We start from the raw sequence: 576,716 nt of genomic DNA, 5'->3' as shown, positions 1-576,716 counted from the left end.
TTCAGGTGACTCCTTTTTACCAAGGTTCTTCCCCTACCCAGTGAGACTTGCCACACTTCCTTATTCAAATCTTTGTAGGTTTCTCCTTGGTAAAGCAATTGCTCAAATATGCACTAGGTTAAGGAAACCCAACCTTAGAAAACATATTTTTACCAAAACTATCTTTTTATTACCAAAACTACATCTGATAATTATTTTGCTACATTAAATTTTATTTATCCCCAATATTTTTGTTGATCCTCAAACATAGCAGTGGTTTTGAGAGTGGCCAGTAATAGTCAAAGTGTTCAGAAAGACAGGAAGGATAGATAGTGAAAAAATTTAAAGGTAATTGGGGCTATTTATTTGAAGAGTAGAGGGCCAAAAAGGAGATTAGTTAGTTACCCTTGTCAGGGCATCTGGTGTCTACTTTCTATTGGCACTGTCCTTACAAGGCAAATTAGAAAGAATGATTCTGCCTCCTGGCACTTTACACTATAAGATATTGTCTGAAAACAAATTCACATTTTGGGAGGGGGTGAACTCATCCAGTGAATATCATGGGCAACATTTTGATATCTAAATGAACTCCCCACAGTTGATTTATTTCAATTAATGAAACGTAATTAAATTATATGCATGAATGAATAATTGAATTAACATACATTTAATAATCTAAATATGTCAGACACTGGGCTAGCCACTTTCTCATTCATCATGTAATCCTTATCATTAAGAACTCCCCACACATTTTCAGAAAACAAAAGAAATTCTGTGTATTTTAATAAGATAGGGTAAATAAACTTGGTAAAGAGCACAAATCCACTTTAGTATTGATATTTTCCTGTCAATGATATAATACTAAGTGATTTTAATGAATATGTAATTGAAGAATACTTAATGTCATGCTTACTACTGATTTTGGCAACATTGTAGAATGTGGGATTACTTCTCTCTATATAGTAAGCTTTTTTTTTTTTTTTTTTTTTTTAACAGAACTCATGACATTTAATTCTGACTCTGGAAGAAAAAAGGACAACTTTTTGTGTTTTTTTTTTAATATATCTTTATTGCTTTCAGAGAGAAGAAGGGAGAGGGAGAGAGAGTTGAAACATCCATGATGAGAGAGTCATTGATCGGCTGCCTCCTGCACGCCCCCGACTGGGGATTGAACCTGCAACCTGGGCATGTGCCCTGACAGGGAATCAAACCCCGATCGCCTGGATCCTAGGTCGATGCTCAACCGCTGAGCCATGCGCGGTGGAGCAGGGCAAGTATTTTTGACTTGTACTTTCTTATCAGAAGCCAGAACATGTGATGGTTGAGATGTAATAGTATGAAAAAATTTCAGTATATGCTTCTTAAATTACCATCAAGGAGTCTGGCCAGGTGTGGCTCAGCGGTTGAGCATCGACCTAGGACCCAGGAGATTGCAGTTTGATTCCCGGTCAGGGCACAGGCCTGGTTACAGGCTTGATCCCCAGTTGGGGGCGTGCAGGCTATTTTTCTATTTCATTTTATTAGCAAGAATCTATTTTCCCTTTAGATTTTAGTATGATGTTTAGATGACCAAAAAGAAATTCTTGGAGGTACATATTTTAAGTTATATCGGCATTAGTTAGTTTTAAATTTAATTCCATTTTCAAAGACAAATAAAGCTACCTAGTTCTTCATTGAAATACTTTTTAACCTTAGGACCTTATGTGTATTAAGAGAAGGTTTGAGTAACACATGAAAGCTAGACTTCAGCATTTGTTTAAAATTTGAAATCAAGATGCATTTTACTTTCATTGCAAGCATTAGTAGTAGAAATGAGAAACATCATCTTTTAAATTCCAAAGTCCAACTGCATGGCCAATCAAGTTTGATTGATTGACTATGTCAGAAAGAGTGGCAGCTGATATCCTCCAGACTGCTGACCTTGCGTTTCAGAAGACAGATTAAACCAGGCTGTTCCTTTTTAAATTCAAATGGATTGGGAAAAAAAAAAAAATCTTTGTGCCTTGATCCATTATGGGTCTTGTGCTTAATTGATCTTTGACTCATTACTGCAGCCGAACAATTTGTTTACAAAATGCTAAGCTAGGATAATAGGTCATCTTCGGCTTTGAAACAGGATAACTTAGTAAACTAAAGAAAACAACCTTTAAGACAATTATAAAACAGCTCCAATTAAGCAGTAACCTATTCAATTGCCATCATTTAAAAGTTATCCATAGCAGGAGTTGCATGAATTGCTATGCCCCATATCCATACACCTAGCATATTGCTGGTAATTTTAAAAATATTTCATCTCAATGTTGTTTTCAATTATTTAATATCAGCTTGCTACAGTGCAAAAACAATTTCTGTATGTCATCAATGTACAATAACAATACATGCATTATATGACTCATGACTCTGGTAAAATAATGAGTTCTTTGCTACTTCAAGTTACATAAGATCTTTGGATAGCTGTATAATTTAAATTCATTTTCAGTGTCAATTTTTATTATGAGAATCAATTTTTAAACGTTTGAAGATAAAACTCTGTTACAAATTACCATGAACAAACATTTATTAGTGTTCTTTCATGGCCATGGTTTTCCTTTATTTCTAGCAAACTGAAAATATTTAATAGCTGTGAAATTTACAAGAATAATTTAAATTTAGCCCAGCCGGGCATGGCTGAGCGGTTGAGTGTTGGCCTAGGATCCAGGTGATCAGGGTTCAATTCCCGGTCAGGGCACATGCCCGAATTGTGGGCTGCAGCCGATCAATGACTCTCTCATCATTGATGTTTCTCTCTCTCTCCCTCTCCTTTCCTCTCTGTGAAATCAATAAAAATATATTTAAAAAAAATAAATTTAGTTGCTTGATAGAGAAGTGGATTGTACTGGATAGATTTGTAATATGAGTATAATATGTTAAACATCAAATCATAAACTTTACATGCAATGAGAAACATACAGATAATATACTATATGACTTTAGAATATCCTCCTACTCAAATATCATATGTAGAAACTCATTAACTTGTTTTTCCTATTACTTTGTATTAAGAAAGCAATTTTTTTCCTATGCAATCCTCAAGAATCCTTAAGAAAGAGTGCTCAAATATGTACTAAATATTTAATATGTAATAGAGAGAAAGAGAGAGAGAGAGAATATGACTCTTACTAACCTGCCTGTGTATGTGCTGTGCTTTATAGTCATCATAATAAATTTCATTAGATCTAAAACAGTGTCAATTGGAAGATACACTATTATTTTATGGACCAACATTAAAGAAAGTGCCCGACACTGTCAGATCTTTAAACTATGACACTGTCCTAAGATGCATCCTGAATTCATATATGTAAAATATAAAAAAGGAAGCGCATCTTAGGCTAGATAAACCATGGTAACTTCTTCCTATAGATAACACAACTGTGCTATTCCCATAATGATTCCTGTAACCAGTAAGAATATGAACAAGGAACATATTATCCCTGGTTGTCCTCTTACTTCACTCATGCCTGAAACTCCTATGGTGGAGAATCATCATCTTCAGTATTTCTGACTGATGGAGTGCTCCAAAGTTCAGTCCTCAGACCTCTCTTCTCTGTCTACTCTTACTCCATAGTGATCTCACCTAATCCTTGGCCTCAAATATCACCAATATGGTGGGTGGGTGAAACTTCAATTTGTAAGTTCAGTTCCAAACTCTCTCTGACCTGTATTCCAACTAGTAATGTGATTATTCCACTGGATGTCTAAATGACATTTTATAGTTCTAAATCTAATACAAAACTCTTGGTTGATGCCCCTCATTCCAGTTCTCCTTATGGCACAAGCGATCCAGCAGTTTAGAATAACAACTTAACCTTCCACAGTTGTTTTCTACCCTTCCCCCTCCAATTCACTCCTCTCAGGTCTGTCTTCAAAACTGGTTCAGAGCTGGTCAACTCTTCCTCACCTTTGCCACTCTCACTCTAGTCCTAAGGACCCTCAGCTTTCTCAAACATCAATGTCTTGGTTCCAGGCTGGTCTTTCTGCTTCTATACTTTCTCACAATCTCCACAGTGTCGCCAAAGGAATATTTCTACAAAGCAAACCTAACCATATTATTCTGTTCAAGTCCTTTCATTAGCTTCCAATCAAACTTAAAAAAGGACAAACACTTCTGTTTTTTAAATAATTTTTAAATTTTTTTATTACAGTTGACATACAATACCATACCGGTTTTAGGCATATACATTACAGCAATTAGATACCCACACAACTCATGAAACGATCACCATGGGAAGTCCAGTAGCCATCTGACGCCATGCATAGTCATTACAATATTAGTGAGTATATTCTCTAGGCTGTACTTTACATCCCGTGACTGTTTTTAATAAATGTCAATATGCACATCTTAATCCCTTCCCCTTTTTCACCCTTGCCCCAATCCATATGGCAACCATCAAAATGTTCTCTATATCTATGAGTTTGTTCCTGTTTTGCTTGTTCATTTATTTTGTTTTTTAGATTCCACATATGAGTGAAATCATATGGTATTTCTCTTTCTCCAGAAAAGGACGCGCATTTCTATTCTATGGCCTGTAAAGTCTTGTATTATCTGGCTCATAGGTACCAATGAGTATCATTTCCTAGCACTCTTTATAAACACAGAGACAAACACAGATAACAAACAGATGCACACACACACACACACACATTCCCTATGACTCCACTAGAATATAAGATTCATAATTCATGGTTGCTACTGGAACTTGGTTTTATCTTATTTGCCACCCTATAGCCAGTGCCTGAAACACTGACTGACATATAGTAGATACTGAATAAATACTGATAATTGAATGAATAAGTGAGTGGGTGGATGGATGGATAAAATGGGAAAATGCCTTGTGAACCCTGACTCATTGTCTCCTTTCTCACCACTTCCCTGTGATGTTGGGTCTGGTGGAATATGGAGTGGAAGGGTATCTGACGCTGAGCCTGGGAGTGCTGAAGAAACTTACAGACTAATGAAGGTGAAAGACTTCTAGCTTCTGTCCAAGAATAGAGACATTTTGTTTCAAGAACTGACTTGAGACCTGGTGTTTTTAGGTCATTGTTAATGTTTCTAGTAGAATGGTCAGTTAGAACATATGTTCCTAAAAGTCCCCAACCAACATTAACAACAAGCTATTTCAAATCTCAGGCACTCTTCAAATGATAGTTTCCCTTTCTGTCAGTCTGGCAACTCTGAAGTTAATGATCTGCCACATATCCAGCACCGAGGCGGGGAAGATGTCTTACCAGACACATTCAAGGAGATTGCTGTCCAGACGGCTGAACCTAAGGCTAGGAATTTTGTGTCAAGGCTCCTCACTGCTGTCTTCCTATTAGGGTTGTGAGCAGCAGAATAACTGTTGTTACTGAAATTCATCACAGAGCACTCTGTCTGGAACTTACATTGAGGCAGTCAGTGAAATCTGTCTCCGTGGGGCAGAGGGTCATCTGTCATTTTGAAAGAAGCTTATGTGAGTTCTGGGGCTCTGAAGAGGTTTCTTTAATATGAAATATTTATGTGAGAATGAGGATTGAGTGTGACTTTGGGGCTGCGGAGCGAATTATGGTACTATTTTTGCTGAAAGAATGTTCTTGCAGTAGATAAAGAGGCCTGGAATTCTGGCCATGTGACCTTCTGGGTTCTCAGTTCCCACCTGCTGCTATGCTCTCTTCCTCTGCCACTGTGAGCTTAGTATCCTCAAAGCAAATAGAGAGACCAATTAGATTTTCTATGATGAAATGATCTCCCCTTGGTAGAAATTATGTCTCCTAATAGTGCTGTGATATTGTTATCTTTGCATTGAATTCTGAAATCCATTTTAAGCCCATTCATCTTAGGTGGGTATGAGAATCCTGAAGGTTTGAGGAAATGGGTGAAATTAGTGACCAGAGCTTAGGAGATGGAGAACTCCTTTCTTCTCAGGATACCTCAGTCAAAGAAAGTGAAGAAAAAAAGATATCTCAAAACTTTGATGGGTATTGCAAAGGAAACTAAATGATCAATATTAGCAGAAGAACCTATTTGGGAGAAATGATGTGGTGAGTCAGGATCACTTCTTGGAACTTCTAGGAAGTTCTCAGCTGAGACATAAACTTAAAGCAATTGGAGAAGGAATCATATCTCACAAACACTTTCTCATCTGAAACTCAGGGATAATAGCAGTTAATTTGCATAATTGTTGTGAGGACTCAAAAAAAAAAAACACCACCACATGAAAGCATTGGGTAAATAGTGAATGGCAAATGACATTGAAATACTTTTTGTTACTTTTATTGAGTGGGGATTAACCTCAATTATTGTCATAGTTTTCAGAGATATGTTGAACTTAAGAAGGGAATGGCTAATTGATTGGACGTATTCAGATTTAGAGCCTCAAACATAGTTTATATCTACAACTATATCCTTGTAGCTACATATCTATCTATATCTATTCATCAATCCATCCATTCATTCATCCATCCATCACATATACATACATATATTCTTTTATCTGCCCTCTTCTTGAAAAATAGTAAGAGATATCTGGTCAGGAATTGGTAGGTGTTCTCAATAATGAAATTTATTTTAAGGGGACCCTCATGATAAGACAATTCAATCTTAGAATGTATTTAGAATAATATTTAATCTATGTTAGTAAATTGTCTAGGAAACACTGGTAGCCTGTAGCAATACTTCCTCACTATGTTCCTATCATAGGGCACATAAAATGATAGTGTGTGTATGGCCTACAGGTGCAAAGAATGAGACTTCTCATACAAGAGGCAACTGGTTAGGTGATTAGTGGCACCTAAACTCTGCCTGGCAGTCTAAAAGCTCAGATCAAAATATTGGAACATGCTGCTTAGAGATCTCTGGCTTTAGATCTAAAAAGTGTCAGATTCTGGCAGTATTGCTTACTAGCCTGGGAAAGTCACCTAATCTCTCTAAACCTGTGTTGCCACATCTGTAAGATGCAGGTAATAATCCTTGCCTCTAGGTACCCTACATGAGGTGCAAATGACATGGTGTATTTAAAAGATGAAAAAGTAAAACATTTATAAATTTTTCATATTAATACCAAATAAATTTATGTTTTTACTTCTTTATCAAAGTTTGAATGCAACTGAGCAACTCGGAGCCATAACTGTACTTAAAAATAAAGGAGTTCTGTAATAGGAAATGGTAAAAGCATATCAGACAGGATGGACATGGAAGAAAATGAACAGGATTTTACTCAGACTTTTGTTGTTGAAGTTTTCACCACCCAAATGAGATGGAATTTTGCTTGTGAGACTGGAAGAAAAAACTTCCTCCACATTTCCAAAATATAAAATTTCTGTTCTTATTTTATTGTCTATGTTTAAATATTTAGGTTTCCAAATGTTGACCTAGACTATACTATGCTGACATGTTGGGTCAGTATCTGTACCCTGTACTCTTCAAAAAGGACAATTGCCAAACCTCGATCTCAGCCAAATGATAAAATAAAGTTTTCTAAAAGAAACAAGTTAAACTTATTTTATAGTTCACACAATAAATACTCCTCTGTTAATTTCTTAGCCATTTACAGTGCTCAAAGCTTTACTTGAGGAGTCAAAAAGTAAATCTGTTGAATGAAAAATCTACTATTTAGATTCCCTTTCTATTGCTTCTTACAATACCAGCAAACATTTAAAAAGGAGAAAAAAAAAAAGATGGGAAAACATTCTGTTTAACCTTCTCTCCATCTGGCCTTGCTGAAAACTCCAGCAGAGGATGGACTGATGATGAAGATTGATGAGCTCGGTCTCCCTTGGCTGAAGATCAAGCCTCGTCTCATTTGTAATTTTCTCGGTACCCTTGGCTAAGGAAGTGGGGTCCTGAGGATGAACACACCTGCTTCTACCCTTGGGCGTGGAGTGAACCACCTCTGCTCTAACTAGGCAGGCCCTGCTTGCCAGAGAAGAATAGCGAAGAAATATACAGAAAAAAAACAGAAAAAGGCATGCAGTGCCACAGAAGAGAGCTGAAGACAGATGACATGGTATTATTATTTCATTTCTAACTTTATGATGACTCATGGTTTAATAAATTAAATATGCACAGTCATTAAAACTTAAAAAGACTATTTGGAGGTAGAGGAGAACATGTTTACTAATAAAGGCGAGTGATAAATATAAAATTATCAATATGAAACTTTAAGTAAGTGCTTATTATATGGATCTCTGGTATATTATTTGGAGTTTGTAGCAGTGCAAAAAAAATAAGCTATGTAACATATCCAAAACATATTATCTGTCATTGCTTTTAAGTTCTAAAATAATGAATCAGACTTTGACTAACCACAGTTAGAATAATACACGTGTAATTTTGGTCTCTGGGCCCTGGGTAAATGATAAAATTCATTCCACTGAATCTACCCTAAGATTTATATGTAGTGTGTGTGTGTGTGTGTGTGTGTGTGTGTGTGTGTGTGTGTGAGGGTATTTTCATGAAATTCAGTCAGAGACCAATATAATCTTATTTCTTTGACAAACCCTTCCACCTCTTTTTAGGTTTCTCTGGCATCTCCCTGGCAAGTTCCTAGAGCACAGCTTAAACTCTGTCATTTATAGTTCTAAGAAAATAGAAAGGAGATCAAATTCTTGTGCGATGCATAGAACACCTCAGTGTCTTTCTGACAATGACTGCATTTACTCCCCACATGTACAGGTATGAGTGGAAAGGAAGTGTAGGCCCTAGGGGCATCCTTTCTCAGGTTGTCATGCTTACTGAAAAGGGTTATTTGGTGTTGATTTCCTTAATGTTCCATGACTCAAACATTTTTATCTTAGGATATCTGTCTTTAAGTTCCTTGCATTGGTGGTAAAACACCTATGATTATATAAACTGAGAAGACATTTCCAATAACCATTCTTAATCTCCCTTTATCTTCTCTTCTGAACTTCTGTTTCTTTTGTAGTTCTACCATAAGACATACTGTTAGAAGGATGTTAAAGGAAGTGGTTGGTTACTTAGGGTAAGAGAAGATGAAGAAGGACAGTTGGGGCTCTAAAATAAGGATAGAGGCCAAGGAAGAAAGGCCAGGTACCCAGATTCAAAATATAATAAATCTGTTTTCTCTGGCCTCTCAGGATTTTTGCTTAGGAATGTATATTCTAGAAGACTGACTCGAATTATTTATTTAGTTTAACCAAATAGATATTCACTCTTGAAAACTGTCAGCCCAAACTGATGGGAACTGCACAGTTACCTGCCTTTGTGAGAAGCTGCATTGTCCAAGGATACAGCATAGAGCAAGGTAAGCACACCCAGGCTCTCTGAGGAATCTAATCACATAACTGGCTTAGAGGCAACTTCAAAGCTGCCAGGGAAACTATTTGAAAAGCCTGCCAGTGAGACAGATCCTGCTGCTAGCAAAAGGTCTTTCAAAGACTGGCATCTGGGTCCTGTGATTGCCATTCAGAAAGGGCAGCTGGGACTTGGTCCTTTATCTGTGGTGATTATGTGCTCTGGCCATCACTAGGCGATTTGGGATGTGAAGACTGTCATCTTGGTTCACGATAAAAGTCTATCTTGTGGTTTCACCTCTGAATAAGGTTCTTTAAAGCTGTCCTTTTTATGTATTTTTCCATTCTGCATTGACTTTAGCATGTGGATGCTCTGTGCTGTGTATTGACTAAGATCTCTCTATTTCACAAAATGGTATAAAGCTAAAAACTCAACTTTTGGCACACTTGTGGTTAGGAAATCTCATAAAGAATGAGCTTTACATTACCTTTTTAAAAATACTGTTTTGAGCAAATTCTTTCTTTAATGATGGGTCCTCATATTTGTTTTATCCAGAAATTTCTTTAATTCATTTTCACAAAGCAACTAATATCACATTACACATGAAAAAGCCTGTTCCATCTCTGTGCCCCTCCTACCCTAACACTCCCAACCACATCCCGTGATTGATAGTGACCCCATGAAGAAGGTTGTGTCAGTAATAGAATATTCATGCCAGTATTTTAGAAAAACTTTTGTTCTAATCTATCTTATGCTTGGCTAAGGAGGTTGCCAGAATTGCACTTCCCCAATCAGCCCTCATTTAGCCACCATGGATGTACCTTACAGGCAACTCATTTACTCCCTTCTTTCTGCCTGGCTCACTACCAACTTCATATTCTCCCATCCCCCTGTAATGATTCTTGTCATATACCATTCTCCCCAATTGCACACAGTCCATTAGACAATTGGAATACCTTCACAGCAAGTGCTACAATTCTCCTTCAAGTGCATGTGCCATTAGCTACTCAATATTTCTAGGTCTTCTTCCTCCAAGGCCTCCATTTAGTTCATTCACTCTTCTTAAATACCACTCTCTGGTTTTAATTCATTGTACTGAGCAATCAGAGCCTTGATATTAGCTTTGATATTAACTTCGTGGTTAGTTTCACTAGCTTGAGGCCCCTTGCAATAATCTTTATGCAAGTATCATCATCATAATTAGCTAGTCAATATTAATAGGAACAAGGCAAAGGGGACACCAGACAAATTAAGCATGGTCATCTAGGCAGCTTCACTAGGAAGAAACAACTTCACACCCCAAGGATCTCAGCATTGTCAACCCAAGGGGATTAACACCCCTACCTTCCCACCTCCTGAATTGTTTGGGGGGAGCAAGGGAAGATGGGAGTATGCTCAGTGAAGTCCATTGATGTAGGGAAGGTGCTTGCTTGTCGGTCTAACCTGGGAAAAAAGTAGTTGGCTAGAGGGAATGGAGCCACTGTAGTATGAAATCTTGGAAGATTAAAATTCCAAGACAAAGAATTGTCTCTCATCCTGGCCAGTGTTCCTCAGTAGTTAGAGCCTTGACCCAAGCACCAAAGGGTTGTAAGTTCAATTCCTGGTCAAGGGCATGTGCCTGGGTTGCAGGTTTGTTTCCTGGCCCATTGAGCATGTGCAGGAGGCAACCAATTGATGTGTCTCTCTTCCACATTGATGTTTCTCTTTCTCTCTCTCTCTCCCTCACTCCCTCCCTTCCATTCTCTCTAAAATATCAATGGGAAAAATATCCTCAGGTGAAGATTAACAACAACAAAAAAATTCTCTCTTTGTTGTCCCCTTGATCACTCTTTTGCTCCTGGTTCTCACTTGCTCTGTGACCCACTTTTGCCCATGCGTCTCCATGGCCATGCAGATCCCACTTGCAATGGATTGCCACTGGGAACACAAGCTAAGCTAGCCAGATGCTGGACTGGACTGGACTTTAATATGGAGTAGAAACTCTGAACAGTGGCCTTAATTTTAGCCCTACTGAAGACAAGGCTGGATTTTTTCCAGGATGAGATGGAGGGAAAAGGGATCTTGGACCCAGGACCTGGGGGTTTAATTCCACACAAATATATATCACTTATCCTCCTGTGTGAGTCTCAGGAAATTCCTTTCCTTGAGACATTGCAAGAATTCCACATTCACTGGCAACAGGTAGGGACACAGAGGGCACCAATAATACAAATACATAAAATCCAATACAAAACTGACGTATAAAATTGAAAAAACTCCACCTGAACACTGGCACTTTTCTGAAGTCCACTCATTTTTTATTGAGACATAATTATGCACAAAAGTATAGAGAATTACCGAATTGAATTTGAAAGATTTACTGATTTTTAAGATATTTAGCAACTAATATCTGAGGACACAAAATTAGAGCCATGGGAAGTCTATTATAGCTGTCAGTAATTACTTATCACTTCAAAATTGTTTGTAACATTAACTGAATTTTTGACTCATATTTAAGAGAGAAATGGGGATATAGATATGACTGTTGCCAATCTTAATTAAAGCTCTTCATATTCTGGCCTCTGCAGCTTTCCCACTAATATCCTGACCACTTGGACCTGAAACAACACCTAATAGTTGACAAACTACACCCATTTTTATAGCAAGTCTGGCCAAACTTTCCATTTTGATAGGCAGTTCATTAGGGAAACAGACCTATAAACACAAGAATGGCATAAATGCATACCTGTTGTTTAGATTAACCCAATTTCTAATTCTTAAGATCTGTGTGATTGTTTAAGGATAATTAGACAAAGGAGAAAAAGCAACAGCATAGAAGAGAGAAAAACAAACAAAAACAAACAAACAGAACCACAACCCAAAAGACCAAAAATTATAGAAGTAATTCAGGAAGAAGATATTTTAGAAGTTCTAGTTGGTACACACAGAGAAATTTATAAAACAAGAATGCAATATTATGAAAAAGTAACATTCAGGTACCGGGAAAAATCCTTTGAAATTAAAACACACACACACACAGAGGGGGAGGGTCTGGTAGAATGCAGAAAGTGAATACTGAAAATAAATGAAATAACATTTTTAGATATAAAAGATTTATCCAGGAAATAGAACATCCAGTTAATTAAAATAGAAAAAAATAGGGTAATATTTTATGAGAAATAACTTCTCATAGTTAAAGACATGCAAAAATCTTTAGTTATACAATCCTCCAGGGGCCTGTAAAATAAATGAAGAAAGTCCCATTTACTGATAAAAACTTCTAAACTCTCAGAGCACAGAGATAAAAAATAAAGATTGTAAAATGTTTCCAGAGAAACATTACATGTCTCTGATAAATGTACAAATAATCAGTGGGCACTAGACTTGAATCATTAATGCTATGTCCAGAAACAAAGGAGTAATATTTTCTGAATTTTCATAGAAAATGATTGTATACTAATACATTATAGCGTTGGTGAATTTCATTTAATAAGAGAGTAGAAAAGGAACATTTATGGCTGCTTTGTAAAATTATATTAAAAATACATAATATAAAAACACTTGAGAGTACTGAATCTTGGATGGTGTTATAATATTACCATTTAACATAATTTTAGCCTTGGTTTTTAATTTAATCTTTGTTCTCTCATCTTTGAAATGGTGATACCATCTATTCCACTAGCTTACAGCATAGTTATGAGGATGATCTAAAGTAATTATAACTGTTAAACATAAAGATAAGTTTCCCACTTCTCTCTCTTACAACTTCTCATTCAAGAACAAGCTACTCAGTCAATATCACTGTTTTATTTCATGAGCATTTTTGGGTTTAACATTTCTTTTGAAATTGTGATCTTTAGATGGTAGATCTTCTAATACTGTTATGATGGACAGGGAGCTATGGGAATTGGGAAAGAAAGCAAAGTATTTTGAAGCACTCTGTTAATGATCCATGTTCTGTATTAGTAAAAATGTAAAAAAAGATTTGTGTATAAAAATTTAAGCTGAAATAGACAAATTCTACTATCTGCACATTTTTGCATCCACATTCCATAGTCTTTTTGCAATGAATTTGGTACACTGTGTAAATTAAAATATGATACTTCCTTGGTATTGGGATAATTCTTTGGCCTAAGAGAACTTGGGTGCTCTCTTTCTCTATAAAACATATTCCTGATTTATTTCAGGGACAATTTGAAAGCACATACTAGATTCTGAAGTGATACAGGTTAAGTTATTTAGTGAAGTGAAATGCCTTTTCTTATCTTAGAACCTTGAAATGTCCTAGTTCCTGTGTGTATACAAATGACAGCCTGCTTTACTCAAGCCTGATGGCCAATTTCTCCCTTTACAGTTTCTCTTCTCTAAGGACTCAAACTTGCTTGAATTGCTTTTATTGAAGTTTTCAGTCCAGTTCATGTACATACTATCCTAGAAGTTACTCTTTTCCCCTAATTTTTTATTCTTATTCACTTGAAGAGATGCTAATGTTTCAATATACAGCCCAATGGCCAGACCAGTTACTTTTTGATGAAAGTCTCAGATAGATTGGTTTTTATTAGAACAGTGCCAATGATATATTGCTTTGTCATCAAAACTTAATTTCATTATAAAAGTAGCGAATGACCACTGAGCATTTTTCCTTTGGATATTTACTATACATGAGCAATGCAGATTCCAGTAGTGTTATTGGTGAGACAATGATGAGACCTAGGTTCTTGTCTTCTTGAAGGAAAGATTTCAGTCAAGAGACAAAGTGCAGCAAAGCTAGCAAGAATTTGTCTGCAGCAAAAGCACACCCAGGACAGCGAAACAAGGAAGCTTAGCATTGAAGAAGTAAGGGAAGTCAGAAAAAAGGGGTCCTTAGAGACAGGTTGAGGGAGTTAGCCCAGGACAAGCTGCTGCTCCCCTGTTTGCAAGTCTCCTGGGGTCCCTTCGAGTTTAGAAGTTGCATGCCTGTGGGGAAGGAAGAAAGGGAATGGCACTGGCATGCTCCCTAGAGGGAGAGTGAGCATTGGGTCCTTTGTCCTGAGGGTTTTTGTCTCCTGCAGATGGGAATCTTAGGAGAGGTCTTGTAATTGGAGAAACTGGGGTATCCTTTACTCCATTGAGTCTTGGGGGTGCAGTACTTATGATATCTCAAGAAAAATGATTTTCTGAGACTTGCACTGGATGATGAATGATTTTTATTTGTGTGAAATTACATCCCTGGGTTTCTAAAGTCCCATTTCCCTTAGTCCAGTTATAGAAGTGTAGTTGGGGTTTCAGTAGAGCTAGAAGCAAAGCCAGTGTCCAGAGCTTTCATTCCATATTGCAGCCAGGTCCAGTTCAGCATCAGGCTAGTTGCAGTTCATTAGTCCATTGTGTGTGGGGGTCCGTATTGCCGTGGGCCATTTGGGCAAATGCAGGGGAGCCAAGAGAGTGTACCCCCTGCAATAAGTGTCCCAAGAGAGTGAACTTCTTTTTTCAGAGAATTAAATATCCCAAATTTCTTGCCCTTGCAGTGATCATGCCCATTATTGCCAATGACCTATTCCCAGGTGTGGCTGTCAGGCAAGTACCTTCCCAATGCCATCCCAACTTTACTGTGCATGTGTCTAATCTTCCCTTTGTTGGCCCCCTGGGGCGTGTAAAGGTTTAGCTTCCTGGTGAAACTGCCCAAATGACATGCCTATAATATTTGCCCTTCCCCTTGCTCCTTTCCTGTTATTAATATCTAGGTTAATTACAATGGTATCATTCTCAGGGGAGGATCTCAATAGAGCATTCACCAGCTTTCCAGATGTGTCCTTTCAGGGTCGTGGACTCTGCTAATTAGTCAGTGCCAGGGCAGGGGATCATTAGTCAATGCAACTGGTCCTGAGGTTAGCCATGGAGTTGCTTGTCTGGTTTTGCTGCTTTTCTGGGCTTGGAGCTGAAACACAACTGAGGCCTCAATGTTATCTTCAGGGAGGAAAAGTCAGGGTGTCTAAACCACATGACCAGTGATATGCTAGGGAGGACAGGTTATCCTCAGGGTGAAGTCCTTGTTTTCCCAGTTTTGCCCATTGCTAGGCACCTGGGGCTTTCTGTCCTGGTGACTTTCTGTACCTGGTCTATCATTCTTGCTCTGCTCATGTCTGTCTAACTGCCTACCACAGTAGGAGGCTGAATAGAATACATAAACTCATATGTTCAAAACAAATCAGAATAGGGTTTACCTATTACACATTGTTCATACCCATGAATATTTTGTCATATAATAGATTTTCAATGAGAGTCTATGACTGCTCTACATAATTTTCTCAATTAACTTACATTAAATTTCAATTGTCTCTTGTGTTTCAGTATTCCTGAGTGGTGTGTATAGATGTGTGGATGTGTGCATAGGTGCCCTTTGAAAGAAGTAGTTAGCTACTTTCTTCAAATACAGAAACAGAAACTAATAGTACTTTTAATAAAAATTTAATTTATATTAAGGCTATATTCTGTGCATAAATGGATACCTGTGTCATGTTCAAAAGCCTATATCTAAGAGAGGAAGCAGTGGCTACAAGTATTTATTTGTAATGTCATCAGCCATTTATTTTATCAAGTGTTTTTGAAGTGTCTGTCAATTCCATCTGCTTGTGAAAACATATATACAGTGTGCTTCTCTGGTAGTAACTGTAATTTGAAAATTTCAATTTTTGCTTTGTAAACATACTCTCCTTACCGTTTTCCCATTATCCTTGTGTGACTGATAAGGAATTTAACCTTTTTACCTCTGAGGCCTTTAGAAATAATTTCATTCACATGAATGAATTTCTTACGGGAATATATTAGATAAGCAACTCTCTAAAGGAAGGTGACTTGTACATTTAATTAAATCTGATAAAGTAGTTGCAAAATACATTTTCCAAATGAATTCTTGTTATGTACTTATTAATTCTGTTTCCTTACAAACATGTGAGTACAACTTTAAAAACATGAAAAAAGGTGAAGGAATTAGCTAAAGATGCAAGACACATAGACACAGAAAACAAGTGAAGTGATGGCCAGAGGGAAGAGGGGGTGGGGGCTGGGTGGAGGTGGGGAAAGGTGGGGGGAGGGGATGGGGATATTTGTAATAGTTCCAACCATAAAAATAAAGTTAAAAAAACATATAATTAAAAGGACATTAAAACAAAGGTTAAATAATAAACCAATATTATGTCCTGTTCATAAATTGCCAGGTATGTTCTTTAAAAATAGCTTGGATAGACTACATGAAAATATTAACAGTAGTCATCTCTGAATTATAGCTATGTCAACATTTTAATTTTCTTTTCCATACTTTATACATTAAAAATGTTTGGAAATGAATATGTAAGACTTTTATGACCAAGATACTGTTTTTCAAAAATAAAGAATTTTTATTTAAAGTTTAAATTATTTGCAAAAAGAAAATCTAAACACTACAAAAAAATTATGACTTTGTCAAGTCCTTGGGATCCTCTACTACCTAAATCACAGAAACCATAGCATAGTATCTGTCCACGAAACTATTTTTTTATATATGAGTAGAGTGAATCCCAAAAACATTAAATTATTTTTTCTATGTCTCAGTGGCTAGATCTAGGATTTCTAATCTCTCAGCAAGAGGTTCTCCACAGCAAAATCCTCCTCTTGTTGGGGAGATATTTCTAGGAACATGAGGAGAACACACACTGAATAAATATTAATTTTTTCATATATTCTTATCCATTTACCATTTTGGTTAAACAATTTTCCAAGTGCCTACTACATATATAGTAAAATACAATAATTAAATAATTCACTAAAATGCAGGCTATCTTTTTTCATTCACTAGCTGAAGCTCCCTTGAATTGGAAAGGTGAAGGCCCATCTTCTCTATGATTTGAAGAGAGCTTGTCAGGAAACCACACCAACACAGAAGCAGCAGTGCTGAGAACTAGAGCTGGAATCTAAAGAACTTAAACTGATGAACAGAAATGATTCAATGACATGGAACCATTGATCAGATTGACGAATCTCAGAGGGATGGGGGGGGCAGTTAGGTGGAGGGGGAGAGAGTAACCAAATAATTTATATGCATATATGCACAGCCCAAGGAAGGGGATAATGGTGTGGAGAGGGACTGGGGAGGGGGGTGGGATGGGGTGGAATGGGTCATTAGGGAGAAAAAGGGACATTTGTAATATTTTAAAATATAAAAATAAAAAATAAATAAAGTCACCTATCTGAGAGTATCATTTAAAGGCCTAAATAAAAATGTTCTTGGAATCTGTACATTTTTGGACTTTTTATTTACCTGATCTTGGAAATTTTCACTTTGGGTTATGAGGGATTTGTTTTGTTTTCATCGCCTTTCCTTAAAATATTCTCAATGAATTCAGGGACCTTATTGTCAGTTTTTGTATTAGTTTGCTAGGGCTGTGAAAATAAAGTACCGCAAACTAGGTGGCTTAAAAAACAAACATATTGCTCATTGTTCTGGTGATCAGAAGTTAAGTAAGATCAAGGTGTCAACAAGGTTGGCTCTGTGAAGATTAATGGACAGAAACTTCCTTTAAATTGGAGATGGGGGTCCTGTAGCAGGAGCTCCCACACCCTACCATATCCCAGAGCCCACCAAAGACAACTGTTCATAATAACTTCCCAACTTTCTCTTCTCCTCTATGAAAGAGTTTCCTCTCTTTTGTTTTTGGGACATGTGCATGTTTCATCATTAGACCACATGTCCCAAATTACAATTCTTTGTAGTTCCTGAATAAACCAATTACTAGAGAAATATTAGCTATTTAAGGTCAACAGTTCTTTATGAGGGCTATGAGGAGGAATTTGTTCCGAGGCTCTTGCCTAACTTCTAGTTTTCTGTCAATTGTTTGTGTTCCTTAGCTTGTGGAAGTATTACTTTAATCTCTGCCTTAATGTTCACATGGTGTTCTCCCTATGTACCTGTCTCTAAATTTCTTCTTTTTATGACACCAATCACATTGGATCAGGGTCCATCCTAATGCCTAATGATCTCATTTTAAAGTTGATTACCTCTGTAAAAACCTTATAATATTTTTGTCACATTTTGAGATTCTGGGGGTTAATATTTCAACATATAAAATTTGGAAGAACATGACTCAATTCCTATCAACTTCCAACTTAAGACCCAACTGGGCTGTGCCCCTTAACACTTCTAACCTCCAAAGAAGTGAAGTCTATATCTTTTCAAAATCCAGATGTAAGAGACAATTCCTGTTCTCTCTGACATGTTTTCAAGAGTGACTATTATCCTAAGACTTCCCTTCTTGTCTTCTTTTTTGCTTTCTCTCTCCCTTGCCTCTGAGATTTGACTCTCCTGACTTCATTAGTTCCAGGTAGGCATGTTTCCCACATGTGTTTTGGGCCCCACTGCTTAGTGAACCTCCTGAGGCAGCTACTCTGCTTTGAGACCCAGAAACTGCCTTTGTATCATGTCAATATGGACTTTTCTAAGAAACTGACCCTACCTGCCAAGGGGTACCATTTCAAACTCTAATTCGCCTTTTTTTGCTATATCCTTCTGGTAATTAGGGCTAGTTTGACAATCTCTCCCTTCTCTGCACTTTGATCAAGGGTTGCTTTTTGCTTTTCCCTGTGCACCTTCTCTCACTTCTGCTCCCCTCCCCATGCAAATGAGCCTGCCAGTTGTGAGCAGAATTAGTAATTCACTGCTCACCACATCAGCAAGTTCTCAGGCAACATCCTGGGAGCAAAACTGAGTCCACTTGATTTGTCAGTCATATCCTGTTCATGGAAACCAATATATATTTGCTTGGTGAAATAAATTCTTTTCTTCACTGTCCTTTGATCATATTGCTAAAGTTCATGCAAACTAGCCCTGTGCACATACAATCAATTCAATCCTTCAGTAAGAGTAATAGCATAGAGTGCCAGCTATGTGTAAGAGACTCTGGAAAACACTTTATAGATACTGTATCTTTAGTCCTCAGAAGATCCTCATGAGGTCTGTATTTTTGTTATATGCTGTGCATGAAGAAATTACTAACATTTATTGGAGGTTTACTATAAACTAGGCACAATTCCATTCAATTCATATATATTAACTTATTTAAACCTTACAAAAAACTTATGAAGCCAGTGTTTTTCTATCAGTTAGGGTCTCTGCAGGGAAAGTATGGCTTAAACTAAAATATTGCAGGGCAGAGCTACAACAAAGAAATATACCAAGGCACCGAAATTATCTTGAGATGGGAAGATTTATCACCCTGAGAGCCAAAGGGACTAGAGAAGGAAAATATGAGATAGAGCCAGGAAGCAGCTGGAACCCACTGGGAGCTGGAGCATGCCGCAGGGGTCCATTGGCAGGTGCTGTAGTCTAGAAGGGATGAAAGTGCTATCAAAGACTGAAGAGGAAAATTATGAGCAAAACATCTCTCTAAAAGACTGATTCTTGAGGTTATGCACATGATTCCTTCTTCCATCCATTGACCAGAACTTAGTTTTGATCTCAGGCCTAGATGTAAGGGGGCCTGGGAATTAATTCCATTGTTAATCAGATCAGAGAAAGGCTATTAGAAGACAAAGGAGAATTTCAAGCAATTTGATTGATGTTTGTTCTGTTAATTTATTCCAGTACATTGTTGTTCTTAGAATGAATTAATGTCTTTCCTCTAATACTTACAGAATTCTATCTTGTTCTATTCTTTAATAAAACATATCCCTATTCCCCTTCATAACCAATCCTTCAATATACAGGGTGTGCCAAAAGTAGCTTTACAGTTGTGAGTATGCAAAATACAGAATTTATTCTTGTATTATTATTTAATTATTGTATTATTTTCCATTCAAACAACTGTAAACCTACTTTTGTCCCACCCTATATATATCCCCTATACTTGTTTACTTTTGATTAGTTCCTAAGCACCCCTCCCAGATGAATTAAAGCTGAGAAACGATAAGCTAAAGAAGAAAGACCTTAAATAATTATAAATAAAAATGCATGTCTGGACTCACTGTAAGGGCTCGGAAAAACTCACACCTGTTTTTATCTACTTAGTTACCTTTCTCAGGTAACTTGTCTGCAGACATGAGCTTCTTGTGCTGAAGAAAATCAGGGTTTATGTCTACTTATAAAATACTTTCCTGAACCCTGAAAGCCAATTTAGCATTTCATGTCACTTTCAAAGTTCTTCTCACTTCAACAAGAGCCACTCATGTTGCCTGAGATATTTGGTAATTGAGTTTCTCAAGAAATATATGACAGATTGTGATGTAGTGTAAAAGGATTTCAGAGTTATCCATTCCCAAACCCTTCATAATCAGCTAAAAATATATTTCAGTGTCTGCCTGGGCCTTCAGAGGCCCTACCAAACTCATTCTTAATTTGATCTTATTTTCTGGTCATCAATTTGATTTCTCAGCGACTGGCAGCACTTGGTCTTCTTTGAATAGCCTCACGTCTATAAATCTTTATCTCTGTTTCTGCAATTTTCCTCCCAGTCTCTGTCGATCTTAACCCTTCATTTTTTATCACTTGTAACCTGAATTACAGGTGACCTTTTCATTGCTATCGGTCAAGTTCCCACTTAATAAGGTTAGAATAGCCCTTGTCATTGAGAAAAGAATAATGAGCGGTCCTGAATGCAAGGTAGGGAACAGGAATACACAGGGGGAGAGAGACACAGAGAGACACAGAGACGGAGAGAAATGAAACAAAAATACGAAGTTGAGGGTTTCAAAGCCTGTATGTTTGTCCTTGTTTAACCTACTCCACTCCCTGTTTCAAATGAATGCTTATTCATCTTTTATGGAAAAATAGCTGGACAACTTGAATCCCATAATTAGCCACTGTGAATAAACCAGATGCTTTAATAATGAATTTATTATTATTTGAGGGGAAAGAAGCCCAACACAGAAGTCCAACACTTTTACTATTGATCTAAATGTATCTTTTTTTCATAATAACAAAAAGTGTATTACTTATAATTTTGTATTTTCTGTGTACTTTTTTTAGGTACTTGTGGAAAGAATTTACCACTTAAAATACTTCAAAGAGGTGACTATTTCCTTGTACAAAATATTTTCTGTCTAGTTCCTTTCAACCTTCTTGGAGTATGAAAATTTTAATTTTGATGCTAGAGAGCATCTGATAGGCATCCATCTTATGCAAAAAAAGTTTTTCTTCTTAAGTGTTTACTTTCTGTTCTCCTGACTCTCTGATAAATATGTCAGATTTACATTTTGTTGTTCAACATGCATGTAGCAGGCACTTCAGTGAGTCTATGGTAGTTGCTACAAGAATAAAACATTCCATTGTCTGGGAAGTTGGGTCCTAAGCAAATAGATATGTGACTAAAAGAGAAGGGCCACTGGGGGTGACGGTTCCACTTGCTTCTTTGGTTATACTTACTATTAACCAACATACAAAGCAACAGCTTATTGGAAACGTCAGAAGGAAATAACTCTCCTACATGGTTCAGAATACTTTAGCAACATAAAAAAGGTACTAGATTAAAATAATGACCATCAATATAATTTGGAAAGAATAGATATTTGACTGTGTGTAAAGTCAAATAGAATGGCAATGGAATCAGGTATACACTTAAAGTGCCTCAACTGGAATTCTTGCTCTGCTGGTTACTTTAGATACAAGGACTGATTTTTATTTTTATTTTTTACAGATTTAATGAAGTAATAAATATAGAAGACTGATTATTATATGTGGTGTGTGTAATAGCCCCAGCAATGACCCTGCCCTTGCCTCCAACAAACCATTGCTATCTTGCCTCTCTTGGGCATTGTGGAAATGAATTTACAACTACTGTGGAATCTAGGTTTAGTAAGGTTTTAAACAAAAATATATTTAAAACTTCCTAACACAAGTGACAATTTGTATCAGCTGCTGAGGAAAATCACATACATTCATACAACTATTAACCAAATATGATCTATTACCATGTTAAATACTACAGTGTGTAGAAAATTAGAGCACTGTGGTATGAAAGAAGCTAGAGCAGTGATATCCAAACTATGCTCCAAGGTGTCTCAGTAAGAGGATCTAGAAGAAAAAATGTTCCATGATCAAATAAGTGCAGAAAATGTCAAACACTATAACATTTTGGGGGATTAATCATGTGTACTCACATAGTAAAGCCTTTGAGAATTGCTCCAGATACATATTTTAATATTTGTAGCTTAAATTACTTTCATCTAAAATGGAATATGCTTGCACTATATAGTATAAATATATTATATATAAATATATATTAATTAAAATATAATAATCTATAAAATATATTATTTACATATTGCCTGGGATGCAAAATAATTCTAGGACTCCAAACAAAGGGATCTATTGTTTTCTGGGAAGCCTCCTTGAATAATTAATCAAGGCTTCCTAAGCTCAAGATAGCAGATATGTATATATATCATCTATATATCTATAGCTATATCGATATCATCTATATCTATCTATATATCTATCTATATCTATATCTATATATCTATATCATCTATCTATATCTATCTTTCTATTTATCTATCTCTACATCTACATCTACTTATCTATCTATATCTATGTATCTATCTATGTATCTATATCTAACCAAAATGCTATCAAGAAAAATGTTTATTATTAAGAACTATAAAAAGGAAAACTCATGGACACAGACAACAGTATGGTGCTTGCCTGGGAAAGGTTGGGTGGGGGGAGGTAGAACAGGGCAAAGTGGGGATCAGTGCTGACAGGAGACTTGACTCTGGGTGGTAAACACACAATGCAATATACAGGTGATGTACTGCAGAATTATATACCTGAGACCTGTATAATTTTATTAACCAATGTCACCCCAATTTAAAAAAAAATCCACACTGCCAATTGAACTATGACACACATGCTTTATCACGAAAATTTCACTTTATACTTTTTGAAAGATATGTTTTCATGGGATTTTATCACATTATTTCTGCGCATGCATAAAAATATGTGAAATAAATTGTTTATGAGTTTCCTAAAACATTCTTCATATTTAGAATTTGAAATTTGGAACCACTCACCTATCTAGAGTCAAGAATGTCCATATTTTCCCACAAAATACCAACTTTGGTTCCATCAGCACTGGTGAGCACAGAGTTTCTTAAAATAACCTATAGATGCACTGAAAGTCATTAGAGTGATTCCTATGGTGGCTTTGCAACTGAATAAAGCTAGCCTGGCCCGCCTGCTGTCTTGGGCGGGGGGGGGGGGGGGGGGGAGTAAAGCTCAAGTCCTCACCTCACCACCATTTGGTTGCTAGGAATAAAAGAAGGCTAAGCCACTGATACCCAGTCTGCATATTTTTAAATAGTTTTTTATTGATTTTTTTAGAGAGAGGAAAAGCAAGAGAGAAACATTGATGTGAAGAAGAAACACTGATGGGTTGCCTCCCTGCCTCCCCACTGCTCCCCAACTGGACATGAATCCTGCCCTGCTTGGGAGGAGATTCCAATCAACTTAGCCACCCTGGCCAGGGCCACCCTGCATGTCTTGATCTCACTGTGCATGGGCAGGCATTGACAATCATTACCCCACCACAACTGTAAGATGCATTTGATTTCAAGAGACAGTGGGAGTCAACTCAGAATGCATCAAGTACATCATTTTTTTTCAAGATCAAGCATTGCATTAGAATGGGGACATTTTGCCCCAATGAAACATTCTGAAATCCATGAGTATGCAAAGAATGATGGCAGATTTCCTTTAGTCAACCTCAACTCTTCTATCCCCTGCCTAACGACAAAGAATTCCTCCTGGGGGGGGGGGGAGGGGGCGGGGGGGGGGGAATCAACCTGAGAGCAAAGTAGGAGATAATCTGTAGGAAATATAAATACTTAATACTAAAAATGGCTTCTTTCATGTATTTAAATACAAGTAATTTGTTTCGGATATTCTCAATACACATCTCCAGGACTTGCCATTTAGCTTCAGGAAAAAAAGAAAAGAAAAAAAGCAGCTCTTTTGAAGAGGTGATATATCAGTATAATTATAACAAATTTTTTACTTTACATAGAATGCAAATTATACTGGCAAAAGTGTTTAAAATTAACAACACTTTGAATTTCTGAGGGTTTTCTAATATACTGGGTTAAATAAAAGGGACTTCTAAGAGAAAATGTAAAAATATAATTTTTCACATTTAATTAGTCTACTCCCAGAACTAAAAATGTGCAAGACTCTAGACAACTGTTTCCAAGAGTTTATAGATGAGATGTACTTTTCCCCATTCTTCCCACTAATACAACAGAAACTCCTAGGCATTATATATAAAACAATGATTAGTAAACAAGTCAGATTGTCTAGGAAACCTACAACCTAAGAAAAGACACAGTGGTGGGTTCCCTGGGTTTCTTTATTTCCTCATATTTCCCAGAGTGGGAGCTGAAGATGCCAACATTCTGGAAATGCCAACAGGTGTGCACTAGAAAAGCCCCAGGAAAGTCTCCTCTTCAGCCAGAGGAACAGGCTAGGGCAGTCTAGCAACACAGAAAACTTTTAAACAATAAACACTCGACTCCAGCCAAACACTGAGAAAATAACGAAAAACCAAAATCCGCTGACCTCACCCCTACTCATCCTAGCAAAGGCCAAGTGGTGAGCCTAGACTTCCACCGTCCTGCAGTTGTGACAGGCCCCAGTAACCCCTGGGTTCATATCAGGGAAGGGTAAGTAGCGAGGCAGCACTTCCATTTCTGCTCTACAATAACAAGGCTTCCCCACCACTCACAACATCAGTGTTGACTCTGTGGGGAACCTAAAAGTCCACCTCCATCTGGCAGTAAGGAGGTGCCCCTCTCCCTTACAGGTGGGATGGGGTGCAGAGCCCTGGGTGGGCTCCCTTAACTCCCACCATCTGCCCATCCTTCTTTGCCATCACAAGCTTCTAAGGGAAGTCTCCCCTCTCACGTTGCCTCTTCCTCCCCCATTCCTAGTCCTGCAAGCTTTTGACTCTGCCTTTTGGTCCCTCAGTAGCCAATGCTATGCTTTGTCAAGTTCCAGACAACACAGCTGCCCAGTATAAGCATGTAGTACACGCTTTCTCTCTTTGCTGCCTATTGTTAGCCTAATTTTAGAAAGTTTTGTGACTATAGCCTACGATGACATTTTACTCTTTTGAGAATGTGTCTTCTCAAACATTGGTTGCTTTTTGTTCAAGGTCAGGGTAAAATTTTGAAATTTAAAAAAAATTGACTGGAAAACTTGAGAATGAAAGCAACATACTAAGAAAGGCTGAGCAGAAAGCTCTAAGCACTCTGGATTTTGATGGCTCCATGAGATCAAAGGTGGATTGCTAAACTTATTGCCAAGAAAAAAACCAAATTAATTAGTAATTTAAGCCACCATTTTCCAGGTTGTCTGTTATGTGTAGAAAAAATGCAGTCTTAGTTGATGATACCTACCATTCTGTATTCCCAGCCCTGCAGAGGCGTGACTTGTTCACAGGCAGTAAATTCGATTTAAGTGTGCCATGCAGGTATTTAGATATTCATAGAACAGCAAGAACACGCTAGACACTCTAACAATGATTCTTTATTGATATTTCAACCTTGAGAAACCGTTGGGTCACTCATCCCCAGGCTATGCTGAGAATGTGACCACCACTTCTCACATATGGACTAATATGAAGTGTAATTAAATCAGAAGTGAGATGAAAATCTTGAATCTTGACTCTATTTCAGAAGAGTGACCTGGGTGCATAGGAGCCTGACATTCCTAAAGAAACAGTTCTGTGGTAGCTTAGGCTTTATCTCCTAATGTCAGATTGACAAAGCAATTTTCCATCCATCAGTCTGAACAAAACCGGGGTGGTGGGGGAGGAAGACATTATGTGGCCTATCTCTCTCTGGTTCTTAGCCTCCCTCTTAGAGTAGCCTGGGGATGAGTCACCCAACGGTTTCTCAAGGTTGAGATATCAATAAAGGATCATTATTAGAGTGTCTTTAGGATCAGAGAGCTGAAAAACCTTGGAAACTAAAGTTAAAAAATTATAAATAATTTTATTGTGAGGTTAAAACCCTGAAATAGTTATTTGTTCTTCACAGATTATTGCTTTGATGAAATATCCCTAATTTCTTAAGAAATTTCTGTTCCCTAGGAAAACTTAGAAAATAGAGTAACAACAATATGCTGCTCCATGTTTTACACTTTATATTAGCAGAATTTCTGAGCTCCTCATTTGTTGGGTGGTACTGGGTCCAATAACTGTCCCACTCTTTAATGTCACACACTTATCTCCTTCTAGCATTCATCACATTCTAAAATCATTATAGACATTTTTCTACTTGTTTATATCTGATTCTACCAACTTGAATGGCATTTTTATCAGAACGGAGATTCTATCTAACTTCTTTATCCCTGACTTTCCAAAGCTTAGCATGTAGATACATTTGTTGAATAAATGAAGGCATGAGTTATTAAACAAAAATGAAAGGATTTATGACATGCTATTAATATCAAGAATATATGTATAAGTATGGAATTACTGTGAAATGACTTGAAAAATTACTTGAAATCTTGACCTACCTTGGTATTATAAAAGCCCATAGAATTCTTACTGGCATAAGAAAAGTAATGTTCCTGCTGAGTGACCACTATAATCTTTGAATATGCTTTTTAAAAATGCTCTAAATGACTTGATAATACTTTCAATTCCTATATGTAATGTCAAGGAACTTCTTAATTTACCTTCTTTTCTTGAGTAAAAAAGAAAAGAAGGTTGTTATATGGCCAAATATATATATATATATATCAGCTGGAATTTTTTACTGCAAAGCTGCATACACAGAGACTGAAATTACAAGTGACAGAATGACAGAAAACACTGGTTGACTGACTTTTTTCCAAAGATCACCTGAAACCATGGAGTTGTCCTTTGAATGTAGTCTTTGAATCCATCACACAATTTTTTTGTAAAATAGTTTTAGTCTTATTTGAAAACTCATGGTATTTCTGACAAGTTTCAAAGAAAAATAAATTTATACAAGCTAGCATTTTTAAAAAAAACAACAATGCAATTCTATAGTCTTCATGTAGCCGCAAATACAAAAACATTAACCAGTAGAGAATTTTTCCATTGTTAGGGAGAAAATTATAATTATTCCTCAAAGTTAGTTAACAAAATCATTCTTGTGTTCTTCCATCTTGAGACTTATGGCTTACATATGGGTTTCATGTGAATATTTTTGGTTAAATCATTTCTTCTCTCAGACAACACGTATACTACATGTTCATATTAGAAAATTATTTTGTAAGACAATGAGACTTCTTTTATTTTTTTAAAATTTTTTAAATATATCTTTATTGATTTCAGAGAGAGGAAAGGAGAGGGAGAGAGAGAGACAGAAACATCAATGATGAGAGAGTCATTGATTGAGCCCGCAACCGGGCATGTGCCCTGACCAGGAATCGAACCCCGATCGCCTGGATCCTCGGTCGACACTCAACCGCTGAGCCACGCCCGGCTGGGGGAGACTTCTTTTAAATCGGAGGCTAAATAACTTACCAAACTCCCATCCCTGTCTACTGCATGCCTCCTGTTATTTTTTAACCTTTCTCAACTACCAATCATCACCTGACATACTTTGGAAATTTAATAAAATTCAACCTAGCCCTTTCATTGTGTTGCTTTGATTGCAGTGGATATTAAACTCCCATACAGTGTGCATAGTAAATATACAGTTTTTTTCATGAGGCGATCGTCACACGCATATGTATCTGCTTAGTAATACAATTTGCTCTGGATGCCAAAGTATATATATATATGACTTACAGTTCTACTAATGGACCTGAAATTGTCATCATTAAATCCCACTTTTAAAGTTTGAGTTATAGTGTTTCCCAGAGGTCTGTGTTAAAATTCCCACATACTATTTGGGATGGATGAGCGATTATACTAGCGTTCAGCAGTTATTATTTGGCCACAGGCCAAATCTGGCCCCCTGCCTATTTTTGTACATCAAGCTTTAAGGGCACACAGCCATGCCTGATCATTTGCATATTGCCAGGGCCTGCTTTTGTGTCACAGTGATAGAGGTGAGTAGGTGCCACAGAAACTATATAGCCTAAAACCTAAAATTATTTACTATCTGGTCCTTACAGAAAAAGTTGCTGACCCCATGTTAAACCATTAGTGACCACTAAGTTTAAATTTAATTATGCTTATGAGGTTCAATATACATTTGACTTTTGAACCATGCTGGGGTTAGAGGTGCCAACCCCCCACACAGTCAAAAATCCATGTATAACTTTTGACTCACCAAAAACTTAACTACTATTAGCCCATTGTTGACCTAAAGCTATAAAACTGATAATATAAACAGTCGATTAAAACACATTGTGTATGTTATATCTATTATATACTGTAGTCTCCCTATAAAGCTAAAGAAAAGAAAATATTAAGAAAATCATAAGGAAGAGTGAATACATTTACAGCATTTATTTAAAAAGTCCACCTATGTGCGGACCTGCGAAGTTCACACCTGTGTTGTTCAAGGGGCAACTTGAACAACTGTAGAGAACAAGACAAGCGAGACTATAAAAGGACAAAGTCCAGTTCTGTGACCCTGGGAGCTACAAGTTGGACTCCTAGAAGCACAGGAGGTGCAGGCTGCTGCCTCAGGTCAAAGGAGGAAGGGGTGCTGTCAACGGGAGTGAGCCGTAAATCAGCTTTGCCTGCTCCATCATTTGCCTGCCAGTGCCTTGCTAAACAAAGGGGTGAAACTGAAAAATGCAGATTCTTTAGTAAGTTTCTGTCTGAGTCACTTTTAGTTACCAGGGCTGTGTAATGATAGCCTGATTACATGCACACTACACTGCGTCCACATCAAGAACAGCTACAAACTATCAAAAACATTACACCTCGTGGTTCTCTGCTGAAGAAAATGAGATGCAAAACTGATTTTAAAGAGAAATTAAACTACCGTTGTTTTAGTTTTGGGCCATCACACATTTTATTAGCTTTCTCATACTCATAAAAATTTAAAGAAGAGCAGCTTTAGTTTTATAGCATCTTAATAAGCAATCCAAAGCATTTTAGAGTTTTATCATTAAATTTAATAATACACAAGCATAGCCTTTCCTGATGTTATCAAGCAAGTGTTTACAATAAAGATATTTTTTTCTCAAGTTTGTGGAAGAAAAAAACTTCAATTTCCTGTCTATCTCCTGGAAAAATAAAAGACCAACCCCAAAATAAAAAATGACAAACCAACTATGTAGGGGTTAAAAGTGTTTCAGATTATTGGCAAAAAATTCCTAGAACTGAGACAGGTGTTATACCACAGGTGTGCCACTAGGGCAACTGCAGCTACAAGTGTGACCCAGCAGGAAGATCAAATGACTGAGGCACTGAGCCAGTGAAAAGTTACTCACAACATGAGCTTTCAGTCAAGGTGGATGAGAAGTCCGGACCAGTTTAACCTCCTGCCTTGCACAACTAAAAACCAGTTAAATATTTAAAGTAATGATTTTAAGATATTAGGCAATGGGTAGTGCAGAACAGTTACTCCCGAGAGAGAGGAAACAAGTGAGAGAAGCCCTATGACTGGCCTAGTTTACGGTATGGAGAGGGCTCCTTTCACATAGAGCTGGGATCCTCAAGGATCTTTACACTGACTCTGCCAGCCAGGCCATAGGCTATCACTGCCAAGCATTGTTTGAGCTTTTGTTAATACAGCAAAACACTTTTGCAAAGTTTGTACAAATTTACACTTCCTGCAGAGTGCATGAAAGCATTTTTTCATTTTAACTATTTTTGGAATATAGCAGTATCTTATCATGATTTTGATTTGCATTTCCCTAATGACTAGTATCTTTTAGAAACTTTTCAAACATTTACTGGCTATTTAAATATCTTTCATTGTGACGTGTCTCTAAGTCTTTTATATATATTTATTTTATTTTAATTTTTTTTTATTGTTTTTTTAATTTTTTAATTGATTTTCAGGAATTTTATGTATTCTAAATCTGAGTTATTTGTTCATTGTATTGCAAAATCTTCTCCCACTCTCTGGCCTGCCTTTTTACCCTTTTAGTGTTGTCTTTTGATTGATAGAAGTTTATCATTTGACTAACAACCAATTTTTCAAGTATGCTTTTGCTTAAAACTTTTTAGGTTCTGTTCAAGAAATATTTACCTGTTTACACAGTGAGGTATTTTAAAATAATCATCTCTGAAGTAATAGGTTAACCGGAGAAAGAGGGTATCAGGATCTATTTCCAAAGCTGATTATTGCTGCTCAAAACAAAAACCCATATTACTCTGTAATGTTGATATTTTCACCTGCTTTTAACAAAGAGAGCAAGCACAGATTCCAAACTGAAATCCAATGATCAGTTAGGAAATTACATTTCCTTTAGGGGGAAATGTAAACATATGCTTATAATAGAGATATTTTTGTCAAACCCATGGAGGAAAACCTTCTTCTCAGAGTTTTGATTCGACCAGGGGGAAAATAAAGCAGCCAAAGCCCTCATCAACTATTACTTGCTGAGGCAGGCTATGACAAAGCAAAATGTTCTTCTTTTATAGGTATAAGAAATGTAATTATTACCCAGAAATACCCTGAAGCTACAAGTGAAAGAGAATGAATAGAATATGTCTGCTGTTAACAAACAAAAATGAGGAAGCCTTTGAGTTACAAAGCTGACCTGGTCCCAAGGCCTAGAGCAGAGCCAGGTCAGGTGACAGCACCAATTTCCTGCGACTCTCCAGAGGACAGCTTGTTCCGCAATGTGCAACAGCTTTCTTTCCTCTTCACTCCCCATCCTAAACACAAGGGCCAAATATTTATAAGCGCCTTCACCTTCACACAGGATGAACAAGTTCTTTGGCTCTCTGCCCACATACTAGATAAATACCAAAAGTTGTGAGAAACTCTTTAGGACAATGGTTTCTACTGCTATCTTCAGAGCCAGAAATGGAAACAAACATTTCCTTTGAAAAAAGAAATTAAAAAGATAAAGTTTGGGTTTAAAGTGCAGTTAAAATTGATGCATCTCAGAGATGTTTTTGTTATTCCAACTCTAAGAAATACAAAAGCTGGAGAAACATCAATAAAATTTGAAGGAACTATGAAATTGATTTGATTTTTACAATCTCAAGTGGTTGCTTTAAGGAAGCCTTTCTCTTTCTTGTAAATTACCTTGAGCAGAGCTCTTTATGAAATAATGTGCCATTTACTGAAATCTTGTCCTGGTGCTCTGCTCTGATAATACCTTCTAGTAAGGTTAGGCCAATTACTGGGTACAAGTGCTGGTTAAATTTTTTCTCTTCCTGCGGACATAAAGGTCAAATGTCTCAGAAACCTTTGGGTGGTTTGAGTTGTCTTCTTGTTTCAAATGAGACTTTGTACCAGTATTTCTTGGGATGCTCCCAATTCTTGGAGAAGGCTTTTGAAGCTCATGACATTCATCCTGACAACCTCTTCAGGCTACAGCTGAGCAAGTGATGGGTTAGCTGCAAGGATGTTTGCATGAGGTAGCAGCTCCTCTAACTAGTGGCACAGTGGGTAGTAACAAAGGGACTTCCCAGCAGAAATTGTTGGTTTTACTTTAGTTTGCAAAATTAATTTAGGAGAAGCAGTAGTTAGTTAAGGTCCATCTCTTAGCTTAATACAGAGCTAACAGATTAGTTCCTATGAATATATTTTTATGCAGTTTTATGCTTACTTCTATGATTCTGTTGCTTTTGACATCTCTTTGGTTGATTCTTTTTGACTAAAATATTCTATAGTATTCAGTTAATATTTTTATATGGTGATTTTATGCATCGATGCCAAAGACCTTTGGAGGCTCCTAATTTAATACCTGTGGAAGCTCTGATAACCTTATGATCATACCTTGAGCCTGACATTAATCATAATCTGCTGTGTGGCTGCAGCGTATCAGAATTACCTTTAAATCACAGAGGGCCTCTGGTTTCACAGCATTCCTTAACTTAGCGGCACTGATCCTATAATGTTATTTAGCAAATTCTCTGATTTCATTAAAACAGATATCATACAAAAAAGAACTCAGAGTTGTCATTGCTTTAAAATTCATTGATTTATGTTCTTATCTTTTTTATTTTTCTCCTACTTGGTTTAGTTTTACCTTGCTCTTCTTTTCTATGTTTTAAAAATAGAAGCTTAGTTATTTCTTATTTTTCTAATCTGTGCATTTAATACTATAAGTGTCCAGCTCAACACTACTTGTGATGTGTCCAACACATTTTGATATATTTTATTTTTCTTTATATTCAATTCAGTATACTTTTTAAAATTTTTATATTTATATATTTATTTATTTACTTATTTATTTATTTATTTATTTATCTATTTTTAAGTTTTTTTATCTTTATTGTTCAGAATATTACAGATACCTCCTTTTTATCCCCACTGATCCCCTCCACCTCACATCCATTCCACCTCCAGGCTTTCCCCATACCAATGTCTGTGTCCATCAGTTATGCTTATAAACATATAAGTTCTTTGATTAACCTCTCCCCACCCACTTCCCCCTTCCTGCCTTCCCTCTGAGATCCTTCAGTCTGTTCCATGCTTCTATGTCTCCAGATCCATTTTATTCATTAGTTTATTTTGTTTATTATAGTCCACATATAAGTGAGGTCATGTGGTACTTATCTTTCTCTGACTGGCTTATTTCACTTAGCATAATACATTCTAGTTCCCTCCATGCTGTGCCAAAGGATAAAAGATCCTTCCTCTTTATAGCTGCATAGTGTTCCATGGTATAAATGTGCCACAGCTTTTTTAATCCACTCATCTACTGATGGGCACTTGGGCTGTTTCCAGATCTTAGCTATTGTAAATTGCACTGCTATGAACATGGATTATTTAGTAGTGTGCTATTTAGCTAAAAATGTTTATTAAATTAATATATTAAGCTACAGCTAGTGTGCTCTAGAAAAGACTGTATACCTAACTATGGGACATCAAGTAATTATGCATGCTTTGATGATATTAGCTGGAATTGATCTGTTGCTATATTATAGTCCCATTAAAGGTTTTTTTTGTTTTTTTTCTTCTCTTAAAAAAATAGTGGTAAAGAAACATTCTTCCAGTGGCTAGATCTGTGAGGAGGACACTTGAACATTGACTTCATGTGGAAGGAGAAACCATCACTGATACAGATATGTACAGCTAGGAAATAATGACTACCTTTGGTAGCTGGTCAGGAGCCTGAAAAAACAATATTGAAATAGTGGGTCAATGGGGGGGCGGGGGGGGAGGGGCACATCTGTAATACTTTCAGTAATAAAGATAAATTAAAAACACACAATATTGAAATATTAAAAGAAAAGAGGTCTAGGAAGAAGTATGTGAATAGACACACATAAATCAGCACAAAGACTTCTGATCTTTATACCCTGTGTAGATGACTAGAGAAAGCTGCCACCACAGAGGAAACTCTCAGCAACCAGGTAGACAGAACAACCCATACTCTGGAAATTTCTCCTTGTACCTTAGTGCTTATTAATGGATCTACGAACAGAGTGATCATTGTGGAATAGTCAAAAGCTATACATGGACCCAGCACCATGAACTCCCATACCTACACTGATTTAGCCAGACACATCTACTGATAAATACCCAAACCTCCAGTAGCAGAAATTGATACTGAACCCTTGATTTGGTGCAATTCCTCAATGAGACCAAATAGCTATTGGGTGGCAGGTTGATTACATTGGACCATTTCCACCAAGGTTAGAGAGAACACCTTTCTTTATTGGAATTGATACATACTCTATCATCAGTGCTCCATCAGCATCTGAAACCAAGATTTTATGAAATAACAAATTCCTTTTTGTCATAATATTCAACCATACTGCTTCAGTTCAAGGGATCACTTAATGACAAAGTAGTTAATTAATAGATACATCACCAAAGGATTTACTGGAGAAATAGCCAGGTAGGATAGATGCACAGAATGCCTATTGAAGTCTCAGCTATTGTATCAGCTTAGCTTAAACACATAAGGTTTTTAATATCTTCCAGGATGTGGTATATGGTCTATACCAATGGCCAATATAGTGTTCTGTGTCTGGGGCAGCTAGAATAGATGAGTCTAAAACCTATGGGTACATGTAAGAATTACCTCTTCACTTGTAACCATAGGTTTAAGTTAGTGACTTAAATTCATATGAAGTAAAATATGAAAAAAAGTAAAATAAGGACAGTGAATTTATCAAACAAAATACACATCTTATATTCCACATAAATATTAGAGGTGTGCTTTCTAGAAGTCAACATAAAGAAACAAAATCCTTGCATAATTTACAAGTCCACAATATAATGACAAACATGAGCAGGAATTGAAATTACTTTGCAAAGTGGACAACATTGGACAATCTTAGATTTTTTAAATTATATAACAGGCCTTGTCTTCTTCCATTTGTTTAAATTTGTGAGACCTAATACTACTTAGTGGTATCCCAGAGAGTTAGCGATTATTTTCATGAAGATTGGAAAATAATCCAGGCAGGATTTTGTGTGTAATAGAAAATAGGTTTCCAAAATTTTTTTTGTTATTTTTTTATGACAGGTGCTGTAGTACACGCTAGATTCAGTTTAAACAAGTGTTTTTCTGATGTCAAAAACTGTCCATGTGCCCAGGTATAAATTATAATGTTTCTAACATAAGTATGCTAGAGGTTTAGAGGGGACACAGAGAATGGATTAATTAGTTCTATATGAAGACAGCAGAAGAAACAAAGAGACTTCATTGATAATGTAAATGTGAGGTATATAATGAAATTTGAAAACAAGTGTACTACCAGGGAAATAAACTCTGCCAGATAGGTGATAGATGATAGGTGATTGATGATAGATGATGATAGACGATAGATGATGATAGATTAGATAGATGATGATGATGATGATAGATAGATGATAGATAGATAGATGATAGATGATATAGATGATGATAGATAGATAGATGATAGATAGATAGATAGATAGATAGATAGATAGATAGATAGATGATAGATAGATAGATAGATAGATAGATAGATAGATAGATAGATGATAGATAGATGGATGATAGATATAGATGATAGATGATATAGATAGATAGATGATAGGTGATAGATAGATGATATAGATAGATAGATAGATGATAGATTAGATAGATAGATAGATAGATAGATGATAGATAGATAGATGATAGATGATAGATAGATGATAGATGATAGATAGATAGATAGATAGATAGATAGATAGATGATAGATGATAGATAGATGATAGATAGATGATAGATAGATGATGATAGATAGATAGATAGATAGATAGATAGATAGATAGATAGATAGATAGATAGATGATAGATAGATAGATGATAGATATTCCCAGGGAACAGGATCAGTGTAAAGCATAAAGCCATGAAACATAGAAGATTTGAGGAACCAAAAGTTTGAATTTAGGGTCCTAGAATATGAGTGGAATGGGAGTCCTGAAAGATAATGTTTACTACGCAAACATAGAGGGCAGATTGTCAGATAGCAAGGGACTCTTTACACCAGGTGAGAATTTTAAATTGCTTCTTGGGAAATGGGAAGGTGAGAGAGAAGTTCCAAAGGTAAAAACAGAGCAGCTTGCACAGGACCATTTATACCATGAAAAAAATTTTTTTTTCCTATTGGGAACCATTGAGGGGTCTTAAGTAGTGGGCTATAAAATAAATTTGATTTTAGAAAAATCACAGTGACTGTAACATGAAGAATGGAAATGGCCTTGGGATGAGGAGGCAACATGAGAGGTGAGAAATCATTTGAACATTGCTATTATAACCAAGCCAAGAGATGATATGAGCTTGAATTAAGGCTTAGTAATGGAGAACTGAAGAAAGGAACTGCTATGAGAGATGTTAGGCAGATAATATGGACAGAAGCATAACACTACTTGGATGCAAAGGAGAATTGTAATATAATGATGATGATCATCATAGGAGCTCAGGTATTGCACTAAGCACTTTTCATGAATTAATATATTTGGGTTAAGTCTTAGTTTGGTGCTACCAGATTGAAAGCTTACCTCTAATATTTTATGGTTATAATAATTCAGTATATTTGGGAATAAACAAGCTTATAGGATATACCCCACTTCTCTCAGTAGCTAAGTCAGACAACTCCTCTGAAACTTGTTTTTTATTAACTGGGGATGTTAATTCCTACCTTGCAAAATCATCATGATATTTAAAGGAGATAAACTACAGCATGAGCCAGGATACATGGTAAACTCTCAAAAAACATTGTTTTCCCTATAATTTAAAAAAACACCCTTTAATGTAAAAAAATACATCTACAACAGAAAGTGCTTTTTTTTTTTTTTTTTTTTTTGGAAAAAGAAATACTTTCTTATTTATATACATATTATTAAAATGCTAGGTTATGCTAATATTGTACCATACCATGGTTGTCAAATTTGGATTCCTGATGTTAATTCCAGCCATTGCTACTGGATATTTTCAATTTGTTTTTTGGAAAAACTCTATTGGAACAATAAATTAAAAACTTAATGCAGTGCATTTTGAGTTTGAAGGTATAGCAAGGCTACTGCAATAATATATCCTAGTAGCCATAGGACACACTTATTGTGTTTCTCTTAGAGACTTTCCCCCTTTTTTTATGTCAAAGCACAGCTTTGGATTAGCCTAAACTACTAAGTAGCCTAAGTGTCTTATTGTATTTGTGATTTGTTTTAAATGCCTCCCTCCCTCCTTTCCTTCTTTCCTTTTTTGCTTCCTTCCTTTCCTCTTTTTCTTTCTTTATTTCTTTGATTTAACATCTCATTAGCCAGGCTAGTCACTATTGTACCCACTAAACCTTTCATTTAAATTTACCACACAGTTAGGTTGTTATGAAAATATGAAATGCTATAAAGCATCCTCACTGGGTGGATAGCATGACTTAATTGTGCAGAGCAAGAATTCAACCTCCCTTAAAGTACTTCTGCCCTGTCTGGGATAGCTGACTATTATCTCCAGCAAATTGTGTCTGTGTTTCTAGCACATGAAAATGTTAAGAAAGCAGTACATCCATTCTGTTCTTTTATTGCTGAAATGCTCATGACCTTGATGAAGGACAAAGTGATATTTATACAAATAATACTCTTCCTTTGCCTGCAAGTCTCTGGAGGGAAGAGAAAATGTCCTGTGGAGTCCCTGGGGATTATCAACTCACCACTGAGATCTTAGCCATTCCCTTTTAGCTCTTCATAGACAGCCAGACTCTCCTAAAATACTGAGTGTTTGTCAAGATTACAATATATTTTGGAGCCTATGCTATTATTCTGACCACAAAGTGACCAATTATCATACTGTTATCATCACTGACTAAATCACACATATAAGAGTGTTTTTCTGAAAACAACCAGATCATGGAAATTTACTGAAGGCAAGCTGTGAGTTGGCCACTCCATGTGCCCTGGGACAGACATTGCAGAGATAATGAGGAGATATCCAGGGGAAAGCCCATATCACAAATTGTCAGCTATTAGAAAGGAAAATAAAAACTGGAACTCAATTATTCCTAGAGACTTCTGACCAGTAATGTTTTTCTTGATACTAACTGGAAAGTGTCAAGTGTAAAGTATCGTATCTATGTGGAGAAATACAGCCAGCCTGTCTGTTTGATTAATATATTTATCTAGCTAAGATATTTATAGACTTAGAAGTACCAATCCTGATAAACAACTTCTATCTCTCCTGAGCAACCAAACCTCAGGATTTCACCTATTTTGAGCACAGAATTAGTTTCATTTTACTTTATTTCCAAATTGAAATTAATCAGATTTTTACATCAAATATCATTGCACTTTTTCTTTTACAGAAAAACAAAACTGTATATACACTTTGGCTTTTATTATTATTATTGAATCAATCTAAATATTTCACCAAAATTTTGTTTTAACCAAGACTACCCAACTTATCAATAATACTTTTGCTTTGGACTATTAATCCTTCTTTGGATTTTCAACAATAGAGCGAAAGAAAAAGAAAAATAAAGTGATCTTTCTGATAGTATTAAAAAAAAACTGTCTTGTGTAGATACAGCTTAAATAACTAATTGTTGTTGGTGTTAAATGCAGGTTTTAATCAAGGAGAATTTAGCCACAATAACAAGAAGCATTTTGTGCTCCTGCTAAAGCAAAATTTGTTTTTGGAAGTGACATGTCATGGAGCAGCATCCTTTACTCTGTGTTGGTATTTTTTCTCCCTAAGTCTATAGCAATAATCCTGCTACAATGGACCAGCATGAAACCTCAGAGCCAATGCTCACCAGGTGCATTTGAGATAGACTGAGTGAAAACAAAGTATTGAAGTAAGTAAAACAATCAGCCAGCTTTTTCTAAAGTGAACAATGGGTAGGAACAATTCTAGGGGTGGGAAGGGGAATCACTGTACATTTAGTAATACTATCATCTTATAAAACATTTTCTTCTTCCAATTTCTTAGTCTAGGATATGAATAACTGCTAATAAATCTACCCAGCATATAAATTAATTTTCTTGGTTTTGTTAAGAAGTCAATTACATTTTTTATTGTGTGTTGCTTAACATAATAGATATTTCATATTGTAGTTCTATAATAACTGTATTTTAATTATATTTCACTCAGGTTTATAAAAGTGTAATTAGAACCACATTTTAACTGCTTCCAAGAATGATCAGATAATTGCGTTCCTTTGAAAGATCCTTGAGGAGAGATCCAAGATGGTGGTGGACTGAGTGGAAGCTACACTTACACTCTCTTGGGACCAAACTGGAATTACAACTAAAACAGAGAAAAACCATCCTGAAAAACAACTGAAGACGAGCTGGAGAGCACCTTCATAACCAAGGAGGAAAAGTGGAGACCACATAGAGACTGGTAGGAAGTGCAGAGGCATGAGAGGGCTGGCTGGGCTCCCACAGGCAGCAGCTGAAGGTCCGGAAGGAGATCTCAGCTGTGGGGGTTCCCACTGAGGACTCTGGGGCCTAAACCCCAGGCTGGGCTTCCCAGCCAAGAGCACCAGACCTGAGAAAGGTGCCCACATAACATCTGGCTGTGAAAAGCAACTGGGTTTCTGTCTGCCAGGGAGAGGAGCTGGAACCAGAGGCACCCTATTAAAGAGCCAACACACAAAGTTTCATATGCAGCCACTCACCTCGGGCTCCAGCAGAGGGCGAGTGGAGTGGGCTGGAGCTGTGTGGGGAGAGTCTGGGGTTGTGGGCTCTGGAGAGTGAGATCAAGGGAAGCCCATCTGGATTCCTGTGCCCAGTCATTTCCCCAGACTGTGGAGGACATCTTTCTCTGGTGGTCGATTTTAGGTTTTTGCCTGAGGGGGGAAGCAATTGCCACACCCTGCTGGGAAGCATCTTGCCCTGCCCAGAGGAGTTTCTACAGCCTGAGGCTTGTTAAGAGACTGATAACAATAAACCACCCCACCCTGTGGAGCTTCTATAGCCTACAGCTCATTAAGAGAATCAGATTAATCAGCCTGCAGGCAGAGGCAGACCTCAGGGTGCTTTGAGTCTTTGCCTGATCTGCTTTCGGACCTGGGCCTTAGAAAAGCACACTTTGGTGTGCACCTTGGTTCTGTCCAAACCCACCCAGTCCCAAAAGAGGAGACCTCAAGGCTAGGGTTGTTGATATCTCCAAACAGGGTACTCATGGCCAGTCACAAACTGTGTCTGACACTGGCCTGTACCAGAGACACTCCAAAAAGACTGAGAGACCTAGAAGATCTACTTAATACTTAGAAACAAACCCCAAAAAGTAGCCAAAATGGGGAGACCAAAAAACAAGCCCCAGAAGTCTCCAGAAAAAGAGCTAAATGAAATGGAGATAAGCAATCTCTTGGATATAGAGTTCAGAATACTCATTGTAAAGAGATGCTCAACAGCATGAAAAAAGATATGGAAACTATGAAGAAAATTAAGAATGTCAGCAGAAATAAAGAATACATTGGAAGGAATAAACAGCAGATTAGAGGAAGCTGATGATCAGATCAGTGAATTAGAACACGGGGTAGAAAAAAACACTCAATCAGAGACTCAGAAAGAAAATACAATTAAAAACAGGAGGACAGACTAAGAGAGATATGGGACAACATGAAATATAACAATATTCATATCATAGGATTCAAAAGTACCAGAGGAGGTCAAAAGTAAACAAGGGTTAGAGAACCTGTTTGAAGAACAATGGCAGAAAACTTTCCTAACCTGGTCAAGTAAAAAATCAAAGAAGTTCAGGAGACACAGAGTCCAAAGCAAGAAAAATCCAAAGAGGCCCACGCCCAGACACATCATAATTAAAATGCCAAGAATTCAAGACAAAGAGAGAACCTTAAAGGAAGCTAGAGAAAAGCAATCTGTTACCTACAAAGGAGCCCCCTTAAGACTGTCAGCTGACTTCTCATCAGAAACTCTACAGGCCAGAAGTGAATGGCATGAAGTATTGAAGATAAAGCAAAACAAGGATATGAAACCAAGACTACTCTATCCAGCAAGATTACCAGTCATGCTGGGTGGTGAAATAAAGAGCTTCCCAGACCAAAAAAAAAAAAAAAAAAAAAAGGCTAAAAGGTTTATCACTATAAAACCAACATTGCAGGAAATGTTAAAGGAACTTCTATAATTAGAAATATAATAAAAGAGAGTGAGAAACATAGGCATAGGCATAAAGAAACAAAATGGCAGTAGATAAATATCTTTCAATAATTACCTTAAATGTAAATAGATTAAATGCCCCAATAAAAAGATGTAGGGTGGCAGAATGGATAAGAAAACATCACTCAAATATATGCTGTCTACAGGAGACTCACCTTAGAACAAAAGACTCACACAGGATGAGAGTGAAGGGATGGAAAAAAAGTTTCCGTGCAAATGGAAATGAAAAAAAAAGCTAGGGTAGCAATAATCATATCGAACAAAATAGACTTCAAAATGAAGACCATAATGAGACAAGAAAGGTCATTACATAATACTAAAGGTATCAATCCAACAAGTGGATATAACTATAACAAACATATATGCACCCAATATAGGAGCATATAAATTTATAAAAAATCTTCTAGAGAACTTTAAGGGAGAGATCAACAGCAATACAGTCATACTAGGGGACTCTAACACCCCACTGACTTCACTGGATACGTCTTCCAGACAAAAGATCAACAAGGAAATGGTGACCCTAAAAGACACACTAGATCAGATGGATTTAACTGACATTTACAGAACATCCTATCCCAAAGCTGCAGAATATACATTCTTCTCAAGTACACATGGGAAGTTCTCAAAGATATACCACATGTTAGGACAAAAAACAAATCTCTACAAGTTCAAGAAGATTGAAATCATATTGAGCATCTTCTCGGACCACAGTGGCATGAAATTAGAAATCAACTACAATAAAAACACTAAAAAACATTCAAACACATGGAGGCTGAACAGCATGTTTTTAAACAATTAATGAGTTACCAAAGAGATCAAGAAAGAAAAAAAAACTTCCTGGAAACAAATTACAATGAACACACAATAACTACAAATCTATGGGACATAATAAAGCAGTCCTGAGAGGGAAGTTCATAGCACTACAAGCCTACCTCAGAAAACAAGAAAAACTTCTAATAGATCTCTAACCCTACAACTTAAAAACTTAGAGAGAGAACAACAAGAAAAGCCCAGAGTAAGTAAAAGGAAAGAAATAATAAAGATCAGAGCAGGAATAAATGACATAGAGACTAAAAAACATTACAAAAGATCAATGAAACTAAGAGCTGGTTCTTTGAAAAGGTAAACAAGATTGATGAACCATTAGCCAGACTTATCAAGAAACAAAGAGAGAGGATCCAAATAAACAAAATATGAGACGAAACAGGTGAAATAACAACTGACCCAACAGAAATACTAAGGATTGTAAGAAAATACTATGAACAACTACATACCACCAAGCTGGACAATCTGGATGAAATGGGTAAATTCCTAGAAAAATACAACCTTCCAAAACTCAATCAGGAACAGTCAGAAAGCCTGAATAGGCTGATAACTGCTGATGAAGTTGAAGGAGTAATCAAAGGGCTCCCAGAGAACAAAAGCTCTGGACCGGATGGCTTCACAAGAGACTTTTACCAAACATTCAAAGAAGAATTAATACCTATCCTCCTCAACCTATTTCAAAAATCCAAGAGGAAGGTCACTTCCAAACTTTTCACAAGGCCAGCATTAGCCTAATTCCAAAACCAGATAAAGATACTACGAAGAAAGAGAATTACAGGCCAGTATCCCTGATGAACATAGATGCTAAAATCCTCAACAAAATATTAGCAAATTGGATCGAGCAATATATTTAAAAGATCATACACCATGACCAAGTGGGATTTATTCCATGGATGCAAGGCTGGTACAGTATTTGCAAATGAATAAATGTGATACATCACATAAACAAATTGAAAGACAAAAATCACATGATCATATCAATAGATGCAGAAAAAGCATTTGACAAAATCCAGCACTCATTTCTGATAAAAACTCACAGCAAAGTGGGAATAGAGGGATCATACCTGAACATAATAAAGGCCATATATGACAAACCTACAGCCAACGTCATACTCAATGGACAAAAAATAAAACCATTTCCCCTAAGAACAAGACAGGGGTGTCCACTTTCACCACTCTTATTCAACATAGTACTGGAAGTCCTTGCCACAGCCATCAGACAAGAAGAAAACATAAAAGCCATCCAAATTAGAAAGGAGGAAACAAAACTGTCATTATTTGCAGATGATATGATATTGTACTTAGAAAATCCTAGACTCCACCAAAAAACTACTAGATTTTATAAATCAATTCAGCAAGGTAGCAGGATACAAAATTAACACCCAGAAATTGATGGCATTTTTATACACCAATAATGAACTCTCAGAAACAGAAACTGAAAAGCAATACCATTTACCATTGCAACTAAACAAATAAGATACCTAGGAATAAACTTAACCAAGGATGTAAAAGACCTTTACTCAGAAAATTACAGGACACTGAAAAAAGAAATAGAGGAAGATATAAACAAATGGAAAAATATACCATGTTCATGGATTGAAGAATTAACATCATTAAAATGTCCATACTACCCAAAGCAATCTATAAATTCAGTGCAATTCCTATTAAAATACCAACAGCATATTTCACAGATCTAGAACAAACACTTCGAAAATTTATATGGAACCAAAAAACACCCTGAATAGCCACGGCAATCTTGAGAAAGAAGAACAAAGTTGGAGGGATCACAATACCTGATATCAAGTTATACTACAAAGTCACTGTAATAAAAACAGCCTGGTACTGGCATAAGAACAGACATATCGATCAGTGGAATAGAACAGAGAATCCAGAAATTGCCCCATGCCATTATGGTCAATTAATATTTGACAAAGGAGGCAAGAACATACAATGGAGTAAAGACAGTCTCTTCTTTAAATGGTACTGGGAAAATTGGACAGGTACATGCAAAAAAATGAAACTGGACCACCAATTTACACCATACAAAAGTAAATTTAAAATGGATAAAATACTTAAATGTAAGGCATGAAACCATAAAAAATCCTAGAGGAAAACATAGGCAGCAAAATCTCAGAAATCTCTCGTAGCAATAAATTTGCTGATACATCTCCTAGAGCAAGAGAAACTAAGGAGAAAATAAACAAATGGGACTGCATCAAAATAAAAAGCTTCTGCACAGCAAAAGAAACCATCAACAAAACGAAAAGAGAGCCCACTGTATGGGAGAAGATATTTGTCAGTGATTCATCAGATAAGGGGTTAATCTCCAAAATATATAAGAAACTCATACAACTTAACAAAAGGAAAGCAATCCAATTAAAAAGTGGGCAAAGGACCTAAACAGACACTTCTCCAAAGAGGACATACAGATGGCTAAGAGACATTTCAAAAAATGCTCAACATCGCTAATCATCAGAGAGATGCAAATTAAAACCACAATGAGTTATCACTTCACACCTGTCAGAATGGCTCCATCAACAAGTCAATGAACTACAAGTGCTGGCGAGGGTGTGGAGAAAAGGGCACCCTAGCACACTGCTGGTGGGAATGCAGACTGGTGCAGCCACTATGGAAAGCAGTATGGAGTTTCCTCAAAAGATTAAAAATTGACCTGCCGTTTGACCCAGTGATCCCACTTCTAGGAATATATCCTAAGGAACCTGAAACACCAATCACAAAGAACTTATGCACCCCTGTGTTCATAGCAGCACAATTTACAATAGCTAAGATCTGGAAACAGCCCAAGTGCCTATCAGTAGATGAGTGGATAAAAAAGCTGTGGGATATTCATACCATGGAATACTATGCAGCTGTAAAAAACAAGGATCTTTTATCATTTGAGACAGCATGGAGGGAACTAGAAAATATTATGCTAAGTGAAATAAGCCTGTCAGAGAAAGACAAGTACCACGTGATTGCACTTATATGTGGATTATAATAAACAAAATAAACTGATGAACAAAATGGATCGAGAGACATAGAAGCATGGAACAGACTGAGGGATCTCAGAGGGAAGGTGGGGAGGGGAGAGTGGATGGGTAGGGATTAATCAAAGAACTTATATATTTATAAGCATTACCTATGGACACAGTCACTGGTCTGGGGAAGGCCTGGGGATGGGATGGATGTGGGGTGGAGGGGATCAATGGGGGTAAAAAGGGGACATCTGTAATATTTTCAACAGTAAAGATAAAGAAGCTAAAAAAAAGTATAATTAGAACATGTAGTAGAGTGCAGTCTCAACTTTTAATACATCACTATCATGTTAAAATGTAAAGGAAACTGAATCAGCAGCAGAATTATATTTCACATATGTCCTGTGGTATGTTATATACAATTATGATGTCTACAAATAGGGTACAAGGACACTTAAGAGTAGGAATGATGGAGACCAATTAAAGTAGTCATACCTACTGGCAAAATGCAGTTCAAGGTTTTGCATTATGGATGCTAAAAATTAGCTAGTAGTCCATTCTATTAAAAGTATATTATTTCATTTAAAGGTATATTGTGGGGTTTTTTTCAAGTTAAATCATTATGTCACCAGTACTCTTATTTTAACAAGTACACTGGAACACCATATTTCATTGAAAGAGCCCCAAACATGTACTTTTACAGCAGTCCAGAAAGACTTTAATTTAAAAGAGATTATTATACAAAATCCAATTTAGAACTAAGCTGTAAAACTTACAGAACAATATGAGCAAGTCTAAATCAAGCATCCATATATGGATGGGCCAGGAAAAGCATATGATAGCTTTTTAAGTGGTGCAGGAGAGTGGCATATGATGCTGTTTTACAAAATCCTTCCTCTTGGCTACCTTAATGGTGCATAGAATAGCACATAGTAGCTTAGAGGAAAAGGCAGATTTAACTTATTCCCTTGTGCAGAGAAAACATTTCTTTGATTTTGGAATAGAAAAGTACCTTTTCATCAACAGGGCATTTTCTCTTGGATTCTATATGAAGGTCTTTTTTTCTGATATCCCATTCAATTAGGTTTTGCAAGATTCTAAAATGCTTTTATGTCTATAGACCTAGGGTGCTTGTGTTCATAAACAAAGAAAAGGAAGGTTGTGCAGAGTAACAAGGTTCTTTGCAACTTGCTGGTATTCTGTGTGACTAAGATAATGTCATGACTAGGAAGCAAAAGAAAACTCTGAGCATTATCCTCAAAGATTTTGTGAAAGGATTCAACCGGCTCTGGTAAGAAGAATTTGTGCTAGATGTGTTATCAACACACACAATATAAATGCATCAAGAGATTTGCAAACAGATTCAGTGACAATTGTATGAGCCAATATATGTAATACATTAAACCTGAGACAGATTGTCCACATTGTTAATCATCATAGCTCAGAATCCACTTGCTTTCTAAAACAAATGTGTGGAATTTTCAATAAAAATGCTTCAAAGCTTTTGCAGTAATCAAATAAAATTATGGTCATGAGTGATTTATAAATTGTAAAGTTATTTATACATTTTAGTTGTTATTAAGCCAAATAACATGGATACAGATGTAATTCCCAATAGTTGACATACTTGGCTATTTACATCACCTAGAGAACTGTAAGAAATATCGATACTTAGGGCCCACCCCCAGAGATTCCGATGAGATCAGCCTGGAATGTAGCAGGATATCAGATCTCGAGATAATTCTAATATGTGCTTAATGTCTTCATTTATTTATTTTTTAAGCCTCACCTGAGGATATGTTTATTGATTTTAGAGACAGAGGAAGGGGGAAAGAAAGAAACATCAATGTGAGAGAGAAACAGCTATTGGTTGCCTCTTGTAGGCACCCCAATGGGGGCTCAAACCCACAACTTAGGTATATGCCCTGACTGGGAATCGAACCCCAAATTTTTTGTATACTGATGACACTCCAGCCAAGTGAGCCACCAGGCCAGAGCTTCGTTTCCTTTTTGCTACAGCACAATGCTATGGTGGCTTTTTTCCCCTCACTGGGGAAACATGTTGGCTTTTAATTAAACTGGAAGTCAAATTTGACACCCATACCAAAAATAAATAAATAAAAATGAGACCCTTATTTTGAATATGTAACATGTGCTCAGTTATTTGCCTATGTCATTTCTGATCCCTGCAATGACTAGAAATAATATTTCCCATTTAAGAATGAGAAACCTAAAACTCAGAGAAGTTAAGAAAAATTTCTATATCCATATTGGTAGCAAATACAGAACCGGGATTTGAACTCAAGTATATTTGTCCCCCCACCCTCCTTCCCGCCTTCCCTCTGAGATCTGTCAGTTTGTTTCATGCTTCCATGTTTCATGCTTCCTATCTTGTTTGTCAATTTATTTTGTTCCTTAGATTCCACATATAAGTGAGAACACGTGATATTTGTCTTTCGCTGCCTGGCTTATTTCACTTAGCATAATATTCTCCAGATCCATCCATGCTGTCCCAAAGGGTAGGAGATCCTTCTTCTTTACAGCTGCGTAGTATTCCATGGTGTAAATGTCCCACACTTTTTTACCCACTCATCTACTGATGGGCACTTGGGCTACAGAAAGAATATATGCACCCCTATGTTCATAGCAGCACTATTTACATACGTGATTTTTAAAACAAAGTATATATGAGGATTAGGTTTCCTGGATAAAACAAAGTCAGGTGTATAAAAAGACACGACTTTGTTGCTATGTTTATTAGTGCAATGTGAATTATTATAATAGTTTTGGAAGGGCCTTCATGAAATCTGTAAAAAGTTATTCGTGGTTGTTTCATAATAACTAAGAATAACTGTATGCTTACCTTCTGATTATTCACTCCCAGGCACTACATGGGGCTTACCTCATTACTTATCATGGGAAGGATAGGAGAGAGATGCTTTTATTATTCCTATTTTGCCAAAAAATATATTTAAAAAAAATACTTGGAAGGTTTAATCAGCCACCTCACAGAAATATAGGCACTCAGTGGCAGAACGTAATTCAAGCCCACCAGCCTGCCGTTTCACCCTACTCTTGTTTAACATAGTAATTTTGTATTTATGAATATGTCCAAGGAAATAATCAGAATAAAAAATAAATTTACTGCAATATTCTTTCTTAATGGTAAGAAACTGGGAGAAAAAAACAAGCAAACAAAATATTCATCAATAGTGGAATATTCAGGCAAATGATGGTAAACTAAATAGGTACAATGAAATATTACACACCTATTGGAAACAATGTTTATAACAACTATACATATGGGCTAATAGTTATGAGGTTACTTCTACATGGGATGTAGAAAACTGTACAAATAGCCTCTTCTTCATCTGCAACAAGAAAGTCCAGATAATCTGTAATCATAACCTTTTCTTGAGCCCATCAGAGAGTTGAGGCTGTAATACCCAAATCAGGTTGACCAGTCCCAAGGATGGATGGGTCTTTCCAAGTAGAGAGAGGACATGCAACATGTCTCACCTTTGACTGAACAGGGTAGAAAGAGTGGCTGCTATACAAATGGGTAAAAATAAATTAATATTTTAGAAAATTTTCAAGGTCAAGTTTGTGCCAACTTCTCGTTTTGGATGTTCTGGAAGCCCCAAATGAGAGTTCACACTCACAGGAAAGTACTTCTCTATGTGTATGCACCGGAAACTCACTTGGTGCAATGCATAACACTAGTAAAAGCTCACTTTTTGTCTTTGTTTTGGTGTTATTGGGTAGGAGGGAGACAGAAGAGAATCAGTTGAAATGACTATTAGGCACACATTTTAGATATCATTAATATTATTATCTATTATAATATTACACAAATCATATCATTCCCGGATTTTAGTGTTTGCTCCTAATTTATATCTTATGGATTTCAGGTAGCAGCATTAGAGGTACTTGCCTTAACCAAGAAAGAATATTTACATTTTTTTAAGCCTTTTTTCTTTTTTCTTTCTGTTATTTTTTTAGAGCAGTTTTAGGTTCACAGCAAAATTAAGAGGAAAACACAGGCGTTTCTCATATACCCCAGCCCATCTCACACGCATAGGCTGCCTCATTATCAACACCATTTACCAGAATGTTATGCTTTTCCCAAGAATAAACCTACACTAACACATCATAATCATCCAAAGTCCATAGTTTACACCATGGATCACTTGGTGGTGTACATTCTATAGGTTTGAACACGCGTATAATGACATGTAGCCATCATTATAGCACCATACAGTGTATTTTCGCTGCTCTGAAAATGCTTTTTGGGGCACTTATTCATCCCTCTCTCTCACAACCCCTGGCAACCACTGACCTTTTTACTGTTTTCATAATTTTGGCTTTTCCAGAATATCCTATAGTGGGAATCATATAGTATGTAGCCTTTTAGATTGCCTTCTTTCACTTAGTAAGGTACATTTAAGTTTCCTCCATGTCTTTTCATGGCTCAATAGCTCATTTCTTTTTAATACTAAATAATATTCCATTGTCTGAATATACCATTATTACCCATTCACCTGCTAAAGGACATCTTGGTTGCTTCCAAGTTTGGGGAAATATGAATAAAGCTGCTATAAACATCTGTGTACAGGTTTTTGTGTGGGCATACATCTTTAACTCCTTTGGGTAGATAACAAGTAGCACAATTACTGGATCTGTTTAGTTTTATAAGAAACGGCCATACTCTCTTCCAAAGTGTCTGTACCATTTTGCACTGTCCCCAGCAATGAGTGAGGTTCCCTGTTTTGCATTCCCTCATCAGCATGCAGTGTCGTCAGTGTTCTGGAGCATAGCCATTCTAATAGGTGTGTGGTGGTATCTCACTGTTGTTTTTAAATTGTGTTTCTCTGATGACATATGATATGGAACATCTTTTTATGTACTTATCTGCCATCTGTATATCTCTTTTGGTGAATATTGACTTCTGTTTAAACTATTTTTATTCAAATCTACCTGGAAAGGAATTAGATACTATAAATATCTGTAAGTATGTATATAATAGGTTCTCTCATTCCACATTTTACAATGGATTTTTCTCAGAACACACGAAAAGGCAGGCAGTGTAATAAAGTGTTTATTTACTATTTTAATTGCAACATGCATGTTGTGATCTGGCTTCATAAACAATTAATTATCCATTAATTTAATTCTGGAACTCCTTAGTGTAGTTTCAAAGGAAGGCTGTATCATTTTTCAAACATGTCATTTCTCTGCTGGTGAGTGAAATCATTTCACAAAACATATGGCAATAAGACCTTCCTTTTAGAAAGGCTAAGATAATATTTTCCCCTTTTATTACATTTATGTGATAAAGAGAAGGAAATGTGTAGCTATACAAATAGAATCACCCAAAAGGGAAATCAACCCCCCCACACACACACACTTATACACACATACACACACACTCACTCACTCATTCACTCACTAACTCACATACAATGTTATACCATCATGTATTTTCTTGAGCTAAAGCTTCCTTAACAAAGATTTTGGATAATATTGTGTCTGCCATCTGTATGCAATATTTAGAGATGGTGGAATGTTGCAAAATCGGATGACAGTACATTCTAGTTCATTACACTCACTGCATCCGGGGGATAGATTTGAATTAATCTTGAGTAGCTTAACTGGTATGAAATAAATCTTTAGAATAAAACTGAATCGCCGGTATCTGTGTTTTTGCAAAAGTATTTTCAGAATGAAATTTGACATTTTTCCCCTCTCCCAGGGGTGGCAGTTTACTGCTGGTTATCATTGCTATTTAATGAAATTTAGGCTTTCAAATAAAAAAACTAATTACTATATAAATTCAAGAATACTTTCATTTTCTACTCCATTTCCCTTCTCTCCTCACTTCTTACCCCATCTAGGCAATGTGGGAGAACAGAGTTACATTCATTTATAATGACTATAAACACATTCTGGCAATAGGGGATTTTGATAAAGTGCAAAGATAAATAATACTGCAGAAGTGTGTTAACAGTTTCTTAGGAACCTAGGCAGGGTCAAGCTCAGGGAAATCAGTGAATGACATGGAGTCTGCCCCTCCAGGTTCCCATAGGACTTGTAACTAGCAGAAACCAAATAGACTCTCGGTTTCTCTGAGCTGACAAGTTAAATTCTAATTCTGGCTACTCATCTTTAAAGAAACAGGAGGCGCCCAGCTCAGGCCCAGTATGTAATTGGACCTAAGTCACAGTGTCTGTCTGTAACTATGTCCCTGAAGTCAGATGGTTTAAACTGGGAGCAGGGCCATGTTTTTAGCTTAAGTGTAGGCTTATATTTTTAGAATAAAAAAGGATTTAATTTTTAGAAAATATATGCTTTAAATATTTAAAGCTGGGTTTTATGTTGTAATTAGTGAATTGAAGTCAAAGACAAGGGATGTGAAGAATAAACATAGAAAAAAAAAAATTCAGCCCTGCTAATGTGGCTCAGTTGGTCGGGCATTGCCCAGGCACAGAAAGATCAAAGGTTCGATTCTTAGTCAGGGCACATGCCCAGGTTTGGGGCTCGATCCCCAGCAGGGGGCATGCAGGAGGCAGCTGTTATGGATGTTTTTCTCTCATAGATGTTTCTCTTTCTTTTCCTCTCTCTTCCTCTCTCTAAAAATTAATTTTAAAAAGAAAGAAAAATAAAATTCAAACAAACTAGCAAAAACAACACCTGCTATTAGAAATCAGTTATTATTGGAGAAAGAAATGGCCACAGGATTTAGTTATTACCTAGATACTACAGAAAGGTAATATACTGTGGAAAATGATGCTGGAGGTCTTTGATATGAGCTGGAGGGTACTTAAACTTAGCAATCATTTTATTAACATTGGATTGCACTGTGAAAAGCGGATAGCCAATTCCCACCAGCAGAGATTCCAAACTCCAGTTTTAATCCATTCTGATAATCTTAGAGAAGGATTCTGATGAAGTTCCAGACAGAGGCTTTCTTTATATTGATTTAGAAAATTCCACAAATAGAAATAAATACTCCAGTGAAGGAAGGGAAAATGTCAAGCTGGGTAAAACAAAGGGGAAATAGGTAATGAGCAGAGAGGTCAAAAACAATAAAGAAAGTGACATATTGCCTTAGAATTCAGACAAGGGATTGCCAAGTTTTCTTACCAGCTTCTGTTGTAGTTATTGCCCTTAATCTAATACCCAGTGAGTGTGGAGGGGATTTGACTTTGGGTGGTAAACACCTGATGCAATATACAGATGATGTATTATATAGGATTGTACACGTGAAGCCTATATAATTTTATTAACCAATGTCACACCAATAAATTTAATTTAAAAAAAAAGAAATAATAGTATTGTTTTCCTTCAAGTGAAGTTCAGGATTTTAGCTTCTGGGAAGACAAATCTAGGTGAGCAGCCACCTGTCAAAGATATTTTCCAAGGCAGTAATAAAGTTTGAGTCTTTATCATTAGAATTAAGTGTTATTAGTGGAGTTCCATTCTGAAGGGGTTTGTCAGGGTCGCATCATATGTAAGGATAATAAAAATAATAATCTCTGCATTGGCATGATTGATTTATATATAGAATGAATTTTCACATACATTCTTTTGAGTCTAACGGTTGCGGCCATTATTTACTAAAGTGACATTAAAGCAGGTATGTACACCTTAGTGTTAAAACCACAGTATATCCAGAGAGAAAAATATGATTTCTTATGTTTAGTTAAACAGAAACCAAGAACCTAATCTCTTTCAAATATTTGGGACTGAGAGTATTTCAGCTCTAATCCACTTTATATTACAGCACATCTCAATACACAGTATCTCAGTGCACTAACCTAAGGGGAAATATTATGACTTAAACTTCTGCTTATTCTGAGTCTTCTACATCAGTGGCTTTCTTACAGTCTCATTTTTAAAAAGTCTTCCCCAATACTAGACTTAATAGGGTGATCATTTCGTAAAGCATATAAATGTCTAATCACTATGTTATACACCTGCAACTAATGTAATGTATGTAACTGTAACTGAAAATTAAATTTAAAAAAAGAAAAATATCTTACCCAAGGGTGTTCTGATTGCTAAAATTATTGAATCTTTTTTATATCCTGTTTCTCTTCAGAAAACAAATGTAAGAGGAATCATTATTGTCATATTGTAAATTAAGCTATGTACATCAGTAAGGACTTAGCATGTTTAACTTATTGCCTATTTATAATTTTAGCAATCTAATTCGTGTAAAGCCTTTCTATGTGAAAGATAAAATTCATTAAAACTTTTAGTATCAGATGTTTACAAAAATAATTTTATGTGAGTAAAGAGAATATTTTTACTTTTCAGCAACATCAACTTTAGATAAGATTTGCATTCAATGTATTTAGCAAACTTGAAATGATGTTCAGCATCACTAATCATCTGGGAGATGCAAATCACAACCACAATGAGATGCCACCTCACACCAGTCAGAATGGCTGCCATCAAAAAATCAATAAATTACATGTCTGGGGAGGGTGTGGAGAAAAGGAGACCCTCTTATACTGTTGGTGGGACTGTAAATCGGTGCTGTCATTATGGAAAACAACATGGAGATTTCTCAAAAACTAAAACTAGAACTGCCAATGACCCAGCAATTTCATCTTTGAATATTTATCCAAAGAAATTGAAAACACTAATTCAGAAAGATATATGCAACACTATATTTATTGCAGCCTTATATTTACAACAGCTGAGATATGGAAGCAACCTAGATGTCCATTGATAGATGAATGGATAAAAAAGATGTGCTATATAGACATAATGAAATATTAGATAGCAATAAAAAAAGAATGAAATCCTGCCATTTACAACAACGTAGTTAGACCTAGAGGGTATTATGCTAAGTGAAATAAGTCAGGCAGGGCAAAAGGATTGGCTATTTTGTGACTTTTTCTTCCTTCACTAACACTGTTGAGACTTAAGGGTGTGCATGTGTGTGTTGGGCTTGTGTGCGTTGAGGGGAATGAAAACAAAGTTTTCAATGAGGATATAAGAATATGTTTTCTTTAAGTAGATATATTGCAGTGCAAATACTCTGAACCTCATTTAAAGAATTTCTTTACACATAGAAAACTTGCTCAAATGTCATATCCACAAAATTACTCAAATGTCATATCCACAAAATAAAAGGGTCTGTTGTACACTCTTCCCGAACATCAAATAATTAGGAATATTTGTTCTTTTTCTTATGAACGTGAGGTGGATGGAAGTGACGGGATTTCTCTCATGTTCAGTTATTTTGAAACATATGGCAAGACTCAGGAGTCCATTTCCATGAGGTATATATTATTAGAGTAAAACCTAAGTCACTTTTAACCCTGTTTCAAAGATAGCCTAGAATTTGCATCTGCTTTGTAAGGCAATTGTAAGAAGGCATGCTGGCAGTGTGTCTAAATAACATTATGAGAAATTCTGATAAAAGGCCTAAGGATGACTTTTCCTTTGACTCTGAACAATGGTTTATATTGAATAATGTTTGAGTAAAATAAAAACCTCTAATGTTTTACAATGTAACTAGAATTTGTTAGTTCTTTTGTTGATGTATGCTTTGTAAACACCTTCAAGAAATGAGTTTTCCTGGGGCTAAATACCACTGTTCCTCTCTCTTTTTCTAATGAGAAATAAATAAATAAAACAGCAGGGGCTGCAAAATTCTGTATTTCTCATTCTTGTCTGGTTCAGCCTGATGGAACTTTTGAAAAAATTTCATTAGAGCAATGATTTTCTCTTTTGTCGCTGTAGTCAAATATCTAATAGCATTTTCATTCAAAAGCGCTCATGCCTATCGTTTGTAAATTTAGGTCAACACATGTAGAGATACGTGCCTAATATGAGGCTCCTGTTTTCTTCAGATGCTCACATCTGATTATGAACTATTCAATGCTAAATACAGCAAATAAGCTGTAACTATGTGTTATGCATGATTCATTATACATCTTCATTTTGAAACATTAAGCAACTAAACAATGTGCTTTCTCAAAGGGACCTGCTTGCCATCTGCATTTTGCACTCCCAGTTGGCAACAGTGCACGTAAAAGGTAATATGATGAAAATGAAAATGGGAGTTGTTACAGGTCTAATGAATTACCAAAATGATCGTCTGGCATTATTTCATTGCTGCTTGCACATAATCTTTAGAACTCTTGAGACCAGGAAAGAGGTGGGCGCCTGCAACCACAGGAGCAGAGGCAGCCATCCGACAGCCTCACATTCCCATTTTCTTGTTTCTGCATTTTCCTTTCCCTTTCTTTCCCTTTGGATCTCCTTCTCTTTCTGTTTTCCTTCCACTCTTGCCTCTTTCTTCCGTGAACACAACACTGGGTGTGTGATTGGGAGGTCTGGGGGGGCAATCATTATGGCTCTATTTTCCACCCTGACTTGAAGTTCTGGGTCACTGTTGGTAATGCTTTTACAGCCTGATATTCATTCTCAAAGTGTTTACCCTTTTGCTGCAACCAAAAAGCCACACGTGGAAACAACATCCAGAAGTAAGTTTCTCTGGGAGGAAACTTCATCCTTGCATTGTACTGCTTCTTGCTGGAACCCCTGTTAGCGAATGGACAGCATGGATCTCTTCCTTCGGTCACCTCCTTGGCAAATAAGGATTGAAAACTTAGGCTCTTACTGTTGACACATATTACGGAAATAACTGAGAAGTGGTTTTCAGTTTTCTCCCAAACTTGAAGTTCTTCTGCCCATGAAATCATCAGCTGTAAGTCATTTCTTATTTTTCTAAGTTCACTAATAATTTGATTAATAAGATGAAAGGACATTAGCCTATCAGCATAGAAGTATGAACAAAGCTGCTGTTTAAAGTCTTGTTTCTATATGCTACTAGAAAAGAACTTTGCAGAATATATGATCTTTCAGAGTATGCAGTATGGGTAGCTCTGTTTTCTGAAACATGATGTTATAAAGTTTTGTCACAGTTAGAACTGGTGGGAGCACATAGTAATGAGGTAATTTCTCAAATTTTAAAATGTGATATTTCACTCTCACTTCAGCTCTCAGCTGTCCCTCATCATGCCTACCAGTCTACTTCATTGCTCTGGGGAAGGAAAGCCAGCTTTTGCATCATTACACATCTTTATTTTGTCAGTTAAGTATTACCTACTGACCCACTTCTTTTGATACTCCAAGACAAGCCTTTTGAAATCAGAAATCTTGTTTTCCCCCCTCAAAAAATGTATATGATTAAAAAAAATCAGAAAATATTTTAAGAATGGTATCTTGCTATGAGTTTGAAGAAACACATTTAGATTCTTAGGATACTTCCTTATTTTTACTGGATTATTTAGATCTCCTTATTTCTGTGGCAAATATGTGCTTTCTGAAGTAATAAAGATGTTTAATTCAATAGGTGGTGATTTGTGAAACAATGGCAAAAATCCATGAAGAAATAGCTTATGAAATCAGTATTATATCCCCTGCCCCATAACCCAGAGAGCTAATGGGATCACCCTTCATGAAGGTCTCTTTGCTACCCATCCTAAAGGACCAAGAATTCTACAAGTTAGGCAGAGTGACCTCTAAAAGTTGGGCGGCAGATAATTACTTAACTTCCAAATTAAGTATTCTTTATATTATACATGTAAATAACAATGTTTTCAAACAAAATTTATTATTTTTATTACAAATAATCCATTAGGAAGAATGAAAAGTATAGGCTTGTTCTATAGTAAATATTAAGTAGGCAATGCTTAATTGATTTGTCAAGTAAAATTATAATAGGAATATAATGCATATGTATGCATGTAGATATGCCTGTGAAGATTCTAATATTTCTCTTGAGGTTGAGGCATAATTTCCAGGTGAAACCTATCACAGAAGGGTTGACTCTAAAGAATAATTTCACATTTTTACATATGTAAGTATTCTATTGTTACAAGTCCATGGAGTGAGCGCTTGAGCATTTCTAAGTCCTCATGCTTGTTAATGTTGAAATCTTAAGTTCAAGTGAACAAAGGTCTTGGTGGTGAAAGTTTCCAAAGATCAAAGATCAAATATAGTAGTCTCCTACTTATATTCATCACTCTCTCTTTTTTTATTCCGCACCTGCAGATATGTTTTTATTGATTTCTAGGGAGAGAGGAAAGGGGGAAGGGAGAGAGAGAGAAACGTCGATGTGAGAGAAACATTGATCGGTTGCCTCATGTATGCACCCCTACCGGGATGGAACCCACAACCTAGGCATGTGCCCTGACCGGGAATTGAACCTACAACCTCCTGGTGCACGGATGATCTCCCAGCCAACTGAGCCACCCAGCCAGGGCTCATCTCTTAATTGTATAGTGTTAATGCAAGATATACATTAACCCCATTTATAAACCTACACCTTATTGACTTCAGAATGTTACTGGCAAGTAACAAAGGCAACTAATTTGACTTCTATTTTATCTCTCTTTCCATCAGAATAATGACTAATCAAATTAATAAGACACTGGCAGTAGGTGATAAATAAAAGTAAATAATGATACATAAAATGAATGATAAGGAATTTAATTACTGAAAGCAAAACCCAGGGGATCCAATTTATGTGTTACATGAATTTTTAGCTCTTCTTTATGATAATATCTCTAGCAGTTACCTAGCTGAAATGAATACATGGTAAATCATGATTTTATTCTTCCCCAAAGACATGGGCACTTTGCATGGCCTGAACAGCCTAGGTGTTTGGAATCATGTTTACTTCTCTGATGAATTTTGTCTGTCCCCCACAGAACAGCTCCCCACCATCCCACGGGTTTTCCACCTTCAAACTCAATTTAGTCTACCTCTGCAATGTTCATATCTGCCTCCTGTTTGTATTTCTATCACTGCAGAGCTCATTCCTTTATTTCTCATGAACAAATTATTGCAGTAACTTCTTAACCAGGCACCCTTCCTCCCTGTCCTTAACACCCCCAACTTCTGCCTTTACTGCCACCAGCATAATCTTTCTAAAATGGATGTCAGAATAAAAAACAAGATAGATGTCAGGTGATTTCCCTACTTTAAAAAAATGTCATTTTTTAATTTTCCCCATTAGCTATTGACTAAAGTCCAAACTTCTTAGTAAAGGCATTTAAGAGCTCAGCAATATTTATTTCATATGCGTTTTCCATAAAGACTTCTACAGTCCCTGTTTGTTAGAATAAATTACTAATTTGATCCCTTATTGGAATTTTGATTCAATTTGTGCTTATTCAGATTCATAGTTTACTTTGCATTATAACCACTTCAGTTATTACATACCATGCCCACTAAATAGAACCTATTTATATACTTCTGAATCTGCCAAATTACATATTGAAGGTACTAATATATGATTGAATTTGTATCTTTGTGTGTGTGTGAGTGTATCCCAAAGGAGATGAAAAGTTTCATCTTTGCAACTTTAACTTTCACTCTTCTATATTGTATCTCAGAATTGTATTCATTCAATTGTAAATGTTCATGATTTATTTATACAATTGCCAGAAATTCTGTCCTTTTTTGTCACTTGTGACGAGGTTGTTCCTCATGGTGAAATGACTACTTGTACAAATAAGTTACCTATTAAAATGATAGGATTTAATATCTCTTCCTAGTTTTTAAGGCCTCACATGACATTTACTTTTGAATGTCTAATAATCCATTCAAGCATTGAGCACCCAGCATGTACAGACATTAGATTATATACAATATTTTGCTTTACATATATAATTTTTATGAATATATATTCTACTTTAATTATCCTAACAATATCAAAACAGATATTGTTCCCATTTATAGATAATAAAATTGAGGCTTGGAGAAGAGAAATAACTGGCCCAAGTCACAGAAATGGAACTTGAACCTTTGTTGTTTTTTGCCTCAAAGCCTATGCTCTCTACCTTTGCATATTCTCTACTTTTATTATTTTCTGTTACTTCTTCCACGCTCCTTCCCTTCGCACACACACATCACATTTATCTTCAGTTCTCTACCTTTTCCCATTCTATGGTCACTACTTTGAATCGCATTCCTTGTGGCTAGGTAATTAATTAAGACATCTCTGGAAACTTTGTGATTCTCCTAGTGTATCCAAGGATGGAAATGATGCCGCTATGCCTCGCACTATTTGTTAAGTGCTTACTGCGTGCTCCGAACTTTATATCCATCATATTTTAACTCTTTCTTAGGAGTTTCAGGGTGATACAATTACTATCTGAGTTTATAGATGAGAAAACGGAGGCTTAGGGGGCTTAGGGTCATTTTGTTGGTGCTCACGTCACCAACAGGCACTATTTCTTATGTCTGTCTAAAAATTCTTTATCTAACTACTGTTCATTTTTTATCCCACCCCTTTAAATTTTATTGTTATCTAACTGTTTTGTTTCATTTTATCTTGGTTTCCCAAGATAAATGGTGAGTTCTTTTGGACACTAGCTGCCCTAAGCAAATAAAGCCGATGTTGCACTTTTTTTTTTAAAAAAAGAACTAGTTAAAAATTCCTACTTATAGACACAGTTGGACACAGAATGATCCAAATACCAATAATTAAAAGTTGTAATTATTGATAGTTTTTATTTTAAAAAATAAAAATATATACTTCTTGGACTTAATCACATAGACATCTAATGACTTAATGTCAGGTTTGATTGTTTGAAAGAATACTAAAGGTAATGAAACATGACTCTTAACTGATGTTTCTGGCTTGTCATTGGTGGCATTCCTTCTGTGCTACATCAAATAAAGACATCTTTATTTGTTCAGTCAGATCTTGAGTAGAGGAGTAGGAGTGTATTTGTAAGAGGTCACAATGTGTCAACAGTGAAGAATCTAGTTTCCCTGGTTGCCAATCTAAGGATGATTAGTAAAAAACACATTAGAAGCATTTCTATACTTTAAATAAGATAATATTAAAAAACCCCTGTTTTAATATCTATACATAAGACAGGTTATGATATAGCAACAATTAAACCCTAAAATGTCAGTGCCCTAAGAAACCCAGGTTTATTTCTTGCAGCTTTCCTAGATGGTTATCCTACAAGTGGTGGCTCATTGAAGCCAAGCCTCTCCCATCTGTAACTATGGAAAACATAGGGCCTCAAAGGTCACAGCAATGGAGACAGAGAAAAGGTGCCATGGGATGTTTCAGATGGCCAGAACTGGAAGTGGCTCACATTACTTCCTCCCACACACCAATGGTTATGACAAAGTATTGTGACCCCAACAAATTCTATTTGGTGAGCACTGTCTATAGCAGTTTCTTATTTCCACTGTAATAAGTCATCATAAATTTAGTGATTTAAACAATATAAATTTATTACCTTATAATTCCAGACATCAAAACTCTAAAGTGTGTTTCAATGGTCTAAAATTTAGACTCTAAGTAAGGGGGTCAATAGGGCTGAGTTCCTTCTAGATACTCTAGGGGAGGACCCATATCCTTCCCTTTCGCAGCTTACAGAGGCTGCCGAAAGTCCATGACTTGTGGCCTCTTTCCTTCATCAACATTAGGCCAATTCCTCATGCTAAAATCTCTCTCTTCTGCTCCTTCTTCCAGTTTTACGGACTTTGTGATTACATTAAGACCACCCAAATAACTTAGGCCGATCTCCTTATTTTATGATCAGTTGATAACCCCAACTTTATCTGAAATCATAATCTCTTTTGACATGTAACCTAATGTATTCACAGGTTCTGTAGATTAGGATGTGGAATCTCCAGGGGCCCATTATTTGGCCTACCACATATGTTATCATTTTACCTTAAACTTATGTTCTAAATATTTTGATTAAATGGTATAGATTGTTATATTGGAGAAGAAAAGCAAGACCCCAAATAAGCTGTCTATAATAAATCTGCTTGAAATATAAAAATATAGAAAGGTTAAAAGTAAAAAAAAATAAAAACTAGAAAATTCTGTACCATGCATATACTAAATAACAGAGAACTAGATGACTATATTAATATCAGACAAAGCATACTTCAAAATAGATTATGACGCCTGCTTGGTGTGGATCAGTAGGTTGAATGTTGTCCCATGCTCCAGGAGGTCACTGGGTCGATTCCTGGTCAAGGCACATACCAGGTTTGGGTTGTGGGCTCAATATCCATTAGGAGGCTTGCAGGACTGAGGTTGAGAAGGGGTTATGGGACTGAAGCATAAGAGAATTTTTTGTGGTTAGGGAAACATTCTGTATCTTGACTGTGGTGGTGGCTACATGGGTATGTAAATTTGTCAAAATTTATTGAACCTTAAACTTAAAATGAGTTCATTGCATTATATGTAAATTGTACCTCAATAAAGTTGATTTAAAGAAAGATTTAAAAAATGAAGTTATAGCCTCTCTAAATGATACTGCAGATAAATTAGAAACTTAATTTGGCTTTATAAAACATTTTGCATATAAACTTTTAGAATGTACTGATGTATAAAGAGGCATGTATAACAGAAATAAATCTGAAGTTGCATTATATTAGCAACAAAATTAAGAAAAAAATGCCATTTAAAAAAGTTCCTAGGATCGAAGCTCCATATCTCACAGTAGGTTCACAGGATCAATATGCAGTCAGGGAGCATATTCTGAGATTTATATTACTAACAAATACAATTGGGGAGGTAATTATACAGTAAAATCATCCAGTAAATTCTAAAGCAATGGCCAGAGGGAGGGAAGGAGAGAGGGAGGGAGAGAGAGGGAGGGAGGGAGAAGGAAAGAGAGAGAGATTGAGAGAAAGAATTGGCTATGTGTTTATGAAGTAAGAGGAAGATGGAAACAATCTACTTTGATCATTATTTTATTACAAATTCTACCAGCAACTAGATGTCATGCCATTTTCCCTATTTTCTAGTAAAGAATTTTTTTCCCCAAATGCTTGGTTTACTTTTCAGCTTCTCCCAGAAGACCAAGAAGATGATACTATTTCCATTGAAAATTTCTCTCAACTGGCACTTCAAAATTTGTTTGTATATGCCTGGGGTTTTGTTTTGCTTTTGACCTGCTACTTAGTCTACAGACATCAGCTTAATGGACTGGGAGTTCCAGCGACTTCTAGCTTAACCCACCCATGGCAAATTGAAAGCCATTCTTGTTCCCCTGAAATGATTGCTTACATTCACAAGGGCCCTTATGATGCTTACTAAGAAAAGAAATGATGGCTTCTTTTTGAGGAAGACTTGATTGTATGTGAAAACAGTGGACCCTTTGGAGGGTATCTTTAGATTCCATGGAACCACTGGAAAAACACAGTGTATGGGGGCCATCGACTTAAAATTACTCAGCAGTAAGGTAGGAGCCGAGCCTCCATTCCTTCACTTTTGTTGCCATGTGTTCGCTCAGAGCTATTTTTAAGCTGTTTTAAGCTTTTTATTCTCTGGAAAAGTTATAATTTCCATGTTACTTCAATGAGGTTGCAGTATCTCTTAGAATCAAATAGTGGATTTATTTCATGATTGCCTTCACCGGGGAGCCTCTCACTTTACCCTCTCATTAGTCTTTCACACATAGACCTGTGACACTCCACATGAACAGACTGCACTTCCAGTCATTACGGTGCAAGGATTTCAAAGCTATTTATAATTTAAAACACTCACACAAATACATTACACCACCAGCGCCAGCACCAGCACAAAAGAAATACCCCAAACCTTGTGCTTTGAAAGCCTAAATGGATTTGCTTACTCAATATTTGTGGTTTGTGTTTATGAAGATATTTTAAGCAGGTTTTTTTTTTCCTGTTGTCAATGTTTTATGAGTCTCTTTGGAATAAGTAACACATTTTAAAATACTTTCCAAACATTGACAAATTCTTGCTGATTTACAAAATAAACAAACTAAGAAAGTGATACTGTTTTTTTCAGTTGAACTCTCTTTATATCTAATTTGGTAAAGATGTCTGAAAACAAGTATTCAACAAAAAAAAGATACCCTCTTGGCATGGCCAACTGTAACAATGTCTATGTTCTTAGAGTGCTCAGCATCTCTACAATGTTCTATACAAGGCGAAGAGGGAAACAAGATGGGCTGTGTGTACCCACATACACACACACACACACACACACACACACACACACACACACACAACCATTCTTACTGATGCCTAAGATCCTTTACTTCTACGATATCCCAACTGCAATATCTTTATCCTATCCCTTATAGTTCCCTAACCCACAATTTCCTAATTAGAAATAAGTCCTCAAATATCAATGTATCTGAGAATGGTAATATATAAGCACTAGTAGTCTTTTCGAGAGAATAGAATTTGAGTGAAGATCTAAAAATTCTGATGGTAGTTGGGAGGAATCTAGCCTGGAGTGGGAAGAAGCCCTAAAATAGAGTCCTGAACAACCTGAAAAACAACTTTCATTATTGATGAATTTGCCTAGGCATGAATAAAAGTTGTAGAGGCTACTGACTGTCTCTTGAAGGGTTTGGATGAAGTGCTTAAATACCATGTTACATAAAATATTCTCGAGTGGAGCCATCTTCTTCTCTCTCTTTCTTTCTCCCCTTCTCCTTCCTTTGGATATTCTTCCTCTTTTCAATTTTATTCCAAACAGAAAAAATAATTTTATATAGATGTATAAGGTTAGAAGTAGAGTAACAGATCTCTATTCATTTCCTGTTGTAAGTTATAGTGGTTATTTTTAAAGGAATATATGCTTGTGAGAATATTTAAAAATATTAATAACAATGATAGCTATTACTTATTGAATATCTACAATTTTTCAGTCTTTATACTGAAGAATAAAATTAAACATCTCAACAACCCTGCCAGTTAAGTACTAGTATATCCATTTTAAGGTAAGGAAACTGAGGCTTGGAGAGATTGTGTAACTCACTGAAGCTACATAGCTAGTGCAGGATTCAAATTCAGATAATTTGTACCTAAAAGCCACACCTTTTCCACTTTAGAATTTTTTAAAAAATATATATCTTTGTTGATTTCAGAGAGAGGAAAAGAGAGGGAGAGATAAAAACATCAATGATGAGAGAGTCATTGATGGGTTGCCTCCTGCACACCCCCTACTGGAGATTGAGCCCGCAACCCGGGCATGTGCCCTGACCGGGAATTGAACCCCGATAGCCTGGATCCTAGGTCCACGCTCAACCGCTGAGCCACGCCTGGCTGGGCTCCACTTTAGACTTTTAACTACCTTTTCTCAATATGTAGAAGAAAAGGTACATATTTTACCAGGGAGTTAGGTGTTGTTATTTTTATAATATGTGGAGATTAGTATTAACAAGTGACACTCTCTAGGAAATCCCTCCCCATGCACAGGAAGGCTTGTGCTCTAATATTCACGATCACATTTTAGTGTTTTCTTCTACTATGCTTGGATGTCAGTGGGCTATGTAACCCAGATGGAGTAGTATGAGGATAGCAGAGCATTACCTGTGAAGAACTTTGGGTTTCTGAAGAAATGAGAAAGTGTTTCACTAGAGAGACTATTCTTATCTGGTTGTAACAGGTGGTATGTGAAACTCACTAAATGGATGAATAATGACACATTTTTCCATCTGTCTATATTAAAATAACTAACTTAACTGAGATTAATATTATCAATTTTGTCAAAAATTTTGTTAAAAATTATACTCTTGATAAAATAGATTATTATGGTTCTTTCTAATTATCATGGGTTATAAAAAATCTTTAGATGGAGGATAAAAGGAGATGAAGATTTTTTTTTTTTTTTAAAGCAGAAGCTTATCTTATTTAAGAGTATTGGGTTTTTTGGAGGGTTTTTGTTTTCATTTTTTATGTCTGAGGATCATTGCAAAGGTGCTGACTCTGGGATGATTTTTGAGTTCAGCTTGTTTGTAAGACTTGAATAGGGTGCATTTGGGGGAGAAAAGGCATAAATGTCAAAGAAATTTAAGGCCTGGTTAATATATGACAGCAGGAAGCAGGGAACCAAATGTGCAATTGGATCCTAACTGAAGGTTATGGATCAGGATGTAAGATAATACATTTGTCACTACACAATGCAGGCAAAGTGGAGTGTGTCTGTGTCCTAGGAGATTCACTGGTGCATATTTTGATAATTGTTAATGGAAATTTTAAGCAGCCACGACCCAACGAAGGTAAGTTAAGACCTCACACCTGTTTTAATGAATGCTGTGTTGCCACCTAGAATAAGTGTGGGGAGAGGGTGAGGGATAACCAAAAAGTTTAGGTGAAGGATAAGAGATACCAGTTCTGTACCACCTGCAATAGTTTGCATATGGCTTTGTTTTCTAAACCTCTTTAGTCTTTTTAGGAGATTGAACTATCACACATAAAGGATTAGATTTACACCTCCCTTCCCAGGGAAGGATTGGATGCAGTGTTCTGTGAGGCCTGAAGATCACTAAAGGCTGTTAGCGAATATGAGTTTCTTCCTTCTGAGTCTACTTGGCCGCACCTGCCCTCCAGGTCTTGGAAGTTTACTCTGCTTCCTGGCCAGCATGGTCTTAGGGATGGCACGCCATCACCTCAGTCATAAAGCCTAGGTTGTTGCCATTGCCATTGCCATTGCCAGCATTGCCCCCATCACTGTCACAGATCAAGTCTCCTCCCCCAACACACATTTACATAAAATCTTGGAAGAGTCCATGGAACCAGCCTGAGCTGGACTGGACCTCTGAGAGCCCTCATTCCCTCCACAGTTGCCCAGAGAGCACAGGTGACAACCTAGATGTACAGGAGAAGTAACTCATGAGGTAGGCTTGGACCAATAGAAAAAAAGTAATGAAAATGAATCAATAGGTAATTCACTAGCATTTCCTCTCTACTTCAAACTTCAAAGACTGATCCAAGCACATTCCTTACAGCTTCTCTTTAAACAACTCACGTAATAGAGCTATCAACTACGCTGCTCTTGAATTTGTGGCTTATATGGTAACCAACCCGTATCTGCTCTCCTTCCACTACACTCTAGCTTCCCTTTATCATTCACTTTTGCTTCCAGGGATTGGCCCTTACCTCTCCCCTCATTAAAATATCGGGGTATACATTTTTGCCTTAGGCTCTGTTTTCTGGGGAATCCAGGCCAATTCATTCTTCTTCCAGCCTTGCCCTGGCCAATGTTAAATCAATGTGAGACTCTCAACAAAAATAGGTGATACAGCTAGAACAGTACAAATTCACTCAGTAAACCATTTTATTTATATCTCAAAAGTTAGTAGTTCTTCATTTTTTATAATTTAGTACATTTTAAGTTTTATAATATTGTTTTTTCATTTTGTTTTCTAATCAGCTGTATGTCCTACTTTAGCTATCAATAGGTAGAGATAGATATATAGATAGATAGAACTGTATCATATCTATATATACATGGCTATATACATATCTATCTAGAAATTTCACTTAATTTTTTCTCTTTTTTATGATTTTTTTTGGTATTGGCATATAAGTAAGCTATTAATTCATGTTAGTGTAATTGAAAAATGATTGTTTTTAAAGATAAAGATGAACCAAAGGATTATTAATAAAATTCTGAAAACTACAAAACTTCCAAAATGTAAGACATTATTGTTTCCTGTGCATACAAAGGTGATGAAAGTGTAATTAAAAAGACTCATCAGATTTTATAGCTGGAAAGGACTTTAGGTCTCATTTAGATCTAGATTATTTGATTTTGTGTAAAAGGATAATGATGCTCAGAAATATGATGAAGAGTCAGGACAGGAGCCCAGTGTTGCTATTTTATTTCTCCCACATGTTGCCCTGGTCAAGCTTATAGCCTTACATTTCTGTTGCCACTCTTTATTTCAAAATTCAGATGGGAAAGAGCAAGAGGCTTATTTCATAGAAGTCTGAAACTCAGAAATGGCTCTGATCTGTTCTTGAACAGCCATCATTAGGGTAAAATTGGAATCAATAGCTTTTCTTTTGTTGCAGCATTTATTCAGAATATTTAAATAAAAGGCAAATGCGGAGGGTAAGTTAATGGAGAATTCTCAGTAACATGTTGAGAAGTAAACAGTGCTTCTGGCTAACATCAAAAACAGCCCTCAGACCCACTATGTACTAATGATTGACAAAATTTTCAGCCATTAGGTATATCAATACATATCTACTTACTACTCACATTGCCCTATGCTAAAGCCAAGAACCTTTAGATTTTCCAAAGTGGGTAGACTATTAAGGCAGGTTTTTGACAATATGTTTTAGGCTGTTTCTTTAAGTACCCTCACCTCAATCCCTTCTCCCCCCTGTCCTGAATTTGTTTCTGGAAGTAGATGTCAAATCAAGGTGAAAGCTTTGCAAAGTATTTCACGTTAGGTTCTTTCTTTTCAGGAGCATTGCTATGTAATTCTCTTGAGTTTAGCGGTTTAGTGGGTTGTAAATTTTGGATATTTTGCCTAGCGTTTTAAAGCTGCTCATTCAAACTATGCCATCTCTATCTGGCATGATCAAACTCACATTACCCTGGCCATGAAGCTGAGGAAGCTTCTAACATTTTATCCTGATTTAAAATCTATGCAGCATACTCTGTGACTTGCCTAACTTGGCAGCTTTCAAAATGCAGAGGGCATTTTGAGAAAGGTGGGCAGATCTCCACCTATTCAGACTGTGCTCTTCCCATAAGTAGTGCTATTCAAACGGCAATTTGTTAACTATCCATTCTGTAAAATGGACAAGTCAAGATGATTACCTGAATACCTTTAGAAAACACCTCTAAAATGATTGCTTTGTGCTCACTGGGTCAACAAAGCTAAATAATGCTTCCCTGGCTGTTCTTTCTTTACTTGAGGCTGTTGTCAATTGCTTCCGCAGCAAGAGAACTCTACTCCTAGGGCACCAGCACTCAAAATGATAGTTATTTCTCCACTTTAGGGCAATAACCCTTTAGGAAAATCACTTTATCTAGTCTTGGGTCATTTGTAGCTCCACAAAGAAATTTCTATTGATGGAAAAGTGAAATTGTTTTCATTAAATGTCTAAGTTCCAGCAAGTTTTCAAATGCCAGAATTCTGACTCTACTTTCACAGGGTAGCACATTAGGCAGTTGCCGTTACTGCCTCAGTCTTGGCAAAACTAATTTCATTTCTTTCACTTATTAAATGGCTGTGGGCAGTGGCATGAAGCTGACCAACTGCACTGTTTCTTTGTCATTCAGTTGTCACATGGGCTGCCATTCCTGCTGCACATTCAATAAACTGATGTGGAGGATAGCTCCACTTTTTAAAATCCAGACTTGCAGGTTAGCTCAAAATGAAATACAAAATATGCTTTTCCCCAGAATGTCAGTCAACTTGGGTGGAAAAATATTTAACTATCTAAACCCAGAAGCTAAATATTATTTCTTAGCATTTGATCAAGAGCAGGAAATGGGAGTTGGATCTACTACCTGTGTTCTCTCACCAAATTTAAATCCTGAGAATGCTTGTCAGTCGAGCAGTGATCTTAGTACCTGGGCACAAACTGATAGTGAAGCTAATGGATCAAAAATAGGAGCCACAGTACTTATAGAGTGAGCCTGAGCCAGAGCTGTGAAATTATAAAGCCCAACCATGCTGTGACAAAGCTGATGAAATATTTGCGGGCTTGAAACCTTTTAGACACTGCATACTTTAGCACCATCATCCTTTAAATTTTCCAGAGAGAAACTCTTCTCTGAACTTGACATTTTTGAAATAATTTCTTTAACTGAGACCAATTAAACCTCTGGTAGGATCTTTAGTGCCCAGAACATCTCCTGAAATGTCTGGGTACTGTTAGGGAATTAGGGTGCCAGATATCTTCTATCTGCTTATGGAAAAGAAAATGTATAATACTTAACTTTAAACTTAAATGGAAATAGTTTGAAACAATCATGCAGAAATATTAGAAATCTGTTCTTTGGACTACAGACCACATCCTTAGGCCTTATAGTTTGATAGTTTTGATGTTTCATGCTTTACTTACAAACAGAAAGAGCTAATATATGGTAATATAATACATTAATTTTGAACATCTCCCTTATTCTTTTATTTTTTAATGCCCTCCTGAAGATATGTTTTTTATTGATATTTAGAGAGAGAGGAATTGAGTGAGTGAGACAGACAGTCATGTGAGAGAGAAACATCCACCGGTTGCATTGCAACATAAGCTCACTATGCACTTTATTAACTTAATGCAGCACATATTTCCCATGCCTGTTGGAAATTCATATATGCATGCCCTCAAGCCCATCACTAATAACTCCCTAGTGCTGTGTTGTGCTCAGGATTCTTTGCAACATGAGCCGTTCTGGTTCATTCACAAAGTTCACATCTTTCCCCAAGTCCTCCTTGTGCTAGTAACATTCCCTGAAAAGTCTACTGATTGGACTATTATTAATAGTCCCTCACATTTTCCCTATAGTACTGTAATATTTTACATATTTGCTATTATTTTATTGCGTAATTAAATTTTATGTTTTTCTGATTATGAGCCCTTCTCTACATTTATCTTTGCAGATCCCTTAGATTTCTAATGGTTGTATCTTTATATTGATTTCTAGTTGAGTCCAGGTCTGGATGGCCAACAGACAGGGTGAGGCAAATGTAGGTTTACAGCTGTTAATACACAAAACACAGAGTTTATTCTTATATTATTATTTATTAATTATTGTATTATTTTTCATACAAATAACTGTAAGGCAACTTTTGCCCCACCCTGTATATTCAAATATGTATTTTCTAGTATGTTCTGGAGTGCTGTGTATCCTTGATATTAACCTCTGAGCTTTTCCCTTCCTGGTATTTTCTAAAAATTTACAATGCCTACTATACTAATTTATTTAAAGCCAATATCTTGAGTCTATTTCCATACTACATTGAGGTGAGAGAAGTGTGCTGATTTTGTTCAGCTTTCACCTCTCCAGGTGCTTTGGAGAGAGGGAACATTAAGGTAATGGTAAGTTCAACGCACATTCAAAACCTATGGATTTTATCAACAGATATGAAGCTCTCAAGGTATATTATGATATAGAAACCTGCAGAAAGGTTTCTTGTTAAACAGCTCTTTTGTTTTTACTGTTGTTGTTAGGATAAAATATTATTCTAAGCACCTTTTTCTATTTGTACTTCTCTTGCAGCTCTCATGCTGTGAAACAAACTGGATAACAAATAAAAACATAAAAGACTTTTAAACAGAAAATTAACATGCATAATTGTGAAATTTATGGAAAGCATCTTTGTTCCTTAGAGGCTGCCTAATTTAATATTTATAACAATTTTGTATGATATGTCTATTGGCTCTAATTTTACAGATGAGAAAATCAAAGTGCTGAGCATGAAAGTAACTTTCCCACGGCCACATAGGTAGTCAATGGTAAAGCAAAATTTACATCCAGGATTGAATAACTTAAAAGTCCATGATTTTCGCTAGAATACATTGTTTTAAAAAGGTGAATGAACCTTTGTAAAAATCCAGTTAATTTATATTTTGATTCATTTTTATGAGTGTGCATTGCTTTTCGGTGTTATTCTTCTCAAACTTTTCTTGCTAACTATACCTAACTGCAGAAGATATTAACATGAGGCCTGTAACAGAAGGAAGTTGAGAAACTTACACTAAATTGTCCACGAACATAAACTATCTTTAAGGCCACCTGTTATAACTTTAAAATTTATGTAAATTTTGAATCCTATTATGCAATGTATCTCTTTATTTTAATGTAAAAACTTTTAAAATTCTATTAACTCATAAAAAAACACAAAAACTAACCTATCTAACATGTCACATCAATTAATGGGCATTATGTTAGTAGATTTATTCTAAGGGTTTTGTAAAGTGGGCTGAACAAAGATTCAAATAACATTCCTCTATGTTTTATACATATATACATATGCTTTTATTTTAGTCCTTTACAAGGTCTACAAAGACTACACCTGCTTGCCCCTGGCTATCCCTCACCTCATTTCTTCTACATTTCTCTTGACTCAGTTCAGCCGCACTATTTTCTTTCTGTTCTTCAGCAAGCTTTCACTGCAACACCTTTGCTTATATGATTTCTCTGTCTAATACTCACATGGTCTACTTCCTTCCTTCAGTTAGATTTTACTTTGGTTTAAATGCCATCTTCTCTGGGAGTTCTGACCTTACTTCCATGCTTTTTAAAATAGTATTCCCTCTATTCTATCTATGTTCCTTTAAAACAAACAAACACTGCATTATTCTATATGTGATGCTGATCAGTTTATTAGTTTATCTGTCTCCCCTCCTAGAATGCCAGCCTCATGAGGTCAGGGGCTTTTTTCATTGTTCAGCTATCTGAATCATGGTTGATAATTGCAAAAGAACTGAATCCATGGTTATCAAAAAAATAAATATTAAAAGCCAGTAGGTTGCTCATGGGCTCTCCAGAGAACATGATTATCAGGCGTGGAGGCAAAGCCACCAGGAGCACTGCCGAAGCCTTACTGCAAGAATGTTCCAGAGCCTCACTACTGCACCCAAGTCAGATACCACAGTTTACATGCTGATCACGCTGCTGCCCTGGAAGCACCTCCTCGGCTATGGGCTCTGACTCCACAGGCGAACCATTTGGAAAAGCATCCCCTTTGGTATCGGCTTCCTGTGGTTTCTTTCAGGACTGTGGTCTTGAGTGAGTATATCTAAATAGCAAGTTTTATGTCACATGGTTGGGCCTTAGAATCAGATCAACGGCAATGGCAAGAAAAGCGAGTTTCAGGCTTCTAACCACAGAAGCGTGCTTTTTAACACAGGAAATCCCCTAGGTATAAGAAAGATGTCCAAAATATGCTGCTTGGCCAACAACAAAACAAAACACCCAAACAACAAAAGCAAGGCAAATGCACACGTCATCACCACATGCCCAGCACCTAGAACAGTGTTGGACACACTGGAATCCTTCCATAATAGTCGCTCAGTGAATAAATGAACATATCATGTTCATATTCCAGGCCACATTCTGCTTTGATGTTGCAACAGTTTGAAAGCTGAATTTACACAACTTTGGGATTGCAAACAGTAACTGCTTTTTTTCAGTGTTCTAAAGATCCTGAGTACTGTTAAAAAATTAGAAAAGTGATGTATTCCGGGTTTCTGTCGGCGAACATAACTTTAGGGATCATCTCTTAATGAGTTCAAATGAACTGCATCATGTGATGCCTGCACTGGTCCTGCACTGGCCAGTCAGGCTCTTATATAACTTCAGGGGAAACCCAGGTCAAAGGCCTTCTTAGCACAGAAAGATGGCTACTGATTCCTGTAGTTTATTTTACATTAATATTCTGAGCAGGTTAAGGATTTGTCTTCTAAATTCTATGGGGTTGATAATAGAAATTTTTAGATAGAATGCTTATGAGTGTACAAACTATAATATTACATAGCATCCTCGGCTCTCTAGGGCAGCACCCTATAATCAAACCCATTATTATTTCTGCAACGAAACATATAATAACATATTAGGCTCAGTAAGATAAAGACTACATATAGCCTCACATTAGTTCACATCAGGTTTTGTGAACCAAATAAGTTATAAGATTGTTTTGGTATTCAGAAGATTTTGGATTTTGGAATTGAGGGTAACAGATTATAGACCTGTAAATTTATCAAGTATCTATGAATGAAGACACTTGACCGTTTGTTGTTGCCATGATCAACATTCTTCATTGAACTGTTCAATTTATTTTTAGTGCACTAACCTTGACATTAAACACATTCCCTTTTTTTTTGCTTTTTGATTAAGAATATTCATCCTAGAAACAAAATCAATAAATTTATATTTATTTCCTTGTGCTTACTTTTCTCCCCATAAATATAAAACTCATGTCTTACTAAGTCTTCTGACTACCTTCCAAAATTTGCAGATTGACTAGTTCACTGAGTGCCTCATTGACATCATTAACACTTGCTTTTTTCAGATCTAGAGTCTCACATTGCCTTACTCTATTATTTTAAGATTTTTAAAAAAGATTACATTTGAATTTATTATTCTTTAATACTTACTAAAGTTCTCAGCTGACACTTTTATAAAATTGTTAAAAGATAGCATTCCCCAAATAAAATAAGGTTTAAAGTGCAGAAATGAGCAATAAACCATTCTTGTACTTGGTCATTGCCATCCCAACAAAATTAACTCAAATAACACTATCAATGTCCTGAAAATCTCTTTACTAGCATATTATTTGCCAAGAATTGCATACCACACCATAATTATTAATACTGGTTTTCTAACCTGTAGATGTGGACATACATTATTAACTGACAGTGATTGGAAATATCCCTGGATTCTCAGTACCCAAGGTATCTTTTATTTACAACAGTTTTTGTCAAAATGTATTGAACAATGTTTCCTGCTATTATGTATTCTCTACAAAGTATAGTACTGTTTGAATAGGAAAAATCAATTTAATTTCAACAGTAGGATTAATATCAGATATTTTTAAACTATCAATAGAGCAATAGATATTACAAACTTCCCTACAATTATGTATAATTTCTAGCTCTCACACTGAGCTAATATGGTAGAGGCTTCCAAGACAATATTGATTGCATGGTTTTATTTGCATTTTCCTAATGTTTATCTTTACAATTCAAGTATAATAGTTTAGTTTATTCAAGAAAGCTTCTTGAATCTATAAACTAAACTATTATGGTGGGGGAGTGGGTGGGGAGAGATTAATCAAAGAACTTATATGCATAACCCAGGGACACAGGCAATAGTGTGGGGAAGGGCTGGGGTGGTCATGGATGCAGGGTCGAGGGGATTAATGGGGGGAGGGGAGGGACATCTGTAATACTCTCAGCAATAAAGATACATTTTAAAAAATGCTAAATTTAGAAAAGAGATGAATTCAAATCTTTTTTGAATTCTCAAAGGATTCTTCCTCAAGAATAATAAATTCATAGACAGTAGTCATTGGAAAGGGAAGGGACAGTAATTAAGGGAAAATTGTCTTTTACTTCTTTGCAGGGATTGTCATGTGTGTGTAATCCAGATATTATTTGCCTAGAGAACCTCAAATCCTCCAGCCACGTGAAGTCACATTCTTTTTAAATCTTAAAGTGAAATAAAATGTATAAAAACTTCAAACGGTAGGTTAGCGTAACCCTGGTTTCTTCTTGGTACGATATCCTCTTTCCACTGTATATGATCATTCTTTTATTTCTCTCCAGGGCAAATAAAGCTTTTCAGCTTCCTTCTTCAGACCATTTCTGGAATTCTACTGTTGCTGAGTTTTTTCTCTCCATGAGTCTCTTAGATTATCCCAAGAAACTAAAAATTCTACAACTTAAATCATAGTAGTTCAATGATTTCTTTATCGTCATTCTGGCTATGGAGAGGGGATGCATCGCATTTAATACTCAAAAAGATCTTCCATAAATCTTCATAACGGAAAAGAGTAGTCTTCCTAAAAGGAATTCTTAAATAAGCATAATCTATTTTTAAATTATTTTTATTTTTCAAATACAGTTGTCATACCACATTATATTAGTTTCAAGTGTACAACATAGTGATAGACATTTGTATAACTTTCAAAGTGATCACCCCAATAAGTCTACTACTCATCTGATGCCATAAATAGTTATTACAATATTATTGACTATATTTCCTATGCTGTACTTTACAGATCATGTCCAAAATACATAAGGAACTCATACAACTTAATACCATAAAAACAATCCTATTAAAAAATGGGCAGAGGGCTCAATGGACATTTCCTCAAAGAGGATATACATATAGTCAACAGTTCTATAAAAAGATGCTTAACATCACAAATCATCAGGGAAATGCAAATTAAAACCAGTGAGCTATTACCTCACACCTGTCAGAATTACTATCATCAATAAAACAACAGAAGCAAGTGTTGGTGAGAATGTAGAGAAAAGTGATCCCTCTTCTACTGTTGGTAGGGTTGCAAATTGGTGCAGCCACTATGAAAAACAGTATGGAGTTTTCTCAAAAGATTAAAAATAGAATTACCATATGACCAGGCAATTCCACTTCTTGGTATTTATCCAGAGAAATCCAAAACACTAATTTGAAAAGATATTTGCACCCCTATGTCAATTTCAGCATTATTTACAATAGCCAAGAAGACATGAAAGCAATTTAAGTGTCCATCTACAGATGAATGGATAAAGAAAATGTGACACATATATACAACAGAATATTACTCAACCATTAAAAAAGAATAAAATTTTGCCATTTGTGACAACATGAATGTACCTAGAAGGTACTATGCTAGGTGCAATAAGTCAGAGAAAGACAAATACCATATGATTTCACTTATGTGTGGAATCTAAAAATCAACATGATTAAAAGAATGAACAAAACAGAAACAAACTCATAGGTACAGGTAACAAATGAATGGTTGCCAGATGGGAAAGGAGTTGTGGGGATGGGTGTAAAAGGTGAAGGGGTTAAGAAGTACAAATTAAAATACCTAGAAATAAATTTAACCAAGGAGGTAAAAGACCTACACTTGGAAAACTCTAAGACATCAAAGAAAGAAACTGAAGAAGATGCAAATAAATGGAAGCATAGACCATGTTCATGGATAGGAAGACTTAACATCACAAAAATGTCCATTCTACCCAAAGAAATCTACAGATTCAATGCAATCCCTATCAGAAAAACCAACAACATTTTTTCACAGAACTAGAAAAACTAATCCTAAAATTTGTATAAAACGAAAAAAGACCTGGAATAACCAAAGCAATCTTGAGAAAGATGAACAAAGTTAGAAGTATCACGCTACCTGATATTAAGCTATACTATAAGGCTACACCAAGCAAAATAGAATGGTACTGGCATAAGAATAGACACATAGATCAGTAGAACAGAATAGAAAGCACAGAATTAAACTCATGCCTATATGGTCAACCAATCTATGACAAAGGAGGAAAGAGTACATGATGGGATAAAGACAGTCTTTTCAATAAATGATGCTGGGAAAACTGAAGAGATGCATGCACAGAAAAGCATATTCTATTTAAAACTTATGCTCAACCTTGTCTATTTTTTCTTTCTTTTTCTGCTCATGACTCTTCATATTTTTGTTTTGTTTTAGCTGAAAGGATACCTATTATGCAGAGAATCTTATCTTATTTCTACCTTTTGAATGATATAAACTTTGTTTTCAGTGGATTATTTTAATACATTTTCTAAGAAGTTGTAAATTTTTTAAATAATTAAGCTCATACAAAGTATTTTTTTCTTTTTTGATGACCATTGTCATGTTTGGAACATTTGAACACTTAACTTTGCTTTCCATTGCACACTATCTACTGACCTTGGTTATACATCTTTTGATCTCAAACTGTTCTTTTCAGTTTTAAACAATTGAAAACTAAAATAATACTTTGTTTATATACATTTAAAGACTTTAATGAGAAGTTAATATTGAAATACAATGTATGATCTTTTAATTAGCCACAAATGTGGAGGGTCTAAATCCAAGAATATGTAAAATATAAAGTCTGGGCCTTCAATATGTTAATTATCATTTCATAGAGTCGGCTGTTAATATGTTCTTTTAGCTATTGCTATGATTGCGCTCCTGGGATGTACTTTCCTAAAACGGCGTATTTTAATGCTAGGTGCTTATTAGAATAGTTCAGGGGAAAATAAAAAAGATACAAATACCTGAGCTCCACCCCCAGATTCTGAATTAATTGGTGCTGAATAGGGCCAGATTTTGTTGTTGTTTTTAAATAAAATAGGTGTTTCCAAAGTGCAGGAGAGTTGAAACTATCTGTCCTAAAGTGAGGGTATATTTTCATTTTATTTTCCATCATGGTAACTTCTCACTTAAAAAATTATCATTCTCAATAGCAATGAATATATAAAGAACTTAAGGAACACACTAGCAAAATATATATAAGAACTTTTTGTACAAAGTTACAATATGTTTTTAAAGGCCAATGAATAAGACCTAAACAAAGGAATGATAAATAATATTTGTGGATAATAAAACTCAATATAATAAAGATTTCAGTTCCTTCCAAGTTGGTAGGTTGATAAAAAGGATTTTTTTTGGTAGTTCTGAAAACTAATTCTCAATGTATATGGAAGAGCAAAGACTCAAGTCCAAGGTTACTCTTAATGAAGACCACGTGATGGGATCAGTATAGAAAATATCAATACATTATAAAGTAATTAAGTATACAAACCAGCATACAAAATATCAATATGTTATCATAATAATTAATACAGTTTGCATCAGAATGGAAATATAGGCATATAGGCTATCAATTCAATATGATTTAACATATTTTTAAAACATTTATTGTATTCTGATTTTGTGGTAAGGTTTGGTAATACAACACTAATAGAGCAAATGAAACTCTGTCCTGGTGGAACTTAGGTATAGCTGAGGCAAAAGCAATACAGGAGATGAATAAATAAAAATTTATTTTATATTAGATGGTGATAGGTGCTACAGAGAAACATTAAGCGAGGCAGGCAGGCAGAATGTATATGTGTATTTGGGAAGGGGGAGGTAAGGTTGAGTATTAGGGAAACTAGACAAGTCCTGGGAAGGTTGAACTGGGGGAAAATCACTAGAAATGATAAATGGCTGAGAGAATTCTGATGTATTATAATGGACATCAGTGGGGAAATGACTGATTATGTAATAAATGGTTCTGAGACAATTTGTTAACAATATATAAAAGATAAATTCTGTCTTCTATCTTATGCAATAGTTTTAAAAATTCAATTGAATTAAAGATAAGACAAATGACAAAACCTCAAAAGTATAAGAAAACAATATTAAGAATATATTTGGACATTGGAATAAGGAAGAAATTTTAAAATAAGGTCAAACCATAAAAAATCAAAACAAAGAAAAAAATTCACATATTTGACTACATTAAAACAATTCAAACTTGTACAAGAATTTTTGAAACACTTTTTTTTTTTTTTTGCTAATTCTCACACAAGTATTTTTTCCATTGATTTTCTGAGAGAATGTGGGAGCGGGAGAGAGACAGAAAAAGAGAGAGAGAGAAACATCAATGTGAGAGAGACACCCCCCTCAACTGCAAGTGCCCCAACTGGGGCCAGGGATCAAGCCTGCAACCCGGATACATGCCTCTGAGCTGGAACCCAATCCTCTGGTGCACAGGCTGACTCTCATCACTGAGCAACACCAGCCAGGGCTTGAAACACTTTTAATAAAAAATAAATAATTACTATAAAAAATGTACAAAAAGTCTTACAAATTAATAAGAAACCAACATTAAATAGAAACAAGTTTAAAAAAAAAAGTTAAACCACTCAATGGGAAAAAGAAAAGAAACAAAGAGACATTTCACAAGAGAGAGCATATAATTGGTTAATCAAAATATGAAAAGATGCTCAAACTCAGTAATGAGGGAAAATAAATAAACATATAATGAGATACTTTTTATACCTACAAGATGGCAAACTATAAATAAATATACAAAAACATATACAAAGTTGTGGTCAGGATATGGAATACTGGGAACTCAATACTACTAGTGGAATTGAATGTTAGTATAATCACTAGTATAATCATTCAATCATATAATTGAATATTAGTATAATGCATAATATTAGAATATATCATGTGTTCTCTTAGATATATTATTTTTCCATAATAAAAAATAAAAGGTAACCATTCACTGAGCCTGTGCAATGAGCCAGATGAGTTCATATAACTTATTTAATCCTTGCAACAACTCAGTGCAATCAGGTGTTGCCTCCACTCTAAATATAAGGAAACCATGAACTGGAAATGAATTAGGAAAGAGGTCTCAGCAGTGTAGAGGTTGAGAGTGAGGTATATAGAGGGCCTTGGTAAGGCCTTTTCAAGTAGGTGGCATTTGAGTAAAGACATGAGGGGAGTTTGGAGGGAAGGCTGAGCAAATAGCCAATGCAAAGGCATGGGTCTGCTCTCTTCAGGGAGAGCAAAATTATCCAAGTAGCTGGAGCAGGTGGAGTGGCAGAAATAGATGAGATGTGATAGGGGGTCGTCAGGGCAGATTAGGTAGGGCTTCTAAGAGGTCAGGAAGACTTTGGCTTCACCCAGTGAAAGAGAGTATGAATTAACAGAGGAGTGGTGTAAGCTGACACACGTTTTACAAGCACACATTGGCTGGTGCTCTTCTGAGCAGTACTCGAAGAGAGTCATGGCAGAAGGGGTGCAATTAGTTGGACTGACATGAATGTTGTAGACATGGTAGTGAGAAGTGACCCAGTTTTGAAGGATTGGATCTGATGCGTAAGGGAAAGAGGAGTTAACAGTAACTCCAAAGTCTTTAGTTTAAACAACTGGAAGATAATAAAATAAAAATTGGCTACATAATACCAACCACACATTTTCCGTTAGTATTTTTCTTCATATTGTCTACTAGGCTGGTGAGAGCCCATTTTCCCATTATTATTCAGTAATACAGAGATCAGTCAATTATTTTAATATTCACTTTAATAACACTGGCCATTCGATTTTAAAGTTTCTCTAAGTATATGAAAATATGTGGAACTATAGATATCCACTGCTCAATTCGCTAAATAATCCTCTTCTAAACTTGAGGCTATATATCAAGCAGAATTGAAGAGAAAAAAGGATGTCTTGTTAGGCTTTGCTTTGAAAACTCCCTTTAGAAGTAATTTCTCTTACTGAAAGAGGACCAGTCTTGGAATTGCTGGTTTCAGTTGCTACTGGCAACAATGATTTCCTTCACTTGTTTCAAAAAGGTCGAGAGACTGCAGGCATGACTCAGCATGGCAACCAATAAAATCAGGAGAGAAACTACATATACTCTAGAAAATTCCACATCCCAGTCTGTGTTGTGCTATCATGTTTATGGCAAAACGGTAAGACCAGTCTGTTTTGTCTAGATGCACATGCTTTAGGAAAGAAAAGGATTGAAATGAAAGATAAATGAGATAATGTGGTTGAATTGTTAGAACCAAAGTATTTACTGTTTTTATTGTAAGAGCTTGTTTTCTGGTCCATGTACTAGCAAACTGCATTGTGGTGGGGTGTCGTAATATTTTTTAAATAAAAATAAAACCTTTCAAATAAATGTGAAATCAATATTTAGGTATGGGTTAATACTGTGAGAATAGCAGGTTGATATTTTGCCAGTGACATTTTACTAAGTCATCACGGCTGATTAGTTCTGTTATGAGGCTCATTCAAGAAATTTTAGCTTTTCAGACTTTTATATTCATTGTTACAAATAACTGATGACTCCATGCTTTCCAGAAATTCCCTGATTGCTGACTGAGCTTCCTTACTTTCTTCAGTCCTACCTATATTTTCTACTACAGATTAAGGATCTGTACATTTTATTGTATTTGTAATATTGTGCATGTGAGTGTGCATGTGCATGTATGAGACAGAGAGAGATTGTCATTCATTGTATATGTTTCATGTGTAACCACCCATGCAAAGTTTTTATTTAAAAACTAATTCTTATGGCTGAAAGTCTCTCTTTCTTGTTTATTTTTGAAACAATAAGTAATCACCTTTCCCCTGATAATATTAGATTTTTTTCTCAACCTCTCATGAGTAAAATAATATTAATCCCATTTCCTCATGGTCTAGACAAAGGAAAAATGAAGCTGTGATGATACAAGTCAGCAAGTGGATCCTCTGGGGTGCAGGGTGGGTGTGAGGGGTTGAACTGTAAAAGAGAATGAGAATTCTTTCTGAAATAATGGAAATGTTCTACATCTTGTTTGAGGTGGTGGCCACATGGGTATATAAGATTATAAAGTTAATTGAGCAGAACAACAAATAGTTGTACACTTTAATCTTGGTAAATTATACTCATATAAAAAGAAATTTTTAATTATTTTCCTTGTTCATCCTTCTGCCTTATCAGCTCCTGTGTATTTAGTTAACTTAATCACTTCTTCAGGTGTCCCTGTTATGCTAAACACATTTCTGATCTCTGCCCCATATTAATATGGGGCAAACATAAGGAATGATAAGTGGATAATTTAAAAATAACTGTCAGGGAACAAATGTCTGGAAGAAAAAAACAAAATTTCATTATCAAAACTTTAAAATACATTATATAATGCCACATGAGTATCATTGCATAAGGAAGTAACAACCAGTAGAGGGAAAATTGTTTCATAACAATTGTATGGGAAAGTTTGAAGAATCATTTTGATATCTGCAAAAAAGCAAAATAAACACAGTCTTTAGAAGTACCCAAGTTCCTTCATTACGGATCAGAGAGGGAGTTCTTGCACATTACTTTCTAAATATATTTCTATGTATGACTGTATCTTTGTTTTTCATTTTCATGAAAATTTTACAAATAGGGATAGAGATCCAGATTTAGAAAATTATTAGAAATTAAATGTCTAAGGTATAAGTATAGGAATGAGTGGCTGAAATGGACTGTAAGTCAAGGTCATTAGAGAAGAGGAGATCAAGGTACTTAGAGGCCAGGTTATTAGAAATATCTCAACAAATTTGGAAAAGATTTAGACAAGAGGATGCAGGTATCTTTCATAATAGGGTCTTCAGATCCTGAAGAAGAGGACATTCTCTGAATCTCATGGCATTTTAAAATTTGCTGGATGAGTAAATAGGAAATTTTATAGCAATGTATGTCTGCCGGTAACAGCAAAACTTGATGGATCCCATTATAGTGAGTCAAGAATCAAATCACCAAGAAATAAATTGTCAGAGGTTTGTAGAAGACTGCAACAAAGTGGGTAATCAGTATGAGAGTTAAAGATCAGTAGAGAAACAGCAGATATAGGGGCAACGTAGACATCTATCTTCAGATTCAGTGAGATAAGAAATGTAAACAACAAAACCTCCATGCGAAGGAGCTCTCAGAAGGTATTATTCTCAGGAGGAAGCCAGGTTGCACTTAAAACAAGATACTTTGAGAAATATTCATGAAAATGTTGAAGAAACGCAGGATTATATTGGTTACAATCTCTGAGTACTAAGGGGCACAGTAGTATTATTAGGAATTTTCGAAGGGGTAGAGGAGATGAGGTAAGGTGGTCCTAGAGCTCTATGGGGATAAGAGTCTAATTGAAGGAAGATGGCATGGGACTGGGGGCTTCTCCTGCTGCCATGATAACATTTATCAAAAGGAGACTGTGGCGGGGAGAACCTGAATTTGGAAGGTTTGATACTAACATGTTCCAAGAGGGTCATATAAGTTAATGATCAAGCTGTCAGAAAGATCAAATCATCAAATCAGACTCATACAAATAAAGGATTTCCCAGAAACATGGTTTGCTAATTAACTCAAGGACACACTGAATCAGCAAACAAAAGGAAAGCAAACGAGAGATTTGAAACATCAAGGACATCTCCCCAAATCCTTATCATATTAGACCTACACTTTGGCCCAGAGTAACAGATTTCATCTCTAATGAGTTACAAAAGTCACCTTATGCAGCAGGGAGAGTTGAAGTTATAAGACATATTCATTTTATTCCTATAAGGCTATATAGCTAACGTGACTTTTTCCATGAAGCCATGACTTCTGAATCCACATAGTCTAGATGTGGCTATCATAAGGAATCCTAAACTGGGAACATCCTACTCAAAGCATCCTATAAATAAGGACTCTCCTCTTTTCAAACACAAGCCATCTATGTGACAGGAGGTCCCATCACCATCAATTTAAAAGGCAATTAGACTGAGTTATCTGTAGTTTTTCTTCCTCAGAGCGTTTATGCCCAGTGATGGGAAATAAATTGATCATAAGCAGCTTCTTTCATGCCTTTCCATATGACAATTTTTATTTTCTTGGCACTTTTTCATTAGAACTTTCAAAACTGGTTATTATTTTCCACATGAAGAGAAATCATGGATATCTGAGAATTTGTCTAATTGTTTACATATAATTCCCAAGTGAGATCAACACAAGAGCATCATATGGGAGCTTCTGCTTTAGAGATACAATGCATATATCCTCTCTGCTTATGAATGATCAAGAATGATTTTCATTGAAATCTTTGGGGAAAATAAAACTAATTTTACACCTATTAATAGCTCCATTTTAAGCTTTTAAGAGTAGATTTAAAATAGTTTTTAAAGACATATGCTTATAGGTTTATGTTTTGTAGAAGTAGCTATAAAATTTAGGGGAAAAGCAATGTTGCTGAATATGTAGAATTTATGGAAGAAAGCTTCATCTACTAAACCAAGATGGGAAATATTTTCAATACTATACAAATTTAATATGGTTGAAATATTGGAAAGACTTCTCTAATTTTGACCATGCTTTTATATTCTGGCTTAGTTTCCGGCTACACAGTTGCTTGCTGAATTCTCTTTGGCTGAATGTGTGTGTGTGTACATGCATGCAGGCATGCTAGATCAGAGCAAGTCCTTTCAAAAGTTGTATTTATCTTACCTTGGTCATTTTATTGCCTTAAGAATAGCTCAATAACGCAAAGGTGGCCACTTATTTCAAGATGTACACATTACAATAAGATAACTACAAACTTTTAAATAGGGTTTCACTTAATAGCATAAAAAATACAATTCTTTACCCTTAGACATTACTGCCCTGTGCCTGTCAACACACACACACTCGCCAAAATATTTCCCTAAAAATAATACTTTTAGATATCACAAGGCCAACATTCTACTTTAAAAGTCACATTTTCTACTGTAAAATTCCTTACATACAAAGAATACCCAGATGACACTAAGATATTGATAAATGATATTAAAAATGCAGGTTATCAAAGAGTGATTGAAGAGGTGGGGAAACGTTCCTCAGAATACAAATAGGGAAGACTTGAATTTTCCTTCAGTTTTGACAATGGACAGTTGCAGTCTGTGTCAGGTTTTTAGTTGCTGTTCTGTTTTGTTTTATATTTAATCTACACTTTGAGACAATTGGACAAGTTTGCTGTGATTCCGTCAAAGGCTAATATTCTGTAATTTGATAACCTAGGAAACACTGTAGCTGGCCCAGATGCACGGGCAGGGCTGATGTTAGGAGTCCTCTGGGCATGTAGGCTGTGTCCTGGGAGCCTCCTGACAAGCATCTGAAACAGCCTTTTGAGAGTTCACATGTTGATGTACTTTGGGCTAAGTCTTTGAGTACCTTTAATATATAACTATCTCTGAGAACATCATTGGTACATATGAATATCTCAGCTTATTTCTTCAGGAAGATTTTGATAGTAGGAGGGTAAAGAGACCCTAGAGTTTCTGGACATGTAAGAATTATATGGGAAAGAAGGACATGAGTACTAATCAGAAAGTCAGGAACATATTTTCTCTTTGTTGGATACTTGCTAGGGTCTTTATGAAATTTTGGGGGTGCTGATCCTTAGCTAGACTCTCCTATTGTCTCTGGCTGTAGGAATGCTGCCCTTGACCTGCAATGACCCACAATTCTAGTTGTGAAATTATCTGGTGAGGAAGCAGAGGCTTTGTGAGCTAGCCCTCTGTCAGCGACATGAGTGGGAGCCACTAAGTCATTCAAAGAAAATGATGAGTCTTGTGACCCACGGAAATTGACTAACCTACACTAGGCTATCCATAAATACTAATTTCATCTTTTAAAAAAGCATATAGGATCTCTTTATTTTTAGAATTCCTACCATCCTTTAGGTGATCGTGTAATTTCTTCTGTTCAAGCAAAATTTCACATGTGTCATCTGCTCCGAGCCAACAGCATTGTTGATTCTCTCATTATTCTCTAAAATAGACTCCAGTCACAGCACGACACATTAGTGATATGATATTCTGCACCCTGAAGAACTTGCTCGGTGCAGAACATTTCTGCTATCTCATGCAGAGCACATCGCAGCAGCAGACATTTAACTCACTCAGCCCTACTAATGGTAGGATGCTGACGGAAGGAAAACATTCAACTCCTCCTTCTTGAACGCTGGCGAGAGAATTGACACCTACTGCAGAGAGGTAATCAAGAGAAGAGAGAATAAAGGAAATACAAATTTTGGAAATATCCTATTGAGTTTTTTGTTGTTGTTGTTGTTGTTTTTTAATTTACTTAGGATTCATACAAATGTAATTTAGAAGAAGCAAACATATTTTTGAAATTGCTTTGTCTGGAATCTTTTAGGAACGCGTTTTTATCCAGCTGATCTATATGAGCAAATATCTTTCTGTAAGATAAGAGACCATAGAGAGGCCAGAAATTTTACAAAAGTTGAAATTTTAGTTTAATGACATTGCACAGAATGTTAAATTTCAAAAGTATCATTGATATCACCTTGTTTGAGCTCTCAGTTTAGGAATTTCTTTTATGACATTCTTTTGGAATATCTAATGTGACAATGACAAGAAACCTCCTACCTTGCAAGGCAACTTGTTATAATTTTAAACAGAATTTAGACATTACAACTATATTAGAACCATACTGCCTTGTATAAAAATTAAGTTTCTTTCTGATCTTTTGTTGTTGTTGTTGCTATTGGTCCCAGTCTTCCCTATAGTAATTAGACATGGTAAGTTTTATTCTAGTATAATATCCTGCTGTTTTTTTCCCTCTCTTTTTGAATAAATATGTCTATTTCTTTCTCTAGTGCACAGGGTTTCCAGAACCTCACATTTTCTAGCTGGATTTCTATGGACATACACATTTGGCCAATGATCATTTAAAAATAAAGCCTCTAGAAAGTATTCCAAAGTGATCAGTATTGCACAGAGTGTGTGTCTTTAAAGTAAATTTATATTAAAAGAAATTTATTAGATAATTATAAGATTACCCTAGAACATTTCCCAGGCTTTTTCTCTAGTTCCCATTTCAAACTAGCTTATGTTTCTTCTTGATTTGCATTTCTACTGCCTCTCCACGAACCCATATTTATGAAAAGTGACAGGGGTGGTTTATCTGATTTTTATGAGCAAATGTCACTCACACCTACACAGTGTTAGTTACTGTGCCCCAGCTGCATTTAGTGCTCTAGACCCCACTTGTCTGCAGGAGAGAAAGTGCTGAATCCAGAGACAACTAATATCTAAACTGGAGATTGTCCTTCACCTTTTAGTTGAAGCTGTGCTGCTGGGCTCATCAGATTGCCATCTGCTTAACCACATGCTGCAATGAAAAGGTAACTAGCCTGGGAATCAGGACCTGAGTTCTGGCTTGAGAGCACTGCGGCCCTTCTTATACCACTTCAGCTCCTGCTCGCTTCAGATAACACTGTTACCCTTCTCATTCTCCTCGCCTAGAGGTATAATGGCTTTTCACTCTTGCTAGTCTTGCACCTCATTGGGTTCCCTTAATCTTTCCCACATCCCTGTAAATAGTCCCTTCAGTTACCCCTTTCACTGTTATTTGTTTCATAACAGGGTCCTGACTGATAACCTCTATAAGCCACAGTTTTTTCATCTGTAAAATGGGGATAACAATAGTACTTACATTATAGCACTGCCCTGAGGGTTAATGAAATAATACCAGCATTCAGGATAAAGCTTGGAAATTGTGTAATAAATGTGAGGTATTTCTATTATTATTGTTGTTAAGGATAATTTACAGAGAACATGATGTAATAATTTAGTAATGAGAAATTTTGTTAGATAATCTGCATAGTCCCTTCTGTGCAACAATTATTGACACTTCACTTGGGATTCTTGCCCAACAAATAAGCCCAATTCTCATTACCAAAGCTAAATATAGTACTTAGTGATGACTATTAGTCACATTAGTGTCTTGCAATAATGCTAGAAGAAGATTAAGAATTTCTGAGAAAAAAGCAGTTTTTGTTTTTTTAGAAAGAACAGAATGAATATTTAGCCAATTTCATAATCATGTCCCACGGGAAGGTGAATGTGTATTGTTGGTTTTAGTAATGATTCTGCTAAGTAGTATATGCATTTATAGTCTTTTCAAAATCCCAGTTAATGCTTGGCCCATATTTCCCAGTGGATCACTTAGTTAGACTCCTGGTGTTATCACATATCTGATGTTCTCCTGTAGTATTAATGACCCACAGAAAGACTGAGATCCAGAGTCCTTTTAGTAAAGATTTTTATCTTTATGGTTTTTCATTAATTTACCTAAAACTATGTCCCCTTCCTCAATACTTTCTCTAAAATATTTGCTATATGCTGTTTTTGTTAACCCCTCTCTCTCTCTTTATACATACATATACATGTATGTATACATACATATACATAACAAAAGTTACAAAATAAACAAATCACCTGTAGGAGTGAGAATTGGTTCTATTATATATATATAATGTTGTTGGGACAATGTATTCTGCTTCCTTTGGAGGAAGAGCCATTTGGGTTCAGTATCCTGATTGCATGCAGATGGTCCACTGCCCAGGACTAAACACTTCTGATGTAACATCACTAAATACTTCCTAAGCAAGAATAGTTTAGGGACATTTCTACTCAGCCATCCTGCTCACTATTATGTGCTCTCATGGATACTGATTGCAAGTTCACTGTGTTGCCACATGTATGTGTGATGATCACAATCTGAAGAAAATACAAGCCTTCATAATGCAGAAAACCTAAGTACAAGCTTTACTGATCTTTGAAATACCACTTGCTGTGTTTTCTCTCACTTAGTACTCATGGTCATGTAGAAAGACTTGTGGATATTGTAGTTTCCTAAAGCATCTTTCATTAGACCTCCTGAATATAAAACAGCAGTTAAATTCACTTTGGTTATCCCTCAGATTAACTGATATAAACTGATATGAAGTGGTAGAAGAATTGCTAGATTTCCTTCTCTTAGTTTCCATTCTAGTGTATTTTAAGTATCATGATGTCAGGGAGAGTTCTTGAGAATCAATATTCCCTGTTCTCAAAGCTATATGTGCACATTTACTGCACATCGCATTCCCCTAGGACAGGGATTTTTCAAACTTTTTTATCTCATGGCACACAGAAACTAATTACTAAAATTCTGTGGCACACCAAAAATATATATTTTTTGCAGATCTGACAAAAAAGTAGATACAATTCTGATTTAGTCACACCAGATGGCTATGATTGTGTTGGCTGTTGTCATTTTTTATGTGACAATCTAAGGTGAAAGAGTTCAGTGCCCCCGACTAAATAGTCAAGTATTGCATGTTTTAAAAATTCTTGCACACACCCATTGAAAGTAGCTGCCCTAGAACAGTGCCTTGTGAACTATCATTTTGTTTGGTGTGAGAGAAAAAAAGTCTCCCCAAGCAAAATCTCTCTCTAACAATATTTGGAAGATTGCCTTATTGCTGTTGTTTCCAAAATTCTGAATTTTATGGAGAAAAGAACAAAAGTTACAAAATAAATAAATTACCTGTAGGAGTGAGAATTGGTTCCATGTAAACACATAGCTTGATCACAACAAGGTACAATAATATTAGGACACAATTTGTTGCCATTACAAAGTAATCTTACTTCGCTCATAGCTATTTCTGATATAACTAACTGTACAAAGAAATCTTCACCCCCCCCCCCCATGTTGGTCCCAGCTATAAGGACTTAAATAGATCACCGACCAAGGGCAACCAGTGCATAAAGTGGACTGAACTAACATAATTCTTTCCCTCCAAAGATCCATAAATTAGACCACTGACGAAGTTGGTCAGTTTTCTATGAGCCACCGAACTATGATCCGTAATGACCATGAGGACGTAGTGTGCTGTATTTGAGACAAGGCAGACCTGAGTAGAATAGAGAAAAATCAGAGAAGTGGAGAAAGAAATCCTTTCAGATTCAGCGAGAGACAAACAGAATTCCAGCCCCAATTCTAATTTTATGAAGCCTAACTCAAGGCTCCCTACATTTTGTAAATTTTTTTGTTTTCTTTGCTTGATCAAGAATAAGATTTTGGTTTTTTCCTCTGGGTAGCACTCTCACAAAGATGGTGAATGTTCCTAAAACCCACTGACTTTCCATAAGAAGTGTGGGAAGTATCAACCCCACAAAGTAACAAACGCAACATGGGCAAGGAATCTCTGTGTGCGCAGGGCAAGTGGCATTGTGACAGGAAGCAGAGTGGCTCTGGCGGGCAGACCAAGCTGATCCCTGCCCCCCAGTAAAGGCTGAAACTACAAAGATTGTGCTGAGCCTTGAATGAGCTGAGCCCAACTGAAGATCAAAGAGAATGCTAGCAATTAAGAGATGCAAGCATTTTGAGGAGATAAGAAAAGGGCCAAGTGATTCAGTTCTAAGCTTCATATTTTGTTTTATTATGTGACAATAAAATCTTGAGGATATGTTAGCTTAAAAAAAAAGATTTTGTCCCTTGAATTTAAAATTCTTTTCAAAAAATGACCAATTAAATTGTTATTGGGAGGGTCTGATATTGTTTTTTAGTACCTGTTTACTATTCAACAATTAAAAATTACTTGTGCCAGACAAGGATCTAAAAGAGTTTCAGTTCCTCATCTCCTTGCTTGTCCAGGTTGCCTTGATTGTTTTCTAAGTGACCTATATGTAGTTTTTGTGTCAGTTTTTTGTCTCATGAGAATAAACATTCTTATGCCAGGGTCCCTATCTATTACTTCATAGGAACTTGCTTTAAATTCATTCAATTTACTATCTTAATTACTTGTGTTTTCAAAGTCATTTGCTTCCTCCAGAGTTCTGCAAAATGTCTATCACTGATTATTTATAGGAAATAGTAATAAATGTGATATATACAGAGACAAATCCCAATATATGTCAAACTGTGTACTGTAAAAATCGTCTCCTTCCCACCCCTATACTATCATCACTCTTACACCTTACTCCAGAGGCAACCAGAACTCTCAGACACTCATCTATCCAAAAATGAACAATATATTTAGTTTTTATAGTTTTTTATTTTAACATTTTGACTATATATTTTACTTATGTGATTCAAAACTGTTAAGTTATGGAAAAAACATACAAACATTTTTTTGCTCCCACCCTTGCCCTTAGTCACATAAGTTCCTCTCGCTAGGGGAAATTAATTAATCTTACACCCGTGCATTCTTGTAGACATGTTTTATGCATATACAAGCAAACAGTCTCTAAGCTCGCCCCATTGTTAACATGAAGTATTACTGTATTATGCATTTTGTTCTGTGCTTTGCTTTTTCTACTTAATCTATCTTAGAAGTTATTCCATGATGGTACATCAAGAGCTTCCCCATTTTTGTGTTTTGTGGTCCCATGTATGAATTACTTAGACGAACTAATTGACATTAGATTTTTTCATCCTTTGGAAATTATTAACAGTGCTCCATATGTTCAGTTTACATTTATGCTATTTGTAATACTGATGAATAATACTAAATTACACTCTACAGAGAATATACCAATTTACTGTCCAACGTGAATTCATGAGTTTCTGTTTCCCCGCACTTCCTAATATAATATTAACACATTAGCTATCTATCTGTGTATCTAGGTATCTGTCAATTAATCATATTATGTATATAACTAGGTATATTATCATTAGGTTATATAATTATGAGACATATACTTCAAGATTATATTGTTTTAGTTTTGGTAATCTAAAAGGTAAAATATTAAATCTCATTGCAACTTTTATTTTTATCAAGGCTAATTTTATATATAACAAAAGTGTTCATCTCCATGAATTTTTACATATGTATATACCTGTATATCCACTACCGAACACTACCGAAAACAAGACATAAAACATAACCAGTATTCTAGAATCTCTCTTCCATGGGCTCATTTTCAAGCAAATACCCAACCTCCCCAGAGATAAACACTATTATGACTTTTATATCAATAGAGTAGTTTTGCTTATTTTTTAATATAAATCACTGAATATAAATAAAATCACATAATATGAACATTTTTGTTTCTGACTTATGTAACACAATGTTCCTGCAAATGTTGGTAATTATTCTTTTGTGTCTTGTATAGAATTCTATTGTTTGTATATGTCACATCTGTCTTTATTTTGTTTTTGAAGATTCAGAAGGAATTTCTATTTAAGTAAGGTTGAATTATCTTTTATATTTTTAAAAGATCATTTGTATTTTTTAAATTAAATTTTTATAGATAGGAGTTGCTCCTTTTTCTATTAGGAGTTGCTTTATATATATATTAAAATTTGACATATATATACATATATGTGATTAGACATTGTTTATGTCATAACTATTTTTTTCTGTTTATCTTTTTGTTTTCCATGTAGTGTATCAATATATTACCTTATATGACTTTCATCAAATTTTAACATCCCTAGAGTGACCCTTCATATTCCAACACTATAAAACAATTAATGCTCTCTTCAATAATTTTATGGTTTAAATTTCTACATGTAAATATTTAGTTGACATAAACTGTATCCTAGTGAAAAGTATGAAGTATGAATTCAACTTCATCCCCTTGGCAATTCTTTTCTCTCAGACCCTGCCTTTGATACGCATCCATGGAAGAAAGTCATGTGGATGGTTTCTCCATGTTAGCTGCTCATCACATGAAAGTAAAATTTAGCCTGAACACAAGTCAGGCAGGAAAGAGGTGCCTCTTTTCCTCAGATGGATTTCAAAACTAATGCTGTGTAATTAGACCACAAATGAGTACAAGATAACCCCTTCTAAATATTTTTTTCACAAATCTGACCAAAACTAAACTAGAAATAAAACAAGTTTTCAGTAAGACATCTTTTCCCCTGAAAAATATTCTCCCCAAACTCCCAAATCACCCCCCTAACAGACAATGGGGATTTAAAGGAGCAAAGATCCCCTGGAAATATAAACAGTGGTGCCTTTGTAATGTATCTTAACACTAAACTCGTCAGTTTTCATTGCAACAAACACGTTCTCAGTTATTTCAAAATAAAACCAACCAAATAAATAAATAAAAGCTTATGAGTGGTATGGAAAAAGTCTTCTGTAATCAATAAATTCCCCATAGAAACCATGGAAGTAGGAAAAGAAAAGAGATGTAAATCTAAAATTGCAGCAGCATCATGCTGATGTGGTTTATCTGGTATAAAATAGAATAAAAATGACACATTTTAACACTTCACTGCAGCATTACTCAATTCTCTAAAATGCTCTCTGTCATATTTAACCAAGATATACTTTTGTAAAGGTATCATAGCAACTAAAGTCATTCTGTGGGCATAAAGGCCATTGGCCTGTTGCCTGTATTTTAAAGAATGCACAGTATTTAGAGAAAGAATGAGCCCTAAAATGTAAAGAAAGCAACTAGTTTCAGAGCTGGAAGAAGTATTTGACCAGGTCTGTAAAATATTATTTTAAGATTCTTAAACTGGGTTAGTGTTTTTCTCACCATATGAATTCTCTGTGGTTCAAAATAGAGTAAAGAGTTTCTACACATGAGCAGTACATTAATTAATACCTGCCTTTCTTTGAGAAAGCCCAATATACAGTAAATACAAAATTGCTCAGGCACATTAGAAATGATTACTTTTAAATAAAGGCTAACTTCAGAGTTCATCTCAAAAGCAAAATTCTTTAGTTTCTATCTTCAGGTCAAATTGTTTTACTTTTGGGCAAAGTCTATTATGGAACTTATGGAGCAAGAGGCAAGTCAAGTGTAACCTGCAGAGAAAGTTGCCAAGTTAAAGTGAGTTTCTGAGTGTGAGCATCTATAAAACTTCAGGTTATACCACAAACAGTATTATAAGAAACAGAAAACTCCCTTTTGTGGAGTAAATGTTGGGTTTTTTTTGTTTTGTGTTTTTTTTGTTAATTTTCACCTGAGGATATTATTTTTCGTTGCTTATCAGAAAGAGTAGAAGAGAGAGAGGGGAAAGAGAGAGAGGGAGGGAGAGAGAGAAAAAATTGATATGAGAGAGACACAATGACTGGTTGCCTCCCAAACATAACCTGACCAGGGTGGGGAGCTAACCTGCAACCCCGGCACGTGCCCTTAACTGGGAATTGACCCTGCGACCCTCAGGTGCGTGGGCCAACTCTCTAACCACTGAGCACACTGGTCAGGGCATCGGTTTTAATTTACAATACCTAATTATGATTTGTGAGGAAATCAATGAAAATAAACATACTAAAAAGTTATACATTTTTCAGTGTGAAGGATAGATGACTTGTGAAAGCAGTAATGAATGAATGCTAATTAGAATTTCAATGTACAGGACATGTAATAGGTTTAGATGCTGTGCCTAAAAAGTTGTACTGTGACATATTCTGTGATACAGTAAAGAATAAATGGATTTGTTTTATTATAAGAGTGTGTATGGCTTGGAAATGAATAGTAATAAAGGATTATTTGATTTTGAATATGATGAATTTGATTAAGTGGCAAGATCTGTGCTTATGAAATTTAATTGTCTGGAACTATAAAATTCAATTTAGTTCAACAGACATTTACAAAGAAAATATATTTCTGGCACTGTGTAGATACTTTAAACTTTTAAAAACTTTTTTTATTATAAAAGTAATACAGTAATTTTGTATTTCCAGAGAGTAACCTCATGTTTAAATCTCCCTCACCTACATATAACCTGAAAAATGACAGAAATATGTGAAAATTAAGTTTAGTGAAACACATGCCAACTCCTGAAGAAGAGGAAGAGGGATTCACAGTGGACTGAAGCTATAGGGCCTGACAAGTGATACCGCAGGGGTGAGCCAGTGCTTGACACAGGCAAGGCCATCCCAACAGGTGGCACCATCCTGCATGGGAACACTGAGAGGTCAACCATGCCAGGTGTCACCCCACTGTAGTCACAGAGGAAACAGCTGTAGCTGCCAAAAGACAGGCTGGTAAGGTTTCACAGAAACTGAGAGGGGAAAATTTTGAGGAAAGCCCATATTATGATGGAGGCACAACAAAAAAGATATCTTGTATTGAAAGAAATCAGAGTTATTAGAAAAATCACAAAAGAGCTTAAAATGAGTGTATGAGACAACGAAGACTCATCACTGAACTTAAAACAGATGCTATAAAAATGGATGATGGTAAAAGAAAACAGATTAGAAAACTAAAAAATAAGCATCTAATTGTTGATATGATAACACAATAAGTGGGTAAAGAGCATATTACACACAGTAAAAAAAAAATGAGTGAACCAAAAGGTCAAACTTAGAAATTCTTTCAGAACCAAGCAAAAAATACCAAAAACAAACAAACAAACAAAGGAGCAAGATAGAAATGATAAAATAAAAAACAGAACAGTAGAACATTATGAAGAAAATTAAGGGTTGTTTGAAACAAACACAATAACTTAGAAAATTAACAATTCGATCAATGAGAGAGAAAAGGTACCAGGAGTTACAAGGAAAAAAACAACAGCAAATAAATACTAGTATAAAAAAGAACTAAAAATTATGAGAGTAATGTTGATCAATTAAACAACTAAAATTGAAAACCTAGATAAAATAATAACATAGACAAATTTCTAGAAAACTAATACCAAAGTTATTAAAAGCAAATTTGAAATATCATTAAAACACACACACACACACACACACACACACACACAAACACACACACAATTACCAAAAGCTCAGATATCTTTATAAAATTGTCAAGGAAAAGATAATCACTCATCTTACATAAACTGTTTTGAGCAAAAAACTAGAGGTGTGATTGACCAATTGATTTTACAATTATTGAGGCCTAGTATGAACACCTAAAACAGAAAAAGACTATAAACTAAAATATGCCTTTTTGTTAATAAACATAAGCAAAGTGAATCAAATTTAAAATGCATAGAAGGAATAAAATTGAGCAAGATTGCTATATACATGATCAACATAAAAATTCAATGGTTTCTATACAACCAATTAAAACTTAGAAAAATTATGCATGTAATCATAGCAACAAAACTAATTAATGTATTATACATTTACAAAATGTAAATTTAAAATGTTAAAATGATGCAAGCATTTTATGGAGATAATTCAAGAATGTTTAATTTATCTGGAAGAAGATAAATTATTCAAAGTTTCTACAATATTTTGTAGTTTTCCATCTTCAAATCAACAATTCCAAGCAATTCAACAAATGGGATCAAGAGAAAATCACACAACAGAAGCCAATATATAGATAACCCAGTGTTTGCAGTTACCTGCCTTGGAGTGTAAAGTGAACATAATTGTGATATTCAAGAAAATAAATCACAATATTAAATATTTCTTCACAGACCAACAGGACCATCAACCTCTATGTTGACTGCTGGCCCTAAAGTGTCCTATGACCTGGCTCTAGCTCCTCTCAGCCATGGTCCAGGAGCAGTCCTGCCCTCCCAGGAACAAGGTGGGAGATATGCACACCCATGTCCCTGAGGCAGGCCAATCTAATTTTGTCTGACTGCATATCTTGGCACTACCCTTTTGTTGCCTGAGTCTGGAAATGGTCCTCTCTGCCCAGGAACTGGACTGAGATAGACACACCCATTGTCCATGCCCTGGGAGGCCGGCCTCCTGACCATGGGTAAACAGAGGATCCTAAAATGGCCCTGTATGCAGCTGCAGCCCATCTCAGCCATGGCCTGGGTGCAGTATTGCCCTGCTCAGGGCAGGATGGGAGACATGCTCCTAAGGATCCCTGAAGGTTCCAAACTCAGCATGACTTCAGGCTCTGAAGCAGCCCTTTGACCTGACTCCTGCTCCACTTACTATGGTCTGAGGACATTTCTGCCCAACCAGGAACCAGGCAAAAACATGCCCGTCTATACCCCTGGAGGCAGGCCTGTAGTCCTTGGTCCCAATTGTGAACCCTGAGGCAGCCCCATGACTCTTTTTCAACTGCTCTTGGCTGAAGTCTGGGGCCAGTCTTGCCTAACATGGGCCCACCTAGTGACCTGGTGGGAGGCCTTCCAGGGACCAAGCAGGAGCCATAACCCATCTGCACACCTGGTACCAGGTCCACAGTCTGTGGATTGAACACTAGACACTGAAACAGACCCTTGTCGCAGCACAAAACCAACTACCAAGGTCATAGAGGCAGCCCAGTCCATTCAGGGACCAGAGAGGTTCCATGCCCATCTGAGACCCTGGCAACAGGGCCATCAACCATGGACCCTACAAGAGACAAAGAAGGTAATGGTATAATAATATCACCAAGGTGATATTAAAATTGTAAATATATATGCAACTAACATTGGAGCACGTTGATATATAAAGCAAATATTTAAAATGAGAGAATAATCCTGAAAGCCTAAGTGAGAATTTAGAAGTAACTAGAAGAATCTAATTATATCCCTCTTGTATTATTGCACATATATGACATGCAAGAAATTGTTACACTCTTTGCTTTGATACCTTTGTTTGCTTGTTTTCATGGCCTGCAATAAGGGTTTAATCCAAGCCTTTATTAATCCTTTTCAGGATCATTTTCTCAAAGAGGGAAAGTTCAAGGCAGGCCATAAAGTGGGCATCAAGCAAGTAACAATCAATTCTGAAGTCAAGGAACTGAAAGTGCATAGGCTTACAAATTGGTGGACCACGTATCAATTAATTATATTTCCTTATTTAAAAGAAACCCTCTTGCCCTGGTGGCATGGCTCAGTAGTTGAGCGTTGACCTATGAACCAAAGGTCATGGTTTGATTCCTCGTCAGGGCACATGCCTGGGTTGCGGGCTCCATCCCCAGTAGGGGGCGTGCAGGAGGCAGCCGATCAATGACTCTCTCATCATTGATGTTTCTGTCTCTCTCTCCCTCTCCCTTCCTCTCTCTGAAATTAATAAAAAAAAAAATTAAAATCAATAATAAAAACAAACAAAAACCCTCTTATGCCCATTAAAAGATTGGAGGCAAGCTAGACAGAGAGACTACAAACTCTCTGAGTACATGACATATTAGAAGGCATATAATTTGGTGATCATTATTAGTGTAATCCTTGAAATAACACTTCAAGAAAAAAAGAGGCATTATTATATAGAAAAAGGTGATGTTCATAGTTTTATGGGCATTAATATATACTAAAGTTTTTCTCAATTTTTTTTTCCCGTGGTCAAATTTTACTTAAAGTTTCAACTGACAGCATTTTGAAAGTGCTTTAAAATACGAGAACAATTAGATTAATGAAAATTGTTATAATCAAATGTATTTAAAGCAGCCACACTGTGTAGTTTACTCTCATTCATGAATATAACCCATCTGTGGACAATGAGCCCCAGATATAGCAATGACAGGCTCATTTACCCAGATGCCCAATGTGGTCCAGGTTCCACTCTCTAAGGAAAACCAAGCACACTGAATGTTAGCCTCAACCAAGCTGAACCAGAAAAGTAAATCTGCTTTAGGAAATACAAAATTCTTCACATCAAATCTATATGACACAGGATTATCCCCAGGCTCAGGATTAGCTCTGCTGTCATTGTAGCAGTAGGAAGGGAGAGTTGACTGAAATCTCATCTTATCCATAGACAGGAAATTTTATTTCTCAAGGGCCTTCTCAAAGTTACTTTTAGAAATTGGCGGGTATGTCAATTTATTCAAATGTGAAACTGTATTAAATAGTTAAGTATCTCACTACCCATTGCTAACAGAAACATTGAATTTGCATGTACACAAATGAATAGGAAAGCAGACTAGTAATGCAAGACTGCCAGGTGTAGCAGTTTCCTAAGTGTGTCCCTATTCTTATTGTTCTAGTCTGTATTTATGGAAATGGAAACATTAATCTATTGGGGACCACATCCCAATAGAAATGTTAAGTTCTAACTAAGAATATTAATGTATAGTCACACGCCATTTAATGATGGAGATACATTCTGAGAAATGTGTCATAAGGAAAATTTGCCATCGTGTGAACTTCATAGAGTTCACTTATATAAAACTAGATGGTATACCTACTACTCTAATTGTATGTGCTGTACTTTTAGTGATTGGCAGTGCAGTAGGTTTGCTTACAGGAGCATCACCATAGACATTAGTAGGGGATAAAAATTGTTCAGCTCCATTGTAATCTTTTTTTTTTTTTTTTTTAAAAATGTAGCACTTATAATACAGTCTTGTAAAACTGGAAGAACTGTCAGGGAAAAGGAAGGGTATTACCTTCTATTAATTAATCATTAAGAAAGCAAAGAGAAGTAAAACAAAAACACAACAATATGTTTTAAAAATTAAAGAGTATTTTCCAGGTACAGATTTTATAAACTCAAAACAAATTCACAAATTACTTTGAATGCTAAATAAATATCTGGTTACTAAACTCAGACTTAATACCTCTTACCAGGACTGGCACAGCACTTCAAGGATGTAAAATTGGATTCAATTCATTCATGGGTAGTGTTGAGAGAATATGCTCATTTAAAAATTCTTAGACATATACACTTTTTTCTAAATGGTGCTATAGAAGAAGATTTATCTCCGTAGATAAATGTCCCTTAATACCACCCATCTAAGAAAAATCATCAATGAAAAAATAAATCATAGACAAAAAAATATTTTCCAAGATTTTGGGACACATGAATGATCTCAAAATGTACAAAAATGTCTGCAAACCAGTACTGTATCCAATACATCTATTAAACTTATCAGATACTAAACAAAACTGTAGCAAAGGAAATCTTTCCTACATTCTCCTGAGTGCTTAACATTAAAGCTGAGACTATAGTGCAGGCCACACTTCAAGGTGGTCCATCAGTTGTTACTGCTTTATACATATATGTCTGATTTATAGCATGATTTAATGTTCCACTTTTATGAACAATTTGGTTTCCTCAAATTTTTGCAGCCAGTAGCGTGCTAACTTGATCTACATTCCCAGGTATGACCTAAAGTCCAAGTTTTTGAGCTGAATATGGAAAAGTGCTTGAAGCCCCATTCCAGCGTTTGCTTCACTTGTGTTACAGTTCTTGAAGCAGTTCAAAAACATTAACTCAATTATCATCAATAAACTCCGGTGCTAATTTATATTCACATTTGTTCACCTTTTCACAAATTACATTTAAGGCAATGGGCTTTTTGATGATGTCGTAATAGTCTGGGACCTGAACTTTAGAAATGAGTTTCAAAAAAGACCAGCTGTCATCACGCCGTACCAATTCTACCACAAGTTGTGCAAAAGCAAACGATTCATAAACTCCTCCCTGTTGGCCTGAACTTCTTCAGTTCAGTGTCATAGGAGATGATTCTGTAGATTAGCTTTCCCTGCCTCTTCTCTTGGATTCACTACCTTGGAGAGAAAGATTTGAAGCAACATTTAGAGACCTTGACTGCTCACTTGACTTTGTGGCAATGACTCTGAAGTTAGGCAGGTTGGGACTAATTTTCTGGTGTATTGTTAGCTCTTTTCCTGCCTCTGCATTTTCTACAAAGGCAAGTAGTTCCACACACACATCTGCTTGCAACGGGCCATGGCTCTGGTGTGGAGAAAGACTGGCAATTCTTGAAGATTTAGTTTCTGTAGGAGGAGCAGATTTTATCTTTCTTAGGCTCCTACCAGTAGTTTTAGAAAAAACTGTTGTTTGGAGTGTACTCTGCTCACTCCTTGAAGCATATCTTCTAGGATCTTGTTGGCCATGACTTGAAGAGCTCAGTATCTCTCTTGTTTTAATAGGCAGTCTAACTGGTGGCCTTCCTCGTTTTGGTAGCCTGGCTTCTTCCTCTTCTCGAGAGTCATCTTCATCTTGTTCTATCTCATACTCTTCCTCCTCACTTTGACCCTCTTCATCATCAACATCAACTTCATCATCCTCACGTTCCATGCTGTCTTTTGTCTCTTCATCACCTTCCAAGGATGGTCTCTGCCAAGTGGAGAGTCATCAAGAATGTTGCTTTGGCCAATACTCTAGACAAAACCAAACTCCTTCAGGCACAGTCTCAAGCTCTAGTTGAACACAGTAGGTAAGATGACCCAGATCACAGCTATCACAAAGTACCATGTGTTCAGCATCACTCTTCTTTTGGAGATCTTACAGTGAGGATTTAGTATAGATTTAGACCATATCATACTACAATCCAAGGTGGAAAGGTGAAGAAAGACTTGGGATAGACTAGCAGAAGAAAGAAGAGGCTCTCTTTAATGGTCCAAGACTGTTTTATAAGAATGTGCGCTGTCACTGGCATCAAGTGGAGCTTTGAAAAAATGCCACTTAATGCCCTGCTCTATTTGAAAGAGTGCCATTGCCAGATAATGAGCCACAGTGGCCACAGATTGCTGTGAACTTGTACTAGTTGAGTGAGAGAGTGCTTGCAGTTTCTGTTTTCATGCCCAAAACTCCATCTTTTACTATGATCTTTGCTCATCGGTTTCCATCTCTTCTAATTTCATTCAGTTTTAATTATCCAATTTTCCTTATTTTCTTCATTTAACAGCTCACACCATCCATTTTCTAATGCTGACCTCCAGATGTGTCAGTCTATAATCTTTATTGCTCCTAATGTTCCTTGGTAGATTCTGTCTTCAGTACCCAGCCCCCTCACACCCAAAACATACACACACAAAATCTCTCAGCCTCAATTCAAGCTGCCTCTCTGCAGACATCTGAGATGGATCATGTGCACTAGAAGCTCTTCTCTGAGTATATGTAGATTTGCAATCAGTTTGAAGTTGTCTGAAAAATGAAATTTCTCTACAGAAAAATGAGCTAGCTGTGCACATATTCTGTTTTCTCTTATTCTGCAACAAAGTTTCTTTTAAGGCACTTTCTCTATGTCCTCTAGAATTAAGAGCTTTGATGGGCTGGTCTAGCTGTTCACAAGAAGTGTAGAAGCACCACCAATTAGGCTTATGCACTGGTTTTGGCAGCTGCACAGAATCATCACCTGAACCTTGGTCAGTGTTGGAGGTAGATTCAGACATCAAAGACCCTCCAGTTTTAGTGAACGTCTGAGCATTTTGAGACTGTGCATTATTCTGAAATGATGAAGGTCTAGGCAACAGCATGTCTTCAATGAGACAAGAGGAATTCTCTTCAATAAACAACCCAGGAACAGAAGGGAAAATCCAATATTGCCTATACACACAGTCAGGCCCTAGTTTGGAAAGATATTGGTGCACGCTATAGTACTTTGGATTTTTAAAGAGCTCTTTCTCTTTTTGTTGGTGTTCCTGTTTCAAAGCTTCTTCCTCATCAGCAGTAAGAGGCTCTTTTTCAAACAGTCCATCTCTTCTTGCCTTATAAATTCTTTAAATCCATTTTGCTCCCTTTCCCCCCTCCTGCCTCTTCTATGCGATCCTGGGTCATCTCATCTTTGGTGACCATATCTTGACCTAGTTCCTTTTGCTCTATTTCTTTGCTCTCAGCACTAGTATCAAAATCTTCCCTTTCTTCCTCCCCAATAGATATATCCGCAGCTGAAGTTATTTGTTCACCTTCCTTCAGCTTTTCTTGTTTCTCTTTCAGTTTTTGTTCTTGATCCATAAGTTTTTCTGACTTTTTACAAATTCTAGCAGCTGCTTCTTCTCTCTCTTTTCAATATTGTTCTTTTTGCTCCTGGAATTCCTGCTTTGCCTGTCATAATATATCAACATAATCTTCAATAAAATCCCTAATAGAAACTAGGGTCTGTAATTTCCCACAGAGAGCATAAAGTGTCTTCATTTTTTCTCTTATGTCAAATCATGCACTGAAGTGCTTGACAGTTTCTCTGCTAGACTGGGATTACTTCAATAAAGCTCCATACAGGCATCATCTGTAGCACCAAATCCTCCTCATTTTCGATATCTTTACTTTGCATTTGCTGATGTTACTTACATCACTATCTGAAGCTAAGATATGCAGCCTGAGGATTTCAGGAGTGTAGCTATCAAGATCCAAGCTTTTCAAACTGCGGTCCTGTCATGCAGCTGCCAAAGATGCAATTGTAAACAGTGCAGGTTTTGTGGGGTCTGCGTCTTCATCCAAAGCCTCTATTAAATATTTGGTGTTAGCATTAGTTATTTCCTCTTCGGCTACTCCCCCTTCTTATTCAGCCACCACCTGGAAGATGGCAGTCAGCAAGGAAATAAAAAAGCAATTCACATAGTGGTTCTTCACTATCATTTCCTACAAGAGCTTCCTCTAACACTTTTAGGGTTACTCCCTCAGGAAATTCATTTGGATAATCAAGAAGTTCCCCAAATGCATTAAGGAACTCCAACACCATCAGAGCATCACCAAAGATTTTAGGAGGTAGCCTAGCTTTCATTGGAGTTGGTTCTGGAAGTTCCTTTATATCATCACATTCCATTTTCTCTACTGTTTTCTCCACTGTTTTAAGTGTTCCATATATTTTTGCTTTTATTCACGTAACTTCTCTTTTTCCATTTTAAGCTTTTCTTCAGTCTCTCTTCTTCAATAATTTTCTTTAATTCTTCCTTCCTTTTCTCCCTTTTCTTTTTTCTTTGCTTTTAGGGCATCTGATTTCTCTCTCTCTCTCTCTCTCTCTCTCTCTCTCTCTCTTTTTAAATCATCATCTAAGGATATTTTTTCCATTCATTTTTAGAGAGAGTGGAAAGGAGGGACAGAGAGGGAGAGAAAGAAACATCAGTGTGAGAGAGACACACCAACTGGTTGCCTCCTGCACACACCCTGACCTGGGCCAGAGATCAAACCTACAATCCAGGTATGTGCCCTGGACCACAAATCCAACCTAAGACCCTTAGGTGCATGGGTCAACACTCTAACCACTGAGCAACAGTGGTCAGGGCTGCTTTTTCTCTTTTTAACTGAGACTTTTCAAAAGTCTCAATGACTTCATTTCTTCCTGTTTCTAAAGCTTGTCTCTTTCTTTAGTAGCTTTATTCCCAAAACTTGCAATAGTCTGTTCATTAGCAATGCTGTCCTCCTCAATAACAGATACTCATTTGGAAGGTCATCTGTTAGCAGGACTGAAGATAACCATGGGTGGGTCATCAGGAAAAAAATAAGAAAAATCTTGATCTGCTATTAATATGCTGAAAGAGATGATGCCTTAATTTTAATAACTCCATCTGTAGTTGGCAGTGTTTCTTTAGAAGAAGCTTTAGTTTTTCATAGGAATATAGTGTTTTCTCCTGCTAATTTGTGTGGCTTTAACAATAGCACACTCATACAATTCCTTTTTAGTCAGCTGCACCTTGTACTTGAAAAACAAGGGATCAATTGCACCTTTTTTCTTCACATTTTGTGTTTCTTTCCTGTTCTGAATCATCACTATCACTGATGATAATTTCTCCATCTACACTGCAGACCTATCCATCAGCAAAACCATGTTGATGTGAGGGAGGGAAGACTTCCACAATCCTATACCATAACCTTGCACCATCGTGCCTAATGACTGCCACAGTGTCTTCCACAAAGTACTGATCTTGGGCATACGCAAAAATATCACAAATTTCATGTGAGTGTGAACAATGGGTAAGGTTGGTCATGTGGAATAATTATTGGTTCTGGAAAACTCTGAAGACCCTGTCTTGCTTTTTTTTTTCTGACTCAAGTGCTTCCTGATAGATCAGTCTAGGTCTACCAGTCATACCACAACTCCACACAAGACTGCTGCACAGAATGGTTCATTCAAAAAGGTCGTCATTGTGATGGAAGAGCTCACTGGTGACTTTAGGTAGAAAACATCCTCATGGGGCCACAGCTTGGCTGGAGGCTTCTCCCACAAAGGGTTTGGGTGTGATGGCAGCATCTCTCATCTGCTGGTGGGTTCACCCTGACTCTTGGGCACCCATGTGGGCCCTGCTTCCCTTCGAGTGGGATAACTGCCACTTGCACACCTTCTCAACCACAGAGGCAATGAGGGAGGCTATGTCCTCCTGGGGGGGGGGGGATTGCCTCTTACTGGTTCTGGCCCCGTACAGGGGATCCCCGCACAGAGGATCATGTCCCACTGCCACTTCCCCGCCTCTCAGAGCCCCTGGGAAGTTTCTGATCTACTTTCGTCTCCTAAATCCATTGCAATCTTATGAGATTACCAATCTATATATAGTCTGTTGGCTTAAATGTCACTATGTGGAGCATGACCGTAGTGATTTTTTTATTCATTATTTGTTTCCTCTCAGATAGGAGTCATAAAAAGTTGATCATTTCAAGATGTTGAGGTATCCAAGTGGGAAACAGAAATCTGGTATTCAGTAGGATGCATGAAAGCACCATGTAAAAATCTGATCCGAATACTATAAAATGTTATGGTTAGAAAGACACTAACCCTAGTGTCAAAAGCAACAGAGATGTCAAAAGCAACAGAATCTTATATAATTAAGTATCCTAGTGCAATGCAATCTATTAATAAAAATCAATCTGCCAGCTCTATACGAAGCTAAGAGATCAACCTCAGTTAGCTACTGCTTCTCCTAAATTAATTTTGCAAACTAAAGAAACCAACAATTTCTGCTGGGAAGTCCCTTTGTACTATTCACTGTGCCACTAGTTAGAGGAGCTGCTACCTCATGCAAACATCCTTGCAGCTAATCCATCACTTGCTCAGCTATAGCCTGAAGTGGTTGTCAGGATGAATGTCATGAGCTTCAAAAGGCTTCTCCAAGAATTGCGAGCATCTCAAGAAATAATGGTACAAAGTCTCATTTGAAACAAGAAGACAACTCAAACCACCCAAAGGTTTCTGAGACATTTGACCTTTGTGTCAGGAGGAAGAAAAAACTTTAAGCTACATTTGCACCCTGTAATTGGCCTAACTTTGTTGGAAGGTATTCACTATCAGGGCAGAACACCATGACAGGATTTCAATAAATGGCACATTATTTCATAAAGAGCTCTGCCCAAGGTAATTTACAAGAAAGTGGAAGGAGACCACTCAGAATTGTAAAAATCAAATGAATTTCATAGTTCCTTTAAATTTTATTGATGTTTCTTCAGCTTTTGTAATTTATAGATTTGAAATAACAAAAACATCTCTGAGATGCATTATTTTAACTACACTTTAAATTCAAATGTTAACTTTTTAATTTCTTTTTTAAAAGAAAAAGTTGTGGGTGTTTTGTTTGTGTTTGTTTGTTTTTCCATTTCAGGGTCTTTAAAGATAGCAGTAGAAACCATTGTCCTAAAGAGTTTCTCACAACTTTTGGTATTTATCTAGAGTGTGCACAGAGAGCCAAATAACGTGTTCTTCTTGTGTGAAGGTGAAGATGACTGTAATATTTGGCCTTTGTGTTTAGGATGGAGAGTGAAGAGGAAAGAAAGCCTTTGCACACTGTCTGTGGAACAAGCTGTGCTCAGGAGAGTTGCAAGAAATTGTATGGCGCTGTCTGTCACCTGATCTGGCTCTGCTCTAGGCCTAGGGACCAGGTCAGGTTTGCAGCTCAAACACTTCCTCATTAACACTTGTTAACACTAGACAGTCATCGCCCTGTAACTGAGGTTCTACTCACATCCCATCACTTGTAGCTTCAGAGTATTTCTGGGTAATCATTACATTTCTTATAGCTATTAAATAAGAAAATATTGTTTCTTCACTGCTTACTGCACCAAAGGGTAGTCGATTAGGGTTTTGACTACCTCATCCTTTCCCCGGTGGAATCAAAACTCAGAGAAGCAAAGCATCAGGGTCCACTTCCAAACTTTGATTGTCAGTGCTCTCTAAGAGCAGTCTTTTCTACAAATAGTGCTGGAGAAACTGGTTGTTCACTTGCGAAAGAATGAAATTGAATCCTTATCTTATACCACTCACAAATCCTATCTTGAAATGGATTAAAAACTTAAATGTCAGACTTGAAACAATAAAATTCCCCAAAGAAGACACAGGAAAAAAGTTCTTGGTGATGAGTTTTTTAGTATGATACCCACGCACCAGCAAGAAAAGCAAAAATAAACAACTGGGGCTTTATCGATCTAAAAATATTTTACAGCAAAAGAAGCAATCAACAGAATGAAGGGGCACCCTGTGGATGGGAGAAAGTATTTGCAAACAATATATCAGATAAGAAGTTAATATCTAAAATATATAAAGAGCTCATATAATTCAATAGCAAAAAAAATTATCTGATTAAGTGTGGAGAAAAGGGAACCCTTGTGCATTGCTGGTGGGGATGTAAATGGTCACAGCCATTATGGAAAATATTATGGTGGTCCCTCAAAATATTAAAAATAGAACTACCATGTGGTCCAGCAACCTCACTTCTGATATACATCTAAAGAAGATAAAATTACTATCTTGAAGAGACATCTGCAGCCTCATGTTTATAACAGCATTATTCACGATAACCAAAAGATGGGAACAATCAAAAAGATGATTTTACTTTGAATGACTTTATTTCAGATTTTTGCAGTAGTTGTGACATTTGCACTAACTCATCCACACTAACCAGTTTCCTATTTGGCTAGTGACATATACTTGCAAATAGTTTTCAATCATCAGCCCATTAGGTGCTCAATAATTATATCGTTGATTTGTTTTGGTTGCTATACAAGGTTGAGAGTAAGGCATGGAATCATATAACAGTTGTGTGTTTGTTGTTGTTTTTTCTCTGTGTGAAGTTAATTGGAGTATGTAGAAATCCAATTCTCAACTTGGCCTCAAAGCACCCTTTTTATCACCTCTGCAGGAAACTCATTTTAGGCTTTTTAAACATACTTGTGTGATTTTGATGAGCTTATCATTATCATAATCATTATTATTATCCCCCATTAAGTTTCTGGAATACAAGGACATACTATCTCAAGACAGAAAGCTTTTAAATAGCCTTCACTAATTTTTTTTTATTGCAATAATTACAGCAAATTCTGAATTCCAAGACTATATTGTCTGGGTTAAAATGCGTAGGTCCTTTGGTTAATAGCTGTGTGTATATATAAATAATTTAACAGGTCTTAAAGAATGTATTTTAGCTTAAAATCTGTTTCTAGTCTAAACAGCTACTATATTGTACAACGAAATATAACTTACATCAATAGCAGCCACAGCACACAGGAAAAAATTCTGATGTCCTTACTGAAATCTTTGCACCAAGATTTTCTCATCTCCAAATAGTACTGCATATTGCCAACATAATTTCTCTGAGACACAATTCTGAACATGCACCCTCCCACTGCTGAAGAAATTCCAATGGACCCCTTTAGTCTACATGAAAAATTCTGGCATTTGAGCCCTTTACAGTCTGCTTGTTAGATTGCCACAGGTTACTCTGGGCTGGGCACTATTCTAGGTGCCGTGGATAGAACAGTGAAGAGGAGTGACTGGAAGGAGTGTATGTGTTGTGGCATAAACATATGGTAAACATGAAAAACATGAAATATTGTTCAGTGCTGTGAAATCTATAATATAGGATGTTATATAATGACATAGGAGATGCTTCCATAATATAGTCAAGGGAGAATCCCTAAGGAGAGCAATTTTATATGGGGCCTTGATATGGGATGACCTCTCTATAATTAAGGACTAGAAAGAAGACTGGTTTGCACAGACCTATCCTTCCAAGCACCAATTCTTCTTTCACTGAAAACCCAAATCCTAAACTGAACTATATTTCTCACCTTCTTTTAAATCCTCACGCGAGGATATTTTTCCCATTGCTTTTCAGAGAGAGTGGAAGGGAGAAAGAGAGAAAAATGGATGTGAGAGAGACACATTGATTGATTGCCTCCTGCACGTGCCCCAACTGGGGCCAGGGATCGAGCCTGCAACCTAGGTACGTGCCCTTGACTGGAATCAAACCTGGGACCCTTCAGTCCATAGGCCAATGCTCTAACCACTGAGCAAAATCTGCTAGGGCTATTTCTCACCTTTCGATAAATGTGTTGTCTGCTTGTATCGCTCAGGAGTTTACTCATGCACATCTTTTCTATGGTACAATCACCCCTATTTCTGCACTAAGAAACCCTTCCTGTTTTCATAATTTAATGTAACCTGGCATCAATAAGAATTATGCAAAGTGCTTCTACGGGGCATTTGGATTTAATTCTGTGCCTGGGTATCAGATAATGAGCTTGGATAAAAGACAAAAATAAAAAATAAAAATAAAATTAGCAATAGAGAAGTAACAGAGATGTGGGCTCTTCCAGGTTTTTCCTATGCTAAAGTTGTATCCAGTCCACTAGAAGTTGTCCAGTAAGCAGAGGACAAGCCAAGCACGTATTCAGGAAGCAGGGGATGGAGCAAAGCTTATCCATGAGTATGCCAGAGGGAAAAATACCTTCTCATTGCTGTGATTTTACAGAGACTATGAGTAATAAAGATTGCATTTAAGAGAACGTGGTGTATTAAGATTCTTAATATTCTTATGCTGTTCGTAATGTGTTGCTTCTTGCATGCTTTTGTACATATAATCTGCTTTTTGTAACTTTATCATGAAAATACTATATAAAATAAGAAAGTTGTCCATTTTCACAGATGTGCTTGGGGGTATTAATTAAAGTGTCGTCATCCATGGTTCATAATAAGGCAGTCAAGGATCATGGGAGCTGGAGTGTTTTCTTTTTCTCTTAAGACACTTCACATGCCATTTTCTAGTGTGATGGCTCATTTGTTCATCCATTCATTTGGTAAACACTGAAGGCTCACTATGTGCTGAAGTCCATTATATTTTCTGGAGATATGATGGTAAGGAAAACAGATGGTGGGATGCTGTCTTGACGTTTAGATGACAAAGGCCTTAACTTTAAGAATAGAAATTTATATCTCATTGTAATTCTCTCAGTTACCTGTTCACACACTCATTTGGCAAGAACTTAATAAGCACTTTGAGAATGCCTGAATAATAAAAAATGAAGAACTAGAATGAATGTATGCCTGGACCCAAGTACTATGGAGAAATCCTAGGAAGAGCAGCAGCCTTGGTATCTACTGTGGTGTTCTTTGAAAAAATACAATGGAATTTGGGGCAGGAACAAAGCTCTCCTAAACTCCACTGCTCAGGAAGGCCACAGCAGGAGAGCAAGCTAAGCACAAGCCTAGATTCTTAGATGCTTTGTTGATATGTTTGTTGGATGTACATTTTGACTTCCAGAGGGGATTTGTTTATGAAGAATGTTTTTGTCATCAAAGAAAGAAGTGTTTGAGCAATTTGTTTAATTAGCAGAAAGACGCCTTGCAACAAAACTAAGCAACAAAGCTTACTTTTAGATTTCTAGTCCTGGGGAGTTCATGTTGTTCCACTGCTATTTTTTTCTTTCTTTTTCTTTTAGAGAGGAAGGGAGAGGGAGAGAGAGAGAGAAACATCAATGATGAGAGAGTCATTGATCTGCTGCCTCCTGCACGCCCCTGACTGGGGATTAAGCCCACAGCCCAGGCATGTGCCCTGACAGGGAATCGAACCATGATCTCCTGGATCTTAGGTCGATGCTCAACTGCTGAGCCATGCCCAGCTAGGCCCACTGTTATTTTAAGTAATATAATACAGTGTTTAAACTAGAAAGCTGAGACTTATTATGACTAAACATTTTATGGTATTATCCTTTGTCAATACAACTGAGCTATTCCACATGGCATGTACATTTTAATAATATATTCTATTAATTATGTCAACTTGTAAATGCAGAAAATGTTTCACTATGAAGAATAATTTCCCTAGACATTTCTTCATGAAGAAAATGTATGTGGTAAGGGGCAGGGTGAACACTGTTATTGAAGGCAAGGAGTGGAGGGAAGGGGGGGAGAGCCTTGAGAAAGCTTGATTGCAGCAACCACAGCAGCTGAGGCTGCAAGCCTGCCCATGGAGAAGGGAAGGATGTTCCTGGGCATCAGCATACCTGGCACTGCTCAGGGACTGCTGTATCTTCATATTAGGACATGTCTCTTTCTTAGGGTGTTAGGGAGCCGTGATTATCTGGGGCTCCTGAATGCTTCTGAGAATGATTCCTGGAGCTGCCCCTGCTGCTACTCTTGCTTCTCTACATGTAAAGGTAAAATATGAGCTTGCATATTATGACTTATAAGCCATGTTATCCTGCAGTAAGCAGTTGTGGCTTTGCTGGTAGGATTTTTCTTTTACATCGTTGGTATTCCTAGCTGGAATCAGGTAGTTTGGATATGGGTCTTGCTTGCTGCCTCCTTTGCTGGGAGTAACTCCTACACCTGAATCTCAATATGTAACCCAATGCTAACTGTTAATAGAGTGGTTTGCTTTTATTTCAGAATTTTCTACAAAATTATTCAACTCTTATATAATTTATGCTTAGTTATCTGCTTTGTATCTGATGGAAGATTTCAGGTGACTTACCACTGATAAATTTGTTATATATGAGATAGTAATGATATCTTATATATGGACATTTTATGATCAGGTCATATGCATGACAACCCAGAGAAAAGAAGACATTCATTTTCTCCAGATTGAAGATAAGAAGCTAAGATTCAAGAATTAGATGTTCACAGTAGTACAACTGGAACTTGAAGAGGACTCACATTGAGGCTAACAGACTCTCAAGTCTCCCCATTTGCCCATGCTATGCCTTCCTCCTTAGATGGTGAGAGGCCCGTCAGACCCCCAGTTACACTATAACAGCAGTACATTTCTGCCCTCTAGGCCTGCACCACTCATGAGGGATGCAGGCATACACTGGGTTCTTTCCCTGGGGTGGGAGGCACAGAAGCAGCCAGCATGGCATCCCCAGAGCAGTTCCAGCTACGTGGCAACACTCTGGACTAGCATACTACAAAGGTTGCCTCTGAGAAGCAGTTTAAATGCAGGTTTGGCAGTCCTTTTAAAAAAAAAAAAATTTAAATCAAATATTAATGGTGTACCCACCATGTCCAAGGACATGTTGGTGCTTTAGATAAGAGGAGGTGGTCTCTGCCCTGGAGGAAACTACAGTTTAGGAAATAAGACCAACATATCAACTATGAAATCAGTTCCTAGTACAGCATGACAGAGAGATAGAGACAAATAAATAGCAAGAGTGTCAGACTAAACATTTATGAGAGTAGTATGCAGTTAAATTTCATGCCATTGTATCTACAGATTTGCTACTGTGAATACTGCTGCTGTGCCTAAATGTTGTTGAATTCCCAAAATTTGTACATCCTCTCTTTCCTGAAGACTTGAATTTTTCTTCCTATTTAGAAATAAAACTTGAATAAGCCAATATGACACAAATTTCAGATTCCCAAGAGACTTGTTATAACCCAGCTTTGATTTCAGAGCTGAGTTTTATATGATAAAATTAGACTACCTAGAAAAATAAATTCAGCATTCACTGAGTTCAGATAGGGAAAGTTCACAGCTGCCACCAGATTGATGTAAAAAAAAATGCCAATTACTGAGGAGGTGGAAATAAAACCGAAGATGAGAATGCAACATCAGGCTTTATAACAAGAGCCTGGTGGGACTTGCCACATTTTAAGTGATAAGTAAGGGACAAAGGCACAGTGGCCCCCTGTGGTACACTGCCTCATTCCCCTATCAACACACCTCAATTTGCTCTCAGCTCCACACCCCCCAGCTCCTTGTTGGGCTTTGGGTCATGAAGAAACTTCAGTGCCTGGGCTCTGAGCAGGGATGCAGCACTTCTGCAAACACTAAGGAAAGGCATTGCAAGCCAAGAGTTGAACCAAAGTTGTCATTAAGTCAGACCTATGACTATAGGACTTACAGATTTGCTGCATTTCACCCCAAGATGGAGGTATTCAAAGCAAATTGATGAAAAGCACATATTAGAAATGTCACAATTTTTATTCTGCTGTTTTTCAACTTCATAATATAGCATGAACATGGGAGTCAGAGGAAAGAAATTCAGAGTATCGAGGCTATTTCTCTAAGGCATTAAGGTCTAAAGTGGGGCACTGACATTGTTGGTTTTTAGTTTATAAGATATAATATTTTTCTTATATTAAATTTTCAGAATGAAAAATCATATCTATCTGTCTATCCCTCTCTCTTGATGGAAAGCATGTAACCTATTTCATTATAAAGAAGGGTATGCCAGGAACTTCTGGCTAATCATGGCATCAGACGAATGTTGTAAAGAGATTCTGACCTTTCTCTCTGAAATTTTATGTGCATTGAAATCTATAAAGTTAAACAGGGGAAGCCAGACTAAGCAATACAGAGATAAAAGGCCAAAGAGGCCTCTGAGATCAATTTAGACAAAGGGAAGAAAAGTTTGAATTTGTCTTTAATACTCTCTACCATCCAAGTATTGGAGCAGAGTTAGTTTGGGCTGTGCATGGTAAGTACACACTGATATCATTCTAGGCATCTTTTTGTGAAAACGTGTGTGTGTGTGTGTGTGTGTGTGTGTGTGTGTGTGTGTGTGTGTGTTGCATGTGTGAGACACTCTGGATGACAAAGAGCTATAATACTTGGGGCTCAAGTAGGTTTTGGTGTAGAAATTCACTGATTAAGTTTGACATGTGGGTCACTCACAGAGTCCTGGGAAAATCAGCAGGGACTCACCTCAGCACTACAGAGGCAGCAAGGTGGCCCTGGGACAGCAGTGACACTGTATGACATGCGGGGCACTGCTTTATGTTCTAATGGTTTAATCAGTAACTCTAAGATCCCAAGGTAGTTATGATGGCCCTGGCAGTAACCAACACCTGTTGGCCAGGAGGTCACTGTTGAGGCAAAAGACTTTGAGGAACATGCCTGAAACCCCAATTTTTTAGCAAGTAACTTTCAGTACACATGATGAAGGAATAAAATACTGATCTTTGTAAAGAACCTTGAGGACTCATGATGGAATTTTTAAAGAAGCTGCAAAAGGAAAAAAGGGTACCTCCAGCTAACGTGGGAAGTATTGTCATGTGAACATGCTGTGAATCTACACTATGCTACAAATTGAGATCCAAGAGTATATGCAATGAATGTTTGTGTCTTCACCCCCAAAATTCATATACTGAAGTCCTAACCTCCCATGTGACGGTATTTGGAGATAGGGCCTTTGGGAGGTAATTAGGGTCGGATGAGGTTATGAGGGTGGGGCCCTTAGGGCAGGATGAGCGCCCTAATAAAGAGAGACGCCAAAGAGCTTGCTCTCTCTGCCTCTCCACACCACACAAGGAGGTCACGTGAGCTGGGAAGTGCTATTTAAGACACCCAATCTATGGTATTTCGTTATGGCAGCCCAAGCTAACTAAGAGACTAGGGGAGGGAGATGTGGCTCTTTACTTATTTGGGCAAATGGAATTAATAAAACTAACTGCAAAGCACTGTGAAACTGGCTCTGTGTCTCTCTTCCTTTGCCAGAGACTGACTACAAACTCTTTCTATAAATCCTTTACAATTTGCTACAAAATTCCACTGCATCCGAATGCTTTGAAACGTGAATGAGGAAAGCTTGGCTTACATATAGCTGGAAGCTTGGTAAATTGATTATTGGCACCGATTTAAAGTTAGTGCTCTTTTCTGGAAAGTTTTGCAGTTGACTTTCTCTTCATAATTCTTTACCATTTCCACCACTGTTTAAATGGGTCAATGTGACAAAAGCAAGAACAAAGCTAAAGGGAAAGAGTGTTGCTTTTAGATTTGGAAAGGCTTCAGGATATTTGAATGTTCATTGGTTTTTCAATGAGACATAAGCAGCATCAATAAGCACAGCATAATATTAATGCAAACTGTTTTCTACATTCTGTTTTAACACTCTGCTCTGCCTTTCCAAGTCTATAAAGTTTCATGTAATTAGTTTCCTGCCACAGTTTATCAGTCCTGGCAAAGATTAATAACAAGTGGAGAGTGTGCCTATATTGGCAATTTTTATTTACATTCTCTAGCTGCAGTGTTTGGCTAATAATTAGCCCTAAACAAAAAAAATAATTTAAACATCACAGTTGTCTTATAATCAAAGGCACAAGGGGTGTCCTGGAAATCATTTGAGATCAAAGAAAAGGGGTGATGCCAAACCAGTGCCCAATTGAAGAAGGTGGTGAAACTCCAGCATTGCAGATGAGAGGTCTTGCAGAGAGAGGGATTTCAGCCTCAGGTGTTTGGTGACCATGAAACATCCTCTCACATCCCACAGTGGGGAGCGTCATGAACAGAGGGACCCAGGCAATGTGCTCTGAAGCCCACTGAGGTTTCCGCTCGGAGGCCTTGCTTCTCACAGCTGCTAACAGCCAGTGGGCGAGTACAATGGGGATGTCAAGCCAGGCCTCTCCTGGGAGACACGAAGCTCCTATGACTGTTGGCTTTAGCTTGAGGACTCCCCAGTGGCTTTGCTAAAACTTTCTCTGAAATGCTCTACGTTCTAAAACTTTTCCTGCTCCACCTTCCTTGCTGCGTTTCCTACTCTGTCGGAATTAGACCTGCATCTAGGTCTGACTCCGTCCTAATTTTTCCTTACAGGAATCCTCTCCTATAAGGGTCCCGCACAGCTAATCCCAATTTGGCATCTGCTTCTTAGAAGACACTGATTCACACAGGTGGGAAGTTCGAAATCAATAAAATAATATTGAATAAAATTAGGTGACACCTCTTGATATCACTAATCTGGATGGCAAGCTTGCCCATTAAGGAATTTTCTCAAAGGTAATCAATCAAGGCTGGATCTGCAGGCTATGTCAGGATGCTAGTTCCTGGAGGAACGAACACCAGGGTGGTGCGTGGGTTGAGGAAGCAGGTGTGTTTAGGGCCTGGCCCATCGGCGCAGTTGTGGAAAGCAGGAGTTTCATTCTTACCTTACCCTAAAGTCCATTGATAAGCTAAAAGACAGGCAGAAATGAGCAGCTGAGTCCAGCTAGGGGTGGGGAGGCTCATGGTATTTTTCCTTTACACCATACTCTAGCTGAGGATTTTCCCCCCCATTCTAATTACCTGGGTAAAATATTTTGCTTTTAAATGGAAGGTAAGCAATCAAAGCAATAGCCAATATTAACTAAACCCTGATATGTGCCAGGCACTTTTACTACATGCTTTAAAATACAGCCTCCCAAGGTACAAAGTATCAGTACAGTACAGAGAGTTTCAGAAATTCCCCAAATTTCCACAGCTACTAAAACACAAAGGCAATATGAGTCCAAATTTCTTGTTCTTAATATTCTATAGCATGCCTCTCAGAAGTTACACTTTCTAAGATATAAATTTTGGAGACTAATCAATTTAGAATTTTTAACTATCACATACCAGTTTATTTTAGTCACAGTGTGTATAAAACAACCAAGACAACTCATTGTTACCTGAAGCTTCCTGTAGCACCTACAGTCTCACTTGTCCCTAAAAATTTTGCAGACATTTTACTGAGGACAAATATCCACCTGGCACAGGTCACTCAGCCTGGAAATTGGCCATGATTTGTACTGAACATATCCATTTTAACTTGCTCGTATGCTATTAGTGTATTACGCTAACTTGCATGATTCTGAATAGGTTTTTTTTCTGACATGCGGCCCAAAATAATTTTTTTCTTTTTAAAAAAATAATGCTGAGAAGAACCAGAATAAAGAAGAAACTAAACAATATGTTTTATAAAAGTGCTGGACTGAAAAACAAGCATGACAGAATATTCTCTGAACTGATCTGAATCTGTTCAGTTCAAATTATTTTTTAAAAAACCCTCAGTTTTTCTCCCATTGGTTCTTAACTTTCCTTTTGTCCGTATTTCTAGTTGAAAACAGCCTGCTATTAAAGAAAGTATACTTTATAGTATATATCTGTGTGCATATATATGTTTATGCATATATATGTACAACAGAATCCTAAATGAGAAAGCAAAATAAAAGCTTTAGGAATGGAAGAAATAGTTTGATATTGTCTATGACAGAACAGGACACTTAAAATGTATACTTTTTCTTTGAGGAAAAATATCATTATGAAATTTCATTGCCTTAAATTCCTACCTGATTTTTTATGTACCTGCCCTTCTATTAATTTTTGTTTTATTGATTATTCTAAGCACTGCTTAAAGTATACTCTGAAAAAACAACAACAGTGGTAATGTCTACATTTCATCATCTCAGAATAAACCACCTTCCTAAAAACCACCGATAGAAAACACTTCTCCTTTCTCCTCTGTCCCTTCCTGGTCTTCACCTTTAAACCACATCTGCAGGCTTGGTTCCTGGGCATAAGATATCTAAAACAGCCTTGGCCAGTGTGGTGCAGTTGGTTGGGTGTCACCCTGTGCACTGAAAGGTTACTAGTTCGATTCCCTGTCAGGGCACATGCCTGGGTTGTGGGTTAGATGCAGAAGACAGCTGATCGATGTTTCTCTCTCTCCCTTCCTCTCCATCTAAAACTCAGTAAAAAATATTTTTTTCCCTCACAAGAGGCATTACTTTATTATTATTTTTAAAATTTATCGTTATTGTTGAAAGTATTGCAAATGTCCCCTTTTCCTCCCAATGATCCCCTCTACCCTGCACTCCTCTCAGGCGTTCACCAAAAAAACCAAACCACATCTAAAATGATGACTCTGAGTAACATTCTACCTAAAATATGCTGACCCCAGGATAAGTCACATGCTGAAAGGGGTTCAGTGTAGCTGTGACATCCTAAGTGCTCATTTTATTGATTCTTTCCTTCCTTAATGCATGAGGGATGAAGTTTTGTTGAAAGGAAATTCAGCCTGACCATATCTGCTCACTTGCCAGGCACTTTGTAAAGTAAAAAGAAGTGTTATAACCATAAGCAAAGTTTGTCAATAATAAGTATGTAATTTCATAGGTCAATTGGATATCACCAGGTGCCTGCAGGTAAGAACTGTAATAAAGCCTGTGGTTGTCTATTGCCCAGGCTTTCGAAATAAACCTACAAGATTATGAATTATGCAGTGAAATACTCCACTGTTCAATGAGCCGGAAGATGTGGTATGGGAAAAACAGTAAAGGGTGCAATGTTTAAGAAAAACTACTCTGCAACAGAGCAATGCTAGGTCTTTTAACTTTTAATTTTTTCAAAGTATTATTTTGAAACTAAAAGACAGCAAATGTCAGGAGAAAGGGTGGTGGGAGTCATAACTGTCCTGCTATAAAATAGAGGCCTGGGTCTCATCACACTATTAGAACAGCAGTTTTTCATTCACAAATCCCAGGTTCTACAACTGTATATTTCCATTTCCATGGGGCTAGAAAACACCAATACTCTATTTTTCTTGCCACAGGATTTTAGGCCAAGAGAAGAAGAAAGAGCAGCAAATATTTGGGTTTAAGATAAAAAGCAGAAAAGACAAGAAAAAGGGGAGGTGGAGTCTTAAATATTTTGTTTTTCATTTATTCAGAGAAAGGAATGGATATTTAAATTTGCCAGAATCAGAACTACTCTTTCACTCCCCTTTAAGAAAATAAGGCACCCAGTGCGTATGATGGAACATTTATAAATGAAAACCAGCTGGCTCTAGACACAGCTGTGAAGAATGGATGTGTCCATGTGCATTTGTCCAGTTCACACTGTGACTTGTCTACTTATGTTTCTCTCCACTCCCACCAAAGACAATATACCCCAGATCACACAGTTGCAGGTAGAAGAGCCAGGTTTTGAAATTTGACAATCTGGTTCCAAAGTTCATCCTTTAAGTTATTATTTCTAATATTCTGTTTGTGTTTTTTTTTTTTTAAATATATCTTTATTGATTTCAGAGAGAGGAAAGGAGAGGGAGAGAGAGAGATAGAAACATCAATGATGAGAGAGTCATTGATCGAGCCCACAACCCGGGCATGTGCCCTGACCAGGAATCGAACCCCGATCGCCTGGATCCCAGGTCGATGCTCAACCACTGAGCCACGCCCGGCTGGGCTATTTCTAATATTCTTAATGCTTGCCATTAATTCAAATAGGGAGGTATTGTATTATGGTTAAGAGTGACATTTTTAAAAAATTCAATACCAGGTTACCTCGGCAAAGTCATTTGTATTTCTGGGACACACTTTAAAAAACACACACACACATTTTCTGTAAGATGCAATCATGGTACTAGAGTCATTCATTCAAAAAATTTTACTTAGTGTCTACAAGGTTGTAGCCTTTGTTCTGGGCCCCAGATGAGCACTAAAGCCTTTCTTAACTCTAAGAATCTATGATCTTCACTACATGAAAAGGGCATGTTACCATTATGGATAGCTCAGTAATGGTTAGTCGACAGATTTTTAGTCTAATTCTTCCTTCTTAAAGGAAATGCGGGGAATGTAATAACAAGAGAGTAGATCCTAAATAAGGATATTCGAATGGGGTATAAAGTTGTTAAAGAGCAAACCACAGACCCCAAAAGACATCACTTGTGCTAAAAGCTCATGATATCAAACCTAGATTTAAGACCTGATCTAATTGCAGTTTCAGAAATATAATCTTAACTGAAATGTTCTGGTCAACACCAATGAAGTAACCTGTCACATGGGCCCCATCCATCCCACACAGGAAAGAAGGGACAAACTGCATGATAAAACCCTTGTCTTTCCCTTGCCCCAGAAAGATGTCCAGGATTAGAGATGAACATTTATTTTCTTGGCTAATAATTCTCCCTCCACGCCCTTCTAATAAAAACATTTCATTCTGTAAAAACCCCTAGGGTGGACATCCAGCTTCCCAGTGTTGTGGGTCACTTCTTGGGGGTACTGATTCTAGTCTTGCCCCATGGGGATTGCACAGCAATCAGTGATACTTCACCCCTGGGAATCTGATTGGGACAGAGAAGGGGAAAGGGGGTTGCAACAACTGGCACTTGAATCTCGGCAGACCGAGTTCCTACCTGCAATAGATGTCCCAATCAGTGGTTTTGCTCATCTGCAGGGCCAAGATGGTGGCATGGTCCAACCAGGGAATGCAGCAAAGTGAAGGTCAACCTGATTGGGGTCCTCAGACAAGAGCTTTCTCAACCTTGGAGCCTGGTCTACCTCTCTGCCCAGGCAGGTTTGCTGAGTCATAGCCTCGCCCATCACTGAGTTTAACTATCTATTGGCCCCTGCTGACCAGAAAGCCTGATTGAAAACACCTGGGAGCCTGCCTGGAGCTGGCCTTCCCACCCTAATGCCACCCAAAAGTTGTTAGATCTAATCAGCAAATTCATTGAAGTTGCAGGACACAAAATTAGCATACAAAAATCACTAGTATTTCTATACACTGACAACAAATTATCTAAAAAAAAATAAAGATCATAATCGCATTTACAATAGCATCAAAAACAATATAATACATAAGAACACATTTAACCAATGAGGTGAAAATCTCTATATTGAAAACTATAATGCATTAATGAAAGAAATAAAAGACACAAATAAATGTAAAGGTATCACATGTTTGGAATTGGATTAGAAGAATTAATATTGTTAAAATGTCCATATCACTCAAAGTCATCTATAGATTCAATGCATTTCCTAACAAGATTTTCAGCGGCTTTTTTTAGTGAAGTAGAAAAACGATCCTAAAATTTATATTTATATGGATCTACAAAAGACCCCAAGTAGCAAAAGCAATTCTGAGAAAGAGAAACAAAGCAGGAAACATCACACTTACTAAACATCACACTATAGATATCAAGCTATATTATAAAACTATAATAATCAAAACACTATGGTACTGGGATAAAAGTAGACACATAGGCCAATGGCACAGAATCAAGAGCTCAGAAATAAAACCATACAGTCAGCTAATATTTGACAAGGGTGCCAAGAATAATCAATGGAGAAAAGACAGTTTCTTCAATAAATCAGAAAATTGTATATTTACATGTAAAAGAATAAAACTAGACCCTTATCTTATAACACTCAGAAAAATTAACTCAAAGTTGATTAAAGACTTAAATTTGAGACCTGAAACCATGAAACTCCTAGAAGAAAATGTGGGAATAAAGCTCCTGATGTGGGCTTTGGCAATGATCTTCAGATATGACACCTAAAGCACAAGCAACAAAATAAAAATTAAGTAAGTGGGACTATATCAAACTAAAAGACTTATTCACAGCAAAAGAAATGATAAACAAAATGAGAAGACAACCTACAAAATGGGAAAAATACATATTTGCAAACCATATATCAGATAAGGGGTTAATACAAAAAATACATAAATACATCAAGAACTTATATAGCTCAATAGCAACAACAACAAAAATTTCCAAAAAAAAAAAAAATCAAGGGGCCTGATTAGACATCTTTCCAAAGAAGACATACAAATGCCCAACAGGTACTTGAAAATTTGTTTATTATCACTAATCATTAGGGAAATATAAATCAAAACCACACTGAGATGTCACCTCACAACCTGTCAGAATGGTTGGCAAAGATGTGGCTGGGGGAAAGAGAGCCCTCTTGCACTATTGTTGGGATTGTGAATTGATGTAGCCCCTATGGAAACAGTATGGAAGTTTCTCAAAAAATTAAAAATAGAACTACAATATGATCCAGCAATTTTACTTCTGGGAATATGTCCGTAGGAAACCAAAACACTATGTTAAAAATACATCTGCTCCCCTATTTTCATAGCAGCATTATTTACAATAGCCAACACATGGAAACAACCTAATATCCATTGATGGATGAATGGACAAGGAAAATATGATGTATATCTATCTGTATATATAGATGTAGATAGGTAGATAGCTATGTACACACAGTGGAATATTATTTAGTGATCAAAAAGAAACTCTGCCATTTGCAACAAGATGGATAAAATTTGAGGGCATTATGCTAAATGAAGTAAGTCAGACAGAGAAAGACAAATACTGCATGATCCTCACTTTTACATGGGATCTAAAAAAAAAAGAAAACTAAAAACCACAAAGTACTTGCTATTATTTCAATAAAACAAGAAAAACAAACAAAAATAAAATAAAAATTTATGAAAAAGAACATGTTATTTATCTTTTTACCATATGATTATGGCATAATAATAGTAATGGCCAGAAGAAAGAAGAGCTCAATGAATTATAGCACATTACTGTCAAGGTTTTTAATGTAATTCTGACCTTCATAAAACTCACTGGAATGCAATTTGGTAGTGTATAAGAAGACATTAATATGTGTGTGCTTTAATCCTCATTTCCAGGAACTAAACATATCAGCAATGATAAGAGAAAAATTACATCTATGACAATGTTTAGTGAACATCATTTATTTTAGCAAAAAGCTCACGGAGAGTTTAAATAACAATAAAATGGGAAACGGTTGTGTAAATTATAGTATATTCCCTCCGTGTAATTTTCTGTGTAATTTAAAATGCTATTTAAGAAACAATGTAGCATGGAAGAAAGAGTATAATAGTAAGTAAAAAAAAAGTGGGGTGCAAAATCAGAAGCATAGCCAAGTAATGTTTTTATCATTTTTGTTGGTCTAGATGAGACAGATAGATTGTGACCCTTGTCTTTTAACCTGCTAGTCAACTATGGTTGACTTTCCTGCTATACATTTGTACATCATGACTGAGGGAACATGAAAAACACTGGAAACTTTGGGATTAGCTTACTCCTCTGCGAAAATATTTAAATGTCTTTCTCTCTAAAATCTTCATTATTGACACACATCTCAAACTGGCACCCTAATAAACACTACCCCCAGCACAGTATCATTCATCAAGACCCAAGTAGACAAAGCATCTGTGTAGTCCCACTTTCAATTTATGAGAATTTTTCTCCATGTCACAGCCCTTCAGTAAATTCTCATGCAAAAGCTACCCCCACAACCTCAGCAGGCCAAACAAAATCCCCACTGTTCAGGGCTCAGGAGGCATTTGCTTCCTCAAATTTGACACAACAATTGTGCAAACTCAACTCTGACAGGACTGGCATGTGAGAAAAATTGAAGAGGGCAGAATATCTAAGAAACAGAAAGAGAAGAGGCATGGCCAGGATGGCCAGTGTAATGCTTCAAGGACATGCCAGAAATCAGCCTCAAGCACTGAAACATCTCTATAAGTAGTGACAGAACCAACTCCATGCTGCCACCAAGGTGGGACAGCTCTATTTGAAACAAAGAAACCAAGGCTGGTGCTGCCATTCAAAGTAGGATGTCCAAGTAGAAGCACTGGATATGGACTCAAAGACAATTTTGCCTTGTAATCACGTTGCCAAAAAGTCTTGTGTATCATCCAGACTTTATTGATAATAAATTTCTTTATCACTGGCAAAGACAACTAATCAGAAATCAGGAAGAGACCTTTCCCAGGTAGATCATGTTTTCATACAGGGTGTTTTACTATTTTCATTCTATTCACAGACTTAGGATAAAAAGGGACCCAGCTATTACTCAAGTTGGTGAGAAAAAAATAAAACAATTGGGATAATGGACAACAACAACAAAAGCCTAGTAAAGGGCTGCCAGCTATATGATGCAAGAAAATGCCTGCATGCAAAAGACATATGAAACAGTCACACTTAATAAATACAGCAGCCAGCTAAACTGAAAGGCAATACATCATGGAGTGCCTATCCTCTTAATGATATGAAAATTCTCTGGAGAGTTTGCCAAAAGCTAGAATTTTGCCTCATACAAAACTGCTTTCCAAAATAGAGATCTCAAAAAACAACTTCACTTGTCATTCTCGGAAATCAGATTTTTTCTCTTTCTGGACATGCATTAGTTGCTGACAACAGCAGTGGACATCTATCCATAGCACAGTCATCATATACATGTAAATATTTATCAATTCACATGTCATTATTATCTCCCCTGTGCATATGCATCAGATTTTAAATTATTCAATAGCAACAGATTTTGAACTAGTGTAATCACAATATTCCAGTCTCAAAGTAAGGTATGCTTAACATGGATAACTCGAGGGTACATGTTGCTATAAAGATTCTCTGCCTTTCAAAAGAGATGGGTTTTCCTCAACTCACCACCTTTCTTCGAAGGAGGCAATCAAACAGGCAAGCATTATTAATTAAGCAGACAGTAATTTCTATCTTATACCATTTCATGTAATAGAGCAAACATAGTTTGGGGGGAAAAAACAGAGACCTGGGTACAAATACAGTCTCTTTCTTCCATTGCAGCCTGCCATTAACTTCTTTTGCACTTACTATTATTTATCCTAACACTGTAAACCTACTTTTGCCCCACCCTGCTTATAATAGAGACAAGATGATATCTAAGTACTAAGCCCTGAGTTGCTCCAACATCTAAAGGACGGGAGCATAAGGAAGCTCTGGGGGAAAACAAGCTGCAAAGAAGAAACCAGTCAGACTTAAGGAAAATCAAAGTACATAGTGTCCTAGATCAAAAGAAGAAATTGTTTCAAATAGGAAGAGTAATAAATCCATTGAGAATAAATTGAGGAACTTTCTCGGGAAGGTCCTGGATGATCAGAATGTGATATGTGCACTCATCTCATGTCCTGAGTACTTTAAATACAATGTATTTGGACTCATTTCCTGAAATTCAAAAATGCCCAACTTCATTTATTTAGCCCATTGAGGTGTCAATTCTGTTAACGTTATTGACTTTGAATTGAAATAATGGAAGTCATTTGGCTTTATGGAATTTGTAAATCCTAAAAATTACTTATATTCTTATATTAAAATTATAATTAAGTTGTCCGGCCAGGCGTGGCTCAGCAGTTGAATGGCGACCTAGGATCCAGGCGATCCGGGTTTGATTCCCAGTCAGGGCACATGCCCCGGTTGTGGGCTCGATCCTCAGTCGGGGGCGTGCAGGAGGCAGCCGATCAAGGACTCTCTCATTATTGATGTTTCTAGCTCTCTCTCCCTCTCCCTTCCTCTCTCTGAAATCAATAAAGATACATTTTTTAAAAATTATAATTAAGTCAAATTAAAAGAAATTGAGTTTTGATTGGATAAATTCATTATTGTTGTTTTTTGTTTTGTTTTAATATTTCTTTATTGATTTCAGAGAGAGGAAGGGAGAGGGAGATAGAAACATCAATGATGAGAGCCATTGATCGGCTGCCTCCTGCATGCCCCCCACTGGGGTTTGAGACCTTAACCCAGCATGTGCCCTGACTGGGAATCAAATCCCGATCTCCTGGATCCTAGGTCGATGCTCAACCACAGCCGCCACACTGGCCCAGCTCATTGTTCTAAATTGAGAGTTTGGTGGTAGTCAGTGTTAGTGCATACAGAAAAAGATAAATGTACAGATTAAAAAAATAGTAATCTAAATTACTAGATTCATTACTTACTTTTTCCAATCATCATTTAATACTTTCCTGTGTTTCAGTCAACGTTGAGAAATTCCAACAACTATTTAAGAAATGAGTGATTTAAAGAGAGAGAAATTATATGCCAGTTATTTTCTATTTCTACAATAAATTTTCTTTACTCTCTTAAAGTCTTGGAAATATAAAAGAAATCTACTTTCCCACAAACTATGAATAACTAGTTATAAGTGTCTGTTAAAATGTCTTGATAATGAATGAAGCAATCCTTTGAATTAGGTTTAATCCCTCCTTTGAAGATGTCATGCGATTACCAGGCCAAATAATCAAAATACCATGTCTTTAAATTCTTTCCCTGATAAAATGAATGTGAAGAGGGTGTTTAATTTTCAAGTTGTTCACCTAAGGACTCTTTAACTAGCATTGCATTCTCATGAGTGTGCCAGTCTGCTGAGTAGCTTGCATTTACTTATTGCTAAGTAAATTCACAAAGTTATGTTAAGTTTCATCTCTATGATGCAAAGCATAAACAAATGCCATTTGGAAATTGACTCAGTTCTCCCAGGTGTAATAAAAGAACACAACCTCAAGAGTATACGAAACTCATTTTATGCCAGTGGCAAAAACTTCCATGATGAGTATAAATAATACAGAAAGTGAACAAAGCTCAGACCGGGCAGAAGTTTCATACATTAGGGAGGGACAGGCATTGAGTATACAGACCATACATCTTTCTGTTTCTGTATCTCAGTGTAATTAGTAACATCATCTTTCATGTTCAAGAGAAACGAATTTGCTTGTTCAGAGGAAATTCAGGAATATAGTTAGTGGAAGAACATGAGCTGAACAGTGTCTGGCCTATAGTAGGTAATCAATAAATGGTGAATCATTGAGTTTCTGTCATGACTCTGCCAATAGTCAATGTATGTGTGCATATGTGGGTGTGCGTGTTTTTGTTTACGAATGTATGTGTTGTGTTAAAGGTAATTAGTGATTGCATGGCAGGGTTCTAAAAAAGAGTCTAACCCAGAAATAGAGAATCTAGGAGGGAAGTAGATGATTGGCATCTGAAGCATTTCTCCACTGAAAGCTTGGACTTGACCGTTGGATCAGAGTGCATGGCAGAGCACTTTTTATTAGGTAACATACAGTGAGAGGGCATCCAATTAAAATGAAGAAGCAGGAGCTTTTGGACTTGGTTAGAGCTTGTTGGAGGGTTCAGGGATGAGTAAGGATAGGTGTGATTCAAGAACAAGAAACATCGAGTGGTCATGTCCGGGAACACACGATTTGAGATATCTGCACAGATTGTATCATACTAAAATTCGGCAGACGAGGGCTCAGTACTGGTGTCTTGGGAGGGCAAAGACAAAGAAAATAAAGTAAGGAGTGGCAGTTAAGTGAAATCTTAACTCATATTCCCATAGTATTGGTCATGCTTGATTAAAGAGATTTCCTAGTGAGTTCAGAGCTTCTGAGAATAGTAAGTATTGAAAGTATTCTCACAGTTTTACATTAAAAATGTTGTAAATGTGAGGAGTGTCACAATGTGTATATTGTACACACTGTATATAATATACAGTGGAGTGTCAGTTACAGAGTACATTCCAGAAACTTTATGGAGCTTTGGTAGAAACTTACAAAGTAATAGACCACAGTTTTTTAAAGCAAATAAATAAAGAGAAACAGAAAGACTTCACTTAATATATGTATAGTAGATTTCAACAAAAATACATTTTAAACTCATATTTATTTTCAGTTTGAGGAAACAACTTTATTTTGTAACACTAAAATTTTAAGAAATAGTCTAAGAAATACCAGCCTTTAAATATATAATATAAATATATACAGTAATAAATAAAATGTTAAATGCATTTGAAATTCAGCAGTGTAAAATACAGGATATTTCCATACCATTTTTCTTTTTCTTTTTTTCTTATATTTTGGTATGCTCTTTGTTAGAAATACATGACCAACACTCTAATACCATTAAGCTTTTATTGAAAAAAAATATTATTGCATTGAACTATAGTCCAAGTAATTTATTGAATAACCTAAAAAATCTGCTTTGCATATACAATAGTGCAATTTACTTAGCCACAGTATAATAAAAAATGTTTTGTACAGATAATACAAAATAAAATTTTTGAATTATGTATCATATTGCCAGACTATCACTCAGTTTAATAACAAAGCAAAAACTTCAAATACAATCGAGTAAAGTGGGGATTTGTTTTAAACAGCTACATAACCAATTTACATTATCAACTATTTTATCATCTCTCACAAATAAAAGAACTGACAATTTAGCTTGTTGGAAAAGCAATTTCTTCTTGAAAGTGATTGTTTCAATATGTTACTGTGTTTGGAAAAGCACTATTTTGAACAAGGATCATGGTCTACAACTGAAAACTAGAGTATATTCATTAAGAATACACATTCACGTATACACTCACAAGTGCACACACATACACTTCGTATATTTCCAATAGGCCTGACCTATGTTTCTGCAAAGATGCTCTTCCCCTCATACTTAAGAAAAGTGATGGGGTGCAAAATGAGGAAGTGACTTTGGGAGTGGAATTAAGAAAATGGATTGGGAGTTCTCCCTCTGACACAAAGCTGCATAAAATAATAATAACATAAGAGATCCTTTGATTTATCGGTCTAATGTTGGTTTATTCTAAACCTAACCCATTCAGCCACTGCTTCCATTTTTAATATAGCTTGACACAAAGCTATGTAACAATAACCTTCAAATGTCTACCTAGTAGAAGAGGTGGGTGATATTTTTGCTGGAATGGAATGACAACCTTTGAAAACCCTTTAGACCCAGGCTTATTGGCAGGAGAACTCATATGTTAGTAGGAAACTCCCATGTGATTGTGAAGTAGTTTCAGTCTGAGACACAAAGACAATAAAACTGTTTTCCTATTAGTCACTCACTTGCTTTTTAATAATGTTTCTATTTTTCAAAGAGAGTGCATGTCTCTTCAGGAGTTTAGTAATTTAAAGAATCAAAATAAACCTTTCCTGCTGGACCAGAGATAAGCACAAGGTCAACTTTGCCCATAAGTACGTTAGCTACATACTGATGCATAGTATCAGTTAGATGCAAACTGATGTGTGAGATTCAGGTTCTTTTCATTGTGCTTTTGGAAAACTGGATCGCATATTTATATATTGTTCTTCAGAATATTTAACTATCTTTCTGAAAACTCCTGGGGAAATTTCTAGGGAAGATTGAGAAATGTGCTATTTGTTTGAGATGATCAGCAATGCTAGTTCACTAATACGGAGGCAATGAACTCTCCATAGAGCCTGAGGAAGGCATCTGGATGTTTCATTCATATACATCTAGACCATTGGGATACCAAGTGGTACCCTAAAGGGGAGAGGATCTTCATATCTCAAATTATTATTCCAAATGTTTGAGCTACATGATGTTTTAAGATCAGCTTGAAAGTATTACAGTAAACTTGAGAAGCTGTGTTACTGCCACCACCGAGAACTTTGTAAGTGAGCAACAGCTTATGCATAAAGGAGATAGCCAGATCCGGAAATGCGATCCGGAGTAATTTTACTGATGGAATATTAGTTTAATGGGAAAGCTTTATAGGATTAGTATATATATTTCTATTCAGAGATAACAGGGAGATTTCCATTAAGTCCTGGCAGAAACTGAGGAAAAGGAGTCACTGTGAAATCTATTTTCTGTAAGTGAGATAGAAATTTCAGGTGATTATTCTGATTTTCCAATTATTATTGGAAAAAACTCTAGGACCCAAGATCTTTTCAAATTGTTCCCCATATATTAATAATTTTCTATATTTTTATAACACATATAAACTCAAATTCGGCAAGAAATGATTGAGAAGATATACTTTCAGAAATTTACAGTTTTTCATACGAAGCATTTATTTTGGTTAACCATACCCTGAATCTAGACTATCTGATGTTCTCAATCTCTAAGAAAAATATATAGATAGGCGTGTGTGTGTGTGTACATGTGCATAAAGATTTTACAGTCTTTCTTAAAATATTTTCAGTTTTTAATTAAGAATTTATAGTTTAAGACAGATACAAAAACTTGCCTCAATGAAGCAAGTTTGAAAGTGTAATCCCGTACATGGGATTACCCTATAAATATTAGGCAATATGAATAAAAAACTTGAATACTGAAAACCAATTGTCTAATAATTGTGTAAATGGAAGTAAACAAGGCTGAAAATATAATTAAAGTGCCAAATTTAAAAAATGGATCTATTTTAGAATTCAATATATATTTAGAATTTCTTGTATTTCATTTTCTTTCAAAGTATGAGAGATTTAAGTAGTGTAAAGAAGAGAAAGTTTGAGCCTTTACACACTATTTTGGGGCAGTAAGAGGATGGCTCAGAAAGTTCAATATAGCAGGAAAGGCATTTTGAGTGTTATCAGAAGAAAAATGTTAATCCTAAACTAAGCCCTATGAATTAACCATCTGAAATTTGGAAATTATTCCAGAGGAAAATTAGATATGTCATTGATCACAAGCAAAATTCTAGAAAAACTATTCTGAAAATCCCCAAGTTTTAGTTACCCACATGTACAAAGTTCTTAAATATTTCAGTGATGAAGAATTTACAGCTTATACAAATAACTCAAGTGGTCCAATTCTTCACGTTGACTCAAAACCTACCTTTTTGTGATATTTACCCCCTCTTTCCTAAAGAGAATACATATGATCTTTCATACTACACAGCTCCATGCTACTATTCAGATATTTAAAGTTATTCCCTTTTTTTTTCTTCCTCAGCAAGTACTTTTTTCTTTGGAATATACACGTTAGTTTTTTTTCCACCTGGCATTTCCCAGAGTCTGTTCTACAGAAAATTGAAATTTTATTCAGTCAATTTTTATTAGTTTACAGAACTCATGATTTTCATGAGTATAAAAACATAAAAGTGCTCTGGTCTCTTAATTAGTCAGACCTGCCACTTCTGAAACAATTTCAGCTTGCCAATAACTCTCTTAAATTGTATACATATAGATTTCCAAAAGTGGTCTAATTTTTCAAAATTCTAAAAGAAATCCTTAAAGAATGAAATTGCACTGCTACCTTATACCATTAAAAAAATAACAAAATGGACTAAAAACTTGAATGTAAGACCTGAAACCATAAAGTTTCTAGAATAAAACATGGGCGGTAAGCTCCTTGACATGGATCTTGAAAATGATTTTTTTGTTGCCAAAAATAAAGGCAACAAAAGCAAAAATAAACAAGTGGTACTACATTAAACTAAAAAGCTTTTGCACAGCAAAGAAAACCATCAGCAAAATCAAAGGACAACTATTTAGAAGAAAATTTCTGCAAATCATATATTTCATAAAGGGTTAATATCCAAAAATATATGAAGAACTCAGACAACTAAACAGCAAAAACCAATCAATCAAAACACCCACAAACAATCTGATTTAAAAATGGACAGAGAATATAGATGGGCATTTGTCCCAAAGAAGACATACAAATGTCCAACAGGTATATGAAAAACTGTTCTGTATCGCCCTTCATCAGCGTAATGCAAGTCAAAACCGCAATGAGATACCACCTCACACCTGTTACAATGGCTATCATCAAAATGACAAGAGAAAAGTGCTGTGGAGAATCTGAAGAAAAGGGAACACTTGTACACTTCTGGTGGGAATGTAAATCGTTGCAGCCACTATAGAAATCAGTATGGAGGTTCTTCAAAAAATTAAAAATAGAAATGCCATATGATCCAGCAATTCCATTCTTGGTATTTATCCGAAGTAAATGAAAGCACTAATTTGAAAAGATAGATAAACCCCCATGTTTATAGCAGCATTATTTATAATAGCCAAGACATGGAAACACCCTAAATATTTATCAGTGGATTAGTGGATAAAGAAAATGTATATATACGAAAGATATGTTTATTATACATAGTATATACATTACATATGTATGTATCCATATATGTATATATTATATATACGAGAGTGGGCAAAAGTAGGTTTACAGTTGTAATACAAATAAATAATACAATAAATAATACACTGACAGATCTCAGGTGGGAGGGGGTGGGGGGCAGGAAAATATTAACCAAAGAACTTATATGCATATATGCACAGCAACTTATATGCATATTTGCATAACCCATGGACACAGACAATTGTATTGTGGGGGAACAGAGGGAGGTGGGGGGCTGGGTAGAGGGGAGCAAAGGGAGGGAAATGGGGGACATCTGTAATACTGTCAACAATAAAAAAATAGAAAAAGAAAATTTGGCTTTGAATACTATGCTTGGCTTGAAACAAACAAACAAAAAGAATGAACTCTGTGTTTTATGTATTCACAACTGTAAACCTACTTTTGTCCACACCTGTATGTACATATATATATATATATATATATATATATATATATATATATGTATGTATATATATATATGGATATGTATAATATAACCATGAAAAAAACGAAATTTTGTCATTTGGAACAACATGGATAGATCTTGAGAGCATCATACTATGTGAAATAAGTTGGACAGAAGAAGATAAATACCATATGATCTCACTTATATATGGAATCTAAAATGAAACAAAAACCAAAAACTAAACAAAAACTACTACAACAAAATAACTGAGCTCATGGATACATAGAAAACAGGTTTGTGGTTGCCCGAGGTGGGGGGTGGACAAAAATGAGTGAAGGGAGTCAAAACATTGATACTTTTCAGGCCAACAATAACTTTGAATACTTTCTATAAATTGATGATTCCCAAAAGTATATGTTTTCTTCACACTTTTACTCAAACTTTAGGCTCGTATTTCCAACCACCAACTCAATATCTATAGTTCAAAATTTAACAGGCATCTCAAACAATGTTTAAACAGACCCTCCTCTCCCATCCTGCTCCTCCCACACTGTTCCTCATTGCAGTTAACAGCAAATCCACCCTTCTAGTGGCTTGTGAAAATCCATTATGTCATTGGGGATTCCTCTGTCTTATATCTTACACCCAATATGAAGCACACTTTCTCAGCCCCACTTTAAAATAAATCTAGTTTCACCACTTTTCCAGATTCCCACCACTGTCATTGAGCAAGTCACTAAATGCTATTCTCTGACACACTGCTTTCTACAAATTGGCTTCTGTATCCCTACCTTGACTCCCCTAGAGATTATTCACAGTGCAATAACTGAGTGGTCCTGATAAAACCAAGACAGATCATGTTGATTCTCTGCCAAAATTATCCAATATCTTCTCATCTTACAATAAAAGCTGGGCATGATAATGGTTGATGAGATCCTAAATGATTTTGCTCCAAAATTACTTATCTCCTGTAATTCATCCCCTGAAGCCCCCTTCTAAGCCAGTGTTCTCCTGCTATGTCTTGAACATGGCAGCTCACCCAACAGGTTGTTGAAACCTGATCTTTTCTTAGCCTAGAATGCTCGCTCTCTCACTTACTTCAGGTCTTTGCCAAAATACCACTTTCACAGTGAAGCTTCCCCTGACTATTTGATTTAAAATTGTACTTTACCCACTACTCCCCCTCAATCCCCTTTACTTGCCTTTCCTACTTATTTCCCTCAACAGTATTTATCATCTGATATATTACATATTTCACTTGTCTGTTCTGCTTTTTGTCTTCATGACTCAACTAGAATTAAACTACAGTATGGCATTATTTGATTATTATATCTCCAGCAATTAGGTTATTGCCTAACTCATTTCCCTTAATAATTATTTGTTGAATGAATGAGAAAATAAAGTAGATAAATGACAAATAAAATACTTTTATTTTTGTACTATTTGTTTTTAGTATACCTCTTACAGTTACCAGTGATTGTCTCTTCCTTTACATTAAACCATTCTTCTTAAAATTATATCTATAAGTCAGTAATATCTATATCCAATATTTCTCCCATTATAAAAATAGAGATTTGTTTTCCTAACTCCTTCTATTCTGCATGTTTTCTCAGACAATTTGTGTCATGAAGCCCACTTTTGTAAAATTCTTCTAAATGTGAAGATTCAAGTTCATTTGAAGTGGCCAGGAAATACTTTTCTCTATATGTTCCAAATTTCTTATACATGTTGTTTTTATGATTTCCACACTAAAGAACTTTCTTTACTAGAAAAAGTAAAATGAAATAAGATTTAGGTAACACTATATTTTTTTCATTAGCTTATTTACCCCTAGCAGTAAGCAATAATCAGAAGCAAAAGGTCAAATTCTTTTGATTTTTTAAATGGGATATTAAAAAGACATTATCCTCTCTGTTCATTTTGATATATGTCTTTTGTGTTACTATTTATGGATGTACGGCACTTCAACAATTACTCTGAATATTTTCCTTTTCAATTTATGTTGGATTGTTTAAAGAACTACATTTTCCTACCTCATTGGAATCTTTTATAATTATAGTTTTCCTCTTGTGATGCCACAGCTTTTACAATCACCCACCCTGGAGTACAAGTTATCTTTTATTTAAAAGGTGAAGTCTGCTTTCCCATAGTTTAAGATAGTATATCTAGTGAACATTTTCATCACTGATAATGTAATATAGTCATTTCCATGACATCAGTTCGTATCAATCTATCTTTGTTAGTTAAAATTAAGTGCCAAGTAGAGGTTCTCTGGCCTAACCTTCTGAGAGATTAAATTGTCACAAAGACAATTATAAAAATTAATAGGACTTCTAGTGAGATCGCCATAATTACTCTGTCTTGGCTCTATGTCAACTTTGTAATCTGTTTTAGGGAACAGTCATCCACATTACTTTTATATGTGCTGGAACATTTGTCATCTATTTTTATAAGAAATATTTTATTATTTTATTTCCTTTGAATTCACTCAAAGGTTATCAATGTTCTTTTATAATCATTTTTTTTGAAAGTCAAAGCAAGAATTGAGTTCTTGCTACTTGATGCCTTTCCTCCACTTTTCTCTTCCCTTTAGATAGCTAGATTTTTTTTCCTGCCGTATTCAAGTGAAAATTCCCATTCCACAGGTTTCTGGTAATATCTAGAAAAATACATCTTTTTATGTTAAAATTTCAAATTCTCTCTCTCTCTCTCCCTCCCTTTCCCTCTCTCCCCCCCTCTTATTTACTCTCTCCATCTTAGCCTCACCAGCATCAGAGATGCTCTCTCCTAGTATTCTCCAAGTACTAAGAAATTAACTTTTCAATTTCATTTCCCACATCTGCACAGAGGGATGATAACAATGATCTCAAAAAATAGTTGTGATAGCCAATGCAATTTTGAGAAAGAAGAACAAAGTTAGAGGTATTATGCTACCTGATATAAAACTATGCTACAAAGCTATAGTAATCAAAACAGCATGGTACTGGCATTAAAACAGACACATAGATCAATGGAACAGAAAAGAGAGCGCAGAAATAAACCTACCCCTATATGTCAACCTATGACAAAATAGGTACAATGGTGTAAAGACAGTCTCTTCGATGGAACTAGACCACTTTCTTATACCATATACAAGAATAAACTCAAAATGGATTGAAGACTTAAATGTAAAATTGTAAACCACAAAACTCCTAGAATAAAAGGTTGGCAGTAAACTCTTTGACACTGCTCTTAGTAATATTGTTTTCAATATATCTCCTCAGGCAAAGGAAACAAACAAAAAAATAAACAAATAGGACTACATCAAACTAAAAAGTTTTTGCACAGCAAAAGAAACCACTATCAACACAAAAAGGCATTCTACTGAAGAGAAGAATATATTTGCCAGTGATACATCTGATAAGGGGTTAATATCCAAAATATATAAGGAATTCATAAAATTTAATACCAAAATAATAAATAATCTAGTTTAAAAATGGGCAAAGGACCTGAACAGACATTTCTCCAAAGAGGACATAGAGATGAGCAATAGACATATGAAAAGATGCTCAATATCACTAGTCATCAGGGAAATGCAAATTAAAATAACAACGTGATATCGCCTCACATCTGTCAGAATGGCTACCATCAGTAAATCAACAACCAATTGTTGGTGAGAATGTGGAGAAAATAAAAACCTCTGTGCACTATTGTCAGGATTATAAATTGGTACAGTCACTGTGGAAAACAGTATGGAAACACCTCAAAAAATTAAAAATAGAACTACTATATGACCCAAAAATTGCACTTTGGGGTATTTGTTTAAAGAAACTCAAAACTATAATTTACAAGAATATATGTACTCCTATGTTTATTGCAGCATTATTTACATTAGCCAAGATATAGAGGCAACTTAAGTATCCATCAATAGACAAATGGATAAAGAAGAGGTGGTACATAAAGATAGTGAAATATTACTCAGCCATGAAAAAGACAGGAATCTTACATTCAAGACAACATGGATGGACCTAGAGGGTATTATGCTAAGGGAAATAAGTCAAACAGAGAAGGAAATAATCAGATGATTTACTTATATGTGCAATCTAAAAAACAACAAACAAACAAAACTGAAACAAACTCATAGATACAAACAAAATGATGACTGCCAGATGTGAGGGGGCTGGGTAAAAAAGGAGAAGTGACTAAGAGGTACAAATTGCCAGTTATAAAAACAGTCATGGAATGAAAAGTGTGGCATAGGGAATATAATCAACAATATTGTAATCACTATGTATGGTATCAGATGGTTACTAGGCTTATTGGGGTGAGCACGTCATAAGGTACAGAAATGTTAATCACTATGTTGTACTCATGAAACTAATATAATATTCTATGTCAATGCTAAATGAAAAATAAATATTAAAAATAAAGTGTTCAGAAAAAAATACAACTGTGAAGTTTAAATAAGATAATGTGGATGAAGTGCTTAGCCTGACTCTCCCGACATATGACATACAGATCTTCAGTAAATATAGCTCTCTTTCCCATGAAGCCAAGGTTGAAGGAGATGCCCCTGTTACCTTCTAGTGGTAGAAGAGTTTGTACCATAAATACACGGTGGTGGATGACTGATCACCTCCATTTCTGTTTAGTTCAGTTTTGTCTGAAACCAAACCTTATGGGCAATGTACGGTCATACAAGTTTTTCTTTCACTTTAAGAACATAAAAAAATAAAGTAAACTTGTGGGCCATTCAGAAACCTAAATGTAAGAAATGCAAACTCTGTGAGCCTGAAAACATTTTAAATGCATATTTAAAATCATTTGTAAATTTTCATGAATGAAATGAATTTTCATTCATCATCATTCACTGTGTTTTATAAATACCTAGCACAGTTGAATAAAACACGTCAAATACTTTTTAACATTTTTCCAGTAAAGAGAATGTAAAAATTCTGGCATTTCCAAACCTTTACCCTGCCACTTATACATATATTGGCTGAACATGGTAACATTTCTGAGAATAAAGAAAATATAATATTTAGCCCCTTTAATATTTAAAAGATTGACCAACATATTTGAATGTTATTCTGAGTATATTTTATTTCCCATTAAATACTAATGATAGTTTTTATGTTTTCTCATACAAAAATCAAACATTCTAAATTTTAGATGGTGATTTTTACAATTACAAAAATTATTGTGTGTGAAATAAAGACAATGCAATTTTTCACAGACACTACTACAAGTGTAATCTGTGTAAAGATGGTTTTTCATTGAAGAGTAGTAATTCTTACTCTCAATTAATCAGAAAAGTTCTTGCCTTCTCTTATTTCCTATGAAAATATAGATTATATTGATTGAAACAGATTATTCAGATTGAAAGCTTTGTTAATAGTTAACCATAAAAATTATTACTTTTAATAATGTTCATTTTACTGACCTTTTATTATTATCTGATGAATAATACCAAATGTGCATTCATTCATTCACTCACTCAACAAATACCTGGAACATATGGTATTATGTTCCATTTGATTTTCTTTGTAGTATTAATGATCTGTCTGAATGTTTTCTGTTATCATTTTATAATATTATGTGAGAATTCATTCAAACGGATCTTTAACACTTTTCCCTCTCTCTTTCCATAAAATTGTTTTAAATTTGTCCTATTATTTTTGCAAGTTAAAAGAAATTCTTAAAATGTTCCTATTTCAATATTGGCAATTTCAGTTCATATTTATATATTGGTCACATTTTGAATAGGCACCAATATTTAAATCCGATAGTAATCAGATAGAACACTTTAAATATATCATTTTGTAGGTAGTGGCAATTTGTTTCATTTATCCCCAAGAGAGGCTTTAATATCAGTTCAAGTGCGCTGACACGTTTAAGGCCTCTTTCACTCCATTTAACTGTTGCATCTGACTGGAGCAAGAATGATGGCAAAGATCTTGACCTTGAAACACTGGTTGAATTAAAGGGTTCAAGTGGATGATAGAAGCTGTGGCTGGGTTTAAGTGAGGGCCAAACAACGTGGGGATGAATGCTGCCGGGGGCAGGGGCTGAAGTGCTATGTGAGATGGGTGGAAGGGGGCTGCAGTGACCAAATGTAGGGGGCGACCCGCCATGAAAGTGGGGTGTGCAGGGATGATGGCTGGAGTCAGAGGGGAAAATGGGAATGGAGTAAAATGTGGCTGTGAGAGGGGATGCAGGTGAGCTATTGGGAGATGACCGCCCTGGGAGTTTATAGAAGCAGAAACAGCAAAATGCTGCAGGAACGTGTGGTGGATGGTGGTGAAAGAAGCGTGCTGGTGAACCGGGACTGTCTGCACAGCTGAGGCTGCAGAGAAGGTGGCCGGCCCCGCAGCAGGCAGCACCCGGAGATGCTTTGATAGGAGCTGTTTCTGCATATGCTGCTGGGCTTGTAGCTGGAGGAGCTTATATTTATCTATTTCATCAGGAGAAAATGTCACTGGCTGTTGAATTAAAGGGGGAGAGATAGATTTATGATACAATTCTAATTCATCTGCTACTGTGTCTTGCTTCTGCATAGTTCTGTCATAGTAAGGGTCCAAATTCCCCTCTGCATGATTCGGATGCATGCTTACATCCTGCGAGTTTAGGTTTATTTGGTCTTCTTTGGTCTCAGGAACGCCAGGATATCTATTAGATGGAAAAGCACCAGGGAAAGCATTTGGTACTGCATCACAGCTTTGAATAAAAGGTTGGACTTCACTTGGTAAAGGTTTTGACTGTTCTATTGTTGGGTTCTTTTTCATGCTCGGTGACTGAGACTCTGCTACTATATGAATTATACCTTTAGAAAGACGGTTATCACAATCAGCGTCCACTAAAACAGTAAAGTTATTTGTCTGTGAACTGTTGACTTTGTCTTTCTCAAGGGTTCTTGGAATTGCAGCGCCTCTGTCATAATTTCTTTTACTTGGGGTTTGTATTTTTTCAGACAAAGGCAATGCTGGTCTGTTACAGCTTGGTGCTGTAATTTGAATTGTGCACTGGATCTGTGAATGAGCCTCTGATTCATTTTTACAACTGTTTGAAGAGGCCTCAAAATTAGCTGATTGCTTCTGACACTTCTTGGCTTGAACTCTTTCTAAAAGGCTTTTGGCTGTCACCGCCATCTTCTCTCCTCTTGTAACGTTTAACTCTGTGGTTTCTGAAGGGTGGCTGGAACAGCTCCTCAGAAGACAGCTGATATTCCCAGACTTACACTGCACGGGTTTTACGTTTCCCAGATCACAAAGGTGAGGGCTGTGCAAAGATTGTTGACTTCTTTCGCTTTTATTTAAGTAATACATTCTCTCTCTTGAGTAAGAGCCCAGTTGACCGTGCTGGGGTCCCTGGCAATCAGGTGTTTTTCCACGATTCCCAGCACAGAAAACCTGTGAGCTAGTATTACACTGGGTACCTCTCCTGGACTTTGGCCCTGAAAATTGTTGATTTTTGCCCAGTTTATATCTTTCTCTGCAGTGACCATATTTACGTTTTGAGTATTTTTCATTTTTAAACGATTCCCACAATTTGCAGCTTCTATCTCTCTGCATTTCTGACTGCAGGCAGTCTCTCTTCGCTAGCTCACCAGACAAGCAGAGGCAACTGTGCTTTTGGCGTTTCTCTTTGTGTCTTTTAACTGAGTTGTGTTCTCTTTGACAAAAGTAGAGCCAATTGCCTCTGCCAGGACTACTGGACCTGTGACTTGAAGAAGTACTTCTCAAGCTGGATGTGCTGTCGGGGGATGTGTCTGAAGGGCTGGGACGTCTATCTACAGACACCTTTGGAGGACTTCCCTGGTCACTTCGGTTTCTACAGTCGGGCACCCTGTTGGTCATGCTGATGTGGTTACTATTCAAAATCACACTGAAGTCCTGCCCATGGTCACTGTGACCCCTTACTGTGTAGGGACTAGAATTCCAGGTGAACTGATTTGCGTCTTCAAAATCTGAATGAGAATCACAAGGAATCAGTTTATGCTTTTTAGTCCTAGGGATGTAAGAAGTAAAAGACAGGCCCTCGTTTGCATCATTGAGAACTACCCTTCGGCAGCTTTGCCAATGGGTCCTTAAAGGTTCCTTCAGTTCATTATCACTCCTATTATTGTTTCCTACACAATTCTTCAGAGAGATATCAAGGTAAGCAGGCACTTCAGGATTTTTCATTTCTAAATTACTGGCACTAAAATTGTGTTTACTCATGTTTGGCTCAGAATCACTGTGTCCCAAATTATATTTTCTCTGGGAATTTTCCCAATCTGGATTAGCTGTCATCATCTTTGGTTTCAGAGACTGATTATCTCCTTGGATCAATTTTTGTTGGTCTTTGATTAAACCTGAGACTTGGCTCTCTATTTTAGTCTTCATTTCTAAGGGCTCCTTAATCAATTCTGTTTTTAAGTCCTCTGGATCACGGCCATCCTTTGCGTTCCGAGAAATCTTAAAATCAAAATATAATGGGTTGCAGCCATAAGAGATACAGGGCTCCGTTTTTGTAAAGAGCAGCAGTTCTGTAGGCCATTGGAGGGTGGTGTGGCCATCCTTGCTTTGTACGTGCAGATAAGGCAATGGTTTGGACTTCACATCATGGGAACATGCTTCTCTGTGGAGCCTTTGCACATTTTTGCTAACTCTTTCTGTTTCATCTAAGGATTTTTCTCCCTTCTTTCTGGAGTTGGAATTCAGATGCACTGGATTGTTTTGCTCACTTGGCTCCAGTGATGGAAACTCATCCAGACATTCAAATATCCTGGCTTCACTGAGCTTGTAAACGTTTGGTGGGCTGGAGGAAGCATTTGCTTGGCATGCATGATTAATGCGGCTTTCTGAAAGGTTCTTCAATGTCTTTCTAGTTTCTTTTTCTCTTTTGGAAGGAGTAAAATCCATATCTGAAAGATGAATGTTTGACTCAGAGAGTGAAGCACGAATGCCAATCGAATCTTCTAATGTTTCAATGGAGTCATTTTTGTCTTGCAGAATTTGAGAGCTTAGGGAGAAGCTATTGTGTAAAACACTTTCCAGGTGGCTCGATGGGATGTTTATATCTCCTCCCTCAGTGAGGTGTGTACCCTCGTTTGCAAACCTGCGGCACTTGCATTTCTCCACAGTTCGTTTTGTTTTATAGACGGGTGACTTGGTGCAATCATGGGTCTCTTCTGTGTTCTCACTAAAAACTGATGCTGAAGATTCTAATTTTACGTGCACTTTTTTGGAAAAAGAAAAGGATACTCCTGTCCGGTGATTTGCATTACTGAGATCTGAAGATGTTTGTGGTACCCGCTTCCCAAACAAATAAAGTCTGTCTGTCTGTAACTGGTGTCGACCTGGCGTGGTAGGCCGCTGTTTGTCAGACATGCTCCTGGGGAGGTTCTTTCCTTTAAGGAGAAGAGCAGTCTTCACGCAGGATACTTTCCTTCCATTCTTAACTGGGAAAATTCCTTGCTGGAGTTGCTTTTCTATGGCTACCCTGGGGGCTTTGTATGCTGGTCCATTTCCAGAAACACTGTAAATACAGTAAATATGAAAATGATTTAGGCATTAGATTTGAAACAACATCCGTATGTGAACATTTCATAGTGTTTCTACATAGTGTTTCTACAATGGGTTATCCTAACATTTATGAACTCTGTCTACTGCTACATAACCATTTTCCTGTGCTTATAACTCAGTATATACCTATGTTTCAAAGTGGCTATTTCTAAGTTGCATCATTTAACTGCATTCTTTCAAAATTGGCAAAAATCAGTAGCATGTGAATATCTTATGCTGGGGCTGCAAAAGAAAATAAAGTATTGCATTTATGTGACAATATATATCCTCCAGAACACATCAGTTTTTGGAATAAAAATTTATCATTCTTTCACAAAGAGTTTTTCGATCAGTACTTTCAGATTAAATAAGAAATTAAATGGAGTTGTCACTTCCAAGGTATAAAAATATATCTTTAATTTTTTTTGTATAAGTTCTAGCATTTTATAATTTTTGTTTCCTCAGTTTCTAAATTCCTTTATATTTGCTTTCTTTTGAAGAGGGGTGGTTACTTCTTTCCTTATGACTTGTCACTATTTTGGCTAATTATAATAAATGTATAATAAAGTAACGCACATTTACAAGCCATCTCAATATCTTCAATTACCTTGAAATCTTTTCCTTTGCTTCTTACTCACCAAAATATTTTCTTTCTGCCTTTTGTACATATATATTTTCTTTTGGCAGCTTTGAAAAGATTATTCATTTTACTGAGCATAATTGGTAATTCAGGTAGAAAATGGGAAACAGAAAGATACATAAAAGATGCAACTCTTTAAATTAAAATTATCTCCTTAATGTTGTACCTGTAGAACCTCTACTACAAAGCAAGGTCATATGGAGGGAAGACAGTACAAGTCTCATCAGTTATCTGATTGCTTTTCGCCGCCTTTCTTTTTTCTTTCCCTTTTCTTTTTCTTTTTCCACATGCTTCAATGTGTGTGTGTGCTTGCTTTTTTCCATTTTAGAGTTTTATTTTATTTTTATCTAGTCATTGGTTGCTGATGTATAAAATACTAAAATAACAACTTGCTATCTTTCCCACATGTAGTTAAACTCTAACGAAGAAGAGTGCATGCTGAGCCCTCAGCCTGAGAAAGCCTTTCCTATCCCCTCAGGCACGACTATCTGGCCAATCAGCGTGGAGCTCTGGACTCCCATTTCTTTTGTCCACCAAATTTCATGTGCTTTCCTTCATTTTCCACGCATTTAATATTACAGAGACATATTTAATCAGCCTCCTTTTATTCATTTTTGAAATGCATCAGCTTGAGCATTGTAAAATTTTTATAATTTTTCATTTTTATTAGTGTAATATTTTATTATATTTATTATATAGACCATATTTTTATATTTATTTTATATAATAAATCATATATCTATAATACTTTACCAGACCATAGTTACAGATCAACTTCTTTCGGTTAGTTTTTGCCAGTGCTTTTGGGCACTTTCAACTCAACTTTATTCAGCTCAGAAACGTCTTCTCATATTTCTCTGATTATTGCATCTTCTCTTCCTGTTTTCTTGTCCTGGGATTTATGTGTTAACTTTATTGACTCTCCTGAATATATTTTCAGATCTTATTATTTCCCTCAGTACTCTAGGGTCTCTAGTCTTTTTCTCTAGTTCAGAACAAATTTCTTATTTTTAATTTCTATTTTACCGATTAAAATTTTACAATGTCCAATCTGTTGTTTACCATGCCTATCTGGATTTAAATTTACAAACAAAAATTTCAGCCACTATTCAGTCCTCAATAATTTCAGATTGTCCTCTAAATTTTGAAATTTTATAAAACTACATTCTTTTATTTACTGTAACTCTTTTGTAATAAACACTTTCCTCTTACTCATTACATTAATCTCCTGTTTAAAATCTTTTAAAACATTTCCTTTAGAGAAGGTATTTACACATCTTTGTCATGAGAAATGAAGAGAAACATTCTAAGATGTATGGGTTATTTTATAAAGGAAAATAGGGAGCATGAGATTTACTATAGTTATTGGTCTTTTAAAGTGCCTGCAGCCTGGGGACAGAGGGATGAGGTACAGAAACTTCTGTAGCACTGAATTTTGCCTAACTACCAAAGAGATTCTTTTCTATATTTGTAGCCTCACTTTGGATTAAGTAGGAGCTATATTTCTGTATTAAGTAAACTTCTCCAGAACTTCATTCAATCTGATATCATCTGCACTAAACTTAGCAGAAATTATTCCAAAAGCCTGGTGTAAAAATATTATCATTCTACTCCTCCTGATTCCATTATGATGTAGATATTTTACTATCTTTATATTTTTCCTATATATTTTTCCTTAATAATATTTTTGCTTATTATGCTGGTATTGTTTTGTGCATTTTCTTGCTTTAACTTACGTTAGTCTAAATGTTCTTTTTTTATTGCTGTTTTATTTTACCATTTATCTTTCTAATGTGCAAGCTTCTTCCCTTTATATTCTTTTAAGCATTTTGAAAGCTCTTTGCTCTTATTGTTTTTGTATATTTGGCTTTCCCTGTCCTTAATTTTTGTGTTTATTTTATCATCCAATGTACACTTATTATTATATTTTTTCATGAATTTTAACATTTTATCTTCATTATTAATCTTTTGCACTTCTTATTTTGTGCTTTAAACTTTTGATCCCATTGCTTTATAAGCTTTAATTTCCTTTATCTTAAATCTAATTTATTTTTATTATTTTGGAAAATCCTAACTTTCTATTTTTGTGATGTTTTAAATTCTATTATTTAAATACAAGTTTATGCCTCATAATATAATTAAAGGTTTAATTTTTATAGTTATATCCTCACTTATGATTTCACTTCTTCCTCTAGAACTTTCTTCAGTTTCTGTCTGTGATTTTGATTAATTATTTTTGTTTATAATAAAAATGTGACAATTAATGAATTGTCCATTCCAATAGTTCTCCGAAAATTATAATTTGTGGCAACTCAATACACACGTAATTTAATTCTTTGTTGTGCAAAAAATATACTTTTCAAACAGGAAACAAAACATCAAAATAAGATGATTTCTTTACATGATATAATTTCCTAATGTTCCACATTATTTAGCTCTTATATTAGGAAATTCATATTCTCAGAACAGTGGTCCTAATTTTTTTTTAATGTTTTAATTGATTTTTATTTTAGAGGGTGAGAGGAAGAGAGAGAGAGACAGAGAAAGAGAGAAGGAAATATAGATGTGAGAGAGAAACATCAATTGGTTGCCTCCTGTATGCACCCTGACCAGGGTTCAACCCATTACTTGGCCATGTGCCCTGACCAGGAATCAAACCGGCGACCTTTTGGTGCAGGGACAATGCTCAACCAACTGAGCCACACCAGCCAGGGAATGGTCCTACAATTTTTAAAATTTGGGAAAATACCCATATCTGCACTATACTTAAACTTACACATATAGAAGTTCACAAACAGATTGAACCTCTCTGCATACAATAACTGGTCTGTCTGAGAAACCAAGTTGGGTTGAACTACCCAAGCGATGGCCAAAGGCTGTCTTTTATAAGATCCATTAACAGTTTCTGCCATCATTTTAAAAATCAGTCTCATACAAAAATTCCTACTACTATTAAACTCACACGTCTTTTCCATAGGGTCATGAAAGAATCCTCCTGTTATCTGTATCATCTACTCAGAAGTCCTCGTTATGAGAATAAAGGACAAAGAAAGTTGTCCAGGAAAGGGGTAATACAGATTTTTTTAAAAATTTTATTTCTTACTTTCATTTGTCAAATCAGCTGCCAGAATGAAAATATTTAATAATTCTATTAAGTGACTTCCCTTGGGCCCTGAGGCAGCAGCTTAAGCAGAGAGGAAAATTATCTGGAAGGCAGATCTTGGGTACTAAAAAAAAAAAAAATTAAATAATTTTCCTACTCCCAAGTTCTGTTGCTAGAAATCTAAGCACCTACTGTTTTCTTAACAATATGAAGAGGTGGGGATCTAGGCCTGCCTACTCTATACAGGTTATGCTTAGGTTGTTATTGTTTAGTTAATAAGATTTCCAGAGGGACAGGTAACCGCAATAGGGTGATTTTTAAATTTGATTTAATTTGGAGGACAATGGGTAGCTCTGCAAACTCAGAACTTTTAAACAAAAGGATCATCACCATCACCGTCATCATTATGAAGGCTCTTCTGATCCATTGTCTGTTTCTCCCAAAAGAAAATATGGAATGAGTGAGCAGAAATGTAGAGGTATGACAACTTTTATATTAAAAAAAATAACCAAAATTATGCTTATTAAGGCTACTTGGATTTTCTATTGGATGTTCTTAAAGGACCTATCTAAGAGGTGTCTCACTATAGTGAGCCTTGTCCTTCTTTTATAATCTGATTTATTGCACCTCATAATTAATCACCCAGGAATTAACATCTAACCTATATATTTTTTTCTTGCAAAGTACCATAATAACCATTCGATGTTTCCTTCTGAGTTCCGTTTTAACAAGGACTGTCTAATATCTTATTCACACTGGGTTTGAATAAAATATTATAAGATCCTCAGTGTGTTTTAAAGTAAAAAGCTCAGTACGAAATGTGTGTGCTGGTCCTGTGACCTCATAGCATGGGGTTTGTATCAACCTCACACCTCCGGATACATGCTTTTCCAACCTTTATTTTTCCTTCTTACCAAATTTCTCTTATTTTTAACATGCTTATATTTTATGTATTTTCATAACTTAAATTAACCTAAGATAATTCATGTACAAACACATGAATATATATAAGCTTAGTACTGTGTTTTTACTCATAATTAATCCTAAAAATAAATATTTTTTATAATCAAACTTGAGGTCTAATATTTTATGGTACCATGATTGAGTCATTCCCTCCCAAGTTTATTGTATATTGCCTTTCTTTTTTTATTGAATATTGGGGTGACATTGGTTAATAAAATTATATAGGTTTAAAGTGTACGATTCTATAATGCATCATCTGTACACTGTGTTATGTGTTCACTACCCATTGTCAAGTGTCCCTCCGTCACCATATATCCCCCTATACCCTCTTCTGCCTGCCCCACCCCTTTCCCTCCGATAATCACCATGTTGTCTGTGTCTGTGAGGGTATTTTGTGTGTGTGTGTTCTTTACTTAATCCCCTCACCTTTTGCACCCAGCCCTCCACCCCTGCCCCTCTGACAGCCATGTTTGTTTTCTGTATCTATGAATCTATTTCTATTCTGTTTATTTATTTTGTTCATTAGATTCCACATATAAGTGAAATCATATGGTATTTGTCTTTCTTTGACCTGCTTATTTCACTAAGCATGTATATTGCTTTTCACTTAAACAAAGTTATGAATTTCACAATTCACCAGGTTGCTGTCAACTACATTAATTAGCTACATTAGCATTCAACATTATGATTCATATGAACACAAATTAAAATCTGCAAATTTTATTGAGTTTCAAGTAAGAATCTCATTACTTGGAAATATTCAGCAGTTCCAGACTTACGTAAAACTTCTATTTTTGAACTGCGAGAATGTGTTAATGTAGCCTTGTTATAATTATCAATTTAAATGGCTAATTTAACTGCATTAATTATATCTTATTTGTCCAGGTAACGGTAGTATCATTTATTATGGATTCAGGTATTTATAGGGAAATGTACAGAAGATTTATTTCCTCCCCAAAATGATACATTGTTACTTATGATTTTTAAGATTGTTACTACAAAACTTAATTACGAAAAAGCTATATAGGTCCATTTAAACCAACTGGATATAATACATGCTAGTATATTTGGATCGTTCTTGGATCATCTCATTAAAGAGCACATTAAATTAATGATATTAGGAAGGGAAAAAAATCAGATGCCAAACTAATTAATCTATAAACCTTTCACTGTTAGGAACACTTGCCCTCAGACATATCTGTTGATTAGTTATAATTTGTTTATGCTGCTGCAGTGAACCAGGTAAATTTATCATTGAAATTTCCCCGGAGGTTGGAGAGTTTTGAACAACCTAAAACACCTCTAACTCTTACCATTCCGACTGTTGCCTGAGCTCGGCCAGCTGATGAAGCCGTTTAAGTGCTTTTTCTTGTTTCTTCTCATCTTTCCATGACTTGGAAGCTACATTTCGAGCAAATTCCCGTTGCTTTAATTCTTTCAGTCTCTGTGGACAAAGAGAAAACCAGAAAGGGTGCTATACATAAGCAATATATTCTGTTCCCCCACAGCGCTCCTGGTGAAATGTGTCCTGTGTGCAGAGGTGACTTTCTGGTGGGGAGAGCAGCAGTGCCTTCCCCCTCCTTGCTCTTCTCTGTTCCAAGATAAATTTAGTTGTCAGCTGGGTGATTTATCAAAGCTTGTCACAATCACTACAGAAATGTGCTACAAAGCTCCCCCTCAGTCCTTGCTAGGGCCACTCTGGCTCCATAACTCTAATAATGTGTGTGCCTAAGAAAAATATAAATGGGAAAAAGTGTGCACTATATAAACGGGTATGAAGGGAGAGGAGGTTACGGGATGCGCTTGCTTTTACCCACTGCCCCCAGCCCTCTCACTTGTAAAAGATACTCTGATTTATAAAAATTGATGCTATTAGTCCTGGCTGGGTGGCTTAGTTGGTTGGAGGGTCCTGCTGTACACCAAAAGGTGGTGGGTTCGATTCCAGGTCAGAGCACACACCTAGGTTGCGGGTTTGATCCTGGTTGGGGAACATACTAGAGACAACCGATGATGTTTCTCACATCGATGTTTTTCTCTCTCTCCTCCCCCCTTCTTCTCTCTCTAAAAATTCAATAAAAACATATTCTCAGGTGAGGATTAAAAAAAAAACAATATTAAAAAAATTGATGTTATTAAATACACTGGATAAAGTGAGCTTGTTTTAGTGAAGAGAGGCCGTTACTGTGAAAAGTTTTGTTCTAAGCTCTGAAGGTGATTCTTAACTCATTTTTTATTTTGGTGGAGATGTTTATTCAATGCAAATTTCTATATTGTGTCCAAGGGGACAAAAATGGGTCAGGGATTTAAACTCAGGATAGAGGGTTGGACTTACTTGGTTTAAATTGATCTACCACTTTTTTAAATTAATTTTTTCTCTAAAAACAACTGACTTACATGCAAATTGTATTATACTGATTACCTGTTTGGATTTCTACTTCAGAATCTGCCACTAAACACACCTAATGATATTGAACAAATTGAGAAACAGCCACAATCAAATGAGTATCTTGCAGTATGGGGCATACTCCTGAATTGAGAGTATATATGAAGATTAGCCTTTCTTACTCTGTACAAAGTGACTTTAAACTACCTGAAATCTGTATCCATTTAATTTGTTTCCATTTCCCAAATCAACTATAAAAGATGTTTCCCAGGAATGGCAAAAAGCACAAGCTACCAAGTAAGGTAATAATGCTATTTCCCACCACAGAGCAAGGGCCAAGCCCTTTAATGATCATTAGCTTCGCCCTTGAAAGAGAACATGCTCTTGGGAGATGGTGGCCAAAAAAATGCTTCTAGGCTAAGAATCTGAGAAAGGAGGCAGGTCAGCCTTTCAAGAGAGAATCCTGAGCACAAAGAACAGAGTTTCATAGAGTTAGAAACAGCTACAGGGAAAACAGTAAAGTTACTCTAAATTCAATTTTTGTCAAAAATTTCAGAGCATTCTAAAAAATAGAAAATTTCAAGAAATAAAAATAAATGGGATACAAGGCAAACATAAAAATAAGAAATAAAACTATGGCCCTTATATTATCATAAAAAAGATCAACAGTTCTCTGGAGTTGATAAACAAGAGTCCAGGCCTTAAAGGATAGCCTTGGTCGGGAGACAGAGAGGCTCTTATAAAATCCCCATTTCTGCTGAGCTTCCTACTCATACTTCCTCAGCCTCCACATGTATAATAATCTAGCTCTTGGAGTGAAGGCTTATTTTATGAGCAATGACCTTTTGGAAAATTTCCTACACAATTTAAAAGCCCATATAAAATGCAAGTCAACTGTGTCAAAGAGAGATGTCTACTTTGGTAAAAGGAGAGGGATTTTTTAAAAATTCTCAGTTACTACTGAATATAAAATACTCTATATTATTTTAATTTAATATTTGATATTACTAGTATGTAAACCCAAATAGCCTAGGAGAGGAAATTAAATCATTTACCTGATACCTAACTCATTGGAATCTTGTTTGAAACTTCCAGATATAGCTGTTTCTTTCATTAATCTCCCAGATTCCAGGACTGCACTTCAGTCTCTGAGTTATAGACATGATTGAGATTTCTATCTCATTCATCCAACAAGAAATACTGTTAACTCCTAGTATGTAATGAGGATATAGCAATATAAAAATCAATTATATTCCCTTCAAGGGAGACAGACAAGTGAACAGATACTTATATAAGATAGCATTGACTTTCTTAATAGGTGTGAATATCAGATACTTTGAAGCATATAGGAAAAGTTAAGACAGATTGGGGGGTGGAGGGTGAAGATTTGTTGTGTTGAGGAAGTCAGCAGTTAAAATGCTTTTAAGAATTACACAGAAAATTGGAAGAAGAGGTTTTGTTTAATGACATCTAGCCATAGATATGGCGTAGGAAATGTTGAGTGCTCAAGACTGCACAGAGAGAAAAAAAACACCACCCAGAGATCTACATATGGATCCCCTTAAGTTTTCAGCATACTGATTAGCAGTGCATGTGTGGGAGTGAACTACTCTAGGCCAAGACAATGACCAGCTGAAAGAATTAAAAGCAAGAGTACCTAGCATTCACATACCATCAGGAATAGTGTCATTTCTCACCAATAAAACTGTAAGAACTAATGGGGCATTGAATATAGAATTCAGGAGGCTCTCCTTCAGTAGAGGATAATTAACCATAGATTGAGCACTACTTTGGATTTGCCTAACAAATCACAAAAGCAAGAAATAAATCTGATTCTAAGTAGCTTAGCTGTGGTTCAGAGCCAAATCCAAAAATATTTATAGAAATACAAAAATAGCAAAAATAAGAAAAAATTAATGACATCTAATATCCAATCAGAGATTACCAGGTGTTCAAAGAACCAGGAAAACAGCTAAAAATAAGAAAAATAATCAACCAATCAAGACCAATACAGAACTGATGCAGATGCTATAGTTGGCAGAAAAGTGAATTAAAGCAGTCACAACTGTATCCCATATGTTCAAAGCGTAGAGGAAAGATGGTGACTTATTGAACAATCACGTAATTAAAGTCTCTACAGTAGGGGGAGGGGATTTGCAGAAAATTTTCAAATTTTCTGAAAACTATAAACCCACAGATCTCTCAACAAGCCTCAAGGACAGAAAACATGAAGAAAACTACATCCAAAGCTCATCATAGTCACATTTTTCCAAATCAGGAAAAAAAGAGAAATTTTTAAAAACATCTGGAAAGAAATGACATATTTCTATAGAGAAAAATAAATAGTAAGATGGCAGAATAATTCCCACTAGAAACAATACAAGTGAGACTAAAGTGAAGAAAGAGCTTCAATTTTCTGAAAAAAAAATTAGACTAGTTGAAATAAAATTTTATACCCAGTGAAAATATCTTTAAAAAGAATGTGAAACAAAGATGTCAGACAAAGCTGAAAGAATTCAACAACAGCACACCCACATAGTAAGAAACCCTGAAGAATATTATTGGGCAAAAAGAAAATAATACCAGATAGACATTCATGCTGATACAAAAGAATGAACACCAGGAATGTTAACTGCAAAATAAATAAGACATATTTATTATTATTTAAGTGTATTTAGACTGTTTAAACAAAACAATAGCTATGTTTTTGAGGGGTTATAACAAATTTATAAATATAATGTTTGACACTGATAGCATAACATCCAGGAGGGGAGAAATAACAAAGTTGAAAGGTCTTATTCTATACATGAAATAGGACATTAACAATTGGTGGTAGGCTGTGATAAGTTAAAGAAATGCATTATATATCTTATAACAACTATTGAAATAATGAAACAAAGTGTTTAGCCAATAGAACAACAAAGGAGATAAAAGGAAATCATTAAATGTAGTGAATCCGAAAGAAAGCAGAAAAAAGTGAAAAGGAAGGTAAAATACATGGGACAATTTAAAAACCTACAGCAAGGTAAGAACTAAAATCTAAGCATATCACTAATCAAATTAAATGTAAATGTTTTAAACCCTGGAATTAAAAGATGGAGTCAGCTTGGATAAAAAAAGCAAGCTACAACTTTAAAATAAAGAAGAGATTAAAAGAAAAAAGTAAAAAAAGGTCACATACACTGTACTTCTGGAAAAGGTTACACCAGGGGATTATGCCTGTTATAAAAGACCCTTCCAAAAGTTGGCTTGTCTAATGAAAAGAGGATCGTTTGACCGTGGATAGGTAGGAGAACTTCTAAGAATCCAGAGGTCAAATTTGGCCAACTTCATAGTTTAGCTTGGGCTTTCTCATTTCTTCTTTTCTTCTCCTGATCTGATAAAAAATGCATTTACTTAAGCAATGGCATGTAATGTAATTGTCACTAATCTTACTTAGTTTAAAGTAAAAATAAACCAGTTAGAGAAAAAAATGAAAGTTCTTTGAGGGTATCTAGTAGGTAAGCTCTTACAGAGAACAATGAAAGACAAACAAATTGCTAAAAAAAATGCTCCTTTGCACATTTACAAAGAATATGGGGAGCTCGGTAATCAGCTGCTTGTCAGCAGGCACTCAGGGTGAACAGGCGAGAGCAGGCGAGAGGCTGAACCTCACTGGGAGAGGGAGGGAAGGAGACAGACAGTAAGTAGCACCTAACAGCAGCAGGGATACAGCAAAGCGTCTAGTTCAAGAGGTGTTTGGAAGGCAGACAACACAGTGCGGGTTTCAAGACGGGCCTTCTAAAATCAGTCAGACATGAGTTTGCGTCCTGTCTTTGTCACTCACTAGCTTGGAGACTGAGGAAGGTACTGCATCTTCTCTAACCTCAGTTGACACATCTGTGACTCTACCAGCTGTCAGTACTCACCTGGTAGAGTCCTTGGAGTGCCTGGAGTGGGGAAAGGTAGGGGCTGAGCTCAGCGCCTGACATACCGCAGGTGCTCAGTGACTACGAGCTCTTGCCACGTTTAGGGGCAAGGGGCAGTCAGATTGTATGGGGCTTTGGCAAGCAGGATGAACTGGAGCTCTTTTTAACTGGCAGCGGGGAGCAATTAGGATAACTTGGTTCATTTTCTTAGTGAAAACAGAGGGTCTGAGTGGTTTTCATCTGGACAGTTTCACAGAGCTGGTAGGTGCGGTATGTTCTGAAGAAGACAGAAAAAGGAAGCATGCCTCACCCTGGCCTGAAATAATTTATACTGTTTAATTGAACCATTTGTAATTTCTGTAAGTTTAAGATCATATGTCACTACTGACAAAAATGATAAATTTTGGATTAAAGTATGATTTTTTATCATACTTTTCTTTGATAAATCTCATTTGAAGTTTGCCCTTGGGTGTTAATACTATCCAAAATTAATCTCAATCGGAAAGTAGAGTAGAAGAGTGGACAGCTAGTATTTCCTAGAGGGAAATACGGACATGTAGGCCATGTCCTTGTTTTTTTTTTTAAGGCATTTAAAAGAGAAATGGCAGAACAGATGATCTCCTGATCCTGAAGAGAGGCTACCGTGGTCTTTGCCAAGATCAAAAGTAATGCAATAAAGGGCTGATGCAGGCGTCAAGTTAAAGAAAGGAGTCCTTACATATCTTCTCTGCAATAAGTGAAAGAAGGCTTATGGAGATATATTTGCTAAAATACACTTATAAAATATTTGGTATTTAATTTTCTTCTCAGGTTCATTTTAAAAGCACAAACTAAGAAATCTTTATTTCCCTAACTACCAAGAAGAATGCTTGTCACTTGCATTGCAAGTTAATTCAGCTGTGAACAGATAAATGACGAGGCAGATTGATCAGGTCAGTGAGTCTCTATGTGTTTGGAATAACAGTGCTCCTGATGCTAATGCTTACCAGTCAGAACATGCATGTGCACATCTGCCCACTCCAGGAACCACTATCCTTTCAAGTTCACTGAAGCAGAACATGCATGTGAAATGAATTTATTCAAGTGTAGCTACTTTCCCTCTCTTAAACAGAATAACTCCTTCCATCCTGCACTTTTATCCATAGATCCCAGGGTACTTTTGCTGGCATTAGCATTGTTCTTCATAGCAGAGCAAGACCCCAACGCACCAGGTCAAAATGATTAACCTTGTTTTAGAGGCAAAGAAACAAACATATAGAAGGTTAAATGACTCGATCGACACCAAAGGAGAGAGGAAGAAAAGAACTGGGAGCTGAAAACAGTGTCTAATATTTATAAGCGTAAGGCAAAGTGAGAAATATTTATGTAAAATTCTAGACATTTATAATAGTTTCAGTTTGTGAATTTAAAATTTATCCAGTTTGGGATATTGTTCAATGTTTGGAAATGTTTTTATCAAAATAATTTGAAAGACATTTATAGGACAATAACAATGACCTAGAAGAGGAGAGGGCCGAACAATATGATCAAGATATGAGAGTAAAATGATATAAAAAGTCTTTATTATGCCTTGGCCAGTGTGGCTCGGTTGATGCGCTAAAAGGCCACCAGCTCGATTCCTGGTCGTACGGGAGGCAACCCATTGATGTTTATCTCACATTGATGTTTCTCTCTCTCTCTCTCTCTCTCTCCCCCCTTGCTCTCTCTCCTTGCTCTCTCTAAAATCAATTAAAAATATATGAAAAACATTTTTAAAGTCTTTATTTCTCAGAAAGATTCTCTATGTCAAAATGGGACCTTTCTTGTTTTCTGCTACTTTGCCTGTCATTATTTTTTTATGTGATCTGGGAGCTATACAGACACAGATAATAAAATGAACTAAAATATGGTTTAAAAGTCTCCCATTTTAGAAGCTACAGTGTGGACTAGTAACCAGGATGATTTCACGTCCGTGTTCTAGAATGAATGCATCTGAGCATATTCCCTCTGATGGGACGCCCTGCTGCTAGGATCATCATGCCACAAGCAAGCCAAGTGGGTAAGAAAAAATGGTACTGTCTCTCTACTCTTCTTCACAAGTTAAATACTTTACAACAGGATCTGGAAACTTCTTCATACAGGTGCTGGAATATATTACTGGACTCTAAATCCAATTGCTCTGTGCTGTGACAATCAGGACCTAGAGATTTCTTGTCAGGCTAATTTCTGGACTACTCTACTGGCTGAGTCCAATGTTTACGAGAGATATAGTCCAGCCCGAAGACTCCATTGCTTCATCACTAGTTTGGGGAAGTTTCTAGGTTCTAGGACAATCTAAAAAAGTGTGGGTCACGTAAAATAATTTTTTTTTAACTCAACATGGCTGAGGGTGGCACATATACTCAGGTGCTCAAGGTATGTGTCCCAGGCAGGCTACCACTTCCAAGGGCCAGGATTCCCTGAGAAGTCCTCAAATGGCAAATGGACAGCTTTAGTGTTCTCATTACTTCTCAGAAATTACCCAAATCCTTCCATCCTCTAGCTATTATGGTCAGGGTTTAAGTCAGCTGCAATACCAGGCACAAACCTTTATTTGGTTAAACTGAAAGTTTTATTTTCTGCACCATGGCATCACCAAAACTAAAGTTTGTAGTGCCTTGGAAAGCCAGATTATATCAGGTAAAAATATTAGCTGATACTATATCAAAACCAGCATCTCTAATGACTACTGCTGTGAAATAATTAACAGCATTACAAAGAAAGTCCTTGGTGATGAATAAATGGGAATCACTGTTAAGACTGGGTCAGTAGAAGTCAAAGGCCTTTTAATCTCTACCTTTCTTCATGTTCACATGTGATAACAACATATCTGCCATATTAGGATAATAGTAATTCCCATGAAGTATCTGTAGAGACTATGTTCAGGTCTGGAGAAGTCCAGCATTTCTGGAATGAGCTAATGAAAATGCATTAATTAAAGATTATGACTTAAGTAAACATTTGATAGATTAACAGTTTGTTAATAAGGTCTCAGAAAAAGTAATTTTGCATTTCATCACAGTCTAGACCACGAAGAATAACTTCAATGTGAGAAACACAAGAAAGATTCTAGGCTGGGAAAAACCAGACACTTTTCCTCATAAAACAGGATTTCAAAATTGTCACTATTTCCTTAGAGAAAAAATGGAGTGTCAGAATGTGTTACATGCATTCTTTACAGTCTGGCACATAGATTTTCAACCTTTTTTATCTCATGGCACACATAAACTAATTACTAAAATTCTGTGGCACACCAAAAAATATATTGTATTTTTTTGCTGATCTGATTAAAAAAGTAGGTATAATTTTTTAAAAATATGTTTTTATTGATTTTTAGAGAGGGAAAAGGGAGAGATAGAAACATCGATCAGCTGCCTCCTGTACACCCCTTATGGGGGCCCCCTACTGGGGATTGAGCCTGCAACCTGGGCTTGTGCATTAGCAGTAATCAAACCAGTGACCTCTCGGTGCATGGGTTGACGCTCAACCACTGAACCACATCAGCTGGGCAAAAAAAATAGGTATAATTTTGCTCAATCACACTGAACAGCTAATGTTGTGTTGGCTATTGTCATTTTTTTGATAGCCTAAGGGAAAATAGGTAGTCCCTGACTAAATAGTCAGGTATTGCATATTTTAAAAATTCTTTCAGCATACCCATTGAAAATCACTGGTCCAGCACGTACCTTACTTATAATTTATCTTTAAAAAGTCCTACTCATACAAAAAAAATGCTCAACTGAATTTTATAAATCTTCGTCTTTTAGAAATACTTCCAAGTATCAAAAGGTAGAGTTAGAATCAGTATCAAAAGAGACCTGTTAAGATATTTTTCTGTGTGAGTTTTCATTTCTATCTCCACCGTTCCCCCCAGTCACATGTGGATGAGACCAAGACCTTAAGGAATCTTTTATTAATTTCTTTTTAAAGATCAAGAGAATTACTTGCATTCCTTATGGGAAAATTCTAGGAAATAAGTGTTTTTGCACAAGGCCTGAAGAGTCTAAATGTTAACCTTAAGAGAATCCCATGGAGAACCTCTGCTTTCCCAGAAGACTGTGTGGATGCTGTCAGGAGGCTGTCATTACTTGGCAGGTTATTATCTACTCTGCAGCATCCTGTCCCAGTTGTGTGACTCCTTCATGGTCACATCCTCCCCATTCAGTTCATAAAGAAAACAACCTAATGCTCCCGGGCGCATCCATACAGCTATTTCTTTAAGAGCAATTTCTTGTATTTCACCATCTCATACAACCTAACATTATATTGATTTTTAAAAGCTCTTTTGATTTCTACTTCTTCCTTCTCACTCTTTCGAACCCTTTAGGGTCAGCGTTCCTGCTGAGAACTTTGCAGGCAGAAGTATTTAATCTGCACATATCTGCAAACTAAGGCTGTCTGAGTGAAGGGAAAGGGTTTGTGAGATTTCCTCAATTTCCTGCCTAAATGTTGTTGGGAAATAGAAATGTCTTTGAGAAGAAGCTATTAAAATAGAGGCCGATCAGAAATAAGAAATTAATGAAATTAGGTTCTGGTGTAAAATTGAATTTTGGATCATATTACTCTGACCCAATAAACAGAGTTGATATTTATAAAGCGAAAGATATCAGGACTGAGTTGAGCAACATGTGTCAGAAACTTGGCTGCAGTGTTAAATCAAATAGGTTTATTTTACTCTCTTAACCCAGAATCTATACTCAAGCACACCACAGTACTGATGTTATAGGTGTTACAGGGCAGTAAGGAGCTAGGAAAATTCCAGGGCAAGGTTAGTAGGGAAACTGAGACAGAAAAGTTAAATCAAGGCCAAACAGTGTGGGCAATTTATAGCCAGGCTGTAAATAACCAGCCATTATCTTCCCCAGCCAAGGACAACTGGGAGTAAATGGTTAAAAGCTCCCCTAACAAGAGAATGCAGGAAAGGGGGGGTAGGAGAAAGGGGGGAAAAAGAACAGTTACTCCCTAAGCAGAGAAGCCAGCTTGGCAAGAGAAAATGGCCAGGTGCTTCTCATGAATTCTGGGAGGGCCACAACAAAGTAAAAAGGGACCTTGAGAATTATTCTATACCAAAACATTAAGCATAGGAAATTTGAGACCTACAGACAGGAGAGTATATAAGGCCTTCGACCCTCACTCAACTTGCTCTTCAGATTAGCTGAGAGCCCATCTGTGCTTCATAAGCTAGATGTACAGATGTGCTTGCCTTGCTTCTTTAATAAAGGTTCATGCTTTAATTGCTTTGATACAATTGGCTTAATCACAACACAATCAAGGTCTCTCCTATAAATTCATTTATATGAGAAGTCAAGGATCAAGGTTGGGGACAGTTCTCCCCACTGACACAGGGGGCTGTCTGGTAACACCTCTCTGATGTTTGTGAGAGGTGTTTCTCACATAGGCAGTTAGACAGACATAAACAGAGCATGGACAATGGGTCAGGTACAGAAACTCATCAGGGCAAAAAGCCCCAGATATCTAGCAAGGGGCTAAACTGGGAAAACAAGAACCTCACCTCCAGGGTAACCTATCCTCCCCTAGCATATCACAGGACATGCGGTCTGGGCCCCTGATCTTTCATATCCCTGGTCATGAGGTTTAGACACCACTGACCTTTTCCGCCCTAAAGATAGCATCTAGCCTCAGTTGTATTTCAGCTCCAGGCGCAGAAAAGCACAAAACCAGACAAGTGATGCTGTGGCTGCCTCTGGACCAGCTATATTGACTAATGACCCCCTGCCCTGGCAACAACCAAAGTATAACTCTATTTTCATGTATATAGAATCCCAAAATATGTATACACACTTTAACAGCTGATAGCTCAATTTTGAAAATGAAATGTATTTTAATAAGCGCTGCCTTTATAATTATTCAAAGTGTGTGTATACATTTTGGGGGAATATATACATATATATATATATATATATCCAAAGCCAATGAGTCTTTTTAGTGTTATTCAAATATGATGATCCTTTTTATTGGAACATCTAGACACTCTTGACTTAAGAGATGATACAATCTGTTGAATTCCAAAATAAGCTGTGCATTTAATAACTCTGCAGGATATTTATTCAGTGAGAATACTCAAGGCTTGATTTGTTAGCAAAGTCAGACTTGGTTCAGTCAGACTTCCTGCAGGAAGTTGGGAATGCTAAAGCTAAGCTAAGTCAACGTCTTAATAGGAATACTTCAAGTAATCCCTTAAGCACTGGTGTAAATATGGAACTAAGCACTTCCCTCATCCTGAACTAAAGAGACAGAGCTATCTCACTCACTCTGGAAGGGGTGACAATTTGGAAGGGGTCATATAATAAATACTTTTGACTTTGCATGTCATATAGTGACTGTTGCAAAGACTTAACTTTGACATTATAAAAGAAAGGATTTATTAGGCCAATTCTAGTAAGAAAAAGCAGGTCTTGGGCGTGGAGTCTGAACCACCAGCTGTATGCTAGGTAAAAAGACAGCATGTCCTCTGTCCTGGGGTTGTGAAGCATTTTTATGCATCAAGTTGGGACCTGGAGGCTGAAGCAGGGCCAACTCTGGGATAGGAGCAGAGTCAGCAACTGATAAGTAGTCTTTCAAAACACTTTTCTTCTGTTTTTGCTTTTCAAAAATATAACTCCATTTATTAAATGCATTGTGGAAAACATATCACATGCATCATTGCTAATTTCAAGAGCTTGGAAAACTGAGATTTTAGCTGAGTATATACTTGAAAACAAATGGACCTTAGGCAAGGCTGTGCAAGCAACTTTTCCCTTAATTTGATTCTTGATTTCTTTATTTCCTTAATAACTTGGACTTATTTATTTTTAGAACAGTATTTACTTTCAAATTTTTCATTTCCTAGACTTATTTTTTTGTTTTTACAAAATATATAACTAAAAACCCTGTTTATAACAATTGTTTCTGTAATTCACTTTAGTTATTTTCTCAGTAATTGCTGCCTATTGGATAAGGAAATAATTTGACTGGAAATGTATTACTTTCTCTTTTTTTTACTTATTTATCTTTATTGTTAAAAGTATTACAGATAACCCCACTTTTTTCCCCATTGGTCCCCTCCAACCCCGCAACCACCACCTCCCCAGACCTTCACCACACTATTGTCTGTGCCCATGGGTTGTGCATATATGCATATAAATTCTTAGATTTATCTCTCCCCATCCACTCCCCCAACCCCACCATCCCACTGAGATTCATCAGTCTGTTCCATGCTTTGAAGTCTCAGGATCTATTTTGTTCCTCAGTCTATTTTGTTTATTAGATTCCACATATGAGTTAGATCATGTAAAACTGAATCAGGAAGAATCAGAAAACCTGAATAGGCTAATAACAACTGATGAAATAGAAGCAGTAATAAAAAGATTCCCAGCAAACCAAAGCCCTGGTCTGGATGGCTTCACAAGGGGGGTTTCTAATTCTTTAAGTTGTAGGATTAGTTTACCAAAATTTTTTCTTGCTTTTTGAGGTAGACCTGTAGTGCTATGAACTTCCTTTTAGGACTGCTTCCACTGTGTCCCATAGATTTTGGGTTGTTGTGTGTTCATTTTCATTTGTTTCCAGGAAGTTTTTGATTTCTTTCTTGATCTTATTGGTAACACATTCATTGTTTAATAACATACTATTTAGCCTCCATATGTTTGAATGTTTTTGAGTGTTTTTACTGTAGTTGATTTCTAATTTCATGCCATTGTGATCTGAAATGCTTGATATGATTTCATTCTTCTTGAACTTCTAGACTAGTTTTGTGTCCTAACATGTGGCCTATCTTTGAGTATGAACCACGTGCACTTGAAAGGAATGTATATTCTGCAACTTTGGTGTGAAATGTTCTGTAAATATCAATTAAATCCATCTGCTCTAGTGTGCCATTTAGAGTCACTGTTTCTGTGTTGATTTTTTTTGCCTGGAAGATCTATCCAGTGAAGTCAGTGGAGTGTTAAAGTCCACCACTATGACTATTACTGCTGATCACTCCCTTAAAGTCCTTAAGGTTATTATTGATAGGTCCTTATTTATTGTTATTTTAATTCTTTGTGCCTATTTTCTCTCTGTATTTCTTCTTACTTTTATAGCAGTCCCTTTAATATTTCTTGCAATTCTTCTATTTCTACTTTTAATTACAGCAGTCCCTTTAACATTTCCTGCAATGCTGGTTTGGTGGTGATAAACTCCTTTAGCCTTTTTTTTTTTTGGTCTGGGAAGCTCTTTATTTCACCATCTATCTTGAATGATAGTCTTGCTGGATAGAGTAGTCTTGGTTTCAGATCCTTGTTTTGCATTACCTTGAATACTTCATGCCATTCCCTTCTGGCCTGTAAAGTTTCTGATGAGGTCAGCTGACAGCCTTTTGGGGGCTCCTTTGTAGGTAACAGATTGCTTTTCTCTAGCTGCCTTTAATATTCTCTCTTTGTCTTGAATTCTTGGCATTTTAATTATGATGTGTCTAGGTGTGGGCCTCTTTGGATTTTTCTTGCTTGGGACTCTGTGCCTCCTGAACTTGTGTGTCTTTTTCCTTGACCAGGTTAGGGAAGTTTTCTGCCATTATTTCTTCAAACAGGTTTTCTAACCCTTGCTTTCAACCACCTCTGGCACTCCTATAATGCAAATATTATTATGTTTCATGTTGTCCACAGATCCCTTAGACTGTCCTCCTCTTTTTTGTTTTTTCTTTTCAGATCTCTGATTGAGTGATTTTTTTCTACCCTGTCTTCTAATTCACTGGTTCAATCCTTGGCTTCCTCTTATCTGGTATTTATTCCTTCTAAAGTATTTTTTATTTCTGCTGTGTCAGTCTTAATTTCGTTCATAGTTTCCATATATTTTTTCATGCTGTTTAGCATCCTTACAATCAGTATTCTGAACTCTATATCTGATAGATTGCTTATCTCCATTTCATTTAGATCTTTTTTTGGAGACTGCTCTTGTTCATTCAACTGGGGCTTGTCTCCCCATTTTGGCTGCCTCTTTGGGTTTGTTTCTATGTATTAGGTAGGCCTACTAGGTCTCTCAGTCTTTTTGGACAGTCTCTGGCGCAGGCCAATGTCAGATGCTGTTTGTGACTGGCACTGAGTACCCTTTTTAGAGCTATCAACAACCCATAGTTTGAGGTCCCCTCTGTTGGAGCTAGGTGCAATTTGGACAGGACCAAGATACACACCAAAGTCTGCTTTCCAAGGTCTGGGTCCAAAAGCTGATCAGGCAAATACTCAAAGCACTCTGAAGTCTGCCTCTGCCTGCAGGATGATTAATCTGATTCTCTTAATGAGCCTCAGGATGTAGAAACTCCAAGGGGTAGGGTGAGAGGTTTTCCAGCAGAGTGGTGCAATTGCTTCCTCCTCAAGCAAAAGCAGCTTAGAAGGTAAATTTCTACCTGTGAAAGATGTCCTCTGCTGTATGGGGGAATGACACAGGAATCCAGAGAAGGGCCTTCTGAGCTCTATCTCCAGAGCCTACAACCCTAGATTCTCCTCACACAGTTCCAGTCCACTCTGCCCTCCCTCTGCTGGAGCCCAAGGTGAGTGGTTGCACACGAAACTCTGTGTGTTGGCCCTTTAAGTGGGTGCCCACATTTCCAGCCATCTCTCCCTGGCAGACAGAAAGCCAGCTGCTTTTCACAGCCAGATGTTTTGTGGACATCTTTCTCAGTTCTGGTGTCCTTGGCTGAGAAGTCCAGCACGGGGTTTAGGACCCAGAGTCCTCACTGGGAACCTGCCACAGCTGAGATCTCCCTCTGTACCTTCAGCTGCCGCCTGTGAGAGCCCAGCCAGCCCTCTCCTGCCTCCACACTTCCTACCAGTCTCTATGTGGTCTCTACTTTTCCTCTTTGGTTATGAGGGTGCTCTCTAGCTTGTCTTAAGTTGCAGTTGATTATTCAGGATGGATTTTCTATATTTTAGTTATAATTCCAGTTTGGTTTTGGGAGAGTGTCAGTGTAGCTTCTACTCAGTCCGCTGCCATCTTTAATCTCTATAGCCAAGGTTTTTGCTCAGATTCTCAGAAAGCAATTCCAACTGAAAAGCCAAAGTTAAAACCAGCCACCTATTTTTTCCTCCCTTCTTGCCTTAGCCTGCATCTATCAACCCTCAACCCTAGTTCCACCTTGAGGATTTAAAAATATATCTCAAATAAAGTCTCACCTTCTACCAAAGCAAGGGAAGGTCCTGGATCCAAGAGACACTCACCCAGGTTCACCCTGGCAATGTATTACTTTTAAGATTTAAATTATTTGAACAAAACTTTAACAATAGTCATAGCTATTTTCACTCAAAAATAGTCTTTCACATGTTCTTTCTTTTAGTGATTGCAAACAGTTTTTGGAAAAGTATTTCAAATAATGTAGTATAACTAAGATCAAATTTATATTTTAATTTGAAATGGTAAGATACATCATAAATCTTAAACTTTCAAAATATTGAGTCACATTTTTATAAAATTAGCCATTCTCAGATTTTTCAGTAAAAAAGTATCAATTAACAGAATATAACATAAGTGTGCCCTTATGCAAATTTATAACATTTGTATAAAATTTGGCCAGGGTTTAAATGAGTTAACATTTTGATAAATGCTATTCACCATTTTAAAATTATTATAACAACAAAGAATATTTTTAGTTATGCCAATACTTTTTCTAAAACTGTATGCATAATTCTTAGTGTATTTCATATCTACAAATGTGTTACATTAAATTTTTAGGCTGACATGCAGAAACACTAAGAAATGATGCTTGGATTCACTCTGACTTTTAAAAATAAAATAACCTCATTGATAAATAATATAATGCAATCATTAAAGAGCCCCATTTCTTCACTTTTCAAACTAACAACATCAGAATATTTTATAGTGTAATATGCAGTAGTATTGAAATAACAAGGAAATAACACATTCATTCACCTTGGGGCAAGTGTAAACTGATGCAATCCCTCAGGAGGGTAATTTGAAAATAGCCATTATATTTCTAGATGTATCATTGCCCTGACTCAGCAATTCCACTTCTAGAAATGTTTCGTTCAGATATAATTATTCCTCTGAACAAAAGCTGTTTCTTGTAGTATTGATGGAATTAAGTTTAGGGGAAAAAACAACAACTGTCTGATTCTTGAGTCCTTGATCTTAACCACAATTCAAACTGCCGGTGATATCTTCTTTTCAGGAATGATAACCAGATTACAACTATGTGTAAAGCTGTGTATATTTTATTACTTTATATATGTCTCTTCCTTATCCTCAGTCCTGAAATTAGCTGAATTAAAATTTGAAATGTGAGGGTCTACTGCACATTTTTGCTGTTTTTGTTTCCTTGAGAAATATGTGAGCACAGAGAAGAATTCTTCAAACTCGGTGCCTAACAAATCAGTAACCTCAAAATTTTACTTTTCTTGAGACCATTCACATAATATCACAGTTTTTAACACTTTTAGAAAATAAGATAAAATAAATAGACCATCATTTGAGATGAGGCCATTTTAAGCGACTAAAAATTAAAATTCATAATTGTGAATCAAAGTAAAGTTGAAATAAAGATTGCAAGAGTTGGGCGGAATAAGAGCTGAGTGAGACACAGGCAAAGTTGAGGGTGGAATTCTAGGCCTTGGTAAAGATATCATGGGGTTCTTCCTATTTATTGTCTTCCTTATGCAGTATTCTACCTGCTTTCATATTTAAATCTCTGAAAAATATCATGAAGATACAGCTAAGATGGAATATTTGGTTAATGTGATAAAGCAAGTAACTGAAATTTTTGGTTGTTGATTAGAGACAAGTTATGCCTGGAGATAAAATCTATTTAGATAATTCAGTTATCAGCAGCTATTTAATGACGCTCTTTATTTACCCCTTATTTCATTTAGCCTATTTTTTAATGAAATTCCCGAAATGTTATTAACAGTGGTAATTCAAAATTTGGACACAAAATTGTTAAATCTATAAGAAGTGTTTACTTGAAGGCCATACATTTTAATTATCGTAAACAAAGGTATCTAACCATTAGCTGATTTACAAATGATCAAAGTAAACATGGAGATCACAAAAAAGCGCACATCATTATTCAGGTATGATACCATAAGTAAATAGATTTCACATGAGCCTTCAAGTAATTACTAGTGAGCTGAAAAATATCTCCCTTTGAAAATTAAAATCCAGAAATAAAAAAATATATAAATATATAAAATACTCTGCTGGAGATTCAAGTCTCTTAGCCTTCATTTCCCTTGGGGACATATAATAGTTATGTGTATCATATTTATTATCATGGTGAAAAACTGAAAACAATCCAAAAGTCCAACTATAGAAAATTGGTTAAATAAATTATGATACAAATATTTAATAAAACACATGCTACCAGAAAAATCTACACTAAGGAAGAACACTTAATTACCTTGGAAATGTTCATTGTGACAGGTACACTGTTTACTCAAAATTACACCCTGGTGCCTCCTTCCTTGCGAACACAACCTAATTGTGCTTAGTTTTTTTAGGAATCATGTAGCAATTCCTTGAACTCTGATGAACATTTGACCCTGATCTTGCTACTGCCATAAATAAACTCCTACAATTTAGCCAAAAGAAAATCTAAACAGACTCAGTTCTCAGTTTCCACATTTAAATCAAATTGCCTAGTGATCACTGTGTTCTTTCTTGAATTGTTTAAGGTGTTTAACAATTATATAATAATAAGAGCAAACACATAAAACAAGGAATGATGTCAAAGTACTATGTACAAGGCTCAGTTAAAAGTGCAACTGCTTGAAGTATATTTCCTTTAATTTTCAAAACAAATGTGTGATATAGATGCTGTTATTATCACTCCCATTTTACAGCTAGAGGACAAGAAACAATTTTATAGAATTTATTTGAAGTCCAAGCTGCCTGACTCCCAAGTCCTAGCTCATAACATCTATACTTTATTTTTTCTGGTAGATTCTTTATGTACTTTGCAACCCATCTTGACTCTCCCTTGAATCATGACATTGCCACGCTCACAGGGCCAAGGCTTTTAAATTATATTTCAAAAGTTATATTTTCTATTCTACATAAACTATCGTTTTAAAAATGTACATCTATGAAAGCTCTGAAATGTTCATTTGGGATTTAGCATCTGAAATTTATCATGTCTCTGTGCCAACAACTTAAAAACATCTGCTTTCTGCTTGGTTAACAATGAAACCTCTGGGATACAGTTCAACTTCAGAAAATTATCATTTACTAGAGTAAGAGTCTAACCAGGAAGCATCTTTGCTTTTTCCAAAGGCATGTGACTTACTATAAGGAAAGCCAATTATGTTCCTTATTTCATTTCAGTCCAATTTAGTAATTTCCAACTCAGGTTTGTTGCAATATAGGATCTTAAAAAAAATCTTAAGGAGTTTTTTAAAATGCTACCAAAATTCTCAAAGAAAATTAGTTAAATTCATTCTAAATAAGTCCGATCCAGTATTCTGAGCAGTATGGTGATAAATTCAAGATAATTAAGAAGTGATAGAAACAACTGAGAGTTATCCAGGTTGTTACCACTATTCTGTGAAGCTAGTGTTGTGGATAAGAGATGAAAAAGATGCTCACACAGCTAAGGGCACTCAAAGGGAAGTGAGATGTGCACATGGTCTCCAACAAGGATGGTTTTACTTGTTAGTCACAGAGATCTACTAAAACTAGGGATGATTTCATGGAAGGGTACAGGGTGTCTCAACTCAGAGACCTGGCAGGAAGTATAGCTAAGTTACCAAAGGGACTGACACCAAGAGCAAAGAAACTATGAACTGATGATTTTATCTGTCAATCAAGGATTGCACGATCTCTCATCTCTTCTCTGAGCATACAAATGTCATTCTTCTGTCTCTCCCCAGCATGCCTTTCTCTATTTTGGAATATATTAGACCTGAAAACGGCCACTCCAGGCTCGAGCTTTACTATGCCCCAAAGTGACAGATTCTCTAACTCTGATTTCTAATTTTGGAAGAAAGGAATGTACTTGGCAAAACTAGGGCCAAGGTTCTATCCAACTTCCAATCACCTCTGAAAGAGTGGGTAAGAGCCGTGACTTAACTCTCATTTAGCAGGAGTTGCAGGTACAAACAATGTGACAAAAGGATATGAACAAGTTCTTTAAGAACTGGGTGTAGGGCACAGGAGAAAACGTTTAACATGGGAAATTATGGAGTGTTTATTTACATCCACAATATTAATGCACAGCAGAATGTGATAAGAACTCTTTAAGAGATTTAGACAAATTGTTACAATAGTGAAAATGTAAGAGGTTATTTTTTGTCATAAATATGTGTATGTATGGATATATATAAATATATATATAGTGATGTATGTGTATGTCACAATATATATATATACACAAACATTTGCAATAATAATATGATATTCAAGTTGATTGTTCAAACTTATGTCATGGGTTTTTCAGATATAGTTATAGTATTTAAAGTGAACATTAATAAAGATATTAATACCTATCTTTAATTTAGTGCTTATTTTATGCCAAACATTGTTATAAAATGTGTTAATGCATTATCTCATTTAATTTTTAGAACAAAAGTATAAGGTATATACTATTATTTCCCACATCTTAAAGAAAGAGTAATTGGCCCTTAGCCAGAGATCACACATTCGTAGAGTAACAGAGGAAGGATTCTAGCCCATTTTTCTTTAGCTAGTTCTCTTAACCACATGAATTATTGCTATTCCAAGCCCTGATGATAGAATTTTGTTAGGGAGATAAGATTCTAATATACCTTGTGGAAGACTGAAAAGAAAGGCAAAGGGATGGTAAAATCCTGTTGGAGTAGTCAAGACACACTGAGGAGCTACTTATACCTGAAATATGGGATGCATGAGAAGAGAGAAACTAAACCTAAAACATATATCTGATCTTGAACATAGTGGGCCATGACAACCATGTGGAGCAGAAGAGAAAATGAATTGAAATGGTGCTTGAGGAAAGTAAGAATGATGACAGTGAATATGGCCTACAGGACGGGCTGGGAGGAGAAAGTGAGTCATAAGTTTCTGGCAAGCAGACAATTGCACTGTCCTGTCAAGATCATCTACTGTAGTCCACTTTATTTAGTTGATATAAATAATAAGCAACTTGAAACCATTCATGAATGAAGTTGGGTAGTCAAGAGATCGGCTAAACTCTAATAAGGTGAAAAGCTGTCAAAATAAATGAGTAGTAAGCTTAGGGCATCTATTACTGCTTCTTGTCTGTCAAGTGTTTTCGTTCCAGAGAAAAAAAGAAGAAAAGAAATTGTAGAAAAATGTCAGTCTCTGAAATTCTCTGCCTAAATGCAAGGTGATTTTTTCTCAGTTCCCTATCCATCAGCAAATCCTATTTGACTCTTCCTCTAAATTATAGCCTACATGAATAGCACTTTTTCCCTCAGTGCTTCCACCCTAACCCAAGCCATCATCATGTCCTTCCTGGATATCATAGCAACTTTCACCCTCCCTCACTTCTATCCACTGTTCACAAAGAAAACAAAGCAATCAGTTCAAAACATCTTTCAGATTAAGCCTCTTGCTTGATTAAAACTTATCAGTGGTTTAGAAGTAATCTGAGAAAAAATCCAAAATCAGAATGGTCTGTGACACTATTTACGATTTAGACACTTCATATGCCTTCAGCTTCATTTTCTATCATTCTCTCTACTCTGGTCCCCCATTCTAATGCTTTTCAGCAATGCTAACTTTTTTTCTTTTACATAATTTTCTACTCCATACTATTTCCTAACTCAGGAACCACATCTCTTTAGATGTTGGATATAGTTCCCTCTTCCAAATCTAGGAGCATGCTGTCAGAGAGGCATCTCCTAACCACTAATTAATAATATTTTCAACCTCATGCCCCTAGTCACTAGTATATAACAGATGAAGAGTATTCATTAAATAGTAAAGGTTATCAGAGTGTTCCAGCTCAAGGAAAGAGCATGTACAAAAATTTGTACACAAGAGAAGGGAACCTATAAAGCTAGAATATAGTTACAAGTGGAGTAGAGATAAAAGCAGAGGAAGGTAAGAAATGAGGTAGGAGAAGTACTGAATTGGTATATTCAGGCTTTTAAAGATAAACATAAGAAGGTTTGGCTTTATTTTGAACTATTTGTTGGTGTATGAGATGAAAGGTAATGAAATGATTTAAGTTGAGGAATGATGTGGCAATAACTGCATTTCAGAAAGGTGAAGGGCACGTGTATAGAAATAGGGAGGGAGCAAGACTGGAGGCAAGGAAACTAGCCAAGCAGGAGGGGATGGTGTCTGACCTACCATGAGAGGCACTGTGGGGAGGAGCTAGCACAGGGGGACACTGAGGCAACAGAATTAACTTTAGGGAAATTACTCATCAATCAGGGATCTATTTGCACTCTTGCTACTACTATTACCCAAACAGATCACTTATTTCAGTAAGATGTTTTCCTTTGGCTAAGCCCATTAGTGATTTATTTAAAAAGTAGTTCTATTCTTATAATGAGAGAATAAAATTATTCTTATAATTTTATTTTTAAGAGCTAAGTGGGAGGAAACAGCTAACCCTCAAGCCCTTGGGGAAAATAAAGCACAACATTATTTCAGTCCCTAGGGACTTTAGAGCAGTAAGTCCCATCAGAGGGGTTTAATCAATGAAATTGAGATGGTCCCAAAGTGAGCAAACTGCTGACAGGTGCTGCAAATGAAGCAGTGGAGTTTGGTTATTGTTGTTATTATAATTGTCATTGTTATGGAATTTTTATTCATGTTTGGTTTTGAAGATTTAAAAACATATCTCACTCCTTCCTAAGAACCTTTTAGTTGTCATACGTACATAAAACTTAAAGCAGAACTTGAAACCATACCCTAGGAAGGAGGAAGAAGCAAGCATTCTCATTGTAAAAATCAGTACAGATTCCAGGAGTGATGTGACCAAGGCAGAAGCAGAAGAGACTCCAGCTCTGTCTCCCCTGTAAAGATCAAGAATTAAATAGCTATCCACAGACAAAAACAGCTCTTGGAGAACTCTGGAGTCCGCTTAAGAAACTTCAGCAACACAGCAGAACAAAAAATCTTGAGAATAACCATACACAGAAAAGGAAGGAAGACATCTTCATTTTGCCAGCATTATCCTACTCCCCGAGCTCACGTTGCTTAGTGCCAAGAGAGAATTCCCACCTGGGAAAGTTCCCCTCTCGAAGAAAAAGGGAGAGTGGGGTGAGTTAGCAGCTTCACCAGCACAGCATGAAGGTCCTGCTTTAATTTTACCCCACCCAGACAGAGACAGCTATGAACAAAACACACACACACACACACACACACACACACACACACACCAAAAAACCCAAACAACAACAAAAAAACGGAGAGCCTACTAATAGCCACAGAGCAAGAATGCTCTGCAGACAAACTGAACAACTGTCTCTACTGAAGAAATCAATGGCCAACACAGCTATCACAGATGCCCTACAGATTTCAACAGGTTTTGCCCCACAAGAATCTGCATTCACTGTCACCAGCCATCTGAGTCTCTTCTCTTTCTTCCCCATTCCCAAAGGAGCCCAGGAACCAACTTGGTAGTCAGCCCAGGCCTCTGTAGCTACACAGTGCAAGTTGCCAGCCTAGAGTCCTGTGAATGCCCCCATTGCCCTGCACACAATCAAGGCTAGCCCCTCCATCTGTGCCCTTGCATGCTGCCAGGCTGACTCCTGCCACTGACCTCTACTGCTGTCCATATGCCAGGGGTGGAGAGACTGTGTAGTCACAGGAGAGCACACAAATAGCCAGGGTCCCCAGAACTGCTTCTGGGCCAGGATTAGACCTGTCTTATGTCATTGGCCTGCACCTCTCTACTAACATGAAGCTAGCCCCTCTAGCTATATACCTGTATGCCTCCATCCTGTTCTCTCTCACCAGCCTCCAATGCCATGTGCCTGTGGCCAAATTTCAGACATGGTGGTGCATGCTGACAATCAGAGCTTTCACAGCTTCCAGTATGCCTGTGGTTGACCCTGGCCCTTTCTGCCTGTCCTGACCCCACTACTACCTGTGTGTCTGTAATGGTCACAGCCACTCCATAGACACATGCAGATGGTCCCCAAAGCCAAGCATGTGCACATCACTAGCTCTGGCCATTACCGCTGCTTGCAATGTGCCTAACAGCTATAGACACAAATAGTCCTTGCAGATTCTGTGGACCATTTGCAGAGCTCGCCAAGGATCACACAGTTGTTAATGCTGTAGATCACAGTGATTTGAGTCAGTCAGCTACAGTGTCTCTCCCTACCTTGGACCTGGTACCACCATATGTTCCCACACTTGGTCCCCTGCACTAGTAGACCCAAGGTTACAGCACATTCCTGCATACCCCACCTTCAGATGAAAGCTTCCCTTTACCAAAGTCAGCTCATAAAGTCTGGTAGAGGTGACTGCTTCTGCAAATGTGCAGCCACCTATAAAAAGTTACTGAAATCACAAAGAATCAGGGAATCATGACTCCACCAAAGGAATGTAGTAAACCTCCAGGAACTGGTCCCAAAGAAATGGAAATACAGAAACTTCTTGACAAAGAATTCAAAATAATTGTTCTAAAGATGCTCAGAGAGCTACAAGAGAATACAGATGAACAATTTCATGATATCAGAAAACAGCACAAGACAAATGAGAAGTTCAAAAAATAACACAGAAAGCATTCAAAAAAATCAAACAGAAACTTTGATGCTAAAGAATACAATGACTAAACTGAGGAATTCAATAGATAGCTTCAATAGCAGACTTGAATAAGCAGGATAAAGAATCAATAAGCTCAAAGATAAATCTTTTAAAATTATTCAGTCAGAGGAACAAAAAGAATAAGAGAATGAAAAGAAATAAAGAAAGCCTATGGGTTTTATGAAACATCATTAAAAGAAAATGAATTCATCATTGGAATACCAGAAGGAGAAGATAGGGAGATAGGTGTAGAAACCTTATTTAAAAATTAATGGCTGAGAACTTCACAAACCTAGGAGAGATTTGACATCCAAGTTCATGAAGGTGATATGTCATTCTAAAATTTCAAACCTAATGATCGTCAGAGGCATATTCTAATAAAACTGGCTAAAATCAAAGACAAAGAGAATTTTAAAAGCACAAAGACAAAAAATTATCTCATACAAGAGAACCCCATCAGGCTATCAACAGATTCCTTAGCAAAGACCTTTCATGCTAAGAGAGAATTAGATAATATATACAAAGTGCCCAATAAAGAAACTGCAAACCAAGAATACTTTGCCCAGCAAATTTGTCCTTCAAATATGAAAACAAACAAACAAACAAACAAAAAACTACCCCAAACAATGAAAAGCTGAAGGAGTTTATCATCACTAGATCTCCCTTACAAAAAATGCTGAAAAGGAGTTCTTTAAGCTGAATTGAAAGCATGAGAATTAGTAACATGAAGACATATGAAAATAAACAATACACTGGTAAAAGCAAGTAGATTTGGATTCAGAATACTCCATATTACCCAAAGAAATTTATAGATTTAATGCAATCCCTACCAAAATTCCAGTGGCATTTTTCACAGAAATACACAGAATCCTAAAATATGTATGGAGCCACAAAATACTCCAAGTAGCCAAAACAATCTTGAGAATAAGCTGGAGGCATCATGCTCCTGATTTTAAAGTATATTAGAAATATACAGTAATCAAAACAGTATGGTACTGGCATAAAAATAGACACATAGTACAAAACTGAGAATCCAAAAGTAAACTTACACACACTATGGTCAACTAATGTTTAACAGTAAGCCAAGAATACTCAATGGGGAAAGAGTACTTTCTTTAATAAACAGTGTTAGGAAAAGTAGGTATTCACATTCAAAATAATGAAATTGTATTGCTGTCTTATACCACTCACAAAAATTAACTCGAATGGGTTGAGTACTTATCTGTAAGACTTGAAACCAAAACTTCTAGTAGAAAACAGGGGTAAGCTCTTTGACATCAGTCTTGGAAATGATTTTTAAAATATTACATGAGAAATAGAGGTAATAAATGCAAAGATCAATAAGTAGGAGGGCATTGAACAAAAAAAATTCTGCACAGAAAAAAAAAAAAAAAAAAGAAAGAAAGAAAAAGAAAAAAGAAAGAAAGAAAAATGCAACCTTAGAATGAAAGAAAATATTTGAAAACCATACATCTGATAAAGGGTTAATATGCAAAATATATAAGGAACTCAACAAATCAATAGCAAAACAAACAAACAAGTCAATAAAAAATGGACAGGGGAATTAAACAGAAAATTTTCCAAAGACATACAAATGGCCAACAAGAATAAAAAGATGCTTAACATCACTAATCATCAGGAAAATGCAAATTAAAACTGTAATGGGATATACTATTTAGAATGGCTATTATTAAAAAAACAAGAAAGATATAACAAATGCTGGCAAAATGTGGAGAAAAGGGAACTCTGGTGCACTACTGAAGCAATTATAAATTGATTCAGTCACTACAGAAAACAGTGTAGAGGTTCCTCAAAAAATTAAAAATAGAACTACTATATGATCCCGCAATATCACTTTTCAGTATATATCTGAAGAACATTAAATCATTATCTCAAAGACATATCTGCACTCCCATGTTCACTGCAGCATTATTCACAATAGGCAAGACTTGGAAACAACCTAAATACTCACCAATGAATAAATGGGTAAAGAAAATAAGGTGTATATATACAATGAAATATTTTTTCATCCATAAAAAAGGAGATCCTCCCATTTGTGACAACATGGATGGACCCTGAGTGCATTACGCTAAGTTATATAAGTCAGACAGAGAAAGACAAATACTGTAAAATCCCTTGTGTGGAGACTGAAAACATTAAACTAATAGAGAAACAGAGAGTAGAATGGTGGTGGTTGGGTGCTGAGAGGTAGGAATATGGAGAGATGTTGGGTAAAGGGTAGAAACTTTCAGTTATAAGTTCTGGGAATCTAATGTACAGCATGGGGGTTATACTATATAGGATAATACTATATTGCAAACTTGAAAATTGCTATTCAGCAGAGCTTTAATGTTCTCACCATAACAATAACAAAATGATAACTATGTGAGGTGAATGTGTTAACTAACAATATTGTATTAAACATTTCACAATATATATGAGTAGCAAATCATCACCCTGTATACCTTAAACACATACAGTATTATATCAGTTATATCTCAATAAAGGTAGAAAAAAAGATCAACAAAATATCAACCTTGAAACAACAACACACAAAAAAAATGAGGGCTTTATTTTAAACAGCAAATAAAAAACCAAATGAATTCCATGAGGGGCAAAATAGCAAGTTCCAGATAACTGATATTTGGGCAGTATAACCTGAAAATAGAACATAACAGAATTCCTAGCATAATGCGTGAATAGTTGGTCAAATAGACCATTTTCCCCAAATTTCTCAGTAAAGCTTGTGATAACAACTGGAAAGTAGATAATTAACTGTTAAGATCTGGGACAAGAATGTACAATAATGACAATCTAATTGGTAGATCATAAGCTTTGGGAAACAGAGAGGTGAAAAGAAGGGCTGAGTGTTTATTATGAATTTTGAGACACCTAATCAAGGTATAGGTTTGTTTTCTGTGAAAATGGTCCATAAGGGTACTCAAGTCAAATTCATGATTTTCTTAAGTAGCTGCTTTGGAATTATCCTACTTCTAAGACAAACTGCTTCTTTGGTGTTTTTTGTTTGTTTGTTTTTAAACCATTGATTAGTTTTACCAGTTCTAGAACTGGCAACTGTCATATATAGCTGATAGGAATGCAAAATGAAACAACCAGTTTGGACACAATTTTGCCTTTTTTTTTTTTTTTTACAAAATTAAATGTATATTTACCTTATGATATGGCAATTCCATTCCTAATTGTTTACTCCAAAGAAGTAAAATACAGGCACACAAAATATAAATCTTGGGCAAAATGTTTCAAAGCAGCTTTATCATAACAATCCAAAAAAGGAACAGTTCCCAAATAATTGAAAATGCTCTCAACAGGGGGATAAACAAATTGCTATACATACAGAGAATGAAATTTTACTCAGTAATGCAAAGGATGAACAACTGATACCTGGAGGGACATGGATCATTACAAAGTCATTATGCTGAGCTCAAGAAGGCAAACAAAAAATCGCACATACTGTAAGTGTCTGCTTAGGATAGCCGAGATGACAGAAACGGTCTATACTTTGATAGTAGTGCTGATTACACAGGTATAGGCATTTGTCAAAACTCATTAAATATGTGCAGTTCACTGTATGAAAATTTCACCTAGTGGGAAAAAAAACACTAAACACGTCGGGGGTGGGTTAGCAGTATTTCAGATTCAAGGAGACTACAGATACAGAAGTTAATGTAATGTCTGATCCTGAATTGGATCCTGGACCCAGGAGACAACAGTTCAAAAGGACATTATTGATACAACTGACAGAATTTGAATATGGAGATTAGAAAACAGTGTTGTCTTAGTCTTAAATTACCTGATGTTTTACTTCTTCTATATTTATGTAAGATAATATTCTTACTCTTAGCAAATGCACACTAAAGCATTTAGAGTTAAAGGGGCATTGGGTCTCTACCTTGTGCTCTAATGGTTAGAAATAAATTGCATCTGTATTTCTACAGAGAGAAAATAATAAAGAAATATAGATAAAATATAAACAATTGGTGAATCTGGGACATATGGGAGTTCTTTGCAACATTCTTGTAAATTTGAAATTACATTAAAATAAAAAGTACCCCCACACATAGAAAAAAAAAAAAATAGTGACAAATTTGCAATTGAAATTTCAAACTTCTACAGCATATATAAAAGATGACAGTATTAATTTGAGCCTAAACCCTTTCAGAAACTATTTTACAATTTGCCTTTCATAGATATAGCAGAATCTCAGACAGGCCTCTGTAGACTGTGCTTAATCTCATGGTTGGGTTTCCAGAACTGATGTATGATTGAAGTGAACAGTTTATTTTCAAAGAACAGTTTTCAAGGGTGATGACTGTAACTTGGTATAATTAATAGTAAGTGATTCTTATCTATTTAGATACCAAGGCCATTTGCTCTGGGAACGATTTATAATCCCTAAAGAGAAAACATTTCATCAACACATAGGAACGCATGTATTTCAAATTTTATTACTCTAGGATAGCATGTGTCCAATTAATTGAGCTTCATGGGAGGCCATTAAAAATAAATTAGAGAGAAGGGGAATTAAAACATTGTCCTAGTATATGCCATTTGAAATTGTGACTTGGTCAATTAGAGCACTTTTACCTATATTAATTAAGGTGGTATGTATTAAATATTTAGATTTCATTAAAATATTAAGCTAAGAGCTATGTATATTGTTTGGCTCTTAGCCCAATTCTGTGTACTTAGCTATTGATTAAGCAAAGCAATAAAAGCTACAAGTAGTCATATTTGACTCTTAATTGATTTCTTAACAAAGTAAGTAGCTAACAAATCAATGTTAAAATAGTTGAGACAAAAATCCAAGCTCTCCTCATTTAAGGCTGGAGACAGGAGACCTGGGCATGTAGGGATTCAGTTGTATGACTCTAAAGAGTTAAAAAGAGTTTTGTGCAATCAAACATTCCCTAACAAAACACATGCCTTGAGTAAATGTATCTTAAAATATATCTTCTTTTTTTAGCTTTTGACTTTTATGAAGCATAAAGCTTCATAACACTGAAAATTAGATGAAAATGAAAAGGTCAGGAAAAAATATAACATAAATCTAGATAACCTGAGGTGATATCAATAGGTCCAGAGTTTCATTTGTTTTATCTTGAGTAGTTCAATTTTACAATATTAATTGATTTATTTAACAAGAAAGTTTAGTATTCTAAAAAGCTAATTTTTAAAACTTTATCTTTATTGTTGAAAGTATTACAGATGTCCCCTATTTTTACCCCATTAATGCCCTCCACCCCACATCCAGGCCCCCCACTATTGTCTGTGTCCATGGGTTATGCATATATGCATATAAATTCTTTAATTAATCTCTCTCCACCCATCCCCCTCCCCACCTTCTCTCTGAGATCCCTCAGTCTGTTCCATGCTTCTATGTCTCTGAATCTATTTTGTTCATCAGTTTATTTTATTCATTAGATTCCACATATGAGTGAGATCATGTAAAATATATATTTTAAAACCTTGAGATTGATTAAAAGTTATCTACTGTTAATATGATCTGTATTTTCCATCCTGCCACAAATCCAACAAAATGTGAGAAAATATAATTGTATAAAATATTAAATTACCAATAACACTTAAAAACACACAAAAAATAGTACCATTAAGGGACTGATGATTTTGACCATTTCAGGAAGATGGGAAACAGAGAATCTATTCCACGAGAAATAGGAGCAGAAAACATTTGCAGAAAAAATAATCAGGGTGAGAAAATTTCCAGCTAATACGCAAAGTCAGAGTCACAAAGAGACAGCAATTCAAAGAGTGAGCACTGCATGCATTTTGAGCAACTGTTCTGTCCAGCACCTTGCACTAAACAATGATTGACAGTGATATTTGCTCCTACATCAAGGATGGATTATAAGAACTGACAGCAGAGACATGTGAAAATGAGTCCAGATAGTTCCTGGCTCTCGGGAGAAGCAAGAAGCCCTCATCTTCAAAATAAAAAGTATCAGAATTCTCAGAAAATATAACACATTCTGATATCCTACATAATTAATTACCAGAGGCAGGCAAAAACCTGTTGAACTATCATTAACAGATTGGTCAGCAGGAATTTGAAAAAACAAAAGTTACATACTGCCAAGAAGTCAAATAGTTGAGGAAAACTAGTACCATGAAACTTCACACAGAAGAACCTGAGGAAATAGTCCTCATTATCAAAAGTGGTTGCTAGGCTACCATGGAGCAATATCATAAATAGTCTGAGAGAAAATGATTTTGAATCTCAAATTTTGTACTTGGTTAAATTAGCATTCACTGTGAGGGCAAATCATGACTATTTTCAAAGATATGCAGAATTAGAATCTAAAATAGACTTCCGGTTTCTGCTTAGAATATAGAAATCTGGTAAGGGTATGTGCCCACCAACCTTAAGAAAAGGCCACAATACCTCATTAAAATTAATGTCTTTTAATTTCATGTTCTGATTGGTTTTGTTAGCTGTCTCAATGTGTTTGTTTTCTATGGCTGCTGTAACAAACCCCCCCCCAAAAAACTTGGTGGCTTAAAAGAACAGAAATTTATTCTCTTGAAATTCTGACAGCCAGAAGTCTGAAATCATTTTCACTGGGTTGAAATCAAGGTGTTCATAGGGCCAAACTCCATCTACAGGGTCTAGGGGAGAATGTGTTCTTCACTTCTTTCAGTTCCTAGCGGCTGCCAGCCTTCCTTGGCTTGTGGTCACATCACTCCAATCTCTGCCTCTACGATGATTCCGAAGAGGAAGCTCTATTCTGTGCTCTCAAATCTCCCTCCGTCTCCCCTTATAAGGATACATATGATTGCATATAGGGCCAACCCTGATAATCCAGGATACTATCCCCGACTCAAGATAACTTAATCATGACTTCAAAGAATCGTTATATAAGTAAGGTTTCAACTACAGATTTCAGGGATTAGGACCTAACATTTTGGGGGACCATTATTCAGCCTACTACACTTATCATTCGATTTCCTCATTGTTTTTGCATTTTATTTTGAGGCTCACTTTGAGTGAAAAGTCTTTCTTTTTGTTGTTTTATTCTTTATTTTTGTCAGCTCTCCCTTTTCGTCACTTTTTAAGTTACCTGCCTCTGGACTCTCTATCCTAATTAAGTCTCATGGTGACAATTAGCTTTCCTGACCCATTATGATATTTGCAATATTGTAGGCACATGCACAATTTCTAGTCATAGTTTTGGTAGCCTCTCTGGATGGCAGCTTGTTAAAACCAGGAGTCACAGTTTGAGGTTTGCCACTGTTTAAGTTGTATTTTCGGTCTCCTTTCTCTTTAGTGTGAGGAAAGCTAACTCAGGGCCATATTTCAAGCAGAGAGTTTTAGACTTCATGTGAGTAGGTTGCATTTACTTTTCTTTATAATTATGGAAATACTTTTTCTTGCTTTAGGATTCAGAGCCTCTCAGGATTATATTTTGTGTTCCTGATCTATTTATAGTAGACAGAGGAATTAATTTCACTGAGAATCCTGCTATGTAATTTGTTGCTGTTCACTATGTTCATATGGTACTTGGCTTTGACATAGGTTTGAAGCAGAGAGTGGGGTCATAACATAGGTTTTCCATGTCTTTTGGACCAGAAATCCTGGTTGTTTTTATTACCTTGAAGTCTTTTATTGTATTAATTTTAAAAACTTAATATTATTATAAAAAATTATCCTAAATTATATTGGTTGAAATACGTTCATGCTAATGTCAAATATAATGCATGCCCAGTAAAGCTGGAATGACTAGGGAAGGTGCTTGCTGTCAATCACACCTGGGGGCAGAGATAGTTGGCCAGAATGAGCATGGCCACTGCAGTTGAGTAGAATTTGGCATATTTACTCCCCCAAACAAAGGAGTTTGCTCCCCTGTACTCTTGTGCTTTCAGGACCTTTGGGACTCCTGTTGCTTGAGGCACACTCTCTTGCATTCTCCCCTGTGGCCCACAGCCATGTAGACCCACCACAGGCAATGGACTAGTGGACTGCAACTATCCTGATGCTGTACTGGGCCCAGCAGTAATGTGGAATGGAAACTCTGGACTCTGGCTTTGCTTCTAGCTTTAGTGAAACCTCAGCTCCACTTCTTCTAAGACTGTACAAAAGGGAAATGGGACTTTTGAAACACAGAAATGTAATTCCACAAAAATAAAGTTTTCTACCATATCTCATCCTCCCATGGGAGCCTTCAGAAATGCTTATTTCAGCGGTATCTCAAGAACCCCACTTCTACCAGTAACAGTATGACTGTTCTTTATGACCAAGGCACATATATGGAAGACTCCGTTTAGAATATTAGGGGTAGAATGCGGCGACGGACTTGAGAAAATTGGAAAATCTTTATCAATATTAATATGTAACTTTATTGATATAGAAAATAACAGCCAAAAATATATAAAGTCACTTTATCATTTTTTTCAGAGAGATGCACATATTTTATTTTGTTTCTTCTCCAATGTTTCATTTGTTGGAAATACTAATGACCTAAGAAATGAGAATTAAATGGGAGTCCTGCGGAAAACGTAAATCTACCGCCTCAAACACCCACTATACAACTGCAAATCAATACAACATTAAATATTTGAACCTATAACATGTGCTAGATATCAAAGTGAGATTTCCAAAGAGGGCTTCATGAACAGAAAAAATATTCCAGATATAGTAGATTAAGTTTCATTTATCTTTTTCAGCTGTCAATTTCCTAATCATATTATAATTTGCAAATAAAAAGTATCAAACTGAGCAAATTGTTTGAGAGTTTCTAGCAGTAAATATTTATAAACTGACTAAATATGGATAAAATTCTAATATTAAATTAGTATTGACCATTTTAAATAATTTTAAGTTGGAAATTAATTGTACTAAAATGAAATATTTAATCAATAACCTCATCTAACAATTCGCACTAGCCTTTCATCTGTAACCCAGGAGAAGTCATTAGAAATCCTGATGAAAGCATTCCTTGAAAGAAAGAAACTCAGTGCTTTGCTGTCATTGGACTTGGCATGATTTCCATTTTGATGGCCCTATTGTCTAGGTTGCCTCTTTGTAGAGAGTAGAATGAAGTCACTGCTTTAGTCTGGCCTTTGAAGTTGAATTTTTCTTTTAAACTCTGGTTTTAGTAAAATATCCACAAAATCACTTGTATGGCTGTGCATTTTTATGGGGTCACAGTGCTTAGGGTCATTTTAAAAATTGATTAATTTTTTTGTAATTATCTGCATGTGAGAAGTAGTCTTTTAATCAGGTAAAACATTTTTTGGAATCACAAGAAAGGAATGTGTTATTTTTTAAAACCCAAAGTTACACAAACATTTGAAAATCTGTTCAATTGTATTTGTGTTTCTCTGCTTCACAACCTGTCAGAAAACATAAAGGCATTATAAGTATAATGTTTGTCCAAAAACTAGGGAGCAGATGAACAGAATTGGAGTTGTCCTTTCTAATGTCCTGTCTGTCCAAGAGTTAGTTAAATGCTTGTTTTGTTTTCTTGATCTGATGGTGGGTGGTGTATATATTATTTCTTAAAAAAAAGCAAAGTTTCCACCTATAAGCCTAAGAGAGGGAATGAGATGAAGATAAAGCATTTTTTCCTTCTACAACTCACAAGCGAGTTGCTGTGCTTCAAATAAAGTTGAAAGGGTCATTTTATATAAAGGGAGAGCCACAAACACAATAGTTATTTTGTGAAATGTACTCCAAACCATACTCTGAGAAGAAAATCTGTTGTGTTGAGTCCTGCTTCAACCTCCATTACCTTTACTTGGAATTATTAGAACATCTCTTCAATTGTTAAACCATTGATATGTCCATTGGGTTTTTTGGCTTCTGTTTCTTTTTTAATCCTCACCTGAGGATATTTTTTCCATTGCTTTTCAGAGACAGTGGAAGGATAGAGAGAGAGAGAGAGAAGCATGGACATGAGAGAGACACATTGATTGGTTGCCTCCCTCCCCCTGCCGGACCAGGGCCAGGGACTGAGCCTGCAACCAAGGTACGTGCCCTTGGCTGGAACCGAACTTGGGACACTTCAGTCTGCAGGCCAACGCTCTAACCACTGAGCAAAACTGGCTAGGGCTTGGCTTCTGTTTCAGTTGTGTTTATGTAAAAGTTTACCACATTACGTATCACATTACCACATAATTAAGACACATTTTAATTAATACATTTGAATCAATTTTCCAAAAAAACCCTTACTTATGTCTATGAGGTCTTCAGGGAATAGGGGAGTCTAAGGAGAGGAAGAGAGATGGGAGGACAGCCGGTTGGTGGAACAGTAAAAACACACACAACATATATATTGTTTTCCATCTTATATGGGCATGGTTCATGGCACCCCAAAATAATTAAATCCTAACATCAAAGATCCTGATCACTGATCACCATAACAAATATGTATTATAATAATGAAAACATTTGAAATGTCACAAGAATCATCAAAATCTGACATGGAGACATGAAGTGAGCCAATACTATTGGAGAAAATGGCACTAATAAATATGCTCAGCGCAGGGTTGCCATAAACCTTCAATTTGTCAAAAGCATGATAAAGCAATGTGCAGTCACCTGCATACTTCAGGTTACAGTTTTTGTGTGTGCCTTTTGATAGGAAGTGGGAAATGCAGGTTTGTACTTCAGGATAACATTCTGGGCAAAAGATACAGAAATTGCCCTTATCATCATTTAGATATAATCAAAGCTACAGAAAGAAAATCAAACACAAAGGGAGACTGCATATTGAAATAAAATAATAGCACTCTGGGGGACATTAATTTGATGAACAGATAAGAAAAGAGCAAAAAAAAGAAATTCAAAAGCAGGTACCAGTTAGAACGATACGCAGGATCGAGATGTAGTATCAAGGCTAAGGAAGGAGACAGTGTCAAGAAGAAGCACTCTTAAATAATGCAAAGACAATGCAATGAAGTACTGTGATTAAAAAAACAGTTATTAATTTTAGGAAGAATGATGTCCCTGACAAAGATAGGAGGAAGATTTTCAGTAGACATATGGGTCAAATGGCCCATTGCAGAAAGATTAAGTAGTAAGAGCAGGTGAGATGTGAGCAGCATATAGATGACCAAAGAGAGAGAGGTTGTTGCCCAAAAAGGAATAAATAGGGAGCCATACAGAAAGGCTGAAAACAAACAAATTTCTAGGACTCCTGCTGCTTGCATATTCCTTCCTCTCTTCTTCTAATAAAGAAACATCCTTCTATTAGGAAACGACTTCACCCACTACTATTCGTTTGATTCTAGCAGTAGTTCTAACCCACAGCACATTGACTGTCTCTGGTCAACCCAGAGGCCTCTCTTTTCTGCAGCTACTGGCTTGTAGGAAAAAGGACTGAAGCTAATTACGTCCACACTAGGCCCCATGTGGAGCCATATTTGGTGGAAGCAGTTTGGCCAACACACAGAAGGAAGTAGCGTGAAGAGACAGAGTAAAGATGTTCTCATCTGAGCTCCTGGATACAGTTATGTCTAAGTCCAACTCTTTCTTTGATCTTTAAATTTGTGAACCAATACATTTATACATATACCTGCATTAGTTTCATTTGTCATTTGCCAACATTAGAATCCTGACCATAGCCTGATGTCAAACAGCTACTATAAAGAAGGTAGAGTACAGAAAGTGGAAATGACAATGGATAGAGTAAGCTCACAGAGGAGGAAAACCGGGATCCCATCAACAGCAGGTGGGAAGTGTATCCTGGAAAAAGCAGGGGTATTTCATAATCTGAAGGGATAAAAAGATGAAAGAAAGTATCTATCTCAACAAAACAAAGGGAAGGAATTCAAGGAGAGAAAATAGGGTTTAAATCAAGATCTGCAGAATGTTAAATAACCAGTTGGCCAAATCACTACAAGCAATCAACATTCAACTCCTCGATTCTGTGAAAATTCCCTTTCAAATAACTAATTTGCCCAACTTAATAGCATATATTTATTCTTATTGATTCATGAGATATTGGTACTACTTAGTATAATGCAACTTTAGTAAAATTCTTTGCACTGGCTGTACCTCCCCTCCACCTAAACACACACACACACACACACACACATTCTCTCTCTCTTTCTCTCTCTCTAACAATAGTTTTACTAATTTTTTTAGCTATTTTCTCAGTTTTTATTTTATGATAAGAACTAATTTAAAAAATAATACACCTTAGGAAAAGTGTACTTTTCACACCAATAATTTTTTAACCAAGTAAGGAAATATAATAAGCCAGGATGTGTGGATAAAGTGACAAAGGAAGTACAAAGTCTGATTCCTTAGAGTGAAAATCGAGCTCACCCCGAAGTTAAAGGAGAGATCAACATTAAGATGCCATCTGTGGGAAGCTGATTCATGCAAGAGGATCTTTAAAATTACTGTTACTTGCCACTTTGGCTTAAAATATAGAACTGTATATTAGAGAAAAGAGTGTTATAATGACTAAATCTACATCTTTCTAAATGAAAAGGATCATTGACAATGTAGCCCTCCTACAGTTCTTGCTTAGGCTTATTTATTTATTTATTTATTTATTTATTTAAATATATCTTTATTGATTTCAGAGAGAGGAAAGGAGAGGGAGAGAGAGAGACAGAAACACCAATGATGAGAGAGGCATTGATCGTCTGCAGCCCGCAACCTGGGCATGTGCCCTGACCGGGAATCGAACCCCGATTGCCTGGATCCTAGGTTGACTCTCAACCGCTGAGCCACGCCCAGCCAGGCTAGGTTTATTTATTTACAGTCAGTGCTACTTGGAAATTTAGAATTCCATATTATAATATATGTTAACATCTGGCAGTCTAGTCCCTCAAAGTTCTGAAATATAAACATGACCTTTATCATGAAGAACCGTTCTTTTTTCCCAGTTGTCTGAGATAAGCAAACCTTGGTGCTAAACTGCTAATATGAGAAATAGCAACAGCGGGGGTGTTAGGGCAGCTGTCCAGTGGTTTTTACCAGGCAAGTTGCTCAGAAGAGCAATAGAAATGTCCTCGCTCTAGGGGTCAGTGAAAACCCTGAATAACATTTTCAAGAATCTATTTGCAAACCTCAAATCTTCTGACAAACAGTGAGAGGAAAAAATCTAAGCATAGATAATAGTAGAATATTTCCATCAATTACTTGTGCTTATGGCTGTGCAGAATCCATAATACTACCTCTTCTTCCATTAGCCAAAATGTCTGTTGTGATGTAGAGTGACCAGATGTCTCTCCCTTAAAAGATTGCAATGTAGGAACTTACTCTGAGGCCCTAGTGACAATTCATGTGTCTGCACCCACTCCCTGGCTGGTTTCTGGCTCTGCCTAAAACTGCCAGGGATCAAGGAACAAACAGATGGTGGGAGACACTGTCCTGTTACTCCCATTTCTTAATTAAAGTAGAAAAATAACCTGTATTTTCACAAAATGTTTCTATTTTCCTAGCATATGTATTAACATCACATCATTTACTTTTATTTTTTTTATTGTTATTTTTTAAATATATCTTTATTGATTTCAGAGAGAGGAAAGGAGAGAGAGAGAGATAGAAACATCAATGATGAGAGAGTCATTGATCGAGCCCACAACCCGGGCATGTGCCCTGACCGGGAATCGAACCCTGATTGCCTGGATCCTAGGTCGATGCTCAACCGCTGAGCCACGCCCGGCCAGGCACATCATTTACTCTTTTAAATTATGCTATAAGAGTTTTTAAAAAAATAAACTTAAATTCCATCAATACAAGCAAGGATAAGATTCTATTTGTTTCACATTATTTCAAACACAGACTCTTTATTTGGTATGAACGGCCTTAACCAGCTAGGGTCCAACCTAAATCTTTCCATCAGCTATGTTTGAACACAGCTTCAGCTCTATGCAGATTAAGTTTTAAGCTTCTCTTTAGTGACCTCTCAGTTCCACCCACCCCTTTCTGATAGTGTTCCCCCTGCCTAAAACATCCTTTTCTTGCTCTTCTACTCATTTGCTATAATAATTTATCACAGATCACAAACACACAAATACACACTTGTCCTGTGACTTACAGCGTATGATCCCGGAAAATAAATCCAGGGCCAGAGACTGCTGCTCTCCCTGCCCTTGCTACTTTGTCTACCTATCATCAATCACAGCAGTCTTCCTTCCGACTCTGGAGGTGACCCCACTATCCTTCTCAACACTGTACTTCAGTCAGCCCCTACAAATCAATAGCACATGGTGGTTGAGATAAAATCCATTTATTATTCCAGGTCCAATTTTATATCCCACACACCAGAATGAAATAAATAATTAATCAGGCAGTACAAAGACATAGGGGGGCGCTGAGTGATGTTGACAATATTGTGTTTTCAATTGTCTGAATGGAGAATGTGTTGGCTAAAAGAGGTAATACAGCGTAACTGGATAGAGTGGAGAAGGCAGGATGTCAAAGATAAATGCTGAAGCTTGATATGTCCTTGGAACATCCTAGAATAGATGTGTAGGTGGCAACTATATGTTCAGGACTGAAACCCAAAACCAAGTTCTAAGTTAGGAGCTATATATTTGGGAGTCTCCAGTAAAAAAAGATAAGAAAAATTATGGGTATGGATGAAGTCACCTGGAGATCATGGAATGTGGGAAGAAGAGAGGGAAAAGCAGAACCTTGGATAATACTCCTGACATTTAGGGGTATGAGGAAATTAAAAAAAACCCTATAGGTAAAATTAATGAGGGAGAGTTAGCCAATCAGAGGGAACATGAAGAGAGGCTGAGTAGAGACTGAATCTCCACGATGGGGGCAGCGGTCAGAGTCAAATGCCAAAGCGAGGTCAATGGAAATGAGAATCAAAAGTGTATATAAGCGTTGGAAATGGGAAGGGTGTTGGCATGATCAGCTTCCGGTGCATGTTGGGCTTCAGGAGAAACTGCATTAGGCTGAAACACATGATACAGAAAGGACAGTGAGTACAGTCTGCTCTCTCTGATTGATTGTGAAACAAAGGCAGGGTATTGGGCAGAAGTTGGAGGGTAATGTGTTAAACCTGAAGGAATTTTTAATTTGCAGGAGGCTTGGCCATGTTCATATGTAAAGAAACTTTTTACAAATGGGGGCCAGTGAGGTCAGTGAGTAAAGCAGAGGCAGAAGTGGGATAGGGTCAGTAACATAAAGTTAACTTTAAACAGTAAGAGGTCAGTGGGAGGTAGGTATGGATGTAGCTAGAAATACATCTGTAAGTGACAAGGAGGAAACTGAGGAAGCTTTTGTGTACTGGTCTTGATTTTCTGTTAGGTAGGAGGCAATATTTTCTGCTAACACTGGTGGTGTGGGCACTCGAAGGAGGATATTGGTATTAGTTTCCCGCTCTTCCATAACAGATTACCACAAAAGTGGCTCCCTAAAACAACAGAAATTTATAGTGTCACAGTCTGGCAGCCAAAAGTCCAGAATCTAGGTGTCAGGGGGCACTTTTCTTTCTCTGAAAGCACAGGGAGAGTCCTTCCTTGCCGTTTCCAGCTCTGGTGGTTCCAGGTCTCTTTGGCTTGTGTCTACAGAATTCCAATCTTTGCTTTCACCTTTCCTGGCCTTCTCTTCTGTCTCCCTGTATGTCTTACAAGTAGGCTTACTAGGTTTAGAAACCATCCAGATAATCCGGGATGATCTGACCTTGAGATTCTTAATGACATCCACAAAGACCCTTTTTAAAAAATAGGCCACTGTCACAGGTTTTGGGGGTTAGGACAGGGACATAGCTTTTGGGGGGTCACCAATTCAATTCACTATAATTTCTATTGAATTCTGTTTCAAGCAGCCAGACTGAATACATTATATAATTTTCTCCTCCTGTTCCACATTCATAGACGTGGTTTTGTCATGTTAGCCCCACTCAGGAACAAAAGGAATGACTCACGGGGAACTAGAAACTCTAGAGAATCCCTGAGAGCTAGAAAGCAAAAAGGAAACAAGCCACAGAGAATACCATAGCAGCAAAAGAAGCAGCATCGTGCTGGTCTATGCTGGGAGGGTACGGAGCCTATAACGGGAGGAGCTGGGAGGAACATGCAGAATTATTGGTTGTGGGATCACAGCAGGAACAGGCAAGCTGGTCACCACGAGCAGCAGTAATGAAAAGTTCTCCAGATAGAAATGGCAAGTGAGTGACGTTAGGGAAGGAGACACATGCATGTACAGTGGATAGCTGAAAACATTTGGCTGTGAGTGCCCATCCTCAGAAAACCAACAGCGAGGGACGCTGCTCTCTCAGATGTCACTAAAATACAGAACAGCCACACATCAGCTTGCAGGCTTCTCTCTGAATAAAAAGAGGAGACAGGCATATAGGGCATTTTGGCCACAAAGATAAGTGGACAAATGAGCAATAAATGTTAAACAGGATCCTAAAAAGAATCTAAACAATGGAAAATTCACATGTGCCAGAAGAGTTAACAGCAAGCAAAACAGAGTTTTTAAAATATATATTGAATATATATTAGTATTAATATCAACAGAAATATAGGAAAATATCATACCCACAACAAGAAAAAGTAATTGTGAAACAAAAAAATAACTAGAGAGTTTTGAAATGCAAAAATACAGTTGTTAAAATTAAAAAACAAAAAACAAAAAAAATCCTGGTTATATGGACTAAAGAGGAAGATGGACAAAGCTGAGCACCCAAGCACTCTGGGCTACCAAGGGTAGGAATAAATTCATAATGTAACTCCAAAGCTTACAGAGAAGGAAGGCATGAAAGAGACATGGGCAATGGATGAAAAATTTACTCATCTATGTAACAGTAATTGTAGTTGTAATAGAGTAAGCACTTATAAACTACTTAAAAAGTGCCAAACACTGCTCTAAGCACTTGGCATGTATTAATTTATTGAATCCTCACAACAAGACTTTGAGAAGAACTTATTAATTCACCTAAGGCCATACAGTTAATAAAGAGAGAAGCTGGGATACGAACCTTAAGACCCAGGCTCCAAGCAACTCTTAACCATTACCCAAACTGCTAACTCATGAAAATAACCAGCTTATAGAGGGATATAACTGAATAAATGATAGTAAAGAAACTTCCAAAACTGAAGAAAGACAAGAACTTTTTTGAGAAAAACAAAAACAAAATGACAAATGACCCATTTCTACTCAATATTTTTTTTTCTTTTTTAGGGTTCCAGTCTAATCAACAAAGATGCCAAGGATGGAAGCATGTGATGTGTTTTGATAATCACAAGGTGTGACCATTCTTTTAAAGTTTTTCTAAAGCCACCTAATTTCTAAAATTAGGGTTAATTAGGAATCTGTATTTAAGTCCTATAGTTCTATTTTTCCAAAAATATTTCTAATCAATCAATACAAAAACATAAATTTAAGCATTGCCCTAACTTGTTTGGCTCAGTGGATAGAGCATCGGCCTGCAGATTGAAGGGTCCGGGGTTCAATTCTGGCCCAAGGCATGTTCCTTGGTTGCAGGCTGGATCCCCTGCCACAGGTCAGTTGAGACGTGTGCAGGTGGGAGGCAATCATCGATGTGTCTCTTTCACATTGATGTTTCTTTCTCTCTCTCGCTCTCTCTCCTGCTTCCACTGTCTGAAGAGCAATGGAAAAAATATCCTCAAATGAGGATTAAAAAAAAAAAAAAATTAAATTTAAGCATTATACCAAATCCAGGGAGAGTGACTCAGCTGAAAGGAGGATTCTAATGACTACTCTATAGAATACCATACCCATCAAAAATATCTCTAAATTTTCCTACTGTCTTCACCTGTATTTGATTTTCTAATTAGAAAGAGTGTTACCTTACCTATGGAATAACTATTTATTCAGCCTAGCCGATTTTTCCTAATTTATTTTGTTACAATGCAACTATTAATCACAATTAATTAGGCAACCGTGACATTATTGCACATAGTCTCAGAGATGGCTAAATGTTCATTATTCATTAGCCCAGGGGAGCAAGATCCTGATCTATGAGGAGAAAAAAGGCATATTTTGATGGGGTGTTTTCCAAGGTTGGCAAATTTGGGTGTGGTCACTTTATGAGATATCAAGGTCTATAGAATGCACCTGAAAAATGTGCAGATATTTGCATTGAAAAAAAAAAGTGATTAAAAATGTAGAGTAGGAACTCCTTTCACATGTAAATAGAATTACTATTAGCATAATTTCATGTGACTATTTACATGACACAATAAGGTACAAACATTGGACAAACAATGAAATTAGGATTCAGAGATTCGGTGTGTAAGAGACAAAACCAACATGGACTAAAATTGTGATTCCTCCCCCACTATTCTTTCCACTACATCATGAAATATAGCCCTTTATTGAGGAAGAACCATGCGAACCATGCAAAACTTTACATGTAATATGCTAATTTCAAAGCCAATTTTAAAATAATTCATAGAAGGATATTCAATAATTTCCTTCAGGAATTAATTCCAGTATTTAACATCACTGTGTAATCAAGGGAAATTTCTCATGCTACAGGAGAGAATCCAGACTTTTAGTTCAGGTTATTATGTGGATTTCTAATTAAACTCAGCACAGTTGATTTAAAAAAATCCTAAAATTTGGTCTTTAATGAGCCATTTTATGGAGTACTAACGGGCCAGGAGCAGTAGCAACTAGTCTAACTCAATCACCTGGGCCGCAATGACACTTTAAGCTGCAAATACAAATGCTATTTGAAAAAAATTAATTCTGATATCTATTATAAAGTAAACTAAAATCAAACAAAAGCAGTTTAGAGAACAATACTTTTAAAAGCACCTATGTAATCACCACTAGACTTCAGAAAGTGACAATTATCAGCTATAGTATTTGACTGCATAACTCCCTCTGCATTTTGCCAGCACTTTTGATAGCTTATTTGGCTTCTTCCCAATTCTCACTGTTACAAACAATTTTGATAAGAATTTATTCTTATAAATATCTGGAGACAAATGTGCAGGAGTTATTCTAGTCTATAAGCATGGGAATAGATTTGCTTGGTCAGAAAGCATACTCATGTGAAATTATTTTGAGTGTAAAATTACCAAAGTGGTTTTTGTCATTTATACTTATTCCAGTATTAATATTTTTTATTTTGAATACTTTAATTTCAGAACAAAACAAACAATCAGACAAAAACACATCCAAATTCTATGTCAAATGTGAGAAGGGAAGGGCATGTGGCCTGCATTAGGCAAACATGGGAGAGAGAAAAACCCACTAAACAGCAGAGGAAGCCAGGTGGGCACGAGGTCTACAGGCAGAAATTAACGAACCTACTTCTTCCATGCAAGAGGCACCCCCATCACCCTCGGGGGTGGGGGTGGGGTCTCATCAGGACCACCAGCGCTGGGTTCTTCTGCTGTCACATCATCTTCATCAGAGCCTAGGCCTAGCTGAATCATGTGGTAGATACAGTTGGAGTGGGTCTGGGGATTCTCAGGTGAGAAGCCAGAATAGAGCAGTGCAGGTTCAAACACCAACCCCACAGGGGCCTTGACAGACTTGTCATTCTTGTCTGCCTCTCCCTTCTGCTGCAATTTCTGTCTGGAAGGCAAAAGTTCTCCACCTCCTCCTCTCCAGAGCGCACTTCCTCTGGCATCTTGAAGATGAAGAGATGCCTCTACTAGAGAGCAGCTTGAAGGGCTGTGTTTGGCTCACACACCACAAGAAGCATGCACGGGGGTGACTCAAGAGAGTCCAATATTAATATTAAACAAACTTTTAATTTTTGCAATCTAGTGGCTATGTTTTAGAATTGGGCCGTGTTTTTTTAAAATTAATTTTAGTGTTGAAAGTATTACAGATGTCCGTTTTTTCCTCATTGACCGCTTCTACCCCGCACACACTCCCTGTCCCAGGTCTTCACCACACTACTCTCTGTGTCCATGGGTTATGCATATATACATATAAATTCTTTGGTTAATCTCTCCCCCTCCACCCACTCCCACCTTCCCTCTGAGATTCTTCAGTCTGTTCCATGCTTCTATATCACTAAATCTATTTTGTTCATCAGTTTATTATGTTCTTTAGATTCTACATATAAGTGAGATCATGTGAGGTTTGTCTTCCTCTGTCTGGCTTATTTTGCTTAGCAGATTATTCTCCAGGTCCATCCATACTGTCCCAAAGGGTATGAAATCCTTCTTCTTTACAGCTGCACAGTATTCCATGGTGTAAATGGCCCACAGCTTTTTTATCGACTCATCTACTGATGGGCACTTGGGCTGTTTCCAGATCTTAGCTATTGTAAATTGCACTGCTATAAACATAGGGCTGCATATATTCTTTCTGATTAGTGTTTCAGGATTCTTAGGATATATTCCTAGAAGCGGGATCACTAGGCCAAAAGGCAGCTCCATTTTTAATTTTTTGAGGAACCTCCATTTCCATAGTGGCTGCACCAGTCTGCATTCCCACCAGCAGTGTACTAGGGTTCCCCTTTCTCCACACCCTCGCCAGCATGTGTCATTTGTTGATTTGTTGATAGCAGCCATTCTGACAGGTGTGAAGTGATACTTCATTGTGGTTTTAATTTGCATCTCTCTGATGATTAGTGACATTGAACATTTTCTCATGTGTCTCTTGGTCATCTGTATGTCCTCTTTGGAGAAGTGTCTATTCAGGTCCTTTGTCCATTTTTTAATTGGACTGTTTGTTTTCCTCTTGTTAAGTTGTATGAGTTCTTTGTACACTTTGGAAATTAGTCCCTTATCAGATGCATCCTTGGCAAATATGTTCTCCCATACCATGGGTTCCTTTGTATTCTGAGGCTGATTTCTTTTTCTGTGCAGAAGTTTTTAGTTTGATGTAGTCCCATTTGTTTATTTTTTCCCTTGTTTCTCTTGACTGTGGAGATGTATCAGTGAAAATTCCACTAAGTGAGATGTCTGTGACTTTACTGCCTATGTTTTCTTCCAGGATTTTTATGGTTTCACAACTTACATTTAAGTCTTTCATCTATTTTGAATTTATTCTTGTGTATGGAGTAAATTTGTGATCTAATTTCATTTTTTTCCATGTACCTGTCCAATTTTTCCAATACCATTTGTTGAAGAGACTGTCTTTTCTCCATTGCATGCTCTTCCCTCCTTTGTCAAATATTAACTGACCATAATGGCATGGGTCTATTTCTGGGGTCTCTGTTCTATTCCATTGATCTATATATCTGTTGTTGTACCAATACCAAGCTGTTTTGATTACAATTGCTTTGTAGTATAGTTTGATATCTGGTAAAGTTATCCCTCCCACTCTGTTCTTTCTCAAGATGGCTGCAGCTATTCAAGGTCTTTTTTGGTTCCATATAAATTTTGGGGATATTTGTTCTAGCGCTGTGAAATATGTTGTTTGTATTTTAATAGGAATTGCATTGAATCTATAGATTGCTTTGGGTAGTATGGACATTTTAATGATATTAATCCTTCCAATCCATGAACATAGTATATTCTTCCACTTGTTTATATCTTCCTCTATTTCTTTTTTCAGTGTCCTATAGTTTTGTGACTACAGGTGTTTTATATACTTAGTTAAGTTTATTCCTAGGTATCTTATCTTTTTAGATGCAGTGGCAAATCGTACTGTTTTTTTATTTTCTCTGAGAGTTCATTGTTGGTGTATAAAAATGCCATTGATTTTTGGATGTTAATTTTGTATCCAGCTACCTTGCCGAATTCATTTATCAAATCTAGTATTACTCTGGTGGAGCCTTTACGGTTTTCTATGTACAATATCATGTCATTTTCAAATAATGACAGTTTTACTTCTTCCTTTCCAATTTGAATACCCTTTTATGTTTTCTTCCTGTCTGATGGCTGTGGCAAGGACTTCCAGTACTATGTTGAATAAGAGTGGTATTAGCGGACAACACTTTCTTGGGCTACATTTTTAATTTCAAGTTCCTTGTCTATTAAGTATACACATTTTAAAATAAAACTGTGGGACATTTATATTTCTTTTCTGCAAAATGCTTACTCATGTTTTTTACCCATTTTTATGAATCACCTGTTCTTACTATTTATATTCTTGATATTGTCTGCCAGTTGTAAATACTAAAAATATATATTACAGATTATTGCCTGTATTTTACATATCTGTAAGGTGTCTTTTGATAAACGCAGTTCTTAATTATTTTATATCACTAAGTTATCAATCTCTTCCTTTGGGCTATTGTACTTTTTATGATTTGATTAAAAATGTTTCTCCACTACAGATATAAAGATATATCCTCATAGCTATGCATATAAGTCTTTAAGCTATCTAATATTTATTTGTATAAATTGTGAGGTAGGAATCCAATTTCATTTTACTTAAATAAATGGCCACTTTTCAAAATAATATTTATTGAAAAGGCTCTCCTTTCCCACTGACCTGCAATGCCCACTCTGCTATTAATCAAATTTGCATTAATGAATGTGATGGTTTCTGGGCTTGCTATTTTATTCCATTTGTTTATTTGTCTCTTCATCAGCACCACTTTATCTTAATCACTATAGCTTTTAATAAAACTTGATGCTTTATAGAAAATTTCCTCACCTTATTTTTCTTCTTAATAGTACCCTGGCTGTTTTTGGTCTTCCACTCTTTCCCTTTTATTTAGGTGCTCTTTAACATCTTTCAATAACAAGCATGCTTAGAGTGAATTAATGAATCACTAACATTAATTAGTATATTTATTCTTCTGCTGAGCAAAACACTCTATATTTCAACCTTAATCATACCCTCCTGACTCACTTTTGCCTTGTTTTTAGTTCTGTTGCTTTATCCCCACATTTAAAATGTATCATTACTATTTCAGATAATGATTTCTTTTAGAATTTATGCACACATATTTCAATATCTTTTTTTTCTAATTTGTTATTACATTTCAGAATATACTTCTGTTACAATTTTTTATTCCTGAAATTCATTCTTTGGAATTTACTTTAGTGAGAGTCTATAGGCAGTAAATCTCTCAATGATTGTTTTCTCTGGAAAATGCCTTCATTTGATTTTTTTAAAAGTTTCATTTCATCTAAAATTCTAATTTGAGATTTATTTTCTCACTCATTTACAAAAACTTTCCATTGCATTTTGTCCTCTATTCTTGTTCTGAGAAATAAATCAGCCGTTAATCAAATTGTTGTTCCGTTTTTAGGTAAATTGCTTTTTTTTCCCTCTGCTTGCTTTTAAGATCTCTCTCTCTCTCTCTCAATCTCTCTCTTTCTTTGATGATTTTCATGATTTAAAATGTAGATTTTTTTAAACTTTTTTTTCTGTTTGCTTTGCTCCTACTTTTGAGAAATTTTGTGTTTCAATAATGTTAAAAAATTTTCAGCTATCATTTTTCTGTATATAGATTTTCCCAATTGCCTATGTTGATTCTTTGTAGAACTGCAATTAGGTACATCTGATTATCTCAGTCTCTCCTCTATGCCATTTCTTTTTTCATATTTTCCAGAAAAAAGAAATGAATGAATGTGATAAATCTGTTTAATTCTGAGTCATTTCTTTTAGTCTCTCTTTTCCAATTCTTCTTAGGCTATGGATAATCATTTATTGAGATTTCTTTTGAATTTTAATTAAAATACTTTTCATTTCTAGAAATGTATATTTTCCAAATATTCATGGGTCTCTTCTTACTTGCTTGTATTTTTCAAGTTTCTTTTTCATTAAAAAAACCACCATACTCATAATTAAGTTTATAATTTGGTGTATGATATTTCAGAGGTTACATCTTTGTAGGTATGATTCTGTTTGTTTTATAATCTCTCATTCATGAGGTTTTTTTCCTTTAATGCTCATCTCTTTTGTCTATGAGTTGTTCATCCTCCTTAGAACTTTAACTTGAATATTATATGAGGCCAAAGTTTCACTTGAGTTTATTGGGGTGACATTGGTTCACAAAACCATACATATTTCAAGTGTACAACTCAATAAAACAGCATCTGCAACTGTATCATGCGCCCATCCTGTGCCCATCGCCCCAGGCAAAGTCTCTTTCCATCCCCTTCCCTCCCTTGTCCACTTCCACCAACCTTGCCAATGATACATTTAACATTCCTTTAAAATAGGTAAATGTGAGTTTCCTCATATCATAAAGGGTGTGAATTACAGTCCGCAGAAGAGAGAGGACTTAATTTTAAGGCATGTTTCACCCCTTCTTTTTTCCCCAGGTATGAAGGACAAGTTTCTTTGGGATGTTTTTGGTCCATAAGTTGTGGAGCTTTAATTTTTCCCCCTTCTTTCCACCCTGCCAACCCCCACCCTGCCCCTGTACCACCAGCACACTGAGGATAGGAGCTTTATGTCCCAGACTGATCTTCCAGACTCCACACTTTAGGCACTCCCAAGTCTTTGTTTTTTGTCTCCAGGCCCCTTAAAGTTGTTGCTAAAGAAGATAAGGTCACCAGGATTCCACAGAATTCTTCAGGTGAAGACCAACTTTGGTTCTCGTTTTCCAGAGGTCTAACTTCCTTCATATTTTGGCCTTCATGGATCTCTTATTTTTGTGCAGTTTCAGCAATGGATTTTTACTTTATCCAGCAGTATCATTAGGAGGTTACATGGTGTTTCTAGCAAAACATACTATCTCAAAAGAAAGTACTCATGTTATTTACAAATAATTAATACCTCAACTTTCCTATATAGTGTAACATTAAAGTAAATAATGTTTAAAAAGCACTTAGTAGAGTGTGTCACCTGTGGTAAGTTTCAAAACATTTTATCTATATATAATCATTATAATTGAGATGTGGGAATGCTGAATCCTCTATTCACAAGTTGCACAGAAAATGCTGGGAGATCACATATGTCACTCCAGATTCCATGACTGCTGAATATCAAAAGCTCTACAATGTTGAAAAGAGCATTATAAATATGCAGACTTCTGTTACATTTACAATATCTACATAATTTTAAAAGTTTGATTAGAAAATATTATCAATTCTGATTTTCTTCCTTTCAAATACATTATAGAAAAATAAAAACATTGAAATAATTTTAAAAGGGTGGCAAAATAAGAGCTACAATTTCTTATCCTCTGGACTTATTATACAATGGACACATTAAAACGTAAACTTTCCAATTTACATCTTATGAATTTGCAAGTATAAAAAGCTGCCCTGGCATTTTATATCGAATAAATACTTTTAAAGCATTGATCCTTGGTGTACATCTGTGGCATTTATTTACCATGGGAATTTTTTACTTCAAAATAACTACATACAGTATGTTCAATAGCAATAGAAAAATAAAGTTAAAAGAAAGCAAAATGATTTTTTCCCTGTTTAGTTTAACACAATAGGTAATATTGCATTTCAAGCTTCCCTTGAAAATATCTCAGAAATAGTTATTCCTTTATATTTCTTTAATTACAGAATAATTACATTATTGGAGTAATCAGCTTTTAAAAGATCATACAACATCCTTTCCCACTATGTAGAGTTGCCATATAAAACAGACAAAAAAATAAATGTATTTTTAGTGTATGTCTCATGTAACATTTTGGACATTCTATACTAAAAGGTATTTTTTGTATCTCTGAAATTCAAATATAGCCTAGCATTCATTGTTTATAGTTTTCTAAAAATAGCAACCCTACTGGTATGGTAGCACCCTATACTTATATAATATGTATACCTAGACAGCAGCCCTATTATTCCTATCTAATTTTTTTAAAGTCCCAATAAATTATGTCCCCACTTGCTTTCTTAAATGTTTAGCTGTCCCCATATGATTAATTTTCTCATTTGTAACAGCCTGACCTCATTTATGTTTTAGTCACATATTTAAGTTTATATAGAGGCCAACTTCTACAATATTAAGAGTAATAAAAGAGCTTCTTTTAATTAATTAAAAAATAAATTTCCAGAAGGTCTGGTGTTTACATTCGAAGATTAATGTCAGTTGGGGGAAAACTATCAGATTGTGTTTTATAATCCTGCAATCCCAGCAAACAGGATTCACAAGTATTCATCTCAGTACCCATTAAAAATAAACAGAAACTTTTCTCATATATATCAACTCATGTATTATCTCAAATATACTATATATATATCACATATGTACACCATATATATCACACATCATAATCACATATACCATATATCACCTTATATATATCATCTTGATAGTCAAGTCTCCTAATTATATAAAACTTTATTTATTTTGATCCTCACCTGAGAATATGTTTCATTAATTTTTAGAGCGAGGAAGGGAGAGAGGAGGAGAGAGAGAGAGAGAGAAACATCAATGTGAGAGAAACATGGATCTGTTGCCTCCTGTATGTGCCCCGACCAGGAATCAAACCTACAACCTAGGTGCGTGTTCTGAGCAGGAATCGAACTCACAACCTTTTGGTGTATGGGATGATGCTCCCACCAACTGAGCCACCTGGCCAGGGCTAAAATTTTTATTTTTGAGAAGATTATTGTTGTATTCTTAAAACCAAAATAGATAGCTGGCAGATTTCACCTATGACCTTCATCACAGCTACACAAATAGGTTTAATAAAGATCGAGAACAATGAAAACTTTACCTATCTAAGAAATGCAGTATATTGTGGCAGGAATACCTTTTACAAACATAGGTAAATTAAATTTTATAATCTGTGTCTATTCTCAACATTCAAATTATGTCAAAACCACTCCAACAGAACTGTTGAAAAGTCAAGCAAGCCCTTCCTCTGTGTGCGGGTGCACACATGCGCGCAGGCACATGCACGTGTGAGCACAATGACAGCCCTTTTACTTCAAAAAAGAAAGACAAAATTGAGCAGGTCCATCAGTTTTCTAGGCATTGGGAAAACATACCTAATTTGGCCTTGGGTTGCAATTAGAAGTATATTTATGGAACACAAATCTAACTGCCATTTGTTAAAATAAAGGTTGAAATTTGAAAGAGGTTTAGAAATCTAGCGTAACCTCAGCTTCTCATGAGGAACTGAAGCCCTGTGATGTTAACAGTGTCTCTGAGGGCTTGTGGCTGTTCTACAGAGGCCAGGCTGCTGGGCTACTGACTGTCATACCAGTATTTTCTTCCTCTACAGAGCTTCCTTCTCAGCATTCTCCTAGTAGTTCATTTAAACACAGAAAGGATTGTGAGAAAAGTTGAAAATATACTTTTCAAATTATTTCATTCATATGAAAAACTTTGTCTTTTGGCTTCCAATTTCATTCACTGCATTCACTTGAGAACAAAGTAAGTATTATAGGACTATTAAAAACTGCTGCAGCCACTATGGAAAACACTGTGGAGTTTCCTCAAAAAATTAAAAATGGAGCTGCCATTTAACCCATTTCTAGGAATATACCCTAAGAAGATAGAAACACCAATCAGAAAGAATATGTGCACCCCTATGTTCATAGCAGTGCAATTTACAATAGCTAAGATCTAGAATCAGCCCAAGTGCCCATCAGTAGATGAATAGATTAAAAAACTCTAGTACATTTATAAAATGGAATACTATGCAGCTGTAAAAAGAAGGAACTTTTACCCTTTGGGACAGCATGGAGGGACCTGGAGAGTATTATGCTAAGTGAAATAAGCCAGACAGAGAAAAAAGTACCACATGATCTCATTTATATGTAGAATCTAATGAATGAAATAAACTGATGAACATAAAAGATCCAGGGACATTGAAGCATGCAACAGACTGATGTATTTCAGAGGGAGAGGGAGAAGGAAGTGATGAGCCAATAAGCTTATACACATATATGCACAGCCCATGGTCAAACAATTGTTTGGGGAAGGCCTGGGGAAGGGGTGGGAGCTGGATGGAGGTAGTCAGTGGGTGGGGAGGTAGGAGGAGAACATCTGTAATACTTTCAACAATAAAGATAAATAAAAATAAAAAAAAAAAAAAAGAGGAAGCACAGCATTTCAGAGACTACCTAGAAAGACTGAAAATGTTAGCCAACCAGATTCTGCCCCCGAGTGTCAGGTTCAAAGCTACTGGATATTTTTATATGCCTTTAGTGAGGTGTCGTGTAGCTTTCTCAAGAGCATGTGGAGCTCTGTGTGGGTAGGAGTGGGTCTGAATCCCAGCTCTCCCTCTTTTCAGCATTGGTGCTGCTGACCTTTCTGTTTACATGGAATACCTCTGGAACACTGCTGGTGTTCTCCACCCACTCTGGTTGCTCTACATAAAGATTCGTGCTGACCCTTCTATCCTTTTTTAAACTTAAACTGTTAGAGTCCCTCAGGGCAGGGTCCTAGGGCTTCTTTCAATTCAATAGTTTCTCCCAGGTGATCTTACCCAGGGCAGGCCTGCCTTTTGAATCTGAATCCGAGCCTCAGGGCTTTGGATAAACTCTGTTATTTGAATGTACCCAAATCTCAGTTCACTGGTGTAAGGCAGAGGAGTATTACAACAACCTCTCTGCTAGTACCACCCCACCAAACACATCCACCATTTGCAGATCTGGATGTTTCTGTTTCGACTGCTCTGCAAGAATTAAAATGTCAGTGCACAAAAAAATAAAATGTTCTCTGCCAGGAAGGAGTGTTATTCGTTCTGCTCTAAACCAAAAATCTGATATGTTTCTGTAATTTCTTATGTAATGAAATATATGTTTTTGTAATTTCTTATACAATGAAATATGAAAAATCATCATACATTGATTTGGCTATCACTAACAACTATGAAATTAAGTGTTCCAAGAGTTTTTCCAGTTTAAAGAGGGTTAAATTGCTCATTTTCATGTTGATTAGCATTCACTTTAAAAAGTGACAAATGTAATTCCTTTGTATCCAACATTTAATGACAACCTTAGCTTATCTAACCGTTAAATTAAAAGGATCACTGCTCTCTGTTTGCTAGATATTTTTTAGATAGTTATGATGAAAATAAACTCATTATCCCAAACATACTGCTTTCAAACATTAAAACTACTGATTTATTTGCTTTGTTTGCCATAAAAAGTTAAATGTTCCCAGTGGGGCAGGCACAGCATTTCCTAATAAAGCCCAACAACCTTCACAAATGTGTATGTTTAAAACAAAGAATTATGCAAACTGACATTTAAAAGTAGAATTTGTTGCCTTAACACAAAAGCAATCACTGGCCTGTATCCAGTGGCATTTGAAAATTTAAGTTTTTCTCCTGCAGCACTACTATAAGACAGGTATTTGCTGAGCAAATAAAGAACATTATTTAACTCTTTATCAAACAAATAAGTCCTATGCTTCAACACTGAGATCAATACATAATAAACTGACAAACTATTATAAACATAGCACAATAAAATAATTACATGTAATTCTTACGCCATATTTACTTCAAAATAGTATGCATTTTAATATCAAGGGTCATTTTTCTCTTTTACTTAAACAGAAATTAAATAAAATTTAAATATCCTATTAATTTTTTTGTTTTTTTTAATGTTTGTTTTTTTATGGTGCAAGAGATGACCTAAAGTCTTCTTTGTATTTAGAGTAAAAAATATTCAGAGTTTAACCACCAGCATGTTCAATATTAGTTACACTTTGGATACAGGGAAATCCAGTTAATTATATAATGACATAAAAGTAGGGATGATAAACGAGAAGGCAGGTCATCAACTATGTCCATTTTGAAGCAGGGGTAACAGATATTCTGTAACTATATAGATTTAATTAAAACCACTTCAAGATCTAGCAATGACTTACTAATTTCCAATAATATCCTTAAATTAAGTCATCTGACAGTTCAGTGTCTGGGTGTGATAAACACTGTTCTAGGTGCTAGAGTTTCAATAATAAATAATCTAATCCTACCTATTTAGGGTCTTGTTAGTGGGATAAACAGGGCTTTAACAGTTCAGTAGAGTATATAATCTGATAGGAATAAATATTGGGAGATATGTTAGTTTACAAAAAAGCTCTAAACAATGACAATAAACTTTGTAGAAGACCTGTAAATTGAGCTTTATAAGATGAGTAGGAAATAGCCTGGTGAAGAAAAGTTGATGGAAAGTGTGAAAGTATATTGTTCTTCTAGGGGACAAAAAAGAAAAAGACAGGCTTCCTCCACAGCTTTTCACTGAACAGAATCCCTCTCTGTAGTGTTTGCAGTGATTCAAATGGGGAATTCAGGAAAAGACAATCTTCACTGTGTACAAATATATGGCTGGTGATGGTATTACAGGAATCCATGACAGAGAAATGTGTGAAGTCATCACATGCAATCCTCAAATTTTGTCACATTGGTCACCACTGGCAGGGCCCTGTCCAACCAATGTAAAATAATTCATCCTATGATATACAGAGGAAAGAAAATTATGTCTGGGAAAGAGTACTCAGCAGTAAAAAAGAACATTTTCTTTAACTAGATGCAATGGTATTAGACTTTTACTATGAGTCAGGATCTGTACACTTATTCAGTTCTCCCCCAAGATAGGCGTCTTTACTCCCTTGTGAGTGAGAGAACTATAACTATAAAGAATATTAGTGAAACAGGCTGTAAGACAAAGGTGAAAGGGCAAGTAGTGTACTAGGGAGGCAGGAAACACTGGCAGGCATGGGGCAGGAGTACAGAGAATGGAAGAAGGCCAGAAAAGGGTGTTGTGTTAAACGAGCTGCTAGTGAGCAGCATGGAAAGTACTTGAAAAGGGAAGAAACCAATGTCTCAGGATTCTCCTGTCTGTGGAGAAAGGGACTGGGATGTTTATACTCAGTAGAATCATTTGTGTGGAATTCTTGGAGGTGGGGTGATGGTAGTCCTGCCTCTTACCTCTTATACAGAGCAGCAGGATGGCCTTCTGTGCCTTCAGTTAGAGAAACAAAAGCAAATGATTCAGGCACAGAGGTGTAGTTCCTACCAGTTGGGAGAAAACCAGAGACCCCTGAAATGTCTCAGTGATGAGGAAAGGACACTGTCAGCATCTGCTACAGGTCCTGTATAGTTTAGACAGTAATTAAAATCTAAATCAAAAACAAAGCACAACTAGAAAAGTGCTATAATGAGGTGAGTCCCTCACATCTTTAAAACAATATAATAAGCATGTTTTTTAAAATACTGAAGGCCCATCTTATTAAAACCAGTGGATAAAGCAATTACAGATTGTAACGAAATTGGAAAATTTTAAGTGATACAAAAAAAACTATGCTCTCACCACAAGGTTTGAGACTCTGATCTAATATTAATACTTGAAGTGGAGAAATGAAGATGATTGTGAAAGCAGGAAAAAAAAAAATCTAAGATAAAGAAAAAAAATCAGTTAGCTATACCAAATATAAAATGAAGAACATAGGCAGAAAATGTAAGAACTATGTCAATTTTAAATCAAGCAAGAGAGGTTAGTGAGGAGAAAATTTGTTTCTAAATTATAAATACAGAGGTTTATTTAGGGTGAGATGAAATACATGGTTAACAATACAATGATTTTTTACTTTAACAATGCAGCCATAAGACAACACTAGCAACACAAAACACACTTTTTAACAGAAGAAGGAAAGAACAGAAAGGGCATTCACTCTACAATGGGCTTTGTATAAATAATCATAGGCAGGCCCTGGCCAGGGAGTTTAGTTGTTTAGAGTATTATCCAGATAGATGGAGGTTGGGGGTTCAGTCTCTGGTGAGGGCACACACAAGAATCAACCAATGAATGTGTAAATAAGTGGAACAAAACAATGTGTTTTTTTTTCTTTTTCTCTCTCTCCTTTCTTTTCTCTCTCTAAAATCAATAAAAATACATAAATAATCATAGGAATAACCATGAGGGAATTTATAGACATATCCCTTCTAAAAATAATTCAGAATTAACTTTCCAAAATTGGAGAGAGATAAAGTACATATTCAAACTAGAAATAACAGTTAGGTTCTGCCAGTACTAAGTAGCAAAAGGACACTGGGAAATTGTTAACCATCTATAGACCTTAGTTTCCTACTTACAAAATGAGTTTGCATATGGTGATTTGCAAGGTAATATGTTTAAAATGGTTTCCTTCCAAACATACTTATAACTAGAAACCAGAACAATTTGTTCAATATATTTATAATTGATGAATTGCTACTTCATCCCTATTTGGTGAGTAATTCACAGTCACAAGGATGGAGAAATATTCATTTTAATTTAGAATTTAAATCATTTAACAGTGTGAGAATGTGCTCGCCCAATATTAAGCACTCACTGAATGAGAAGAGAACACATATATTGAAAATGATCTCAATAAAACTGAATATTATCCATAAAAATTTTAAAAACCACCAGAATAAAAAAATCAGTCTGTTAAATTCCATATATATCAAGAAACTCCACATTGTTAAAAATGTATTAAAAGTATAAGCAAACTTCTATTCTCCATGTCAGTGTATCTACAAGTATAAATATCTGTGTACAGGCTCTGGATAAATGGGTCTATCATTATTACCAACCATAGAATTAGTCTCAAAAACAGCTTATACATCACAATACTTTTAAAGAGCTTAATTTGAAATTCAGCTGATAAATACTTTACATGTTCATAAGCACAATAAACCAATCAATGATATATATTTTTTAAAAAAACAGGATTGAGATCAAAATTTAGAAAAATTAAAATGCTATGGAGTTCTGAGGATATGAGAAGGGCTGAAAACCCAATTTGAGAAAAAGCTGAAGAAAACGGAAGAATTAGGATGTAAAAGAGCCATGCTCTGACCTCTGGAGCTCCAGGCCCTCTCTCAAGGCATTGGGCCACCTCAGAGAGTGGCAGGAGAGTTCAGACAATAATGCTGTGGGTCCCACCTTGATTCAGGGCCTGCATTTATGCTTACCTCTGGCTTCTACTGATCCACATACCTATTCCATGTACTCTGGGCATCCTCAAATTCACTACATTCTGTCCTGCACAGACCAGCCCCTTACCATGCTTACAGAGTTTGACTAATTTCTTGTACCAGCTTTTACCAGTCACTACCTGGGCCTCTGAGACTCTCAGATTGAGCAAGTACATTTAGACCCAAATAGATCCAAATGACAACAGCTACTTCAAATACATAAAACACCTTGCTGTACAGAGGTGGTTAGACTTATAGTGTGGCACTAGAAGAAAGAACCATAGATATTACCGGTAGACATTAAAAGAAGGAAACATTAAGGCTCATGGAAAAGATATTTTCCAATAGCTAAAGTTGTTTAAAAACAGATGATTATCCTGCACTAGCCTGGAATCTCAGGTCTGCTACTTAAGACCTACCCTCAACAACTAGCAGGTCATCTTCAGTTCCCTAACAATTTTGCCTCTGCTGGTCCAGCTTCTAACCTTTGATCAACATCACTAGCTCCTTTCTCTATTTGTGCTTCTGGCTTCCTGGGAACCATGAGAAAGGCAGGGTGTTGAACAGACTAGCCCAGTATAAATCTAAATCAGCATACTGTATCCCAGCTCTATTTGCCTCTTGGTAACATTTTTATTTAGTTCATAGAGATTCTCCAATTTGGTGGCTTTGGGATTTTTTATTACACTCCACAGAAAGAAATCAATTTTATGTTTTAACCCAGGATACTCATTCACATATAGTTAACTTCAACAAAATTTTATGAAACACAGTTTACCCTTACAAAATGTAGTACATATTACATTTTGAACCTATTAGCTGCAACCAACTGAAATGATTTTATGGCCCAACAATCAATCAGTCATGACCCAGTAAAGGGTCATAATATTTTGTTTAAAAAACTACCAGTTTCATGATTTAGGCATGTATGTTCAGTAAATGTCTACTAAAATAAACATGTTAAGACATAAGTTTCTTCCTCTTCCTGTTCTACATTTCAAAATATGCATTTCAAGCCCGGCCATTGTGGCTCAGTGGTTGAGCGTCCACCCATGAACCAGGAGATCACAGTTCAATTCCCAGTCACAGCACATGCCAGGGTTGCGGGCTTGGTCCCCAGTAGGGGGCGTGCAGGAGGCAGTCAATCAATGACTCTCATCACTGATGTTTCTATCTCTCTCTCCCTCTCCCTTCTTCTCTCTGAAATCAATAAAAACATATTTTTAAAAGATATATGCATTTCGATAAACACTCTTTCTCTAATGCCCTTGTTCTCAGAGTTCTGCCCCTCCCCTCCTTTTCAAATCCGCTTTGCTGGTGCTTTGATCTAATTCCACTTGTCTACCGAAAACCTCTGGAGCTGTTATCCTCACTCTCCTCACCCCCAGCTGCCCTCCAATCTTGAGTCTCCCTCCTCCCCTCTTTTCTTCCTCTGTTTACAGATAAGCTCAGATCAGGTCTCTAGTATTTTATAAACTAAATAATAATAAAGTAAAAGCTTTCTTTGAGTCTTCCTTTTGTGTAAAGCACCTGTTTGCTCAACTCATTATTTGTCAATTAATAGTTTATTCTCTGTAAAACTTGATAAGTGGTTTGAAATCCTTTATTTTCATTTCATTTTTTTCTATTTGTTTCCCCTCCTGGATTGTAAGTGCCCTGAGCATACCACAGCTCTTTGGTGTGTAATTTCCCTGCATCCTATAGTTGCGGTGCTGGCAGCAGTCAGTGTGCACTGAGCAGGCCGGACAGGAGCTTTCCCAGCTCTGAAGAGAAGGTTCTGTGGGTCTGACTCAGGCTTAGAAGACACTGGCTCCCTCAGCCCAGCTTTTCTGGACTATTGTTATTTCTGCACTTCCTGCCTAGAGCTAGGATACTATGCAAATGGATTTGCTTAGAGAGTCAAGATGAAAACAATAAAGTCCTGTTTGTTTGGAAATTTATAGAGTACTTTCTTAACTCATCATCATCACAGCAACCTTTTTAGGTGGACGGGAAGGATCTATGAGCCCCACGTAACATCTGAGGAAACTGAATGGATTTATAAAGCTTGGAAGAGTTGACTGAAACAATAAAGCTAAAAAGAAATTGAGTCGGGGTTCCACTCTGAGTCCTTTGACTGAAAGCATGGCCTTTTCACTGCATCAGGCTTCTTCCAGAGTCAAGAGTCAACTAATAAGCATATTTTTGTCTAACCAACTAAGTATGTACGTATACATTTTGAAAATCACGAGTTTCACATAAATATTGAGCGATAAATGTTATTGTTATATCTGTTCACAATGTACCTTATATTTTTAGAGCTCTCCTAAGTTTGTACACAATTACTTTCCCTATGGGATAAGTGAGAGAGGTGTTAGTATCAGTGTTCAGATGAAGAACTGAAACTAAGAAAAACTGTGTGGCTTCCCAAATTTTCACTGCTTATTAGTAACGGAGTCACAGTTTTAGATTCAGGTCTGGCATCCTGCCTACTTTTCCACATTACCTTTATATTCTTAACAGACAATAGTGTGGTGAAGGCCTGGGGAGGGGAGTGGGTGCAGGGGAGAAGGGGTCAATGGGGAGAAAAGGGAACATCTGTACTATTTTGAACAATAAAAGAAAAAACAATGTTAAAATCCTTTTTAACATTTAACACATAATGTCTGAAAAATAGATTTGAATTTTAAGAATTAATTAATTAGAAAACAATATTCTAACCCTAAAAACAAGACCACAGGATTCTAAAATTACTGATAGGACATTTCAGTGGAACTTCAAAAATATATATATTGTGTGATATAATTTACTAATATTAGCCACGTTTATCTCCTTCTATAATAGCACCAACTCTGAAATCCAAGAGAGTTATTTTATAAAACTAAAATTATATATGGTTATACATATTTTATTCTAATACACATGAATATAATTTGAATCTCACTGCAGTTTTGGACCCTAAAAGCCTTATAGTTTGCCAAGAAATGAATATAACAAAATGCGAATTTGAAATAATATTAAGTGACCAGTTGCATGTCACATATGCTTCAGATAAATTGGAAAGTCCCACTTTTAATTATCTTGAGAGAGAATCAATTATTTTCTTTGTATGTATAAATGGAAATTTGCTGTGCATTAGTGAATTGCATATTAATCTTATTCTGCTTTCTTTGAATCACCATAAAATATCTTGTGACTTTCATAATATTTAGCTGAGTATATTAGAATTATGTGTATATTTGTCTTACTCTCCCCTTCTCAGCCCACTTTTGTAGACATCTCTACAGTTTTCCCAAGACTTTACCAGTTTCAAAAATGAAACTGGGGTGGTTGGTCATCATGCATTTATGAGCTTCCTATAGACCAGAGACACGTCTTACTCCAATTTTTGTCTTGAATCACATTGAGTAGATCTTTGAAAATAGTAGGGTTTAAATATACATTGGTTGAATTTAATTAAATTTGAAGGTTGAGCGATAATAACAATTACCCATTGTGGTCATTGGTAAATGAATTAAACTACACATTATAACTTGATTTGTATTTGAGAAGCTACAAAATTTGGGAATCAGCTTTAAAAAACTTGGTTCCCAATTAAACATTTTGAGAGAAAATTGTTTTGAAGGGTGGTTTAGATTCAAAATATATAAAATTTTTATTTTTTAATAAGTATTTTGTACATATTACTAAACATGTTCTGAGTGCAAAGACACTGTGAAAGTGTTGTAAAGGAAACAATTTCATTGCAGTGCAGACAATTGTTCACTTCTTCAAAGACACTATTTTGGCCCATATTAAGATAGTCATCAGGCTCTTTCCTGCAAAAGAATACATTTGATATCCATAATTGCTGTTTTGTTTTGTTTTTAAAAAACTGTCCTAAAGAATAGGTGACCATCACTGTTAGTATTTTGGCTAAGTTCTGGTTTTTTTTTGGTTATGTGTGTGGATCCAGAAAGTTTTTTATAAAGGGTAGCTTTTACACTGTTCAAATTTTATGCATATTAGCTTATCCAAAATTGAATTTCAAATGCATTTCAGTTTCCTTAATGATGCATTGAACATATGGACTTCCATAAGTTCTAAGGATCATTCAGTCTTTCAATATAAATTTAGCTCATATTTATCACCATTACTTTGTGAAAAATCTCTTTTTTGCTAATTTCCTTTAGCTTTAGGCTCTATGAAGAAGACTTGGCTATGGTATAAGAAATGTAAAGTTCAATATACTACTCTGTCTGTTAATGCTCATGAAAGATTTATAACTTAAGAGTCTTAAGATTCATACTCTTTTCTATTTCTCAGCAGAGATCAGATAGCAATTTCTAGTAGAGTGACAAAAGTTTTGATTATATTTTTAATTTTTAGGTTTGTCATTTGATGAGCTGGACAACTGACACTCCCAACAGCAAATAGAATGGTAAGGATTCAATTATACATAGCGTTTTTGTTTTTTTAAAAGCTGTATTATACAAATAGTATTTTATTGGGTCAAACACTGCATTGATCTCTTTTGCTGTGGTATTTAATTTTAAGGAAATCTATGAAATAGGTATCATTTACTGCTCAAAGAGGTTGAGTAGATTATTAGATCCAGAGTTAGAATTTAGTCATAGTCCAAGAGACCTTAATTACTCTGGGCCGGGAGTTCTAGTCAATTCAGTACGCTTCCTCCCATTTGGCTGGTTATTACAAAACAAAAGAGATGTTACCATAGTAAATAAAAAGAAAAAGGAAAAGACTATCACAGACTAATAATTCCAAACAAAAGAAATAATAACTTTATTTACTTTAACTGTTAATTGGCTTATATTTAATAATTCACTTGAGAACAAGCATATTCTATTTTCTAGGTATATGTTTTATAGTTTAAGTCAGAAAGTTATATCTCTTTGTTATCATCATAATTAACTAGCTAATATTAATATAGAAAAAAGAACAAAGGGGAGGCCAGACATTATAACCATGGTCATCTGGGCAGCCTCACCAGGAACCTACAGCTTCATGATCCCCAAGGAACCACTGGTCCATTCCCTGCGGATCACTGGGGGAAGGGATCAGGCAAAGGGGAGATGGACACAGGTACAATGAAGTTGGGGTGACGTAGGGAAGGTGCATGTCTGTCAGTCTAGCCTGAGGAAAAAATCCCTGGCTAGGAGGATGTACTCATCAGAAGCATGTAACTTCTTAGAAGGGTAAAATCCCCAAAGAGTTTACTTTCTCTTGCTTCTTGCTCACTCTTGCACTCTCTTGCTCCTTGACATGCACTTTTCAGGGTGCTACCCTACTATGTGGCCTTAAGCAGCTGCATGGCCCACAGCTGAGCCATGAGAACCCCACATGCAATGGACTGCAGCTGGGAACACAAGCCAAGCTAGCCAGATGCTGGACTGGACTGTACTCTAATATGGAACAGAAATACTGGGCAGTGGTCTTAATTCTAGCCCTGCTGAAAATAAGATTGGACTTTTTCCATGGCAAGACCAAGATGAGGCCTTGAAGGGGAACCCCCTTAATTTTACATCATCAATAAAGCTTTCCACAAAACCCCATCCTCCTGTGGGACCTCAGGAAATTCCTTTCCTCATGGCACCCCAAGAACTCCACTTCCACAAATAACTACTTGAGCTAAAAATTCTAATGGTTATTTACTGAGGTTACTTTAAAGCTAAGCTAAACGATACAGTTCACTTTTTATAAGCAGATATACCTCATTTCTATTAGTTATCTGTCTACAATTACTAGTGTCACACTCCATTATAAAATATTGAGGTTTTTTACTCACTGAACTAGAGTAGATACAAAACTACTTCTTGAAAAAAATCTTGAATGTTTTTCAGTGTTCCTCCAACCTACCCCTCAAATAGAAACCCACCTCCACATGGAGATGAACTTAGGCTTTCGTAATAAGAGCAAAGCACAGGGGAATGTCTTTAAACTGCAAATTAAATGGCTATATTCATACTTAGCAAGAGATCCTCAAATTCATGATTGTGCAAGACTTATCAAAGAGAATTTCAGTATACATTTATTTTTCTGTCCAGAATTATTTTCTGAGTAAATCATACAACCCCATATCTTTGTACCCTGAAACAATTTTATTAGTTCTCCCATAGAATTACCTTTAAAAAAGTTACTCTAAGGATTTCAGATTGGTGAAAATCTTATAGAAATAAAAGGTTATCAAATTTGAGGGTATAGAATTGTTCATAATATTCCTTTATTATTCGTTTAAGGTCCATGGGGTCACTAGTAATGATTTATCTTTCATTTTTAATATTTATAATTTGTGCTTTCTGTCTCTTCTTTCAGTTAGCCTAACTAGGCATTTATCAATTTTATTGATGTTCATCAAGAATCAGCTTTAGGCTTTATTGACTTTATTACTTTCCTGTTTTGAATGTTATTAATTTCTCCTTTAACTTTATTTACTTTCTTCTGTTTACTTTGGATTTAATTTGCTTTTAGATCTCTCTTCTCTTCCAATATAATATTCAATGCTCTGCATATTTTTTTTGAAGCTCTGCTTTGGTTGTCTCCCATAAGTTTTGATAAATTTTATTTTATTTCCATTTATTTCAAAATATTTTAAAATTTTTCTTTGAGACTTTCTTCTTTGTTTCATATTATTTAGAAGTGTGTTCTTTAATCTCCAATTATTTCAGGGGCTTCCAGTTATCTTTTTATTATTAATTTCTAGTTTAATTCCATTTTGGTCCAATATATTTTGTATGATTTATATATTTTTTAAAAATTGTTAAAGTTTGTTTTATGAACAGAATATGGTCTGTCTTGGTGAATGATCCATGAGTTTGAAAATAATATATATCCTGAGCCTGTTGGATAAAGTAGTCTATAGATGTCAACTGATCAAATTGAGTTCAGTTCAACTATGTTCTTACTGTTTTTCTGCCTGCTAGATATACCAATTATCAATAAAGAACTATTAATATCTACAAGTATAATAATGGATTTATCAATTTCTCCTTTCAGTTGTATCAGGTTTTGTCTTACATATTTCAAGGCTCTCTTGTTAGGTACATACACCTGAAGTACTACGTCTTCTTGGTGATTTGGGTTTCTTTTAAACAATATATAGTTTGATCTCTCTCTCTTTAGTGAACTGACTGTCTCAATCTTTAATTGATGAATTTATTCCAATAACATTTAAAGTGATTATTGATATAGTGGATTAATATCTATCATACTGTTGCTGTTTTCTGTTCATTACTCTTATTTTTTGTGTATTTTTGTTTTTGTCTTCCATTCCTTTTCTGCCTTCTCTGGTTTTAATTGAACATTTTATGTTTCTATTTTTAGTCCTTATTAGCATATCAATTATACTCCTTTTAATGGTTGTACATGGTTTTGAGAGAGAAAGACACATTTACAAGTAACCCAAGTTGTCATTCAAATAGCACTGTAATACTTCATGGACAGTATAAGTGTCTTATGATAGAGGATTTCTAATTCTTCTCTCCTATTTCCTGTGACATTGCTGTCATTTACTTCTCTTATTCATAACCATAATCACTGAATAAATTGTTCATACTATCATTCTGAAAAAACTGTTATGAGTTATATCAATTAAGAGTAAGAAAAATATAAGATTTTTATTTTATCTTTATTATTCTTTCTCTAATGCTCTCCCATTCTTTATGTAGATGGATGGAGTTTCCAATATAAATCTTTTCTTTCTGAAGGATTTTTCTAACCTTTATTGTAAGGCAGGTATGCTGGTGACAAATTCTCTCATTTTTTTGTTTGACTGAGAAAGTCTATATTTAGCCATCACACCTGAAGGACAGTTTTGCTGGATATAGAAATCTAGACTGGTAATGTTTTTCTTTCAGCACTTTAATATTTCACTCCACTCTTCTTGCTTGTATGGTTTCTGAGAAGAAATCCAATGTAATTCTTATCCTTACTCCTCTGTATCTAAGGTGCCCTCCCCCCCCCCCCCCCCAGCATCTTTCAAGGTTTTCTCTTTGTCTTTGATTTTCTGGAGTTTGGATATAATATGCTGATGTGTAGATTTTTTGTATTTTGTTTTTGAGCTTCCTGGATATTTAGTTTATTGTTTATCATTAATTTTGGGAAATTATCAGTCATGATTACTTAAAATATTTTTTTCTTTTTTTGTTGTTGTTTTGTTTGTTTGTTTTTCTCCTTCTGGTAATATCTTACATGTATTTTACACCTTTTGTAATTTTTCCACAATTCTTGAATATTCTGTTCTGTATTTTTCAATTTTTTTTTGCTTTTCAGTTTGGGAGTTCCTATCTACATTATTTTAAATTCACTTATTCTTTCCTTTGTCATGTCCAATCTATTGATGATTCCCTCAAAGGCATTCTTCATTCCTGTTTTTTTGATTTCTCATTTTTTTATTCTTTTTAGAATTTCCATCTCTCTGCTTACATTACCCATCTGTTCTTGTTTGTTGTCCATTTTTTCCATCAGAGCCATTAGCATATTAATCATAGTTGTTTTAATTATCAGTCTGATTATCCCAACATCTCTGTCATATTTTAGTCTTCTTTTGATTCCTGTGCTGTCTGTTCAAACTGTGTTTTTTGTCTTTTAGTGTATCTTGTGATTATTTTCTTGAAAGCCAACATTATGTACTGGGTAAACTGAACTAAAGTAAATAGGTCTTTAATGTAAGATTTTATGTTTATACACCTAGGGGTTTGGTTGTGTTAGTTTTTGCTGTAGCTATAGTTATCAGAGGTTAAAGCTTAGCCCAGTGTCCATGTTTTTATCTCTTCTATTGACTTTGGGTTTCCCTACAGACTTCTTAAAAGTTTGAGATATGCTGTTCTTTTTGTTGTATTTTTCTGTTGTTTTGTAGTTCTATTGATGTGGTGGTAAGGTGTTCATGAAAGGAGGTGAGGCATCTGTAGTCCGATGATTAGGTCTCAGTCTTCAGTGATCCCCTGGGCTATGACTTTCACAAATGCTTCATAGGACTGGTCTGGCCCTTATTCACTACTGTTGGTTATAGGAAGGCTAAACAAACAGATGGGTATTTTCCTTCAATATTGGTTTAAAAAAGTTTCCAGAACATTTTTTTCTTGAGGGTAGGTCTTAAGAACACCAGAATACTCTGACACATTTTTAAATGGCTACATTTCCTTGCCCCAGACAGTAGTAGCACAGGGGATTTTTTTTCCTCCCATTTTCACTATAAGAATGAGATAGGGGTCCCAGAGGTAAAATTTATAAAAGCATCATGACCTGCCTAAGATTGCCCTTTCACCACTAGAATTTTAAATCAAACTTATCCACAATTAGCCTCCAGCAATTCATCATATAGTTTAGATTTTCCTATACCACTACTGTTTCTTTCAGAATTCTTGCACTTCAGCTTTAGTAAGTTGTGATTCTCTTTATCTACTGGTCAGTTTTTCCAATTTGGGGGGAAGCAACTGCCCTGTATCCTCAGTTCTGGATCAAAGAATTATTGTTGATTTCAGTGTGTTCGGTTTCTGTTTGGTTATGTAGATGGGAGTGACAACTTCCAAATTCCATGCATGATGGGCCAAAAACTGAAAGTGGTTACTTATTTTTAAATCAATAGAATACCTAGTACCTAGCACAAATGATTTTTAAACAGGTAACTGAACGGGTGAATTATTGAATAAATGCCATACATGACTTGTAGGATTCCATGGAAAGAGGAGAGAAATAATGAATTAAAACTGATTTACATGTTAAATATTGCTCCCTTTTCTAACCTCTGATATTATCATTAACATGTGTGGGCAATGAGCTCAGGCTTGCCCTACAACTCTGCAATATTTTAGCATTTGATTGTAATGGCATTTGATTATAAATAACATTATTATTTAGATTACCAGCAGTTAATTTATATTGTTATATAGAGGACTTCACCTAGTGCCAGATATGCAGCAGATAATAATACTTACTAGATAAGGAGAATAATATTGCCATTTGTAAATCTTGAACAATGGGATAACAGAAGATACTATTAAACATTGCAAGATTAATTTCATGCATAATTCATTCAGCATGGAGCTGCCATAATGTGTTGAAATATTATGTCAAGAAGCTAGAATGTAAATTAGAAAAGCTAAAAAATAGGCAAGGAAAAGTAAACCAATGGATTTACAAATGCTAAATGCATATACATTTTAAAGAACCAAGACTTTGCTGTGTAGTTTTTCATGGTGTCTGACATGTGACATACATCAAGACAAAGCTGTTAAACTGTGTTCAGAAAGAAAAGGCCAATGAGATGATATGGCTCCAGGGATCTAACACCAACAGCAATTTTTTTTTGGTTTCCCTTCCTAGTCTAGACCTAAGATTATATTCAATGAGAGAAAGTTGTATTTGACTGCAAATTTATACAGTCATAATTTCAGAATAAAGATACATCAGAGATCCTTCAGTTTAGCCTCCCATTTAATGAACGAATCCTTCACAAATATTCTTGAGAAATGGCCCTCTAGCCCCCCTTGGAAGGCTCACCTTGTAAAATATGCCTCTATCAGCTCTACTAAGAATTTACTATATGGTAGGCACTGGGTTAAGGGTTCTCACGCATTTTCTCATTTGATTGTCACAATAACACTCTGAGGAAGGTAGCATTGATCCTATTTTACTGAGAAATAGAAGAGGTACTGGCCTCCAGATAAAGAAAAAAAGGGAGGAAGGAATGTAGGAAAGAATGAAGGAAGGAAGGAGGGAGGGGGTAGGGAGGGAGGGAGGGAGGAAAGATATGCAACATAACAGGCAAGGCAATGCAGACTGCTGAGGTGAAGACGAACTGACATCAATCCAAAAAACTCCTGCTAGTGAAGTAGAACTGGGAAGGTGGAGACTGGGACTAGAAATAGGAGAATTGGCTAAAGTCTACAAAAGAGTGTATGGACCAGCAAGTCCCCTAGCCTACTCTAGGAGAAGACCGAGGCTTGTTCTCTGGAGAAACTGAACCAGGCATGATCTAGTCTTAGGAATATGTGATATACTTTGGGGTTAAACTATAGTCCCAGAGGTCACCCAATGAAAAAATGAATTTACCTTATCCGACCCTATTGAAGGTTGTCATCTGCCAAACTCAACCCATGCACACATATCTTTAAAACTTTTGGTCCCTCAGTTATTAATAAGAGTGTAAGATAAACAGCTAAGCACTACAAGGCATTTTAGGAAAACCTTTAGCATTAAAACCAAATGTGTACCCATTTGCGCGCGCTCTCTCTCTCTCTCTCTTCCTCCCCAACATACACACATGATGTGAAAAAATGTTCAGTAGAAAAATTAGAATATAAAATCTCCCAGAATGTTGCCATATAGATTAAGACACTTAAAATAGTAAGATAAATAAGAAATTTGGAAGATTTATTCTGGAATTCTAACATCCAAATAGAATTTTAAAAGAGAAACAAAAGTAGAGGAGGAGATTTACAGGTGAGTAATATTAAAAGTTCTCACAACCAATGACATGACTTCCCAAAATGAAATATCCCATGAAATGCCCAGCACAGTAATTAAAAAGTGAGTCATACCAAATCAAGTCATTGTAGGATATTAGCATATTAGGAGTCTCTGGAATATTGTGCATGGCCGTTTCCCAGACTTTGCACTTGACATTCCCTCTTCCTGGAACAGCCTTCCACCAGGCATAGTGGCTGTAATAGATGACTCTAATCAATGGCTCCCTTAGATCTTTCAAGCTTTTGTTTACCATTGCCTTTTTTTATTTCTTTACTGAAACCCTTAATTAAAACTGTATGTGCCCCACTCTCACTCTGATGTCAGTTCCACAAGGATGGAGATAATTGGTTGGTTTCTTACTATGTCACTAGTATTTGGAACAGTGGTTGGCACATAGCAGGCACTAAATAAGTATTTGTTGCAAGAAAAAAATGATAAAGAGAAAATTCTAAAAGTCTCCAGATAAAAAGATTAGGACCCAAAATAACATGTGACTTTCCAAATACAACACTAAAAGCTGAAACTCAGTTGAAAAATAAACCAAGTGTGAAGGTAGAATAAACACACTTACATTTACTGTTGGATAAGGGCCCCCAAATTTTACCCATGAACATTTTTTTTTTGGGAAGCTTCTGGAGAATAGGTTCCACCCAAAGGAGGAAATAAGATATAGGAAGTCATGAGATCGAGGAAACAAGGAATGCTATCTAGGAGAGAAGCAAAAGCATTTATAAGATAATGATGAACAGTCCCAGAACCACAGCTGCGCAGCATGCCTAGAGTGAAACCTGCACAGGCTGAAGCAGAAAGACAGAGGACTCAACCAGATATGTCTCATTTATCTGATGTTTTGTAATGAGACTTTGTTCTTAAGTAGGGTAGAGAGTTCAAAGGTGAATTAGTAATAGGCCCTGGTACAAAATTGTCCAAATTAGAGAGTCAATTTTTCACTCCAGGAAAAATATAGTTGTACAGAAAAATAATAATTACAAAGTAATCATGGTATCTTATGAGGCTAAGATGGAAAAAACACATCACAATGATACAAGTTCTGAGTATTGACATAGCAACACAATAGAAAATAAATCTCTATGGACAGACAAAATATAAGTGAAAACATATATGAAGTTAGAATAATATGTAAATATAATCACATTTTATATTTATGTTTTATATAAAAGTTTATGATTTTGATGATAAATGTTTAGAAACTTATCTAAAAATATATTGAACAAATTGTTACTAAATACTACCATTCATTGTTCCACACTTCTGTATTTCTGATTCATTTTATTTTATTATTTTATTTTATTTTAATTTTATTATTTTCTTTTCTATTTTATTATTTTTTCCATCACCATTTATCCCTTCTGTGCCCTCTTCCATCTTCACCTACCTCCCACCCCCTGCAATCACCACACTGTTGTCCATGCCCATGAGTACTCTCTCTCTCTCTCTCTTTTTTTTTAATCAATCTCTCAACACTCCCAATATCCCCCTCCACCAGAGCTGTCTGTCTTTTCTCTATCTATGAGTCTGTGTCTATTTTGCTTGGTAGTTCAGTTTGTTCATTAAATTTCACATATAAGTGAAATCATATGGTACTTGTCTCTGTCTGGCTGGCTTATTTCACTTAGCATAAGGTTCTCTAGGTCCATCCATGCTGTTGCAAAAAGTAAAATTTTCTTCCTTTTTATGGCAGAGTAGTATTCCATTGTATAAATGTACCAGAGCTTTTTTATCTACTCATCTACTGATGGACACTTGGGCTGCTTCCAAATCTTGGCTATTGCAAATAACGTTGCCATGAATATAGGGGTACATATGTTCTTTTGAATTAATGTTTCTGGTTTCTTCGAATAAACTCTCAGAAGTGGAATGGTTGGGTCATAGGGCAGTTTCATTTTTAATTTTTTGAGGCAACTCCATACTGCTTTCCACAGTGGCTGAACCAATCTGCATTCCCACCAACAATATAAACAAGTATTCAAGCATTTCCTTGAAGAATTAAATTCTGTATAAAATATAGATCTAAAACATAATTTTAATTTTTATGTAGTTTATGTGCATCATAATTTAACAACTCTCTTTTCATTGTATGTTTAGATTGCTTCCAGTATTTTAAATATCCTTATACATAAATCTTTGGAATGCATTTGAATACATGCTAGTTGGAATTGTTGACAAGAAAAATTCACATTTTGAGGCTTTTTTTAAAAAAAAATAATAATCCACAGCTAAACACCAAAAGACTGAAACAATTTATATCTCCACAAGCAATGTTTAACCACATGTATTTTCTCACATCTTGTCAACACTGGGTAGTATCATTCTTTTTCATATTTGACAATTTAAAAAAAACCTCTCTAAAGTTTGTTTTCAGTTGACTACTGCTGACGTAGACCATGTGTTCATATGCTGTAAGCTACTGACAATCTTTTGAATGCACCCCTTCTCACATCCTCTCCTTGTCACTGCTATAAAGACTCCAATCACCTCTCTTGGGCTTTCAGAGTCTCTTCTGACTGCAAATTCAATCTCTCTTCCTTGTGTAGCAACCATTAAACTGCTTTTAGATTTATTTTCCTTCATCACAAATCTGATCATATAATTTGTTTGCTTAAAAGCCCTTGAAGACTTGCAATTCCCACAGAGTAAAGTCTCAAATCCCTGGAGTGGTACACCACATCAGCATCAACGTGGGCTCAAGATGTTCACAACATATAACAATATGTTTTAATGACAGCCTTAGTTCAATAACTATAATGAACTTGGGGTTAGAGACGCTGTCTTGTTCACTATAGTGATCATTATATTTACTTGAGATGTGATTAGAGTGACATCAACAAGATGGAGACATTGGTGGTTCCTGACTTCATTCCCCTCACATGAAGAACAACTAACAACTATTCCAGAATAAAATACCACTGAGAGAATCCTGGAACATGGGGATGAAGCTGAAATACCCCTGCCTTGCACCTCAGAGACCAAGACAGGCCACTAGAAGGGTAAGAGGAAATGCTGCCTGCTGACCTCATTGCCCTTCCCTCAGGTCAGCGCAGCACCATGCTGAGAGGTCTCCCCTGAGCCTCTGATTCTTGCAGTGGGAACAGAGAGCCCAGAGGTACCACCCCCCATAGCACTGTGGGTTGCTTTGTGGGAGCCCCCTTCTGATTGCACCCATAGGGACAGCAGAGCAATCTGTGAGGCTCAACAACTGGGAATATGACTGTGACAAAGAAGGGGGGAAGGGCTTGCAACAACCAGTACGGGGATCTTGGCAGACCAATTTCATACCTGCAGATCCCAAGTAGTGATCCCAACTGGTGGTTTTGCTCATCTGCAGAACCAAGTTGGTGGCACACTATTACTAGGGAATTCGGTAGGGTGCATATCTACCTGATTCAGATCCTCAAAATGAGTTTTGGTAGCATTTGAGCCTGGTTGGCCAATGCCCAGGAAAGGAGCTGAGTCACAGCCTCACCCACTGTGGACAGTATCTCCTGGCTACATCTGACCAGAGGTACTAGAGAAAGGTACTCAAAAGTTACAAGCTTCCAGCTATAAGAGAAATAAGTACTAGGGATGTAACGTACAACATGATGACTATCATTAATGCTGCTGCATGATATATAGGAAAGTTGTTAAGAGTAAATCCTGAGTTCTCATCACAAGAACATTTTTTCTTCTTTTTTATTGTATCTGTATGAGATAATGGATGATAGGTGAACCTGTTGTGGTAAGCACTTCATTAGATATGTAAATCAAACCACCATGTTATATGCCTTATACAGTGATATGCATCAGTTAGGTCTCAGTAATACTGGGGGGGAAAAGTGATCAATTAATGATTGGTGAATCTACTGATGTAAGACAGAGTGGCATGGCCAATTCTAGAAACTCATTCATTCAGCTACTCGTGAAGTCTTAAAATGTGTATTGAGTCATTACTATGTGCCAGACACTGGTCTAACTTCTGTGGATACTGGGATATATTGCCGGTAGGACCAATAGTACCCTGCTCTTCTTTTTGTGGAGCAAATGAAAGTAGAATGGGTGTAGGGCAAATATTCATAAATAATTGTGTGCTGGCACAGCAACTCTCTGGCAAAATAACAAACAACATAAGAAGCCCTATTTATTGTGTTAGTGGGTCACCCACCATGGCTTATTGAAAGTGCCAGTGGTTTAAGAACTAGCTCACAAAATTCTTGAATATTAAACAATTGGCTATGGTACCAGTACAAGTTAATAGTTCCAAACGGCTATTAGAATTTGCAGACATGCCAACTATCTAAGTTAGTGTAAAGGAAATATCCCACAGAAGAGATGATGCTGAACTAAGACACCAATAAAGGGAAGAACCAGGGAGTTGAAGGTCAGATGGAAAAACATTACAGACAGAGATGTTGCAAATGCCCTAAGGCAGGAAAGCACTTAACACATCTAAGAGAAAGAGACAGAATGTAGATTTTAAATTTATTTTTCAGTTGGGAAACAACCTTGAGATCAAAAAGCCTCTTAGACAGCATGAAAGCCGTACTTTAGGAGAGTTTATGAGCTGGAAGCTAAGATCAGCTTTAGTTCTTCTGTACGTCTTTGCTAATAGAGGTTCCAATTATTTGCTGTGTGATTTCAGGTGGGGGGAAAATACAATTTATATATATAATTACTATATATATAATTATATATACAGGGTGAGGCAAAAAGGGTTACAGTTGTTTGTGTGGAAAATAATGCAATAATTAATAAATAATGATACAAGAATAAACCCCCATGTTTTGTGTACTCACAACTGTAAACCTCTTTTTGCCACACCCTGTGTGTATGTGCATGTACAACAGAAAGCTGGGTTTACAGAATGCAAAGCACAGCAGGCAATGATTATTATTTTATTTTACCAACATTTATGGTCCTGAGAGTGTTCATTCCAGATACTCCTGTCTGCATTTCTTCAATCTTGATCTTACAAATCAACTAGACTTTGAAATGTTGTTGCCTCAATGAGAGAACTATTAACTTCAACGTATTACACTGCATATATTATTGGGCCAATTTAGAAAGTATTTAGAGAAAATATAAACCAAACTGTAGGAATAAAGTAAGAGGTAATTGGATGTAATTCATTTAGCAGTTTGGAGAGTCTTTCCCTCTTGGAGACAAGATGACAAACATAGTTCTATTTTGTTATTTTATCCCGAGCAGGTAGAAATGGGGAGAATCCAAAACAATATTTTGAGAGTGAATCAGCTGGAACTCAAATCCAGGCTTAACAAGTGCACAGCTCCTCCTGGGGGAAAATAAATCCTATTGTGAAGCAGACAAAGACCAGGAGGATTAAGCTTTGTATGTGGAGGATCTGCAAGTGGATTTGTTTTTTATTATTGCAGATATTTTTATGGGGATTCAGCTCATTTGTGTTTTTCTTAATTGAGATGAGCCAGGATATCTCTGGGGTAGAAGGGACTTCTGCTGCTTGTAAGAATGTGTGTTTTTCATTCCAGTATTATACCCTGGCGGCTAACAGTCTGGAGAAAGGGATTATGACTTGTAGGTCGTTTCACAGGAATTACTTGCTACTGACATGTTAGCTGTATCAATGATTACAGTGTTGTCTCTATCCAAGTTATTATCATTTGAATACACACTCTATTTGCTTTAGTATTAATGTTCAGCATTTATAAGGAAATATAAGAAGTTCAAGGTGATAGCTAAAACAATTGAGTTATTTAAAAAAATCTAAGTTATACATGGTATTGGGTTGTCAAAGCTAAAAATTCATTTTTCCCTTGTTTAATAATATTAAAAAAAACCAGTTTTGTTACTGATAAGCAATCTTTCTCTTCAAATAACACCTAAAAAGTTATCTTAATTTTTTATCAAATTATTAAAAAATTAAATATCTAATATAATTAATTTAGAGCTACAAATCTCAGATTGTTTTACTTTATTCTTTAAAATTAAGTATTGACTTATTTCTCTATAATTACAATAAATCTATGACTAATACAATCTTTGTAATAAAAAATTATTACCTGTAACTGATATTTAGATACAAGACTACAAAGGCTTTAGAAATCAATTATTAAACTGCAGGCTCCTGAGTAATTATAAATTTGAGAAGGAAAAGTAGAGAGAAGAATTCAGAATATCTTGTTTCTAGTTCTAAGCGGTTCTGTTAATGAGTAACAGAATTAATTCCATGTGATTTTGGATTCACTTCTAAGTGCACCAAAAAGACCATATTGTTGGAAGTTCAACAGAAGAGGCCAACTATTTCATCTGAATCCACATGGAAAATAAAATTAAGGAGACTGTTCATATTACTTAGGCCAAAAATACCCTCATCCAAGTCCCCACCACCATCATTATCATCATCATCACAACTAAGAAGAGCCTTTACTGAAGCAAGGACCAAATAGACATACTTAGCTTTGGAATTTGAAAAGAAAAAAAAGGACTTTCACATGCTTTATTTTCGTGCATATTTTCTTTTCCTATACATAAAATTCAGTTTCATTTAAAAGGGAAATTGTACACTCAGCTCCACTTAAAATTCAGGTAATTTTCAAAATATTTTGTGCCAAAATAAATCTTTAGACAGAAGTATTTCAATATCATCCATGAAAGCAGTATTTATAGGGTCTACAGCAAATTTAATTATTCCAATGTCTTCCAAAGTTGGCATCATATACAAAATTCTGCACATTAATAGGTTTGATCAAAGGGAATTTAAATCAGCTTACCACGAGATCTCAGCTCTTTTAATATCCACATATAAATTACCAACCTAAGCATTAAATACACAGAAGATGGGAGGGCATCCTAGGCAGAGGAAAAATTCTCAACCAAGATGAGCACATGGGAAAGCGTAAGGCATCTTGTGAGAAACGTAAGCGATGATCATCATGATCATGATGACACAAAAACATCTCATACAGGTGTTGCTGTCCAGTTACCAGATTTTACACAAACACACAACAGGTACGTTTACTGACTGTAGGGCATGATGATTATTTACTGTTCATTAAGTGGCAGTGGGTCATCATAAAGGGTTCCACTCTCATTGCCTTCGCCTTGACAGGCTGAGAGGGAAGGGGAAGGGCCGCCCTTGCTGCCTCAGGGGCAGCAGAGGTGGAGGTGGCAGGGCAGGCAGCCGAGGCAGGCAGACCCCGGGCAACCTTATGGAAATACATCGTAAGTTCTGTCTCATTTTATTGTTTTTTAATTTATCTAAAACTGTTTCTATATGGTACCAATCCTTTAATTGTTTGCTTTAGCTGCAGTGCCTGTATCAGGGAAGGGTCCACGTCGTAAAAGGAGTCAAAGTCACAGTCTTGAGTAATGGGACCTTCTCCCAGGCTGCCTAAGGTAGGCTGTCCTCTGGAACGCCTCTCCTGCGTCGTCTTCCTCATCACCTGGTGCTGGTTTGGAAGCCCTCTTCTTCGTCACGTCATCTCCTGTTAATTCCTCTGGTGTGGTGTCTATTAGCTTTCACATTTCTCAGCTTCTCCAAGATCCACATCTTGAAACTCTTCACCCCCGACTTTCTTTTTTGTAATGTCTGCAATCTCCTTTATAATTCCCCGGATTGGCTATGTCCTAAATTATGTGAAGTCATATACAACATCTGGGCACAGCTTTTGCAGCAAGAATGGACTGTTTCAGGCTTGATGGCTTTCGTGGCTTTTTCTATACCAACAATGGCAACTTCAGTGGTGTGATCCTTCCACACATTCATGATATTCTCTCCTTCAGGGTTCTTTTCCATAATGTTGACAGCCCTTTCCTTAGAGTACCACGTGTAATGAGGCTAAAATGTCCTTATGACCCCCTGATCTAGAGGCTGGATTAGAGACACTTTGGGGACAGGTAGAGCACTTTGACTCTTTGATGTTGAACTCCTGGAGTTCTGCCTGGCCCCAAGCACCATCCAATATCAAAATAACTTTAAAGGCAGTCGCTTACTGACAAGGTAATTTCTGACTTCAGGGACAAAGCATCAATGGAACCAATCCAGAGAAAGGATTCTCACTGTCTATACCACCTTGTACAACCAGAAGACTGGCAGCTGGTGTTCATTCTTTGCCTTTAAGGCTCATGGGTGAGCAGCTTTATAGACAAGGGCAATCCTGATGATAAACACAGGCGGTAGAGGTTGCCTACCCCCTCCTGCCTTAAATCCTGTGCTCACTTCTCCACTTCTCTTCCTTACTGACAAATGTCCTTTGTGACATTGTTCCCCCCACAGAAGAGGGGATTTTCGTTTGCATTAAACACCTGGTCAGGCAAATATCCTTTTCTCGCATTGATTTTTTTTTTTAAATGTATCTTTATTGATTTCAGAAAGAGGAAGGGAGAGGGAGAGAGAGAGAAACATCAATGGTGAGAGAGTCATTGATCGGCTCCCTCCTGCACGCCCCCTGCTGGGGATCGAGCCCACAACCCAGGCATGTGCCCTGACCAGGAATCAAACTGTGATCTCCTGGATCCTAGGTCGATGCCTTGAGCCACACCCGGCCAGGCCCTCGCTGATTTTCTTAATGGTATCTGGGAACTTCTCTGCTGCTTCTTGGTCAGCAGAAGCTGCTTCTCCCGTTATCTTGACATTTTTTTAGGCTAAACCCCTTTCTAAAGGTATCAAACCATTCTTTGCTGGCATAAAGTTCTCCAGCTTTCCATCTTTTACCTTCCTTTTGCTTTAAGTTGTCATATAATGACTTTGTTTTATTTCTAAGCATATTTAAGTCTATAGGTATACTTTTCTTATAACAACCCTGCACCCACATAAAAGCTGCATTTTTAATATGAGATTAAAATGAATTTTGCAAAAAGGGCAGGGTTTTCACGCCTGCTGGGGTAGCTGCTGTGACAGCTTCATACATTTTCTTTATTTACCATGGTCCTTAGGCTTGATTCATTTATCTTGAAATGGTGGGCAACCACAGCTGCAGACCTCAACCTATGTTACATATCAAGCAATTCAAATTTGTCTTGTAATATCAAGACTTTGCTGCTTGGAAGCACTTTCAGAACCACTAGAAGCACTTCTCATGGGTCCTCTGGTGTTACTCAAGGTTTACGGCATCGCACTAAACACGATGAAATATATGCAAGAACTGTGAGTGATCCCTTTTTACTACATACACCATTTACTGCTGAGAACTACTCGCGCAGAGATGATTAACGTCACAAGGCATTTTAAACACTACAATAGCAACAGGAGGTGGCTACAAAATTATTACAGCACTACAGTCTGTATTACTGTGTTACATTTTTTGCAGTTATGATTTAATACCGCATCTTTTCATTTGTTCACACTTCTGTCAACTGTACGGTCTGTGATTTGTGCATGCTTTAATAACTTTTAACTTTTTAATAATAGATTCATGTCTATTTTATGGCAGTAAATGATAAAGTAGACTAGTATCTGCAAATATACATTCATGACATAACTTTCTCTTAATTTTTCAACATTTCTAGGCTACATGGGTCAACTGTGAGTTTTTTCAAATTGTCCTAAATTTCCAAAAAAATCCTCCTATATATATCTATATATAGATAGATAGATATTTAAAATCTGCATATAATTGGATCTGCACAGTTTAAACTCATGCTGTTTGAGGACCCACTGTTTATTAAAGGAGACATAAAGATATGTCAACCAAAAATATAGATATTTTTGGGTCCTGATTTCAACTGACCCAAATTCATACATCATTTATGAGGCAACCAAGAAAACAAGACCCTAACTGATATTAGAAATTACTGTTAATTTTTAGATATGAAACAACTATTTTCCCTTAAGCATCATATGTATCTAGAAATACTTTCAGATGAAATGATATAATGTCTGAAACGTGCTTCAAAATAATGCATGGTAGTGAGGGGAAGAAAGGGGGAGTGGTGGTGGTAAAAATGAAAAAAAATGTATTATTGTTGGAGTTGGATGGTAGCCTCATAGTTTATTTTTATATATGTTTGAAAAATTCCATTTTATCTTATTTTAAAATGCATGTTCCTGGGCCCCATCTCAGAGCTATTGAATTAGAATATCTGAGATTCTAGGAATATGCATTATTAGCAAGTAACAAAGTGATTATTATGCACACTAAGGTTTCGGAATCACAATTCTAAAACAATTTATCCCATTGCTCTTGCTCTTTTCAGTGAAATGCCATCAATTACACACATATGCAGTATCTTTAAAGACAGAAACTGTGTCTTGCATCTCCGATGGCCATATATTTTGTATGTATTCAACAACTATTAGTGATGCTAGCTAGTCAAAATATTTATTGTAGTTCACTGTGAATAAATATTTTAGCTCTAGATTATACAAAACTTACCCATATATTCCAATATCTGGTCCATTTGACCTCAGGGGTGCACACCTTATCAGAGCTGTTAGCAATAATCTGCTGACCATGTGGACTTTCTTTCTTAATGGTACTATTTAACACTCCTAATTCCTAAATGCCAATATTCCCATACTTCATACGGCCAAAATAAAATCTAACAGGATGGAGACAATAGCCTCCTCTTTCACAGACATTTTAAAATAGAGAATATTAGCAGCCATGTGTAGGATCTACACTATTACACAAGAGCATGTGCATGCAAACACACACACACACACACACACACAAAGAAAAAGAAATGAAATGTCTCCACCTGCATCAGCTTTGCCTGAGTTTTTGTCTCTTTGTAATGGTTCGTTTATTAAGTAATCACTTTGACTCTCCTAATAGAGTATTCTTGGGAATATGTAACCTTTCATTCTGAATGGTTTTTCCGAAGACCTACTATTCCCTGTTCCTACACTGTAGAACTCTTAAAGGAACTCTGGAACAGGTTCTGTCCTCTTCTGCCCAGCGTTGCAGTTCTGCCACTAGCTAGGTGGTTTTGAATACGACATTATTTTTATTGGGTTCTGGTTTCCCCATATACTTAATTCTAAAATAAATGTCAATCTGCTCTTAGATCACCTCTAAGCTCACCTATGGTTTTATGCGACTTCTAGGAAAAAATATATCACTAATATTTAAACAGAAAACACAACCTTCTAGGAAAAAAGAAGAGATAAAATAGTTTCACCGTGGCATCTTAGAGGATAATAAATAAAGTCAAATGGATACTTTCTGTTCTGAAGGTATAATCCAGGAATATGAAGGACTTCTCCCACTTTTGCTTACCTGCTTATGAGCATGATCATAAGAATTAATGTGATTATCAAATTCCTGGTGCTTGTGATACTGCTTGTCACATAATTCGCAGTAGAAGTTTGCCTTTACATCCCCCAGGGCCTTTGCTGTGGACTTCTCCTTTTCTGGAAAATCCTTTAAAAAAAAAAGCAAAAGCGTTGGTTATATTTCTCTCTAACAGCACAACCAGATATCATATTATTCAAGTTGGTATATAGTTTTACTGTGACTGAAATAGGCTCACTATCTTTTTGAAATTCACCACAACAGGGAAGTAACTTTCAGTCCAGCCACATCCCTAAGTTATCAATAAACACATAATGAACTATCCCGAAGGAGCTTTCAGCTGAAGCCTGGTCATTACTCATCTCCCTTCTTGCCACCCAGTCCCAGCTTGTGCTTCTGCTGACTCACCCAACTGGAAGCCTCAGCACCATTTCTGCCTATCCAATGACCCCTCTCAAACACTACAGGCCTCTCTATTACAATATTTTACTGGGACATTAATCACATTGTGTTATATCATTCCCTTATGTGTCATGTATGTTAGCCTCACTGTTGGGACTTGCTATTCTCACTGCACATAGTGCTTTTCCTACCTTGTTAAAGTAATGAGCTTATACTCCTTTCCCAACACCCAGCTCTTTGCCCCTCCAGAGAGCCTTTCCATGACTTTTCCAGGAGAAAGCCTTCAGCCTGGTACTTATTACCAAACACATCTATGATCGATCATTCCCACTTGTCTCTTTCATAGACATTTCTTTCCTACATAATACCCCTTACATTCTTGTGTGCCATTTCATCTTTAGCCAATTGATTATCCACTCCACACACTCTCCCTTGGTGACCTCCATTCACATGATAGCTACAGGCTAATTTATCCGTGATCTCTGACTCCAGCCTAAGCTTCTTCCACAAGCATCAGTTCCTGATACATATCACCAATGGGTTTGTCACATTTTCCAGGACTATTACCATTACAATTCTGAGTATGCTTTATCACAAACAGCTTCAGCCACATCACTATCCCACTTAAAATCTTCTTGAGGCCCAGCCAGTAGGGCTCAGTAGTTGAGCATTGACCTAGGATCAAAGAGACTGAGGTTCGATTCCCGGTCAGGGCACATGCCCGGGTTGCAGGCTTGATCCCCAGTCAGGGGCGTGCAGGAGGCAGCCAATCAATGACTCATCACTGATGTTTCTATCTCTCTCTCCCTCTCCCTTCCTCTCTCCGAAATCAATAAAGATATATATTTTTTCTTTTTTTTTCTTTTTTTTTTTTTAAATATATCTTTATTGATTTTGGAGAGAGGAAGGGAGAGGGAGAGAGAGATAGAAACATCAATGATGAGAGAGTCATTGATCGAGCCCACAACCAGGCATGTGCCCTGACCGGGAATCGAACCTCCATTGCCTGGATCCTAGGCCGACGCTCAACCGCTGAGCCACGCCCGGCTGGGCAAGATATATATTTTTTAAAAATCTAGAATTCTTTCATTGTCCATAAAATAATAGTGATGAATACTTGTTGAACATAAACTATGTGCCAGGTATTAGGCTAAGTATGTGAATTACCTCATTTATTCCTCACAAAACCCTATAAAAATAAGTTTTATCTAAATCTACATTTTACAGATGTATCAACCAGCACTTACAGAGATTGCACACTCTTGGTCTCTGAGTAAGTAAGTGGAGAGGGTATTTGAATTCAAATAACCTATCCCTAGCTCCCACAGTATAAACAGCTGTGCTTTACCATCTCCCTTTAAGGTCAATTTCCTTACTATACCACACAGGCTTTTTCCTACCTCATCAGTATCAGTTTGTATCAATTTATGCTCCCATATTACCCTCTTTAATTCAATTACTAGACATGCCACATGATAGTATATGATCTGTTTTCATGCCTATTGCTCCCATAAATCCTTTGAAGGCAGAAACTTTTTTATTCATTTTTGTGTCCACAATGTGAACATAGTGTCTAGCCCAGAAGAGGAGCTTATTTAATATGCATTACATAAATCACTGGATAATAGTGGCTACATATTTATGCCTCCTATCATTCTACAAGTTCTCTATTATCCTAGTGTCTGAATAAAAGAATGACTGACACATAGAGTATACAAACAAATATTTATAAAAAATGGATGAGCAAAATAAGGGATGTTAGCTTTGTTTCTTCAAAATGACTAACCCTCTATAAAGAGAAATCAGACCATAAACCTAAATCATAGGAGCATCACAACCCAGACAAGAAAGCAAGCCCCCCAAATTTAGGCAGTTTCTCACAGGGTTGGGTGAAACAACGGGGAAGTTAATTAATTGTGACATGGGAAAATAATGATTTAAGTGTAAATATAAGAGGCTAACACATATGGTAAAGAGCAGGAAGGACATGCATACCATTAACAAACAGAGAAACTAGACCAAATATTTGAATCATTTATCTAAAAGAGTTGAAGTAGGAATTTGGTTAAATTCTAGCTAATGGAGTAGGGGATAAAAGCTATTAGACAGAATATATCCAATGATGAGAATATAAGCTCTAATTTCAGAACTAAAACCCAATTACTCAAAGAACTGGGATAATGGCCTGCTAGTGTAGTCACTGTTGAGAACTGAGGAAGTATTATAGCATTGAAGTAGAGCTAAATTTCTTGATTTGGTAGGCTTAGAATCAAGGAAATCATTTCCTATCCAGTCATTCTCACTAGGATCTTTTTTTCATGTCCTTTCTTAGTATAATTTCAGGGACTGGATTGGAATGAGGAACTACTTTGGTTTACCCATAGTTCTTCTTACTTTATTATGACCCTGGAACAACAGCCTTAAAAAACTGACTATGTGCCTTGGATATTGAGCAACTCTGCCTCAGTGCTTAAAAGTGCCTCAGCTTTATTAACTAGGTATGGGGCAGGCGTAGTAAGTGAGGATTCAGAGTGAATCTGTGATTAAAATGGATTTTCATATTATTCTAGGTTATGTAGAGGATTTTATGACAATAGCTCAATGGATAGAGTGAAGCTTCTCTAGTTACTCTTGATATCTTCATCTAGACATCTTTTATTTCTAAAACAACCTCTAATTATGACATCATATGCCTGTCAATGAAAACTGGTATAATTATAAGAGAGTTCTACCAATATTTTAGTCATATACTGTCTCCTCTGAATGTTCACATTTTATAAAGTGATCAGACTAAATTCCTACCCCATTTCTTGCTTCGTTTTTCTTTACAGGAAATGGTGCTGATATACTGATTTCTCTTCCTTCCAAGGAATAATGATATTCCCCAGAGCATATCCCAGTTCCCTTATTAAAAGAGCAAGAGTGCACAGGTGGGATATAAATGCCAATAGCAAAACAGAGTTAATCCAGCGTATCCATCCAAGCCAGAAATAAGAGCATAAACTCAACAGCACATGACTGGGGATAAGAAATGGGGAAGCTGAGACCTGTGGGTAGAAATATCAGGCAGAGGAGAATACATGCCAAGAGTTGGGTAGAGTCAGAGGAATCATAGTGGGAAATAAATAAATGAGTCCTTAAGGATCTTTGGCAAAACTTGAAAACAGGTTAGAGCTGGAGCTGAGAAAAAGAACCATAACCCAAATGGCCCATGATATTCTCAGCATGAGGTAGGTCTGTATTCAAGCATGAAACTGGACTATCTGTGGAGATGGAGCTAAGTTGGTTCAGCTGTATGTACCACAAGAATGGAGAATAAGGTCTCAGACTAGTAGAAGAGGTATCATATAGTCTAAACCTATGATTTAGCAAAAAAAGGGAAATGATGTAATATCACGGCTCGTATAAAATCAGGTCAATGGTAAAGCAGGCACACTTTCCACTGTATGTTGCTGCCTCATATACTCAGCTGTTCATCCATCCAACCATACATTCCTCCAACCAACCACTGAGCAGTCACACATGCAAGAATCTCTTGTTAAGCAACTTCTGAATGTCAATTTCTTACTGGGTCTCTACCTCAGAATTTTACAGTCTAGCATCAGATAATTACATGTGAAGAGGTAAACACTGTAAATTGTGATAGAGTGATAACTATGTTTCTGTAGAGTTTACCTAGTTCATAGTAATTAAGAATGATTGTTTTTTTATATTCCAAAAAGAGCAAACACAGAACAGCTGAACAAACAAAAACTCACAGAAGCAAACAACAGATCATTGGTTATGATAAGGGGAGTGGAGGGAGGGGCAAAGTAAAGGGGTTCAGTTATATGGTGATGGATAGAAACTAGACTTTAGGTGGTGAGTGTGATGCAGCACATACAGATGTTAAATTATAACGTTTCACACCTGAAACTTATATAATGTTACGAGCCAATGTTACCACCATACAAATAAAGTAAAATAATTAAAAATGATTGGGAGAAAAATTAGTTTCCCCCCTATTTTTCTTTTACTCATAGAATCAGAAACACTGTTAAGCACTCAGAATTTCTTGCCTTTTTGTTGAATAACAGGATATTTTTACTGATCAAATAGCCTTGAAGGCAAATGAAGGTGATATTTACTTTCTGAAACACTTACATAACCTTCAAATATATTTAGAGATATGTAAAGGAGTAAAATGTAAAGGAGTAAAACTATCCACCTATTCTCAGTATAAGTAAATTTGAAAATAAGAAAAAAATCAGTGATTCACAATACAGTAGACAGACAAAATATTATCATCACTGATCTGCTGGCTATTCAGACTTCTCACATTTTGCCTATGAAGATGAGGGACTTTATTTAACAGAAAAGTTAACAGTTATTAAATAAAAGAAAATTCCTTGCTAACCATCCTCAATGATTCATTAAAAGGTTGAAAATTAATTATAAATTGAACATGACAGTTATCTTAATAAGAGTCATTTTTAAAACATTCGGTGTTGCCAGTGGGCATTTTATGTTGCAGTTCAGTAAGAATCCTGTAATTAATTACTTTTCATAATTAATATTTTGGGTGCAAGGAGAGAAAATGTACTTTTTCACAATGGGAATTTTACATTCAGGCACATAATCGGTGTGTCTGTAAAGTGGCAAATATTCTGATTAGAGTAACACATTTATTTAGAAACAGATGTTTACTACCGAATTAGTTTTATTGTAATGATGCTTACACACTTACGTACACCGAGCTCTCCCTGTAAACGAGAAATCTGCCAAGCACTTCATACAGCTGAACTCCCTTAATCTTCACACTAACCTTATGAAGTATTATTTATTATAATCCCATATAAAGATATGGAAGACAAGGTACAAACACATTTAGAAACTCAATCGACGCTGAAGAGCAGAGACTGGATTGAGACTCAGCTATCTGCCTGACTTCAGAGCTATTAATCACCATGCTCATGGCTGCCCCAATTACTTAGGCTTTATCTAGACACCACATAATTCCGAGCTGTTTCTGCTAGCTTTTATGTAGATTTAGGATGATACAGAACCCCGAGCTCCCAGAGAGAGTGAGTGGAATAATTATAATTTTAAAGATCTACAAAGCTCTTGGAGCTGAGAGATGAACACTAGGCAAATACAAGGTGGTAGTCTTGTTTCCACTGGCTGTGAATATGTGCCCTGATTATTAAGAAGGAAGAGGGAAAAAATCTATTGCTGTTCTTCACATCTCCTTGATGGTAATACCAGCTCTGAGCTTTGAGGATTTAATTCATATTCTTTGCCTGAGAACTCACATTTGACCTTTCACTGTTACGTGTAAGAGATTGCTTTGAGAATTCTAATGTTCTCTAACTTGTTTTATTATATTGGCCCCAAATAAAATCCTGCCTCAGAGAGAGTACATTTTCCCTCATCTCTGGTGATGGAATGGCTGTTGCTGATCCAGAAAACTCTTTTGCTCCCCACTGGTTTCCTGTATCTCTATTAGAGATTAGGAAAGGGAACACTGGTTTTAAAGTCTTTTATTCATTTATTTCTTTTATTTTTGATAGGGAAAAAAATTAGTCTTTGAAGACTAAGTAGCCCAAATCTCAGCCTTTATCTTATTATAGGAGTTTAAATTTTCAAGGTTTCAATTACATCAGTGTAAATTAGGGGAAATAATGAGTAGCTTGCAGGTTTGTTGTGGGTATAGAATGAGTTTATTTTTATGGAGGCACTTAGTAGTGCATAGTAAAAGTAGGTACTTATCCTTCGGTTATTTGTATGTGTGTGTCATTGTGTGTATGTGATACAAGGAAATTATTTTAAAATAATACCACTCTTCCATGAATCTACAATGCAACTGTCATTTTCCAGTGAAAATTTGAGCAAGTGAGAGGAGTCGTTATCCTCATCAGCCACCATCTCATATGAAAGCATTGTCCCTGCTAGGAACTTTATATTTGGTGCACATAATTAGGATTTTCAGATGTTTTTATCTCACAATATTTTTTTTTAACTTTTAGACTGTGTAGGAATTCCACACATAGTCAGGAGAGCTTGGTGTAATTCATGTTACTATTACTAATATTGATTTCCCCAAAGATGTGACTGGTTTCTTTTATTAAAAGGATTTTTGCCTTCTAGGGCATCCAGCATGATACTTGTTACTTGGAAGAAACTTAATAAATATTTGTTGAAGAAATGAAATTAATGAGTAAAAAACCAGAGAATGCCTTTCCCACTACATAAAAGATGGTGTGGCTTACTCTGGCAAAGTTAAGGCATATCATGGAGCTCTTGGACTTTTAGAACAACCATTTTTTCAAAAAATGTATCTTTTCAAGATACGTTTTATTGAAAAAATATTTTAAAATAATGGAGGGCGGCAACTTCCCACAGATTTACAATCAGAACACAGATTTGTGATTTACAATGCTCTTCCCATCTTGACATAATTGGTATTTTTTCTTACAATTCATTGATAATCAAATATTGATTTCCTAGAACTCGCATAGGGCATGACTGAAGTGAGGCCTTTGCCTCAGTGGCCAGGTACGTGTGATGTCAGCACTTCCCGGAATTGAAAAGGAGCTTTTCCCCTCTTAATGATTCATCCAAGTTGCCCAGATCAGAAGATAAATACAAACACATTAAATATGTGAACTTGCCTCTGGGTGGAATTCTTTGGGGACAGCTCAGAATCATTTCTAATTTGAAAAGAATAACAAATTACTGGCAAGATGCCAACGTGATGACTGCATTTCTGTTCATGAAGCAGCGACTTAAATATTTAAAGTTTGCTTGTATAACTGCTCATTTTGGAGACGTTTCCTGTTTGGCTGCATTTGAACAGAGATTATTTTTGAAAACACATGCATTTCCATTAGAACCACTTTTCATCAGCATTCTACACCACCAAATTTAGTTTCCTCAGCATAAATTAATATATAGTTCTACCAGAAAAACACTTTAGAAAGTGTATAAGGCAGTCCCAGGTGCTTGCTAAGATAATCATAGCAGCAGCTATTGCAATATTGCTTAATTATGCTTGTCCACCATGAAAGAAAAAAGGCAGTTATAATTTCCAGATTGTGTATCGATCAGATATAGATGCTGCACAAGTTTATAAAGGTCATGGATTGGTTTTCAGAGTTTCTCTTTAACAAACAATGAAACAGAAAATGCATAAGCAAATGAGCTTTGCTGGACACAATTTAGTACTAGCCCATGAAGATGCAAGGACTACCATCTCTCATAGAGAATATCCCAACCCTTGCCAATAAAACAGAACAATATCCTTGAGTAATGCATGAAAATCTATGTAAATTTTCCCAGGGTTGGGGAAATAGTTGAATCCATTAAATTGTAGTCCTTGGCCTAGAGTTCATGCCAGCAAACACCTATTAATGAATGCATGAGTGAATAAATGCAACGAGTGAAAGAATGAATATATTTGAAATCTTTTTGATTTTTTGCCTGGTTATTTATTCTGTTAAAGGGGAGAGAAATGGAAAGCCTCAAATACATACGCTGGTATCAGAATCCATGTAACTGTGCAACTCAAAGCATGAAGCTTCATGTAAACTACAGACTTTAGCTAATAAAAATGATTCAATATTGGTTCACTGATTAAACACTAACTCACCGCAGTAACACAACACGTTAATGTACAAGAACTGGGAAGAATACATGGGATCTCTTTGTGTTTCCTGTCTCATTTTTCTATACACCTAAAACTGCTCTTAAAAATAGTCTATTATTTAGGGGAAAAATATGTCAACTAAATCACATTTTAATAGTCCTACCTTTGTTGAACTCACAGAAAAACAATGTATGGTATGAGACTAATCTAATCCATGTTATGTAATGCATGCAGCTGAGCTTGACTGTGCCAAATGACAGATGAGAGTCCTTTGTATGAAGATCTTGAGATCTTTAGTTCCCCTCTGTCACTCCCCATGAGACAAACAGCAACCTTTGGCAACACTGGAGAAATGCAGGACTACTGACAGACCAATCACTACATCCACTGGAAATTGAAGGGTAAAATTTCTATATTTGAAAGAAAGATTTTGAGTTGTCTACTGCATGGATATGCAAAATATGATAAAAAATGGGTTCTGTCTCCAGACTGATCATTCTGTCCCATTTATAAAGGTAGTAATTACCACCCCATCAATTCATCCACAGATGTGTATAGCTGTAATGGATACAGATGTGTTGCCTTCATCTAAATTGAGTACATTTAAATGAATACATCCATTGTGCATTAGATAGGAAGTGCATTCATTTAGCCATAACTCCTGCTGCAACTATTTATTGTAAAAATGCAATTAATAGTATCTGACATGTCATTTTCTAATATAAGAGAAATCAAGGAAAAATGTCAGGTAACTAAGTTTTCTAGAAAGCTGCTAGTGACATCTGCTCAATTACAAACCTTTTATTTATTTTTTAATTCAACATTTCTGACAACTATCTAGGGGAGAAATGGACATGAAGAGATGCTGACCTAAATCCCCCTTCACCTTTGCTTGGTCATTGACCATAAGTATTTTACCTTCATAGATTCAAGTGATTGTCAGGTAAGTTCCCATTCTTAAACCTTCTCAGATTGTTCTTGTGTCAATCTGTACAGTTTTAAAGAACGTGTTTACATTCTACATGTGCTAAAACAGGTCTGGAGATTCCTGAAGTGATGTATTAAAATAGCATAAATCCAATGGCTTTGCTTTTAAAAAAGTACAAGCAAAGCAGATAAATACTAGAACTCCAAGGCAATTTGCTATTTTCTCCTGAATATCTGCTATCATGTCTGATAAAAAGTCTGCTACACTTGGTTTACTTGTTCTATAACCAGAGATGCTTAAAAAGTGACTGTGCTCACAAAGGCACTTTGTTATTTCAAACAGGCTGCTCCAGGCTTCTATCTGCTGAAATTCTAGCAGGTAATTTACTTTCAAACTTAGAGAAAACCAGCAATTGTGAATAAAGTATGCTGTACAGGAACTGTGTGTCTCAAATCTTGAGACACTAACTTCAAGCTGGGGGAATGTGTCCAAGGAAAGCAAATCTTTTAAAATGGTAGTTTACTTTGAGAGAAAGGGATTTACAAATGCTATAAGCTAGAGTATGTTCATTTCAAAATCATGAAATGATGTAAAAAAGCTTAGCTCTGTTGTAATTTTCAAGAATTATCTGTCACTTATATTTTGTCTAGTAATTATTATTCTCATAGAACTTTGAAAAACTTCCGTAACTTCAGAAATAATAAAAAAAGAAGTCTGTGTACCAGGTTTATGGATACAGACTTAACTTTTGAAAACAAATTAAAAATAATTGTCAGTCACCCTGGCCAGTGTGGCTCAGTTGGTTGGAGCATCATCCTGAATCCCCAAAGGTAGCAGGTTCAATTCCCAATAAGGGCACGTGCCTAGGTTACCAGTTCCATCACCAGTTGGGGCACATGACATGCGGGGAGGCAACCGATAGATGTTTCTCTCTCAGATAGATGTTTCTCTCTCTCTCTTTTTAACCCTCTCTCTTAAGTCATTAAACATGTACTCAGGTAAGGATTAAGAAAAAACACTTGTCAGTTGAAGTCAGAAAGCCTGATTAGCTGGAAACTGGGGCCAAAGTAAAAATGTGTCATAATCACAGAACCAGCAGTGCAGTGCACCCAGACTGTGGGCAACGGTCTATAGTTGACATAGATTTTCACTGCTGCTTGAGCAGTTGAAGGATCCGTATACATTGCTAATACTAGTGCCAACTCAAGCCATATAGCTGTGCTCTCATCGTGTGTGTGTGTGTGTGTGTGTGTGTGTGTGTGTGTGTAGCCAGTCTGAAAAGAGAGCCAGCTACAACAAAACAGAAGTTGTGGGTCCATTGTAAACAAAGCAGAATAGAAAAGTTAGAATCATCACACCAGCATGTCATTGGAAGGGACCTCAGAAATTCTTTGCCAGGTTAAAAAACCCCCACAAAAACAGTTCTTTGCTTTACCTAGTTTGATGTAGGATGAAAAGTAGCAAATCTGGGATGAGAATTCAAGTTCTTGACTCTAACCTTTGAGGCCAACGGCAGAACAATTAATTCTATGAGGTCTGTTTCCTCATTGGGAAAAGGAGGTTGATCTAAGGGTCTAGAATTCTGTGCTTCTGAAATTCAAGATGTATCAATCAATACCCAGAGACTTTAAGCTGATATAGATATAGATATTCTCTTTCTTAAACCACACAACCAACATCTCTTTAACAACATAATTGGAAAGTACGTCCATACTCTTGGAATGCCAGAAATAGAAAATTATATTTCAAATCATCTCATATAAAAGGAGACAGAATCACTCTTAATAGAGGACCTCTTCTGCCCTTTATTCCCCTAAGCTATAAAAAAAGCAGTTAGAGCTTTATGAGTCCCTGGATTGTTAGTTATAGCTACTTACAGTGGATTGAGCCCTGCAGTTAGCCAGTGCTACAGACCAGCTTTAGAAAGGAAGCAAGCTACCTTCTTTTCTGATATTGGGGGGAAATCTGAGATGAAGAGGGAAAAAAGCAAAAGATAAAAGAATCCATACTTAAGATCTTTTACTTAAAAAAACAACTTTCTTATGCTTCCCTTGAAGGAGTTGGTATAGGGTAGGGACTTAGTTGTGTCATGAATGTTTGAATTAGTCACTGTGTTACTATACTGTGCGAGATATTATACCACACAATTCCTGTTCTCGAGACTCTCAGACCACCTACAGGGATAACATAACTTCACAAATTGCAAGTGACAAACAGGAAGGGATATCTGATCATACGGTGGAGATTTAAAGGGCTGTGTGTTCAGAGAAGGGAAACAACCATGCTGCTCTGTAGCATGCCAATGCAGAACACCTAAGCAAAATAAATCTATTAGGATGTAATTTTATAGCGAGTATAAATTAATAGCCTTGGATTTGACTCTTACATATAAAAAATTAATGACACTTGAGGGGCTCTTTAATTCTTGAGTTTAAGAAGGTGACATAAAGTATTGCCGAGAATGAACGAACCTACATCTAGTCATGAGAATCACACAGACTATACCCTAAGTCCTAGAAGCCACACAAACTTTAGAGAGGTCATGATTCCTTCCCCCTATTTTCGCTTCTGGTATGGAAGGTATTATTTCTGACCAGTAGCTCAGGTAGGAATTATGACCCTTACCATGTTGTTCCTCTGTATATTCTGCATGACTTTATTCCCAGGACATCTCTCTTGGACTTTCTGCTTCTTGTGTCAGTGTCTACACAAATACTGAGCTCTCTTCGAATGACTAAAGCCCAATTGAGTAATTTTAAAAGTTGATTCCTATAGAATTTTTGCCTCCATCCATCACGCCTTAGAAAACCCTGACTGGCCGTTGTCTGCTCTCCTACTCTGTTACACTCTCGGCTAGAATGTGAATCCTCAGTAGTGGCTGCTTATCAGAAAATCTCTATTCTGTATGAGATGTAGTGATGGCAAGGGGCATTTATACCCCATTTAGTTGAAAAAATATCCTCTTAGTATGAAAAGAAAAGGGAACCTTAATTGATAACAAATGATGCCTTTAAACTTCTAAATAAATACCATAAGTGTTCCCTAGCAATAGCAGCAAAAGCTCAGATAGGAGCATCCCTCTTCAGCTGCTGCATGCCCAGGTACCACAATGGCTTCACTTTGGATGTCCTTCTGGAGAGGAGTGCCAAACGGTAGGAAAAAGAGGAGTGTGAAGTGTAGATGGGGGACATGGACAAAGATATGGAAATAGAAGAAAGGCATCTAGGGAAACAGAAGAATCTGTATTTATCTTATGCAGGAGTGAAGGAGAGGGCTAATGAGCAGGGAGAAAATTAGGCCGTAGCGCCAGAGAGTAGAATTTTAAAATAACATATTGGAAGGAAGAGAAAGAATAAATGATAAATATCCCCCTTTGTCCTTGCTAATTTTTTCCTATCTGTGATGGGATAAGGGATATATCTCTTTCAGGATAGTCCATGATTTGAAATTTAGTTGTGGGAACATGAAAGTACAGGAAGGTCAAAAATATTTATATTTCATATGAATCATCTGGACCTTGATATTCTCTGGCACTGACCAAAATCAGATGAGTGTTCCTGAATGGGAAACCATTTGTCATGGAATATTTTCAGGAACCCATGTGTCCCATAGTAAATTTAACATCCCTGCTAGAGATTTTACAGACCAGAACAGGATTTCAAAGATTGGAAAGAAATAGTTTTGTTCTTAACTGTATTGCTCTTGCTATGGTAGGTGCTATTAGAGTTGTGTAAGACTCAGAAGGTATTGTTCCTGTACAAAAAGAATGTGTAGTTAGCTAATGGGGGTAGAACCTGAGGAAAACAAGGCAGGACTCTACATGTAATAAGGAGTAAGAGCATTTAGGAGGCACAGAGATGGGGGTAAGAGTCTGAGTCCTAGCTCAAGCACTTGCAAACTACACAACCTTCGGTGTAGTACTTAATTTCTATAAAATGAGAATGATTATGTCACTCTTGCAGGATGGTTGCAATGATTAAATAAGTTCAAACATAAAAAGTACCTAACACAGTTGTGCCAGGCACCACACAGCGCATATATACATATGTGTGTGTGTGTGTATATATATTATGTATATGCATATGTAATTTGTGTGTATGTATGTATGTGTCCATATATGTATATGTATATGTATATGTATATGTATATGTATATGTATATGTATATGTATATGTATATGTATGTGTATATGACTACAGCTCTGGATCAGACAAGACAACCTGAGTTTAAATCAAAGCTCTATTCCTCACGAGTATGGAGCAGTCAGCAAATCCATCCATATCTGTGTCTTCATCTGTATAACAGGAGAGTGTGATACAAGTAGCTCATAAGGCCCTGTACTGTTTATGGAAACAAATCAAATGAAATACCTGGCATAGTTCCAGGCTAATATGGTTATTTATTTTGTCTCTTTGCTTATATTTTCTTGGTTTTGTTTTGATTCATTCTGTTTGTACAGAGTGTAACAGCAAATACAAAAGCATGCATTAGATTTGAGAGTGATATACTGTGACAGTTAAAGACAGACACTAGGCTCCTAGAGTAGGAGCATCTGGGCTGGGAATGGAGACTTGAGGGAGAGTCATTGAGAACTGTACTAAAAAATGCTGGCTCTAGTAGGGAAGGGGGAGCCAAGCCTCCCATAGCTGACACCCAAACACTGTAAGTAAATAAAGAATGGGCCCACAAAGTCCAATAAAAAGGATTTCTTCCCACAGGGAAGAGATGTAGTTAGCTGTACCAGACTGAGTGATGTACAATTTGGATGACAAATTTTTCTTCCTTTGGGACCTTTGTGTTGTAAACGAAAGGGAAAAATATTCAATACAGAAACAAGCGGGAGCCTCAGTCAGACACTTAATCATGCCCCTATGAGGATGCTAGTGCCCTTTATTGCTGACTCTTTTATTTCCAAACTCCCCATGGCACCATAATTCAGATAAGTTACTTGTTAGAAATAATGTTCTTTGCATTAAACATACATTCCTTTCTGTAAACAGGCTCCACTTTCCCCTGCAGAGGGTGAGCTGAGCTGGCTTCCTGACCTGGCCTTTTGCCCCTGTCTTTTGGATTTCTACCTCTGTTCTAATTTTTTAAAGTACTGTTTTGCTATTGAAAAAAAGCTTTAGATATTTTCTGTGAAATTCTTACTACTCTATAAAAATTGTGATTTGAAAGCTTATCAATTTATTACATATAGGGACCTACTTCAGAGATTAACAAAAAGTAATGTTCACTCACTCTGCAATGACATGTATTAACTTTTATTACATTTCTGTGAAAATATTCCTTAGATGTTGTGACAAATAATCTCAAGGTCACTTTATTTCTCAGTTAGTATAAAACATGTACTAATTTACAGTACTTTTCCAATAACTGCTTTATGATTTAATTGATTCTATAATGTTTTCATTAAAAGAAGAAAAAAGTATTCTTACAAATTCTATTAATATTATTATATAGAAATAGTAATAGAGTTTGCTCAGGGTGACTGCAAACTTGGAAGGTGATTCAAAATGACTTTGAACATTATATTATTATTAATAACAAAATGGCAAGAATACATTTTTTATGGGCTCTAACTAAAGAGGCCATCTAGAGCCACACTAATTATTTTGTCTATTTAGTAAGTAAAAATTTTTAAGTGACGTGTGTGTATATGTGCATGTGTGCTAGCATTCTCATAAAATATTCCCATTTAACCTATGTTTCTTAAATCAACTCATTAGTTGATCAAGCTGGTATTATCTAATTATCTGTTGATGTATCTCAATTCCACTGTTGTCCATTTAGTTAATATTTTCATGAAAAACTTGGATAGTCTAAGGTCAGTGTTCTATTCATCAGTCTTTAATAACCAGATCTGTACGTGGAAACACACCAATAAAATGTCATTATTTTTAAAAAGGTTTAGCAACATCAAAGAATTCAATTTGCTAATCAACTGAAGAACAATTTATTCAGATAGAAATGAGGTCATATTTCTTCAATATTCAAAATTAAAATGTAGGAAAATTTCCATTTTCTTCTGTCTCCATTTAACTAAATTAAATTTAGCTTCACCAACCTATGCATAAATTGTCTATTATAGTAAGAAGGGAGAAAAAAATCAAAGACTTACGTGTGTTCTTAAGAGCTAAAGATGAATTACAATGAGCAACCAACTAATGAGTATATTAAATTAAGACCTGAGATTCCTATTTCCTCATAAGTAAAATTTCAAAAACATTGATCCCTCCTTTATCTTAATGCATAAGCTACAAAAAACAGATAGCATGAGAAAACACATATGCAAAACATGATTGCAATCAGATAGCCAAGGGAAGAAAAAAGGGAAAATAAATGGAAGAGCTATTATGTAGATATATTCTTTGGTAGAAGACAAATTTGTTAAAAAAAAACACACAAAAAAAAAACATTAACAAATGGAAAGCTAGTGGTGTGACTGGAAATTTTACATGTGTACTTTGTATCTGCTTTTTATTCTTTTCTTGTCACTCAGCATAATTATTTTAGTTTAACTAACCTTGTATATAATTTGTTCATTTTTATTGTTGAATGATGTCTGTTGTATAGCTGTGTCACAGTTGTTTCTCCATTTCCCTGTTGATGGGCATCTGGGTTCTTTCCAGTGGTACTCTGAACTGGGGCAGAGGTGGGAGGGTGGCAGGGGTAGAAGGAAGGAACTAAAAAATGGGCACTAGGAAACCTTTGGCGGTGATAAATATGTGAAACTATCTTGATTGTCATGATGATTTTATGGATGTATACATATGTCATCACTGATTAAACTAAACACACTAAATATGTTGAGTGTTTAGAATTTCTAATTTATTTTATCTTAATAAGAATTTTTATTGCCCCACTGTTGGGAAAAGATCTGGGCAGATATTACCCCAAACATTACAGCATCAATATTTTCTTCCAGTATTTAGTTATTTCCTCTTTATCCTATTCTAAAAATTAACATTATTTTCATAATTTTGCATAAATGTCAAGGTTGATTTTGTTGCCAGATACATTTTTAATCATGCCTTTACCTTTCCATGAGTAAGGTAGAATGAAATATGGAAACCATGCTTGGTCCATGCACTCACTTCTAAAACATCCAATTCAGATTTCTCCCCCTGCCAGTCAGCTACATTTTTATTCTGCTTCCTACATAATGTCCTCAGGCAATTATTTTCAATTTCCCCATGTATCCTTTTTGGCCTGGTAGCATACTATACCTTTATTTTATGGAGGTGGTGGAGAATATTTAAGTTGATGACCCAGATACTACTGAATGTTAACCAAAATTTTTTTTAAAAGAGAGATTGCATGATTCATTACAGAGAGCTTAAAATACTACTGAAGTGATAATAAGTGGTTCAGTTGATGAGATAGTGAACCATAGGCATAACTGTATCAACTAATGCTTTATTTAGCATTTAGTCAAAAGCAAATTTAACAATTTGGTGGGCTATTTTTTGCACTCTATCAGTGTTTATGAAGCTCTAACAGCATTCAGGTGACAATTTTTTGTTATAAAAGGCTATTTCTTTTGCTTTATGGCCACTTGACAGTGGCTGCTGAACATCACTGCTAATCAAAATGAATTACATATTTAAATTAACTGCTCACTTGAGTATTTTATAGATCCATAATAAACATTGAAAATTAAAATGTTGATAAATATTTAAATTTCTAAAATTTATTTTTTTGAAATACATATAATTTGGTACTTAAAATGAACATTTTACATATTTTATGTAAATTTTACTTATTTTATTCTTGAAAACTGGTTTTATTTTGGTTGCTTTTTTGTTAATTTTGTGTTTAGCAAACATTTATCTTACCTAAATTGGACATATAACTTAGAAACATCATTTGTATGAAGAAAATGCAGTAACTGGTGTGTCAGTTCTGTTCTGAGGTAGCAGACCAGGGAGACCTCAGGTCTATACCTAGCTTACTACCAGCTGGATATGTGTGACTTCCCTCATTCTGTTTTCCTATCTTTCAAAGAGTTGTTTCATTAAATAGACAAGTTTCTTTTGAACTCTAAGACTGGGCCTTTAAGATTTGTGTTTTTGGGACAGGCTTCTTAAATACTGAAGTGGATGTTTAAGGAGAAAAAGAGTTGCTAATAGACTATTTATGACAAAATATATGAAAGTGAATAAAGAGTTTAGGGGGAGAAAAGGCTGAATTTTTTCAGGCTTGCTGCTTCCACAATGATTTATTCATCGATAGAATAGATGAATACTCACTTCCAGAATCCTTTTCCCACTTTAACAAAGCCCAAAGCACAGAAAGACATTACACGAAATGTCACCTTCATGCATTCCTAAGATTTAATAACCTATCAAAATCTTCTAAATATCTTGAATCTAATTATTTGTGCCAAAATAAAAGCTCTGAGTATACAATTACAGTTTAAATGTATGACACCCATTTATTTAGCCTGTTTTCTATTTTGTTTTTATTTGTTGTTAGTTCATTTATTTGGAGCTCCCTTAGTTTCCATTCAGTCAAGATAAATGACTAACAGAATTTAATGTACTGTTTTTACTGCTATACCTTCACATATGCATTCCACTAGCAAGAAGGAATATGATGGATTAAAATTTGCAAGGTGGAAAATATTCCCTTTCAATTAAATGAGCTTCTTTGTCAGGAAGCAAAAGAAAAGATTTGGAAATTGAGAGGGTCAATCCAACTACTAAGAGTGACCGTTAATTCCCTGCCAATGGTGGTAAATGCGGTGATTGGAAGAGATGTGGTTTGCATTTCAAATGTGGAGCCCACACAGCAACATCCAAAGTCTAAAATTAAGGATTAAGCTAATCTCCAAAAACATCAAAGGTCTCTGATATTTGAATTTTGCCCAAAAAAATGCTGAGTGTAACTTTGAAATTACATTCTAAGACAGTCATCAAGGTTGACAGAATCTATCAGATCATGACAGAAAGCTTTAGATTAGAAAGGCAGGGGCTGGAGAAGTTGGTTTGTCCATTGAGGTCCTCATGATGATTGTTTCCTTAGAGATTATATTGCAAAGAACCCTTCTTATTTTCAAAGAGAGCAGAAGAAAAGTGATTTTCTCAGTTGCTGAAAGATGTGTTTTATAAATGCTACACAACTACAAAGCGATATCACTCAAGGCTCCAGTAGGTGAACAAGTATATTGTTTTCTTTGTCTAAACATCTTTTGTAATTAAAAAAAGATTACTATGGGGGATGTTATTTATTTCAAAATTAGATGACTGACATATAGCTTAATGGGAACTATTTCTCAGATAAGAACAAAGTTTTTTGCCCTTTTATGCACACACACAAAAGAGGTGGGGTGGGGATACAACCTATAAAAGGAATACTAATAGAGGGAAAAATGAACTCTGAAAGTGTTCATATTTTGGTATTTGGTTTTATGTGTTTCGATATATGACAGAAATAGCTTTATTTCTTCCTGTTTTAGTTTTTTGCCCCTAATTTTGGGGGTAGTTCTTATAAAACAGTAGCATACAAATTTTACTGTATTGGACAAAAAAAGGGTTTTTCCTATACAAGAATAAAAATGCTGTTATTTAGAGTAAGAAATCTTCTTATGTACCAGAAGACTTTTATGTGGAACAAAGTAAAGTTCATTTATTTTGCTATAGGAATTAATTAACACTTTAGCTGTACTGTGTCTAATAATATTTCTAAGATATTCCAATATTGTGACAGGGGTAATCTGTTTTATAAATACTTTTTTATCTTATTTATATATGTATAATGGTGTTTTTATAACATTTTATTTATGAAATTATTTTATCACTGTCGGGGTGGGGAACATTTTTTCTGCCAAGGGTTAAGTATTTATAACATCATTCGGGGGCCATACATTTAATTAACTCACCCCTAATGGGATGGCTGGAGCAGCTTCTCTTTGGTGAGGCCTTGGCAGGCCACCCCTGATGTAAATGGACAATATATGCATATTCTTATTGATTGTTAAATTTTCATATTTTCTTTTTTTTTTTCCTTTTCATTGGATTTACTGGGGTAACACTGGTTAGCAAAATTATACAAGTTTCAGATGCACAATTTCACAACACATCATCTGTACACTGTATTGTGTATTCATCACACCAAGTGAAGTCTCCATCCATCACCATTTATCGCCCCTATACCCTCCTCTTCCTCTTTGCAATAATTAACTTTGCATTGTACAAGTACAAAGTTCAAATGGTCAGTTTAACATATAAATATATGTGCGTAGGCACAACAAATTCTAATTTAATGATAGAATTATTACCCATGCCTTCCATATTTTTTAATGTAGTAAGGCTTTTAAAGCACTAACTTTAATAAAAAATTCTACCCAGATTTTTCTGGGATATCAAACATCCTGTTTTGTTTCTGTAAGACAACCAATTTTAGGTTTGGAAAATATGTTAATTATAATATTGATATTAAATGGGCATCTAAGGTAATACATAAGTTGTGAATTGTCTCAAATACAATTCTCTAGGCAGGGGTGGGGAAACTTTTTTCTACCAAAGGCCATTTGGATATTTATAACATTGTTCTCAGGCCATACAAAATTATCAACTTAAAAATTAGCCTGCCCGGCCGGGCATGGCTCAGCGGTTGAGCGTCAACCTGGGATCCAGGTGATCGGGGTTCAGTTCCCAGTCAGGGCACATGCCTGGGTTGCGGGCTCGATCAGTGACTCTCTCATCATTGATGTTTCTATCTCTCTCTTTCCCTCTCCTTTCCTCTCTCTGGAATCAATAAAGATATACTAAAAAAAAAATTAGCCTGCTATATTTGGTCAAACATTTCATTGAATCTATAGTATTTTGAGTCCTGCCTGTGGCTGCCTTGGCAGGGCCAGACCAAAGGATTTTGCGGCTATATATGGCCTGCAGGCCACACATTCCCCACCCCTACTAGAGCAACTTGTCTTAGCCTCTGAACCTGGGGACAGGCGGGTAGAGTAGCTTGCATAGATAAGAATAATACTAAAGAATGCAAGGATGAAGCCCACATCTTGTAAAAGAAGACAGTTAGGAGTATTCTTTAAATACCAAAAAGAAAAAGCACCAAAAAAGCATTATTTGTAAACGTTAAAATCGTGAAACCACCTAAATGCAGAACTCAAGAAAGAATTTAACGAGAGAAAAGAACTGGCAATTTAACGTTACTATTTGTTATGTTAAATGACTTATAAAGACTATGTTACATTATTGACCTTTTATTCTCTAGGAGACAGCCGGGGGACAGGAGGTCAAAGACAAGTCACTTACCCTTTTTCAAACTGTTATTCTGTCCATGAAATGAACGCATCGGTAAACTGGATTTTGTAAGCAGCCACACTAGGCTTGCAGTTTTCACTGTTACTTAGAGAGAAATTTAGTACTATATTTAAAGCAGACCAAGGGGGCAGGGCATTGAAGTGTGTGTGCATGCGTGTGTGTGTGTGGGTGTGTGTGTGTGTGTGTGTAGAGTTGGATTCCTGCAGCCCATAGGCTTGTCCAGAGTACTTTAGAGCATCTCTGTGCAATGTGAATGCTCAGCCAAGCCAGCTCTAAGGGCCCTTCTCCTCACAAATCTAATTATCCCATTACCCTATTCTGATCTGATTCTGAACCACCTTGCATACATCTCCCCCTAAACCAGACCAGCCTTTGCAGGATGGAGAGCCAAGAAGCTGTTTGCCTGTTTGCTGGAATGTGCTTAATTCCACAGTGACAGCAGCTCATAAAAAGGCTAACTGTAGAAAAGATGGAAATTAAGGGCCCACAAAAAGATTTGTCGGTGCCTGTCATTCCTGCTGGCTTCTGAATGATTCTGGTCTCCCAATAAGATCCTGAATTTGGAAACTGCACATTCAAATGCCAGAAGGATTTAGACATAAATGTGCAGATGGCTGTATAAATAAAATAAATGTCACTGACTTATTTTTCTTCATAAAACCGGTGCTGTGATTCTGGCTAATCTTGTCACAGCCATTTTACCATTAAGGAAGGCATTATTTGAAAATTAAAAGCATTCCTGTTTTTCATTCACATCTGAGATTTGCTCTAGCTGAGCTTGCAGATGTACTTAGAAAATGCAGTATTTGAAGTTTTAAAAAAACAAGTATGTAGGAGGAAACCTGCTACATCATTACTTCTTTACAGAAAAAAAGAAATATTTTAAAAAAGGAAATGAGTTTTGTAGATTTTTTAAAACAGTATTTATCCTGACTTTTCTCCTGCATAAATGAGCAGACCAAAATTAGATTATTCCTTTGGGGCTATTAGGGGTCTTGTCTATGCTCCAATATCTCTTAAATAAGATTACCCAATGAATAATGTCCTTCGGGTTACCTATCTAATAAACAAAATACAAATGCTTCATTCCTTAGTGATCTGGCTGCAGTACACTTTCCAATCCTGTGCCTCACAGGGCTCCTATCCATGTCTTATGTTCCTGTCAAGGTAAATGACTCACTATTACTAGCAATGCCTATTATTTTCCATCCTCTGTACTTTTTCTCTAACTCTTACTCCTGGAATGCTATTCTCATGTTTTCTCATTTCAGCCAACATTCAAGGCTCATCTCATTGGCAATGGCTATTCCATGAATCCTTCTTTGGTCTTGCTTGCGAAAAACTTTCATCATGAGCCCCCATTTCTCTCTGTTCTTTTCATATGACATATATTAATTTTTGCCTTGCATATATACCTTGTCTTTAGTGTTTATCTCTTAAAAACACACAGCATCATGCATTCATTTCCATATTTTGCTAGGATTTAACACTTTTCCTGGCACAGAGTATATATCCAAACTTTATGTTTTTGAACAAATAAATGGGAATGTTTTCCCTTATCATCTGGGTGGAGAAACTCTAGATGTAGCCAAAATACAATCATGAGCAAAATCAGATAGTTGGTAGTTCAAATCAGAGAATATGAACCAACAATAAAAATATTTAGTTCAATTCTGGTAATTTTCACCAAAAAATAACTTTCTTTGAACAATGCAATGCATAATCATTGCAAAATGCTCTCTACCAGCTCCTATATTTGTTAATATTTGGAAATGGGCAGAGAATAAGTTCAGCTGTTTCCCTTAGTTATCTGGAGGAAGGGTCAAACTTGTTTTTGTTTGTTTGTTTTACAAAATAATCACGAAAACCTGAAGTTAATATTCCCTCTTTTATGTCATTTAAAAATTTTTGTTTTTAAATGATAAAAAAAAGCATATTCCCCCAGGAGTGTTGGTCAACAATAAAAGTAATCTGTTTTTTACCTAGCACATGCTTATTGTGGATAGTAGTTACAATTACACTAGTCTTCTCTTATGATGTATTGACATTTATTGCACTAAAATATCCTATTGCTGCATATGATTCCCATGAACATCATAGTATGCTGTATTTGATGAATTTGGATGACTGATAAGATAAAGCTCAAATTAGCTTAGCCTTACTTTGGATAATATGCTTTAATGACATCTCTAAGTGTGTTTTCACTTACTGTCTTAATTTTTGATTCCTCAATATTATCCCGAATACTATGCTTCTTAAAAATAGAATGAATAAAACAAGTGATTTAGTATTTATAATTAGGTAGCACATCACTGTAATAGCATCTTTAAGCAAGGGAAATTTCCTATTTGATTGTGTTTGAATTAAATGTCATCTGCTGAAAGTTAATTTGTTGCAGTTTCCATTTCAATTAATTCTCAATTTTGAATGCTTACAAGTTGAAATATTAAAAATGTATTCTATTGATTTGGTTGCTGATAGACAATAAACTGGCTCATAACAGGTCTCTTAGGAAGTTGCTCTTAGCAAGTACGTTTTAAAAAGTGTACCTCTTATTAAAACATAACTTACATACAGTAAGGAATAAATAAGCTCAATTAGTTTTTACAACATAAACACATTCTTTTAGCCAGCACCCAAATCAAGAACTAGACCATTATCAGTGCTGCATAATATCCATCAAGCCCTCTTACAGCTCCTACTCCTAGAAGATAATCATTACCCTGACTTCTAACTCTATGAGAGTCCAGTTTTCCTTGTGATAAATAGTGTCTTAGTCCATTTGAGCTGCTGTAACAAAATAGTGTAGACTGGGTGGCTTCAACAACATTAATTTCCCACAGTTCCAAAGGCAGGGAAATTCAATATCAAGGCATCGGCAGATTTGGTGTCTGATGAAAGCCCACTTCCAGGCAATTCCACTTCAAAGATATGTTACAAATATTCATAACAACTCTATGAAGAGTTCTTGCTGTGTCCTCACATGGGAACATGAGAAAGAGAGCTCTCTGGGGTCTCTTTCATAAGGGCATTAATCTGATCATGAGGTCTCTAACCTCATGATCTAATCATCATTCCCTCAAAGGTTCCACCTCCAATTACTATCACATTGGGGGTTAGATGAATTTTGTTGGGACACAAATATTCAGTCCATTACAGACAGACAAGTAGGTAGATAGGCAGTAGGTATAAGTAGGTACATGGGTAGATAGGTAGGTAGATACACAGGTAGATAGGTATTTGATAGACTCATCAGCATATGTGCTTTTGTGTCTGGTCTCTTTTGATCAAAATTATGGTTATAAGTTCTATTTACATTATTGCTTATGACAATATCTTGTTCATTTTCATTACTGTATGTCATCCCATTATAGGAATATGCCATCACTTATTTATCCATTTTATTCTTGAAGCAAATTTAGGTTGATTCCAGTTTAGGACTATATTAAATAAAACTATTATCCATATTTTCAAAATATCTTCTGAAGTGAAATTGCTGAGTCAGGGCACACACATGTTCAGCTTTATTAAATATTTTATGTACAGATTTAATGTAACTATTTTCATAATTAGGTAATATTCAGCAGTCTATAATGCCTTGACTTATGTTAAATTGCTAAAATATTACAATTTGGGTGATTATGGAGAATACAGTTACCTCTATAATAATTAATAAATACAGGGAAGAGAGGAGAGTACTGTTCATTGGGTAGGGGTGGTATATAAAGTAAAATTCCACAACTTTGAATCAGAATTCACAAAGAAAACTAGACACATATTCCACACAGTCAGGAAATAACTTCTTGAGACAAAGAAGTAACACCATTAATTTTAGGTTCTTTGTTTAATAACATGGAACAGAAAGAGTTCAAGGGATTATGATGCCCCAGGGGGGCATATAAGACAACTTCAATTTATAATCAGTGCTTTAAATTGTTGTTTCTAGATGCCCCAGGTCTCTATGGCACAGCTAAAATCACTCATTACCTTCTGTTTAACGCATTCTCTTCTAATATTGTGATAGAATTAGCTCTACTTTTCAAAGTTTATTCATTTTTAGGGCAGATGAAGATGAAATATACACTATTGGTGCATCAAAATGTTTGTTTAAAGTTTTATTCCAGTCAAAGGCCAATTCCAAAGATAAGATTTTGTTATTACTTCAAAATGGAGTAAAGTAGTGAGAAAGAGGCCTGATTTAAATTTTAAATTATGAGTAAGATACAATCCCTTGAGTTTTGCTTGACCACACTAAGTAGGTTATTTCTAAACACCTATATTCCGAATACCAAGTTCTACAAATGTAAATTAAGCACACTAAATATGCTACATTGCTATAAAACATACCTGATAGGAAATCTCAAGTTTACTCTACTTGGTGTCAAGAACAAAAAAGTTACTCTATAGGCAGTAAAATAGCTGACAAGGCAAAAGAAAAAAATATATTGGAGAGAAGTAAATCAACACTGGAACATGCTGGTGACCTTCTATTTATAGACTCCATTGACTGACATTGGCACAAGCACTCTACACATGATTTTTAATTGAAGAGTTTGGGAAATCTAGCTAACATTTTGAAAGAAAGACTATACTAACGGCTGTCACTTTCTCACTTCCCAGTTCCTCTTATTGTAAAGTGGTGCCCTTTTCCATTTTCTGCTAAAACTATTCTCTCAAAGGTCATCAAAAATTATATTTCCCAAGTGAAATGGATCTTATAAATATTCATTCAGATACTCTAGTGTCCTGTTTCTTCATTTGGTCTATGAGTGTCACAGTTACCTGTCCTTAATCTATCATGCTTCCTTTCTTTGACAAGTTTTATTTAAAATCTAGTGCCAAGAACTCAAAGTGCCCCTTCAGCTCTAGGGTTGACAAGACCATGAAGTATTTTGCTAAGCACCCTATACTAGGTCAATTACACAAATTCAATCTGAAAGTGTCAGGGTTTATTCTTCAATTAAATATCTCTGCGTTCAAAACTTCTGTTTGGCATTCCACAGTTTCTTCAAGTTCAAAATGATTCAATTATTAATTAGAGGAAGCAATATAATTTAGAATTAAGATCTCAGACTTTGAAATCAGATGACCCAAGTTCAAATCCCATTTTTTGCCATTATTAGTTACTGTACTTTGAGCAAATTATTTCTCATAAGCCCTGCTTTCCTCTTCCATAATATTACGGTGTTATAATAGTGTCTACCACTTAGAAACAAGATGCTCCTGGAACTTGACAAAAAATTTTTAAAGAAACATATAAGATAATGGATATAAATACCTTAAGTGACTTATACTCCTTAAAATCCAAATAATTTATTATTGCTATTTTTGCTATTTTTTAGATAGACGTGGAAAGCATAAGCATATTTTGTAAAGTGACCAGAAATCATAGTACAAGTAAGGTTAAATAAGAGCAATCTTATTGATCATTTATATAATCATTTTTCTCAGTGTATTGTGTCCCATAGTATTAATCTTATTATAAATAAGCCCAGAATTTTATTGTGTCAGATTTTGCTGGGTAAATAAAGGAAGATACCCCAGAGATGCTGGCCTTTGGGTTGATTGTTGAAAGATAAGTAAAATAATCCCTGGGCTATTGAAATAGGAAAGAGTTGTTGAGGAGGAAGAAATCCATGAACAGAGGTATAAAGGTAGAACCAAGTAGACTTGAGAAAGCCCAGCTGGCTGAGTGCTATTGGTGGCACTTGCAAAGACGAAGGTATTAAAGGTGGAGAAGAGTGTTGTTTTGTTTTAAATTATAGAATGAGACACATGCAATTTTTCCTTTATAAGCCTACTATTGCAGCAAGGACCTTAGAAAAAACTTTAGCCTCCTTAAAAGATTGAGTTACAAAGCTTGATTCTATAGGGGACCTAAGTCCTTTTACTGAAAGAGATAGGCTGTTCAACATGTGCTTCCCCCAATTCCCTGAACCTCTTCATTCCCAGCTCACCACAGATAAAAACTGAAATAAACCTCCACTCATTCTCAACTCATAGACTTAACAAAAATGATCAACCCATGCTCAGGGAGTCCTGGATTTCAAGTTACGTGCCATTTTGTTTTCTACTGTAAAGAACAAAGACCAAACATATTGGTCTAGCCAGTGTCTGCATCCAGCTGTCCATTACTGAAGGAAATGGATGGACACACTCATTAATTAGGCAAATCATTCTGGGCAATGACATCAAATAAGGTATCACCACAACCTGAAAAAGATTAAATATCTGTTTTTCTCCATTTTGAAATTAAGCGTAAAATTCTGCGTTTTGGGTCATACATCAATATATGTTTTCATACAATACAAAGAAAATAAAATCTTGAATGCCTTTTTTTAAAGTCACTAAATAACTATATCACAGGTCTATTCATTCTAAGTTCTAAGTGTATGAACAGAAAGTTGAAGCATATTTGAAATTCACTATAAGTTGGTTTCTAGTTTTATCCAGAGGCTTTTGAAAATTTTCAGTAAAAGCACTCTTAACTGATTTCTGTGAACTGACTTGAATATTTATCAGTAGCTTCTTGTCCCCTTTAGAGCACACTATCTGAATCCTAGTACTTGGTAAAGGCTTATCCTTGTATACCAATCTTGGACCCTTGAGCACTTGACCTCCCACTGTCTAAGCTATATGCTTATATAAATTATTCCTATTTCTCCCCCAACCTGTTTATGGCACTTATTCTTGTTACTTTAATTATATTGTTTAATCGAACATTTTATTTACTAATAAAATATAAGTTTGAAATGAAAGAGCTATTTCTACCAAATCCAGGTTTAATGCTTCAGAAAGACTCAAGAATTGATGTTACTGAATTACGTGTTTGGATAATGACATTAAAATATTGGGTAAAACCGCACAAATCTAGAAAGAAATGGCATTCATATTGCTTGGTAAGTATCAATTAAGTTCTCATTCTTCTTTGAATAACAAAAAGAAATTTTGGCCCGGCCAGGCATGGCTCAGCGGTTGAGCGTCGACCTAGGATCCAGGCGATGGGGTTCGATTCCCAGTCAGGGCACATGCCTGGGTTGTGGGCTTGATCAGTGACTCTCTCATCATTGATGTTTCTGTCTCTCTCTCCCTCTCCTTTCCTCTCTCTGAAATCAATAAAGATATATTTAAAAAAAAAAAAAGAAATTTTGGGTGACAAATTCAAATATGTTTTATGCAAGAAAAGACAATAGGTAAAGGAATATTATAAGTTAAAATTTGTCAATTCTGTATGTATCATGTCTCATAATTTCCGATGTTATGGATAATATTTTATTAACTAACCAATCACACATCTCAATAGCATTAGCTAAAAAGGAGTTAACTGCCCTTTAGGACTTTGAGGCAAAGAGCAAAGAACATCAAATTCCCTATTAAATGTATAAATGAAAAAAAAAATTAAGGTGTATTAGTACAACTACAGGTGAATCCTTTACTAACATTTTTCTTCCTCATTTTAGTTCTGAAACATGATAAAATAATGTGCTAAGACAGTTTGTACAAATATCTAAAAATAACCACTACAGGGATTTCATTTAGCTTCAGAAGGTCTGTGAACAAACACTTATTTTCATGTCATTTGTTTATGTTTTCTTAACAGAAGTTATGCTTATGATAACTGGTATACAAATACTATGAAAACTACAAAAGGAAGAAATCGAAGAAAAAAATACCCATTTTGAGAGAGGGTAATGGAATAGTTATTTTCTCAGTGCAAAAAGCTATCTCTGTTAAAATATGGTTAATTTCCCTAATCATTTCATTGAATACCACATTTAAATAAAGATTACTGGTACTCAAAGTTAAGCACAATGTACTGATTTTGTTGGAACATGTACTGTATCTAATTAAATCTTCGTATCTGTGCTTTAATGACATTTTACTTCACTGTTATTGCCAGGGCAAGTCTCTTTTGGTGTCTTTAGCTTGTATTTAAGATGTAATAAAATATGAGGCTACTTAAAATCAGAGGACATTTTATGACAAGTCGTATAATTTAATGGTCACCACTTGGGCCCCCCATTTTTCTGTTTAAGATTCTATCCTTGTTTAATAATGAATGCCATAATTTGTCATTCTACCTGAGCTGAAATATGCAGAGTTCAATGAACTCTAAACCATTTTTATAATAGGACTTTCCTTTCATTTTCCTCATAAAAGTCATTTGTTAATTCTGGAAACTCATATCCCAAGTGTTCACAATCTTTTAAAATAGTGTAGAAGCAAGTACACTCTGCATATGCTCTTAACTTCCTTTGCTGGGAATGAGTTGCTTTGTTTAAAATACAACTTGGTGCCTTAGCCTGTTTAGCTCAGTGGTTAGCACATCGGCCTGCGGACTGAAGGGTCCTGGGTTCAATTCTAGCCAAGGGTACGTATCTCAGTTGCCGGCTTGATCCCTGGCCCTGGTTGGGGTACATGCGGGAGGCAATCAATTGGTGTGTGTATCTCTCTCTCCCTCCATTCTCTCTGAAAAGCAATGGAAAACAGTATCTTCAGATGAGAATGAAAAACAACAACTTGATGATTAAGTCCCCTGCTTTTTTTTTAAAATTTTTATTGATATATTTATATATATATATATATATTATATATATACATATATATATAAAAAAGAGAGAGAGAGGAAGAGAGAGGGAGAGGGAGAGAAACACTGATGTGAGCACGAAACATCAATTGGCTTTCTCCTGCACATGCTTCTACTGGGGATTAAGCCCACAACCGAATACGTATTCTGACTGGGAATCGAACTGGCCACCTTTCGGTGCATGGGGCAACGCCCAACCAACTGAGCCAGACTGGCCAGGGTGCATGCTTTCTTGATACATAGAAATTCATTTAATGTTGGAATCTTGATGTACAAAAGTGAATATTCAATAAAATAATGGCATACCAAGCAGTATAACCTGCGAGGATTGCCTTTGTGTGGAATACCAGTCCAGAGCATCTTTTTCAGAATTAGGCAAACTATGATGGCATTCTGAAATAATGTCTTTAACTGAAAATAGTCACCATTAATGTAAAAGTCATGTTATAAACAAAGACAATGTGATTTTCAGGGCATAAATTAAGATGTTTTATAAAACTAGCCAAACACATTCTGGTAACAAACACACGGGATGCCATGCAATAGGTCGACGTCGGCTTGCAGTGATTCTGTTTAGGAGCTCTCTTATTTCTCTTCTGAAAGCATCTGACAACATTATTGTATATTTGGGCTGTTTAACTTCATAGTTCCTCAGAGAAGGTAAACCAAGGGGAAGTTTCTTTTTACATCTGGGTTTCTATAACCTAAACTCGGCATAGTACTTCACAATCACACTTTCTAAATAGAATCTGCTGTTTGAAAAACAAAATTTCTTTATAGATTGTATATAGGAAAAAAAAATAATTATGCTCAGAGCCTTTGGATTTATTTTGGCTGGATACAGGCTAACACATTAGGCAGGCAATTAAACGTGTCTCCACAGGTGTTTCCAGATGTTCTTTTTCAGTATCTTCATTCAGTTCTAGTCAGATTACACTTTCTTTGGCTTCTTTACTAAATATCAAAACAGAAATTTTCTTGTATAAGTTCCATGTTAAAATTCCTGTCTTGGGTTACTTCTGAGTTGCAAGTCAGAGATTTCTGACTTACAAAAAATTATTAAATTTCCATCACTGGACAAACATGCCCAAAAATTCATTCTCATATCTCTTATTGCACCCATTCTGCTTCGCATTTTTTTGGTTTTTGTGAAATACAATTTTGTCATTTTATTCATCAATTCAATTTAACCTGCTTGCATCTGTTTATCTTCTATACCTGGCATAGATCTCAGACACTTTACTCACGGTATAGACTATGTCTGATCAGCAGAACACCCAAAGTTCAGAGAGATACCTTAGTAGCCAAAGGAATGCCCCAGCTATCCATACAATTCCATACCGAAGGAATGGCAGAACAGCACTACAAAAATCAAACAGCTTCCTTCTTTAGCTTGCTAGCTGCAGTATGAGGCAGAGTAATCAGTTGAGAACACAAGCTCTATATCGGCTAGACCTGGGTCTGAATCCTGACTACTCTCCCCAGTAGCCACGCAATGTTGGTTAAATGATTTAATCTTAGGGAAACACCGTTGTCTCATATTTAACAGTAAAGCAGAAATATTGTCAGATATGGCTGCTGCAAGAATTAAATGATATAACATATGTGAAATATGTAATATAGAACCAAACACACAGAAAACACTTTATAAATTGTCACTAATCATATCCTCATTGTTTATTATAAAGAAGTATGGGGTGAATACCTAAAAATTTCTAGATGTACAGTATTTATGTTCAGTACAGTAATAGAGTATTATGCTATGCAGCTAAGCCATCAATGTTACTTTATCATAGTTTTTAAGACGAGAAGCCCATTAAAAATTTTAAAAGCTTGTCATTAAATAGTAAAGCTACGATGGGAGCTGAATAAACGCATAAAGACTTTTTTTGGCATTGTTTAAAGACATGATGGAGAGGATTATAGGGAACATCAACATCAAGAATGACAAAGAACACAGATTATGCACCTACTGTGCCCTACTACACACACCACACAAAGGGCATGGCATAGCTCCTGAGCTCTTCCCCCTGGGAACTCACTTCTTGGTCTGTGATAATAGAAACAGGGTTGCTTAGCATTTTGCTTGCTTCACAAAATATTTGATCTATCAAAATGTTTACTCACAATTTTTCCCAATTCTCTATGATATTTTCCTCAGAAATAGAAAGAAATAGGGCACCTCTGAGATCAGACGGATCCTGACAACTAGAATTGTCTCAGTTCAGTGTTTCTCAAATTGCTGTCCCTGGGAAACAGTGCCACATGATGACAATGGGCAAGAAAAAGACATTTTGGTAATTATTCTCAGTGTCATTTCTATGCTAATGTCAACAATACTCTTCTAGACTATTCTACAGTAGATTACACAACATTGTCACAACTCATTTGATCACAAAAGAATGTTTTAAGTGACATTTATTTTTTTATTTTTAAAAATTGTTTCAAGTTTTATTGACTATAATTGACATATAACATTGTACTAGTTCTAGGTATACAATATGATGATTTGCTATAACCTGAAATGATCACCACAATAAATTTAGTTAACACCCATCGCCTCACAGATACAAATTTTTTTCTTATGATGAGAACTTTGAAGATTTACTATCTTAGTAACTTTCAAATATATGATACAATATTGTTGAGTGACATATTTTAATGCTTTTGAAGAGTGCTTGAGGAAGCATTGTTAGAGAAATACTGGTTTGGTTGTAAAAAACAATCTTTTCAAACTAAGGAAGTATAAGATGGTATTCTCATGTGTAAAAATTTCATCTACCATTTGCCAGGGTATCTAGGGGGAAAGAATGGAAGAAGGAAAAGGGGAAGAGAGGAAAGAGGGAAGGAAGGATGGAAGAAAACAATATAATCCACATGCTAAAATATTTTTCCTATTCAGGAAATAATACTTTTAAACAAAAGCAATACAATTTTTGTTTCTTTAATAATTTTAACTCTATTTTTATTAAGTCCACATTAAATACTAATAAAATCAAGAATACTTTATATTGCATAAGCCATTGTTTCAGTACATTAGTTTATTCCAAATGGAAAATTGTTTTTAATATAAAACCGAAGAGTGTTTAGCTCTTATCACCTAGGGAGTGTTCTGTGGGTTTGTTTCAAAATTTAGCACCAAATTTAGTGTATATAGGTTCAAGGAAAGTGTTGATAGGGCTTTCTCTAGATGAATCCTGCTGGGTTTTAGAAACTGCTTGATTTCCGAAGCCATGCTGTGCTCCTAATCAGAGTAGAATTGCACAATATGCTCTCACAGGCTACAAAGGCCTCTCTGCACAGCTGCGGAGTCAGTCCTCAGCTCTCAGGCAGGAGTCACCAGCCCTTCCCTCCTGGTAAACAGAATCCTAACCATGAGGCAATCTCTCTAGGAAAGGTGGTTCAAGCCCCACAAGGATATGGTGTCCTGCAGGATGTTCAGCTTTGTCTGAGGGGTACAAGTGAGTAGCAGGACTGGAAAATCACAGTGTTCTAAACAGCACAAAATAGTTCTGACATTTATTAGCTGTTTGACTTTGGGTCTGTTAATCCCACTCTCTCTGCCTCAGTTTCTTCAACTAGGAAATGGGAATAATGATACAGGCTGACAGCAAAAATCCAGGTGCTATAATGTACTTGGCATAAAGAGAGCATTCAATTCAGAAGCCAGTTTAATAGTTATATAAATACTATTTTGGGAGAGAAAAATAATAAAAAACTAACTGAAACAAACCAACCAAAAAAACCTCATACAGACTAAATTATTTTAACCTCTGACATATGTCTGTATTCTTTCTGCTCAGTGTCTCAGAGCTCTGATTTGCTCCATATAAAACATGGTACATCTTTTTACAATGTTAGGTATGTTCCATTTTACAACCCTGCATTATTTAATAGTTACCAATAAGTGTTAAATGTGAATTTCTCTCAGTGATTTTGGCATTAAAATCCTAAACTGATCTTTTCATGGCTGGAAACTTTTATTTCTTTAAGGGTTACTTTGACATCTGAAAGTATACATAAAGTTTTAAAACCACTGCAGAGCATCATTTTTAAGCATTCTCCAAGATGTCACACATATGGTTATTCATCACCACATCCAAGAGCATGTCGAATTTTATTAGTGTGGCATGATGGAATGTGACAGGAGAGACACCACTGAGCCTGATTTATTACACATATGCACACATACAAAGGGCAAACAAAGATATCACACGAAGCGCTGTCTCAAAATACAGTTGCCAAAATTATAGATTTTCTAAGCCAAACTATACTGAATAATTATGAATTAAGAACTCCTTTAGAAATAGGTTTAACAATAGAATATCCTAAAGGATAGTGTCTTTCCTGGAATTACCATCGTTCAAAGGTATCAAGATGAAGAGAAAGTGAAGAGTAGGTATGAATGCCACAGCATCACCTGGCTACACAAATACTCTTACATCATCATTCGGCGAAGTAGCTGTATCTTCAGACCAGCTATTAGCTTGATTTGGACTTGTTTTTTGTTGTTGTTGTTGTTTTTTCTTTGAGCGCTCAGAAAGTATTCCAGTGGTCCTGTAGGAAGGATGTCTGTCTGAGGAATTCTTAAAATATTTTATATTCTTCAAATTGGTTCTCATTCTTAAACCTTCCCTAAACTGATGCAGGTTTGTAAAGCATTAATGGAGAGCTTTTATTCTACTCTACATGTTTTCCTCTTAGAGGATTATTAAGCATTAATATTTAAGTACTTCAAGTCAGTGAGAATAATTCTATGGCCATGTTTGAAGATTTCATGAGTCAAGCATTAGATGTACTCATGAAATATTATTAGATGCTGACTCATGAAGATGGTCAAGATCACTAAGGGCTTGTAAGAATAGCAGCCACTATTTAATACATATCTACTATATTCCATACTTTCCCTTCACCACCTCCTTTATTTCACCCAACTCTCTATGACATGTAATGTTATAACCATTTTACATGCAAAGAAACTGGGGCTCAGGCTTATAAGGTTATGTGTCCAAGAACACAGAACTAGAAAATGGCAAAGTCAGGTATGAATCCAACTCTGTCCATCTTCAAAGCCATTATTCAATTTTCTCTGTAACACGGGCTTGTCTGTTATATGTGTATGTGTGTTTCTTAATTAAATTAATTGGTGTGACATTGGTTAATGAAAATTATATAAATTTCAAGTATATATCATGTGTCAGTTGAATTGTGCTCACCACCTTCTTTCATCACCATATATTTGACCCCTTTACCTTTTACTACCACCCTCCCATCCCCCTGGTAACCACCATAATGTTAACTGTGTCTATGAGTTTTTGTCTTGTTTTTTCATTTGTTGCTTTGTTTTATATCCCACGTGTGAGTGAAAGCATATGGTTCTTAACTTTTTCCATCTGACTTATTTCCCTTAGTATATTCTCAAGATCCATTCATTTCAAAAATGGCACTATTTCATCTTTCATCTTTTCTTACTGCTGAGTGGTATTCCATAGTATATGTGTACCACATCTTCTTTATCCAATCCTCATCAAAGGACACTTTAGTTGTTTTTCTTGGACACAGCAAAAGTCTGTGGGCAAAGGGATTTAAAACTGCTCGGCCACTTTGGGTTTGATTATGCATGAACCCAGGCTATCTCCAGATTTAGACTGGAGATTAGAGCAGAGTGAGCTTCTAGATGTGAGTGGAACCTAAATGGTTAAAAGAGTTCATCTCTTATTTGGTCAACACTCTTGAATGTGCTTTTTGGGCAAGGAACCTTTTTTTTTCTTTTTTCTTTTTTTTTTTTTTAATATATCTTTATTGATTTCAGTGAGAGGAAAGGAGAGGAAGAGAGATAGAGAGAAACATCAGTGATGAGAGAGTCACTGATCAGCTGCCTCCTGCATGCCCCTGACTGGGGATCGAGCTGGCAACCCGGGCATGTGCCCCAACTGGGAATCAAACCCCGATCACCTGGATCCTAGGTCGACGCTCGACCGCTGAGCCACACCCAGCCGGGTGGCAAGGAACCATTCTTGACGTTGGGAACACAGAAGTAAAAGGTAACTATGAGAATTTTAGCTGAGGTAATATGAAAGGCAGGACCATTAATTGAAAAAAATATACTGTATGATGACTTGCTTTAAGGATATGAGAAATTCAGTGGCAAACATTTTGAACTGAACAACTCTGTAGATCACTTAGTAGATGTTTGAAGCAGAGTCTGGAGCTCTGAAAAAAGTTTAGGCTAGAGCCAACACAGTGCTTCGAACCAGAACATACTGTGAGTTTGCTGAGATGCATCCCTTTGTGAAACTCCAAATTAAGGTTAGAGTTAAATTAGGCTAATTGTTATAAGAAAAACATCTCTATGAGGATTTATGAAATTAACACAAGTATTAAAAGATTAGGCTATTAAGCTGTTAGTCATTAAGCCAAGTATTTGACAAGTTTATTCAATTCACAGTATCAACTTTCAGTTTATTTTTCACTTCAATTTCAAGTATTTACTCTCAGCCTTTTTTGAAAGAAATTCTTCAAATCAAACCTGTTTTCCTGGCTTAGAGACAAATTCACACCTGACCTGTTTTCACCTTCTCTATATAAGCTTGCACAAGCAAAAGAGAAGATAGAGAAATATTTGAACCAGACACGAGAGAAACATTTGAACTTGTGTGCCTCGCATTGACTTAATTTATAAGTTTATTTTCAAAGTGAGGCATACCTGGGTAGTTGAATGAGGCACAGTATAGTTAAATCTAGGAGATCCTGATGTTCATTTATGCAAAATCTACCGTGTGACTTCCTGCAACTTGTTCATGGTGAAGGGTCAATGTCAGTTCAGTAGTAGACACAGGATTAAAATTTGGAGGTCATAACATGATTACAGGGCTGTGCTTATTTCACTACACAATGCCTTTCTAACAGTTTCTGTACTCAAAAATCTTTCTTCCCCAAACACCATGGCTATTCTATTCCCTTTAACTCTAGCATAACATTCATTTTGGGATTGGCTCTTCACAAATCAGAGAAAGATGAATGCCAAAAATAATTACTCCACTGTGATTAATCCTTTCCAAAGTTGCAGTCTCCAGATTGAAAGTCTGATAACTTTTATAACATCAAAGAAAACTATTATCAAAAGACTTTATTCTTCATTTTGTTGAAAAAATTATGATGTCCAATTATATTTCAGTAGGTGATAATATGTTCATCAAAGAAGTGTTTTAGTACATGTTTTACAGCTTAAAAAAGAAAATGACAGCTACAATAATCAAAAGCTTTCTCACTAATTGTGGATGAAAAGTGAGTGTTGAGAAAAATGCATCATTAATTAGCTTAGGAGAGCTTGACATTTCCTCTTTATTAAATAGGATGTGTTAATTAATTTGTATTTCAGATAACACAATTTTGGTTTAAAATAACTTGACAAGATTGGGCACATTCAGGGTGGTGTGGCTGTAGACTGAGATTTTATTTTTTTTAAGAGAAAATTTGAACTTAACAATGTCCAACCTAAGTGTAGCCCATATTGACAGGGAGCTATCCCAGTATGTGGTTTCAGCAAGTCATATTTTTTGTGTCCTTGGCCTAAATATAAACAGCATCGCCAGCAGCTAGCAGAGAGCCCGTCCTGCCTGAGTTTCGCCCCTGCCCCTTCTCCTGCATCTGTGCCAGTCTCAGGCACACGGGGGAGTTCATTAGAATGCCAGGTACGTGAGACAAAGGGAAAAAGAAGGGTAAATCCCACAACTGCTTTTCCCTCCTCCCCCTTCACTCATTGGTTATCAAGTTCTGAATCCTTCGCACTATAGTAATTAAATGCCTAGCAACTGCTGTCTTTGGACAAGAAAGATAAGACACAACCACTGGGGCCTATTTATCCTTGACAAGTGTAGAGCTTCAGTGTTTATGTATTCAGGTCCCACCATTTGCAATTCTCATATTTTCCAAACATAGAGATAATTTTAAAAGGAAATATATTTTTACATTGTCTAAGTGGTGCAAAAGCAACCATTTAAAAAATTAATAATACTTATAGTAACAAGAATCATCATTATCATTTCTCCAGAGGAGGTAGGATTCTACATAGACACATACATAAAGACAAACGGTCAATATTTTTTGAATACTTACTATATTCCTGGCATTTTCACATACTAACTCACTTTACTCACAGCAATGTGCTAATCCTCTCATTTTATAGCCGAGAAGTGGATTACCAGAGAGGACTGTAATATGACAAGTTTACACAATTGGAACACATCTACCACAACTTCAAATTCTGGTCCTGCTGATACTACACTGCAACTTATCAAAGAAATACCATTTCTTGTTTATTCTCTTTATGTTCATTCACTCATTATAAATTACATTTTAGGCACCCTCTATAAGCAGGCAAATAGAGGCTAACAAAAATGAAAAGCATGGTTCTTGTTTGCCAAAGAATTATAATCTAGAAGAGGGAATCAGGCAAATGAACAAACAAGTATGATAACAACATAGATGCTATAAAGGAAGTAACCCTGAGGCTCAACAAGAGAACACATGCTGGGGAAATAAATTCCTCCTGAGAAAGAGGAGGTCAGGAAGCTTCTTAGAAAGGACAGTATTTAAAGGAAGTGTTGGGTAAAGAAAGAAAGAAAAAGTGTTCATAGTCAAAGATCACAGAAGGGGCAATGACACGAGAGAGACTGTTAAGTTTAGAAAACTCCAACAGGTTCAGGGCAGTTGAAGTACCACATGCAAGGTGGAACAGAGTAAGATAAATCGAACCAGATAATGAAGGGCCTCAGATACCATGATACAGGCTTGATTCTGTAGAAATGCAGAAAAAACGAGTCAGAGGACAAAACAATCAGGTTTGCATTTTAGGAGCCTCATGGACTCCGAGTGGAAGATCTAGGATTTGAGGCTGGAAGCTGAGAGACCAGGCGGGAATCTATTGCAGTTATCCAAGTGAGAGATGGTGAGATATTCAGCTGAGACAGTAGCATGGATACTTAGGCGAGAAATGATATTTCAGGGATGTGAAGTTGAGGCATTTGCAGAAGTGGTGGCTGTTTGAACATGGGGCATTCCACAAAGGGAGAAATCTGGCATACTCTCTTTTTCTGGCTGGATGATCAATGGATGTGTTGGATTTATTCAGTGTGAATCAACACAAACTAGCCAGTCAGTGATATCAAACCAAAAGCTACACAGCTTTTCCTTTTTTCCACTTTGGGACCCCTGTTAGTTTAAGAATTTCTGGAAGTCCAGTCTCCTTTCCTCACTGCTAGTTCCCCACATCCCCAGTTCCTCAGTCTGTGAGAGCTGTGGAGCCCAGTCATCTGGTTGGAGTCCTTCCCAGGTTTTAACCAACCAAATGATAGATGAAATTTTAGAGCACGTGTTATTTTCATGCTGATGGTAAACATTAAGAAGATATGATATTTGCAAAATAGTATGTTTTGAGTCGTAAGTTTCTAGTATTTTTGTCATCGCATCTTTTTTATTATGTAAAATACACATAATGATTGACTTATTGACTGACTTAATTTCAAGTGTACAGTTCACTGGTACTAAGTAGAACTGTCACCACCAACCATATCCAGAACTCTTTTTCATCTTGCAAAATGAAACTGTGTCCTTTAAACAATTACTCCTCATGACCCCCTCCTTCCAACCTCCTAGCTCCGGGCAATCACCATTTCACTTTCTTTTTTTTTAATTTCCCACTTCCCCCCACATCCCAGCCTCTGGTAACCATCACTGAACCTGGATGACACCAAACTAAGTGAAGTAAGTGGGACACAGAAAGGCAAGTATTCCATGATGTCATTTATATGTGGGATGAATATGTATATTCACATAACTTCAGATAATTTATTTCTTAATAATAACTTATAATAATAGGGTAGAATGGTGGTCAGCTAGTAATATTAAAATAGTTTAGAATCTTTATTTTACAAGAGAAGACATTTTAGTTTTTGTTGTTAAAACCTATTCATATACCCATGGATGATTCCAAAATGCTTCAAGACTAAGGGACACAGACAAAGGCCAATTAGAATGCATGGCCAATGACCTGGAACAGGCCTTCATACTCTACAGGAAAGGAGAGGGAGAGAGAGAGAAACATCAATGATGAGAGAGTCACTGATCGGCTGCCTCCTGCAAGCCCCCGACTGGGGATCGAGCCCGCAACCCGGGCATGTGCCCTGACCAGGAATCGAACCCCGATCGCCTGGATCCTAGGTGGATGCTCAATCGCTGAGCCACGCCCGGCCGGGCTTAATTTTATTTGAATGTAGCAGAAGAAAAGGAAGTACACTGAAGCTGAAGAAATTGCTGAACTTCAGACAAATGATTTCTTAATAACACCTATGAGTTCCTAAAATATCTCTCTATGAATTCCTAAAATATTTCTCTAATGTATGGACACATTTTTTGAAAAGCAAATTGGTAATTTAAAGGACAGTGTGCTATAGCTTGGGACAGCATTAGTTGAATCCTTGCTATGAAAGAAAAAGAAATTTGCTCCCTTATCTCATTTTAAAATATATGGAAAACTCTAGACAAAACATATAAATCAATACAAATTATAGTGTCCAAGTTGGTTAATCCCAGGATGACCAGGGTGATTTAACATTGATGCTTCTACTAGTGTGATTCAGATGTTAACCATTATAAAAAGAGAAAGAAAACAACAAAGAATTATCAAAATTGATGCAAGAAAATTATTCAGTAATATACAACATCCATATGCAACTAAAGCAGGTGAACAAACAAACAAATAAGCAAAACCAAATCTGCATCCTGTGGCTCGATCCTTAGAGTGTCCTTCCTGAGGTTAGATCTTTGACAGCAGGGATGGGCCATGAGTGCAGATTCCCGAGCACCTGCATATCCCCCACATACCAGTTCCCTGGAATTATAGCTCTAATCAAAGGTTCTTTAGACAGGGCTCTTGTTACTGTACCTTTTATGTTGAGGGAAATTGCTTTTTGCACAAGGTATGAAGAGGTTTACTTAGATGCTCATTCGCCGCCACATTTTGGTCTATATTCCTGAATACTTAATCGTTTCACACTTCACAGTAACTTCATTTACCATCCTATAGCCAGAAACACATTATGAATGATGAAACTTAATGGTAGTAATCATGAAAAACATCTGTAGTCTCTCTACTCAATGAAACAAGTGATTTTAGTTCAAATTGGTAATTAAATTGTTTTTGGATAAGAGAGGCCACAGGTGCTTATAATGTTTACTGTTGTATTTCTAGATTGGAGTGTGTCTTATAATTATATGGGAATGAATGAATGATGGTGCTAATAACATTAGATTAAGTACATCAATAAAATAATAAATTAGATCAAGGAGTTTCTAATAAAATAAAAGCAATAAAATTCCCATTCTATCTTTACTAGTAATAAAGAAGTTACCAAGGTCCAGAAAGATCACATTTTGTTTCCTCTAACTTGTCACCAGAACATCAAATGTAGTACTCCATATTTCAGACTTAGTGGTGGCTGGGAAGGGAAGACTTAGTTGAGTCTTCTGCTTTAAAATTTACTTTGAAAAATAGATCACAATAAACATCATTTGTTTTATAATCTAATATTTTTATTTCCAGATCTCTTTCACCTAACTTTTTTTCTAAAATGTCTACTCCATATATACTAGTATAACAGTTATACGAGTTCTGATGTACTAATTTCAACTGAATTTTAAATAACCTGTCCTCTTTTTACATAGCGCACCTTAAGCACAGAGCCCAATTTCTCAAGGGCTTAACTTGAGCACTAATTTCATAAGTAGAAACTCAGAATAATATTTAAAGGTTTCACAATATTCACACATCATCCAAAGAGCCTACTGCACTCTCCGAAAAGAACTGGCCCCTCAGAAGTTCTGATCCAATACATGGTGACAGAATAATATTTGACTTTGGGTGGTGGGCACACATTTAGATTGTCACATCCAAATATGTTTATGAATAATTCTGTAGTTTTCACGGGTACATTATTGCATGCTACTCATGTCACCCCAATAAATTTAATTTTAAAAAGAGAAAAAGAAGGCCTGATCCAAGCTCTTCTTCCTCTCTCCTCCTTCAGAACACCTCTTACTCTTTATTTTAACTCTTTCAAACTTTGCCATTTTGTCTGTTGGGGGAAGCATTTTTCCAATTCTGTCTCTTGACTCTTTCTTAACAATGACCCAATGCAGAAATATAACTTTAGAAATTAAAGGGACATTAGAGAGATCTATGACCTCTATAACTCTTAAATCTTTTAAACCCTTGCACTTTGCAGGTGGAGTGAGATGCAGAGAGGGTAAAGTAACCTATCTAAGAGCAGATATTTAACTTATGCAAAAAATAGGCCAGGAGGCCAGGCCAATAGATTCCTAGTTTTAGATAATGACTATTAAAATTTGAAAAGCCCCTTTAGATATTTAGATAATGACATTAAGATTTGAAAAGTGCCTTGTCATTTTTTCAATAGAAAAGGCATAAATTACTGCCTGTGTATATTCATTCACTATGTATTAATTAATTATTTGCAAAGAAACAAAATAACTCCATCATTAATTTTAATTTATTACAAAAACCAGCTGGCACAGGGTAGCTCTAATTGATTTTAATGGAATGACAAATTTGTGATATATTTTTAAATAACATTTTTTACAACTGAAATTATTGGCCAAGTTATTTTTACCTTTATTTAGCAGGGATCCCACATGCAAAGAAAAGACAGGTGAGTTCATAACAGGCAGCTCAAATTCTGTTCTTTTGGGCTTGTTTTTCCTAGGAAGCCCTTGGGAAATTGATTTAAAATATTGAATGGGATTTTAGTGAATAGATACTAAAAATTTACAATGGACAAATAAGGTATGGCCCATCCCAGAGAACAAAATGAAAGGTTCATGAAGTAGGGTCAGTGGATCTGACTTCAATTTCAGCTCAGTGGTAACCTTCTGATGCCTTCCTTCCTTGAGTGATAGAAATAAGAAGCCAGAAGCAGAGAATCAGCCTAAGTCTGCAGGGCAGAAAACTCAGAGTTTCCAAAGAAGCCCTGGGAGTGACTCAGAAAGAGCAACATAATTCTCACAGGCACCTGTTGACTTGATTGTTTATGGCTAGCTTGTTCTTTCTTTAAGGCGGTAACAGAGAGCAATGGACTAGGACTTGGGATTTTTTAAATGAAGAATATTCATCAGAGAATAGAAAAGACTGGATTTCATGTGAGGGATTATTCAACATAATTTATTAGATCCTGCTAGGTATTGTCTGTCTGATATGATGGCCTATAGCATATGATTTCTAAAAATTCTATTCACAGAAAGTTAAAAGTAAAACACAAATAAAATAAGACAAGGAATTTTCCAGGAGAATAAAAAATATTGCCTATTTCTCTTCTCTTTCTTGCTCATATACTCTTATTTGCTGCTCGTGTGCGAGAAGTGTGTTTGAAGATAAACGCTGTACTTAGTTATACCATACACGCTGGGAACACATTTACTAGTAACTAACATGATTCAACAATAATCTGTAACAATAGCTAACATTTGCTGGAAAAGTGTTACATGTGAGGTGCTCTGCTAAGCATTTTATAAGTAACTTAACCGTTTACAACAATCCTAAGATATAGATATTATACTCCAATTGTACAGATGGGGAACTTGAGGTTTAGGAAGGTTAAGTGTCTTCTCCAATATACAAGCATCAAAGATGAGAGAGCTGGGGTATGAATCCAAATCAGCCTATCTCTTCAGCACTTCCTCTATGCTCTGTATTTTTCCTTGTTATATTTTTCTCTTGTTATATGTATATAAAATCACACAGTAATTGCTAGCTCCTATATTCAAAAATTTTTTAAATAAGTCCGTTGAATTCAATATGACAATAATTTTGACAGTTTTCTCTTAATATTACATCACTTTTTATATCATCTACTAGTACTTGCTAGTAGGAAAACAACCACAGGTACAAGATAAAGAATGAGATTATTATCATCTTTTCATTGACAACAAGACCAGTAGGAACTTAGTCTTTGCTCTCCACTAAGTTAGAGATTCATATGATGATTGATCTATGGTTGGAAGCATACAAATGGCTGCCTAGAATATGACTTACTTTTTTTTCAGGACTGTTTGTAGAACAACTTTGTGGTCATGCATCATTTTATCTTCTTATAAATCATATATAAGCACTTTAATTATACTATTTTTAACTCTTTTAATTTAATTTGTAGAGTTCATTTCATCCTGGTTCAAATAAGCCACAGAATACATGTGTGTCCTGATTACAGTTAACTTCACTGTTCTGATTTCCTTAGTTTCAAAAATGTGCAGGAATTACTTCTGAAATATGTTCAGGTGTAACATATTGAGGATTGCTGGTCTATATGGAAGACATTAGAAAAAAATTCGACTGTCTATTAATGTCTGATTGGCCTTATTATATTTCCATAAGTCTGCAGGACGTCTATGGGCAACTACTTCCAGCTTATCAATTACACCTAATACTGGATTTTAAATTTATTGCAATTTAGATGACTCATCATTTCAATATAAACACTCTTAGAAATTCTTGATTGGCAATTTCTATTGCTATGTTCATTATCCTCACATTTAGATTAATGTCACATCCAAATATGTTTATGAATAATTCTGTAGTTTTCACGGGGACATTATTGCATGCTACTAAATGGGCTTAAGCTATAAGATCTTTTTTGTGTCTCATTACTGATAAATGCTCATTGATTTTTTCATCATCTTTTTAGTATGTTTCAATTTACAAAAAAGTGGATCCCATCAATATATCTGATCGCGTCCTGATGTTTACAGATGTTCCATGGTAATAATGTTTCTAGGGAATGACGGTTTAATGCTTCCCTGTTGGAAGATAATGAGTTTAAACATCATTTGGAAGCTCAATGATCTCTTTATTTGGAGAATGATTCAGAGCATGCTGAATATCCCAGTGCATTCTTGTATCATGCCAAAAACCTTTTGATAGTGACTAATACAGCACAGAATTCAGGAAGTAAATGGACAAAAATGTCTGATTTTTGTGACTTTAAATGTAAAAGTAAAGAAACATACTTAATTATTTTTTAATTACCAAACCCAAGCTTTACAGACTAACTGAAAATGAAAAAACAAAAAGGATTTATCCTCTGGATTAGTGCACTGATCCACAATCAATTATAATGACTGTCTCTGAGCATCTTAGAGAAGGGAAAGCATTGTATTTGTCCCCTCTGTTCACTGACATGGAACACATGGTCTGGCTCCCAATGGGAAATAAGTACATGTTTGTAGAATGAATCTATTAATATATTAATTATAATTTATGATTTTATAAATTTATAATTTATGATTAATTTTTAAGCATAAACTACTCTTTAAATGAAAATCTGATGGTTTTAAAGACTGTCAATAAGACCACATTAGAAAGCCAAAGAATTGGTTGTTCCTGCTCCTACCTAGCACAGTTCCAGACATACTGTGTATGTAAAATATTTAATGTATGAATGAAGTAGTCAGGTCATTAAGCAACCATAACCTCAATGTCTAAACTATCACACTATTTGGTCACAATTATTGTTCAAATTGTTATCTTATTAAGAAATAACTATGGTTTTACTCTTTAATACTGAAATATGTTTATTTCATATGAACAATAACTTCCTTTCCTTTTTGCAGTTTTCGGTAATATTGTTCATTGGTGATATTCTTGGAAACATTAAATATATAACCATGTAAAATTTGATTTATTTAATTTTTTAAACTGTTATGTCATTTTAGACTTCAGAGTCTTCTAAGACTAAAAGTGAAGGCTGTAATTTCTTTTTCAGGGAGTAGATCATGGCCAATTCCCTGCTAGATACTGATTTTGATCTTTCACTACTTTAAAAGAAAAAATGTATATTAGTACAGATCCTAAAGGTTTCCACCATTTGCATGACATTTTTTCCCTCAGAGTAAGCATGGCATGCATTTATTACAAGATTCATGAAAAATAAAGACAAAATAAAGAGGAGCTTAAGTTCATGTGACATTTCTGAATTAAATCATGTTGTGTGTGTGTTTCTCTAAGCTAATTCAAATATATTTTCCCTACAAGTGGAGAATCATGGAGGTTCCATAAACCCTACTAAGAGTTTAGAGGGATATCCACATTTTTTTTTCATACACTAGGAGTAATTATTAAAAGATAATATTCAGCAAAAGGGATGAGTAAAATAGAATGTATCTACCTAATGTCATTGGAGAGAATGTATCTACAAGGTATGACTTTTATACAAGAATTAATTTAAGGCAATTGCCACCGACTCATATTAGAATAATGGTAAGAGAATGACATATATTTATTATATTGGAGTTTGGGAGGAGGGGAAATGTGTTCTTGCAAATATCCCATAAATTATTGTGGTACGTAAAATACTTGACTTAAAAAGCAAAGGATATCTTCACACCCAATAGGATGGCTACTATACCCCTCACCCCCAAAAATCAGGGAATAAAAGAAAAAAGAAATAACACATATTGTTGAGGATGTGGAGAAATTAGAACCACTGCACATTGCTGATGAGAGTGTAAAGCAGAACAGCCAATGTGGGAGAGAGTGTGGTAGCTCCTCAGAAAAATTAAACATAAACTGACCCTGTGATAAAGCAATTCTAATTCTAGGTTATATACCCAAAAGTATCGAAAGTAGGGACTTGAACAGATATTTGTACCCCAGTGTTCATACAGCATTATTCCCATCAGCCGAAAGGTGAAAAATAATCTCAAATGTCCACTGATGGATGAAATGATAAGGAAATTATTATATACATATAATGAAATATTACTCAGTCTTAAACAGTATGAAAATGTGATACATGCTATATAGCATGGATGACCCTTAGAAACATTATGCTAAGTGAAATAAGCCATATAAAATAAAGAGCGTATGATTTCAAGGATATGAATTATCTAGGATAATCAAATTCAAAGAGACAGAAAGTAGATTAGTGGCTACCCAGAGCTGGGGGTGGGGAGTTATTATTTAATGGGTACATTGTTTGAATGTGGGATGATAAAAAAAGTTTTGGAAACGGATAGTGTTGTGTTGATAATTGCAGGACAGTGTAAATTAACTTAATGCCACTGAATTGTACACTCAAAAATTATTAAAATGCTATTATAAAAATAGGACAACTGGAGTTGGTGAGCATGTAAAGAAAATAAAACCCTTGCATTGTGTTAGGAGGAATGCAAAACCTACAGCTACTATGAAAAACACTATGGATTTCCTTAAAAATTAAAAATAGAACTATCACATAATCCAATAACTTTACTTCTGGGTATTTATCCAAAAATATTAATATTAGGATCTCAAAAGTGTAGTAGTGCTTCCATGTTCAAAACAGAATTATTCACAATAATAGCCAAGATGTAGAAACAACTGGCACGTCCAATAATAAATGAATGGATAAAGAAAATAGTATATACATACTGGAATATTATTTAGTCTTTAAAAAGGAAATTCTGCTATATGTGACAATATGAATGAACCTTGAGGACATTATGGTAAGTGAAATAAGACAGTTACCAAAAGAAATACCTTTATTCAAATGCATGACTCCACTTATATGAGGTACCTAAAGTAGTCAAATTCATAGAATCAAAGAGCGGAATGGTGGTTGCAAGGGTTGGGGGTAAGGGGTAATGCAGAGTTAATCAATGGTCATTAACCTTTAAAAGATGGCATTTAAAAGACAGCATCATACAAACTCCATATATTTTCCAGGATCAACTGTACAAATAATGGTTTCTTTCCTTTTGCCTGTAAAAAAGAACGTATATGCTTAGGTTTCTGAGTATTTAAGTTTCAGTTATATAAGATGAGTAAGTTCTAGAGATCCTTTGTACAACATTGTGCCCATAATCAACAATACAAATGTGTTAAGAGACTATATTTCATGCTGTGTTCACACTAAAATTTTTTCTATTTATTATTTATTTATTTTTATTGGAGATTATTATGCTAAGTGAAATAAGCCAGTCAGAGAACGAGATTAATCACAATAAAATTTTTAAAAAGAGAATAGGTTAGGGATGTATAACATGGGTACAGAAGAGATAAAAAATTATACAAAAATTTTTTAAATGATAAAATAGCAAATTTTATGATGTTCATATTTTACTACAATAAAAAATTGGGACCAAACAACAAAAATTACATTTCTACCTGATAAAATAAATGTGGTATATATTCTTTTTAATGTAATATTAATTAGCCTGCACAAAACAGTATACAAGGAATCTTCACCTAAAAGAAATACCAAAATATCTTGACTTACTTCCTCTTTAGTGAAAAAAATAGAAGTATTTGGAATCTTTGAGATTATGTAAAAATAAAATATTGTGCTCTACATTATATGTGTTGTTTATATTGTTATTAATTTAAGACATGATGTCAGTATGCTTCACATAAATTCAAATCTCATAAATTTCGAACTATTTCTCAAGGTTAAAATATGATTTCCAAACAAAAATGCACTTGATAGTTCTAAGATTTCTCTTTACTATGATATGATCTAGCAATACAGAATATTGAGCCAAACGAGAACTTCATATACCGTTAATTTATATGTTTCAGTGCATTTAGGACATTAAACTGATTTTTGTCTTCTCACCTAAACTGAATAGAAGCCCATTCATGTTTCCTCTGAGACAAGAATATGTGGAAGGGTGTCAAAAGTAGATAGGAGACATGCAGTACTTTTTTTTCATAACTAAAATATATTACAAATATATTAAAATCAAGTTTGATAGGAGTAAAATGACAATAAGCTAATAAAAAGCTTTCATCAATACTATTCCTGTGTACCAGATAGGGTACATGTTTTATGGAAAGAACAAGAAAAAACATAAGAATATCTACATATCTAATGGTTTGTATGGTTGAAGAATTTACAACCTAACAAAGGCCTTTGTGATGTGAGTCCTGATAAGAAATAGTTACCCGAGCTAGCTAAAGTAAATGCTATTGAATTATAAGTTTTTAAAGTTAAAATGTGGTAAATCAAATCAAACCCTGATTTGGACAAAAGAAAAATGCATCAAGAGATGCTGAGGAGAAGGAACAGACTAATTGGGTGCTTACTTAGAGAAAAGACAGTTGCATAGATACCTTTAAGCAATATTTGAACAATATCTAAGATTAGCAAATACTTTAGCTACTTTCTTGGCTTATTTATGGTTCTCCACCTTCCTTACAAAATATGTACCAGAGAATGCTGAACTGTCTCAGGTTTCTTAAATCAGAAAAATTACCTTGGGATTAATATTTTTGGATTTCTATTGGAGGTTAGGCATGAAAAAGAATTGTGATACATTCTTAAATTCAATTCTCGTTTACTTTAGAACAGTTCATTAATTACCAAATACAATCAGTGTTTTCTAATCACTTTGTATCTGAGAACAAAGTTCACACTGAACGACTTAACAGGCCATTAATGTAGAGTTTACAATCCAAATACCCCATTCTTTACCACTGAAATATGTATCTAAAGAAATAGGTCATGCTAAAGAAACTATTTAAAAGTAACGCATCGTAATTATAGACCAGAGACCTGCATCTATAAAGAAGGCCACACTCAGCAGTTTAAAAACATTTTCCCTTTGAACATGGGTTAACAGGAGAATAAGATGTTTAGCTATATATACAATTAAGAGCAATGAAAATGTTAGCTATCACATTGGGAGTAAAGATCAAGCATAGTGAGCTAAGTTGATCTACACAGAACTTCCTCCAAAAGATCACCAAAGAAGGCAAGCATTAGAGTGTTCCAGAACTATGCTCCAAATCTAGTTATTCCTGAATCTATACATCTGAGACAAGACAGAGAGTTGTGGGAGATGGGGAGGCTTGTGGGAAAGGTGTGAGGGCCCTGGCAGGGTAGCTCAGTTGGTTGGAGCAACATCCCAATACACCAAGGTTGTGGGTTTGATTCTGGGTCAGGGTACATATAAGAATCAAACAATGAATGCATAGGTAAGTAGAACAACAAATCCATGTTTCCCTTCCTCTCTCTCCCTCTCTCTCCTCTCTCCCTAAAAATCAATTTAAAAAAAAATGTGTGCAAAGAAGGACAGATTTTCTGGCTATGCAGTAAGTGGTAGATGCTGTACTGTGCAGTGCACCTAAAAGAATGAGGGAGCTCCACTGCAATTTCCCTAGAAGCCCTGAGGAAGTGGTCTATCATTCTTCATTCATCATTTCTGGGTGCAGAGATCATGCTCTGGTGAGGATGTCAATTTGTCATTGAATAGAGTTGGCCTGAGAGGAGTGGAGGCCATTTCCACTAGTTCACACATTTTTCTAGAAGCCTCAGGTCCTGCATTTTCTCTTAAAAATGCAATCTTTTCACCAATAACTTTCAAATAACTATATGGTGAGTTACTCTAATGAAAAAAGTCTGGAGACTATATTGTGTTTCTAGTTGAATTTATTAAGTTCAAGGAAATCTACAAAGTGCTGCCAAAATATGTTTTGAAATGAGCTAACAGAGTATTTTTATTTGCTTATTTGATTTTGTTGGATATATTTGTTGTTTTCTTCCTTAAATTGAGTAACTAATTTCATAATACAATCAGCCAACTCCCTGAAACAATCTTTTCCATGAAAATAAGAAATCTACTTTTATGTATTCTCAAGTCACATAACTTTCCTATGACCTAGGCCCTTATAAAAAAATTGAAGAAAATGATGCTTTTTGCATATTTCTCAGAGGACAAGATAGTAAAGAGACAGTGTCTTTAGAGCACTTGGAGCTCCCCTACGAGACGTACAACAGAAACTCAAAATACCACTCCATTGTGATTTATCTTTGTTTTATACAAACTGTTTACTGTTAGAAGCATTTTCCTTGCAGAACTCTTTTCTATTGCCAAAGTGCATTAGCCATGATATTTATTTCTACTACTTTCTTGTACAGGGTCTGAGGCTACAAAACAGAGACCTCTTAACTGCATTAGAAGCCACTATTGTCTTCCAGAACGACTTTGTCGTTCCTTAGTGACTACTGTACAGCAAGCAACTCAGAAAATGTAGGCAAGAGCTCCCAAAGGGTAAGTACAATGCAACACAGGGCAAGAGAAAAGCTAATTCCTAATCTCCTGAAGGTGATAAAAGATGGGCCCAGCTTGCATTGTAAGAAATAAAGAGGCAAATGGCAGACTGTCTGAGGCCTGGTCTTAAGTGACAAGAGCCAAGCTTCCTTTGCACCCCTCTCCATGTCAGCTCCTCTAGATGCCACCCTTCTCCTAGTCACTCGGGCTCCATACCCAAGAGTTACGCTTAATATCTCTCACTTTCGGGGCCCAGAATAAAGTCTTGTCCAGTTTTTTCCTGCTGAACATATCTAGGTTCTGCCTTCTCAGTTCTCAATGCTGCCATCTTAGAAGTTCATTTACCTCTCCTTACCTGGATTATTTCAACTGCTGCCAACTGCCAACTGGCTGCTTTTACTGAATCTGAACTTTCTTTTACCTTGAACCCATCCAGCAAACTTGTGTCTGAGATACAATCCCCCAGTCTAAATCTCAAAACACTCTAAGGTTTAATGAAGCATTTTAATGCAGTAATTAAAAACACTAGGGTGAAGGCCAAAAGACCTGGCTTGCAAATGTTTGATTGTTAAGGGCTTCTTGAGAAAATTGCTTCTCTAAGTCTCAGCTTCCTCATCTGTAAAGTGAGAGAAATGATACTTCCCCCTCTGGGAGATCTGGGGACGGTGGGGGTGGGGTGGGGTGTCACTGTTAGAAATAGAAAAGAAAATGTAGCCAAAATATTAAGCACAGTATCTATCACTCAGTCTGTAACAAGTGGTAGCTGCTGTTGTGTAATTTCGCTTTATTTTAGCCATGAAAATAATATTTGCCATTGCTCAATAATAACAGTAAATACAGCTAACATTTGTTGAATGCTTTCTAGGTACTAAGTCCAAGTATAAGTGCTTTACATATGTTAACCTATTAATTCTCAAACTATTCCCTTAATATGGATATGATAGTTACTTCCATTTTACTAACAATGGATGTGTACCATAGGTCAATCACCTAATGTCTAAAGTTACACCAGTGGGTGGTAGAGCAGGGACCCAAATCCAGGTGAACTTGGCTCTGTAGCCCATGCTTGTCACTATGCTACAGGGTTCCCTAGTCCACTCTCCTGGTCCACATTCCCTCCCTTGACCCTGCGGGGTGCTATTTCTCTTTCTTGAAATTTTCTTCCTTTCCATATCTGGATTGCCATATCTTATGTATTTTTCAAGCCCCATTTCAAGTTACCCCTTTCCAGAAAATCCTTTCAGTTCTCACTGCATTTTTGAACTTTTATAATTCTGTGTTACATAATGTAGTACTTAATTATGCATTGTCCTCTATTATTTTTTAAAACTGTTCATGCAAGTTACTTTCCCTAGGTGCCTTCAGTACCTTGAAAGCTAGAACATCTTCATCTTTGCCATGCAGAGAGCACAGTATTGAGTTCATTTCAGTAAGTTCTCAATGAATTCATAGGGATCATTACATATAACAATCTTATGCATAATATCACCTTGCCTGTTTAGTGCTGTTATGCATTTTGCATATGCTATTTCATTTGAAATTATGTGTAATTTTTACATAAAAATTAGCCAATTAGGTTTTGATGGGGGTCTTGGCTTAACCTTTGTGTTATCAGGCTTGAATAGAAAGCAGGTTTAGCAACTCTCTGGCACCCCCAAACAAATCCTGAGTCCCCCCAGGAAAATGAGGAGCTATGGCAGGTAAAAACAATTCCTCTAAAGTCAGAGAATAGTAAGCTTGATCTATAGAATCTTAGTTATGTTCATTTTTATTGAAGACATTTTGAGAACTTACAATTACCTAAGAAGACAATTTCCTTCTGTCATATGTAAGTAGAGCTCTTACCGCCAAGCAATTTCTCTGACATTTCTTTAAAATTTCCCATCCTTTCCCCTTCATCAGAGAACTACTCCTTACAGCTTTTGGTGTTGTGCTGAGCACTTCCTTCCCCACTCCTCTGTGATTATAGCCTTCCACCACGGCCAGCAGTTATGAAGTCTACCCTTTAATCAGCATTTGTCAATGCGAACCATAACCAAGGCTTTTCATCTTGTGGAGTTCTTAGTAGTGATGATGAACTGCCTAGGAGGACTGGCAATATTTTATTACTTCTCACTAGTATCTATTTTTAAATGGAAATAATTTAAAGTTTGGATCATTTTGGCAGCCTTTCTGGTTTTCAAATAAACTGCTCGAAATATAAATCTATGTTTACAGAGAGACCTCCCATGGTGTTGAATATATTTTGATTACCTTTTAAATTAGAACAAAGCAGACTAGGATGTGGGCTTTTTTTTTCATCTAATCCTCTATAAAAAGTGTCACATAAAGTCAATTTCAGTTCTATGTTCCCTAAAATCAAAGATCTTCACAGATTCGTGAACTTGCCTTTATTCTTTATAAGGAGGGCAGACATGATTCCAAAACCACTTCTGACTCCTGTACTGAGTTTATAATAGTCCAAAGAAGAGGAAAGTTATGAAATGTGTTCCTGTGCTTCTATATAGAATGCAGAAATTAGCCAGATTAAAAGTAGTTGATGTAACAAGACCTTTAAAGATATAGGTTAGATCTAAGTTTTATACTTGGGCTCATAACAGGATTTCATAACTTAGTTCCTCAGTTCCTAAAATACAGGAAACTTGGCATAATAAAATTTCTTTCATTTTTGTTTCTTTAGTAATAAAACACTCTTATTTCCTAAAAGACAAACATATATGAATGCTTTGCTGTGCCAAGAAATGGTCTACATATTTTTCATAGTAATTATCTTATTTTAATATGTTTTTAAAAATTTTTCTTATTGATTTCAGAGAGAGAGGAAGGTGGAGAAGAGAAAGATAAAAACATCAATGATGAGAGTCATTAATTGGTTGCCTCCTGCATGTCCCCCACTGGGGATCTAGCCAGAAACCCGGGCCTGTGCCCTGACCTAGAATTGAATCGTGACCTCCTGGTTCATAGGTTGATGCTCAACCGCTGAGCCATGCAGGCTGGGCTGTCATTATCTGATTTTATCTGAGATATTTCCGAGGAGTTTTAAGCCTGCTCCATCAGTTAGTCAAATTGGTGACTACTTGTCCCAGTGATATTATTGGAGTCACAATTTTCAACATCATTTTTTTTAATGGACCTTTAAAATACATAAATTTTTAAAAACTGTGACAATGTATCGTTGAGTTACTGTAGTTGAACTACAGTCAGGGAAACACAGAAAGGGACCTGACTGCCTCCTCTCTGTCCCATTGCACCTGCTCTACAGGGGAAGATCTCCACCCTGAAACGAAAATCACCTCATGTTTCTCAGTTTTTTCCTGTGACTCTAAAAATAAATAAATATTCCTCTCGTTTTTTAGGTGTTTTTTTTTTTAATTTTTCTCACCTGAGGATATGCTTTTTTTAAAAAAAAAAATGATTTTAGAGAGAGGAAGGGAGAGAGAGAGAAACATGGATGTGGGAGAGAAGCATCTATACATCCATCAGTTGCCTTCCACACCACCCGAGGGAATGGAGCCTACCACCTTACAGTGCATGGTACACCCTCCAACCAACCGAGAAACACAGGCAGGGCTTGAGGGTTTTATTAAAATGCATCCAGCTCTTTCTCATAAAAAATGTTCAGTGTACTCTAAAGATTTCTTCCTCTCTCACCCCACCTTGGGCCAGTCCCAGTCTGATAAACATGTAGTTACAGATGCTTCTTTGTTATTCACTTCACCTCCTTCTTCATCATGTTGTTTTTGACCCTCAATGTCAGAAGACTGCATTAGGGAGAAGATTCATGAAGACCAGCAAAGCCTTGCGTGGCTGGTACACTTGTAAGTTGCACCAGGGTCTTCTCCGTGGCAGGTCTAGTCTCTGTTTTCTCCCTGGGTGTGTTTGTGGCTTTCTCCAAGACACTTCCTCTAGGTAATCCTCTCTCTGCATTGCAGTTCCCTTGATGTGGCTCTGTTCCACCTGGGCGGCCTGTTGCTCTCCTGAGTTGCTCTGTGTAGGTCATTCTCCAGGGACACATCCCTTCAGAATGGCAGATGGGCTGCAGTGAGTTTCCTTGCATGAGCCCCTCATATTGTCCCCAGGATAAAGGGCCCCTCAGCTACCTTTCAATTGGGGTACAAGTCCTCTCTCTCTCCTTTGTGGCGAGGCAAACCATTCTAATTAGCCCCTTGCTTTTCAACTTCTCTTGGTGAGAATCACATACTAATCTCTGTATCCCCCAAACTGTTTTGGAATATATATCAATATATATTCTCTTGAAACCTCTTTCTTGCTCAAAGTAAGGGGGAACACTATACATGATTTTTCCATGAGAGACTAAAGAAAATAATGATTTTTCTCCACACAATCCTCACTGTACCTAACCAAATACATATTTTATCTTCATGGGTTAATGCCACTGGAACTGATTTCCTCATCTCTCAGGATATAAGGTAGTTATGGGTTAGCAGGTAAGAGCACTTACTGTGGAGCCAGGTGACTGGCCATGGTTCAAACCCTAGCGTTGCCACCAACCTGACAAGTAACCATGAAAAAGTTCCTTAAACCCTCTGTGTCTGCCATTCTGATCTATCAGTGGGGATACTAACAAGCACTAGTGTTTTACCCTATCAAATAATATGGAAGTTTAACAAATGCAAAGGTCTTAGCACAGTTTCTGGCATATAATAAGCACTCAAAAAGCACTAGCTATTACTTACACAACAATCTGGGTCCTAGTAGTATCCTCCGCCTTGCAAGCCTCAGGTCCAACTAGAAAAATATCTATTTCTGATCTGTTTCTGAGGAGATTTTGTTACATGAGGGTACTTGAGTGAGGCGCATTTATTATCATTCCTTCCCTGATTCCCAGATGCTTTGTGGTGGTTTTTAATAAATTATAAATATACAATAACAACATTAAAATAAAGCTACAGGCCACAATGTAATATAACTGACTGAGGTAAGATAATTATATCAGAAATGTAAGTCAATGGAATTTCTTCAATTTAAGCTTTAATTTTAACTTTGGACATAATGGAAGCCATAGTGACCAAAGGCAATATGACTCTGTGCAGTTCTCCTCTAACAAAAAGATAACACTTTACTGAGTTACTTGAATTTTGCAAAGATGGCCTAAGAGGATCTTTTTCTATAATGCTTCAAGTATAGAGAAAGGGGCATAAAGGGTAAAAAACAGCCTTTAAGTAGGCTTTTTGATACTTACGTCTTGAACATATGCAGAACTTAATATATAAGTGCTAATGAAATCTGGGATTCTCAACCTTTAGCACGTATAAGAAACAGGAATTAAATGCAGGTTCCCAGGCCTGTCCAGGAAGTAACAGGGCTGCAGAGGGACCAGGAATCATCTGTGGAACAAGCACCCCAAAGAGTTCTGCTGCAAAGAGGGCTTAGGCCACACGCAGACACTCTCAGCAGAATGAGGGCAGACTGCTCTCATCTGGGACCAACCACTAAAGAGCCACAGAAAAGACCCCCATTAGGAAGGTCGCATTTCAGTGGGTCAGACTGTCTTTGGAAGGTTCAGATCCCACTGCCATAGGCTTTTCTGTTATTTTCAGAATAAAACAGGTATTAACTTTTTCATGATGCATCAAATGAACGGACAATGATTTAGTTATTCAGAGGAATAGTAAAATATAGATAAATGGGAAAGTATCTCAAATTGCAAAGTGTCAGTGTCTATTAGAAACATGAAAAGAGAGGGTAAAAAAGAAAATAACATACTACAATAGAAAAGGAATGGCTAATAAACATATGAAGAGATGTTGAAACGCATTATTATTAAAATAAATGTAGACTGAAACAATGAGATCACTTTTTAATCTATCAGACTGAGACCAGAAAAAACACATTTGTTAATGATTTCATAATGACAAGAGGATGGGGAAGAGGGCATTTTCATATACTTTTGTTGGAGAGAAAATTGCTACACTTTGTTAAACCAGATGTAGCAATATGGATACAATTTTATGAGGGCTAAATTCTGACTAAGCTTAACAATTACACACCTAAAGAAATAATAGCCTAATGTGCAAAGATGTTCATCAAAGTTTAACAATGTTCATCCTAGATTTTATACTAAGAAAAAATTTTTAAAACTTAAACGCCCAACAATTGGAATTGGTCAAAAATATAATACTATTTATTACAATGGAATATTATGAAAATACTAAACACGATTGTGTATTTATGATATCCACAAAAATATTTAAATGCCAATAAGTTATAAAAGTTTATGCAAAAAAAAAAAAACCCAAAATGGATCACATGTGGTAGAAAAACATCCTGAGGGTTTTACATTAAAACGGTAATACAACTATTTTAGATAAAATGGATTTTAGGTGATTTTTCTTTTATCTTTACCTTTTTTGTTGCCTGAATTTATTATGAGGAAGTACAATTATATCTTTCTTTTTTAAAATAAAAAGTAGTTATATTTAAAACAGATTTATATGTGATTTGTGTGAACCTCAAAATACATTAATGCAGCAGCACAGCATGATGGCCTTCCTATGGGACCAAGAAAAACTAAATGTTAGCTGGGGTTATGTTTCTTTCTCTTAACTACTTCCTTAAAGATTCAACTATTGTAGAAACATTTGGGAGTTATATAAAAATCAAAATTGAGTGCAAAGACATATTCTAACCTGTATTTTTAAAGGTACCATATAACTTTCTCAAGAAGAAAACATTCTGATCATTGAGGTACTTTCAATTTATTTTCTTCACTGCCTCAGGGATTTTCACGTAAAATAACTCTACCTTGAACAACCCAATATCTTAAAAAAAAATAGCACGTTGGGGATTTGTACTCTTCCAGTGTTATGAGAAGAAAGACAGTAAAAAAGAAAAAGAAGAAAAAAATAATCACTCTTATTTTCACTATCATAGTTTCTTGAACATCTAATTTTTGAATTTTTAGAAAACTCTTGAAAATCAGTATCAATACTTATTTTTTCTAGTATTTTCTGAAATACTAGAATTATGTTTTGAAGTAAATATTTGCCCTGCCACAATTTGTATTTGAGCTAGAGGATGTTTTGTCTTTGGTTAATTTATAAGCTATTTTATTTTCCAGAAACCATCAGGCACAGTTGGGGATCATGATCATGATCATTATCAAAATTCTTTGTAGGCTGCTTTGCAATTTACAGAACATTTCTATACACAGTGCGTTGTTTTCTGACATCTTTGTGAGGAAGTATCATTTTTCTAGCAGAAATCTGAGTTAAAAAAAGGTAAAGCTATTTGTGTGAGATCTATTTACCATGTCAAGTCTCAGTATACTAGTGGTGCCTTAACAGCCTACAGTTCTTCATGTGGGGGTCACATAGTGTATAATTTACAAAAGAGACAGAAGATCTTAATCTCAAAAAATCTTGATAAGTAAAGTATCCATGGACCCTGTACCTGCAGAAAAAGATGAATGCTGGGGTCTTTGTGTATTCCCAAAACCATAAGGGTCACCAAAAGAAAACCAAAATTAATTTTAAAATTTGCAGAAAGCAGAAGTAAAAAGCCTTTACATTCTAGCAATGAGATATACAATTTTGATCTTCTTTTTTAGTGACTAATGATATTCTGACTGGAATTATGGGTTTTTGACATGAATAATTCCAAAACTTATTATTGATAAAACAAATGGAAATCATTAATAAAACAAAAACTCAGCAATCAGTATGGAAATTACTTTGTAGACTGATTAGAGATTGGTGTTAATCTAAAATGTATCTTTAGCTCCACTTCCCAGAAGCCTCAAAACTATCCAACTCAATATTTCCCAAAGGATAATTCATGACACTGGAACCATTAAGAAGCTTCTCCTAAAAGAAATTTGGAGTTGAATATTTTTGAAAAACCCAGCATACAGCACTGCCTTTATAGCCATTCATGAAGAAAAGGAGCATACTATAGACTAATATATAAAGAAATTTTTACAACATGGATTGCCCAGAATTTTCAAATTCCCTCTCATAAAATCAATTTCTTAAATAAAACCTATTAACATTTCATGGAACCAAAATACCAATATGTTATTGAGTCTCTTTTGCCAAGAAACTCAAACCACTTTTGAAACCATTAAAGAAAAATATCTGCTATAAAATATTTTGTTTTATCACAAATAGTTTGTGGTACTCACTTTAAATTATTTTAGATTACTGGAATTTCAACATAGTGTTCCAAAGTCAGTAGTTGCAGTCACTTAGGAGCAAAGAAGACATACACAAATTACTGTTGTAATAAATTACCCGCTCTGTTCCGAAACAAACATACCAAGACACAGAGGTAGTCACTGAAAGAAAAAGCGGTGTCACCCATAAAAACTTAGTTTTTAAATATCCAAAAATAGTGTACTCAAAAAATTTTACTTTTTAAATAATAAAAAAAAAATTAAAAAAAAAATTAAGTAAAATCCATAGCCAGGTTTCTACCCTCCTTCATGAAATATTGATGAATGCCTGATAATAACCAATATTGGCTAACTTAGACTATTAGGATAATTTTTAATGAAACAAAAAATAGAGATTTCCTTTGGCGGAAACTGGTTTCTTTGAACTAAAGGATTAAGATGAATAATAAAAGCAAAAAGTTTAGAAGTAAATTCAAGCATAATATATTTTGCTAATTTCTACTTCTGACAAGGTAATTAACCATATTTTATACACACACTCATGCACACACACATATAGAGTATGTTCTTAAAACAATTTCAGGAAATGAACTTCTGTTTACAGTAATTTTCCTAGTACACCTATAAGTTCTAAGCATCTGTTTAGCTCTTCTTGGTGCTACTCGCACATGTGACAGCCAGCTCATCATGAATGTCAGGCCTGCTGTTAGACAACCCTTAAGCTTAGAGATTAAGAAGAAAGCCAAGAAATTTCCCTGACATCTGTCATATTGACATGCCAAAATTAAGTACAGCCGGAAAGAAGTAAGAAATTCTGCCCCCAGAGTTAGCCCCTTGAGAAGACGAAAGATCAATCATGATGCCAGACATTCATCATGGGCGCAATAAAAAGTGTAACACTACCCAGCCATCCCGTGATGGAATTTCCCACAAAGGCAGACTAAGAGAGGAAGGATACCTGAGTGAGAGCAAATCTTTTTGGGCTGAGGCTGCTTCCAACATTTTCATCAAGGACCTTGAAGTTATCAAGGACTGGAAAAAACAATCCATTAGAATCACAAACGGGATCCCTTTGTGCATTTGGTCTTAAATAAAACCACAAATCTCGGTTGACATTTACCTACAGAACACGCTGTAAAATTATAATCACTGACTTCTGAGACAGACTTATAGAGCTTTACTATTTTCTCTTCATCTTATCTTTGGCAAATTGTTTATTCTCTCTAAGCCTCAATCTTATCTGTAAATGAGGGATCACTATCATTTCACAGGGATGTTATGTGGGGAAAGGTTATATATGTGAAGCGCTTAATACAATTATTGGCTTACAGTCAGCACTTCATAGCTGATGTCATTATATTATTGGCATTCAAGTCTACTTCTTGCTCAGTCAGAGTCCTAGGAAAACACCCCTCACTCCTGCTATTTTGCTATGTGCTGTCACCCATGGATCATCAGTAGGCTTCCCCTAAACTTTTCTCCTCTCATCACCAATGGCTTGCCCTTCTGTATAGGACAGAGTAAATTTACAGCTAGACTATAAAAGTATATCCTTATTTCTGGGGATGCCTGGATACCAGACTTTGGCTCTTTTTCAAGATAAAACATTGGGATTTATAATGCGTTGTTTAAAGTACAAAATTCCTCAGCTAACCCTAGAACCAATTTGTTTACTGATGGTTTTCACACAGCATAACCTATTAGACAGCCTGGCTTGGCTAGTGACTAGAGGGGCATAACATACTTCACTGGTAACTTCTACCTTAAGTTCTCCCAAAGCCAAGATTTACGGCCCAGCTCTTGGTGTTTCAATCTGGACGTGAAGCTCATCTCTATGTGAATTAGGACAGGAGGGGAGTTTGCTCCTAGATGTGTCTCAGACTCCCAGTGATTGCCTGTACTCTCTCACTACTTTACATCTTTTGTGTTGAAGTGGAAGTCATATATAATTAGCCTCTGTGGAGTCTTCCGAATCCTTAAAAATATCCCAAATTGTCAGACTACCTAGATACAATCTCAGTTCCACAAATTACTATCTGTGTGACCTTAAGCAAATTATTCAACCCCTCTGTGTCTCAGTTTCCTCACCTGTAAAATGGCAATAATGTTAATACGTTCCTCAGAGGGTGTTAGGATAAGGCAACAAGGAAATGTATAAGAAGCACTTATGGCTGGGAAATTGTGAGTGCTAAATGAACATTAACATTATCCTCATAATTGTTTCTAATTTTTTGTTTCTTTCCCTAACAAATTTAGCTCTTAAGGGCAGATAAAATGCCTTAGTCATCTTCGTATCCTTAGTTTCCAGCACAGCGCTTAACACAAAGCAAGACCTGCATTATACTTTATACAATGAATTGAATAGAGCCACGAAGAGTTTCAGAATATTGATTTATAATGTATCATCAATACATCTGTAATAAAATCTAAGCATTAGGGAGGATCTTGACACATGCAGAATAACTTTCTGACTGTAATACATCTTCTTAAGTGCTCTATAGCCTTGAGCATGTAGCTGACATGCACACACTTCGTTTTACTGGCTGGTCCTCTTGCCCCTACCCCTAATTCACAACTAAGTTATTCAAAATAATAGTAAAAATATCTCCCTTCTTTTTATTCTTTCTTCCACAAATGTTTACTTAGTGACCACTACACACAAGTCCTGGAAGCTCAGAATTGAATAAGACATTTCTAATATCTTCTAGGAGTTCATATTCTCTTGAGCATTAGACAAGCAAATCCACCATTCAAATACATTGTGAAAAACAGTGTGAAAACAGTGTGAACCAGATGCTATAGGAGCACAGAGGTAGGTCAGGGATGACTTCCTGTAGACACTGGGGTGGCTATAACCAGAGCAGATTTTGTGGAAGATTACAATGGAACAAAGAATGAATGGGAGACTATTTCAGGAAACTAGAATGTGAAAAGAAATGTAATGATTCAAAGTCGACTAGAGATATAAGACAAAGCCAAGGCACAGGGAACCAAAGAGGTTTTCATGATTTCTAAACCAAATAGCAAATAGTTGCTCTGATGACAAACCAAGTAGCTCTGTACTGATTTGTCATAAAGTCTTCAGAAGCAGAGGGCAGTAGATACAGCACAGATTCACTTCTGGACTCTGCGGCCTCTTAGGAAAGTTCATGAAACTCTCTGCATCTAAGTTGCTGCCCTTACAAGATGGGAAAATAATAAGCATACTTTGCGATGACTAAGTCAGATACTATATGCAAAATGTCTTGGGAAGTAGGTGTCACATAAATGGTGGCTCTATTTTTATTGGGAAAAGCTATGCAGATTCCCAGAGTGTCTGGCTCAACATGTTGGTCATGAACATACTCAAACATCTTTCTCTATTGCGAAGCCTACTTTCAAATAATAATAATTACTACTATTATTATTTTCCTTTGCAAAATATTTGAAGAGTTATCAAAAAAATAAATAAATTATCTTTTACCACATCAAATAAAATAGAAGTAAGAAAAAAAGCCCTAAACTAAAAATCATTGTATTTTAGGTGTTGATGATTAAAGGTAGTTTCAGGGGTTGTATTTTGTTTTTGTTTTGTTTTTTAATCTTGGGGAGGAGGAGTGGTTTTTTTCAAATTTGTTAAAAGAACAGAAAACACTGCACTTGAAAGAGGATTATTTTAAGAAAGTAATTTTCTGTTTTTTATATCTTTTCTATACTTCAAGAGGGCCATTAGTTGAATTTTACTAGTAATTTTATACAGTTTCCCTTTTTTTTTTTCTTCAATCCATTAGATGGAAAAGGATTCTAGATAGGTCAAAGAAATACAACCTATTTGGGAGTAAACTTTGCTAGCATATTGGATATGCTTTGTAAACAAACCAATAATATATAAAGAAAATCAGTAAAAACTCATATTAAAATTATGTAACTTTAATTGACTTTTATGCCTTAGTAGTTTCCCATGTTACCATTATCAAATAAAGCCAGTCCTGCCTGAGTAATTAACTTGCTTGATTGAGGTAACTGGGCATAGCCAGGTGCTATACTTCATGTTTCCGATTCTAATATCTAATTCTTTTCACTGGAATTCCCAAAACCCGATATGTGTTTTTGACTTATAGAAGGAAATGGTAAATTCAGTACAGAGAAGAAAAACTAAAGTATATCAAGGTTAGAGGTGAGAGTACTTTGGGTAATTTTATGATTATTAATTTATTTTGATTATGAGAAAGAATGAGGGAAAGCAAACTGAATTAATATTTCAAAACCTCATACTTCATAGAGGTATTTTTTGATTGAAAGGTTGTTCAATGAAGAAAAGCCTCCTTAATTTTATAAACTGACCAAATAGAGATAATACAGGTAATATTTTTACCTTAAAGCTGACAATCCATCCCTATACCTGGCTTCATATTTTAATCCACTTGAAAGACTTAAAAAAAAAAAATACTGATACCTGTCTCCGACCTCTTGAATATTCTGATGTGTTTTTTGGGCATGGTGTCTGCACCAGGTATCAATAATTTTGAATATCTCTAGATAATCCTGACATGCAGCCAGGATGGGAAACTACTGCAAGTGATACTAAACAAGCCAGTGCTCACGTGATTTCATGGATGCCAAGTCCAGTGCCTGCACCATAATAAGTATTCAAAACATTATATTCCTTTACTCTTTCATTAACCTGAGTCTAATGATTCATTAAGTGATGCAATTAAGTTATAAAATTTAAAAAGATCGTATATGTTTAAAGAAGTCTGACTTTGACTTGGACATGAATTCTCTGGAATAACCAATAAATAAATAAATAAATAAATATCTTGTTAATGAACTTTGTGATGGAACAATTTCATAATATTAAAAGTATGAAACCCAGGAACACTTTATGTTATGACTTTTTTCTTTTCTTTTGAAAACTCATTACACACTGCACTGTAAAACTCAGGAGGTAAAATTTTATTTTTATGTAATCAACACTGGGGCCCTATTTCATTATTTGCTGAATGATATTTTTCCTGTAATTTTTGAGAGAAGACAGGTTTTTCAAAATGTACAGTCAGAACTTTATTCTCTATATGCAAATAAAGGTAAATGGCCAGGAACTGTGGGATTATTACAATAATTGATGAAATGGCTGTATTATTAAGGTGATGCTGAATAGAGATAGGAAAGAGCTAGTGACCTGGCTCCCAGTGCTGACTTACTACCCCTAAAAGAAAATAATTAATTGTTCTTAGGCTTAGTTATTTTAGTTATAAAATGGAAATACAGATGCTTCATAAAATAATTGTAAGATTAAGAGTTTAGCATGTGGTATTACACAAGAGTTTGTCAATCTTCAAAAAAAAGTTTTCAGTTGCATATAAAAGAAAGTGCATCCAGTTTCTACCTGGTCTAGGTTAAGATTGGTTGTCCCTTGATTGCATTAGTCTGTTTTCAAATGCAGAAACCTTCTTCCAGGTACAAGAGAATTTTTCCTATTGTACGTCAAGCCTACAACACAATCAAAAGTCTGCTGAGAAAGGGTACATTTCCCATGATTTTAAAAATGTAATTGTAAAGAAGAAAAGTATTCATGATCGATCTTGAGAAAGTATCACAAAACTGAAACTCTAAAAAATTTTCCTGGAATACTTATAAAATTTCAAAGTATAATTTTACATTTCTGTGCAAACTATGAAAGAAAGCTTCATGATTACAAGCTTTTGATGCTTGTTTTTCAACAGCCACATGCTTTATAAATATGGGTATTTGAAAAGGAAATTTTCTCACTGCCAAAAATACCGTAAGTTTAATATACCTACATTCAGTCAATGCAGCAGCATCATTATGGCTGAAAAACATCATAATTTGAACCTTTTCAAACTTCACATCTTTAAGAAAATTACTTGAATTTACCCAGCTGGGTTTTATACGAGGTAATGGCTGTCTTTTGATTTATGACTTGAGACAGTTGTCCCAAAGTACAATCTTAATTTTTTTAAAAAGTAACCAAGAAGTCCATCAATTACAGTCAATAAGTCATAACACAGACTATAGTTGTTGTTTTTTTAAAAATAAACTTGGAAATTTCTCTTATCTGGGTCATACTCAATTTGAAAGAAACACATGAGAATCATATTGGCCTAACATAATCCAGTTGGTCTCATAACCTGTTTCTCTCTGTAGACGATGCACGGTGCCTGTATTAGAGTCCCATGGCTGGTGCAACATTACTACTGCAAACATGGTGGCTTAAAACATCAGAAACTTATTCTGTCATACTTCAAGAGGCCAGAAGTCTGAAATCAGTATCACTGGGCCAAAATTAAGTTGTCAGCTGGGACACACTCCCTCTGGAAGCTCTAGTGGAGAATCTTCCCTTTGCCTCTTTTACTTTCCATATTATGGCTGCCACACTTCCTTGGTTTATGGCACATTACTCCAATGTTCAAAGCCAACATCTTCAAATCTCTCTCAGCTCCATCTTCGCATCTTCTTCTCTGTGCAGTCCAATCTCTCTCTGCCTTTGTCTTATAAAGGTACATATGACTGCACTTAGGGCTCACCATGATAATCCAGGATACCTCCATCTCAATATCCTTAACCATATTTGCAAAGCCTTTGCCATGTATGGTAATATTTACAGGTTCCTGGCATTAAGATCTGACGTCTTTGGGGACATTACTCAGCCTATACAGTGTCTAGTGGAATTGAATCCCTTTAAAAGTCTACTTTGGGGGGGGAAATATCTTCTAATTATTACCTTCAGGTGTTATTGTTGGAAGAGACATAAGTCACTATGCTGGTAAATATATGAGGAGTGAAGACTATGGTTATGTCACTAACTTTCATGAAAATAAAGTCTCCACACTATTAACAAGCATAATTGGTGAGGTGTTTTTTAAAAAAATATGTTTTTATTGATTTTTAGAGAGAGAGGAAGGGAGAGGGAAAGAGAAAGAAACATCCATGTGAGAGAGAAACATTGATCAGATGCCTCCTGCATGCCCCCTACTGGGGACCCAGCTCACAATCTGGGCATGTGTCCTGACCTGGAATCAAACCAGAGATGTTTTGGTGGTGCATGGGGCAATGTTCAACCAACTGAGCCACACAGGCTGGGGCAATGAGGAGGTTTTATATTCTTGAGAACTTAAGCCTCATCTTTGAAACATTAAAATAAATTTTTGGTACATTTTATTTTGTTTTTCTTCAAAATCATACAAGAAATAGTTGTAGTTGGTTTTATTTTAATCACAGCAATTATGATAACTCAAAATACCCTGTTTGGGGCTTTAAGGGCTAAATTTAGAAATGGAGACTCACCCTTGTGAGTTCTTTTCATGTGGAACAGGAAACACAGAGTATGCAGTTATAAATGAAACCGCCTTATGTTTTCCAGGTCTTTTAATTAAGACAGTAACATAAGGTTTTTAATAGCCATGACTATCATAATTCATGAATACTCTATTCAGGAGTCATGGTCTTTTCTTTCTGTCTTCAATTTTTTTAAATTCCTTCTACTGACCTTTTAATAATTGCTTAATTAATACTCACTAATAATGATAACTGTTAAGTAGTCAAAAGCTCAGTCCTCCCTTAAGAAACATAAAACACTGCAAGGAACTATAATTTCTTACTTAAGGCCATTGTATAATTTTTAAAGCTCTATCATTATTTAAATATGCATATTTTTATTATAATCAAATGTCTGTTTAATTAAAGAACTATGAAAAACTAAAGGAGAGAAAACAAATATTCTAGCATCTATTATAGTGTTAAGTATACTAGAATTGAGACAATCAGAACACTATCAGCTTAGGGGGAAAAAAACATGTTTCAGAAATTTATTTCCTAAGATAAAGAGAATATTGAGACAGTTGTAAAACTATAAGTAGAGAAAGAAAATTTTGGCACGATGAGAATACATCACTGTTGGCAGCTAGTAGAGCCTAAATTGGGGAAATTGGTATTATACTAAAAATGGAGATTTATTCTTTTAATCCATGTTAACCACACATTTTAGTCCCATACAGCATAGCAGAGGTCAAATGGAAATTGAGTAGTTCTTCAAAAGCAATACTTTACTATTATTTCCCCTGAGAATTTGAACAATGAATCTGTATTAAGAAAGGATTTCTTTAGACTTATGATTTGTGTACCTGTCTGTATGCATGTTACACTTCAATAAATAAGCTTATGGAAATAAAAACTCTAGCAAAAATTTGTAAGCTTATAATTTAACTCTTTTTGCCATTGAATATTTAACACGTTTGTAATAGTTTAAAGCAATTTTATATCTGCAATGTAATCTATTTTCAATGTAATATATTAAAATAACATAATATATTTTATAGATGTTTGACCTTATGTAAGGCGGGAAGATGCTATCTAAAAAGCCAAATTAGGTGAGAAATATTTATTTCCATTTGATTACATTAAAATAGATGTAAAGATAGTGATGTTTTTGAGATAGTATGTTCACTAGTTGATTGAATCTTTAATGCTTTCAATGCCTTGCATTCAAATTTGGAGAATAGAACAGATTAAGTCCAAGAACTAAAGGATTAGTGTTTGTTTTGAGTTTCAAATTCATTTTGTTGTGGTTATTAATAAATTATTATTAAATGAGATTATTAAGGATTAAGATTAGAACTCAGACCAAATTACTTCTCATTTCTGGACCTAAGCCCAGGGTGGGGATATGTGATTTAAACACAGGGGCATTATGGATGCCCTATTTCCCATCGGGATATTTAATTGGGCAGTGCCCTATACTCCTGTGACTGGACCATTAAAGTAGTCAAGGCAGCATGGCAGGTTGAGACAGAGAGAAGGCTTAAGACAGTGTTGGCTGATACCACAATAATTTACCAGGAGCCTCTAGTTGGGGACACAGAACAGTTAAAGGACCTGACACTTGAAAAGAAGCCAGAGGTAGGAAAGAGGAGGTTTCAGATACAGGACCTGCCAGAAGGAGACAACAGTCTCAATGTTAACAGCTTTAAACCTGCCTGAAAGATGAATCGGTCACACCCTAGCTGGTGTGACTCAGTCCTTAGAGCATCGCCCTTTCACCAAAGGGTTGCAGGTTCAATTCCCAGCCAAGGGCATGCACCTGGGTTGCAGGTTTCTGGGTTGCAGACTCGTTCCCCAGCGCCTGGTCGGGGCAGGTGCAGGAGGCAACCAATTGATGTGTCTCTCTCACATTGATGTTTCTCTCTCTCTCTTCTACTCTCTCTGGAAATCAATGGAAAAAAATATTCTCAGGATTAACAACAACAACAAAAAGATGAACTGGTCACTGAGCAATGTCTAGGACCTCATAAGGGAAGCTCGGCAGTGCAGGGGAAGCCAGATGTATATGAGAAGACAGCCATCCACCTGAGCCTCCAAACAGCGCTCATGGAAGGAAGTGTGAGAGGAAATTCTCTTCAAGAGAAAAACCATCCTTGATGGATGAATTAAATATTAATACTGAATCAAAATGATCACTTCACATTTTAAACTAATGGCTTTTAATTCGAGCATTTAAGCTCCACACTAACCACAACCACATTCATAGGAATTAATAGAATTCAGGGAAAGGTGAAAACATTATAGAAAATAACATTTCCTTCCTTTGCATGCTTTATTTGAGTGTAAATTTAGATGTTTACATATTTTTTAAAGTTATCTATAACAGCAGTCTTCAAAGTGAAGTGTGCATACATGTAAAATTTCATAAAGACTTCCAAAGAGATACAGGGTTATGATACTTTTTACAGGAATCGGTTTTAGACCTACAATTCCACATGTAATCACTCTTTCTAAAACACGTCTCTTTGAAAATGCATCTGTGGTCAAGATTTCTTGTACTTCTCCTCTCCCACATTACCTTCCCTCCCACCGTACAGTCACAGGCCTCCTCTCACCTAAGTTTTATCTAAACATGGTGTACCTCTCTGCAGTGGGAAAACCTCCAGGACACCAGCTAAAAGCATCAGTCTCTGTGAATCCTCCTGAAGGCATAAGCTTGTGGTAGGTGTCTTTCTTTATATGTCTGTTAAGAGTAAATTCTGACATTGGAAATTGGAACTTTTGGTCCATACTTAGAATGTCCTGAATACAGATCAACTGGATGGATGGAGTGATGGCAATGTTCATTTTAAACACTCTCTTATCCTAGAATATTGTCAAAGAATGCTCCTAGCGGAAAGTTCATTTTGCCAGTAATAATTTTGTTTGCCCTCACTTCCCTGCTCCACTCCTTTGTGCTCTGCTGTGCATTTTTATTAGAGCCAGGGCCCCCCTGTAAACTACATTTTCCAAACTCCTTAGCCAATTCCCTTCCACTAGTGGGACTCAGGAAAAAGGAACGTGGGAAGACAGGAAAAACACTCTCTCACTGCCCACCCCTGTAGAGAGGGCAAAGCTAGATGTGCAATGCTCTTTTGCATTTCAGGTACTTACAGCACAGAGCCCCACCCTTAGCCCGAGCACAGTGCTCAGAGGCCCTGAGAGTTCCAAGCACCTGCATGGGTTTGCCTCTTCTCTGTGCACTGGCTCCAGGAAACCCTTCCTCGTTCTGAGCACTGATAGCCTCATATTCTTCCACCAGCTGTGATCATTTATTTCTGCAGTTAAAGTTGAAGGTGTTTCTCTGTCCTGCTTTTTCAGGCGTTTTCATATCTACATAATCAATTATCTGCATGAAATTCTTCATGACTGGGTCCTGACAGAGAGCAAAGCAGAAAGAGCATCAATATGAAATATGAAAACTGGTAGCACCAGATTTCATTCAAGGCAGCAACTCACATCCAGACTCCATGCCTTAGCCATCAATTGATCTGAGAACTGCACTTGTAAAAGGTATGCTGAGAAATACAAAGTGTTAACAATGTCTGATGTTCTGCCTTGGAATACTCTCAGTAATGAGAAAGAGCCTGGTGAGTTGCCTCATTGAGCAACGTCTCAATTTTATCTGCATATTTTGCATGATTTCAGGGAGGAGTTGAAAATTTCCACATTTTATCTCCAACAAACTGTGCTAAGTTTTAAAGTAAAACATTGGCGGTAACTTAGTTTAATATTATCTTGAATATTCAGGATATGAGGAGAAATATTTGTAATAAATTGTCAAATGACTATTAGATACTAAGAATTTATATTCTTTCTTTTTTTTTTTTTTTTAACTAGGGCCTAAATTTCAAGTTTACTATCATTCTTGACTTCTCTATTGAGTTATTAACTGTTTGAGAAAAAAGTGTCCCTTGTCTAGGTTAATTTCTGCATTTGTGCTAGGAATCACAGTCTTCATTACTTTGGTAAAATCTCCCTGTATCTCCCCTTCTAAACTTTTACTTTTCCTTTGGCCCCTATAAATAAATATACTCCAATTTATACCAGCTAAAAATGATAATGACAATGATGTTAATAGTAACAATAGTAATGATGATAATGAAGCTCTCCCTAGCCCTTCCATCATTTCTCTTTAATTATATTGCTCCCCCCCCCCCAAGGTGAGCATTCTTAAATGGGTTGTCTGCATTTGTGGCTCTATTAATTCATGTCTATGAAATATGGCTTTCCCTTGCACTTTGACTCTTTATGCTATTTTATTACATTTGGTTCTACTGACAAGTTTTGTTCTTGAAACTATTTTCTGTTGAGGCTTCCAAAACAATCTTTTCTGCTGTTTATTTCATTTTACCTCTGGTATTTTCACTGTGATTCCTTCCAGAGCAACTTTTCCTATATCCACCCTTAAATTGTTACTTTTCCTAACATCTTGTTACATCTCCTCTTCTCACATCATATGGTCTCCCTAGGCAACATCATGGATTCAATTACATGAATGCTGAAGATTTCCAAATCTTTATATCCTGTCCAGTCACCTGTCTTCCAGTTCTCTTTATGCAACCACACATTTGGTTGTACTATCTGGTTTCCCTGTAGAAATTAGAATTATAAATAGCTAACATCGAATTAATTATCACTTCAAAAGCTTATGCCCAACTCAGTGACAAGACCCATCTACTTGCCCTAATCAAAGATCTAGAAGTAATCCCTAATTTCTGTATATTTACTCTCCATTTAAATACACACTGAGTAGTGTTTATAACTGTAACTTATAATTGTATTGGTACAGCAATTTAATGGAGAAAGAATAGTCTTTTCAACCAATGGTGTTGGAACAACAGGACATTCACATGCAAAAGCAGAAAAGAATCTATACATTGATCTTACACCTTTCACAAACATTAACTCTCAATGAATCATATACCTAAATGTAAAGCAAAAGACTATAAACTTCTAGAAGATAACATAGGAGAGAAAATCTTGGCCAATAATAATGCATCAATTTTGGTTCATCGGTTTTAGAAATGTACCACACTCATGAAGATGTTTATTAAGAGGGAAAGCTGGGGTTCAGACACTATAAGGAACTCTCAATACTTTCTGTTCGATTTTTCTGTAAACTAAAACTACTCTAAGATATAGTCTATTAATTAAAGAATGCTGAGCTGTCACTTAAATCTATTCCTTAATTCCATCCCTGCTGGCAATTCCTTTATTTACACCCATGTTAAAGCTCACATATATTGCTACAAGAGCCTTCTATCTAGTCAGTTTGCCTTTTGTTCATTCAACTTAAATCCCTCCTCCACACTGCTTCCAAACTGTGTGCTTCTAAAGACATTTTTCTTTTCTCTTGGTAAAATCTTTTCAAGTCTTTTAGGATCCCCTGATTGGCTCACTCTTTAACCCATGTGGTTTTCATCATCTGGCATCAGTGAACTAATTACAATTTTGTTGTGCTGTTTTGTTTGTGACATCCCCTAATCAACCACCCACCTGTACCTAGCACCCCATCTTTCAGATAAATTTTTCCAAAATATTAACTTATCCTTTCATCCCTGTGTTCTTCTGAATTCTGTGTTGGAATCCTTGGTTTTCTCATCTGCTTGCCACATAGGCTAGTGTACTCAAGGGCAAATGCCATGGGCCTTTGTCATTTTCCCAGTTACATATCCATCTTTATTTTATATTACTAGGACGTAGAACAGAGTTTGGTCCAGATAGAAATGTAATACATCTAATTTCAGTGTATAAACTAATTTTTTAGTTTAAACTAAAACAAATGATTTATGGTATGGTAGGATATATAAATTCTCTTTAGGGACTGAGTGGCTAAATATTATTTTTCATTTGCTATAAGAAAATAATTAACTAAGGAATAACAATGGGGAAGCTCAGAGGTGCTAATGATTCTTGAAAAAGAGAGTATAATGATTAGGTTTGGAGTAAAGAGATGAAAAGAAAGACAAGTGACTAAATAGTTATACAAAAATATGGCAATCAGAGACTGTGGAAGGAAAGTGCCCATGAAAATAAAATCAGAAGGTAAGACTAACAAAATTTGATGGTTCCTAGTGATTGGGTCCAAGGGCCTGTGTAATGGCCCAGATTCTGCAGGGAGATCAGTAACTAGTAATGGGGCAGTTGATAGCATGCTGAAGCACTTGCAGAAAAAGCTATTCCCTTTAGAAAGAGATTTCATTTAAAATAAATGAACATCATGATAGAAAATTTAATGTAAAGTTAGGATGTTTGGGCTATTCTTACAACTCTTTAGAACAGGCAGTTCTTTACTCTCTCACAGTATTAGTATTTTTACATCATTGTGCTGGTATAACAAATAGACAATAAAATATCTCATAAGCATTATGTTTTCATTTAAAATAGGCAGGTAAATGAAATAATCATATTGTCAAACTGTCTGCAATGATCCAAGTATTCTCCCAGTTATTACACCTAATGCATGATTTATTTCAGGTCTATTAGTAGATTAAAATATTTTCCCCTTTATTAATGTTCTCTTAGTAATTACACCCAAACATGATTTCTTTGTGCTCATGAATAGGCTATAACTATTAGTTGGACATTTTTTCTCCAATACTAATGACACAATCTGCAGGAAAGCCTTTATTTATTAAATATATCTATGGTTTAAACTTAACAGCAATTTATGAGTTATTTTTCTCTTCTTCCTCCAGTATAGTCAAGCAATATGTCTCTATTAGCTTCTTTCTCCCTAGCCTAGATTATACATAGCTTATTCTTTCTAACTCTTGGCAACCACTTTTTTGTGCGGACACATTTCTCCGCCCTCAGTCATTTCCCCCCTTCCTTCCTCAGTTATTTTTACTTAACCCTTTGCAATTTGTCTTCTGCCAGCCTTTCTACAGAAACGGTTCTCTAAAAGGTCACCACTGGCCTAAATCTTACATCCTATAGAACCAGTCTCCTTGACCTTCTGTGGCATTAGGTAGACCATTAAAAATGCTGCATTATTACTGTATTTTCAAATAAGTATGATCACTTTTCCAGAGATGACTTCTGAGACTGCTTAAAGAGAGTAAAAGCATTCTAGGATAGGGAAAGGTTTTTACAAGCAAGGTCCTTTAAAGCCCATATCTGAAAATTATTCTATAACATTAAAGTATTAAAGACAAAGGTTTTTTAAATATTTTCTTCCTTATTTCCTTCTTCATGGTCCATCCCTCTTTGGAAGCCACTGGCCCCATCACAGTTTTCATTCCTCTTCTCTCTAATCCCCTGAAAGGCCAGCAGGGCCTGAGCTCTTCTCTCCGTACTTTCTGTCTGAGATATAAGCAACCCATCCTAGCTCTCTAGCTCTCTACAGGTGAAAAGAGATAAAAGCAATGAAGCAACTAATTAATTTCATAATGACATAACTCATGCCCACTAATAGGTGAAAGAGAAGAAATAGTCAAGCTCTTTTCATCTCCAGTTATTTATGCCTATGTTCCATTTCTCATATTGCATTCTATTGTCATTTATATCAGTTCACATGTCTTAGGATTGCCTCCTCTTCCCTCTGCAGACTTAGCCCCTTCTTTGACTTCCTGCTGTGATAGTCCTTGGAAATCAAGATGTTTCTTTCTATAGCTCCAGACAAAATGACCCACACTACAACTTTGTGATACTTAGCTCTTCACCCTAATCTGGGCACATCCTGGGAAGGGTCCACTCTTTTTCTCATCTCAATTCCCCACCCCAAATGCAGTCCACAGGTAATTTTCAGATTAATTCCAACACCACTTAGTAATAATTGAAAGCTCTGGGAACTTGTCTCTGACCTTCTCCGTTTGTCGCTTTTGTATAGATAAAGTCTGAGGCACAGGACAAGACTCTTCCATTCTCTAACACTTCCAAGTGAATTCAAATGTGTTCCATGCACCCAGGTTCATGGGGGAGGGAACAAAGTACAGTGACCACACTGCATTTTTCCTTCTTCTTCCCAAACTATCCATCCTCACCCCCACTTCTCTCCAGCTCAAAGGGTCTAATATCTTATCTGATAGCAAGAAAAGTGATGGTTTTGTCTATTCACATGCATCCCCTAATCCATGTATAACTTCTGTCTTTTAAACTTAGATTCTTAAAAACATAAAGTCTTTATTCTCAGCTATGGATACTTTCTAAGCATTAGGAGTCATTCTATGGAGCTACTAATAAGGGACCATTGGGCTGAAACAGGAAGACTGGAAAATATCTCATCAACTTATATTTCACACATCACTTCATCACAGATACCTCACACACATGCAAAATAATACAAATGTATTTAACAGTAGTGATTAATATAATATAAATTAATTGGAAAGGATCACTGAGTTTATTTTAATTAGTATATTCCAAAATCAACACACATTAAGGAAATCATCACCATCATGCATGATTTTAAAAACTGATTCTCAATATCAAAGGCATTAAAAATCACCATACTAGTGAAATTCATAAACTTATTATATGAATTATAAACAAAAAGTGGTTTACTTATTAACTAATATTTAAAACTAGCAGGTCAATTTCCATTATGGACTGCACTTTTTAAAAAAATTGGTCATTTTCTTTATTTTACTTTTAATACCTATGCCTTTAACAACGATAGCCCTCTCTCCACATAGGTTCTTTACACACTCTGTTGACAACTCCTCATGAAGATTTCTAGTAGGAATCACAGTCATCAAACCCCTACAGCTTCAAAACAAAGTACAGTAATCATCTACACCCTCCGATACCCTGGTGTCTTCACTATGTTCAATGATATCACCTGCTTCCTGCAATGATATCACCTATTTCCTGCTTGAAAACCTGGTATATCTTTTGTTCCCCTCTCTAGTCCTTCCTCTGTATTCAAGTGGCCCTATTTGTCATCATATAAAACATAGCCCTGAAATATAACCTCACTGGCGGAATTCTCCTACCACCATCCCATCCAGCCTTTTAGGCCTCATGCCTGCATCGCTACAGCTAGCTTCTACCTTGCCTTCCTACCTTCCAGCCCCTCTCGCTAGAAGTAATGGACTTTGAGAATACAAAGCTTTTTTTAAAATTTTAAATCTCATCGCTGGGATTTGAAATACCTTTTAACTGTATTACCAATTATTCATTCCAAAGTCTGAGAGTCAAGTTTCTCAGTGAGGATTCCCTTTTCCTCACCTAAACGTCCGGTTTCTCTCTATGTGAACCCTCTGCCTCAGGTTAGTCTCCCAAAGCATCCATGATGATTTCCCCATCCCTCTTCTTAGGTTATATATCTTGTCCTAAGAACAATTTTTTTGTTTTCCCTCATTCTATTTCTATATGTTCTTAAAACCTGAGTGTCACTTCTCTGACATCTAAATGCGAAATTGAATGGTATAAAGCCGATAGACTATGAATGTCCTGCTTTGTCTTCTGATTTAAAACACTGAGCATGTAGCATGTAATATTAAAAGTCACTGGTAATGCTGTTACACAGACATTGGTTCCCCAAACATTGAATAATTATATAGTTTCACAGAATACCTCAGGATAAATGGGAATGCTTTTAACATCTGTTCACTGAGAAAACAAAAATAAATAAATATTAAATTATATATCATAAATATATTGTTTGTTTTGAATGAGTAGATTCAGCAAGTTTTTCTTGAGTGCCTACCTATGCTGGGCCTCATGCCAGGTACTAGGTGTAAAACAGGGAATAAATCTCTGCCCTCTTGGAACTTACATTCAACTTAGAAATTCTTTTAAGTAAACTTGTAATACTTTATACAAATTAAATGTGAAAAACAATATAACTTTGACACTACATTTATACCAGCTACTTAAAATTAATTACCTCTGGTTTTACATACAAAATTAGTAAAATGTTATATACATTTTCCTGTTGTGGGAAATTGAACATTTTATTCCTTTTGTAAATGTGAGTGAAACTTCTTTATAGACTTAAAACTGAAAAAAAATTAAGATTTTTGATTATTGTAACTATACCTGGATTTTATATTTAAAGGGAAGTGGCTATTTATAGTCACCATTAACACTAAGCTAAATTTATCAAGTAGAGACTATCATAATGAGTTTTATAAATATAGCAATATTGTCATAAGTGAAGTATATCTGATAATAATTCAATACATTTACCTCCGACAGGTCTGTCTGAATGTCAACCTTGTCAAACTAGTGATAGGTGCACCAAGCAAGGAGCTCAAAAGCTGAGCATGCCTGCTAGAGGAGCTGGTGGGTAAAATGAATACAGATTATTGAGTTTTGCTGCAGTGGTTGTGAGGAAATGAAATGCCTTTGAATTATTTTGTGTGCACCAAAACTGCTACATTAGAGGATTTTATTCTGAAATTGCATTGCTTTTTATATTCTATTAATGAATTCTGCTTTGAAGAAAAATGATTAAAATAGAAAGAACATATTCATTTATTTCTGAGGGGGGCTTGATATGAATCACATTTCAAGTTTTCTGATGAAATAGAGGCAAAATGTGTATCTAAAACCAATATAAACCTGATATGTATACCATACATATGATATATAACCTTGAAACTACCTTGATAACATGGTTTATTGTTGTCATTTACCTATGGAAAAGTATGTTAATAAAATATATGTGTTTGAACACTGGTTTTATTAATCTGAGGTTATTTAAATGTACATTGTTAGATTCTACCTGAATTCTAGGCTTCAGAATTTACTGCTTCTTCCACATGAAGCTATATGATGCAACATCTAAAGACTGAGGCCTCTTCTAGAAGCAAGAGAGTAAAGATATTTGTGTGCATCCACCTGGGGATCTTCATGAGGTCATCCTTGCAGATAGTCCAGTCTGGATGCCATCGTCACCCAGTTACTATACCCAAGCTGCTTCTGCTTTCCATCTCTGTGTCTGACCCTTGACTTTATAACTTGCCTAACACTTTAAAACTAGGTGTCTGCCTTATTTCTGACAGTTTCCCTGTGTGTTATGATATCGTACCTCAGAACCCCAGCCCAAACCCTACTGAGCATTTTCTCCCATGCAAAGTTCTTTCAACCAGAAAATCATGGACATGCCTTGGTCCTGAACTTCTCATCACCTCACCCACTATCAAATGCAACACTTCCATTGTAATGGTTTGACACCCATGATGCCCATGGTCTGCCTAAACTGCCACCTCCTCTTGATTGTCACATCTGAATAGCATTTTCCTTTCACTTGACTGAATCTTTTCCCAGCCTCTGGAACTGGATTTATTTCCTAGTGGCTGTTAATTCCCAGTGAGCAAATGGATTTCAAAATATGTCTTCACACATGCTAGACATGTCTGTCATGCAAATTGATATTTTTGAGAAAATGTTTTGCATCTCTCTCCCTTCTTTTTACCGTTTTTTAACATAGTAGTCTTTAGATCATCATTTCAAAACAGGGAATTCTAGGTTTCAAGTTATGATACAGCAATAGAGCAGGTGCTTCCCAAGTCTCAGCTCTATGATCTCACCTTCTTAGGTGTTCTCAAGAATGAATTGTCACAGCCAACATAAGGCTCTTCATGAGCCTCTTGGTTTTTCTTAAACATAGCATACCCCATGATACCTTTAAAAGTTGCATATATGATATAAATATTCAAATATATATAATGGTACTGAACTATTAAACTACATTTTTCAGTTAAGACTTCAGTTCAGTTTCCTTGTTAAAACATCACAAGTAAATTTTCAATATGGAGTTCTCATCATAGCCACAGTCTATTGCTTTGTTCTTTGTACATTTCTGAACAAAGTACAAGGTACAGAAAATAAACAATACAGGCAGTTCATTAATAAATATCTCAGCCAGTATGTTTCCTCACATGTTTCTGAATGGGTTGATAGAATTAAGGCATCTCACTTGAGAGAGTGTGTCAGCCACATTTATGTTTTACTATAAGGACAAGTCAATTTATTTATGATAAAAGATTGTGGAGGGATTAGTTTATCAATGTTCATTATGAACAGGTGTAAAAATATAAAGTTCAATGGAGTTTGGGCAGGTATCTGAGCTAGTAAACACATAAATACACCTAAAATTATATAACCTGGAAATTTACAGTTTAGAGTCATTGGTTTGCCTCCTTTATCCCATTTGGTACACAAAGGTGGAAAGTTCACATTTTTTTATATAATATAAGGAATATGTTGTATAAAAAGAGCATGGAGTTAATTTTTTTTAATTGATTTGAGAGAGAGAGAGAGAAAGGGAGAGAGAGAGAGGAAAATAAAAAAATATTGATTGGCTATCTCCTGCATGCCCCCTACTGGGGATTGAGCCCGAAACCTGGGCATGTGCCCTGACTGGAAATAGAACCAGCGACCTGTAGGTGCATGGGACTATGTTCAACCACCTGAGCCACATGAGCCAGGGCAAGAGCATGGAGTTTAAAGTCAGACAGACTAGAACCTGAATCTGAAGCCATTTAATAGCTGTATAACTTTAGCAATGTCATTTAGCTACTCTGAACCTCAGTTCCTTCATTATAATAAAAGTTACTATAATGCTTTTTGCTTTGCACAAATTAGTAAGCAAAATATAGTGATTAAGAACATGGTTTCTGAAGGCAATTGGTGCTCAAATTTAGGTTTCGTTTCTTACTGGGCATGACCTCAATCAAGTTACTTAACTTCTAAGTTATCTCGAGGCTACCACCCTACCCTCACCTTTAAAACTAAAATCTAAATTGTTCCTTGTTTTCACCTCAAAGGATTTTTGTAAAGGATTGATCTAGGTAGTATATTTAAAGTGCTTGGATCAGTGTCTCAGCTAGTTTTCAAAAGCATTAGCTATAAGCATTACACTATTATGTAACTTCTGAATGTATCTTTTAAATGCTAAATATATAACAGCTCAATATGATGAAGTAAGCACAGCCTTATCAAAGTACATAGTTTTACTGGAATGTTTTATAAGCAGTTTATACAAAGAGAGGGTGGTGCATTTGTAGTAAAACAAAATGAATTTCCTGCAAGAAGACTCATCATAAAATAAATCAGAGTTTGCATCTTTGTGGGACTTCCAACTCAATAAAACCTCTTACAAATTTAAGTAAATGAGAATATTTCTACAGTGATATAATTAAGTTTTGTTCATTTTTTCCCCCACTGTTCTGATAGGCATTCTATCTCTTTCAATATATAAACCATTATTGTGTTTCTATTAGTTTCTCATTAGGTTTTATTTAAATTGATGGCTTTTGTGATTTTCTGTAATAACTTTCAAACTATATACTGATTGAACTGCTGATTCATTATTCTATTTAACACAGAGTGGTTCTTTGCTCCTAAATTATTTAATATTTGTCTTCATTTGAGTTGATTGGTGCCCATTGGCACTATTCCTCAGACCCACTTCTCCCTGAATCGGGTGTCAATGTCCTTCATTATCTGCTCTGCTTCCAATTTCAGCTTCATTTGCAGACCCAGAAATTTTGTTTCAATGCCTTTATTCAACTCATTTATGTATATTGTAAACATCTGTGCTGCTGAAATTGATCTGTGGCCCAAGTACAAGAAAATTCAGCCTTTGAGTGAAAGGAGCCAGTAAGAATGAATCATGGAAACAGTGTGTGCTTTGCTGTGAAGCAGTCACTGTTGTGTTTCAAAGTGCTTGAAAGGCAAGTGGGGAGGACTGAAGGGAATGAAGGAGGGTGAGGTCCACCAGGAGATGCAGCTGCACATTCCCTATTAATTTCAGTTGGGGACTCAGCATAAACCTGAATACAGGATTTAGCCTGAAGCAACCTGTGAGGCTTTCAGAAAGTCAGTCATTGCAACTGAAATGACTTTCATAATAAGCAAAGACTAAGGATCAAAAGTGCTATGGCTAAAATCTAAGGAGGAAATCATTCAACACTGCAGGTGTGAGGGGGATCTGAGGACCTGAGGATAGTGTCTCCTGGGAAAGCCTATCACTGACCAAAGTACCGGTTTCCCATAATTTCAACTTGGTTTCATTTTATATAGACATAGTTCCCTAGAAAGGGCCTGTCTGCCAGACATTTAGATTAAAATCAACTAATGAATTAATTGACTTAGAAAAAGTACACATATAATAAAAATGACCTGGAAGTCTACATTCAAAAAATATAAATGGAATAGATAATGTCGGTTTCTTAAATGAGACAGGAATAAGATGGCTTTCTGAAATTCCACACTTATCTTTCGAGCTGGGTTATCTTAAAATCAAGAATTGCAAAAAAAACCCCCACAAAAACACCACCCATTCAAAAACAATTTGGGTAGCAGTGATGGCGAATATATGACTTCTCATGCCACAATGCATAGGATTATTTTGGAATCAAAAAGGACCACAGAAGACAACCAAAAAAGGCTCTAAGCAAAGCCAACGAAAAGGAGCATTTGATGAGAAATACTGGTTAACACCTGCCTCAAGATCAGTTCTCCCACAGTGGCCCTCCAATCCTTACACAACTGTTACCTTCATGGTTCCTTTCTGCCTATCAAACTTCTCTCAACCTTTATTGTCCTTGCCTAGTGACACTGTGAATTTCCCAACCTACATTCTGTTCTTGCCTGTATCGCCAGAACTGCTATACTTCTTCCCAGTGTTCAGTTTGACACTAATTGTCTGGTCAAGCCTTAGATTAGTCCATTTCTCATTTACTGGGATATTGATTTTCAAACTGAGTGCTGCAGAGATGAATTCTTGATGAGTCCCAAAGAGAAATTGTAGGGGAGCTGCAAAGGTTTTACCAAATATATTTTTGCAAATATTTTTAAAGAGTTTAAAAACATGAAAGCAAAAAAAATATAAATGTAAATGTTTTGTACATCAAATTTTAACATGTTGGAATTCTCATTTCCTAACTTTTGTAGTTACCTGATAATTCAGTTTTGTGCAAAATTGAAACTTTTGTAAATTTGTCACATATTAAGAAGACATAATTTACTCTGATATTTGTCTTATTTCATACTTGTGCATATCTGTTTAACTGTTGCTTTAATACCAGGCAAGGCTCATATATATTTCATGACATGCTCTCATTTTGGCAATTATGTACAATAGAACACATTGTATTGAGACAACAGCACATTATAAAAATTTTCATGTTTATGTTTTTGGGGATTACTTATTTTCTAGTGTTTATATTTATGAAAAAATACAGTCCATGATGGATATTGCTAGAAATTTAACTTTGAAATAAATAGTGTTCACTGCTGCTCCCCTCTAAAGCTTTTCAATCAGTTTAAACTGAATCATATCCAGAGACTACAAAGCAAACTATCATTGTAGGAATATTATCATATCCAATTAATTTTTTTTTAAATCCTCACCTGAGGATATTTTTTCCATTGATTTCCAGAGAGAGTAGAAGGGAGGGAGGAGGGGAGAGAGAGAAAGAGAAGAGAGAAAGAAACAGATTATGAGTGAGACACATCAATTGGTTGCCTCCTGCACGCACCATGACTGGGGGCCCGGGATTGAGACTTGCAACCTAGACACGTGCCCTTGACCAGGAACTGAACCTGAGACCCTTCAGGGCGAGGGCTGAGGCTCTGACCACCGGGCTGCCAGATCCAGGACTGCAATGACTTTTTAATGTGAATGTTAATTTATCAATACTTGTATAAACAAATAAAATAGCCCAGCAGGCCTGGCTCAGCAGTTGAGCACCGACCTAGGATCCAGGCGATCGAGGTTCGATTCCCGGTCAGGGCACATGCCTGGGTTGTGGTCTGCAGCCGATCAATGACTCTCTCATCATTGATGTTTCTTTCTCTCTCTCACCCTCTCCCTTCCTCTCTCTGAAATCAATAAAGATATATTAAAAAAAAAAAACACAAAAAAAAAACAACAAATAAAATAAAGAGCTAAACTCATACTGAAATTGACATAAAAACGTAGTCATCATTTATGTTTTCACAAAAGGACACAGACTGGATCTGTATAAATAAGGCTTTGCTATTAGTAAGAATTATACTGTGGGAAAGGAGGAGAGTACCCCCCAGTCAAAGTCTGAAAACTACTGCTCCTCAGTTAAAAATACATCAAAATTCCAGGCTTTTTAAAAATACTGGAGTATATCCATGATATCCTCCAAGAATTGCTGTAGAGATAGCAGGACAGCAGTGGAGGAGGTCTCTTGGGAACTAACAGGAAAAAGAAGACCTCGATACTTAGAAAGGATGTGAAAAGGGGACCTTGTTATTCAGAAAACTTAAAGCCATTGGAAAGAGGTGCTGATATAATATATTTTAAATGAGGTCAGACATCTATTTTTTCCAGCTTTATTTAGATACAATTGATACATAATATGTAAGTTTAATGTGTACAACATGATGATTTGATGCACATACATATTGTGAAATAATTACCACATAGGGCAAGTTAACACATCCATCACTTCGCATAATGACAGTTTTTCTGTGTGTGGTGAGGATGTTAAAGGTCTACTCTTTTAGCAACTTTAAAGTATATAATAGAGTATCCTTAACTATAGTCACCATGCTGAATATTAGATGACCAGAATTTATTCATCTTATCCATTTGGAATTTTGTACCCTGTGACCAACATGTCCCCATTTCCTCTGCCCTCCAGCCCCTGGGAGCCACCACTCTGCTGTCTGTTTCTGTGAGATTATATATATATATAATCCTTCCATTTGCAACAACATGGGTGGATGCTGAAGGCATTATGCTAAATGAAATATGTCAGGCAGAGAAAGAAAAATACTGTATAATATCACTTATATGTAGAATCTAATATAAATAAATCACATTTTCTTTATTTATTCATCTGTCCATGAAGGGTTTGTGTCTTGACTATTGTAAATAATGAGAATGGAGGTACAGATATTTCTTTGAGATAGTGATATCATTTCCTTCAGATACATACCTAGTGCAGAATTGTTGGACCATGCAGTAGTTTTAATTTTTTCAGTTTGAGGCTAGTTATCTATACTCTGTTTTTACTGATAAAACTTTTAAAATTCCAATATTTACTCAAAACTTTGGGCATATTCAATCCAAGAAATTGAGGCAAATCTGTAGAAAAATGTTATAAAATAATAAACCAATTGCTGGTTGGGTAAAGATGGCACTTATTGCAACACAATTGTTTCTGTTGCTGATTTACCTTGGTCTTACCAAATTTGAAAGGAAATTGTTTGTCTCTCTTTAAAATGATGAAAGATTTACATCTAATTTACATCTAAGTTAGCTTATTTGCAAGACTTAATTCCTTTTTCCCCCTAACTGGCATTATCCCAAGGTGATTGGTATCCTATACCCATGAATATTTAGACATGCTACAAATTGCTAAAGCCAATCTTTTATACTATCTAATGATAAAGCTATCGTCAAATTGCTCTGCTAAAAATGAGGCAGAATGCAAAAGGAGAGGGAAATGAGATAATGAAGATTACACAAAGAAAAATGTAAAATCTGCCTTGCTCAATGCATGTCCGAACTTTCCTCAAAATGTGTGTTACTTGCTACCTAATTCTGGCCACCCCTTTATTTTGAATTACATGTGATCTCTCAGTTTTTTCCATTTGACTTAGTCTGTATCAATCTGTTTATGAATGGCTTTCTAAATGTTTTCAGTTCCTATTCTCTGTGTATGTGTGCATGTGTGTGCGTGTGCACATGCATATGCATGTGTTTGTATTTACTCTACCAAAACAAATTACAGAAGTATTAAAGACAAGCATAGTATCTTTGAATTTTTTGAGGGGGAAACAGGTTATGAAAAAGCCTTTCAATAGCTGCATACTTGTATTATGGGGGAGGGGTTGCTGGGCAGCCCAAAGTACTTAAATTACCAGCCAGGTAATACTCTTCTGGATAAAGCTGAGTTAGGTTAAACATTCTATTTTTCCTACCATTATAATCTAATAATTATCATGAGACAACTAAATATCTAGAAGTCATCAAGAAACTAAAATCATACCTATATACAATGTTTTGGTTTAAATTTGTTTTATCAAATTTATGTTGATAATATTGTGTTCCTATGTGCTAAACATTGTACTATTTATTTATTTAGGAGATAAAGAAAAACCAAGTAATCATATCTTAAAAACACATCCTGAGTATCTATCATTCTCTGCTAATACCATGATACTTTTCTTCTCTTACATTTTCCCAACACTTTTCTATTTTCATATTTATTCGTGCCAAAAATATGTACTTATTGAACATCTGTATGCCAGGAACCCTTGTATCAGTTGAAAATGTAGCAAAAACAAAACAGACAAAAATGTTGTTCATGTGGAGCTTTTATAAAATTTCCTATTTAAATACTGACATTTTGATGAGAAAAGTTTATTACATGAAGCATAAATATAACCACTCATTCATTATTAATTAATGCTAATAAGAAGAGAAAGCCCACTTGCCCACTAGATGTTGACATCTCAGAATATCCTTTGTGTTTAACTTATTTTTGTGTTTCACAGTTGTAACGACCAGATATACTTGTTTTACTTTTTCTAAATTTAACAACTACTTTTAAAATCTGAGAAAGAATTCAGGCTTTAAATATTTTTTTAAACAGTCCAAATACAGATATTTCTAGAAGGTTCTCCCTGAAATATTTCATATAGCACAGAATACATTTTGAGTAAATCCTGTCTAGCTGAATATTATTCAGTATCATTTTCCATAAGAATCAACATGAAATGCCTTTAGAAAGTAAGCAGAAGATAAAACATCTGTATTTGAATACACACTTGCCACCTGTACATTTGCAAGTAATAGCAAATTAAAATAACACTGACCTGAGAATGAATTGAATTATATTTGAATATTTATATTTCAGTATATTTAGATGTTTTCTTTGAAGGTACTTCTGCCCTTGTGATAGGTCAGTGTGCTAGGGGGTGTATGTATGTTAAATGTGTGTATTGTGTGTTACTTGTGTGTGTTGTGTGTACAAAAAAATATTTTTTCCTACATCTTATGAAGCATTTTAAAATAAAAATACTTGATTAAGAGTACCATCTTTTACTTTACAAAGGGAGCTATAAGGACATTTTCCAGACATTATTTGCTATCATAGCAAATAATACAGGTAAATGTCAAAATGCAGATAAAAACATTATATACTTACGAGTGTGATTCTATATATACCCATTCAGACAAATAGGAAAATGTTTCCCAAGACATAGAATCTACATCTAAGCACAGCACATTTTTAGGTAACAAATACAACACATGGACACATATGTCTTGTTACGTCAAAAAGATAGTAATTTTAACATTGTAGAATTCCTTGTTTAAGAATTAGCACAGAGCTATGAAATATAGTTCACTACATAAAGTATTAAGATGACTTCTAAGGAAAACTCTTGAAGGCCACTGCATGTAATCCTCATAGGCATCAAAGTGCAGTTGCTATTATGCTATGCCTCAGCTTTCTTTAGATTCCCTAGAAAAGACAATAGGAGGCAAAGTCTTATGTGCTGATGCTTTATTCGGGAGAACAGGAAGGAGTAAGGAGAAAGGGGAGGAGGGACTGAGAATAAAGGAGATCACTGCTGAGCTGACCACAGCTCTGTAACTGGCTGACTGTTCAGTCTCACTGGACATCTCCAGAGAGGCATTATGTAGCTATTAGGTCTTTGAGAAAGCTAGCTAGAGGTAGAAGAAAGAAGATAGCTGCTAGTTCAAACCTCCCATTGTTCTAAATTTGCCTCCACAAAGTGCTAACTTCTAGTATGTTCAGGTTTTGTGAAGCTGACCCATGGCAGCGAGGAAGCCCAGAGGTAAGAGGCATGGGTCACTTTATGGTTTTGCTCCCAAGCAACAAAAACATTAGAGGCAGCAGCTGTGAACTGTCTCCAGGATGTAGGGGTGGTGGAAGTCATTACCAAGGCCACTCTGGCCAGAGAGCAAGGCAAATGCAAGGAGCTGGTTAAAATATAAACTTAATCCAATCCACATTACATGAGGCCTTTGCCTATGGGTCTGACTTACAATAATACTTCTCTGCTATTTTTGAGAATTAACTTCAAGTCATTCTTAAAAGTAAGCAAAAACATGTCAGTAAATAAGCAAACACTGACAATAAATTTAAGTGACTACTATATATTCTAGACTTTTTAACGGTTTGAGATCCATACTTCCGTCTCCTATTTCCACTTTGTCCATGATTTCTCTTTCAGCATTTATCTGATTGTCTCGTCATAGCTCCAGATATTCTCCCCTGTCTGTTTGGCCCTATTTCTCATGCTTTAACATTGATAATCACCAAACCCTAAAACTTACAGTAGAGAACCAGCACAGAACGCTGGTAGGAATGCAGATTCTCGAGACATCTGACTGAGTTGGAACGTGGGCTCTACTTCTCAGAACACGCGTGATCCCAGGGAATATTTCTTTTCCTTGCCAGTAATATCAAACATGCCTATCGTAAAGATTTGTGGTGGGAATTAAATAAGTTAATATATAAAAAGCACTTAGAAAGGTCCCTGACAGACTGTCTGTGCTACATAAATTACTGCTATACATTTGTTGAAAGATCTTGATTGCCTAATATTTTCTAATGGAACATGTCCATCTCTTACACAATTTCTTTTAATTTGCATTTGGTCAAGAAGAGAGGAACCTACCCAGCATACAGTGTATATTTCTTGTACTAGATAAGAAGAAGAAAGCAATAAAAGATTTGGGAAAAGGAAAACAGTGGAAAGTGGAACTAATCACACAGTTTTTTTGTTCCACAGAAGACAAACACAAAAGGAAGACTTGAGGGTAAATGCCCACTGCCAGTGGGTTCCACACTTTAACAAAATTTAATTAAGTCTAGTTTAACATTTAAAGATCAGCAGATACTAAATATAGGTGAAAAAATGTGATAGATGTTTGTGATGAAATCTATGAATCAAAATGCTTAAATATATGTCAGGAGTATTTAAGTAAGTATGTGCATATTCAAATAACTGTACTATTCATTTTCTACTGATGTAAGGGCCTTTTAATTAATGCTCATATTTGTTTCTTTCTTCTCTACCTCATTAATTACTCAAAGGATTTGAGGCCACTTTGAGATTTTAAAGCTTTGTAGTCTCCTTTACTACTTAAAATTTGGACCCTTTTTATAATAAGAAAATATACAAAAATTGAAATTAGTATCATAATACCATTTTGGCACAACTGCAATTTAAATCAGGACCAATCAAGAATTGAAAATGACTATTGTTTTTGTCTTATCCATTTTTCACCCTCCTGCTTTAAACTTCTTAGTGACATTACCAAAAATGAAATCCATTTAAACCTCTGAGCATACATCCATTTTATCTTCCCATTTCACTGGTGCACTCTAAAAATCAATAAATACACCGAGTTCTCTGAAAACTGAGCTTCCTTTCATTTTTGTGAATGCTCTGAACACTTCAAAGAATAATTTGGCATGGGTTCCTTTTTATACAAAGACAAATTTCCATTATAACTGTATTGACAAATTAGTTATACACAAGCTTCCAGCCAGAATTAACTTGTAATAAAAGCCATTTACTAGGTCTCGCTTTAGCAAACTTTGAAAAAGTATCCATAAAATTTTGTATTCTGTAATTATACCATCTGCTGCCAATATTTTTTTGTATTTTCATACCTTTGTTATTGTTCTTACATGGATAATTTATTCTCACCACACAGTCACCTAGATTGGCAAAATTTAGTAATTACACTACTTTCTAAAAATCTGTTTGGAAAGTGTCCTAGCTGTAGAGCAATGGGATATGATCTCAAGATATACATTTGTATGTAAATTATCATTTCATATATAGGAGAGCATATGCAAGATCTAAAATTGCTCTGCTGTAGAATAAATAATGGCTGAACTTTACATTTGTGCATTATGAAATGCACGGTAAACCATTTTTACAAATTCACTTTCATGCTATTACTGGATCCTAAAAAGGCTTGCAAATATTTCCGTCAATACCTGAACCATCTCAGGAAACCACACAGTGAAAGCCTATTGCTTGTATATTTGAAAAAAATCAAATTACAGCAAGTAAGCAGAACAGGGAATGATAACAGACTTGCTGCTTCACCAACTACCTCATATTTGGTCAGTAAGATTCAGTCATGGAAGATTAAAGCAGAAGCAGCTTGCTCAGGGCATGTAGGAAATGCAAAATACTTGATTTGCAAAAATGTAATGTTTAAAAGAGGAAAATGGGTTGGAAAAGAAATCAAGTTTTAAAAGTCCCTGAAGAATCTAAATATCGTTCCAATATATTTTTGAGGGATTGCCTCAGGTTGGAGATAACCCATTAATCTATCAAAATAACCAACAGGAGGGCAATCCAAAAGACAAAGTCATTCTAATGAAATGCAGACAAAGATTAGAAAGAATGAAAAGTGGCAAGTATAACCCATTAGGGAACAGCCTTTAACTACTGTAATCAGAAGGCGATTACTAACCTTGTCAATTAACAGCTGTGTGCCTCTTTTGCACATAGACAAAAGAGCCTGCAAAGTGTCACAGAGACACTTGCAAGGCATACAGAATGCAGTCACTTGAGTGGTATGCAGTGTTCATGCTTTCAAGTGAAACATCCAAACATTATCGAGTCTAACAAGTCCACAGTTAACTAGGCTTTCACGGGTTAACACTCACCCTAGCAGAGTGAACATAGCAGATTTGGGAAAATAATTACACTTAGATTCATCAATTCCAAGAATATTTCTCAACAACTAGAAAAGCTATACTTAGGTGGAGCAAAAAAGTTCCTGTTCGAAACTATTCAGAAACTTTAAGTATCCAAGGGAAAAAATAAATTAGGTTCCTTATTTGGTGGTCTATAAAACTAAAAATCCAATCATTTTCCTCTAACAAACTATTGTAAACCTTAAAATGTGCAGAATGGGGAAGAAAGTAGAACTTCCCAAACATAGAAAACATCTCAATTTATAAGTGTTCACCAACAAAGGCAGCATTGATTCTTTCAAGGGAGCTTTCATTTGGACAAGCATATTCCAAACTTACAGACTGAATGCTGAACAGGGTTACCTGGCTTAGGAAGATTAAACTAAAGAGTTCAAGGAAAATGAAATTTTGTACAGAATCAATTCATCCCTTTGAAAAGAATAAAGCCAGAGTTCATTTTTTCAAAGCCCATATTTATCTTTTTATAACAATAAAACAATATAAATGATTATTTACAGATATTGCCATAATCCAGGTTTGAACATGATGTTTTTATTTATTAGAAACCACTAGTAAATAATATGCTATTGAAGACGATTTAAAATCTGGCCTGACAAAGAAAAATAAGACCATGCAAAATGGAAATCGGATAAATAAATAACTAGCAATTGTTTCAGAGAATTCGTTTAGAGAAATTACTTTGCCAAATATAACAACCTGTTTTATCTAAACATTTCAACACATTTATAGAAGCATTCTGAAGTCAGCCTCAGAAAGGCATCCTGCTAACCTGACCTTTTTGATACAAAAAAAATGTATGTCAGTTTCAGCAGTAGTAAAATAAATGGTTAGAGTTCCAATACTGATGTAAATAAGCCTATTGCTGGTGCCACTGAGACTAACTTTTCATGACTACCAATGTTAAGCCTTTGCACTGAGGGGGAATATTATTCGCAGCCATTACCTGGGACGGCTGGCATAGCCTGGTATCCACTGTGCCTGAGAGGAGGGCCCATGATCTATAGGCTTCTGCTTAACCCTGTAGTACAATTTATCCTGTGTCATCCAACCTCTCTTTCAATATCTCAGTTTCACACCAGTTGGTTCTCCTGTGATTTGAGCTTTCTCTTGAAATCCAATCAGCTTGCTAGGGTTCCATCATGCTATCTATCTCACTCCTTAACCACCCTCCAGTCACCCACTGGTCCTCCCTGAGACTGGCAACGGGTAATTCACTGGCTGTGAAAAATCTAGAATCATGTGCCCCATGCAATGTAGGGCACTGCTAGAGTTGAATTTTTCCATCTTCTGTGCTCTCCCTGTAGGCCAAATTTCTTTGTGTGCCCACTCAAATTTTGATCACAATGATTTGAATACCTGAACTACTCACCAACATCAGCTAGGCCTATAGCTATTTAGTTATCCATGTCCTATTATACATATGTCCAGCTTCTTCCATTTCCCAACTGTTCTCACAAGGCTTTATAAGTAGACCCATTGAATATACAATAACATGACTGAAATCATGGTCCTATAGTGACTTCTGTCCTCAGGTATCATCACATACCTGAAGTACTTTTGGAGACATTTAGCTACCAATCTTCTCATTTTCTGGGATTCAATGCAAAGACAAACAGGAGAAATAAGTTCCTTTCCAGGTATGAACTGGTTACAGCTTTTAATTTCTGAAAACAAAAATATCTTCAAAGATTAAATGTCTCCATATGTGTTATTTTTATTATTATGCTTATATTAAGTTAAAGGGGACTAAGTACTTACATTGGTCGCAGCTCTTTTCAAAGTACATGGGTTTTGTTAAGTTTGGAATGTGTGAAAGCTCTTACTCAGCCATTTAAAGTTAGACACACTTATCCTTGAATACTTGAGCTTCTGAATAAGTATTATAATAACCACATTGGGAAGCAGCAGAAAATATGAGTGTTTGGAATGTACTGTGACAATCAGTATCATTGTTCTTGGCTTGGTCCTTTATTTTTTTATTATACTGATATAATCTCATATCACAGAATTTGCCTCCAAATGATGAGAAATCCAGAACCAGGAGAGTTCATTTGGAAAGGAAGAGGCATCAATGAACTGAAATTATTAACAAAGTAGATTAACACCTACTGTTTCTTAGAGAGCTCACAACCTTTCAGAAAGTACAAATAATTGCACACATTCATTCAAGAAAACCTTGAAATATTATACTCTCTGTGTGTGTGTGTGTGTGTGTGTGTGTACCAATAGGCTCCATACTACGCTACTATATTTACACTTGCTAGGCCAATTAGCAGCATTTCAAATTATGTGACAGGCAAAAAAAGTTTCTTCTTTAAAATCCTTTGCTGTAAAGGTGATCTTTAGTCAAGAGTTTACAAAAATAAAATCCCCTTGGAATCTCTTGACTCCAAATAGCATTGAACAAAACATGGATTGTTATTAAAATACTTTCTCTGTTAATAGTATATATCAGTCCTCAAATTGCCAAAAAATATGATTATCTATAAATTGAATATCAAGGGAATGGTCAACTGCTGCTAATTTAGTTGAAGAACTGAAATTTTCTTTAGAGAGTTAATTTCCTTTACACCCCAGAAGAATTTCCATTTTCACATTTATTTAGGTCATAATGAATATTTTCCACCAAATAGTGTGAGATCCCTGGACACATGTCTTTCCAAATAAGAGGTGTATATAAGTTGGTGATGTATTTTATTTTTAACCACTTAGATTAGCCCTATAAGTTAGCTTAGTTAGAAGGAAAGTAATGATAAGATTTCAGATCTAAAGAACCTCAACCCCCCTCCTACACCCATCTGCATCTGCAGTTTGATGACAAATAGTATTTCAAATAAAGAGCTTTTTCTTTCCTCTTTTTACTCCATATGGGCTATACGACAAACCACACAGTATAGTCGTCTTCTCCACAATGTGAAAAGATTAAAATTATTTTATTTTGAATATTGGAATTGAATATTAAAATATTAGGACAATAAGTGCTTGTGAGAAAAAGAAACAGTAAGAAATGGTTAACACCAATTTTGCCTACTTTATAATTTTGACTTCAAGAAAGCCTAACCCAAAAAAACTCACAAATATGTGAATGAAATAGACACTCTGGATCTTAGTTTTGATTATTTTAAACCATCTATTTTGTATTAGAACATACATTTATATTCAAGTTTAAAATAATTTAGTATGGCATAGAGGGGTCAATGGGGGAAAAAGGGGACATCTGTAATACTTTCAACAATAAAGGTTAACTTTTAAAAATAGTAATACTTCAGGATGGCTCATTAGTTGTCATTTGGCACCTATTCCATTTCAACAGCTCAATATAATTATTATTGTTTCACATTTATTAATATAAAAGATATTTACCAATGTCCTTTTACATGAAGTTGGGATAGTATTTTGATCGCGGTATGGTAAGTTCTGTATAGATCTTAAACATCTGACATAATTTAAGTCCCAAAACTTACAAGCAGAAAGATAGATGAAAAGTTTACTCAGTATCTTACCAGAAATAATCCTAGAAATGTATAATGTTAGAGCTTCCAGGAAACTTATAAATAATTTACTTAAATGAATGAAGTTTAAAGAAAGTGAAAATGGTTCCTTGGATTTGAAGAAAGGAACAAATAGTTTCAGATATAAGGTATATTTCAGAGAAGAAACTGAGAAATAGAAAAGTGACTGGAGTTATTTTCGTTTCACAGGTCATCAGCAGAATGATATGTAACATTAAAATACAGCAAGAAGAAAAATTTGCTCAATAGAGACGGGAAAGTGAGAAAACTGAATGCAGTTAAGATTTTTAAAATAGTAAAAGTATATAAGAAAAGTCCATTTTCCAAAGATGTTCCATTTAGAGATCATGTAAATCCCCTGCTATACTTTAAAACGGTCTTCATTTAACTTGAAATTAATTTGCTTGATCTTGATCCTTCGATGACCTCTTTCCTTCATCTCTCCCTCATTTCCCTCAACTGATTAGATTTCACACACATGCCATACGCTGCCCTTATTCATAATGTTCATGGTGGTGAACCAAACAGCCTTGGAGGAACATAAACGCTTTCAGTGGATTAGAAGCAATAGTGATCAAATAACTAAGTAAAAATAAATGAAATTATTCTCTCAAAGAGATGTCTGTACTCTCATGTTCATTACAGCATCATTCCTAGTAGCCAAAGTATGGAAATAAACTAAGTATCTATGTCCGCTGATGCATTAACAGATTAAAAAAACAGTTGGATATATACACAAGGGTATATTACTAAGGATTTCTTGTTTATATGGAGACAAAAATTCACATATAAACAAGAAATCACAAAACAAAATGAGGAATGCCAGATGTGAGGGACTGATTGCTAAGAAGAATAGAGAGGAATACCTAACTCTTTTTGGGGGTGGTGGAGGGTGGGTTGATGTCAGGGAAGCCTTGAGAGATGGGGCTCCCCTTCAGTGGAAAAAAGAGGAACTAGGTAGATGGCAGGGTGCCCAGGAAGTACGTGCTGGCGGGGGCCAACACAGACATGGCACAGAGGCCGGGATAACACAGGACAGTTAGCAATGGGAGTATTCATGTCAATGTTGCTTAAAGCAAGGGTGTATGGAAGGGATAAAAATGGGAGGTGACAAAGTCTGGCAGGAGCTGGGGGACAAAAGGCAAGAGGGTGCTAGAAAAGTAACCATGAGTACCTTACATTTCACATCAGGACATATAAATGCTGTTCCATAAAGAAAAAAGACCCACTGAAGAATTGCTAAGTAGGTGACTGACAGGACTGTATTTTTCTGATAAGTATTTCAGAAAGATCCCGCTGGTGACAGTGTAAAGGACGGGCAAGAAAGGCCGTCAGGTTGGAAGCAGAGGTCATTAGAAGGTTATTACATTGGTCCTGCCCGGACCTGGTGCGAGCCCAGCTCGGGCACCGGCAGCTGGGTGAAGAGGGCGATGGCACATTTGCAAAGCATAGGAGGCCGATTTGCTGGACTGAGGAGCTAACTGGGTGGGGTGGATGTTTGTAGGACCCCAAGGTTACAGTCATCATTTGGTATCGAGAAGAGAGGGGAGATACTGGGGGGAGGGGAGAGATGATGAAGCTCACCTAGCTTAGGTGTTTGTCAGACAGCCAATGAAGACGTACAAGAAATAACATTAGAAGAAATAACATTAATGATAAGCATAGTCAGTATGTGGCCCTGTTCTCAGCATTTAATATATATTAATCCTTCTCATTCTTCCACAAAGGGAACTGAAGCACAAAGAGGTAAGTAGCTCACACACGCTCACATGGCTGGTGTGTGGAATGGCGAAAACCACCTCGTTCCAAGCTATGTTTTATCGAGGGCTTTCAGAGGTTATTGACCCCTTTTATGTACGGGGTGTTCTATTCAGATTGTTTTTAAGGAAGACTATTCTGTCTGCTGTGGGGGGGGGGGAAATGGGGCAAGCTGAAAGTAGGAGATATGTTCCTTCATCTCACAGTTGTAGGCTGGAGGGTGATATTTGAAATGGGTGTTGTACCACTTGGTCCAATGGGGCAAGTAGAGTTTGAGAGGGAGCCAGATGCAGAGCCTGGCACAAAGTATACACATAACGTATCATAGTTTCCTCTCACCCATTTCTAATTTCCTTCTTTTCTCCTGCCTTATTAAAAAAAAAAAAAGTTCCTGCTCTTATTCACTACAGCATCACCACTCAGAAATAAGTGTGGGTGTCAGGAGAGAGAATGGACTGTTTTAAATACGGACTTAAACATTATAAAATACAGAGCAGTCAGTTAAATCTTTGAACATGCAAAGCTTAAATTTACACTCTCTGATGTCTCCCTTTACCCGTCCCCGATACCAAAACACACACACACACACACACACACACACACACACGATGACAGAGTGGAGGGGGGAGGTTCACAAGTATATTCTCAATATATTTCAGTGGGGCAAATGAACTTGGCCAAAACAGAATTATTTGGCCTATAAAGGACCATTCACTGTAAGAGTTCTGAGGAATAATTTTGACTTCTCCTTCCTTTGTTCCTTGATCTTGCCAGACCACCCTGTTCCTCATTTTGCCTCCTCAAAGTAAGCCTGGTAAAGGTTAAAACTTTGAAATGTCTGCTTTATGTAAAAGCAGAACATTTATTTAACAGAAATATGATAACATGCTACAGAGTGCATAGTGTATTATAGTAAAAATACTAATCGGATGTGTGGAAAGCAAAAATCCATTAAGATGCTTTTTTGCAAATCATTTTATAGTGATAATATCAATATAAAATTATGGTATACCATCAAGCTTGTGCTAAGTTCTGTTTTATGATCTTTATACAATTAAAAAGCTATAAAGGTAGAAACCCGATGACAGTAATTATTAAGATATAACTGAAATCATTAACCTCTACCATACCCAAGCTGTTTCCAAATGTCTCCATATTTCAACACATTTTATTTGCAGGTACTTAATATAAAGGTTGCTTTTATAATAAATATAACTATCGTATTACCAGTTAATAAGGGCAAATAAGCATCCTGAATAATACAATCAAGTTGGTGAATTGGGATGCTACATTAGTGTATTGATGCTATTGAGCCTGAAAATTGACCTCCCCCGAAAAACTCGTTAACACTTCTCTCCTTTTAGGGGAGAGGGCAATAATAAATGCCTCAGTTGCCCCCTTCACTCGAATACTTAGTTTATGTCGTTCTTGAAATTAATATTCAAAATGTACTTTTCTACCCACCCCAGCACTTCTTTTTGTTCAAAATAAAGATTCTTTAGCCTAATCCTCCAAGCAGTTTTCTCTTAAATGAAGGCACTGAACTTTTCAACCTGGGAGGGAATCAAGAAGCTTTAGAATGATAATTTAATAGCACAGAATCAAACCAGAGAATCAGTATTTCATTCATTAATTTGAAAAAAAGATCACCACTTGCCCCCACCCCAAGCCCACTCCACACAGTCGTGCTTCTTTCCTCCGTGGCTGTTTATCACCTGACGCCTGTCTACTTCATCTAAGTTCATCTCTCTCTACCCCTGTGCCCCCATTCTCAATGGCCTATTATTAAACTGAGAGTTCATAAATGAAGGGATAATGCAAATTATATTCACACTTTTCCGTGTCCAGAAGCATACCTGGCCCTAAATATTCTATTAATAAATATTTGTTTTTAATTAAATGAAGTGTGCTTTGACCTACTCCCCGAGAACTTGAAGGAGCTATGACCCTCACTCTGAACTCCAGCCATTGGCAAGGTCTGTGCAACCTGTTTATTTTCCCCTTTTTCTTTTAAATCTTCACCCTATTGCCCTCTGCTTAGAGGTCTAGTTGGTTTCAGGACACATCTAGTCAGATCCAACCTCGTTTTGACAGCTAATTAACCTTCCATCCCATTTCACTTAAAGAAAAGTATTTTATTGATTGTTTCTCCGAATTTCAGATGGTTTATGCTTTTACAGCAGAGGTTCAGTTCTGTCTACTTCAGTGTTATAATAACAAAGAAGCTCCACACAAAAGATATCTGGGACTGGAGGCAGGAGGGGTTTTCTTTGCTATCCTGGTGGGTTACTAATATTCATCACAGTTTCCCCTGGCCTTATGTCTACTTTCCCTGCTACATCATACACTTTAAGAAGAACCCATGATGTCTGTTTTCCTCAACCCCTACCACTCTGTTAAATTTATTTACAAAACATACAAAATACCTCTCTACTTTCATCTGTATTTAATGTTAACATCAGCACTTTCCTTATAGCCCAGCAACAAGGGTGCCTGTCCCTGAGCTTCCAGGTTTACTGGCCCACTGTTGCCCACCTCTAACTTTACCCTTCCCTACAGAGCAAGGGATGTTTGGGGCCAAGCACTCATAAACCCTCAAGAACCAACATCCCCATTTCTATACCCCTTTCCAAATACAAAGGGCCATGAAATTTCCACTCAACTGGCTGGAGTGTTCACTTGCATGCATGAGGCTCCTCATAGGGAGGGAGAGGGTCCAGACTGGGAAGAGAAGGGGTTGGTCAGGCAGGATCCTCCAGTTAGCCTCAAATGTTACAGGGGGGCTCAAAAATGTTAGAGGGGGGACTGATCATACTAATTCCAATGCTCATTCATTTACCCTGCCCCCTAACCGATCTTTCTGCTTCCACTACTGCTGCCCAATAACTATTTCTCTACACAGCAAATTGCACAGCAGATCTTAGCATGTTGCTACTTCTAACAATCCATTTGCTTTTCCATTGAATTTTTTTCCCCAGTGACCTCCGAGATCTGGAAGATATGGACCTGCCCACTGCTCATCTTCCATCATTCTCTCTTTCACTCTCTAGGTTCCATCCACAAGGGGCCTCCTCCTCCAGCTCAGCCCTTCTTCAGAAGTGTTCTTCCCTTTGCCCCAGATCTTCACACAAATGGCTCTTCTCTCTTTTTGTTTAAATTCTGTTTCAAAATACACCTTCTCAGACAGGTCTTCCATGGCCACCCAACCTAAGTTAGCATTCAACTACACCTCCATACTCTGTAACTCATCCCCCTAATCACTTATAGTAAGAATCATTATATTAAAATTTTGCATGTATTTGTTTGAATTATTTGTTTCCTCACTGTACAATCTAATGCTACATGGTATCAAGAGTTTCACTCATTGTGTTTATGGATCTACCTCAATGCCTTGAACAGTCTGAAGCATGGTAGACATTCAGTAAATAGTTGTTGAAGGAAAGAAGGAGACAAGGAAGAAAGAAGAGATGAGACTCCCTCCCAACTCTGGGGTGGGAGGGACAAAAGGACAGGTGCCAGCAGGGAGGTATCTCTGAGGGTCTGGATCACAGAGAGGCAGAGATCCACCTCCTGGAAAATACCTGACTGCTCCTCATGCCCCACTGCAAAAATGAATGAATGAATGAATGAATGAATGAATGAATGAATGAAAAGAGTGGTCTAACAGTTCAAATAGGCAGGATATTTGTCTATGGGAAGACTGGGAGACCCGGGAACAAGAATTGCCCGTTCCTAGTGTCCTATGTCAGTTGAGCAATAACAAAAATGACAAAGGTTTTATTCAGTGCTTGGTTGTTCTTTCCTGCTTGTCAATCCTCAGTTTCCTTCACTTCATTTTTATGACACAACCACTTCCTTAATAGTGATATGGTCCAGAAATTTCTCCAAAACATAGTCTTTAAAAGAAAACCTATTTTGCCACGATTCATGCATTAACCAATTAACCAAATATTTATCAAACTTGTTCTGTATGCTAGGCCCTGTACTGGGATGTGATTCTTTTTCCTCCCCAGAAGATCTCCATGGTTGTATTATTACATGGTAAGCATACACAAGGTAGCAATCAATTCTCTGAAAAGTAATGCAAATGTCAGGTGGAAAAAGGACACTGAAGGAGAGGACCAGGCTCATAAAGATTACTTCCTATGTGAGCCTCTACCTAGGTCATAGGGCTCAGAATTCTGCATGACACTTGCTGTAAAAAAATACTACCACCACATTTTAAGACGACTACCACATTTTAAGTAGCAGCATGGGCTGTAGTTATGAAAACATAACTGTGTAGGGCACAAAGAGCTTAAAGCCACATATGAGTGTTGAAACTGAACAGTAAATAGCAAATAACACTTCAACATAGCCAGAACCTACCGCATATGGTCTTCCTACCCATGGCAATGCTATCAAGAGAAAACCAGTAACCCGCCAACATCCAGCTATGTTGGAACTTCAATTTCTACCTTCAATTTTCATATTACTATCTTTAATACAGGAGGTTTAGTTCACAGGGATTTTTTTGACTCAATAAGAAGTCCAATCTGTTATAGTCAATGAGGAGGGAGGGAGGGAGAGAGAGAATGTAAAAAAATGAGGGGAGAGGAAGGAATTTAAAAGGTGATTTCTGTAAGAGAGAAAACAATGACTACAGCAAAAAAGAAAAATTCCAAAAAGTGTAACTCCTGTCAAAAAATAATCACATTCATGCAAAACTCTTCTTTGATCCCTGTTGTAAAATTCAAATACAACTGAGTTTACTTTTAATATCAATATTATTTTAAATGTTGACGTCAATAGAAGTTCAAAATTAATATCTCAAGAGAAAATTCACCCAAATCAACTTCATTATTCAGCATAAATTGCCATTATATATTGCTTTCTACATGCTGAGTTAAACACAGAAATGAGAGCGCCTGTGATAAAGGGAAAATGACAAGAAACACCTGTAAGTTGTGACAAAACTCCAATTGCCTGCCAAATTAGAATTTATGACTCTATGCTATAAAGACTATAAGGAGGCAAATGCAATAAGGACATGGTTTTGACTAAAGTAACATTATTTATTCATTCATTTGACAGAATATCCTTCTGACAGCTAACATTATAGAAATCACAGCCAAAATGTCTTTTACACATTCCCCCACAAGAAACAGATTCTATTCAATTTTATAAAATCAATATATTATAAAGTTATTATATTTATATCTAAATTTATAGTTTGTATAAACAGATACAAATACTTTAGTCTTGGTACTTTTAAAAAATGTTTGAATGATGTAGAAGAAAACAATGAGTTTGTTATGCACAGCTGATTTTATCTAAAAAAAACATATTTGAAAATCAACTTGGCAACATCTATTAAAATTTAAATTCAAATAGCAATAACTCTCCTGGGATTTTTTTTTTACTGCAATAAAAGCACACACATACAAAAGCATTATTTCTCATAGGAGGAAAAAAAGCATTAAAACAATCTGAAGGTCTATGAGTAGGTGAATGTGTTGAAAAATTGATACATCTGTTATAGAACCTGATGCAGCCATTTAGAATGACTAGAATCTGTATCACTTGACCAGGATAATACCCATAGTATATTTTAAAGTAAAAAACAAAAAACTAATGTTGGAAAATAAAGTTTATGCTGTTCTTTCGCCTTAGTAAAACCTCAAACAAAATAATAATGAATATACATATTTGTATATATTTATGAGCTTGGTGAACAATGTGAAATGATACATTGTTGAAAGTTGTTACCACAGAAAGGTAAAAATTAGAGGGGAGGAGGTAGGGATGATTAACTTCTTCTGTATTCATCTCTATCATTTCACTTGTTGTAACAAGCAAGTTCTGTTAAATGACAAATGAACCCTATTTTGAAAAAGTAGAAAGAGGAATAAAATTTACTCAGTATTTCTGAGAGGTCTTTTGATAAGTAACATCCTAGTGGATGAAGATATTTAATGCACCTTTAAAACATCGGCACTGTATTCCTTATTAAACTTGAAACCATCTCAAGGAAGCATAGGGCATCATAAATGAGTCCTGATGGGAATGTGATTTAATAAAGTGACTGGGATCACCAGGGACATGAATCCAAGGCTCATATACTTATGATATAAAGAATTAGTTATGAAACAATTATCCATAGAGCAAGTATTGAAATTTTGCCAATTTACCATTTAAATTTTATTATAGATTGAAAGTGGTGTCTTTGTTTCACTGGAGTAATTATTTTAGATCACATAAATATTGATTTATTTGAAGACTCTAATTCCATGATTTCTTATGTGGCAATAAACTATAATGTCCTTTCATCTGGAACTGAGAAGGAAGTCTTATGGAAAGTTCATGATACTGCATTAACGAATAAAATCCCATATGCAAGTCATTTGGTAATAATACTAAAATCTTTTTGGTCATTTCCATTAAAATTTTTCTAAAACTTTAATCTATCTTCTAAAATATGCTTTCAAGTGGAAAACATCAGCACCTTGAGCCTAGAACCCCAAGTTGTGGGAGCCTGCTCATTTTGGGGAAACATTTATTTCTGCATATGCTTATTTCTGGACTTAGTGGGACATTTTTAACTGCTCAAAAGGAGTTGTACCCAGAGCAGTGTAGTTTCTGCAATATATCTTTAAAATTTCTTTCACTTGAAACTTAATAGTAAGGAAAATTATTCATCAGGGTCCTTGTCGCTTCTAGTAATAGCTAAACTAAACAAGGACAGGTTTTCTCAATCAACTTCTGATGTCTGCATTCCTACCTCAGAGTGAATAACTTTAGGGTTAAATAGCATTCACCCTGGCTGAGCGCTGAAGTTGTGAATGTGAACCAGACATGCTAATACATGTTAAAACAATAGGATTGTGCTAAAAAGAAGCAAAGCTGGCAATCTCCATTTAGAAGCTACAAAATATGCAAAGAAGGGATTAGTAATTCTTTAAAGAGCTATAGGTGAGAAGTATAATTTGAAGTAACTTAGATAATGGATATATACCAGGTAACAAAAGAGTTTAGGTACTTAGGATGTGCAGATTTCTGGAAGCAAAGAGAGCAACACATAGAATAGGTCTGATTGAAGGGCTAGCATATACATGTGAGGACGCTTTTAACATCCTTAAGCATCAAGCCAAGGAACTTGGACTTCATTCTGTGAAATGGGAAAACAATCAAACATTTAAGGAGATTCATTTGAGTCTGTGGTTCTAAAGTTCACTCTGGCCAGAGAGTGAAGGATGGACTGAAGAGAGTCACAGAGATAAAGGAAAACCACGAGAGAAGGGACACTGAGAGCAGAAAGGACAAGACACATTCATGATCTGGACTGGTTTGGAGATGGGAGAAGACAGACCAGAAAGAACTTCATGATGACCCTGAGGTTTCTAACTGGATAACTGGATACAAAATGATACCACTAACAGCATAGGTGGAAGATACAATTTGCAGTGAAGTGGGGAGAGGGTCAGATAGGGAGTTTTTTCTAAGTCTGAGGCATCTGTGAAAATATCCGGGTAAATATAGGTAATAGTCAGTATGTGCTGCCACATTCTCTTGATGTTTTATTTTCTTATTTTATCTTTATTGTTGAAAGTATTACAGATGTCGCCTTTCCCCCCCCATTGACCCTCTTCACCCGGCACCCCCCCCCACCAGGCCTTCACCACACTGTTTTCTGTGTCCATGGGTAATGCATATATGCATTTAAGTTCCCAGGGTAATCTCTCCCACTGCCCACCCCCCTCTGCCCTTGCCTTCCCTCTAATATTCTCCAGTCCGTTCCATGATTCTGTGTCTCTAAATTTATTTTGTTCATCAGTTTATTTTGTTCATTAAATTCCACATATGAGAGATCATGTGATATTTGTCTTTCTCTGACTGGCTTATTTTGATTTGCATAATACTCTTTATTTTCTATTAACTTATTTTAGCTCCTAATATCCTTTAATATGTATTCAGTGAAGCTTGTCTTATTACAAGGAATTTGCTGACCCAGTCTGGAAGGTGGGTGACGCTCTGAATTTAAACAACAATCCTTACTGTTCTTAAATGCTGTAGTTTTGCGTTCATTGAGCACCTTCCCCATAGCAAGATCAGCAGAGAGAGTGAATCGTAATCACTTTTAACTATAAACCACATAGTGCTTTTAAATATAAACCACAGTACATTAGTTAAAATACTTTCTCATAAAGATTTATGGATTCGAAGTGTGCATTTGCAAAAGTTAATACAGAAATCCTTTGAATTGCTTTCAGTGAGTTTGTTATCAACCATGACACTTTATGGCTGATGCTATCTAGATCTATTTATATGTTTCTCAATAACATCCTTTCTGGCACTTTCAGAACTAAAAGTTCTCTATAACCCACTAAGAAATTATTCCATTTAATTAAACATAAAATAATTAGATGTTTGTTATTATAAGTAGGGGTTAGTTTTATTTTTCCATATTTGAAACAATGAAGGCTGATGATACACCCTGATATAAACATCATTGTGTTTAACAGTATAAAATTCACATTGAAGTAATTCTTGTCTCAGGATGCAAATATTTGCTATTCAATGAGGCTGAGGTATGCATATTTTTAAAACGGCCCTCATCTTATGTCAAGAAGTTATTTTTTTTCTTGTTTATTCTGTTAGTATGCCTCAGAGAACCCTGGCATTAATCAGGAGGAGTGTCAGATAGCCAGGAGTTGATTTAGAAGTCATTCTACTGTTTTTCAAAGAGAATCTCAAGTTTCTTCTTTCAAAATTTTGACTTTATTTTACAGTTCCCCTTGATTTACATATTGGTTTTACACATACAATTCCTGTTCAAAGAAGTCAATAAAAGGGTGTATTTTTATAACCATATAGAAATGAATATGCTATTATGTTCATTTAGAAAAAAAGAAATTGCTAATTAAAATTGTTCTGTGTACATATTGTATGCAGTATTTTCCTACCTCTTATCAAGATTTTAAAAACCTGCTCTCATCTCATATCCCTACAATACAAATATCATATATTCTGATATATGGGAAAAAATATGCTTTTGAACTATTTTTGTCAAAGAAGCAGGAGAACACAAAAGTCACTCGAAAACTCTAGATTTCAGTGTCATCACTGACTGACTTGGTGAACTCAGAGAGAATGGAGAAGTCGGTAAGTAAAACATGTTCCTATCTTAACCTTCGCAGTAGGGCCAGCTCGGCACTGGTCCTAAATTATTAGAGCTAAAATTAGAGCTCATTTCACATTGGAACCTTTTTTTCCTACCTAATACTTAGAGAGATTTTAACTGAGTTATGTAGGAAAACAAAGTTTAGAAAGCCTTCGGGATTCAAAACTCAGGGTCAGCAGAGAAAAAACTCATTTGGTAAACAGTTCAAGACAAATTATCATCAATATCGGAATCAATAACAAGTAGGCAACTTTAATAATATTCTCTATGAAAAATCCTCATTAAACTCCTCAAACAGGTTTCTTTCATTCCCCAAAGTTACAGGACTTCAAACCGAACTTTGAGAAGTGTTCTAATATTTGGGTATAGAGCAAGTACACAGAAAATAAATATTAAAGCTGAGACTAAAGCCCATATCGTTCTCTGTCTGAATCCAGGGCCAAAACTTGTGTTCTTTACCAATACTTACTGCTATGTATACTTAGGCTGAATTAGAAAATGTGTAACATTTTTCTCAGTCTTCTTTGATCATTTATCACACTTCGACTCCACTGGAAGAATATTTTATTTAAAACAATAACTTCAAATCTTAACTTTAAGACCTAAATGACAATCCTATGTTTTAGACACACACACACACACACACACACACACACACACACACACACTCCAACTTTTAAATGTATTCTTCAATAATCTGATTAACACGTGTTAAAATGATTTCATTCAGTTGCACAGCATATCATAATCAACAGCTTTTTCTCAAGAGATGACATTCATTATGTGTAAAACACAACTAAAAGCAACAATCTGGTATAGAATAATGTCTACACTAAAAGTATACTATTTAGAGGACTTTTTCAACCACTGAGGTGGTCTGTGTTTGTAATCTTGAAGGATCAGTTTGCTTGACTTCCCTCTGGTAGGTTTAGGAGCCAGCTCATCTAGCAGGCCAATTCAAAACCTTTCTACTGAAATTTAGATCTTGTTCATAGGACTCACAGATATTTTTTTCTTTTTTCCTTTTTTTTTGGCGTGTGTGTGTGTGTTAGGATGATTTATTGATAATATCTGTCCCTACATTTTCTTTAGGTTAAAATCTTCTCATCCATGTAATGTGGCAAGTCGTTAAATAAATTTAAAGTTCATTTTGCAGGAAAATATTGGCTATCCTCACAGGCATTTTGGAGACTTGCTGATGTGAGAAAGTAGATTAAACATCATAGCAAGGAAACAATTTTGATTTCCACATCTTCACAACAGAATGCCAATTCTGACTCCCATGGCTGATAACCTAAGTTAGCCAACACATAGGTTATCACCTCTTCACTTAACAGAAATCAGCTTGGAAGTGGCTCCAGCCAAACGTTGCTACTTCAGATTCCTGATTATTGGAAGGGGCCCCATAATGCATTTAGCACCTCAAGTTCTCAAGCTTTACTCCTGCATTAGATAATCAGGAACTTAGGTGTCCACACCCTGTTGTTGGAGCACTTGGCCATGGAAAAGCCTCTTCTGCATTATGCACTAATGCTAAGGTCTCAGTTACTGTGGAGAGTTGATAAAACAGACATGCTTTTGTAGAATATATTTATGTTCCTTTTTAATGTTACATTTAAATAACGAGTGTATTATATTAACCAGTTTACCTTTAGTTGACCTTGGCCACAAATACTTTTTAAAAAATTAAGTTGCTGGGGGAAGAGAGGGGAGAGTGAAACTCCCCATATAAATTAATCTACTTTCATTTATCAGACAATACTAATATTGTTATTACTCATTGCTAATACTCATTAAGCTTAAACTGAACATGTGCTGTGCACAGCATCCTTTTAAGTGTCCTACATGTAGTAATACCTGAAATCCTCACAACAGCCCCATGCAGTAGGTACTATTCTTTTTTTATGCTTCAGGGTTAGAGAGAGATTGAGATATTTTTTTGCCTTTAGCTATTAAATGGATAAATCAAAATTTGCCTTTAGCTGTTAAATGGAAAAGTCAAAATTTCAGCCCAGGAAGCCTAAGAACTACATTTTCCAGCATATGTTCTATTTTGCTTTGGTTTCCAGGAAATGCAGAGTTAAAACTGAGCACTAGACTGCAGTGAGCATTGTAGGTGCCTCATGTTTTTTTCTGGTGCTTTTAGCTGGAATCCTGTGTTTAATTTTACAATCCACATAAAAAAAGTGTTGAAAGGAGGAGAGTTTCAAATTGTAAATAACAAATGAGTCCTATATATTTGGAATGACTGTAAATATGACTGATTTTCCCATAGGCTATAGGTCTCATGTACTCACAAAAACACAATATTTGAAGGTCTCCAGTGTGCTTGAATCAGTATGTTCATAGATTTTGGAATCTGCCAAACATTCTTTTTCATTCATTACATTTTGAAATGGGACCATGCCAACTAAGCAATGTCTGGAAGCCTAATTGATTGTTAATTGATAAAGAAATTGCATCAGGCTAAGAAACACTAATCAAAAGCTTGTCACTTAAAGCTTTGCCCAGAACACACACTTTGTTTCCAGGCTTTAATTCTAAAGATTTATGTCTCACTCCACTCATCCATACACACACAAATTCTTCCTTGTCACTAAAATGAAAAGCCAATATAGGTGATTTTAAAAACACACCATCTTTGTATTCTAATAACACAATTGGCTCCTATGGCAAGAAATCAGAATTACACCCTGGGGAGGCTTTTGAACTATAATGAAATGAAATTAAACTGTATTCATTGCCAGTTATGGAACGACCAAAAGAGTTTATTGAATTGCTTGTGATGTTTTTGCTCACATAACATCCCTTTGAATGAATAATTACAACAGTAATAATGCTTGTTATTTCTTTTTGAACAGGTGGGTCTTTTCCAAATAAACTATGTAATAAAATAAAATAATAAAATAAAATATAAAATAAAATAGTGTTATCTGGTTTAGAACATTTACTAATAATTTTGGGTAAAATCTTTTAAAATATTGTTTTCACCACCATATTTCTCCAGAATGCTCATGAATGTACACTCATTCCCAAACTGGAATTGTCTATTGTGATCTGTGAATATCCCATGTGTAGCTGTAGTTCAGTTCCTACAGTTCCCTCGGTAGAAAATTCAGAGAGTGATCAAACATCAGCTCAGAATTCTGCATAGGATGAGAGCAGGTAGGTGACTGACCAACAAGTTATGCAGGTATACTTTTTCATTTCATTCTTCTAATAAATAACATATAAAGGAAAGAAAGATGAAATTAAGGATGCTGTATTATGTTCAGCAAATATGATTTGAAGGAGTTAACAATATTTCTCTAGAAACCTTTTCTACCTGATTATAGGGCAGAGACTGCATTTTATTAATCAATTATTTCCACTCCCCACAAGACCTGATGCATGCAGCACCCAGTAAATACTGAGTGGATTAAACATAAAATAATTTTAAATTATTTAGCTGGGATTTGGTGCCAAGTAAATACTATAGACATGAATATGTAGAAAATAGATCAATTATACTTCAAAAATTATTTATTGTAACATATTTTCATATGTTTTATATGTGTTGAAAGAAACAATGAAGCATGTACTTATAAATGCTGACGCTATACTAATGATAAATATATTTACTATGATGCAGTCAATGATGTTCCTAATTAATTCCTTAACTAGCTAATAGTTAATCTAATAAAATATATTATCAGATAATTTTAAAGTTCAAAACAGAAGGACTTCTCACCTATTTATTAATAAATCTCTCATTTTTCCTTATTTGTATTCTTAAACTTAACCCTATCTAGTTTTGGGAGAAGTATTTCTTTTCCAGATCTTTTTAATCATGTCATTCTCCTAAAAAGGTAACATTTTCTTCATTGAAAAAATATTCATAGATTTTTAACAAATTCATATTGTAAATTTCATGTTAAATGTTAAAGAAAATATATTTGCTTTCTACTAAGGTAAAGGGTTTTGCATTCCCAGGTGGGTCATTTTTGGGAATTCTAACAATTTCACATCATCGCCTACTCACTGATGTCCCTCCTGTTTCTGAATTGACTTTCATTCTCAAGGCTGCCCAGTTGTAAAGTCCCACGCCTTTTCCCTGAGCATGTATGTATCTGCACTACTTTTAACACCCAGCTTTCAATAGATCATCCTGTTTCTGAATGTGACACCTTTTCAAATGTAAACACCTTTGGCTGATTTCATCATTTTCAAAATATTCAGAAGCTGAGATAAAGAAAAGGAAGCACATAATTCCACATTGCCTGCCTCATATAAAGTGAAAAACTCATTACTCTTATTTCTCATTTATTAGTTTCTGACATAATATTTACTTTAAGACCTAGTCCAATTTTTCCCAGAAATATTTACATATTTATTGAGTCTAAGTTTTTTCCCCTTAGTACTGAAGCCACAAAGATTTGGAATCATTTCTGGCCTTCTTTGAAATACTCATATCACTATGACATAAAACTTAAAGAAAAATCAGCCTCCTGGAAATGTTGCAAAAGATTGGCTAGCTCTATCATATTTAGTAGCTTGGGGTTTATTTCAACTCAAAATAAAATGGCATGTGTGATCTTGGCCTGAAACTTAGCTAATATATTATTCATACTCTATAACGGGAAGTTTGCAAACAAATGAGATCACACAGTATGTGCCTCCAAGACACTGAACAGGTTGTATCAGGAAAAAAAATGTGTAGAAATATTATAAGCATTTGCCAATATGAAATAAAATTTAGCTATGCCAGACAAACCTATTCCTTTTATGTATTTCAGCCTTGGAACCACATTGCTTTTTGAAAAGGTTGCCTTTTACCTAAAGATATAAATTCAAATTCACCTTCAGCAGCCCTTTCTTGGAAATAACTGACTAGTCTCTGGAATGTGAAATTTGCATGTTATGATATAAACTATTTGAAGACTAAGGTCAAGCTGCTATTTTAAGAGAGAGATAGAAAAACAGTTTAGTCAGTTTATTCCCATGGTCTCAATCTTGGCTTAAAATTATAACATATTTCTACTGAAAAGAGACTTGGGTATTACCTATTTAACTTTCTGTCAGTTTGGGGCAAAGAGAAGACCACAGAGAATGTATGCCTTTTTCACATCCTATAAATTCTAATGGCAGAACAAGAAAAAAAAAATAGGATGTATTACTTATGCTCCCATTTATAGTATTTCATTGATGAGTTTTTTTTAATCTATATTTTATAATTTGTGAATTAAATTGAACAAAATTCTATTTATCTTCTACTCTGTGTCAAGTCTTTTAGCGATTAAAGAAAGGGAGTTAAATGTGCTGTGCCCTTAAGGAGCTCAGGGTCTATTGGAGAAGGTAGTTATATAAACATATGATGGTAAGGGAGTGTGAGAGCCTTGTAACAACATTGTGCAAGGTAGCACAAGGGCTAGAGTGAGTAACTGCATCTAGGGGAGGCACAGTCAGTAAGAGTTTTACAGTGGAGGAAGCATCTGAGCAGGGTGTTGAAGGAAGACCAACCGGCATCTGACAAGGGATGAAGGTGAAAGGAAGGGCATTTCAAGAAAGGCTCACAGTATATACAAAGGAACATCAGCAAGAAGCTGAATGATACATTTAACAGCTACAACTATAGCTGGGATATAACGTCCGGGGGAGAAACCACAAGTCAGTAAGCCTGGAGAGGGAGTAAAGGTCAGATTGCAAATGGCCTTTTAGTCAAGTCCATTAATGTTAAGTGAACCTCTGGGAGCCCAAAGGAACAATGAATAGGAGTAATGTGATAGATTTGGGGTTGAGAATGATATTTTAGTATAATATGGAAAATAACCTAGGAAAAAGACAAGGGAACTGGAAACCACTTCCCACCCCCCTAAAATTTAATTGAGAAATGAGGCTGGATCAAATTGAGTAGAATATTTAAGGTTAGAATCATAGAACCCAAGATTGTTGAGTGGGAGGGAAGGAAAAAAATGAGATCAATACAGGAAACCATGAGTCTAAAAGAAGTATCAATAGATCTACTTATTATTTTTATCTTGTTTTCTTTGTCCTAACAAACCCTACATATTAATAAATAAATAGACATACTCTCTGACCTAGCAATTTGATCCAGGATGGGTAAAATGATTCCCTATACCCAACCCCCACTCTCTGCCACCAGTGTCATGAATCCACAAACTAATTCACTTTCCTCTGGTCCTAAAATATGCTTAAAAAATTAAATTAAAAAATTCAAAGTGCTTAAGTATTAATGAAGCCTCAGATCATGCAAAACTATTTTTGTCAGAGCTTCCTATTGGTCAGTGGCTTTTGAAGCTGATCTTACAATATAGCATCCAACTAGCAGTCAGAACTTTTTTTAAACCCTATGCAATTTCCTGATATGATTACAGTGAGTCATCTCATCAGAAGACCATGTTTGACTTCCTTCGGCACCTCCTTCACCCAAAGAACTGAATTAACTCTTTTACAATACAGTCATGACTAATACTTGCAGCTGGTAACTTAAGCATAACCTTTATATTTTTAGTTGTTTTGTTCTTAAAATAAGTCTCTTTATACATCATATTTTTATATCAAAACTGAGCCTCATCTTTTAGTACAGAATTGCTGTTCCTGTTACTTAGTCAATAAACAGAATATTACCAACATAGTACCACCTAAATTCCTAAGAAGCCCCCCTCACTCCAATTTCTATCACTCAAAATCATTATATTACTGGAGAAAGAAACTAATTAAAATGAAAGTAAAATTTTAGGAAGTAGAAAATCACTGTTATTGAAGTGCTTGGTCTTATTATTTAAAGTCTAATAATGAAAGGTAAAAAGTGACCATGAGGATGACAGTAGTGACCTCTGTGATAAAGACAGTGGTAGTGGTGAGTGTAATAAACAAACATCCGTCTCTTTAGTGAAAAATATATGCAATCATCCCCACAGCTCCATGAGCTGAGTATCGTTATTGTGATTTTTCAAATGAACAATTTGAACTTCAGGGAAATTTAGCAACTTGTTCAAGATCAGCCAGTTGAAATTCAATCTGATTCTACTCTGCTTGTATGTTTTTTTCTTTTATACCACATCGCATCTCAGAATATCCTTCATCTATTAATATTAGCTTTACCAAAACAAGTATCTATCAGCATATCCATTGTCATTCACTTGCTCAAATAAGCACTTAACAAGTGTGACAAGACCATACTAAGTTTTGAAAGTATAAAGACAACTTTAAACGGTAATATGCAGTATGGTAAGAGATCAATTCATGTAAATAAATGATGTAAATACAATCACATATAAAATTTATAACAATAGCACTGATAATAATTATGAGTCATTTTGATTAAGCACTTAAACTGTGCCATGCACTACCTTAGGCTCTTTATATGTGTGAAAGTATTTAATCCACAAAACAATCCTATGAAATAGGCATTGTTATTATCCGTGCTTGAGAAATTGAAGCACAGAGAACATTAAGAAAATCACTATAAAACTGTCAGCCAAAGAAAACATAATTTTAATCTCTTCAACAAACATTTATTGCATGCCTTCTGTGTGGCAAGCCCTACTTGATGATTAGGAAATGCCTCAGAAAGAATGAAGCACATCAGTTGATTATTAAGAATCAAATTTCTCCTAATGAATAGATGAAAGAGAAAAGGGCATTCAAAGCAAGAGAAAGAACCACAAATGCACCAACAACAGTACATACTTGACAAGTGCATGCAGTCAATTAAGTCACTATATTATACCAATTTCCAACCTCAATGGGCTTTTGAAGCTGCCCAGCAATCCTATTTTCCTTGCTAGAGCTTTTTTCCCCCCAGGACATTTCATGCTTTACCATCATCTTGAAATCTCCAAATACCCCCACTTCCCGCTTACTCTGAGTACATGATCTTGCTATTCAAATTATTGCTTATAACCGCCTCAAATTCCTGCAAATATTTGGGTTAAGATTATTGTAGAAAATGCTCACTTCCTGGTATTCCTTACTATCTGTATTATTTATGTCATATGCTGGTATTTTCAAAATAAGTCATATATCGTAATGAATCATAGTATAATTATGCGTCACCCAAATGTTCCAAAGATTCCATGCTGGATAAACACAATGAACTCAGAAGTCATGGGTTGAATAAATGTGTCAAAAAAAAGCTTTATTAGGTAAACAAGAAAAATTATTCCAGAGGTAAAGGGTTGAAGGAACAATTTCTTCCATTACATTCTCTGTTTCTGCCCTAAAAATCTACACACACCAATACAGATCCATCTAGGAGATGTCCTCTGTTTCTATATTTAAAAAAAAAAAAAAAAGAGAGAGAGAGAGAGAGAAGTACACATAATATTCCCTATTTTGGCCATTACCCCCTCATAAATGGGTCTCTAGTTTAGTGACTAGATATAAAATTACAAAGCTTAATTAGCCTCATGCTGGGCAGGAAGATGTACTAAGCAATCTAAGGTTGTTTTCTTCAGTTATAGGCTCTAAACCTACAACTCTATTTCCTCTGTGCTTACATTTTGTCCTACTACAATGGGGAAAATTCCTCTCCTATTGTAAGGTGAGCCATTCCACTTTGTACAGAATGTTGTCCCATCCAGCATCCTGAGAGAGTAGCTCTAAAGATTCTTTTTCTATTACACAAATCTTCAAATACATTTTTTTTCCTGACTCCTCTCCTCCAATATTTAAACATGCTAAACTCTCTATCATTATCTTATAATCAAACAATGATTTGCTTTGCATGCAAGCTAACAGACACATTCAGTCAGTGCTTTATTTGATCTATTGCTCTTTGAGACACTCTGACTTGTGGGTTTTCTTGATTTCTCATAACTTCCTGCATTTTTATCCCTTATCTCTTTTGTGAACTCTTTATTCTTTACTGATGCCTCAAATATTGATATTTCAGATGGCACAATCTTATATGTAGAAAATTCTAAAGACTACACGTACACAAAAATATTAGAAAATTTGCAGGATACAAAATCAACATACAAAAATCTGTTGTTTTTCTACACACTAAATAAAAATAAAATTAAGAAAATAATCCACTTGCAATAGTATAAAAAAAGAAACAGAAATAGACTTAACCAAAGAAATGAAAATTAGTACACTGAAAACTTCATTGATGAAAGAAACTGAAGAAAGCACAAATAAATGGAAGGACATACCATGTTCATGGATTAGAAGTCAATATTGATAAAAAGTCTATACTACCCAAAGTGATCTGCAGGTTCAATGCAATCCCTATCAAAACCCCAATGGCATTTTTATAGAAATAGATAAAACAATCTAAAATTCTCATGAAACCACTAAGACCTTGAAAAGCCAAAGCAATCTTAAGAAAGAAGAACTAGGAACCCTCATTCACTGCTCATGGGAATGTAAACTGGTACAGCCACTATGGAAAACAGTATGGAAACTCCTCAAAAAATTATGGGTAGGGTTACCATATGACCCAGCAACCCCTCCTCTGAGTATGTACCTGAAAAATTTGAAAACACTTATTTGCTAAGATATATGCACCCCTATGTTCATTGCAGCATTATTCACAGTGACCAAGACATGAGAACGAAAGTGTCCTTCAAGAGATGATTGGATAAAGAAGATGTGGTACATATATACAATGGAATACTACTCAGCCATAAGAATAAATGAAATATTGCCATTTTCAATAACGTGGGTAAATCTTAGGAATATCATGCTAAGCAAAATAAGTCAGAAAAAGTCAAGAACCATATGATTTCACTCATATGTGGAATATAAAACTGAAAGCAACAAATGAACAAACATGAAAAACAAAGAAACAAAAACTCATAGACACAGACAATAGTATGGTAGTTATCAGAGGGAAGTGGGATAGAGGGGTAGTAAAGGATAAAAATGGTCAAATACATGGTGACAATGCGATATACAGATGATGCAGCATAGAACTGTACACTTGAAACCTATATAAATTTATTAACCAATGCTACCCAATAAATTTCATTTAAAAAAAAGGAACTAAGCTTGAGGCATCACACTTCCTGATTTCAAAATATTTTGCAAAGCAATAGTAATCAAAACAATATAGTATTGGCATAAAAATAGACATATAGATAAATGGAACACAACAGAGTTCAGAAATAAACCCGTGCATACAGTCAACTGATTTTAAATGTAAAACCTGGAATTATAAAACTCCTAGAAGAAAATACAGGTGAAAATCATCATGATATTGGGATTGGCAATGATTTCTTGCATATGATACCAAAAGCAAAAACAACAAAAGCAAAAATACACAGTGAGAATACGTCAATCTAAAAGGCTTCTTCATATCAGCATAAACAATCAACAGAGTGAAAAGGCAACCTTAAAAATGGGAGAAAATATTTTTAAACCATCTCTCTGTTAAGGAATATATAAAGAACTACTACAACTCAAAGCAAAACACCAAATCATCTAATACAAAAATGGGCAAAGGATTTGAATAGACATTTCTACAAAGAAGACATACAGATGACCAACAGGTACATGAAGCAATGTCAAATTCACTAGTCATTAGAGAATGCAAATCAAAACCACAATGAGATATCATCTCACATGTTAGGATGGCCATTATAAAAATAAATAAAATTTAAGAAAACACACAGAAAATAAAAGTGTTGACCAGGATGTAGAGAAACCAGGACCCTTGTATACTGTTGGGGGGATTGCAAAATAATGCAGCCTGTATGGAAAACAGTTAAATGGGGGACATATGCAACACTTTCGACAATAAAATAAATTTTAAAAAAATTAAAAATAGAATTATCATATGATCCAGCATTCCTTCTAGGTATATATCCAAAAGAATTTACGACAGAATCTTAAAGAGATAGCTGCACTCCCATGCTCATTGCAGCATTGTTCACATTAGCCAAGATATAAAAACAATCTAAATGGTCATCAACAGATAAATCGATATAAAGAGTGTAATATATACATAATTGCTTTTAAAGGGTAAAAATGAATGGAATTTTGTTTTGATAAGCTGAGGAAACGGAAACAGAGCAATCAATATGATTATCACCTTATACCCATTGTTTGAAACTGCACCGAGAGAATATATGAACTTTTTAAAACAATTTGTCTTACTGAACAAGTTCATAACCTTAATTCAGTTTGATTTTGTATACAATGAATTAAAGAAAAGCACATTTAATTTTTAATGGTTTTCCATACTTGGCATCTTGAAAATCCAAATAATCCATGCATGCACTTATAGTATACTTAATTAATAGAGATATTGCCTTAACTACTTTGTAGCCTGTCAGTTTTCAAGGCAAATAACATAGTTAACCCTTGAACAACAAGGGGTTGAGCAGGCACCAACCTCCACACAGTCAAAAATCTACGTATAACTTTTGATTGTGCAAAACTCAACTTTCCCCTTGATAACCATGGGGGATTGGTTCCACAACCCTCTGTGGAAACCAAAATCCATGATTCCATGATACTTAAGTCCTGTATATAAAATATCATAGATCAGTGGATAAAGTTGTCCCTCCCCAACTGTGGACTCCCTAAACTGGATCAAATCAGTACAGGTATTTATTGAAAAAAAATCCTCATATAAGTGGAACCATGCAGTTCAAACCCATGTTGCTCAAGGGTAAACTATAGTTTCATAACAAATGACAAGCTAAGGACTCAAATTGTAAAATGCCTTACTTAGATTTTAACTAATTACAAAAAACAAAGCCTGTGTCACTCAGCAAGTATAACATCCACCCACTTAAATTCTGTTTAGAAACAAAAAGTATATCTCTATTGCCACGATTAAGTTGATTCTGCAGATTTAAAACATCTCTGAGCTCTATTAATTTAAACTCAGTTTATGAGTACTTGAGAGTCAATAAAATGTTTAGGCTAATCATTACATCACTACTTGAAATTGTATAGTAAACACTGAGAGGAAAATTGAAGAGTTAAGAAGTGGTATAAGTGAGCAAATCACATACTATTATAGTGGGTCATGTGATTACCTCTACAGGCATGATTGTAACTAGCCACTTGAAAGCTTTCATCTCTTCCCATGCCCTAGAAGCCTGACATGGGGACCATATATTTCCGTTAGAATGTACTTCTTAATTGGTGTGGTTAATATAGGTATATACGTTAGGGTCTGTTAGCATTAATTATCAGAGCAAAATACCTCTGAATTTCTGCTATGAACTTGATAGGGAGATAGTTTGAAAAGGAAAAGAAAAAATAAGGTAGAGTTATAACATAGAGTGAGCCCTTTTTCTATACTACCTGCTGTTTGGGAGACATTGTTTGTTTTATTTCTTCTATTCTGAGATAGAATACACTATTCCCCATAAATATTGCCATGTGAGACTCTTTAATACCATGACATCTGGCTGGAATGATGAGGAGTTGATGGCTGTGTAGATCATGCAGGTACATGGAAGGTGATATCAGTCAGGAATTCCAGACCATCTGAATTATTGGGCACTTTCCTAGTTACACATCAGAAAAAAAGACTTTTCTGAGGGAACTGTGGAGACTCTTGGTAAAGGACTGATAGCTTTCTCAGCAATCCCAGAGTAGAGGTAGTTACAGAATCTCCTAATGGCTATGCCACTGGTTATAAATGAACAGCTAAACATGTGTGAAGGTAGTGATTGTCCAGACTTTGGAGTGGACAGAATCCTAGTGACAGTCATATTTTTACCCCAAAATGCCCAACAAATATCATCTGCATGTGTCTTGATATGTAAAAGAAAAGGAAGTCCCAGGTTAGTGGGCTAAATTGTTAACTCAATAGGGAGAGGCTAAAACTGCATAATAATAAATTGTCAAGAGCTAAGCAATGAAGCATACTTCCCTCCACCCTCAATATTAGCCTAAAAAATAAATGGCTACCTAATATTGTAAAGGGAAAATATGGGGTAGACTCCATCAGGAGAGCAAATCATGCCTGCTTTCCCTTCAACCACAAATAAATGGTTATTCATAGTCTAGTTTCATGGGGTCTAAGTTACATTTCATTTATTCAATGAAATATTATTAAACATGAAAGTTCTGCAAAATCACAGCTGCTGCATAGAAGTCCTTACTATTTTAATGTAAAATATGAAACATCTAAAGATATAGTCATGGGGTGTAAGAAGACATGGCTAAGGTCAAAGTGCAGCTCCAGAGACCTTCCACTTGGCAGGGTGCTGCCCACAATTTGGCAAAGTTAGGAATCCTATGTCAACTTGGTTTTATTATATTTATTCTTGGTTTAAAATTTCCTATTCCATGGGGAAAAAAAGTGACATGATAAATGAGGCAAGAGTGATTCTGTGCTACAGCCAAGAAAAGTCTAGGTGCATGAGCTGAGGCCTGAAGGGAGCAAGTAAAATGGGAATCAAGAATGATCAGACAAGGGAGTTAATGAGAAAGCACTGCACAGGCCATTACCTCTCCATGGATTTCCTGTGTTTCTCATGCAAATCTATGTAAATCTTGAGTATTGTTGGTGTGAACAAATGGATTTTTCTTTATCTACTGATTTGGGGAGACTATGAGACTTGCACAAGTCTGCAAGCCTACTAGAAAATTATTAAATTTTAGTAAAATGTTCAAGTACCTTGAAATGGTTAGCAGAGATGAACTAATGAACCTACAAACTAAAGGTTATCTTTTATAAGTGTTAGTTTAGCTGAATTTCATGTATACTCTTATTTTACTCTTATAACAACAATAAAGTAGAATATTGAAGGTATTTTCCCCTTGAACTACAGAAATGATGAAATGTTTGTGTTGAGACACACTGACCAAGGTGTTTGGCGAGGGAGGAAATCTATCATCTTTACACATTATTCCACGAGGGAATTAAACACACTTCTTTCGTGTTCTCAGTTGGATATTTGGACAAACTAAGCCAATTAAGTTGACCAGTGAGAGAGACAGAACCACAGGGGAAACTTATCGTACAATGCTCACTGTTGGAAATAGCATTTGAAAAAATATCCAAGGTGGCAATAACCCACCTATGTAAATATTAAAGATAGGGTGGTAGGGCTGGTAGAGGATAACCAGTAAATGAATGAACTAATATTCTTACTATAGCGCTTCTTTTTGTGATACATATTTGTCATTTATGGATTTGGATGTCAGAGGTGTGGATAGGGCTATCTTTTCTCAATGACAAAATTCTGTGGAAGTCAATTCTTTTGGGGTACATGTTTGTTTACCTGTTTAGTTAATTTTATCTCTTAGAATATCTGAGATTTGTTTTATGGATTAACATGGACTAAGGTAGGTTGTTATTTAAAATACTAGATTCCCCTCTAGTTATTTTTCTATCTAACCAGGTTTCTTCTCCTTAATTTTGACTTGCTTTTTCCACACATGGTTTCCCATGTTCTCTGTCACCAATGAGCAAAATGTGAATCTTAACAGCAGTGAAGTATTTCTGTAATATCTTGCTCTTATCTAAGAATTAGGAAAGCAGTCTACAAGCCTCTTTCCAAAGGAGACACTCCTGATTAAGAAATCTTCCCTTTGGAAAGTTATAGAAAACACTGTTCCACAGCCCTGTGAGCCCATCAGTAACCCTCCAGGGCAAATGTAAGTAGATATATTTAAATATCATTTTCACACAAAAACTTGGAATTTGGGGGGGAAATTAAGTAATTTAAAAGAAAACTACAGCAAAACAAATAAACAAACAAAAGACACCTAAAACATGCCCTAACAATTAAGATTTTCAGATATTCCAATATAAGTGCAGAAAGAAAAGTTATGTTCTACATAAACCAGGCTCTCATAGCACATAGATGCTAGCTCTCCACCATCAAGTGAAAATCAGAGCTCATGGTGGAAGCTTCGATGCTTAATTTTTCATTTTTTTTTTTTTTATCCTCACCTGAGGATATTTTTTCCATTGCTTTCCAGAGAGAGTGGAAGGGGGAGAAAAACAGAGAGAGAGAAAAACATTGACATGAGACAGACACATGGCTTGGTGGCCTCCCGCACCAGCCCCAATAGGGGCCGGGACCAAGCCTGCAACAAGAGGTAAGTGCCCTTGAGCAGAATCGAACCCAAGACCCTTCAGTCTGCGGGCCAATGCTCCAACCGCTGAGCTAAAATGCCTAGGGCCAAGGCTTCATTTTTAAGCAAGCAATTCACCAGCTAAAGATTCTTTTTAATATAGTAAGTACTAGCTTTATAATTCCCACATGTTTCGTCTCTTTTACTTGCTCTTAGGAGCATGAGTAATATAAAATTACCTTTCTCTGATAAAATGTTATTACTCTCAGAAAAAAAAAAATACTGGAATAACTATATTTTAACTCTATCAAAAACTTTTACCCAATAACAAATTATCTCAGTACAGCAGGACATCCTGGATTTGTTCTGTGAAGAAGCACAGCAATCAAAAGCTAGCATTTTATAGAAGAAACATGTTGCAAAGTGGGGTTTAAAAAGCTGTCAATTTCACATGACCTTTCAACAGCCTTACACTCTGGTTTGAGACACACAATAGTTTTAGTTTTGTAACTGTGGGCGAGAAATACAGCCCTTAAAAGAGAAAGCTTTCTAAGATGTAACCCCTTACAGCAAAGAGCTGCTGTTTGGGGAGGGACTACAAAATGAGTAACAATAATGAAATTTTTGCTTTTCTGGCATGAAGTGAAAAAAAACCTAGTAGATGCTTTCGTGGAGACTAGTTTTAGTAAGCAAATTTGTCTAGTTAATGTAGAAACTTCTCAAGTTTACAATTCTATTTTTACTCTAAGAACCCTTCCACAACCTCAGGCATTTTCATGCTACCTGAGTATTTAAAGAGAGGGAGAGAATGAATCTCTATAAAAAGAATTAGTAACTATGAGCTTTAGCTTAACAGTTAAATATAGGTTTACATTTTTTTCTAGATTGTATCATTCCGGATGACTAAGCATTGATGAATACTGTCATAAAGAAGCACTGAATGTAAATTCAGACAACACAATTTCCTGTTCTGTCTCTGTCCTTTACAGGCTATGACCCCTTGAACAATACCCCTTGACCCTTCTGAGCTTCAGCAATGAGATAAAATTAGAAAAGAAATATCAATGTCCTTTGCAAATTTTAAGTTCTGCAGTGTATTATTAATATTATTATTTTTTATTATTCATTAGTTACTCCAAGTATCCATGAAAAACTGAGGTTCAGTCCTTTTGGTCAGGTGATCTATAATCTAGCTGGAAGTAAAATATGTACACACACAAAATAAATTAAAAGCAGTACATTTAATTCTAATCTAAGGATTCGGTGATGGATTTGGAGCTGGGGAGAAATTTGGGAAATGAGATTCAATAACATTGTGTATAGGGAATTAAATGAAAGTCTTTTTTCCCCCTGAGATTTGAAAATGTGTGGTAACATTGATTGAAATTAGGTTGGTCCCAAAAGGAGCTCCATTTGTGAAGTGATACGGTGTTTTCAGTCTGAGATGTAGTAAGTTTGCCATGAGAAGATATTTATGTTGTGAGCAATTGGTATTATGTGACCAGAATTTGAGAGGTGCAGCCTGGAGATATATTTCTGGTTCAAGAGATGAAACAGTGCATTATGAGTATGGCTCACAGAGAATGATAAAGAATCCAGAGTAGGGGCTTTGTGACAAAGGCTGCAGTAACTGGACACAGAGAGAGGTAAAGAAAAGGCAGAAAACCAGCAAAGTGTTATAAAACATGTAAGAAAATAAAAACCATTTAAATGCCAATGGGAGCTGCAAAAGAATTCTGAGTCAGATAACATCCGAGAAAGGAATTTTAGTAACATGGCAAGCAAATGTGAACCTCAAACTCCAGAATTATTTAATAATAAAATAAACAGGTACCTTGTGGAAGCAGCCAAGACGAAAACTCATAATCCAGGAGTTCAGCAGGCACATGAAGGGAAAAAATCTTCATAGCGAGAAAGGCAGTTGAGCTAGGTAAAAATGTGCAGTACGAGAAAAACTTGAACATGTTCCCAGGTCAAAAGGAATAGCCACTGGGAGAGGAAGCTTGAAAAATATTTAAGAATGAGAGGCTAAACCTCTCTAGGAGATGGAAACAAAAGAGTAGAGTGTTTACTTGAAACAGAAAGGAAAGCTTTTCCTCCTAGGCTGGGAGGAATTCTGCAAGGAGTGTTCCACGTGAAAGGTGGGAAAACACAAGGGAAATCAGGCCAGGTGGTCTCAGTATTTCTTCTTGAGTAGAGGATGAGTTCATCTGGTACAGGTGAGAATGTGGTGCGCAAGAGATTGGGAGCTAACGAGAGGGAGTGGAGTCTGCCCATCAGCTGTAGAGGCTTGTGATGGACTCAGTGAGCTATTAGAGACATTGTTTTTTTAATGAGCATCAAGAAAGACCTGGTGAAAAATGCATATCAATAATTCGTGTTTTGCAGGACAGCAGAACTCTTTGTTTTTCTAAGAACTGAGCTGAGCCTCAGTAGCAAAGGCAGGTGTCATACCCTGCAAGGCGTGGCTATGAAATTCCCAGTGAATGGCCAGCATACAATGAATAGTTAGTCCCTTTTGAGCTCCCAGAGGTTAATCTTATCCTAATTTGCAGTAAGACTTTCAAGAATCAGTTTTTTCCAAACTAAAGTACTATGTATAAACACTGGTTTATTCTTTGGGTTTTTTGTTTGTTTTTGTTTTTTACTTCTGATACTGGAAGTTTAAGACAGTACATTCAGGTGTGGCCAAGAAAGACTGCCCAAGACATGAAATTAGAAAAAGAGATTGCTTTGGTTAATGTGATTTTGGTAATAACAAAGATCTTATTTTAGTGGAGTAGTAGTTCACTAGTTGATCTCATTCAATAGGGATGGATACCTTTAATTCACTTTCTATTAACTACACTATCGTAGTAGAAGTTGAAGATAACTTGTACATAACTGATTGTCATGCAAATTATTATCCAAGGCAAAGTAAATGAATTTCACCTGGTACAACTGAGATATAATTGATTTCACTTCTCTAGAATACAGTATTTTATTGCTCTGTAGGTTATTAAGTAGTTTTACATTAGCAAACTTATTTCAAAGAAAGAGGTTTATACCACTCTGAACCTTAATCTGGGAAATTAGGAAAAGATTGTGCAGTAACAGAAATCATTATTGTTATCTAGTACTAATTTCTCTTGCCTTGAACCCCCTTTAGATCCAAAGGATAGTGGCCAAATTTTTAGCACAGCCTGTTTATAATAGCATGATATATGTGTTCTTATAAAATTGTCCATTTTCAAAAATCTAGTTACAAAAATAGTTACTTTTGTGACTGAAAACAATTAACTTGAAATTGTTCATAATTGTCTCCCACCCTCATCCTGCCAAATAGACTAACTTGTCCAATTTTCTCCTTCCTTCCCTAAATTAAAAAAAATATATTTATACCTTGTGGAAAACTGCCAAGAATGTTTACATAAGAAAGAATCTGGGCTCTACTTGGTTTTGCTCAGTGGTTAGAGTGTTAACCCCTTGGACTGAAGGATTGCAGGCTCGATTCCAGGTAAAGGCACTTATTTCGGTTGCAGGATTGATCCCTGGCCCTTGGCAGGGCGTGTGATCGAGGCAACCAATAGATGTCTCTCTCTCACATTGATGTTTCTCTTTCTCTCTCTCCACCTCCCTCCCACTCTCTCTAAAAAAATAATAAAATAAGAAATAAATAAATGAAAAAAATATCCTCAGATCAGGATTAACAACAACAACAAAAAGAATCTGGAGCAAAAAGTTAAAAAGAAGTTAAATGGCTCAGAGCTGGTTGAAGAGTGTTTCTGAGGGTTTGCAGGTTTGCAATGTAATGGAGTTTCTGGAGGAAGGATTTTATTAGTGTTGTGTTTGGAAACACTGCACACTTTTTAAGACATGCAGGACTTTGAACTGTTTGATGTGACTTTGATAATTTGACTCTTTGATGATAATACTGACTTTAGATTGAACCAGTGGCTCTAGGATTTATACGAGTAGTTTTCATATAAGGAGTGGAATATTTTACATCTGCAATAACTAAGTAATTTTTCCTCAAGAGAAAATCTCACCAATGAAGGGTTTTATTTATTATCTTGAGTATTTTGTTAATGTTACCCAAGAATAATATATTGGCTCATCAAAATCAACAGCAGTAATTTATTTGCACTTCAATCTACACACTCAGAAGTATTTCAAACTTTGACCTTGACTTTGTAAATTCTGCTTATAGTAGAGTTCATAACTATCAAAAGAATAGAAACAAAATCTGTGATGTACACTTCAAAGCCACTGAGTACCCAGCCACTCAGTGCTTTGCACCCAGCCAGTGGGAGTCAGTGTACAGCCAATAATGCCCCTACTTAATTAATAAATCATTTTATGTTCACATAAAGCTTTTCAATCTCTGTCTGACACTAGGAGAAATGCCTACTTTTGGAAAATTTTTTGTGATAGAAAAAATGCTGCCTTGGAAGAGAATCAGGCCTAATGGGTTGGTAAGAAAAGATGAAGTCAAGGATAATGTTAAGAATGGCCTGAAAGGCAGTCAGAATGGTATTTCAATAATCCAGGTGTAAGTGGCGAAGGCCTGAACTATAACGGTGTTTGTATAAATGAGGTAGCAGGAGAGGTTTTTAGAAATCACATAATAAAAAACAGCAAGTAAATAATGATTAAAATAAGAGGAAGGCTAGAAAAAAATTTAAGAAATGCAAATATTATAGCATGGGAAATAAGAAAGATGGCTCCATTGATAGAAAATTTTGTTTAAATTAACTCTCCTTGCCCCAAGCTTTTTTAGTATTCCATATTTAAGTATATATAAAAGGAGGAAACAGTATAAAATTATGCAAGACTTATTTTTAATAGAAATTATTTATAATTTAGGTTTGAAGTTTTAAAAGAGAAAATAATAGGACCAATAAAAATATGCACTACTGCATAAAGAATCAAAAAATTAATCAAACAATAGTAGTAGTCATGGTTACCTGTATGTCATCACCCCATTGTGATTATACAATTCATTCCTATGTATAACAAAATTATAGCCTAACATAATACAAAATCATCTTGTAGCAAAGATAAAAACAGCCAGAAACTATTTAAGTCAACAAAACCCACAGCTTCATAATATAAACTTGCATGATCTCTGTGACTAATTCAACTCTTCTTTATTCATCCCCGTAATTTTTTTTTAAAATATGTCTTTATTGATTTCAGAGAGAGAAAGGAAGAGAGAGGGATAGAAACATCAATGATGAGAGAGTCATGGATCGGCTGCCTCCTGCTCTCCCCACACTGGGGATCGTGCCTGCAACCCGGGCATGTGCCCTGATCGGGAATCGAACATCGATCTCCTGGATCCTAGGTCGATGCTCAACCGCTGAGCCATGCCTGGCTGGGCCCCCCTAATTTTTATGACTACACTTCATATAAATAATAACTAAATTATTTATTGGAGCCCATAGTTTAAAAAGCGTTTTTTTATAAAAGACACAACCATATTCAGAAGAGAACAAAAACATTCACCCTTTCCTAAATAGGTCAGTTTTGTAACATCAACCATTTTAACTAATGATGGTTGTGTTATTTATGGATCATTTGATTTTCATTGATTTTCTTTTCATAATATATTTAAACATCTTTAAATAGATATTCCAATGCCAAGTTGATCAATCCTTGCCTACCATGAAAATAAATTTTAAATTGTTTTAATGTCCTTATTTTTCAAAGATTATTCAGAATTGCATTTTCATATTATGTTGTAAAACTCTCATCTTGTTAATTTCATCTTAAACTGAACATACAAAATTATGCATCAAACTCCCTTTTTAGAATGGCCACACAAAATTATTCCTCAGCGTCTATGGTATTTCACAGATGGTTGGAGTAGACTCTATCGTATGTTTAAACATAATTGATATAATTGAAATGTCACCATAAAATAATAGGTTTTCATCCACATGATTGATACTGTGGCTATGAAAACAGAATACTATTTATAAGCTGAATAATTGCATTAAATTTGTGGGGCAGAGAGCACTTGGCTTTGAATCTGAAAATTTAGAGTCTATTCTGATCCTGGCACTCATTTGACTTCAGGCAAGTCACTTAACTTCTCTGAGCCTTAGTTTCTTCATCAAGAAATTGAGGGAGCTTATGCTAAATGACTCTGCTACTTAAACATTATGATGGAAAGTAATTCTGTAGACTGTTACATAGCTCTTCAGTTTCTAGGAATTGCATGTGAAAGTTTTGCCGATATCTCTTCTATGCCAATTTGCCTCAGCTCTTACATGCATTGGGCAAGTTCCAGATCACAAATGATCCCACTGAGCATTTTGAACCTGTTAAAGTGAAGCACATGCTTCCAAAATATCTGTATAATGTCCAGCAAAGTAACTAAAGGTATTATTAGGGCTTTCCAAAAATGTCTGGGCTAAATCTGCAATGTCATATTCCCATATTCTACAGTGGCTCCTCCTTTGGAAATGATGTTACATTGCTGCATCCTAAAGAAGCTAAGGCACCTCTGAATAAATCATACACACTCATTTTGCGACTTTCTAGTCTAGGAAAATGTCCCTAGATATGAAATAGTTAGCTATTGCTCTACAAATGAAATTGAAATGCATGCAGTGGTACATCCATTTACTAAAACCCTGGACTCTGAAAATTGGTAAGGATTTTTTAAAAGTACACAATAGCAGTGTGAAAACAACTGTAACCAGTGACCTTATGCAATAGCCATGCCTCAAATCGCTATTGCAGGCTCCTTCAGAATTATACTGAATTCTCGTTCAAGAAGGGAGTTGACTTTTGTATCAAGATAGACTCAGGCTGTGCCTATATAGAAAACAGCTTGATCAGTTGATTTTGAACAGTTGTTGGTTTCATTTAACTCTCCCTTTTTATTATATTGTTCCTAATAACCTATTTGGTTTACTTTCTTTTTTCTCTGCCAATTGTTTATTGTTCATAGAGCCAGTGTAAAGATAGCCTTTAACATGAGCTGAGAAAACTATTGCTGATTTGGGTCCCTGAATACCATACACAGGCTTTTGAGTCTATAAAAGGCACTGTCATTGAAAGTTCAAAAACATAGTACTTGGATATAAATAACCATGAATTTGAGCCCTTTCTCTAGTAGTTATAACAAGGGACTTCATATTTTTTATCATCACTTTTGTCATCGACAAAGTGTTTTCACAAAAATTATATCTACTGGTTTGGTTTATATTATAACTAAATGAGATAACACTCAATACATATAAAATGCTTAGCACAATAATAAAGCAAGATAAATGTAAACACATTACTGTGGAAAATATAACAGTTATAAAAAATCAGGTTTTGTATATGATTTCTGAGATAAAATTTGTGTGTTTTCAGTGTGAAACTCAATAAATTTTTCTGTTTACATTCAAGCTTAACTAAATTAAGCACTAAACTCAAACATTATGGCTCTATCTATACATTACACTCAAAATCTTTAATATGTACGTTATTTTAAAGTGCTTAAAATTTAAGTATATTATCAAATTTATACATTTTCAAATCCTAGTTTGGGTTCAAAGAAATTGGCCGGTGACATGCAACCTGGTGACACACAACCACTTTCTCCACAGAACATCAATTTGTAAAGTACCTTTGAGTAAAAAGCTTTCATCTTATCTTTGTCTACAAATAAAATGGCTTGTTTCCAAATTACCACTTCTTCATGTCAGTGTAGGAATGATCTCCCGATGTTTCATGGTGTATCTGCTAATCTTTTCCTGGAATAGGCGAGCAAATGAAACTCCCAAGAGCAGTGATGTGATTTCTGGAACACTGTATGTATAGCAACGTTATGTGAAGATACTGTGAGAACCTGCAGAATCCTAGAGAAGAAAAACAACTCGCCCAAGGCCACATTGGGCTGAACCAGAACTGAGATCTGCTTGCCTCACATTTACACATGAAAGTGGCAGATGATTCATCCTACAGAAGGTGAAACAGTAATGATTGATGATCTCATTTCATTTAAACAGGCCTAGGTAGAGCAGAGTAGTAGGCAATTATCTCTTTTATTTTCTACCTCATGTGTATCTAAAATGTGTGAATATCTGTTAAAAAGACATTTCTCTCCTATTCCTTTCCCTCCCCAGGGTGATACAGAGCTAGATTTAAGCATATAACCCAGATCACAAAGAGGACCTTCACAGGACAAAAGGAGAACAGAATTGGTCATAGGGTCCCATTATTTGCTCCTGGAGCAAATAATTCTGGAGTCTTGCTTTCCACTCACCTACTTTCCACTCACTCAGTTACTGTGTTAGTAATAGAAGGTTCCTCCTTCTGTAGAACTTAATTAAAAATTAGGAAAGGTCTATTACAAGATATATTCTGTACCTTCTATTTCTATCATGCATATTATAGCTGTTTTAGGTTCATAATAAATTTTTGCTGGATGAATATTTGCTTTTGCACTGTTAGCATTACAGAGCTAGTAGCCTACACTGAACAGAAGCTTGTAGCCCCCCTTATGACAAAAAACACATTTCCACCAAAGCTTTATAGAGCTTTTACCACTTGTTATGATATATGGAACTATTAGAGCACCAAATGTTATACTCACTATATGTTACAAGAAATAAAATAATAGGTAACAGATTAAACATGAAAAAATTTGATATGACAATTATTTATACACAAAAAAATTTAAAGAATCATTTAGCTTCTATAATTACTCAATAAGGATATTTGTTAAAAAAATCATTTATAAATTGAATTCCAGTCAAGAAGTCAGAGTAAGTAAAAGCTGTGCTCACCACCTCTTACAGTCATATCAAAATTACAGCTAAATTATAGAATAACAACCCTTGAAAACTACTTGAAGACTAGCTGAACTGAACTTCTACAGCTAAGAAAATAAAGAAGAAGCCACATGGAGACTGGTAAGAGGGATGGAGAGATGCAAAATAGGCTGGTCCCACACTCAGGTGTGGTGGTTAAGAATCAGGAGGGACATTTCAGCTTCAGAGGTACCCCTGAGGAGTGAGAGGTTACATCATAGGGCAGGGATGGGGAAACTTTTTTCTGCCAAGGGTCATTTGGATATTTATAACATGATTCGTGGGCCATACAAAATTATCAATTTAAAAATTAGATAAGAAAAAAGCTCCTAGATTTATTGAATTCTGAGTCCCACCTGTGGTTGCCTTGGCAGGGCCAGATGGAATGATTTCATGGGCCATATACGGCCCATTGGCTGGATGTTCCCCACCCTGGCCATAGGGGTACCAGAAGGAGAAAAGAGAGAGAGAGAGAGAGAGAGAGAGAGAGAGAGAGAGAGAGAGAGCAAGGAATTAAAAGCCTATTTGAAGAAATAATGGTGGAAAAGGTCCTTAACCTGGTGAAGGAAATAGGCATACAAGTCCAGAAAGTGAAGAGAGTCCCAAACAAGATGAATCCATAAAGGCCCACAACAAGACACATGATAATTAAAATGACAAAGGTTAAAGAAAATGAGAGAATCTTAAATGCAGAAGAGAAAAGCAGTTAGGTTGTAGCTCTGTAAGGATTTTAGCTGATTTCTCAACAGAAACTTTGTAGGCCAGAAGGGATTGGCACAAAACATTCCAAGTGATGAAAAGCAAGAACCTACAACTGAGATTACTCTACCCAGCAAGGCAATCATTTAGAATCAGGGGAGAAATAAAGAGCTTACTAGGCAACAAAAAGCTAAAGGAGTTCATCACCAAACCAGAAATCTTACATTACAAGAAATGTTAAAGGGTGTTCTCTGAGAAGAAGAAAAGAGAAGATAAAAGAAATATGAGTAATAAAATAGCAAAAACTACATACCTATTCATAATTACTTTAAGTCTGAATGGATTAAATGTTCCAATCAAAAGACAAAAGGTGGCTGACTAGAGAAGAAAACAAGATCCATATATATGATGCCCATGAGAGACCCATAAAGATCAAAGGACACACACAGGCAGAAAGGAAAGGGATGGGAAAACATATTTATGCAAATGGAATGAAAAAAAGCTAGATGAGCAATAGTTACATCAGACAATATAACTTTAAAACAAAGACTATTAAAAGGGAAAAAGAATATTCCCTATATAACAGCCAAGGTAGGGAAGCAACCTAAGTGTAGACGATTGGATAAAGAAGAGGTGGTACAGAGTGAAATCAGAGGAATGCATCATGAGAGACCCCTTGGTCTCTCCCCCTGAAATTTCAACATGTTGATCAGCTATAATGCAGCAAAGGATTCCCTTGTTCAACATACAGTCATGCCTGAGAGATCCACACATTGAAGCATCTAAAGGTGAGCAAACAGGAACAAACAGGGAAGGTGAGAAGGGAGGACAGCTCAGACTGGCCATGGCATAGCCCTGTAGCCAGGAGCATCACGCAGGATCAGTGGACACAGACAAGAATGTTGTGGTTGCCAGAAGGAAGGGGGTGACAAAAGATGGTTTAACTTTGGGTGGTGGGAACACAGTGCAACATACAGATCTTGTATCATAGAAATGGGCACTTGAAACTTATATGACCCTATTAACCAATGTCACCCCAATAAATTTAATTTAAAAGAAGTTTGTTAAAAAAAGGGGTGGTACATATATGCAATGCATTATTACTCAGACATTAAAGATTAATGAAATACTACCATTAGCAACAACATGGATGGACGTAGAGGGTATTATGTATGCTAAGTGAAATAAATCAGACAGGGAAAGACAAATACCGTATGATTTTACTTATATGTGGAATCTAAAAAACAAAATAAATGAACAATCAAAACAGCAACACACTCATAGATACAGAGAACACACTGATGTTTGCCAGATGGGAGGGAGTTCAGGGGGCGGGGTTAAAAAGGTGAAAGGATTAAGGAGTACAAATCGGCAGTTATAAAATAGTCTCAGGAATGTAAAGCACAGTGCAGGGAATATAGTTAATAATATTGTAATAGCTATATATGGTGCCAGGTAGGTGATAGAATTATTGGGGGGATTACTTTTAGGTAGTGTCTAAACACTATTCTGTACAGCTGAAACTAATGTAATATAGAACGTCATCTGTAATTGAAAAATAAAAAAATTTAAATCTTTCATTTACTAATCAAACACTTCTCAGTGCCAATTGTATGGACGACAATGTGCTAAGTGCCTAACAGTCTCAACCCCTGAAGTTCTCACAAACTTGCAGACAGATGGGGAAGCAAGCATCACCTAGGGACTTAGAGGCCACTGGAAACCTACAAAAGCATTGTCCTGGAAGCATGAAGGAGTGAATGGTACTTGTGAACTGTTACAGGAAGCTCCAGGAGAAGGAATTAGCAGAAACAAGAAGGAAGAAAAAAAAAACCACCAGACATTGCAGGAAAGGAAACTGGAATGAATAAGGCCCAACATTTTGGAAATAGACACATTCTCAATTAACAAGTCCTTCAACAGGGAAGAATAATGTAGGATACTTAAGAAAAGGATTGATAAGATCATGCCTTGTAAGTGGTTTGAATAGTATCCTGTAATAAATATGAAGACAGACATCAATTATAATCAAGGAGGGATGGTAGGATGGAAAGAAGAATTGTATCAAATCTGTCCTCTCCTCAGTTTTCACCATGAATGCAGTGGCTTCTTTCCCTTTTATACCACTACAGCAAATGCTCAATGGCTTTCATTTTACCTGGACTCTAAGTCTACTTTATAACTTGAAATATTTTGGAATGAGAATTGACTGGAATTGATGGCAGATCTAATGTGGTGACTGGGAGGAGGGATCCTGAAAGAACATCATGGGATTTCTGGGGGATGTAGGTGGATGGTGACATCATTAAAGAGATGGGGGTATTTAGGAATAATAAGAGCATGGTTGTATAGGATATGGAGTGGAGTATCACAAATTTGTTATGGTCATCTAGTCTTTGAAATGCCTGAGGAGCATCCAGGAACTGGATGGCAATACTCTGCCTAGAATGCAAGAAAGAGTTTGGAGCCTGGTGATGGAGTTTTAGGGGTAACTGGCATATAGACTGTGACCATATGTGTGAATACATAAGAAGAGAATCATAAAATAAGGAGAGAGGAGGACCTGGGCTAGAAAGCTGGAGAGTACTGAGCAGATAAATCAAGACCAAGGGAAATAATAGTATGTGAACAAAAAAGAAGGCGGCCTGAATCAACAGTGGTAATGCCACAGAACACAAGAAGGGTAAAACCACACAGGATCTACTGGATTTTGTTACCACCAGGACCTATTTCAGTACCGTGGTGGGTTGACATGTGAATACGACATGAGTAAGGGAAGGAAGGATATATGACTTTGTTCTGCAAAAAGTCTGTCCACAAGATGAAGGGGAGCTCAGCAAGTTGATTGGAGAGAACCCTTTTTGATATCGTTCTTCTTTTCAGAATTTAAAAAGTTTATTTAGAATTTCATCAGGAAATTTGGGACCTATCTTTTGATTTCCTTACAGATAGGTGATCAAAACACTGACCTACTGAAATAACCAAAGTATTTTCACATTACCCTTCCAAAGTCTGTTGTTTAATGACTGACTATTGTTGAAGATGAAATAAGAATTAATCATAATTCAAACTATTATCTTGCCTAAAGGTAAGGTAAAATAAATGTTAATACATCTTTTCTCAAGTCATATATATATATATATATATATATATACACACACACACACACACACATATATAATAGTATATAAAACTATATGTCTTAAAAGTGTATTTTAAGACAAGTATATTTTGAATCAGATCATCTTAATGAGCCCCCAGAAAACTTACTTCCGTTTTTGTTTATGTCATATACATGAAAATATCTTGAATTAGGACAGAATCAGTCAAAGGATATTTAGTAACAGTAGTTGCAGATCCAGATGCCCCTTTGGGTCATGTTAGAACACTGGATTGTGTTCAATAGCCAACTCTAGGCTAAGAGTCTTCTAAAACTTTGGATTCTTTCTTAGCAAATAACATACTTCTCACTCTTCCTCAAGCAAATGATAAGAATATTGAATGTCAAGGGATTTCTAATGTATGCATTGAATAAAAAATGGGAGATTATATATCACTGGGAGATTAAACAAAGAATCTAGTTGTTAACAAATTTTCAAAGGGACTCGACTAAGCATAATATTAATTACGTGCCTAAAGAAAATATCTGGAAATGTTATTTAGTAAGTGACTTCCAGAGTATACATAGACAAATTTCCCTTCTGCTTATCCCTTTGTATTTTTTAATTGAATGTTAAGAATTAAATAAGCTTTTTATAAAAAGGAAAAACACTTTGAAAGACTAATTCAGTCATCCTTCATTCCCCATAAAACACTATTTTTAATTTCAAAAAGCTATTTGTTTTTTTCTTACAAAAAATCAACTATATGAGGCATAAGAAAATAAAAAATGCTTTGATTATAATTAATTTTTGTGTGCACTGAATGAGAAATAGAATTCTTTATTGGAGAAATAATAAAGCAGTAGTTACTACAAAACAGGTTTTGAAAAGTCCTTTGAATATGAATTGCGCTTGTCCACACTTTACTCTTTAAACAGTCTAGATTAGAAATCCAATGGAAAACAAGTCATCAAAAGTGTTAAATACACCTTGGCCGGGTAGCTCAGTTGGTTAGAGCATCATCCCGATACACCAAGGGTTTGAGTCCGGGTCAGGGCACATACAAGAATCAACCAATGAATACATAAATAAATGGAACAACAAATTGTTGTTTCTCTCTCTCCCTTCCTCTCTCTCTCTTCCTAAAAATCAATCAATAAATAAAAATATATTTTTTATAAACCTAATATATGGTGACGGAAGAAGATATAACTTTGGGTGGTGGGCACACAGTGCAATATACAGATCTTGCAACATAGAAACCCACACTTGAAACCTAGATTTCCTATTAACCATTGTCATCCCAATAAATTTAATTTTTAAAAGAGTAGTGAATAAGTAATTTATATTATTTTCCTCAAGTTCTAACGTCCTGATTAAATACAGAGTTTAAGCTAAAATAGGAACAGCAACTTTGTATACCATTACTACAAGACAATATTGTAATAATATTTTAAGAACTTTTAGCTAATTGTACTGCTTAAATTTCGTCAGTAAGGAATAGTCTAACATGTTTATGAAAATAATAGTATCTAAAGCATAAACTATTGACTTTGCTGTAAAACTGATTGAAATCTTGTGATTTCTGCGTATTGTGTTACTCAAATAATGTTGCGACGTCCTCTGTGGTAGGTTGAGAAGCTAAGAACAGAGAGAGAGAACAAAGTAAACTTATGGCAAAATACGAATAGCAAGTCATGGCTTCAGTAGAGAAACCATCCCACAGTTTTCAATTTTCCTTAATGGTTAAACATATTTAACAAAATCTTGGTATATTGTAAAAGCCTTTTTCCGCTTACTTGACTGAGAGTATCTGCAGCTGGCAGAGTAATGCAGTCTCGTTAAGGAAGCCAGGTACTCGGTGCATTAGGGCTGCTCTGCGCTTTTAGCCCAGTTACCCCATATTGTGGGGCGAGGAAGGATATTGTTCCTACACTCTGCTCCTCTTGACATTTAAAATCTCTGTGACATTACCACCAATTTATCCAGGGCTTCTTTAAATTAAACAATCACTAAGATCACTCTGGATCTCCTTAAAATCAGATTTCTAGGCCACTTTCTCAGGGGACTATGATTTGCTCGGCTTGGGTGGGCCTCTCAAATCTACATTTTAACACATCGGTGAGGTACTTAATGATAAGGTAAATTTGGAAATTATAGCCACTACTCTGCTCCTCCTGTCTCCAGAGGATGAGCTCCCTCACCCCCTTGTGATTTCAATCCACGTGTTAGAGTAGGCGGTTAGTTAGATCCTAGCAAGAGGGGAGGGAGCTAACAGAAGAAGACATCTGATTAAGCAGGAAAACAACTCTGTGGCCACCTCTGGGAGTAACTGACATCCTTCTGCCCAACGAAAAAAAACACCTGACTAGGCAGGTAAACAGTTTTTGTAGTCAAGCCCCAGGGGGAGTAACCTTTCACCTAACAGGTCAGGAAGCAATAAAAGAGCACAAACATCCTGAGATGTCTGGGGAGCAGGGCCCGGGGTTCCTTTCACTGGTGCATGCACAGTAGAAGCTAAAATGGCCAACAGGAGCTATAACCATAAAACGGGGAGGGCACAGGCACAAGCTCAGGAAAATCCAGAAAAGAGATTGGATCATTAGAAAGAAAGTCGTTATTTCCCAACCCAAGGAAATAGAAGAAAGCACACACAAAGACCTAGGGACATCTGCTCTCTCTAGCCTGATATCTCTCTCTTTCTCTCTCTCTCCCCCACCCCCAGAGTAACTTTTGCTTTTTTGCTTTAATAAACTTTGCCACTGTAGCTTAAACTTCTCCTATGTGAGTGCCCCTGAATTTTTAACTGTGACAATGCTATACTTCCAACCCTGGCCCCAGCTCACACTTGAAGCATCCCAAGTGAGTATCAGGAAAACATATTGCTTTTAAAAAGTGTGGAGAACATTTCTAAGAAAGAATTGCATTCAGTATGCTACAGAATGTCCAGTTTACACACACACACACACACACACACACACACACACACACACACGTGTGTGTGCTACATGTGCACACACCTTTTATCATGACCATGTGTTGTCAGATGGCAGGCAACTACAATGTGGATGTCTTCCAACCTAAATGTCATGGTAGCGGGGACCTCAGTCCTGGCTCAGTCTCAGTTATCTTTGTACTTCATATCTCACTATGTCAAGATTATCAAATTCCCCTTGAGGCCATTCATACATACATATTTGCTAGGTAATGGAGTACTGATTAATTTTTTTCTTTGTCATTCAATATTGCACGTTTTCAATAATTTAGCAAGAAAAATAAAAATATAAAAATCAAGTCATATTACAGCTCAATGTAAATAGCATGAGGTGACCTGACCCTTTATGTAGAGTGCAGAGTTTAAATGCTGCCAAGTTTAAATTTTATACTTAAACTGTATTATTTCAAAACCTCCCATTTCATCCAAAAGCACAACATAATGGTTCAGGTAGGCTTGGTAAAGGTGATAAAAAACCACTTGAGGGAAATAGATAACTGTAAATCTATTCACTAAAAGGAGTCAGAAGGATACTCCAACAATTGACTGTGAGGAAGAATTGTCATCAAGAGCCATTATTCACTGTGGTGTACACCTGAAACTGATAAATAAAAAAATATTGAATACAAACTGTAATTGAAAAATATATTTTTTAAAAGAGCCGGCAAATAAGAACAACATAAGAGAACATTTGGGGAGTTGCCCAGCAGAAATTAATGCAACCTTTTCCCCTAAGGATGAAAGGTTTAACCATATATGATACAAATACCTTTGGGCAGAAACCTATAAGCTCACTATTTCTATGCGGAAACAAAAGAGGGAGGTGCAAGATATTTTCTTTGAAAATGCACAACTTGCAGTTAGAGAGATTCCCTATTACTCCTATTATTAACATCATGTTAGTATGGTATATTTGTAAAATTAATGAACCAATTGATAAATACTATTTCCTAAAGTCCATACTTTATTCAGATTCTCTTAGTTTTTACTCAGTGCCCTTTGCTGTTCCTGGATGCTATCAGGGTATCACATTACATTTAGTGGTCCTGTCTCAGATCCTCCATGCTGAGTCAGTTTCTCAGACTTTGCTGGTTTTGGTGACCCAATTAGTTTTGAGTATTAGTCAGGATTTTTGCAGAATGTCACTCACTTGGGAATTGTCTTCTGTTCTTCCTATGATCAGGCAAGGCTTATGAGGTTTGGGGAGGAAGACCACAGAGATAAAGAGCCATTTTCAATACATTATGAAAAAGATATATCTTATCAACACAATTTATCACTGCTAATGTTAAACTTTCTCACCCAGCTAAAGTGGTGTTTGTCAGATTTTTCAACTGCAAAGTTAATCTTTTCTTCTCCTTTCCATAGGATACTCTTTGTAAGGAAATCACTGTGCACAGCCAAGTCTTAAGAAGTAAGCAGTTGCCCAGCCAGCATGGCTCAGTGGTTAAGCATCGGCCTATGATCCAGGAACTCGCAGTTCAATTCCTGGTCAGGGCACATGCCTGGGTTTCGGGCTCGATACCTACTAGGCGGCATGCAGTAGGCAGCCGATCAATGACTCTCATCATTGATGTTTCTATCTCTCTCTCCCTCTCCCTCCCTCTCTCTGAAATCAATAAAGACATATTTTTTTTAAAAAAGTAAGCAATTATATTCCCCTTTCCTGGGGGGGATGAATATCTACATAAATTAGTTGGGATTCTACTGCACGAGAGAATTATCTATTCTCTCATTTATTTCTTTATTCAGTCATTTATTTATGTCATTATGGACTCATGGATATTTATTTTATACTTTGGGTCACCATCCAATACTACTTTATATACTTTGTTGCTCAAATTGTTCCAGTTGTGGACATTGGGAGCTATTTCAGTTGACTCCTGTATCTCTTTGACATATACCCATCCATGTGGCATTTTTGAGCACTTCCACGCTTTCTGACATAAGATGCTACAGTATAATCCTGTATATTCCTTTCCCAGCCCTAAAACCAGTCAATCAGGCATTTCTCTAATGAGTCTTGGTTCCTTTTATTGGAGAATGATATTAGAAACAAAGTATGAATACTAAGTGTTTTCACTGCTACGAGGGTGACACTGCTTTCTAGGTCCGACCAAAAAAGATAATTTATGGGTGTATGCTAACCTTTATGAGTGTGTGTGTGTGCACACAACAACTTGAACTACTTCTCCCTTTGCTTATCTGTGATCTCCAACTCCAGCAGTAAAAATCTGGCTCCCACCATTTGTCATCCATTATTTACTTACTAGTTCAATTCTCTACTTATTCATTTTTAAATTTAGAATCAAATCTTGTTGTTTTGGAAGTTTTATCGTGTGTAAATAACATATAACATATAATTTAAGAAGTTAAATACAGGTACACCTTTCTTCATTCTCTCATGTCTGTATCATCAGCAACATGTGTTTTAAAAACCAAGCAAGTCTTGCTCTGGGATTTGCTTTTGTCCTTAGTTATAGAACCAGTGGGACCAAATATACAAATAAGCTATATTCCAAATGTTTGCTTTCCAGTCAGTCATTTGGAACTTGCTGCTTATGTTTTAATTGAAATAACTTCGTAAATAATGGTAAGGTTTCTAGGCTAGCCCACAAAGGCCTATTTAACCCAGAAGTCAACTGTAAGGGTGTATATTTGCAATGAAAAATAATAGGAGGTAATATGAGTAAGTAAAAGGGAAACATTAAAACAATTAAATAAGAAGTAGTGCTATGTTAATCTTAGAGATAGATGCTTAGGCAAGGCAGGAAGGAGCTGAGAGTAAGAAGTCTATTAAATGCAAAGAAAACACCTGTGAAGAGGCAGACCAGCATGGTGGCTTCAAGATTGCTGGAACACACAGGGTGTGATGTAGAGTGGATTTTAATGAGCCTGGACAGGCAAGCAGGGACTTCATTATAGTAGGCTTTATATGCAATGCAAGCGGGTTAGATTTAAGTTTAAGAGAATGGGAACCAATGAAGAATTATATGCAAAATCATTTGTGCCTTAAAAACATTACACAAACAGTCTAAAGATAGAAAGAAAAAGGATGACAGTGGAGGCAGGAACAATTAGGATAATATTAAAATGCCGAAAACAAGAGATGAAGGCCTGAATTAAGTCAATAATCCAATAGTCTTAAGGAAGAGGAAGAGCAGTCAGACATGAGAGATGGACACAGGTTCTCAATGACTAGCTGCTGCCACTGTGGTGAGAGGGGAATGAAACCCTATGATTTCCCTTTCACTGGTTTGAGAGATGAGTTGAAATGGACATCCATTTGTGCCAGTATCAAAACAGAATATGGTAGGAAGAGAAATTTGAAGGAAAAGGAAATAAGTACTTTATCATGATTTTCACCAAAAGTAATCCTATCTTTCAGTTATAATTCATGTATTTTACGGTAATTTATAGTGGGAGGGCTTTCCTACCTGGCAGGAAATGGAAAACAGAGGAGATAACACTGGTGTTACAGAGAATTCATATCTATTTATAAGAAAAGGCTATATCATCAAAGGTATATTTTCATTACTATAAGCAGCGCCAAACAGAAGAAATGAGGTGAAGACAGCATACACTAGATCTCCCTGAGAAGAAGAAAGATGGTGGGACAGAGGCCCAAGGAGTCACCAAACCAGGCTCCAGCTAGGAGTCGGCACCTGCATTCCAACTAGAGATAGGTGTGTTTAGGATTTAGGGAGACAACTGCTTAGGGCAAGACATGTGCAATGGTTGTTTCTTTGTATAAAACCATTCTTGAGTCTGATATATCTTTTTATGATAGTGGAATACACCATGGAATGTGATTTCTACTCATAGGGTTGGGATTTCTACTCATAAATATTTCCTAGGGATCTCCTTAGGATATAATTTGATAAAATTAAAATCACCCTTGCCAGTTAGATAGTATGTCTATTAGATGCTCTATAATAACTATAGTATATTCCATTTATAATTTAAATTTCATATGTACTTGTAATATATTTTTTGTAATATAGGTTCAATTTTATAACTATTTAATCTCATCCTTGATTCATCCATTTACTTACTTGCAAATCAAAGACCTTCCCTTTATGACACCTCTCCCTCCCTCTCTCACTCACTCTCCTACTGCTTACTGCACCTGTACATACAGGGAGAATAAAATCATAGCTATAGAAAAGCAGGTGATATGGCAGGATCCCTGGGAACCTGGAGATCTTGAAGGACTAGTCATCACTTAATACAGAGTTTTCTTCCATGAAACAATACAAAATGAATGACATTATCAACAATAAAATAAAAAAATCTAGCTTAGACCACCAGATGTTTTTTCATGTGTATGTTAATTGATTGCAATCTAGAAGCTTGCATATAGCCTGGAATTAATTTTTTTAAATTAATTAAATTTAGGGGGGTGACACTGGTTAATAAGATCATATAGGTTTCAAGTGTGCATTTCTATGAAACATGATTTGTACATTGCATTGTATGTCCACCACCCAAAGTCAAATAATTTTCCATCACCATGCATTTGGCTCCCTTTATCCAGTGCTGGGGTGGATAGTAAAGAGTAATGGAATTAATTTTTATTCTTGGTTTCTTTTCTATGCAAAATGGATCCACAGGATATAGGTGGATAGGATAAGTTTTTATATGTTTCTCCTATGTTAACCTAATTATACCAATGAATGTAATAAAACAAATGGATGAGATTAAAACAAAGCAAAAAAACCCCACATGATTTAATGAGTGTTTATAAGGATAGGTGATGAAACAATAAAATGGGAAAGATCTCTAAATATAATCATTATTCCTGAAGAATGATGTTGAAGGTAGGAAAGTTCCTGTGGAAGACTCTTGAAGTGTACTCAAGTCAGATATGATCTGAATAAATATTATAATAAGTTAGTTGAAGGTTTTTGCTCATGAAAATAGTAGTCAAAGACTACATTGATAAATATAAGCAAGAGAAAAGGTCAACATTTAGTTTATCATTTGGAAACTTCCATGTCAACAAAGATCATCTTTTTTTTAAAACCAAACATATTTATACAGATATTTTGAGGTCATAGAGACACATTCAAACACACACAATAAAAGTTATGAAAAATGCATTATTGATTAATTTATTAAAACTTCAGTGAGTCTTAATCTGTTATTGGAACTGAGATATGTACCAGACAAGCAAAAACATGTGAACAGTTCTAACAGAATGGACACGTGAACACAATAAAGTACAATGCAATGTCCTTCAGTGTCATTAGTGTTAAGGGAAGATTCCCCACCTCACTGTCTTGTGGCAAATCAGAAATACTACTCTGAATATGAAGCTCGAAGGATGAATAGGAGCCTCGAGAAATACAGATGGGCAGTGGATTCTAGATAGAACTGAAATAGAATGAGTGATGTCATGGAGGCCTGGCAGAGCTTGGCATGAGTGAGCATTGCGAGAAAAGTAATGAAGCTCATGTATAAGGATATGGGTGAGAGAGAGACTGGAAATGAGGGTGGCACCAAATTAGGGAGTTTGTCTTGGGGGACCCAAGCCCTAAGCATTTGAGAAATAATATTACATATAACAATTCTTTCACTAGGTCATCATATTTTAGTAGGTAACTGTGTGAATGGTGTGAAAATGTGCTAAATGTTAAATATTGAGAAAATTGTGGGGAAGATAAGCTATAGAAAACTTGGAAACCATGCAACTAGAGCCAATGACCTATAGCCCCGAGGCTGGGAAACCGGGAGGACTATGGAGATCAGACAGTCTCTACAGTGTGGGAAACTAGCAGGGTTCCATCCTATCAGGTTTAAATGTTGCTCACATTTGGCTGTTGAAGCTTACATTAGACCAATGAATTAAATGTAGAGCAAGACATTACCTCTTTTGAAAATCCGTAATGCTCTATTGACAAACTGTGGTATATGAGGTCTTCAGAGCACCATGGAGGCACCTCAGTGACTCCCAAAGAAACAAAGGCAAAGGGAGCTGAAAAGTAGACTCTGAGATGTGTGCTCCTGCTGCCTTTGTTTCAGCCAATGCAACTCTTTTGGTGTTTTTATTTAATTTTATATATAGGGATTCTGTTTAAGATTTTGACCGAAAAAATACTTCCATGGTAAAAAAAAAAAAGAAATTGAAAACCAATGGTATGTAAGAATCATATTTTCAAAAGTAGATTTTGAAAAGTTTCTTTTATATACAATTTCCAAAGGATTCATGGTCCTAAGAGAGTCATTTATTATTTATTATATGTTAGTTTTATGAAACACTTCTGAATTGTCTTGAATTTTCTCACTTTACCATGAAGATTTTTTTCCATGAACCAGAACATATCTATCTTTGGAAATGATAGCTTTAGGCTAAGTAAAGACATATAGACCCCACCCCCAATGTGATAGTTACAGTGCATCCCAAACAGAGACAATCAGATGTTCAGAATATGTTACCGTCAATGTTAAGATGCTTTCAGGAATATTTTCTGGAAATACACTTTTCAGGTTTAAATCCTGGCTCTCTCAAATACTTTTGGGAGAGTTTATCTTTGTGTACATGAGTTGTCCTATCTATAAAATGTGGGTAATAATAGTATTTTCTACCTGAGGTGACTATGAAGATCGAATGAGTTTATATGTATAAAATATTTGGAGCAGTGCTTTTCCAGGGTAGGGGCTATACTATTGTTAGCTGTTATTATTGGTGTTATGTTAAGTCTTGAGTCTCGTGAGGAAATTGAGCCAGCTTCTGGACTTTCTTCGTCAACATCTGCTCAGACTAGTAACCATCTGGCAAGCTGTTTATTTGCTTATTGCTTTTCTCTCCTGACTGTGATGTATGCTCCTTGCAAGTAAGGAGTTTCATCTGTTTTGTTTGTTGCTTAATCTCCAATATTTAAAAAGGGTGATTGGAAAATATTAGGAACTCAATAAATATTTGTTGAATGAATAAATTTTTATTCCACTGAACTGGAACTAATTCAAGTGTCCCTTCAATGCCAATGTGTTGATACTTTGATATTTACAGAGCCATAAAACATCTCCAAAAATACCAGATGGAAGCAAGGAGGGTGTAAAACCTATACATTTTCTCAGATCCCAGGGCAGCTATAGTTTCAGACTTTCACATAGAAATCAGACTTTCACATAGAAATTTGCTCCCACAAGACCAGCCCTGTATCACAGACAGAGCTGATCCAAGGGTAGGAGGAAGAATGAGGTGTCATGTCCTTCCCAGGCTGTGCAGACCCCAGGAGATATTTGGATGTGAGCTCTACTTTCCTTAACCATCAAAAATGCAGGCATGTCTGTGTAGATGTGTCAGGAAATGCGGGCGTTCTATCTATATTACCTGAATGTTACTGACAGTTTAGTAATGTGTGTGTGTGTGTGTGTGTGTGTGTGTGTGTGTGTGTGTGTGTGTAGGAGAATATCTTCTACACCTAAGGATAGAAATGCCTGCTGTCTACAAGGAGAAAGGCTCTTTTCTAGTTTGCCCAGTCAGGCTTTTTGTTGAGCTGATTAAAATCAAATTGACAAATATCAGAGGGAAGGTGGGGGTGGGTGGGTGAGGAGAGATTAATCTAAAAATTTATATGCATATATGCATAACCCATGGACACACACTAGAGTGTGAAGAAGGCCTGGGGGGGGGGTGCGATGTGAGGTGGAGGGGATAAATGGGCAGAAAAGGGACACCTGTAATACTTTCAACAGTAAGGATACATTTAAAAAATTAAGTTTAGAGAATGAAGTAAAACAGAGAAAAGAGATGGTTTCCTATGAGAGGGGACATGATGACACTCCTGGGAATAGAAAATAAGCTAGAAAGTCTGGGAAAGCAGGGAGTTGAGCATTTTAAAAAGGCAACAAAGGTTGGACCATTCCCTAGGTGAAGAAAACTTGGGGGCCAAAATTTGGAGGGGTTCTGAAAAGTGTGCCTATGTGCAGCATGGTGGAATGCTCCCTTTCCCATCTCTACAAGACACTTTGGTAAAAACTTAAATTATTTTTAAAGATTTTTTGAATTCTCGTGGGCATAATCTTTGGAGACATGCCTTTGAAGAGCAGGCTAACAGTAAGATGACTGCTTTATTTTTGTCCTGTTGCACATGATTAGTTCATATTGAATTTCTACTTTAGAAATGTTCTGTATCATCAGTAAGATAAATATTTAGAAACAGTAACTTTGGATGGGGGAGCAGAAGGTCTGTGAGCTTTTAGGCACTTTTAAATTTTCTAGGTTTTTTCCAACTTCAGCAAAATTGCTACCCTAATCTTTCTCTAAGAATTGGTCAAATTTTAGAATTAAAATTTAGAATTCTAAATTGGTCAAATTTAGAATCAAATTGATACTAAATGTCATGAAACAGTTTAAAAGACAATTTACTTTGTACATTTAATGTATCAAAAGTACACAACATAAATTCATAGCCATCATCTTTGCATGTTTAAAAGCGCTATGATAGAAATAGGAAAATTACTGTTTATATTAATACTGCAATTTCATTTTAAATAACATCCTGCATCACATCATTTTTCAAAATTTTCTGGAATTGAGTACATTAAGCAGAAGGCAGTTGAATAAAAGAAATTAATGGAGAAGATTTATAACATGATAAAAGAATTAAATCTCTCAGATTTAGAGACATTAACTGAAGCATAGTAAAAATTGTGTGTAAGATAATATAATTTATGGTGAATTCCTGTAAGATAAAGAATAATGAGGCAAAAGTGATTTAATAAAGAAATTGTAATAGCATAAAAAATACTTGTTCTAATGAGTGAGTGAATCAGCCTATGATCCTATATATTCGATCACATGTTATATGATCAAAACTATGAAAAATCTGCTTCGGGAGAAAATCTAAAATAAACACATATAATATATTGACAGTGAAAGCTTTTGGGAAAAAGCCTAGATGATGACTTGTTTCCTTTCACATTTTCTATTTTTTTCTTCATTGCCCGGGGGGGGGGGGGGGGGGAGGGGGAGGGAACACTAATCATTTTACAATAGAAATAAAATCAAGTAAATATTTTTAAATGGATAAAATAAAGCCTTGATCTGGTAATGCCATTGCTTTTCTCAAAACCCTCTATGAGACCCTATATTTCTATTTATACATTACATAGATGTTCTAATATGTTTATGAGATTTTTACAGGTTTGAAATGAGCAGATGCTCTTTTCTGGTTGCTTTATTAGCACTTTTAGGGGAAGAGTTGGGTGGTAAGCTTTGAGGGAACTTTAGGGAGGTGACAGTAATTCAGCCATATCTTTATTGTACATAGGAACAACCCTTTAGGATCAGTGACTTTTTTCTTGTTCCTTGAATTCTGAAGGGCAAGTAGCTAATAAAAAGGTAATATTTAATTTTACTGATTCTGAATTCAATCAATTGTTCTCTTCTTTCAGTTAACTTTTTTTGCTGTTAATAATCAACTTAGTCTCATTTTCACTTTGTAAAATCCTAATATGACCCTCAAGGATTTGGGAGTCTGGCTCAAATTTTCTGAATTTCAACATTCTGAAGAGAAGGCGGTGATTCAAAGGATTTATAGAATAATGAATAAACAAAATTATAGACAGAGAATAGTGATACTTTCATGCCTTCTTTCTACTGGTAATAAAAACACTTAGCAAAAATAAAAGCAATATAGTTCTTACATTTTAAAAGCATTAGAACTAAATGCCAAATTTCATAATGGAAAAAGTACACGTGTAAAGAATACCAAAAAGCTAAATATTTATAAAGTAATATTTTGTTTATTTATTTTTAATATATCTTTATTGATTTCAGAGAGAGAAAGGGAGAGGGAGAGAGAGTGAGAAACACCAATGATGAGAGAGTCATTGATCAGCTGCCTCCTGCACGCCTGCTACTGGGGATCGAGCCCAAAACCCGGGCATGTGCCCTTACCGGGAATCGAACCCCCATCTCCTGGATCCTAGGTCGATGCTCAACCCCTGAGCCACTCAGTTCAGGCATTTCCTTATGCCGTGCTCTCTTATTTTAGTAAATTATGTGGCCTTTATAACAACACCAACAATTATCCTTATTTTCACAATAGAAGTTTAAAAGACATAAAAATTATTTTATCACTAGAATAATATCATCACAAGTTTCTGTGAACTCTGAGAAGTACCCTTATGACTCTTACTATAAACAAAAGAGTTATACAATTCTCAAGGGTTAGCTTTCTGATTTAAAATAAGAAATTGTTCTAGGCAAAATTCTAAAACTGACTCACCAAGATTCTGTGCCCTAATCCCTGGACTGTGAATAAGATGAGATCCCTCACATTGGATTGTGTCACCTTACATGGCAAAAGGGATTTTGTAGGTGTAATTAAACTTACTAATCAGTGTTTGTAAGTGGATTGTTGGCATCTCCCAGTCTCGAATTTCTTAATTTTTCTAATCCTATAAAGTTATTCATTAGTAATAGCTTTAAAATTTCCTATATCCCTAATATTATTTGGGTTTGATCATTCCTACTTCTGACCAAAAGATGATAGATAGATGATAGATAGATAGATGATAGATGATAGATAGATAGATAGATAGATAGATAGATAAGATAAAAACCATAAAGCAGCTTCAAAATATACTTAGAGCCATGGCTTAGTTTAGGCTCTGGTATAATGGGGTTCAAAAATGAAGGATTGGTATGCATTAAAAATAACATGGATAAATGGATATCACAATGAATAGAACAACAGATTTGTGATAAAGCTAATAAAGTAAAATGTTAACGGTAGAATTTAAATGCTGATTATTTGGGTGCTCACTAGAAAATATTTCAGTTTTGCTCTGTATTTAAATATGCTCATACAAAAATGTTGGAAAAAATTAGACCTAATAGCCTTAGTAGTAATATCTAAGAAACAATGCAATGTATTCATGCAAGTCTGAATTTTAGAATCAGAGTAACCTGGCTTTCACAAATTTATTTATTTTTTATTAGATTTATTCAGTTGGCATTGATTACTAAGGTTATATAGGTTTCAAGTGTACTTTTCTATGCTACATGGTCTGTATATTGCATTTAGTGCCCACCACCCAAATTCAAGTCATCTGTCTTCACCATATATTAGACACCTTTACCATTTACTCTCCCTCCAACCCCCTTCCCCCTGGTAACCCCCATACTGTTGTCCATATCTATGAGTTTTTTGTTTGTTTTTCTTGTTTGTTCATTTATTATGATCAGTTTTATATTCCACATATGAGTGAAATCATATGGTTCTTAAATTTTCTGACTGCCTTATTTAGCTCAGCATAATATTCTCAAAGTCCATTCATGTTGTTGCAGATGGCTTGGTATTGCCAAAAACAGACACACAGACCAATGGAGCAGAAGTAAGAGTCCAGAAATAAAACCACATGTGTGTGGGCAAATAATTTTGATGAAGCAGCCAAAAACACACAATGGAGAAAAGAAAGTCTCTTCAATAAATGGTGCAGAGGCCCGGCCGGGCGTGGCTCAGCCGTTGAGCATCGACCTAGGATCCAGGCGATCGGGGTTCGATTCCCGGTCAGGGCACATGCCTAGTTGTGGGCTCGATCAATGACTCTCTCATCATTGATGTTTCTATCTCTCTCCCTCTCCTTTCCTCTCTCTGAAATCAATAAAGATATATTTTTTTTAAAAAAATGGTGCAGGGGAAATTGGAAAGTCACATGAAAAAGAATGAAACTAGACTACAGTTTGTCCCCATGTACAAAATTTAATTCAAAACAGATGAAAGACCAAAATATAAGATCTGAAACAATAAATTACATAGAAGAAAACATAGGTACTAAACTTATGGACCTTGGTCTTAGAGAAGATTTTATGAATTTGACCCGAAACACAAAAGAAGTAAAAGCAAAAATAAATGAATGGAACTACATCAAACTAAAAAGCTTCTGCAAGCAAAAGAAACCAAAACAAAACAAAAAGGCAACCAGCGAAATGAGAGAAGATATTTACAAACAACAGCTCCGAGAAGGGGTTAATATTCAAAATATATAAAGAAATCATACGACTCAATACTACACAAACAATCCAATTAGAAAGTGGGCAGAGGATCTAAACAGACATTTCTCCCAAGAAGACATACAAATGGCCAACAGATATACAAACAGATGCTCAACTTCACTAGCTATTAGGGAAATGTAAATCAAAACTACAGTGAGACACCAGCTCACACCTGTCAAAATGGCCATGATCAATATGACAAATGATAACAAGTATTGGAGAGGTTGTGGAAAAAAGCAAGCCTCATTCACTGCTGGTGGGAATGTAAACTGGTTCAAACATTTATTTAATCTCAGCTTTAATTTTGTTTTCTCAGTCAAACTAAAATAATAGTGCTTGCCTCCAAGGATTGCTATGAGGGTTAAATGAGATAATATGTGTAAAGAGTTTAACATAGTGACAGAAATATATGTGTGTGTGTGTGTGTGTATGCATATACATATATATACATATGTATATGCATATATGTATGTGTGTGTATATATATGTATATAGGGTTCCTCAAAAATGTATACACACACTTCGAATAATTATAAAGGCAATGTTTATTAAAATGCATTTCATTTTCAAAATTGAGCTATCAGCTATTAAAGTATGTATACATTTTGGGGGGGACATCCTGTATCTCACACACACACACACACACACACACACATATATATAGAGAGAGATTTCAAATAAATAGCACATTTTAGAAACAACCCAAAGACAACAGTGCGGTGATGGCCAGAGGGGGAAAAATACCCAAAGCTTCCTCCCAAAATTCACAATAATTATTTAATGAAACATCAAGTTTCCCATAATCTGCTGAAGAAGATCACACTTCTACAATAAACATTCTAATAAATATCAAGGTTTTATAATGTTGAAAATGTTTGTGATATATTTGTTAAATGAAAATAATATGTTGTGAAACAGTATATATATAATACCATTTTAATACTTTTTAAATACTTGACAGGTAGACAACCAAATAATACTAGTTATCACTGTCTGGAATTATTATAAATAATTTATATTCTTTTCATTTTTCTGAGTTATCCAAATTTGCTATTCTGATCTTATGTTTATAATTTAAAAATATAGATAATAGACTAATAGCAGAAAGAGAGAGAGGGAGGAGGGGTGGAGGGGGAGAGAGAGGGGAGGAATGTCAAACTGCCTTGTCCTGTCATCCGTATGAGGGAAGAGTAGGGAGAGGGAAAAATGAGAAAGAATGAAAAGTCCAATGACAAGCCTTAGGTTATCCAGTGATTGTCCTGGTTGGTGTTACAGTTTGAATATATCCATGATGACAGATCATTCATTAGTGTTTTGTTTTGTTTTTCAGATGACTCATGTCAATACTGCTTTGATTTCTCCCCACAAAAGTGCAAACTTGTGGTGAGATTATCTCTGGCTATCACTAGGCCACTGAAGGCACCTGACTATGGCCATAGCCATATTCTAAAAACATCAGAGCATAAAAGAAATGGCATTATCATTCTTCTTGCAGAGCCACTCTAAGCCTGAACCTACTGCAGCCCTTGAGTGAAGCAACCAAAGCTACAGCTCAGATTATTCCCTGAGAGAAATCAAAGTTAATTTGGGGGGGGATTTTTTCAGTTTTTCTGTATCTCTGATGGAGGAGCATTCATGCAAACAGGCCAAGATAGACTCAAGGTTCAGTCCCCTTATTCACGGGCAATGCAGGGTGATGTTTAGTAACTCTTGAGAGTATGCAGGAAGTAAAGTTTCCTTTGAAATGACCTATCGAGGCGGTCGGCAACCCTGAAAGTACAGGAACACCTGGGGAACTTATAAGTGAGTCAGAAGCTCTGAGGGTGGGGCCTATGCATCAGTATTTTATAAATGTCTTCCCGAATATTTCAATGCACACCTACAGTGGAAAACCACTGATTTAACGGGAGAACTACTCACGTATTTATATAGAGAAAGCACCATGAATCTTTGCTGTAGGAACCAGTGTTGAAAGATTTCTTGGCTCTCTTAGTTATACTCCTGTCATTTCTTGCTTTAGTTATATTCTTATATCAACTTTCCTTCTTCCTATAATCTTCTTTATCTGATACTATTCTTAATTTCTGCTATTGCAAAAATCACATTTTCAAGGACATTTAATTGATCAATTTTTAAAGCTCCACATCACTTTGTGGTTGTTTTTCAAGTATACTGGAAGTGGTAATAAAGCAATCTCTTGTAATTGACATAATTTTTCTTAAAAGATTAGCTGTGTGCTTTCTACTCCCCTTGTTTGATTTCTTTTTCTTTTGTTATCATATAAGTCGTTGCAGTAACTATTGTTATAATTAAGCATTTATGCTGTATACACGTTTTACCATAATGCTCTTTGCCTATTTGACGATGGTGTTTAAACTATATGTTTCCATATCAAGTATCATTACATGCAAAGGAGCAGGAAACCTCTCCCTTGTTAACAAATAATGCAGACTATCCAAATCTCCTTATTTTCAAAAGAACAAATAAAGCTTTGTTCTCTCTCTGGTGATATTTTGTTTTCATTGCATATCTCATTTGTTTGTGGTTTGGATTCATACTGTCATGATATAAAGAGTTTTTCTTTTTATAGGTGGTGAGGTTTTTAGTGTGTTTTTACTCTTTAGGCTACAAATTGTTTTTAGGTATACTAATAAGAAATGTGTTCTCATAATAACATTTAAGTATGAAAAGGGAGACTAATGATTTTTTCAAAGCCAGACTGTTGATGTTTATTATGTTCCTAGCAGGGGGCATGCAGAAATGTGTTAGGTTTCTAAGCAACGCAAGGACATATGAACAAAGTTGTTTCTTGTGCTTGGAGTCCAGTTTGAGAGATATACCTTATGCTCGAAAATTCTCCTCAAGACAATGTAATAATATAAATTCTATTCCAACCAAGCTCTAGTATGAGCACTCGGAAATTGATGAGGCCTTGTGACTGTTGTGGTCAGAAGATGCTTGATTGCTTTATGAAGGAAGCTGGAACTGAAGGAGGTTTTGAAAGAATTACAAAAGTTGATTGGATACCCAGCTGGCGTGGCTCAGTGGTTGAGCATTGAACTATGATATCCAGGAGATCAAGGTTGGATTCCTGGTCAGGGCACATGCCTGGGTTGTGGGCTCGACCCCCAGTGGAAGGGGTTGCAGGAGGCAACCGATCAACGACTCTCTCATTATTGATGTTTCTATCTCTCTCTCCTTCTCCATTCCTCTCTCTAAAATCAATAAAGACGTGTGTTTTTTTAATTTTATTTATTTATTTATTTTTTTAAATATATCTTTATTGATTTCAGAGAGAGGAAAGGAGAGGGGGAGAGAAAGATAGAAACATCAATGATGAGAAAGTCATTGATTGAGCCCGCAACCCGGGCATGTGCCCTGACCAGGAATCGAACCCTGATCGCCTGGATCCTAGGTCGACACTCAACCGCTGAGCCACGCCCGGCCGGGCAATAAAGACATTTTTTTTAAAGTTGATTGGTAAGAAAGAAAATGTCATCCAAGTACTGTATGACATTAAGCAGTTGAGGGTCCTGTCAGTAACCATCCCATGGGAAAAGCATGAAGAAAAAACTAACTCTACTATTTTTTTTTTTTAAGATTAACTATTTAGTAAGAAGTTTTGTTCAGCTTTGGGCCCACTCTTCCTTTGTAGAATGAAATAGGATGGACACAGGGTCTCAAGGTCCAGAACTAGGTTTGGGGGTAGGAGGGAAGATATTACTCAAAGATTCAGAAATAGATCATGATGAGGGCAAATGCAGATTGGTATCTAAGGTGAGCCAGAGGTGAATACCAGAGGAGGGAAATGAGGGCTGGGGGGATAAAAAAAGAAGGTATCATAAGACATAAAATGTCAGCAGCAGGGAATAAAGCAATCTACTGAGCAGGGCATGGTGAAAAAGGGCTGGTTCTGAAGTGTGTTAGGTATAGTCAAATGTTCAGCATTTTGTAGGCAGAAATCATTAAGCACTTTGGGGAGACATTCAGTTTACTTCTTTGTGTAAGAAGATAAACATAACAAAAGCAAGAAAATAGATTGGTATTACTTGTGCTGTGGGAGAGGAAGTAAGTTCCACAATTACTAAAATTAAGGTAAATTACCGATCATCCGTAGTCCTTAGCTCCATCTTGTTCTAAGGAGGTTGGAGGTATGAGAAGAAATAAATTAAGTGAGGATGTTGGAAAAATAATTACTGTTGGAATTGAACTAGAAAAAAGGAAGAAGGAATTTTAACAATTAGGCAGTCTGTCTTTGCTTCATTGCTTTGAATATTTACATTAATGTATTTTATTACTATAAGAGCCTCTTTTCCCCTAGAACTTGCATATGCCCTGCTAGTATTTTATAAATGGAAGACCTATCCAAAGAAATAAATTATTGGAAATTATAATTGCAATTATGTGGGAATATTTGATGCACAAGATGAATCGTTTTGAAGGAATAGCTAGGCTTATCGGTTCCTATTAGAAGAAAGTTTATTCTCCCATAATAGTACTGTTTACATCTTCTACTCCAACAATCCTGAGAAGTACGCAGTTAGTTAGTCAATGGGAAAGAATCAATAGGTCACACAGAGTGGGCATAGAACATTTTTATATTGCCAAAAGGTATGTGGTTCTATGCCTGTTAAAATCTTTTAGTATTTCTGATTCTTGCCCCATATATGAGGCACATCAATTCACATCTTTCCATTAAGGGAGGATCTAACTTTTTTAGAACTTAAATTTTTGTGTTTCTTTCTTTATCATCCATGACATTCTCACTAAGCTAAAAAAGGTAAAGGCAACTAGCTCATACACATGGATCAACCGTGAAGGAGCTTTGCTGCCTGTATGTGTATACAGAAGGTCCTGCAAATAAGGGGATGTCATCAGGTTCCCCTCACTACCATTCACACCTTTACACTGTGGCCCTGAATCTCAGACAAGCAGTTCACTCCTCATCCTCTACTGCCAAGTACAGTCTGTGGAAAAGTAGCAAGTTGAAAGTAGTATCTTAAAGTCTTTTTTAAAGTGATCTTAGAGAAAGGAAGGGAGGGACAGAGAAAGAAAGAAACATCAACATAAGAGAGAAATATTGATCTGTTTTCTCTCACACATGCCCCCACCAGGGATCAAAGTTGCGCTGGGAATCAAACCCACCACCTTTTGGTGTAGAGGGTGATACTCCAACCAACTGATCCACACTGGCCAGCATAAAAGTAGTGTCTTAATGTTTTAAGTAAAAATAAATTTAGAGACCCTAGCAGATTTTGCTCAGTGGTTAGAGTGTTGGCCCATGGACTGAAGGGTGCCAGGTTCAATTCTGGCCAAGGGCACATACCTCGGTAGCAGACTTGATTCCTCACTCTGGTTGGGGCATGTGTGGGAGGCAACCAATCAATGTGTCTTTCTCACATCAATGTTCCTTTCTTTCCCTTCCACTCTTTGTGAAAAGCAATAGAAAAAGTACCCTCAGGTAAGGACTAAATAAATAAATAAATAAAAATAAATTTAGTCAAGATGGCAAAGTAGGTAAAATTATGTGCTCGCCTCCTTCCATAACCACATCAAAATTACAACTATATTATAGAACAACCACCTTTGAGAACCACTTGAACTTAAACTCCTATAACTAAGGATATAAAGAAGAAGCCACATGGAGACTGTTCAGAGGGGTGGAGAGATGCAAAATGGGCTGGTCCCACACCCAGGTGGGAAGGTTAAGAATCAGGAAAGGATTAGCCAAAGAACATATATGCATAACCTATAGACACATACAACGGTGTGGTCATGGACAGAGAAAAGGGAGTGTGGGGGCTGGATGGAGGTTGGCAAAGGGGTGATGTCAACAATAAAAATAAAGAATAAAGAATAAATCTAGAGGATTATCTCAGCTGTGGAGCACCCCATACACACTAACTCCAAGACCAGGGTTCCCAGCCCAGAGCACCAATTCAGGGAAGAGGAGTCTCTACAATATCTGGCTATGAAATCAGTGGGACTTGTATCCAGGTGAAACAGAGGGCTACTAGAGTCCTAGGCATTCATCTTAAAGGGCCCATATATGGACTTACTCACTGATGGACTCGCTGGTTCTGAGCTCCAGCACTGGGGCAGCAGCTAAAAAGCACCAAAGACATCAGGGAAGGAACATAGCTTCTCCCAGCTGCCCCAAGCGCAGCACAGGTAACTACCAACCACACACTGTGTTGCAGCTTCTAACAGGTTGCCCTGAGCTAAGCATCAGCAGTGGTTGACCTGACCCTGCATTGGAGCACCTTCAAAGAGGCCCCAGAATAAACACAATGGTCAGTTTCAGATCATACCAGAGCACAATCCATTAGCTTCACAAATGACACACCAAAGAGTGGGTTCAGCAGGCAGCAGAGCCCCATTACAGTAAACCCTACTCCCTAGGGTCAGTCCCACACAACAGCTCATCTACCATAGTCAGAGATAATCCTCATGGCCAGTCAGTCTAAGGGTCAATCCCACCCACTGACATGCCAACAATAATCAAGTTGCAGCTACAACAGGAGGACACATACGTCTCACACTAGGGACACCCCTGGAGCACCTGGTTCAAGTGACCAAGGGTATGCACCACTGGGCTCCACAGGACACCAACTACATAATGCCACCCTGGCCAAGACTAGGAGACATATTAGATCTACCTAATACATAGAAACAAATACAGGGAGGCAGCCAAATGAAGAAAAACAGAAACATGTCTCAAATGAAAGAACAGGACAAAAGGACATCAAAAGATCTAAAAAAAAATGGAGACAAGCAACCTACCAGATGCAGAGTTCAAAACACTAGCTATCAGGATCCTTATTAACTTAGGGGAAGACTAGGAAAACTCAGTGAAAATTTACACAAAAAGATAGAAATTGTATAAAAGAACCAGTCAGAAATAAAGAATGCAATAACTAAAATGAGGAATACATTAGATGGGATCAACAGCAGAGTAGATGAAACAAAGCACTGAATTGTTTGGAAGATGCAGTAGCAGAAACCACCTAATCAAAGCATAAAAAAGAATTTTTAAATATGAGGATAGTTTAAGGACATCTGAGACAACATCAGGTGTAACAACATCTGCATCACAGGGGTATTAGAGGGAGAAGAGAGAGATCAGGGATTGAAAATGTGTTTGAAGAAATAATGACTGAAAACTTCCCCAACCTGATGGAGTAAAAGGACACACAAGTCCAGGAAGCACAGAGCCCCAAAGAAGATGAACCCAAAGAGGCCCACACCCAGATACATCATAATTAAAATGCCAAATGTTAAAGACAATAAGAGAATCTTTAAATAGCAAGAGAAGAACCGTTAGTTAACTACACAAGGGAGCTCTCATAGGACTGTCAGCTGACTTCTCCACAGAAGTTTTTCAGGCTAGAAGAAATTGGCAGAAAATATTCAAAATAATGAAAAGTAAGGATGTACAACCAAGACCATCCTACCCAGCAAGGCTATCATTTAAAATTGAAGGAGAAATAAAGAGCTTCCCAGACAAGAAAAAGCTAAAGGGGTTCATTACCACCAAAACAATATTCAAGAAATGTTAAAGGTACCATTTTAATAATAAGAAAAAATATGAATAAGATATTAGTAACTACATATTTATTAATAATTACATGTAAATGTATAATGTTCCAATCAAAAGCAAAGGGAGGCTGAATGGAGAAGAAAACAAGACCCACACATATGCTGCCTCTAAGAGACCCACTTCAGATCAGAAAACACACAGACTGAAAGTAAAAAGATATTTCATGCAAATGGAAACAAAAAAGAAGCTGGGAGAACAATACTTATATTAGACAAAATAGACTTTAAAACAAAGGCTATAACAAGAGAAAAAGAAAGACATTCCATATACAATAGCCAAGGTATGGAAGCAACCTAAGTTTCCATCAATAGACAATTGGATGAAGAAGTGGTGGTACACATATACAATGGAATATTACTGGGCCATAAAAAGGAGTAAAATTTTATCATTGCAACAACATGGGTGGACCAAAGGGTATAATGCTAAGTGAAATAAGTCAGATAAAGAAAGATAAATACCATATGATTTCACTTATATATGGAACCTAAAAATCAAAATAAAGAAAGAAAACAGAAACTCATAAATACAGAGAACAAACTGATGGTTTTTCAATGGGAGGGGGGTTACAGTGAAGGGATTAAGAAATATATATTGCCAGTTATAAAAATGGTCACAGGAATGTAAAGTGGTCATAGCATAGAGAATATAGTCAATAATACTGCAATGACTATGTATGGTGCCAAGTGGGTGCTAGATTTACTAGGAGGATCATTCATAATTTCTATAAATGCCTAACCACTAAGCTTTATACCTGAAACTAATATAATATGAATCTCAACTGTAATTGCAAATTATTTAATAATTTTAAATAAAAAAACTGTTATTTTAAAAAATTGGTTTTTATTCTTAGAACAGAATTGAGTTGGCATATAAGCCAAAAACAATTATAGTGCTACAATGCACTTAAAAATACTAACATTTACAACATGAAGAGTTAGGCCTCTCTATTAAGAAGAAATGTTTGCCTTATTTAAAAAATAAGCTGCTGCCTGGAATATTTACTCTCATGTTGAAACTCCTACAGGCCCTGGCTGGGTAGCTCAACTGTTTAGAACATCATCCTGATACTCCAAGGTTGGGGATTCAATCTCCAGTCAGGGCACATACAAATAACATACAGAAGCAACTAATAAATGCATAAATAAGTGAAATAACAAATCGATGTTTCTCTTTCTATCTCTTTCCCTTCCTCTCTCTCTAAAATCAATCAATAATAATTTTAAAAAATATCCTACAGACTTAAACTTATACAAATTTGAGCACATAGTATCCAAATAATTCATAAGAACAAAAGTTTGCATATCTCTGTGCTAGAGTGGAGGCTGCATGGTGAAGTAAAAAGTGTGGAACTGGAAGTCAGACAAGCCTACCCTTGGCTTTCACTTGCTAGTTGGAGGACCTTCAGTAAATTATTTTCCTTTAGGTTTCTCATTTGGAAAATGCATATAATAATAGATAATAATACCCTCTTCATAGTATTTTTATGACAATTAAACAAGCTATTATATGTGTAACTCAGAATTTTAAAATTACAGTTTTACCAGGGGGTTGCTAAATCCATTAAATATGGTGTGCCAAAGTCATATGCAGGACTGAAAATTAATTGCAAGGTAGGTGACCAAGAATCAGTTTCAGAAAACCCTCAGGGACCTCTGAGCCACAGGGAGATGAAAATAAAGAGTGCTAGCCAACAGAAATATAGTGTCAACAATATATATAATTTTAAAGCTTCTAGTAGTCACATTAAAAATAGTAAAAACAAAAAACCTTAATCTTAACAATATATAGTATTTAACTCACTGTAGTTAACATATTAGTATATCAACATGTAATCAACATAAAAATATAATTGTGATATGTTGCATTTTTTTATAATACTTGTGTATTCTGTACTTATAGCACATCTCCAAGCAGAGCACATTTCAAGTGCTTGACAACACCACGTGACTATGGCTGCAGTAGGGACAGTGGAGGTGTAAACACAGCGGTTCTCAGAGTGTGATTCCTTGACTCACAGCATCAGCATCACCTGCGATCTGGGTAGAAGTGCAAATTCTCAGACCCCATCCCAGATCTATTCAATCAGAAACTATGAAGGGAAGGCCTAGTAGCATTTTGTGTTTTAACAAGCTCTCCAGATGATTATGAAACCCACTAGAGCTTGAGCCCCACTAGTCTAGAAGAACACACTTCTCAAAAATGAACGTGGATGCACCTCACTAGAGGATTCAGTTGGTCTCAGGTGGTACCTGGGCTGCTTCATCTCTGTCAGGCTTGCAGTAACGTGAATACTGTTGGTGCAGGTGACTCTCAGAGTGGTAAGGACTATGCAGTGGCTGTCAACCCCAATGCAGCCCCCATGGTTCAGAACCACAGGTCTAGAATCTGAAAGAGGGTGGGGAAAGTTTTACGAAACAGATTATTGGAGAGAGAGCTACAAGTTCCACCCTCTTCCTCAAGGCAGCCTGTCCTGTCACTTCTTTCACGTAAAGCCTACCAAGGGACTTTCAGGGGACTTCTTGAAGAGTCTGAGATGTGTCTCCTGGAGTTTGGAGGACTTGGCGATCTGGCATCAGATTCCTGCCTAGGATATCTGAGTAACAGGAGTGATGGCAGTGAGTTACTCTGTCAGGGGAGCCAAGGTGGGCTGTGCTGTGCCTGGGAACAAATTTCCTCTTAAGGTGGGTAAATGGATGCGTGGGGGTTTCCTGTGGCCCAAATATGAACCTTATAGGGAAGAAACACAACCTCAACACTTCTAAAGTCCTGATCAATCAGATGACATGAAAGGAGCAGGAAGATTTCACAGACAGAGCCTAGCTTAAATGGAACAGGGAAAACTGTGGGCTGGGGGAGGTGGCCGGGCAATGAGGAGACTCAGTGCAGGTCTGGAGGCTGCGGCTGGAGGGGCCTGCAGGGGAGCCCCTGACAAGTCCCTGACAGCACACATGAGGGGTAGACTCGGCTTAAATATTTTAAACATTATAAAAGATTTTATATTTTATTCATATATGATATCTAGATCTATATCCCATACCTATAAAATAGGTGTTATTATATATTTGTGTTTGGTATTTTTAATATTTTTACAGGCCGAGTATTTAAGTAGGAAATAGCCCTGAACCTTTTTCCTTCAATCCCTGCATCCCAGCCTGGGAAGGTTCTATAATGGCAATTAGCAGAGGGGGGAAGAAGGGGAAGATGGAAGACCATGTGTCCACTCCCATTGCAGGAAGCTCTATATGGGGAGGGGAGTCTATGTGACATTAATCATTTGTCTTTGAATTACTGTCCAAAATTAGACAAACTTTAGATCTGTACTATGTTTGTGGCTAAAAGCAAATCTAGGGCTCTAAACTTTCTAAGAAAGTCCAGAAAAGTCATGAACTTGACACTGTTTTCTTTTGCTTACAGTAACAGGAGAAGGGGCTGCAGGGAATAAAAGGATAGTTGTGTGAATGTCATGATGGCATCTTGTGTAACCTGCTTGTTCAACACAAAGACTAGGCATTGTATAAAGTCCCATGTACACTAGCTTCATATTTTTTCTGTCAAATAAGCAAAAGCTAAGTGGAAAAAAAAACTCTCAAAAAAATACTGACCATTAAGTCAATTACAAAACAAGAGTTGAATCCTAGAAGTAACACTGACCTTTATTGAGGTTATGCATAGTCATAAAAATACATATTTTCTCCCAACATCAAGAGAGTAGGTCATTATAACATAAAACTGGTCAAATTATCTACTTTGAAGTCTCCTGTTAACAGCATACCTTCATTTTGTAGCTTTGAGTCAACAGCTTTTTTCTTTAAAAAAATCCCATTTCAAAGTGCTCTAGAGAACACTGGCTGCTCGGAAGTTTAAAAGCACAACTAAATAGGCTTGCAGATCTTATTGATGCATGTTATTTTTTATCAAAACATATCATCCTTCAGGTTTAAAATTAAAAGAAAAAAGATATACAAGTAAACATACCAGGATCAACCTGTTTTCCCTGAACATATTTTGTGTGGCTTTTGAGTCCCATGATTTTGTGCCTTGCACGTTTTAGAGCCAACCTGGTGTTATCTACCCTGCACTAAACCTTATTCACGAAGATACAAGTTTCCTCCCTACAGAAGACAACTTTATATTGCTAAAGGACAGGATGGGTTACAATTCATATAGAAAAACACCTTCCAAACTATTTCAACAGATATTTGAAACTGATGTTATCTGAGTGGCAGAATTTTCTTCAGGAGAACAATATTAAAATATCAATAGTTATTTCAATATTCAGTCAATATTTTGCATTAACCTCTTGCTGGGAGATAACCCTACATCAGGCATTGTCTTTGGAGGATATGAATATTTACCTCTTAGAAATTATTACATAAGTATACTAATACAGACTTGTATCTCATAATAAGGTCTTGTTAACCTAGAAGTTTGTAGATATTTAATCTGCAAGTATAACTATCATTCATAACACTATGTTTACTCAAACACATTTCTTTTCCCCCACCCACTTTCTCTTTTCAATTGAAGGTTAGGTAGACCACTAGTAAGGAGAATTATAGGAACCTTGGAGTTATGATTGTCAGACTCAGCAATCTTGAAATACCATTGACATTATCAATACTAACCAAAAAATAATTTTTAATTTATTGTTATTGTTGAAAGTATTACAGATGTCTCTTCCCCCACATTGATCCCCTTCACCCCCCTAAGGCCTTCCCCACACTACTGTCTGTGTCCAGGGGTTATGCATATAAGTTCTTTAATTAATCTCTCCTCACCCACCCCAGCCTTCCCTCGCAGATTCGTCAGCCTGTTCCATGCTTCTGTGTCTCTAGATCTATTTTGTTCATCAGTTTATTTTGTTCATTATATTCCACATATGAGTGAGATCATGTGATACTTGTCTTTCTCTGGCTGAAAATAACAGTAAGTTCCAAATATTATTAAATTTTGATGTAAAAATATTCTCTTAGATCAATATATTATTTTTCAAAAGAATGTTTTAGTTTCTGGGTAAATGTGTGTTTATAAAACTGATAATTAAGAGGGGAATATTTTTTTCAATCATACTCTTCCATGAGTATTTATTAAGCATCTATGCTATGCCAGGCAGGCACTATGTTGGAGCCTGGAAAAAAAAATAATGAGTGAGGCCCTGGCCAGGTAGCTCAGTTGGTTAGAGCATTGTCCCAGCACACCAAACTTTCAGGTTCAATCCCCAGTCAGGGCACATACAGGAATCAACCAATGAATGCATGAATAAGTGGAACAACAAATCGATGTTTCTCTCTCAAATCAATGAAAAAAAAAAGAGTGAAACAGTTTTCATCATGACCTCCTAAAGCTGACAAGTTAGTAAAAGAGTGTGACAAGTAATACATAATCCGCCGTAAAATAAGTTAGGTATTGCAATCAAGAGATGCATAATGAGCTACTTGAACACAGACATTGGAACAATGAACACTGCCTGAAAGTTAAAAATAGTTTCAAAAACAGAAGACATTTTAAGCTAGGGAGAAATGAGACTGTCCGGGTAGATTGGAGCACATTTGCGGTATATGAGCGACTGGAAGATGGATAAGAATTTCACAATTCAAATTCCATTTTTGCTTAAGTTTCAGGCGTGGTGTCATCACTTAGCACATTACTGGACATATAATAGCTTCTCCATAAATATCTGATGACTGAATGATTCCAGAAGATGGAAGATAAGGGAATACTGATTCCTCATTTGTACTTATATCTGTTCACCAAATCTGACCTCCTTTAGAAAAACCTGCAGCTATGAGTCCATAGGTTTGGTGATGTAGAAAAGAGGTAAGAGAGAAACCAGGTGAGAGAGTAAAATGAGTTTTATTTAATATCCTCTACTCCAGGTTTCCAGACAATGCCTTTACTTTAGTTGATGTTGAATGTGTCCTCACACAGACAAAACAGGTGCTGCTAGAAGAAAATTATGGGCCAACACAGTTTCAGTTTAAAGCAGAATAAAAAGTTAATGTTTTTAAAAAATAAAAAACATGTATCTCACGTTTAATTCTAAAAATATGTGTGAAAGGAGTATAAGTGGAGGAGGCAGATAGAAAAACGGGAATAATTATGCCAGTTAAGCCAATGATACCATTCTTAAGCTGCAGCTATGAATTACCTCTTCATATCTCAAAAGGTTGAGAGAACGGTGATTTCAGAAGTCAAAGGCTGCTTGTGCTTCAGTCTTCAGAGAATTACTACTTTGGACAATTGGAAGGGTGAAGGGCAACAGTGTGACTTTTATAGTACACCTTAGAGACTGTAAAAAGTGACAGAATGGTCACATCTCTATTAAAGTTTAGCGCACTATATTAAAATTTATATCTGTATATTTCTTTATCATCAAGGGCTATCTTAACAAGTTTCGTCTTCTCATCACCTGGCGAAGTACCTGGCACACAGGGAACATTTAAGAATGGTTGACTAAAGGAATAAATGCCTAAATGACTGTCTTATATAGTGAGCCAGTGGCCTTCCAGCTAATATGACGGCCCAGTCTTTGACTAGAAGGTCAAAATATCAAGATAAATGTATGTTCTAGTACAGTGGTTGGCAAACTTTTGCTGTAAAGAACTAAGTAGTAAACATTTTAAGCTTTTAGGGTCAGCAACTGTTGCAACTTCTCAACTCTGCCATTGTAGTATGAAAACAGCCATAAGCAATAGGTAAAGAAATAGGCATGGCTGGATTTCAATAAAACTTTATTTACAAAGACAGGCAGAAGGAAAGATTCCCAAGCCCAACTCATTTTGTACAACTCTCTCACATATCTGGGTAAGAAGTAAAGCTTCAAAAGGTTTAATTTTATATAATCAATATCTGCTTTGATTTTGAAAAAACAAAACATTAATATTAGATCTACACAATTACAAAAAGAAATTTCAGAACAACTGGCTTGCTTATTAGAAAATGTTTGGAATATAAAATCTTTATTCTTCTGCTTTTTGATCTATAGGAGTATATAAGAAAAGTATTATGCAGCATAGCACTGAATCATGTTGCTTAGATACCTGTTTTCACTGGAAACAGCAGAGGGTTTGCACTTTCACATGATGAAGGAGGGAGAAACAGAGCAGAGGGGAAGAGGGGCGGAGGGTAAGAACGCGAGGAAGGGCCCAGCTGAGTGTTAATGCTTCAGGTTTTATATCCGAATTCAGATGAATCTGCCTGTGATGACTCAGGTTTTCAGAAATAATTTTACTTAATGTTCGACTACAATACTAAAGCTAAAAAATTTTACAACCCTGATATCTATGCAGTTTATGTAGAAAGTTTCTATTTTGTTTCAAAAATTGGAAGAAAGTAACCAATGCTATGATACAAAACACAGCTTTAGAAAAAGATCTCCCTTTTATCTAAGCAATCAGGTATACGAAACATAATTTCAACTAATAAACACGTGTGTTTCAGGTACAAAATACTGGCTGTGAAAATCTATTGGTTGATCCTGCTACACAAGCCTCATGTGTTTGACTCGCAGGCCGCGAAATTCAATGCTGGAACTAAGTAACTTGCTCTCCTTTCTTCCTACCTCTTGTTTTTCCTAGATTTCACTAGGAACAGAAGAAAAAAAATGTCACTCTAATGACAGTAATTGTTGCCTAATGTCAAGTATTCTGTCAAATTAGCCTAAGTGTCCATTTAAAAGCAAACTTTTATGTGGTTTGCTAAACTATTAAGACTATTAGCTGAGACATGGAATTGATTTATTTTGCCCATTGCATTAACCTCATCTTGCATACTCATCAGTATCTTATAAAGGCCAAAGTAAATGCACCTTGATGTTTTATAAAATCGAATAGAAATTCAAGCCATTCACTTTTAAAAGCTACACACTGCTATAATAAGAGGGTGACTAAGACTGCCAGAATCTTCATTATAAGTAACTAAATGGAGCTTCAGTAATAGAATCCTCGTGGAAAATGAATTTCATGCCACTGTATACCAAATGTAATTAGTAGCAAATAGGCTTTATTTTGATGGGGTTATAGGTTCTTTGATCCATAAAACCAAGAGGTAGGCACTTTTTAACCTACCTAAAGGAAGTTAGAGAAAGATCAGCTGTTTTAATAAAAACTCCATGTTCACTTGACAATGGGAAAGGAAATACTTGATCCAATAACGGATTAATGTTAACCTATTGTATGTAAGCCAATGTAATTGTAAAAATATAAAATATTTATTTAATAATAGATATATGTAAAAAAGTCATACGTCCAAGAGAAACTGTATATATTTAGAAATAAAATCTAACATATGTAACATGGATTGAGGATGGACACTGGATACAATCAACCACAAGAGGTAGCACAGTGGTTCTTGTCACCACCCTTGGTTAGGAAACAGTTTAATCCTTACCAGGCTAGTCCTACTGCGGTAATTACGTGTTATGGAGCTGCATTTTCTGTTTGAAGAAACTCTTTACATTTTAAAAGCAATTTAAACATTTTTCCTTTCTATACATTCATTCAGTCATCTGTTCATTCAGAACCTAGCCCATTCTAGGCCCCCATTCATTGTAGGCACCACGATCCTGGCACTTAGTATGCATCAGTTTAAACCAAACAATCTTGTAGCTAAAAAAACAAACAAAAAAACCCCAACAAAACAACAGCAACAACAAAAAGCTATGAAAAGACAATGTATCAATGTGCACAAAACTTTGGAAGTGGATATAACCAGCGGGAAAACAGGAGAGCAAAGAATTGAGAACCCTGGAGAGCATTCGCATTTACAGAAAAGAAAACATGAATACAGCTTAGTGACAGAAGCAAAGAAGATCTAGAAAAGGAGATGATGAGTCAGGGTGTTTTCCATCACGGGAAGCACAATTTGAACAGCGATTTCTGACCATTCACAGTCGCACTACAGCCTTAACAAAACTTACTGCTTAAAAAACCTGAGTGATGTTAGTAAATTTCAACATAAATGTATGATCCCTAGCAAGTTAATTACAACCTTATTAAATATCATTACTATAATAAATATCTACCATTGCTTTTTGGTAATTATTACTGATGAAAAAATGAACATTGAATTAATTTTCAATATTAAATTTCCAGTATACCTAAAAAGGACTCATCCAATGAACTTATTTTAGAAAGGTCAGACTAATAAAGTCATATTATTATTTTTAAATGTTTATTTTCCTGGTTTATTAATTCTAGCCATCATTTATGATTCCACAGCCTGAAAGATAAGAATATATCCATTTATATTATTCATTAACTGCTCTCTCCAGCCTCCTCATAATGTTTATTCTTATACTAGTAATACCACTGGTTACCTTTGAAAATCTTTTTTTATCAACTTAGACATCAAAATGAAGTTGCCTTTTCCTTGCCCAACATCTCAAATCTCCACCCAAACTCTATTAGGTATCTTTCCTTCTATACTATTGAAGCTGAAGAGTTTACATTTTATTCTGTAAGATATATGTCAGTCAAATGAAAAAGGTTCCAAGGTGAACATTTAAAGATTATTTAAGTGTCCCCTAGGGGATACTGTGGACTAGTGCCTGATTCGCACTTGAAAAATCTAGAATGCTGGGTTCTGTGGGAGGCAGTTTAATCACTAAAGCTGTGCTGGGGCAAGGAGAGGCTTTAACTCTGACTGGAGATCTCTTAGAGATATTTACAACCTTACACTGGACTGAAAATATTAATAACTGAACTGAGAATATTCTGTGTAGCTATGAGTGTGTATGTGTGTGTAGCTAGATGCCTTTTATTATTTGAAAGTGACTAAAAGCCATAGAGATTCACTCAAACTCACACATAGTTAGAAAAGAATAGCTCCTCTGCAGGAGTTTAGAAGGACAGGAAGGGAAATAAATAAACCCATTTATTCTACCTTTGAGTTACAATACTAACGTGTGTTAGGGAATTATTATCTAATACAGAAATGCTGAGGTATATGCATGTAAAGAAATGCTAACTGGATAAAGTAAATTAGAATTTCCAGGAAGAGTGCTTTTAAAAATAAAGATGATGCTTAGCTCCACCCCAAATTTACCAAACTACTTTCAAATAGTGAGATCTGGGCATCTTGGTCCTTCGGCAGCTACCTTGTGGTTTTGGTGTATTGTTCTAATTGGTTATAATAGTTATAGAAAAATGTTAGAATTGTTTTAATTATTATGCCTGTTCTCTTGCTCACCACCCAAAAAGGGAAGTTTTATTGAACATACATTAATGTCATAAATGTATAACCAATAAACATGTATAAAACTATATTATATATAGGTATGTATACATAACATACGCACACACATCTAATACTAGCTATTGACATATGATGATATTAACAAGAAACCTCTAAAGAACACGGTAAAGATATGTGGGTTGTTGCATGGCTGTCATCAGGGTTTCATCTATGCAAAATAATTTATGAAAGACTATCCTTTCTCTGGAACAGGCTTATGGATTAGCTATGTATATTAGAATCTCACAATTCCCACTTAACAGAAGATAATACAGAGAGTAAAATAAGGTGATTTAAATTAGGACTTTCTGCCTCCAAAGTTTGTGATCTTAACCAAGCAGTTCCACTACTTCATTACTGTGCCTCATTTGGGATTAGGCACCTACTATGGACATTTGAGGAAGGTCAAATGGTTCTGGTTGATCGCCATATAAATCTTTGTTTTGCATGAATTAAAGATAAATGATATGCTATTAGCAACCAAAAGTATCACAATAAGTAGCAAACACCCTCAATTCACTTCAATAAGGAAAAGATATGGCAACAATTCACCAATAGCTTGTAAGGAAAAAAGTTACGAAATGTTAGACGCTCTTAGATTTCAATTTACATGATTGACATTTCTTTCAAATGCTCCACAATTCATACAGACGAGAACAGACAGGCCATCTGTTTTCAAGTTTCTCACCTCTTTATAGCTCAGACATATATGTAATAGCCAAACATAAAGGGGGAAATGACAGTTCCCATATATGGTTTGCCATTTCAAGGTTAAACTTTCTTATGGGAGAATATACAGCTTTCAAGGGCAGAAACTACCTTCTATTTATACACCAGCTCTAGGTGAGGACTTAAACAGATCCATGCGGGATGAATTTTGCATAACAGTGTTAGGGAATTCCATTGGTTTCAGCTCCCAGAGCCATGGAGAATCTCCTTGACCTATAATGTCTCCAAGTCCTCTGAGCACATGATCACAGCACATTACAGGATAGAGGGAAAAAGTTATTCCTGTGAGGAAACAAGGTGCTTGGTCAGGTCAAATTTTTAACGACACCATGATGAAATAAAGGTGGAAGGAAGATATGGTCTTATTAAAAAAAACAAAAAACACCTCTATTAGTTATACTTCTTTTTATCATTTAAGAGTTCAAGTGTTTGGAAATCTTTCTTGGGTTATTAAAACAAGATTTTACTCAGGCATTGACAGCCTGCATGTGCATGTTATAAATCTTCATTTCCTCTATAATCAGTTTCTCAAACAGAAAAATCTTCCTCAAGTTCTCTCTGAACTGCAATGAATACTTCAACAAATCATGGTAATAAATTGAAGGAGCTTTATAGAATTGTCTCTTCTCTACAGAATTTTCTTGAATCTGTAAAGTTCTGCTCTCCTCAAATTTCAAATATGCCCCATAGTAGTACAGAAAGCAAAAGCCTTCGTTCAAAGATGATAGTTTACAATGCCGGTTGTGTTAATACCAGAAAAGTTGTCTTACATGTTCCTCCTTGTTCTTTGGTTTCTATGAGGGGTTTTTTGGTGCTAAAATACACATTAAATTTACCATTTTAACCATGTTTAAGTGCATTCACATTTCTGTGCAACCATCACCACTATCCATTTCCAGAACATTCTCACTATCCCAAAGTAAACTGATGTACCCATTAAATTTACTCTCTGTTCCTTTTTTCCCCACCCAGCATCTGATAACCTCTATTCTACTTTCTGTCTCATGACTTTGACTATTGTAGGCAGTTCATTTAAATGGAATCATACAATATTTCTCCTTTCATGTCTGGCTTATTTTACTTAGTAAAATGATTTCAAGGTTCATCTATGTTAGACCATATAACAGAATTTCATTTCTTTTTAAGATTGAATAATATTCCATTGCATGTATATGCTACATTTTGTTTATCTGTTTATCTGTTGATGCACATTTGGGTTATCTCTACCCTTAAGCAATTGTGAATAATGCAGCTACAACCATGGGTGTCCGTATCTGCTCTAGTCCCCTGCTTTCAAGTCTTCGGAGCATACACCTAGAGAAGTGGAATTGCTGCATCACATGGTAATTCTATCTTCTGATTATTTTAGGAACTGCTATACTGTCTTTCACAGCAGTAGCTCCAACTCACATCTACACCTGTGATGCATAAGTGCTCTAATTCCTTCACCACCACTTGTTCTTTTATGTTGTTTTTATTTATATATAAAACCATATATCATATAATTGTATATTATATATAATTGTAATAGGTTGAGGTGGTATCTCATGATGGTTTTGATTTGCATCTTCCTAATGATTAGTAATGTTGAGTATCTTTTCATGTTCTTATTGGCCATTTATCTTCTTTGGAGAAAATGTGTATTCCAATCTTTTGCCTATATTTTAATTGAGTTATTATTTTTGTTTTGCTTTGAGTTATAGAATTTCTTTATATTATCTGGATATTTTTCCCTTGTCAGATAAAATATTTGCATATTTTCTCCCATTCCTTAGGTTGTATTTCCACCCTCTTGATGTAAAAAGTGTTTAATTTTGATGAAATCCAACTTATATATTTTTTTTTTCTTTTGCTGTGCTTTTGGTGTCATATCCAAGTAATCATCAGGAAATCCAATACCATGAAGATTTCTTCTGTAGTTTTTTTCCCTCAGATTTTTATTGTTTCAACTTTTATATTTAGTTCTTTCATTTGCTTTTTGTGTTGTTTTTTTAAAAATATATCTTTATTGATTTCAGAGAGAGGACAGGAGAGGGAGAGAGAGAGACAGAAACATCAATGATGAGAGTCATTGATCGAGCCTGCAACCCGGGCATGTGCCCTGACCGGGAATCAAACCCCGATCTTCTGGATCCTAGGTCGACGCTCAACCGCTGAGCCACGCCCGGCTGGGTTTTCATCCATTTTGGGTTAATTTGTGGATATATCCAACTTCATCCATTTGTATGTGAATATCCATTTTTCCCATCATCATTTGAAAAGATTATCCTTTGATTAATCAAGGAACTTATATGCATATATGCACAGCCCATGGACAAATGATAGTGTGGGGAAGGCCTGGGGTGGGGGCGGGATTGGGGGGGAGGGATCCAACAGGTGGCAGGGGGAGGAAAGAGGGCATCTGTAATGCTTTCAACAATAAAGATTAAACCTTTTGAAAAAAAATGAAAGAAGAAGGAAGGAAGGAAGGAAGGAAGGAAGGAAGGAAGGAAGGAAGGAAGGAAGGAAGGAAGGAAGGAAGGAAGGAAGGAAGGAAGGAAGGAGGGAAGGAGGGAAGGAAGGAAGGAGGGAAGGAAGGAAGGGGAAAGAAAGAAGAAGAAAGAAAAGAAAGAAAGAAAGAAAGAAGAAAGAAAGAAAGAAAGAAAGAAAGAAAGAAAGAAAGAAAGAAAGAAAGAAAGAAAGAAAGAAAAGATTGCCCTTTTCTCATTAATATGGTCCTGACCCTCTTTATCAAGTAACATAGGACCATATATATAATATTTTATTTCAGGCCTCTCTATTGTATTATATTTGTCTACATATCTGTCTTAATGCCAGTACCACACCGTTTGAACTACTGCAGGAAGTTTAAGTTCTCCTGCTTTGTTCTTTTTAAAGATTGTTTTGGGTGTTCAGAATCTTTTGAGATTCCGTAAGACTTTTAGGGTGAGTTTTTCTATTCCTGAAAAATAATCACTGGGATTTTTGTAGGGATTGCAATGAATCTATAGATCTCTTCAGGCAGTATTGATATTACCATATTGTCTTCTAACCCATGAACATGAGATTTTTTCCCCCACCTCTTTGTGTTTGACACTATCCCAGATACTAGCTTTCTAGTTGAACTGAATTCCTGTAATTTACAAAACTCAACACGCTAATTATCTAGGTATTTTTTTGTTATTTGTCTTCTGCACCATTAAAAAAAATAGCCATGTGCAATGGCAGTACCTATTATACTTTTATATTAGCACTCTAAAAATTTCACTGCTACAGAGGCAACTACTTTGCTAATGTTCAGATGGAATGCTTCCTCTATTTAAGACACCTGGGCTTGTCTTAAATACAACACTGTTTAAATCTATTATGATATCTCCCCATGTGTGACCTACTCATATATATCTATATTATGTGTCTGTATGTATGTACTGTATCCAATTTTGTGTTTAACACTCCTCCGGGAGAAATGGGGAATGTCAAAGAGCCACTTAATTGTTAACTGCACACATCTATAAATAAATTTTCAAAAATACTGTATATGTTTTTGTAATTACCTCACAACTCTTAGACATAATTTGTAGGACAGGATGTTCATAAATAACGCTTTCTCCAAACATCAATGTATGGCCACTCTCCTAGGCACTGTTGCTTCTGTGTCTTTTGAAAGATGACTTAAAACAGAGCAATATTGAGCTCAGTGTGGAGAAAATTCAAGTCAGACCACATCCCATATTACTATTCCCTTCTAGCAACCTAAATAGTTCTGCATGTCTGTTATTTTGATAGAGCTACATATCCTTGTCTGGCTGTCTGCTTGCTATATAAACTGTAGCATTAGATGGTGCATTGAGTGAGGAGCCCTGCAGATGCTACGTGAAAAGAGAGAGACCACAATTTACTAATACAAACAATGTTCTACACAAATTCTGCAAAAGCTAACTTTCTGGTCCTTAAAGAAGTGAGCACAGACACAATGCATTTCCGGTCTATAAAAACCTCAGGACAATGAATTATAGCTACAAGTTTCTTCAAAGCAATTAAAGATAGTGTAGTTCAATACCATCTTGATGATAAAACTAGACAACTTTTATGAGGAAAAGCTTTTCCAGGTAGCAGAATATATTTTAATCAAATTCTGCACTAAAAGCTTATGTGCTATAGAGAAAACTCTGCAATAAAATGTAAAAGTAAAAGTTGCCTCCTTTTCAAAAATTTACTGTTTTGTATTCCCCAAGTAACTGTAAAGTCCCTTTTCCACAGGAGGTACAGCTCAGAAAAGAGCTGAAAAGATTGATGAAACATGGTGGGGGAACATCATGCCTTTAGCACTGTTCATTTAAAATGTCTTTCCCTTTCATTCTCCGGTGTAAACTGCTGAGCAATCATCATTTTTCTTTACCTTTTTCTTTGGGTGATACAGTTTGTGTCATGCTGGGATCATAGTTCCCTGACATTAATTATGAACCACTAAGATCAACTTTTTACCTCATGCCCATGAGGCCAAATTCTGTGAGGAGATAAGAGATAAACTGAACACTGAGCTCTTCAAGAATTTCATTTCACCTCAGTACTTTACAAACTGGTGCTTGATTTTTTTTTTTTTTTTTTTTTCATTTTAAAAGTTATAAAGAGGTCACTGCTGTATTCAGGACTACATATTGTTGAAAACTTCAAAACAGAATAGCAGTGTAGGAAAAAAACCGACGACGTCCCCAAAGACACTTCCCTTGCGGGTATTTCAAAGTCAGTTTCAGGACAAAATAGTCAAGCTTCATCGAGCATCTAAACAATTCAGAAACCACACAAATGATGAGACACAACTGGAGAAGACCAGCACACAGCCACCTTCAAAATCAGTGAAGGTATTGTATGATCTCATTTATATGTGGAATCTAATGAACAAAATAAACTGATGAACAAAATAGATCCAGAGACAGGGAAGGGGGGCTGGAGGGCTGGGAGAGATGAACCAATGAACTTATTTGCATATGTGGGTACCCATGGACACAGACAATAGGGCAGTGAAGGCCTGGTAGGGGGACAGGAACAGAGTGGAGGGGGTAAATGGGGGGAAAGGGGGAAACAGCTGTAATAAATTTAAAAATAAATAAGTAAATAATTGAAAAATTGGTGGATGGTCTCTCACAACCAAAGAAGATATACACTGTCCTTTTAAAATCATAAGACACTAAGCATTCTAACAGTAATTTTTTAAACATATGGACAAATATTTAAACATAATATTTTTTTTTAATTTAGAAAACTGTCCTTTGAACTGAAATAGGCATGTTCGATTTCACCACAAAAGCTCCTTGGAATAGAATTGGGCCTTTTGTTATTTGAATGTGCCTTAGAGCACATGTAATAAAACTGGGCATTTGACTCACACTCAATTCTTTAATATCTAAAATACATTTCACGCACTAAAACTCTCAAGTTACTATATATTCAGACGTATTATATGGGGAAAAATCTTAATCATCTAAGACTATTTGTAAATGACAAAAATTATTGGTGCATTCAGAAAGAAAAAAACTATCAAAATTTTTGTTCGTTTTTATCCACAGAAAACTGACAGCCAATTAAATGTCGTTGTTTTTAATAGGTATTTATTGTTAAAAATTCACTATATCCTCACTGAAGGAGGTAAAATCTGCTCAGGCATAAGAATTATTGCATGTAGGTAACTTTTCAACTGAATATATTTTCGCAAAGCTCATAGGTTTCAATACTGCATCTCAAGAAGGAAACAATATCTAGACTTAATGGTAATAGTAGAAGAAACTTAACTTTTGAAAAAATCACAAAGGTAGTATGTTGACTACGAAGATCTCTAAGTAAGCTAACAATGCTCTGTGTTTTCTTAAGCTAGCTCTCACCTAAGGGTCACCTAAGAGAGCATTTCACTTCATTAATCATCATCCCCCATTTTCACATTTGTTGCTTATATGTACTCTTCTCTTATTTATCTTCCTGTGCATGTCCGATATCTCAGATTATCTCCCTCTAAGAACTTTTCCACGATCCCTCCACTTTCTTTCTAGGTTAGATAACACCACTGGTCCCCCCACATGATCAGCTGACAGAGCTAAAGTCACTCTACCTTACACTTGTCTGTTTACTTCTCCCTTTACCCCAGTAGACTATGGAGGTTTGAGGGCAGAGTTGAGTCTTATCGCTGGGGCTATCTCTCGGAATCTAGCATAAATTGTCACCCATAATCTTCACCTAGTGAAAACCAACAAATACATTTTACATAATGGGTGAATAAACATGTAAACTACTACAGGCAGAAATATGCAACAAAATATGAGAAGAAGGCTTATGTAATAATTTTCACAAAGGACACACTTTATCAAAAAGAGAACCAACAGATGGTCCTTTGCTTAAGAAAACACTTTAATTTTTTTTTGTTTTATTTTGAACAAGTTAAAAGTCAAAATCCCCACTGCAGAAGGATCCAGCTAATTTTCTTGTACAAGAAGCTATAAGGACTCCAATGTCAGAACTTGAAACTAAAGAAGAACAAAGAGAAGGTGACAATAAACTGGGACCAGAGGGGGAGCATGGCCTGGAAGAGGTTAATCCTGGCATGGCCTGGGTCAATTTTTAAATGATAACTAATATTTTAAGTTTTAAGCTGCTGTCCACACTGGATAGTTCTGTAAACTATACCTATTATGCAAAATACTGAGTAAACCTTTGACTACAAAAAATTGTCATGAATTTGTGTCACTGGAGGTGGGAGGAGATTAAGGTGCCCATGAATGTATAATGTGGGATGCAGCTATCAAGGAAGCAGATGAAAAGAGACACAGGGTGAGAACTGAGAAACTGGAAAAAACAGGATATCAGAGCAAGAATTGAAGAAGAGAAATGAAAGCTCTCAGAGAACTGTTGAAGATATTCTTGAGGACATCCTCACTAAGGATACGTAAGTAGAACAGGGGAGCTTCTGGCTGTTTACTTTGAATATTAAAAACAAGTGTCTACAGAATATTAAAAATTTTGAACAGCAAGTCTGTCTTACAAACACATAAAAGCTTCTAGTCTGAGAAAAGTATGAATGTACTTTATGATTAAAAAGAATTCCTGCAAACAATCTGAACGAACATATCTATTACAGTAATAGATGAAATGATATAGAAAATGTATTAACAGGGTAATGTAACAAAGTTGAATTGCCTTCTTGCAAAGCACACTTGAAAGGGTAAACTTGCTATAAACAGTGACTACATGAAACATTGTGCACCAGGTAACAAGAAAAATCTATGCATCTTACTCAGATGGAAGGAAAACACCTCAGTGAGAATGAGCTTGGTATGGAAATGAGAAGCCAGGAGCCAGGCAACCTCTCGAGTGATGGAGCTCAGGAAACACTGAACACGCTGCACACATCAGGCAGGCGAGCGATTCTCACTGCATCAGACTGAACTCTGCGCTGGTAGTCACAGATGAAATAAGCCCTGGGAGGATACTGCATCTCTCTCTCGGAACCACAACTCTACTTTCGGGGACTTGATTTAAATCATAATTCCTCTCTGGGCAGACAATATGAAAAAGAGAACGTGTCTACCTCTCCATTTTTTAGATTCATGCAGAAGGGAATGGGTAAAGTAGAATTTCTCCCAACACTATTATTGATCTGCATTTGTCTTGGGCAAAAGAAAGATAAGAATAACAGGCAGGAAAATCTGCATCTGAAATGCAAATAGTTACTGTTGGATGTGACACCAAATCTGAAAGTCTCTAGAGGTAAATCGAAGGCCAGACTGTATGTCTCTAACCTCAAATCAAAGGAAAGAATATTATGATTAGACATATGGTAAACCACAAAGTGGCCAGCCATTTTAACTGTTACACTTACTTTACAATGACCAGGGTAAACGAAATAGAACAAATGCTATGAAGCCACCAGTATTTCATAGTGACAGCTGTGGATGACTCTGTGTATCTCCTACCTGGCTATTTTATCTAGCAATGAGCCAAAAAAAAAAAAAAAAAAAAAAAATGTCATAAATAAAATAAGATATATGAAAAGGTTTTAGTCTTTGAATAAAAGATATAACATTGGCACTGGAATTACCATTTAAATGTGCATTTTGTCATATTTATGAGTGAATACTCATTTTTATAAATAATTTTCAGGGTGATAAACCTTTCAGTTATATTATTTTATGTGGTTGGACCCATTGAACTTATAAAATAAAATATTCACATAAAAGAAATGAAAATATATGAAGACAAATTACCAACTGTCATCATCAATTGAATTTCCAAGGAAAATTCTAGATCCTATGGGCTTCTGTGATTTATCTGGTATTTTCCATGATAAATATTCATGGCTCCTACCTTTGAGATGGTGACTTACTTTTGAGGCTAAAAAATCTAGAATGTAATGCCATAATCTAAGACTCACCGTTGTGAAATGTAAATCTCCCTTTAAGAAAATGTTGTCAGCTGTTTTTGCATTCCTAATTAAGTAAACAAAAAATCAATAACTAAATAATATAAGTAGCTCCCTCCCTCTCTCTCTTCATATATACTGTATATGTATCTATATATAGAGACACACATATATATAACATATATGCATACACATTCACATATGTATTTATGTAAATACAGAGACTAACTCAATATTTTAGAAGTAAATTACCAATTATAATTTCCTTTTAGGTATATTTCTGTGCTTAGATAAGCCCAAGGAAAAAATGTGGGGATCCAGAGAATGAAAAAAAATGAAATAACTCAATAAAATCATATTTAGACTTAAATTTATCTATGTAATATTAGGAAAATTTTAGTTCAAAATAATAAATAGATTTTTCCCCTCAGAATCCCATCTCGCTAAAAACCAAATTCCTTCAAATAGCAAGAATGGACTAATATGTTGGGGAGAGAGGGGAATAGACAGAATTCTCTTTCATTTATTATGTGAGAGTGCCAGAAAAGAATTATCTAGTTATTAAAGATCCTGACTATTGCTTTACTTAATTCATGTTTGGTGACTTCCACATTAAAGAAACACATACACATATATTATTCTTCAGGTAATGATGTTATATCAGTATATAACTGAGCTTAAGGTTATGTACATTAATTCACTTAGACTATTCTGCCTATAAATTAAGCATACACTGTTGCAAAAATTATTGTTCTCATAGAAAGTCATAATGCAGTGGTTGTTAATAGAATATTTCTTAAAGGTTAGTCTTCCAGACAAACACTAACCTTAACACAGAGAAAGGAAACATAAAGCAGCAAAGGGGCCAGAAGCTTCCTACTTCAAATGGGCCTCCTTCCATTAACACAATATTAGCGCTGAGTCAGAGACAGAAGAGGCAGGTGACTGTACAAAGTTCAATTACTGAACTTCCATTCACTTTCAATTCAAGATGTTTCAAAGGAACTTATTCATCAGATAAGAGACAGAGTATTCGAGCTCTCATTTGTAAGGCAATATTGTTCTATAAAGAAGAAAAGAAGATGCTCTAATTAATGCCGGAATAAGCCAATGTAGATAGTGTGCTGCATTTTATTTTATTTATTTTAAATATATCTTTATTGATTTCAGACAGAGGAAGGGAGAGGGAAAGAGATAGATAGAAACATCAGTGATGAGAGAGTCATTGATGGGCTGCCTCCTGCACACCCCTTGACTGGGGATCGAGCCCGCAACCCGGGCATGTGCCCTGACCAGGAATTGAACCTCGTTCTCCTGGATCCTAGGTGGATGCTCAACCGCTGAGCCACAACAGCCAGCAGTGTGCTGCATTTTAAATTGCACTTTCAAGCCACAGGAAAGCAGGTGCAGCAAAGGGAACACAGTGCCATTAGCACTAATAGTATTAGAGAAACACTGAATGGCATGGAGTCTTACCAATACGATTTACATAGTAGGAGATAACATGTATATGAACATGTTCATAATGAATTCCAGGGGGAAGTGAAATCAACTATATTTCATATTTCTCCTTTTTTTTCATCACATTAATAAACTATATTCAAGTTACAGGTAGCCCACTTGAGAGGCACTTTCTCTGCTTTCGGATTAACTTAGCTTGGAAAATTCAAAATTTAGATGGTAGAAATTTCTCTAAAATCACCTTCATTACTTTTAAATATAAAGCTAAAATTTTTAATAAAACAGACATAAGGAGTGTCAGTAAAATTGTTATTGTTATATTATTAATTTAAGCTTTATAGGCAAGCTGACAACAGCAAGGTTATAATTTGATTGATGGGAAAGATATCTAGAACATAGGTTTACAAACATTCCTATTTTTCCCTTTAACATATAATCAAGTAATATAGACTACAAAGCATTATTGAGTGAGGTCTAGAGATTCAATATGCTATCATTTTTCAAACAGAACTATGTTCAGTACAGCTGTGCTATAGAAACACAAGTCCAATCTAACAAACAAAAATATTGACTCAGATAATCACTCTGAGGCTTTAATCCAGGTTCTAGAAGACCAAGAGACAGCTTGACAGTGAGAAATGATTAACTGATACAACCGTCTAATTGAGTCAATGGCAGGGGGTTTGAAATACCAAATTGATGAAATGGTTTTATCCAGGCAAAAATAAAAGGGCTTAAGGATAACCTGTCACTAGACAGTACTGAAAAGACAGAGGTAGAAGGACAAATAAGTCACATTTGATTCCTTGTTGTTTTTTTAAAAATTAATAGCCTTATTATTTAGAATAGTTTTAGATTTACAGAAAGATAGTACCAAAAGTCCCCACATCCCATCTTTCCCCTGTACCCAATTTCCCCTACCATTAACAGATTGCTCTAGTGTGGTACATTTGTTACAAATAACAAATAAATATTGACCACATATTATCACTAAAGTCCATAGTTTACATTAAGGCTCATTCTTTGTATTGTACAGTTCTATGGATCTTGACAAATATATAGTGTCTTATATCAACCATTACAGTATTATACAGAACAGTTTCACCAAACAGAAAATCCCTTCTTTGTCACCTATTCGCCCCTCCTTCTCTCCCCCTAAGTCCCTAGCAGCCACTGGTCTTACTGTCTCTGTAGTTCTGCCTTTTCTAGAATGTCACATAGTTGGTATTATACAGTAGGTAGCCTTTGCAGATTTGCTTCTTTCACTTAGCAATACGCACTTACAGTTCCTCCATGTCTTTTAGTGACTTGATAGATCATTTTTTTAAAAATCACGGAGTAGTAGTCCATTTAGAGGATGCAACATAATTTGTTTATCCATTCACCTACTGAAGGGCATTTTAATTGTTTCCATGTTTTGACAATTAAGAATAAAATTGTTATTAACATTTCTTTGCAGGTTTCTGTATGGACATTTGTTCTCAACTCAACTGGGTAAATATCTGAGAGTATGACTGTTGGATTGTGTGGCAAGAGTATGACCATAAAGGCCATACATTTTTAAGCTTTTCTTCCCTTATAACTTAGATGTCTCTGGAGTACAACATGATTGGTGATTTTGCAGAGCAGCAAGTGCATTATAAAAAGAGAGGTGAAAAAACATTCGCATGCTCTAGAATGGGATTCCTACAGCATGGGATTGCCATACTTTGAGAGAAAATATAAATTTTAACTTTTAAGAACAGAGATGCACATCTCTTTATGTAAGCTTAAAAGATTCTATTCATTAAAATATGATAAATATGAATATTATTTCTTACTGTGTTTTGAGCCTATTCAAAACACAGTAAGAAATAAAGTTTTTGCTCAACTTTGAACTTCATTTATTTTAAGAGTAACACAATAAACAAGTGCAAGAAAGTGTGACAACTTGAAACAGTTCACATTCCCATTTTGGCTGAAATGTCTATAGAGTGAGACAGACAAATTACTTTTCTTGGGCTTTTCTTCTGGGGAAAAAAAATCAATCTTTATTTACTTTACTAATGCAGTGTAATTGAAATTAAAACTAGGAAGTTAAATGAGTAGATCCAGAAATTTTCTAAACTTTTTTTGAAAAGATGTATGTTTTTTCTTGTGTCTAAACTATAAATATTTTGGCAGTCAGATTTTCAAATAATAGTATGGGAAACATTCAAAGAGGGGTAAATATTATAACATAGCAATTTTATTTCATGGAATGTAGTTTAAGGAAATAACTCAAATTGTAGGCAAGATATGTGTACAAAGATCTCCACAAAGGTGACATTCAGAATACAGAAAAACATGGAAGAAAAGCAAATGATCAAGGACTGGATTTTAAAATGTGGTACTTATATACAACGGCATAGTACTCAGCCAAAAGGAAAGGTGAAATATTGCCATTTGTGACAACATGAATGGATCTTGAGAATATCATGCTAACCAAAATAAGTCAGACAGAAAAAGTCAAGAACCATATGAATTCACTCATACGTGAGATATAAAACTGAAAGCAACAAATGAACAAACAAGACAAACAAACAAATAATAAATCATAAACACAGACAATAGTTTGGTGGTTACCAGGGGGAAGGCGCTTGGGAATAGTAAAGGGTAAAGGGTCAAATATATGGTGACAAACAAGATTTGACTTTGGGTGGTAGACACACAATGCAATATACAGATGATGTATCATATAATTGTACACTTGAAACCTGTATGATTTTATTAACCGATATCACCCCAATAAATTTAATAAAAAATAAGGTATTGGTGTTAAAAATTATGTTATATCCGTATAATCAAATATGATGCAGTTATTAAAAATCATGTTACAATGTGTATTTATATTAGGAAAGAATAAAAATTATCCTTCCTTTCCTGTAGAGAAGAAGGTGGAGAGCTGTTTTGGTTTTAGGGCCTTCATTGTATGCCTGAGTGTAGAAAGACTCTTGAGATTTTATGATCTGGAACATTCCTAATAATCACACTCATCTTATTGGATAACCAGGCTCTATTATTCAACATCCATTCAGCATTCATTTATCGGGCATTTTCTCTGTGCTAGATTCATCTAAACAATGAAAACACAGAGGTAAATAAAACAGACAAGCTTTCTATTTACATGGAGCTTAAATTCTAGTGTGAGAATGCAGGAGGGCAGTGAGAGAGCATTGACATACAATAAGTACATAAATAAAAACCACAAGGCAATTTTAAACAATGTGTGCTATAAATATAAATAAACAAACAAACATATAAAGTCAAGGAAAAGGAAGGTGTTGATTGGGTGATTACTAAGAGGAAATGGTCCTGGAAGGCCTGAGAGGTGGCATTTGGGCTGAGAACTGGTAAAGATCAAGAAAAGGAACATTCACGCTCTGTTAACTCAGTCCAAGAGCCCTGAGTCAGGAATGAGTCTGACATATTCAAGGGACAAAATAGAAACAAGGAGTGGATAAGTGACTTTTCTTGAGCAGAAGGGAGCATAATGGGAGATGAATTTGGAGTGAAAGCTTGGAACCAAGTCATGTAGGTCACTGTAAGGTTCAGGAAGAATATTGGAGAAAGGAAAAATCTGAGAAGTTCCAAGTCTGGGAGACTGGACATGGGCCTCAATCCTGACACCAGGATAGAATTGACATTTGCCAGTGAGAAGTGCTTGGACCAGGGGACAAATGTCTCCAGGGGCATCAGAAGCAGGCCCAACCAAGAGGACACATCCAAGAACCAAGCTCCAGGGATGATGTCCCCACGCAGCTCATTTCATAGCTTGAGAGGATTCCTCATATTGCCCACGCTCAGAGGTATCACCTGCACCTCAACATGAATGGTATCATTAATGATGTTATTCTTTCACTATCCACTCCCTAGGTAAGGAATCAGTCCAACAAAAACCTCGGGACAGAGTTCAAATCCTCGTATGTGAGAGAATCGACTTTGTTGGTACACTGTTCCCTAAGTGGGGAAAGACAAACAGATACAAATGATCAAAAACATCTGTGGGCCTGGCCAGGTGGCTCGGCTGGGTGGAGTGTCATCCTGTACACCAAAAGGTTGCGGGTTAGATTCTAGGTTGCGGGATCAATCCTGGGTCCCAGTCTTGGCAGGTACTGGAGGCAACCAAAGGATATTTCTCTCATGCACCGATGTTTATCTCTCTCTCTCTCTCTCCTCAAAATCAATAAACATATCCTCAGGTGAGGATGAAATATATATATATATATATATATATATATATATACCTATATATACCTGTGGATATGAGTGGTTACTGGTAATTTTTGTTTGGGGTTTCTCACTTCAGCATTTCCCAGATTTTATAGCATGACAGTGTTTTATTTTTCATAACTATGAATAAAAATTGTTTAAAAATCCATTAATAAAGGAAGGCTTTCTCCATCTCTAACCTGGTTTATTATTAGATTTATAAAAATGTGGACATGCTACTATAATCAGCTATATCAAAATACCAAAACATATGAAGAAATTGTAAGAACAGAGATAAAGAAGGTCACAAACCAAAATTGCACATACAAAAGACGAATTTTAACATGTCCTTTTTTTATTTTACTTTTCCAACTTGGTCTCATGTATGGTTAAGAAAATATTTTCCTTTTAAAAATTAAACTGGACATAATCACCAGTTTGAGGCTGCACTAGCAGTCTGCTCCTCTGAAAACTCCAAACTGATCTCAGAACAAGGAGAATGCATGCATATTAATGATAATAATGACCATAATTCTATCAGTATGAATATGGGATAAGCCCAGTCAAGTCATGCTGTTAAGCAGAGCATGGTCAACAAAACCATCAGGAATTCACAAGACCCATTAATTTGAGAGCTGAACTGTACAGAGTCTGCCAAAGCATAGCCACATTTCTCTTCCCTGAACTCGGGGACTCCTCCAAATGACATTTCAGAGTTGGAAATGCCATTGCTTGTAGCCAAATAGATATTCCCTAAGCATTTGCTTTTCAAGATATGCATTTCCAGGAATGAGATACCACCCACTGCCAGCTGGGAACAGATATAAATAAAGAGAAGTTTACCCTTGGAAAAGGAATCCATTTTTTTAGTGTTTATATGTTTTCAAGTTAGAGTTTAAAAAAAAACAAAAACAAAAAACTTGTCCTTTTAAAAATGTTGTTCAGAAATATGTTAAAGACTGAAGGACTTGACTACACTCAAATCAATTGGTATTTTTTAAAAACGTTTTGAGTTCAATGCCTGATAGTCATTTAGCTCATCTCCAAATGCCAATCTCCTGTGTCCATGCATATATAATTCTGTATTTTCTCAGATACCTTTTGTAATAAAAAGGTGTACTGAAATTTTTGTATGTAAAATAAGTTGAGTCACATGAAGTGCATCTTAAAATTTTCAAATATTTTAAAAGAGGAAATTGGTAAGGGGTATTATTGCTATCATGACAGAATCAATGACAAAATAATTGATGCTGTAGAATATACATGTCAATACATAGATACAGATTGTGTGTGTGTGTGTGTGTGCCTGTGTGTGTGTGTGTGTGTGTACACAAAATATATTGCCCTTTGAAGTAGTAATGTAATGGCTAGGATTCTAATTCATTTTCTCATTCAAATCAAAATTAGCATGATTATTGACCAAAGATTCTAGTTTGATACTAAATGTTGAAACATTTCCACAAGTGGATATCTGTAAGGTTTTTTGTTTGTTTTTTAATTTGCTATTTAAAAATGTTCAAGAGAAGACAGAGAAAGGATTACAGCTGGCATAGTAAAGGCTGAGTACTAACACAGGAAAGCAGCAGCATCCTTCCTGTGTGGTGCCAGGCACCTCAGGCCCACTGAAGTCTTTCTGACACATTCGAGTTCTCCAATCTCAAAAGAGTTACACTTTCCTCATGGCTTTGTAACTTTTTTAAAGATACTTTATGTAACAGTAACCAAAATAAAATCATAGCAGCCAAAACATAGTTCACTTTCCTTTCTTCTTGAAGCTTTAAAGGTTCTATGGAAATTTTCTGCATCCCTAGAAGCACTGCCAATTCAAAAAGTGTTTATGGAGTACACCCTGAATGCATAAGCCACATTACTAACATTTGTCTCTCGGCTTACAGCTCAGAGCATGATTTCATATACATAATCTAATTTGCCCCTTATAAAGCTTCAAATATGGCTAGCAATTTCTTAAAACTTGAAAAGACACTAAGAGGAAAATGTATTTTTTCACACACATATTTTTCATCCTTAAGATGAAATGGTTGAGTGCCAAGTTTGTTTCAACAATAGTGTATTCTAAGACCACAGGTAGATATTATGAAACAAGCAAAAACAAAGAAAGAAAGAGAGGGAGAGGGGAAGGGGGAGGGGGAGGAAGGAAGGAAGGAAGGAAGGAAGGAAGGAAGGAAGGAAGGAAGGAAGGAAGGAAGGAAGGGAGGAAGGAAGGAAGGTGTTTATGCCAAATTATATGAGAGAGGCCTGTCTTTTTCCCTTATCTTTTTTTCATTATAAAAATATACACTGACAATTAACATAGTATTAAAGATTCATAAATTTTTAATGATGGTGGGATAGTCTTTTCTTATGCTCTACCTACATCATCATCCAATTAATAAAGTGGTCTTTGCACATCAGCTAAACTGCAGACTCTACTGAACTCAAGAAACAGTAATGGTAGTTTCACTTTTATAAACACATAAAATCTTTGTGCTGAAACATTGAACTTGTCTCAAATACAAATACCAATTATTTACTTCTCTGAGTTATCATGCATGAATTAACCACAGATTCGATTTTATGGTCTTCATTCCTAAATTTAAATCTTCTAGGCTAAAATTAGAATTATTTAATGAATAATTTTGAGTCTTACGGCAAAGAAGCATCTTTCCCAGGAAAGTTTATGCTGTACATGCAACTCCTACAAGAGCATCAATAAAACTGATTCATTGAGACAAAAATCGTCAAATTCCCCTCAGCCTGTGGCAAGATAGACAGGTATGTAGAAACTACTGAATTATAAATGTTATGGTTCAATTCCTACGCTATTGACCAAAAAGAGAAGGAAAGGGATGGCTGGACTGATGACAGAAAGACTTTCTTCCAGGGAAAGAGGCTTTGATAGCTCTCTGTATTATTTCAGGGCTTGCAGTATAATCTCATAGGTATAGTTATAAAATAAAGAAACACCTCTATCATTCTGGGTGTTCTGTAGACTCTTACTGAAGATTTTATAATCCTTAATATATTTGATGAATCATTAATACCCAAGCATCAAGTTTTCTTTTTCCTAGTGAATGCTCTCTTGAGCAATCCATTAAAGGTCAGCATGCTAGTCATTAACTCTCCCTCTCTCCTTTATCAACTACCACAAAACCTGGTGTCTAAACTCACTCATGCACACACACACATTCAATAATTCTCTTTAATGGTAATTAAAGTACAATGCATGAATCATAAAAATAATTCAAGAGAAATGAATTGAACCACTTTTCAAACACAATCTGGGACTAATTTTGGAACATAAAGTCTAGATTTATATTCGGACACTTATTCAACCAGAAAATATGGCTGATTTTTAAAGATTTCTTTTCCTTGCCAACTATCTCTGTCTTAGAGATGTTCTAGCAGGTTGCCTTTAAACTGTCAAAGGGTTAGTTGACTATTTGTGATGAAATCTGACACAGAAAAGCTTTCTGTTTCTTCTCAAGGATGTTACAGATCACTTACCAAATGTCAATATTGCTGAATTCTCAATTATCACAACTGTATCCCAGCATACAATGAAGTAAATTTCTCCTCTGACTGCATTTTCATGTGTGACTTAAAATTTGAGATATTTGTGACAAAATATCAAAATAAAAACTAAGAAAAATATGAAATCATATGGTATTTTTCTTTTTCTGTCTGACTTATTTCACTTAGCATATCTTCTAAGTCCATCCATGTTGTCACAAATAGTGAGGTTTTATTCTTTTTATGGCTGAGGCATATTCTATTGTATGAATGTATCATATCTTCTATATCCATTGGTCTATCCATGGGCACTTAGGTTGTTTCCATATCTTGGTTATTGTAAATAATGCTGTAACAAACATAGGGGTACATACATATATGTTTTCAAATTGGTGTTTTGGATTTCTTCTAATAAATACCTAGAAGTGGAATACCATACGATTTCACTTATATGTGGAACCTAAAAAACAAAATAAACAACAACAAAAACAAAACAGAAACTACTCATAGGTACAAAGAACAAATTGATGCTTGCCATATGGGAATGGGTTTAGGAGGATAAGTGAAAAGGTGAAGGGATTAATAAAAATAAATCCCCAGTTATAAAAATATATGGGAATAGTCAATATTATAATAACTATGTACAGTGTCAAATGGGTACATGATTTATCAGGGTGTTTACTTCATAAGGTATATAAAAGTCTAAACACTATGTTGTACACCTGAAACTAATATAGTATTGTGTGTCAATTGTAATTAAAAGATAAATTAAAAGAAAAACTCAGAAAAATGTTTAAGTAATGTAACATGTTCTTACAACTATAATTCATCTATCTCCTACTGAATTCTGAAACCTAAACCTTTGGTTTTATGAACCTTTCAATAAGTTCTGTAAATGTTAATAAATATGAGAAATATAAGATATTGTAATTTTTTTTACATGGATACTCCACAACTACACTGAATATAACCCAAACCTTCATTTTCTGGAACCATCTTTCTTTAAAGAGAATCTAAATTAAATGCATTTATTGAAAATTGGAAAAAAAAGTATCTTGGATCATTAAAGGCTTAAAATGGTTTTAAAGTCATAAATATATTAAAGATACTAATTATGGATTTATATTTGTGAATAAGTTAAATTTTTTTGTAAGCTTAAATCACTTAGAAAAAAAATCACAAAACTATAATATTTTGAAAATATTTTAAAATCACCATGATAGTTATGGTAGAATTGCAATAGAATCCCACAAATAGATTATTTCCAAAAAAGAGAACCTTTTTGTCAAATAATGCATTGTCTTGACAGATGGAATCAGAAAGTGTCTATAGCAACTCAGTACTATCACAAGAAGGCAACGATAAGTTCAAGTATCCTTATACAAACTGTAGAAGATGTGACACAGAGCTGACAAGAAAGCAGGGGTTTAATAATCTACAGGTCTTTTAGAAATCAGAGATGATATCTGTATAAAGATCAGTTGATGATCAGTGCTCACCTTTTAGCTAAAAATACCGATTAAAAAACCTTATAGTAAGTACATTTGAGACACTTCGAACCCACAAATTAATCTTTTTTTTTTTTTCAGGACCCTAAGGATGTAGCAAAAAGTATGATTCACTAAAATTTCTTGAGTGGTTGCCCCACCCCTGTACAGGAGCACACTCATGCTTTCCCCGGTCCCTCTCCCATTCCCACACCTATTAGGGGGTGGGGTAGGGGGAGGCATTGAATTTCTACAGAAAATGTTTAGCGTGAGCTTTGCATATGATAAAGAAACATTGCGTAGGAGCTCCACATGTATTCAAATTGAGAACAGATGTCAGGAAACACTCTGAGAATTGGTAATATTAAGACTAGAAATGAACAGATAAACATCTCACAAAATTTTATCTTTTCTTGACTTTTATTCTTTATTCAATAAGCTACTCATGACAATAATTCAATTGAATATACTGAACAAAGTATATGTACCATATTATACATCATTTTCCTTCCAAAGGTTTATCATCTATGATGCAAGACTAAAGTCAAGCATCATGACAGATTTAATTTGAAGGGCAGAGGAAGAGGAGAGGGAAAACTTCAGATTACCTGTTCAATTAAGGCATTTCTGACACTTTTGCTTCTTTTTTAGGGAAACACCCCTGGATCTCTTCAGAAATCAAAAGACAGACCAAAAATAGGACATCCTAAAAATGTGTGCCAGATGTATCGTATCTAGGGCTTTTTGCACCCCAGGGTATTTGCCAGCTCCCTTTTGACACATCCCAAATATTTTTAGTACTTCAAAGTCTCCTACTTATTGCTTGCACAGCTGGTAGCTAAAAATACTTACACTGTATAATGCTACTTTATAAATCAAAGATTATTTTTCCAAATATCCTTTATTCAGAATATGCTTTCGTAGTTAGAGCTCAGGTGGAACAGGTTGGCTCAGAATGGAGGTCAGAGCAAGATGCCCAAGAAATGCTCTGAGCAGAGGAGTAAAGTCAGCGGTCAGTGGTTTTTAGACAGAAACTGACTGTGTAAGTCTAAAGGAAGGTATCGAGAGTTAAGACCAGGGGGACAGTGACTTCAGTCATTCACAATGGGCCAGCGTTTGATGTACCATCAGAGGCTGTCCTACAATACAGCCTCTAATAAAACTAGGCTGCCCCGAAGCCCTGGTAATAGAATTGGTTACCTTTATAGCAAGAAGGTTGGGAAAGCACCAAAATCTGCATGTGGCCTGTGCCCAGGCCGACTTCGCCGAGTTCCTGCTGTGAGGCCTAAAGTTCTCATGAGGTTGTCCAAAATGATAAAACATGTCAGCAGGGCCTCTGGTGGATCCACGTGTGCTAAATGTGTCTGTGGCAGGATCAAGCCTGCCTTCCTTATTGAGGAGCAGAAAATCGTTGTGAAAGTATTGAACGCACAAGCACAGAGTCAGAAAGCTAAATTCAAAAAATGAAGTTTTTTTAAGTAATAAAAGCAATTTAAAAATTCAAAAAAAAGAAAAAAGTTAAGACCATTATACAAAAATGAAGAGTTGAATAGGACTCACAGCTAAATTCCCAAGGAATCTTAATGACTAGGCGTCTATTGCAGCCAGAGTAGACCTAGCAGCTTAGAGAGATACAGCTGGGTCGTGATAACACGGATGAGTTTGGGTAGGCGATATTGGGGATACAGCCAATATCTGTATTATTGTTAACTGAGGTTTGGGGAGAGAAAATACAGGCTCGTGGAAGGCTGTCTCACAAAATAATTCAGTTATGAGAAGAATTAAGTATGTATAGCAAAAATTTAAATGCATGTTAATTGAAGGACAGGGTTCAGAAAAGGTAGTTTCTATTACTCTAAATGAGGCTGTAATGAGGATATGATTGTGAAACTGTCAAAGGGGCCAAAAATACTAGGCAATATGTGTGCTTGAAAGAGAAGTGGTGATCGCTTAGGAAAAAGCTAGAAACCAATGACTGGAAACTGTGATATATAGATCATAGAAAGAATCAGAGAGAGGGGAGAGGGAACAGGGGAGGAGACACAGAAATTCTGCAGATTCAGTGAGCTTCTGTCCCATGGCAGGGCTCATCTCAAGGACTGGGATAAGAGAAGGTCAATTTTCAGGCTGCCTATGGAATGAGAAATACGTAGGACCATGAATTCAAGCTGTTCGCCTTGAATGATTAAATTATGATTCTGAGTGAGCATGGTGTCCACTCTTCAACAAAGTGATGGTCCTGTCCTCTTTGTGCATTGAAGGCGTTGAATAAAAACCCCTCTCGGTTTAAACCACAACACTGTTTTCTAGTACAAGCACTAGCCATGTTATTTCGCTAAGATGAGACTGCTTTTCTCAGAAATGCATCTGATTTTTCGGAAACTCTTCTGAAAAAATGCCTTTATTTCTATATCTAATTTAATTAAGGTAGTTAAAGCATTTAATTCTACAGACTGAGTATACACTTGTGGCTGTTCCAATGATTGTTTTTAATAGGGCAGTTTTGAAAGTTGGCTCTGACTTGCCATATTCAAATTATAAGTTCTAAAAATTCTTTTTAAAAAAATCTGTCAATTTTGGCACTGCTTTTAGGATTAGGGCACACCTGGGAATACAGGAACATTTCCAACAAGACCTTGAGGGACCTAGTTCCTCTGCACTAAATCCCCAGAACGCATGAGCTGCCACTCACTGTCTCATTCTTTTGAGCATCTCTGCACTTGTGTAACAAACTGCAGAGCAGCTGTTTCTTTATTTCTGTTCCCGTGGCAGACATCTAGCTCTGACCTGTAATTTTGTAAAACCTAAGACATAAGAATAAAGAAGCATGTATTTTTTTATATGGCATCAGAGATGGAAAAAAAAACCCACAGCAACAATACCGGCTCTATATAAATGGAAGTAGGTATTATTTTAGATTCGTGTTAGAGGTGATTCTGAAAAGGGAATTAAGAAAATCACCCAGCAGCTGATATCAAGGATGTGTCCGTGTTGAACAGGAAGATGAATGGATTAGGAAATGCTAGCTAACAACAGTGGGGTATGATATTACTCCCCTCCCACCTCCATTTCGGCTTTGTAAAGAAATCATATGATGTGAGAAATTCCTTTGATTTTAAATAAAAGAACAGAGCAGAGTTAAACACTGTATGTCTGCCTGAGGTCACCAGATTTGCGGGACTGAAATCACAGATGATCTCCACATTTCTCCTCAATGCACGCCTGCACTTGGTTTACCAGGTGCTTCAGCTTGCTGTCCGGGCTGCAGTAATGAATTCTAAATTGTCACATATTGCCACAGTCACAGTATTTCCTACCTGCTGCCTACCGTGATGACCTGGTCTACAGAAAAGGGTTTCTACTTTAAGTTTTTGGCCTAGAAAACACACTACTTTCCAGGAAGAAGTCCATTCTTTAAAGCAGGTCCCTTAACATCCTGCCTTCATTTTCCATCTCATGCCTCCCATTTTACTGCACCCGAGAGGGATCCTGGACAATTGTGACCGTCACTTAGAATCAAACCTTACCATATACTCTGACTTTAGTCTTTTTTATTTCCAGGGGTTTCTCTTCTTCCATGTTTTGCCTTACCTGCTGGATCAGAAACCTTGAAACTGACACCTGATTGCTCTTTGCTGCTGAATCCCATGCTTTCTGCTCTGCACATGCAATGGCACAGCCGCTCCTGCAGGGGCCGGATGCTGCAGCCAGGTTGCTTTCCTCAGCTTCTCTGGGAATGGCAGCCAGCAATGACTCTTCTCTCTTTTCTGTTATCCTTGGTGGGTTTTTTCTTTTAAGTTTCTAGCATCCTTCATATATGCCATCTCCAATTATAATAAAATAGAGGCAAACAGGCAATCCTAAACTCAAATATGTTTTGTGGGTTTTTTTTAGAACGATCATTTAGGAAGGTACTTTTCCTTCAGAAACAATTCTTTCATTAGTAATTATATCCTATCTTCAATTTATTATGCACTAACCAAGACATTTAACCCCTCATAAAACTAAACTATAATTAGAAAGGGACACTGCCAAAGATTCCTGGCTGCATCACTAGTACATAAACCAACCATACCCTTTTCCTTTTATTCACGACCTGTTAACCTCAGTTGCTACAGCTGCCCCCACGACACTGCACACTTAAAAATTACTAACCCTCTTGAGACAGAGATACCATGAAAACGTCAGAGTCACTGAGGATGAAGCTCATCTGCACCTCCAGGCACACGGTCTGTGTCCAGTGAAAGAGCAGGGATGTGGCAGTGCATTAGTCTATTCCGCTGCTGTAACAAAATGGCACCGATTGGGTGGCTCAAGTAACAAAAATGTATGTTCTCCTAGTTTTGGAGGCTAGAAGTCCAAGATAAAGGTTTTGGTAGGTTTGGTTTTTTTCCTGAGTCTTGCAGATGGCCATCTCACTGTGTCCTTACAGGGCCTTTCCTCTGTGAGCGCTCATCCCCGGTGTCCCTTTGTGTGTCCAAATTTCCTCTTTACAATGACACTTGTCAGGATGGATTAGGGCCCAACCTAATGACTTCATTATAACGTAATCACCTCTTTAGAGACCATATCTTCAAATAAGTGGTGGGGTTAGGACTTCAACGTATGAACTTAGGAGGGACATAAGTCATCCCGCAGCAGGTAGGAAGCATCAGTGTCCTCACCGTAGCCCAGGCCCTAGAGTGGCACATTCATATGTGAGGATGGCCTCAGTGGAGAGCAGTGAAGGCAATACAAATGCTTAGCTTTTGTACTATAATGCATAAAAACCTAAGAATTCTTAAAAACGTAACTGGTGTGAGACTTTGGAAGAGTAAATAAAGACTGATTCACTGTCAGATAATTAAGAACGAATACTAAATAGCGCCTGCATCATTTTACACAAGATTTGCAAAAAGATGTGTTACTTCAAAGGTTTCAGTGACTTCTAGGTTTTTTTTGAATTATAGGTGCCATCAATTAAGGTAAAAAAATAAATAAATAAAGAATTTACTCATCAAATCTGTAGTATTTACTATGTGCAAGGCAGAGTTTTTAAGTTTTATTTTTTATTTTATCAATTTTCAGGGAGAGAGAAAGGGAGAGGGGGAAAGAGAAACACCGATGTGCAAGTGGAACATCGATTGGCTGCCCCCTGCAAGCCCCACACTGGGGATCGAGCCGTAGCCCAGGCATGTTCCCCAAAAGGGAATCAAACCAGCAAACTTTTGGTGCACAGGACAATGCCCAGCCAACCGAGCCACACCGGCCAGGGCTGCAAGGCAGACTTTTAGATGCCAGGGGCACCGGAGAGGACAAAACCAAGATATCCCTGTTTTTGTGGAGACTGTTGTATAACAGGAGGTTGTGAACAAAAGGGTAGATACACAGTAATGAGAAATACTATTTCTATAAATAAAAATATATCTAAATGTGGAGATAGAATTACAGTCGTGTTATCTCCAGTCCTGGCTAAAACGAGGGAGCCGTGTGACCCTCTGGGGAAGAGCTTTCCAGGTAGAGGGTTAGTGGGAGCAAAGGCCCACTTGTTTAAGGAATACACCAGAAATCAGAACAGCTGGAAGCGTGAGCCAGAGGGAGAGAGGTGAGGGGAAGTAGAGGGGACGTGAAGAGGTACCCAGTGCCTTATTATGAAAAAGGTTATAGAAAAAAATATTTACCTAACATGTGACAAATAAATGGTTGATGTCTATAATACAGAAGATCACCTAGAAGTTAATGACAAAAGTACAAACTGAGGCATAATAATAGGCAAGTTGGCCTTGGCTGGGTAGCTCGATTGGTGAGAGCATCATGCAGATACACCAAGGTTGCGGGTTCGATCCCCGGTCAGAGCGCATACAAAAACTGACCAATGAATGCATAAATAAAGAGAACAACAAATTGATGTATCTCTCTCTCTCCCCCCCCTTCCTCTCTCTCTAAAATCAATCAATCAATAAAAAATTTTAAAAAAGAATTGGCAAGTCAAAGACAGGGAAATCAAACAGGTCAAAGAAGGCAAGAAGATATGTTCAAGATATCATGCAAACAAGGGATAGCAAATTCAAACAATAATTGAATATGAAAGTTTTTCACCAATTTAACTTTTTAAAGGGGGAGGGAAGAAAGATAAGAAATGACAGTATTGAGAATAACAAGAATGCACATAGCAGTCAATCTCACAAATGACTGGTGGGGATGAAAAGTGCTCCAGCAATATCTTTTAAAAGTACACACATCCTTTGCCCCCGCAACTCAATTCTTGGAAATCTACCCTCAAGGAGAAAATGTACCAGTTGGAAAGGTATCTATTAAAACATTATTTGTATTGGCAAAGCCAAATACAACTAGAAACAACATAAATATGTATCAATAAGAGAACGGTTGCATTAATTATGGCACATAAATCATGTGTGTTTAAGTTATGAAATATTACACAACTGTTTAAAATAATGTTTCAATTATTTCTATTGACCTGGAAGAATATCTCTGATATCTTAAACACAAAAATCAAACATATGCTATACCACTGTTTTTGCAAAATAAACTAAAAGATACCTCTATACTTATTTATCTATGTTTGTATCAGGATAGAATAAGGTATGGAAATAAATATACCATGCTGATATTTATTACTTCAGAAGAAAAATGAGGAAGGTGATAGAATAACTATTATTTTTAAGTAAAAGGAAAACATGTATTCAAGAAGCATTTGCACTAAATCATATCCTTTTATGAAACTGGACAAGGGAAGCATTTCAATCATATTTTTTGTCTCCACAGCACCACAGAACCAGGTTGAATGTTTCAGTGAAATAAGCATTTTGAACAAGTTCAATCAGTTGTTTTATCTTTGATAAATGCAACTGTAGTCATTTAAATAAGAAAGGAGGGGGGACATTATAGACATTTTCATTTATTCTCACAGCAGAAATATTTAGACAATTGTCTGGAAGTGACCAGTATAAATCTCATTTTTTAAAAATAAAACTCACTAATAAGCAGATTTTAACATGGAAAGGGACTTCATGGTATCTTTATCCACTGATGGGAAATTACTGTCAGGCAGTCCTATAGCACAGACCCCCAAAACCACATTATGGAGTCTGTACGGGCTCTTACGTACACACTCAGTGATGAACTCATACTCTCTTTATGATGTGAGTCAACTTATCTCACCCATGATACCATGACAGAAAGCCTGCATCCATCTTATTTTTGTTTTCAGATAAGTAATGAGATTCTAAATTTCAGAACTCTGTAATTAAATGACAATATAAAATGACAGGCAAAATATTGAATATAAAATGCTTCTCTATGTGCTATTTTGTCCTCGGTTAAGTACTTAAATTATCAGTAGAATTGTATGTGGTTTAAAATCATGCAGTTTTATATGACCTATATTGATACTCAAATATTCTTTCTTTCCCATTTCAGAAACATAAAATGGATAATTTGCACTTATCTAACTTATTAGAAGGCTATAAATGGATTTTATTTTCTTCTTCAAAAGCAAAGTATAATTGAAAACAAAAGACTAACTGCTGCATTTACTCTGGCCTTTTTAACTAATTCATGATTATTATGAAGATCAAATTATACAATAGATTGATTGTTGTCACATTGGTGGTTGGAAAGATCCTTGGTACATCCTTTACTAACTATACGATTTATTTATTCATCAGGCAAATCAGAAAAATATCAATGTCTGTAATTAGCTTTTAGTTAAAATTAAAATAAGTGCTATTTTTAAGATTTAACAATAATTACCTGTGATACGTAAATGTCATTTTGTAAATTACATGCATACATAAATTCATAAATATATCTTAACTCTCTTGTATTCTCATAATAATTTTAGAACTTCAATAGTCTAGTAAACATAAATCTAACTGTAATTCATAAAAAGTAAACTTTGAAATGCTAAATTTGGTTCAAAGTTGTAAGTTAAGGGGACAGGGGATGTTGCTTAGCTAAAATCTGATTTTAAAAAATATTTTCAAATTATTATATCTAATTGAGAAATATGACAGTCTCCAGTAGCAGCTGTTGAGAAACTATTCCAGTGGTAAAAGATATGACAAAATGAGTTCTCAGTGCACATATCAGGTTTTACTTTCGATATTAATTTTAACCTACAGTCAGACAGTAACAGGATAGGAAGAGTAAACAGGGTGAGGAGATTCTGAAACCTGCTGATCCTGAAGCTCTATCATAATCTTGAGCCATTTCTTTCTCACTACAGACTGTTTCCAGAAGGTACCACCTAAGCATGTATTATGAGTCAGAAGTGTCAACTTTGAACAAATGTATTTTCTTTTAGAATGTCTGGCACTTTTTCAAAATTTAATATAAACTCTACCCAGTGAAGGGCTATTAATTATATATCAATGGAAACCAACTCCAAACAAATTTTAAAATGTTTCTATCAAAATAATATTTTATCCTTGCTATCATCTTGCTACATCATGTTTTCTCCTAAATTTATATCTTGTTCCCTGGGGGGGGGGACGGGACGGGGGGCAGGGGGGCGGAGGGAGCAGCTAGCATGTAATCAATTTCTCTACCTATTATTGGGGACACTAATGTGGGTGAAAGGGGGAGGGTTGACCTGGTCTAATCTTCTAATAAACAAGCTGGTAGCCAACCTCCCAAGAAACAAACAAATGGCATTTGCTAGTAAGATTGGCCTACTCCATAAAACTCTTTTAGCAGGTGGTCCATAGTTTGAGATTTCTGGATTTCTTCTAGGAAACAAACAGAGCCTCTATAGATTTGTGAAGTATGGTTTCCTATAAAGGTCACACAAGCTATAAAAGTATTTGTGTATAAAATGAAGATGTTTCATCATCTAAAAAATGCTTTCTGCTGAGTGAGGTAACCCACGTGCACAGACACATCCTTTATTATTCTAAACTAGAAGATGCATCTGATGTGAGAAGGAAGGGTGCTGAGAGCTATGTTTGGAGTCCCAGAGGCCTACTGGAGTCACCCATGTCTCTTGATTGCTTATATCTTAGAAATTTATTTGTAAACCTTAATACTTAATTTGACCGTCCAGTGTCTTGTGTTAGCTCACTCTTCCACCAGCTATAAGTTTCCTTCTCTGTCATTTCATCCATCTACCAAGTCCCAAGGGCCACCTATTCATAATACCTCATCCTTCCACCTCACACTCACCCTTCTCTGAAATAACAGAATCTTAACATTGTAGAACCAAAAGGATCTTGAAGACAATCTATTTCAGTTCCTTTGTTTTGTCAGTGAGGATATACTGATTCCCAGAAAAATTACGTGAACTATGATAATAATTTCAAATTCAGGGATTTTCACAAGATATTGTAGTTTTTGTTAACTACACGACTAACTTTGACAATTTATTATATGTTGACTTGGATTGTCATGCAAATATTTACATATCTCATTTCTTTAAGTTATAAAGTCTTGGCCAATAGGGGCTACATTTATCTTTATTTTATATATTCTCAGACAATTTATATATACATAGGAATGCTCAATAATATGCACATGGATGAATGAATCATTTTCTGTATCTATAAAATGAGTTTGGTACTAGATTCTAGCCTATATATTTAAATCATCATCAAAATCCCATAGTGAATTTTATTAAAGCTTAGTTTTCCAGTTTTTTCTTTTCACTTCCTCTGGCCTGTAACACCCACACCCACCTCCCCCAAGTAGATTCACATTCAATAGATTTGCTGTAGAGCCTGGAACTTTCTTATTTTATAATAGCCTAGGATATTCTGATGATGAACCAGGTTTAAGAGCAAATAAACTGGAGGTTTTAGCAAGCTGAGGTTTATTCTACTCTGCGTGTATTTATAAAATATATTTTAGTCATGAGGATCTTCAGGTAAACTGGTATAAACAAATCTGATTACAAGCAAAATCTTGAATGTGCATGCACCATAAGAAATAGGTTACAAACCTATCTTCATCACATTTGCTTTCAGGTTTATAGTAGGAAATACAACATAAATCTTTATTATGTTATATGGAGGGGAAGGATTAAAATTTTTCCTAAAGTATGGGGGGCTATACTTTTTTTCTCCTTTTACCATATCTGCTATATGTAGGGTTAGGAGTGATTTTATTTTGCATATTTGAATATATGTATTGTATTTCCTATAAGAATGTCACTGAAAATGTATTAAATTATAGTTTCCATTTTATTAGGCCCATAAGAGAAATATCTCTTATGCTTCAGCATTTCTAGATAACTGTGTTTTTTTAAATTAAATTTATTGGTGACATTTGTTAATAAGATTACATAGGTTTCAAGTGTACAATTATACGATTCTGTGATACATCATCTGTATATTGCATTGTGTGGCCACCACTCAAAGTCAAATCTTCTTTCACCACCATATATTTGACCCCCTTCACCCTTTAAGACTCCCCAAGTCCCTTCCCTCTGGTAACCACCACAGTGTTGTCTGTGTCTATGAGTTTTTGTTTGTTTTTCTTGTTTGCTAATTTCCTGCTTTCCGTTTTATATCCCACATATGAGTGAAACAAATACAAAGGATCATACAAGAATACCACGGTTTGTTTTTATCTCGTGGGTAAATTCTATTTCTTATTCATATTGTTGCCTAGCGAGCCAAGAGTCAAATTTAAGGCTCACCTGCAGCAAAAGTAAGCAGTTTTAAAACATGTGTTTGGTCTGCTCACTCTACTCCTTGCTTGATTTGAAGTGCTGTAACCACACTCCTGTCTCCCCTAGATTTCTTCATGTACTATTTTTTCTCATTTACAGGGCACAGTTTTGCAAATTGCCTTAAAAACTTTTTAGAACAATTTAAGACAAATAAATGTATGACTTCATAAATGCATTTATTGAAAGAGTCTGTTGAATACTACATCAAAAAATAAACTTCTGTTTTAGTTATCACGATACACTGAAATTTAGCTCATTTGTCACTCAGCCACCCAGAACACTGCCCTCCCCAACCAGATCAAAAGCTGGTAGTAGGGAAATGGTGCATGTATCTTGAAAGTTACCAGGTGAATGTTAGTAGTCATGTTATATTAGTAGTTACAATCTCTAACATGATTGCAGCTATGTAAAATTGATACTTTAAAACCGGGAGTTAATTTCCTCCTGAATAATAATACATTTCTGCAGACTACACTTTCTAAAAAACAAGACAATTATTAAGGAGGGTCCTGATTTATTATTATTTCTTTTATAATAGTTCTACATTTTAGAGACCTTTTAAAAACCTTCTGTACTAACTTCGGTACTTAGGGTGGTTGTATTTTAGTGGTAAGAACTAATGCCATCCTTCACTATGCTTGGATTGTATTTATCTAAAGTTCTTTCCATGTCTGTCAAGCCTCCCTCATAATATGCAGGCTCAGAGCTCTTAGATGTTTTCTTTTTTGAACTGCTGTGAAGGATACACCTTTGCCTCTTGCACGTTCTGTGCTTAACACATGTCTGAGTACATTTCAACTACATTTCTTCTCCACTGAGCTGTGTAATGATTAGGATATAGAAGGTCATGAGTGACATTTAAAATTGGGCTTGTCTCAGAACTTAGGCTGTTAATCAGAATTATTACACTGGGGGAAGCTATTACTTTTGTAATTTAAGTAAAGATAGGATAGGGAAGGATCTGGATCGCAGATTCTGAGTCAATCTGGGACCAGATCTATGTGCCCACAGGAAACAGACTATACTAACATCACTTCAATTCAATTTGCAAATTTTGGAACCACAGAAATAAAAATATAGCTACCTGTGAGTGAACACATGTACAGACAGTATAATCTTAAATTGTGTATCAATAGAGAGTGCTTCCTTTGAAAGGGACCAAATGGCCGTTAAAAGGTCTTGCTTTAAGAATACTGTCCTACTAATATAGGTAAACTATCGGTACTCCTCGGTTCCAGATGTGTACTGATAGCCTACTGTTAACCAGAAAACATCCATTATTTATGCATCATTAAAATTCATTTTCTTCTTTATTCCAATGAATGAATCTATTTCATCTTCCTCAGTAACAAAATCCTAATTAAGAATTTTTTTCATTTGGGGTCTTTTTTGATTCCATATCAATTTTTGGACTATTTGTTCTAGTTCTGTGAAATATACCATTGTATTTTTATAGGAATTGCATTGAATCTATAGATTGCTTTGGGTAGTATGGACATTTTAATAATGTTAATTCTTACCACCCATGAGCACTATATATGCTTCCACTTATTTATTATTTGTATCATCCTCATTTTCTTTCTTTAATATCATATAATTTTCTGAGTATAGGTGTTTTACCTCCTTGTTAAATTTATTCCTAGGTACTTTATTTACTTATTTTGCAATTGTAAATGGGATTGTTCTCTCAGTTTTGCTTTCTGATGGTTCATTATTGGTGTATAAAACTGCCACCGATTTCTGTATACTTATTTTGCATCCTGCTCCTTTACTGAATTCATTTACCAGTTCTAGCAGTTTTTTGGTGGAGTCTTTAGGGTTTTCTATATATGGCATAATTTCTTCTGCATTTAATGACAATTTTATGTCTTCCTTTCCAATTTGGATGCCTTTTATTTCTTTTTCTTGTCTGATTGCTGTGACTAGAAAGTCCAGTACTGTATTGAATAACAGTGATAAAAGTAGATATCTTTGAGAACAGGCTGACCCATGTCAGAGGGGAGGGGATTGGGGGGCTTGGTGAAATAAGTAAAGCGATTAAGCTAAAAAAAACACAGAAGTAAACTCATAGACACAGACAACAGAATGGTGATTACAAGGGGGAAAAGGGTGTGTAGGGAAGTAAAAGAGGGTAAAGTGGATTAAATGGTGACAGAAGGAGACTAGACTTTGGATGGTGAACACACAATGAAATATACCGATGATGTATTACCAAAGTATACACTTGAAACCTAAATAATTTCATTAATCAATGTAACTCCAATAAATTTAATTTAAAAAATAAAGCCAATATTGTGATAGGTTTGTGTGGTGACAGATGATTACTAAAATTAATGGGGTTGTTCATATTGTAAGACATAAAAATACCTAATCATTGCTTTAAACATGAAGTCCTAAAATAAAATATAACATTCTCAGAAATAATAAATAATATGATTGAGTTTTGAAAGCAAAGCAAAATAACTTCCCAACCCAAAATCAACAAAGCATGACTTTAAACTTGATTTTCCTAATCCAAGTCAACTAAAACTTGTCATCCTTTCTGTTTGCCTTTTACCGAGTCCCAGGTAATGCCTTGATTTTTTTCAACTGCTTTCTGCTCTGTGTTTAAGAAATAGTCAGACAATTCACTATAAAAGGAAAGGTACATACATCCAACCTCACTGGGAAACATTCAGTTTACCACAGAGTAAGAAGAATCTATATTTTTTCATCGGCCTTCTACACTAAAGTCATGGAACATTTTACTGAAATAAAAATTAATCTTGATTTACCATTATATATACAACTAGCCTAAGTTTCATTCTGAAAACAACTACATAATGTTTGAAAATGGTAAAATTAACTACATTAACTTTTGAAATTACGACAAAGCATAAATGACATGTGCGATTAACTTTCCATTATGAGACTTAAAATTTTATTGTACAATCTTATTGTAATATAAAGTTTTTGTAAATGTTTAAAATTAAAGTAAGATTATAGTGAACTAAGACATTCTTATCTCTCAACTGTGCTCAGCAGATAAGCAATAACTCATGCAAAGAATCATTATAAAATTTAATGTAACATATGTCCCTTGAATAAATCAGCCAGTGATGCTCCTGAATTTTGACTTGATCACAAGAGATCTAGAGTCCCCTAATCATAGGTTAATTGAACCCCCAAAATACAATAGCTTATATAATTGAAATCTTGCCAACACTTATAATATTTTATACCTCTTTAAAAGCGCATAACAATGGATTGTCGTTTCTGTTAAAGGATTTACTGAACTATGAAACTAGAACTAAGATTCTCTAATTTAGTTATCTTTGTCCCTTCTGTACCAAATTAGCACTGGTGCTGACGGTTTATCTTGCTGGGTTTCAAAATGCTCTAAGTAAAGAGAAATTCTATTATCTTTCTATAAGAGATTATTCTCTTTTATTTCTCAAGTTTCATTACCAAGATAGTTTGTGCTGATAATAATGCCCACATATTCCTTATCTTAATTTATTTTTATTATTTCTAGATAAATCTCAAATTAATCACTTCTTCCCTTATATGATACTTTTCTTTTTCAGATACTGTATTAACTAATTTTGAATTCTTCTAGTCATTTCTTGATCTATATATGCTGAATGACTCTCATCTTTAAATATTTTCTTGTTTCCTTCAATTTGCTCAAATTTTCCTTCCACTTAAAAAATAAAGTAGAATGGGAGAAGTGGAATTGGGATTTTGGAGCAATCTCCAAAAGTACTGTGACAAGAAACTACACCGCACCCCAGTCCCACCCCGCCACACACACACACACACACACACACACACACACACACACACACCCGTTTATATTATAGCATCAGACATTAGTACTTAGCCATTACATTTAACTTGGTAATCTTTATCTTGATGCAACTTGCTTCATTTTGGTTAATATTTTAAGGAGGTTGAAACTCAGGTACACAAAATCTGAAAAGAAGCCCATTGGTTACAAGTCCAATCTGACTCAACTTGGAATTTTTCTTTTTTCAGCTGGTTACCAACAGGATTGGTCTCATGGGTTAGAACTATACTGCAATTTGTTTTTTCTATACTATTTTTCAGTGTATTTTTGTTTCATTTTTAAAGTACTCAATTGTTATTTACTCATTCTATGTAAAAATAACCAAACTGATACACTGATGTTTCCTCAATGCTTTTAAATGAAACACCTACAGCCCCAACAAAATCTCCTTGCGTTCACCTTCCACTTGACCGGCTTTAAGTTGCTTATCTTTTCATGTACCTGTTGGCCACGTGTATGTCTTCTTAGGAGAAGTGTCTATTCAGATCTTCTGCCCATTTTTAAACTGAATTGTTTATTTGTTGTTGAGTTGTAAGAATTCTTTATATATTTTGGATACTAACCCTTGCCTGAGGTGTTGTTTGCAAATATCTCCTCCCATTCAGTTGGTTGTGTTTTTGTTTTGTTGGTGGTTTCTTTGTTTATTTTTTAAGGCCTCACCCAAGGACATGTTTATTGATTTTTAGAGAGAGGAAGGAGAAAGAGAGAGAAACATCAATCAGTTCCCTCCCATACATGCCCCAACTGGGAACTGAATCCAAAACCTAGGTATGTGCCCTGACAGAGAATGAAATCAACAAATGTTTTGTATACAGGACAGAGCTCCAACCAACTGAGCCACCCAGCCAGAGCTGTTGATGGTCTCTTTTGCTGCACAGAACCTTCTCAGTTTGATACAGTCCCATTCATTTATTTTTTCCTTTACTTCCCCTGCCTTTGGGAATGTAAAGTGGTACAGCCACTATTAAAACTGTATAAAGTTTCCTCAAAAATTAAGAATAGAGTTCCCATATGACCCAGCAACCCCTCTTCTAGGTATCTATCAGAAAAATGTGAGAACATTTATTTGCAAAGACGTATACACCCCTATGTTCATTTCAGCATTATTCACGATGGTCAAGACATAGAGACAACCAAGGTGTCCTTTGATATAGGATTGGATAAAGAAGATGTGGTACATATATGCAATAGAATACCACTCAGCCATTAAAATAATATGAAATACTGCCATTGCAACAACACGGATGGATCTTGAGAATATCATGCTAAGCGAAATAAATCAGACAGAAAAAGTTAAGAACCATATGATTTCACTCATGTGTGGGATATAAAACTGAAAGCAACAAATGAACAAACAAAAACTCATAGACACAAACAAAAGTATGGTGGTTACCAGAGGGAAGGGGTTGGGGAGGTAGTAAAGGGTAAAGGGGGTCAAATATATGGTGACAGAGGGTGATTTGGCTTTGGGTGGTAGACACACAGTGAAATATACAGATTATGTATCATAGAATGTACTGTTGAAACTTATATAATTTTATTAACCAATGTCACCCTAATAAAGTTAATAAAAAATAGTTGCTTAAATGTATCCTTTTGGTTGCTACTAAATCCAAAAGCTTTCCTCACCCTGAAAAAAGGTGTTGAATCATGCATATTAAGACAATAAAGTAGGTAATCAGTCAAAAGGTGAAATCCATACAGAAGAAACACTTAGCGGTTCATTGCGTGACTAGCACCACTAGTGGGAACTTGATCAAAAGGATAAAACGTAGAAATAAACTAAAATAAAGTCACTTATATATCAGGGACAAAATGGAGATGAATGCAGGTGCATAAAGTCAACTTAACCAGCTCTTCTCAGAAATCAGTAGAGGACACCAGCCAATCTCCAAACACCAAATCTATTCATGTCTCTGGACTTCTGTGTTCTCTTGACTCGACTACCATGCACTCCCCAACAAAAAAAGATCAGTAGGCAACCAATCAGCTCAAAAAGCCAAGTAACTTCTGCATTTACCTCATAAAAATCCTCAGTCTGTGAGCAACTTGGCACTCATTGCTCCCTAGGTCTTGAGATCCCCAGCTTGCAGGTCGGAAGCTTACTCAGATTCATCTCTGTGCTTTGTTGTATTCAGTATGCAAGAGTTTCGTTTTTTGACAAAACTATATTCCCATTCTTCCATTTCTTCTCTATTTCCAATATAACACTATATTAAACAGTTTTTAGATTTTTTTTCTCTGGATCATAGTGCTAAGTTCTACCTATTGAGAAAGAATTCAGTGTCCATTAACCTATACTTCAAGCTCAACTTCTGCAAGGACCTAAAACATAAAAATGAACAAAAAAATACCTATTTCTGAAAATTAAATGATTCATAAATAGAAACTAATATAATTTTCTTCCATTACTCTCTATTCATAAATGCTTGGGCAATCTCAGCCACTAAATTCAGCTACGTAATTTGCTCATAATGTGTACTCATTTTTAATTTTCTGGTTAAGGTGGAACAGAATCTGTATTGGGAGCATTTGTCCAAGAGCATTTCATGCATAACCAGAGAGAGTTTTAATATGTCACTGATTCTGTTTGTGACAATATAAACTTTGGGAATTTAGAATTCATAAACTGGTATTGCAAATCAGAGCAAGTACAATTATTGGCAATGCCTAGTGAAAGGACATGTACCAGGAAGTTGTGTTATTAAAATAAAAGTCAGTATTAGTAGAAACTCCCATTGAAGATAAGCAAGTTATGTTCTCTTAATACTTGACTGATATTATCAAAATGGTGCTCAATTACCTAAAAGTATACATAGAATATTTCTAATCCAAATCCTTTTTGTAGATCAAAAAATAGTAACTGCTTGCTAAAAAAAGGTGGGGTAGATAGTATCCTATATGCCCTTCCAGTTTTTCACAAATGTATCAAATTAAATCTAAAGCTATATGCAAATAAAAAATAAGGCTCCCAATTGGAAATATTTTAAATTCTAACTTAGAGTAAAGCATATTTATCAAAAGAATGTAATATTGGGTATGCTAATAAATCCCTAGATTTATATATTCTTTCTCAACTTAAATTGCTTAATAAATAAACCAAAGATATAAACCAAAATAAAAATCACATTTAAATCAAAATATAACCCATTTGTCAACAATGTTTTTTTGAGTATATAAATCCATATATTTAATTTATAAAGTGTACTGTTTTCATTTTTTATTTATGTATTAATTATTCTCAGAAGTCCCCATATAATTTAAATTAGAACATAATCATTAAAATATATATTAGGAGATATTAATCAAAGACCTTATATGCATATATGCATAACCTATGGACACAGACAATAGTGTGGAGAAGGCCTGGGTGAGAGGGGGTGGAGGGGATCACGGGGAGGGAAAGGGGGACATCTGTAATATTTTCAACAATAAAGATAAATTTAAAAATATGTATGATACTAAGAAAAAAAACATATATTAGGGAAATGTTAAACCAAAATTTAACATTTATGGCCATTATTTGTAAGATTCTACTAATTACTATGTTGGTGAGTCAGCAGGCAGAGAGGCTATTAAAATACAATAGTCTCCCCTTAGCTGTGGGGGAAGGTTCCAAAAATTCCCATGGATGCCTGAATCCACAAACAGTACCAAGCCCTGTACATACTGTGTTTTTTTTTCTATCCATAGATATTTATGATAAAGTTTAATTTCTAAATTAGGCAATTTCACAGATTTTTGTTCTTGTTCTTACTATATAGATCTTAGCAACTTCAGCTTATGATTTTTTTTCTTTCCTTATTAAATTGAGAACTTTCACCTTTTCACTTAAAGGAAGAACTTGACTGTTTCTCTTTGTCATATCTGAACTGCCAGCATCACTACTCTTGCACTTCAGGGCCATTACTAAGAAATATAAGGCTCACCTGAATGCAAGCACTTTGTCACCAGGATAATCAGAAGGGCTACCAAGTGACTAATGGGCAAGTGGCATGGACAGCACAGATAAGGTAGACCAAGGGATGATTCAAGTCCTGGGCGGGACAGAGCAGGATGCAAGATTTCATCATGCTACTCGGAAAGGCACACAATTTAAAACTTCTGAATTGTTTATTTGTGGAATTTTCTATTTCATATTTTTGAATCATGGTTGACTGTAGGTAACTGAAACCAGGAATAAAGGAGACTACTGTGTCTCACAGACTGATCAGGCATTGACTAGGGTCAAAAGATTGGTGTGCCACATCTGATGTTCATCATTTGTCCTCAGGAAAGAAAACACCTGAGGTCACATATATGTCATTTGTATCTAGAGGAGAGATGTTAACAAGAGCATTAGTGAAAAGGGGGAGGGGGGAGAATGGGGAGGCCATGACATGCACGCACCCTCCCGGTTACTACAGCCTTATGAAGTCTTCTCTCTAAGCTATTTTAGATTGTCCTTAAATGGAGTAATATCTAAGCCAAAGTTTGCTTGAGAGGAGCTTCAATTTCATTTTTAAACTTCTATTTAATTTGTCACCCTTAGTTACCTGAAATCCTGAACAGAAAGAGAAATTGGGATAAGGGAAGCTGTAGAGAGATAAACAGGCAGAACTCAGTCCACAATCCACCTAGTAGCCAACAGCCCCTTCGACACATCAGTGGGAATCAGAAAGACTTTTTCCCAGAACCCAGACCTCAACTACAATCAGTCAATATCTTTGGCTTAGTTTCCCTTTTTGGAAACATCTGTGAGTTTCCCTTTGCTCAGTCAGCTCTGTTTCTAGCCTGCCTCTTTAGGAATACTGTAATGCCGAAGCCTCTTAGCGATCCTCAGGCAATCACCCAGCAAAGTTGAGCTTCTTGGAAAGCAGGTTATCTTTTACTATTTTTGTGAGAAATAATTATCATTTTCACTGTTAGCTAAATGATTTCATCAGCAGATCCATTTGTGTTATGTAGACAGGAGGGCAATGCACTGTTTAAGGGTGCAGATGACGATGACAAATTCTAAGCTTCTTAAGAATAGAAATAATACTGCTCATTTTGCCCTTTCCAGCAACTGGCAGAAGTAAGGTAATTAAGTAATACATTTTCCTAAAATTTACACGATATCTGCATTTTTTCATAAACAGAGGTAGGTACTGTATTTTTAAATGTTTCAATGATTTCATTAACTCTACATTCAAATCTCATCTCTCAAGGAATCTGACTGTGAATTTAATTCAGTGATACAAGTATTTATTACTCTTCTAGATTTGAAGCTTTTAAACTCTTAGGGCACCCAGAACACTCAGGCATGCAGAAAGGATTGCGGAGGGAGTACAGTCAGTTTTCACAGCTGACAGGATTACCAGGTGTCAAGAGACACTGATCTCATTTTGCAGAACATCTTTCCTTTCGATTCTTCAGTGGCACTTGCCTTGGATCTAGTCTCTATAAATATACAGCAAAAAAGAGGGTTATACAACAGTTTGCTTAGCGTTGCGGGGAGACGAAGCAAAATCTCCCCTAAATACAGAGAAGAAAAATGTAAATATTCCCAATTTGAGTCTCTTAAATTGTACAATAGATGAAAGAATGGTTTTTCTACATTGAGTGAGCATCTACTATTTACCAGCCACTGAATGAGGCTCTTTGGAGAATTAATTTCCTAAGTTTTTAAGATATTGTAGGGTTATTTGAGCATTAAAATATTTATTAAAGTGGAATTAGCAAAGTGTTTCTTTAATCTAATAGATACCCAATCAAATTTCTCAGAGAACTATTAGAAATATGATTAGAAAAATGGTATTACAAAGAAGTTTCTACTTCACCTTGATCTAATTTAAATTGAGGGAACTTGCTTCACACTACCTGAAATACTGAAGAGTTTATTCAGTTTATCAGTGCTGCCTAAAATTACTTTCAGAAACAGGGAACATTTTTAGTGCCCTAGTATAATTTAAAAAGATTCACAATGGTGAGAGATAAACCTGATGCACAGGTTAAGCCGGGGGTGTTCTAAGATACCCTGAGGCTGCCTCCACAGTCTGTCTAGCAACTCAGTTTTCCCCCTGGTTATGTTTTTTAATCTAGTGGGGATTTTTTTCCCCATAAGAGTTCCAATGTATCTATTTCATGATAATATACTTTTTACACTCTAAATTAGAAATAAGAAAATGTATATTCAAACCACTGTCCACATTGACAGCAAATGTATAAAAATCGCATTAAAGAAGCACTTATTTCCATGAAGTCATTTAATAATAGAAATGGAAATAATGGGAATGAAGCCAAATTTGCATGTGGACAGGAAGGTAATTAGCACACATAAGAATTATCTTGCAGTATCAACAGGGTAGGAAATAAACAGCAATCAAGTCAAATAGATTGCTAGGAAGGAAAAACACACATCTCTGCACATAAGTTGAAGAGAACATTTTAGGCTGCATAAAGAAATATCAATCAATCTAAATTGATTGTTAGGGAGTAAGAACATTAAGAAGGCAGGCCGGCAAACGCCAATCCTGTGTGACACAGCATCTGAATTAGAGAAAGCGGGGCAAGAGAACTGGTGACTGACTTCAGTTAATAACAAACCATGACCCACTGGAGTATTTCCTAGGAAACAAAATTAAGTCTTTCTTGTCATTTTAGGAGAGGCAAGAGGACAAACACCTACTTGATGGCCTGGCCTGTCATTTTTCTGCCTTTTCAGTGCCTATTGAACAAAATGAAACACACTCCAGTAACTTAGCTCTTTCACTGCTATCCTTCCAACAGGTTTGGAAAAAAATTAGCAACTTGAATATAACAACCCGCAAGAATCAAAGAAACAATATTCTTTACCCCTGTTCACCTTGTCCTGTAGAGGAGGAAAGATACTTTTTCATCAGAGGAGAGTGTTTTAGATCATGGTCCTCTTCCTAACGAAGAGCAAAAATATATACAGTTGAAGAAAATACAGGGAGGGAACAGCCTGGTTTGGGGTTCTCCATCCTGGGAATATCTGGGTGTATTTTGCTGTCAGTATTTGTTATAGACTTGGCCATCCATTTGTTTTCATTAGTAATTTCTTAAAATAAATATTTAATTTGTTATCTACTTTTCCTAAATAGGAACCTTTTTTGAGGCCAGACACTTGCCAAAGAAAACTTTAAATTTCTCATGTCTGCCTTGTTTAAGTACTTAAAACAATGATGATATTTTATACTTTATCTGGCCCAATCCTATCATTTTTTTAGACAAATAAATTGGAGTGTTCAGGGAGAAGCAGAATTGCTCCTTACCAAACTGCAAAGGAGCGGCAAGTGGAGGGAGGCACAGGTTCCCTTTTCCGAACTGTCATAATGTCATGCTATTTTGAATGAGTGCTGAATACATCTTCATAATCACATGATATTCATAGTGGGTGAAAATGTTCCCCCTCTGCTCAAAAGCCTCCTGTGATGTTAATTAGGGGAGTAGGAGGGTTGGCAAAGTGTAAGTCCACATGAAAAGGGAAAGTTGTTCAACATAAAAAGAAGAAAAACAAACCCTTGGAGATTCTCTTCAGTTCTAAGAGATACTCTTTGAAAATGATGGATAGATAGATGAACAAAAGTAGGAGCGTTTTTAATTAGTTTGAAACACATTTTTCACAACATTTATTCATATAATAAAAATATCTGCTTGTCAAAAGTTCAATTTTATTGTTTTTAGCCATCTCTGCAAAAAAAAGCTGTGATATTTACTTTTTAAAATTATAACATGTAGGCATTAATGATTTTTCTTGAAATAAGTACAATTTATGAGAATAACAGGACCAAAAAACTGAAAAAAACAACTAGAGGATAACACATATATTCATTATGTTTAGACTATAGAAAAGATCTTTGAGAGCACAGCCTGTGCACTGTATCATAAGGATCTCAGAATATCACCAACAAACACATCAATTTCCAAGGATTAAAGATCAAGACTATAAGGGTCCCCTTAGATTGCAATTACTTTATCATCCAGACCAAATGTCTTATATATCTTTTTTACCTTCCCAATCCTTCAGAGGGGATTCAGTAAATGTTATTGATTAACTGACTAACTAAGGAGTCTCACAAGATTGCTTGTTCCCAAGCTTCTAATTCACAATAAGGCTATTTTTGCATGTGGTCCCAGCCAATTTAGTCAAATGGTCAATACAGTGAAAAATAAATAAATTTAAACCGGGTCTTTCAGTGAACAGACTGATTTTCCTGACTGAATAAATTTCAAATGAGTTAACAGGGATTGATTTAATAGGTGATTAAAATGTACCTTCTTAGTTAATATATGGGGTTAGCAGAGGAATATTGAAGGCTAAAATCCAGGCCCATGGGATTTGGGTTCGTGTTTTTTGAAAAAGTGGTACAGGCATTAGTTTAGAGCACGGCCTCTGGAGCTAGGCTGTCTGCTTTTAATGCTACTATTTATAAGATTAAAGGCTTTATAATCTTAACCTGTCCATGACTTCATTAGCTATAAAATGGGTATCAGTAATGCCTCCATCATAGAGTTATTTTAAGGATTAAATGAATTTCTGGTACACACTAAGGCTATAGTAGTGTTAACATTTATTGTTATTATTTTTATTATAGTAGTATCAGTAGTTTATTAATATACCAAAAAAATGACTTTTTTAAAATCACAAACTGGAACTACATATTTGGAACAGAAAATTCAGATTTATATATATATATATATATATATATATATATTTTTTTTTTTTTTTTCCAGATGTTTTATTTGTGTTTGAAGATAGCAAATATAATCTTGGGATGTACTGCCTTTGTTTTAACTAAAACTCAGAAATAAAAACATATTCAGAGATTAAAGATGGCAGCAGACTGAGTGGAAGCTATACTGGCACTCTCCCAGGACAAAACTGGAATTACAACTAAAATGTAGAAAAACCATCCTAAATAATCAACTGCAACTGAAGACTACCTGGGGAGCACCCTCATAACCAAGGAGGAAAAGTGGAGATGGCATAGAGACTGGTAGGAAGTGCAGAGGTGCGAGAGGGTTGGCTGGACTCCCACAGGCAGCAGCGGAAGGTCCAGAGGGATATCTCAGCTGGGGGATTCCCATTGAGGACTCTGGGGCCTAAACCCCAAGAGCACCAGAACTGAGAAAGGTGCTCACATAACATCTGGCTGTGAAAAGCAGCCAGGTTTCTATCTGCCAGGGAAAGATGGGTAGAAAAGTAGGAACCCTCTTAAGGAGCCAATGCACAAAGTTTCGTGTGCAGCCACTCACCTTGGGCTCAAGCAGGGGGAGGGCAGAGTGGACTGGAGCTGTATGATGAGAATGTAGAGTTGCAGGCTCTGGAAATACAGCTTAGAGGGCACCCCTCTGGATTCCTGTGCTGAGTCATTCCCCCATTCTGCTGAGGCAGAGATTTACCTTCCAAGCAGCTTTTGCCTGAGGGGGAAGCAATTGCCCACCCTGCTGGAAAACCTCTCACCCTACCCCTTGGAGTTTTTACAGCCTGAGGCTCATTAAGAGACTGATAACAACCAGCTGCCCCGCCCTCTGGAGTTTCTACAGCCCCGAGTTTCCTTAAGAGAATCAGATTAATCAGCCTACAGGCAGAGGCAGACTTCAGAGTGCTTTGCGTCTTTGCCTTATCTGCTTCTGGACCTGGGCCTTGGAAAAGGAGACTTTGGTGTGCATCTTGGTCCTTCCAAATGCACCCAGCCCCAACAGAGGGAAACTCAAGCCATGGGTTGTTGATAACAAGGTACTCAGGGCCAATCACAAACAGCATATGACACTGGCCTGCACCAAAGACCTTCCTAAAAGACTGAGAGTCCTAGCAGGCCTACCTAATACATAGAAACAAACCCAATGAGGCAACCAAAATGGGGAGACCAAAAAACAAGTCCCAAATGAAAAAACAAAAGAAGTCTCCAGAAAAAGAGCCAAATGAAACAGAGATAAGAAACCTATCAGACAGAGAGTTCAGAATACTGATTGTAAGGATGCTCAACAGCATGAAAAACGATATGAAAACGATGAATGAAATTAAGAATGACATAGCAGAAATAAAGAATACATTGGAACGAATAAAGAACAGATTAGAGGAAGCTGAGGATCGGATCAGTGAATTAGAAGACAGGGTAGAAAGAATCACTCAATCAGAGACCCAAAAACAAACAACAACAAAAACATTAAAAAACAGGAGGACAGTCTAAGGGAGCTGTGGGACAACATGAAATGTAACAACATTTGCATCATAGGAGTGCCAGAGGTGGTTGAAAGCAAGGGTTAGAGAACCTGCTTGAAGAAATAATGGCAGAAAATTTCCCTAACCTGGTCAAGGAAAAAGTCACACAAGTTCAGGAAGCACAGAGAGTCCCAAGCAAGAACAATCCAAAGAGGCTCATGCCCAGACACATCATAATTCAAGACAGAGAACCTTAAAGGTAGCAAGAGAAAAGCACTCTGTTATCTACAAAGGAGCTCCCATAAGGTTGTCAGCTGACTTCTCATCAGAAACTTTACAGGCCAGAAGGGAATGGCATGAAGTATTCAAGGTTATGCTAAACAAGGATCGAAACCAAGACTACTTTATCCAGCAAAGCTATCATTCAAAATAGATGGTAAAATAGTTTCCCAGACAAAAAAAAAAGGCTAAAGGAGTTTATCACCACCAAACCAGCACTGCAGGAAATGTTAAAGGGACTGCTGTAGTAAGAAGAAGAAATAGAGAAACAAAGGCATAAAGAATTAAAATGGTAGTAAATAAGGACCTATCAATAATAACCTTAAGGACTTTAAGGGTGAGATCAACAGCAATACAGTCATAGTCGTGGACTTTAACACCCCATTGACTTCACTGGATAGATATTCCAGTCAGAAAGTCAACATAGAAACAGTGACTCTAAATGGCACACTAGATCAAGATGGATTTTATTGATATTTATAGAACATTTCACCCCAAAGCTGCAGAATATACATTCCTCTCAAGTGCACATGGATCATATCCAAAGACAGACCGCATGTTAGGACACAAAACCAGTCTCTAAAAGTTCAAGAAGATCGAAATCATATCAAGCCTATCAAATCACAATGGCATGAAATTATAAATCAACTATAGTAAAAACACTCAAAAACATTCAAACACATGGAAGCTAAATAGCATGTTATTACACAATGCATGGGTTACCAATAAGATCAAGAAAGAAATCAAAAACTTCCTGGAAACAAATGAAAATGAACACACAACAACCCAAAATCTATGGGACACAGGTGAAAGCAGTCCTAAGAGGGAAGTTCATAGCACTACAGGCCTACCTCAAGATGCAAAAAAAATTTAGTAAACTATTTTACCCTACAACTTAAAGAATCAGAAAGCTCCCCTGTGAAGCCATCCAGACCAGGGCTTTTGTTTGCTGGGAGTTTTTTTTAATTACTGCTTTGATTTCATCAGTTGTTATTAGCATATTCAGGTTTTCTGATTCTTCCTGATTCACTTTTACATGATCTCACTCATATGTGAAATCTAATAAACAAAATAGACTGAGGAGCAAAACAGACTCAGAGATACAGAAGCATGGACCAGACTGATGAATCTCAGTGGGAAGGCGGGGGTGGGGGAGTGGGAGGGGAGAGATTAATCAAAGAATTTACATGCATATATTCATAACCCAGGGACACAAACAATAGTGTGGTGAAGGCCTAGTGGGTGGGGAGGCGAATTCGGGGTGGAGGTCAATGTGGGGAAAAAGGGGGAGATATCTGTAATACTTTAAACAATAAAGGTAAATTGAACAAAATACCAAAAACATTTCTATATTTTAAAAGAATGTAGTCATACTCTAATGCATTAAAATACATTTGCATTTACAATAGAGTATTTAAATAAGTTTACTTTCAGAAATAATGATATTTAAAGTTAAAAGTAGGAAATTATTATTTTCCAAGAAATATGAATTTTTTTATTTTAGCTTTGAAAAAATTAATCACCCTTCTGTTAATGAACCCACCACATTAACATTTACTCAATATCAAAATGGTTCCATTTAATACAATTTACTAAAGATAGACAAAACTGTATTTTTACTGACTAATGCCAAGACTACTTTCCCTACCATGCGAATTATGTCCACCTAGAATGAGTAGCCTCTGTTTTCCCAAATAATTTATCACTTATTCTTCTATTATATTTATTATTAAATTTAAAAGTAAAAATATATACTAGATTGAGAAAAGGAGTTATAATGCTATGGTATAATCGGGAGGCCTTGGGAAGACTACAAAGGTAAGGTGCTAAAAAACTTGTCAAAATTGATATAGGTAGAAGAATTATGAAATCTTTGGGAAAATAATAAAAACAGCATTACTATATCTTAAAATTCCTGTCAGAGACATTTATCCCACCCCACTTTAAAGAAATCAAAACTGTAAACATGTATAATGTATGAGGGGTTTCACTTAGCAATGAAATTGGATCTCCCAAACTCAAGAGAAAGACCTTATTTACATCTAAAGAATGACAAATGTAGAAACAGTCATTCAGTTATGATTAGTGTTATAATATCTAAGTTATGCATGTAATATTTATTATGATCTCCTGCTTTGGGTGGCTTGGGCCCATTAGCTAAATGATTTTGTCTTCTGATCATGTTTTATGAGGCCATTGGCTCAAAAATAAGCTATTTTAGGCTTCAGTATCATATTGAGCTATCATTATTTGGGTAGATGGGCAAAGCCTATAAGAATAAAACATATATCTAAATATTCATTATGTTTACTCCACCAATACTAGACAAACTAGGTGAGTTCAAAGTCTGAATCTCTGCAACCTAACAATTCAACAAGCACGGATTGAGTGGCCTATTTGAGGCCAATAGTTGCCAGCTTCATCTCCTGAAAAATTGTCTTTGAACCAAATCTTATCTAGAAGAGCTGTTTTTTTAACACCCTCTCTCTAGTTTATATAGCCATTTTAAAGCCAAATAAATATCTAAATGGGTGACAGTAGAGAAAAAGTATTATCAAAAGAATTGCAAAGATCTAGTTAAGCCTGAAGCCATGCATAAGGGGACTGGGATGCAAATGTTGAAGCTTTTGCTCTCTCTGATTTGCAGGCATCATTTATGCTGATAATAGTATACATTTTATGGAATCAGGAATAAACACTAATTTCAAAATTTGGTGAGCTGATTATTAAAATATTCTGGAAACTTATCAATAATTAAACAAAATGAAAAAATGAATTATTAATACCCTGAATGGAAAACAATTCTTTTAAAACTTTGGGTTTACACAACTTTGTTTCAGACTAGTAAATGAGATTAATGAAGTTGGTCCTAAATGATTATTTTATTTTAGACTGAAATGCTAACTTTGCACAAGGAAAACAAAGGAAAAATAAACAAATGGGACTACCTCAAACTAAAAAGCTTCTGCACGGCAAAAGAAACCATCAACAACAAAAAGAAAACCCACTGTAGGGAAGAACATATTTGCCAAAGATACATTGGATAAGGCATTAATTTCCAAAATACATAAAGGACTTATACAACTAAACACCAGGAAGAAAAACAATCCAAATAAAAAATGGGCAAAGGACCAGAACAGACACCCGTAGAGTACATGAAAAAATGCTCAATGTCACTAATCATCAGAAAGATGAAAATTAAAACTACAATCAGATATCACCTCACACCTGCCAGAACGGATACCCTCAATAAATCAACAAAAAGTGCTGGCGAAGATGTGGAGAAAAGGGAATAGTGTCAACTGCAAATAGTGTCAACAATAAAAAATTTTAAAAGTAAAAAAAAAGGGGGGGGTTAAAAATGTTGAGTTTTAATAATGAATTATATTAAAATATTTCTTTTCTACAAATAAGACCTTGAGTGAGACAATACAGGTTTTAGCATGCAGAGCATCCATGCCTTTTAATTGTGATAGCTGGCTCAACTAATGAAACCAAACCTCTCTGAAAAAAGCAAGAAATCCTAGGTGCTCTGCGGGACCTGAAGACCTCTGGCTACTCTCCTCTCCACTCCCTCCACCTGCTTTCATCACTGCCTTCACAGTCTTCTCACAGACACTGTGTTCCTCCTCTCCTTTCATCTCCGTTTTTAAAAACATTTTTCAGTTCTTTATTGGTAAGATAAAAATACCTCTTATTCTTCAGGTAGATGTGCATATTAGTTATAATATACTAATGTAATTCCTCAACAGGGCTGTAAGAGCCACTACTGACCAATAGCTACAAATGGGAAGAAAAAAGATCACATTTCTTGATGGAGAAGCATTATCTGTTGATCTGAGTGAGGTCAGTTATTAGGCTATAAAAGTGATAACAGACTATGTCCCTTACATAAGATCAAGTTGTAATATTTAAAACGTATGTGTGAAATCCAGCAAATTTAGCCAAAATGAAGAGTTTCATACTAAAGTTAATTTTGAAAATGATTAATTCACTTATTAATTTTTTTAACTAAATATCTGAGTATTCACTAAACCCAGTCTTACCTAAAAAGTATAAAACACAATTAACATCATAAACAGGTTCGATATCATTTAATTCTTTCCCATTTACTCAATATTAAATGAACATATTCTAAAAGGGGGAAAACAACTGTCTTCTTATTGGTTTCTTAGAAAATAAATAGTAAGGCACAGTATTTCCATTAGAATGCACTGTTTTTATACACTACCAGGTCACAAAATCAATTAGTGGTTCATAACAAGTATTTTTAATTATTTAAATTGGTATATTTTCTAAGTTTTAGGTAAATAAAAAAATAATTTTATACTAACTTTGGCTCTATTTTATTTTTTATAATATATATACTTTTATGTGGCTAGGGATAGGTATAATTTAGAATATAAAATGCATTCTTTCTTTAAAATAAGTTTTTATTGATTTTAGAAAGAGAGGGAGAGGGACAAAGAGATAGAAACATCAATGAGAGAGAAACATCAATCAGCTGCCTCCTGCACACCCCCTACTGGGGTTCGAAACCACAACCTGGGTAAGTGCCCTGAATGGAATTGAACCAGCGATCTCTTGGTTCACTGGTATATGCTCAACCACTGAGCAACACTGGCCAGGCTAAAATGCATTCTTACTAGAAGTCTCAGGAAAAATAATTGAACAGTTATGCACTATACATTAAAATTTATATATTTTTGTACAGAATTATGCTTAATGATTCTTTGTACTTTGTCACAAAATCACCAAATTATGGATAGTACTTAAATTTTGAGGATTAAACCCACATATAGAAGAGACTGAGATATTTTGTTAAGCTAACGTGTAAAAATGTGCCTGGTAAGAGGTTATCTATGATCATGTATGTTACTGATATTATACAAAATTTATTTTTCTGTTTTGTTGGCAGAAAGATATGGAACTGAGCCAATAAAAAGAGACATGTTTCAGAGGTGTTGGTTTGCAAGAAAGAGGGAAAGAGAGTGGAGTTTGGAAAGGCCAATAATTAGGATTCTTTGGGGAAGGTCTGCATTGAGCCTTGAGTTTCTGCACCACTTGGTTTGTCATTTCTCCTGTGACATGATGATGATTGTAGTGAATATACCAGATGCTCACAGATCCACATCGACAGCACTGTCCTTGTCCAGACATCTGTGCCAAGAGACCACTGGGCTGCGAGACAGCAAGGCTCATACCTAAGTGGTTTCTGCATGCTGCTTTGTGTTGCCAGTGATTGTAGCCACAATCTGTCACTCTCCCTGCTTCCTGCTGCCACCAAAGAGTTTCCAGCTTGCCCAGAGGGTGTGATACAGGGAGTAAAACTTTTTTCTTATGCTTGATAAGCTTCTCCATGTTCATCTTAGAGTGCCACTAAGAGCACAGATTTTCTCTACTTCTTATAGTCCAAGAACATTAATTTATTCCTGCATTCATTGACTCAACAAATACACATTTCTGAAAGTCTAAAATGTCCGCACCTTGTAAAAGGCACTAGAGATATAAAGATGAGCTCACAGTTCCAACATGATGTTAAGACATACACAAGTGAGATAACAACTTCACTTAGAAAATTCAAAGAAAGCTTCACTGGGGGTGGCGATATATTGGGGAGGGGGCAGGGGGGCAATATTTAAGTCACACCACAGTAAAATAATAACAAAAAACATGGTATTTCATTTGCAATACATGAGAAGTCGTTAACATCTTTAGTCATAAACAAGCTCTTAGAAATTAGTAACAGAGACACTATAATCCAAGGGAACTGGAATATGTATCTTATTTCTTTTTGTCACAGAGTAGTATTTTATTATGTGGATGTACCACAGTTTGTTCATCCATTTACCTATTGAAGGACATCTTGATTGCCTTCAGTTTGAGGCAATTACAAATAAAGTTGCTATAAACATTTACCTATAGGTTTTTGTGTGAACATACATTTTTACATCAATTAGGTAAATATCTAGGAGCGTAATAGATAGCTAGATCATATGGTCAGACTATGTTTAGCTTGGTAAGAAAATGCCAAACCGCCTTCCAAATTGCCTGTACTGTTTTTTATTCCCACCAGCCATGAATGAGAGCTCATGTTGTTCCAGTGTCACCAGCAATTGGTATTATCAGATTTTTGGATTTCAGTAATTCTAATAAGAATGTAGTACATTTCTATGCAGTTTTACAACACAGGATATATAATTAACATTTATCATTTAGTTGCTTCATTGCAACATTTTATAAATGGGACTATATTGTATGTAATCTTCTGTGACTTTTTTTGGTTAAATATTATTTTGCAGAGTCATGTAGGTTGGTGCATATAACTGTAGGTTCTTCCTTTTCATTACCCCCCACTATCTCACTGTATAAAATTCCCACGCATAAAATCCACCACAATTTATCCCTATTATTATTGAGAACATTTGAGTAGTTTACAGTTTTCTACTTGTTCACTCACAACACATAATATTCCATACAAGTCACACACATGTAGATTTATTCCTATATTGAGTGATCTTTTGCTGTCACTGTAAATAGTGCTTTTTCAACTTTTGTCAAATTTCATCAACTAATGTACAGTCATGCGCCACTTAACGATGGGGATACGTTCTGAGAAATATGCCATTAGGCGATTTCATCACTGTGTTATCATCATAGGCTGGACTTACACAAACCTAGATAGTATAACCTACTGCACACCCAGGCTGTAGAGTATAGCCCATTTCTTCATTGGCTACATGCTTGTACAACAGCATGTTATTGTACAAAACAACATGAGATTAAATCTAACACAAGACTAAATGATGCAATTAAGAAAGGCTGTAAGCACAAGATTGATGAGGCTGTTGCCAGAGTAACACAACGTACTGATTTACAGCAAACATTCTTTTATAAGTAGAAAGAGTAGACTCTAAAATAATAATTAAAAAATAAAATGATTTAAGTATAGTAAAGCAAGTACATAAACCAGTAACATACTCGCTTATTACCATTATCAAGTATTATATACTGTACATAATTGCATGTGCTATACCCTGTATGACTGGCAGCACATAGCTTTGTTTACACACCATCACCAAAAACATGTGCAATGTTACTATAGCTACAACATCGCTGGGTGATGGGAATTTTTCAGGTCCATTATAATTTCATGGGGACACCACCATATATGTGCTCCATTGTTCACTAAAACACCATTATGGGGCAATGGCTGTATTTATTTTTCTTTCCCATCCCCCAGTAGAATACAGCTTCTTAAAGTCAGAGGCTCTTGTCTGTGACCTTTGCCAATGTATCCCTAGGAGCCACAACAGTGCCTGGCACGTAAGAGCCCTTCAATAGATAGTAAATATTGAATGATGTATAAGCATAATTGAAGTCTTCATGTTATCCTTATATGTAATAACTTGGGTAACTTCTATTAATTCTATTTTCTCCACTGATTAGATAGACATCTAGTTTTGCTTTACATATGTTGAAACTGCTTTATCAGGACATATTGATAATTTGTAATTCTTCCCTCTTGCCTGTGAATTATAATTTTAACTACTGTGTACTTATTCTTAACAAAGATTTAAGTTAGTCTGCTTTGCCTGATATTAAAAATAGCTACACCCAATTTATTATTTGACTATTATATCATTTTCCACGTTTACTCAGGCTTTACATCTTTATGTATTATTTATTTCTATACAACATTCACATGAATCTTTTTAATCCATTCTGATAGTCTCTGACTTTACCTGAGAAATTTACTATGTTTGCTTTTATTAAAATCATTGATTTGAGTACAATTTTATCATGTTTTTAAATTTTTATTTGCCTAATTTAGTAAAGTTGATTTTTTTTTACTTTTGATCTTCTTTTGGTTAGCTGAAGTACCAATCTCCCTTATATTCAATTTTCTTCCCTTTACTGGTTTAATATTCAATCCTTTTTGTTTTTAGTATTTACCCTAGATACTTTAAAAATATGTTTAGTGACTTTTTAAAGAGAAAGAGGAAGGGAGAGGGATACAGAGAGATACAAACATCAATAAGAGAGAAACATAGATCGGCTGCCTCCTGCACGCCCCCTACTGAGGATCGAGCTCAAAACCCTGTCATGTGCCCTGACCAGGTTCCTGGGTTGATGCTCAACCACTGAGCAACACCGGCCGGGCTACCCTAGATAGTTTAATGTGAAAATTTAAAATACGAAAGTCTAAAGTTAATCCTATTTTTGACAATAGGAAACCATCTTCTTGACAATAAAAGGTCCTTATAATATTATATCCAACAACCCTATTGACAACTTGAAAGCTTTTATTATTATTATTGCTTGATACAGTTAGTGTTTATTTAAATTTACATATATATTTTCTAATTTCTTTGATGTTTTTAGCATTTTAAACCTTCCTTCTCAGATAATTTTCTTTATTCTTGAAGTATAGTACTTTAGGAAGTATTAGTATTTTAGATTTATTTATAAACAGGTTGTGTCTGTGTGTAAAATTTTAGTATCACTTTCCCTCATAAGAAGAGTTTTGTTGGGAGTCTATCATCTCTAGCTTAATAGCATTTTCTTTTTTTCATTTTACTGTCTTCTGCCTTCCATTATTTTTGTTGGAAAGTCATTATTATTCTATGCATCAACCTTTTGTACACAACATCTTTTTCCTCTGGCTCCTTTTGCAAGTTCTACAGCTTCACTGCCATTTATCACACGGTAGATTTTTAAAAATTTATCCTTATTAAGGTTCACTGGGCTTCCTATAAAGGTAAATTAGCATCATTCATCAATTCTGGAAAGTCTGATCTATTATTTCTTTCAATATTAACTTTCTCAGTCTCTCTCTGAAATGTTGTCTCCTTCTTTTATATGTCTCTTAAACTTTTTATATCTTCTATTTTTCTCATTTTGTTCCTGACAACACACATCAGTGGAAACACTGATTTTGAATCAATTAAAATAAAGAGGTTTTGCGTGTGTGTTTTTTAACTGAATAGGTATTGTTACTTCTAGCTCCAAATTTGTTTAGATGTAGGATTGTGGTCAAATACTTAGGGGAAACTTTTTTTTTTCTACTTCTCTCATTGTTTGCCTTGTCAGAGTAATGTTTTTAAACTAGTTTGCTTGCCCTCTATGGGGTTTATATGGAGTTTTAATGGTGGTTTCAGACTTGACCTATTTGCTTAGGTTCCAGGTTTTGCCTCATATCCCTCAAGCACTTTGGTCATTACATTCCAGAATCTAGGTCAGAAGCTATCAAAAGATGACTCCAGGGTAAATGCCAGTTCCAGCACTTGCTTACCATATGGATTACATTTTATTATAGTCTCTGACCTCTGAAAAATGAAGTTGCTTTCGCACCACCTAAGTCAAGAATTTAAAAGGGTATTTCAAAAATATGTCACCTATCATTTTGGACATGCTTATCCAAAGTCATAAATTGATCTTGAATTGATTAAGCCATAAATTGATCTTGAGTTGATTAAGCCATTATTTTATATAAACTTCTTTAAAATAAAGAGAAGTATGTAATTATTAAATACATAACTTGTCTTCCACTTTTTTAAAAAAATGTATATAAACCATAGAATTATTAAAATGTCTCTAAAATATCAAAATACATATAGTAGAAAGTACTTTAACATTGGATGGAACATTCTGATACTTTGCTTTAAAATAGGGAAACAGCATGGGAAAAAAGATAAATTATTGTTACCATGTCCCTAAAATAAGCATATGCGCCTATCATCCATCTATCTATCTATCTATCTATCTATCTATCTATCTATCTATCTATCTACCTATCTATCATCATCTGTCATCTCTATCTTCCTATTCTCCAAATGGAACTTTTACAGATGTTGGAAAATAACTAACTTTAGGTTGAACATTATATGTAGTTAAATAAATGAAATGGAAAACCTCTTTAAGTAGTAAGATTTTACTAATGTTGCTATTTTAATTGGAAAAATGTTAAGGAAAAAACACCAAATAACACTTTTTTGTAACTTTTATGTATATGTTGTCTTCCCTTCCAGATTATAAGATTGTATAAATCAGACACTTGTTTTTATGAGTTCCTTTAAATTCTCCATAGCTTTTTTGTATTTGTGTTTTTTTACAAAGAAAATTTCATCTAAAAAACCTACGGTAAATTATCAATTTTGTACCAGATCACTGAAATATTTAACGTTTCTAAATAATTATAAGTTAAAGTCTATTATTTAACAAGGAATTGTTAAAAAAAATAAAAGTTTATTACCTCAATTAATTGCACTTATTAATATCATGGAAAAAATGAAAGGCAGTTATGTAGGAACCATTTTACTTGCAAAGGCTATTATTTGATAAATATATAATTCAAATTTATCAGTTATAAAGTACTGAAACATAATTTATTTACTATCATACATACCAGTAATTTTCAAATATTCTCTTTCTCCAATTAAAGATAGGGTCAGGGATCAATACCCAATCTGTCCATAATACTATAATTCATAAGTCAAACAGCATGTCATGACCAAAACTGTAAAATCCTTTTCATTACAAAACATTCAAATAGCAACAGCAATAGAAAAATGTGTCAGTTTTTCCATATGGTATGTATGATTGGCAATTGGTGTTTTTATAATGTTTTTCTATTTGGAATAAAATGTTTCAGATGTGTTAGTTGCTCTAGCAGGGGTGGGGAACATCCAGCCTGAGGGCTACATATGGCCCAAGAAATCATTTGGTCTGGCCCTGCCAAGGCCTCACCAAAGAGAAGCCATTCCAGCTGTCCCATTAGGGTTGAGCTAATTAAATGTTTGGCCAAATATAGCAGCCTAATTTTTAAGTTGATAATTTTGTATGACCCACAAGTGATGTTATCAATATCCAAATGGCCCTTGGCAGAAAAAAGGTTCCCCACTCCTGTGTCTAGAGTTTCTGGTATTAATCATCTTCCAGAGCTAAATTATGAATGTATACCTATAAATATGGAAAGTAAAGTAAACTTATCATGGATATATAAACCACTGACAGACTCATTCATTTTGTTAATTTACAGAGAGAATGAAACCGAATTTTAACAAATGTTATTCAGGTAATATGGTGTCCTTCTGTACGGTGAGGGTGGAACTAGTGAAGAAAATGTGACAATAGGAATTCAACAGCAATGAAATTTTCCATATTTTTTATTAAAATAGCAAGTCTCAGATATGCATGGATCTGTATATAATACACTCCTGTGTTTTTAAAAGAATATGCATGTATCCGCATATGTAATTCGATATCAGTGCTGTGTGTGTTTGTGGGTAGGATTACAGTGAGAGAAAGGGAGAGAGGATACTCCTGAAATGAATACAAATCTGTACTGTTTTTGCTATGAACATTTACAGAGTTTATTTTAATACTCTTTAAAACATAAACTGGGTGCAATATAATTATGATTAATGTTCACAATTGGGGTTTGTGGGAAAGTCTCATGTTTCTTAAAAATGGTATAATAATGTTGCTGCTTATTGTCAGCAAGAAACAACAAAGGGATTCCAAAGAATGAGCACCTCAGATGCGGGGCCTGGGGCTGATACAGTTCACGCTCATCTGTGGGCAAAAGATATTAGCGTAAGCCAGACTTAGAATCTGGTACCTATGCTGGCTTCTTACTCTATTTTTTTTCATTTCAGAGTGTAGGTGACAAGTGAAATGGAAACAGCAAGAAGAGTTTAAATAGTTTGTCTGGGATCATAATTAGATATTGTGAACATAATCACTTATAAACCAATCAAATGATTTTGAGATAAACAGACATGTTTAAAGGTTGGTTAACCATAGGGTACTATCAGCAGTGTGAACACTGGATTACATGGTATGTGGCCTACATTATACTTGAGAGTCCTTCCCTCTTCATGAGACTATTACAGATGTTTCTCATCCAGTGGGTCACAAAGACCAGGAGCTTCCAATGCTACCTGAGGTGGAAAAGCAATGACAGAAGGAAGTAGAGTCACCAGAAATAGGATTATAATCTACCGCAGACCTGTGGTGTGGAGGAAATCATGGGCCCCATGCAGGAAGGAACATCATTAAAGCATGGCTTACTCTTTGCCCGAGGTTATCATGTCCATAACAATAATAGTTGTTTCTTTGAGGTTCAATGTTAAGCTAAGAGATTTACTAAAACATATTTCATTGTTTACTATACATGGTATATAAAGGGCACGGTATAAAAAGAGACAGACAACTAAGTAAATAATAACCCAATGTGGTAAGCGCTCTAAGGAGAGTTGTTCTGGAAACTCAGTAAAAGAAACAATCGATATGCCCCTGGGTGTTTTGAAAAAGCTCAAGCAGGGAGGTGCCATCAGTAGGTGATAAGAAGGTGACTGAGAGAAAAGGTAGGAAGGCTGTAAACATTAGCCCAGAGACATAAAGGTGACTGGCACATTCTAGGAACAGCTGCTAGTGAACCATGGTTACAAAGTAAGTTGTGTGAAAGGGAAGGGAAAGGTAAATAAAGAGGTAAATAAAATGGAATAAAATCAAATGCATGAGAGATTTTCAAGTCCCTCCTAAGAAATTTGGACTCCACATTTACAGGTAGTCAGTGGAGGTTCATGAGCAGAGGTAAACACTATCACATAGAACATCTGTGCTTTCATGGGTCAGAGAACCATGTGGGGCCTCTTAGCAGCAAACTGGGAGTCAGGGGATGGAAGAGTGAAAAGCAGACGGTGGAGGAGTTACCTGTGGGAGGGAAAGGAAGGGAACCCACATTTACGGAGCATTGCTATGTGCCAGGGACTGTGCTAGGCTTCTGGGTATGTGCCCACTTAACCTGAACTATGAACCCATGGGAGCAGGTATGATATAATGCCCACTTGACAAATTAGTCTAAATTTCAGGGAAGTAGACTAAAGCCATGCTCAAGTAATTTAATCACTGCCACTCGACACAACTAATTAAAGTGACTTTATCCACTAAGGGACAGACAATATGTCTTTCCAAATCAGTAGATTGACTTTTGTCTGGCAAACTATCTTTTACTGAGTTCAAAAGTTTCAATTCACAGGATAGAGTTTGGAAGAAAACAAATAAAGAAAGAGCTAAACCTCTCTGATTAGAATCAGAGAGAGAATTGATGGGAAAGACAAGTACAGCAAGGTAGGAAGAAGAGAAAACTGGGGCCTCACATGGGGTATGGAGGAAGGAGGGCAACTGACACTAAAGAAAAGAAGCCAATGAAAAGACTGTGGTAGCCTCAAACGCTAAACACAGGAACATTCAATAAGACTGCCATACAAAAGCACGTCCTGTGTGAGTAGTTTAGGGGCAGTTTGAATGAAAGGCATCTTCCTTTTCTGAATTTACATGGAGCAGAAACAAGAAAAGAGTCACAGAAGAGGCAAGGGAAGAAGCACAAGGGAAAAGTTCCAGGCTCAGGAGATTGGGAGGAATTTAAGATATTCTCAAGAGCTCTCTGAGATATTAGGAGAGTGGGGGGATCCCCACTGAATGTAGTTCCTGCCAAAATGTATTCAACAATCACAGGAGGGGGCGGTTCCCATTAATACCTGGGTCTTCCTAGGGACAAAAATGACAAATACCCAGGTTAATTTACCAAATGGCCCAGAGCATGACATGCCTGTCTGTTAGCAAGCATAACAAGGACACCTACCCACCTACCGCACTTACAAATCCCCTGTCCCTGGGATTAGGGAAACTCCATAGGAAAGTATCATTTCTGATCCCTCTATCTTTACCACAAAACTTCCCAAATTTTAGCTATAATTTTGGAATAAATGCATATTATAACTTCTCCTTTATTTGTGTTAACAATCTTATAAATATATACTCTATTGGTTTGGACTAATCCAATTCTAAATTATTTCAATATTTCATGGTCAGATTTAAGATGTGTATATATTTGTGGTTAATGGAAAATTAACAAAATGCTTCAAGTTCTTGAAAAGGAAAGACAGATAAAAGACATGCCATCTAAGCATTTTATTTGTTAAATTTAGATATTCCATCTAAATATTTTCTCCAGTAATAAATTTCAGAGCAAACAGTTAACTTGGAAATTCAATAAAAATATTTTATTTTCTTAATGATATGGGTACTAATATAATTAATAGTGTGTCATTTTATTGCACACACTAAATGGGGATTAATTTCCAATTTCATTATAATATTTCATCAGATGTAAACATATGCACATTATTAGATGGTTTTTATATGTTACAGATTTAACTATGAAAAAGCAATTTTGATATTCTAGTATGTAATCTTAAGAAAGGTTATGGGAAGTATAAAATCTAATTTATGAAAGAACTAGACAACAGATATAATTTGTAATACTTATTCTCTTCCTAAATTGTCCACATCAAGGATGTTATAAAATAACTGTAGTTGTTTCTGTAACTCTGCATTTTTAATATAGTCTGACTTAGGAAAGATAGACTATTCAATAGAAAACCAAATTCTCTAATAGGAAATGATATACAGTGGTACTGAATTATCTGATATGGTAGTTTTTTTAAAACCAGACTTAGCAATGTTGTATTGTTCAACCAAAATCAGATCAATACCTCACTGAAACGGCAGCAGCCACAGGAAAAAACCCTGTACTGTGTTATGAGAAATAATGAATTAGCACTGTAAATGTAAGCGAGTGATCTCATTGAGAGATCTGGACTCTAAGCCACGGACAGTTCAATAGTCTAGACTGTAAGCCACGGAAAGTTCAATACTCTGTGGGGGAAAAAAAGACAATTTTTATCCAAAATAGAAAATTCCTGACCTGAGAAAGATGACAGTTAATGTAATATAATTATCAGCTATGTTTACTCTGGTAATGGGATCCTAAGTACATAAATATAATCTCTGGATTTTACTCAAAAATAAGAATCACCAAATACAGGGTGACTAGGAATCCAACACTGCCTTTGAAGTAGGGATACAGTGCTACATGCATTGAAATGTTTTCTCTTCTGCATTGGTTGATGGGAGGATCTAGCATGGTAATGTATTCAGGAGCACTTTGAGCTCAAGCTGGAAAAGCATTAAGAGGAAAGTATTATTATTGTCCTTCGAGGAAGGAAATATGTGCACTCTGATTCAATGGATAAGATTAATAAACATAATTGTAGACTGTTACTATGGCAACTTCCACTCAATGGCAATAGCATTCTGATGACATTTTTTTTTCCATAGTAAAATAACAAGTAGCTATAGAAAGCTGTTAATTATAAAGGGTGTTCTCATAAGCTTTGATATATTATAAACAAAAGAATATGTAAGAATGTTAAATTGCAATGCAATTTACTAGGTGAATGATACTGGGCAAGTGAGTTATGTCTAAACCCTGCTTCTTCATCTGCCGTATGTTACAAAGCATAAATGGCTATTTCAAATATTAAATTTATATAAAATGCTAAACTGTTTATCATAATATATAATAATTCCTCAACATGCAAACAGAAAACCACTAGAAGGAAATCAAGGCCACATATATGTATATAGTATCATAGATATTTTTTTAACTTTAAAGAGAACAAAACTGAAAGTTATTTTTAAAAAGATGCAAAAATAACTCACTTAAGTAAGACGTGTGAATGACAAAGGTACTACATGTACTTTATATTTGAGGGTCTCTAATATGCTTAGGAAATTGAATAATATGCTCTGTGTTTAAAATATATCATAAAGTACATTTATATAAAACAGGTTATTTTTCTGTAATACTCTGCATTATTAACATGTATTAAGGTGTTGTATTTTGCTCTCTTTATTTTTTTAAAGGACGTAAAAAATAAGGAAAGGACTCAGAAAAAATAAAAAGAAATTATTACAGAGATATAAAATAGTGCTTAAGGTAATGGTTAAAATAACTGGTATTATTTAGTCTGAGATAAAGTGGCTCAGAAAGAGTAAGATTAGATACGTTTTCATTAGAATCTGAACTGAACTAAATGATTTCTTGAGATCCAGTTTCCTTTGACTGAGATTTATAATGCTACTTTCTTCTAAAGTAAATATAGATAGATGATAGATGATAGATACAGATAGACAGATAGATATAAATGACAGATAGAAACAGATATAGCTCAATAGGAGATACATAATTGATAATAAACACCAGCATTAAGAACACTGAATATATATACACATTCAGTGTTTCTCAAAATGTTGACCTAGAACCACACTTATCAGAATTGCCTGGTGCTTTTTTAAAATGCAGATTCCCAACTACCTCCCCTGGATCTACTGAATCAAAATCTGTGACGATGGTGCAATAAAAACACAGTGATATGTGTGTGCACTGAAATTGGAAAACAACAGATTTAGAGGAACATTTTTGTTTCCACACATTTTAAAAATTATTTTCAAGGTCATTGTGGTGACCTCCAAACATTTTCCAAGCAATAGGATCGACTAATAAGGAAAGCATTTGTAACCTAAACCATTTTAATATTTCCTAAATAATCAATGAATATTCTGACATCTGTGGGATGCCTTGAACTCAAGAACTTTCTTTGTGAAACAATCAGGTAGGTAGGCTAAATACAAATTTTAACAAATATTGATGGAGAATCTACCATGTCCCAGACACCTGGCAGAGAAAATAATGCAGGACCACTGTTTCCATGGGCAATATGTTCTCATGGTGCATTCATAATTACAGACTGAAATCTTTATTCAGACTTAGGCTGTCATCGTTCAGAAAATATTATTTGTATAACAAAAGGTAGTTGTATGAAAAATAGCTTATTATAAATTGTCTCTCCAAACACTATCCATTCATTCTCTTTTATAAATAACTTGTACTGCACTGAGAATTATTTTATACCTGCTGTCATAATTTAAAATATCTCTATGATACTTTAGTAATTGAAGATATTTTATATTTAAAACACTATTTTAAAAATGGAGACATCAATATACTCATTTTACAAAGAGAAAAAAGTTATGAGATGTCCTTCGTTCAATGGTTAGGTAATGGAGACACAACTCTTTAACTAAATAGTGTTAATTTGCTTCTATTAATCTACCTAACTAAATGCCTTAATGTTCAATGAATTTTCAATTTAAATAATGTTCACTGGCCATTAAATTAATATAATAAATATTAGAACACTACAACTATATATATGTAAGGATCACAAAAGAAGTAAATTTCTAATCAACATATTAAAAATGAAAAGTTATCCTTAATTTTTGGGGGGAGTCTTCATACTGTTTTCCATGGTGACTGTACCAGTTAACATTCCCACTAGCAGTGAATGAGGGTTCCTTTTCTCCACAACCTCTCCACCACTTGTTATTAATTAGCTGTCTTATTGATTATAGGCATTTTAACAAGTATGAGGTAGTATCCCATTGTAGTTTTGATTGGCATTTCCCTAAGAGCTACTGAAGTTGAGCATCTTTTTATACATCTGTGGCAACTTGTACATTTTCTTGGGGGAAGCGACTGTTCAGGTATTCTGCCCATTTTTCAATTGCATTGTTTGTTTGGTGTTGAGCTGTATGAGTTCTTCATATATTTCGGATCTTAACCCCTTGTCAGAGCTGTTGTTTGCAAATATCTTCTCCCACTTGGTCAGTTGCGTTTTTGTTTTGCTGGTAGTTACTTTTGCTGTACAGATGCTTTTTAGTTTGATATACCTCCATTCATTGATTTTTGCCTTTACTTCCCCTGTTTTGGGGGTATAATTCATAAAATCTTCCCTAAGAGCAAGGTCCATACATTTAGTACCTATGTTTTCTTCTATATAATTTATTGCTTCAGGTCTTATATTTAGGTCTTTCTCCATTTTGGACTAATTTGTATTATATAGGGACAAACAGTAGTCAAGTTTCATTCTTTCGCATGTATCTTTCCAATTTTCCCAGCACCATACCATATGGCCCAGCAGTCTCTCTTCTGGGTACCTAGCTGAAAAATTTGAAAAGATTTATTCCCAATGATGTAAGTACCCCTATTTCACTGCAGCATTATTCATGGTGACCAAGACATGGAAGCAACCAAAGTGTCCCTTGGTAGAGGACTGGACAAAGAAGATGTGGCGCGTACATGCAATGGAACACTCCTCAGCCATAAGAAAAGATGAAATACTGCCATTGGGGACAACACTAACAGGTTTAATAATATCGTGCCAGGCAAAATAAGTCAGATAGAAAAAGTCTAGAACCCTATGATTTCACTCATATGTGGGATATAAAACTGAGAGCAACAAATGAACAAAAGAGAAAAACAAACAAACAAACACGCCCAGACACAGACAACAGCCTGGCAGTCACCAGCGGGAAGGGGGTGGAGGGTAGTAGAGGGTAAAGGGGCCCGTACACGGTGAGGGAAGGTTTGACTTTGGGCGGTGGGCACACAATGCAATATACAGATGACGTATCACAGAAGTTTACACTTGAAACCTATATAATCTTATTAACCAATGACACTCCAATAAGTTTAATTAAATAAAATAAAAAACCTCAAAAAAAGCTATCAATTTTTAATTAATGTTCTACATCACATTTAACAAAAATTTAATTAAAATTGGCCCTTTTTTGGCAAAACTATACTATTTTATTTTTTAAATTTATCTTTATTGTTGAAAGTATTACAGATGCCCCCTTTTCCCCCCATTGATCCCCTCCACCTGGCATCCTCCCCCCCTTTCCCTCCAGGCCTTCTCCACGCTATTTTCTGTGTCCATGGGTTATGCATATATGCATATAAGTTCTTGGTTAACCTCTCCCCACCCACTCCCATCCCCTGCTTTCCCTCTGAGATTCCGAAGTCTGTTCCATGCTTCTGTCTCTCTGGATCTATTTTGTTCATCAGTTTATTTTGTTCATTAGATTCCATATGTGAGATCATGTGATACTTGCCCATCAGTAGATGAGTGGATAAAAAAGCTATCATACATTTACACCATGAACACTATGCAGCTGTAGACAAGAAGCATCTCTTACCCTTTGGGACAGCAGGGATGGACCTGGAGAGGATTATGCTAAGTGAAATAAGTCAGTCAGAGAAAGACAAAATTGGCTTCCTTGATTTGGCAAGGCTTCTTCTACTTTGTGCCTGCTCTTAGGTACCCTACCACATTTGGTAAATTTGGCTGCATAATATACTAAACTTTGAAATGACAAAGAGAAAACTAACATTAAATTTAAAAAATAAAATAAATAGAACAAAGTTAATTGTTAAAAAGTTTAAAATACATATTTAAGTCATGTTTTCTTTACTTACAAATACTTTTATATATCAATAAGAAAATTTAAATCCAACAGAAGTGAACAAAAGATTATATACTATGGCATTTCAGGGGGAAAAATACAAATTAGACACCTATTTATATAGAATAAAATGTTCAACCTCACTCAAAATTAATTTCAAATAAAATTAAATAAATTATCTAACATATATACAAACATTAAAATAGCCCTAATATTTAGGTTAAACTAGCATATGAAAATGTGATACAATATCAAAAACTATTGACAGGAGTGGAAATTTGTGCAACAATCTTGACAACTATCAACATCTATCAAATTTTAAATTTACCTTCAAATTTGTAACTCCATTCTAGGACACACTTTGCTTTAGGCAAAGAACCTCACAAGTTCTTGTTTTCTGTTTCCTTGGTTTGTTTGCTTATTTTTCTTTATTTCTCTCTTGCCTTATTATGCTGAGGAACATTTTCAAGTAGCTTTCTCAAAATGGGTGTGTAGGAGAAAATTTTCTAATTCCTAGCACGTCTGAAAACATCTTTGTTTTATTCTTCTAAGGGAAAAATTATATCACTAAAGGTACACTCTAGGGAGAGTTCACGCTTTTAAGTAGATCTAGTTTATCAATCCAGTGAAATTTCAGCAACTTTAAAGTGATTTCTTCCTTCTGGGTTTTGGAGATTCTTCTGATCGGTGAAAATATTTAAGGAAAAGATATTTTTAAAAAAATAAAATAAAAAGATGGGAGAGATTTCTTTTGCTTACACATGTAGTCCCTCACTGAGATTTGGTCATTAAATTTAATGAAACTTCATAAGCAACTACCATCTGCTGAAAAACAGCCAAATATCATGGGCAAAGACCGTGGCTCCAGAATACACACCTTTACCTCCACTTCCTCCTCCTTCCCTACTCCTGACACTTGTTAACCCCTCTGCTCCCAGGTGTCCCCCTCTTCCAAAGCCGTGCCTCTTCCTGTGTGTTATCTGTAGGGCATTATATGGGATAATAGTCAGCCATTCTCTCTAATGTGTTCAGTTCACCTGCTGGATAAGGGCTGAGACACACAAGGGGTAAGAGGGGAAGGACAGAGCCTTCCTGATTGTAGGAACCTAAGCAAATATTAATCTCCTGTTAGGAAATTCCCTATAATTTATTGTTTCAGAGAGTATCACAGTTCACAAGAGCTGCCTATATTTACTGTCTCCAGTTTCTAACTGCAATTCCGTCCTCAGCCCACGCTAATCTGTTTCAACGCCCCATTTGCTTCGCCAAAACAGCTTTAAGAAAACCAACGATCTCCATTTCATTAAATCCAATGTATATCATTATGACATTCTTCAAATTCTCAGCATAATCAGGAACTGTAAAATTCGGTATCTTATTGAATTTTTTTCTTGCCACTGCTGGGAAAACACCGTATTTGTTGGTATTCTGAATTATCCTCTACACCAGTTTCTTTGGGAGCTGGCCCTACAAGCTTAGTCACAGAACTCTTACCTCATTATATGCAGGGTGGGGCAAAAGTAGGTTTACAGTTGTTCATATGAAAAATAATACATTAATAAATAATACAAGCATAAACTCTGTTTCATGTACTCACAACTGTAAACCTACTTTTGCCCCACCCTGTATGTGTCTCCCCAGATCAGCCCCTTTTAACCCTGGCTATCTTTTATATTTAACTCAGGAGACTTCCCTTTGGAGGTGCTAGTACCCCCATTAAGATCAGGTGGATAACATGTCATGGGCATTCTAAATTGTACATATCCAGAACAAACATCATTGCTTCTCCTCAAAAAAGATATATAAGTAAGTGGCACTAACATCCAATCAGCTATAAAAGCCAAATACTTGTAGTCACCTTTGCCATCCCCTGTTCCCTAAACTCCTGTGCCGAACCACTCGATCCTTTCTATTTCACTTCCTGAATATCTCAGGAATCTGCCAACATTTCTCTGTCTCCCTTTCTACCACCCTAATATAATATTGCCTGCATACAGCCAACAGATTGGCCTTTAGCCTTGATGTACTGAAGCATGGGTATGACTGGAACTGGTGGAAAGGAAGGGTAAGATATTTGGGCACAGCTGCATTTTTTAAGATATGGATATAAGAATTTAAGGGGTAAATTTAAGAGAAGGTAGAGAAACAAAGCTAATTGGGATAGAGGGTGAACCGTCACTAAATTTGGATATATTAAGTACTTTCCAGTTCTTATCAATCAATATCTATGCAGAATTTCTTTACTCATTTTGTTTTGTTTAAATATTATATTTTCTCAAACATCATCTATATAAATGCCCATACTACTTTAGATGATATTTTCAAGGTGAAATTTATTGTGATTTTCTAATTTATCTATTTTATTTATTTATATCTCTAATATTCCACATTCCATTTAATGCTTTTTAAATGGTGCATCATTTACTATAATAATTTCTACTGTTTATATTTTGCTTTAAAGATCTCATTCAAGCTAAAGTACCGTATTGACATTTTCTGGAAATTGGTTTATGTTCTTGGCAAGGTCCGTATTTTCAAGGAACTCATAGCCTCTTGCAGGAGAGATAAGAACATGAACTTCATAGAAAATAATCTACGATGGCATTCTTCTAAGTGTGTCAAGAGTAGAGCAGTGAAGAGGCCAGTGGATTATAATAGAACTATTTGGTGGTCAGAGAATTCATTGATAGAGAAGGTATAGTCATCTGGAGTCACCAGAAATTCCTAGGATTTAGTCACTGGCTAAATGACAGACAGGAGGGCATTTTGATTAAGATTGATAACTGTAAACAAAGGCCTAGGTGCTGATGTAAGCATCACTGGTTCATTTGAATTTTCGAAGCCTAGACAAATTAGAGGGGGAGGGAATGCACTGGGAAAAAGTAGTGGAAAATAAATTCAGCTAAATTAGACACAACCGTATTATAGAGGGTTTGGGATGAGAAGTTGAGATGTAATGTGACAGGAAAGAGTCACTCAAGGGGCCTATTCAAGGGGAAGCATGATCTGGCAGGCCCGCAAAGACTGGATAGAATGAGAAGCCTTGAACCCAAGAGGTTGTTACAAGCTAAGCCTGTTCTGTCAGGATAGACTGGGAAAGAAGCAATGGAAGTGGGCTTGAGGAACATAAGAAGGGGAAAGGATTTTCATCAACCAACATGCAAATCCTTGCTTCCTAGTAGGAATTAGCAGGTATCACAAGGGAAAGCAAACAGTAGTTCAATTTTGCCTAGAATCACTACTTGTTATCTGGACAATATTTGACTCTATTTAAACTGCCTAAAACTCAATTTAATGTTTACCTATTTTATAGTGTTTCAATAAAAAATGTGGCATACACAATTCCTGGTTGAGTTCCCATGAGACACTGAAAAAATATTGTTTTATTTTCCTAATATTAATAGTAATAATAAAAAAACCTTAATTACATTTGACTACAAACAGTTTTTACCATGGATATCCAAAACATACATTTTGCAAACCATAAAATTTCCTACATACTATTGTATTTTGTTTTGGTTTTCACTTTCATCATAGTTCTCAGTTAGGCAAGGCATTTCCAGATAATAACTTTGAAATTTGTAATTTAAAAAAATCCTAAAAGTAGCATCATACTGTTAAATGAATTTCAATATATATTTTACTTATTTATATTTTTTACTATTATATTTGCATTTTTCTCAGGTTCACTAGAATATAGTATTTTTGTTATATATGATTAATGCATTTTATACATTTTTTAATTGCTATGGGTTAATTAAAATTTTTATAAAGCGTATTTCCTTTGCTGTTTTCAGGATTTTTATATTGCTGTCTGTTATTAAGGTAAATTGCACTTTACTTCTCTAGTGTAATAACATGATGTTCCTTTCCTTCTTTCCAATTAGTTGTACTGGACTCAGTAGCCAGCCGTCTCATATGCCTTCCATAGGCCTCAGTTAAATTGTGTCTGCATAGCTCCTTAGAGTTCACAGAAGTAGTTCAAATTACCATCTTGATCTCACTTAATCATTTCAGTGAGAATTAAAAATAGCATGTGTTATTTTCTAGGCACCTTTCCCTCCCTGCAAGAATCAATTCCATCCATATATCATTTCCTGCATGGCTCCTGCACTTATTAAAAAATCAGTTTATATTGTTCACCTGACCTTGCAGAATTGCTCTAGAATTACCAATCCTTTCATAGGAAATTTTTTAAATAAGGAATTTAACATAATGAGAAGCAAATGGTATTAAATTATTATCTCATTACTAAACCTTACTAACACTTCTAACATCCTTCCTTATGGCAAACATATTAGATATTAATATCTAATCACCATCATCAGTAATAAATATAAACAAAAATTTTCTAAAAATAAATAAAGAGTAAAGACCCCAAAATAATGTCCTAATTTACAACAACTGATTCAGGGATATTTTGTTTATATATGTAATGCTTTCTTTTGCAACATGTAACTATTTAGAGAAAGGGAGATAAAAATTGTTTGGGGGGATGAGCAGGGTGGAGGGAATCAATGGGGGGACATCTGTAATACTTTCAACAATAAGATAAATTTTTAAAAAATGGTTCTGAGCACTTGCATTTTTAACAAAACATCAAGACTGACTTCCTGTGGCATCTCTTCCAATATCTTTCTGTACTATAAGGTACAAAAAGCTAAAATCTACATTGCCAAGTCTTCCTTGCAACTACACCTCTGAAAGCGACTCAGGTTCTGACAATCACTTGGGGATGGAGACCTTGGCTTTGACACATTCATTTTCAGTTGATGTAATTCTATCACAACGGCAGGGCAGTTTCTGTATCTCTGAATCTCAGCTAACCAATAGGTAGTAGCCATTCCAGTTGCTTAGCTTTCTGATGGTGACAATTGGTAGCATCTATGGGCAGCCTGCTCTATCCTGGGGTTATAGTGGCCAACCTGGAGCCTAGTCTTTCAGCCTGTCCAACTATTTTCTAATTGTGTATTTTTAAGCAATTTTTTCCTTAAAATTGCTAGGCTGTTTTAATTATCCACAGTTGAACTCTGCCTGATGCTTCCCCCAAACCTACGGAAATCCCAGGTAACAAGAAAGCCTTTGCTCACCTTGTGACTAACCTGTTATCTTAAGGACGGAATGGGGAGATTTTGCCTTCCCCACAACATCCCTCCAGTCTCCATGATTGTAATACCTTCAGGCCTACCCTTTGATTAAACATGGAATCCAGGGGTCCTTTATCTTCATAACATTTCCCCTCACGTTTTCTAATACCAAAAATGTAAATTTAAGAGAGGCTAAAACCTGACATTATCACAATTAGGACTTAGAAACAGAACTTAAAGTACAATTTTTGGTAAAGTATATATTTAGTTTAAAGGCTCTTTGTTTTGGTTATGAAAAAAATAAAAGTTATCATTGTTTGTTTCCTTTGCCAATGGGGTGAGAAGGGGTATTTTTAAAAACAGAGCAGGAAGCTTTTTAATACCTGAAGAGAGGAAATCACCAGAGATGGGGGAGGTTTAAAAAGATCATAAAAATCAATGGAGGGTTAATTAATAACTTTTTAGTTCTGCCCACAATAAACACTGTTCACTTTAAAAGTGATGGATCACCCAGCTGGTGTGGCTCTTTGGTTGAGTGTGATCCCATGCACCAAGAGGTGGCCGGTTTGATTCTTGGTCAGGGCACATGCCTGGATTGCAGACTCAGTCCCCAGTGGGGGACATGCAGGAGGCAGCCAATTGATGTTTCTATCTCTCTCCCCCTCTCCCTTCCTCTCTCTCTGGAAATCAATCAAAACATGTTTTAAAAAATAAAAATACAAAGTGATGCATTATTGCTGTGAGCTTAAAGACTGAGGGATGGGTCCCAGGACAGGTTTACCTGGTGGGAAATGAAAGGAACTGGAAGAAAAGTAGAAGTGCATAAAAAATAAATGTCTAATTTTATAGCTGTGGCTGATGCCAGCCCTAAATTAGGTGAAAAGCTTTTAAAAATATTCATAAGCCAGTATGAGAACCTTAATATGCTTTTTTTTCATAATTCTGATTCAAAATTATTTTACTACCAAGACATCCTATAAGATAAAAGAAAGCTTTTGATTTTTCCAAATATGTTGTTTCGCTAGTATGTGATAGGGTTGAACTTAAGAAAAACAGACTAAATATGTGTATATAGTAAAGTATTTTCAATAAATGATCCTTCTCACTCCACTACAAAAATAAAATATGCATGTTGTACTTCTGATATACCTAGATTTAAATCATTAAAATGAGATTTCCTTCTTTTTGTGCCAAAAAGAACTGACATCTAAGAAAGCTTCTGAGTTCTTTTCAAACCAAGATTTCAAAGCTAGTTTGCTAGCTGAAATCCAGATTTGGCTTAGCAGATTCAACCACTGAGTTCAAAGATAGCTCTAAATTTGACCCAATATGTTTTCCTGGCTTTAGATATGCTAAAGCATCTGAGATTAATGGGGAACATTAATAAAAGGTCTTGGGGCCTGAAAACATCAATGAAGGCAGTCAGCCAGTTGAAGCTGGCAGTAGTTGGCCATGGTGGGATGCAAATAAATTGCCAATAGTACTGAGCTGACTGATGGAATAATGTTTGGTATGTGCCTGAATAGTTAAGATCTACTCCTCCAATCCCTCTGATTCTGGTCTCTGTAAGTCTTCTAAAAGTGAACACCTTCTAAAAGGAGGTAAAAAGACTTTTTCACATTTGGAAAATAAGGGAGTTATAACTATTAAATGGGATAGTAGCAATGAGCTAATAATAGATTTCACTATGTTCAAAATATCTTTATTCTGTCCTAACATCAGATTCTTACTCTTCAGTAATAGATAGGCATGGCCAAGTTTGTTCATGGACTGGTCAATGAACAGTAAGGGGGACATTCTAATTACAGCATACACATATATAGTATAGGTAATAATACATACAAAAATTACATATTAGTACAACTAGTAGTTAATAGTAGAAGCTTTGGTTTCAGATCATCTCATTTCAGTCAGACTTTACCATTTTCTGTGTGGCTTGGCACAAATTACTTACCTTCTCTATATTTCAGTTCCATTCATTGTAAACTGGATTTAATAATAGCAATCATGTAATATGGTTGTTCTGAGTAATAAATTAAATACAATTTGCTAAGCACATATAAAAATGCAATGAAAGTGTGTTTTCTTATGGTTATTGTCTTTACTACCATTAAATTAGACAAACTGTTAGGGAGTTGCATGACTTTATGCTAGTAAGTTCATTCTTAATTATGTCAATGTTATTTTCGTACTTAGAGTCTCCTAACCAGTTTCTCTTTTCTAATATTTTCTTCTGCACTTATTATTCAACTAATGAGGTCTACTCTGTGCGTAGGTTCAGAGTTCTGTTGTGTCCATCTCATGGTGCATTCCACAATGTTCTGTTTACAGAAGCATTCAGTAGACTCTGGTAAACTGAATGACCATGCTTGATGGTAATGAAAGCTAAGGCCATTATCAGAAACTAACCTTTCTGGTACTAAGTTGTTAAGAGAGATTTTTAAAGGAAATGCAAAGCTAAATATGGTATTCAGTAATCCACTGATGTGCAACAAAGCACCCAAATTTTGTGGATTAAAACAATGATTTGTTATTAACTGGGGTTCTGCAGATTGGGAGGACTCAGCTGAGTTGCTGCTCTGTTCCAGGAGGCACTGACTGGCATGACATTGGGTGCATTTCACGTGGCTGCAGGGCTGGGCGGAAAAGTACAAAAAGGCTCATCATGTGTCTTTTGCCCCACTATTCCTCTAGTTGGCCACTTTCTCTCCACAGACTAGCTTGGTTTTCTTCACGGAATAATGGTATCACAAAAGATATACCACTTACATTGCAGCTAAATACTATCAGTGTGAAATTAAAAGCTTTTAACATTCTTAGAGGCACTTCTTCTACATTCTGTTTACCAAAACCAGTAATAAGCCCGGCCTAAACTTAAGAAGAGGGGAAAGAGACACCACCTCCTGACGGCAGCGCAACACACACAGGAAGAGAAATAATCGATCATGCCCTATTTTAAAACTCTACCATAAATAATTATTTCTTTAACAGATTTTTAGAACATTATTTTAATTATAACAATGAAAGCCAAAGTTTACTTTATTAGTGATAATATAAAATTACAAATATTCTTTCCTGGCTTTTGTTCCCCAAGTTAAAAGCGGATAAGATAAAAAGATCTATGTCATTCACCAAGGTTTTTAGACCATTTCCTATTTCATTAGTCTAACTAGTGTGTTTTTGTTTAACATTTATTTACTACTGATTATAGACCAGTCATTGAACCAAACAATTGATATTTAAAGATGAAGGAAAACGATGAGAGAGTTCAATCTTACAATATTTTTAGGGGGATGTATAAAATATACTATATTATATAAGTGTGAAAAGTATTATGATTTGGGTAAGAGAAGACTGTCATAACTAAGAGGAGAAGCACAGCATTCAGACTAAGCATAGGAAAGGGTCAGCAAAGGTTTTCTAGCATAGAAGCCATTGGGCATGAGTCACAAAGACAGAGAAAGAAGCTGAAAAGTTCATTCAAGGTAGCAGTGAGAGCAGGACCAAAGAGATTAGAGCCATGTAAAAGCACAGGCAATGCAGGATCTAAAGGAAGCTGAAGGCTGGCCCTGCATCCTGTGTCAAGTGTGAGCCACAGAGAAGCTAGACGTAAGTTTTGGCAGAACGGAGAGAGCTATTCAAGGTATAGCTTAAATTAAGCATCTAGTTGGTAGAAAACTGAAGGAGAAATTAGGGTCACAGAAATTTTTTGTTTCTATTTTGGTTGTTGTTTAAGTTGACTTCAATATTCTTATGGGTAGAGAAGAGCGAGCCTAAAAGGAAATAGAGTTTGAAGATTTTACTAATCACTTCCTATGTGCCTTCTCAAAGCCTCTCGGCTTCACCCGATCTCAGGTCCTTGGCCATTTGCTCCACCATAGCTACCACTGCAGTGACTGACCGGGAGTGAGCACACGGGGGCCACCGCCTGACACCAACTCCACCCTCAGCTTCTTCCTGGTGCACCTTAGATGGTGCACAGTCATTGGATCTGGCTCCCCCAGGGGCTACCTAAGGGGCCTGGTGGTCCAGGGGTGTTACCATTAGTACATTGGCCAATGGGAAGCAGGAGGAAAGGGGACACCAACAGATAAATTTCCTCCTCGCTCCTTCTGGTGAGCACCCCTTTGGCAGCAGATTTTCTGTGCAGCCTGTTTGGAGATACTCTATACGGCGAAGCTCTAGTTTGTCTCTCTGAGAGCAGGTCATGAAACACCACCTCATGTTTGTTTATCCTGCCTGGCCTTACTCCCCACTTCCCTGGCCCTGAGATCACACATCTTAACCACCGCATTGCCACTTAAGTCTCACCCCAGGTTCTGTTTTCCAGGAAACCTCAACCAAGACGAAAACAGAATGCATAGCAGAGATAAGGCATGTATATATTCATTGTCTCATTCATTGCAACAAATTTTTATTGAATGCTTCTTAGCTTATTATGCCAGAAACTAAGCTAGCCATTTGAAATGTGCAAATGAATCAGAATGAGTCCCTACCCTCAAGTCACTGTTAGAAAGGCAAGAGGTAGAAAAACAAGTACAGGAAAATATTCTTCATATGAAGAAAATGTATATGAATGCAGTAGCAATGGATTAGCAAAGGGACAGTGATCGATTGTATCCAGGGGGACTGTAGGTATAATAGGAATGGGCAGGGGGCAAGGAGGGGAGAAGTCAAATTTGGTATACCACCATTATACATGCACACCATTGATAACCAAAATGTCATTATGTGGTTCATGACTGTAATATAACAAGTAATCTATGAAGGGATGATTTTAAGACACATGGAGCAAATTATTACCCAGAATATTCTAAATTCAGCTTCTACATATCCACAGTGATAGCTACAATTCCAAAAATGTTTCCTATGTACGTTGGGTTTAACTTTCCCTTCTATCCTCATGTTTTTCCATCAATATTCATTATTCATTAGGTCTGCCATTAATTTTGTCATGCATAATTAGGTGCTCTCTAATCAGTGGAATGACTGAATCATTGGTTAAATGGTGAACTTAAGGACCTTTCATCTTCATACTTTGCATTCTCAATGCCAGACATGGTGGCTCGAACCTGTAAAGATTTTTTGTTTTCTCAAATTTATGAAGATCCAGAGGGACTGAGGAATGCTGAAATAGATTTTGACTGATCAAAGAAAGTTTAAAATATGGGAAGCATAATTTTATATTACATGTATTTTTATTTACTTATTTAAAAGTGCATAATTCAATCTAAATATTATACTGAACAGGATACTTGATTTTGTAGAATATTCCTTTTCCCAACCATGCTAGATAGTAGTTTGCTATAGAAGCAATGTTGTGTTTGAGTGAGGTTGGCCAATGGGAGATGTTGAAGTGATTCTAAGTTGCCCTTACTATTGTCTCTCCTCCCCTAACACACCATTAGCTCTCCCCCAAAGACATGTTCTGCATTGTCTTCTTGCTCCCATAATTCCAGTCTTTTTCTTGGATACCTGATAAGTACCCAAAGGCTATTATATTGATTTTTGACATACTTTATGTTCTCCCTTTCCCAAATGGGTATAAAGGTTACTCTATCTCAGATTCTGGTAAGAATAAAATAAGATCTTTTATTTAAAATCATACTGAAAATGTAAAGAATTAAGTACAGATTTAAGGCATAAGAAGGACTGTTATTATAGTGAAAGTATATACTAGAGACTATGGGTATCAAAGATTTTAGGAACTTGATAGACATGAGAGATTGATAAAATCCATACAAAGGAAAATATGTTGTGGCTTCCCACTTCTGCTAAGTATAAAATACAAATTCCTTAGCATAATATACTAAATGCTTTGCAATTATATGTTACCCCATATCTGTACTATTTAGGCTCAGCCTCCATGTCCTTCCACAATCTGACTTAAATGTCTTTCCTCAGCAGAAAAAGTCCTCAGCTGGCAAAGTCCTGTCTTTCCAGTTCACTGCTCTCTCCTTTTTGAATCATCCTGGTCTCAACTTTCTCTTTAATTCCACGGAACTCTGTATCCACCCACACTATGGAAACATTAAGGGATTAAATGAGCTTATTTAATAGTGTCTATGTACATAACAACTGCATAAAGTGGTAGATATTCGTGTTAAAAGTCCATTGTTTTTCAAGTATAGGATTTTTCTTTCAGTAGGCTGAGATCCCCATGGGGACTGACTGCTTCTCACTCATCTTTGTGTTCCCTGGCACTTAAAATCATGTCTGCAACACTGGTAGATTAATGTAGATTTGCTGGGGGAAAAACAACGCACTTGTAAGTAAGTAAAGACATATTTTAAACCAAGGTAATCAACACCCTAGACAGGAATTTAGTGTGATTGACTAGTGTGATTCTGGGATAGACTGCCCAACTTTCACTTCTGCCAGGAATAAATAACTCACCTTGAACACGGAATACAAAACATAAAGGTATGTTACCCCCCAAAAAATTATGTAATCAATATTCTACTGCTATTTTTTTATTGGCACTTGAAGATGCCAAATAAAGACCAGAAAAACATTTGGAGCCCCATGGTTTTAAACAAATTAAGTGTTCTGATTCCTTGACATCTCACATTAGTTAATGTAGTAACTAAATCATTTCTTTCATTTGTACTTTTCTATTTATATGCATGAAGAGTCTTCTTTTCTCACTCCCCTTTAATTTTCATTTTTCTTTGGTTAACATAATTCTTTACAAAAGCAATACAATTATTTTGGATACAGGCCTATAAATACAGAGGCTTCATAATACAGTAATACTACTGAGAAAGTGTTCACAGGAGCATTGGGTAACTTGCTTTGATGCAATTAAGATTTTTTATTTCTGAATATGAAAAAAAAAATGTCCTGAAGACAGATTTCCAAATGTTGTTTTACTATTCACCAGGGTATACATAAAATAGTTTAATAAAGCCCACTTTAATTCACTTTTTATATTAACAATAAATATGTCACCTGTAGTACTTTTGAGGAAGTAGAAAGTATGTGCCAATGTTAAGCAAACAAAAATTAAAACATTAAATCTGCTAAATGCCACATGTATAAATTATAGGCTTAATTCTATATCTATTTTTGAATTTGTTCAAAGAAAAAGTTGTCAAATATACATTATCCTTCAGAATATTTTATATTGTAATAATCTAAAGCAGACTTCAGTGAGCAAGAGAATTTACTGTCAGATTGAATGTAATAAATTCTGGTTTTTCAAAAATAACAAAGTAGAGTTAATAATTGTATCTGAACAAGTCAATGTAACCAGATTTTAAAAGAAGTATGGACATAAGATGACGTTATAATTCAGATAATTTATATGTAAAATATTAAATATTAATCTTTTTTATCATTTTAAATTTACAAATTAGTTATTTTCTCAGTAGAGAAATTTATATACTTAGTTCTATGATAAGTTTATTCTTTTTGAGGTAGACATGGAAATTTTGACTATAAGCACGTTTTCTTGATTTGATTATTCAGATAGCTATTCTACAATGTTAGTTTACTTACCAGATTTTATTTTTACTTATTGATTTTAAAGAGAGAGAAGAAGGGGGGGGAAGAGAGAAACATCCATTGTTGTTCCACTTATTTATGCATTCATTGATTGATTCTTGTATGTGCTCTGACTAGGGATCGAACTCACAACCTGGGCATATCTGAACTACACTCTAACCAAGTGAGATACCTGGCCAGGGCACTTACCAGAAATTATTTTACATCTAAATAAAATTATAGCTATATATGTATATATAGATACATATGCAAATGTTTCCTTGGGATCCTAGTGGCATATAGTTGCTTGTGGAAAATATTTTTGTCTTCGTGTGAGGTTTATAAACTATTTTATGCCTTATCAGATCTAACTTATCAGGACTAAACCAAAATAAATTAATTACATATCTATAAATTATGGTGCCAACATGCAATTCCAACTAATGAGAGAGAACATTAAAGAGAAGAGTACATTTATTCTTCTTCCCCAAATAAAATTTTCCTGTCATATCTGCTCACAAAAATAGATTGAATTAACTATAGATAGATAGATGATAGATGATAGATGATAGATATAGATAGATGATAGATAGATAGATAGATGATAGATAGATAGATATAGATAGATGATAGATAGATGATATGTGTGTGTGTATTTTTAAATATATCTTTATTAATTTCAGAGAGAGGAAGGGAGAGGGGGAGAGAGAGAGAGAAACATCAATGATGAGAGTCATTGATCGGCTGCCTCCTGCACGCCTCTGATTGGGGATCAAGCCCGCACCCCAGGCATGTGCCCTGACCAGGAATCAAACCTTGATTTCCTGCATCCTAGACTGATGCTCAACCACTGAGCCACACCCAGCCAAGCTGAATTAACTATATATTTAAATGCCTAATGATATTACCATTAGAGAAAAGTTTGTGCCCTTTCATTTAAGTATGGCTTATATTAACTTTTGCAAAACAGATGAAAAAATAGTCTGACTCTCTCTTTGTGCTTAATTCCTTGATTTCGGTAAGTCATTAAATTGAGTTGTTTTGCCAATATTTACAGATAAAGCACCAACTCAAAATATGAGCCATCCACAAATCTACCCCCCCACACACACATGCACACACCCAGAGGTTTTGACATAATATCCCCATACTCCCTTAATCTTATTGTTGAAAAGTGTTGCCTGAAAATAAACCCAATAAAGCCTACCTGCTCATTGGACAAAGAGGTCCAGTGTTAAGCAATATATATACCTGATTGTCATTATTAATATTTTAATATTTAATGTTTTCCTAAGACTGTTCATATATATATATGTCCCTAGACATTCAGGAAATGTTTATACATCTCCCCACTTATAATCTGTATCTCAAGCTGTTTTATTTCCTGAAACCACTTTTGAAAATATGTCCACCTTATAGCTGTAAAACCAGGAAACCCAAATAGAGCTGAAAAATATTGGCATCATTAAGTCCACAGCTGCTGCATTTTCCCAAATGCATAATGCTAACAGTTACTTTCAAGATCATTATTCTTTGAAACATCACTGTATTTCTCTATGCTATAACATTTCTAAAACTCAAAGGATACATTATTAACTGGATTTTAATATTAATATAATTCATTATGGTCTTACTGCCAATGATTTTATCACGTACTTGCCTCAATGTCCTTCATAGTATTCAATTGTGCCCTAGGATTTCAGGGACCACCCTGCAGCTCATAACTCAGCAGCATTTATTAAATATTTTCTGTATTTTTTACTTACTGTAAAATATTCATATCAGTTGTATGTCCTATTTTCTCTGTCCCATCTTAACTATCACCAACTGTATAAAAGATGGCCAGCTTTAATTCCACATAAAAAATTATAACCCCAATTTATTCCTTGACTTCAAGTTATGTGAGCACTTAAATGCACTTTTTTCCCCCTAAAGTTACTTTCAGTCCTTTATAAGAAAGGATAGAAAGTTTATCATATTTAACTTTTACTGCCACGAGAGGCTTTACATTTAAAAAAGAACCCTGAGGAAAGGAATTCAAGCGGGTAATACCTATCTAGAAAAGGCCAGAGATCAGCCTAATGTGAGGAGGAGGAAGTATTTAGATTCCTTGCTATTAGGAATTAGAGAAATTATGGCTCAGGAGGAATAGATAATTCTAGGTTAAGAAATGCAGTACTTAAGAGCCTCTGGAATCAAACTTATGGATTTTAAGCTTGGTTCCTAGTATTTTCCAAGTGTGAAAGTTTGGCCAAATAACTTCAATTAAGCATATGCTATTCATTATATAAAACTGAGGTAAAATATTTAATTCACCATAAAGTTACTTGATGTTTAAATAAGAGAACTCTTGTTAAGTGTCTAGCACATTGCTTAGCTTATAGTAAAAATAAAATGCTAACTATTATTATTTTTAGATTTGAAGACCCATGAACTATGGAAACCACAAATTTGCTGCACAATTTTAGGATTTTTCTCCTACCTATGTAGAAGATCAAATAAAAGAGGTAGGTGGTATAGTGCTCTGGGGTTGATAATTTAAAAGGCTTATCAAGGTATTCAGACATTAAAGCCCACATTTAGTTTAAAAATAAAAGCAGTGGAATAAAACCAAAAAATTACTGTTATTAACTATGTATTCTAAATATCTTCTTCATGGGATTCCATGTTTAAAAAAATGTGCTAGGTCTAATTACAACAGCCTCCAAAACAATTTAATCTCTTCATCACTATCATTAAACACACATTAAGTCCCCATGTGTGTTTAAAGCTCTGGAAGTTAGAATTAAATAAACACAGTCCATTTCAAGGAGGTCATATCGTCTTAATACGTATGCTTCTTTATGCAGATTATTATACACTGGTTAAATTCTTGGCCAAAAATTAAATTTAAAATTTGGAGAAACTTGGTGCATTGCTACTTCAGTGAAAACAAATATACATGTTCATGAAATATTTGAGAGGTTAAATTTCCATACCTTTTGGTTACTGCATTTTAACCTGATATAATATTACTTATCCTATATTTTAAATTAGTATTTTAGAGATAGATCTGGACTCCGTGAAGCACAGTAAATGTTTGGATGGGACATAAAAAATAAATGTAGCATAATCCAGATAACTCTCAGTCACAGTGGTTGGGTTCCAGGTAATTCTTTTCACAGAGACAACAATTCACAGAATATGGCTAATGTTGTCTTTCTGGGTATGATCACTCCTATGGCACAAAAAGTGTTAGGAGGAGAGGAAAAGTATTGTCCAATGATGCCCAGGGGTCCTAAAAAGCTATATCCTTTCTATCCCAGGAAGAAAAGAGAACAGTTTATCAGTGTAGGTAAGAGGCAGTATAGTGTAGTGATAAAAAGTATAATTTTGGAGCCAGATTGCCTGGTTTGACTCTAAGAGTCACCATTTGCTAGCTCTGTAAATTTGCAGTTACTTAAGTGCTTCAGTCATCTTGTCTATAAAATAATGGTAGTACTGGCCTCCTTTGGATTACTTAGGGCCTGTGTGAGAATTAAGTGATATATCATGTGTAAACTACTTAGAATCATGATGGAACAGAACACTCAATAATTGTTAATCATTGTTATCAGAAATTTCCTGTGGATGCCAATAACACCATAGCATAAATCAGGTATGTGTTTTGGAGAGTTGGCTATGGGCCCTTTCTCTCATAAGGTCAGCCAGGATTGATCTCAGTCTTCCTGGGAGTGGAAAGGAACAAGAGCTGGGCAACAGAATTGCAGCGTAAGTGTTGGACACCAACAGGTCAGGCTGCCTGAGCAAAATAGTCACCCATTCAGGGACTACATCAATCTAGGCAAAAACTTTCCTCAACTTGTCTTGAAGCACATAGCTGATGAGTAGAACATCCTTGAAAGAATACATAAGAACTCTTATTGGCTGCTTGTAGGAAGGGAAACTAAAAGTCCAGGGCAGAGAATGGGAGAGAACATTTTAATTGTATACCCTTTGAAACTAAATTTTAGACCTCCAGAATTTGCTGCTTACCCAGAGCATAAATTAAAAAATTTTAAACATAGCTAAAAGTTAACTGCATATTTATTTTCAAACATAGTTTTGTTGCCTAAATTCAAACTACTATGCTGCAAACAACATACATCAGTCAATTTTTATGGATAAGGTCTCTTCAGAACAGTGGCTTTCAAATTATTTTACATGGCAATAATAATGTATGTGCTAGTTGGAAAGCTAGAGTTCAAATAGCACTTTACTGGTCCCCACATTTTATATCATGATGCATATTCTTGGGGCGCCATGCTTCAGTTTTGCCCTATGTACAAGGTGAACCAAATGTTGAATGGTTTCTTCTTTAAGATAGAGCTTTGTAACTGTCTCTTTTCACCTTGGGCTTCATTTCTTCCATGATGAATGCTACAATGAACTGCCTGCCCCCGCACCACCACATGCTAATTGGACTTGAAGAAGCTATCAGTGGAAAACAAGAGAGGTTCCTTTATTCAGAGTAGACTTTTGCATCTCAGAGGTCTTTCATACTGGAGGGTGCTTACTCCACCGGGGTAATTGCCTTTCTGGTTTTCTTCTTTCTTCCGTGTTTTTCTATAACCCAATTCCTAGCATGCTCCTTAGAGAATTGCATCATGACAATTTAAAGGGACACAGAGTACTGTATCTCGTTCCTTCTCCCAATACTTGAGGGTGAGAAGGGAAATATCTGAAATAGGTTTTTTCCTATTATTTGGCTTCTACTTCCTTCCTTTCACATTCCATAGGGCCAAATATGCTCTGAAAAGTATGAAAAAGTAACTTTTTTCAGGACTTTCAATCCCTACTTTTTCCAGTGCTAATTAGTTTATAGGCAGATGGCATTTAAGTTATGCAAAAATTACTCAGGGGCCTTCGTACCATAACCTAGCACATCTCTATATGCCTCTCTAAGGCACTTAGGATAGTGTTGAAAAACAGCATTGTGATGTGGCACCACGGCCACTTAAAAGATTCAGACAAGGCCAGGCTGTAGGAGCTCAGCACCTTCCCAGTCCCCACGGCCAATAGGGCTTCACACTGATTAGTATGAGCACAGTACACAGTACCATCCTTTTACGTTTTTAGTTAGTCTTTTGCTTTTAATCTATGGGTGGCTTTACTTTTACAGTAGATTTTTCTATAGACAGCGTATCTTTTATCCAACCTGACGTCTGCCTTATATTGCTTTAAAATTTATATTTAATGTGATTATTGATATAATTGGGTATACCATTTTCCTATATTTCTACTTTTCCCAATTCTTTTGGTTCCTTATTTCCTTTTTCTATCTTTTGGATTGAGAATGTTTTTATAATTCTATTTTACCTCCTTAGCTACAATTCTTTTTAAAATATATATATCTCCATTGATTTCAGAGAGATGAAGGGAGAGGAAGAGATAGAAATATCAATGATGAGAGAGTCATTGGTAGGCCACCTCCTGCACGCCCCTGACTGGGGATTGAACCTGCAACTCGGGCATGTGCCCTGGCCGGGAATCGAACCGTGACCTCCTGGTTCATAGGTCAATGCTCAGCTGCTGAGCCACACCTGGCTGGGCCTCAGCTACAATTGTTTGTTGTGTTTATTTTCACTGGTTGCTTTGAGGTTTATAGGATATATCCTTAATTTAACACAGTCTAACATCAACTGGCCTTAGACCACTTAGTAGGAGAACCATTTAAGAGTACACATCCATTTTTACCCTCTAAAACTTTATACTATTGCTTACACATTTCAATTCTATGCTATAAACTCCACCGTACATTATTAGTGTTGCTTTAAACAGTTATTTATAAAGGAATTTAAACAGAAAAATATCTTTATATTTACTCACAAAGTTAACGTTCCAAAGATTTTTATTTCTTTGTGTAGATTCAGACTTCCATCTGGTAATATTTTTCCATTCTTTTAGTGTGTGTCCAATGGCAATGAATTCTTTGAACTCTGAAGTCTGAAAAAGTCTTTACTTCACCTTTGTTTTAAAAAGGTATTTTTACCAAGTAAAGAATTCTAGGTTATGGTTTTGTTATTTCAAAGCACTTTTAAAGATGTTATCCACTGTCTTCTAGCTTGCATTGTTTCCAAAGTTTTCTGCTGTCATCATTATCTTTGTTCCACTATTCCATAATGTATCTTTTTACTGTGGCTACTTTTAAGATTTTCTTTCTTGTCACTAGTTTTAAGCAATTTGATTATAGTGTGTTTTGGCGTAGTTCTCATCATGCATCTTTTGCTTGTTGAAGTTCTCGTATGTGTGAATTTATGTTTTTAATCAAATTTAGAAAATATTCAGGTACTATTTCTGAAATATTTTTATGCCCCTGCCTCCTCCTCAGCACTTCAGTTAAGCATATATTAGGATACTTGAAACTGTCCCAAAATATATTAATGCTCTATTTACATTTTTTAGTCTTTTTTCTCTGTTTCTTTTGGATATTTTCTATTTCTATATTCATTTTTGTTCTGAAAATTTAATCTGCTATTAATGCCGAGTGTGTGTGTGTGTGTGTGTGAGCCATTAAAGATTTTCATCTCTAAAAGTTCAGTTTGTATTTTTTATGACTTTTCTTAGCATTTTCAACTTTTCTTCTAGCTTCCTGAACATATGGAATATAGTTATAACAAATGTTTAATGACATTTTACTAATGCTACCATCAGTATCATTTCTGGGTTAGGTTTGATTGGTACAATTTTCTTCTATTTTCCTTTTTTGCATGCCCTGTAATTTTTGTTTGGATGTCATTCATTGTCAATTTTAACTTATTAGGTACTGAATCTTTATTATTCCTATAAATATTCTTGATCCTTGGGCTGTGGCAAGGTTGAGTTCCTTAGAAATAATTTGATCTTTTGGATCTTGCTTTTAAGCTTCTTTGGTGTTTTGTCTTGGGTAAATTTTACATGGACTCAAGAAGATTTTGAGTACCATCCTCTGTGAATTACAAGTTTTTCCTCTCAGGCTGGTATGAACAGGCACTATTCCCAGATGTTCTTTTTAATCATTTTGGGCAATTCATTCCAAAATTGCAGGTAGTTCACACACACACACACACACACGATTATATGAACTCTATTGAATAATCACAAACGACCCTATGAAGATCTCCAGAGTTTTCTGTCTGTACATCTCTCTCCTTTCTGGTACTCTGTCCTACAAACTTTGGGCACCTTGGCTTCCCTGGACTTCAAGCTTTATCTCCTTAACTCAGGTAGCTGCTAAGTTATACTCGGGTTCCTGTGCTGTGCCTAGATAATTCCTCCAGGCTGTAAACTGGGGCACTCATATATCACAGAACTCACCTTTTTTCCCTACCACCTCGTAATGATTTCTGTTCTCATTGTCTAACGTAATGTCTTGAGAATCATTACTTTAAATATTTTGCCTATTTCTTTTCATTTGTTTCAGACAGCTAAACCTAGTCTATTGTCTGAAGTGGAAGTCTTTTCCTTTTTTTATCATTTACTCTGTCTTGAACTTGGGAAAAATCTCAGCATTGATTTACACTCAAGTGTTTTGCTGATGCATCTTTATAATTTATAATGAAGGCAGGGGCATGTCACATTCTTTTCACCAGCAAGAATATGAGGATGACTAAACTCCACAAGTTTAAAATAACCTTGCCTTAACTGAAATCATTATTTTAACATATTTGCTTTAATTGAAATGGCTCTGAATAAACACTAAAGACAGACTTACATTCTTAAGAAAACATTTTAAGGTAATACTTTTCCTATTCTCACATTTGTTCATCACTTTGTTCACATCTTGTTACCTATTCAGGATTTATAATAAAAATATAAAGTGTTAGATTGAATCTACCCTTATTTTCTTTAATCTTTCATTACTTAACAAAACAAAACATATCAAATGTTTCCTTTTGAATGGACAATATCCTTTCCTTCTGATCAGTTCTGATCTGAGCTTTATTCAAACATTCTGTTCTATTTGAATCATAGTAAGTGAAGTGAGATACAGAAAAAAAAATGAAGAGCGTATGGAGGCAAAAGCAAAATAAATCACTGGAGTGTTCGGAAATGTGCCTGATGAAGAAAGGCTAGAAGATGAAGTATACATACCCAAGAAAACTGAAAGGAAACTTAATAGCACCTTTCATGTACATGAAGGAATACTTTACGGGTGGCAGCGAGCGGCTATTTTGTTTGTAAATTGAGGGCAGAACTTCAGTAGTCTCCTAGCTGATGACCCTGTCACATGCCTCACTTTCTTCATGCTCTGACCTGTGGAACACAGGGCTGGAAAATCAGTATTACGCAAAGGCCCTCTTCATTCATCTGTCTCCTATTCCTGAACCTCTCAGGACTCGCTCTAACTCACTGCGTCAAATCTAACCTTGCGACAACTAGCATCCAAAGCCCTCCAGCAAATAATGTTTTATTGTTCTGTCCTGGCTCAATACTTCCTATACTAGCCCCTCTATTTAAGTCAGACTTTTCTATGGCATAATTCTTGACCTCTCTTATCTCCAAGCCTTTTTCCCATTTTTGACCCACCTGCATGCCTTTCCCAATCCTTTCTGCAAATCATGCCCAGAACTTCTAAAATTAGATATAAGCTTGGTTTTTAAGAAAATAATTTTCGTATTAAACATCATCAAAACCTAAATCTAATTACCACCCTTTCAGCTTTCACAGTTTCTTCATATTTTAAATCTGTAAATAAGTTTCTTGACTGCAAATGGTTGTAGAGGTTGTTCCCTGTGCACAAACTCTGGGCACTGTAACCTACGTGAATGTACGCCCCATGCTGTGCCGTGCACACCTAAGCAGCTGAACATTTAGGTCTGCATCTTACCTTTAATTTCCTCATCACTGATAATACTCACACTATTCATTTACTCCTGATGCTGATATTCAAAGCCACCCCTCCCCTCACCCCATAAATAGACACATTCTGCTTTATCATCTTTTATTCCTTCCTGTTTTATCACCTCCGATTTTGTGCTTTAACCAAGGCTTTCTCAAGTTTGGCACTATTGACATTTTGGCTAGGTAATTCTTTCTTGCGGGGGATGTCCTGTCTGTATTGTAGGGTATTTAGTAGTAGTATGGGCCTCTCCTCACCAGATTCTATAGCATCCTTCACCTCACAAGAGCCAAAAATGTCTCGTCATTTCCAAATATTCTTGTGGGGGCAAAATCACTCCTGATTGAGAACCACTGCCTTAGCCATACCAAGTTAGTAATAATTCCCCCAAAACTTCGTGCTGATTCATGTGTCTATGCCTCTATCCTGTATGTGAAAACTCAAAGAACTTCTTTTCATACTTAGAAATGAAACCAACATAGAAACAAAACAATTAACAAAAGTTACCACAATCCCAACCACAGTAATTTAGGTGTCAGCACCTTGAGGAAGCATAACGAGATCCCTAGGCAGAACTCATCTCTCTCATCTCATTGCTATTATACATGTAGATTATGTGCATTTTCCTACTGATGCATTCATTACATTTATTCATAATTTATTTTATTTAAATCCATCTTACCTAATGAAATGGGAGGGCTGTGAAAATAATGTGAATCCAAACCATCCCTGTAGCCCTGCTCTAGGTATGCATGTACTAGCTACTGAAGAAAACATTTAACATCTTTTCTGCTGATTCTCCTGATCAAATAACCTGTACACATATTATTCCAAGGTTAATAAAAGTCCTTATTATTTATCTTATAGTTTTTATAATTTTATAATAATTATAATTTTTATACTTTTATAACCCTGGTGGTTTAAAAATTAAACTTTAAAAATCAGTATCTAAAAATGGTTTTAAAAATAAGCCTCAAATTTTAAATATCTTTTTGTAAAATATATATATATATATTATATATATATATAATTATTTAAGACAAAATCTTTTATTTCTTAACAAACAAAATTTGTAATTGAACAAATAATTCTCACTGGATACTAACATAATTGAGAAAAATTTTATACTAATGAGAATGAGACTGAAAATATTAAAATGAATACAATTTTCCCAAAGAATTTTCTGTGCTTTTCACTTCATATATATATCATTTAGTTATGTTTTCTAAAATATAGACCATTTTGGTAAATTTAATAAACTCTAGACTAAAAGCATCTTCAAGTATTCCAGGTTTTATGTCAAATTTAAAATACTTTTGTTATAACCTTTGCCAAAAATCAAAGGACTGTTTCCAGTTTCTTTGCTGTAATTTTCGATTTTCTTCTAAATTTCTAGGACAACGTTCGTTAGCTGCATGTCCTTAAATCACTGCATGTGCATAAAGTATATATAACTACCCGATTACATGCGCACACACACATGCACACACATGCACAGTAATCCCACGGGGACATACACTGCTCATTCTTTTGTATCATCCCAGAGAAGAGACAGTGAGCCTGAGGAGGAGCTGGGCCTCCACACTCCCCGTTCCTCCTCGTGCCTGGGAAAGAAGTGTTGTGAGTAGCTGAGCTCCAATCGCAGATCATCCCGCCGCCAGTTGATATCTGACGGTGCCAAGCTTCACATCCAAACTGGGTAGCTACCTGCCTGCTCACACGTTCTGCCCAGCACATCCCTAAAGATCCTGGGGAAATACCAGTGACATTTGTTGCTTGGGAAGCTCTTACCCCTCGCTCTCCATTCCTCTCCTTCGTAGGGGCTCCACAGACTTTCAGGAAGCTGGAGACTCTCTGCTCTCACCTTGGGATGACCTTCTTTCATGCTTATGCTTTTTTTTCCTACTTATTTCTTTCTTTTTCTATTGATGAGTGGCATCAGTAGAAATCTTTTTATGTACAAATATTTTTTAAATAGTCAAAATAATGTGTTATTTTGATTTAGATATAAGATACAATGAGTTTGACACTGACTTCATTTGTTCATTCATTTATTCATTTTTCTCCTTACTCAATAAATGATTTAGAGTGGATCACAGAAAAACCATTTTTTCCAGAAATCGCTGGATTTTTTTATTTTGATGCTCTATAGTAACTTGCTCAAGTTACTAAAACCATCTGAGTTTCAATTCTACATCCATAAAATGAGAATATTAATAAATTTCTCATTGTTATTTGAGGAATAAATGACCTAAAAGTATGTATGAAGTGCTAGAATTCAATGATAACTAAGTGAATGGTGGAATTATAGACAGGTGTGTCATCTACACCAATAATATAATAATAATAGGTCCCTTACTAATTATTTCCCCAAAAGATTATTTCTGCTTTCAAAACATTCCCCATTTTCTGTTTAATTAATCCTATTTAAGAATCACAACAAACTTTATTACATATGCTAGATTAACTAATTTCTTAAAAAGTGAAATAAAATAAACATCCTAAACTCTCTTATAACTTAAAGATTATAGAAATTATGAGTATGGACACATTTCAATGAAAGATGTTTTTCTGTGTTGCAGAATTATTACGATTATTTCTTGTTGGTGAGCATGTAAAAAATAAAAAATGCCCAAGAGTTTTCAGGACTAATTTGCAATAATTGTATTACATTTTTAAAAGGTACTATGCGTGCTTCCCCAACAAACCTGAGTTAGAGATGAGATAATTGGCATACAGCAGTCCAATTATTTCTTATTTAAGTTCTTTTGAAACAACAGGGCCCAAGGAATCTCTGTATTGTATTTCCTAAGTAAAATGGCATGCTGTTAAAAAGTCTCAGGGTCCAGAAACATTTGATTTCAGAAACAGACTACCTAATTAAGTAGATTATGTGCAGGGAGATCAGGTGGCAACCTTCCTTAATTGATTTTTAACAATTCTGTAGCTATAGTGCTACCATTTGTGCAGCTGTAATTAAAGGCCCAGTGTTTCAATTTCCACTCTTCATTTCCTGACCTGTTCATAAGTGTCTGTTGCAGTCTGAAGCCCACAGTGCAAGGTTTTATTAATAATGAATTTGAGATATAACTGTGATAGAATTTATGTTCCCCAACAGAGTTGGCAGTGCTCCTCTTCATGGGAAAGCCAACTCTGTAATCTCACTTCCCAGCAAATGACAATAGCTGAAGCAGAATGAGTGGGAGCTAATCAAATGGAACCAACTTACTTGGCTGGTTCAATTCATTTGCACAATTGATGAGAACACAGCAAAATAATTAGTCTTGCTATCCTTAAGTCACTGAGGCAACCTTAGGAAAAATCAGACAGAGAATAAAAGCTCCAAATTTGTGTTTGATTTGCCCTATATTAAAAATATAAAAATTGAGATGGATTTGGAATAGGATATGTCTCTTCTATCCAAATATTTATATTGTATCACTTAATGAAAAATTGTATTATTCATATTGTATAGTCTAATCAGAATGCAGAGCATGGCTGAAACAATGACATATCCATATCAATTAAATATCTGGAATAATAAAAATAATCATATATATCAGGTAGGCATATATAGTAGGCAATCAATAAACACTCTATTACTTGAGTGTTTGAGTATATCTTCCTAAAAAATATAACATGCCCAAATAACAGTAAAGCTCTACTAAATATAATTTAGGCTGAGAAAATTCAAAAGGTAATTCAGGATTTAACAATGCTTACAATGCTATTAAGAATACCCAGAGTTAGCCAAACTGTGAAGTGTAAGGGCATAGTTCCCAATGTTGCCCTAACTTCTGACAACAATTGTGAGTTTAGAGGGTTCCCAAAACCACACTCAGGTTCAATAATTTGCTAGAAGGACTCAGAGAACTCCCTGAAAGCTCTTACACTTTTAACTACTGTTTATTATAGGGAAAAGGTACAAATTAAAATCAGCCAAAAAAGAGACACTAGGGCAGTCTGGGAGGTTTCGAACTATGAAGCTCCCGTTGTCCTCTCCTGGCAATGACATGAAGAAACAATGTGCACATAGTATTGCCAAACTAGGAAGCCATCTAAGGTTCTGTGTCCATAGCTTACATGGAGGCTTTAATGCATAGGCATGATTGATTGGCTGATCGCTCACATGGTTGAACTCAGTCTCTAGGTCAACTGATACCATGTGAACCAAAGTCCCCACTCCAGGTCACAATGTTGGTCATTCTGGTGGGGCCAGACCCACCCTAAAGCTATGGCGGGGGGGGGGGGGGGGGGTGTGTGACCCAACCTTAAGATCCAGTCTACACAGTCCCAACCCTAAACAAACATACTCCTATCAGGTATGTAATAGACTGTCTCCCAGAAGCCTAAAACAAAGGCCAACATTTTCTTTGGGCAAGGTCAACTTCTTCACTACATGATAAATATTAATGATTCTCTTTTTTTACATCTATGTGTGGAATTAAAAGAAAACACATAGTAGATAAGTGTATTGTGATATTTCTAGTTTTATACCCGTGACTTTTATTAACTAAGACAGTATAATCATCCACTATTAAATATTCTATTCCCTAGTAGTCAATGACTATTTTGTCTATATAGTTTGCTGCACAACCCTTCCACTCTTGCAATTTATAAAAATATTTTAATCTCAAACCATTTAATTATAGTCAATTTTTTTTATACATCCATATCTACCCAGAGCTGTTTTCTGGCTAAGAAAGCTTTTCATCATAACACTTACCACTTTCCCCCACCTCCCCAAACACAAATACAATACTAATTCTTGGTTCTCTCTTGTGCAATACAGTGACTTCTCAATTAATTTATTCGGTTCAATTTCAGTTTAAAACTACCCCTGGGAAGATAACTTAATTTGATATAAATAAGTAAATGTCCATCAAATAGAATTGTGTTAAATATTTTAGGAATCCTGGTTACTGAATCTGACCAATTCTAACACATTATTACTAACATTCCCATTTCTAAGAAGAATTACTAATAAGGATTAACATTTTCGAAACTAACAAGATTATGTTGTACTACTCTGAAAATAAATAAAATGCAAGGAATAATGATTTTATAAATACTTGTTATAAAAACAAAACTGTATATTATTACTCTTCCATGAAAAGTTCCACTTAGAATATATTTATCCAGATGGGGAATACTCATTAGCAGAGAATCTGACAATAGGAAAAAATAAGCAGCCAAACAAACAAATTACCTTAATGACAATAATCATTAGGAAGGAAACGAAACACTTCAGATGAACTGATTGCAGGGTTGGGGCCAGAGCACAGCTTTGCATGAACGGAACTGAAAAGCACCCCTGTGTCTGTGGAAGGCTGGAAGGCTGCTGCTCCTGTGCCAGAACTTGGTTCTAGCCTGTAGTCATATTTTTTTGTAAATATGTCTCCTCTATGGATATCAGTTCATATTATGCTTCTCTATAGGATCATCTAAAATGCTTTGGCATTGACCATGAAGGGGACAACACAGGAATCACCACTTACAAAAATCTTGAGGACAGATGGCTATTTTAGGAACTCCCATTTAATAGGAAATGGCTAGGACTCATGTAGACAAATTAAAAATAGTTCCAGTATAAGAAGGATACATGTTGAATGCTTATTATATGCCATGTGCTATATATATGTTATTTAATTTATCCTCTTGACTATCCCATAAGGTGGAGATTATTATGTCTTTTTTATTTTCAGATGAAGAAATGAGGTACACAGGGATAAGGAACCTGCCCAGATTAAGCTATTAAAGTGGCTGCTGGAGAATTCAGTTCCCATGTTATAATGCTCCAAAAACTGTTCTTCCCCATAATCTTTTCTAAACTGTTGCAGAATCACACCAAGATGGCTCACTGCTCTGGATGTAGTATTCTAAATAGCCTTACTAATGAATCTAATTATTATTTAAGTGTTTTTCCTTAAGGCTAAGAAGGGTAGACATGCTAATAGCTCTTAAGGATGGAAATGGTCCCCTTGGCTTCAAATCTCTAATCTGCCACTAGTTGTGCAACCTTGAGCATATTACTCAATTCTCTGAACCAGAGTTTTCCTCCTAATGAATTAGGTTAAATATAAGCAACTTCAAAGGTCTGTGGTACATATTAAATAAGACAAGGTAAATAGAGCACTTAGCACAGTGCCTGATATTAAGATGTGGGACAGCTCAGCAGCTTCTCTGGTTGCCAAATATAAGGGACCCGATTAGTAAAACTGATTAGAAATTTGATGCTAGGAGCCCAGGATTTTCTATAAAGGTCCTTAAATTGCAGACAAACATAAACCGAACCCATTCCTACCCCAAAAAATATTGAAGATAAGCCATGCGTACATTAATCTATCCTCTCAACTTTTATTTATTTTTTTGTTAATTCTCACCTGAGGATATTTTTCTCCATTGATTTTCAGAGAGTGGGAAAGAGGGAGGGAGGGAGAGACAGGGAAAAACATTGGTTGCCTCTCCTCATGCAGCCTGACTCGGGCCGGGGATTGAACCTGCAACCCAGGTATATGCCCTTGAGTGGAAATCGAACCCTTGAACCTTCAGTGTGTGGGCCAACGCTCTAACCACTGAGCGCACAGGCCAGGGTGTCAACTTTTTTTTTAAGGCTAACAAGAAAGTTGAGAGTTGCAATGACAACAACTTTTTAACCATCCAACTATCAGACACTCAAGACAGAAGGCAGTTAACTGACATTTGAACTGAAATGGTACAAGATCTAGTTATGTGGTAGGCAGTTTAGACAGACATGAGCAGAGCAAGGACAGGACAATGGGGTAGGCACAGAAGGGCATCAGGATGGAAAGCCCCGGGTGCCTAGCAACAGACAATTGTAGGGTGGGACCTTGCCCCCAGCATGTCCTTTCCTCCCCTAGCTTATTGTTGGTCATGTGGTTTGGACCCCCTGACCCTTCCTCCCTAGAGATAACATCTAGGCCTCAATTGTATTTCAGCTCCAGGCCCAGAAAAGCAACAAAACCAGCCACAGCTGACCTCAGGACTAGCGGCACTGAGTAATGACCACCGCCCCCCCTCTTGGCGCTGACCAATCAATCAGTGAAGACCACAACCCTGAAAGGACAGACCTCCAAAACTGCTGAATATTCTATTAAGATCTTCCCTGAGACCTCCCTTAAAACCCTTAGGATGAAGGACCCAGTGCACTCTCCTTCCTGGGAGCATGCCCGAACCTTTACCTTCCCCTTCTCCTCCCGCCCCCCCCACACCCAGGCTCCTTAGGATTAGCTTCCTCACTCTCAAGCTCCATGAGCCCTTCCTTTACTTCTATAACTTGTATACTAAGCCCATTTCTTCTAGAAATTACTTTTTCTACTTCTGTAATTAACAAAACTAATATTCTCTTACAGTTTGAGTCTTGGCTCTGAATTCTTTCCTAGCCAGAACCCAAGTACCTAGGCTGCTGAACCCAGGGCCAGCCTGGCCCCACTGGACTAACACCCAGTGCCGTTCCAGCCACCTACAACAGTTACTGATATACTGAACTCAAGAGTGCAAGGTCTGGTTCTATTTATACTTTTAGCTCTACTTAAGTAAGTTACATTAGTGACTGCCTAACATTATTTGATTATTATAACAAAATAGCTAATAGGTATTAAAGGCTTACCACAAGTTTCTTATGAGGTAACTTCTATTATCTCAGTTTTATAGATTAGGAAACAGGCACCTAGAGATCAAAAGGCTTGCCCAAGGCTTACCCACAGTGTCAGAACCAAGAAAATTTGAGCCCCTGCTCCTAGTATTGTAATGTATTGTCTCTCTAAGGTAGGGGTGTCTGAAAATGTAAAATAAAAGATGTTAACTATATTAACACCTCCTTAATAGCATAGGTAACAAATCCCTACTTCAAGCTTAAAAAATAAGCATATACTTTTGATTTACAAAAAATTACTTTTAATGCCCTTCTAAATAAAAATAAAATATCAGAAAAAACTTTGACAAGGGTGTTTAAAATATAAACAAACATTTTCAGCCCAGCCTTGAACACATAATAAATTCTCAAAATTGTAAATAATACAAGCAAGCAAAATTTAAAACCTACACTTGCCTTTGTTTTTAATCCTATTTTTCACACAGTTATTTCTTCCAACTCCAAACTTTACTGTGAAAAAATTCATATATACAGAAAAGTATATTGTAATAATAGTACAATAGGCACCCATCCATACACTCTCCATCTAGATTCATCAGTAGTAGTATCTGGCCATATATACTTTATTTCTTTTTCTACACACACACACTCCCTTTCTCTCTCTCTCTCTTTCTCAGATGTGTGGGGTGGGTTGGTGTTTTATTTTTCTTTGATTTGCTGTACCATTTGAAAAAGGTGTAGACATCATGGTATTTCACTTCCTAACTTGGCACTTTGTTGAAAATGTTATTTTGATATTCTGTATCTTAGTTTTTATAAGTGAGTCTAAATAAATCAAGAAATACCCAAGGTTTATAATCCTAATTGATTCACAGTTAGCATATGAATGGAATGACCTTTGCTGGCAATTGCTAGAGAAAGTATCCTGAGTCTTTAGTAAGTTCTCCAGTCACAGTCAAGTACTATCATCCTCTTCAAATAAAAAAGACGTGCAAATCACAGGGCTGCTATGTGCTGAATTCAAGTACAGCTCAAGGCTTTCACGTGATTTGCTGCCATTTTCACAATTATGTCTGGTATTCAGAGGTGCTCTTCCTCAGCACTCAGAGTTTGTGTGTGGAGAGGAACACCCACTGCTCCCTCTACTTTGTTTAATATTCAATATTTGAGTTTTAAAACTCCAATAAGCAATTACTGTTGTTTAAAAATTAAACAATCAATATTCCTCAATGTTTACTCACTACTTACACAAAAATAAAAATTTGTGAAATTGACAAATTATCTCCAACATTTATTATAAATGGATTACAACCTTAGTAGAATATAGATACTTGATTTAAAATATTTCTAATAAAAATTCTTTTAAATATAGAAACCATTGTAAGATTTAGGTAAAAAATAGCACAAAAACGTAGCAAAGATGTTTCATGGTGCAGACTCTGAACCATACTGTCTATGTCCAAATTCTGACATTTTCCACTTAATAGCTGTGTGACTTTAGGGAAACTGAGCTTTACTTTCTACATCTATAAAAAGAAAGTTATTGTAATATTTATCATATTGTCCTACTGTGAAAATTAAGTGAGTCAAGAGTATCTTTGTAGAGGTTTGATAACACAGGCATACAGTATGTGTTTGTAATATTAGTTATATCTCTAATATCACAATAATTAGAGGAGCAATTCTCAAACTTTCTGGTCTCTATATCCCTTTACTGAGAATTTTAAAGAGGTTTTGTTTAAATTGGTTATGTTTATCAATAATTACTATGTAAGAAATTAAAGTTGAAAAAAATAAACATTAGTAATGTTTATATTTATATAAGCAATAGTTAATGCATTATATGTTAAAGTAAATAATATATTTTAGTAAGAAATAACTATATTTTCCCTCTCCCAAGAAGTTAATGAAAAGAGTGGTGTTATTTTATATTTGTGCACATCCTGTTAATGTCTGGCTTCACAGAAGACAAGGAGATGCCCATATTTCCTTCTGAACTCAATCTGCTGCAATATGTTCTTTTAGTTGAAGTATATGAAGAAAATCCAAACTTATATAGATATGTAGTTGGAAATAAAAAGAGTATTGTAAAAGATTTTTCAGAAAACTTTGGATGTTCTTCTTGATACTACACTGAAACTCAATAAGTGGTTGCTACATTTCAATATGCAATCTGAAACCAAATCAATGAACACTGTTAGGCTCTGTTACATTAAATGGTCTCTTTTGCACCTTGAACTGTCTTTTACTTTTGCATCATTTTCTACCATTGATCACTTGAAAAATGTTGTTTTTTTAACATTTAACAGAGTTACGCAGTTCTTTCAAACATTAACATATTTTATTTAACAAAATGAAAATGTTTGTTAATATTGCCACCATCTTTATCACAAAACTCTGTAAGGAGTGGGAAGCTCTCATGATCACCGTGGCTGTCACAGGATTTCCAAAATTCTAATTTTCTCTTGAAAGCTTTGAATTTTATCAACATCAACAAATACAATCAGTTGACTTCCTTTGAAATGGCAAGATCACATCTTTCTTTTTTAAGTAAATATTTGCCAAATACCCAGGTACAATAAAACGAAACATAGTTTGTCAGCTAATCTTTTAAGCAGAAATTGTATGCTATGAAAAAAGGTTGTCCAGCTCTCAACTCAAAAGGACAAGTGCTTTTTCTTTAGACAGCCATCATATTTCAGTACGCAGCAGAAATGCTTTTGGTGTGCTTCTCATTTCATCACACAAAATATTAGACATGGGATGTCTTGCTTCTGGACATGATGGACTAATAGGGACAGGACTTATCCTCTCCCTGCAAGGACCAAAAACCAGACAAAATATATAAATCAAAAGTTTTAAAAAATACTGGACATCAGCCAACAGATGGCAATGATTCCTGAAAGAGAGGAAACAAATGAACCCAGTCCTACAGCCGCCCTAATTCATTCCTTCAAGAGGGTTCCCTGGTCCCGGCACAAAGCGAGGGAATGAGGCAGGGCCTGTGGACACCCTGAGTTGAAGAGACTGAGAATCCAAGTAGCCAGGAAAGGAGAGTGAGCTGCACAAAGAAACAGCTCTAGAAATCTTCAGAGGTTCTCCTTCAAGTGTTCATTAGGGTGCTAATCAACAACTTATTTTCTTATTTATTGGTTCATATACTCACATATTTATATAATAGTAGTATTATTTCTAATCTTATACCTTTCTTGTGGGTTATTATTTTAATTACATATTTATTTTGGAAACTTCCTAGAATAAAAACAATTTTATCCACCCCCAAAATAGAAAGAATTCTACCTCAGACTAAATGCCATTGCTAGTTCTGGTGTAAAGCCCAAGTGATTCTTAGATAGCTCAGATTACTCGATTTGTTGCATCACAGGACAAGTCCAATCCTTTTATACCATTTCCAGAAAAGATGTGTTCCTTACTTTTTAAATGATCAGTACTGTCTAAGTTATCATCCTTGTGTACTTACCTATGCAAATCTTTTATTATGCTTAAAAACTTCTGTTTGCTTTATCTATGATTTAAAATCATTAGATGTAATCACCCAACCATTTCTAATAGTAGAAAACAAAGGTTCGAATCTCACTCAGTAATTCTTCCCTTTGGAACATTTGGTTAAATTATCATCCTGACACCTGAGGTTGATTAGTTTATGTGTGTGACCACCAGAGTTGATCAACTGATGGACAATCTTTCTACCTAATTATGTGCTGGAATTATTTGGTAAGTAGGCACCTGCTACAATGTCCTCTCTTACAGAGTTCTTGGCAGAATTCCCACATGTACAGGGAATATTTGGCTCACTCAAAATTAACCCTCTTCACACTTTCATATAGATTCTAATTATACATACACACATATATTCTGCATATGCAGAAAAAGTAAACTAAAAAAAGTTATATTTGCTTCCTCTTTTAGGTTATATTGCCATCTTGCTTATCAGTAATAACTATACATGCGCAGTAAGTCCTCACTTAAAGTAATTGATAGATTCTGTGACTTTAAGGAAATGACACAGTGAAACCAATTTACCATAAGCGAATTGATATAAACCAGAGTTAAATTCCTACAGCATCTCATCAATGTTATAGCAAACGATATTAAATGAAATGGTGTTATTTGAGTACCTGCTTGTATATACTTACATATATGTAGACTTAAACATTGAAAATGTATGTGCATAATATATGTATATATGCATCGTAGTCTTATAAAATCAGTGAAAACCAATCATCTTCTAGCAATCACTGCAACTAGCCCACTGCACATTTTATCTTGGCTTTCTCTTTGAGTTTCCTTTTGAACTCATGGCCTTTTACAGACCTGAATTATTCCAGTTACTTATAATTTCAAGCTTACATTTTCATCTCTTAGCTGGCGCCAGCGTCCTTCAGCTAGATCCTTTGTCCATTCAGTAATAGTCTGGAATTTTTTTTATATACATTTTTTACTGATACTCTTTTTTTAAAATCCTCATCTGAGTAGCCCGGCTGGCGTGGCTCAGCAGTTGACCATCGACCTATGATCCAGGAGATAGAGGTTCAACTCCTGGTCAGGACACATGCCCGGGTTGCGGGCTCGATCCCCAGTCGGGGGCATGCAGGAGGCAGCTGATCAATGAATTGATGTTCCTCTCTCTGAAATCAATAAAGATATATTTAAAAAATAATAAAATAAAATCATTAAAAAAAATAAAATCCTCATCTGAGGATATTTTCCTTTTTCTTGATTTTAGGGAGAGAGGAAGGGAGAGAGAGAGAAACATTGATCGGTTGCCTCCTGTAAGTGCACAGACCAGGGATCAAACCAACAACCAAGGTGTGTGTCCTGAGAATTGAACACCAAACTTTTGGTATATGGGACACTCTAACCAACTGAGCCACCCGGCCAGGGCAGTCCAGGATTTTTTTAAAGTTTTCTTGCTTTTGGGATGGAATGGAAAGTTTTATGCCCATTCTGAATCATCTCTGTCCTAGAATAGAACCAAATCTGTAAGAAGCTCTGGTTCCCTTTTCTGTGACTAGGATTAAAAATAAAAATCTTGGCACTAGAGGGCACATGTGAGTATTGGTAGTATGAAGATGTAGATGCTTATTATCTCCAATTTTAAAGTAATATAAAAATCAACTGATTATAACAAATGAATACTATAGTTCTGTTCAGGAGTGAGAGTACAGTGAAAGCCCAGGTGTATATTTTCTCTAAGTACATTATTTCCTCCCCCCCCCATTGCTTTTCAGAGAGAGTAAAGGGAGAGAGGGACAGAGAGAGAGAGAGAGAGAGAGAGAGAGAGACATCAATATGTTGGTTTCCTCCTGCATGCACCCTGCCTGACCAGGGGTGGGGAGTGAACTCACAACCCCGGTATGTGCTCTTGACCAGGAATAGAACCCAAGACCCCTTGGTGCAGAGACCAATGCTCTAACCACTAATTAACACCTGCCAGGGCTCCTTTTTTTTTTTTTTTTTTTAAAAAAAAAGAACTGTTTATTTTCTGTCAATACTATTTTCATTTTCTAGTTCAGAGTCTGTGGAAGAACAGCTTAAAGACCACTCATTCAGTCATTGTTCCTACCCATTCAGTGGCTGAGCAGTCTTCAGCGGCTGGCTCACGCTCTAATCTTCAATAGGAAACTGCGGGATACACACAGGGCACCTGCATCCCTCCAGACCCGTTAGGTACTTCAGGCTGAGCAGCAGTGAACCGGGGAGCTGAAGCCGTCCATCTACCTGGAATTTCCTCCTGGGACACATTTTCAGCAGTGGCCTGCTCTTCCTTTTCAACCTCTTCAGGGTCTCTGTAGAAGCAGAGATCAGGCTTGACCTCCTGCATGCACAGAACTTCTGGGCCAGCATCCACCACCCGAGACCACTGAGTGAGCTCCTAGGTTGCTGCGTGGCATTGCAACGTCCACATGGTGCAGAAGGGAGCTCATGTCACACAGGGCCATGGAAGGCAGGCGGCCACAGGAGCCTCTCTGAGAGGCTGCCGATCAGCCCCGGGATCAGTAACCACTGAAGTCACAGCTCCCAGAATTCTGCCTGTATCTGGTTAGGGAAGGTGCCAGGAGGGAAGGAGGCAGCAACAGGAGTAACCGCAGTGCCAGCAGCCAACTTCAGCATGGCTCACTGGTCAGTCTTCCCAGAGGATATGACACTGACCACAGCCAGATTTTCACTGGCAACAAGGGCCCCAGCTGCCAGCAGAAGCTTTTCCCAAGTTCTCTTCAGATTTATGAGGTACATGCCACCACTTTTCCTTCTGTAGATGGACTGTTCTAATTGGAAGTCAAGATTGGTGCTGGTTAAGTGGGTTCCTGCTGCAAGGAATCTGAAGACACTCTCCTCCTTCATCTGAAGGACATCAAGGGCTCTGGATATTGTGACAGTTTCCCTTTCAATTATGATGGGAACCAAGACACCACCATATGGGTCTTGGTCAGCACCTTGGACAAAATGCTGCTGCTGAACTCCACGGAGAGCTGGCGCATTCCAGAGCTATCAAAATTTTATTCTATACTGTTCTAAGTAAGCAAGTATTTCATTATCCCTTCTATTAGAAATTTATTATTACTATTTATTTCCCAAGGGCTACACAGTAATAACCAAAGTATAAGGAGCTAGGAAACTGAATGAGGAAAAAGAAATTATTTGATAAACAGAGTATCTGACATCAGTGTGACATGAAATTTCAACTTAATGTTTTGTTAAATCCACTTTATTAAAGTGTAATTTATATACAATAAAATCACACATTTTAAGTGTATACTTCAGTAAGTTTTGACAAATATAAAAGTCTATAATACAAAGATGTCAATCAAGAGAACCTACCTATCAACTATTATAAAGTAAGTGTCACCAAGGGAATTGTAATTTTTCTTAAAAAGTTTAAATTACTCTAATTCCATTGTCATGTATCTTCTCAATTCTGCACTCTTTTTTTTAAATTTATCTTTATTGTTGGAATTATTACAGCAGTCCCCTTTTTTGCCCTCATTGATCCGCTCTACCTTGCTCCCACCCCCTCCCCAGGCCTTCCCTGCACTATTGTCTGCCCATGGGCTATGCATGTCTGCATATAAGGTCATTGGTCACTATTATAAAGTGTCACCAAGGGGATTGTAATTTTCCTTAAAAAGTTTAAATTACTCTAACTTGATTGCCACGTATCTTCTCAATTCTGCACTCCTAAGATTATTAGAATTACCTGTCCTTTTATCAATTAGAAAGAAATAGGTCATTTGTCTCATATGGACTCTATTAGGATTCTGAAACACCAAGTGATGCATGTAATAATTGGTTTAGTCTGAATACACAGTTCCAGTCTTCAGCTAAATTTTTTTGATATAATATCGGTAATAGCCACAATTCAATGCAATTATGTTATTGCATTTGGTTAGAATAATAGTTATTTATAAAGACACTATTTTGTACAATTTCTCTTAATAAATATTTTTTTCATATAGAACTGCCACTTACTCTCAAGGTATCTTTAACTTCTAGAGTTCAAATTATTTCTGATTATAGCCTCCCAATTGAACCTCTACATTAAATGGCTAGAGTTCACCAGTATATATTAGAAAATAAATATATGTGAAAACTTGCCCCATTCCTGAAGAATAAATCTTTATCTGTAATTTTTAAAACCTGTATCATTTACCTGAAAAACATCTAATCTCATTTTCTCAATAGTGTTTCTGAGGAAATAAAAACCCAGCGATTTTGGTGCAAGTATGAAAATACGTAATAGTACATAAAATCAACTAGGAAACTGTATTTAATCCTGTTCTTGTCACTGAAACCGTGAGAAGGTCACTTCAAATCTCTGGTTCTCATTTTGCACAAATACAAAATTAATTATTCTTAATTTTTTGTTTTTGATTTTGTTTTACAGACAACTTGAGAAGCTTGGCCTTTCTCGGAACACAAGGTCAAAAGAATTAAGGTTTTTCATTAAGTTAAAGATAAAACAAACATTCAAGTAGGATGACAATGGCTTTTTTCCATTATTAGCAGAAATAATGAAATCAAAGCTATAATGCCCTCCTATAATCACTTAATTTTTAAAAATAATTTAACTGAAGAACCTCAATTAATCTTTGCTACCACCTTAAAAGACAAGCTCTTTTCAATCCATTTTACTGATTAGAAAAATAAAATCAGAAAGGTTAAGTAATGTCCTTAAAATCCCACAGATCAATGACAGAGGTAAGGCCACATTTTCAAATCTTTTGAAGTCAGAAAAAGTAGGTAACTCAAATTACGGAGGCAAACATTTTCCCTGGAATATTTTACACTGATTCGCTTAACATCAACAATAACATACTATTTGTTATAAAGAGGAAGAAAGGAAAGTAAAAGAAAGCAGAAAGAAAGCATTAAAGAGGGTAGGAATTTAAAATGTTCAAATTTACATTACCCAAGTATAAATTCACATCAGATAAAAAATAAAGGCATCGAATAAAAATAATCAGAGTTTAGGACTAAATAGACCATTCAAATTGCCCCAGACTCATTATACTGATAATATGAGTATATTTTCAAACTTACTAAATTTCTCATAGTTTGTTTGTACACTGAAAAATTTGTTAAGAGGGCAGATCTCATGTTAAGTGTTCTTATTATAATAAAACGAACATTTTAAAAAAAAAACCTCATAGACACAGACAACACCATGGTGATTCCCAGAAGGTAAGGGGGATGGGGGAGGTAGGAGAGGGGATGGGGGATAGATGGTGATGGAAGGAGACTTGACTTGGGGTGGTGAACACACAATACAATGTGTAGATGATGTACTATAGAATTGTACCCCTAAAACCTATATGATTTTATTAACCAATGTCACCCCAATAAATTCAATAAAAATTAAAAAATTAAAAAAGAAAGAAATGTCTAGTAGACCAGATGTAGAGCAGCTGTTTCTTCAGTCTGGCATCAGATCTGTTCCTAAGGACATGATGGTAGGAAAAGGTTAATTTCTTTCTCAAATTGTTTTGCTTTGCTTTCCCCCCAGGGTGAAAGTGTGAAAGTGTGAACGTGTGTCTGTAGGGGCAGGGGGACAGCTTAAGGGAAATTTCAAACAGCAATAAGTAAGTCAGTAACAATTAAAAGGAATGATTTTAAAAATACCAGAAATTGACATTATTGTTAGTAATAATCCTTTCCTTTTTTTTTTTTTTTTTTGGTGGGAACAAGACCTGGAACAGGAAGAAGAAAGAAAAAGAAAAGAAAGAAAAGAAAAAAGAAAAGAAAGAAGAAAAAAGAAAAGAAAAGAAAAGAAAAGAAAAGAAAAGAAAAGAAAAGAAAAGAAAAGAAAAGAAGAAAAGAAAAGAAAAGAAAAGAAAAGAAAAGAAAAGAAAAGAAAAGAAAAGAAAAGAAAAGAAAAGAAAAGAAAAGAAAAGAAAAGAAAAGAAAAGAAAAGAAAAGGAGAAAAGAAGAGAAAATAAAAACACCTGCTTTTCCTTGGTTCTAGAAAGAGTATTTAGTGTGGGTCCAAAGCTCTTTGATTTGGGTAGAAAATTGAAAGTGACAGCTAATGGCTACTGGACTTTTTTTTGGTGGTGGTGGTGGGGGAGTGATAGAAATATTCTAAAATTAATTGTGGTTGCACAACTCTGAATATACTGAAAAACACTGAATTGTGCACTTTAGATGGGTGAATTGCATGGCATGTGAACTCTATATTGATAAAGTTGTTATTTTAAAAAAAAACCATAAGAAAAGTCAAAAGACAAATGACAAATTGGGGAAAATATTTGCAACATATATCACAAATAAAGAGCTAATATGCAAATAAAATCTATGCTGAAGATAAAATTTCACTGAAACACAATCAGACACACAGAGAGACACACCCATGCACACAGAGTGAGTGTACATAAAAACTGGCAAAATCCAAATGAGGTCCTTAGTCGACAGTATTGCACCAATGTCAGTTTTCTGCTTTTGATCGCTGTCCTCTGGTTATACAAAATGTTATCATTGCGGGAAGCTGGGTACAAGGTACACAGAAAATGTACTATTTTTGCAATTTTTATGTGAATCAAAACTGATTTCAAAATACAAGTTTTTAAAAAGATATAAAGAAATGTTAACAACATATTGTGTTTCAAAAGGAAGTTATAAAAAGCCACGTATATAGGATCCCAATATGTTGAAAAACACAGGCCGCAAACTACACAAAAGTATAGAATAATAAATTATATTATCTTTAACTGATTTTTAAATGATTTGTATTTGTGTGTCTGTGTATGTGTACATGGGTGTCTATTTCTGTATTTTCCAAAATTTCTAACTTGAACATTTTTGTAATATGGAAAATTTTTATTAAAATAATAGAAAAAATAGTCCAGTGCTCTGGCTATAAATTTACCTGCCTGAGAGTAGTAAGTGAACTGGGCAAGATCTTTAATTTTCTTTTTACTTATCTTTCTACAATTCTAGAAGAAACCAAACTGATGCATATTTTTTGGATAAATTAGAGCTGGCAACAGCTGCTAGAATTTCCAGAAGAAAATAATACTTACACATTAGATAATGTATAATGTTCTTTGTCCAAAACATTACTTCAGAGAAAATGTTATGTATCACTCAGTTTGACAAGCCTTTTTAACAATATAATTACAGATCAGCATAAACTTTTAATCACATAATTTGAGATCCCCAATACCCTTTGGCAACAATGTAATTGTTCCTTAGTAATCAAGCATGATTTGGTTTATGAGAAATACTTCAGAAGCACCTGCAGTATTTTTTCTTTCCCTCTTACCCCATAGAGCACACTCATTAAACAAATCATACCAGTGTAGCATTTTGCCAAAATGTCAGTGGACACACGAGAGATTATAAAATCATAAATCAGTGATAAAACAGCAGCTTAACTAAATTTATTCTAACAACTGAAATATATGGTATACAAATGCATTTAATATGTGAAAAAAACTTACATATGCAAGATCAAGTAAGATGAAAATCATCCCTGAAGTTGATGATACTATTATAATCATTAGAGCAATAACATATATTCAGAGTAAAATATAGCACAGCTTATGATTAAAATAAATAACACACCTTTTGATATTCATTTCAAAGAGGGTTTTATATAAAAAAGTAAATGTCTTGAATTACGTCCCATAGATCATTGCTTTCTGAAGGTGGACGCCGCCGCATAAGCATCGTTGGCATCTCCCCTCCCACAGTTGTCATGTCTAAGTCAGAGTCTCCCAAAGAGCAAGAGCAGCTGCGGAAGATCTTCCTCGGAGGTTTGAGTTGTGAAACAACCAATGAGAGTCTGAGGAGCCACTTTGAGCCACGGGGAACTCTCACAGACTGTGTGGTGATGAGAGATCCAAACACCAAGTGCTCCAGAGGCCTTGGACTTGTCACCTATGGCACTGTGGAGGTGGATCAGGCATGAATTCAAGGCCACGCAAGGTGGACGGGACAGCTGTGGAACCAGAGAGGGCTGTCGCAAGGGAAGATATCAGAGTCGGTGCCCACTTAACTGTGAAAACGATTTTTGTAGGTGGTATTAAAGAAGACACTGAAGAACACCACCTACGAGATTATTTTGAACAGTATGAGAAAATAGAAGCGACTGAAATCATGACAGACCGAGACAGTGGCAAGAAGAGAAGCTTTGCTTTCGTAATCTTTGATGACCATGACTCTGTAGACAAGATTGTCATTCAGAAATATCACACTGTGAATGGCCACAGCTGTGAAGTAAGGAAAGCCCTCTCTAAGCAAGAGATGGCTAGTGCTTCATCTAGCCAAAGAGGTTGAAGTGGTTCTGGAAACTTCGGAGGTGGTCGTGGAGGTGGTTTTGGTGGGAATGACAATTTTGGTCGTGGAGGAAACTTTAGTAGTCAAGATGTCTTTGGTGGCAGCCGTGGTGGTGGTAGATATGGTGGCAGTGGGCATGGCTATAATGGATTTGGTAATGATGGTGGTTCTGGAGGAGGTGGCCCTGGTCACTCTGGAGGAAGCAGAGGCTATGGAAGTAGTGGACAGGGTTATGGAAACCAGGGCAGTGGCTATGGCGAGAGTGGCAGCTATGACAGCTATAACAACAGAGGAGGCAGCTTTGGCGGTGGTAATGGAAGCAATTTTGGAGGTGGCAAAAGCTACAATGACTTTGGCAATTATAACAATCAGTCTTCAAATGCTGGAGCTATGAAAGGAGGAGACTTTGGAGGCAGAAGCTCTGGCCCCTATGGTGGTGGAGGCCATTTCTTTGCCAAACCATGAAACCAAGGTGGCTATGGTGGTTCCAGCAGCAGCAGTAGCTATGGCAGTGGCAGAAGGTTTTAATTACTGCCAGGAAACAAAGCTTAGCAGGAGAAGAGAGCCAGAGAAGTGACAGGGAAGCTACAGGTTACAACAGATTTGTGAACTCAGCCAAGCACGGTGGTGGCAGGGCCTAGCTGCTACAAAAAAGACATGTTTTAGACAATACTCATGTGAAGGGGCAGAAAGACCCGAGGACTATACAGTATTTATGACTAATTGTATAACAGGTTATTTTAGTTTCTGTTCTGTGGAAAGTGAAAAGCATTCCAACAAAGGGTTTTAATGTAGTTTTTTTTTTGCACCCATGCTGTTGATTGTTAAATGTAATAGTCTGATCATGATGCTGAATAAATGTGTCTTTTAAAAAAATAAAAAATAGTAAATGTCTTAACTCTTTAACATTTTAACAAACAAATGACTGTTTCCTGGCTACACACATCTTTGGGGAGCTCATGAATAAGTCACATAAGCCATTAAAATAAACACTACCAACTTCTCTTTATTTTGATCAATTTCTTAATTGTGGCATCTTAGCTAGTTTTATTATATAGAACTTTCTTTGGTATCCTAAGAAAAGGAAATTATTTAAACTATCATTTGCAAAGTTTAATCTCAAATTCTGGCTAAAATGAATTTTTTCACTTTCCCTTTAATAGGACCACACTGGTTCACTAGTTACTCCTTCAACTGTCTACTTTGAGCTCTATGATTCATTACTGCCAGAAGGGATGTCTCACCAAGCAAACAATCCTGAAATAATGATTGATATTTAATTAGAGAACAAACTCAGGTCCATGTATCTTTGGCAGAAAGGATTCAGCACTATGGTCTGGTTAACACAGCCCTCAACAGTGACCTCATAGATCATTTAAAAAAGAAAAAGACATCTAATCTCGACAACAGATGACTGATAATAGATAAAGAATAATGGGTAAGCCCTGGCAAAACAATTACCTCATAACAGTTCAGTAGCTGAGTAAAGATAGACTTATTTTGTGGAGCAGTAATAGGAACACAGGGAACTCCTATAACTACAGAATATTTTAGCTGTCAAATGATCTAATTGTTTTCCCCTTAAATCCTACCTTTGATGACATCTTAGGAAACTTATTGATGACAGCCATTCTAACAAGGGTGAGGTGATATCTCACTGTGGTGTTAATTTGCATATCTCTGATGATTAGTGACATTGAGCATCTTTTCATATTGGCCATCCGTATGTTCACTTTGTAGAAGTTTCTATTCAATTCTTTGCCCACTTTTAAATTGGATTATTTTTCTGGTGTTGGGTTTTATAAATTTTGGATATTAACCCCTTATCAAATGTATCATTGGCAAATATGTTCTCCCATTTTTTTTATGGGTTATCTTTTCATTTTTTTATGGTTTCATTTTTTTATGGATTGTCTTTTCATTTTTTTTGTGGTTTTCTTTGCTGTGTAAAAGCTTTTTAGTTTAATGTAGTCCCATTTGTTTATTGCTGTTTGTTTGTTTACCTTGCCTGAGGAGATATGTCAGAAAAAATATTACTATGAGGAATGTCAGAAATATTACTGCCTATTTTTAATCTGGAATTTATATGGTTTTGAGTCTAACATTTTTTAAGTCTTTAATCCACTTTTTAGTTTATTTTTGTGTATGGTCTAATTTTTTAAAACTTTAGGTGGTCTAATTTTTTAAAACTTTTTTGCATGTATCTCTCCAATTTTCACAATAGCATTTATTGATACAGACTGTCTTTACCCCATTGTATATATCCCCCTCCTTTGTCAAATATTAATTGACCATAAAGACGTGAGTTTATTTCTAGGCTTTCTATTCTGTTCCATTGATCTTTATGTCTGTTTTGATGCCAGTGCCATGCTGTTTTGATTACCTTGGCCTTGTAGTATAGTTTAATACCCAGTCGTGTGATTCCTCTAACTTTGTTCTTCTTTCTCAAGATTGCTGTAGCTATTTGTGGTCTTTTCTGGTTCCATGAAAATTTTTGGAATATTTGTTCTAGTTCTATGAAATATGCCATTGGCATCTTGCTAGGTATTGTGTTGAATCTATAGATTGCTTTGGGTATTATGGACATTTTTATAATGTTAATTCTTACTATCCATGAACATGGTATATGCCTTTACTTATTTGTTAGTATGAAACTTTAAATTCTGGTCTATGTTATCTTATAAATCATTCAGCTTAAAAATATTTGTGGTTTGAATAATTTGTGCAAATATGTGTGTGTGCTTGTATGTATATAAACTAACAATCATTAAGTCAAATATTTAGAAGAACTTTTGTGATAATGCCGATTCCTTCATGATGTTCCACACTGTCTCCCAGAAATACATTTTTACTTTTTCCTCTCATCTGTGCTCAGGCTCTACTTTTTAAACTGCCTGCTTAGTATCTACAGTTCACTACCTCACTATCTATATGATCCAACCTTAATTCTTCATCCATTGCCCACCTTTCTCTCCCTTTCACTCTAAAAATCTCCAAGACACAATAAGAGTGCTCCTTCTTCAGCATGCTATGAATATGTATGTGTGTGTGTGTGTGTGTATATATATATATATATATATATATATATATATATATAATTTTAAAAATATCGACCTACTAAATTTTCCAAGTTGTTCTCTGTGTTGCTACTTATTTTTTCTATATGACATCTGGCAGGAATAATGGGGAAAACTATTTTTATTTGGAAATAGATTCACTTTTATTATTTAGTCCCCAAATATTTCTTTCTGCTAAAAAATTCTCCATACAAAATTTTCCAATTTAATAAATCGAATCCATATATTACCTTATTTTTAGCATTTTTCTTGTACCAGTAAGTCTGCATAAATTTTCCAGGATCCTTTTGGGCTCTAATATTATGTAACCCTATGCAAAATATATTCATCATTCTCCCTTCTAAAAAAATTCCTCATTTCCAAAGAGCTTCTACACTATGAACTTGTAACAGTAAGTTATTGTGATTATTGTAAAACAAAAATGTTGGAGCCATACAATAAAGATGCTTTGGAATTCACCCAAGCTTAGTAATATTCCTTAAAGCCACCATCCAACTAAGGCTCATGAGAAAGAACTTAGCATAAATTGAATTTATATCTATAGGCCCTAATTAGACTCCTGCTGATGCCATTATCATTAGGTTATCTATTGTGCATGGCCACTAAAATAGTTGTTCTTACTGTGTACAACAAAGAGAAGCAACACCAAATCAAAACATTTTAAACCGAAAGACACCTTAGAGATAAGTTATTCCAACCTTTTAAATGTGTAGATGAGGTAAAGGAGGTCCAGTGAGGTTAAGTGGCTTGCTTAGAATCAGTTGAAAGATACAATTTGTTATAGGTATTTACAGTATTGTTGAATGAAAAGGTTTGAAATGTTATAAAATATTTGCTCTAACCCAATGCATAAGCTTAGTTGTAGAAAAGAAAAAAGAAAAAAATAGATGTACTAAACTCATTAGATTTATGTATAATGACTAAGATGACAGTGTTTCCTAACAATACTGTCATTCATTCCCAAATATTTTCTTTTTCTACATAGTTAGTTCATTTATGATGACTTTAAGTGCATAGAGCATTAAACTTTGCACAATCTTAAATCATCTATGTTATTAGAAATCTGATTTTATTAAAAAGCAAGCTGACTTGTTCTCAACAAAGTACTTGCTGACTTTGCAGTTCAAACCTGAATTCTTGAAATGGAGGTAAGCAGATAAAATAAGTGTTCCTCCTATATTGTTCTGTTTGGGACGGCAGGAATGGGGCAGGTCAGTGTTGATTCCACAGGAAACTGAGTCAAACAGAACTTGATGGATATTGGTTAAGACATATGAAGGGTTTAAGTGAGAAGCATCACTGTATAGGTATAGAATGGGGCTCAACTTTCTAAAAAGATGAGAAAACTGAGGGCCAGGAAGGAAAAGTAACTTACTTTGGTTTTATATTAGTACATGGGTATGTCAGGGTTAGAAGCCAGGTCTCTTGGGTCCTAAGAGAATAATTTATTTGACCTCACCACATGGTGGAGAACAGAAAACAAAGGTATGGGCCCACCATCAAGTGTGTGGAGAAGTCAGGGACAGAGTCAAAGGATAGGGAGCATTTGGGCTGTGATCTGAGAGTGCCCCTGGGGCCCCAGAGTCTGGTTGGTACATCTTGTTCTCCAGTCACCAGATGCTCAGAGGCTGGTGCCCTGTGGTCCTTGGATTCTGTAAATTAAAGACATTTCTTTCTCTTGCAATCTTTTCTTCCTTCGTTAACGGCTGGAGATGACTGAAAGAAAGTCCGCAGTGTATAAACTATGGTGTTATCACTCTCACCAATACCAGAACCTCTAGCTCTGCCCATAAAGTACTGGACATTCTGAGAAGTATAATTCTGCAAGATGAGATCAATATCTTTACTTCTGCACCATGATCATCTCTCACAGTATCCCACTCAGCTCCTCTCACTCTCCCTAATCCAGTCTTTCATCTGCCTTTTTGTAACAGTGCTACCTTTGAACACAGAATCAGATGAAGACCAAAGGTACCACAAAAACTCTAACATGTCATTACCTTTTAGGTTTGAGAGTTTGAGGCCTTTCTCAAAACCACAACCATTTTACTTTCCTTTAGTAATCCTGTCTACACATGATTGATCTTGCCTTCTCCACTAAGAACTGTTATAATCCCCTAACCACTTGTCCTAAATTCCTTCATAGACCTATTTGATTAGTACTGCCAATGGGCTATATTCAGCATTGGGCTTATGGGAGATTGCAAGAAGCAGGTAAAGATATAGCAAGGGCCAGGAACAGGTCAAGAAGTGGTATTTAAATAATGTTAATTTGAACATGCTTTACAAGGTTTGGTTCCTACATCTACTGAATTAGTAACCTTCATACACCAGACATTCAGACTTCCCACTTCCTTTGTCTTTTCTCTCAGAAAAATAGGGTTTATAGAAAAGGTTATCATGCATAAACCAAACCACAGGGTCAAACTCAGCAGTTACCTCACTCCCCTTTCCCTTCAGGCCATGGATGCTACTGCTCATTCTTTCTGGATTTGCCACTGTGAACCCTTAGCTTCTGTTGCCCTTGGGGACTTGATGCCTTGGCCAGTAGTTTTCTTGTTTACAAATCTTTTCATTTTCTTTATCTCATACCTTCATAGACCTATTTGATTATTACTGCTGACTGTAAATCAGGAAAGAAACTCTCTTCTAGGGTCCAGCGATCAACAAGAGTATTGGCCCCAATAGCAGAAGCCATCTTGCTCACCTAGGGCTGTTCAATTTGCCGTTGTCTGGGGACGGAATAAGGTTATGGCTGAGTGTATCTGGCCACTGCCCTGGAAACCACTGCTGTTTCCCACTGAAATCTCCTCCCTGCTCCCCTTTTACCCACCACTCAGGACCTGATCCTGAGTGTGGTGCCTCTGCCAGACTTCAAACATTCTCATGATGGTCTTTTGCTCTTAGAAACTTTTTTGTCCCATCTTGAGTTGTGGCTTCAGTCAGGGGATAATGAATTTGCCAAACATGTCAGTATATGTCTGAACCACAAGTGTGGATAGACTTCACATTCTGACATCCCCAGGAAGGACCACTACCCAGGCTGGGCTATAACTGTACAACAGCCATCATAGAGATGGCTTTTTAGTGTTTCGTTCTGAATGCTTTGCACTCTGATGTCGAATTTAGGGTGTACGTGAGCTATGTTTTTATTGAACTTTTATAAGTAGACTTACAGAGGTAATTATCACCACCTCTTACAAAACTCTTTCTGCCAAGTAAATGCTTGATTAGATGGCTCTTGATTACTCCAAATAACTGACAGAACCAATGATGGGAGTAAGTCAAAATGGAAAAGCATTTATATTCTGTTTACTTATTTCACTTGTATTTACAAGTGGCCATGAACAGAGCTATTCTTGCAATTTATGTCGCTTCAAAATTGTTTTGCTGTCAAGCCCATTGAATGGTATCTTTCTACCCGGCTTCTCTGTAGGATTACCTCTTTTTCTCTCTATAGTATTGATTAAGAGGATCAATTTCACAATTGAAGAAAAGCAAAAGCGTCAGGCTAAAAATGGAACTCTGTTCAATTGTTTGTATGCTAAAACTCACTATCTTTTTGCCCATCCTCTCCCAGGCTGAAAGAGGTAACTGAACATTTTAGGGTAAAAGGTCTTCCCTTTCAGCATCCACTTGCTTGTAGACTGCAATTATCAATAACTATAAACAGGGGTGGCAATAATGTTAATTAATTTTAAGCAAAGAAAGTACCTAGATAAACAGATCAGGATTACTTGTGGATAAACTATGATGAGGCTATCTAATCAATGTTCAGTGTCCTTTTTGGGGGTGTGGATCCCATAAAAATAAAGATTGCTTTTGTTGTATCACTTTTAAAAAAATGTTTTTCTTTATAAAACCAAGGCTGTTTCAAAAACCTCAACTAAAACTAATGAAAGATCTTTTCTGCAAAGTTCCATTGCCTTGAAAACTCTGATTAGGATGTCATATGGTAAAAGAAAATGTATAAATATACCATTAGTTGGTCCTATATTCACATAACCTTTCTAAATAGTGTCGCAGCTTGATTTGGATATGAATTGATGACAGTTCATACTAGCACCACACCATAGAGAAAATTTTGGATTTCCACATCTAGCAAATACTGTATTACAATAATGGAATGAAATGTTTCCAAAAGTCAATGGTGCTCCAGCATTCCTTCTCACAATAAAAAGAGCCTCAAATAAAGCACAAATAGTATAAATTATGGCAGACTAAAATCGGTAGTAGAACTGTGATCTAAATGCTAAGTATATAATAGGGTGGGTAACAGGACATGAGTTAAGTTATAACAACTCATTTTCTTCAACTGGCAAAAAAACAGATGTTTTCCTTATGGTCTATAGGGTGTTTTTTCCTTTGATTTTTATAAAAATTATATTTTTAGTTAGAAATAAAATTTTAAAAGAAAAGGATCCAACATTTTCCAGAAAGAGTATTTGACTTTGGTACTTCTGCTTCAGAATGACCTGTAAGGGTTGGTTACATGAGACTATAATTCTAAATTTCTGCAAGTGCGTGGTACCTTGCATGTGACTAAAGGGTATTGTTTAGAGATAAGAGTCACTGCTGAGTATTGTCATTGTGTTTGGAACTGCAACATCTTGGCAGTACCAACTTTGGCAATACCACATTTTCCTCCTCCCCATAGTGCTGCATACACAAGGGACATTTAAAAACTTAAAGTAAATCTGTGTTGAAAATGTTGGGGATTTATAAACACCATTTGTGATTGTTAAAAACAAACCGAAAAACAACTGTGAATATTGGGTAGAGTTACATACAGATTATTTTTACCTGGCCATTTTTTATAATAATTCTTTCATTTGAAGATTTCAACAAATATGAATTGCAATCTTGGAATTACTAGGAACACTTAGAAATGCCCACTAGACCTGGACTTGTTGCTGAATTGGCTTGGCTAGGAGCTATTGTGACCACCTGGTTATGATTTACTGTACTTTCTTTGTAAACTCACAAAGGTGGTTCTTGACATTTACACAATAGATACGTTTGTGCATTATAAATCCATCACTAAGCCATCTTTCATAGGCCAAATTCAGATTTTCACGCTAGAACTGATTAGGAGTGATTTACCGAAACCATGGAGGTCTGGGCAAGGGAAGGCAGGTCAGCCTTCACAGTGTGACTGTGGCATTTGTAAAGTATTATTTGTACCAGCCCATCCAAGTAAAAAAATCAAAATACTTTCTGACCAAGTTCACCACAGCATATCCAGTCTTTTCTGTCCTCTGTCTTTTCCATGCTGAGGAGTCCTAGGAACTTAGGACATCTCCAATGATCAGTTAATGCATAGCATCACCCACGGCTAGTGTCCCCTTACCTCACCCCATCTCCTTTTCCTCCAAAACTTTTCTTCCTTCTCAGTCCTAACTCAACTCCAGGCTACGAGAGTGGCAATAAGAAGAGGAGACGACTTGCAGTGCTCCTGTGGAAGGAGCTGGGGAGTCTCCACATCCAGGGGGTCACATAAACAAGTATAGGATATCTGCCCACACTCCCTTTTGTCTTAACCCTGCTGCAGAACACTGTGGGCATCTAGTCTAAGATGTTTAGATACTTTTGAAAGCCATTCAACACCCAGATCCAGGCTCTGTGGAAGGGAGCAGTCAGAGGCAGTAGTTCTGTGAGAGAGGGGTTCATGGTTTGACATCTCTGGTTCCCAGGAGGGAGCCAGCAGGATTCCATGGTGCATCTGCTTCCCACTGTGCCTGTAAAGGTTCCCACCTACCCACTGGAATGCCTGAACCCTAGGAGGAGGGGGCAGTGCTAGCAGGGATGGTATTTAACAATATAATACTAATATTTAGCATTCCTAAAAAGGAACACCACACTCACTTTATTAAAAAATGAAGTATTTTATTTGTTTTTCAAAAATTTGATTTCTCAAAAAAAAATTTTAAGAATGTATATATAATCAAGTATGGACTGCCTCTATCCAGCAAAAGATGTCACCAGTTAAGGATCTATATGCCCACCTTAGAGTTCTTAAATTATTTTGTAACTAAAAAAAAGTTTCTTTCATTTCAGGTTTTACCTATACTGCTAAAAAGAAATGGCCAAAACCAAAAATCCTTCATTTATTACATTGTCCTTCCAAAGAACAACCCCTGGAATAAAGCTTTCATTGCAACTTCAAATGACACAGAGTTCAAAAAATTGATTAAAACTATCTAAAGGGGTTTCAAAAGTTACCTTCAAAAAGCTTAACAGGACAAACTATATTTCCTGAGTAACACTGTGATCAGTTTCTTGACCTTGCCAAAACATAGGAATCAACTATTCTGAGAAATCTTCAATAAATGCCAGGCTGTCAATTCAGCAGGAGAATCACCATTTCTTCTAGTCTTCAAAACAATTTTGCTAAACTTATTGGAGAATGGGCCTTTCTAAAAACTTTATAGATTTTTATAATTACTTTCTACCTGGAAACTAATGTTCTTCATCAGTTTCTTACTTGATCAGGAAGAAATTTTGTAATATATTTTTTTCTATCCTTATAGATTTTTAAAACCTAGTAGATAGTGTATATATTCAAAGTACTTTTGTGTCTGTGGTACAAATCAGTATGAGGAAGGATTCTAGAGGATTGTGTATATTCTAACGGTGCCAACAAAAGTTGATGGGACCTACCATGGGGTGTTGGCCCTAAAATGCCTCAGGTACCCCACTCTTCACTGGAACCAAGGATAAATCAGGGACAAACAGAGAGTGGAGCAGTGAAGAAAACACAGCCAAGAACCCAATATCTCCTGCTGCTGTTTATTTACAAAATGGTTTTTTGTAAATATCAACATTAAAAACTATGTGAAGAGCCTAAAATGTTCTAATTATGTCAACCACATTGTTTCTGACTTCTACCTAAATAAAAACATAGGGGTACCAAAAATAAGAATCATGATCAGTAATTTCATTTAACATTTTGTTAGACCTGACCATTTACTAAGTGATTTTACAAGCATTACGTTAATGTAGACGCACAGATACAATTAGTGTCCGCATTTTACAGATGATGCTATTGTCAGTCAGAGACACCAGCAGCATTCTGGTATTAGGAGAAGCTAAATGGCAGGGCAAGTTTGCCAATGCTTCTGACTACAAATCTAGGTTTCTTCTCGCTATAGCCTATATGGCAGAATGCCCTCAAAATGAACTAAAATCACCAGATCACCTATTGGAATTTACCAATGAGTATATTTTCTACATTATCAACTCATTATTCCCCCCGCACAAAATATTTGTTCAAATAGAGAGAAAGAAGGATAGAGAAGCAACATTTGCTAATCATTTAGTATATCCTAGGTGCGAAATATTTATGAGAGTCACAGGTGTCCTAAGAAGTATATTAAAATTCACTCCCATCCACATAAAAATAATTTCAGCTGGGAAAAAGGAATAATTGCTATTATCACTTTGCTTTTGAAATTACTGGCTCTAAGTGATTCATTTAATTAGGATAAGCTCTGATTTCTCAGCAATCATTTTGTAGAAAATCTAACCTACAGGTTGTCTTCAAATATGACATTTTTATGAATACTAAGCTTAAAAACCCATGAAGTGGACATAAAGTTATGCTTCATAGACATTTAATAAAACATTTACTCATTTAGATTTTGCCATTTTCTTTTCATAGTTTCAAGGAATGATTTTTTTCTTGGTCTGAATTTCTTTTGTTTGCAAGCCACTGAAAAACCTATAGCCATTTAACACTGTACCTCTGGTTTCTGATGAATAAAGTGGCCTGGGCACTGTGCCAGGCACTGTATAGACCTTAATCTCATAAGATTATCTGTCCAGTAAAAAAAAAACAACACAGAAAACAAAACAAAACAAAACAAAAAAAACACATGCTGGGCCACAGATGATACACTGCTGTAACAAAATCCCCGAAAAATCTATAAATAGGGAGGAGGATTTCCTAGGGAATTCCTAACACAGTAACACACCAGCAATTTCAGTGTCCTCCATTTGAATAACAATTGAGTCCAGTGGGAGACATTTTAGTCAAGATGAAGGGTAAATTAAAAAAACATGTATAAAATCCTTTCTCCACTTTAAAAATGTTATCAGAAACATTGATAAACTGTGGGCTTTATTTGATAAAAAGTATATCCAATGTTGGTTCACTAGTCATGAAAAATGTACAATATTAACATAAGATCTTAATAATAGGTAAACTGGGTGTGGGGTATACCAGAACGCTGTATTATCTTTGAAACTTTTTCATAAACCTAAGGGTATTCTAATATAAAAAGTTTATTTTTTAAAAGCAATTATAAAAGAAGTGTTTTAAACAGAAATATAAGGCCCTAATAATCTCTGCACCCTTTCCCTTTCTTCCTTTCCCCTCATGGACAATTTAGTCATGAAGCCATTAGGTAGGGCAGCACTAAGGGCCCATGCATAGGACAGAATGAATACAAAATGATTGCTGAGAAATCAGAGCTTATCCTAATTTAATGAATTACGGAATGATGGAGCTCAAGCATGGTGAGTAGGTCATCTACACAGGGAGAAGGCACCAGTTTTCTTGCTGGTAAAGAAAGGAGTTACACATATGAAAAGAGAGAAAACTAGAACACCCTGTTGTAAAGGGCTGGAATTAATGGTTTTCAATATATATATATGTCAATGTAAGAGTGTGTGGTGTGTGTGTGTGTGTGTGTGTGTGTGTGTGTGTGTGTGTGTGTGTGTAAACTGTCCACTGAAGACCTGGGATCAGTTTCACCTCAACAGCAACTGGTGGACCAAGTGCCCAGATACGAATTTCTAAATATCATTCTCAACTGAAAGAAACTAGGGCTCTTTGGAGCAATAGCTAATAACAGGGCTGGGGCAAAAGAAGTGGAAGATAAAAAAACTATCCGTTGTGCTATAAAGGAAAACAGTGTTCCAAACATTAGGGGGCATGTCAAAAGGATACGAGAGCCAACTTGAAAGGCTTCTTATGGCCAAATGTGGGATAGTAACAAATAATAAAATAGGAATGAATTAAAAAAGGAATCCATGAGTCAATACTGATATAAACTAATGAATACACTAAAATTTAATAAAGAATAGACATTTAGCATGGCCAGGAGTGGCTCAGTGGTTGAGTGTCAACCTAGGATCCAGGTGGTCAGGGTTCGATTCCTGGTCAGGGCACATGCCCGGGTTGCAGGCTCAATCCCCAGTTGGGGGCGTGCAGGAGGCAGCCGATCAATGACTCTCTCATCATTGATGTTTCTATCTCTCTCCCTGTTCTTTCCTCTCTCTGAAATCAATAAAGATACATTAAAAAAAAAAAAAGAATAGACATTTAAATAGTCTTAAATTACCTTCTGGGACAAGCAAGAAACCCTCTACCCCCCTTCAAATGACCATGCCCTTGTGACTTGTATCATATGTGTATGTATGTTACATTATATGGCAAAAGGAACTTTACAAATGTAATTAAGTTTACTTTACTAATCAATTAACTTTAAAACAGGGAGGCTATTCTAGACTGTCTGGGTAGAAAAGTTAGAGAGATTTTAAGTGTAAAGAAGATTTGACTCATAGTTGCTAACTGAGATGTAGGGACCTGTGTGCCCATGGATTGGCCAGAGGTCTCTAGGAGCTTTCCTATAAGTTTCAGATTTTAAATATCTATATACATATGCCATATATTATATACAAACATATGCATTTATTACATACGTAATATGCCCTGAGAAGAATATATCTACCTTACAGTCTAAAATATATATATGTATATACCATACAAATACACACACACTTACATACTACTACTAATAACATATCCTGAAAATGTTTTAACTTATATTCTAAAGAGAAAAGAGTTTGACATAAAAAACTGTACTGAGTTTCTGGTATTTAACACAGTAAGTGTCATTTCCAGACCTACCTTTAGTTCAAGTCATACTTTATAATGCTGAATTTCTACAGAATATGTGGATAGCATAGATTGCTAAAGAAAAGAAAGTTTATATCAAAAAAATTAAATAATTGAACTGTGTAAAATAACTACATTAAGGGAACTTATTTAGGCTAAATAACAGAATACAATAAAATAATGAAATAACATTTTATACTTATACATATATATTACACAAACTTTTAATTGAATTTTGTATATCTCACAAGTAGTAGTCAAAATGCCTAAACTCTTTCTCCTGACAAATATGTACATATGCACATATATTTTGAAGGTATAAAGCAGGACTGAGAAGATGGTTAAAACACTGGTCAACTGTTCATTTCAGGGACAAAGAGACCTCATTGACTTCCTCCTTCCTAATCTTCTACTTCTGGCAAGTTGATAATACAATACTTACTGACAAAACCAAGGAAATATGCTCTATATTTTTAAAATTTATTTATTTTTATTTATTTATTTTTTAAGGAATTAGACCACTTCTGCAGTTCGCCTTTTGAAGTGGGAAAGAGAATGTTTTTAAGTTCAAGGTCAAGTGCTCAGCCTGCAATGTGGTGTCATATAGACATACGGGGTTAGCTGCATCAGAGCCACCATGCTGCCCTTTATCCTGCAGCTCATATTGACAGCAGGGACCAACACTCAGAGCTTAGCACCTCATGGTGCCTTTTCCATGTCAACCATAGGAACTCCTTTAGCTAGAGAATTTAATAGTGGAGGAGAAAAATACTGCCTTATATTTTGAATACGTCTTTATGTCCTCCTGAGTGTAGAAAGGTAATCAATAATGTGATAAATTACAAAAACAAAATGAAGGACAAAAATCATATGATCATATCAGTAGATGCAGAAAAAGCATTCAACAAAATCCAGCACCCAATTTTAATAAAAACTCTCAGCAAAGTGGGAATAGAGGGAACATACCTCAACATAATAAAGGCCATATACGACAAACCAACAGCCAATATCATACTCAATGGTCAAAAACTAAAACCATTTCCCTTAAAAATAGGAACAAGACAGGATTGTCCACTTTCACCACTCTTATTCAACATAGTACTAGAAGTCCTTGCCACAGCCTTCAGACAAGAAGAAAACATAAAAGGCATCCAAATTGGAAAGGAGGAAGCAAAACTTACCTTATTCACAGATTACACGATATTGTACATAGAAAACCCTAAAGGCTCCACCAAAGTACTACTAGATTTGATAAATGAATTCAGCAAAGTAGCTGGATACAAAATTAACATCCAAAAATCAATGGCATTTTTATGTACCAACAATAAACTCTCAGAAAGAGAAACTAAAACAAAAACAATACCATTTACCATCGCAACTAAAAAAATAAGATATCTAGGAATAAACCACCAAGGATGTAAAAGACCTGTACTCAGAAAACTACAGGACACTGAAAAAAGAAACAGAGGAAGATATAAACAAGTGGAAAAATATACCATACTCATGGATTGAAAGAATTAATATCATTAAAATGTCCATACTACCCAAAGCAATCTATAGATTCAATGCAATTCCTATTAAAATACCAACAGCATATTTCACAGAGCTAGCACAAATATTCCAAAAATTTATATGGAACCAAAAACGACCCCAAATAGTTGCAGCTATCTTGAGAAAGAAGAACAGAGCTGGAGGGATCACTTTACCAGATATCAAACTATACTACAAAGCCACTGTAATCAAAACACCATGGTAGTGGTACAACAACAGACATATAGATCAATGGAACAGAACAGAAACCCCAGAAATAGACCCACCCCATTATGGTCAGTTAATATTTCACAAAGGAGGCAAGAGCATACAATGGAGTAAAGAGAGTCTCTTCAAAAAATGGTGCTGGGAAAATTGGACAGGTACATGCAAAAAAATGAAACTAGACCACCAACTTACTCCATACACAAGAATAAATTCAAAATGGATAAACGACTTAAATGTAAGTTGCAAAACCATAAAAAATCCTGGAAGAAATCAGGCAATAAAGCCACAGATATCTCACTTAGTGGAATTTTTACCAATACATCCCTTAGGGCAAGAGAAACAAAAGAAAAAAATAAACAAATGGGACTACATCAAACTAAAAAGCTTCTGCACACCAAAAGAAATCAACCTCAAAATACAAAGGAACCCCACAGTAGGGGAGAACATATTTGCCAAGGATGCATCCGATAAGGGGCTAATTTCCAAAGTATACAAAGAAGTCAAACAACTCAACAAGAGGAAGACAAACAATCCAATTAAAAAATGGACAAAGGACCTGAATAGACACTTCTCCAAAGAAGACATACAGATGGCCAAGAGACATGAAAAAATGCTCAACGTTGCTAATCATCAGAGAGATGCAAATTAAAACCACAATGAGGTGTTACCTCACACCTGTCAGAATGGCTCCATCAACAAATCAACAAATGACACATGCTGGCGAGGGTATGGAGAAAGGGGAACCCTGGTACACTGCTGGTGGGAATGCAGACTGGTGCAGCCACTACAGAAAACAGTATGGAGGTTCCTCAAAAAATTAAAAATGGAACTGCTTTTTGACCCAGTGATCCCACTCCTAGGAATATATCCTAAGAATTCTGAAACACTAATCAGAAAGAATATATGCACCCCTATGTTCATAGTAGCACAATTTACAACAGCTAAGATCTGGAAACAGCCCAAGTGCCCATCAGTAGCTGAGTGGATAAAAAAGCTGTGGGACATTTACACCATGGAATACTATGCAGCTGTAAAGAAGAAGAATCTCGTACCCTTTGGGACAGTATGGATGGACCTGGAGAATAATATGCTAAGCAAAATAAGCCAGACAGAGGAAGACAAACATCACATGATTTCACTTATATGTAGAATATAAAGAACATAATAATCTGATGAACAAAATAGATTCAGTGACATAAAAGCATGGAACAAACTGATGAATCTCAGATGAAAGATAGGGGTGGGTGAGTGGGTGGGGATTAACCAAAGAATTTATATGTATATATGCATAACCCAGGGACACAGACAATAGTGTGGTAAAGGCCTAGGGGGGTAGTAAGTATGCGGTGGAAAAGGGGACATCTGTAATACTTTCAATTGGGAAAAGGGGACATCTGTAATACTTTCAACAATAAAGATAAATTTTTTTAAAAAAGAAAGGTAAAATAGACTTAATTGCACCCAAGGATTTATTTTAAAACCAAATATTTACTGATTCTCAATCGCTATAAAATGCTGAAAATCCTAAAAAGCAGTTCATAATCTTACAGAAGAGTTACATCTGGAGATCTTTTATATTGTGTATCTCTCACCAGTCTAGGAAAGCCCAGTTTTTCTGTGCCATGAATCAAAAGACATTGGCATCCAGCACCAGGATTATCACCTGCCTACTCAGAAAAAATGATTAATTTAAGATAAATAGGTGCTGGCTTCAGACACAGTGATTGCATTTCCAAGATACTGCTTCAGCAACACTCTCTCCACTCAGACATTTTAAAGTATTCAGAAGGATCATTCCTTTCTACTCACGTAACACAGGGCATTCAAAATTTAATCTAGCTCCCTGTATAGTATGGTGGAATTTTATTTTAATTTACCATCAACCTATCAATATAAATCTCCTTTTTAATTTTACTTTTCATAACAAAATTTCTGTTCCTTTCATTGCCCACTTTTATATTTCATTATGTAAAAATGGCTTAACTATAAAATAGTATAGTAAAATTATGTCACTTAAAACAATGATTTAAAGAAAGAATAGCAATCACAACCTGATAATCACTTTTAAAAGTTTTTCAGAGCATGATTATGCTTTAACTTTCCCTGAAAAGGTTTTTATTTTTCCAAAAATTTGCTTTTTAAAAGTATAGCTTATAAGTGTAAAGTTGTCTTCAGTCAAAAAAGCTATTCTTTATTTTTTAATGCACAAAGAAAACAGCTGCACTTCAAATTCAGTATAATAAAAACATGACCAAAACAATCCTTCTTTTATTAAGTATAGGTTTTAGAGAATGACCTTCTAAAAATGTAAGACTAGTCTGGTTCTCAAATACATCACTGGAGGCAAGTTTCTAACAGCTAAGGATGTGATGCGTTACTGAACACAAGTCTCAGGATTGGCCTCCACCTCTGCAAACTCCTTAACATCACTTCTCCTAACCTTGGATCCAAAAAGGGGCCTTAAGCCAAGACTCAAAGCTTAAAAGTATCCTTTCTTTTTATTGTGGCACTGTTTTAGTATTAAAAAGTTACACACACACACATGATAGACATCATTGAATATGGGTCCATGGTAGATAGGTGCAATATTAGAGATTAACCCTTCAAACAATGACAAGGTCAGGCTATTTTTTTATCTTGTAAAAATATTCCATAAAACTACCAGGTATGAAACTAATGCTACGCTCACTTTCAGATCTATTTATAATAAGAAAGTGCGGCCTCTCTCAGAGCCAAAAATCCTTAATAAAAATTATAATCATAGCCCGGCCGGGCGTGGCTCAGCGGTTGAGCATTTACCTACGATCCAGGCGATCAGGGTTCGATTCCTGGTCAGGGCACATGCCCGGGTTGCGGCTCGATCCCCAGTCGGGGGCATGCAGGAGGCAGCCGATCAATAACTCTCTCATCATTGATGTTTCTGTCTCTCTCTCTCTCTCTCTCCCCCTCTCCCTCTCCTTTCCTCTCTCTGAAATCAATAAAGATATATTTTTTAAAAAAATTATAATCATAAATAAATTTAATTGCAGCAACTTCAATCAATACTCAAGTTGTTCTGCTAAAAAAGTTGAAAATCCCAAGGAGTGGGTGATCCAAACAATCTTAATATTTGGCCCCAACATTTATTATATGATTCTGAGAATTGTGCCTTTATAATTATGCTTTTATTCATCTTATATTAATAACAGTTGGATTTTTCTGAGTATATCACAACTGAACAGTTTCAGTATTTTATGTATATATGTTTTTGTCAACATTGCTACTAGGTAAGCACTTGAAGGAAGTAATACCAATTAGCCTCTTTGTGCCATGTTTTCCTTAACTGCAAAAAGAATATGTTATGTGGTTGGTGCTAAATTCCCTTCCAACTCTAAACTTCTATTAGTTTAAATGTCTCCATTCCATTGATCAAAGTTAAACCAAAAGCAAGCACTAAAACAGATATTAACTTATTGATGATGTTTTTTATCATAATAGATTATATGGACCAGAGTAGATAATTGTTCTGAAAATACAAAGATATAACTCCAATGATAATTACCTTTGCATGTAGAAAGCAACTTTGCTTTTACTTGAAAGATTTTTATAGTCATGAAAAACTAAATTAAGACTTGTTGTGTTTAATGTCACCTGACATAACATGCAGTAATAAAAAAGAAAAAAATATAATAAGTTTATAAATAAACTAAACATAAACTTAGTGTTATTGGAAGTCTCCTAAATCTTTGTGTAGAACTGATAATCTTAAAACATTTTCAAAGTACACAATACAGCATTCCATTTTCAGACTCCACCTTCCTGATTGGACACAATGGCAATTAAAAACAAAACAAAAACCAGCATGCTAGTTTTCAATAGAGAAAAACCTAGGATCACTGCAGCATAATTACCCTACAATCTTTCTCCTCTACAATTAACTGGGTGCTTTCATTCTTTTCACTGCCAGTGTTTGGAGGAGTGGTCTAGTCTTTGACCACTTATTCTATATTGACTCAATGATTGCAACCTGGTTTCCCTCAACCATTTTACTGAATCTATTTTTTATGTCTCTAGGAAACTTGTAATTGCCAATAGGATCACCTCAGCCCTCAAGCTTTTTTACCTCTGTTTAGAATTCCACCATTATCACACACTTTTAAACCACTCCTACACTGACCTTCAGGGCCCAGTGTTTCCTTAGTTCCCCATCTATTTCTGATTTTTTGTTGCCTTTTTCATTGGCTCCCTTTGGCCCACTCTTAAAATTAGGTGTTCCACTATTCTCCACATTCTTCTTTCATTATTTCAATCACATTGCTTTCCATGGTTTCATCTCTTCCTTCAGTGCAGTTGGCTATCAAATTTGCATCACAGTCCAGATTTCTCCAGATCTCCAGACTCTGATTGCCTTTCTACCTGGATGTTTCTATGGCAACTCTTCAACATAATACATACAAACTATTTTTCTTCCTAAATCTGTGCTTTCTCTTCTACCCTCTATCTGTATTAAAAAATTAAACAACAAAAAATGCCACCACCAAAGAACAGTTACTGACATTCAAGCCCACAGAGTCATCTTTAAATCCTTGCATATCTCACCTCCCATGTCCAGTAGATCAAGTCCTGTCTAACTTGGTGATAACTTACCTATCTTCCTCAGTACAGTATTAGTAAATGCCTTAGTACAAACCTCACTGTGCACTGGGCTAAAATCACTAGAGATCCACCTTTCAGTTGTATCCTTTAGGCTGGTCAAACAAAGATCTCACTTTGTGCAAGGTTTTTCTGGCCTGAGGTTCTGTAGTAGGCAGTTAGACAGGCATGAGCAGAGTAGAAACAATAGGCCAAGTATGGAAGGTCATCAGGGTGGACAGCCCCAGGTACCTTGCAACGGGCAAAATTGGGAAAACAAGGACCTCACCCCCAGGGTGACCTTTCCTCCCCTAGCATTAGCTGGTCATTTGTTTAGACCCCCTGGCTTTTCATATCACTGGTTATGCGGTTCAGACCCTCCCTTGACCTTTCCTCTCCTGGCATGTTGCTGGTCAAGAGGTTTTAGACCCACTTAGAGGAGGAACCTCAGTCCTTGCACAACCACTCCCTTAAGCATTAAGCCCTCAAGACAATGAAGTTCTGATCAGCATCAAATAATCAGGAACAATGCCTCAGGTCTGTTGACCACAGGGACAGAATTTTGGTCAAGCCAGAGATAATATTCAGGCCTCAGGTGTGTTTCAGCTCCAGGCCCAGAAAAGCAACAAAACCAGACAGAGCAACCCCATGGCTGACATCGGGATGAGATGGCACTCACCAATCAGTAGACACCACACCTGGAAAAGCTGATTAATATTCTATTGAGACCCTCCTCTGGGAACTCCCATAAGATCCCTGCCTTTGGAGAGGGTATAGAAACCTTCAGGACCTCAGGACCGAGGACCCAGAACAGCTCTTTTTATAGAGCACATCATGCCTTTCCCCACCCTATTTACCCATGTGAATTTTCCTAGCCTCTCTTTCTCCTAAGCTCCATGGGCCCTTCTTTTGCCTCTGTAACTTGTTTCCTGAGCCCACTTCTTCTACAGCTCACTTCTTCTACCTCTGTGGCTTTCTAAATAAACTTTCTCTTATAGTTTTTGAATCTTGGCTCAGAATTCTTTTTTAGCCAGAACTCAAGTACCAAGGTTTGCTGGACCCAGGTCTGGTCTGATTCTACTGGTCTAACACCTGGTGCTGTTTCACCACCAACAGTTCCTGAAACATGTCTTAATAGCTCTCCATCTTTCACCTCTGTATAGTCCTATCTTGACTCTTAGTCACTAGGCCCAGACATCCCTGAGTGTTTATCCGTGTTCAACCTGGGCCAGGATCTGCCATTTTACAAGTTCTGCCCATCAGCAGACTCTTAAGCTAGTCCATCCCAGACTCACAAACAGCAACACATTTGTTACATTTCACCAAACGATCACCACAGTCTTACTGATTTATGATGTTATTTTTTTTCTAAACATAATAATATATATATATATGCTTAAAAATTTTGGAAAATGTAAAACAAATATTACCACCAAATACCACCAGTTTTAACATTTGGCTAGATGTCTTTCTACTCTGGTTTCTATTTTAAAAAATAAAATTGGCATCACATGCTATATACAATTTTCTGTATTATTTACTTTAGAGAATAACTGTTTTTGCATGCATTTAAAATAGTCTTCAAAAATGGGTACAGGGAACCATAGTATTCCATAAATAATATATTTATTCAATTTTTAAAGTTCTTTTTTATAATTTCTATAATAACCATCTTTACAGTAAAATGTCAGTAATTTTCTTTCTTTATGACATGTACCTGGAAGATGCGTTACCTAGTTAAAGAGTATGACATTTTTAAGCTCATGACCCATGTTGTAAATTGCTTTCCAGAAAAGTTGAACCAATTGACTCTTCGACTGGCAGAAGACGAGAGCACTCATTTGGCAGCCGCAGAATTCTTAAAAGTGCTCAGGCTGCCTCCAGCATTTCCCATCTCTAATTCCTCTGCACGGCACAGGCAACTTTTTAAAATACATATTATATCCACTCAAAAAATCCCAATGATTCCCTGCTACCCATAGAGTAAAATTCCAACCTGTGAGCATGGCATCCGAGTCCTCCACACCCTGGCTGCAGCTTCCCTTCCACGGCTCCCTCTCTCCCCCTCTAGCCCAGGCAGCGGCTCCACTCCGAGCTGCACTTAGGACCCCCTGGAGCGGCTTTCCCACCCAGATGGCAGGGCTCCATTCCCCACGAATTAAATAACAACCAGGAGTTGTTTTTTTAAAAGTCCCCACCAGGTGACTGTAATAGACAACCAGGGTTTAAGCGGCCACAAACTAAAGCGAAACAGGTAGAGCACGGCTGGGCCTGGCTCAGCGGGTGAGCATCAACCCATGATCCAGTCGATCAGGGTTCAATTCCCAGTCAGAGCACATGGGGGGGGGGGGATCCCCAGTCAAGGGAGTGCAGAAGGCAGCTCATCATTGATGTTTCCATTTCTCTCTCTCTCTCTCTCCCTCCCCCTTCCTCTCTCTGAAATCAAGAGAGATACATTTAAAAAATAAATAAATCAAATAAGGGAAATAGGTAGAGACAGTGGGAGAATACTTGTCAAAAATGCAAGTTCTTGGACCATGCTTTAACTATCTTACTTTAAGGTAACTACCTCAGACTCTTTAGGGTTAGAGACCAGGAGACTGCAATTTAACAAACCCGCAGATTCTTTGGTTTGAGAACTACACTGGAGCCAAACCAGACTATTGCTGTTTTCTCCACATTTTCCAGTTCTCTGCCCTCTGCCTTTATGCTTCAACCTTACAAAGTCTGTTCCACACCTTCCCTGAAGCCCTTCTCTGCCCCTCCTTCTATCAGCCCTCCCTGAAGCCCTTTCCTGAAGCCCCTTCCATCTTCCCCACAAATCACATCTTTTTTTATGTCCAGCTTAATGGCTGGTTCTTCCAGCCAAGTTTAATTGTTCCAGTATTTTGTGTTTTCAGTGTTCATTGTTTATGTCATTATTAATTTCTTCTCTCCAGCCCCTGTACTTGTGGAGACTTTAAGCTCCACTAATAGAACTGATTTTTTTATGTGCAGATTCAATATCTGTTTCACAGGAGTATCTCCATAGAACCCAGCACTTGTTTCTGTTGTTTGTTTTTTACAAATATTAGACATATGTTAAATGTTTGAATTGATTAACAATTTCCAGCCTATGCTCTCCTTGATAAATAATTACCAAACACTGCTCCATAATGTTTTGGGCAAAGAAGTAATGCTGGAGAAGGTAACCTAGCTTTCCTTTTTTATAAATTTTCAAATATCTAGTGATTTGGTAACTAATCTCACTCTGGTTTGCTCTGCTAAATCAGGTATATTTTGTCTACTTAATAGCTTATGTATGTGCTTCTAGTTGTTAGCAATTTATTTAGACCTTGAATTCTCTTACACTGATTACTTAGATATGTCAAAACGCAGAAAAAGTTAGTGGCAGTGATTTAGAGTTTTCTCTGTTTCTCTAGTACATGAACACAAGTGAAAGGTCAAAGTGGGACTTGGTATTCCAGGTACCAGAAATCCAGTTCAGTTAATGCATATCTTCACATTCTAAAGATATGAACCCAATTTCAACCAACAAATATTCACAAAGCCACTCCCCAACTCTGTTCCTCGAAGGCCATGAATAAATAAGAACTCTTTCATTAAGACTTCCAAGAAATCCAGCCATCCTTTCTACGTCAGTATTTCCACAGCACCAAACATCATTCACTTGGTATTTATTCTATTTCTCCCAGTGCTGTAGTGATTCATGGGCATCTCATCACCCCTACTGGACTCTAAACTCCTAGAATTAGGAAACAGGTGTTTTCCATGTTTGTGTTTCTTACAGTGCCTATCATATTATCTGGCACACCAAAGGTGTAGATAAATCTGAGATGAACAAAAAGATAAAGACAGTACGTCAATTTTTTTGAATCACAGGTATGATGTAGTTTTCCTTTCAAATTACTTTATTCAAACCATACACTATTCTCCATTTCCAAAGGAATTGTCATGTCATAGAAGAGCAAAGAATGACCCTTTGACAGTGGATAGAAAGGTGGAATAATTTCTCTTCTCTTTACCCTAGGTAGAAAGAGTAGGGAGGTTACTGAGAGGATGTTTGAGGTATGCAAGGTACTTCAATACCCCATGCTTTAGTTCCCTGGTCTATAAGTTGTGGGAAAAATTATATCTACTGTATAGGGTTGTTGTGAAGATTAAATTCATATAAGTAAAAACATCTAGGGCGTGGCACAGGGTAAATAATCAATTAATGGTGCTTAATCTTTTAAATCCTTTTTATCTGAATACAAAGACAAAAGGACACTGACTGACAACTGGTTTCTTTCAGAAACATCTGCTTCCAGAGAATAAAACCAGAGCATAAAATGTATAGTGACTATTAAGGTGCACTGCTTGACATGAGTTACACATACATGTTGTGTGCTTATATGAGATAAGTTGGATAATAAGGGTAGACAGGCAGGATAATTAAAAAAGGGCTCCTCAACATAATAAGTTTTAATTCAGGTCCTGCCACTTGTCAATTGTTTGAACATAAATATCTACTCTAAGCAGATTACTCTGGGAGCAAAAACACTGACGTCTCTTTAGCCCATTGGCTACACAGAAGAGTTCTGTTTGAGTCACCACCTAAGGGGAAACACCTGGTCCTTAATAGATAAAGCACTAAGGACCATGACAACTGGGAACTCAAATGCTGAGCATCTGTTGAAAGCAGAGTATACAATTAAAATTAATTACATTCACTAGTCGATCAAACTACTTGATTCTATTCCTATCTGCTCAAAACTTCACTCTTGACACTTAAGAGTATGGTTCATGAAAGTCAAAGAAACAAGGTGAGATGCCCTTAAATGTTCCAGATAGCAATGTGACAATGAAACTAACATTTGGAAGAAACACCCAAACAACTAACAATGCATCAAGAAATGGAAAAATACATTGGGAAAATGAAGTTCAAACTGTTATCTATGGCGGTATAAACTGTTGTTTCTAAATATATTAGGTTGAATGACACAAAACTGTCAATATCAAACAGGTTTTAAGTTATAGAACTGACAATCTCATATATTTTAAGTCAATATTAATTAGAAGATTATCACTTTTTTTTAAATCCTCACCCGAGGATATATTTTTATTGATTTTGAGAGAGAGAGGAATGGGGGAGAGGGAGAGAGAAACATTGATCAGTTGCCTCCCGTATGCACTCTGACCGAGCCACATTTTGTTGTTCCAAATGATGTTCCAACCAACTGAGCCATCCAGCCAGGGAAAGATTATCACTCTTTTAAAGAAGGGATGGGTTAGTGATATTTTGTACAGTTTATGTAGAAATTACAAAAATGAAAGATTTTAATTTTTATATTAGGTTTATATTGGAGGAACCAAGATATATAAAAGAGAAACAAAAAACACACATGGGGAGAAAAATCGCAATTAAGCTCCTTTTTATATGGGCTTACTTCATGTCTCTGTGTCACACTTTGGTAATTCTCACAATATTTAAAAACTTTTCCTTATTATTATATTTGTTATGATGATGTGTGATCAGTGATCTTTTTTAATATAAATATGTTTAACTGTTTTTTTCTAGAGAGAAAAGAAGGGAGAGGGATAGAGAGAGAGAAACGTTAATGAGAGAGAAATATCAATCAGGGGTCTCCCACACACCCCCTACTGAGAATCAAGCCTGAAACCTGGGCATGAACCTGTGACCTCTTTCTTGGTTCATGGGTCGATGCTCAACCACTAAGCCACACAAGCTAGGCTGTAATCAGTGACCTATGATGTTACTGTTGTTTTGGGGCACCATGAACTATCACATACAAGACAGTGAACTTAAATGCTGTGTATGTTCTGACTGCTCCACTAACTAGCTGTTTACCTATCTTTCTTCCTCTCCTTGGGCCTCCCTAGTCCCTGAGATGCAACAAATTGTAATTAGGCTAATTAATATCCCTATAATGGCCTGTAAGTGGTCAAGTGAAAGAGTTACACATCTCTCACTTTTAATCAAAAGGTAGATACGATTAAGTATAGTGATGAAGGCATGTTGAAAGCCCAGATAGGCTGAAAGCTAGGCCTCTTGCACCAAACAGTTCAGCCAAGTTGTGAATGCAAAGGAAAAGTTCTTGAAGGAAATTAAAAGTGATACTCCAGTCAACACACAAATAAGAAAGTGAAACAGCCCATTGCTGATATAAAGTTTTAGCGGTCTGGGTAGAAGATCAAACCAACCACAACATCCTCTTAAAGTCAAACACTAATCTAGAGCAAGGCCCTAGCTCTCTTCCGTTCTATGAAGGCTGAGAGATGTGAAGAAGCTATAGAATAAAAATCTGAAACTAGCAGAGGCTGGTTCATGAGACTTAGGGAAGAAGCCATCTATGTAACATAAAAGTGCAAGGTAAAGCAGCAAGTACAATGTAGAAGCTGCAGCAAATTATCCAGAAGATCTAGCTAAAATAATTAATGAAGGTGGCTACACTAAACCAGATTTTCAGTGTAAATGAAATGGCCTTATATTGGAAGAAGATGCCATCTAAGACTTTTCACTGCTAGAGAGAAAAAGTTAATTAATGCTTGGTTTCAAAGCTTCAAAGGACAGGCTGCCCCTCTTGTTAGAGGCTAGTGCAGCTGGCAACTTTTAAGTTGAAGCCAATGCTCTTTTACCATTCTGAAAATCCTAGCGCTCTTAAGAAATGCTCAGTCTACTCTGCCAGTGCTCTATAAATAGAACAACAAAGCCTGTTTACTATATAGTCTGTTATATGTTTTAAGCCCACTGTTGAGACCTGCTGCTCAGAAAAAGAGATTTCTTTCGAAATAATACTGCTCATTGACAATGTACCTGGCCATCCAAGAGTTCCAATGAAAATGTACAATGAGATTAATGTTGTTTTTATGCTTGCTAACACTCCTCCATTCTGCAGTCCATGGATCAATAAATAATTCTGATTTTCAAGTCTTATTATTTAAGAAATATATTGCATAAGGCTATAGCTGCCATAGACAATGGATATAATGGATCAGGAAAAAGTCAACTGAAAACCTTCTAGAAAGGATTCACCATTCTAGGTATCATTAAGAATACTTGTGATTCATGAGAAGAGGTCAAAGCACCAACATTAACAGTAGTTTGAAAGATGCTGATTCCATCCCTCAGAGATAACTTTGAGAGATTCAAGACATTGGTGGAGGAAGTAACTGCAGATGTGATTGAAATAGCAAAAGAACTAGAATTAGAAGTGGAGCGTGAAGATGTGGCTGAATTACTGCACTCTCATGATAAAACTTGAACAGGTAAGTTGCTTCTCATGGATAAGCTAAGGAAGTTTCTTCAGATGAAATCTACTACTGTGAAGATACTAGGAAGGTTGTTGAAATAACAAAGGATTGAGGATATTACACAAACCCAGCTGATAAAGCAGTAGCAGAGTTTGAGAGGATTGATCCCAATATTGAAAGAAATTCTATGGGTAAAATGCTAACAGCATTGCATGCTATAGAGAGAAATCATTCATGAAAGGAAGAGTCAATTGACAAAGCAAACTTCATTCTTGTATTATTTTAAGAAATTGCAAGTCACCCCAGCCTTTAGCAACCACCATCCTGATCAGTCAGTAGCATCAACATTGGGGTATGACTCCAGCCAAAATATGAGTAGCTAAAGGTTCAGATGATAGCTATTTTTAGCATTAAGTATTTTTAATAAAGGCATATTTTGGGCATAATCTATTGCACACTTAATAGAATACAGTATAGTGTAAACATAACTTTCATATGCACTAATAAACCAAAATATTTGTGAGACTCACTTTAATGTGATATTTGCTTTATTGCGGTGGTCTGGAACAAAACCTGAAATATCTCGAGTATGCCTATAACAGAGTCACCATTACAAAGAATCAGATATGTGTTCTTATAGTCTTTAATTAGTTCATAAATATCTCTTTACCTTAGGTAGACAGAGTAAGGGCATTATTGAGAGCATGTTTGAATTATGTTCAAGTCATATAACTTTACTTTTCTCCTAAATTGTGGACAAAAAGAATATGTCTAGGAAGATGCCCAGGTCCCCCATCTGTCTGATTTACAAAGGCACCTGTCTAAAAATAAGCCATTCTGGAAAAGAAGCCCTCCTTTCCTCTACTGAGATATTGAGGTGTCAGTTGAGATACCCTCATTAAATTGAGAAATGGAAGTGGCCAGAGCCCTCTAGCCCTTTAACACAACTGATATTCTGATTCGCTAGGTCACTATGGAAACCAGAACAGAGCACAGGACAGCTGAGAGCACCCAAAAGACACTGGCAGTTGGAAGAGTGATGGAGGACGAGCAGGACCTCGTGAACAAGTAAAAGAAAGTAACACTTGAAGAAAGAAAATGTTAAGTTGACCTAGAGGGAAGAAAAGGTTTGTAAGAGCAAAAGTAAAGGACATTTTTTATTTGACTCCCAACAGCAAAAAAGAAAGACAAAAGAAAAGAAAGTGAAAATGAGCCATTTCTGAGGTTTGTTGATAGAATAAAAAACAAAAATCAAAACTAATTACCTCCAAGGTTTACTGTTATTACCCAACCAATATTAACTTTCAGTTTACTGAATAAAAGTTAAGTAAGACAATGAGGACCTGAGAAGGCGGTGGAGGGTGAAGGGAGTCTTAATATATGGTGACAGGAGAAGACAGGACTTTGGGTGGTGGGCACACAGAGCAATCTACAGGCCTTGTAACATAGAAACCCACACCTGAAACTTATATGTTCATATTAACCATTGTTACCCAGATAAATTTAATAAAAATAAATAGATTTTTTTAAAAAAGAACCTGAGAGATCCCCAGATTTAAAAAATATTATTGACCAGTACTATAAAAGAAATTGGGAAATTACCATGAAAACAGCATTTTTTTAAAAAAGGAATGACAAATCAAGGACAATCTGTAATCATCATTACATAAGTGAAAAGCTGTTTTAATGGGATGCAAGTACTGTTAGCGGCTGTCAGAGGATATACTCTTCTCTCTGTCTCTCTTCCTCTCTGTGTCTCTGTCCCTGTCTCTCTCTCTGTCCCTGTCTCTCTCTCTCTCTTTCTCTCTCCGTCTCTCTCTGTATCTATATATATACACATATATATGTGTGTGTGTGTGTATATATATACATATATATATATTTGTATCTCTATCTCAGTCCAGTCTCTCTCTGTATGTGTGTGTGTGTGTGTGTGTGTGTGTGTGTGTTTGTGTGTGATTCAAGGATGGGGGCTGAGAAAAAATAAACTATAAATTGAAGAGGAAAATAATAATGCAAAAAAAAACAGAGTGAACTTCTCTAGATCAAGTTCTCTCTTCTCCCCACTCCCCAGTCTATTGCAGTGTTTTCCTAGGATGCAAGTGCTAGTTACTTAATTGTAAACTTTTTTAGAAACCTCTATAATTTGAGCCTTGTTTTAATAGTCTCTTTCATTTCCAGGGCATTGTTTATTGGCAACACTGGGAAGGGATTTTGCTATTCAGTAGTATTGACAAACCGAGGAAACTCTTTTTCTTTTTGTCAGAATAAATAAAAATAACAGCTCATCACTGAAGAGGTATCCTGATGATATAAATATAGAAATACGCTAAAAATCGGAATCATCTAGAAGAATAAGTAGGATTCATCATGGCCCTCGCAGCCCATACCCGAAAGAACAGCAAAAAAGTCTTTCCATTGGAATCTCTTCTACCCCCACAGGTTCCACGAAGCAATTACTTGCATTTTCTGGAAGAGAAACAAAGACTCCAGCTAAAGAAATTCCTTCTTGACAGGATGTTTCTAGTGGCCAAGACAAGACCCAACATAGAGAAAAAAGATATCACTGAATACTACGAACAGTTGTTTCAGTCAATTTCAAAACGTCACTTAGGAGAGGCGGTGACAGGATTGCTGTTCATGTATCGCACTTTCATTCTGCACATCCTTGAGTCCTCCAGCGGGACTCTTTATCGGGTTCTTTCAGATTACCTTCACCATGAAAAGAATGAAACGGAGTATTTTATCCAAGGGATGAAAGTAATAGTCGTGTCCCATAACATCCCAACAAGGATCTTCATGCAATGGCAAGTTGTAGTAATAAAAGTGCCAGTCATATATCTTGATGATGTGACACAGTCACAGTCCCTGAAAGAGGTCATCACAGAGTTTCTCACCCAAACTCATAAACTAGCACTCCACCTTTTTAAGACTGTTAAAGTGGGCACTAAAGGGCCAGCGGACAACTTGCACCAACCTGAACCTGACTTACTCCTCCAAGAACAAATAATAAAGTACTTGTACAAATCGGAACAATTCATGGACCCAGGAGCTTTCCTAAACATGTACAATAAACCCATTCACGTCACCATGGATTCTGATGTGGTATGGCCTGCTCCTTCCCATTTCTAGGACTGAAAGTGATGGTCTGGCAGGTGTGGGCAAATCTCCTAAGGAACTTATGCTACTTCAATAAAAGGGAAGTATTTCTAAAGTTACTCATCTCTTTAAAAAAGAAACAGAACACTACAATATACACAAAGGTAATATACTAATTTTTAGAGAGTATGTTGAGCTAAATTTGAAAATGTATCTGTTCTGATATTCAGTTCAATATGTTATTTGAATAGGTGGAATGGTTTAGTAAGTTCTCAAATGTTAACATTATTTTGATGGAATGACTTAATTTATTAAAGAAAGCTATGAATGAAAAAGGGAAACACTTAATTCAGATTTTCATTCATTCTCTAAACAGTCAAGGAGCAGCTGCCACCACACAGAATTGAATTTTAGGACAGACCATTTTGTTCTGGGAGTACAACATTCAGGGCAAAACTACCACCCTTGAGTTGCTTTCAATCTAAGGTTTGAGGAAAATATGTGAAAAAGTAAAAAGAGATGATATTATACAGTATGATGTGTTATGATATGATACGTGATCACTATTATAGAGGCAGTATGTAGGAAAGACCTTTAGAGCATAAATGAAGGAATATCTCTATAATTCCTAAATTCAGAAAACAAAACCTAAACTTTGAAAACAGTTCCAAAGCTCACATATCCTGGACTATAAAATCAAGAATACTGAGACCATTATAAAGCTAAAGAAAATAGCTTTTTGAAATGACCAGAAAATATATTGTTAGAAGGCATTGTATTCTTTCTGCAAAATCTTTTATTGAGCACCCTTGATGTGATACGTTTGCCAGGTGCTAGGGATATGGCAGGTTACACAGAAGACATGATTATTGTGCACTTGTAAAGCATTTCTCGATGATTCCACATAAGGTAAACAAATTGGTTATTTTTCAGTTACTTCCTATAAAGCAATTAATTATATGCAATTTCTATATGGCCTATTTCAAGTTAGTCTCTCCCTTTATCCCCCAGATTAATGCTTTCTTGCATTACTTAAAATTTTGTTGTTTGTTTTAAAAATAAATAAAATTAATATTTTTACTACCTCAATGATACTTATGCAAAATTACTTCAATATCTTATGAAACACTGTGGATTTAATGGAGAAAATACTGTTATTTTAGTTTCATATTATTTATTTATTTACTTGATTTTCAGTCTGTCTGAGGGGAAAAAGAACAATCTCAGTATGCACCTCAAATGTGTCACATGCAGATAATTTGTCATTATTTGTTTCATATCAGAATTGAATTTCAGGAAAGAGCATTTCTGTTTTTAAATGTTATAATATAGATTTAGATACAGAAGGACATTTCTCACTTTTAGCTGAACATGAAGTTACATTCATTTAAATTTAGTGAAAGAGTATATTTTAGATAAAATGAGAAGTGATTCTTCAGGCTAAGAAAGAGTATATAATTTACAAACATTTTATGAAGTTAGTGAATATTTAACACCTAAGATTAATTAGCAATGTGCTATTTACCCTTTGAACTGTTAAAAAAAAGGCACCCATTGATAGTGAATGTTTAGTGATAAAATGAGTAGAGATAAGAGTAAATGATAAGAGTAAATGCTCTCTGGGGGAGGGGGAGAGAGAAGGGAGGAAGGAGGAAAGGAAGGGAGGGAGGGAGGGAGGGAGGACTTAATAGAGAAGCAAGCCTTGGTCTAGGCTTTGAATGGATGTGGGGAGAGGTCTGGGAGAGAAGAGGGGCATATTTAAGAGAACAGTGAATGAACAAAAACAGTAAGGAGAAAGCGAACATGACAAGTTCATTGGATCAGATAGATTCCCTTTAGCAGGTGATTTTGTTTGGGAACAGTGTTTTCTAAAGTTACCTAGTGTATAGTAGTAGTTTATAAATAAAATTATGTATTTATACATATAAAATACAGCAGGTTATATTTTCCAAAACTGGATGTACACTGCAATATACCCCATCCGCATGCTCTTCCTCCAACGTGACCTTAACATTCCTCCACTGCATGGTGGCTTCTATATCCCCTGCCTCTGAAATCACACTGACCTCTGTGACTGCCTCAACCAGAGAGTACAACAGAAGTGATCTCATGTGACCTCCACGACTAGGTCACAAAAATGCCATGCACTTTGCCTAGATTACTTGAATGCTAGCTCTCGGAACCTAAGCAATATGCTGTCAGCAATCTAAGCAGGTGACATCCCCAGCTGAGGTCCCAGCCAACAGCCAGTATAGCACCACTAGACATGTGAATGAGTGAAACTTCAGGGAATCTTCCAGACTCCAGCCTCCCAGCCAGCCTGGGTTTCAAGCCAGACCTGCTGACCCTGCGTGAAGTAGTCAACAGAGAAGCTGTTCCCACTGAGCCCTGTCCAAATTACAGACTTGGGAACAACATTAGTGATTGTTGTTGATTTAAGCCACTAAGTCTTGGGTGGATGATTATCAGCAGTCTGGGACAATAATATATACGTAATAGGAATAATATTGTATACATAAGTAACAGGAATAATATTACACATAACATTTAATATATACATAATTTCTATTATATATAATAATTATATGTGTAATTTCATATCATTTTTTCATTCATCTATGAAACTAGTATTTACTAAATATGTGTCAGTAAGTATTTACTTGGGGGCCAAGCACTGTGCTAGTCACTGAATATACAAGCAGCAGGAAGATCTGCATTCTCCACATTGCCTAGCATAGATCTTTTATTGGTCTATAATACTTTCTGGTGTGAGAAATATTGATAGAAAATTAATTCATTAACCCAAAGATAAAACAGTAAAAATCTGAGTCATTTTGGAAGAAGTTATAGAAAATTTCTAAATAATATTACTGATTTAGTACACTGTTATTTCACATTCACTTAAAGAATTTAGAAGCCTCAAGTGTGAAAATAACTGGAAAATAAACAAAAAGTGACTATAAACCAATTAAGCTACTTGTATATTTATTTATTTATCTTAGTGAACACACCAGAATGAGTTGATCCAAGTGAAAGGTACCCTTCCTAGTAGTCACCTTAGGAGGGTTTATACTCATTCCAGTGACATCATTGCTGAAAATATTTTGTGAGTCCTTTATGGCAGATAAGTTAAAGATGTTTATAAATCAAAGGTAACATAAATATTTTACTAAAATCTAGCTCTTTGGCCCCCCCAAAATGTATACTCTAACTCTATTTGTGACTTAATATTCAATATTTGTTCATACATATGTTTGGTTTTAAATATTGTCCTCACTCTCAAAGAAAAATCTGTTGTCACTGAACATATTTAAAGAATGTGATCCTGCCTCTACAGGGAAACTCAAATATGTTTCCAGTAACAGTTGCATTATTGAGATTCCTATATAGCTCACTAATATTATGCCTTTAAAGGAAATAACACTCACTTAGCTGCATATGTTTGGAAATATGTGATAAAATACAGAAATATTATATTTATACCCTACAAATATAATTTAATTTGATCAAGTCCAAAAAACGTTACTCATCAAACCTTAGGAAGACTCATAAAGTAATTCCCAACCCAAAGAGCGTTGTAGTTTCCTTACAATAAAACTTTATAAAAAAAAACAGAGTACGAAAGTTAACCCGAAGAGAAAATGAACATTTTAACACCGACATATAACATTCAATATTTATATAACAATAAATATATAAACATATTTAATGAACATGTAATACTTAAATGTGTGACCAGCACTATTCTAATTCTTTTGTTTTGATATGGATCTTTACAATAAACTGACATATTGATGACTTTATGCTTCTTTCAGAGTAACCAAGGACTTTCAGAAAAGTTATAGTTTTTTTTGAAAGATAACTGAAATAATGTTATTTGAAGTAAAAACCATACCAGGGTAAATTTTAAAATTCTACTGTCTTCATTTAATTAAAGGGTCATCTAAATTCCTTCACAGAGGATTATTGGTGAATACAAAAATATTTTTACATTTAGTGACTTTATTATAATTTTAGCAATACAAAACCACATTTTAATTCAGTTAAAACTGTCTCTAGTTGTCAACTTCCCTCAATTTCCATGAGGAAGTAGAAATGAGACAGCATATCACCAACTTCATATAGCAAGTACTTTGAGTTTACATTGTAATAAATAACTTAATGTGAAATTAGGCTCTCCTTGTGGTCATTTAGGTAAATTTCCAGATTACCTGCTGATAGGATTTATATAATAGTCCATACATGGTTCTTAAGAAAATATAAAGAGAACCCCCAATGGTGCCTTTCAAATATCTGTTCTACTCTCCTTGTTTTGCAGATAAAGATTCTGAGACCCAAAGACATTAAGTGTTTTGCCATCAGTAAAAGCAGAGTTAATAACAGTAGTCCCCTCTTTTTACTTCACCAATTAAAATACTTAATTGTGATCATGGTTAGGGGTGTGGGTTTCATTCTAAGTGTTCTCTTCACCACTACACCCTACCCTCCTGTGCTCCGGTCCTCACACAGGCCCTTCTCAAGGCATCCCACTGGATTTCCACACGGATCTCCATCTCCACATGCCCTTGATAGAGTGTGTCATTCCTGCCACCACTGTTCCTTCAATCTGCTCCCCCACTTGCACTCCCTGTTACTATAAAACACCACTCTCCACACAGCTGCCAAGTCAGAAACCTGAACAGAGTCATTATTTCTTCCCTTCCTTTTTATTACTGGCAGTCAATTAATCCAAGTCCACCTATTTTCCACAGTGAGTATTTCTAGTGCCTGCCTTGTGTCTGTGCCCTCCTTAGGGATCTCCCTCACTCCAGCTCCCTCTCCCTCCCCTCTCTCAGTCTAGTCCACATAACATTTCTACCAAAGGTAAAGGCCGTACAGCACTAGGTGTAAGAGCCACCTCTGGTATCAAACGGCTATATTGAAACCTGGTTCTCTAACTTTCTGTAGGGCTGTAATTTGTTTCTTCGCCTCTCTGCCCCTGGGTTTCCTCATCTACAGATGGACATGATAACAATGTCTACATTATAAGATTGGTTATGAGCTTTGCATGAAATAATGGTGAAAAGATCTGGAATACAGTAAGTACTCAACAAATGTTATTTCTGTGATCACACTTCTTCAGTGGCTTTCATTTCATGTCCATGATAAAAGGCAAAATTCTATTATGATCTGTAAAGTCTTGATTCTCTGGCCCTTGCTTACTTAGCTACCCAGCCTCATCTTGTGCCACCCTTCTCTTTTCGCACACTTTCTTCTCTAACGGCTTCCCAATTTTTTCGTGCTTTTTGCCTTTAACTTCCTTCCTCACTTCTCTTAGAAAAAGTCTGCTTATCAAATTATATTTCCTCTGTGAATCTTGGCAAACTCAAGAAACCCTTTTCTGCCCTCATTGTGCATGGCACTCAACCACATTCTAGCAATTCCTGTCATATTGCTGTTGTTTATTTTCACACTCATTTCCCTGCCAGCGACTTGTAAACTATTGGCATGGGATTTATTTATTTATTACTTTATTTTTTTTAAATAAAAGTTGTTTAAAATATCTGTAAAAATTTCTCTCTAAGGTTAGTTTTATTTTTACTTAAATGGCTGTGAAATGTCAATATATTAAAATGTTCTTATATAATTAACCAAGTTTGGGCCATTGTCCATGAAGCTTTTTAAAATAGCAAGTCAAAATATAGTGGTTGCATCTTATCTGAAATCTTCCATTTTATCCACATAATAATTTCTTCCGCTCTAATTTGGAAGGATACCAAGAATACCTTCTGGAAGTGACTCAGCTGAACTTTTGTATTTTTATATTGCTACTCACTAAGCCAAGTATAGGAGCTCATTTCCAATTCATTGGGTTAAAAATACTCTTTCCTTTTGGAGCATCTGAGCAAATTACTATTAAGGTACACAAGCTGTATTCCATATTGTAAAGATGCTTTCTTTATGTTCTTTGAATCCTTGTTTCATTAGCCACATTATCTGTTCTTTGAGATATGTGCTTGGTAAGACTGTTATCTATTATCTATATTTGCTTAGATTATTATAATAGCATAAATCTGATTCTATTTTAATTATATAGTTCACATTTCTGATCTGTTTTTAAAATACCACCCCACCATTTTTATATAAAAATAGTGCATTAAATATAAAACCTTGATTTATGGAGGAAGAAATGAATGTTTTAGTATTGAATATATTTACATTTTACCAAAATTCACTCTAGGGTAATGACCTCCTCAGGGATCTCTCTCACTCAAGTCTCCTTCCTCCTCTTTCTCCTCCCAGTTTATACTATACTTTGCTTATTGAAAGCAAAAATGATAAATTACTCTACAACCAGGTTAATTTTATTGTAGATAAAAATTAAACACCTTGTAATATGTTAATTCTTTGAGTCTTCACTTGCTATCCTGTGCTCTGATAATTTTTGAGGATATACTCTGTTCCAGGCAAAATCAAAATGAAAATAATGGACAGAAACATTGAAGTGAGATGAATGACCTTTGTTATGTACTCTATTATTAACTCACTGTGTGCCCTTGAACAACTAATTGATTCCTTTTGGGAACTCTGCTCATCTACATCATAGAATCTATGAACATTATAAAGAAGCCCAGGAAGCTCTCGAACTGTTTATTGAAAAATATGCCTGAAAGCAAAGACTATGCTGTCTTACAATAAGGCAGGCAGAGGATAGGATTAAGGTGTTTTTATTAAAAATTTTAAGCCTAGCCCGGCCGGGTGTGGCTCAGCAACTGAGCATTGACCTAGGATCCAGGAGATCGGGGTTCGATACCCGGTCAGGGCACATGCCCGGGTTGCGGGCTAGGCAGCCGATCAATGACTCTCTCATCATTGATGTTTCTATCTCTCTCTCTCCTCCTCCTTTCCTCTCTCTGAAATCAGTAAAGACATGTTTTTTTTAAATAAAAAAAAAGATAAAAGAAATTTTAAGCCTAATGTCTACATGAATGGCTAAGCCACCCTATCAGAGTACTCGTGGGCAATACAAACATTTTCCTTTTAAAAAAATCCATCCTGGTTGCATCTATTTTAGTGCAAATATGAATGGAAAACTGACAAGCCAGATATATATATATATTAGATTAGAACGTCTAAAGAGTAAGCTTGGTAGCAATGTGGAGTCAGAAGAAACAGCGAAGGCCCAGACATTTTTCTTTAAGGCTGATGGAAAGCCATTGAAAATTGTAAGCAGGGAATAATCAGATTGGTTTGGCTGCTGAGTGGAGAATGAATTGGTAGGGGACATGTTAGTGCAGACAGGCTCCTTAAAAAGTTGTTACAAATATTCTGGCAGGAGATGATTATAGCTTGAACTAGATTAATGATTGTGGAAATGGATCTAAGGGGACCAATTTTAGAGATAATAAGGAGGTAAATAAGCCTAGGTTATGAGGGAGAAAGGTATCAAATAAATTGGGTTTCTAGCCTTTCCAACATATACAAGCGGTACAAAGTTTGTAGGGAAAGCTGGTACTTTTTAATTACTGTCATATTATAGCTACATCAGGTTGAACAATTTTTGTTTGATATTTCCATTATCAATCTCTTTGGAAGAGATATAGAGCACATGCATTATATTAAATCTCATACTTTGCTGAAACAGCAAAGTAATAATATGTATTTTATGATATAAGTAACTTCTAGGAAAGAAAAGTGAATGAAAACAGTTTGATAAATTAAAATATATTAAGCTGAAGGGGAAATTATCCCAAAGATTATCTTGAGTCTGATATTCACCCCAGCTCCCCTTAATCTTATGTCTGCATTCCATGGAGCCAAAAATAAAATCAGCAGCACTTATTGAGCTTAATTCCTTCCCTGAGTCAAATAAAAGTCATTCAAAACATTAATTCGGTGATTATTTATTGATTGCCTCCTATATGTTCAGTCCCATGTTAGAGGTCACATAAGCCACAAATGCATAAAAGACTCCATATGCCCCCCCCCCCAACTCACTGGCATATCATTTATTCCATTTGCAATGAAAATGTAGATGAAAGGTGTCCTTTGGCATTATATTGGAATGGCTTACTACTGTTTCCCTCAGTTGTTTGTGGGACAACATGACACACATTGAATCTTTTCCTCTCTCTGCATTTAGTCATTCAGCAAGTATAACTGAAAAATTGCATCAGTCACTTTGTGAGGCATGGGAGGCTCACGGGGGAGAGGGGCAATACAATCATGAGAGAATAAGCATAATTTCTACCGCAGAGAGTATGCAATCTCTGTCTCTCCCCACCCCAAACACATAAAAGAAAATTAAACAATTAAATAACTGTCATTACCATGGCTACATAAGTGTCAATGGTTTCCTAACTTTCCCCACTTTGGAAGAGGGGATGCCTCTGAAGGAAAAAAGATACAAGGACTTCTGAAAGTTAAATAGAAGTGAGCCAAATGAAAGCCAAGGAGTAGGAGGGAAGTGTTCCTGGCAGAGGATATACACATATATACTCCAGCAGAGGGATATTCTGAAACCTAAAGGCAAGAGTCATACTGTGCTGGAAGATCTAAAAGAATTTCAACAAGGCAGCACTTGAAACACAAAGGGAAATTATAAGAGATGAAATGGCATGGGACCAGCTGATGCAGACACTTAAAGCTACATAAGTACCATGACTTCATCTCCAGTGAAATGGGATAGAGTTGTGTTTTAATCAGAGATATGCCATAATTAGATATGCCTTCTGAAGAACCACTTAAAATTGGGGAGGAGAGATTGGAAGAGAATGAGGTGTCTAGGCTGGGTAGTTACACCAGTTAGGAGGCTAATTGAGTCATTGGGGAAAGAGATGATCCAAAGTCTGTACCAAAATGACAAGAATAGAAAGAGATGGTAAAAAATCAAGAACTATGTCAGCTATCTTGGTATTTGAGTGAAAGTAGAGAATGTGAAGAAGAAAGAGGAAGGCGTAAAGGATGGAACACCTGGCAGGCGGCGGGGCCATGCCCCTGGACAGTAACACTGGGAGGCAGCAGGCTGGGGTTGCTCAGGGAGCGAGATGAAGTGTTCTGCTCAAGCATGGGATCAGAGGAACATCAATGTTAAACCCTCCAGGGGACAGCTGGATGTCCTGCCCTGAAGCTCGGGAGGTGGGTCGTTACAGAGATGGCGATTTGGAAATCGCCTCAGCTGATGACTGATAGGTGAGGAGTAGTTCTATCGCCCAGCACGAGTGCATAAGCGATCGGACAAGACAGTCGACTTTGAACCCCTGAGAATGCCAAAGGCAGAACAGGGACCCTCAAAGGAGTCTAAGAAGACATTGTTTAATTTAAGTTGCTCAGAAGCAGAGAAAGAGAAACAGATGAGGGCAGTGTCATGAAAGCCAAAGGGAAAGAGCATTTCATAGAGTACTTGCCAGCAGCAGTTGCTGTCTCCAAGTCAAGTAACAAAAGGACCAAAAAGTAGACTTAATGACAAGGAGGTCATAGGTGACTTGGGAAGAGTAGTGGAGACAGGCAGGATGCAGTAGGTTAAGGAGTGAGGGTTGGGTGAGGCAACAGAGCAAATATAAACAACATTTCTGAAAGTTTGGCTGTTCAGTTAATGAGTCTGCAGAGTCAATTTGGGAATGTAAAGGACCCATTTAAAACTCTAAAATTTTTACAGAAAGGAAGAACAACAGTTTCTTCTGGTTTCAAGGAAGGAATCTGTCCTTTGATGTGAGATTAGCCATCCAATCATGGCCCGAGGGGAGAAGGGTTCTACCCAGTTTCAAATGGCAAAGATATGGTCTTGTACCTTAAAGGTCCTCAAGTGACTGTACAGTTCTGGAAAAGAATGGTTGCTCAACAAACATTTGTTTAGATAAATGATTGCATTAATTTCTAGAAGAAACCTAGCTGTGCAGAAAGTGACTTTAGAATATTCGTTAGCTCTGATGGTACAGCTCAAACTTTGGATTATTCCATTGTATTTTCATGGTCGAACTTTTATAGTTGATTGGATATTATGGCATGTGCTTTATCTCCTTTATGCACCAGCCACACTGCATTTGTAAATTCTGCTCTAAAATTTGGCCCCTATCCAGTTGCTTCTTTCTTTGCCCAGTCGGGGCATGCTAGGAAATTGCAAAATACAATCAAGTCTCAATTTTCCAAACTAATGATTTTAAAGGGCAATAATGCATAATCCAAAATGATGGTGAATTCACAGGCCATTTATCTCTGCAATGTATATTCATTAAACTTGACCATAAGTACATCTTATATAACATTCTTAACAAAATGATGAAGCATTTCAACTGAAATGACTCAAAGGGACTTGCAAGGTTTTCCAATTTCTCCATTTTTCTCTACTACATTCTATCGCTTATATCACCTTTCATGCTTAGGTAATAAACTAACATATCATACTTTCCAGGATGGGGAAGATAATTAAGTTCCATCTACTCCTTACCTCATTTCCCTATTATTGCCACCATTCTCTTATAGCTATGGTTCTCTGTCTCTGTCTCTCTGAAAAGTTTCATTCATAAAAGAGAATATTATAATGAACCCAAGTATACATTATGCACCTTCAACAATGATTGGAAACTATTTTTACAATTTACTCTTTATTAAGAAGCATGACTATCATCTCTCCGAGATATTATGAGTTCAGAAAGCACACAAATACTAGAACCAGGAGGAGCATTAGATATTGTCTGTTCCAGCCTAGTCATTCAGTGAGGAAAACGAAACCAGCAGAGACATAAGGAAGCACAGCGCTGACTGACAGTGAGGCAAGAGCTAGACATCACCCACGTCTTCCTTATTCCCCCTGGTGACATCAAGACTACACTGCTACTGCCTCATTCTTGGTACAGAACAGTTCCCAAAAATCACATGAGGGCCACTCATGCATGTCTGTTGCAAAAGATGTTTACTCGGGGTACTGTACCATGGCAGAGAAGCTGGAAACCCACAGCTCACAGGTAGACATGTTCTGCTAACAGAAGCTAACATGTTCAGCTCACAGGAAGACATGTTCAGCTCACAGGTAGACATGTTCTGCTAACAGAAGTTACTATCTCTGGCACCACCTGCTTCTTCTTGCTACTATTAACCAAGTGATAGTTGTATAAGCACAAGTAATTCGTTTACAAATAATAAAAAACAATGTTTTCCCCTTTGCATTATATAGAAGAGACACCAAAATATCTCTTTGATAAAGATGACTCCCAGTTGATTAACAGGAATAAAATGTTTGCATAAATAGATTTAAATGTGCATATTTAGAATATAATTATAGATACAGGTAGACAGAGATATCAGAACTCTCTTAACCCAAATTAGAGAAGCCAATTAAGATTCATAAAACTGCTCCCAGCCAAGGGGAAGAATCGGGGATTTAACGATCACAGTTGAAGAGTGCAGTACAAGAAAGGCTTTGTGTAAATAACTCTGATCATTTCTCCACCAATTATGGCCTCCCCACCTCCACTCTGACTCCTATCAGAGCAATTGCCCATTCACTTTTCACAGAGTATCTCTTCCCGTAGCTTCGTGCGGGGGCCACAGACTACGTGACCCTGCCACTCTCTACCCCACCCAATCTCAGTCTCTCTCTCCCTCCCTCCCTCTCTCTCTCCCAGCTCTATTACACACACACACACACACACACACACACACAGCACACAGGCTGGACTAGACCTTATGGACTAGTCATTATCAGCCTATTTGTAAAGCAGCAAATGCTGAAGCTGAAGAAACAATCAGATAAAATCACCTCAGCTCCCGATGATTCCATTTCGCAGTCCTGACTGAGGCCTGGTAGCATTTCCTTCCCCTGAATCCTTCCAATAATCAGTTCTTCTCTTTTGTAAGCAAAGTGGGGTTTTTCTCCTTGAAGCAAATAATTCCTTAGCAGCCTGACGAGCATATTTGCACAGCAACCTACTCAGACATAGAGCAAGGAGCTCTAGTTTCACATTGGAAGATTCAGGTTCAAATGTCATATATTCTGTGGGCTAACTGGGATCTTGAAAAAAGTTATTTAACTTCCATGGGCCTCAGTTTTGTCACCTGCAAACTGAATGAGCACCCAAATATTAAATGAGATAAATCACATGTGAAAATAACCAGCAACTCAATAAATTTATGTTGACTTTCGGAGTTGAGCCTATGTTCTGCAAGTCTGCAATTTCCATAATGCGGTTATGACAACAAGCTCTGTGACAAGCATATAAAATGGTCTGACTTCTGACCAGCAGCCTAGGGACACCTCAGAGATGTCAGGCCAATTAGTCAAGCTGCTAACACACAATGCTTCTGCAGCAAGGAGCCAGAGATGGTCTACAGATGGTCTACAAAATCTCCTAGCAGGTAAAGCACAGAGTAAGACCTTCGGGGCTTTTGCGGCTACTCTTAATATCCTCTCAACGAATCTGAGCTACCCTTTGATAAATGCTTAAATGCCGATTCAGACAAATGAACCCTGATCAGTTAATTCACTTTTATTAATATATGTCATGAATATCCTACTTATATTCTTCAGTAATAATGTGAACAACAGAAAATCACCCCACCATTATAACTAAATCTTAATATACTTATGAAGGGATATTTTATTATTATTTCAAAGAACGCTAATTCTAATAAGATGAGAATGGGCTTATGTTGGTTTTCTGGGTTTTTTCTTCCATTATATGTTTCTAGCAAGAAATCAGTTGCTTAATCACGTGTCCCGCAAGGGAACAGGGTGTACACAGCACTGCTTTTGTCACCTGCCACACAGGAATCGATCTCTAGTAGTCATACCTATGTACAGAATTGGTATATGAAAAAAATCAGAAAAGTATGTAATGACAAGGGAAGCAAAATACACATTTTCATTTCCCCTTATGAAGAGAGATAATTGGGGGGTTTTGCCTTGAAAATCATGTTATTTGTGATACGTGTGAGATAAAACTGGTGAAGTATTTGCTTCACTTTTGAATGGCGATGCATTCTTAGTGTCACTGGGGTCTTGGAAAGTGCCTTTATAGTTTCGTGTTGTTGCCAATAACAAGAGTTCTTATCATTAGTTTCTTACTAAACTCTGAACATAAGTTAATTATAACTATCGGCTAACTACCATACATATGTAACATGTTGTCAAAATTTTATTATTTTAATTTTGCCATATGTGTAGGTGTCCAAATTTTGTTTGTGTTAACTTAATATTTTCATTTTGACCCACTCTAATCACCTAAGATTGAATAACTGAATGAAAGAATGAATAAGGGGCCAGAGTTTCACTGAGTGCCCACCAACCTGCAGACCCTGCAGCGCCCAGGTGCTGTCATTTACCTGGATGAAGAAAACAAAGGAAGATACATAGATATGTGAACCAACAATTAAAATGCTATTATGTCGCAATAAAGGAGTGTGAAAATTGTCAGGGCGCATAGAGGGAGAAGAATCGATTTTCAGTAAAGCGGTTCCACACCTGAGCTTTGGCATCTGAAGGTCCCAGGCACAAGCCAGGTAGCTACTCATAAAACGTGGAACCTCACCTCATCTGCAAAATGAAGGCTAACAGTGCCTGCATCTTAAGGAAATTGTTTTAAGAGTTAAATAATCAATGTGTGTGCCCAGCAGGGCGTGGCTCAGCAGCTGAGCATGGACCTAGGATCCAGGAGATCGGGGTTCGATTCCTGGTCAGGGCACATGCCCGGGTTGCAGGCTGCAGCCGATCAATGACTCTCTCATCATTGATGTTTCTATCTCTCTCTCTCCCTTTCCCTTTCTCTCTGAAATCAATAAAGATATATTTAAAAAATAATTATAATAATCAATGTGTGAAAGCCTTGTTTTGGCACAGGATGTTGACTGTAAACTGGGCGCTAGGGAGGCCTTTAGAGCACCAGGGACGTATGGAGGACACCCACAGGAGTCCCAGGGGACATAGGAGAAGATAGAGCGTGAGCAAGTCAAAACCTTCCTCAGCCTCTGGCGTCTGAGTTACAAATCAAGGGAGTACTGATGAGTTGACATTGGTTCAATAACTTCATCACGTCCATGAGTACAACAACCCAATAATCTGCTTGTTTAAAATGCACACCCAGGCCCCAGCCCAGGCATTCTGATTTTATTAAGTCTATTAAGGGGCCTCGAATCTGCAGTTTAATCCCCTTTAAACAATAACTGATAAAGATGAGCTCCAAAGGCCATTCTAGCTTGATTTTACTATAAATAGCTAAGTTGCCTTATTTGACATGTAATTTAGCAGTCTTATTTTCCATCTGTATATTCCAGAATCATGAGAAGGTGACACATATATTCAAAAAGTACTTACTATTGATTGCATTTAAATCAGCCAATTTGATGGTCTTTCTCTAAAATATTCACAAATTTTTAAGCCTATTTCTTGAAAAATGAACCATAATCAGAAAGATCAGAAAGATTCTCTTCCAGGGCATTTTGCACACAGACTTATTTGTTTAAAGTGTGAATCTTTAGATTCCCTTCTAGATTGTGAATTCCATTGGGGCAGGCAACATGTGTACCTTAGGTTGGTAGCTCCACCGGCTAGCACAATGCCAGACACAGTTGATAAAAAAAACATTTTGCTTTCGGGACAATAGGAACTCCTTTCATACCTTGGCTGGAGGTGAGTGGTAGGAGAGGTGCAGGGCAAGGGTAGACTGGAGAAATAGTTAGAAATTTAAAATTAGCACATTTACCAATCTGATGAGCTATTAAAGGAAAAACCAATAACAAAACAAAAAACAAACAAAACCCTTTCAAGCTTCAAGCCTAGACCGTGGGATAAAGACTGTGGGAAGAACACACTTATGGAAGATTTCGTTTTAGAGCTTATACATTTGAGATGGGAGGTGAATAGCTACAGATGTGTATGAATGTAAAATTCTGAGGTGTGGTAAGCAGAATAATGGCCCCATAAGATGCCCATGGTCAGATTCTCAGAGTCTTTGAGTGCTTTCTTACAGGTCAAAAGGGACTTTGCAGATGTGATTAAAACTAAGGATCTTGGGAGGAGAAGATCCTGGATCATCCAGGCAGATGCAATCTAATCACATGAGAGTTTTTCCAGCTATAGGGAATCAGAGATGGCAGAAATTGCTGGCTTTGAAAATGGAGATGGGCAGCCATGAGCCAAGGAATGCAGGCAAATTCTAGGAGCTGAAAGAGGAAAAGAAATGATTTATGCCTTAAAGTCCCCAGGAAGGAAGGCAGCCCTTCCTATACCTTGATTTTAGCTCACTGAGATCACTGTAGGATTCCTAACCTACAGGAATAAAGAATAATAAAGCTGTGTTGTTTTCAGACACTAAGTTTGTAATAATTTGTTATGGCAGCAACAGGGAACTAAAATACGAGGTCTGGGTAGAACATAAATATCTGTACCCATCCTTCAGATTTCTATATAACATATAAAATAAATTTCTTCCCTAGTTAATGCCCCTCCCTCTTAAGTGTCCACAATCTTATATTAATTGGTGAAAACACAGTCCTGGGTATTTCTCTCTTGGCTATCAGTTCTATTCTCACCATTCCTGCTCTCTTCTGAGCCTGGAAACGTGTAAATTGTACATCTCCAGAGCTGCTTGCCAGCTGGTGTCTGCTCAGGTCTGCCAATGGAAAGCACTGGGAAAGTGGAAGTTAGGAAAAGGGAAGCAGTAACGATTTTCTGCCCTGTGCTCCAGCCCCAACTGCCTTGGCATCTTTGCTCTCATGGATTGGAGTAGTGATGGGAGCAGTGCCAGGCAGCAGCCAGCCGTTGGAGGGACCAGCCACTCAGGTACAGTAGCACCAGCAAGACAGCAAGCTCTTAAATGCCTGCAGAGCAGCCAGAAGATGGTTTCAGAAGCAGCAGCAGCAGGGCTATCAGAGTACGGCATCGGGGTTCAGGTGATACCATTTTCCCTGTGCTCCTCCAGCCCTAGAGGCTGTAGTGACTTCCTGCAGTTTCTAATCTCATCTCTGGGTTATGGCACCTTCCCCTTTTCTCTCCCTTGGGCTTTACAATACATTTATTTAAGAAAAAACAAAAACAAAAAAACCCTTGCATTATACTCCCTCTGTAAAGCTGAGAATGTTTTCTGTTATGGTGACTAGAAAATGGTACAAATGCTTTTTGCAACATGAAGAGGCAAATGATAGACATTGATTGAATACTTTCTATATGTGCTAAGAGCAGAATGTATGTGTACAAAAGCTTGTACCTCCACAGAGTCTTAAATTTGCTCATAATGTGAATATATGTAAAATACCCACAATTCTTAATAATATTTCCTCCTTTCAAATATTTAACTATTATAGTAGGTTTTTGTTTTGTTTTTTAACTGGGGAGAGAAAGTGATAGAGGGAAAAACAACTGATTGGTTCATTAAAATTTACAAAAGGCAGTGAAATATATTTAAATGTAATAATCAGATTGCATGCTTATCGGCAAAAAGAGAGTAGTTTTAGATCAAGTATCTATCTCTATAGAAAAGAGGAAAATTCATTCTACATGGCAGCAACATCATAAAACCAACTCACCTACTTAAATTGCTTCGACAAAAACAAGAAAAACAGAAAAGCCACTTAATTGTATCATTGTCTTGAATTAAAGCTGTATCAGGAGAGTGGGCATATTGAGCACTTTCATTATAAAAGTTGTAAAAACATGGGGCTGCTATTTGCAATGCTGTATTAAACAGAAAGCTGATTGGCCTCCATGCCTACGCATCTCTTCCCCAGAAAACATAGCTACAGTATAAGAGCAATTTTATAGGACCATTCAAAAGAACAACAGTTTCAACAATTTGACATAAAGTGCTAAGTTCCCAGTCAGTGCTCCCAAGGACATGCTTAGACGGGGGGGACAGGGACAGGAGGAGACATCGATCTGTTGCCTTCCATAGGCTCTCCAACTGGGTATCAAACTGGCAACCTTTCAGTGCACAGGACGACACTCAACCAACTGAGCCACTCTAACCAGGCCTTGAAACATTTTTAAAGGGTCAAGGAAACCTGTTTTTGACAAAACAAGACAACTGCAGTAGCAAATTATAACCATTGGCTGCCTTTCACTGTGCACTTACTATGTGCCAGACACGGTGCTAGCTACTTAACACTCATTAGCTCATTCACTACTTACACTTGCCCCATAAGGCAAGTAATGTCACCAGTGAACAATCTGAGGCTCACGGTGGTGAAGCAGTCACACAGCTCCTTGGAGCTGGAGTGGAAGATCAAACCAGGTCAGGTCAGTCCAACTCTAAGATCAATATGCTTGACTACTTCTCTCTGCTGAATATATGAAAGGATATTATCCATGCTCCCACCTGAAAATGTAGGGGCGAGAGGAGTAAATGCATAAAACAAGGCAAAATGCATACATAAACAATACTTCAAAACCTTCCACACATCAAGGTTTTCATTTTAAATTTTTAAATAGATATAAAAGCATGCAACCTTTGTCACCAAGCAACACTGGAAGGAACTCATCTTTCAGTGGCCATACATGCATTTCAGAGACAGAGAGAGGTGCCACAGCTAGAGAAGTGATGAATACCTTGAATCTTCAATATTACTATGTTAATGGTTTCTAATAACTTTGATCAAATTTCCTTATCAACCATGTGTTTTTATAATTGACTCAAAAAATTCTTTAAAATCTCCATTTTCCTTTTATTTTTGATAGAAATGTTATATACCCTTAAGCAAGAAAAACTTCATTTGGCCAGACCACTCCAGTGAATACTTTGGGTGAACTTTATATCATAATCTCATCGCTGTACATATATATTTATAGTTAATCCTCAGTTCTTCTCACCTTATAAGGGCCTATTTATAATAAACTTATTACACAAGTAACTAAGATTAATGATGATCCAATATTGGTACTCTTTTCTTGTTTATAAATCATTTCCAATTTTGTTTGTAACAATAACAATGACAAAAAAATCCAGGGCTGCCTATCTCAATTGGCACCACCTACAGGAAGTAATTATTTTTGAAATTCTCATGTGAGAACTACACAGTGTCTAGTTCTGTAGTGAGATTAAAAGCCGCATTTCTAACTGAGATGATTTCCTTCTTTCCTTGTTACATGGCCACAGGATCCTACCTGGTTGGCCCTTAGCTGACAGTCCTGCCCTGTCTTTCACCCCCACGGCCCCTCACCCCACACCCACATTCCAGGCCTGAGAGTCTTTCTATGCCGGGACAACTCCCACTCATTCTTTGTGTCTCAAATTATCCATCATTTATTCTGGGACATCTTCCCTAATTCTAGGACTAAGTAGGGTCACCCTGTTATGTCCCTCTTTACTAACATCAGTGACTTTTTCTTCACAACAACTTGTATGTTTATAAACAGTGCATTATGAAATGAATATCTAATTATCTCCCATCTTCCTTCCCTGTCTGTGGCCTCCATTGGGACAGACAGCATGTCTATTGTGTTTACCTGACTATCACCAGTTCTGGGTACAGTGCCCAGCATGTGGAAAGGGCCCTCAAAATAGCTTGTGAAAATGTAGGATCTGATCTCTGCCAGCTTCTAGTCAGCCATAACTGTCCTGAGAATTTTCCACTGGGGACCTGGGGTAGCCCAGAGCCCTCTGGCCAGGGCCCTTTAAATCCTGCTCTTCTCTTAGGGGCTCCCATTGTGGTCTCCACTCTAGGGGGAACTAAAGCCCTTCCAAAGCAGAGCCCTGAATTAAAACTCATGTTTAGTGCTCCCATCCTACGCTTTCCAGATCCTTCCTTCACATTGCAGAGTAAATAATGTAGACAAAAGGGGGGTCCTAAGGAAAGAGACCTCACAGGATGACCTCATCATAAGTCTCTAACTGGGCAGGTCATGGTGGGTAGTCATGCCCCTGACATATGATTTCTTCAATAAAAGGTTTATCTTTGCCATAAGTCCTATCCATGGTTCTTGTGCATCTAGGTTAACACACCTCTGAAACAAGCTTAACCACCATCAAGAGAGCACATAATCTGTCCTGTATTCCAATCCCTGTCTTGCTTTCTCCCACCTTTTTGTAATCTTCTTTACATTCCCTCCTTAATTTCAAATGCATGAAAGAAACTGCAAAACTGTCCTTCTCCAAAGCATTTGAGATCTTGCTTCCTGGCAACTGTCATCAGTTGGGCTCAAATAAATTTTTATAAAAATTCTTTACAGGTTTGAATGTTTCTTACATTGACAATAGCTAGCAGGATACAGAGATGTACTTACGTATATTAGCACTGAGCAGCAACTACAAGGCCTGGAGTTGGTCACTAAGAATGGAATACTCTCCAGGAATAGAGATGGGACCTTCCCTATAGTTAGTGGCTAACCTTGCATCTTCCACATACATCTCCTCAAGACAAAGGGGGCACATGGGCCCTCACACCCCAGAAGCCCAGCCTAGTGCTCCAATACTTTCTTCCAAGTTGTGCCTACAACATCCCTTCACCCTTTAACTGACCATACTTTTGGTGCTGGCCCCTTAGGCTGCATTGCACAAGGACATGAGCAGGATACAGGAGCCCTGCTCTCAACTGTCATTCCCTTGGTCTCGGGCAGGTAGCTGAAGTTTCAAAATTAAAAATAAAATTTCCTACGAAATCCAAAAGAAAACATAACCAAAAGGACAAAATTGAAAAGTCTAGCTCAGCCAGGCATGACTCAGCCGTTGAGCATGGACCTAGGATCCAGGAGACCGAGGCTGGATTCCCGGTCAGGGCACAAGCCCAGGTTGCAGCCTCGATCCTCAGTTGGGGCCGTGCGGGAAGCAGCTGATCAATGACAACTCTCTCATCATTGATGTTTTTAGCTCTCTCTCTCCCTCTTCTTCTCTCTGAAATCAATAAAGATATATTAGAAATAAAAATTAAAATTTTTAAATTTTAAAAAAGAGAAGTCTATACACAAAAATCTAGGTCTAAGTAAATTTTAAACTTGACTTAAGTGACCATTGCCATGGGCCAACTGAGCCACATACTCAGGGACAGCTATCTCAGCCCATCCTTGTCTTTCCTCTTTTAGTTAAGTTTAGTCACTTACCAAAGCTTGTAGGTAATACTACTTCCCAAATTATTTGGTTCATGGAAAATATGTCTTCTCTTCCCACAATGTGATTTATCTTTCATTTTTGCTACATGGCCAGCAAGTAACTAGCACATAGTAATAGACCCTTATCAATACTTGTTAAATATGTGATTGAAAGAATGAGTGAATAACTTAACTTCCCAATTGAAATGTTTTTCTGTTTTCAATTCTAGAAATCTTAAGCTTCTCCCAGACCAGCATTCTATAACCAGAGTTTTGCCTCATACACTGGCTAGTTCCCATTGACTCTTTAAAATCAGCCTTCCATCTCCTTCAGCACTCAGTTTAGGGGGACATTTTTTGAGCTTCCTTGAGCTTATCTATTACAGTGTTTCTGAGCTCCCTAAGTGATCGTCACCAGATTCTCCTGGCAATATCATATGAACTCTTGACCTCATACTATACAGCATATGGATATTGGAAGATAAGCATTAAGTTCTAATGAAAATGCATGATTAGATCTTTAAGTATATTTAAATTCATTTAAATTAGGATTGCTAAAAATATGCATGGTTTGGGTTTTATCTATAATCTTCTTGGCAAAATTCATGTTTCCCTAGTAACATAAACTTGTATTTTATCTTCATGCGTGTGTGTGAAATTACAACTTTTGTAACAAAGTTTACATATCATTTGCACATAAATTTTGTTTTATGAGAAGTCCAAGCTAGAGGTTTTTGTCTTTAATCATTTATTGTTATCTTGCCACTAAATACATAATTCACATCTCTCAAACAATGAAAACTCAACAGAGCCATTTCTAACCACTTGGGAGAGATTTACAAATCTATATGATGGTTGGATCTTTGAATTTCAACATGCAGTATTAAGGAAAAGATAATGAAATACTTCACAGATGTTACCCTGAATATAATCCATGTGTTTTATTAGCATAAATCTATTCATTCTTATCTAATTAGTATTCTTTCGTTCATTTGTTTCAAATCATTAGTAAGTTAGCTTCGGTCAGTAAAAGTGAAGTAGAAAAGTGAAATCTAATTACCCCACGCCAAAAGAGAGGGCCTTCATTCAATAGTGTGCTGTCAGTTGAGCTGCAAATATATGTATTCTTTACTAAAATTCATTTTAACACCATTTAAAAAATAAAACAGATTATAATCTTGTGAGAGGGTAGTCTTTGCCTTGGAGTGGGTGGGGCTTGGCAAAGGGTACACCAGGTCTTGCAGGGAGTTGTAATGTTCTGTATCTACATCCCGAGCATTAAAAAGCTATGCAGTTACGATTTGTGACAATTTATATATTACATTGTTCTTCAATACAGAACTTAAAAAATAACTTTCCATTTTTATATCATTAGGTAAAGCATAGGCAATGTTGGGGCTTTCATGAAATTATAATTATTATGTCAATGGATTCCATCACTTTTTAAAAAATAATGTTCATGTTCTTCCCCCTAGGAAACTTGGAGATGTCTAAATCAAAAACTACACAAACTAAGTACAATAGCTTTAAGATGTGCCTTTAATATGATCTGGTTTGGGGGGTTCTTAAGTTCATCTTCTGTATAGATTATGTGTATATAGCACAAAAAGGAAATATCTGGAAAAGGAAGATACTATTTGAAATTGTGGGTAGTATTTTCCTAAATTTATAACATTTTACTGAGTTTACCACCTTTCAAGAATATAAGAATACTACTCTGCTGTAAAGAGGAAAATTTTACTCTTTGCGACAGCATGGATGGACCTGGAGAACATTATGCTGAGTGAAATAAGCCAGTCAGAGAAAGACAAGTACCATATGATTTCACTCATATGTGGAATTTAATGAACAAACTGAACTAGCAAGCAAAATAGAGACAGACTCATAGATAGAGAGCAGGCAGACAGCTGGGGGATGCGAGGGGGGCAGGGAGGGGGGATTGAGCAAAAACAGAAAAAGAGAGAGAACTCATGGACATAGACAACAGGGTGGTGATTACAGGGGTGGAAGGTAAAGGGTGAAGGTAGTAGGGGGCATAAAGTGTATAAAAGGTAATGGAAAAAATTAAATAAAATAAATAATAAAAAAAGAATCAGCAGTATGTTATATTTTAAAACTTGTATTACATAAAAAAGTGCAATAAAGCATTTTGAGTTGCAGGAAGTTTAATTAACATATAAGAAAATAATACAAGTGCTGAACATGGAAGAAGATTAGTTTTCACATAATTTTCAGTCTTTTACATGACCTAATAATGAAAAATCTCCAGATGTCTCTGAATAGTTGCAGGGATGTCATGTTAAAAAGTGGGCAGATCTACCCTCTTGCTTCCAAAGAGCACATTAAGGACCAGTGAGTAAATGGAAGAAGGGGGCAGAGATATTTGGGTAGAGACAGAAGGAGACTCAGTATTAATTACATTAGTCTCACAAGAGGATCAGTCACTTTGGTGAGCAAGGTAGCCCACCCACCATTGGAAATGTTCACCCATGTTAAGAGTGGTTGTGTTAGTTTCTTATGGTTGCTCTAAAAAATTACCACAAACATACTGACTTAAAAGAATACAAATTTATTGTCTTACAGTTAAGTCAGAAGTCTCTCTGGACTAAAACCAAGGTGTGATTTTTCTTGAGGATCTATGAGAGAAACCATTTACTTGTCTTTTCTTGCTTCAAGAAGTCACCTGCATTCCTTGGCTTGTGGCCCCTTCCTCTATTTTCAAAGCCAGCATCACAATACCTTCCAAGCTCTGACTCTGACACTTCTGTCTTCCTCTTATAAGGACCTTTGTGATTACACTGGGCCCACCTAAATAATCCAAGATAATCTCCTCAACCTACTTAATTATCCCACATCTGCAACGTCCCCTTTGCCATGTAAGGTAAAAGATTCATAGGTTATGAGGATTATAACATGGGTATCTTTAAGAACTCTTTATTCTATCTTGATGCTATATTGAAAGGTATATAGTAGGAGGCTAACCTAGATTGCCAAGGACTCTTCCAAAGTTTATATCCTACAAATAAAGCAAAGAAAGCAAAGAAATCAAATATCTGTTAACAACTATAAAAAAGTTTATTTTTATTAAGAAACTGACCATACAATAAACCTGATTCTCTTCACTGCAAGAGATGATTACTATCTCTCTGTAATGCCACACTATATGGCTGGATATTTTAGCTGAAAATCATTGTTTAGAAGAATTCCAAGCTCCTCTGTCAACAGTGGCCACATCCTGACTGATCCAAGAAAAGACAAGTGCTAACAAGACTCTGTTGGAAAGTATGCAACTTATAAATTCAGGCAATAGTAACCACTGATCAGGGAATTACTGTCTGTCTTTTCAAAGAGAGAGATAGAGATGGAGATAAAGAAGGAGAGGGAAAGAATGAGAGAAAGGAAGGGTTTAAGTACCACTATTTTCCTTCCTTAGTATACATTGCTAAATAGAAAGGAAATGATCAAGTTCCTGACTTGCAATTCATTTCTTAGAAACTATTAAATGCGCCAATGAAAAATGGCTTAACTAACTCATGTATGAATTGCATCCATTTATATATAACCAATCTTCTTTGTGGCCTTTAACAAAAGATGTTATGAAATAGTTACATGGAATAAAGCACTCTACAACTTGGATTAATAGAGAATATTAAATTATGCTTGAAGCAATTGACCAAGTGATCTTGGCTGATATTAAAGTGAGAAGCATTACCATGAAAATACTGATCACTTAATCCATCAGTAGAACAGTTTGCATTCTAGAAGATTCTGACTAACTTGGGAAAAATTTCTCTAAGAAAAAGTTTTCTTCATGGAGCTACCAGTAAGACTAAAGGGCACATACTTATATCAATTAAATTTCTATTGAAATCCTTTTGTTTTCTATTAAAATCAATAATAAATGAGAAGCTTAGTTCTGAGGAGATAAGGGTAATAGTATACATGACCCAAAGGATCCCACATCTCATGGTGAAATGAAGACCAATAAACAAATATGGTTCAGTGATAATCAAAGCAGGCAATGGTTGGGACAGCGGCCTGCAGGAGAAGCACTTGACCCATGACAGGGAGCTCAGGTAGAATCACATGAGGAACCAACTCTTTAATAAGTCTGTAAGCATGGCCCAACAAATGAAGGCAAAAAGAGGATCTGTGACAGAGGAAACAGCACATGCAATGGCATAAAGGTCTATAAACACCCATCGTAATCAAGAACTCAGAGTAGTTCGGTATAGCGAGAGCACAGAATCAGAAGAACGACGAGAGTTAAAACTGAAGATGTAGGTAGAGGCTGGATTGTGAAGACTCTTAGATACCACCCAAGGGCTTTGAGCATTTTCAGATAATGTGAATGCATTTAATGTGGCCACCTCATGGCTGCTGACTTCACAATCAGGTGAGGCAAATCAACAGGAAGGGTCAGACTTAAATGGAGTCTTCACCCCCTCTATCATTCAAAACGGGATCCAACAGTTATTTTCAGTTTAGAATATGGTATTTATTTTATTCACAAAGAGGAAACGCATATAGCCTTTGCTTGCCAAGTGCTATTAGGGGATATAATTACAGAAAAATGGAGATCTGGAAAGGACATGGGGAAGGGGGTGGCTGACTGTATTTGTTGCTGGGGAGGTAGATGGGACAAATGAAGTGATGAGTAATAGCTGTGGGAAGGAGAATAGGGAGAGAACACTGGTAGGTAGGTTCTGAATGGAGATTATGGGGAAGCTCTAAATTCGGAGCTAAAGATGAAAGTTACATGAGGATGGTGAACAGTGAACAGTGAGGGAACTTGTATGCTTGGGTCGGGGAGCAGGCAGAATGGAGTGGTTCTCACTATTTGCAAGGGTTTGTACCTCTGGAATTAAAACTATAGGCCAACACTTATACATGAACCAAAATGATAGTGAAAAATTTGATAATTGTGTTAATGAAAGGAATAAAAATCAATGGCAAGAAGAGTAAGAGGAAAGAACAAGATTGTTTAGAAGAAATAAAACTGGCAGTATTCATTTTAAAATAAAATAATTTTGCCTCTTACACCCACAAAAGTGAAATAAAATTTGCCAAGAGGAATTTGCCAACTGTCAAAGCAAAAAAATTGGCAGCCCTAATTGTAGTCACTACAAGTGACCAAAATGAGTACTCTCCATGAATCCTTCTCAGAGCCATCCAGTACAAAATCCTGAGTGGCATCCCTGTATTTGGATAGTCTGTATTTTATTATTTATTTGTAGCCTTCCTTGCTTTCACAAACAGACCTGTCATCTGAAAGAAGCTTTATACATTAAAACAATAAAATATAAATTTAAAAGAATGAGAGTCATGAAAAATAAAATTAAAATAAGAGCTACACTTGGGATAGGAGATGAGCTGCTCATCTACCCCTGCTTTAAAGGTCAACATCAATCTTCAACACTTTGTAAGGCCACAGCTTTGTCTCAGGGTTTCCTACCAGCCAAAGAAAAGAAAAATAATTAACTCTGTAGTTCTCTTTATCTGTGTAGAAAAAGTACATTCACAGTTTTTCAGAAGTATATGTTTAGATTTCAGGTATCAATATGAATAAAAGAGTTTAGTGAATATCATTAAAAGCCCTATTTTAAATACTATATATTATTTTTTGCTTTTTTTTTTTTTTTTGTCTTCAATAAGCTAACAATGTCTTAGTGACAACTGTCTATGGTATGATGTAATTTATCTTTCCAGGACTTCTTTTCAAGTCCAAAAAGTACTTCCAATGCGAGAGAGACTATGGAGCTTGGTGACTGGTATATTCCTATTATCATCATAACTATACTTTTTCATGAAAATATATCAATATTTAATTTCTCTCCAGACCATATCCACTAAGTAAACCTGATTTACAAAATCTGTCTCCAAAAAGGCTGGTGTCTTGCTTGCCAAGATGCTATTAGGGAATATAATGTCATTTTATAACGATTACCTGAAAATGTATATTTGCTAAAACCAAAAGGCATTTTTGAGCAAAGTAGCATTTTCATTTCAATTTTGATTCAAGTTATTTTCTACAAAATATCTGCATCTATACTAAAGAATTATTCTGACAATGTGCATTTTGAATAAGCCAAATTCACACTAAAATGCACTTCACAAAGTTATTTGAAATTTATATTACTCTTCTTGAGTCTTGCTCTCAATATACCCTCAAACCTACTGACATTTCAAGATCTGTTAATACTCAACACATGAAAAATATGTATCTTCGTGCATATGTATTATACACAAAGATGTCACAGTTACAACTGACACTAAATTTTTTTAAACTATAAATGATTAAGTTCTATGTTAAATATAATCCCCATTTAGCCTATACGTGATGCCAATCTGTTTTCTTTTTATTTTGTTCCTATATAATGGACAGAAACCTAAAACAGAGTTTATCTTAATTGTATGTCTAAAAGAAACAAATCAAAGGATTTGATACATCAAATTTTAACTACAAAATAAATGTAGTTTAATCCAATAAAGTCACAATGCACTCAAATACTAATCTGATTCTTATCGTGCAAGCTTTCCGAAGTAAGATAAAAATAAATTTAAGTCCTAGAAAACTGACACTTATTTTTGAAAGTCTAAATGCCAACTACAATTTTCTGAAATCAGTTGGGGAAAGAAGAAAAGGTTGAAAAGGCAATGAGAAGAAAGGAGGTTGCTTAATACAATATTTGACATAACAAAGAAAACATGTATTATAAGAATTTAACTGAGTCTTCTTTATTGAAAATATCCCAAACTGTCTACGTGAAAGGCAGTGTTACGCATTCATGAATTCAAGAACAGGAGGCAGGTGACTGCTCTACGGGAGAGCATATCTTCATAATTATTTTTGGCACATCAGTTTGAGAGCATTTTGGATGTGTTTAACATGTACTTATTAAGCATAATGAAAATACATGCAGCTGAAGATCCTAGACATTAGAAAAAAGAACAAGGTTGTAACGGCTCTCATTTCCTCATTTAAGGAGTCTCTGAATAGGTGCACCCTCAAGATAATCTCTTCTAGAACTTCTTTCATTTATACATATGCCTTTGTAATTTTTAAAAGGGAGCTTTATAGGAATTTTTTAGCTCATCTAAAATGCTTTGTTTGTGGGAAGTAGAATTGGGTAAAGGGGGGATAAATGGTGACGGAAGGAGACTTGACTTGGGGCGGTGAACACACAATACGCAGATGATGTGCTATAAAATTGTATACCTTAGCCCTGGTCGCTTTGGCTCAGTGGTAAGAGCGCTGACCTGCAGACCGAAGGGTTTCGGGTTCGATTCCTAGTCAAGGGCACATACCTCCGTTGCAGGTTTGATCCCTGCTCAGGGAGCATGCGGGAGGCAACCAATCAATGTCTCTCTCTCACATCAATGTTTCTCTCTCTCTTTCTCTCTCCCCCTCCCTCCTCTCTTCCACTCTCTCTAAAATTCAATGAAAAAAATATCCTCAGGTGAAGATAAAAAAAAAATTGTATACCTTAAAAATAGTGCTTTCAGGAATAAGTACTGATAGTGGGGAAGGGCACGTAATAAGAATAGAGCCACAGTTGTTTAATAATCATCCACCTTACTAACTATAGATAAGAAGTTTCCTTACAGACCCTGGGGAACTGGAGGGTGAGACAAGGCTGTAAAAAGATAAGATGCCTCGATCGACCCATTACTCAGGAAAGAGACACATTTTGAGGACAGACCAAGGATAGGATACGCTTTGATTTGGTTGCTGGGCCCGGATCCTGACCCCCTCCGGGAGTTTGCCTCAGGAACACTGACCATTCTTCAGTTCAACGGGCTGAGCTGTTTGTATCGTAGATCAGCCACCTGGTTACCGGACTTGGAGCTCCTGAAGCGACTGCAGGCCCTGCCCTCCCCTTTCCCTGGTACACTTGTAGCTCGAGGCTGCCTGTGGCTATCATCTCCCTCCCTGGAACATAACCAGCCAACTGGCGAGGGGGTCAGAGCAGAATTCCCAGGGTGACCCACTGCTCTCCCATTTTGTGGCAATAATGGAATAAACGCTCACATGTGATTCAACCCTGTCTCTGCTTAATTTGGCTCAAGTAGTGACAGGTGACCTCGGACCCCTTGTGTTCGGTTTCAGTACTTCTTAGGAAGTATCACTCTAAGCTTCAAAAGAGTTGTAATAAGCTTCATGTGGACTTCAGATAAAGTATACAACCATGATTATCATTAGCATTTAATCAATAGATATCCTGAATGATAGTCTTACTATTAACCACACCCAGATTAAGTAAACTACAACAAACCATACTCGAATCTAAATTTGAGTATTTTGCATTACATAAAATAACTAAATCTATTCAAATACATTTTGGACACTACATAGAGGATGTTACTTGTTTTACTGCATTCAGAAATGGTGATAGAAGAACTCAGAGGTTCACAAAGCAATGAATTTACCTATAGATTGTTTTCTTAATACTTCAATTATTGTAACAAAGTCTTACCGTAAACATATTTGATGGTAAAAAAGTTTATAAAGTAATATATAGGTTAACTTCTTATGCTTGTGCACTGATAACATTATGTGTGTATCTATATATCTGTGTGTGTGTGTGTATCACACAATGATTTTAAAAGTCATCATTCAGCCATATTATTTTAGAATTCTGATAGGACAGGGTGTAAATATCCTAAAATGTAGGAGGATGCAAATTTATTTTCTAAAATTAGAGACTTTTACCATGCAATACTTGCTGTCATTTTTTTTTCTTTTCCCTGGATTTAAAGTAACATAAACGATCTCAAATCAATTATTCACATTCTAATTAGTATGTGAAGCAGTATGCTATTTTTTCATTCCAGGTTTCCAAAAAGAAGAGAGATGCAACAGATAAGACATTTGCATGGTTCTATTTTGAAGACAGGAGCTGAATTTCACTTTAGGACTCAGTTTTCTGATCTATGAAAATAGTTTGAGGGTAAAATGCTTTATTTATTTCTCAAGTATCCCATTAAGTATTTATTACAATAATTCCATATAATGATTCAATGTTTTCTAAATTAAATCCTTTGAAATTTTATATATATATAATCATTCCCTTTTGCACTGTCAGTTTAATATCATGTATTCAGAGTCTACAGACACATGATTCAAACATGACAAATGTACACAACTATTTTAAATATATAACTGAAGAATTATATCTAGAAAAAATTGAAATGTTAAATTTATATTAGGTGTATTTATATCAGAACTCCAAAAGAACAAACTCTTATTGCATCAAAAAGGAATTGTGGCTTTTCTCCTTTATATAACAAAGTTACAAAATAGTCTCATTCAATAGTGTTATGTGCTACTTCTAAACAGCTCTATTAAAACAAAAATATATATTAAAATATTTTACTCTTAGAATAAAAGAGTAAGAACCACAGCTGAAGTATTATACAATTTAGTGAGAGTGAGTTAAATCAGCTAATGATATCCAAATCCATAGTCCCATATAAACTGAGTCTCAGTGAGTGAAAGTAATTAATATCATTGATGAAGAGGTCAATTTGAAACTATTCTGAGCACTAAATTTGAAAAAAAAAAAAAACAAACTGTAAGAGTAGCTTTGTGTTTTAAGAAAAATAAATCAATTTATCTTATGGATATGTGAGTTTAATAGTTATACAGATGAAAACAATCAATAAGTATATGTAAAATGAAAGTTTAGGGGATGTGTATTGCTGAGTATAAAAAAGAAATTATGTATAACCAGAGTTTGTAGTTTCATGCTTCACAACTCATTAATAAAGAAGGCAAACATAAACTCATCTAGGAAACTGTTACTTAAATGGCCAAAGTTCCAGGGCACAGAGGTAGTGACCAATTGATTTAAGGGAGAAAGACTCTGTTATGTGATGTGAAGGCAATTCTGACTTGTCTAACAACCTGCTGATGGCAGAATGAATGAACATCAATTTATACATACTGCCCAGCTCATGTGAAAAACTATTCGAACCTCAAAAAAGTCATTCAAATTTGATAGCAAAATGTAAAAGAAGACAAAATAAATCAGGTTTAGAAAGTACATATACACACTAATTTAGATATTTTTAAGTGACGCAAATGTAATTTAACTTGAATGTGTAAATATTGGAGAAAACAAACCAGTGAATCAAAAAGTAGTGTCTAGATAAAAGCAAATAAATTAGTGTTTTAGTAAAAGCCAGCCCAGTATTAATAAGAATAGTGTCCAGTGGGCGTGAGCACCTAATCAGCCAGCAGAGCCATGAGGAAGAAGGCCTGTCTTCTCATATCCAGTCACCTGTCCAGTCCCTCAGGGTCAATCGGGCTCCTGGGAGATGAGTGACCATAGTGGGAGAGGAAGGACACTTTTTGACTATGTGACAGAAATTTTTTCTGCAAACCCTTTAGATTTTGGAAGATTAACATCATATTCCAACCAACTTAAATTGAACTAAACTATGCAGAAACTATGAAGTGATTCTCCCTTTACCCTGTGAATTATTACAGCACATATACTACAATACGGTATCCAATTCAGATTTCCATAACCACACTGAGGGTTGTGGAAGACAGCCACAGAGATTGTTAAGGGTTGAAAAGTAACACCTATTAGAAAGATGGAACATTATATAGGTTTTCAAGACTAAATGAGCTTGAAAAAGAAGAATTTGAAGGATCTAAGTTTGCTAAAAGGACGATTCTGACACTGTTGTTTGTTAAACATTAAGATGGTTTGCGGAGACTGCGGAAACTCCAATCCTGAGGATCTTTAAAAATAGGAAAGATTCCTACCAGCTGCTAAGGACTGAATGTGGGCTTTATAACCCTATGAATAGAATTGTAAATGCCAATACGAGCAGTATATTCCATCTAAAACTTCTGATTCAGTACCACACAGCAGTTGGGGGGAGGGGGGGCTGACTGCTACGACCCACTTTTCACAGACCATAGAAGCATGTAAGGCAATACTTTGTCAAAATTAGGAGTCCTAGTGATATCTTTGGGTACTTGCACTTTCTGATTCTAGATTTCTCAGGCAAATCACATAGAGCATTTAATCAAAGGTTATAATAATATATTACAGTTTTGAGTAAGTCAGGCTAATGAAGCGTTAAACTACGATAGAAAGTACCAAAAAATAAATAAAAATCAGGCGACTTAAGTTTTCCTTCTTTATATCATAAAGACTTAAAATACTTGTTTTTACATTAAACTAGAAAAATTGTGCTTTAAGTTTAGACATTTAATCACTAATAATCTAAAGCTCTTAAAAATACATCATGGCACACATATATGTTCTCTTGAAATACACCTGAATCCTCAAAACATTAGTCTATATAGAGTTACGTACTAAGGAATTAACTAATAATATACTGAAGTCATAGATCCTGGTCAAAATTATTTTACAAAAAATACTAGAATCAATCAAATAGTAAACCAAATCGAAGAGTTTACTGAATTAAATAGCAGTCACTCCAACTGCATGTGAGTACATTTGTAAATGACAACAAACTATCCAAGTCATATTTCCACAAAGAACGCCTGGGCTTTCCTTAGAGAGCCTACAGAGTTAAGCATTCGATTTAACCAAGTCTCCACATTCAATGCCTTTCCCCTTGCCACTAAGTACCCTGACGCAAAATATTTAAAAGTTTATTTTCTTTAAAGTAACAGCAGCATTAGTAAACGAGTCCCAGCTGCTGACTTCACGAAGCGCGGTTGTAGGGCGCCTCTGAAACTTTCCACCCGGCCCCAACCGGCAGATCCGCGCCTGGGTGCAGCGCGCAGGGCGCCCCTACAGCCCCCCAGGCAGCTGCCCTCGGCGCCCAGTGGCACCCACAGCCCTATAAATGCTGGTGGCTGCGTTGAAGACACAATGTAAACACACAAGCCTCGCTGTGCAGCAGCCGATACATTGTATAGACAGACACGATGTACCCATCGGTTACGGTAGTTATCCCCTGCCCACTCAGTGTGCCAGGAGCATCCCTTTTTGCTCAGGTGGGTTTTGAACTCGAGTGTGTGCGGTGTGTGCGCGCCAGGAGCGCGCGGGTGCGCGCAGTTACCGGAGAGGGAGATCCGTTCCTGCGGAGGGGCCCTCGGAAGACTCCTTTAATGCCCCGGTAGTGCCCATTGCTGAGATGTCTCGAACTGATGACCAGGTAACAAGCCATGTGGGTCCGGGCGGGAGGCGCAGAGTCTCAACTTCTCACCAGGCGACCAGCCTTGGGAATGCGGCTCGGTTCTCAGCAGCGACGGGGACCGCCACCTCCCGAGGAGAAGCGGCGGGCAGTGGGCAGGGGCCGCGGCGGACGCGCGTCCCGGCTCCTCGCCCCGCGTGGGGCTCCCGCTGCCGGTAACTGCTGCTCTGGCGGCGGCGGCAGCCACGGAGCGCTTAGGGGACCCGGCGAACCAGTCCACATGCTGCTCTGACGACGTGGCTGCTCCACCGCGGGCCGGCGAGAAATATTTTTAAGGACAACTTCCTGGGTCCGCTAGGGAATCAGGACCTCCCCTCCCCGCTCCCCCGCCCCCCGCCTGCGCACGGAGCGCACGCCCGGGGGGGCGCTCAGGCGCGGTCCCAGCGCCGGGCGGGGGCGGGGGCTGCGGCGCCGGGGATCCACCCGCAGCCGCCGGTGCCGGGAGAGTGGCGGGGACTCCTTGGAAGCGCCAGATCGCTGCGCCCGCGGCGGTGGCGGGGGTGGAGGTGGAGAAGGCGACCGGCGCGCTGGGGAGGCTAGAGAGTTGGGGGCGCGGTGGGGACTCGGGAGCCCGCGCTGTCGGCGCCGCCGCTCGGAGCGGTCTGCTCCGGGCGCACGGGGCGACCCGGCGAGGTGGCGACAGCGGCCGCGGCGGCGGGGGGCGCTCAGGCCCGCGGGACGCGCCGCCCCAGCCTCCTGCCGCCCAGCCCGCGGCCCGCGCGCCCAGCCTCTGGGCCAAGTTTGCGCGGTTTGGAGGCGGGGGCCGGGGTCCCTGGCGAGCTCCGCGGGGGCGGCGACGAGCGGGAGGGGAGCGTCTTCCCCACTCCCTGCCTGCGCGCCCTCCCAGCGCAGCCCGGGCGGATGGCGGTGCTGCGAGCAGGACTCCGCAGCCGGCCGCGGGGACGAGCCGCGCAGCCCCACGCAGGGCAGACGGAGCCGATGCGCTGCGGCAGGTCAGGGAGGGAGCAGGAAGCAAGTTTCAGGCAGAAAACTCCTGTAAGGAACGGGAAGGGAACATGCATGCGCGTGCATATGCATGTATATCCGGAGCCACACTCACTCACAGATCATTCTGTAGCTTTGGAGAGGCAGGTAGTTTGGGTCTGTATAGGACGTTTCTGTTTTCACAATCCCCCAAATCACCCCTCGGAAATGCAACGGGCATCGTAACGTTTACTCTCAATCAAGCCACCAGGGTGCGAGCTGCCCTGAGAATAAAAGATTGTGCGGAAAGGTGCTCTGAAAAGGGAAGGAAGTCCTTCCAGCGTCAGAAGACGGTGAGCCCTCTCCTCGGGGGCTGACCCAGTGGGGTGCTGTGACCCCTCTCACCCCGCCTCACCAGGCTTGTGCTGGGGAGAAGACAGAGGGCGGCCTGAATGAACACAGGGGTGCCTATGTCTTTGCGAATAAATGGCTTGGAGTTTTTCAGGAAGATACACAGAAGAGGGTCCTATGGTAACTCTATTTTTAGTTTTTTCAGGAGCCTCCATGCCATTTTCCATAGTGGCTGTGCCCGTTGACATTCCCACCAGCAGTGAATGAGGGTATTTTTTGCTCCACACCCTCTCCAACACTTATTACTGGTCTGGTTGATAAAAGTCACTCTAGCAGGTGTGAGGTGGTGTCTCACTGTAGCTTTGATTTGCATTTCCCTAGGAGCTGGCGAGGTTGAACATCTTTTCATATGTCCCTCGGCCTTTTGTATGTCTTCTTGGGAGAGGTGTCTGTTTAGGTCCTCTGCCCATTTTTTAAGTGGATTGTTTGTTTGATGTTGAGCTGTATGGGTTCTTTATATATTTTGGATATTAAACCCTTGTTGGAGCTGCTGTTTGCAAATATCATCTCCCATTTGGTTGGCTGCTTTTTTGTTTTGTTTTGGTTTCTTTTGCTGTGCAGAAGCTTTTTAGTTTGATGTAGTCCCATTCATTTAGTTTTGCCTTTATTTCCCTTGCTTTTGGGGTCAAATTCATAAAATGTTCTGTAAGACCAAGGTCCCTAAGTTTAGTACCTATGTTTTTCCTCTATGTACTTTATTGTTTCGGATCTTATATTTAGGTCTTTAATCATTTTGAATTAATCGTTGTACAAGGGGACAAACTGTAATCTAGTTTCATTCTTCTGCCTGTGGCTTTCCAATTCTCCCAGCACCATTTACCGAAGAGGCTTTCTCTTCTCCATTGTGTGGTTTTGGCTCCTTTGTCAGCATCACTCACAGTGGCCAAGACACGGAGACAACCAAGACGTCCTTCAGTAGAGGGCTGGATAAAGATGATGTGGTACATAAATCCTAAGGAAGATATACTCAGCCACAGAAAAAGATGAAATGCTGCCGTTTTCAACAACGTGGATGGACCTTGAGGATATTATGCTAAGTGAAAGAAGTCAGTCAGAAAAAGCTAAGAACCATATGATTTCACTCATATGCGGGATATAAAACTGAAACTCAAAGACACAATGACAGGAGGATGGTAGTTACCAGAGGGAAGGGGGTAGGGGGGGAGGTAGAGGGTAAAGGGGGACAAATACATGGTGACAGAAGATGATTTGACTGTGGATGGCGGGCGCACAATGCGATATACACATCATGTATCAGAGTAATGTACACTTGAAACTTATATGACCCTATTAACCAATGTCAGCCCAATAATTTTAATTAATAAAAAAAAAAAAGGTGGCATCCTTTCCCTCTTTGGCCTTAGCCCTGGAATTAATTGCAAAGTTTAGGCTAATGCTCTCAGTCCTCTCCCCAGTTTTCTCCTCTCTGTCCCCCACAAATGCTCCATTTGCACCCTCGTTGACATTGAGAACCTCTCATGATGACAGAAACTGCCAAAAGAAAACAGGTTATTTTTTTTTAGCCAGGCAATTCAAAAACACTTTTAAGAAAAAATATATATGTACTGCATTCCAATTAAAATAACTATTGTAACTGCCCAATAAAGGCTTGACTTTTTTTATATTATTACAATAGCTTATATCCTTAGTATTTATTAAGAAACAGATGTATTTCTCATTTTAAATGTTTTAGATATTTTTTCAAGCGTTTTTAAAGTGTTTATAAAGTGTCTTAGCATGTAAGATGAAAATGCCAATTCCTTGCAAACTTTGAATGAAAAATTACTGAAACTGAGATAATGCAATGTAAACCTTGCAGGAATTGTTTAATTTACTTGTAATTATCTTTTTGGTAAGAACTTTTGAAATTAAAAAATTATGGGTAGTAACAATATATATAACACATTCACCTTTTCCTTTTTATTAAGACAGGGTGTGTTTAATAAAGTCATGTTTATTAAACTTAGAGCTGGAAAATGTTTCATGAAGCTGAGAGTAAGTAGTTATTATTCATGTATAGGCATTAGATCTATTCCATACAAAGAATACAATGTATTTGCAAACAGTAAAATTTCAAAAATTTATTTATTTTTAGAAAAATCTCGTACCCTTTGGGACAGTATGGATGGACCTGGAGAATATTATGCTAAGTGAAATAAGCCAGGCAGTGGAAGACAAATATCACATGATCTCACTTATACATGGAATCTAAAGAACTTAATAAACTGATGAACAGAATAGATTCAATGACATGGAAGCATAGATGAGACTGACGAGTGTCAGAGGGAAGGAGGAGGGCGGGTGGGTGGAGGGGGAGAGAGTAACCAAAGAATTTATATGCATATATACACAACCCAAGGACATGGACAATGGTGGGGAGAGGGACTGGGGAGGGGGAAGGAACGGGGTGGAACGGGTCATTGGGGAGAAAAAGGGACATCTGTAATATTTTAAACAATAATAAAATTTAAAAAAATAAATTATTTATTTTGACAAAAAAATAAATGAAGAGATAGTGTGGCTCAGTCTCTAACCACTCAGTCTATAACCACTATTTCTTCATAAATACTAGTGGCAAAGAGCACTGAAAATCTAAGTGTAAGTATTCTTATATGGACTTGAAAAATGAATGAAGTCACATGCTGTGAATAATTGTTATGAGGATGTGATGAATTCTTCATTAAGCAAATATAATTCCCAAGATGCTTAATTATTTTTAAGAATCAGGTACAGGCTTCTAAAACGAAAAGACTGACTTATATAATCAAAATGGGTACAATCAAGCCCTGGCCGGTGTTGCTCAGTGGTTAGAGCATTGGCCTGCACATCTAAGGACCACGGCTGGTTCCCAGGCAAGGGCATGTATCTGGGATGGGCAGGTTTGATACCCAGTCCAGGTGCATGTGGGAGGTGATGTGCCTCTCTCACATTGATGTTTCTCTCCCTCCCTCCCTCCTTTCCATTCTCTCTAGAAAATAAAAATAAAAAATAAAATACATGGAAAAATATTTTCAGGTGAGCATTAACAATAACAACAACAAATTGATACAATTAAAATATATCTTCCTATTGTAGTATTTTTAATTCAAATCATTTGTTCACTATCCTAACATTTTTGTTCATTTGAATATTATTATCCTATATGCATCCAAGTTTTCCCCTAAGAAACAATCCTTTTTTGTGGTGTTTCAAAGACTGTAGTAATTTTTCTAAATTTCTTTAAATTTTTTTAATTTTTGAGGTATTTCTTCTTTAGAAATGGATGATACCAATTCTGTTAATATTTTGAATCAGTTATGGTTGTTCTTTCTTTTTTGCCATCCACCTTAAAATATCAAGGCAAAAAAATGGCACATTTACTACTCTCAGCTAATTTTTAGAATAGTTTTTAAAATTAAAAAAAAAAGAACTACCTTCTCTTCCTTGCCAGACAGTGATTGATGTCTACCAGTGTGATGTCCTCATATTCAACTACTCCCCGTCATTGCTGCCCACATTTAGGTGTGGCTTATACTCAACCTGAATAACAGAAACGTGTATTTTTATTTGCAGAGTTGCTATACACACAAAAAGAAGTATTAACTTCTCTTCTTACTAAAGGAGATACTTTCTTTTCACGTCCCAAAGTTAAAAAGTCTGAGAGAAAGGGAAGGGAAAGTAGAACACTTTAAAACAAACCTTCATTGAATGAGTTTTAGATATAGGTCAAATTCTTTTGCTACAAACTGAAAAATCAAACATCACGTGCAATTTTATAAGACCCGCTTGTTTAAAGCATTAATTGATCCCGATGAGTTTTCATTCCATGAAAGGGGATATGAGCAGCAAAGGACATGGATTCATCCAATAACCAATTTGACATTTCCACATATTTCCAGATTCATGGCTGTGTCATTGACAGAGCAGTTGAGCTTCAGCCCATGAACCAGGAGGTCAGGATTCAATTCCCAGTCAGGGCACATGCCCGGGTTGAGGGCTCAATCCCCTGTTGGGCGCGTGCAGGAGGCAGCCGATCAATGACTTTCATCATTGATGTCTCTATCTCCCTCTCCCTTCCTCTCTCTAAAATCAATTATATATATATATATATATATATATATATATATATATATATAGTCATATCCTAATACTTCCCTGTTAAACTATCTAATGGTTTCATATCACACTTAGAATACAATCCAAATTATATGCTGTTAAAAAAAAAATAGCTCTGCTTTCTCCAGCCCCTGCCCACCTTCTGCTACATTCTCCTCTCCCTCGGCTGCTCAGGATGTTCCTCAAGCACTCAGCTTGTCTGCGCTTGGAGAGCCTGTGTTCCAGCTCTTCCTTCTACTGGAAATGATCTTATCTGAGACTCACAAGGGAGCCATCTTCTTGGTCACGTTTATTAAAGATTGTTCAGAGAGGCCCTTCTTGGCCACCTAAGCAAACAGAGCTCTCTGGGATCTCTCTCCCACAGAAAACTTTTTAAAAGTAAATTAATAGATTTTATTTTTTAGAGAAGTTTTAGGTTTACAGAAAAACTGAGCAGAAAGTATAGAGAGCTCCCACATACACCTCACCTGCCCTCCCGACACACAGTTGGCCTAATTATTCTGTTCATGTCTTGCTTTTGTGTGGTACTTTTGTTACGATTGATAAGTCAATATCGATACAACATTAACTGAAGTCCATAGTTTATATTAAAGTTCACTCTGTGTGTTATATATTCTGTGGGTGTTGACAAATGTATAATGACATGTTTTCCACCACTACAATATCATACATATATTTTCACTGCTCTAGAAATCACCTGTGCTCCACCTATTCAGCCCTCCTTCTATCCCTCTGAATCCCTGGCAACCACTGGTCTTTTTACTTTATCCCTATTTCTGCATTTTCCAGAATGTCATATAGTTGGGATTATATAGTATATAGCTTTCTCAGATTGCCTGCTTTCATTTAGTAACATGCATTTTAAGTTTCTTCTGTGTCTCTTAGTAGCTGAGCTCATTTATTTTTATTGCTGGAATGATAGAATATTTTAATAGCATTCCATTATATTTGGGTTTATTTGCACACACACACCCCAAATACTGAAGCCCTGGCTTTGTGAATGTGACCGTATTTGGAAATAGGGTCTTTGCAGATGATCAAGTTAAGACGAGGTCATTAGTGTGAGCCCTAATCCAATATGACTGTGCCCTTTTAAAAGAGGGAAGTTTGGACACAAAGGCAGAGGCACAGGGAGAATGCGTGCCACGTGAAGATTGGAGTCATGCTGCCACAAGCCAAACGAGGCAAGAGATTACCAGCGCATCACCAGCTAGGACAGAGACGTGGGAAAGGCTCTGCCTCTCAGCCCTCAGAAGGAACCAATCTTGCCAACACCTTGATTTCCGACTACTAGCCTCCAGAACTATGGCAGTTAACTTCTGTTGAAGAAACCCAATTTTTGGTTACGTAGTTACAGCAGCTATAGGAAACTAATACACATTGCATGGATGTACCAGTTTATCCATTCACCTGTAGAAGGACAAGTTGGTTGCTTCCAATTTTTGGCAATTATGAATAAAGCTGCTGTAAACATTCATGAGCAGGTTTTTGTGCGGACATAAGTTTTCAGCTCATTTGGATAAATACCAAGGGATGTAATTGTTGGATCTTATGATTAGTTTTGTAGGAAACTCAAACTGCCTTCCAGAGAGACTGTACCATCTAGCTTTTCCACCAACAATGGATGATAGTTTCTGTTGCTCCATGTCCTCGTGAGCATGTGGTGCTGTGTTTTGGATTTTAGCCATTCTAATAGGTGTGCAGTGACATATTATTGTTGATTTAATTTGCAGTTCCCTAGTGACACATGTTCTTAAGCATCTCTACATATGTGTATTTGCCATCTGTGTATCTTTTTTTGGTGAGGTATCTGTTCATATCATTTTGCCATTTAAATTGGGTTACTAATTATTAAGTTTTGGGAAAGTGATCATCATGATCACTCCCAACCTGGAAAGCATGATGTAGTAGGTGGGGGCCTTCCACCTTCCATCTGAGCCCTCCTCGATACTCAACATAGGCCACCCTAGCTGTGGCCAGAACAAACTGGAATCCCAGAAACATAGGAACCTACTGTCACCTCCACCACTGACCTGGACCACCATAGAGTCAGACATGGGAGCAGGCCTTCATTTTCATTTTCTTCAGATGTACAGTCATGCACCATTTAAGGAGAGGAATATGTTCTGAGAAATGCGTCATTGTGCAAACACCATAGAGTGCACTTACATAAACCTAGATAGTATAGCCTACTGCTCCCACTGTGTGTGCTATACTTTTATACGACTGGGAGCACAGTAGGTTTGCTTACACCAGCATCAGCATAAACACATGAGTAATGTGTTGGGCTATGACTGCCACCACATTGCTAGATGATAGGAATTTTTCAGTTCCATTATAATTTTATGGATCACCCTTCTATATGCGGTCCATTGTTGACCAAAACATTGTTAAGCAGCACATGACTGTATATGTAAATGAAACTACAGATATTTTGTGATTCTGTCTTTCATTAAAATAAATTGTATAGTATCACTATGAATAGGTATAAAATTTTTAAAATAAATTCTTCTAGCCACATAGTTTTTGAGAAAGTCTTCAGAAACTACACATTTTAATATAGTTTTTTAATTTCCCAAACATTTCTCCATCTCATTTCTTCCATTCTAAATGGCTTTGCTGATTTACTAATTGCATCTCTTTTCTCATAATTGGCCTTTTTTTGTTTTTATAGGTCCATTCCACTTTACCCTACTAGTTAAACGAACAGAGACTTAAAGCATTGAAATAAGAAAGAGCAGTATTTTTCAATTGCCTAATATCTAACTCAGTTTATGTCTCCAAATAGAGCTATTCATTATTCATGTTTGCCTGTAAGCAGCACCTGACTCTAACTCAACACCACAGAGAACCTGAGACCCATTGCCAGGCCATGATCACTAAGGAGCTCAAGTGAGAAGTTTGTGAGTTACCATGTACGCTGACTCCAAGTTGCCCAGCTGCATGGACCTATTTACCAATCTCTCATTGTTTAGGTCTTAACCATCAGTGAATGTTTCTACTAAGGGTAGCTACTGTTTCCAACCTTTTTCTTATAAACATATTTTACCTGCACAGGCATAGGAAGTCATAGTAAACAGATGAAGACCTTTAGTATTTTCACACTGGCAAATCTAGAAGTAAATACAGACTTTCAGGTGTGAAATCTCATTTGTGCCTAAGGAATTCCAAGAAAGACGACTAGAACGGCAGAGAGGCAGAGAGCATGAGAGCTCTTTTTCAGCAGCATCATTAAAATCCTTAAGACAGTCATGCTTTCCCCTGAACTGAACCTGACAGAGTTAAAGACTGGGTTGAGAGTGATTAAAGGGTCCAGTAGCCCTTAAAGCAAAAAATGTAGTATTTTGAGCAGAGTACTGCCTCCTAACAGATCAAACAACAAAGATGGATGATTGGGTGCATGGGTGGGTGGGTGGCGGTGATGATTTAATCAAAGCCAAGAAAACAATTTGGAATGAGGTTCCTTCAGACTTAGATTCAATAACTTACAAAGGGCATCAATAAGTCAAACAGTTAAATTTATACAGTGAACTGTGAGAATACAGAGCAAATAGTAAGAAATCAAACTAACTGCATGGATTTATTTCAAAAGTGTTTTCCAGGATATGCCTTCAAGTAAAAATAAAAAGTTGCAATTCAGTGTTTTGGATTAATTAAAACTACATCGGAGAGAAACTACAGATGCTGACCGATGTTGTCCTGAGTCGTTAAGAGAAAACCACAGCTTTCCCACAGTACGTCAGAGAAACACAACCGATCAAATAAGACCTATTCATAAATATCTAATTGTGGAGCACGGAATCCCATTCCACACCCCTCCCCTTTCTCCGGGAAGAGTCCCCCAAAGCACAGGAGGTGAGATGACAGTATTGTAAAGAAACAGGAGTCCCTGATGTTTCATAGCATTTTGGTGTTCTCATGTCACTGTTTCTAAAGCTATGGTGCCAGTTTGACAAAACTGTGGAGAGGGGAGAGAGGCTTGCTGCCAGCAAATGTCGAGAAATGTAGCCACCATCACTTCCTTCAGCGCTCGGATTCCCATGGTCATGTAACTCACTGAAGCTCAGACCCTCTTCTGCTTTTACTGGAACTTTGCCATGTCACATTCAAGGGCAGAAACCATCTATTTTAACACGAAGTGACTTTTCCAACCCTAACTATTTCTCATTTGCAGGTGCCACACTTTTAAAAATACACTTTATTGTCCATAGTCTTTGAATTCAAAATGAATCTTAGTATGCTTGAAATGTTATAATATCTGTTCTCATCACTTTGGAGATGATACAAGACATACAAGGTACTGAAGACCAGCAGACAGAATGTCCTTTTTTTCTTCCTCTGAGTCCTATTCTGCATATTGGGGAAAAACAATATCAAAATCTCACTATCTGCATAAATTGAGGGAAAGATGGAAAGAGGAAATATTTATGGAGTGCCACCCACATGCCAGGTACACACTAGGCCATTTCATCTCCACAACAATTGCTTTAATGTGGGTAATGTAACTGAAGCTCAGAGAATTTAAAGGCTACCGTCTCTAAGGTCACAGAGCTAAGTGGTAGAACTAGAATTTATGCACATGGGACTCAAAGCCTAGACTTTTCCCCAGCATATTGCCTTTTATCCTATATCAATAATTCAGTCTCTTTGATGATCAAAAAAGGATAAGTCACAGGGGCTCGTACTTTCATCAAGCTTCACATCCTCTGGAGGAAAAACAGCAAATATGGATGTGGTAACAAATCAGAGACATGAGAACCAAAAGTAAGGTGTGATTCTAGACAGTATGCTATGGTTTTAAAAATCTATTAGAAATTAGAAATAATTAGAAAAATCTGAATTGGAATAATATTGGATAATATTATTGTAATAAGCTAAAATATCTTGGGTGATACCAAGGTTATACAGGTGAAGATTTTTAGTAGATGCAAGCTGAATTATTAGGGGTGAATGTCAAAATGTCTGTAATTTATTTTCACATGGCTCAGAAGAAAATGTGTGTGTGTGTGTGTGTGTGTGTGAACAGAGAAAGAGAGAAAACAAATGCTGTAAAATGTTTATAATCACTTAATCTAGGTAAAATATATAAAAAGGTACTTGGTGTATTTTTTCTGTTGATGGAGGAAAATATGTGGTTGTATAATGCAGCTTGCAGTTGCAACAGCATTCACATATTTTTTAAAAGAGAAAATTGTTGTAAAATTCAAAGTCATGTGGCCAGTAGGAAAACAATCTGGCCTCACCCTTGAGAATTTCTCCTTTTGAGCTTTAAGAATAAGAGCAGAGAAGAAAGAATAGCTCATAGATTTTTAAAGAGGATTGAAAGTTTTGAATTAAAGGTAACTGATCATTTTAACATTAGGGAGTCCTGATATAGCATCTGGTTACAGACAGAACAGCTACATAATTTCAGGGTCTGGTGCAAAGTGAAAAGGAGAGACCTGTTGTACAAATATTATTAAAAATTTTAGGAAAGCAGTATCAGAACATTAAAGCAAAAGTGGCTCCCTTCAGAGTGGGGCACCCTGTGAGACCGTACAGGTCACATGCCCTTGAAGCCTGCCCTTATTACAAGTAAAAATGCTGAATATGTCACAGTTTTCTTCCCATAATTATAAAAAATGCATAGTCACTCAACCAGAATAAAGATTGTATTGAACTACTCTACCTGTGCCAAGAACCACAGTTGAAATAAATGAGCTCTACAATGCTTTCATTTCATATATAAGTTCCAGATTGTATGAGTATTTATTATATTTTGTATTCCAAACAAAAACTCATATGTTAATCATTCATATCACAGGACCCAGGGCTCTTATATTATGGAAGGTATATAAAAACAATTATGCCATCAGCCACATATAAAGTCCTGCGCGAGTTGCAAAACGGACCTGGTCTTCTCAAAGGTGTCCAAGCTTTCAAAGGAAAGGAAATTGAGAATGTAGTCTAGCAATTTAATAATAATATATCAGAAAACATGATTTTTTACTGTGTTTATTTTCACATTTTCAATTATTTATAGATGAATTGTTTTGTAATGTTTGCATTTGTGCTGTCAAATGGTGCTGAATTGGTTATTTGCCTTGTGACCTTGTGCAGTTTCTAGAAAGAAGTGGAACTGTGAGGCTTTGTCCTAGAAAATTCATGCCTGGGGTAAACAAATCAAGCTAATAAACACTGGCTAATAAACTTATTAACATTTCACACAGTTGTTTTATGCCACAAAATATCAATGAATTGGGGTTTTTTGTTGTTGTTGAAATGCTTATCCTATAAAATGTTTTTATTAGGATAATTTTTCATCTCCTCTACCTATAAGACTATTTCTTTAGTTATCATTAATCATGCTTCATGCAAATCAACTGCACAGGCAAATTGCCAACACACAAAGGTCTTAATGAAAATTTAAGTCTTCATTTTTTCATAAAATACTTTCATTATGAATTAAACCATATTGGTTATAAGGCAGAATATCTAATTAACTTCAGATATAAATATAGTTCTATTCCTCAAAAAAAAGGGGCTTCATTTCCTGACTTCTTGGAATAATGAACATTTCATTATAACCCTTGAGCCTTGGAAGACATTGTACTTAATCATCTTCAAGGTTTTTAGACTCCAATATTAAAAGAAATGCAGAGTGTAGGACCAATGCAGTTACCGGGGATGAAGGGCATACAGCTGGTGATATTTCAAGTAAGGCATATATGTTGTATCCATGCAACATATATGTATATTTGAATTTTAAAAATAAGAGAGAACCGTCCATATAGTCCTTTTAAGAAAAAATAATCACATATTTCTTAGTTCTCATTTAAAAGAGTACCTATGCCCGACCAGGCGTGGCTGAGCAGTTGAGCGTCGACCTAGGATCCAGGCAATCAGGGTTCAATTCCAGGTCAGGGCACATGCCCGGGTTGTGGGCTCGATCAATGACTCTGTCATCATTGATGTTTCTGTCTCTCTCCCTCTCCTATCCTCTCTCTGAAATCAATAAAGATATATTTTTAAAAAAACCAAAACAATAAAAGAGTACCTGTGTGGGCAATCGGGGTTCGAGTCCCGCTCAGGGCACATGTGGGGTTGCGGGCTCGATCCCCAGTCGGGAGCGTGCAGGAGGCAGCCGATCAATGACTCTCTTATCATTGATGTTTCTCTCTCTCTCTCTCTCCCTCTCCTTTCCTCTCTCTGAAATCAATAAAGATATATTTAAAATAAATAAATAAATAAATAAATAAATAAATAAATAAGAGCACCTGTGTGTGTGTTTCAAAAAGTCAAAACAAAACAAAAACAAGCTCATGTATATTGAGAACATATTGGTGGTTGCCAGAGGCAAGGGGATGGGGGATAGGTGAAAGGGATTAAGGGGGTCAAAAGGTACAAATTTCCAGTTATAAAATGAATGTCATGGGGATGTAATGTACAGCATGGTAGCTATAGTTAATGATTTTATATTGCATATTTGAAAGCAGCTAGGAAATTGGATCTTGAAAGTTCTCAAGAAAAAAATTTTAACTAAGTATAGTAATGGATATTAACTGGACTTATTGTGGTGATCCTCTTATAATATATAAATATTGAATCATTATGTTGTACACCTGAAACTAATATAATGTATGTCAATTATACCTCATAAGAAAATACCTGTTTTAAGAAAACTACACCTTAAGTATTTTATGATTTCTCTATAATGCACATTAAAATAGTTTCCAATTCTTTTCTTGCCATTTAATAAAACTTTTTAAAATGCAAATAATAATAAGAGAGATTCTAAAAAGTATATTTAGTGAACAACTGTGAGGCAGAGCTGCCAACTCAATCAGATATCAAGTCACATTTTAAAACATTGATAATCAAAACAGTGTGCTACTAGAACAAAATAATTATGAAGAGAAATAAAATGCAGTGAAAATATCTGAAAGAAACTTTATAACAAAAATTTTTATTTGACATAGGTCACATGTGGAAGTAACAGAGAAGGGAGTGTTAATTAATAAACAATAATTAATTAGCAATTTGTGGAAAAATTAATTTAGATCCACAGCTCACCCACCCTACATCAATCTAAGTTCCTGATGGATTGTTGAATTAGATACAAATGAATCATAGAAAATTTTAATTAAGTAAAGATCACTAAAAGGATGACCCATCTGTAATGTAAACAGTTTGTTCAAATCAAGACCCCAAAAAATAAGTAATCAGATAATAAATAATTTACATTAAAAGAAGTTAAGCCCATTTAGAAACTCCTATAAATTTCAATTTTTATACAGAAGAAATGTAATTAAATTAACCTTGAGGTAACATCGTAATTTCTTTATATGGAAAAAAATTAATGTTACTATCAAAACGCAATAATAATGACTTTGGGGTCAAGTCATCTTACTCTGATGAGATCATCTTTACATATTCCTTACAAAAGGCAAACTAAAATTCCTATGAAGAATTGTAGAATTATTCTTACCATTTCTCTGAATTCCCACATTTCTGGGAAATTCATGTCAGGACATAATTTAACTTTGGAAATCTATATGTAGGAAACAGTTCTACCACAGCAACATAGCAGTAAATAATTAGAAGAATATGCAGATTTAATGATGAAAGAATGCGAGAATGAGTAATTTTGCATAGCCACAGCCTTAAGACATTTCAGGAATACTGGAACATAATTATAATGGTCATGTGGAAGAAAAAGTGTAGGAGCATCTCTAGAAAGTATTGGCAGGACTTTTCTGGTAAATATTAAAATTGATTATAAACATTTGAGTATAATCTTGGTTTAAAAAGCAGTAAGGATATCCTGACTACTTAGACTTTTAAAAATGTAATTTAACAATATATATCAAAACTTCTAAAAGCAAATGCATTACTTAGCATAGAACAAAAACTTTTTTAAAAGACCCTATAATATATAAGGGATCAAAACCAATAGAAGTTTATTTTTCAATCAACTGACTCCTGAGATAGATATTCGGGTCCAAAGTGCACATGGTACCTGTGAGGCACAGGTTTCTTCTGTCCTTCAGACTTCCCCCTGTGCTGCCTCCAGGCAGCCCAGGAGAAAGAGAACCTGGAGGAATTAGATCTGCTTGTCAATAACCTGAGCCCGGAGATGGCACAAAAGAGTCACTGTCTTCTATTCCATCTGTTAGAACATAGTCACATGGCCACACCCAACTGCAAGTGAGGCTGGGAAATGACCTTCCTGAAGCCCAGGCAGCAAAAAACAGAGATTTTGGTTGACAACTAGCAGTCTCTACCACAACATACATATTTCTAGGAGCCAGAAAATTTATCTTTGAGAATTAATTCTAAAGAAATTATCGTATACATCTTTAAAGATATATAACAAAGTATGTTCATTAACAGTTCATTTTAATAGTGAAAATAATCTGCAATGATAATTTCTAGTACATCAAACAATGATATACTATATATTATATATAGAATAATACTATTATAAAACAATTTAAAATAAAAATTATAACATGATATTAACTGGAGGACTGAAAAATCAAGTATTGAATAATATGGTATGATTTAAGTTTTGTTATAATCAAAACTATAAATAAATGTAGATGTAGTTACAGGTATAGATGCATATATATTATGTCCATATGGACATAATTGCATATAAAAAATAAGAATGTATGTGCCCCAAAATTAGTTGATTTTTTTTTTGATGTGGTAGCATTTCAGGCAAGTAATTCTTCTTTTTGTTTACTTGTAACTTCTATAATAATTAAACATTTCTTAAATAATTAGAATGAAAAATAAAAAATAGTAAAGTTGAAAAAATATGGAAATATATTGAAAAAGTTTATTAAATCAAGAATAAGCACAGTATAGAATACATCATGATTATAAATCTGTATTTTTACATACACATGTATATACACAACATATATACAAATTATAAAGGCATTTGTATAAATACATACAAATTTTCATTTTAGTGTTCAAAACTTTATATAATTTTCCCATATGTTAAAACGTTACATTATTTAACCATTTTAATAGGTTGGGGTCTTTCAATGAGAAGAAAAACATAATTTTCTTTTATTACAAATATATTAATTTATGTTTATTGTTGAAAGTACTACAGATGTCTCCCTCCCCCCCCCCCATTGGCCCCCTCCACCTAGTCTCCTCCCCGCCACCCCAGGCCTTCACCACACTATTGTCTGTGGTCATGAGTTATGCATATATGCATATAAATTCTTTGGTTAATCTCTTCCCACCCCTCTTCCCCCTGAGATTTGTTAGTCCCATGCTTCCACATCTCTGGATCTATTTGAAAAACATCATTTTAAATCTAACTGTAATTTTTCTCTAAAAGCCTTAGAAGACCTACAGTATCATTTGGAGGGACAGAATTACTTTTTTCTTTAAATTAAAATGGGAATATACTCTCATTGTCTCTCACTGTGAAAGTTAAGAAAACTGGAGTCTGCTTAGATAAACTGTGTTATGGCTTCAATGGTGGCCCCCTCAAAACATATGCCAACACCCTAATTCCCAGAACCTGCCAATGTTACCTTATTTGGAAAAAGTGTCTTTGCAGATGTAATTGAGTTAAGGATCTTGAGATGGAACCATCCTGGATTACCCAAGTGGGCTCTAAATCCAGTGACAAGCATTCTTGTAAGAAACAGAAGAAGAGAAGAGACAGAAAAGGGAAGGCCATGTGAAGGAAGAGGCAGAGATTAGAGTGATGCTCTCAAACCAAGGAACACCAAGGAGTGCCTGGAACCCCCAGGAGCTGGGAAGGGGCAAGGAAAGGAATCTCGCCCAGACCCTCGGAGGGAACATGGCCTTCCTGACACCTTGATTTTAGGCTCTGCCTCTAGAACTCTGAGAGAATACATTTCTATTTTTAAGCCATGCAGTTTATGGTCAATCATCATAGCAGCCATGGGAAACTAACATAGTTGGACAAAATGAAATAAATTAATCTGCTTAACAAAGTAGCAGGAGTATAGAATATTTTCCTGATCACGAGAGTCTCTGAATGGGGTAAAGAGGCGGACATGGGAAATAAGCTCTCGGCAGAAAGTAACGGCACAAGTTTGCAAGCAGGACTGAGCTGGGGATGACCAAGAAGCTGCCAAACTAACATGACAGTTCTTCTCAGATGTGCTGTGCTGCTCTGACTTCACCCCTATCCTTGATTCCCCTGGTCTCCAGTAAAAGTTTCTGCTTCAAGGAATGGTGCTTTCAGGGCGGAATGAGCAGGGTTTGCATTCCATGCCCATGGAGAAACAGGACAGGGAACAGGAAGCAGGGTGGGGAAGGTGAGAAACAGAGAAGGAATCCAGAGTTCACCAGCTGCCTGTGAATAGCAAGGAGTGAGCAGGAAAAAAAACACCCCAAAACCTGAAAATCTCCTGGAATTTGGAGGAGACTGAGGACCTTTTACACAGTACACGGGAGGAGGCTCCTGTGAGCGCCTTTGGAGAGAAAGGGGAAATGACTGCAGAGGCGGCTGAAGGCCAGAGGCTTAAGACTCCCACAGAGAAAGGTTTGGATTACAGAGGGAGAGGTCATTTTTAGCCAGAGTTCAACTCCAAGTTCTTTTAAAATCAGCCACCTAGGGCTGACCTTCTATTTATTTTCCCCTTCCATCTCTTCCTTGCTATGATATGGATTTTTTACTATGATGTAATAGTCAAGTTAAATTAAATAGAATCAACCCCCATGACATGTTACCCCCACCGTAGGTTTGTTACCGTGAACAAACTATCACAACACAGAGATCAGGACTCAAAGACTAGAAAGGTGATAAATTAAAGTGGCCGTCTTTCAACATCAAATTCAGGGAGAGGGGGATGAAAAAGAAAAGAGATACAAGTAGAAGAGAGCAGTCAAGTAACTGAAGCTGTGGAAATGCTAGCAGGGGTAAAAATCAAATCAATAGGAGGTAAGGAAAATTTGTAAGAGATGTGAGAGAAAGTTCGGCAGGAAAAAGGAGAGGAAGCAAAGGAAGAAAGCTTTAAACACAGAACACCATATCACCATCAGAAGGCAGTTTATATTAACATGAATATTTTTAGAGTCTATATAAAATCATTTCAACTTTCTGGCTTTTAATGAGAAGTGTAGTCAATTTAAATTTTAGTTTAAACAACACTTTCCAAAGGTCATAACATTCTGAGCTCAATCAGGATTTATTACTCTCTAGGAGAAGTTAGGTACTTTGGATATTCATTAATTCTCTTAAGGCATTTGGCTTTTGCCACAGAACCAGTTGTTTGCTATATGACACTGTGACCTAACAAAGCTCATTTATTTCTCAAAGTGAATCTTAGGGAGCATCTTTTGTATTAGGAGAACCCAGTTCAGGCCTGTGGAGGAAGGCCGATAATGAAACAGCACTTGTTTGCTTCTACTTTGAATAAATTATTAGCCTTTTCTAGTATCAACATTAATTTTGTTATTTATGTGAATTAATATAAACTCTGAAAAATAAATTATTCCATGTCATGCAATTTGAAAAACTTAACTTTGGAAAACTTACAGTTATTCATTTTAGTTTTATAAGAAAGAAGTTCTTTTCAAAAAGATGAGATGTGAAGGTGATGAATATGTAATAATGTTTTCATACACTTGCCAATTTAATGTGTTTGCATAAATATTTAATACATCAATCTTTTCAAGAAGAACATGTTCTGCATTTCAATGTGTCTTTTCTTTTTCATTAGATTGGCCTATTTCTAAAGTCACCAGAGAAAATTTTATTATTTGGTGGACATTTCCAAGACAGTGTTCAAATCTTATTTTTTCAGTATATATGAAAATGTAATTTTTGTCTAGACTCTATGAAAAATCATTATATACGTATATGTGATTTATAAAAGTAGAATCTGCTTTAGTTTATTTGTATTATAAAAGTTATGGAAATCATAATTTGAATTAAATATTTAGAATGAAGCAAATGTGTTGAAATTATTTTAAATTTCAGTCCAAAGCAGGAAGGCTTTTGATAAATCCTGACACCGAAATCTTGTTCAAGGTTAAGGTATGTGTATGAAACACCAGAACTTTTTAAATAAAATTTAGTTTAGCTCCACTAACTTCCCTTTTTAAAAAATTTAATTGATTGGGTTAACATTGGTTAATAAAATTATATAGGTTTCAGGCGTGAAATTTTATAATACATCATCTGTATATTTTATTGTGTTTGCCGCCCCTGGTAAAGCCTCCTTCCATCACCACTTATCCCCCCTTTACCCTCTTATACCTCCCCCACCCCTCTTCCCAGCTGGTAATCACCATGCTGTTCTCTGTGTCTCTGAGTTTTTGTTTGTTTGTTTTTGCTTAATCCCTTTAGGTTTTTCAGCAATTCCGGAAACCTCCCTCCCCTCTAACAGCGTCAGTCCGTTCTCTTTATCTCTGAGTCTGCTTCTCTTTTGTTTCTGTTGCTCGTTAGGTTCCACCGAAGTGAATCCCTATGGCACTTGTCTTTCTCTGACTGGCCTGTTTCACCCAGCATCAGACTCTCCAGGACCATCCACTCTGGGGAGTAGTATCTCATTGTGTAAATGTACTGCAGCATTTTACTGAAGGGCACTTGGGCAAAATTATATCTTTTTAAGGTTCTATTCAGCTAAACACAATTCCTCATTAACCTGATCTCTCTAAATCTCGTTCACGTTCAATTGTTTTTCCAATATGCCTTCTCAAGACATACATATGCCTTATTACTCCATTGATAGGTCTTCTCAACAGCACCCTGCAAGCTGTTAGTTCATTTCTTTCCATGTACTCTTTGAGGTTATGTGTATGTATATAATTATTATTATTACTATAGTTCACATGCAATATTACATTAGTTTCAGATGTACAGCATAGTGATTCTGCATTTGTGTTCGTTACAATGTGATCGCCTCACTCAGTGCGTCGGCATACACAGTTACTAGGGCATTATTGACCATAGTCCCTGCGCTGTACATTACATGCCCAGGACTCATTTACTTTATAGCTGGAAGTTTGTGCCTCTTATTATCCTTCACCTTTTTCATTCATACCCCCACCTTCGCCTCCCTCTGGCAACCTTCAGCTTGTTCTCTGCAAACATATGCTGCATGTGCTTGCTGCTTTATAAAATCATCCACTTTATCCCCCAATGTTTTCTTGTTTCATTTTCTTTTATCTTTGTTTCATTTTTCCCCGGACATCTTTTACTGGGGTATATAATTTTGAAAACAACATTCAAAATGTTTGTAGTAGAACAAAACCGCAGACCGGCTATCAACTGCTGGGAGTCTGCCCCGGTCTTAAGACACAGCCCTTCCTCAGCTTCCAACTTTCCTGCAAGTCCCGAAGAGCAGCGGGACATAGGCCACCCTCCAAGAGCCCTCAGGGCCACATGGGCACTCGTTTCTCTGTAGAGAAATCACAGGTCTACAAGGGCTGAGCCCCTCTGAGAGTGGCAGAGCGTTCTCGCTGTCTGCTTCAACAAGGAAACTTCTGGGAGGTGGAGAGTTGATAAGCATTCGGGCTGCCCTTTTCCTCAGAATTCCCTAGCAAGAAGGTTAAGTGCTGAAAAATTTGAACCCATGAGCAGAGGAGGGAAGTGAGAGAATATAAACAAAAATATCTACATTTGAATGTAGAATATAAACTCTCTAGGAACAGAGATTTTGTCTAGTTTAATATTCCTCTGTGGTTAGAAAGGAGCCTCATGCATGCTAAGTGCTCACTTAATGGTAAAGTAAATGAATCAGAGGAAGGCAATAATTCTAAAAGAGAAAAAAAAAAAAAATACCAGTTTTGTAATGTGCCATTTATAAGATCAAATAATGAAATGAATCTCTATTGTGTTAGTGTTCAGAACTGGACAGGCTTAAGTCCAGGTTGGGTAAGACTCTAAGGACTTGGTCTTCCCTGAGAATAGGCTACGAAATAACAACCTTCTTTTCCTGATATCCCGGGAGTTTTGGTTTCCTAACACTCTAGTCGACAAATCCGTCACTGTGAGGTCAGAAGAAAATACACAATTCAATTGAAGTTTATAGAACACCTATTACTGGCAGATATTCTGTCAAGATGTATAACTTACCTTTCAATCATTGAAGCTGGGGGTAGGGGGGAACCACAAAAAATAATGGACTTTCAAGTGAGAACACAACCTAAACAATGTGATAAATGTGGCTTTAAGTAAATCATTTGGACTTCTTTCACAGGATGATTCCGTAATTTAAGTTGTGTATTTGTTAATGAACACAGTAGTTCTGCTTCTGGAACTTAATGAGCCCTATAGTGCAGGAACAGGTAATACATAGTCACCAAAATTATACAGGCAACCTGGTTATCATGCATCCTACATATACTACGGAAAGGAGCAGAAGTAAAATATTTTTATTTGCTTTTATATTTTATGTTATTTACAAAGAATCAGGAGACATGAAAACTCCAAGTATTCAAACATTGGCATGTAAACAAGGGCGACATATTGAATAGAGCAGGCTCAATGATTGAGTTGCAAGGCTAACAACTTTCCCATAAATGGCTCATAAATCACATAAAAATGCTAAAATGGGTAAACGAGGAATTGATACACAACAGTCATTAAATATAAAAACTGCTGTGACCAAATTAGCCATTAATAGAGAATCCAACAATTGAGTAAAGTAATTAAAACCTAATAGGAAAGAATTGTTCTTCAATATAATTAAAATACTCCATTACTTACAGCAGAGGTCATACACTTTTTAGTTTATGTGAAATTATGGTTTAGAATTTAGACTTTTCAGTTCTTAGAGTTTCTGTTGCAACTACTCAGCTCTCACCTCTGTCGTTGTACAGCAAATGTGACCAGAAGGGGTACATCTGTGTTCCAATATAACTTTATTTACAAAGGCACGCAACAGTAAGATGTGGCTCATAGGTTATCGTCAAATCCCGAATTATGGCATGTAAGACCCTTTAAATATATAGCACAAACTTAAATGAAGATCCCACATTTGAAACACGCTGGGCCGCTCCCAAATGTATTACTTGTTGAGATTCTCTCTCCCTCCCTCCTCTCCTCCCCTCTTACTCTGGTTCCTCTCACCTTCTGCAACAGCCAGTCAAAGGCAGGGGTCGGGTGTGCAACAGAAGCAGCCTACCCCAGAGGGAAGGAGTCTTTTCTGACACATTGTTTAAACTGCCAGCTCATGGTAATACTAAAAGGCAGACTGATTTTTAGCTGCTTTTATTATTGCACTGAAATTCTCTATCATTTTTAACAACCATATTGCCTGCACTCAAGACTGACTGCTGCCACCGTTCCCACCCACCACACTCTTCTGTATCTTTAATGGAAACTATAATTGTACCGTATATGTGAAATTTCTTTCTGAATTGATAAATATTCTTTACAGTTATCTAGAGTTTATAAGCATCATACTTACTTAATAAATCCTATATTGATATATATATAAAGGCTATTTCCAATGTTCCTGGTACAGATGATGCTTCACTGAATATACCTGCACACTAGCCCGTGCACACTTGTGGGAGTATTTTATTTGTATAAATTCTTAGAAACTGAATTGATGACAATTGTTTAAAATTTGAACATATTGTGACACACTGCTCTTCAAAAGCGCTGTGTCAATTTAAACTCTACCCAAGAATAAGTATCTTTTCTCCATACTCTCTCCAACAGAGACTAAGATCAATATTTTTTAGTGTTTACCAATTTGTTAATTCAGATATATCTTAATTTCATAAATTATCAACCCATTTAAATTTTTCTCTGAAAATTCTCTTCAGTATACAATAGTGTATAATTTGGGTTCGTGTGGAGGCAATGTCCACAAAATCTGCCCTACAAACACATAAATAAAGTTTAATATTTAATAATGTCTGTTAAAATTGTACAGCTTGTTAAGTAGAATCAGTCTTGTTAAGATTGATTACTTAGCCTCCTTAGTTGAATGTGTTTGAGTATTTCTGTCTTGTTACACTCAAAAACTCTCAAAAGCTCATCAATGAATAATTTACATTATTGTCAATAAATAATAGTTATAAGTATTTCTGTTTGGTGTTTAGTGCCAATAAGTTCACTCTAGTTTGAGTATGATATTTTCCAAAGACATCTCCTCCTCTCTGGGAAACCATATTTTTCTTCATTTATTTAGGAATGAGGGTGGGGTGAACTTATCCATGATTACCCACAATATTTAATAATAAAATTAAAAATTTCTAATCTAACTTCATAGATACACTGTTTAGCCTTTGGTCTGAGATAGCGACCTTAGAGAAATGTACGACAATCTTGAAAGTATTTTGAACATTTGACTTTTATGGGGGAAGTCTTGAGGTGTTGTTTTTTTTAAGTTTTAAAATACCTGTACTATATCTAAACATGATATGTACACTCAGCTTTCCTACATTTTATGGTGGGAGAGCACTCACCTTTTGAAGAAATGGGGGTCAATTATTGTCATGATTACTATGCCAAAAAAAAGATGATAATTTACTCTAGAAAGAAAACGTTCTCTGCCCATTTTATACCAACCCAGGCAAAATTCTTTTACCAAATACAAAGCTCTGCCTTCTCCCTTGTTAGAAAGAGTGAACTGTCAATCCTCTTATCTAAACTCAGGTGTTCCACTCA

General features: G+C 36.1%; 2 protein-coding genes and 4 pseudogenes across 6 annotated transcripts; 3 read left to right on the top strand and 3 right to left on the bottom strand.

Moving 5' to 3' along the window:
- Positions 1 to 98,108: 98,108 nt before the first annotated feature.
- LOC308561616 (bromodomain adjacent to zinc finger domain protein 1A pseudogene) lies at positions 98,109 to 101,639 on the bottom strand (annotated as a pseudogene). Its single transcript has one exon. The product of its transcript is annotated as a bromodomain adjacent to zinc finger domain protein 1A pseudogene (transcript).
- Positions 101,640 to 101,986: 347 nt separating this feature from the next.
- LOC308561615 (bromodomain adjacent to zinc finger domain protein 1A pseudogene) lies at positions 101,987 to 102,987 on the bottom strand (annotated as a pseudogene). Its single transcript has one exon. The product of its transcript is annotated as a bromodomain adjacent to zinc finger domain protein 1A pseudogene (transcript).
- Positions 102,988 to 135,452: 32,465 nt separating this feature from the next.
- ZNF804B (zinc finger protein 804B) lies at positions 135,453 to 553,954 on the bottom strand (the record flags this gene model as incomplete). The annotated part of the gene is made up of 4 exons (XM_081146467.1): positions 553,541 to 553,954; positions 224,148 to 224,291; positions 145,147 to 145,277; positions 135,453 to 139,101 (listed from the first exon to the last, which is right to left on the bottom strand). Exons 1-4 carry the CDS (start codon positions 553,646 to 553,648, stop codon positions 135,453 to 135,455), a joined length of 4,032 nt encoding a protein of 1,343 aa, XP_081002593.1. The 5' UTR covers positions 553,649 to 553,954.
- Positions 407,940 to 408,302, top strand: LOC308561408 (large ribosomal subunit protein eL34 pseudogene; annotated as a pseudogene). The gene has a single exon. The product of its transcript is annotated as a large ribosomal subunit protein eL34 pseudogene (transcript).
- On the top strand, positions 489,205 to 492,500 carry LOC308561541 (heterogeneous nuclear ribonucleoprotein A1-like 2 pseudogene; annotated as a pseudogene). The gene has a single exon. The product of its transcript is annotated as a heterogeneous nuclear ribonucleoprotein A1-like 2 pseudogene (transcript).
- Positions 520,771 to 521,532, top strand: TEX47 (testis expressed 47; the record flags this gene model as incomplete). Its single annotated transcript, XM_081147702.1, has 1 exon — positions 520,771 to 521,532. One exon carries the CDS (start codon positions 520,771 to 520,773, stop codon positions 521,530 to 521,532), a length of 762 nt encoding a protein of 253 aa, XP_081003828.1.
- Positions 553,955 to 576,716: the final 22,762 nt, after the last annotated feature.

This window comes from Miniopterus schreibersii (genome assembly GCF_964146895.1).
Source record: "Miniopterus schreibersii genome assembly, chromosome: 9".
Taxonomy (NCBI): Eukaryota; Metazoa; Chordata; class Mammalia; order Chiroptera; family Miniopteridae; genus Miniopterus; species Miniopterus schreibersii.
The sequence above is the reverse complement of the archived record's forward strand: the minus strand, read 5'-3'. Positions and strand labels throughout refer to the sequence as shown.